The 574,116-nt window shown below is 42.0% G+C and overlaps 6 protein-coding genes and 4 long non-coding RNA genes across 22 annotated transcripts; 4 read left to right on the top strand and 6 right to left on the bottom strand.

The window, feature by feature from the left end:
• The first annotated feature begins 91,962 nt into the window (after positions 1 to 91,962).
• Positions 91,963 to 134,350, top strand: LOC117593777. The gene is made up of 3 exons (XR_004575197.1): positions 91,963 to 92,109; positions 132,421 to 132,713; positions 134,169 to 134,350. It is a non-coding gene; the product is annotated as an uncharacterized LOC117593777 (long non-coding RNA).
• LOC117593778 lies at positions 101,701 to 102,828 on the bottom strand. The gene is made up of 3 exons (XR_004575198.1): positions 102,597 to 102,828; positions 102,364 to 102,463; positions 101,701 to 101,821 (listed from the first exon to the last, which is right to left on the bottom strand). It is a non-coding gene; the product is annotated as an uncharacterized LOC117593778 (long non-coding RNA).
• A 6,231-nt stretch (positions 134,351 to 140,581) lies between the features above and the next one.
• On the bottom strand, positions 140,582 to 153,630 carry etnk1 (ethanolamine kinase 1). Its single transcript, XM_010867657.5, has 8 exons — positions 153,299 to 153,630; positions 150,814 to 151,073; positions 149,588 to 149,728; positions 149,024 to 149,166; positions 145,688 to 145,771; positions 145,378 to 145,538; positions 144,064 to 144,137; positions 140,582 to 143,863 (listed from the first exon to the last, which is right to left on the bottom strand). The coding sequence occupies exons 1-8, from the start codon at positions 153,443 to 153,445 to the stop codon at positions 143,791 to 143,793; spliced, it is 1,083 nt and encodes a 360-aa protein (XP_010865959.1). The 5' UTR covers positions 153,446 to 153,630; the 3' UTR covers positions 140,582 to 143,790.
• Positions 153,631 to 181,157: 27,527 nt separating this feature from the next.
• On the top strand, positions 181,158 to 185,384 carry c23h12orf45 (chromosome 23 C12orf45 homolog). Its single transcript, XM_010904354.4, has 4 exons — positions 181,158 to 181,306; positions 181,467 to 181,550; positions 181,796 to 181,929; positions 183,729 to 185,384. Exons 1-4 carry the CDS (start codon positions 181,240 to 181,242, stop codon positions 183,924 to 183,926), a joined length of 483 nt encoding a protein of 160 aa, XP_010902656.1. The 5' UTR covers positions 181,158 to 181,239; the 3' UTR covers positions 183,927 to 185,384.
• On the bottom strand, positions 184,301 to 235,882 carry aldh1l2 (aldehyde dehydrogenase 1 family, member L2). 4 transcript variants are annotated; one of them, XM_020043002.2, is made up of 23 exons: positions 235,698 to 235,882; positions 233,256 to 233,400; positions 230,986 to 231,099; positions 230,358 to 230,592; positions 225,174 to 225,339; positions 224,911 to 225,012; positions 221,879 to 221,968; positions 210,211 to 210,345; positions 202,368 to 202,493; positions 201,940 to 202,031; positions 201,605 to 201,752; positions 199,814 to 199,933; positions 199,393 to 199,520; positions 193,114 to 193,335; positions 192,840 to 192,945; positions 192,511 to 192,598; positions 192,213 to 192,306; positions 192,014 to 192,113; positions 188,392 to 188,490; positions 188,056 to 188,221; positions 186,012 to 186,117; positions 185,705 to 185,904; positions 184,301 to 185,585 (listed from the first exon to the last, which is right to left on the bottom strand). In XM_020043002.2, the coding sequence occupies exons 1-23, from the start codon at positions 235,743 to 235,745 to the stop codon at positions 185,530 to 185,532; spliced, it is 2,886 nt and encodes a 961-aa protein (XP_019898561.1). In that variant the 5' UTR covers positions 235,746 to 235,882; the 3' UTR covers positions 184,301 to 185,529. The 4 variants fall into 4 exon arrangements, with proteins under 4 accessions (XP_019898561.1, XP_010902653.1, XP_019898562.1 ...); XM_010904351.3 differs by lacking the exon at positions 230,986 to 231,099; XM_020043003.2 differs by lacking the exon at positions 235,698 to 235,882 and having other exon boundaries at positions 230,358 to 230,455; positions 233,256 to 233,314.
• Positions 235,883 to 242,587: 6,705 nt separating this feature from the next.
• On the bottom strand, positions 242,588 to 245,981 carry LOC109614972. Its single transcript, XR_002195984.2, has 3 exons — positions 245,942 to 245,981; positions 245,721 to 245,852; positions 242,588 to 242,722 (listed from the first exon to the last, which is right to left on the bottom strand). It is a non-coding gene; the product is annotated as an uncharacterized LOC109614972 (long non-coding RNA).
• Positions 245,982 to 262,530: 16,549 nt separating this feature from the next.
• On the bottom strand, positions 262,531 to 268,255 carry samm50l (sorting and assembly machinery component 50 homolog, like). Its single transcript, XM_010904355.3, has 15 exons — positions 268,092 to 268,255; positions 267,645 to 267,758; positions 267,402 to 267,503; positions 267,191 to 267,278; positions 266,905 to 267,011; positions 266,306 to 266,436; positions 265,996 to 266,083; positions 265,645 to 265,773; positions 265,219 to 265,290; positions 265,039 to 265,125; positions 264,852 to 264,922; positions 264,658 to 264,725; positions 263,778 to 263,924; positions 263,469 to 263,610; positions 262,531 to 263,374 (listed from the first exon to the last, which is right to left on the bottom strand). The coding sequence occupies exons 1-15, from the start codon at positions 268,110 to 268,112 to the stop codon at positions 263,329 to 263,331; spliced, it is 1,413 nt and encodes a 470-aa protein (XP_010902657.1). The 5' UTR covers positions 268,113 to 268,255; the 3' UTR covers positions 262,531 to 263,328.
• Positions 268,256 to 268,980: 725 nt separating this feature from the next.
• scube1 (signal peptide, CUB domain, EGF-like 1) lies at positions 268,981 to 387,377 on the top strand. Of its 6 annotated transcripts, none has more exons than XM_029116956.2 (24): positions 268,981 to 269,142; positions 271,471 to 271,593; positions 290,110 to 290,235; positions 317,421 to 317,555; positions 337,400 to 337,525; positions 339,173 to 339,289; positions 340,034 to 340,087; positions 344,430 to 344,519; positions 351,280 to 351,396; positions 363,792 to 363,920; positions 370,186 to 370,302; positions 370,872 to 370,994; positions 371,123 to 371,242; positions 373,043 to 373,141; positions 375,944 to 376,060; positions 376,512 to 376,670; positions 377,833 to 378,027; positions 378,168 to 378,329; positions 381,667 to 381,834; positions 382,190 to 382,351; positions 382,757 to 382,954; positions 383,445 to 383,597; positions 383,907 to 383,986; positions 384,148 to 387,377. In XM_029116956.2, the coding sequence occupies exons 1-24, from the start codon at positions 269,055 to 269,057 to the stop codon at positions 384,298 to 384,300; spliced, it is 3,111 nt and encodes a 1,036-aa protein (XP_028972789.2). In that variant the 5' UTR covers positions 268,981 to 269,054; the 3' UTR covers positions 384,301 to 387,377. The 6 variants fall into 6 exon arrangements, with proteins under 6 accessions (XP_028972789.2, XP_028972788.2, XP_028972790.2 ...); XM_029116955.2 differs by having other exon boundaries at positions 376,512 to 376,694; XM_029116957.2 differs by lacking the exon at positions 344,430 to 344,519 and having other exon boundaries at positions 376,512 to 376,694.
• A 3,351-nt stretch (positions 387,378 to 390,728) lies between these two features.
• mpped1 (metallophosphoesterase domain containing 1) lies at positions 390,729 to 496,295 on the top strand. Of its 5 annotated transcripts, none has more exons than XR_003777840.2 (8): positions 390,729 to 391,072; positions 392,950 to 393,424; positions 401,329 to 401,510; positions 441,355 to 441,580; positions 474,509 to 474,624; positions 482,216 to 482,329; positions 483,484 to 483,670; positions 495,946 to 496,295. XR_003777840.2 is itself a non-coding variant. In XM_029116910.2 (7 exons), the coding sequence occupies exons 2-7, from the start codon at positions 393,252 to 393,254 to the stop codon at positions 483,603 to 483,605; spliced, it is 933 nt and encodes a 310-aa protein (XP_028972743.1). In that variant the 5' UTR covers positions 390,729 to 391,072; positions 392,950 to 393,251; the 3' UTR covers positions 483,606 to 485,992. The 5 variants fall into 5 exon arrangements, 1 of the variants encoding a protein (XP_028972743.1); XR_003777838.2 differs by lacking the exon at positions 495,946 to 496,295 and adding an exon at positions 483,865 to 485,992 and having other exon boundaries at positions 483,484 to 483,674; XR_003777839.2 differs by lacking the exon at positions 495,946 to 496,295 and adding an exon at positions 483,865 to 485,992 and having other exon boundaries at positions 483,484 to 483,686.
• Positions 489,912 to 490,530, bottom strand: LOC117593776. Its single transcript, XR_004575196.1, has 3 exons — positions 490,452 to 490,530; positions 490,179 to 490,322; positions 489,912 to 490,068 (listed from the first exon to the last, which is right to left on the bottom strand). It is a non-coding gene; the product is annotated as an uncharacterized LOC117593776 (long non-coding RNA).
• Positions 496,296 to 574,116: the final 77,821 nt, after the last annotated feature.

Here is a 574,116-nt window from a genome sequence, read left to right as displayed (position 1 = left end):
AAGGGGAATTCTGGGGGAAAAGTAAGGAGTAAAAAGTACATTATATTCTTTAGGAACAAACTGGAGTAAAAAAATTACTTACAGATAATGTAATACATTACATTTATAGACAGACAGAAACACTCTATATCCCAAATATGGAGGCCCTACATTGGCTCAAAATTCATTGCCCCCCCCGGACTTGGAATGTAATCACCAAAACCAAAAAAGTCTATAATGTCACAGTGAAAAGTAAAATCTGCAAATTGCTCTAAATTAATTATAAAATAAACAGAAAATAATTGCTTTTGTGTTTTATTGATCAGTGGCAAAAACTCCTAATTAAATGAATTTTGATTTGCAATAACCAAAATCTCTCCTTAACATCTGCTATTCCATAAGTAACCTGCGCCTTTTAGAGATTTCACTTCGGCCCCTCTTAAAATTCCATTTGCTATCTTTGCTCTTATTTCCGATTCACCACCACCAATGACAGGAAGGAACTGCTTGCCGCTATTCCATCAATGTGCCCGCAAATTCATTCATCTTTGTCTCACTGCACTGATTTTCATTTGTTCCCTTGTATAGTGTTTATTGGTAATGACTTCATATTTTTACATTCATGTTGTCCTGTGCTTCCTTTTCCTATAGATATTGAATGCCTTTGGCCAAGTCTTCAATGAAAATGAAAATTGGGAGGTCCCTGAATGGCGCACTGGTTAGTGACTCAGCTGCAAAATTGCATTAGGTGGTTGAATACTGGATGTGGTATAGCAACAATGTCCTGGGGTCCAGCGTAAATCACCTTAATTTAGCTACAGGACAGCCAGGGATGGACACGTGTACCAGTGAAAACTTCCCAGTTGATAGAGCAGTGTGATAAGTGTGATTTCTCAATCCACCTGCTACTGAGTTGTTTTGACGATGCAAATACATAAATTAATATCACAAAATCATGGAGAAAGTTGGGGTAAAATTTGGGGAAATATTAATGAATAAAAATTACTTCTCAACTGACTTACCTGGTTAAATAGCAGTTAAAGAGAGATTGCACTTTAGAAAGGTACTTACAGCAGGTAAATACAAATTAAATCTCAAATGCCAAATGTACACTTTGATTGGAATCTATTTCCTCTGCAGAGCATAGCAAACATACATTGCCTTGAAAAAATATGTAGACTGCTCACCAATTCTGGAATTTTACTAAATTACAAATGGTAAATTTTATTATGTTTGATATTTTAAAACCCTCACTTCTTAAAATCCCGGCGACACTGTATGCAAACCCCACACATTAACATTTTGTAGAGCATCCTGTCGCTACATTTGCTTTAAATCTTTTGGTAAGTATGTTTTGAATTGTGCTGAGAAGTCTCCCCACAATATGATGCTTCCCCCCCCAATACTTCACTGTATGGTGCGGTACGGTGTGTTGTGGCATGGACATGGTTAGGTTTACGTCACACAGCGCTTTGCGTTTTTTTCCAAAAAGCTCTATCTTGGTCTCATCTGAAGTCCCAATTTGAAGCTTGGGCACTCTCTTACTTTAAGATGGTACTTTTTAAGTAACAGCTTCTTTCTTACCACCCTCAAATATAGGCCAGTTTTATACAGAGCTCTTAATATAATTGATCGGTCCACCATTACTCCACTCGCAACCACTGAACTCTGCAGTTCCTTCAAAGTAATGGTTGGCCTCTGTATGACATGTCTCACAAGACTCATTGTTGAGGGCTAAGGGGATTTTAACCAGGAACAGGAACTTGTGTTGGAAGCATCTACAGAACAGAGGTTGAATATTTAGAATATTTATTTAAGCTTCATTTTTGTACACATATTTGCAAACATTTGAAAACCATTGTCACCATTAAATACATAATTTTAAGTGTCAGTATTTTAAAATATCAAACAGAATTGGTCAGGGGTATGAATATTTTTGCAAGCCACTGTAAATTCTCCAACCAATATAACAAAGCAGTGTGGAAAACAGGCCAGGTCTGACTGAGATGTGAAAGCCTAACCTGACAGTAGATCTCAGTACAGCTGTTTGCTAAGAGAAGACTTGGTAGACCTACCCTGTAGGCTACAGGAGTGGGACCCGGAGGCTGATCTCCAGTCAGTGCTGGTGACACGTCTTTCCTCTTAACAGTCTCTCACAAGTTCACAACTCACATTAAACATTCAACGACTTCAACAACAGCTGGCTTCCTTTAGGTTGCACCATCTCTCTGTCTCTTTTAATTAACTTGCAACCCCTCTCTCTCTTCCCTCTTATACTGTCGATGCTGAAAAAATACAGCTGTTTAGTCCACTATTGCCCCATTTATACCTGGTTGTAGCATGTGTCCCTAGTCTCGATATTGTCCAGATTGAGAATGTTTAAAAAAAATTTAGGCTGGGGTAAATGATTAAGAGATGCATTTTGATCTTATTTTGGACAAATCTTAGAACTGTGATATATTCAAAGTGTGAGATGTTCATTAGAGGACGTCTCATCTTTGTTTCTCCTGAACTTGGTGAGTTGTGGCTATAATCCTGCACCACTTTACTGCAGCGGAGGTACACTGTTTCTGAAATTACGCCGCAACAGCAAAACAATACTATAAGTGCAAGAGTGCAGTCCAAGGTCAACAATGTGTTATTGCCGGCGTTCACCTCAGAAACATTTGGGCTTGAAAAAGATTTAACACTATTACAAACGAGTTTGCAGCTGAATTTTTCCATGAAATGGAAGGAACAATTTCAAAAACCAGCAGATGAGACACTAGCTAACAATATTACAATCATGCACAATGGTAGCAACATAATGCGCACACTGTAGCCTACCGGAGTGGAGCGTTAAATTATACATTTTTTGTGCAGGATAATAAGATTTCCTTATTCTTTCTTGCATTAACACTGTTCTGTTCACAAGCTCAATGGTTTTAGTTTCAGTTTAAACTGCAACTGCAGATGAAAATGTCACGTTACTACAGAAGTGAGATTCAACCTAGCCAGCAGAGACAACAGAGGGGAAAATTGTCACACAGTGCAAACATTTTTAAGTCTTACCAAGTATATTTATCTTGTTTCCAGGTTAAAAATCTAACTTTCCTTAAAATGAGATACATTTCCATAACAAGCTATATTGTATTAGATAATTGTCAGGTCCTGGCTGGGGTGCCTCTAGGCATCTTGATGTGCCTCGAGGCCACAGTCAGGGCCTGAATGCAGAGGGGCCTCTTGGCATCTCTATGTGCACTACTGTTTCATTTTCCCCAGTCAGAGGCAGCTGCTCCATATTGCCTCTGATTAGGGATCCTATTTAAGTTGCTCTGTTTTTCCCCTTAGTTGTTAGTTATTGTTTTGAGTTAGCTGTCTGTGTTGCTGCGCTTCAGTTTATGGTTAGCACCTCGCCTTTGTTTTCTTTGCTGCCAAAAAGAAGCATTAATGGATGTTCATGCGCCTTGTGTCCTGCCTACACTGAACAATGACAACACTTTGTGTAAACATGCCTTAAATCTTGTAGTGCAAGTAAATCTTGTTTTGAGTTATGTTTGAAACAATTTATTTTGACTTGAGAGACACTGAAACAATTTACATTAGATTCAAAACTGCTTCTTACTTGAACTGCTAATTTTTTATTCCTGCAACTAATTTCAAAATACCTGCCATTTTCAGATGCCTAAATATGTGGGGTGTGTTTTAGGCTAAAATGAAAAAACATAACTGACCAATAAAAGAGGCTAACCAACCACCTCAGATTCCAGCTTGGCTATATGGTTTAGTCCGACACCTCAACCCATCTGAGCTGGAAATAAGAACCTGATCCAGTTTTGCCTCCGAGGCCAATAATACAATTTAAAAAATGTCAGTCGATAAACCAAAAATCTGAAAATTGAAAACACAAGTCCATTAACCCAATTTACTAATGTTTTGGCACAAAAATTACAGAAAATCTGAATTTTCAACAAATTTTTTAAATGTTCTGTTTATGTAAATTAATAAACTGACAAGCGTTGCACAGACTGTGTGCGCTTTCACTAAATCTTATCTACCGTAATCTGTCAGATTGCCAATGGAACACATATTTCAAGCAAATATCTCCTTAAGTGTTGTTCTTTCCACTTATTTTTGGACAGTAATTATTTGCATTGCAGTACTGATTGGTCGTTTGTGAATGAACAACTCTTATAGACTCAATTATGTACTGTTGATTTGCAACTATGTTGATTATTAGAAATTCTTATTAGAAAGTCATTTGGAAAAGTTTCCGGTGAATATCAAACTGTACCTGGAACCAATTAATCTTGCTACAGCTGTAGGTTTCTTTAATTTCTGTACTGCACTACAAGAGCAGATTGAAAGTTGCAGTCAACAACAGCAGGTCTGATTGTGTTTGCGGCAGCAAATCCGTTTTCAGAAAGAGACATTAATGTCCGTAGGTGATTATCGTTGTTTCATTTGAAAAAAAACCTTCATGGAGTGGAAAAAAAAGTTATTTTCTCTCCAACACCAGAATGCACACATGCTAATATTATGTTAATTCTATGTTAATTGGGAGAGTAGCTGTTAAGCAGCCCTGCTGCGAAGATGACTTGTGAAAAAATAGGTGGGGTCACTCGCCAAGATGTAAACCAGACTCCAACACAAATAAATAAAAGCCCCTCTGATTCAAAGGTACAGCACCTCACTCACTGAACAATTAGTGAAAGTGGAGGGTAGTAATTATTTGAAGGGTTGAGGAGGTGAATGGCTGACAACGTATGTGTGATAAGGTCAAGGGGTCGAAGGAGAATGGGTGAATTGATAAGGGGTTTGACGGATATGTGGGCGGTGGAGGCTGTGAGGGAAACTTAGAGAGGGGTTAGGTAACTAGATTCAGCCATGTTTTTGCTGAAGGATTTTGCGGGGTGGAGGATATAATGATGTAAGAATTAGAAATTATTTATACACTAGAAAACAGACTAAACCTAAGTACTAAAAAAAGGACAGCAAATAATTTGTGGTTAAACCTTTTGTCATCATTTTGATGTCACCAAATTCATTTTAGATGCAGTATAAAGATATCTGGCTAATTAAAACTGAGAAGAATTCTAACTAGTTAACATTCGTAGTTATATTTTTTATTTTGCTAGCTAATGATAATATTACCATCTGTATGATGATGCCAAAATTGTTTTCTACAAAATATTTGCGTACTTTAGCAATGTCGTCATATTTGCACCTATAGTGTAAAATAGGGTAAATAGTAACTAGACCCTTTTTAAAGTCAAGACCAACTCAAGACCAACACCTATACAATACCGTTCTTAAACTTCTCTCCACAGATTGCATTGGGAAAGCAGTGCATGGAAAGGCTATGATTGTCACCTTATAATGGTGTGAATCATGGCTAATCGGGTGTGAGAATTCAATGCCCGCCAACAGAGGCTCAAAATTTGGTTTTGAGAAAACATGATTCAAACAAAGGTGGGAAAAAATTGTAATCTTAAGAAGAAGCGAACATGGAAAAAACTTGTTTGAACAACGACATTTTAAGATCAGACATGAAAATCCATTTAATGATTTTAGCATACATTTCTTTCACGCTTGAATAAATATTTTTCATACGATTTAATTTAGTTTTTTCATACTATTAAATATTTCAGTTAGGTTTTTCTTTTTTACAGTCAATACATTTGAGCTCATGGTCTGAGCTCAAATTTAAGGGTGTACTCATTTTTGTTGCCAGCGGTTTACACATTAATCGCTGTGTGTTGTTACTTTGAGGGGACAGCAAATTTACACAGTTATACAAGCTGTACACTCACCATTTTACATTGTAGCAAAGTGTCATTTCTTAAGTGTTGTCACATGAAAAGATATAATCAAATATTTACAAAAATGTGATGGGTGTACTCACTTATGTGAGAACTGTATATGTACCAATGATATGACAGGGAAACAATTCTACTCAGTTTGACAAGCTCGATAACAAGTCGATACTCTTGTTACTTTTATTTCTAGGAGTGCAGATACATTTTAGGAAGTCTTTAGTCCAGTTGATAAGCTAAAGTTAGCTAGCTAAGTTGAGTCCGAGCAGACACTCAAATCCATGTCCTTCTAGAAAATAATGTCACACCCTAGATAAAATGTGTGATGTTCTCAGCAAAAGATAAAGAAAAAATAACATGCATTGTGTGTCAAAACCTAATGGCAACTATTGCTCTGAAGAAACAATTACATTGTGTTTTAGCTAGATTAAGCCTTGTGCAAGCTGGTCAAAACGTGCATATTTTTGATATCGTTTATAGGCTTTACGCCTTTAATATTTCATTTATACCAAGAGAACACATTTTGGTCTTTGATCACTTACAAATTACAAATATACAAAATACAAATGGCTATCAACATAAACATTGGACATTTGAGATGTAATGTATGTATTAGCAGGTCAAAAAGACAGGCTGTGCCTTCAGTGCCAACTGCCTGTCCATATCTCTATGGCTCCTCTCTGGACACCCCTGCCAGAATGTTCTCATGTTATAAATATGTTGTATTACATATGTGAAATATAGATTGTATTGGCTATACCTAGTGGTCCCTTCCACTGACCTAGGAAAGTTTGGTCAAGTTTGAAATGTCTAGACTACATTTCCAATTGTCTCTTTCTTGGCAATATCTGCAATTTCTCCTCCATCACCTCACCTTGCCTCTCTCCTCCATCTACTTCAATTTATTTTTCTGTATTTTACCCTTTGTCTTTTAGCTTCCCAAAGTCAAGATTTGTTTGGCTGGATCTTTCCATTTCCTTTGCATTAGTCAAGAAAAAAAACTCATTTTCAATCACTGTATTGATATAAAAGAAAATATTTCACAAAACATAATCCTACCCCTGCAATTCACTTTATTTTTCAATGGGTTGGGTTCAGTATCTAGCAACCGTAAATTAGACTGCTTAGACAATACAAAACATATCACCAGAGTTGAGATGATCTACGGATATATTACATTGAGCTGGTTACAAAACAGTTAATATCAAATAATACAAATCTGTGACATCTCGCTACCTATCATACTTGTCTTTGATTAACTTTACAGAACTACTCCAGCACTTCACTTCATAACACACAAGTCATCGCGACAATGAAGGCAATTTATATTAATTTTACAAAATCTTTGCTTTAGATATTTTTTCAATCAGATCAGTGTTTTTATTCCACATGTAAATACATTTGAGGGCATTTCCAATGGGTGTTAAGAGAATTTAAACTTGGATGTGCTGAAGTGTATGAATGTATGCTTGTTATGTTTAGATAAAAGAATATCTGTACACAGGAAGTCACGAACATTCAAAGTGCGACAGTAATTTGCCAATGGGCTTACAGTACTGGGATGTGTATTCCAAGTTGGGATGTCTATAAGTAGAGGACAACCTGAAATTTCTTTGAGATTGTGAAGACAGAGTCTGTAACATCATGAACAATAACTATGAAATGCTGCAATAAATAATTGAATTACTCTCTCCCTTGACAACCGGGTACGCAATCGTTATTTCAACCACTATACAAAGCAGCTGATTTCTAACAGATGCAATTGAAACATACTTCAACTAATAAAACCAACAGCAAACAAGGCATTACCAAAGCACCATAATTCACAAACTGCAATAAATAATTGAATTACTCTCTCCCATCATTATTTCAACCACTATACGAAATGGCTGATATCTAACAGGAGCAACAAAAAAGGTTTAATGGTGAAACTCTTTTTAGCATCTGAGATACAGTTGAATTGCTGCTGCTAAAGCATGACTTGGGAGAGCAGATTACAGATCTCCCTCCCTTCAAATGTAAATTACCTGTAGACCTGCGTCGCCTACCCTGTGCCTACTCTCGTAAAAATATTTTTAAGACACGCTTGAAGAGACGGGGAAAGCGGGGAGGTGTGCTGCGAGACTGAAAGCTTACCCAATGCCCTCATATGCAACGGATCCTGGCGGTGGATGGTAACATATTCCTTCAGTCAGATGTCTACCGGATTCCAGAGGTCGCTGGATCCGACCTGTCATTCCATGTCTACTGGCTGAGGCTCCCCCAATCCGGCGAACACGGGCCAGCAGAGGTGGAGTGGATCACGGGAACCTTTGTCCTCTAAACCGTGCCCCTTCACTGATCAGTGGGGAGTGTGAGCTGTGCATGGCTCTGATTAATGCTAGATAGCTAGCAAATAAGACGTTCCTGCTCAATGACCTTTTTACTACTCTTGAGTTGGACTTCTTGTTTTTGAAGGAGACCTGGCTCCATGCTGGTGAGTTTACTCGTCTCTCAGAACTTCTTCCTCCAGAGTTTAGTTTCCTCAGCTCCCCAAGGACTACTGGCAGGGGTGGAGGGCTAGCATCCATCTAAAGTCAATAAGGACATTTTGACAGACTTGGCTGACTTTTTGGCAGTGATTATGTACGATTACGATAGTTTTTTTAATTGTTGGTGATTTTAATATAGGCCTTTTAATATGTGAAAATAGGCCTTATAGACTCCTTCAATCTCATTCAGTCAGTGACTAGTCCGACACATGAGAAAGGGCACACACTGTTGTTTTATGGTTTATGTGTCCACCTCACGGAAATTAGTGATATTTGTATATCAGATCACCTGCCTGTTTTGTTCACTGTCACAGTTCCCTGCTCTTTTTCGAATGCTTTTAATGAGTCTATGTTGTGTAATATAGATGACAGCTGTGCTTTTAGCGCTGTTGATTTTAGTACTCTGATGCATTCCACTTGCACTGATATATTGGAATCTGTTGCGCCTAAACACACAAAGCCATATTTACAGCCTTGGCTAAACGACAGTACCCGCAGTCTCAGACGTTCACTTAGACGAACTGAAAGAAAATGGAAGAAGGATAAACTTCAGGTTTCCCTAGGAATCCTACGTGACTGCTGTACTAACTATTGGAGAGCTGTTAAAGCTGCAAAAGCACAATTCATATCAAACCTTGTTTTCAACAATAATCAAAGGCCTCAGGATCTCTTCAACTCTCTTAACTCTCTGATAAACCCCAGTAGCACGGCTTGTATTGTTCCATCAGCCAAACTGTGTCAGGATGTAAAAATGTTTTTATTGGAACATCGGCTGGCCGTGAAGAGATTCTGGCAAACTGTCCGGCACCTCAGGAGAGGAAAACAGTGCCCTACCAACGCTGTTTACAATAGAAGTGGGCAGCTGTTGACCTCAACTGGGGATGTCGTCGGGCGGTGGAAGGAGTACTTCGAGGATCTCCTCAATCCCGCCGTCACGTCTTCCATTGAGGAAGAAAAGGATGAGGCCTCAGTGGTGGACTCGTCCATCACCCGGGCTGAAGTCACAGAGGTAGTCAAGAAACTCCTCGGTGGCAAGGCACCGGGGGTGGATGAGATCCGCCTTGAGTACCACAAGTCTCTGGATGTTGTGGGCTGTCTTGGTTGACACGCCTGTGCAACTTTGCGTGGCGGTCGGGGACAGTGCCTCTGGGATGGCAGACCGGGGGGTTGCTCCCTCTATTTAAGAAGGGGGACCGGAGGGTGTGTTCCAACTACAGGGGGATCACACTTCTCAGCCTCCCCGGGAAAGTCTATGCCAGGGTACTGGAGAGGAGAATACGGCCGATAGTAGAACCTCGGATTCAGGAGGAACAGTGTGGTTTTCGTCTGGGCCGTGGAACACTGAACCAGCTCTATGCCCTCTACGGGGTGCTGGAGGGTTCATGGGAGTTTGCCCAACCAGTCCACATGTGTTTTGTGGATTTGGAGAAGGGATTTGACTGTGTCCCTCGCGGCATCCTGTGGAGGGTGCTTCGGGAATATGGGGTCCTGGGTCCTTTGCTAAGGGCTGTCAGGTCCCTGTACGACCGAAGCAGGAGCTTGGTCCGCATTGCCGGCAGTAAGTCAGACTTGTTCCCAGTGCATGTTGGACTCCGGCAGGGCTGCCCTTTGTCACCGGTTCTGTTCGTAATTTTTATGGACAGAATTTCTAGGCGCAGCCAGGGGCCGGGGGGTGTCAGGTTTGGGGACCACACGATTTCGTCTCTGCTCTTTGCGGATTATGTTGTCGTGTTGGCCCCTTCAAACCAGGACCTTCAGCATGCACTGGGACGGTTTGCAGCCGAGTGTGAAGCGGTGGGGATGAGAATCAGTACCTCCAAATCCGAGGCCATGGTCCTTAGTCGGAAAAGGGTGGCTTGCCCACTCCAGGTTGGTGGAGAGTGCCTGCCTCAAGTGGAGGAGTTTAAGTATTTAGGGGTCTTGTTCACGAGTGAGGGAAGGATGGAACAGGAGATTGACAGACGGATCGGTGCAGCTTCGGCAGTAATGCAGTCGATGTATCGGTCTGTCGTGGTGACGAAAGACCTGAGCCGCAAGGCGAAGCTCTCGATTTACCAGTCAATCTATGTTCCTACTCTCACCTATGGTCATGAGCTTTGGGTCATGACCGAAAGAACAAGATCCCGGATACAGGCGGCCGAAATGAGCTTTCTCCGCAGGGTGGCTGGGCGATCCCTTAGAGATAGGGTGGGAAGCTTGGTCACCCGGGAGGAGCTCAGAGTAGAGCCGCTGCTCCTCCACATCGAGAGGGGTCAGCTGAGGTGGCTTGGGCATCTGTTTCGGATGCCTCCGGAACGTCTTCCTGGGAAGGTGTTCCGGTCCCGTCCCACAGGGAGGAGACCCCAGGGAAGACCTAGGACATGATGGAGGGACTATGTCTCCCGGCTGGCCTGGGAACGCCTCGGTTTCCCCCCGGAAGAGCTGGAGGAAGTGTCAGGGGAGAGGGAAGTCTGGGCATCTCTGCTTAGACTGCTGCCCCCGCGACCCGGCCCCGGATGAAGCGGAAGAAGATGTATGTATGTGTGTGTTTTATTGGAAAGATTGCTGCTCTAAACAAATTACCGACTTCCTCCGCCCAAGACCCTTCAACTCCCTCTACTTTCTCAGCTATCTTCGATCAGTTTGAGCCTGTATCACTTTCATTATTAACAAAGGTAGTTCATACCATGCACCCCACAAACTGTCCCCTGGATACCATTCCCTCTCGTCTTTTAAAATATATTTTTGATACGTTTGGGCCCAGTATTCTTATTCTGATTAATACTTGCCTTATTTCTGGGTGTGTTCCAGCTGCTTTTAAACATGCTGTAGTAGAGCCTCTTATTTAAAAAATAAACCTGGATCCTAATGTTCTTTCAAATTTTAGCCCCATATCTAAGCTACATTTTCTCTCTAAAGTACTAGAGTGTAGTTCTTAACCTATTGACAATGTTTCTAGAAATCATGATATCCAGGAAAAGTTTCAGTGTGGCTGCAAGCCACGTCAAATTACTGAAATGGTAAAACTCTTAAGAGTTTTTAATGATCTTCTTGAAACTGTTGACTCAGGGAGCCCTGCTTCTGGACTTGTCTACAGCCTTTGACACGGTGGATAATATGATTCCCTTGAAACGCCTTGAACAGTCCATTAGCATCAAAGGAACTGTCCTGAAATGGTTTGAGTCATACCTGACCGATAAGAGTTTTTTCGGTCCACCTAGCCCAATTTTCATCAACCACGGCACCTCTTGTGGGGTCCCCCATGGTTCCATTTTAGGCCCCATCCTTTTTTCACTATACAGTGGATGTAAAAAGTCTACACACCCCTGTTAAAATGCCAGGTTCTTGTGATGTAAAAGAATGAGACAAAGATATATCATGTCAGAACTTTTTCCACCTTTAATGTGACCTATAACGTGAACAATTCAATTGAAAAACAAACTGAAATCTTTGAGGGGGAAAAATAAAAAATAAAATCCCTGAATAAGGCCCCGGTTCCAGCTGAAGAAAAAAAGCCCCAAAGCATGATGCTGCCACCACCATGCTTCACTGTGAGTATGGTGTTCTTTTGGTGATGTGCAGTGTTGTTTTGCACCAAACATAAGTTTTGGAATTATGGATAAAAAGTTCAACCTTGGTTCCATAACACATTTTCCCACGTGCATTTGGTGGACTTCATGTTTGTTTTTGCAAACTTCAGCCAGGCTTGGATGTTTTTCTTTGTAAGAAAAGGCTTCCATCTTGCCAGCCTACCCCAGAAATTCCTGCAGTTCCTTTAATGTTGCTGTAGGCCTCTTGGAAGCCTCCCTGACCAGTTTTCTTCTCGTCTTTTCATACATTTTGGAGGGATGTCCAGTTCTTTGTAATGTCTCTGTTGTGCCATATTTTCTCCACTTGATGATGACTGTCTTTACTGTGTTCTATGGTATATCTAATGCTTTGGAAATTATTTTGTACCCTTTTCCTGACTGATACCTTTCAACAAAGAGATCCCTCTGATGCTTTGGAAGATCTCTGCAGACCATGGCTTTTGCTCTGAAATGCAACTAAGAAAATGTCAGGAAAATCCTACTAGAACAGCTGAACTTTATTTGTGATTAATCAGTCACTTTGAATGATGGCAGGTGTGTAATGACTTCTATTTAACATGAGTTTGAATGTGATTGGTTAATTCTGAACACAGCCACAACACAGTTATAAGAGGGTGTGCACACTTTTGCAACCAGGTAATTGTAAGGTTATTTTAAATGTTTCCCCCTCAGAGATTTCAGTTTGTTTTTCAATTGAATTGTTCACATTATAGGCATTTTCACAGGGGTGTGTAGACTTTCTATATCCACTGAATATGTTGCCCTTGGGGTCCATTTTTACACAATATCTCCTTTCATTGCTTTACCAACAATGTACAAATTTACATGCCGATAAAAAACAACATCTAAAGACTTATGGAGTTACTTTTGTATCAGTAATTAGAATTGCAAACAAAATAAATAATATTGAAAGCAAAACATCAACTAAAAAGTATTGTGATCAAAAATATATATATTGCAAATCAAATATTTTGAAATGTGAAAACAAATGTATTAGAAATGAATGCAAATAATTATTTGAGAAGATTTTTTTATATCTTTGGTTACTTTTACAACAGCTGGAGTTCGTATAAACTGTAGGCTTTTTACATTAAAAAGTTAATTTGGGTTTCTACGTGTAAAAAATATACACCCAATCGCGCTTTCTGATACAGATTGCTATTCGTTTATTTGTTACTCTATGTATACTATGAAGTTGCTTTTTCAAATTCCATACACAAGCTGTGTCGATTCACTAAACAAACATCTCATGGACCTATGTTAGATAGCTAACAGGCTAAGATGAAGCTGGCTAGAAAGCTGATACTTACAAATTACAGCTTGTTATAATTCAGCTAGTTAGCTGTGAAACAGAACTAACCCAAAATCATAATGTAAACATAGCTATGCAGTATGGCCAGTATGCGTTAATTTAAGTTATAAAATTTTGAGAGGCACAGCAGACATAACATTCGCCAAGTAAATCTGTTTTAAAACAGCTTTCAAAACATGGACATACTGTCACGGTTGAAGATATGGAGACGGAGGCAAGCGCAGAAGCTTGAGGGTTTCCCCCTTCTATTAAACAAAAATAAAGAAAACTAAACTGAGTGCCGGGCACTACAATAAGTCCCAAAGTTCAATGGGTCCGTGGTTCTGGAGCACAGGAGCACAGGAGCACACAAACATGACAGGTGTCCATACACACACAATGACCAACAATGACAAGGAGAAAAGGGCTGAACTAAATGCACTGAGAAACGAGGAGAACAGAAACAGAAACAGGGGTCTAAAACACAGGTGAACTGAATATACCGATTAACTGAAACAAGAACAGGAAAGACCATACAAGGACAAGACAAGGACACACACGAAGCGGAATGGTCCCTTCAGAACGGGACCATTACAGCACCCCCCCCCAAAGGCGCGGACACCCGGACGCGCCCAAACACCCAAAGGGGGGGACGGGCAGGGCACCAGGGTGTAGGCCCGGCCCCAGGATGGGGACCAGGGACTGGAACATAAGGGAGCCCCCCTAGTAGAGCATCGATCCGGCGGCCCCAAGGAACCAGGAGCCATAGCCGGGACAGCCGGCGGCGGGTCGGGAGCAGGGACAGCCGGGAGGCGGGTCGGGAGCAGGAACAGCCGGGAGGCGGGACCAGGGGGAGTCAGAGGCGGGTCGGGACCAGGGGGAGTCGGAGGCAGGTCCGGAGTCTGGAGCCGGGAATCGGGAGCCGGGATGGCCGGCGGAGGCTCGGGAGCCGGGGAGGCCGGCGGAGGCTCGGGAGCCGGGGAGACCGGCGGAGGCTCGGGAGCCGGGGAGACCGGCGGAGTTTCAGGAGCCGGGGAGACCGGCGGAGTTTCAGGAGCCGGGGAGACCGGCGGAGTTTCAGGAGCCGGGGAGACCGGCGGAGTTTCAGGTCCTGCTCTAAAAAGGGGAGAAACCGGTCGGGGGAGCCGTTGTACCTATCGGGCATTGGGGTGTCCACTACGGGTGAGGGAGCAGGGAGTGGGACGGCAACAGGCCGCGGAACAGGAGCAGGGGCTGGGGCAGGTAGCGGGATAGGAGTAGGGACCGGGACAGGCCGCGGGACAGGAGTAGGGACCGGGGCAGGCCACGAGACAGGAGTAGGGACCGGGGCAGGCCGCGGGACAGGAGTAGGGACCGGGGCAGGCCGCGGGACAGGAGTAGGGACCGGGGCAGGCCGCGGGACAGGAGTAGGGACCGGGGCAGGCCGCGGAACAGGAGTAGGGACCGGGGCAGGCCGCGGGACAGGAGTAGGGACCGGGGCAGGCCGCGGGACAGGAGTAGGGACCGGGGCAGGCCGCGGGATAGGAGTAGGGACCGGGGCAGGCCGCGGGATTACCATACAGAAAAAATCTGTATGGTAATTACATTTGCAGCAAACCTTATTAAACTAATTACTAGGGGATTGTAACAAAAGGGACTGTCCATTCAACACAGTTTAGTAATAATAAATCATTCTGCCCACCCCTTCCTCATCAATACAGTTAGAAATATGCTATACATAATAATATTGGAAACAAAGTTCCTCCAGCTGCTGAATTTTTTCACAGCCATGGAGCCACATGAGATAAAAGAACACTAATTATTTTTAAAAGGGTACAATGAAAGTGGAAACCTAAAACAGAGGGTCAGTGTAAAACTAACGCTGTTTCACATGAACAGTATAGTATACATGAACAGTATACAATTTGTAGTCATTTTGAGTAGTTGAAAGACTTGTCATAACACAGGAACAGCTGTCCTTTTTCTGTCCATCAAAACTAGTCAGGGCGATGAATCAGGACACAACTCATAATCCTAAACCAAAGTATGCATTCATACAATCCCTCTTTGTATATCACTTTTGACTTTAACTACTGGGCTAGACATAGAGGTAGTTGAGAGAGCACACATCCATTTTGGCCATTTCTTCTCCAAGGTGTGTTCCTGCATCCTCCTAATGTATAAAAAGATGTGTTTAAGCTGTGGCAGGAGAGACTTCCAATTATAATGCAAAATTAATGCAAGGAAGTGTACAGTTTGTTTTGGAAAAAGGGTGAAGAATTGGGACACAACTAACACATTAATATGACTTAATATTATGCTGCCTATGATAAACTAGACACAGTCCACAATGATTCTGGCACCTCCACTTCCTACCTATCCAAGTAATAGTAGGCTTAACTAAAATAGGTAATATCTAGGGCACTTGTATCATCTGTTATAGAAAAACTCAGTGAGGATAAGATACATGTGGTGTGTGAACATTACTTCCATTGCAGTCTGTCACCACTCTCCTCCATTCCAGCCACCTGTTTAGGTAATCTGGACCTCCTGAGCAGACACACAACAGACCCCTAATTAGCTAGTTATTTAACTGTTCCAACTGTTACAAGGCTCAAAACTATTTAGCATAGCTTTTTCCTGGTGTCCTCCTTGTTATGAAGGTAGCTAGCTCGGCTACCCGTATCACAACGATGAACGGGTGGGGACCCAAATGCGGACACAGAGGCAGAGGAGGGCGGTCCAAAGTATTTATTGAACAACCAGGCAGTGGGCAGGCTCGTAGTGGTGGACAGGCAGGGTTCGTTATCGGGCGTTCAGATGGTCGAAGGTACAGGAGTGGGCAGGCAGGCTCGTGGTAGGGGACAGGCAGGGTTTGTTGTCGGGCGGTCAGATGGTCGAAGGTACAGGATAGGGCAGGCAGGCTCGTGGTGGGGGACAGGCAGTGTTCGTTCTCGGGCGTTCGGATGGTCGAAGGTACAGGAGAGGGCAGGCAGGCTCGTAATCCGGAAAACAGGCAAGGGTCGTAACCGGGGAATAGAAGGACAGGTAGACTGGCTGATGAACACATAGAACGCTAGAAACGACTGTACGGGACAAGACGATCTGGCAACTGCCAAACAGAGAACAGGGTTTAAATACACGGGGCTAATAGGGAACCGGGAACACCTGGTGAGGGGCGGGGACAAAACAACAGGTGAAACACATCAGGGTGTGACAGAACCCCCCCCCCCTACGGACGCCACCTGGCGGCCGACCCGGGCGCACACCCGGCTGACCGGGACACCGACGATGGAAGTCAGCGATGAGGCTCGGGTCGAGGATGTCCCTAGCCGGCACCCAGGAGCGCTCCTCCGGCCCGTAGCCGTCCCAGTCAACCAGGTATTGGAAGCCCCGGCCCCGGCCCCGGGCCCGAACCCCCAGGAGACGCCGAACAGAAAAGGTTGGGTGGCCGTCCACGAGACGGGGGAGAGGAGCAGGCCTAGGGAGAGGAGACAAAGGACAGTTAGTGACGGGTTTGATACGAGACACGTGAAAGGTCGGGTGGACACGGAGGGAGCGGGGCAACACTAAGCGAACAGCCGAACGGCTGATGACCCGAGAGATCCGAAAGGGCCCGATGAAGCGGGGAGACAGCTTGCGGCTCTCCACACGAAGGGGTAGGTCCCGGGCGGACAACCACACCCTCTGGCCAACACGGTAGCGGGGTGCTGGGGTCCTGCGGCGGTCGGCCTGTCGACGGTACCTGGCGTTGGTGCGCAGAAGGGCCGCACGGGCCCGCTTCCATGTCCGGCGACAGCGCCGAACGAAGAACTGGGCGGATGGAACCCCGACCTCCTCCTCCTGCTCCGGGAACAACGGAGGCTGGTAGCCCAGAGAGCACTCGAAGGGGGAGAGCCCAGTAGCGGAGGAGGGTAGGGTGTTGTGGGCATACTCAACCCATACCAGTTGCCGGCTCCATGTGGCGGGGTTGTGTGAAACCAGACACCGCAGCACCGTCTCCAGGTCCTGATTGGCCCTTTCCGATTGGCCGTTTGACTCGGGGTGAAAACCGGAGGAAAGACTGAGGGAAGAACCAATGAGGGTGCAGAAAGCCCTCCAGAACTGGGAAGTGAACTGAGGACCCCGATCGGAGACGACGTCAACCGGCAGACCGTGGATTCGGAAGACGTGCTGTACCATCAGTTGGGCCGTCTCCTTGGCCGATGGCAGCTTGGGCAGGGGGATGAAGTGTGCCGTTTTGGTGAACCGGTCCACCACCGTGAGGATAGCGGTGTTGCCGTCGGAAAGAGGCAGGCCCGTGACGAAGTCCAGGGAGATGTGTGACCATGGGCGACGAGGGACCGGAAGCGGTTGCAAGAGACCGGCTGGGGCTTGGCGTGACGTCTTGTTCTGGGTACACACCGTGCAGGCGGATACGAAAGCGGGGACGTCCACCCCCATGGTGGGCCACCAGAACCGTTGACGGAGGAAGGCCAAGGTCCGTCGGGCGCCGGGGTGGCAGGTAAGTGTCGAGGAGTGGCCCCATTCCAGGACTTTGGACCGGACATGGTCAGGCACAAACAAGCGGCCAGGCGGCCCCCCCCCAGGATCCGGATTTAGCCGTTGCGCATTCCGTACTGCCTCTTCCACCCCCCAAACCAACGACGTAGCCAGACAGGAGGCAGGAAGGATACGCTCAGGCTCTTGGTGGTCCGCAGCAGGTCCGAACACGCGGGAGAGCGCGTCCGGTTTGGTGTTCTTTGAGCCAGGCCGATAGGAGAGGGTGAATTGGAAGCGAGCAAAGAACAGGGCCCATCTGGCTTGGCGGGAATTGAGCCTCCGGGCCGAGCGCAGATACTCAAGGTTCTTGTGGTCAGTCCAAACGAGAAAGGGCTGTTCCGCCCCCTCCAGCCAATGTCTCCACTCCTCCAATGCAGCCTTGACCGCAAGCAATTCCCTGTTGCCCACGTCGTAGTTGGCCTCAGCAGGTGTCAGGCGGCGGGAGAGGTAAGCACAGGGGTGCAGTTTCTGGTCCTGGTCCGATCTCTGTGACAGAACGGCCCCTACACCGACGCTGGAGGCGTCCACCTCCACTACAAACTGCCGGGCCGGGTCCGGGTGAATCAGGATGGGGGCCGAGGTGAAGCGCTGCTTGAGGACCGCGAAGGCACGGGATGCTGCGGGGGACCATTGGAAGGCCACTTTAGTGGAGGTCAAGGGGGTGAGCGGGGCAGCCAACTCACTGTAACCCCGGATGAACCTCCGGTAGAAATTGGCAAAGCCAAGGAAGCGCTGTAGGTCCAGGCGTGAAGAGGGCTGTGGCCAATCCGTGACGGCTTGGACCTTGCCGGGGTCCATCCGGATGCTACCCGCAGCCACTATGTAGCCCAGGAAAGGAATGACGGAGCGGTGGAACTTGCACTTCTCAGCTTTAACGAAAAGACGGTTCTCCAATAACCGCTGAAGGACCTGTCGTACGTGGGAGGTGTGTTCCTGGGCAGAGCGGGAGTAAATCAAAATGTCATCCAGATACACGAAAACAAAGCGGTTAATCATGTCCCGGAGCACGTCGTTTACCAGAGCCTGAAAGACAGCCGGAGCGTTGGTCAGCCCAAACGGCATTACCAGGTATTCATAGTGTCCACTAGTGGTGTTGAACGCCGTCTTCCACTCATCTCCCTCTCTGATCCGTACCAGGTGGTAGGCATTGCGGAGGTCCAGCGTCGAGAAGATCGTGGCACCCTGGAGCATCTCGAATGCGGAGGCAAGCAGAGGGAGTGGATAACGGTTCTTCACCGTGATGTCATTCAGGCCCCGATAATCTATGCAGGGACGCAGGGTCTTATCCTTCTTGGCCACAAAGAAAAACCCCGCACCAGCAGAAGAGGAAGACGGTCGGATGATCCCGGCCCTGAGAGAAGTCCCCACATACTCCTCCATGGCCTTTGTTTCAGGTCCGGACAGGGAGTACAGGCGTCCACGGGGGGGTGACGTGCCTGGGTGGAGGTTTATGGCGCAGTCATATGGCCGGTGTGGTGGTAGGGAGGTGGCCCGGGCTTTGTCAAAAACCTCCTTTAAGTCCCAGTAGTCAGTTGGGACGGATGACAAATCGATGTCCGTGGACAGGGGGGTGGTCCTGGTCAGAACCTGTGGAGCGGCCTTCAGACAGTGTGCCAGACAAAAGGGGCTCCAACCTGTAACAGAGCCAGTAGTCCAGTCAATGTGGGGGTTGTGTTTCACAAGCCATGAGTGGCCTAACACTATGGGAACATTAGGGGAACGTAAGGGCAGGAACTGGATCTCCTCACTGTGGTTACCAGATAGGGTCAGGGTAACAGGAACTGATATCTCAGACACCCGCCCAATAGAGCGGCCGTCCAGGGCTGTGGCCTCTATGGGTGGGTGTAAGGGGCTTGAGGGGATGCCCAACTGCGCAAGAAGGGAGGTGTCAATAAAACAGTCATCAGCCCCGGAATCAATAAGAACATTGACACTCAGGGTTTGGGAACCCCAGATAACAGTGGCAGGAAAAGGAAAGCGCGCAGTGGGTGCCCACCGTGTCTTGGTCTGACTCACCCGTATCCCTGCTGTTACGGGTGAGCCCGTCCCTTTTAACGGACAGCTGGCGGCATAATGTCCTTGCCCTCCGCAGTAGAGACAGCTGTGACTGAGCATTCGGCGTTGACGCTCCTCCGGAGTCAGACGCGCCCTGCCCAACTGCATGGGCTCAGGTGTAGGGGCTTCGGTTAACCTCGTTGAGTCTCGGAAGGACTCGGGTGGTGTCGTCAGACCCAGTGACGCTCCACCGCCCAGCCCGCCGGGATGCGGAAGTGCCTGGGCGGGTTGACGGTGTCCTCTCTCCCGGTCCCGTTCCCGCAGTCGGCAACCTATTCGAGTGGCCATGGACACGAGACCATCCAAACACGTGGGCACATCTCGGGCAGCAAGCTCGTCCTTGATGGGGTCACACAAGCCGCTGTAGAATGTGTCGAGTAGCGCCTCAGAACCCCACGAACACTCCGCTGCCAGGGTACGGAATCTGATGGCGTAATCCGGCACGCTACTGTTGCCCTGCCGGAGTCGTAGGAGCTGGCGTGCCGCTTCCCTGCCGGACAGAGGGGCATCGAAAACCTTCTTTACCTCCGCCGTAAAGGCTGCTAGGCTGTAACAGACGGGCAATTGTTGGTCCCAGATCGGCGTGGCCCAGGCTAAGGCCCGCCCGGACATCAAGGCAATAATGTAAGCAACCCGTGACTTCTCCGTAGGGAACAAGGATGGCTGGAGCTCGAAGATGCGCGAGCACTGGGACAGAAAAGGAACACAATAACTGGAGTCACCAGAGAACCGTTCGGGGGCAGGTAAGTATGGTTCCCTTTGGGGTATCGGGGGGGGCGTTGGGAAATCGGGAGTAGACGGGGCAGGAGGCAGGTGGGGAGCTACCTGTGCGGGCAGGGCCAGGGTTATTCTCTCTAGCCTTCGCAGCAGGCATTCGTTGGCCTCCTGTTGGCGCACTCTCTGCTCACGGAGTTCCTCAGCGATGCCGTGGAGTGCCTCCTCGTGTCGACCCACGACGACCCCTTGGCAGGCCACTGCGTTGTGTAGATGTTCCAACTCCGCTGGGTCCGACATGGCCAGATCGTTCTATCACAACGATGAACGGGTGGGGACCCAAATGCGGACACAGAGGCAGAGGAGGGCGGTCCAAAGTATTTATTGAACAACCAGGCAGTGGGCAGGCTCGTAGTGGTGGACAGGCAGGGTTCGTTATCGGGCGTTCAGATGGTCGAAGGTACAGGAGTGGGCAGGCAGGCTCGTGGTAGGGGACAGGCAGGGTTTGTTGTCGGGCGGTCAGATGGTCGAAGGTACAGGATAGGGCAGGCAGGCTCGTGGTGGGGGACAGGCAGTGTTCGTTCTCGGGCGTTCGGATGGTCGAAGGTACAGGAGAGGGCAGGCAGGCTCGTAATCCGGAAAACAGGCAAGGGTCGTAACCGGGGAATAGAAGGACAGGTAGACTGGCTGATGAACACATAGAACGCTAGAAACGACTGTACGGGACAAGACGATCTGGCAACTGCCAAACAGAGAACAGGGTTTAAATACACGGGGCTAATAGGGAACCGGGAACACCTGGTGAGGGGCGGGGACAAAACAACAGGTGAAACACATCAGGGTGTGACAACCCGGTGCCATTGGTTGGCTAGCTACTAACTATTGAATCAAACATAGTTCCATGCACTATAGCCTGTCTACCTATTAATAGAACAAGCCTACAACGTAGACGGACTGGAACTGTTGATGTTGCCCAGTCTGGTTGACCAATGGAGATGTATTTCCTCACCATGTTCCTGTGCACCTTCTTTGATGGCTCTACGCAGACCGTAGATAACTACGACAGAGGATGTACTGTTGCCAATAACATGCACCCTTGACCGGTACTTAGTTACCTCTTTATCAATGTCATTGTCCTTGTGCCTTAGAAAACTAAGGATGTTGCGGTGGTCCTCATGCACCAAGAAACAATGGAACTTCTGCTGGATGTCCGCTATGATTGCAAACTTCTCCTTTCAGAAGCATAGCAGGACACCTAGGAGGGTTTTATCAAGGTTGGGCCCTGTGATGAGCACGTTTTTGAGAGAGATTCCAGAGCTTTGGGCGCTGAAGTCGAAGATGACCCTGATCTGATTGGGCTTTTGCGGGTGGTAGGCTCCGAATGTTGGGAGATACCAGCTTTCCTCATCTCCTCTCAGTGGTGGTGCCAGCTCAGCATATTTGTTAGTGAAAATCTTCTACCTGAATTCTACATACTATTGCTGAATCTCAGGTTTTCGCAGGGTCCTCTGCAGGGATTTGGACCGGTTGACTGCCTGCTTTTTATTGTTCAGCAAAGTCTGGCATGGTTCTCTGAACGGCAGTGGGGCGACCCAACTGTTTGAGTCGTTTCTGTATACCTTCGTGTCCATAATTATTAGGAACAGCATGTCCTCAACTGATGGGGCTGGCTTGTTGTCATGCTCAGTTTGGGGGAATACTGATTGTCCCAGCGCCTTCTTGTCTGTTCTTACATGCTTGTTAAAGCTTTCTTATGTCTCCTTGACACGCATGAAGCTTGTGCATGGCTGAAAAATAGAATGGCGGCCACCTTCTAGCATGCTGGTCTTGAACGGGCTGTGCACATTGCCTAGGCACACCTCTCCTATGACTACCCAACCCAGATCCAGACTTTGGGCGAAGGTGGCGTTGTGAGGTCCGTTGACATGCTGCCTCACCTTATGTGCCCTAAGGACATTTCTTCTGAGCATTAGGAATACTTCTGCTTCTGAATCCAATTCTGGGATGTGCTTGGCGGAGATGAGGCTGGTGTAGTACTGCACTCGGAGTAGGAATCTCGGAATGGTTATTCAAGTTCTCATGGCACTCAAGGCAACTCTGCCATCCAGTGACTCGATCTGGAAGCCTTCCACTCTTTTGCCTGATGTTTCTATGATGCCAGAGCAAGTTCTGAGGTTGTATGAAACTAGTTTACTTTCTACACAAAACAACTTGAAAATGTCTGGTCTGGCTAGTGAACAATTGCTCTGATCGTCTAAAATTACATAGGCTTTAATGGTCTTGTCTTTGGAACCCCGGGTGTATATTTTAGTGAGGCAGATCTTTGAGCACGATCGGCTCCACTGATCTGGACTGCAAACTTCTGTGCAGCTGGAGCTCACGACAGCCGTGTTTAATTGTTCACCTTCCTCCCTGCCGACTTCCCTGCCGACTTTTTGTGATGGCGAAGGAGCCCTGGTGGTTTGAGGTAATGTGTCTGGATATGTGTCTGGATTACTGGAACCATGTCCTGTGGTCTGATGAGACCAAGATAAACTTATTTGGTTCAGATGGTGTCAAGCGGGTGTGGCGGCAACCAGGTGAGGAGTACAAAGACAAGTGTGTCTTGCCTACAGACAAGCATGGTGGTGGGAGTGTCATGGTCTGGGGCTGCATGAGTGCTGCCGGCACTTGGGAGCTACAGGTCATTGAGGGAACCATGAATGCCAACATGTACTGTGACGTATTGAAGCAGAGCATGATGCCCTCCCTTCGGAGACTGGACCGCAGGGCAGTATTCCAACATGATAACCATCCCAAACACACCTCCAAGATGACCACTAGCTTGCTAAAGAAGCTGAGGGTAAAGGTATTGGACTGGCCAAGCATGTCTCCGGACCTAAACCCTATTGAGCATCTGTGAGGCATCCTCAAACGGAAGGTGAAGGAGCCCAAGGTCCCTAACATCCACCAGCTCCGTGATGTCGTCATGGAGAAGTGGAAGAGGACTCCAGTGGCAACTTGTGAAGCTCTGGTGACCTCCATGCCCAAGAGGGTTAAGGCAGTGCTGGAAAGGTGGCCACACAAAATATTGACACTTTGGGCCCAATTTGGACATTTTCACTTAGAGGTCTACTCACTTTTGTTGCCAGCGGTTTAGACATTAATGGCTGTGTGTTGTGTTATTTTGAGGGGACAGCAAATGTCCACTGTTATACAAGCTGTACGCTCACTACATCACATTGTAGCAAAGTGTCATTTCTTCAGTGTAGTCACATGAAAAGATATAATCAAACATTGACAAAAATGTGAGGGGTGTACTCACTTTTGTGAGATACTGTATATTGATAAATACTGTATCAATGTCTTTCAGGAATGGCTAATTAGCTGTTAAAACGGCCAATGGCAAAAGAGGTTTTGTTCAGGATAGACAAAAATGTTGCTGGCTAAAACCTCCAGTAGCTACGTTATAAGCCTTTAATTAAACTGTTCACTGTTATATTGCGAGTTTTTCATGTCGATTTTCGAATTATGTCTTAGGGTTTGTTCAGGATAAACAAACCCTTTGCTGACTACATGATTCTATCGTCTTTTCACTTGACAAAAAAGTGAATACAGTAGTTATTGTATCAATGTAATTCATGAATAGCTAATAAGCTGTTAAAACGTCCAGTGGCAAAAGCCATACAGTTCATAGATGCTATTTGTGGTGGAGGAAAAGTTAATAAGATATGTTTGACACAATGGTTAATGGTGTCTAAAGAAATATTCAAAGTTGACGTTAACGTGATGTTAAAATGTGACAGAATTATATAATGTCAAGAGGCTATACTGACACTCAGCGGAAGTTTAGCTTGGTGGCGTAGTGGTTAAAGAACCAGCCTTTCATGTGGGCGATTTGGGTTTGAATGTTGTCGACCAACACTTTTTATTGGGGGCCAGCTGGTTTATTGTTTTGCATGATTAGTCATATTTTCTAAATCAAAATGTCACAATTTCTGCCAGGGTATGCAAACTTATGAGTACATCTGTAGCAATGGAAGACCTGTAGGCAGCTATTAGCAAGCAGCAAACTGCCCAGCCGGATAGTTCCTTTATTGTAGCAGGTGATTTCAATCACTCAAATCTGAAAACAGTTTTTCCAAAATTCCATGAAAATGTCTTCTGCCCCACCAGAGGAGACAATACACTGGTCCAGGTGTACACAAATGTTCCAGAGACCTACAAAGCCACTTCCCTCCCCTACCTAGGTCAGTCTGACCACCACTCATTGTTCTTACTCATTACTATAACACCAGTATCAAACACAGATTGGAGATTGTTTGCCACACCTGCACCAACGACGTTACCACCCATACACTAATAGTGCTTTTCCACTGCACAGTACTGATTCGACTCTACTCGCTTTGGAAGCTATTCCACTGAATGGTACCAGTTCCAAATGCCTCATCTCAGTTTTCCATTGCAGACAGTACCCTGTACTAGCTCATAGTGACATCACAGGAAAACCGCTGTGATACCTTAATCACCGCGACACACAGTGGCCAAAAGTCAGCATAGTACCTCATACCTGATACTTTTTAGTACATGCTCCATCGAGGTTCAAAGCGAGCTGAAGCGATACCAAAATGTGACTTGAAAACACCGAACACTTCTGATTAGACAAGAGTGTCTCAAAGCGTGCAGCAAAGCAAAACCAGCTGTTCTGCTGTTAGCCGTCCAGTCACAGAAAATGGTTTTATGAGACAAGAACGGTGCATCTTCGCAGGTCTTTCTCAGGAGTCCTTGCAGTGGCACACAGTGGGGAGAACAAGTACTTGATACACTGCCGATTTTGCAGGTTTTCCCACTTACAAAGCATGTAGAAGTCTGTACTTTTTATCATAGGTACTCTTCAACTGTGAGTGACGGAATCTAAAACAAAAATCCAGAATATCACATTGTATGATTTTTAAGTATTTGTATGCATTTTATTGCATGACATAAGTATTTGATACATAAGAAAAGCAGAACTTAATATTTGGTACAGAAACCTTTGTTTGCAATTACAGAGATCATATGTTTCCTGTCGTTCTTGACCAGGTTTGCACACACTGCAGCAGGGATGTTGGCCCACACCTCCATACAGACCTTCTCCAGATCCTTCAGGTTTCGGGGCTGTCACTGGGCAATATGGACTTTCAGCTCCCTCCAAAGATTTTCTATTGGGTTCAGGTCTGGAGACTGGCTAGGCCACTCCAGGACCTTGAGATGTTTCTTACGGAGCCACTCCTTAGTTGCCCTGGCTGTGTGTTTCGGGTCGTTGTCATGCTGGAAGACCCAGCCACGACCCATCTTCAATGCTCTTACTGAGGGAAGGAGGTTGTTGGCCAAGATCTTGCGATACATGGCCCCATCCATCCTCCCCTCAATATGGTGCAGTCGTGCTGTCCCCTTTGCAGAAAAGCATCCCCAAAGAATTATGTTTCCACCCCCATGCTTCACGGTTGGGATGGTGTTCTTGGGGTTGTACTCATCCTTCTTCTTCTTCCAAACACGGCGAGTGGAGTTTAGACCAAAAAGCTCTTATTTTGTCTCATCAGACCACATGACCTTCTCCCATTCCTCCTCTGGATCATCCAGATGGTCATTGGCAAACTTCAGACGGGCCTGGACATGTGCTGGCTTGAGCAGGGGAACCTTGCGTGCGCTGCAGGATTTTAATCCATGGCGGCCTAGTGTGTTACCAATGGTTTTCTTTGAGACTGTGGTCCCAGCTCTCTTCAGGTCACTGACCAGGTCCTGCCGTGTAGTTCTGGGCTGATCCCTCAACTTCCTCATGGTCATTGATGCCCCACAAAGTGAGATCTTGCATGGAGCCCCAGACCGAGGGAGATTGACCGTCATCTTGAAGTTTTCTAATAATTGCGCTAACAGTTGTTACCTTCTCACCAAGCTGCTTGCCTATTGTCCTGTAGCCCATCCCAGCCTTGTGCAGGTCTACAATTTTATCCCTGATGTTCTTACACAGCTCTCTGGTCTTGGCCATTGTGGAGAGGTTGGAGTCTGTTTGATTGAGTGTGTGGACAGGTGTCTTTTATACAGGTAACATGTTGAAACAGGTGCAGTTAATACAGGTAATGAGTGGAGAACAGGAGGGCTTCTTAAAGAAAAACTAACAGGTCTGTGAGAGCTGGAATTCTTACTGGTTGGTAGGTGATCAAATACTTATGTCATGCAATAAAATGCAAATTAATTATTTTGTTTTAGATTCCGTCTCTCACAGTTGAAGTGTACCTACAAGGCTTTAATGTATAGTGCTCAGTTATATTACTATTTGTGTGGAGATCTGGCAGCTATCAAACTCGGTCCCATGAGCGGTTAGTGCTGGAGATCCCACAGATTTATTCAGATCTGGGAAAAACTGCATTTGCATTCCATGCTCCTTATGCTTGGAATGAACTGCACATAAGTGTCAAGCTGAATGCTTTGGTTTCTAGTTGAACATTCAAAGCAATTATTAATGGACAATTTCATGTTGAGTGCAACTGTTATTCTTAAGTGTTTTTATCTATTTCAATGTTTTGTAATTTTATGTATTTTAAAGTTGTACTTTTTTGTTGTTTTATGTTAGCTTCTTATATTTTAAATGTATTGTAAACAGGGCTCAGCTAAAAAAAGAGTCTCTGGACTTTCTCTGTCTACATAAAGTTTTTTTTTTTTTTTTATTAAGACCAAAGTTACTGCTCACGAGTGCTTCCTCACTACTACCAGTATAAACGCTGCCTTGTGTACAGTAGACTACACTTGAGTCAGTCTGCATGGTATTATAGCTGACAATTAATAAGGCTATTATTTACACCTTTTCATCGAGATGGAGGGTTATGAAGGTTGTTTTAAATGTGTTGGTGTTGAGTTGTTAGGTGTATACATTTAAATCTAACCGAACATTGCAGTTACGTCATCTTTTATGCTGCATGGTGATAATTCTCTTCTACTTTTTTACTGTTTTTCAGTTTCTTTTGATTTTCCACTTTGCGTTCAAAGCTTGTCAATTTAAAAGAACATTAATTCAATAGATTTTTCTGTTCATTGCAGGGTTTATGTTAGTTGGAAATACTGGATTTCACCGGTATCAAGTTTACAATATCCATTGTTGTTCCTGTGTGTGTCTGTAATGGTCCCTTCCTGAAGGGGCCATTCCACTGTGTGTCCTCGTCTTATCCTTGTATGGTCTTTCCTGTTCTTGTTTCTGTTAAACGGTATATTCAGTTCACCTGTGTTTTAGCCCCCACCTGTTTCTGTTCTCCTCGTTTCTCAGTGTATTTAGTTCAGCCCTTTTCTCCTTGTCCTTGTTGGTCATTGTGTGTGTATATGTTATGTACACCTGTCTGTGCTCCTGTGCTCCTGTGCTCCTGTGCTCCTGTGCTCCTGTGCTCCTGTGCTCCTGTGCTCCTGTGCTCCTGCCCCATTGGACTTATCGTAGTGCCCGGCACTCAGTTTAAGTTCTTCGTTATTTTTTGGTTTAATAAAAGGGGTAAACCTTCGAACTTCTGCACTTGCCTCCGTCTCCATATCTAACTACGTGACAGTGTCGTGGTGGAGGAGGCGTCACGGCGGTTTTCCTGTGATGTCACTATGGGCTAGTATAGTGTACTATCTGCAATAGAAAACAAACAGAGGCATGTAGAGCCAAGTCAAGCTGGTACTATGCAGTGGAAAAGCTACCAAAGTGAGTAGAGGCGATGGGAGTAGAGTTGAGCCATTAACATGTAGTGGAAAAGCGCCATAATAACGACCTTACCCAAACAAGCCTTGGATGAACAGTGAAGTCCGACAACTGCTAAAGGCCCGTGACGCTGCTTTTAGATCCAGCAATGCGGAGGCCTACAGCTCATCCAGGGTGTGTGCTCAGAGCATGTGCTAGAGAGCTGGCCAAAGTCTTCACTGACATTTTCAACCTGTCACTAGCCCAGGATGTGGTCCCCACATGCTTCAAGACCGTCATCTGCAATCATCTGCATCTAGCCTGAATTAATTTCGACCTGTTGCACTCACCCCCACGATCAAACTTCAAGTCCTGCCTCCCACCAACACTGGATCGAACAGGTCTACAGAGGACGGCATCTCCACAACTTTACACTCTGCTCTGACACACCTGGACAAAACCAACACCTGTGTGAAAATGCTGTTCAGACTTTAGCTAAGCATTCAACACAGCCATCCCCTCTAGGCTGTTCAACAAACTCCATATCCTAAGGATCAGTCCTTCTCTCTGTAACTGGACGGTACAAGCACAGTACAATGAAAAGCAGTTATCATCATCTAGACAGAAGTGCAAATTGTGTTACAAATGTGTGTTACAATTGGGATGTATACAGTCATGCAAAATGCTTCCAGGTCATGCAAAGTCTTTGGTCGTCTTGCATGAACCACATGTTTGTGATCTCCCCAGAGTTGATCAATGATATTAAGGTCAGGAGACTGTGATGGCCACTCCAGAAAACCTTTTCTGCTGTAACCACTGGAGGGTCAACTTGGACTTGTGCTTAGGGTAATTGTCATGCTGGAAAGTCCAAGAGCGTCCCATGCGCAGCTTCCATGCAGAAGAATGTAAATTGTCTGCCAATATTTTCTGATAACATGCTGCATTCATCTTGCCATTGGTTTTCACAAGAATCCCTGTGCCTTTTGAGTTCACACACCCCCAAAACATCAGTGAGCCACCACCATGCTTCACAGTGGGGATGGTGTTCTGTTCACTATATGCCTTGTGGACCCCTCTCCAAACATAGCGCTTATGGTTGTGACCACAAAGCTCTATTTTGGTCACATCACTCCAGAAGCTGTGAGGCGTGTCTAAGTGTGGTCGGGCATATTGTAACCAGGCTTTTTTGTGGCATTGGCGTAGTAAAGGCTTCTTTCTGGCAACTCGACCATGCAGCTTATTTTTGTTCAAGTATTGTCATATTGTGCTCCTTGAAACAACCACACCATATTTTTCCATAGCAGCCTGTATTTCTCCTGAGGTTACCAGTGGTTTTTACTTTGTATCCAGAACCATTCGTCTGGCAGTTTTGGCTGATATCTTTCTTGGTCTACCTGACCTTGGTATCAAGAGATCCCTGAATTTTCCACTTCTTACTAAATTATTGAACAGGACTGACTGGCATTTGCAAGGCTTTGAATATCTTTTCATATCCTTTTCCATCTTTATAAAGTTCGATTACCTTGTTACACAGGTCTTTTGACAGTTATGTTCTGCTTCCCATGGCTCAGTATCTAGCCTACTCAATGCATCCACGTGAGGGCTAACAAACTCATTGTTTATTTATACACAGAGATTAATTGCAATTTAAAACCCTCTGAGGGCTATGGTTTTCAAATCCGCCTGTCACTATCTTGACATTTTGGCTTCTACAATGGTTCTGAATGGTTTTGAATTGATAAAATAATAAAATGAACATTGCATTTTTTCTTTACTCTCATCCGCATCAGTTTTTTTTCCTCAAAAACTCAGAAAATCATTGAAAATGCCCATATGGGGTCACTGAACTCATTCTATCATATTGTAATTCCAAAGACCACCACCAGATGGCAGTCCCTTCTTTTTTGAACTCAGGATTTAGATATTTTTTTATGGGGTATCTTAAATAGGGGGTGCCTTTATTTCCTTTGGAATTCCCTACATTTGCCATATTCATCGTCTGAATGTTCAGACCCATTTTCACTATCCTCGCTCTCTGTAATCATTTATTCCATCCATTTTTCACAGTGAATATCCGTTTGGGCATTTTTTTTTGGTTTTGTGATCACGATTGCAGGGCTTCTGGTTTACAAAAGTATACAAACAAGACATGGTTATTTGCAGCGGAATGGCGTTGTTCCCGTGGAAAAGAAATGAAGCCTCTAACTTCTACGGTTCCGGAGCAATTACGACTGAAGTGCAGGGATAGCGGCAATGAGGTTCCCGAGGTAGATGTGTACATGTAGCAACTGAAAAACCTCATTATCAGACATGCCAGAGTCATTGTCAGAGTCATGAGAAAGTTAACAAGTATAATGTACACTCACCTAAAGGATTATTAGGAACACCTGTTCAATTTCTCATTAAGGCAATTATCTAATCAACCATTCACATGGCAGTTGCTTCAATGCATTTAGTGGTGTGGTCCTGGTCAAGACAATCTCCTGAACTCCAAACTGAATGTCAGAATGGGAAAGAAAGGTGATTTAAGCAATTTTGAGCGTGGCATGGTTGTTGGTGCAGGCGGGCCGGTCTGAGTATTTCACAATCTGCTCAGTTACTGGGATTTTCATCCCCAACCATTTCTAGGGTTTACAAAGAATGGTGTGAAAAGGGAAAAACATCCAGTATGCGGCAGTCCTGTGGGCGAAAATGCTTTGTTGATGCTAGAGGTCAGAGGAGAATGGGCCGACTGATTCAAGCTGATAGAAGAGCAACTTTGACTGAAATAACCACTCGTTACAACCAAGGTATGCAGCAAAGCATTTGTGAAGCCACAACACGCACAACCTTGAGGCAGATGGGCTACAACAGCAGAAGACCCCACCGGGTACCACTCATCTCCACTACAAATAGGAAAAAGAGGCTACAATTTGCAAGAGCTCACCAAAATTGGACAGTTGAAGTCTGGAAGAATGTTGCCTGGTCTGATGAGTCTCAATTTCTGTTGAGGCATTCAGATGGTAGAGTCAGAATTTGGTGTAAACAGAATGAGAACATGGATCCATCATGCCTTGTTACCACTGTGCAGGCTGGTGGTGGTGGTGTAATGGTGTGGGGGATGTTTTCTTGGCAAACTTTAGGCCCCTTAGTGCCAATTGGGCATCGTTTAAATACCACGGCCTACCTGAGCATTGTTTCTGACCATGTCCATCCCTTTATGACCACCATGTACCCATCCTCTGATGGCTACTTCCAGCAGGATAATGCACCATGTCACAAAGCTTGAATCATTTCAAATTGGTTTCTTGAACATGACAATGAGTTCACTGTACTGAAATGGCCCCCACAGTCACCAGATCTCAACCCAATAGAGCATCTTTTGAGATGTGGTGAAATGGGAGCTTCGTGCCCTGGATGTGCATCCCACAAATCTCCATCAACTGCAAGATGCTATCCTATCAATATGGGCCAACATTTCTAAAGAATGCTTTCCACACCTTGTTGAATCAATGCCACATAGAATTAAGGCAGTTCTGAAGGCGAAAGGGGGTCAAACACAGTATTGGTATGGTGTTCCTAATAATCCTTTAGGTGAGTGTATGTTACAAGTGGGATGTATAGATGTGCAGCGAAGGTTATTGCAAGAACAAATGGCAATTCTAAATGTGCAATCAAGGCAAATGAAAGTGCATGTGCGACTGAAGTGCAGGGATAGCAGCATTGAGGTTTCCGAGGTAGATAGGTACAGTTAAACCCAAAAGTATTCCTACCCATGCCAATTTTTGAGCCATAGTGAATTTTTATTTGAACAATAGGTTTCTTCTGGCTGGAAATGACATAAACAAGTGACAAAACAAATGAATAACGTAACTATGTTTGTGTTTAGCCAGTAACTGACTAGAAAACTACTGCTGTTCAGCTGTTCTCATTTTATAGGTAATTAGAATGCTTTCATGATGGAAATTACAAGATCGTTTTAAATGACATAGAAACTTGCATTTTCTCATAAATGTCAAAGAGTATGAATAATGTTGGACAGGGCATGTTGGAAAAAAACTGAAATTGTTAGGTTATTCATTTGTATCTCCAGCACAATGTCTTAACGTGTTTTATCACTTGTTAATGTAATTTCCTGCCAGAAGAAACCTATTGGTCAAATAAAAATTTGGCATGGGTTTGAATACTTTTGGGCTTAACTGTACATGTAGCTACCGAAAAACATCCTTATCAGACTTTGTAAAGCAGTGTTATACTAAATTAATATGGATTATATACGTAGTTCTATTGTCAGACCCATAAAAATACAGAAGGTGTAGTACTAGTAAGAAAATCAGCTTACAAAGTCAATCTAGGTCTCTTTGGGACCGTCTGAAGTGTCAAGTGTGAGAGGCTTGGCTGGGCTGTGTGTATAAGGAGACTCTAATATTCTCATCATGCCAGACTAGCCACAGGATGGCCCACAAACATCCCTTTAAAACCGCAATGACTGTCAGTTGCTCCAGCAGCCCATTGCTAACCCCTCCAAGCCAGGGAAATAATGCCCTGCTGAGGAGACGTGGAGCCTGTGCCAACATAGCTTCAAGACATGAGGACTTTTTGTCTGGTCGCTGTTTATCCTGACAAGGTCCCGCAACATTTGGGGACTGCACGCTGCACGCCAAAAGCACTGTGACTTTGAATTACTGTTGAGATTAACTTGATTTGGTCTGTCCTTATTTTGTTACAGCGGTCTTCAGAGGTTGAACGAAAGGCAAACCGCTGTCGGATATGTGTCGTCTTCTCCTTTTAATGTCCTTTTGCCTGGGTTTTCTTCACTCAGACCTACTCTGATAGAAACACATAGATCAACTTCTGACAATATGTGTGCTAACTTAATCCTTCATATGAATCCTCCTTTTTAACACTTAATTCTTAGTACTGTCCATTTGTGAATTACAGGATTTTCAACACTGATCTTTCCAGTTAAAATCTAGAACATTCTTAATCGCTTTCCTCTCGCAGTTGCCTTGGGTTGCTCTCTTCACAGTGTCTGAACGGGGATTGATGGTTAAAGCGTATGTTAGAGACAGCTGTTTAAAGATACAGAGGTTAGAGGGATTTCCCAGATGGATTGGAGATCTAGGTGTGTTAGGGGCTAATGGGTTGTGTTAATATGGATTCACGGAACACACATTAGTAAATCTCTTCCATGGTTCAGAGCACAGGGTTCGGGTGTAATGGCTAGAGAATGCGGGATATTATGGGATATGCTGGATTTAAACTGATGTTCTCAGGATTATGCTGAGCGCTGCTGTATTTGATGCAGGGATTTAGTGTCTTTAACTCCTGTGAAGATAAGGGGTGACTAGGATAGGATTGTGTAATTGTTCAACATAATATGTTCTGTTTCAGTGACCAGGAAAGTCTAGTTACTCATAATATGAGCATGTGTGTTTCTGTGTGCATGCGTTTGCATGAACTTGTGATATGACTGATTTACTGCAGACGGCCCAGTGGTCAGATTGTGGTAAAGCATTTACAATAGCAAGCAAGCATGTTTATTTATATAGCACAATTCATACATCGAAGCAATTCAATGTGCTTTACAAAGAAAAATATATGTAAGTACAATAACATAAAAACAAATACTCATGTGAAAACATCAAAACAAATGAATACATCATAATAATAAAAAATACAATAAGAAAACATATAAAGATTAAAAATGGGATAAAAACATAGGAAGCTATAAGGCTAAACAGTGTGGTTAAGTTTAAGTGCTCAGTCATAGGCACATGAGAAGAGAAGTGTTTTTAACCTGCATTTAAAAATGGACACGTTTGAGGCACGTCTAGGATCTCCTGGTATTTTATTCAAGTTGTGTACAGCATAAGTGCTAAATGTAGCTTCTCCATGTGTAGTTTGGACTCTGGGCTCTATTAGCTGACCTGTGTTCATGGATCTAAGAGCCCTGCTTGGTTTATATTCCTCAAACATATCAGAAATGTATTCCGGTCTTAAACCATTAAATTCAATAGGAAAAATAGTCTAAAGTAGAGTAGAACCACAACATACAGCCAGTCCTATAAAAGGCACAGAATAAGAGTCCTAAGCCAGTACCAGAACACATCTCCACTGAGGATACTACTGTTTAGAGGATTAAGATGAAATTATTTTAGTTGTACACAATAAAAAAATTGCACTCAACTGAAATACATACAAAAGCCTAACAAATTACAGGGGTCTTGCAGGATTCTATATTTCACACATCAATTAGGTTTAAACAGATTTTTCAACTTCCAGGCTGGGATATTGTATTTAGCAACTGTTTGGTAACTTGTCAGATGCTTTAACTGCTACCTGACAACAAATCATTGCATTCGCCATTCTTCACTGGGGCCATTGTTATCTTTCATAAAATAATCTTAAGACCAAACCCACCCAGATACTGTATAAATGCTGAATTCTTTTTGGGAAAAGAACAGTTACTTAACGTTCATATCTCTCCTTAGCTACATCATATTTCACTTTTGTACAACAGTACAACAAGAGTACAAAAATGAAAATTAGCGACATACATATAAGCACTGAGATCAATCTGAGTACACTGGGTAACATGGCATGCAGGGAGAACGTCTCTCATTGCTTGTTAGCTAACCAGCCTATGGATCATCATACTCCAACAACATATTTCTCTTCTGCCCTGCCCCTGGAAGACCTTTAAAGCCCTTTTTATCATGCCAAATCTTTTATTTAAATTGAGAAATGCAATGATCACAATGAACCCTCTGTGAGTGCATGTCAAATGTGAGTTGGGCCATGTTGGGGGAGGGAGGGTAATCTCTGTTACTTGTTTGGGATCAGTGGTCAAATCAGGGTTTTTGTGGGGGTATGCACAGTGTTCCATAACTGATGCCTGTTTTATTTTTTCATTACATACATTTTCATAGGACACAAATTCAAATTTGTTAGAAAATCTATACATATGTCTTGAAGTGTTTACACAAAACACCAAAAACAAAACATTAAAGCAGGGTCATACAAAGCATTGTGAAAATATTACCTTTTTGTTCCCCAAAAGCATAATATAATATTTTGACAATCATTATTTAGATCTACCTTGAAAATATTGAATTAGATTTTTTCATTTAAACATATGAAAAAGCATGTTTTTTACTATCTTAAGGCACACAAAGTAAAGGATAAATCATGTGAAACAATGTTTAGAAAAATCCCCTTTATGTAATAACATATTATTATTATGAACTGCCACCTTAACGTGGTGGAGGGGTTTGAGTACCCGAGTGACCCTAGGAGCTATGTTGTCTGGGGCTATATGCCCCTGGTAGGGTCTCCCAAGACAAACAGGTCCTAGGCAACGGGTCAGACTAAGAGCGGTTCAAAACCCTTTAATGATGAAAAACATTTTGAGGACCGTGACGTCGCCCGGTATGGCGCAGCCGGGGCCCCACCCTGGAGCGAGTGCCTGGTGGCCGGGCCTTTCCCCACGGGGTCCGGCCGGGCTCAGCCCAAAGGAGCGAAGTGGGGCCACCTTCCCGTGGGCTCACCACCTGAAGGAGGGACCATAAGGGGTTCGTAGAGGATCGGGCGGCAGTCGAAGGCGGGGGACTCGACAACCCGATCCCTGGACATGGAAACTAACTCTAGGGACGTGGAACGTCACCTCGCTGGCGGGGAAGGAGCCTGAGATCGTGCGTGAGGTTGAGAGGTTCCGACTAGAGATAGTTATTGGACTTCTGTGCTAGTCACAGTTAGTCCATAACAAACACCATGTTCAAGCATAAGGGTGTTCATCAGTGCACGTGGCACCAGGACACCCTAGGCCGTAGGTCGATGATCGACTTTGTTGTCGTTTCATCTGACCTGCGGCCGTATGTCTTGGACACTCGGGTGAAGAGAGGGGCGGAGCTGTCAACTGATCACCACCTGGTGGTAAGTTGGATCCGATGGCGGGGGAGGAAGCTGGACAGACTCGGCAGACCCAAGCGTACTGTAAGGGTCTGCTGGGAACGTCTGGCCGAGTCTCCTGTCAGAGAGATCTTTAACTCCCACCTCCGGCAGAGCTTCGACTGGATCCCGAGGGAGGCGGAAACAGTGCCCTACCAACGCTGTCTACAGTGGAGGTGGGCAGCTGTTGACCTCAAATGGGGATGTCGTCGGGCGGTGGAAGGAGTACTTCAAGGATCTCTTCAATCCCGCCGTCACGTCTTCCATTGAGGAAGCAGAGGATGAGGGCTCAGAGGTGGACTCGTCAATCACCCAGGCTGAAGTCACAGAGGTAGGTCAAGAAACTCCTCGGTGGCAAGGCACCGGGGGTGGATGAGATCCGCCTTGAGTACCTCAAGTCTCTGGATGATGTGGGGCTGTCTTGGTTGACACGCCTCTGCAGCATCGCGTGGCGGTCGGGGACAATGCCTCTGGGATGGCAGGCAGGGGTGGTGGTCCCTCTTTTTAAGAAGGGGGACCGGAGGGTGTGTTCCAACTACAGGGGTATCACACTTCTCAGCCTCCCCGGGAGGGTCTATGCCAGGGTTCTGGAGAGGAGAATACGGCCGATAGTAGAACCTCGGATTCAGGAGGAACAGTGTAGTTTTCGTCTGGGCCGTGGAACACTGGACCAGCTCTATACCCTCTACAGGGTGATGGAGGGTTCATGGGAGTTTGCCCAACCAATCCACATGTGTTTTGTGGATTTGGAGAAGGCATTCGACTGTGTCCATCGCGGCATCCTGTGGAGGGTTCTTCGGGAATATGGGGTCCTGGGTCCTTTGCTAAGGGCTGTCAGGTCCCTGTATGACCGAAGCAGGAGCTTGGTCCGCATTGCCGGCAGTAAGTCAGACTTGTTCCCAGTGCATTTTGGACTCCGGCAGGGCTGCCCTTTGTCGCCGGTTCTGTTCGTAATTTTTATGGACAGAATTTCTAGGCGCAGCCAGGGGCCGGAGGGTGTCAGGTTTGGGGACCACATGATTTCGTCTCTGCTCTTTGCGGATTATGTTGTCGTGTTGGCCCCTTCAAACCAGGACCTTCAGCATGCACTGGGACGGTTTGCAGCCGAGTGTGAAGCGGTGGGAATGAAAATGAAATGAAAAAGTACCTCCAAATCCGAGGCCATGGTCCTCAGTCGGGAAAAGGGTGGCTTGCCCACTTCAGGTTGGTGGAGAGTGCCTGCCTCAAGTGGAGGAGTTTAAGTATCTATGGGTCTTGTTCACGAGTGAGGGAAGGATGGAACGGGAGATTGACAGACGGATCGGTGCAGTTTCTGCAGTAATGCGGTCGATGTATCTGTCTGTCGTGGTGAAGAAAGAGCTGAGCCGCAAGGCGAAGCTCTCGATTTACCGGTCAATCTACGTTCCTACTCTCACCTATGGTCATGAGCTGTGGGTCATGACCGAAAGGACAAGATCCCGGATACAGGCGGCCGAAATGAGCTTTCTCTGCAGGGTGGCTGGGCAATCCCTTAGAGATAGGGTGAAAAGCTCAGTCACCCAGAAGGAGCTCAGAGTAGAGCTGCTCTCCTCCACATCGAGAGGGGTCAGCTGAGGTGGCTTGGGCATCTGTTCCGGATGTCTCCGGAGGCATTACCGGGAAGACCTTGGACACGATGGAGGGACTATGTCTCCCGGCTGGCCTGGGAACGCCTCGGTGTCCCCCCGGAAGAGCTGGAGGAAATGTCTAGGGAGAGGGAAGTCTGGGCATCTCTGCTTAGACTGCTGCCCCTGCGACCCGGCCCCGGATAAGCGGAAGAAGATGGATGGATGGATACCATTCTATGTCAATGGAATTTCTATCCAAAAATAGAATTGTTTGGTGGACTGTTGTTTAAAAGTCGGGTGGAATCATATAAAAATCATCAGAATGTATTACTTATTACATTGTAATTTCATCCCTGTCATTCTCTCTTTCTCTCCCTCTGTCTGGCTATGCAGACAGAGTCAAATACATCAAAATGCACCAGACACAGAAGAGTAATTGGTGTGTTTTGGGACTATTGCAAATAACAGTAATTATCAGAAATGACTTGTGCCATGGAAATAGTCAATGTGTCATTTTATGTTTGATTGCTGTGGTCAGATGTCAGTAGGAACTGGGAAATGAACAGCACTCTCCAGGACTCATTTTACACACATTACCGCTCATTGTTTTCCATTTTTCCGTACGTTTTGTTCTGAACTCTTTAACATTGTGCTATAAAATGTGCTCATGAGCGTTGTTTTAGTGCAACAAGCTGGCTGTGAGAGGAGTCAGTGCCCTTAATGATAATGCATGGAATACACACACAGACACGCCAACACACACACACACAAAAACAGTCATCGTGTCTGTTTTGGTCCTTTGAAGTCCTCCAATATCAGGAAGCATTTAAAATCGAATGACTGCTCTCCCCCAGTCTTTTCTCCCCATCCATCGCTCCCAGCTGTGGATCCAGGGAATAGTAGGATGGATAAACCAACAGACCAAACAAACTGGGGAGAAAAAAGCAAAGGGTGCGTTTGGAAGAAACGAACGCAGAGAACAGAGGGGAAACGGAGGAGAAGACATATGTGTGTTGACAGTTGGAATGTCTGGAGCTCCGCGGGTCACTGAGAGGGGCGTGTCCCCGGATACCGATCCACAGGCTGCAAGGGGTTCTGGGTATGCTCCAAGATGCATCACACCACAATGTAACCACCCCACAACCCACAGGAGGTTGAAAGGGGTGGAGGAGGGGCTCCAGGGTGCCATCAGTCCAGTGGGAGGCTAACGCTCCAACAACACACTGTCAACGTTCATAATTACTTTGCTCTGGGCTTAGACAGTTCACATCCTTGCACTGTGTCCTTACAGTAAAATATAAGGAAAACGGTTTCACCCTGAGATAATACTAAATCAATGAAATTACGAGATAGATGCGAGAAAGACAGACAGAGAGGAAGCAGTGAAACGGAAAGAAAACATACCGGGAAAGACAGAGAGGGAAAGAGGGAGAAAATGTTTTGCATTAGTGTGTCATGACAACGAAGACTGTTGCTGCTCGGATCAGTTCCGATGACCTGTTTATATACAATAACTTGACAGAAAAAGAGCATGATTCTATGACAGTAAACAATGTGTGTATGGGTGAGTCGAGGTGTTTTCTCCCAAAGACTAATACATTTGGGAGTTTTACAGTATTATTAGAAATTTTACGTACATTTGGAAAATGTAATTTTTTAATCATAGTAAATAGAAACGTCTAAATTTGAGCTATTGAATGTCAAAAATATTTTTAAACAGATCCCAAATGGTGGTCCTCCACAGCTTTTAAATGTGATTTGGTGTTTCCGTCAAGGGAAAAGTTTTGGAACCCTTGTGCATAATTTTTTTTCCTCATTAAATTCAAATATTGTGTCTGTGTACACACGTGAGAGCTCATACACATGTAAATGTGACAAGCGGGACAACCTTGTGAGTTGGATGTGGCCTTGCTTTGTGCTCTCCCCCCTCAGTTCAGTTTCCATCCTCGCTGTTTGTGAAATCTCCGCAGTGACATTTGGGAGCAATTTGAAGTGCGTTGCAAAGGTTGTCAGGGGATTAATCTCATGCCACGCTGAGACGCAGCAAAAAAACTGTCTTCCTCCAAGAATTAAAACACAATTTAACCATCAAGCTGACTCTTTCAAGACGAGAGACAAGCATATATAATATCTCTGCGGTCCAGATTCGCTAATTTACGAGCTTAACGTGTCTAAATGTTATTAGCAGAAATGAGGAGGTTAGCAAAGAGCTGCTGGAGGGAGAGATTTGTTATCCTGCCGAACAGAACAGCACAGTGTTGGAGTGATGGAGAAACATACCTGACACCCACTCTTCTATAAAACACACAGGAGCATACACAGACACATACACACTCACGATTGAACTCACCCTTGAGGGTGATAAAAAAAAACCTGGCCTATTACATTCTGTTCCACTCATCTCTTTTGCAATATATTTTCAGTTTCTTCTGTCTGTTCAAGCCCACTGTCACTCATGACATCAAATGAAGGGCATATCTGTGTTTACATTGTCATTGCTCTCTCTCATGTAAAACAGTTAAGGTAGATATGTGGTATTTAGTACAGGTCTGTATTATATCTGTCTGTCTTAAACAACCTGCAAAAGATCACATGTTAATAGTCTTAAGAGAAAACCATGATGTTAATTTCCCAGCAATCTCTTACTGAGACATGTAGCCTGTCAAGATTGGATAGGCTAGAGAGCAAAGCCTCTATCCATATCTTGCCCTAGACCTAGTCCTATTAGCATTTATTGTTTTCCTGGAAATAGCACCAGGAAAACAATAGAGTGGCTAAACAAACTACTGACAGCACATGAGCGCAGCATGTAAAAAATTCAAAATTGTCTTTCTTTAAAAGCAGCCATATGCATGACCTAGTAAGTTAGGGTTAAACGCCTCCCTAGGTAAAATGCCCCCCCCCCAAAACAACAAATTATTGCACATTTTATTTCCATACATTCCTTGGTTGCCACTATTCTTTTTCATCTAAGACATTTTGAATCATCTCAACTGAGCAAGTAATTCCACAAAAATGTTTTGACATTAGTTGATCTTATTTTTTGTGATTTAGAAAACATTGTCATGTGCTGTGATGAAGTTAGACCTCAAAACTGATTTTTGTTATGACAATAGGAAAGGCTAAGTAATCCACTCATTCAGAGAGAAAAATTAGAATTTTTTTTATAGCAATCCTGTTTTTTGTGGTGATAATGTTTTGGAATAAACGCCCCTCACCGTTTTACCCCTGAGAATTTTACCCCTGAGAATATATAGGTAAAACATAAAAACATTATAACAACAAATGTGCTGAAATATAACAAAAGGTCAAGATATAGCTTAAAATAAGTAGTTTTTAGTTAATAACTGAGCATATACTAACTAATATAATAGGCCTAAGAATTGGTACTGATATTAAATGAATTGCTCAGTATTATTGATTTAAAAGTTTTAAACTTCATACGTTTGCACCGTTAACAAAACATATTTATAAATAGTCAACAAAAGGTATTTGAAATTGTAATAAATATTATATATAGCTTTATGCCTTTGGACATTGGAATGTTCAATATCATATTTAAAATTGGTTTCGTTAATTCACTTAAATTCTCCTGTCAATACTGAATTATATTCATGGTATATATAAAATTAATAGAATGATTTTGACACCTAAATATGGAATAAATCTTATTTGGGAGTAAAAAAATACCCAGGGGGAATTTTACCTCATAGTGAGGGACATTTTGCCCCGATAGTGGGATAAAACGCCCTATTTACATAGTTCGGCATTTGATTAAATTGCAATAAAATAGAATCATTCTGCCAAATCATTTTTTTCTAAATTTATTTGTCTGACTATAGTAAATATGTTCATATAAAAATCTGACCAAACATTGCTTTTTTGAGTCACACAACACAAATCTCCCTTCAAGGGGGCAGATTCATCCAAGTTACTCTATGTATCAAAGTAAACGTGTCCCAATCTTCAACTTTCCAGAGCCAGCTGGGAATCATTGAAATAAAGACAGAACTATTATTTGGACATAATATAATGATTAAATAGCAAAGAGCATTCCCTAGCTGACAGCTTCATCCATTCATTGAGAGGTACAGACACCATCCTTATTCCCATTGTTGGATGAATACAATAATTTTAGGGCACTACAGGAAATTACTGGAGCAATCACAGAGGGGTAGATATTCCTAAATTAGGTGCACAAAAAAAACACTTGAGTAGTGAGACCTGGGAGTTTATTTTGAGATAAAGTCGGTAGCACTGTAAAAATTCTGACAGATGCAGTGACCTATCACAACGCCAAGCCAGGTGTCTAAAGTTAGAAGCTAGGAAAAGTATTTTGCGGGAGAGGATTTGTAGATTTATTGAGACAATACCTAAGATATGATAGCGATTCTTACCGAATTGTCTGTTGGCTGACACTGACACATTGATCCCCAAGATATTCCATGCATTTCTCTTGGAAACGAGATTAGTATTTATTCAGACTACACTTTTTTGACAAGACCTGAATCTTCACTGAGTCTTGATCTCTCAAAGAGAGTGTCACTTCATCCCTTTGTTAATCAAACCCAAACAGATGGGTTTGTCGGTTTTAGAAGGTTAGAGAGAGAGAGCAAAAGTGAGGGGAATGACAGAGTGATGGGAAAAGTGGAAAAAAAGAGAAAGAAAAGAGTGATCAAGAAGAATTATAACTGGGAGAAAGAGAGAGAGAGAATGAAGGAGTGCTCACACCCACCTGACAACCTGAGTTAGCAGAGAAGTAGCATTCACTCTGCTCTACCAGGCTTAGTGTCAGCGCTGAGGCCGAGGGTGTAGTGTGTGTGTGCGTGTGTGTGCGTGCGTGCGCGTGCATGTGGGTGTGTATGCAGCTCAGTGGGGGTTTCCCCACTCTTGTCTCAAGAGGAGGTGGGATGTTATGACAGGCCGCCTACAGGTAGAAGCTGGAGGACCCCATCCAGCCAGACAGACCAAGGTTGGAAATGGAGAGGTGATGCTGGTTAGTACACCTCAACCACTGCTCTCCTCTTGGCACTGCACTTGTTTCAGAGTACTTGGCTGGAATTAATTCAAAAGCACAATAGCAATGTTACCTTATTCATCCCATACCCATATTCTCCTTGTTCTGTTGTGAAACTATCGGTGCAGGTTAGGTTGAATTGATCCCCTGTGTTTCACCTTGTCTGACTGTATGCATATAAAAAATTGAGTTCCATTTCAGTAGATGTGATCCTAATCCTCTCAATTTAATCCCCAGTCTCATGTACTTTGTAGGCTACTGTCATATTTATGGGAGATTCACCAACAGGCTGAAACCATTCCTTTTCAGACGTGACAAATGTTTCTGAACGCATTTCACCAACCTGGTAATCTGGCCGGTCTGAATGCTGCTTTTGTGCGTTATGTATTTGTCTGCATAGATACACTTTTCAGTATAACTGTTTTTCACAATTTATATAGCTGAGTCAGAACATTTTAGATAGATAAGTCCTTGATTGATAACATAGTTAAGCATGGGAAAATCTAGGGTCAGTTTGTAGCATTCAAACATTCCATCTACTTTTGTCACATTCTTTAGCTCAGAGAACTGACCAATGAGCAAAGACCACATCAGCATCAGCACCATATATGGTCAAAAAGAATCTGGTCCAGTCAAAAGAATCTGGTCCAGTAAAAAGAAAGGAAACTGGGCAGCCTTGAATAGGCCATGACCACTCTCAGTTAGTCTATGACACACAGTGCCAGTGAATTAAGAATAAATACAGGGTAATGAAAGAAATGCACTGCACTGTTTGTGGTGGTTCACTGCCTGATTAAACTACAACATGAAACCATTCACGATTTTACAATCAAAGAGCCACATAATTCAATACCTAGAATACTCCTGGCAGTTTCTGATTGCTCTCCTTGTCATATTATCAACTAATCAAAGGCTGCGTTAAGGTAGACTGAATTTAGATGTCTGTACATTTGTTCTTTTGACCAATCAGATATGCTCTAATGTGAAAATGTTTTGAATGTGATTGGTTGAAAGAACATAGGAAAATCTCTGAATTGGGCTATCTGTATAAACACAGCCAAAAGTAATGCCACAGTGAATGGTTTTAAAACAGCAAAACTAAGCTAATGTACAAGAAATGCTCAGTGAATCTCACATTTAAGAGTTCATATTCTTTTAACTCATATCCCAATAAACTTGATTGATTTGTTCTGCACTTTCTTTTTGTGGCCAATCTCAAATTGAATGGAAAATAAGAAACTTCACCCTAAACTTTCACTAACAAAAGATGTTATTCTCCTGAAGAATTTCAAATGGCCAATCAGCAGTCTAGGAAACAATGAGGATCAATGCCCAATGGATCCAAGAGAATTAAAGCATGTCTTACACCCCAGGCATCCGCACCAAATCACTTGCATATTTTTTTACTCTGCTTGCTCATCTAGGAAGTTATATTGGTCAACGCATTAGAGTACACTATTACACACCTGATTACCTTGATTAGGTTTGCAATTTCCTAATACACCTGAAGGAGTGACTACAGCTCAATGAAACCAGGTAATCCCTACTGATGATGCCTCCCCTCCACAGGGGTTGTTGGCTATTTAGCCAATCACCAATGGGGCTTCTCAGCTACTTGTCAATTCGTGATGCAGTCAATGACTGAACCAAGACTGTGGTGATCTGCTTGGAAAACAAAATAGTGCCATATATGTCTGCTACACCTTGGAGGAAGGTTCAAATTATTTCAATCAGGCACATAGTATATTATTTTTAAAAATATTGTCCAAATGGTTCTATTTATGGTCCAAAGACACATTTTTAAAGACCTTACCTTTTTTCAGATTAGTACGATCTTCAGAACAGACACTGCTCACTTTCAATTTAGCTCAGTGTCACACCGAGATTTCAACTAAATGGCATTCTGAAGGGAAATAAAAACTTCAGGGTTTTAAAGCAGTTCAATTAATATAATCAGTACTGTTGCAAGATGTGACTATCTACAACACTGCAGACATTATTAGAGGCGATTAGCAGGTGTCAAACAGGTGTCTCACCTCCCACCCTTATCACCTCCTTCTCCCCTTTCTTTCTTTCTTCCCTCCCTCCCTCCCTCTTGCTCCCTCCTAAATTGTAACTTACCCCCCTGTCTTCAAGCCCTCCGCCCTCCTTATCCCCACTCTCTCTCCTTGGTTTGTACCTCTCCGTCTACACTCGCCCACGTGGGCCTCACAATCCTCCTTGCCAACTCTCAGGGCGCCCGTCGATCCCCAACGCTCCAAGCATCTTTGTCACACACGCCGACGCCTCTCTTTTTCTCTCTCTCTCACATACACACACACGCACACACGCACACACGCACACACACATTCTCTGTCATACACCCACACGCACTCCTGTCACCTCTACAGCACAGAGCCATCTGTATATCCCAGACACAGCGACGCAGAGCCCAGCTACTCGTGACCTTGCAGCCTTATTAGATAACTTGCTTCACGATCTGCCCAATAAACCCTGTTGTACAATTACACAAGATGTCGGCCACTCACAACTTACTGAACAAGTTTCTCAGAACACATTGTAACTGCACAGTAGTCCAAAGTTGGATTCATCTTGCCTAATGTAATGTCATGGTTGTAAACAGAAATAAAAGGACTAGGACATACCTAAACATGTCCAGTGGAAACTCTCCTTGATGAAACATTTTTGTAGCCATAATCTTTTTTTTCTGATGCCAAATAAAGTAATGTGAAAAAGTAAGTACTTTTTCCATATTTGGACATATTGAAAAGAAATCATCACATCAACAATATTGACAGATTAAGGAAACAACTTAAACTACACTGAAAGATCATACTTTGCAATAATGTATTAACCAAACCTCAACCTAATTAAAAATGCATAGAACGTAAATAGTATATAAAAATAGTATACCCCTAGCTTTAATACCAGATTTTTCCCCCATTGCCTGAATTAAACATGTACCGTAGTTGTTTCTTTTTTTTCTGAGAAACTACAAACCCGATTCCAAAAAAGTTGGGACACTGTACAATTGTGAATAAAAACAGAATGCAATGATGTGGAAGTTTCAAATTTCAATATTTTATTCAGAATACAACACAGATGACATATCAAATGTTTAAACTGAGAAAATGTATCACTTTAAGGGAAAAATGAGTTGATTTTAAATTTCATGGCATCAACACATCTCGAAAAAGTTGGGACAAGGCCATGTTTACCACTGTGTGGCATCCCCTCTTCTTTTATAACAGACTGCAAACGTCTGGGGACTGAGGAGACAAGTTGCTCAAGTTTATGAATAGGAATGTTGTCCCAATCTTGTCTAATACAGGCTTCTAGTTGCTTAACTGTCTTAGGTCTTCTTTGTCGCACCTTCCTCTTTATGATGCGCCAAATGTTTTCTATGGGTGAAAGATCTGAACTAGAGGCTGGCCATTTCAGTACCTGGATCCTTCTTCTATGCAGCCATGACATTGGTATTAATGCAGTATGTGGTCTGGCATTGTCATGTTGGAAAATGCAAGGTCTTCCCTGAAAGAGACGACGTCTGGATGGGAGCATATGTTGTTCTAGAACTTGGATATAACTGTCAGCATTGATGGTGCCTTTCCAGATGTGTAGGCTGCCCATGCCACACGCACTCATGCAACCCCATACCATCAGAGATGCAGGCTTAAGAACTGAGCGCTGGTAACAACTTGGGTTGTCCTTGTCCTCTTTAGTCTGGATGACATTGTATCCCAGTTTTCCAAAATGAACTTCAAATTTTGATTTGTCTGACCACAGAACACTTTTCCACTTTGCCATAGTCCATTTTAAATGATCCTTGGCCCAGAGAAAACGCCTGCGCTTCTGGATCCTGTTTAGATACAGCTTCTTTTTTGACCTATAGAGTTTTAGCCGGCAACGGCGAATGGCACGGTGGATTGTGTTCACCGACAATGTTTTCTGGAAGTATTCCTGAGCCCATGTTGTGATTTCCATTACAGTATCATTCCTGTATGTGATGCCGTGCCGTCTGAGGGCCCGAAGATCACAGGCATCCAGTATGGTTTTCCAGCCTTGACCCTTGATTCTCTGAATCTTTGGATGATATTATGCACTGTAGATGATGATAACTTCAAACTCTTTGCAATTTTTCTCTGAGAAACTCCTTTCTGATATTGCTTCACTATTTTTCGCCGCAGCATTGGGGGAATTGGTGATCCTCTGCCCATCTTGACTTCTGAGAGACACTGCCACTCTGAGAGACTGTTTTTATACCCAATCATGTTGCCAATTGACATAATAAGTTGCAAATTGGTCCTCCAGCTGTTCCTTGTCTGTACATTTAACTTTTCCGGCCTCTTATTGCTACCTGTCCCAACTCTTTTTGGAATGTGTAGCTCTCATGAAATCCAAAATGAGACAATATTTGACATGACATTACAAATTGTCTCACTTTCAACATTCAATATGTTATCTATATTCTATTATGAATTAAATATAAGTTTATGAGATTTGTAAATTATTCCATTCCTTTTTTACTCACAATTTGTACAGTGTCCCAACATTTTTGGATTCGGGTTTGTATCTAAACATTTCTTATATCAACTTGGTGGAATTTTTGCCCACTCTTCTTTACAGTGCTGCTTCAAATGTGTCAATGTCAAAGGTTTTCTTACATGTGCAGCCTACTTGTAAGGAATAGTTCGTATTAAATTTTGCTTACCCTGAGTTGTTCTTGAAGGCCCATTGTGTCATATTTCATAGAATTATGATGTTATTCACCTCTGTCATAGCCTGGAATTAGCATTATTAGCATTATCAGAATTCATGATTTGTAACCCCGACCAACAAAAGCTGCATTGCAAGCAGAAACCTACACCAAAAACTTCAAACCAAGACTAGTGGTGTTATTTACCTCAAATAACCTGTCAATGTTGTGCTCTTTGAAATAAAGTTTTTGCAATATAAATCGCATATTCAATTAATCTGATCCTTCCTGTGATTAGCAATCAGTTTTATTCACAAATGTTATCAATCCACATTTTGTCAAGTTTTGACGTAACTTTATTAACAACTCAGTACATCCACTTAGCATTCTTTAGATACCGATGGCATTGCCGAATAACAGAGGATGTGTTTGGTGGCTACAGAAAACTTTTGCATAGTGGCAATTTGAATTCACTAAAGTTAGTCGGCTGTTTTGTCAGAATGCAGTCAAAAAAATCTATGCTAGTGAGACAGATGACTGAACTCCGTTTTAAGTGTTTTTTGAGTGTTGTTTCCACTTGCTTTTATGCACAGTTCCAATTCATGAATTTGGCAGATGCTAATAATGCTAATTTCATACTGGGACAGAAAAATTACTCCATGGGCCTTCAAGACCAATGCACGGAAAGTGTAATTTCACATTAATCTAGGTTGAACTATTGCTTTAATTCCCTCCAGGGCATTTTGATAGGACTAAGATCTTGGCAATGACCTTGCCAGTCCATAACCATCGATTTCTTATTTTTGAGCTATTCTGTTGTAGCTTTACTTGTGTGTTTCAGATTATTGTCCTATTGCAAGATCTATGCTTGGCTCAGCTTCAGCTTTTGTGTAACACAGCTTTTTAACAGATGGCCTCACATTCTGCTCAAGAATTCCCGGATAAAATATAGGATGGGAAATTGGTCAGGTAACCACAACCATCAAATCATAATGCCACTGCCCCCAAGCTTTATGGTTGGTATGAGGTTCTTTAAAAAGTTTTCGCCAAACATGGCTTTTTTGTAATGTGGCCAAACAACTCCATTCATAGCTCATTACCAATTACCCAAGTTTGTCTGGAAATTGTCAGTTATTTCTTGATATTCTTTTATTAGAACAGAGGCTACTTTCATCCTGACTTTCTATCAAGTTTGTCAAAGTGCGTGAGTCAACTGTCAAATAGAGACTGCACAGTGTGGGAGGCCTGTAGATTCCTTGATGTTACCCTATGGTTCTTACAGACGTCTATGAGCATCTTTAGCTCAGCTCTTGGCTTCAATTTGGTGGGACAACATGTCCTATGTAAAATGCCAGTGGTCAGGGATTTTACTCTGTAGATTCTCTCTCACAAGTGGAATGATGCATTTTGAATTTCCCTCCCAGACTCATAGGCATCAATACAATTTCATCTGAAGGCTCAGATAGGTCTTTTGATCTTGGCATGATGTGTTAAAACACATCCATATGGTTAAGACCAAACCAGACTAAGTTTCTAAACTTCATGAAAAGCTAGGCTATACGCTCCCTAATTACTCTCTATTGATTTTCTAAACATTTGCATCTGTATTGGGTGCACCTGATCCTAATTTTAGCCATTTTGTGATGGTAAATTTAGGGGTGAACTTACTTCTTCCACAAAAGGAATTGAATTTCATTTTTGGTCTGATGTGTTCATATGGATATAATTATATGATATAATTATAATTGAATGTGGTTGGAATTTTGCTCAATGTTTCCAAACATTTTAAGAAAGTATTTCACTTTTTAAGGGGATTTACATATACAGCAGAGCTGTATATTTTCCCTTGACTATACAGAGAAAGATTGAGAGAGACAGTAAAGATTGGCAACACAGATCCAGGAAAAAATACCAAATTTGAATGCAAACTTGAAACCTAAACCCAGAGCACGTTGGCATTTTCTAATCTTCTGAAAATTGTATGACCACATCTGTAGTAGCAAAATTGGTGACCCATTGCTATGAGAAAAGGGCAACCATTGCAGCACAAACGCTGTAAATATAACTCATATTCATATTTTAATTTTCTCTTCTCATTACTAGTTTTATTATTGTTACACTTCCTACACATTGCACATTGTTACACTACCTACACACACAATATAACATTGGAAATGCCTTTTTACATTTTTGTGAGTGTAGTGTTTCATTTCTTCTACTACTGAAGAAAGAGTGGGAAAGCGAGGGATATGGAGGGAATATAGAACAGGAGATACAGAGTTCAACCGTTGTCCATGTGAAATACATTTTCTGTATTCAGTCCATGTAAGTGATTTAACTACCCTGTCAATAAAGTCTATTGAATTGCAGTGAATTGAATCTGGACAAATGAATAGACAGTGAGCCTGCAAACCACAGTCCTGCCCTCTTTCTCACTGAATGGCTTGTACAGTAGGGTGAAGGACATCTAGGAGCAAGGCTGGCCAAAGCTGGGGCTGTGGTGAACCTGTCTATTCATGTTGTAATTGGGAGCGTAACCAACAATATACTGGTTTCCATGCTTTGTGGATGTCCTGCACTATCCACAATGGCTCTGCTAATAGCCCTACAGACACGCCGATGAGTGACCCCTTTCTAGGCCTTTTAACACTATACTGGTATGCCATGAAAGTCTGGAAGTCATTTGCCACATCCCCCCACAGCACCTTAAAACTGGAAAATATGTTGCTAATTCCTAGTAGCGAAAACAATCTTTTAATTTCCTCCCCTCTTCACCATTTTTCTCCTCCATGCTTCTCATCCTCCTCCTCCCCCTTACGAGTGGAGGCTTTTGAAAATCTCACAACACTTTAATGACTTATAATAAGATTCCTTAAAAACTTCCAGAAAAACGGCCACACTGACAGCAAGCAGGCTTGACATTTGGCCTTCCGTAATTAGGGAAGTGCCAGATCCCATCCCGCTAAATCTCGGCGCTAAATCATTATTCTCTCCGGTGTTGACTCTGTCATGTCACTCGCTTATAAGGCTTTACCATTTTTGTAAATATTGCAGCCAGAATTACATTCGTTTTTTTTACCCCCCCCACCCTCCCCTTTTAATTGCTTGCCCTCCGAACACAATCTGCTTTGGCAATACATAAGATGTTATGTGAGTTAATAGAGACAGAGAATTGGCAGGGATGGAAGCCGTGTGTGTGTGTGTGTTTTTGCGTGTGTGAGAGTAGCTCTGAAAGGGAGCGCTAAGATGAGATGGAGTGTGTGTGTGTGTATGTGTGTGTGTATATGCGGAGTGTGTGTAGGAGCTGGAGAGAGAAGAACTGATCACATAGGCAAACTGGGGAACAGCAGGCACATGCCAAAAGAGCACGGCTGTCAGCAGAATGAAGTAGAGAGGGAAGAAGAAGGGAGGAAGATGGGAGGAAGAAGGGAGGGAGGGAGGGGGTAAGGAGGAGAAGTGGAGAATACTCCACAGACAGGCAGTGACACTAAATGTCATTTATTTCTTTTTTTAAGTAGTTGCTCAATGTATGAAGACTATATATGTGGACTTTAATGTGTTTGCTACAGCAGGAACATGAGAATTGTCAGATGAATTATACTAATTGTGAGTGCATACATTTTTGATTATGGCAAATCAAGTAGAACATATTCAAGTGGAAATGACAAACTTCAGTTTCAATCTCGAAAAGTAGTACTCTGCATGAGTGTGAGATCAAATTAAGATAAGGCATCTGTATCTGAAACTAAGGTGAGGTTCTATGTTGCAAAGGTGTGACAGTGACAGGTGTAAGAGTGGGAGAAGAGACACTGGTGTTGTTGACAATATAAGAAAAAGACACAAGAAAGAAACAGAGAATGAAACTAAGACAGATTGAGAAAAACAGCGAGAAATAGAGTGAGAAACAGACAGAGCTAGACAAAAGGAAAAAAAACACATTCTCTGAATATCCTAGTCCATGACACCCACCCAACATCGGCTCGTGGTCCAAACTCAACAATAACAGGGTCTCGAGCCTCCAACTCTCCAAGTTTGTCAGTGTTCCCCCCTCTCTTCCGCTGTACTTCCTCCCCGGATGGTCTTGTCCAACCACTTAAAAGATCCGATGTTCATGCTCACTAATCTCACTGGTGTGGTGGTGGCTGCAAGACCACCGGATTGACAGGGCGCTCAAACAACGCCATAAACCCTGTGGTTATTACCAGTAATCCCAGTGGCCAAGCCGAAGGCCGGAAAGACAGAGAAGAAATCCTGTAAACATCAATAACAAATAGGGACGTCTGGGTGGCGGTGTTAGTCGTCACAGCCCCTCCCATCCTGCTCCTCTTAGTCTTTATCTGTGGGGCTTTGGGCTGTTTTAATCTGTGGGGGCTGTTTCTGACACTCGATTAAAATGGAAGAATGTGTCTCCCCCTCTATTTTCATCCAATGCTCAACCTCGCCTGTCTAAGTAGAGCTCTGTGGAGTTCATGAAGAACTTTTGAATCAGACCCATTACGGGTGAGATATGTGAATTGAGAAAATGGAAAAATTGGGTAATTATAGAGCAATGTAACATGATTATAATACAGCACACACACACAGATTTACCGCTATCCTGTACAAAAAAAGGCAAATTAATTATATATTTTTTTGATCCTAATAAGAGATTTCTGCTCTCATTTAGCGTATTGATAGATTTTCCCAATAGCTACATGGTTAAGGCTGAAGAGTTCAGATTAGGATTAGGTTTAGGGTTGATGAGGTAGCTTAGTGGTTAAAGCATTTGTATATTAACCATAAAGGTTGCTAGATTGAATCCCAGAAGGTGAGGTGGCAAGGTGAAAAACGTGTTTTTCTGTCAATTAGCAAGGCATTCAATAATTTTTATTTAGCTGAGAATGTGTTCTCAGTCATACCTAGGAAACCAAAAACTTAACGCTAGGGTTAGGTAGCGCTAAAACAAATATATTGATTGACACTAAGTTGACTGAAGGCACAAGCATTGTTGAGAATTACATGTATTTACAAGTATCAATATATGCATCTAGAAGTTCAACACCAAACCACATAAGAGAAGACATTACCTCTAACAATAAATAACTACTGCATGTTGAGAATGTGGTGAAGGGAAACACACCCACTGTCTGTCTCCCTGTGGGTTGGTCTAAGGGCACCCACCCAGGTGCTGTGACCCAGAACTGAGAGGCTAAACAGGGCCTCAGGATCCCCCTGGTCTCCTAAACATCACCCCCAGGACAAAGGCCTCTGAGGGCGGCATGACCCATCCTGATGTTCCAATGCCTGGCCCGATTTCACATCAGCTCCAGGCCTGGATTGAAATAGCATTTCGTTTTTCCGATCATTTTCTCTTTTTTTTATTGAGCCTTTCTAGAATACAAGACTGTTTAGAAACCAACATTATTTATAATTAAGGAAGTTGGATATTTGAATTGAATCTGGATTACCCTTATCCCTCTAGCTAACTGCATTTTCATGTGACCATTGCTGAGACAATAGCCAAGAATGTGTTTAGAAATGTCATCACCGTTTAACTTTCTAAGAGTTTGGTTTTGTCACCACAGATTGTTTGTGGTTTTTATAGTGAAGGCCTCTACTGGAAGAAAAATATATATGAAGAATTGTTATTGCAGCCTACTCACATCTCAGCTGTTGACAGAAAATGTTTTCACTCAAACACACTTAGCAAATTATTATTTGTCTGGCTGCTCAAATCGATGGTTGGAATTATTTTCTTCAAATGGCTCTTATTCTCATTATTTCTGTTCCCTCCGATCAATCCTACCATTGTTGTGCAAAATGTCATTGTATTATCCAAGTTTTCATAACATAAAAAAACATTTGTCAGACACAGTGATCAATCATTTTGTTCCATTGTTGTTAAAGTATATATTCTATTTTAGATAGTAATGTATTCATCATTCTTATCAACCAAACCTGTACAGCTGCTTTGAATGGACAATCCATCCAAATTATAAATTATTTCAGTCAGCAGGGGGCAGCAGGTAGCAGTTAAAGTTTCTGACCATTTACTATAACGCTGCTATTATTGAATCCCGGTCATTCAGTCCCTTAGCAAGGCAGTTAACCCTAATTGCTCCCCAGGTCATTGCTGTAAATGAGGTTCTCTTAGTCAAATTGCCTTGTAAAATATGATGCCTTCCCATCCCATCAATGATGCTGTCCCATCCTCCCTGGTGAAAGATGAAAATGACCTGGGCAATCCTCACCTCTCATCTTCTGTGGTTGAGAATATCTCCCTGTCCATCACAAACCTGATAGAAGAGGGATATGTGGGTGTTGTTTGACATTTCTAGGGCCCTGATGGGTGTAATCATGTGATACTTATAATGTAGAATGAAACCAATAAAGCGTCACTGTTTGACCTTTCTGATTTGAGATGGAAAAATGTACACCGGGTACGATTCAATACATACTGCCCTAGCGTTAAGTTATGGCGCAATAAAAATGTAAAGGCAACGCTTCCACTACATTCACGTAACACTATCAATGTCGGCTGAATTGTAAATTACCTTTACATTCAGAGCACTGTATACTGCAGATTTTGGCCAATTTGGGATGAAACCAAGCCTCACATGTGATGCGTTCACCCACAAAACTGACTGTGTGTGTGTAACCTGTAGGCTGTTGGTTGTGAGGCGTTTTGATTGCGAGTGTTCCAACAGACCTTTACAATGAGGCTGACTGAGCAGCCTTGCTTGGCTTAAGCACCAGTACCCAAGACACAGAGACACACACACATGCATACACACACATACACATACAAACACACACACACAAACATGAAAAACACTGAGCTTTGTTTATGCTTTAGGGTCCTTTGGTGCTCAAAGAGCGAAAGGGGGAAATAGAGTCATCCTTCACTCCTTAGCCGCTGTACTGCAATGTCGTCAACAAATGAAGTCAGAACCTCCCACCCAACAGATGGTTTAGGGAACAGCCTGTTTTGTGCAACCAACGGATACTCTGAACACATTTTACTTTCCCTATTTACTGATCAATGCTTTTCCCCCAGTGAGCTAAGTTTGTAATCAGTCTTGGGCCTGTGTAGGAACTGTTGATACAGTTTAATGTAATTCATTTTCCTGGAGAGGTTTTAAAACCCATTGGTAAAGTGCATTCTTTAAATCTTGGTTACAAAACAGGACAAACCGAACTGCCAACCTTCATCAGACAAAGAAATCAAATAATTTTGCCAACAAAAAAAGCAACACAATCTATGTTTATTTTTATTGGTCCTCTAAAACATCCTTTTGTTTGTATAAATCCTTTATTTTACACCACGGTGAAGTGTCTCTGTACGTAGCAGATAAATAGGAATTCCGAACTCCAATGGTTCATTTGTCATGGTATGAATTCCAAGGGTGGAATCTAGAAATAGCTGTAATGTTCATGTGGATTGCCTGAGGCTTGCTAGGATGTAGGAGGCTTTAGTGATATTTGCTTTTTGCATATTTTGTTCTGCTTTTATTTATTTTATTTTTTGTGAGGAAGGAAAGCCGATATGCTGTACTTTCCATTACAAAACAAATGTATATACAGTATTTTGGGTTCGGTTACAGTGTTATCGTAGGAGGCTATGCCCATTATTTTGGTATGACATTACAGTTTTAATTGAATTGAATGCAATTTATTCTTATGAAAACTTTTAATTAATCACCATATGGACAGATTGTGGAGAGAAGTAGACTCCGTGATTTTCCCTAAGGGAAATTTGAAGCATAATTAAGAATATGAACTATAATGACACACTGCCATATTTAATGGAAACTTGAAGTCTAAACAGGCCTTGTATAAAAGCCATTATCATCACCCAGAGTAAAGAACAGAATCCTTGGAGAGAACAAAACTCTGTTAGTTGAGCTCCTATGAGTGGAACAACCCTTAGATGGAAAAACTAAGAAAGAGGAAGGAAAAGGTGCCTGAAGACAGAGATCTTGGAACAAGAAGGTACTAGTGACATTTTAGTCCAAATGTTTTTCACACAAATGTACTCTTTTGATGATCCTTTCATCCCAATTTCCAGATGGCTATACATTTTTTAATTAACTTAATTATTGTATTACATTTTCAAGAAGAAAAAAATACTGACAAATACCCTTTTTGCCAGTCGATGTAAGCAGAGCCGGCCATGAAGGGCGAATGTCTCTTACTGAGTGAGTGAGTAAGTGACTGGCTGACTGATTGACTAACAATTGTTAAATAGCGTCATGGTTAGAGATGTGAACTGACATGCAGGTGACCAGTATTCAAGCCTCGCTGCAGACAAAAACAATTACGCATTAGGATTTGTTCAGGATTGACCAAAAAATTTGCTGGCTACAACCTTCAGTAGCTATGTTTTAGTACGCCTAAAATAAAACTGCAATAAAACGGTTATATTGCGACTCTTACTGGTGGATTTTCGAAGTATATGTCCATGCATGCTTTTTTGGGTAGTATAGCATACAGTAGATCACAAGGAGGGGTTTCCACGATTCTTTCGTCTTTTCACTTGACAAAGTCAGTTATCGTCACCTATATTGCTAATTATTTACAAATGTCATTCAGGAATGCGTGACAAAATGATCAAATGTTGAGACACTATACTGACACTCGGCATGCATATAGTCCCATAGTGGTTAAAGACACAGCCTGTCACATAGGAGGCCCAGGTTTGAATTCAGCGAGGGCAACAACATTCATCCCTTCTAATCGCAGACAGGCCAGGCTGGCCTGATCCCGTTTCCTTATTGTTATTATTATACTAATTTCAATTTATAAATTTTGCAGAAAGTAAATGTTGTTATTTTAGAAAGAAAATGGTTTGTTTTAGTACCTTTTCAGAAGATTGTCCATAATTTCTGACAGGTAAATGGCATTGCATGGTTATTTCACAAAAATTACCAAATTTTATTAATAAATTAAAAGTAGCTTACTTTACTGGCACAGACTTAAAAGCTTTATGGGTGTTACAAGGTCTCCATTAAACATAGTATACCATAGTCGGGTTATGAAGACTGTTCCAAAACAGTTCTTAGATTTGTGTTAAGCTCTTATTTAAGCTAGTGCTTCTTTATCCATGAATTCTATGTACATAAAAGCAACAAGAGTCTATTTAATATTCATGACGTACTTTAAGAAAAAGTAAGGCAACAAAGGATGGGCGGGCAGTAAGGATGGGCGATACCACTAATTTTCTTTTCGATCCGATATCAAGTAAAACCAAAGCTAGTATCCCGATACCAATACCGATACTTTTCTAGTGTACATATTTGAAATCCAAATGTTTGATATGAGAACAACACTGTATGTATGTGGGAAAGTTGCCATTACTATGTCTTGACAGTCTTTATACAGGTTTGCAACAGTACCCACCATCAAGCGTTTGCAGCTTGGGATTTTGTAGCACCAAGGGACTTTATAAATGCATTAATGGCTGTCGTCAACAATTGAGATTGGCTTGAGGTCCTTCACAGTTATCACTCCAAAAGATTAGCTTGATGTATTTAATTCTTTATCTGGGCCATATAACTCACATAGAACCTAAAATGATTAGACTATGTAGCTACATTAAATAAATGTATATGTGAAAAGCTTAATTCCAAAATGCATTTTCCACAATTTGATAAGTGACACCTACTGTCACGTCCTAGCTGTGCCCCTAGCCATCTCTGCGCTGGGCTCGGGGCATAGCCAGGACAGGACAGGAGGTGGCCTTTAGCCACCTCTAATCCTTTTTTTTGGTTTCCCCAATTGGAGGCAGGTGTTCGTTATTGCATGCAATTGGGGACCCTATTTAAGTTCAGTTTTTAGGCATGTTGGTGTGGTTCATTTTGGTTTTGTACTGCTGAAGATTACCCATGTCACTGGTTGCTGCGGTTTGGTTTGGTTTGGTTTGGTTTGGTTTGGTTTGGTTTGGTTTGGTTTGGTTTGGTTTGGTTTGGTTTGGTTTGGTTTGGTTTTTGCTTTTTCATTAAAAGGATGGATTATCTACCTTTCCTATACTCTGCGCCTGTGTCCTTCTACCCCGACCGTGACACCTTTGTGATAAAAGTATGGCTGGCATAAGAGATGTATTCTCTAAAGATCATTGAAAGCTTTACTTAGAGAACATTTTATGAGATATTTTCTATGCTTTTCTACCCTCATGAAGTCTGTTTCTGACAGTGTGGTCAGAAATATGCACACCAGTAGCCCACTGGAGGTCATTTAGTACAGCTCTGGCAGTTCTCCTCTGCTTCCTCCTCGCAGAAAGGAGCAGATACCGATTCTGGTGCTGGGTTGATGCCCTTCTACGGCCCTGTCCAGCTCTCCTCGGGTAACGGCCCATTTCCTGGTATCTCCTCCATGCTCTTGAGACTTTACTGGGAGACACAGCAAACCTTGCGACGGCACGTATGGATGTACCGTCCTGGAAGAGCTGGACTGCCTGTGCAACCTGAATGTGCTGCAGGTACTGCCTCATGCTACCAGTAGTGACAAGAACATGTGGAAAACCTGAGAAGAATCAGTCAGGAAGGATAAGGAGAGAGCAAGTGTCTGGAGCCACAATCTAAAAAAAACATTCCCTTTTTGGGGGGTTGTCTTGCTGTTGCCTCTCCAATGTACCTGTTGTCACATTAATTTGCACCAAAACAGGTGACATTGATTTACAATCGCTTATGCTTCCTAACTGGACAAACTGACAAGTTAAATGACTGTGTTATACTGTCATGATTGTGTTCCCTTAATATTTTGAGCAGTTTATAAACGGTGACTATACAAACAGTATTATTCTTAGAAACAACACCAAAACAATACTGTTTGAAAGGCATGTAAGTCTGGATCTGAGTATACAGGGCTTTATACGATTTTGAGCCTAACCTAACGGTTACTTGAGTTTAAGACATACAGTGGGGAGAACAAGTATTTGATATACTGCCGATTTTGCAGGTTTTCCCACATACAAAGCATGTAGATGTCTGTACTTTTTATCATAGGTACTTTTCAACTGAGTGATGGAATCTAAAACAAAAATCCAGAAAATCATATTGTAGGATTTTTAAGTAATTAATTTGCATTTTATTGCATGACATAAGTATTTGATACATCAGAAAAGCAGAACTTAATATTTGGTACAGAAACCTTTGTTTGCAATTACAGATATCATACGTTTCCTGTAGTTCTTGACCAGGTTTGCACACACTGCAGCAGGGATTTTGGCCTACTCCTCCATACAGGCCTTCTCAAGATCCTTCAGGTTTCGGGGCTGTCGCTGGGCAATACGGACTTTCAGCTCCCTCCAAAGATTTTCTATTGGGTTCCGGTCTGGAGACTGGCTAGGCCACTCCAGGACCTTGACATGCTTCTTACGTAGCCACTCCTGGCTGTGTGTTTCGGGTCGTTCATGCTGGAAGACCCAGCCACGACCCGTCTTCAATGCTTTTACTGAGGGAAGGAGGTTGTTGGCCAAGATCTCGCGATACATGGCCTCATCCATCCTCCCCGCAATACGGTGCAGTCGTACTGTCTCCTTTGCAGAAAAGCATCCCCAAAGAATGATGTTTCCACCTCCATGCTTCATGGTTGGGATGATGTTCTTGGGGTTGTACTCATCCTTCCTCTTCCTCCAAACACGGCGAGTGGAGTTTAGACCAAAAAGCTCTATTTTTGTCTCATCGGAATACACATGACCTTCTCCCATTCCTCCTCTGGATCATCCAGATGGTCATTGGCAAACTTCAGACGAGCCTGGACAAGCACTGGCTTGAGCAGGGGGACCTTGCGTGCGCTGCAGGATTTTAATCCATGACGGCGTATTGTGTTACTAATGGTTTTCTTTGAGACTGTGGTCTCTTCAGGTCATTGACCAGGTCATGCCGTGTAGTTCTGGGCTGATCCCTCACCTTCCTCATGATCATTGTTGCCCCACGAGGTAAGATCTTGCAAGGAGCCCCAGACCGAGGAAGATTGACCATCATCTTGAACTTCTTCAATTTTCTAATAATTGCGCCAACAGTGGTTGCATTCTCACCAAGCTGCTTGCCTATTGTCCTGTAGCCAATCCCAGCCTTGTGCAGGTCTACAATTTTATCCCTGATGTCCTTACACAGCTCTCTGGTCTTGACCATTGTGGAGAGGTTGTAGTCTGTTTGATTGAGTGTGTGGACAGGTCTTTTATACAGGTAACGAGTTCAAACAGGTACAGTTAATACAGGTAATGAGTGAAGAACAGGAGGGCTTCTTAAAGAAAAACTAATGTCTGTGAGAGTCGGAATTCTTACTGGTTGGTAGGTGATCAAATACTCATGTCATGCAATAAAATGCAAATTCATTATTTAAAAATCATACAATGTGATTTTCTGGATTTTTGTTTTAGATTCCGTCTCTCACAGTTGAAGTGTACCTATAATAAAAATGACATGCTCTTCATGCTTTGTAAGCAGGAAAACCTGCAAAATCGGCTGTGTATCAAATACTTGTTCTTCCTACTGTACAGATACAATTGCACTGCTTGAAAACACAACACACAAAAACATTTTGTACTTTGGGCATTTACTTTATACATCAAATATTATTAAAATATCCTTTCTTTTGGAAGACAGAAATAATGTGGAATTTTTTTTTTAGCAGAATTTATTACTGCCTTTAGGTACATCCCAAGAGGGGGTTCTTTGGCAGGTAAATGTTTCCTGTTAATGCGAAGTATCACAATAAATAACTGCCTCCAGGGGTTGGCGCCACTTCATAAGTATGTTGGAGTTGGGTTTAAGTAAGTTTGTTGTCCAGAGTTAGTTCTGATTACACAGTTGTTATGAATCCATAACCTATAGTGAGCAGTGACCTTCCCAGGGTGTCAAATAGGAGATATATGGCAGAAATGTCATTGTATTTTGGTGTATCTTTGGTGTTTTGGTCTTAATGTGTGAAAAAAAGATGAAGAAATAAGTCTATGGAAAATATAATTGTCATCAGCTTACTCTCAAAATCTGAGAAAAATAGATTTTCTCAAAAACATTGATTGTTCTAGTGTAATGTTGCAAGCATGTGTAGTAGTCAGAGAATGAATGGAGTTTTTTTTGTATATTTTTTGCCATAACCTTTTTGAAACCCGTTGAGTGATTATATGCCGTTATCAGTTATGGGATTGACTAGTTTGGTCTGGCGCAATCAGAGGGTAGAGAGGGCGCCGCTGCTAATCTTAGTCATTACTACCGTTGACACAAGGAAATCAGCAACGTGTCCTGTGTAGTTTATTCGTTGTTGACAAACAAAAGTGCTTTCATTGGCATTGTTACTGTAAATTAACTATTAGATTGAGTTAATTAATTTGTTAAAGTTGTGTGAAAATTCATCATTGAAGTTGGCTACTCCCAGCCGTAGGTGTTTTATACATTTTAGGCACTTCATGCCCTCTCTCCAAGTTATGTCCCTGACCTTTTAGTCCCATGTAGTCGCACATACCTTGTGGCCCTCGGGCAGAGGTCTGTTGTCGGTTCTAGAGTCTTGACTGAAAACTAAAGGGGACAGAGCATTTGCAGTCAGGGCCCCGAGGCTCTGGAACAGCCTGACCGAGGACATCAGGTCTGCTGAGTCTGTGAATTCCTTTAAGTCCCTTCTTAAAACATACTTTTATAGGAGAGCCTTTCTTGAATTTAACTGACTTTTAATTAATTAATTAATGTATTTATTTTAACTGTATTTTAATTTCTTCCGTGCTCTTGATTTTATCATGCATCTTATTTGCTTTATGTGTATTTTATTGTCCTTGTATTATGATGCTCTTTGTAACATGATTTTAAAAAAAAATCTATAAATAAAGACTATTATTATTATTATGCTACTTTTCACTGAGCTTGTTTCATAAGTCCATGTGCTAAGAACGTGCAGCGTGAGTGAATGTTAGCCAGCTAAGTACAAATGTTTGCGCACAAAAATGTGAATATCTTAGTTTCTTTGTATGTTGCAAACTAGTTAGTTAATACACATTCAGTAAATGACTGAAGTGGTCCATTAATTTGAGTGAGGATAGTTATTTTTCTATGTACAAGAGGTATTCATAACCTATACATAACCTAACATCAAAATATAGAGTGGGGAGAACAAGTATTTGATACACTGCCGATTTTGCAGGTTTTCCTACTTACAAAGCATGTAGAGCATGTAATTTTTATCATAGGTACACTTCAAATGTGAGAGACGGAATCTAAACCAAAAATCCAGAAATTCTCATTGTATATTTTTTTTATAATGAAAATGCATTTTATTGCTTTACATAAGTATTTGATCACCTACCAACCAGTAAGAATTCCGGCTCTCACAGACCTGTTAGTTTGTCTTTTAGAAGCCCTCCTGTTCTCCACTCATTACCTGTATTGACTGTAGCTGTTTGAACTCTTTACCTGTAAAAAAGACACCTGTCCACACACTCAATCAAACAGACTACAACCTCTCCACAATGGCCAAGACCAGAGAGCTGTGTAAGGACATCAGGGATAAAATTGTAGACCTGCACAAGGCTGGGATGGGCCACAGGATAATTGGCAAGCAGCTTGGAGGGTAGGCAACAATTGTTGGCGCAATTATTAAAAAACTGAAGAAGTTCAAGATGATGGTCAATCTCCCTCAGTCTGGGCCTTCATGCAAGATCTCACCTCGTGGGGCATCAATGATCATGAGGAAGATGAGTGATCAGCCCAGAACTACATGGCAGGACCTGGTCAATGACCTGAAGAGAGCTGGGACCACAGTCTCAAAGAAAACCATTAGTAACATACTATGGATTAAAACCCTGCAGCGCACGCAAGGTCCAACTGCTCAAGCCAACGCATGTCCAGGCCCGTCTGAAGTTTGCCAATGACCATCTGGATTATCCAGAGGAGGAATGGGAGAAGGTCATGTGGTCTGATGAAACAAAAATAGAGCTTTTTGGTCTAAACTCCACTCACCGTGTTTGGAGGAAGAAGAAGGATGAGTACAACCCCAAGAACACCATCCCAACCATGAAGCATGGAGGTGGAAACATCATTCTTTGGGGATGCTTTTCTGCAAAGGGCGACTGCACCATATTGAGGGGAGGATGGATGGGGCCATGTATCGCGAGATCTTGGCCAACAACCTCCTTCCCTCAGTAAGAGCACTGAAGATGGGTCGTGGCTGGGTCTTCCAGCATGACAACGACCCGAAACACACAGCCAGGACAACTAAGGAGTGACTCCGTAAGAAGCATGTCAAGGTCCTGGAGTGGCCTAGCCAGTCTCCAGACCTGAACCCAATAGAAAATCTTTGGAGGGAGCTGAAAGTCTGTATTGCCCAGCGACAGCCCCGAAACCTGAAGGATCTCGAGAAGGTCTGTATGGAGGTGTGGGCCAAAATCCCTGCAGCAGTGTGTGCAAACCTGGTCAAGAACTACAAGAAATGTTTGATCTCTGTAATTGCAAACAAAGGTTTCTCTACCAAATATTAAGTTCTGCTTTTCTGATGTATCAAATTCTTATGCCATGCAATAAAATGCTAATTAATTACTTAAAAATCCTTCAATGTAATTTTCTGGATTTTTGTTTTAGATTCCGTCACTCACAGTTGAAGAGTGCCTATGATAAAAATGTAGACTTCTACATGCTTTGTAAGTGGAAAAACCTGCAAAATCAGCAGTATATCAAATACTTGTTCTCCCCACTGTACAATTGATGTAAACAAAGGAATGTCTATTATGGCATACTAAGAGTAATATCTTGATAACCTGCAGTTGGAATGAGTTTAATAGAATTTAGTAATCTCAATGGATTTGTATTGGGAAAAGTATGGAATTCAAGTGTATTGTTGTATATTAATTGTAACTAAATTGAGTGTAATCTCTCTAAACATCACTAATGGATTTATGTAATTCGGTATACTAGTGTGTGTATATTTCTGTAGTTTTATATGTCATTACAACCATTGACACAAGGATTGCAGCACCATGTCCTGTGTAGTTCATTCACAAGTAACACATGGTGATAAGGACAGATGCGCTAGGAGAACAGAGGACTTCCAAATAAAATAACCAAAATGTAATGAAATTTACAAAAAGACAAGAAAACCGCAGAAACGTAGGTGGGCTCCGTGGGTAACCAAGAACAGCAGGCCCCAAAAACAGAAACAGACAGGAGAAGGGTTTGCTAAATGAGGGTCCCGCACCGAAGCCATTGTGTCCTATAGCCGTGGGCTTCTCACAACATTGAACCAGGTCACTGCTGTCCTCCTACAGCAGCAGCTGAAGTAGAGCACCCTTACCTATACTCCTGGATTCACCTCTGCAGGGGTCCCACGCATGAGCCAGAAAGTCATAACTACTTAAAAACAAGGGCACTTCCCGCGACTGATGAATCAGATCACTGCAACCACTGCCCCATGCCAGAAAATTCATTAGGGGGGAGATATCCACCAACAATCTCTTCCCCGCTCTCCTGAGTCCTCCATTCACTTGTGGCATCTTTAGTCGTGGTCGGTCATTTTGTAAGGAGCATGAAGGCAGGACACATGCACTATGAGAACGGAGGACATTTAAGAAAAAAACTAAGATGTAATAAAACTTCAAACAAGACAAAAAAAACAGAACAACTCTCCAGCCCATGTAGGGTCTCACCAAGTTTGTAGAGTCTGACTGTTGCAATCAATGGCACACATTAGCATTGTCTACCTGGATGATTAGAAAAGAGAAGTTGCTTTGAGTCCCACACACTTGGAGGACATATTAGTGTCATCTGTCACCAAGGCTGCGGCACCAGTCCTAAAGACAAGCTATTCAAGTTGTTTCCATGGTTGGTACATTCAGTACTTCTCCCGCCAATGTTACTCCTTAATGGGGGTTCCAAGTCTACAACTTCTGAATGCTCACAGTCCGCAGTCATTAGAATCAATGCATGACTGACGTGAGGAGAGCTTCTAAAAGAGTGAACCCTCTTAAGTCACTAGGGACATATGGCATTCTAGGCTGTGTCCTCAGGGGTTGCACAGACCAGCTAGCTGAGGTTTTCTCCTCCATATTCAACCTCTCTCTGTCTCTAGCTGCAGTCCCAACTGCTCCTAACAAACCACCATTGTCTCTGTACCGAAGAAACTTTCCATCACCTACCTGAATGACTACCACCCTGTATCATTGACCTCAATCATCATAAAGTGCTTCGAGCATCTGGTCAGAACCCACATCTGCTCCACCCTTCCTGACACATTGGACCCCCTTTAATTTGTATACCGCTCCAAAAGATCTACGGACGATGCCATTGCCCTGATTGTACACACCGCCCTCTCCCACCTGGAAAAGAGAAACACATACACGAGGATGATGTTCATGAACTATCGCTCAGCATTCAACACTAATGTGCCAGCTAAGCTCGTTCCCAAGCTCAGGACCCTGGGTCTTAGCACCTCCTGGACCAACTGGATCCTGGACTTCCTGAAGAGTAGACCCCTGGTGGTGAGAATCGCCAACCTTAACTCCTCTGCATTGACCCTGAGCATTGGAGCCCCTCAGGGCTGTATATTCCGTCCCCTCCTGGACTCCCTGTTCACGCATGACCGCATAGCAACACACAGCTCCAACATCATACTTAAGTTTGCAGACAACACCATCTTCCTGGGTCTCATCTCCAACAACGATGAGAGCGTTTACACAGAGGAGGCAAGTGACTTTGCTACATGGTGTCAGGACAGCAACCTCTCTTAACGTCTGCAAGACTAAGGAGATGATTGTGGACTTCAGGAAGCGGCAGAAGGGGATCACGCCCCCATGCACATCGATCAAGCTGAAGTAGAAAGAGTCTCTGACTTCAAGTTCCTCAGTGTGTTCATCAAAGATGACCTCACCTGGTCTACGAAAGCAGACTCAGCAGTAAAAACTGCCCAAAAGTGCCTATGCTTCCTGAGGCGACTCAAGAAGTTTGGCATGTCTGCTAAAACTGTCACCAACTTTTACAGGTGCAACACTGAGAGCATCTTCTCAGGCTGCATTACTGCCTGGTACGGCAGCTGCTCAACGGCTATGGGCTGTTCACATTACTGCCATCCTGTAGACGTTACCAGAACATCAAGACATCAAGACGCACTTACAGACTCATAAACAATTTATACCCCCAGATCATAAGGCTCCTCAACCAGCAACACAGATCAATTGATCACATGTACACTTCATGCTCATGCTCTGGTCACTTTCTACAGTGGATATAAAAAGTCTACACACCCCTGTTAAATTGCCAGGTTCTTGTGATGTAAAAGAATGAGACAAAGATAAATCATGTCAGAACTTTTTCCACCTTTAATGTGACATATAATGTGCACAATTCAATTGAAAAAATATAAAAAAAATTAAAATTAAAACTCACAATAACCTGGTTGCATAAGTGTGCACACCCTTAAACTAATACTTTGTTAAAGCACCATTTAAATTTTATTACAGCACTCAGTCTTTTTGGGTAGGAGTCTATTAGCATGGCACCACTCTTCTTTGCAAAAGCCCAGGAGATTGCGAGGACATCTCCTGGGCACAGCCCTCTTCAGATGACCCCACAGATGTTCAATTGGATTCAGGTCTGGGCTCTGGCTGGGCCGTTCCAAAACATTAATCTTCTTCTGGTGAAGCCATGCTTTTGTGGATTTGGATGTGTGCTAGGTCGTTGTCATGCTGAAAGGTGAACTTCATCTTCAGCTTTCTAACGGACGCCTGAAGGTTTTGTGCCAAATTTGCCTGGTATTTGGAACTGTTCATAATTCCCTACACCCTGACTAAGGCCCTGGTTCCAGCTGAAGAAAAACAGCCCCAAAGCATGATGCTGCCACCACCATGCTTCACTGTGGTTATGGTGTTCTTTGGTTGATGTGCAGTGTTGTTTTTGCACCAAACATTCCTTTTGGAATTATGGCCAAAAAGTTCAACCTTGGTTTCATCAGACCATAACATATTTTCCCACATGCTTTTGGGAGATTCAATGTTTGTTTTTGCAAACTTCAGTTGGGCTTGGATGTTTTTCTTTGTAAGAAAAGGCTTCCGTCTTGCCACCCTACCCCATAGCCCATTCATATGAAGAATAGAAGAGATGGATGTCACATGTAGCACACAGCCAGTACTTGCCAGAAATTCCTGCAGTCCCTTTAATGTTGCTGCAGGCCTCTTGGAAGCCTCCCTGACCAGTTTTCTTCTTGTTTTTTAATCAATTTTAGAGGGATTTCCCGTTCTTGGTCATGTCTCTGTTCTGCCATATTTTCTCCACATCATGATGATGACTGTCTTCACTGTGTTCCATTGTATATCTAATGCTTTGGAAATTGTTTTGTACCCTTCTCCTGACTGATATCTTTCAACAATGAGATCCCTCTGATGCTTTGGAAGCTTTCTGCGGACCATGGCTTTTGCTCTGAGATGCAAATAAGAAAATGTCAGGAAAATCCTACTAGAACAGCTGAACTTTATTTGTGATTAATCAGAGTCACTTTAAATGATGGCAGGTGTGTAATTACTTATATTTAACATGAATTTTAATATTAATTCTGAACACAGCCACATCCCCAGTTGTAAGAGGGTGTGCACACTTAAGCAACCAGGTTATTGTAAGGTTTTATTTTTCATTTTACCCCCTCGAAGATTTCAGTTTTCATTATAGGTCACATTAAAGGTGGAAAAGTTTCTGACATGATTAATCTTTGTCTCATTCTTTTACACCACAAAAACCTGGCATTTTAACAGGGGTATGTAGACTTTTTATATCCACTGTATGTACATTCATATACATTAGCACACATATAATATTTAAGATTTCTATTCATACTGTCCATATTCCCATTTGTACATTATTTGAAATTGCTTCTATTCACTATTGTTATGTATATTTTGTATTGTCTGTTATTATTTTTGCTTTATGTATTTCTTAATTACTACACACATGTGTCTTGCCATGTCACAAGAATTTCATTGTTCAGAATGACACGTTATTTGGTGCACTTGACAAAAAAAAGACTGACTTTGTTTGTCACATGCCCAGATCTCAGTGCAGTGACTTATTTGTCCAACAGGTGTCCACTTCCCTATAGAATTTCCACCAATGCCTTGGAATGTTCATGGAGTATATTAAAAGATTTTATGTTGTTAAAATTGTGTAAGTTCCACACTCATAAATACTGCAGTCAGTCAAGTAAAAGCATTACGGCAATCTTCGCACATCAGTGAAATTAAAATGTCAGTATCAGATCAGTACTCGGTATCAGCAAATGCTAAAAAGTTCAGTACTTGGCATCAGTATCTACAATGAAAAAGTGTTATAATTTCATAGCTACTCATACCTACTCTTTACTGAACTTTTTAGTTTTTAGCTGAGCTGGGCATAACCTCACAAGTTTGTTATGTTTCACTGCCATAATTTCACAGCGTCCTAGCTTAGCGTCCTTTGGTCAGCGAGAGGAGAGAGTGAATAAGTATTTTGCATATTCTGCATTGCCATAGAAAACTGAAAGAATTAGTTCAAGTTGGCTTCCCTTGGGTATGCTGCTATGAGCAACTGGGTTCAGGGTCCACTAGAATGGCTTGGGGTGTGGTTGTGTCACAATATTTCACAAAAAGTACTGACTGAAAGGGAACACTGGTGGTCCTGGGTCATCTAGGCGCTAAGAAGAGTGGCCCTGAATTTGAAAATGAGGGCCATGCCGTGATTTTATCCCTTTGAATGTAGGGCACTCGACAGGCTAGAGTCCTCACTGGCTTTAAACTTACAAGCTCTCAATGGATATCTGCAAATCCACAACTTCAGAACATTTACTGTCCCCTCTATTATAAATCAGTGCATACCAACAAATACTTGATGTGCTCACACTCCCCGCTTGATTTTTCTGCAATTAAGTTAGCCTCCTCTGAGACCAGAGTACTGATATTATGTGAGGTTTGGTTTGGCTACGGTCGCTAATTTCATTCAACTGACTTGACTGCCGTCTCAAGAAGTACTGATCAATGAAATATCTCTGCTCTTTCTTCGTCAAGTACTCTTTTGTTTCTGTGGTGTATTTTCATGCCATTTATTGAACTACATTTTGTTCAGAGAGAACCTTATTATTCCAGCCCATTTATACCCTAGCGGCAAAATAAAAATGTATTGCACCAACACTATAAAGGCACTGTGTTCACTAGCATTGTTGTCCGTAGTGCTGTAGCCAAGAACTATCCTAGATCAAAACACCACACACTGAACAAAATCAGGGTTACAGAATATTCTGTAAGCCAACATTTGCTAGGTTAATTGTGTTTGTACAATGCTTGTACAAAACTGCACTACAATGCACAATATTAGGACTACTAGTAGGACTAGGACAATACGTTTTGGAGAATTTTTTTTTTTTTTAAAAAGGGTTCTGTAGGTTTCTGTCTGTAGAAGTCGAAGGTTAATAATGAGTCAAGGTAAATAATATTCAGGGAACAATCAGCAGCCTCATAACACATTTCTGTAAGGAAGGGGACAAAGGCGAGGGAATATTAGCCTGTGACACAAAAGAAAAGCACAGAAAGAGAGAGAGAAAAAGAGAGAGAAAGGAGACCAAGCCAAGGAGAGGGTGAACACAGAGACTTGGGCAAGAAAACAAAGGCAGAGAAAGGAAAAAAAAGTAGGAGATACAAAAAGTGTTTGGAGCAGAAGAACAAACTCATTCGCAGAGTGGCGTGAGACTTGAAAACAATTATCAGCCATCTCCCTCCTCCTCTAAAGCTCTTTGCCGACCGCTTTGTTTTCGCTTTTGTGTTTCTCAAGGGCATATTCATTATTTCAGATGAGACCCATTTGGGTCTAAATAAAGCAGTTCCACTCGTGTCTGTCAGATCGTAAGACTTGTGAAGTTTCCTCTGCATCAAAAGGAAAAATGAAAACACGTTTGAAAGCGCTTCATGAAAGTGAGAATTTGTGTTTGAGTAATGCCGGTTCGGTTCGTTAACGTTTTTCTGTCGTTTCTTTTCCCCCTTCCCCCTTTTTGTTTTTTATTCGAGTCCAGAAGCCTGATATTTGATATTTATCCTGGTGAAAGACACAGAGAGCGTGCTTTGCTCTAACTTTGTTTGGAGGGGAATCTTTTTCGAAATACCTCACTCTGTTTCAACCCTTCCAACCCGGTGAAGCCAGTATATCCGTGTTTGAAAAAAGCTTTTGAAACCCGGCTACACATTCTTCAGAGTGATGAAAGGAAAGGCTTCCATTGATCACAACTGCCGAACAAAACATTGCTAACAAATGGTAAACAGCGGACGAGAAGTATTTTGTGACTGATGGAGATGTCACCTGGGTTAAAGTAGAGCAGGCCTCGGAATACACCAGGGCTATTTCTCCTGGGTCACAGTGGCATCCAAATTGAGTTCATTTGTGTATTAGGACCCTCATTAGCTCATCCAGCAGATACTTATTCTGTGGCCTACACAATTCATAGAATATAATACGAAACATTCATAGACAACAACAGCTCAAGGACAGAGCAACATTAATTTTAAATATGTCATACTGGCGTGGTCATTACAGGGGCCATAGTTACACACACACACACACAAACACTTTAATGCAACATTCCAAACTTAATTGAAAGCAAAATCCAGCACACTGCAACTTCTAAAGTAAACTTGTCATAGTTGTAGGTTGCCTAATAAACATACAAGACTAACTAAGTCTCAGGGGTTCTGGAGTTCCTGCCCTCTAGGATTTTGCACAGATGACCTATTGTCCTACACAAATACTGTGAACACACACACACACACCACTTAACTACACTATCCTGTGGTCTCTACTCTTCATAGCTTCATACTATTTTGACTGTATAGACTATATTGGCTGTGCTTTATTAAATAAATTAACTGCAGTTTGAAAACATGAGCAACTGGCATTACTTCCAATGGTTTTGTAGCTAACAGGTTATTTATAATATTAAAAAAAGGTTATTCTAAATGTTGTAAAAAGGTTGTTCTAAAAAAAGAAAAATGATTCACAACGTGGCTTACCACTGTCCCTAAAATTCACTATTTGGAATCTCCTGAAAACTGTGGAGAAAAAACTCTGTCCTCTATTATCTTCTTTTCGTAAGAATCTTAAAGCAATAACTTTCAATGAATATGCAATGTAATGGCATTGATGTAGTATTTTGAAACCTTAGAATAACTAGATAAAATAATTGTTCAGTAGTATTAATAATATTAACAAATAAATAATGTTGTTATTTTAGGTACATTGCATTGAAAATGACACATGCACAACAAACAATGAACACGTTACCGATAGATTTTCTGAGGTGAATTGTTAATTCCTCACAATAATTAGTATTCCCATTAGTCTTTGCACATGCAGCCCTAGCTACTCTTTCTGGGGTCCACATAACATCAAATACATCGCAGGATACAGAACAGGTGTTCAATTCACAATGATGTGAATTTAATCATAAATCTGTAATCATATACATTTCATTAAAAATATATAAAGGAGAGTAGACTAAATTAATACACAATATATTACCATTTGTTCTTTTTTGATTTAATGGAACTGAACAACACTAGCTTTGCCATATAGCCAAGACACTGTTTATTCCTCCCAATTTTGTCTGGAACAAGAAATGCTCTTAGGGACACATTTTGGCACTGACTCTCTAAAATCAAATGATTTCAAAAGAATGTCTAATAACACTTTCTGATTTGATCCATTATGTTATCTTACATTTGGACCCGTTTTTTGTTTGTGGAGTGTGTTTAAATTTATATTAACATGTTCAGACTGCAAAACATATATATAGATTAAATCTAGCTGATCCAATATTATTTAAAAGCATTTAACCCAGATATTAAAAGCTAAAATGTTAAGAGGATATGAAGGGTAGTTTAATTATTCTTTAGCATTAGAATCTGAAATATCTAAAATCAACACAAAAATACTCAAAACACTTCTTCACAAATCAATCAAATGACCAATTGTACAAAATGTTTTTCCTTTGTGATATGCCGTAACTATTTCAATGTATGTATGTTAATTTAGGTCTTTGAATCATTCCATCTCCAGCTCAGTCGTATCAACCAACTGATTAGAGAAATTCTACACAGCTCACTGCTACCACCTACTGGATTGTAATGGAGTGCATAGAGAAACAAGAAATAAGCCTTAGGGGTTTTATAGCCAGTCAACAGCATCTCTTTGAATGTCTCCGCAGGGAATTTCAGAAAGTGTGTGTACTGACCAAAACAACCCTAAAAGGATAGTCAATCAAGCTACATTCTAGTAAATTACAGATTTTTCTGCTGTATGGTTATGTATGTGAGAAAATGCAAACACCTTTTATGTCAGATATATCTACTTTTATTGTTTGTCTATTTTGTGCCTTCTTTCTACCTATTCTCCTCTCTCCCACTATCCCCGGCTGTCTATTTGCCCCCTCCCCCCACACACTCCCAGCTCCTGAGGTTGGCTCCTGACATCTTTCACCATCCCAGCTTCCAGGCCACAAACGGGCACACACACACACACACACACACATAACCCTCTTGGGTCAGAGCGAGAGGGCACAGAGAACACAGCATCTGTGATGTTGAGTGTGTTTAATGGAGTCTCATTGGGTGTAATCTGATTGGTTTCACAGCAGAACACCCCACACTCCCTTCTGAACGTCAGTGTCAACAGCACTTTCTCCCGGTTCTCACAGGGACTCGAGATATGTTACTCCATAGCGAGTGTGTGCCCGTGTGTGTGTGTGTTTGTTTGGGGTAGTGTGTCTGTGTGTGTGTGACAAACATGAACTACAACATAACTACAACTACTTTCATTAAGAACAACATAACTCTTTGTACGTAACTCAAGTATGTTTAGTAAGCCAGAATCATCTTGCAAGTCCCTAAAATGTTAAAGAAGTGTTTATATTTGTGTGTGGACATGGCCAACATGGAGGAGGGGTGGATGGGCTGACCAAGCTAATTGTGTTTCTGCTTCAATCTAATGATGAGTAGAACACCGGAGGAGAGGAGGAGATGAAGAGAGGAGGCGAGTGACGAGGGGGACGAAGATTGTGTTTGCAGCATTCAGTGTTGAGTGGCTAGGGAAATTAGGCCCCAAGTATGGAGGGGCGAAAAACAATTAAAAAAGAAGGAAAATTATAACAAGTCGGTTTATCATGAGAGGCCACTTGTAAGATTTCACTGAGCGGTTCATTTGCTGATACTATAATTGTATGCCTCTTGTGAGGCAGCATTCAGATTGTTGATAGGCAGCTCAGGGGCACCAACAATGCTTTCCCACAATACAAAATGCTTTTGGCTTCACTATTTAGTAACACTTTTAATAGTTTACCAGCTGACTGGCTTTACAACATGTGTGTTGTTCTTTGATGAATCCCATAACAGAGACAAATAGGATTTTATTTGATCATCTGCCCATCATCGACGACATCAGGAACACTGTTTTGATGGCTGTTCCCACAATAGCTGAGAATAGCCGAGTTGAGATTAGCACTACAGGCCTGTGATAGAGGGAGGGAGATAAAGACAATAGAGAGAAAAGAGAAACATCCTGTGAGAGAAAGAGAAAGATATAGCATGAAAATAAGAGAATGAAAGAATGAGGGAGAGAGATGCAAAGGAGAGTAAATGGTAAGAGAGTAGCAGCTCTGAGAGGCAAAGCCCATTAGATCCTGAGGGGATCGGAGGGATGTAAGACGTTTGAAGCTGACAATCCCTTTTGTGATAATAACACATGTTTTTCACTGCAGGGTTTTATCCCCTCTCTTCTCCTCCATCCCTCTCCCTATTGTATTAAGCCCCTCCAGACAGCAGCTGCCTGTATTGTAATGCAGGCGTTAATCTGAAACAATATATTTAGGCGTGTGCGTTTATGAACAGCTGTTGGTATTGTGAGAGGCATGCTAATCTGGTTTGGTATCTTTAGCCTGTCATTTAACGCTTTGATCCACTCCCATGATGGTGCAGCCTTGGTTTTTTTATACACACACACACACACACATACACACACACACGGTATGTCTGTAGAGGAATGTTTCCTGATGGACCAAAGAAAATCTCTATTAACATGAAACTTTTAGCAGATGGTTTTTATTTTTGTATTTTTTCCCCCCAGTTTCTTCAATTTTTGTTACAGCTTCATAGAGCTGTCACAACATTTTTACAGTTTATTTTCTATTGATTTGGTACGATTAAATGATATCTTCTTAAATAGCTGATTCACCAAAAATTTATTCAAGAGCAAAAATACATTATGGTTCAGAACTGCCCTGTAATTAAAATAGGCTACAGTACAGTTAACAAATTTGTTTCTGTTTATGGGCAAGGGAAGTTTATTTGTATAGCAAGTGCAAAGGGGCAAGTGCTTTACATTATTAGGCTTAAAAAGTAAAAATATTAGGCATCCCAGAAATACACCGCTCAAAAGAAGGGAACACGTAATCATCACTGAATAACATTAAGTCAGTTAAACTCCAGGGATATCAATCTGACCAATTAAGAAGAATAAGCAATTGTGAATTAATGTCACCTGTTTTGGTGCAAATGAAAGTGACAACAGATGCACTGGAGGGGCAACAGCAAGACAAAAGGGAATGGTTTGCATGTGGTGGACCCAGACCATTGCTCTTTCCTTATCCTTTCAGACTGATTCTTCTCTAGTTTTGCATTTTGCTAGTGTCCTTGTCACTACTGGTGGCATGAGGCGGTACCTGCAGCCCATTTAGGTTGCACAGGTAGTCCAGCTCGCCGTCGCAACAAGGTTTGCTGTGTCTCCCAGTACAGTCTCAAGAGCATGGAGGAGATAGCAGAAGATGGGCATTTACACAAGGAGAGCTGGACAGGGCTGTAGAAGGGCATCAACGCAGTAGCAGGACCGGTATCTGCTCCTTTGTGCGAGGAGGAACAGGAGGAGCACTGCCAGAGCCCTACAAAATGACCTCCAGCAGGCTACTGGTGTGCATGATCAAATTGCCAGACTCCATGAGGGTCGCATGATGTCCCGATGTCCCCTAGTGGGACCTGTGCTCACAGCCCAGCACTGTGCAGCTCAATTGGCATTCGCCAGAGAACACCAGAGTTGACAGGTCCGCCATTGGCACCCTGTTCTCTTCACAGATGACAACAGGTTCACATGTGAAAAACGTGAAAGGGTCTTGAGACGCTGTGGTAAACGTTATGCTGCCTGCAACATCATCCAGCAGGATCGGTTTGGCGATTGTCTGGGGAGGCATATCCTTGGATGGTTGCACAGACCTCCACGTGCTAGCCAACAGTACCCTGACTGCTGTAAGCTGCCAAGATGAAATCTTCAGACCCATCGTCAGACCTTATGCTGGTACAGTGGACCCTGGATTCCTCCTGGTCCAGGACAAAGGATGACGAATACGAAGACACTGACGCCATTGACTGGTCTACGCATTCCCTAGGCCACCATTCGCCGTCTCATCAGGAGCATGCCTAGACTTCGTTGGGAGTGCATACAGGCAAGTGGGGGCCATACCAGTGACACAGACAGGGGGGGACAACCATGAATGTTGTCCTGGACCCAGGCCTGGGGGGGGGCGCCCATTTGGTTGGCTTACATATAATTATTAATTTGTCAGTCAGCGTTGTATTCAATACTGTCGAGAAGTTAACAGTTTTTAAACAGAAGAATTGCATTGATGAAGGGATTCATGTTTTTTACTCTTTGCTGTTTTTTTTTATTACAGCATTATGATTAAACCCTTTTCTGTAAAAATGGTTGGTTCTACCAACAGCCAATCAATGATACCCTAACACCTACAGCCTATCAGAGTGATACCCTAACACCAACAGCCATTCAGGCTGATACCCTAAACACCAGTGACGACGTCGCATCGCATCGCATCGCATCGCATCATCTTCCGCTTAATCCGGGGCCGGGTCGCGGGGGCAGCAGTCTAAGCAGGGATGCCCAGACTTCCCTCTCCCCAGACACTTCCTCCAGCTCTTCCGGGGGGACACCGAGGCGTTCCCAGGCCAGCCGGGAGACATAGTCCCTCCAGCGTGTCCTAGGTCTTCCCCGGGGTCTCTTCCCGGTGGGACGGGACCGGAACACCTTCCCAGGAAGGCGTTCCGGAGGCATCCGAAACAGATGCCCAAGCCACCTCAGCTGACCCCTCTCGATGTGGAGGAGCAGCGGCTCTACTCTGAGCTCCTCCCGGGTGACCGAGCTTCTCACCCTATCTCTAAGGGATCGCCCAGCCACCCTGCGGAGAAAGCTCATTTCGGCCGCCTGTATCCGGGATCTTGTCCTTTCGGTCATGACCCAAAGCTCATGACCATAGGTGAGAGTAGGAACGTAGATTGACCGGTAAATCGAGAGCTTCGCCTTGCGGCTCAGCTCTTTCTTCACCACGACAGACCGATACATCGACCGCATTACTGCAGAAGCTGCACCGATCCGTCTGTCAATCTCCCGTTCCATCCTTCCCTCACTCGTGAACAGGACCCCTAGATACTTAAACTCCTCCACTTGAGGCAGGCACTCTCCACCAACCTGAAGTGGGCAAGCCACCCTTTTCCGACTGAGGACCATGGCCTCGGATTTGGAGGTACTGATTTTCATCCCCACCGCTTCACACTCGGCTGCAAACCGTCCAAGTGCATGCTGAAGGTCCTGGCTTGAAGGGGCCAACACGACAACATCATCCGCAAAGAGCAGAGACGAAATCGTGTGGTCCCCAAACCTGACACCCTCCGGCCCCTGGCTGCGCCTAGAAATTCTGTCCATAAAAATTACGAACAGAACCGGTGACAAAGGGCAGCCCTGCCGGAGTCCAACATGCACAGGGAACAAGTCTGACTTACTGCCGGCAATGCGGACCAAGCTCCTGCTTCGGTCGTACAGGGACCTGACAGCCCTTAGCAAAGGACCCAGGACCCCATATTCCCGAAGCACCCTCCACAGGATGCCACGAGGGACACAGTCGAATGCCTTCTCCAAATCCACAAAACACATGTGGACTGGTTGGGCAAACTCCCATGAACCCTCCATCACCCTGTAGAGGGTATAGAGCTGGTCCAGTGTTCCGCGGCCTGGACGAAAACCACACTGTTCCTCATGAATCCGAGGTTCTACTATCGGCCGTATTGTGACGACGTAACTTTTTTAAAGTTGCACTAGATAGTGTAAAAAATAATCTGTAAGAAAAACCAATTCAGTTGCTGGTGGAATGTCATTTCATAATTTTTGGAGCATGGCACTACTTCCCAGCCAATCGTCTTCTGCGAGGCAGGCTTTCCTCCTTGGCTTATTTTACCTGGGTGATATTATATATAGCATAACTATGCCGTAAGAGGCGAAGTTTGCTTACTGTAAGAAACTATAATGGCAGCTAGAGACCAGGACGACAAAGCCGTCAGTTCCTCCCTTGTCTACTACAGCAAACACTACAACAATAGCAACGCGAAAGAAGGCTTAGACCAACTCTCTGTAGCTAGCTACCAGAAACCCTAAGCTAACATTAGCAAGGCTAAGAACATCGTCGAACTCGTGAGTTAGTGCTTTTTTGGAACAGGTAATTACATTTTTCACATTTTTATTCGGAACGTGATTCTCTATCGTGCAATAGTGCAGAATCGCTTTCTGCAGGATGAGTAATTGCAAAATGCTGTAATTGTTTTTTTTACTGAATAAATCCTATATAGTGGAGCTAACTTCCCCCCCAAATGTAACCAATAAATGTGTCTAACTACAGTACTGTAGCTATCTGGCTAAATATTGCCACCATGCAACCAAAACTAGGAGCACAGAAATGGAAGGATAAATCTAAAAGAGAACATCTAAGTATGTGTAGCAGTTCAGTAATGGTTGGGACTGAGTAGGTTATGAATTGAAAAGATGTGCCATAATTAATTACCTGTGTTGAAAACAAAGGGATTTGAATGTGGCCTAGTTATGAATTAAAGCATTAAACAATAAAATGTTTATGACTTGTTTTTTGGACAGTAATGTAATTACTATTAATTAATAGTTAATGGCCCGTGGTTTGGGTCCTAAATGTAAAATTCTGTCCCGGGCCCTGTCATTCTTGTCGGCGTCCCTGGCCATACACACTACTGAGTCCCATTATGAGTTGCTGTAACAAAATTCACGCAAGTTGGAACAGCTTGTGATTGCAATTGTTCACATCGATTTTCGGTATGAGTTTGAATCTAGCCCTCAGTCAGTTGGTGATTTTGGTTTCCACTGACTGTTGTTACATAATTTTGTTCTCAACGAATTACAAAATGTACAGTAAAGATTTTGATCTTTAATATATTTAGTTCATTGAGATCCAGTGTGTGATTTAGGTGTTCTCATTTTTGAGCAGGATAACAAAGCATTAGAAGAACATGTTTGTCCTTTGGTTGTTGGACATTAAAAGAATATCTTTCCTCTACTCTGCGTCCTGCCTCCTCAGCCGTGACATGAACCACTGAGTGATCTATAGGTGCCCAGCAATATCTTAAAATCAATTCTTTGAGATACAGGAAGCCAGTGCAGAGACCTAAGAATTGATGTACATACCCTTGAATGTTTGGCCTTGTTACAGACACACAAGGTCACACCAGGGCAGCAATGGGAGCTGGCTGTGGCTCCTGGGCAGCAGGGGGAGCTGGCTGTGGCTCCTGGGCAGCAGGGGAACTGGCTGTGGCTCCTGGGCAGCAGGGGGCGCTCAGCGCCTTGGAGCTGGCACCGGACGTAGAGCAGACCGCGGCTGGGGCGGCGGCCAGTTCACATTGGGCTCAGGCGGCGGTGGGCTCAGGTGGTGTTGGCTGTGGCTCCTGGGCAGCAGGGGGAGATGGCTACGGCTACTGGGCAGCAGGGGGCGCTCTGTACTGTACGTATAGTAGTCGGAACGGCGGCTGGGGCGCCGGCGGACCGCGGAGCGGCGGCTGGGGCGGCAGCGGGCCGCGGAGCGGCGGCTGAGGCGGCAGCGGGCCGCGGAACAGAGAAAGGGGTGCTACAGATGGCCAGATGACTGCCTGTCCAGTCCACACGGCTTTGGGGAGGTGGTACAAAAGGCCTTGTGCCAGGACCAGAAGGAAGGGACCCCCCCTCAGGCTTCCATGAGGCTCCCTTCGGGTACCCTGGTAGCCCCCCGAAACATTTTATTGGGGAGGTCTCCGGGGGGCGACAGGCCGAGGTATGGGACCCCGGTATGAGGATCCCGCCAGCGCGTTGGTACCCCCCTTGATCTTGGGGAAGGCCGGGACCAGCAGGCACAGAATGGGGTCCCACCTCAGCACCTCCTCTGGGGCATCCTCATCCAGGGAGTCATACTCAGAGTCGTGTGCCTCGGAGTCTTCCGACGCGAGGGGGTCGGAGAACCAGTCCCCATGGCTGGTGTACTCCTCCCTCGTCGGCGACATCGGAGGGGAGTAGCCAAAATAAGCACGTAGACACCGATACTCCTCCTCTGGCGTCTCCGGCTTTTCCCACTGCCCCAGGTGGGTGTCCATGTGACATGTTTTATAATTTTTTTTGTTGAACCTGTGGGTTCCATATTCAGTTCGATTATTCTGTCACGGCTGTGTGGTGGAGAGGAGGAACCAGGCGCATGCAGAATTGCATCCGTATGTAGATTTTTGTATTTAAACCAACACTGAATACAAAAACAACTGAATGAAAGTAAAGTGCTGGCTAAGCAGCAAAACTAACACTCAACACGGACATGTGACATAGCAACAATAATCGACCAGTGAGGAGAGCAGAGGAGAAACATTGACATCATTGGGACCTGGTGTGCGTGATGATGGGAGACAAGACAATGAATGAGTCCGGGGTGAGTTCGTGGAGTGACAGGAACTGGGAGTGCACGGCACGATGGCGCTGATCCTCACAGTACCGTGACAGGTGAAAATGGCTATTAAAGTTTCAGCCAAACTTCCAGAAGAATTGTTCGGGATACAAAGAAAAACCCACAGGTAATCTCAGGAGAAATACAGGCTGCTCTGGAAAAAGACAGTGTTTCTTTCAAGGAGCATAATACGACGATGCTTGAACAAAAATAAGCTGCATGGTCGAGTTGCTAGAAAGAAGCCTTTACTGCGCCAATGCCACAAAAAGCCTGGCTACAATATGCCTGACAACATCTTGACACGCCTCACAGCTTCTGGCACACTCATTTGGAGTGACGAGACCAAAATAGAGCTTTATGGTCACAACCATAAGCACTACGTTTGGAGAGGGGTCAACAAGGCCTATAGTGAACAGAATACCATCCGCACTGTGAAGCATGGTGGTGGCTCACTGATATTTTGGGGGTGTGTGAGCTCTAAAGGCACAGGGAATCTTGTGAAAATTTATGGCAAGATGAATTCAGCATGTCTTCAGAAAATACTGGCAGACAATTTGCATTCTTCTGCACAAAAGCTCTAGGACTTTCCAGCATGACAATGGCCAAGTTCACCCTCCAGTGGTTACAGCAGAAAAAGGTGAAGGTTCTGGAGTGGCCATCACAGTCTCCTGACCCTAATATCATCGAGCCACTCTGAGGAGATCTGAAACATGTGGTTCATGCAAGACGACCAAAGACTTTGCATGACCTGGAGGCCTTTTGCCAAGACAAATGGGCAGCTATACCACCTGCAAGAATTTGTGGCCTCATAGACTACTGTTACAAAAGACTGCATGCTGTCGTTGATGCTAAAGGGGGCAATACACAGTATTAGGAACTAAGGGTATGCAGACTTTTGAACAGGGGTCAGTACATTTTTTCTTTGTTGCCATGTTTTGTTTTACGATTGTGCCATTCTGTTATGACCTACAGTTGAATGTGAATGCCATAAGAAATAAAATATGTTTTGCTTGCTCACTCATGTTTTCTTTACAAATAGTACATTACCAATTCTCTAAGGCTATGCAAGTTTTCAGCACAACTGTAGTTGTTAGCTAATACCTTTCAAATTAATTTGCTGAGGAAGTTTAAGAATGTAGGTTTGTAGGTTTGTTTTATAATGTCGAGTCCAAACCCAATATCTTGATCAGATGATCTATTTATAGTCAAAAGTGCTATCTTTCTGTTTTGATTCAAGCAGTTATCTAGGTTGCTATACTTTGCTGGACATCTATCAGCCAGGCATTTATCTGATAAACGTATTTAGGTCAACTACATTTTTAAGTTTCATAACGTGATTGTAAATCCAAAATGCACTGTTTAGGCCTGTTGAACAACATGTAAAAACGGTTTCATCTCTATTCATTCAATCATGTGTATCTGAACTGAGCTAATCTGACGATATTCAAGATTGTGATGGTGTGAGTATAACGAGTGTGTAAAAGCAAGCCTAAAAGTTATAAGTTATTTTCTTTTAGTAAATTTAAGCATGCACACCAGCACGTTCACAAACAGCACGTTCACAAAAACAATAATGCGTGAGGTGCGGTGGGTGAACAATAGAATATAAACACAACTAAACAGTGATTGGAAATTGGTACGTCCTCGGGATGCACTGCTGCCATTGCTCTCCCGCCACTGGTTTGTACACTGGCAAGGTGGAGCGCCGGAGAGGAAGGGGAGCCACTGTGCCCCCGGACCAGACCTCATCTGACTTTCTGAACCACTCCTCCACGGCCTGGATGTCACTGGAACCCCTACCCAGGGGCACAGGGGATCCTGGAACTCGAGCACCACCTAGAAGGGGGTCAGACCTGTGAAGGAATGGCACAGGGAGTTTTGAGCATACTCCACCCAGGGAAGAAAGCGTGTCCACTCACCTGGACGGTCCACGCAGTAGGACCTGAGGAACCTTCCCAGTTCTTGGTTAGTGTGCTTTGCCTGCCTGTTAGCCTGCGGATGATACCCAGATGTGAGGCTGACTGCAACCCACAGCCTGGACATGAACGCTTTACACACATAATATGTAAACTGGGGGGTGCGGTCCAATACGATGTCTTCCGGAAGCGCATACAGCCGGAACACATGCTGGTATAGAATCACAGTGACGTGTAGAGTAGAGGGAAGACTGGGTAGTGGAATTAACCTAACCATTTTTCAGAACCTGTCCACTACCACAGTGATGGTGTTCTTCCCCTCTGCTGGTGGCAAGTATATAAGGAAGTCCACCGCCAGGTGTGACCACAGCCGCTGAGGCATTGGGAGAGGATGTAGTTCTCCTGCTGGAGCCATTCACAGTGCCTTAGACTGTGCACACAGAGCACGACATGACGTAGTGTCGCACAGTCTTCCCCATACCAGGCCAGCAGTATTTCAGCGCCTCCAGGGTCTGACTGATGTCTGAATGTCTTGTAGCTGGATTGGTATGCACCCAGGTCACCAACCAGCTCTGCACTCTCCGAGGCACGTAGGTCCTGCCCGGGGGGCATGTTGCTGGGGCGGGGTCCCGTCTCCCTGCCCGTTGAATGTCCCTGTCAATGTCCCAGGAGACAGGACCCATGAAACATCAGGGCGGTAGTATAGGAACGTCTTTTGGAAGCTCCGCCCCCGGTCATGAAGGCGGGAGAGTGCATCCGGTACGTCAGGGTGAACTGGAAGCGCTTGAAGAAAAGCCACCATTGAGTCTTGCGGGAGTAGAGACACCGCACTGCCCTGACGTATTCAAGGTTACGGTGGTCGGTCAGGTCAGCGAACGGCTCCTGGGCACCCTCGAGCCAGTGTCTCCACTCCTCTAATGCCAACTTTACCACTAGTAGTTCCCGGTCGCCCACGCCGTAGTTCCTCTCCGCAGCAAAGAGTTTCTTGCGATAGTAGGCACCGGGGTGGAGCCAAGGTGGATTCACGTGCTGCTGGGAGAGGACCACCCCCACCTCGACCTCGGATGCGTCTACCTCGCCCGTGAAGGGCTTGAGAGGGTCTGGGTGTTTAAGGAGAAGGGCTGTGATGAAACTGCCCCTCAGGTCAAGGAAGACCTTCTCCGCGTCCGGGGTCCAGCAGAGGCATTGAGGTTGGCCTGTCAACAATGATGTGAGTGGCATTGAGATGGTGCTCTTGCTATTGATGAATTGGCGGTAAAAGTTGGCAAATCTGATGAAGCTCTGTAGATCCTTGTTGGTTTTTGGGACTGGCCATGACCTCACTACGTCCACCTTCATCTCTTCCATCTTTATTTCCTACGGAACTATGTGGTATCCTAGGAAGGAGACGGTGGAGGTATGGAAAGCACATTTTTCTACTTTGGCAAACAGACGGTGCTGTTGCAAGTTCTTTAGAAAAGCATGAATGTGGGCCACGTGGTCCAGGTTTGTTGGGGAGTAGATCAAAATATTGTCAGTGTACACCACTACGTACCTCCCCAACATAGCCCGTACGGCTTCACCAAGTATTCATAGTGCTCCGACGGCATGCTGAATGCTGACTTCCACTTGTCTCACTCCCAGATACGCACAAGGTTGTACACACTCCGGAGATCCAGCTTTGTGAAGACGCTGCTCAATGGCCGATGGGATGACGGGCAACGGGTACCGGTATTTAGTGGTGATGGTGTTGAGTCCCCTGTAGTCGAAAGACAGCCTTAGTCTCCCCTCCTTTTTAATGAAGAAAAAGCTGTCTGAAGCAGGGGAAGTGGAATGGCAGATGTGGCCCTGCTCCAGTATCTCCTCTATGTAGGTCTCCATGGTGGCCAATTTCAGCCACAGAGAGCGGGTAGCTCTTGTTCCTGTGGAGCACAGCCTTTGGCAGGAGATCAATGGCGCAGTCCCAGGAGTGTTGAGGTGGGAGACACTAGGCCTTTTTGGTGGAGAACACACCGCTTAGATCTGCATACTCCTGCGGGGTGTTTGCTCGGAGGGCACACGCAGGGCTCTCCATGGACATAGCTGTTGGAGCCATGGAAGACCTAGGATGACAGGGTGTATTGACGACATCATAAACAGCAACTCTAGTCTCTCTTAATGGCAGCCGTTGATGGTAAGCATGAGGGGCTAAGTCACGTGAGTAATCTTGTCAGACCCCACAGGATGGCCAACCAGAGCTTGAATGGGCATCGAGGACCTCAAGCAGCACAAAAGCAGCTGGAATACGGTGACTAGGGACTGGTCTATGAAGTTCCCCACGGCCCCGGAGTCAATCAGTGCTGTAGAGGGGTAAGAGGTGTGGAATCTGAGCATTAAGACTCTCTGTTTAGATGATCTCCCTGTAGGTTGCGCTCTACTAACCCCAGGAATGTTACATTGACCATTTGGTATGGGGGTTACTGTCTTGGAAACCTGATCTTTGCTAGGTAGACACACCCATCAATGTAAATATCAGCTTGTAACCAACATTACAGTGAGAAGAGATTGAGTGAGATGAGTTTGAGGTTGTGTAAGGAAGACCAGGTCCGTAACCTCATGAACGGGACTTTCTAATGCTGCAATAAATAATATAATTTCTCTCTCCCTTGACAAACGGGTATGCGATAATTATTACAATCACTATACGAAACAGCCAATTTCTAACAGAGGCAAACACCACTGCACTTTTGGACAACAAAAAGGGTAGATAATTGACCACAGTACAGTGCAAGTGAATATGTAACCCTTGTGATTTTGTTGCATTAAGGCATAAAGTTTATATAATTCCACCTACCTCTTGTAGTGGTACTGATGCCCTTACCTATAGGTAATGCCTTGTTCGCACCTACAGTGTCAAAGCAAAAAGCTTGTAGAACATTTTGTGCAGCTAGGCAATTACTAAGAAAGAACTGATTCTCCAACGATTTACATGCTGCTTTTTATAAAATTTAGAATAATTTTTGCTGAACATATTGTGTATCAAGTAGCTAACTACGTAGGCTACCAATTATTGGCCCCCTAGTAGCTTGCTAACATTTTCATCCCCCTATAAGTCCAATGTCTCTGAAAACTCAACAGAATAAAGATTAGGAAAGCAGGTTACATAACTTGGGCTTTATTACAACCCCATTACTTTAGATTGTTTAGTTCCTAATTTCAGTTAAGGTACCAAACACACAAAATCTATTACATTTTTCATACCGGAGACAAATGACCAGGCATTCAAATTGACAATTGAAATTGGTGACCATTTTGGTGGTCCAACCATCTGTAACAGTTGATAGTATTGGCCTTGGTCTGAAATTTCTCTCATAAAAGCCGAAGCTCTTCAATCAGTCGGTGAAATCCCCAACCTGTTTTTGCATTGGCCTCTTTCAGCAGTATACTGCGCCCTGCCACAAAGCAAAATGGTTCAGGAATGGTTTGAGGAACACAACAACGAGGTCAAGGTGTTGACCTCAAAATTCCACCGATCTGAAACCAATTAGGTCCGATCCATGGAGTCCCCACCTCGTAATTTACAGGACTTAAAGGATCTGCTTCCAACATCTTGGTGCCAAGTACAACAGCATAACTTCAGAGGTCTAGTGGAGTCAATGTCTCGAAGGGTCAGTGCTGTTTTTGCAGCAAAAGGGGGACCTACACAATATTAGGCATGTGTTCATATAGTTATGGCTGTTCAGTGTAGGTATGCTATACTTTTGTGAACTGTTTTATAGTGCATGTGAAATAACATACTTTCAAGGGTAATTATATCATATTGACTACAAAAATTTGTTTTACCTCATCACCAGATATGCCAAATAGTAGTACCAATCTTTGTAGCAACTCTGTATAGCTTAACAAAAAAATCAACTATGCATTTGTACACTTCTGAATTCCTTGATTACTTGGCTTGAGTCAGTTAGCATTGTACTCATGAATCCAACACAAAGCAGGAATACAGTCCAAGGGTGTTTATTGGAGCTTTCAGTTCTCAATAGTACAAACATTAGTTGTCAATTCAAGTATCTTATATAATTTACAATGTTCCATTGACTTACGCAAGTTATAGTCAAAAACTTTATAGCCCTAATCAGAACAGTTGCACTTGCCTTATGAACAGTGGCACATGCACCTTAGCTCAAAACCAGTAATACTTTAAATAACCAATAATATATTGTTTAACTCTAAAGGACATTCAATTTACTAAAACCCCAAAATATCTACCATTAAAGGACTAAATGCTGTATAACACAATTGAAATGATAATAAACCAATTATGAATTACGAATTTGGCTCTTACTTTTCCGGCCACTCAAACTAAACACTGAAGAGCACAAACACTTATTCAACGTCAACAATGTTGAGAATCTTCGTCATTCCTTTTTAGTTTACTCTTTTTGTTTTCTTGACGCATCTTCATTGGTACTGTGTGCTGGAGGAGACACAGCTCGTCAACAGGCCTCTCTAAGATGTTGGTCTTGGTTTTGACAATCACACAACGAACTAGACCTCTTGAATCTGATATTGTCTTAATTACCTTTCCCAAAACCCAAGAGTTGCGGGGCGCTGTTTCATCCACGATCAAGACGATAGCTTCAGGACTTAAGTTCTGCTTAACTTGAGACCATTTCTGATGCTCTTGGAGGCGTGGTAAGTATTCATGCACCCAACGCTTCCACCTGCGTCATACGTTTAAGTCATCCTTTTCAAACAATCCTGGTGGAAGTATTTGTTGCCTTTTCATTAGCAATAAATGGTTAGGAGTAAGGGCCTACAGGTCATTGGGATCGTTTGAGCACTGTGTGATTGGCCTGTCATTGATTATTGCCTCTACTTCGCAGAACACTGTTTGCAGACATTCATCATCAACTATTTGCTGTCTGAGAACAGACTTCAAGACCTTTCTTACAGTGCAAATATGCCTCTCCCATACTCCACCAATGCAAACCAGCAGGCAGATTGAAATTCCAATGGATTCCTTTCTGCATGAGAGTGTCTTGTATTTTTTCTTGATTCCACTGCTGTATAGCTTTCCGGAGCTTGCGATCTGCACTGACAAAGTTGTTGCCATTCTCTGACCTGATAATGGACACTTGGCCTCTTCTACAAACAAATCGTCTGAGTGCATTTAAGCACACGTTAGTGTCCAAAGAATGTGCCTTTTGACAGTACTTCGACCTCTTGTGACTTCAAACGTTCCAAAATAATCAACCCCCACATTTGTAAATGGTGTTTTGTCTGGCAAAATCCTGTCTTGCGGCAAGTCTGCCATTTTCTGTTGCCCAGCTTTGGCTTGTATCTTTCTGCAGATTACACATTTAGAGAGAAGCTTCCTTACTGCTGAGTTAGCTGCAGGAACCTAAAATCTCTGACACAGCTTTGACAGGACATAGTTCCTTCCACAGTGTCCAATGTTCTCATGTATATCTGGTAAAATAAGTCTAGTAACATGTATGTCCTTTGGTATGATAGCTGGATGTTTGGCTTCCTCTGGCAAGGCAGAATGACAAAGTCGACCTCCTACTCGTAATATCCCATTTTGAAGTATAGGATCCAGCTTATAGAGAGGACTACTCCATTTAACTGTGGGAAATATTTGCCCAAGTGTTGTGATCTCTTCACTAAATCTTTGTAATTGAATGTAGCAGATTATTTCTGTCTCCGCCTTTGTCATTTCTTCAACAGTTAGGGCTCCTTTTCCCATCGTTTTCTTGTAGTCTTTCATTTGCTTTTCCAAAGCGACTGTTTGCCTACTTGAATCGGTTAGAGATTGGCTAAGTACAGCCTTCAGTTCCTTTTGTCTTTTGTTCAGTTGAAGAAGCATTTCCTTGAGTCTGAGCATCCAAGCAATGGCTTTTTTCAGCTGGTACCACATCGGGTAAGATTATTTAATGAGTTTTTACCTTCAATTACTTGAGTGAGATTTACTGTTGCTGTTTTCTTCACCTCTGTCATCTTGTTCTACATTCTCCTGCTCGGGCCTTTCTGGCTTATAAGTGTCCAGATTCTGTAGGAATGATGGTCCGTTAATCCAGATATCGTTTTCCATAAACTTTTCTGCAGTAAGCCCCCATGAATCATAATCTGCTGGATTTGCTGAAGTGCTTATATATCTCCCATGCCGTGGCTTGGTTGCTTCAACATTGGTGGCAACCCTGTTGGCAGCAAACATTTTGAAACAAAGCTTTTCATTTTCAATGTACTTCAGTACAGTAGTACTGTCCGTCCAAAAGATTGAATCCTGTAGCTTGAGCTGTAGCTCATTTCTAAGCATCATGTTGATGTTTACTGCCATGACTGCTGAAGTTAGCTCCATGCGTGGGTTTGTGGTTTGTTTCTGTGGTGCCACTCGTGCCTTTTCCAACATGAACATGATCCTCTTAATTCCTTAACCTCAGATACGTTACTGTCCCATAGCCCTTTTCACTAGTGTCGGAGAAGTGATGCAGGTGAGCAGTTGCGATAGGTCCATAATTTGTAGGTTTAATGGATCTACACACATTGAAGTTGGTCAGTTGGTGAAGGTCTTCCAACCATTTCATCCAAATGTGAGCAAGTTTCTCTGGGATTTCCTGATCCCAGCCAAGCTTCTCCTTGCAAAGCTGCTGCAGCAAACCCTTTGCTGGAAGGATAAACGGAGCGAGAAACCTAATTGGGTCATAAATAGAACTAACCACTGAGAGGATTCCTCTTCTTGTGACAGGTCTGTCTTTGACAATGATCCTGAATTTAAACGTGTCTGATTCAACGCACCACAACACTCCAAGGGCTCTCTCCAAAGGAAGGACAACATGACGCAAGTTCAAGATTCTTACTTCTTTGGCTTTTTCCATTTCTGGTACAGAGTCCAGTAATGCACAACTGTTACTTGTCCTCATTGTAAGGTGAAATCCGCCAGTAGCACATAGAGTTGTAAGATCTTTATACAGTGTAATGACTTTTTGAGTTTTGTTGTTTACAGACTTTTAGCAATCATCGACAAAAGTTATTGAGAACTTGCTTCTCAATAATGATGACTTGCTTCTATTGTCCTCCGCAGTTCTTCTGAGGGCGAAGTTGGAAAGCAGCACCAAACAGGTGTGCAACCATCTTGTATTCAGTGATTTTCCGACTAAGATCTCCATCTGGCCACCACAGAAACGCAAAAGGTCAGTGTCATTTTCTGGGATCTTTAACTGATGGAATATTGATTCACCATCTGCCATCATTGCAACATGATCCTGTCTGAACCTTGTCAACACTCCAACAAGAGTGTTTGTAAGATCTGGACCTTGCAGAAGTTCCTTATTTAAGGAGGTTCCTTAAAAAGTGGTTGCACAATCAAAGACTACTTGTAGTTTCTTTTTCTGTGGGTGATACACTCCATGGTGAGGTATGTACCACACTTTACCATCTTGACGGTTCAACTTGTCTTCTGGTACCTTAACTGCATACCCTTTCTCGATCATATCACTCATAAAGCCTTTGTACTCTTCATAGAACACAGGGTTCTCATCTAGTTTTTTCTTGAGCATGAGTGCTCGTTGTACAGCTGCATTCCGGTTGTTTGGCATCTTGACAGCTGCATTCTTCATTGGTAGACCAACGTAGTAGTGACCATCAACGTGCTGTGCTGAGTTTGAAACCGCATCCATGAATTGTTGATCCTCGTGTGACATTTCTAACATATCATAACAGCAGCGTTCTGGAAAGTTTTGGTTGAACTGCTGTACCAATAGCTTTTCAACATTCTTAATAGAAATGCTGTTTACTGTAACCTGTGAGTATCCACCATCTTGGATTTCAGTGTCTTTGGGTTCTTTCAGTGGGCCATTCACGATCCAATCAAGAACCGTTTTAACAGCATAGGGTCCATTATTCTTGCTATTTACTACTTTCCATGGCTCCCGTGCTTTGTGAACATTGGCTCCTATTAGTAGTCCAACATTGGCATCAATGTGTGGCAACTTCACTTCCCAGAGATGTGGCCAACTGTCAACATATTTCTGCAGTGGAATATTTTCCTTGTCACAGGAATAGCCTTCTGTGTAAACACTGTAGGCAGATCAATGAAATTGTTTTCCTCAATACCACTAATCTCCAAACCTGACAAAATATAGTTGCTTACTTAACTTTTTGGACTCATGGTGCTCAACATAATTTCGGTCTTTCTGCCTGTTACATTGAGGCGTCTGGCCAGTGCCTTGGTGCAGAATGTAGCTGAACTGCCAGGATCCATAAATGCATAGGTCTCAACAATTTTGTGGCCTTTCTTGGATTTTATTCGAACGGGCACAATGGCAAGAGCGCACTCTTCACCTCTGGCCCTAGTATACGCACTGATTTCATGATCCAGGGATATCAGTACACTGGAAACAAACTGCTGGTCCATTGTAACAACCTCCACCTTATCTTCAGCTGCTTTCTCCTGTATAGAGGGTTCTTGTTTAAAGAAATGTAGCATGCTGGGATGCTTCTGATCACACACCTGACATTCCATTCTTTTCGTGCAATCTTTGCTCGTGTCCTTTTATCAGACAACCAAAACAAAGACCAGCCTTCCTTAGGAACTCTATTCTGTTCTTGTGTGATGTGTCTCTGATGCTGCGGCATGTGTCCAGACTATGGCTCTTTTTACAAAACATTCATGGCTTGGTTAGAGCAACATTGTAAGAGGTGGTAACCTCACTCTTTGTCATTGATATGTCACTTGGCACTTCCTCAGCCACTGTTACAGCTGTTGCAAAGCTGCTTCTCTTTTTGCCATTCCACTTTACATTGTTTCCAGTTGCAGGCTTATTCTTTTCTTTCCTTTCTACTTGAGCAAAATCTTGAAGATCTCCAGAAAGTGGGTCTGTGATGACTTTCATTTGTCTGTCAACAAAGTGGACTAAATCTGCAAACCTGGCTCTTCTTAGGCTTCTCTCATGTATCTCAAATGCTTCAGCCCTCCACCCATCTCTGATTTTGTATGGTAGCTTTGAAATTATAACCCTCATATTTGTAGGATTATCCATCTCATCCATATAATCAACATCTTCCATGGCGTTGCGATATCCAACAAGGAACAATAAAAAGGTGCTCAATGCTTTCCCATCCTCTGGCTTTATTTGAGGCCAACTGAATGCCTTTTCCATGTTAGCAGTAGCTATCTTCAGTTCGTTTCCATAGTGATAATGAAGTAGTCTCATTGCTTCATTATATCCCTTATCTTCTCATGTGTTGACAGCTTCTTACAAGATTTCTAGGTTCTACTTTACTATTTTGCTCTAAGAAATAGAGCTTATCCTCATTGTTCTCTGTTCTAGATTCAATAGTATGCTCAAAGGCTCTCAAAAACGGTCTAAACTCAAGCGGGTCTCCATCAAACACAGGAATATCTCTTTGAGGTAAGCTGGATAGCTGCTGGTGTTTAACAAGCATCTCTGTGATATTTGTTTGCTTTTGCATTATTCTGGACATTTCACAGACATTATCATCATGCTGTGAATCCTCAACTATGTTTGGTTTTGGCCTCAATTTGGATCTAACTCCTGAATTTACGGACGATGGATCCAAAGATCGTACCTGGTGCTTTGTCCTTGAAGGTGATGCAACATGCATCTCATCTTTATATCCGCAATCATGTCTTAGAACTTGAGGATGTAGTGTCCCTATCCTATTGTATTCATTCATATCATCTCATTGTACAAGTGCATAACATTCTTCATACACTTTTTAATCTTAGCATTGGAGGCAGCTATTGCCGTATTCATCTCTAATTGTTCCTTTTCTGCCTTAAGCTGTGCTTCTTTCGGTTCTATCGCTTGTTTTTCTTTTAATGCAGCTGCTTTAGCTATAAGAGCTCTACCAACATCAACCGACTCCAACTGGTCCAAAACGCAGCAGCCCGACTCATTACCCGCTCCAAATCCTGGCACCACATCACTCCAGTCCTAAGACAACTTCACTGGCTTCCTATCTCCCACCGGATCACCTACAAAATCCTGGTCCTCACCTACAAAGCCCTCCACAATCTGGCCCCCTCATACCTCACTGACCTCCTCTCCCCGTACCAACCCTCACGGTCCCTCAGATCCTCCTCAGCTGGTCTCCTCTCCATCCGTAAATCCCACCTCCGCAGTTTTGGGGACAGAGCCTTCTCCAGGGCGGCTCCCAGGCTCTGGAACTCCCTCCCCCAAGAGATCCGCACCTCTGAGTCCCTCACCATCTTCCAGTCCCACCTCAAGACGCATCTCTTCACCTCTGCCTACCCGTAGCCCCCCTCCCTTCTCACCTGTGTCTAATCTTGTTTTGTTTTGTTTTGTTCTGTTTTTATCTATCTGCATTGTAAAGTGACTTTGAGTCCAAGAAAAGCGCTATAAAAATAAAATGTATTATTATTATTAAGAGCGGCTCTATTTGCCTCTTCTCTTAAACATGTTGTAGTGCAGGCTGATGTTGAGGACCGCCCACTGACAGACCCTGTTCCACTAACAGACCTATCAGACCTTCGCTGTGACGCAGACGTCACTGAAACACTATCCATAGGTGTCACACCTTTGGCACATGTTTGTGACATGTCAAACCGTAGTTTGGCATCCTATATCCACTCTTCTGTTCTTTTAGTAAAATCTTCAAAGCTAGCTAATTTGGGCTCATACCAATACTCCTGGTCTGCACTCTGTTCCTCCTCATTAAGGAACAGTAGAACCGAAGCATTAAGTTCAGTGAATTCCTGAATTAGATTAATCCACTCTTTAAGGACTTGATGCTCAATACGCCTCACATTACCTTCATCTTCCATGAGATGGTTAATCTCTTTTGATTTTGCAGTCAACTGTCCTAGTTTGCCCCTTCTTGCATTTAAATACCTGTGCAATGTCTCTTGGGTAGCCTTCTCTGTATACATTATTGCCCTCTTGTGGCTGAGCTTGGTAAATGCATCTTCCTGCGTCGTCCCACCGTCCATTGTGCATAAAATATATTTGATCATGAAACTGCACTATTTCCGTTTAACAGCGAACTCCGTTAAGGACCTTTATTGGGCAGGTTATCAATTGAGATGTAACAATCCTTTTATAACCAGCGGCGTCGACATAAGATACAGGTAAGTGCTACTGTTGTTGTGTCCTGCTATCCATTGCATAGGTGTTGCTAGCTCAGGCGTGACACTTTCCGACTTCCATTATGGAGCAACGTTTTTGACTTGATATTGTGGCCGCTTTAATTTCCTAACACTGCTTAGGCTGCTATGTATCAATCAAATTTATTTTTCAATCAATCAAATTTATTTATAAAGCCCTTTTTACAACAGCAGTTGTCACAAAGTGCTTTACAGAGACATCCGGCCTTAAACCCCAAGGAGCAAACAACAGTACTCCCTAATGTAGATTAATCTGAAGATACGGTCCAAGGGTGTTTATTGGAGCATTCAATTCTTAATAGCTTTCAATGATAGAGTACAAACATTAGTTGTCAGTTCAAGTATCTTATATACTTTACAATGTTCCATTGAGTTACGCTAAGTTACGGTCAAAAACATTATAGCCCTAATCTTGCATAGCATCCTTCCTTCTTTCTAACAACCGTCAATTTAGTCAGAACAGTTGCACATGCCTTATGAACAGTGGCACATGTGCCTTAGCTCAATCACAGTAATACTTTAAATAACCATTAGAATATTGTTTAGCTCTAAAGGACTTTGAATTACTAAAACCCAAAAATATCTACCATTAAAGGACTAAATGCTGTATAACACAACTGAAATGATAATGAACCAATTACGAATTTGGCAGTTACATTGATATTCACATTCTTGCTCCTCGTTGATATGTATCACCCATATCTAAACTTAAAGTGTAACTGCCAGTTGCTGTCTGACATCTGGGAACTGTTCATCTCTTGATGTAGATTCTTGGATCCCTGGATAGATATCTGCATCACCACACTGCACACAACTTTGCTCTTCCATTCAACTGATGATTGACAGCAAGTTGACTTTAATCTTCCTATATTTTAGTTGGCCATCATGCCACATTCATACACATTTTTTTATTGTATTTAATTATACATATTTGGACAATATCCAAACCTAAATGTTGCAACCTTTTATTCGTATCACTTCCTACTGTTGCTTGTTTAACACAGGTGAAGCCTGCTGTTTTTTTCTCTATGGTAACACAGGCTACAGTAGGCCATAACAACACCTGAAACAAATAACCTTTCGATCAGCTAACGCTCCTAACTTAGAGTCCATGCGTGTGACAGAAAACAATTGCAAGCTTTCCAACTTAACCAAGAACATTGCCCACCCCCCACTAATCCACCAACCACAAGAAAGCCGGCACCAAAACATTCCAGGAATACATTCTCCACATACTTCAAATAAGTAACTGGGCTGGCCCTCTAGGTTCCTTGATAGCAACAATAAGACAATGTTCCTGAAACACATGACAGTCTGTACAGCATTGCTATAGTACTAAATCTACACTACTAGGTTATATTTAACTACAAAAACCTACCTCTGTCGTCCTGGTTGAGGGGCTTGTTATCATCCATTGAACTGACTTCAAAGTCGTTCCAGGTTGTCCAGGTCCTGACCGTTGGTATAAACTTAGATTTTTGCCAGAATTAACAAGGCTATATTGTAAAAAAAAAAGTTCTGCCCATCTGCCCATAAAACATTGTTCCAGAATTCTTGATGATCATACACATGCTTTTTTGGCCAACTCAAATTGAGTATTGATGTTGATTTTAGTAAGCAGTGGTTTTCTACTTGCTATTCTACCATTAATCCCATTTTTGACCAGTCTATTGTCTGATGTGGTCATAAACATTGACCTTATCTTAAGCGAGAAAAGCCTGCAGATCCTTGTTCTAAAGTTATTTGTAATTTTTTGGAGGATTTTATGCTTCAGATTTTGGAAAGATTCACTACTCAAATAGTGATCCCTTCTATCAGCGGTACTCTTTTTTGAAGGGAATACCCTTCAGTATCAAAGTCACTGTACTTCATAGCTTAGCAGATAATGTTGAGCCATAAACCTGACCATCCTATTTACATTTAAGTATTGTGTTGAAATCCTCTTCACCCTGGCCATTTGTTAGCTCTAGGGTTGATTTCAAGGTTTTACTGCAAACCTCCAATATATTGTATAGACTTGCGCCTATTAATGTCCCTGAATTGGGACTAGTGGACATACCTACACTCACCTAAAGGATTATTAGGAACACTATACTAATACTGTGTTTGACCCCCTTTCGCCTTCCGAACTGCCTTAAATCTATGTGGCATTGATTCAACAAAGTGCTGATAGCATTCTTTAGAAATGTTGGCCCATATTGATAGGATAGCATCTTGCAGTTGATGGAGATTTGTGGGATGCACATCCAGGGCACAAAGCTCCCGTTCCACCACATCCCATAGATGCTCTATTGGGTTGAGATCTGGTGACTGTGGGGGCCATTTCAGTACAGTGAACTCATTGTCATGTTCAAGAAGCCAATTTGAAATGATTCGAGCTTTGTGACATGGTGCATTATCCTGCTGGAAGTAGCCATCAGAGGATGGGTACATGGTGGTCATAAAGGGATGGGTACATGGTGGTCATAAAGAGATGGACATGGTCAGAAACAATGCTCAGGTTGGCCGTGGCATTTAAACAATGCCCAATTGGCACTAAGGGGCCTAAAGTGTGCCAAGAAAACATCCTCCACACCATTACACCACCACCACCACCAGCCTGCACAGTGGTAACAAGGCATTGTGGATCCATGTTCTCAACAGAAATTGAGACTCATCAGACCAGGCAACATTCTTCTAGTCTTCAACTGTCCAATTTTGGTGAGCTCGTGCAAATTGTAGCCTCTTTTTCCTATTTGTAGTAGAGATGAGTGGTACCCGGTGGGGTCTTCTGCTGTTGTAGCCCATCCGCCTCAAGGTTGTGCGTGTTGTGGCTTCACAAATGCTTTGCTGCATACCTCGGTTGTAACGAGTGGTTATTTCAGTCAAAGTTGCTCTTTTATCAGCTTGAATCAGTCGGCCCATTCTCCTCTGACCTCTAGCATCAACAAGGCATTTTCGCCCCCACAGGACTGCCGCATACTGGATGTTTTTCCCTTTTCACACCATTCTTTGTAACCCTAGAAATGGTTGTGTGTGAAAATCCCAGTAACTGAGCAGATTGTGAAATACTCAGACCGGCCCATCTGGCACCAACAACCATGCCACGCTCAAATTTGCTTAAATCACCTTTCTTTCCCATTCTGACATTCAGTTTGGAGTTCAGGAGATTGTCTTGACCAGGACCACACCCCTAAATGCATTGAAGCAACTGCCATGTGATTGGTTGATTAGATAATTGCATTAATGAGAAATTGAACAGGTGTTCCTAATAATCCTTTAGGTGAGTGTATATGTACACCACAGTCACAAGACTCTTCCTAATTGTTCCTACAGTTGCTAAACTGACAGCTGGAGGCAAGGATTTCTGCCATAGGGCCAATCCACAGTACCAGTCAAAAGTGTGGAACACCTTCTCATTCAAGGGAATTTCCATAGTGTTATTGGAGACTCTGACGTGAAAGCATGCATCGTTCTTACTCTTCTCAACGAGCAGCGGGTGCTGCCGTTTGCCCCTCCTTTGTCCTTAAGCACTCACTGGCGGCCCAGTCCTCGCACAGCAGTCCCTCTCAGCTGAAGTCAATGCAGGAGATGTTCACCCCTCCGCGTCCAGAGACTTCAAATAAATCGCTCATGCGGGAAGCCGCCGCGCAATGTAAATTTAAAATGTTCTTTGTCTAAAGAACAAAGCTTTATAACAGTTCCACCCAAAACAAGCTGCCATTTATGGTTAAACAAATTTACTCTGCAAAAAAGGCTGAGGCCACCATGGAATTAGCTATCGCTGAACACTGTTCCATGCTGGCATTTGATCACATTAGAGAAACATGTAAAATTGTTTTCTCTCCCACGACATTATTCCTCTCTCCTACAGCGTCCATCACAATTACATGCACATGGCCAATTATGCAAATTAGGCAATGACGTCATTTAGCAATTTCTAGCGACTTTTAGGACTGCCATTAGCTACTTTCCTTACCGAGGAATTGGCAACACTGGACTCGCCCCAGCATAACAATGAATAGTCAATCCATTTCATAGATAGTAGAGAGCAGTTCTGTGCTGGCCAATCACAGATTATGTCTACAACTACCAAATTTGTTTGGTGCCCACCTGTGGGTATTTCTTTGTTTACTATTTTGTTGAATTGTCGTGAAGACATCGAAACTATGAAATAACACATGTAATCATGTAGCAACACAAAAAGTGAAAAACTGATCAAAATACAAAATAGCCACCCTTTGCCTTGATGGAAGCTTTCCATACTCTTTGCACTCAGTCTCAACCATGAAGTAGTGGTCTGGAATGCATTTCAATTGGCAGGTGTGCCTTGTTACAAGTTCATTTGTGGAAATTCTTTCCATCTTAATGCGTTTGAGACTGTCAGTTGTGTTGTGACGATAGGGTTGATATAAAGAAGACTATCATTATGTGTGTACCCTACTTGTCCATATTCTGTCAGGAGCAACTCAAATTAGCAAAGACAAATTTACAGTCCAAGGTCAGACAATCTAGGAAATTTCAAGAACTTCGAACTTTCTTCAAGTGAAGTCGCAAAAGGCATCAAGTGATATGATGAAACTGGCTCTCATGATGACCACCACAGAGAAGGAAGATCCAGAGTTACCTCTGCTGCAGAGAATAAGTTCCAGAATGAACTACAGCCTCAGAAATCGTCTGTTAACTGCTCCTAAGATTCTAGCCCAAATGAATGCTTGATATTGTTAGTTCCAACCGTCGTGTTTGTGAAGAAAAAGCATCCAATAAGTACTCAGCATATATAGGAACTCCTTCAAGACTATTAGAAAAACATTCCATGGTGTTGCTTTCAAATGCTGAAAACTGAGATCTGCCCGTCGCAGGGGATAGAGTTTGTAGATAACTGGCTCTCTTTTTGCGATTGTCCCATAAAAGTGTGAAACCTGATCAGCTGAAGAGCGATGGACTTCCCAACCAGAGTGACACACTTCTCTTATCTTGGAACATGGATAGGAACCTCACTTGTATAGCCTGTGTTCCTCTAAGACCCTGGGTCTTAACAACTCCCTTTGCAACTGGCTCCTGGACTTTCTGAAGTGTAGACCCTAGGTGGTGAGAATGGGCAACGTCATCTCCTCTGCACTGATCCTGAGCATCAGAGCCGGTAAGGGCTGCGTAATCAGTGTGACCACACAGCTCCAATGTCATACTTAGGTTTGCTGATGAGACCACCATCCTGGGTCTCATCTCCAACAATGATGAGACCGAATACAGAGAGGAGGTAGGTAACTTGGCAACATGGTGCCAGGACAACAACCTCTTTCTTAACGTCTGCAAGACTATGGAGATCATTGTGGACTACTGGACCCCATACACATCGATCGAGCAGAAGTAGAGAGTCTCTGACTTTAAGTTCCTCAGTGTGCTCCTCAAAGATGACTTCACTTGGTCCAGGCAAACAGACTATGTGCTAAAAATTGCCCAAAAGCACCTATACTTTCTAAGGAGACTCAAGAAGTTTGGCATGTCTGCAAAAACTCTCACCAACTTTTACAGGTGCCTAGTACGGCAGCTGCTCCGCATAGCACATCATAGAATGCCATCCCCCTTCCGTACAAGGCATCTACCATACACAATGCCTTAGGAAAGCACAGAACATCATAAAAGACTACAGTCACCCAGTCTGTTCACACTGCTGCTGTCTGGTACCATCAGGACACGCACCTCCAGACTCACAAACAGTTTTCCCCCCCAGACCATAAGGCTCCTAAACCAACAACATTGATGTATTGATCACATGAACACTTCATAAGTACGGAGGACCAAAATGAAATAATGAAATATATAAATAATTAGTAAATTATGAAATATTTTTTATAATGCCCCTTTTAAAAATAATGGTATGATATTTCATAATAATACACTGTATTTCCCAGTCTTATTTGTCAATATAAGATATATTTCATAATATCATGGCCTTTTTCATAATATTGTGACCTTTTTCATAAGTTATTTCATAACGGAATGGCGTATTTCAACATTTAATGACATGTTACAACAAGGCTGTAGCCACGGAGTCAACATTGGGGGGGATCAAATCAGCTGGGATCTGGACCCGCCCCCCCCCTCCCCCCCCGGAAGAAAAACATAAACAAATATTTATAAATCTTGACCATAAATATTAACACAATCTGATATAAGCGTGTTGTTGTTCCTACAATATCATAATTAATGTTGCTCCAGGACCATCATTGCAACTGACCTGTAGTTAGTTGATTTCCCCAGTCCAAGGATAGAATATTCCCCTGCCCCACACCCTTTTACCTAACCCTAACCTCAGACACACCTGTGCCTAAACCTAACCTCAGACACACCTGTGCCTAAACCTAACCTCATTGGTCCTGGTGCCTAAGCGTAACCTCAGTTGTGGCAATAATAATTATGATGTCATCGGAACAACACCAATATGGCGATACTTTTCTTACTCACCATGTCAACTGCTCGCCCTGCCCTGTTGGCATCCTCGTGCTCTCTCTCTCTCCCTCTCTCTTTTGATTCTGAACGCACCAGAGTGAACATGAAATAAATACTGTCAGTAAACAAGTGGTGTTTCTTGCCATGATGTTTCATTTTGACCCCTTTGGTCCTCCATACATATGTCCGTTTCGGTAACACTTTACATTAAGTCTACATTCATTAGATGTAATAACATTTTAATTAACGCATTTATAACATAGTAGATACTATTAAATACTATGTAAATAACATGTAATTACTATGTAATACGGGTTTATCGGTATCAGTTATTACACAATTGGAACAAAGTGATGTAATTACAAACATGATTGTTCCACAAGTGTAATTACTAATGATTTATTTATCTGTAATTACAAGGTGTGTAGTTACATGTGTAACTAACATGGGCTGTAATTACACTTTTGTAATTTCAATGTGACACTGTTAACAATGCATTTTGAAGTTTAACCTTGTTACATGTAACTACATTAACCTTGTTACAAGTAACTACATAAGTTCTTCTCACCAATGTTAGTCTAGGACACAAGGCAAACCCTATCATTATCTTCAACTATCTTATTTGATTGTTGAGCAGTGTCTTTGCAGTTGATATTAATGTAACTATAATGTACCTACACAAAGTGTGAAATGTAAGACATTTAATTATCCCTTTCATCATAGCTGCACTGTAAGTCAAATGTTTCGAAAAATATTTGGTGTTCATGTATTAAGGAACAACACTTGGTTAATTTGTTTTTATTACGATCCCTTTGAAAGTACAGTACAATATAGAATAACAATATCATTAGAAATAACAATGCAATGTCACAGGCAAACACCAAATGTAGTATATTTCATTCTGAAAGTGTTAATATTTTTCTCCATGTCAGAGTAAGAAATATTAAGTGTACTACAAAATAATTTCTATGTTGTTACACAATGCAAAACTTAATCAAATGTCAGTTACTATGCAATTGCATTGTAATTACAATGGTATTAAAAAGGAACGAGTGAATTAATGTAAAGTGAAACAAGATCCATTTACACATTAAGTGCGATTTAGTTACTATGTTACAGCGACAATAGGGAATAAGTTGTGATCTGGGAGTGAAAAATGGGTTAGCTTATGTAAATGTAATTACAAAGTAGTATCAATGCAGTTACACATAACAACACTCAATCCTATGTCAATTACTATGTACCTACATTGTAATTACAATGTTATAAAAAAAGGAACGAGTGAATTAATGTAAAGTGAAACAAGAACAATTTCCATATGAAGTACCATGTAGTTACTATGTTACAGTGATCACAGGGAATACATTGTGATCTGGGAGTGAAAAATGGGTTAGCTGATGTAAATGTAATTACAAAGTAGTATCAATGCAGTTACACATTACAACACTCAATCCTATGTCAATTACTATGTACCTACATTATAATTACAATGTTATAAAAAAGGAACGAGTGAATTAATGTAAAGTGAAACAAGATCCATTTACACATTAAGTGCGATTTAGTTACTATGTTACAGCAACCATAGGGAATAAGTTGTGATCTGCAAGGGAATAAAGGGTTAGATCACGTTAAATGTAATTCAAATGAAATCAATCTTGTTAGACATTACGCTCAATAAAATGTCAATTAGTATGTATTTACATTGGAATTACAATGTTATTACAAAGGAATAAGTGATTTAATGTAAAGTGAATAAAAGGAAATCAATATAATCCAGATTTTTTTATTTTATTCTTTGTTTATATTGCAAAACCACAAACTTAAATAATTACAATTTGATTTTATATAATTGTAATTAGTCTATGTTATTGTAACTAAAACTTTAGAAGACAAACAGTGCTTGTAGTTCAGATCAGTGGAAATGTAAATTAGTTTTTAGTTGTTTTATTGCATCTTTAAGTGTTTTAAAAGTGTACTAAACAATAAAGTGTTATTCAATTTAAAATTGTATATATCAAAATCTCTACTAAAAACAAAAGTAGACTTACAACAGCATTGCACAATTTATGTTAGCTCCACTCCTAATTGACCAGTATATATATATAAATATATATATATATATATATATATATATATATTTAAGGACATTCACTTGCACTTGCAGTGGCCCCTCCAAACATGTGGCCCCTCCAAAATGTCCTTTTTTTGCTCATAAGGAAAATACCAACGCGAACCCTAGACAACTTTTAATCATACTCAACAATACAACAAACAGTCTATAGCCATATTAAAATTATGAATATATAAAGAATAACTATTTTCTTATTTAATCACAGATGGGTTTTACAGATGCATATAACTGAGATTTTCAGATTTCTCAGAGCGGATACATTGATTGGATGTCTTTTAGGAGTTGACAGAGTACTCCATTCTTATTTTCCTTACCCAACCAGTACATCCACTCAATGAAATGTAGATGTTTTTTTAAAAACTTTTTGCTCCGATTACCCCTTAGTCTCCAGACCTGCCCCTTTATTGTCTGCCATGCTCTTTCAATGTGTTGTGTGTGGCATCCACTTTGAGGATCCACAAAATTGTTGGTGTGATTTACTGTTTGGTGATTGTAGCCCAGCCTATTCAGAGACCTGACATATGCTCTCCAACAGTCACTCAAAATGGTGGAACCTCTTCGCACATGTCTTCTGATGATAGGGATCAAGGTTTCCTGAGAACGGTCCTTCACTATTTTAAGGATTGGGCGTCGTCTGTTGTGTTTGACCTCCAGCATCCCAAACACCCATCCCTCTCTTCTCCACGTTGGACCCATCCTTCCACGATTGTACTAAAATAAAAGGACATGCAAGACAATGTTATTTGAGCCTCACAATGTGCAATATTTTTTATGTATGAAAGATCCAATCAAGATACATGTTTAAAATCAGACAGTGGTTTGTCTTTTAAGCTAACAGTTAATTTAGTTGACTTAAAAAAATCTCCAGTATTACAGTGTATGTCCAGGCGAGTACTGAGGAACACGTATAGACATATTTCAATTACAGGTATGTTATCACTTTCTATTAGTTCAAAAGCCCAGACACTGGGTTGTCATGTCAAAGTTATAATTCTATACCTTTCTCTTGTGCGAGAACTTGGATTCGTCAATCACAACAAATCTCCAAAGAGATCTGGATCCAATTTTAAAACCCTTTCTCCTTTTGAATCTCCTCAAGGCTTTGTTGCAAACCTTGAGAAGAGGTAAGACATTTTTTATTGATATTGGAATACGATTCAGGGGAGCATGAAATTAAATACAATCTAGAAATAAAATCTAATTCATTATTCTAAATCGCCCTAAACTGACACTGCTCCCTCAATCATTTGGAAATAAACATGTTATGTACAATATGGGTACCATCATGAACCTTAGTTAATGTATTACTGAATTGAACAAACATTCAGTATGTGTCTTAATTCAAGATTAACTTATTACCAGTTACCAATATATACGTATGTAGATATTCACATGAGTAAAAATATATGTTCACAATTTAATAGTTACTGAATCTGTTAACACTATTTATCTGCATCACAATTATTTTAACTAGCTACTAAACTTTTCAGTTTTAACAAACAAATTAATCATTGTTAAAGGAGGTACCCCTATCAGAAATTTTTACCACACACTGTAAGTTGGTCTGCTACTAAAGCATACATTTGGTTAGTGATTCATAATTGTGTTTTGTGAATAGGCAATTTGAACTATGAAAGTGACATTGCTTTTCTCACCTTCCTCAGGATTTTTGTCATTCTGGTTAGCGTCCTTGAGCTCTTGGCGATACCATCCTCCATCATGTCAACTTGCCTCAGTTGTAGGCCCTGTGCAAATCTGAAATTTTTTATAAAAGAATTTGCAAATGTCATATTACTTGGAACGTACCTCATTTTTTTATAATGTGATTTATCTTTGTCTATGCCTCAGCTGATTATTATTGAATAATTAATTTAAGTTATTGACCTACCGATAAATGAATGTTAACCAATCTGTAAGGGTAACCCGAGAATGGCTAAATATTGAGTCCTTCCGGATGGAGCAGGTGGAAGACTGATTGTGCCTTCTCTTTCTTCGACAAATCCTGTAAGGAAAACCAAACAATACTTCAAATAGATCTGATTCTTATTCAGCGTTCACCAAACTACCGGGCTGAAAAGCACCCCACTAAATGATCTCCCACATACAACTGGGACAGTCAATAGGCTTAAGTCAATACAAAGTTCACATGCAATACCATCTCCAGTTTTGAGGTCCCAAACATAGCCCCTTTTGGGGCCCCTCCACTGACCCAAAAATATTTGTTGAAAGAATGACATTTAGTTTGTATAAAAGAAAAGTAAGTAAGACTTTCTGTAATAATAATGTAATAAAATATTTAAATTCATTGTAAGCAGTGTGCGAGTTGTATACAGTATACAAACTATAATAAAACATGTTATTCATCCAGGGCCAGTCTTGGATGTCTGGCGCACACAGGTCCTGCATGCCTACACGCTGTGAGACCAAAGGTTCTTGAACACTGCCCCAACACTGACATATATCTTTCCTACATAGTTGGCTGATGTATTTAAAATGTTGGCATAAAATGAGATATCTGCACACTGCACAACATTGACCAACATGACAGTAGGCTATTGTAATGCTAGCTATCCACAAAAACAACCTTTTGATCTAGGGCATTATGCATGCACCAAAAACTGCAACCTAAATAAATGTAGCTACATTTCAAGTAATATTTTTTCTTTCACAAATTGCACTAAGCTTCAACATGAGGCTTGACTACGTTTTGTTTTTATGAGCTACATTAAAATAACTTACCATATATATCCATCTCTGCATCTATGCTTGACCATTTTCTGCTTATGGTGACAGATAGGACATCGCATAGACTTTTTCAGCAGTCCTTTCTTCTGGAGGTATTTTATAATCTTTTTTTTATTTCTTCTGGCGTGTTTTGCTGACAATACATGAAGCAGTGCATGGGGCATGACGAATTCAATGGCATTTGGATTTAAGCGGGAGGTTTAAAATCTTATCCTGTGTCTTGCAGTTACAAGTTGAAAATTGTCAAAACTGTCGTAAAGAAATCAAAGTAAATTGCTACACCTACGTCAGAAGCAGGTATTCTTCAGTGAGTGAATTCAGGTAAATAGCTATAAGTAAGTATAATTATAAGTATGAATATTTTAATCTTGTCATTGTATAATATTTTTTATCCAGTTATTTTGTTTTTCTTCAAATGCACCGATGTTTGTGAATGTCTAGGACCGTCTCTATCTCTCCCTACCTGTCGAAATTACCTAGCTAGCTACTAGCTAACATACTGGCTAGCTAAAGTAGCCAAGCTAGCTAGCTACATAGTAAAGATAGATTTCCTCACTTTGTCCCGACATCTCCCTTTGAGTTAACTTAAATTCAATTAGCGATGGAAATGACAACTGTCTGCTGTTCTACAAAGCTAGCTATCTAGCTAGCTAGTAAGAAAAGCGAGCTAACTATGTCGGGCTTGCCAGCTTAGCTGGCGCTAGCTACCCGGCTAGCTAGCTAGCTAACGTTTTTGTTCAACTTCTGGCCAAAATTTTATTAGTCATGTTTAACAAAGTTGCCACGTTTAGTCTATCCACCTAGCTAAATACACCTTGATCTTAGCTATGTTTCTGTAGAAGCACATCGATTGTCAAGGTTAAGATGGCCCAATACAATGTTATATGTCAGTGCAGTAACGCTTAGGTATTTAGTTAACATTAGCTAACTTAGTAGTCTCAGCTGTTGACCAATTTAACTATCTAGGCAAATCTATTTGCAAAGTTGTTTTAGCTAACATTTTGGTTACACCTCATTTTAAGGGGCCTTTTTAAAGTGCAGTTACATAATTACTTACATTGCAAAATGTGTTTCAGTGCAAATATGCACACACATTTTGTGTGGCTTGTTTGTATGTACGTATAAAGCATGTGTGAGCTAAAGTCATGTTTTTGTTTGTCTATAGAATGCCACGTACTACGCGTTCTAAAAAAGTGCTTGTTAGCACAGTGGGGGATGATGGCATGGCATCAAAAAATGTGCCGGATGAGTTGACTGAAGTGGTGGATGTTGAAGTCCAGCAACGAGAGGGCCAGGAACCACCTGTGGTTACTGTGATGGAGGATGTAGACACTGAATCCTTTGATTCAGGTGGCAAGTATTACTTCAATCATTCTGTATAATCCATAGAATATGAAATATCTGAGGCCATAAAAGCTTCAGACTTTGTAGGCTTTATAAGAATAAGACTATGTACTCCAGCCTGTCTGTGAGAAGTTAATGGAAACAGCACCACCATGTGACACCACCTGTAGCTACCACCCAGCCCAACAATTTATTTCGGGGAAACACCAACCTTTAACACCAATAGGTTTATTTCGTATTGATTATTTGTGGTAGGGGAGCTGTATGACGAATCTAATGTCATTGTTGATCTTGTATCAATCTTTGAATTTTAGATGCTGCATCAAGTTACACCAACAATGAAAACATGAAAATGAAGATGCTCAAAATGAAAATAAAGGCATTGGAGGAAGAGAGGGACTTCCTCCGAACAACTATTACCCAGTTAGTAACATCTTCATGCAAGCCCAAATTCATATATGCGAATAGTAGGGTTGATAACCGAACTGGTTCGCAACTTGAGGGTACACTAATGGTTTTTGAGGTCACATTTACATAAGCTCAGTTAGAGACATTCGCTTTTCTTAACTGGCTCCACTTTGGCGAATCACAGCCTTCAAAGGCAGGAAACAACATGGCTGAATGAAGGTTTGGCCTCAATTTACAGTGGATATAAAAAGTCTACAAACCCCTGTTAAAATGCCAGGTTTTTGTGATGTAAAAGATTGAGATAAAGAGTAATCATGTCAGAACTTTTTCCACTTATAATGTGAATAATTAAATTGAAAAACAAACTGAAATCCTCGAGGAGGAAAAATGAAAAATAAAAACCTTGACCCGGTTGCATAAGTGTGCACATCCTCGTATAACTGGGGATGTGGCTGTGTTCAGAATTAACCAATCACATTCAAACTTATGTTAAATAGAAGTCATTACACACCTGCCCTCATTTAAAGTGACTGATTAATCACAAATAAAGTTCAGCTGTTCTAGTAGGATTTTCCTGACATTTTCTTAGTTGCATCTAAGAGCAAAAGCCATGGTCCACAGAGAGCTTCCAAAGCATCAGAGGGATCTCTTTGTTGAAAGATATCAGTCAGGAGAAGAGTACAAAATAATGTCCAAAGCATTACATATACCATCGAACACAGTGAAGACAGTCATCATCAAGTGTAGGAAATATGGCACAACAGAGACATTACCAAGAACTGGACGTCCCTCCAAAATTTATGAAAAGATGAGAAAACTGGTCAGGGGGGCTTCCAAAAGGCCTACAGCAACATTAAAGGAACTGCAGGAATTTCTGGCAAGTACTGACTGTGTGCTACATATGACAACAATCTCCCGTATTCTTCATATGAATGGGATATGGGATAGGGTGTCAAGACGGAAGCCTTTTCTTACAATGAAAAACATACAATCACAAGATTTAAATAAAAAATACTGAGTAATAAAAACCGATTTATATAGGATAATTAATGGAAGGAGGGTCCTGGAATTGTACAGAGTACTGATGTCAGTTCATGTCAGAACTTTCTCTTTATTTGCTGTGGACAAAATGACCCCTGCTAGGCGCTTCTAATGTTAACTCCCAAAAGTAAATTTTCAGTTGTTGTTTTTTATTGTTGAACCCATTGTAACCAATCATCAATCAATCAATCAATCAAAATGTATTTATAAAGCGCTTTTTACAACAGCAGTTGTCACAAAGTGCTTTACAGAGACACCCGGCCTTAAACCCCAAGGAGCAAACAACAGTAGTGTTGAATTTCAGTGGCTAGGAAAAACTCCCTAAGAAGGTCGAATTTTAGGAAGAAACCTAGAGAGGACCCAGGCTCAGAGGGGTGACCAGTCCTCTTCTGGCTGTGCCGGGTGAGATATTAAGAGTCCAATTGGAATAATAAATAAATTTCTCTTGGCTAAATCCAGAGTATATTTGATTTTAGACTAGGTCAGAAGTATGACCAGGTGGACAAGGACAGGAACAGCAACGGTCCCCCCAAACCAGGTAATCCGCAGGTGTGGACCAGGACCTCATCTCCTTCTAAAATTTAAAATTGGAGGAAACTGAGAAAAGTTAGTAGTACATCCCTCATGTCCCCCAGCACAATAATATAGCAGCGTAACACCTTGGAAACTGAGACGGGGGGGTCCGGTGACACTGTGGCCCTACCCGGGGGAGGCCCCGGACAGGGCCCAACCGGCAGGAAATCAATCCAACCACATTGCCAGGCATCAACCAAAGGGACACCCACCAACCACAACCCCCCTGAATGAGGGCCGAGTATTGCTAGTAGCGTACAGCCCAACTGCACAAGTGCGCAATAGAGAGTCAACAACAAGCCAGTGACTCTTCCCCCGAAGGGCATTGGAGGGAGGGCATCCCAGTGGCGACGAGAGCCCACCTGGCAAGACAGCAAGGGTGGACAGTATCAAGCCTACTGGTCACCTTCACGCCCCCGGGCCAGGCTACACCTAATTATAAACCGTGCTGTAGAGATGAGTTTTTAGTAGACACTTGAAAGTTTGCACTGAGTTTGCATTTCTAACCTTAATTGGCAGATCATTCCACAGGAGTGGAGCTCTATGAGAAAAGGCCCTGCCGCCAATTGTTTGTTTAGAAATTCTAGGTACAATTAAAAGGCCTGCGTCTTGCAATCTAAGGTTACGTGTAGGTATATATGGCTGGATCATTTCAGCAAGGTAAGTAGGAGCAAGTCCATGTATTGATTTATAGGTTAAGAGTAAAACCTTAAAATCAGCCCTAACCCTAACAGGCAGCCAATGTAAGGATGCCAGGACAGGAGTAATGTGTTCAAATTTTTTTGTTCTAGTTAGGATTCTAGCAGCTGTGTGCAGCACTAATTGAAGTTTATTTATTAATTTGTCTGGATAACCAGAGATAAGAGCATTGCAGTAATCTAATCTAGAAGTAACGAAAGCATGGATTAATTTTTCTGCATCAGTTTTTGATAGGAAGTTTCTAATTTTTGCGATGTTTCGAAGATGAAAATAAGCAACTCTTGAGACATATTTTATATGTTCTTCAAAGGAGAGGTCAGGGTCAAGGGTAACGCCAAGGTTTTTTACAGTTTTTTGGGATACGACCATGCAGCCGTCGAGGTTCACAGTGAGATCTGCTAACAACTTTCTTTGTTTTTTGGGTCCTAAAAGGAGCATTTCTGTTTTATTTGAGTTTAAGAGCAAGAAATTCTCTGTCATCCACTTCCTAATATCTGAAACGCATGCTTCCAAAATAGCTAATTTAGGGGCTTCTCCATGCTTCATTGAAATATATAACTGTGTCATCAGCATAACAGTGAAAGTTAATATAGTGATTTCGGATTACATCGCCCAGAGGGAGCATGTATAGTGAGAAAAGTAATGGGCCCAGAACCGAGCCTTGAGGAACTCCAAAGCATACCTTTGACTTGTCAGAGGATATGCCATCCACACTAACGAACTGATATCTTTCAGATAAATAAGATTTAAACCAGGCTAGAACATGTCCACGTAGCCCAATATTGGTTTCCAGTCTCTCTAAGAGAAGGGAGTGATCAATAGTGTCAAAAGCAGCACTAAGATCAAGAAGCAACAGGACGGATGCGGAACCTTTGTCTGAGGCCATTAGAAGGTCATTTGTTACCTTCACGAGTGCAGTCTCAGTACTATGATGGGATCTAAAACCAGACTGGAATATTTCATAAATGTTTTTTGTCTTTAGGAAGGCATTCAGTTGTTGGGAAACACATTTTTCTAAGATTTTTGAGAGGAACGGGAGGTTCGATATTGGCCTATAATTGTTTAATATGTCGGGATCTAGATTAGATTTTTTTAGAAGAGGCTTAATTTCCGCAATTTTTAGTGAGTTTGGTACGCATCCGGAGGAAAGGGAGCAATTTATTATGTTCAGCATTGGCTGACCTAGCACAGGAAATAACTCCTTAAGTAATTTTGTAGGAATCGGGTCTAGCTGAGAGTTTGTGGGTTTAGAACTCATTACAAATTTTGTAAATGTGTCGAGCGATACGGTATCAAAAAACTCAAGTGTCCCCATTGACACCTGATCAGGGAGGCTCCGGAAATTTTCCGGACAACCGAGATTTTTAGGACCATAACTATTTAGGGATTCAGTTATTTGTTTTCTAATGGTGACGATCTTTTCATCAAAGTAGTTCATGTATTCATTACAACTAAAGTGAAGACCCACTTCACATGCTAAGCTTTGCTGATTTCCTTTTATTTTAGGACAAAGAACTTCTTCAGGACCAAGTCCTAGCTCATCTGTGGGTAAGTTTTTCTACGTTGTTTAAACCTTCAATATTTAAGATATTATAACACTTTTAACTGTTTCTGCGGTTTTACCAGTGCTTTATTTGATCAAAAAGTCCGTAGCTGCCTCTATTAATGATTTAACTCTCAATTTCTATTTCAGGTGACAACATTGCCAAGCTTGAGGATCAGTGGGATGACAGCTCTGATTCTTCGAGCTCTGATAGCTCTTCATCCACAGACAGCGAAATAGAAAAGAAAAAGAAAAACAAGCAGAAGAAGAAAAAGAACAAAAACAAGAAGGGAAAAAAGGAAACTAAAAAAGGGAGAGGTATGTTTAGATTATGCATTTTCTAAGTTAAAGCGCTGTATTAAAGCATTTTGTTGTGGTGAAGTTGCTTCTTAAAGGATATGTTTTCTACTTTTTAACCTTATGTACCGAATACCTAGTGTGATCCTAGTATGTAGAAATGTGTCTTGTAATCTTAGGGCTGCAATCGATGTGAACGGGCCAACTTATACAGCATTTGAAAATATGACACATTCTGTGGTGTATTGATATAGGTCTCACGGTTAATTCTAATGTACTACCTGCTGCCACGAGGATGAATCTCAGAGGCTTTATTAAAAAAAAGATAAGGAGACAAAGGAGCTGTGTATATATACATAAAACATATGGACCTATTCAGTGTAAATTTTTTGGTGCTAGTAATTCCACATCTACAGTGCAGTGCGTCTCGGATAACAGCTGTTTTACTCCAGGCTTTGTTTACATCTACGCATACTCCACCTCTATGATTTTTATGGGTAGGCCAATTTGCCAAGTCTGAATTGTGTGCCAAATCCTTCCAGAGAAAGTTTAGAGTCCACAGGTATATCGTCCAACCACTTCTCCATAAGCATGATGTTAGCATCTTGTATGTCCATATCAGTACACCTTTGCATTCCTGTTTTGTAAAACTGAATTTATCATATATTTTCAAACTCTGTAGAGGTTGCTGCATTCACTTTCTTTGTCTCTCTGTTGTAGAGTGCAGGAAAATGTAAAAATACATCTAAACTGAAATACTTGAAAATAATGTCTTTACATACTAGGAGCATGCTAGATAATCAGTAAATAAGCCCCAGGGATAATAAGCTCCAAACAGATTTTTTGAAAACTACTGCTTACTCCCATTGATATGTACATGGGTTAGCATAGCATTGCTATCACCCCGTTATTCTTATGCAAAACACCTGACCACCCCAGAATAACATCCTGACCACACCAGTGTTTGTCAACAGCAAAGACCCCAGAAGATATCCTCAGAAGATACAAGATGGTCCTGGCAGCATACAAAAGGAAGGGAAGTATGGCTGCTGCATTCCAAACCGTGGGTGTTGACAGAAACACCGTGGCCATGAGTGCACCACTAGCAGAGATAATGATTGCGGCACCAGAGTTCTTCAAAAAACAGCCAGCTTTTGAATGTGGTAATGATACACTGAACCAATATGTGAGAAGGATCACCAAAAATGCAACAGCTGAGGTGAGCAATGTGATCAAAGAAAAGAAGAAACAAAATGAACTGCTCCCAATCACTTATACATTTAAGTAACCACGAAGTATGCAAATGCTTGCACTCACACACTCTGAGACATGCTTTAATCAGATTAACATGTTAAGATACATTCTGTTCTGGCTGTTTGTTGTCTTGCTGTCCATCTGAGTTCGAATACAATCTATCTTGCCCACATACATTGGATTTTACACACCTGAAACATGTTTTTAATTTTGGGAATATAAATTGAATATAGATTCAAATTTTTTCTGTACATTGTTTTCTGTATATTAGTTTGTAAATATCCTAAGAGACTAGTTTCATATTTTTTATGTAATTAAATGTATTTGTGGTTCAGTGGTATAGGTCTTTACATAATTGTAAAAATCCATGAAAGACGTTCTTCAGAGGTAAATGAAGAGGCCTCACTTGTGGAATTAACCCCCATACGTGTAATAATGTACCACAATTACATGTAATTACGTGGTAGTTCCTGTGTAACTATAGTGCTGTTACTACATATAATGCCACATTGTTCAAGGCAACAGATATACACATGGTGTACAGTGTAAGCTTTTTTTTTAACTTAATTTTTCCTTTTAATACTCTCTTTAGATTTTGGGTTTGTGTGGTCTCTGGAAACGTAGGTTGCGATGGGCGATTAGCAGAAATAATAATGTTTTGGAAATGGAATGGTAGTAATTATATTCTTCTGCCTCATGTTTAAGAATGAAAACAAGTCTATAGTGTAGTTTAAGCCGTTTGATATTTAACCTCTTTTGAAATTGTTTTTCGTGCAAAATAAAAATAACGCACCATGTTTACACCTGACTTCAGAGTATTCTTGAATAGTAAATTTGTCCTCCATGATTAATTGTAGATGTTACTACATTGAAGTGCTAGACCATGTGTACCAAATATATATTGAAAAATACTTTTCTTTGCAGGAACTACTTTTCTTTGCAGTACTGCATAGGTTTTTTTTTGTCTTAGTAACTACATACTACTTGTACTACATGGTCATTGACATTTTATTAACCGGTAAAATGGTTAACAATATTCATATTACCTTGTAATTACACTTAGCATAATCAAACTCATTATTCCCTTGCAGATCGCAAAGTATTCACTGTGGTCTCTGTAACATAGTAATTACATAGCACTTAATGTGTAAATGGATATTGTTTCACTCTACATTAATTCCCTCATTCCGTTGTAATAACATTGTAAATCCAATATAATTGCATACTAATTGAAATTTTATTGAGCGTTGTAATGTCTAACAATAATGATTTCATTTGAATTACATTTAATGTGATCTAACCCTTTATTCCCTTGCAGATCACAACTTATTCCCTATGGTCGCTGTAACATAGTAACTAAATTGCACTTAATGCGTAAATGGATCTTGTTTCACTTTACATTAATTCACTCGTTCCTTTTTTATAACATTGTAATTATAATGTAGGTACATAGTAATTGACATAGGATTGAGTGTTGTTATGTGTAACTGCATTGATACTACTTTGTAATTACATTTACATAAGCTAACCCATTTTTCACTCCCAGATCACAATGTATTCCCTGTGATCACTGTAACATAGTAACTACATGGTACTTGATATGGAAATTGTTCTTGTTTCACTTTACATTAATTCACTCGTTCCTTTTTAATAACATTGTAATTACAATGTAGGTACATAGTAATTGACATAGGATTGAGTGTTGTAATGTGTAACTGCATTGATACTACTTTGTAATTACATTTAATGTGATCTAACCCTTTATTCCCTTGCAGATCACAACTTATTCCCTATGGTCGCTGTAACATAGTAACTAAATTGCACTTAATGCGTAAATGGATCTTGTTTCACTTTACATTAATTCACTCGTTCCTTTTTTATAACATTGTAATTATAATGTAGGTACATAGTAATTGACATAGGATTGAGTGTTGTTATGTGTAACTGCATTGATACTACTTTGTAATTACATTTACATAAGCTAACCCATTTTTCACTCCCAGATCACAATGTATTCCCTGTGATCACTGTAACATAGTAACTACATGGTACTTCATATGGAAATTGTTCTTGTTTCACTTTACATTAATTCACTCGTTCCTTTTTTTATAACATTGTAATTACAATGTAGGTACATAGTAATTGACATAGGATTGAGTGTTGTTATGTGTAACTGCATTGATACTACTTTGTAATTACATTTACATAAGCTAACCCATTTTTCACTCCCAGATCACAACTTATTCCCTATTGTCGCTGTAACATAGTAACTAAATCGCACTTAATGTGTAAATGGATCTTGTTTCACTTTACATTAATTCACTCGTTCCTTTTTAATACCATTGTAATTACAATGCAATTGCATAGTAACTGACATTTGATTAAGTTTTGCATTGTGTAACAACATAGAAATTATTTTGTAGTACACTTAATATTTCTTACTCTGACATGGAGAAAAATATTAACACTTTCAGAATGAAATATACTACATTTGGTGTTTGCCTGTGACATTGCATTGTTATTTCTAATGATATTGTTATTCTATATTGTACTGTACTTTCAAAGGGATCGTAATAAAAACAAATTAACCAAGTGTTGTTCCTTAATACATGAACACCAAATATTTTTCGAAACATTTGACTTACAGTGCAGCTATGATGAAAGGGATAATTAAATGTCTTACATTTCACACTTTGTGTAGGTACATTATAGTTACATTAATATCAACTGCAAAGACACTGCTCAACAATCAAATAAGATAGTTGAAGATAATGATAGGGTTTGCCTTGTGTCCTAGACTAACATTGGTGAGAAGAACTTATGTAGTTACTTGTAACAAGGTTAATGTAGTTACATGTAACAAGGTTAAACTTCAAAATGCATTGTTAACAGTGTCACATTGAAATTACAAAAGTGTAATTACAGCCCATGTTAGTTACACATGTAACTACACACCTTGTAATTACAGATAAATAAATCATTAGTAATTACACTTGTGGAACAATCATGTTTGTAATTACATCACTTTGTTCCAATTGTGTAATAACTGATACCGATAAACCCGTATTACATAGTAATTACATGTTATTTACATAGTATTTAATAGTATCTACTATGTTATAAATGCATTAATTAAAATGTTATTACATCTAATGAATGTAGACTTAATGTAAAGTGTTACCTCAGTTTCTATTGTTATGAATATTTTCTGTTATTATTTTGCTTTATATATTTCTTAATTACTGCAAAGAAGTTGCCTGCCAGGTCAAAATTATTTCATTTTTCAGAATGATGTACGTTATTTGATGCACTTGACAAATGAAATACATTTTGACTTTTGTGTTCCTCAATCATACCATATACTTAGTCTTATCCCATGGAATAGACATTCCAGATCAGTTTTTCTTCGTAATCCTGGAATGTCAGACCACCAACTGTTTACGTTTTCATCAAAACAACTAACCTGCTTGCACCCCAAACATGGACGTTTAAAGGCTGTACAGTGGGGAGAACAAGTATTTTTTACACTGCCGATTTTGGTCTGTCATTTTTATCAGAAGTACACTTCAACTGTGAGAGACGAAATCAAAAATCCAGAAAATCACATTGTATGATTTTTTAATAATTAATTAGCATTTTATTGCATGACATAAGTATTTGATCACCTAACAACCTGTAAGAATTCCAGCTTTCACAGACCTGTTAGTTTTTCTTTAAGAAGCCCTCCTCTCCACTCATTACTTGTATTAACTGCACCTGTTTGAACTCGTTACCTGTATAAAAGACACCTGTCCACACACTCAATCAAACAGACTACAACCTCTCCACAATGGCCAAGACCAGAGAGCTGTGTAAGGACATCAGAGATAAAATTGGAGACCTGCACAAAGCTGGGATGGGCTACAGGACAATAAGCAAGCAGCTTGGTGAGAAGGCAACAACTGTTGGAATAATTATTCGAAAAGTTCAAGATGACGGTCAATCTCCCTCGGTCTGGCATTAAAGATGGGTCATGGCTGGGTCTTCCAGCATGACAACGATCCGAAACACACAGCCAGGGCAACTAAGGAGTGGCTCCGTAAGAAGCATCTCAAGGTCCTGGAGTGGCCTAGCCAGTCTCAAGACCTGAACCCAATAGAAAATCTTTGGAGGGAGCTGAAAGTCCGTATTGCCCAGCGACAGCCCCGAAACCTGAAGGATCTTGAGAAGGTCTGTATGGAGGAGTGGGCCAAAATCCCTGCTGCCATGTGTGCAGACCTGGTCAAGAACTACAGGAAACGTATTCTCTATAATTGCAAACAAATGTTTCTGTACCAATTACCAAGTTCTGCTTTTCTGATGTATCAAATACGTATGTCATGCAATAAAATGCAAATTAATTACTTAAAAATCCTACAATGTGATTTTCTGGATTTTTGTTTTAAATTCCATCACTCACAGTTGAAGAGTACCTATGATAAAAATGACATACCAAAATCGCCAGTGTAATAAATACTTGTTCTCCTCACTGTACAGCCTTTAAACGTCCATTTTTGGGGTGCAAGTAGGTTAGTTGTTTTGATGAAAACGTAAACAGTTGGTGGTCTGACATACAGACTCCCACATGCTTTGTAAGGGGGAAAACCTGCAAAATCGGCAGTGTATCAAACACTTGTTCTCCCCATGATAATATCATCCAGGTAAAATAAGCCAAGGAGGAAATTCTGCCTCGCAGAAGGTGATTGGCTGGAACGGGATTGGCTGGGATGTAGCGGCATGCTCCAAAAATGATAAAATGACATTCCACCAGCACTTAACTTAAATCCTATCTAGTGCAGCTTTAACAAAGTTTTGTTGGCACTGGTGATTGGCTGTTGGTGTTATGGTATCACTCTGATTGGCTTGAGGTGTTAGGATATCATTGATTGGCTGTTGATAAAAAGTCTTTACAGAAAAGGGTTTAATCATAATGCTGCATGTAAAAAACATTAATCCCTTCATCAGTGCAATTCTTCTGTTTAAAACTGTTAACCTTCTCGACAGTACTGAATACAACACTGACTGACAAATTAATATTCACATTCACGGTTGTTGTCCCCTGTCGGCGTCACTTAGTGGGGTTGATAATTAACTATTAACTAATAATTAACTATTAACTATTGTGACTTATTCCGGCCAATTCCGCTGGCTGTTTTGTCAGACTACAGTTTAAAAAAAATATGCTATTGCAACAGATTACTAAATGTAGTTTGAAGTGTTTAGGAGTAGTATTCCGCTTGCAATGCAGCTTTGCGATAGCGGTATGAAACGTTCCATTAATGAATTTCAATGATGCTAATAACAATCGATTGTTTGAAAAAAATTACTATTTTGCCCTTCTGGAATATCTTTTGGTAAGTAAACTTTGAGAAAAATATGAATTTTGGACAAACTATCCCTTTTAATGTAGTATATAACAACACGTTCTAGAATAGGGCCTCTCTGCTACCTACAACTTATAGTTTGAAATGGTCATAAATCCCAAAATAAATGACAAAACTGTAATGTAAATGTAAAACTGCATGCAACTAACAGAAGAGTTCTAAGGAAAATGCTGACAAAGTTAGAAATGTCTGACCGCATGAAGTCATGTCAAAACATTATCCACCTTTGTAAATAGCCTTTGAAGATCAGATGGATATACGATCATGCAAACTACCACAATGATTTCCCCCGGTTTATGACAAAAACAAATTACCATGGAGAGAATGAGAACAATCTGATTACTAGCCACCTAGTTATGAGCCCTCTGAGATTGACCCCCCACCCAATATTCAACTCTTTTTAATTTTTTTTTTTTTTTTTTTAGGTATTGCTATTAGATAGGGGCCTCTAGGTTACCTGTCTCCAGTGTTCCCGTAATTAAATGTGACATTTTACAGAATATAACAAAAATTACTGTTGGAGGACTACATTAATAGCCATGCATGTTTTTTTATTTTATCTAAATATGTACTCAAAGAGAGAGTTTTCTCAGTTAGGATAAAGATTCAGGGGTCAGAATTGGTCAGGTTTTTGAGCACCTATTTGAAAGCAGCACCAATAAGGGTAAGTGTTATCCCAAGTCTCAACCTTAATGTATTTACTAAAGACATTTTCAGCAAGGTCTATGATTAAATGTAGTCTGGCCAAGGAGTATGAAGGTGAATGGAAGGGCACAGGAGTCACAGCCCCTTTCACAGTCCATAGTTTTTGCACTGCAATAATTTATGATTAACTTCAGACCGGTGGTGGAAGCGTTTTCCACAGGGCGGACTGTCCTCTAGCCTGGACCAGGGTAAGGCCACCTTCTAGTTACCACGCCATTCTCAGGATGGGGAAAAAATTCGGACAGGGTCACAGTGTCTCTGGGCCCTAATATCTCACCCCCTAGTTTTACATGGCTATATTATTGTGCCAGGGTACTGGGGTCTGTCTGTCCTGTCGTGATCTTAGCTACTACACTACCCCCAACCCCTCGAACGTGGCAGGTAGAGCCTCCCGTCTGAGTCCCTAGTTTTACCACTGCAATAATCTATGATTAAGATTAGCCTGGGGGTTATACGTTCCCCAGGGAGGACAAGCCCAAACCCGGAGGAGGACCACTAGTTATTACGCCACCCTCAGGATGGGGAAATAGTGTCTACGGGTTTGCCCACCCCAACTGTTTCAGTCCCTAGTTACTGCAGTAGTTTATGTTCGGGTGGAAAACTAGAGTTTTCTTCTAGCCACTGTGCATCAACTCTTGCTGTTGTTGAATGTTTCTGGACTGAGCATCTGTACAAACACTTTCTGGTAATTGCTGATATGTAGAGGGCCCTATAAAAGACATTTATTGATTGAATCTCAATTGTTACGTTGCATTAGTTCATGTGAACAGGGGAGTAGGGTCAGTCTCAAAAGCATGCTTAGGTATCTTTGTTTATGGAATATGGTATACTTTAAGTCTAGCCCTCAGAGGTCTAGGGTTTTAAAGTCTGCCTGTCACTATCTTGACATTTTGGCTTCTAAAATGGTCATCCTTTATAGTAGAAGGAAGTGCCTTATATCCTGGGATTCTGCAGACCCTCAGCTACATGAAGGATATATTGAAAAAAAAAAATTGAGACAAGTACATGAGTAATAATGTGAAATAGAACATAAATCACAAGTGCACATATATTGGTTTTATATTGAAATAAAATAGTGAAATATAATAGGTAGCCTGTTTTACATTACATTTGAATACCCCCAGAGGTTCAGAATAAGGACAAGTTGAATGGTTTTGAATGTATTAAATAATAAAATGAACCTGCAATTTGGTTTTACTCCTGTGCACATTATTTTCCTCAAACATTCTGAATATCATTGTAAATGCTCATATGGGGTCACTGAAATTATTCTGTCATATTGTACTTCCAAAAGCCACCACTAGCTGGCAGTCCTTTCTTTTTTTAACTCTGAAGATTTTTTTTCTTTTTTTTATGGGGTGCTTTATTTCCTACATGTGCCATATCTGGAAGTGGTGGAGATTAGAACAGGGATGTGTCCATTCTTCTTTTGGATGGTTATATCCACAGGTGACACTCTACACAACACAGCATAGGCGCACATTTGACCACTGGCTACAATATCGTTATTTCAATTTATCATATAGGCCTAGTAATTCCATTAAAACAATGCAAAATAATAATAAACATTATCATAGAATAGCATTTAGGCTACACTTACCCTATTTTACAAATGGGCCGATTCCTTCCTGATATTTTTCATCTTCTGAATGTTCAGACCCATTTTCACTATCCTCGCTCTCCATAATCATTTATTCCACTTATTTTGCAGTGAATATCCATTTGGCCATTTATTTTTTCTCAAAACAATTTCTTGTAGCAACTGAATGCTTCTTCAATGCAATTCTTCAGTGCATAATTACTTTATTGGGAGCATGGTAAGTGCGACACGCGCCTCTCCCCCCGACCTTATAGGGCTAGGAATACTCTTACTTTCCTGGTGTCCTGTTTGACCTTAAGAGGACATAAGCCCTTAGACCATGCCTCAAGATTACTTGGCTCAAATTACTTGTAACTGTTCCTGGTTAGGCAGCAGACTTGGATTTTGTTTAAGGTCTCTGGTCACGGTCCACTTGCATTTATTGACCTGCAAGTTGTCAGATCATGCAAAAGCATTGGCGTGGCCCCAAAGGTTATATGCTCTTATAATCTTCACCCAGCACAGCTAGAAAATGTCTGTCCACCCCTCAGAGTCTGGTTTCTTCTTAGGTTTCTTCCTAAGTTTGGACCTTACTAGGGAGTTTTTCCTAGCCATTGTGCATTAACTCTTGTGACAGTGACTTTGAAAGTATTCTGACCCCTTCACTTTCGTAGCATTTATTTGCATTATAGACATTGATTTAATAAAAAAAAAATCATCAATCTACACACAATAGCCCATAATGACAAATAGTGTTTGGGCAAAACTAAAATTGACAGATTGTTGTTACACAGATCAAGTAAAGGATATAAACAAAATAAAGAATACGTTTATAATACATAACCACTGTCAATAAATAATTTCAGAAGTCAGGAACAGGTGCAAATTTGCCAAGAGGCGTGAGGAAAACGGTGAGGGAGGGAAGGAAGAATCCAATGATCACAGTTTCAGAACTACAAAGACCAGTGGAATCTTGGGGTTATCAAAATCAACAGTTCAATGCCACCTCCATGTCAGCAAGCTCTTTGGCAGGGCTGCAAAAAAGAAGCCCTTACTGAGCCCAATCCAAAAATGGCAGACTTTATCAAGCGTATTTGAACTACAATTGGAATTGTGTGTTGGTCAAAATATTTGTCCACACACAATCGGCATGTTTGGGAAGAAAAGGGGCTAAATATAAGAAAATTACCTGATGCCCACAGTAGAATAAGCTGGTGGATCATTGATTTTTGGGGGTGTTCCAAGGGCACTTGTTAAGATCAGAATTCCAGTAGGTACCAGGGTATTTTATACAAAATGTAGTTGTCTTTGCCAGGAGATTGACATGATTGTGGAGGGACCTTTCAACAAGACAATTACCCCAAACATATGTCAAATCAGCTTAGAAATGGTTGCAGCACCACAAAATCAATGTTTTACAACTGCCATCTCAGTATCCTGACTTGAATCCATTGAAAATCTGTATATATCATGTTCTTTGATAACCACATTGGTTCTAACCTGCTTTGCATGTTCAGGACAGGTCATTTGAGATATCATCTCTCTTCTTTACATGTCATGTCTGGTTTGAGCTCAACAAAGCCTATTAAACTTGTAACATTGGATATTGTCTGTGACAAAACGCACCTACTGCTATTTGTGCAAGGACGTTTTCAATTAAGCTATTTTATAACATTTTCAATGAAGATATGTTGTCAGATACTTTATATTAGGCTTGGTGTTTAGGACTGTTGTAATGATGAGAAATTACTTCAGAAGTTCTGTAACTGGATTGCTTTTCATGTAATTATTCTAGCCTACTATAAGACATCCCACATGCCCTTTCATATATGTATATTTGTGTGCAGGCTAGGTAACGTTCAAAGGAAGAAATTATGAGTATAACATTCAAAATGAAAAATGGTTCATTACGTACATTCCAGCCTCTATGCTCAATCAATAGCATATTTAACAAAATCTGTAAGTGCAGAAAGTGCAGACAGAGAGTGCATTCTGGAGATGAGAGGAGTAGTGCGTTCATACCAGACAGAACACTTGTTAAACAAATTTAATGGAACTTAAGATAACTTTCTGTAAAAATTATGCTATTCAGCATAAACCATGTATTAGGCTGCCTGTACAATAACAAAATGCATTTGAAACATTAATATTCACTCCTGGACAAGCTAAAACTTCTTAAAAATATGGTATTCCTGCGTGGGAATAGAGCAGGCATTTTCAGATACATTTGGGTCTGATACATACCTGACACAATTTAGATCCTGGCACCGCCAGTGAGATCCAATTCCCTCATTTGTTTGGAGTCCCCTCCCTCATTCAGAACCCAGTAATGAAGGCCATTTTATGGTGCTATACAGAGTGCAGTGATGTGTCCGGTAAGGGGCACTGGTGGCAAATCTGATGGCTGAATGATAGAGAACAACAAACCGTTCAAGAGCACATTTACCCATGGACATGTAAATACATCTACAAAATCTAGGATGGGCAAGACTGTCATCTGAACCAGGCTGAGTTTAGCTGACAGTGAAAGATGAATGATTACGGTAGAGAAAGCCAAGTCTGTTTTTATGTCTTTGTTTCAGTTATATCTTAATTATCAATTGTCCTCCATTCTCCCTGGGCCAGTGTCCTGCTTCATACCTGCAACATTACAGATCCAGTTAACCCTGATCTCTGGCACATTTTCAGATCGAATATGGCCGACCTCAGATCTCGTGGGTGTGTTGGATCGTAATTTCACAGATACAGTTCAGCTGTTTCCCAAATGACACTTATTTCCTATGTAGTGCACTATTCTGGATTCTATTTAGTGCAATACCTGTGCAATCTGGTCTAAACTAGTACAGCACGTAGGAAATGGGACTATGTTTAAATAGTCATTCATCAGATATGAATAGGGTGAAAGAAACATTAGGTGATTAACAAGGTGAGACTTGTGCTAATTACTGTTTCCTGGGCTGGCAGAGATTGGCTTGGCAGTGATAATCAAGATTAATAAATGCCCTGACCCCATTCTCTTCTCCCCAATATTGCCCCAGGCATTGCTCAGCTGTTCTGTCTGTATCATTGCAATACTACTGCTGCTTCTGTCATGTTGCATTTTGCCGCCCTTGTCAACCCTACACATGCAATGTACATAACATTGCAACTTGGTTATCTACCCACTACATCAAAGGGAGATATCCCTAATTTGCTCCCATCCTGTGAAGGTGAACTGAATTACAGCAACAACATTCAAACCAACTCTCCCCTCCACACCTGCAAATTTAACTTTCACTTTTGGTCAACTAGCTTACAAAAGCAGTAGAAAAGATTATTAGGGTTTATTTTAACCCTTAAGATTTAGATGACAAAAAATATTTGCATTACTCAAAGCCTGTTTTTTTTACTTAAACAGAAATATACTGAACTGTGTAGCATTTAGCTACCAGGAACTGGTTGCCCCTGTCTGCTTTTGCTCCTTTGAGGAGAGATTATAATGTGTCTTAGTGATGCTAATAGAAAGGAGAGAGATTGCCAGTGTGTCTTCCGTTGACAATAACAATTCTGCTTTTGGGATGTCCTTTAATATGCCACCAAAATAATTTTTATCCTTCCATTATTACTGCAGGTTTATTATGAACATTATATTACATTCATATTACAATGCAAAATGTTCACATAATGCCTCTTTAACCATCTGCAATCGTCACATTTAAACCATGCATTGTGACGTGTGAGGGTAGCAAGTGTGCAGAGAGGCAAAAACAAAAGTAACAAAAACCACTCAGACATAAAGAACATCGTTTCTTGACTTCATCGAATAAACAACACGGCACCACACTGTCTCAAACAACATACACACACACAATATCCCGTGAGGCGTGTGTGAAAACAATTGACAACATAACTAACTCAAAACAGGTGTGTGTGTGTGAGGGGTGCGCTGTTGCCATTTTCTGCCTGCACCACCACGCTGAGCAACTGTCACATGCATGGATGTATAGCAATAGCTTACTTTAAATCTGTTATTTTCTGCTGCTCATATTAACTGTTTGTAATGCTCCCCAAAATAATGACAGATTATGTTTGTGACCAAGTGTGATGTGGGAATTTACCAGTTTTGTCAAGAAACATAGTTTGGCCTAAGACCATCAACTAGCCTCAGACCAGACCATGCTACACTAGACCTGGTGACATAACATTGAAAAAATATGTTTAAAAAAGGTGCAACCTCAGTTTACATCAGTCAGCTCACAATACGTAAACTCAATCAAATGTCTTGCTTGGGGGCTACTCCAAACAAAAGGTGTATATGTAACTGGCCCTCGCGACTGGCCCTCACGGGTCATGATCCAGAGGTCCTAAACAACTTTTTTAATTTCAATTTCATCACAGATTTTTGGCCACACTTGGTAAACTAAACTTTTAGCCTGTATGTAGACATACCAAAACTCTTTTTCAAGGGAGGAGCAAAGGAGTTGTACCAGCTTGACTGACTCAATTCTTTGACTAAAGCACACATCTCCCAAAACAGAATGCAACTTCTCCTTGTTGTCATCAATTTCTTTTAAATGTTGCAAACTAGCATATGTAACAAACATATCTCTGCTAAAGAAATGCTGGTCTGCTAGTAGTGGTGATCAACACTTAATTACTTTTTCTAATATTCAGGTAATTTCTTTAGCCTGTGGATGAAGTCCTGAAAAAAGAATGATAGACAAACCTCTCACTATAAAATAATTAGTTGAACGGCTGGAGATAGAGAAAGCATCCATACATATTTATTGTTATGAATTCTGTGAGTTCACCAGCAAAGCCATTTAGGGCTTCCATTGCGGGTTTTTTTGTCCAATGGGCTAAGGGCGAATTGGGGAAGGGCAATCTTGCAGACAGGTCAATGTGACCCCCTTGGGAAAGGGTGAAAATCCAGGGATCCATTGACCCTGACCCCCCCAATATACAATAGAAAACTACACCATTGACTGTACATTTATTTTCTCCATATTTCAGTACAGTGAACTCATTGTCATGTTCACGAAACCAATTTGAAATTATTCGAGCTTTGTGACATGGTGCATTATCCTGCTGGAAGTAGCCATCAGAGGATGGGTACATGGTGGTCATAAAGGGATGGACGTGGTCAGAAACAATGCTCAGGTAGGCCGTGGCATTTAAATGATGCCCAATTGGCACTAAGGGGCCTAAAGTGTGCCAAGAAAACATCCCCCACACCATTACACCACCACCACCAGCCTGCACAGTGGTAACAAGGCATGATGGATCCATGTTCTCATTCTGTTTACGGCAAATTCTGACCATCTGAATGTCTGAATGTCTCAACAGAAATCGAGACTCATCAGACCAAACAACATTCTTCCAGTCTTCAACTGTCCAATTTTGGTGAGCTTGTGGAAATTGTAGCCTTTTTTTCCCCCTATTTGTAGTGGAGATGAGTGGTACCCGGTGGGGTCTTCTGCTGTTGTAGCCCATCCGCCTCAAGGTTGTGCGTGTTGTGGCTTCACAAATGCTTTGCTGCATACCTCGGTTGTAACGAGTGGTTATTTCAGTCAAAGTTGCTCTTCTATCAGCTTGAATCAGTCGGCCCATTCTCCTCTGACCTCTAGCATCAACAAGGCATTTTCGCCCACAGGACTGCCGCATACTGGATGTTTTCCACTTTTCACACCATTTTTTGTATACCTTAGAAATGGTTGTGCGTGAAAATCCCAGTAACTGAGCAGTTTGTGAAATACTCAGACCAGCCCGTCAGACACCAACAACCATGCCACGCTCAAAATTGCTTAGATCACCTTTCTTTCCCATTCTGACATTCAGTTTGGAGTTCAGGATATTGTCTTGACCAGGACCACACCCCTAAATGCATTGAAGCAACTGCCATGTGATTGGTTGATTAGATAATTGCATTAATGAGAAATTGAACAGGTGTTCCTAATAATCCTTTAGGTGAGTGTATATGTACACCACAGTCACAAGACTCTTCCTAATTGTTCCTACAGTTGCTAAACTGACAGCTGGAGGCAAGGATTTCTGCCATAGGGCCAATCCACAGTACCAGTCAAAAGTGTGGAACACCTTCTCATTCAAGGGAATTTCCATAGTGTTATTGGAGACTTTTGGAGACTCTGACGTGAAAGCATGCATCGTTCTTACTCTTCTCAACGAGCAGCGGGTGCTGCCGTTTGCCCCTCCTTTGTCCTTAAGCATTCACTGGCGGCCCAGTCCTCACACAGCAGTCCCTCTCAGCTGAAGTCAATGCAGGAGATGTTCACCCCTCCGCGTCCAGAGACTTCAAATAAATCGCTCATGCGGGAAGCCGCCGCGCAATGTAAATTTAAAATGTTCTTTGTCTAAAGAACAAAGCTTTATAACAGTTCCACCCCAAAACAAGCTGCCATTTATGGTTAAACAAATTTACTCTGCAAAAAAAGGCTGAGTTTGGAGTTCAGGAGATTGTCTTGACCAGGACCACACCCCTAAATGCATTGAAGCAACTGCCATGTGATTGTTTGATTAGATAATTGCATTAATGAGAAATTGAACAGGTGTTCCTAATAATCCTTTAGGTGAGTGTAGTTCATAAAGCATAGCTCCCACTCTTTCTGAAGAGGTCTATAATAGCCCTAGAATTTCAATGACTCTTATGTGTACTGTACAACGCTTCTCACTTCACCATGAGACCATGTACAAAAAAAAGCTTGCAATCCGGATTGTTCATGCCAAAAATATAAAGGATCACGATGCATGCTTGCTGTTAATGCTCCCAAGTGGTTTTATCTGACAACATTTCAACCCTGGTGTTCATTATTATTATTTAAGATTTACCGGTGTTCTAAGAAGCACCAGACGTTTGTATACAGGTGCTGGTCATAAAATGTATACTTCCGGCATCACCGGTGGCCATCTTGTCACAGGCAGGCTTCTTGGCGGGCTCTGTGGTACCTGATGTAAGGTGAGTGATCAGCACTAACACAAATACTCTTATCTCGCTGAAACCTTGACAGATTTACAAACGGTTTGGTTTCTTACAAACGATATTAACGTGGCTATAATTCTGAATGCTTGTAAATGTTGAAATTACAGCATTTATTTTCTAAAAACGTCTAAATCGTGCAACATAGTTGGATCACGGCTACTTGCGCAAGTTATCAAGGCAGATATCACAAACGAGCTGTTCGATTATAAAGGTTTTACTGACACCAATAACGATTTTATGACAACTAATCTTTAGTCTAAATTACAATATTTGTGGATGTGGTTGTAGTTATTTGCTGGCTAATAACAATAAGCTTTGAGTGAGACCTATGGCAGCTAACGTTACAGTTTAGCTGCTAACCAGCAAAGTTGCACATGATTTTCCATCCGGTTGGTTCCTGTGATGCTTGAAGGACAGCAATATGTCCTGACCTACAGGTTCAGCCAGGACCACTTGGAGCTTTTCTTCAACTCCATCAGAGCATCTGGTAGGGTTCATAATTTATATTTACCAGCCGCAACACTAAGTGACACAGTCTCAGCAAATGCTTGTATTGTTTTCAGTTTGTCGGTCCATATGTTTTTTGACTTTTGGTAACATGTGTTTTCTGAAGACATACACCCTAACCCTAAGACATACACAATACCTGGAAGTGTCACAAACCATTTTGAGTATTTAGAAAAATGCCTGTGTTTGACTATTTGTTTGCAGAACTTATCATCACTGATACAGTCTGAATTGTATGATAATGTCATTCAACCTATTTTATGTGGAAAGATCATTCAGGGGTGGCTAGTTCTAATTAGTATTTTTTTGTAAAAATGTTTTAAGCATAAAACATTTTAAAGCAATTATTGAATATCTGTGTACTATACTCGTATATCAATTCATTTATTTATTTTTAAACGATGGCTGGAATAACAACCCTAATGCCAGCCAATTCAAGTACATATTTAGGATGTAAAGCTGATGGCCCAGTTTGGGGTTGTTAAACCATGCAGAGGCAATGTGACGGCACAGGATCACACAGAGTCCCTACCAGCTGTCATCGACACCTCTACAAGCCTGTCAGCTGTAGATGTGTCCTCTGCAGCAGGAGGAGAAGATCTTCCATCCCCGTTTGCTGACATTCCTGCCCTAGTACATGATCACAGCTACCTTCCCGTCCACTTCGATGGTCTTGTGGACAACGCTTTCATGTACATTTCAGGTGAAGGCTAACTGAAAGTCAATTTTCCCTATAACCAAAAGTGCCAATAGTCACAATCTGGGGAAAAACAATCTCACGATTGACCAAAAAGAGAAGTGTTCCCTTAATTTCCCCATGCTTATTAATGATTATTGTTATAAGTTATGATATTACTAACTCAAATTTCAGGATTTGTTGTGCGACAGGCTCTGAAGAAGCTGTCGTGTGATGTCTGCGTGCCAGCCTGGTGACAGATGCTGCATCTGCCATCAAGGACCAGAGCTACCACCTGCTGACTTTAAAAAACAATGGAGGTCTGGTGATTCCATCAGAGGGAACCGTGAGGGTCGTCAGGGCAGCACAGTGGGTCATTCGGCAGTACCAGACGATCACAGCCCATCAAACTGCTTGAGGTTGTTTACATTGTCTGAAAAAGGATCGGTTCAGAGGATGTTTGTGTTGGGATAGACAGTATGGGATAGACAGCCACCACCATAGGCTGTTAAAAATAATTCTGTCCCTGTTTTTTAAGTTAAGGCTGCACCACATAATTACACCACAGAATTACAATCCTCAGCTTACAGAGCAACAACATGTGACAGAAACCTAATAAAACTGTCCTTTTCAAAGGGCATTAGCCCAATGTATGTGTTTTCAAGGTACTGTCCTCTTTTACTTCAACAGTAGTGTAGTTCTCTCTACAGCATTTCTTTTTTGGATATTTGTAAAGGGGAATCATGTACCTATTTTTTTTGTGTGCAAATGTCACTTTTATTATAGTTTAAAAATAGAGACTTGTGTAATTATTCCATATTTTTTGTAGTCATTCTATATCACAACCCCTGACATACAATCCAAATAGTCTACAAGTAACATCAGTGTTACCTTTCATTTGATTTCATTTCATTATGCTTCTACACGAAGAGGTTGCCACACAGTAAGCATTTTATTGTCAGCATTTTGTCTGACAAAGTCCTATGGGGAGTTTCCATATGGAATTTTACAATACGCATGACCATACCTTGGCAAATAATGGTCTACTCAATTTCATTCTATATTGATCTGCTTTTGCACACAGCTTCACAAGACCTGGTGCTAGGGCTCAGTTGTGTTTCTAAAGTCATATCAAGTGACCTAGAGGGCAGAAAGAAAAAACATGTAGTAATAAAAATTATTTTATAATAGTAATTTTATTATAATAGTACAAAAGTGTATATGTCTTGTTTCCATTCTATAGCCTATTTATTTATTTAACATAAATACCTTGTGTTTGTATATTCATTACACCTATCTGGTTCTGTTCAAGGATATTTTCATATGGAAGTCCATGGTTTTAATGGTTCATATGTATGCAGTGTCATAACTTCATCTCTGACGTTTATAACAAACCAAACCGTTTGAAAATCGGTAGAAAATTTTGAAAGTGCATGCACCATAAAACACAATGTTACGAGTGAGCGAGCGGCCTGTAGCAAGATGGCCGCTAAGTGCGGACGTCAACCTCCATTTGCCAACAGCGCAGACAAGGTATCTAGCCTTTATATATGATGTCTATGATAACAAAGACCAACAGGATACAACGGGGAAGCAGGAACTTAAATAGGGTCCGCGATCACGGATAATTAAAGAAAACCGGTGTCCATGATGAAGTTGGCTGTCGAGCCAGAACGTGTCAATAATCACTTGACAGCTGAATAACAGACTGTCCTTGTATTTATTGTAGCTAACCTTTCTTACTTTGGAACATTAAGGTTGATAATAAATGAGATACTCGGAGATCAGAAAGACAACAAATAAGAACACAATTAATTTATTGTGAATACTGATTTCAAATTCAAACCAAATCCAACTTCATTAAATAACAAAAAAATGAAAACAATCATGTCTAGAGAATCTGGCAAATTATGCCTGTCAATCAAAACAATAATTCTGGTATAGCAACTGCATCTTCACCTACCTCACAGCCTTTAACATTGTCAGGTGGTGTGCTGTCATTTTCTGTCCTTCTTTAATAATTTATTACAATCTTTCTTTTTCATTCCTTTCTCTCTTTCTTCTTTCCTTCCAAAACTAATTTCCTCATTGCAATTGAATATTCATTACAGGCTTATTACGCCCTCCTCCCTGTCTACTATCCTTGTTTCCACAATGCAATTCATAACACCACACTAAATGAATGACACTGTATGAACTAATGTATGTCCAGATATACTGTCTCATACAGTAGGCAAGCAGTGTGTTAGTAGACACACACACAAACACACAGACACACCAGAGCCTGTCTTGTGTGGGCTAGTCCAGGGATATGTCAAGTAGCTATTTGGTTTTTGAGGGAGCACCTGTATTGTTGGAAGTAAGAGCAGTGTGACAACTTATCCGTGTGACAACTTACCCAGCTCTCCCCTACACAGTGACTATGAAAAAGTATATATTTGTGATCGGGAGAGGGTGGGGAACAATGTGCACCCTTTATATTTTCAAAATCTGAAGTTTCAAAATGTGGCTGAACTTTGTCATTTCAATAGCTCCTACAATAGGTGTGCCATGATTATAAAAAATATATATTTGCGATCAGGGGATGGTGGGGAACAGTGTATACCTTTTGTTTAAAATATGGGTAAATAAGGACTGCAACATCTTATACACGTTTGTAATCACAATGAGACTAATATTGCATTAAGTGAATACTTTGTTAAAAAGCTATTGAGATTTGAAGAGCAGAATGTCTGTCGAATGTCCAATTCGTGTCCAGTTAGTAAAAATGTCCAGTTAGTAAAATTAGCTGTTTCTCTTGTGTGTTGTTTAGTTTATGGACTATTCAGTATTGTAGTACCTCCTACAAGCTTTCCTATTGGTTTTCCATTGTGGTCTGATTGGCTTTCCACGATGAGAAGAAAAAAAAATAGAACAATCAATCATTCAATCAATCAAATTTATTTATGAAGCCCTTTTTACAACAGTAGTTGTCACAAAGTGCTTTTACAAAACACCCTGCCTGAAATGTCAGTGGCTAGGAAAACCCCCCTAGGAAGCCCGAAATTTAGGAAGAAACCTAGAGAGGAACCAGGCTCAGAGGGGTGATTAAAATGGGGGGGGGGGGGTATATTTGCAGACCACAAGTTGGGTGCATTCCTTAATATTAAGTTACACCCATTGACGTTTTCCATTGGTCTTATTAAGTGTGTGCGTTTATGAAGGAAGAATTACAGGGTCAATGGCGAAGATTTCGGTAAGTGCGTGCATATGAAACCTCTAGCTAAATATTAATAATATATATAAAAACAGGTCAACCCTTATAGCTACGATCAACCATCAACCTCTTAATAATGGCCCTCTATAACCAATATAACCAAGCAATGGCTACTCAAACAAAAACTCACTATGGCAGGTATAGTGGGTATATCTGTGAATTTGTATGTATGCTTGTGTCTGTATCATAACTGCACTCAGCAGCTTTCTAAAACACCAGTGTCTCATTCTTCACTGTAACCCAAATCTTTAAAACTATTTTAGAGGCACCTCAGTCTTCAAATAAATATATTTAACTTTCAAAAAATTTTAATCCTGAAACAAAATAGGATTACATCGAATTTCAGTGTCTGCACATTATCTTGGAAAAAGTACTTTTACATATTTGATGCAAGCTTAATCAGACTACAGAGCTTTTTCAACATGTAGTCAACGCAAATACACTTTTGTTTTCTATATTTATGCTTGAACCGCTTGAACCTAGTGATATACACTCACCTAAAGGATTATTAAGAACACCATACCAATACTGTGTTTGACCCCCTTTCGCCTTCAGAACTGCCTTAATTCTACGTGACATTGATTCAACAAGGTGCTGAAAGCATTCTTTAGAAATGTTGGCCCATATTGATAGGATAGCATCTTGCAGTTGATGGAGATTTGTGGGATGCACATCCAGGGCACGAAGCTCCCGTTCCACCACATCCCAAAGATGCTCTATTGGGTTGAGATCCGGTGACTGTGGGGGCCATTTCAGTACAGTGAACTCATTGTCATGTTCAAGAAACCAATTTGAAATGATTCGAGCTTTGTGACATGGTGCATTATCCTGCTGGAAGTAGCCATCAGAGGATGGGTACATGGTGGTCATAAAGGGATGGACATGGTCAGAAACAATGCTCAGGTAGGCCGTGGCATTTAAACGATGCCCAATTGGCACTAAGGGGCCTAAAGTGTGCCAAGAAAACATCCCCCACACCATTACACCACCACCACCAGCCTGCACAGTGGTAAAAAGGCATGATGGATCCTTGTTCTCATTCTGTTTACACCAAATTCTGACTCTACCATCTGAATGTCTCAACAGAAATCGAGACTCATCAGACCAGGCAACATTCTTCCAGTCATCAACTGTCCAATTTTGGTGAGCTCTTGCAAATTGTAGCCTCTTTTTCATATTTGTAGTGCAGATGAGTGGTACCCGGTGGGGTCTTCTGCTGTTGTAGCCCATCCGCCTCAAGGTTGTGCGTGTTGTGGCTTCACAAATGCTTTGCTGCATACCTCGGTTGTAACGAGTGGTTATTTCAGTCAAAGTTGCTCTTCTATCAGCTTGAATCAGTCGTCCCATTCTCTTCTGACCTCTAGCATCAACAAGGCATTTTCGCCCACAGGACTGCCGCATACTGGATGTTTTTCCCTTTTCACACCATTTTTTGTATACCCTAGATATGGTTGTGCGTGAAAATCCCAGTAACTGAGCAGATTGTGAAATACTCAGACCAGCCCGTCAGGCACCAACAACCATGCCACGCTCAAAATTGCTTAAATCACCTTTCTTTCCCATTCTGACATTCAGTTTGGAGTTCAGGAGATTGTCTTGACCAGGACCACACCCCTAAATGCATTGAAGCAACTGCCATGTGATTGGTTGATTAGATAATTGCATTAATGAGAAATTGAACAGGTGTTCCTAATAATCCTTTAGGTGAGTGTATCTTGACAAAAGATATTGAACGTCTTTGGTCGTGTATAATATAACATCTGAATAACGTGTCATGTGTACTTCGCGTCTGTGGTCCACGTCTATATGCTTGTGTATTAAGGGGGGTGGATTCTGCCATATATGAGGGGTGGAGTGTGCCATAGATCTAGATTGGCGACCTACCGTCAACTTGCTCTCATTTAACATCGGTGTGAGCGAATCTCTTTGGCTTAACTTCACCATGAGTGAATCTGTTATGCTTTAAGTTGCCTTGAGTGAATCTTTTATGATTTAAGTCGCCGTGAATGAATCTCTTTGGCTTAACGTCGCCGTGAGTGAATATCTTTGGCTATACATCGCCGTGAATGAATCTCTTTGGCTTAATGTCGCCGTGAGTGAATTTCTTTGGCCTTAGTAGACTACAACTTTTCGTTGTTCATTGCATACTGCACTTGTTATCTACACACATTGAAGGTTGGGCAACATCAACATTCACATTCTGTAATTCCTCTAAGAATAACATACTGTTTTCTATAGCTCCTATATTGAGCACTGTAAATTAGAACTTTTGAAAGTTTGTTGTATATTGGAAGAATATGAAGACAGTAAATCCAGTTATTGAAACTCCCAATTTATGGCCCATCCACCACAGCCCAGACATCCCTATGGTCCACGATCAGCCATTATTGGGCATGTGTAATTTACATGTACTTTTTATGCATTGTATATAGGTGCATCTAAAAAAATATATAATATTGGTTCTTCCTACCACCATTCTACTAGAATAACTACCAGTTGGAGGAGAGAGTGTTCCTGAGATAACACTTTCTGTCACAAAGCCTAGACACTTTTCATAGTCAGTAAGGGGAGAGTTTGCATGGCCTTGAAGGCCTGGGGGCACCAGTCGAGCCATGTTTGACAGTATATCACTGGATAATCCCCCCTCTCTATATGTGGAAACAACCTCTTACAGTTCCTGTTTGTTTTTGGTGTCTTTTGACTTCAGGTTTGTCTCCAGCAAATAAGTCCATGCAGGTCAGGTGATTGATGGGTGCTTTTTTCAGCAGTCAGATATTTGGCAGCCATACATGCCTGTGCCACAACACTTCCTCCACCACGCTTCACAGAAGAGGTGACAACACTTCCTCCATCATGCTTCAAAGAAGAGGTGCCATAACACTTCCTCCACCATGCTTCACAGAAGGGGTGGTATGCTTTGGATCATAAGCAGTTACTCACCTTCTCATTACTCCTCCCTTCCCATCATTCTTTTAAATCCCGGAGGGTTTATTTATCTAGGTAAGAATCCTGTGTGAAGTTGGCCCCCCACCCAACACAAAACTTGAGCAAAATAGGCTCAATCGTTTGTGCTCCGTTTGTGCCGTTAACATTTTTGTTTGTTCTGCTTCGATAATTTGTATATTAGACTTAATTATTGGTGATGACGCCACTCAGCCCCCCAACATGCTCCAAATTTTGTCAAAATAGTCTCATTTGTTTGTGCCAGTTTGTGCTGTTAAAATGATAGTTTGTGCTACTTATGTATTTTATATATTGGACATTTAATTATTGGTGATGATGTCACTAAGCCCCCCAACATGTTCCAAATTGAGTCAAAATAGGCTCATTCGTTTGTGCTGGTTTGTGCAGTTAGATTTTTCGCTTTTGCTTCGTCTGTGTTTTTAATATTAGAAATGTAATTATTGGTGATGACGTCACTTAGCCCCCCAACATGCTCCAAATTTAGTCAAAATAGTCTCCTTTGTTTGTGCTTCATTTGTGCTGGTTTATGCCATTAAAAGTTTTGCTTGTGCTGATGCAGCGTTTTATTTATTAGACATTTAATTTTAGCTGTCAAACTGCCTCCAAACTGCCTCAATCATTTATGCTCTGTGCTGCTGAAAGGTTTGTTTGTGCTGCTACAGTTTTTAGTACATACCTACATTCCTACTGGATAGCGCATTGGCTTTACTCTCTTTCCACTATAGCTCTGTAACTATCCATAAGAAAGCAGTCGCAAAAACAAACCTTCATCAGCACAAAAGTAGCACAAATGATTGAGCCTATTTTGAGTGAATTTGACCTATAAAATATTATTTAATCTAAAAGATGAAAGCAGCACAAAAATTGTAACAGCACAAACCAGCACAAACGATTGAGCCTATTTGCCCTAGTTTTGAATAGGGTGGGGACCATTTTTACGCCGGTAAAATACCTTTAATCGTTTGTGCTCCATTTGTGCTGCTGTCATTTTGTTGATATTAGTCCTAAAGAACATTTTTAGATCATTCCGAGGTTACTCAGAAATGTACTTAAAGTACCCTAATTGACTAGTGCTGGCTATCACTAACTAAAGATGCATGATGCACCTGTCACTATATGCAAGCAGGCAAGATCGATTTATTTTTTTGATTCATATACACTATTTTGTCATTATTTAGAAAATGTAAACAAAATAATTTGTCATTGCTATCTTCTATGCAGTGGTTTAAAAAGCAAAATGTAGAAGTATTTAGCTGTGTTCACCAGTTTTGGGAAGCTAAATTAACTAACCAATGACCTTAATTGATCATTTACATTCTTCCTTTTTATTTTATTGATCACTGGTTAGTTTTGAACTCTCTTTACCTGGTTACTTGGATCTTAATTAAATACTTCCCTAAAGTGGTGAACACAGCCGAACCCAGTTGAGTACTTTACTTAGTACTTTGTACACCTCTACTTCTATGTGATTGTTGTGATCTTTCATTTCAGTTGCCAAGATGTGTTGTTGATCTGGGGATGTTGTTTCCTGGGTAAATGCCGACACGTACCCGGTCTCAGAAGAGGCCTAAATCCTCACCCGCCTCATAGAGGCCTAAACTCTAGAGGAAGAACAAGAGGCTCTCTCCCCATTCATGTTTTTGTTTCATAATTTTGAAGACAATGAAACATTCATGGATGAAATAGACAAAAGAGGACTTTTTGATAATTCTGAGTTTCTCTCTTTTTTATTTTTGTTAATGAGGTTACCTATTAGTTGTCTTTAAACCATCAGCTAATCCTGGTTTCCACACAACAAAAATTACAAGATCTAGAAAAAACAATATGGTTTGACGAGACAAAGAGACAAGAAACATCAGTTGTTTAGCAAGAGTAAACTGGACAGTGTTTTGGAAGTGTTCATCTGGCCATACAACATGATAGGATGAAACCAATTCCTACAGAATCTGGGCAAAGCTGAATACACAGTACATAAAGAAACAGTTTAGTTTTGTCAGTGTTGGAATGCACTGTTTTGAATATTTGATCAGGTGATTAAATGTTTAATTGTCTAAATGTCTAATTTGTATTTTTAGGTTATGCCATTAACTTCATGCTTTTGGACTACATTAATTTACTTTCACTAATGTCTGTTGTGCTCTTTTGGACCTGTTCTACTTGTACATTTATGTTATTGAATCAACTTTTAGAATAAGGATTAAATTAGACTTCAGATAATCAATTCCATGTAACACTTCTATTCCTCCCAATGTTTTAAGTCGATAACCACGTCATTACTCTAGAATTAAACATTTGCTTGTTCCAGGTACCCCAGGATTTATTTTTATTTCTGTAAACAGATGTTGACCTGACCTCTACATGACGCAAATTGAAACTTGCCACCTTTCTACAACAGGCTATAGAAACTTCCAGTTAACCATTTACAACTTTCTGGAACAAGACTGTTAAATTGAACAGTGCAAGTCAAAGGAAGGAGAAACAATTACAATCATTTGTATGAAAACTGGTCAGATCTACACAGCAGAACCCACATGTCTCGGCAAAGGACCTTCAGAACAGTTTAGCTGACACTCAAGTTGTTGCTCACAGGTCCACCGCACAATGTACCTTACACAGCATGTTCACATTTGTCTAATATGTTGAATCTATGGAAAATGCATAAATGGTAATCTAGCATAAACCTGTGCAAAAGGGAAGCCTGTTTCACTTTGTAACATGTAGAGCTCAGATCAACTATATTGTAACTGCAATAAGCAGCATTTTCAACCATCAACCTCTTAATAATGGCCCACTATAACCAATATTACCAAGCAATGGCTACTCAAAGAACAAGAAACCAGGCAAGCCTAGTTCAGCCGGCCCGCAATAGAAAGTGTTGCCATCTCAAGATTCTAACCCGGCCACGTAAAAGGCTGTGTCATTAACCACTACACCAAAAGCTGTACTTTTTCCAGGTGTCAATATAGCCTCTTATTCCTATCCGGAACAAATCCTCTTTTGCCACTGGCCATTTTAATAGTAAATTGGCCATTCGTGAATGAAATATATTTTTCTTTCATGGCAAAACAACATACTTTTTTCTTTCATTCGTGAATGACATAACTATCAATAAAGGCGACGATAACTAACTTTTTCATCAAGTGAAAGGGAAAGAATCGTGGAATCTACCCGAAATAATAAATGTTGTTGCTCTCCATAGATTTGAACGTAGGTCTTCCATATGAGAGACACTGTCGTTAAACACTACGCCACAGCATTACAAGTTTCAGCAGTCGCTAGACTCCATTGAGGATTGTGTTAAATAGGCTTACTAGTATCTACTAACTTCCTAGGAATAATCATAAGCATTGAGCAATTGCTAGCGAGACTGAAGATGAACTATTCCATGCCAGAAACAATCGCAATATAACCGTATACAGTTTCAGTTAAGGCTTAAGATATTGTAACTACGTTGTTAAGCCTGCAAATGTGTTTGTTTGTCCTTACCCAAAACACATGCACAGATGTGTACTTTGAAAATCCACCAGAAACAGTGGTAATATAACCGTAAACCTTTATTTCAGTATGTAGATACTAACGGTTCTAGCCAGCGAAGTTTTCGTCTATATGGAATAATTAATAATGCGTACCACGCATCGCCTGCGAGTAGAGACAAACTTGGGACCTATATTTCACAAGTCCACTTCTATAACCAGGCCTTAACTGCAAATTTTAGAATGGCCTTTTATTGTGGCCAGCCTAAGGCACACCTGTACAATAATCATGATGTCTAATCAGCATCTTGATATGCCAAACCTGTGAGGTGGATGGATTATCTTGGCAAAGGAGAAGTGCTCACTAACACAGATTTGTGAACAACATTTGAAAGAAATAGGCCTTTAGAGAAAGTCTTGGATCTTTGAGTTCAACTCATCATAAATCCTCACCCGCCTCATAGAGGCCTAAACTCTAGAGGAAGAACAAGAGGCTCTCTCCCCATTCATGTTTTTGTTTCATAATTTTGAAGACAATGAAACATTCATGGATGAAATAGACAAAAGAGGACTTTTTGATAATTCTGAGTTTCTCTCTTTTTTATTTTTGTTAATGAGGTTACCTATTAGTTGTCTTTAAACCATCAGCTAATCCTGGTTTCCACACAACAAAAATTACAAGATCTAGAAAAAACAATATGGTTTGACGAGACAAAGAGACAAGAAACATCAGTTGTTTAGCAAGAGTAAACTGGACAGTGTTTTGGAAGTGTTCATCTGGCCATACAACATGATAGGATGAAACCAATTCCTACAGAATCTGGGCAAAGCTGAATACACAGTACATAAAGAAACAGTTTAGTTTTGTCAGTGTTGGAATGCACTGTTTTGAATATTTGATCAGGTGATTAAATGTTTAATTGTCTAAATGTCTAATTTGTATTTTTAGGTTATGCCATTAACTTCATGCTTTTGGACTACATTAATTTACTTTCACTAATGTCTGTTGTGCTCTTTTGGACCTGTTCTACTTGTACATTTATGTTATTGAATCAACTTTTAGAATAAGGATTAAATTAGACTTCAGATAATCAATTCCATGTAACACTTCTATTCCTCCCAATGTTTTAAGTCGATAACCACGTCATTACTCTAGAATTAAACATTTGCTTGTTCCAGGTACCCCAGGATTTATTTTTATTTCTGTAAACAGATGTTGACCTGACCTCTACATGACGCAAATTGAAACTTGCCACCTTTCTACAACAGGCTATAGAAACTTCCAGTTAACCATTTACAACTTTCTGGAACAAGACTGTTAAATTGAACAGTGCAAGTCAAAGGAAGGAGAAACAATTACAATCATTTGTATGAAAACTGGTCAGATCTACACAGCAGAACCCACATGTCTCGGCAAAGGACCTTCAGAACAGTTTAGCTGACACTCAAGTTGTTGCTCACAGGTCCACCGCACAATGTACCTTACACAGCATGTTCACATTTGTCTAATATGTTGAATCTATGGAAAATGCATAAATGGTAATCTAGCATAAACCTGTGCAAAAGGGAAGCCTGTTTCACTTTGTAACATGTAGAGCTCAGATCAACTATATTGTAACTGCAATAAGCAGCATTTTCAACCATCAACCTCTTAATAATGGCCCACTATAACCAATATTACCAAGCAATGGCTACTCAAAGAACAAGAAACCAGGCAAGCCTAGTTCAGCCGGCCCGCAATAGAAAGTGTTGCCATCTCAAGATTCTAACCCGGCCACGTAAAAGGCTGTGTCATTAACCACTACACCAAAAGCTGTACTTTTTCCAGGTGTCAATATAGCCTCTTATTCCTATCCGGAACAAATCCTCTTTTGCCACTGGCCATTTTAATAGTAAATTGGCCATTCGTGAATGAAATATATTTTTCTTTCATGGCAAAACAACATACTTTTTTCTTTCATTCGTGAATGACATAACTATCAATAAAGGCGACGATAACTAACTTTTTCATCAAGTGAAAGGGAAAGAATCGTGGAATCTACCCGAAATAATAAATGTTGTTGCTCTCCATAGATTTGAACGTAGGTCTTCCATATGAGAGACACTGTCGTTAAACACTACGCCACAGCATTACAAGTTTCAGCAGTCGCTAGACTCCATTGAGGATTGTGTTAAATAGGCTTACTAGTATCTACTAACTTCCTAGGAATAATCATAAGCATTGAGCAATTGCTAGCGAGACTGAAGATGAACTATTCCATGCCAGAAACAATCGCAATATAACCGTATACAGTTTCAGTTAAGGCTTCAGATATTGTAACTACGTTGTTAAGCCTGCAAATGTGTTTGTTTGTCCTTACCCAAAACACATGCACAGATGTGTACTTTGAAAATCCACCAGAAACAGTGGTAATATAACCGTAAACCTTTATTTCAGTATGTAGATACTAACGGTTCTAGCCAGCGAAGTTTTCGTCTATATGGAATAATTAATAATGCGTACCACGCATCGCCTGCGAGTAGAGACAAACTTGGGACCTATATTTCACAAGTCCACTTCTATAACCAGGCCTTAACTGCAAATTTTAGAATGGCCTTTTATTGTGGCCAGCCTAAGGCACACCTGTACAATAATCATGATGTCTAATCAGCATCTTGATATGCCAAACCTGTGAGGTGGATGGATTATCTTGGCAAAGGAGAAGTGCTCACTAACACAGATTTGTGAACAACATTTGAAAGAAATAGGCCTTTAGAGAAAGTCTTGGATCTTTGAGTTCAACTCATCATAAATGGGGGCAAAAACAAGTGTTGCAATAATAATTTTGTTCAGTATAGCTAGAAGTTGTCATATGGAATAACTTACCGAAATCTACCCTGCAATCCTTCATAAACGCATGCACTAAATCAAAAACACCACACCAATGGAAATCATCAATGGGTGTAACTTAATATTAAGGAACCCCCATATTAAGTTATGCCCCCGACTTGCGGTCTGCAGGTATACAGTAGGAAGAACAAGTATTTGATACACTGCCGATTTTGCAGGTTTTCCCACTTACAAAGCATGTAGATGTCTGTACTTTTTATCATAGGTACTCTTCAACTGTAAGTGACGGAATCTAAAACAGAAATCCAGAAAATCACATTTTATGATTTTAACATAATTCATTTGCATTTTATTGCATAACATAAGTATTTGATACATCAGAAAAGTAGAACATAATATTTGGTACAGAAACATTTGTTTGCAATTACAGACATCATACATTTCCTGTAGTTCTTGACCAGATTTGCACACACTGCAGCAGGGATTTTGGCCCACTCCTCCATACAGACCTTCTCCAGATCCTTCAGGTTTCAGGGCTGTCGCTAGGCAATACAGACTTTCAGCTCCCTCCAAAGATTTTCTATTGAGTTCAGGTCTGGAGACTGGCTAGGCCACTCCAGGACCTTGAGATGCTTCTTACGGAGCCAGTCCTTAGTTGCCCTGGCTGTGTGTTTCGGGTCGTTGTCATGCTGGAAGACCCAGCCACGACTCATCTTCAATGCTCTTACTGAGGGAAGGAGGTTGTTGGCCAAGATCTCACGATACATGGCCCCATCCATCCTCCCCTCAATACGATTCAGTCTTCCTGTCCCCTTTTGCATCATCCCCAAAGAATGATGTTTCCACCTCCATACTTCACGGTTGGGATGGTGTTCTTAGGGTTGTATTCATGGTTTTCTTTGGGACTGTGGTCCCAGCTCTCTTCAGGTCATTGACCAGGTCCTGCTTGCTTATTGTCCTGTAGCCCATCCCAGCTTTGTGCAGGTCTCCAATTTTATCTCTGATGTCCTTACACAGCTCTCTGGTCTTGGGCATTGTGGAGAGGTTGTAGTCTGTTTGATTGAGTGTGTGGACAGGTGTCTTTTATACAGGTAACGAGTTCAAATAGGTGCAGTTAATACAGGTAATGAGTGGAGAACAGGAGGGCTTCTTAAAGAAAAACTAACAGGTCTGTGAGAGCTGGAATTCTTACTGGTTGGTAGGTGATCAAATACTTATGTCATGCAATAAAATGCTAATTACAGAGTAAAGGTAACAGTTTTGTAGAATTAACAACTTGTCTACTATTTCAATTAGGATAACAAATATAATAGCTAATTTCATGACATAGCCTTTAGTCTGTTGGGAGAGAATAGTTTTGCTTGTCTGTAAAGTAAGCCAATGGGGCAATGCAGTGAACTGTACACAGCAGCATTTCCTATATTTGCAGATGTAAGCTTCAGCATATAACTTTTACCCATATAGTGGGGGCAGATGTAGATGTGTTATTAAGAATAGATAGCAGGTAGCAGGTGAGAAAAACAGCTAACAAACATCACTACTGTCAAATTAGACATCCATGGAGAAATACAGAAATGCTTAACAAAGCATGAAGAAAGAAGACATGTTTGTAGTCTTTAATCTTCTTTCAAAGCACTTGTGTACAGTATTTAAAAGTTACATTATTTCACAGTTAAACCCAAGACTACTTTTTTTACGTGACAGCAATGTTTAGAAAAACCCGCTCTATGTACAGTCAGTCATTCACATTTGACACTTTTCAAGCAAAGATATTTCTTTTCCTTTTAACTGTACATATACACATATACTACAACTGCAAGAGAAGATGATAAAAGCACATGTATACAAGTTTAAACAATCAGACCAGTGTTGAGTTAGTTGTGTTAGGTTGCTTTTTTGAAAAGCAGGTTTTACAGTGGTGTTAATTTTAGAACAAACTTGTCAGGGAAGCATTACGAAGTAAAAATCTTCCTTGTGTTCATGATTCCTTTTCATCATTAAATGAGAAATGGGTAGGTTCTGCTGTACAACTGACAGCATATGCAGTACTATTCATGGACCCTACAAGGTTTAAAACATGTCTACTGACATGTAAACTTGAGATTCAGTTGTGTAAAACAAACCTAAACACTGGGTTGTTAGTAGAGGAAAGGTTGGGTAACAGTAAATCTCAAGTTCTGGTCAATTTATGACCTCTCATTTCCCTGGTGATGGATCAGAATAGGCCATGTACATCAGATGTAATTATCAATAAAGAGATTCAAGGGGATCTTAACATGTGAATTAGAAGATGAAACAATAACAAAGCATGTCCGATCTTCCGGTTTCTTTGAACTGCTGAGGAATGGTGCTGAAAAAATACAACCACTCTGAAAGTCAATAGACCTATGGATGCAAGGACTGACCATCCATGATATGAACATTTTAGTTTGAACCCTATTTTGAGAGACTTTCTTTACAAACACAGGAGTAAAACAATCTAAACTTTTAGGTCCTGACTGGGTAGAACTATTGAACTATGCTGAAGCATAAAATATATTCAAGAATCAATATCATACATTTTATAATGCAGCTCACAAGATGCATATAGCAACATCAAATTGCCCTTTTAAGCAAAACATTTGTTTGAATTTGTACAGTACTCCATGTGAATTGCAGATAGCTCTTTTTTTTCTGAGGATGTAGAATATTCAAAATGGATGAAGTGGTAGACAGTTGTGCACAAATTTCAGGTACCCTTTTTGGCTAATGTGCACTACTTTTAAAACATTTGAAATGATATAACTTTATAAGTCAACCTTAAATAAAGGCAAAATTAAAAAACAAAATGCCATTCAGACACATATACCGTAATGCCTACCCAACTTCCCACTACATTAGACAGAGTCAACAAGTGGAGGGTTACACAAGTTAAAAGCAACATTGGGGCATGGGAAGATGTGCATCCAATGCCTAAATTGTGCCTTACGATGCAATTTTCATAGTAACTAACAACCTACAGGACTGGCTGCAACTCTGTTGACCGATAACATTGGGTGTGTTAATTATGAATGAATAGTCTATGACTGGGGAAAAAATACCATCACATTCCCTAAACATTAGTGCCAGTTATTTTGACCACAACCTTATGGCCCATGGTCAAACATAGTGCACTAAGTAGGGAATAGTGTGGCCTTTTAGAGTCAGCCTATTAAGTGGTCTCTTCATCCAGTTGTTTCTGCAGAAAAATACACAGATGTGCCCTGACTAATGTCAAAGCATCTTCAACATGCCTAACATCCTCTCAGAGACATCCTAATCCAAGAAAACATTTATCACTTAAATAGGTATAAAAACTGCAATCATTTTTAAAAGAAAATACATAGAAATATTATTACTTTGAAATGGAAAAATACAATGTGCATTATGTACAAGCAAAAAATAGTATCAGCACTTTGGTGACGATTGGTTTTTACCCATTACATGACCGTTGTGTCTTAAAGAACGTTTAGAACCAAGCAGCATGAACATTTTGAGGTACTATACTGAACTGGGTCACAGAGATTTTCAGATAAAGATACAGTTTCTTAAAAGGTGAAATGCTCACTGTCAAAGTTTTTTGTCCTCCAATCATAGGTTTCACCTTCACCTATTTTAGAGGCAGTTGCAATAATTCTAAAGCCAATTACTAAAAATCACTTTTCAAAGGGGAATCTGATGAACATGAATTGCTGGAATTTAATATGGGGTCAAGCCTGCTGCTACAGCCACATGAGTTAATATTTGAAGGGGAAAACATTTATTAATTTAATTTAAAAAACGACCCATCTTGCATCATGACCCAGGCCTTGAGCATTTCTCATCTATATGGCCCCAGGCTCAGAGTTTTAACTGGTCAACATTTTTAAAGGAAATGGTGAGGAAATACTCTAGGCCCTTATTGTAATGAGGATACAGTCCCATGAACCAAAATGACTGGTTACAGTAGGGGATTAGACTTTGTTTTCTTGAGGGAAGATGGGGGAAAAAAAGACAAATGTCCTCCTGTTTGTTACTGAGGTGACGTATGCAAGTGACACTAACCAATCAACCAGCAAATACAATCGGTGACAATATAGCCTACCATTAAACTAAAATAAACAATGGTGACTAAATCAACAAGCAAGCCCAGACAAGAGATACTATCTCTAATAAAAGGGCCCACACTTAATATTCCCAATCAGCTCGCAACACAGGAGACAAAGTTACAGAGTTGGTCCAAGTCTTCCCTGCTTCCAGCTACTTCTGATGGGCAGTAACAGAGCAGGGTGAAAAATGCTACTGGAATATTGCACTGAATTCATCATATTTTACAAGGTGTTCATTTGGTTGTTCCTAACAAAATCTTCTGTAGTGTTCAATAATTATTTTTGCATATTTGGCCAATTTGAAGGACCGGGGCTTATGGACTTTAGTCTTAATGAAAACATGAATGGCTGTGGGCTACTTTAGTGAGCTAGGCTGGGGTCTACCTTTTGAAGTGCTGCTATGGATATAGCTATGTGGAGTGTCTGTGGTGAGTCTACGGTAGTCCTTAACTACTGAATAACCCATGGGTTCTCAAAAGTTTCTTATGAGTTCTCACATAGTGAGTTCTAACATAGTACTATAGGTTCCCAGATGATTCTATAGGTTTCCAAAGGGGTTTTATGGGTTCCCAATATGTTGTATATGTTCTATGATTCCTCATAAGCTTGAGTTCGGAGTCTCTAGTAACTGGCGAATGAAATCCGCATGAAGCGTGGGCCGGGCTCACTTTCCTGCTAATCTCTAGGACATTCCTTAAGGACTTTTATTCAGGAAAGTTCAGAGCAGCAACCTCAGGCTTCATCTTGAAGTACTGGCTGAAGCGAAGGACTGCATAACTGAAACGAGAGCAATAAAAATAAATCAGCACAAATATCTCAAGTCTGTGACAAGACTTCAGGAAAAAAAATAAAAAGAGTAGTCATTCAGAATTTAGTTGACAATTTTGATTACAGAAACTCTAAATATGCTAGGACTGCAATGTCGAAGGTTCTCTCCCATCTTGGGGTAAAACCTATATTTGTTTTAAGGAACTTACCCCAGGAAATCAAAGTCAATGGTGGAGAACTCGGCCTGGATGAGAGCCCACAATCCCCAGAAGAAATGAGATGCCTGGAGAAGACAAATGAAAGGAACACAAAGTAAGTGTAGTAGTGATATTATATGAAGGTAGGTTTACACAGTCCTCCAAAAAGGGAAGGAAGGGTGTAGGCAAACCTGAATTAGTCTTTAATAACCATCATTGTTGTGCCTAACATGACAAAGGCCAAGATGACAGTCAACAATAAAGGCATACAGCAGGAACAGAACCAAGCCCTGGTAACCATTTACATACTGTATTGACAATAAACAGGCAAAAACAGATTTGGCCAACAAGTGTAGGACTACAGGTAGCCTAAACATTGAAGCACCCGGCCTGTCATTGAAAGGTTGCTAAATCGATTCCACAAGCCATGAGTTGAAAAATCTGACATTCTATCCTTGAGCGAGACATTTGATACTAAATGCTCCCCGAGCATCCAATGTGGTTGACCAATTCGTAGGTGTTAGGTTAAGAGCGAAAGTTTGTTGGACGTGCAACTGAAAACTCATACCGTTATGTTATTCGGCTGAGCGAACTCAGTTACAGTGGGGCAAAAATGTATTTAGTCAGCCACCAATTGTGAAAACCTCCTTCCATCAGCAAGGGCATTGAAGATGAAACGTGGTTGGGTCTTTCAGCATGACAATGATCCCAAACACACCGCCCGGGCCACGAAGGAGTAGCTTCGTAAGAAGCATTTCAAGGTCCTGGAGTGGCCTAGCCAGTCACCAGATCTCAACCACATAGAAAATCTTTGGAGGGAGTTGAAAGTCCACGTTGCCCAGTGACAGCCCCAAAACATCACTGCTCTAGAGGAGATCTGCATGGAGGAATGGGCCAAAATACCAGTAACAGTGTGTGAAAACCTTGTGAAGACTTACAGAAAACATTAAGTGTACCTATGATGAAAATTATTTTTGAGTGGGAGAACTTGCACAATTGGTGGCTGACTAAATCTTTTTTTCCCCACTGTATATCAAGGAGGATTCTAAAGAGTCACCCTACAACCAAATTGCTAAAGCAAGTTTATGCTTTTGTTTTCTTTATCCTATGGTTGGGCAACCCTACTCCCATGTATAACTAATGTACAAGTCATTATTCTTAGCCATTTTCAAAACATTTCTAAAAGAAACTTGCCTATGCGACATTGTAAAATTAGTATATTCCAGCGTCCTTTGATAGACGCCACGTAAAAGGGTTTTAACAGTGTTTAAAACCTATACAACATGTACAGGTCAGAATCTAAAGAAAAGGAAGGAGCAAACCCACCAGGGAGAAGCGGTTGACCTGAACGTAGAGCACCTCCACCTCTCGGTCCATCACCTCAGACCCTTGACCTTTGTGTTCTTTATAGGCCTCTAAGTAGGAGCGCAGCCACTGCATCTGGAAGTTCCGGTCAGGGTAGTGGCTGTAGTCCACTTCGTTCAGACCTACACACACACACACACAATGCTCTTTTGGATCTCCATGATCATCTTGAGAGCATACACGGTATGCATGGGAGTTGTTGGGAGTTAAACCCACGATCCTGTTGTTGGAAGCATAGGCAATGTGGCCTAAAGCGCATACACACAATTACCTGCAAATTCATTGAAGTGGTTCCCAATGTCATAGGCTTGGTAATTGTATCCAGCGTACTCGTAGTCAATGAACTTAACATTTTCTGAAAGGAGCAGACAGAGGAAAGTTTGTTTAGAACATGACAGATACCAGTCACATTATAAATGATAAAGTTGTGCATTATTAACCTATCATGAGCCCTCATTATCCTAAGTGGTGCCTGATGCCTGAGTGACCGTCTACATCACAAACAGACCTCTGGGGTTGAGGGGTAAGGGTTTGCATTTTGATTGAAAGTTAATAGCAGATGAGAATGTTTCAAACAGTTAATAATGTAATGTTCATGTTATTCAGAAAATAGAGAGGAAACAATTGATAAATAGACACAGCATAGAAAGACAGATAGACAATTTAAACAGTCTGCCATGCAGTTCAGAGCCTTGTTTCTGTTTAGCCAACACCTCTGGCTACCATGGTTGTCATGACCGTGGTTGTCATACTATGAAACTGTCAGGTGAATTGGTTTAGAAAGCAGATTCAGTTTTACACTGCCTCCAACCACCTCAAACTTTTAAGATCTCTGGGAAAAAGTAGAAAGCTGACAATCACAATATTGTGTTTCACTTTAACAATGCTGGACATTGTAGCTATTCTGCCAATATTAGGGCCACATTTTGGTGATTTTGGATCTAGTCATAATTCATAGTCCAAAAATAAAACAGCCCCAAGCAATTATGCAACAGGGAGGTGATCTTAAAATAATTTAAAGGGGCTGGTCATGTGACTGGAAATGTATTTTTCAATTCTGAAGCCACACAGAAGACAGTAATCAACTTTTTCCAGGCACTGACCTGATTGGATCTACAAACAAGTAAGCTTGCATAGACACTGTTGCACACAAAGGAATATGAAAGAAATAAAGCAAAGTGCAAATGCCCCCCTCCCCAAAAGAAGTAAGAATAGCTATATTAATTTCCATGGCAAGTTTATTGGTTCATCTGCAGTTATGGAACTTGCAGTGGAATTGTTTGGGGAAAAGGTCATGTGCTTAGAAAATGGCAGTGGAAAATGGAAAAAGATGAGCCATGCAGAAGGAATGCAGCATTGCATGGTCATGAGAGAGACCGATTATTAACCCCCAGCAAAGAAGCGGAGTAGTGCATGAGGTGATATCAACATACAAAGCCTTACCCCAAATATAACTTCAAGAGTTGATTTGGCTCTTTCCTGACATTAACACCCACTCAAATGCTAGGGACTTTATCAAGTTTTAGCATTTGAATTACAGCGCAGGTCTTATTCGTAAGTACATGTTTATGTCCAAATTCTGTGTGTTTATCTAGGCAGGGTGTGATCTATGTAAAGTGCATTTATCAGTGTTTTGGATGTGTGTTTCTGAAGTTGACTTGTGCTGGACTACAGAGTAAAGACACATGAGATGGTTACCGGGCGCCGTGCGGTCCTAGCGGGACACAACAGACCACGTCCAGTCAGTGGCTAGTAGCCCTGTACAGCAGACGAAAAGGTTTGGGCAAACTCACAGCCATCACACACACACACTCACACACAACCAAAACCACAGTCACACAGACTGCAGATGCTTCTGCCAACTTCCTCCACTTTTGGCCTCACACACTTCCCCCTTTTCACAACACACCCCTTCCAAGCTGTTCCCTGATTGGCCCACTTGGGACCCAATGGCCTGACACTTCGCTGCCCCTATGTAAATTAGAAGGCTTCCGGTTAAGCTCAGCACCTCAGGTTTGAGACTCAGAGGCTTTGAGCAGAATTTGACTGCATGTCTTGCTTGTTTGATCATCTGACCTAGATAAAGAACACAGGGGCCTTGAGGACACTTTTTTCCCACGGAATAAAACCAACTCTAACTGCACAAAGGGGAAGTCACAATCAGTTTCAACTGTCCATTTTTCCATTTCTCAGTTAGCAGATGCCCTAACCGAGAGAAACTGAGTAGCAAAAGCAATGCATTTTTTGTGTTAAGGAGATGAATGGTTTTGTTATTGTTGGAGGACAACGCTGTAACTGTCTGATTATTTTTATTACGGCTAGAGTTTGAAATTTCTCTCCACTCCCTCTCATAAAACAAACTCTGTCACAGAATAAGTGTGAGAGCAAGGTGTGGTCTATCTTAAATTTGGATAACAGTATGAAAAAGATCTAGCAAACACTTCAAGAGCTGTCAGTCAGAGACTGAAAAGGATGAGAGCAAAACAGCTAATTAAAAAGCAGCAGGAGAAGGAGCTAGCTAACACGGTGATAGATATTGTTCATTGTCTTTGTTTCAAGGCTACTGCGAGCATTTGGGGGGGACGGAAGTGTCTGGGAACAAGTTTACTGTCCGGGTGTATGGAGAGCTGGTAACTCCTACTGCTGTTCTGAAAGCTGGAACAGTGTGTGTGTCTGGCTGTGAAGCCTCCTTCCGGCTGGTCAGCCGCTTCAGTCTGTCACTCCTAGGAGAGAAAGGCTAGACACAAGGAGCTGTGAGATGGCCCCGCCCCTCGCCTGAAATCGGCGAAGGGGTAGACAGCTCCCCCCCCACCCTCCACGTCGTGTCAGGTCGCTCCCTGATCAGCATCAAGTAACTCAGCTCTTCTACTCCACCCTCCTTCCCTTAGTCACCCGTCACACCCTCATCTCCCTCCAGTAAGAACACAATTGATCACTTGGGCGGGTCAGGTCTGTATTGAATAACCAGTTCTCTGCAATACAAGTATAGCGTGTTCTCTCTGGCGGCCACTGGTACCCCAGGCAATCACAACCCAAGACAAGAACAACATTTCCAAAGAATCAAAAAATAAAATCAAAAAATGTATTGACGATGCTGTTAATCTGCTATGAAGCTACCTACCCTACCGCCCACTGCTGGCATGATATGGTGAAAGGATCTGGGATCTTTGATGGGCCATTAACTACACAAGGTAGACTAAGGCCAGGACCCTGTTCTGTAGGCTCAAAATGAGAGAAAACACTGGAAACAGATACCAAAACAAGCCTTTTTGACACATTTGAGTAGCTCATGCCGCCTCTGTTTCAGAATGTTCTCATTTTGTGCCTACTGAGCACTAATCAGGCCTTCCTGTGGTTTGTGGCTTGTACATGGGTATAGCGCCGTGCAGATCCGAAGTGCAGGGCCTCAATTCCATTCCAACTCGAGAACTAAATTCAAATTCAGTTAGCAAATTCTCCTCAACAGGATGTTCAGTGAATGGACAGAACTGGAATGGAATTGAGCCCCAAAAACTATGGTGCAGTAAATTAAATTGGTCCTACCTGTGACTGGCTAAAGGACACAGTGGACAGTGCAGTATATTTGGGCATGCACCGTGAGACTCACCTCCTTGCTGGTTATAGATGATGTTCTTACACAGCAGGTCGTTGTGGCATAGGACTACAGGAGAGCCCAACACAGAAAGGCTCTGCTGCATCCACACCATCTCCTCCCGGAGTTGCCTACGACTAGGGACCTCACTGTTTAACCTGGTGATGGGGGGTGGAGAGAGAGGAAGCGAGAGAGAACAGTGAAAGAATGAAAACAAAGAGGAAGTTGTTTTGAAGAAAGCTGTGTGGAAGAATGATATACTTTACATATGTACAGGAAAGAAGACAAATTAATAAGTAAATGGGTTTGAAATCTAATAGTATCTCATACTGAGCAAAAGGGAACATTGTAGCCTACCACATCTTTACTACAGACACTTTACAAAGATGGCTTTACTAATACCAGTATGGAACACTATCACACTGACCCCCACAAGAGAAGGTTTTGCATGACAGGAGGCTCCAATCTACATCTACACTACTTTCAATATCTCAGCAAACACAGCAATGCACCACCACACAATGTGTATGCCACATGCAGCTCCTTGACATCAGAACCTGGTTTAGCTACACCGCTCACCTCATATTCATCTCTGGGTCTTGGAAGAACTTAGGCACCAGGGAGAAGTACCTGCCCATTTTTAGCCACAAGTCTGACTGGGGCACCCATCCGTTGTGGGCATGGATGGCATGGTACTTAGCCAGCTGCCTCGCAATGAGTCTGAAGAAAAGAAAAATAATTGGGGATTTGATAGTATGGCCCAAACTCTAGAGACCAAGACTGTAAAACAGCAGTTTCATTGTGGGGCTTATCAACACGATTCAAGTCCATATTTAGTAAAGCATCCCAGAATCGACTTACAGAGCAACCTAACACCATCCTCAGAGCCAAAGGTACGGTACAGCCTAAGGGTGAGTCTATTTCTGTCCCAGATTTACCTGAGCTCACACACTTGGAGAATGAATGTACAGCCCTGGAGTCATTGAGCACTAGGTAAAAGAAATAACACCTTTGACATTGTCATGCTAACCGGGTCGCGTCTGTGTAATATGAGTGTGTTAGACAAGTTCATGTGACTATTGTCACCACAGGGAACAATGCTAACTGCTGAAATGCCAGACAAAGATCAAGTTACATTTCAGCGATGTGATTGAAAGTTGATCTGGAATCTATGGTTACAAAGAAGGAAAAAAACAAGTACAACCTCTAGCTGTGAATGTGACCTGCCTGACACTGCAGGGAAATGTGTTAAGGAAATGCCAGGGCACTGTGGTTAAGTCTAGGTATGGATACATTTGTGACATTAATTCAGAAAAGGGGTTTTAGTTTTTCAGCTGTAGCTGAATAAGACCTGGGAGAAGTGACCATAAAGTAGGGCATTGGTACTTTGGTTTTAGTGGAACATGGTAAAGATTCTGACCTGATGTATACATGCAGGGCTAATTTTGGCAGCCATTTTAGTCAGTCTTCTAAACCTCTGGACAACAAGCTATGTGAATGTGCATATATGGAAGTTAGAGACAGACTATGTATTTCTTATTTCATTGTCAGGGAAAATAAATGCCATGGCCCAAATGACAGACTAAGTCATTTGTCACATTTGAATATTAAAATAGTTTTAAATATCAAAAGGATTACTTTGCCTTCCCCTTCCATTGCACATGCATTTAGACAGCAACTATAGTAGGCATATTGTCCAGAAGCTGGACAACAGGGGAGGTTCAAGAAGTTGCAACGGTTGTGCTTTAGCAAACTCCTTTCACATTGTCACGAGAGTCATCGGCCAATAGCGGTTGATGTTGTACCTGTACATGAGCAGGCTGCGGATATTTTCGGGCTCCAGTGCCTGGCCTTGTAGGAACTCGTAGCAGAGGCCATTGTTAAAGGTACAGTAGAGGCGTGGAGCGCAGCGGTGTGCATGGAGCACCCGGAAACTCTTCACCTCATTTTCCCGGTCCACAAACAGCTCTGTCTTGTTGCCATAAATACGCACTAGGACGACATCCTGCATGATCCCATCCACGTAGCAGCCTAGCAGCTTATTTGTGATTCCATCGGTGAAGAACTAAAAGAATGAACCAAGAGAAATAAAAACACCAGAGACAGAAACAAAAGAATTTAAATTAAATTAAAAACACAATACAGCAATATGCTGGCATCATTACACCCAATGCATAATAAACAACACCATAAATATTTTTTTCAGGCACCATTCATTAACAGCTATGCAAACTTGTCTCATGTCCATACATAAAGGTTTCAATAAGGGTCGGGGCTACTGCTACCCAATTAATTTGTTATATAACCTGTATGTACTCACAGTAAGCCTGTATAGGCACTGTACGCTTCCTGTCAGGCAGCCTAGATCTTTCTGGAAATGTTTAAATGCAAATAGCCCAGCTAGTGATTTTCAATCAAGAATTTCTAACTCTAGATCTATGGTTCTTTTTATAGGTTATACATTTCACTTCTGATGGAAAAACAATGAAGGGGAAAAAGGGTCAGGGTTGTTGTTTGGGGCCCAGTGGTTGTTTGTAAACCCAATGGAGTTGAAGAATTCTAGGGGGCCATGCATTCCACCCCTTAATCGCATACACTATCAGGGATTGACCATGAGCACAGAGGCACGTTCGGAATTTTATTTTGCAGGAGTGAGCAATGGCTGGCATGTGCTGATTCCCTCATTTGTGACCATAGATAACTGCTGTGTTTACCTAGAGGACCCTCCCCCTTTTCTGTTTGAGCCACGAAACTGGGAGAGCACGTATTTCTTGCATGGTGAGTTTGGGAAAGTTCACTACGGAATAAACATTCTGTAATGATGAGTAAAGATCAGGCCAGTAGATTAAAAACTTGTGATGTAAATTACCTACTCCTCTTTGGGTTCACCACCTAAAGAGTTTGTCATTTAACCTAATCGCAAGCCCCATGGCCTCAGAAATTGTACTAACTTGTGAACTTTTCAGTCACATTGTGATCAGCTCCATTTGGAATGCTGAATTCCACCTGCGATGGCAGTTTAGGGGGCCTTAAATTGACCAAAAATCTCAATCCTTAGCCTATTATTCACTTCTTATTGATTACATTTAAGAGGTCTTTGACATGTTATGTTTAGAAATAATTGTAGTCTTCAAAGACATTACACTGTGGTTGGGAATATGGGTTATTTGATTAAATCCAAAGATTGATGATTGGGTCATCAGGGATGTAGTAGGTTTAGCAGTGCCTTTCCCCTGGTTAAGTTTGAAACCATGTGGGAGATGGAAATATACTAGTGAAGTCGTAAATACTGGATGCATTCACAAGCATTGGACTCGTTGAGGAATACACTAATTGCCTAATGGAAAAGCAGCTGTGTCAATCATTAACTAAAGGTACAGGACAGGTATGTGCGATTGAATGGCTCCTACTTTGGCAGAACATTCTAGTTTTTTTGTTTCCTTTACTCCCTTGGGTGGGTGTGGCAGATGAGTTATGGTATGAAGCACTAAGAAACAAAAGGGCAGCAGGCATGATGGCTGGGAAAGTAAATGAAGAATTGCACGTTTGAATCCCTGAGCCAATAATAATAATCTATCACGTGCAGTTGAACAATGCAGTGAACCCTAATTCCTTGAACTTGCTCTGTATTAGACCATCTGCTAAATTATCAAAATCTAAATGAAAGCTCAGGGACAAAAACAAAGTTAACACTTAATTACAGTTGGAGGGACAGTTAAGCTGATTTGTGTCCAATTGTATGTAGTGAATGGACAAATATGTAGCATTACTGTAGACAACACAAACAGGGCAAAAATAACTACTTTTACAAACCTCCTCTGGTTCCCATCATGGTTACATTGTAGACATATCTAATTCTGCAAGCCTGTTTCTTAAGCTTGAAAGATATTAATGGCACCCTTATTGCAGTTATTATAACCATGATACTAAATTGGCACCAGATTAAACGTATTAAATCAACAAGGTTTAGATGCCCGATGACACCAATACTATTCTGAATTGGATATTTAGTTTTCTACATCTGTTAGAGCATATCGCCGTAACAGCAAGCGGCCATTAAATTCGTAGTTTGTATTCATCACCATCGCGTCATGTCAATCGGCTGAATGCTACACTGTAGCTAGCAAGTTGACGCAGCTTCAATTTCAAAAGGCGCAACACACCCAGTTTCAGACTTATGTAATAGCTGCTTAGTAAGCAGCTTGCGACAGATGACGACTGTTGAGGTATCCTACGGTATACGTAGACCCTTGTTATAAATTAACACGTCGAATGTGAAAAATGTAATACCTTCATTTTGACCTCGGATGGTTTCCAGAGTGGTCTCAGTTCCTTGATCAGTCTCAGTGCACCAGATCTGTAATCGTTCTCGTCTAACGTGACATCTATTTTAGGAACAACGGGCGCCTCGTCGGGTACATGAATGTAGTTGGCCATAATAAAAAATCCTTGTATATTAACAACAACTTCACTGCTGGCAGCTGCAAATGCGTTTGTATGAAATATTGCTTGGGTTCCGAGGTAAAAAGGACTCTTCTTTCAACTGCGGCAACGCCTCTCAGAAAATCCCACCCAAAAAAAGAAAATGCCGTGCGGTGCATGCTGGGAAATACGTGACTAACACGCTGCCCACTGACGTCGACAATAAATCCCTTGGATCATATGATCGTTTGTCAGAGGCAGAATCCTGCGTCTGCTAGAATTCTGTAGCGTTTGTATGGATATGGTAACTTTTACGACATCAAAAGTCTTGGAACGCTTTCGTTGCACATCGATGTCAGACTCTGATTCACCTTCCATCGCCAAGTAGCCTTTACACAGGACCTGTAAAAGCCCATTCAGAATGTTACTTGATACTTGACTACTGTGTGACTAGAATACAGACAAAGGAAATTATAATGTCCAATAATACAACACAGATGTGAATACTTTTCAAATATGAGACACAATGTGATTGCCTAATCCCTCCCAACCACGCACATGCAGACAGACAGAATTTGTTACTGGACCCCAACTGCACCCCTTCCTGCACTTTCTGACACATGACACCCCACATTGAGAGAAGCCAGCACCTTCCAAGAAGCCCAGTCACTGTAGCGGTGGTGGGGAGGATCCACACCCACCAGTGTCCTAGGTGAGTGTGTGTGTGTGTGCGCGTGCGTGTGAGTCAAGGGATCAGGATGCGCAATCCTGCCACTCATGTGCTTCACAGACACACAGACACTATTTTCTTTCTTTTTCAGGTGTCCTGTTGTAAAAATTGTAAAAAAAATAAATGTAGGCTAGTTTTCAAATAATGCTTTTGACTAATTTAGTGTGATTTGAATTGAAACAGTAAATTTGACAACTTAAGATGAACAACTTAATTAGACTAAATATTGATGAAATTGATATTAATTGGGCTACAGATAATGTTTATGGAGTATTTTTTTCATTACTTTCAGATGGTTGAACATGCACCGGGTCAGTTTGATCTGGGTACATTATTGCTGTTCCTTACAGTTGAACATAACAAAAGGGTTAAAGGGGCAGACAACTGATGGCTAGACAACTGGGTCAGAGCATCTCCAAAACTGCAGCCAATGAGAGGTCTTCCTGGTCTGCAGTGTTCAGTACCTATCAAATGTAGTCCAAGGAAAGATAAGTGGTGAACCAGCGACAGGGTCACCACTTACAGTAGACGAGCTACTGTAGCTCAAATTGCTGAAAAGGTTAATGCTGGTATTGATAGAAAAGTGTCAGAACACACAGTGCATCACAGTTTGATGCATTTGGGGCTTCATAGCCGCAGGACAGTTAGGGTGCCCAGGCTGAACCTGAAGCACAGTCGAAAGTGCCTACAATGGGCACGTGAGAATCAGAACTGGACCACGGAGCAATGGAAGAAGGTGGCCTGGTCTGAATAATCACGTGGATTCTTTTACATCACGTGGATGGCCGTGTGTGTATATATCCCTTACATGGAGAACACATGGCACCAGGATGTGTGATGCTTTGTTCTGCTGAGAAACCTTGGGTCCTCCCATTCATGTGGATGTTACTTTGACACATATGACCTATCTAAGCATTGTGGCAGACCATGTGCACCCTTTCATGGCAACGATATTCCCTGATGGCATTGGCCTCTTTCAGCAGAATAATGCGCCCTGCCACAAAGCAACAATGGTTCTGGAATGGTTTGAGGAACACAACAACAAGTTCAAGGTGTTTTCTTGGCCTCCAAATGCCACAGATCTAAATCCAATCGTGCATTTGTGGAATGTGCTGGACAAACAAGTCTGATCCATGGAGGTGCCACCTCACACCTTACAAGACTTAAAGGATCTGATGCTAACATTTTGGTGCCAGATACCACAGCAAACCTTCAGAGGTATAGTGAAATTCATGCTGTCGATGGGTCAGGGCTGTTTTGGTGGCAAAAGTAGGACCTACAGAATATTAGGCAGGTGGTCATAATGTTACAGCTGATCAGTGTATAATGGCTGTCTAAAGCCTTGTTCACACCAGGCACAGCTTAAAATAACCGTATTGTATGGTACCTAAACGCAAACGTTGCAGTAAATCTACGAAAACATCGCAATCAATCTTCTGCATCTTCATAACCAGTATCGCAAAGATAGAGGAGAGTCTCGTTTTGTTGGTGTTTAGCAAGTCGAAGAGCAGCAGCTTTGCAGTAGATATATAGCAGGCTATATACACTCACCTAAAGGATGAACTGAGTGTCCAAACTGAGTGTCAGAATGGGAAAGAAAGGTGATATAAGCAATTTTGAGCGTGGCATGGTTGTTGGTGCCAGACGGGCCAGTCTGAGTATTTCACAATCTGCTCAGTTACTGGGATTTTCACGCACAACCATTTCTAGGGTTTACAAAGAATGCTTTGAAAAGGAAAAACATCCAGTATGCGGCAGTCCTGTGAGCGAAAATGCCTTGTTGATGCTAGAGGTCAGAGGAGAATGGGCCGACTGATTCAAGCTGATAGAAGAGCAACTTTGACTGAAATAACCACTCGTTACAACCGAGGTATGCAGCAAAGCATTTGTGAAGCCACAACACGCACAACCTTGAGGCGGATGGGCTACAACAGCAGAAGACCCCACCGGGTACCACTCATCTCCACTACAAATAGGAAAAGAATCTACAATTTGCACGAGTTCACCAAAATTGGACAGTTAAAGACTGGAAGAATGTTGCCTGGTCTGATGAGTCTCGATTTCTGTTGAGACATTCAGATGGTAGAGTCAGAATTTGGCGTAAACAGAATGAGAACATGGATCCATCATTCCTTGTTACCACTGTGCAGGCTGGTGGTGGTGGTGTAATGGTGTGGGGGATGTTTTCTTGGCACACTTTAGGCCCCTTAGTGCCAATTGGGCATCGTTTAAATGCCACGGCCTACCTGAGCATTGTTTCTGACCATGTCCATCCCTTTATGACCACCATGTACCCATCCTCTGACGGCTACTTCCAGCAGGATAATGCACCATGTCACAAAGCTCGAATAATTTCAAATTGGTTTCTTGAACATGACAATGAGTTCACTGTACTGAAATGGCCCCCACAGTCACCAGATCTCAACCCAATAGAGCATCTTTGGGACGTGGTGGAACGGGAGCTTCGTGCCCTGGATGTGTATCTCTATCAACAGCAAGATGCTATCCTATCAATATGGGCCAACATTTCTAAAGAATGCTTTCAGCACCTTGTTGAATCAATGCCACGTAGAATTAAGGCAGTTCTGAAGGCGAAAGGGGGTCAAACACAGTATTAGTATGGTGTTCCTAATAATCCTTTAGGTGAGTGTATATATTTATTTTCCACAAAAATGTCCCTCAAATATTTGACCAATTGGGTCTAGGAAATGTCCCCCTCAAATATTTAGCTGTCAGCGATTTTCATGCAGAAAAAAACTACATATTAGCCCTTCTTCGGTGCTACATCAAATTCTGGTACTGAGACCATACGGAAAAGCACCGCACAAGTTAGAAAAATTCAACTCATACGACACACCAGCCGTACCGCATCCAAATCTGGCCCACAACGGTAGATTTGCCGCAGTGGTGTGGATTGCTTTCTATTGAAATAAATGACAGAAAATACTTATTCATGTCATGTATTTTGCAAAAATAATTACCTTGTTGAGTCATATTCTTGCACGCACAGTCAATACATATTTTCAAAGTCAATTTATTTTTATTGTCAAATGCACAAAATAACATTGTTGTTCAAACCAGTGAAAATCTTATGACCGGGCACACAACATCTACGCTGTAAGCATTAAGTAAAATATAAAGCAAACAAGAAAAGGAACCAGGCAAGCCTAGTTCAGCCAGGCTACGATTAGAAGAAATTAATGTTGTTGACCTCACTGGATTCAAACTGGGTCTCCCACTTGAGAGACTGTGTCTTTAACCACTACACTATAAAGCTACACATATGCCATATGTCGGTATAGCATCTCGACATTAGATAATTTTGTCACGCATTAATGTCACGCCGAGTTTGACAATTTCACTAGACAGCATTAAGCATTGTGTTAAACTGACTGACGTTACTTATTAAGTATACTTCCATCAAAAATAGCATATATGAACAGTACGGCTTTTGCCACTGGCCGTTCCAGGTCTCGATCACGCGGATCCACGGAAGTAGAGCACAGTGTACATTTCTGTAAATATCTAAATTTGTAATCGCTTGAATCATACAGTTTACTTTAGCTAATATCATTAGAAAATGGAAGAAGTTCAAGATGACGGTCAATCTCCCTCGGTCTGAGGCTCCATGCAAAATCTCACCTCATGGGGCATCAATGATCATGAGGAAGGTGAGGGATCAGCCCAGAACTACACGGCAGGACCTGGTCAACGACCTGAAGAGAGCTGGGACCACAGTCTCAAAGAAAACCATTAGTAACACACTATGCCATCATGGATTCAAATCCTGCAGCGCACGCAAGGTCCCCCTGCTCAAGCCAGTGCATGTGGTCTGATGAGACAAAAATAGAGCTTTTTGGTCTAAACTCCACTCGCCGTGTTTGGAGGAAGAAGAAGGATGAGTACAACCCCAAGAACACCATCCCAACTGTGAAGCATGGTTATGGAAACATCATTCTTTGGGGATGCTTTTCTGCAAAGGGGACAGGACGACTGCACCATTTTGAGGGGAGGATGGATGGGGCCATGTATCGCGAGATCTTGGCCAACAACCTCCTTCCCTCAGTAAGACCATTGAAGATGAGTGACAATGACCCGAAACACACAGCCAGGGCAACTAAGGAGTGGCTCCGTAAGAAGCATCTCAAGGTCCTGGAGTGGTCTAGCCAGTCACCAGACCTGAACCCGATAGAACATCTTTGGAGGTAGCTGAAAGTCCATATTGCCCAGCAACAGCCTAAAGGATCTGGAGGTCTGTATGGAGGAGTGGGCCAAAATCCCTGCTGCAGTGTGTGCAAACCTGGTCAAGAACTATAGGAAACGTATGATCTCTGAAAACAACGTTTCTGTAGCAAATATTAAGTTCTGCTTTTCTGATGTATCAAATACTTACGTTATGCAATAAAATGCAAATTAACTATAAAAAAAACGTACAATGTGATTTTCTGGATTTTTGTTTTAGATTCTGTCTCTCACAGATGAAGAGTACCTATGATACAAATGACAGACCTCTACATGCTTTGTAAGTAGGAAAACCTGCAAAATTAACAGTGTATCAAATACTTGTTCTCCCCACTGTAAGTAGGTTAGGACTCTAACCAGTTAAAAGTTCGTTTTAACCGGCAAGTTAGTAGATAAATGTAGCTGCCATGTACAGAAGTTGTCCAGGGGGGCTAACGACTTTCATATAAATTAAGGTATACGGGCTTAGAAAATACACTGACATGCGGATATAGGGGTGTACCGATTTCGATTGTAGTTAGAACATTTTTAGGTTTGATTTCGAACTGCAAAATTGAAGAGGAGTTTGCAAATTCTGTGATTAAGTAACCGCACGTCATTCAATGTGGCGAGGTGTTACTACCTCCACGATATCCATGCAACCGATCGTGTATGATTAATGTAAAGGAGTTGTCATTAAACAAATTGCACACATTAAAACCGTTCAAAACAACTGTACCGCACTATTCAGGTGCTGGTCATATAATTAGAATATCATCAAAAACTAGATTTCTTTCAGTAATTCCATTCAAAAAGTGAAACTTGTATAATGTATACATTCATTCCACACAGACTGATTTATTTCAAATGTTTATTCCTTTTAATTTTGATGATTATAACTGACAACTAATGAAAACTCCAAATTCAGTATCTCAGAAAATTTGAGTATTGTGAAAAGGTTCAATATTGAAGACACCTGGTGCCACACTCTAATCAGCTAATTAACTCAAAACACCTGCAAAGGCCTTTAAATGGTCTCTCAGTCTAGTTCTGTAGGCTACACAATCATGGGGAAGACTGCTGAATTGACAGCTGTCCAAAAGATGACAATTGACACCTTGCACAAGGAGGGCAAGACACAAAAGGTCATAGCTAAAGAGGCTGGCTGTTCACAGAGCTCTGTGTCCAAGCACATTAATAGAGAGGCGAAGGGAAGGAAAAGATGTGGTAGAAAAAAGTGTACAAGCAATAGGGATAACCCTGGAGAGGATTGTGAAACCAAACCCAATCAAAAATGTGGGGGAGATTCACAAAGAGTGGACTGCAGCTGGAGTCAGTGCTTCAAGAACCACCACTCACAGATGTATGCAAGACATGGGTTTCAGCTGTCGCATTCCTTGTGTCAAGTCACTCTTGAACAAGACACAGCGTCAGAAGCGTCTCGCCTGGGCCAAAGACAAAAAGGACTGGACTACTGCTGAGTGGTCCAAAGTTATGTTCTCTGATGAAAGTAAAATTTGCATTTCCTTTGGGAATCAAGGTCCCAGAGTCTGGAGGAAGAGAGGTGTGATGGAAATTCCAATGTATCGACACTCGGAGTAAGGGACACAGAGACAAAATTATCTTTGTACATTATAACCGTTTTATTAATTATTATGCACAGAGACTATTATGAGAGACGCGTCAACCGCTTACACACACATAATCGTCTGAGGTGTCTCTAACTCCATACATGAACAATCCGTATTTATTACATAGAAAAAGGGGTGTGGTAAGATGCTGCCATCGGTCTTGTCACAAGAGTTTACCCAAAGGGCGGGCTGTCCCCCCACCTTATCCTTCTCAACTCCTGAGGAGACACAATGTCTGGATAGTCAACAGAGACACTAAAGGGATATTATACAGATTTACGAGTACCCCTCTAATCCACCCGTGCCGGTCAAGGATGTCTCCTATTCAAACACCAGACCCCTATCTTTAACTAGTAACTCATTCATACATGTATATGACGACAAAGAATACATCCTTCTTCTAGGCAGGAATACCTAATAATCCTCTGATATTATACAGACGTGTGTCACAATCAAAGTACAGATTTACATATCAGCCAATAGAAAGACAGACATTTCTCAAATGCACCTTAGTTCAAAATTTCCATAACACTCCATCCTCTTTGATACCATGTCAAACCTTGGTATCAAACCTTAAACAGTTCACTCATTAGGATGTAGAATGCAACAAAACAGTACTCTTTAACAACATGACCCAGTCAATATCATTACCCTTAATGATTAGAGAACGGAACAAATCTGAAATGTCTGGATCCTCATTTACATTCTTCTAGACGATTACCTTCGTATAAACTCCAAGATCACACATTGTCATCATACAGAATCATAACATAGTACAACAAAATCTTTTTATGTTAAAATCATAGGTCAAAGGAAATGATTTCAGGTGACATATTGACAGTATTGGATATGCAGCATCGACACGTGAGTGCGTAAACACATATTACTGAATGCATCCTTCAATTTATCACTCTTACAAAGTCCACTCATGCCAATTAGATGTACTTCCAAAGTCATCACAAATGTTCTGCTCCTGGACCATTACCTGTTCTGATTCTATCCTCCTTAGTGTGACAGTCTGTCTGCACCTTTTCCTATTTGCTCAGTGTAGGTTAACCTGAATAATTTGGATATGTTTATCCACATAGGAAGACGGTGGTTATTAAATTCTATTATCACCATATAGACCAAATCCATGTTAGCCCCGCTCTGCCTGTCAGGAATGGCTGACGGGGAATAACAGTCCTTATCTGGCGGCATCATTTGTGCTGCCACATCCGCCCAACCATATGCCTGCCAGTCTGCTACTGAAAATGGGATAGGGGTTAACATAGGAGAACGTGAAGATGTTGGTATGTGTTGGCAAATCCAACAATAAGTCATGTTCTTGTGTTTTGCATAGTCAACCATTATCCTAAGGGCCATGTTGTCTGGCTCTAACAGTGCTCTCCTTACTCTACTCTATGGTTCAGAACGACGTGGTGCAGGAGTAGGAGCTACAGTAGTACGTGCAACTGTTAAGGGACATATCATAGCGGGTCTACCTTTAGGGAAGTCGGGTGATCTGCAAGTGGTGGTACCCCCATTGGTACCGAAACATCAGTAATCCTGGATTACTCCTAGTGGTTTGGAAATGTCAACAGTACAATAAACATTATCATAACATCTCCACCTATTCACATGGTTGGAAAAATGGTGTGAGGGGAACATAGAGTTCCCTCCTGTATTCAGGTGAGTCCAATACCACTTATTATCCTTCAATACTGGGCTTGTCAGCACATAGCAATCCCCATCCGGGGGGCAGCTCATCATGTCACAAGAGATTAACAAAGTCTGTATCTGGGGTTCGGGCCTCTTCTCATGGTGTACAAATGTCTCTTTCCTTGCTTCATTAGGTGTCATATTTACAATCTGTCCATGATCATCACAGTGCGGTTTAGAAATCCACACTATCGGTATGACGATGATAATACTTAAAAATCAGCAGGCACCCGATGGTGCATCTCATTCCTCCAGACCTCCTGAAGGAGTTCCATGGTCCTTGTCTCTCTGGCTCCATGGTCGCAGGCTGTGTTGGAGTTGTTGGTTACTAGCACCACAACCCACGCCACCCTTAGGTAACTTCAATTTACCTATTCTTTCGCTGTATCTTCTAATCATGGAGCCTTCTTACAGTGTGTGGTGTTCAGCAACTTTGACCGCAGACTGAGTGACCAGTTGAACTTGGTATGGACCCAACCAGCGTAGCTTGCTCCAGTGCTTTCTCTTGCAGTCCTTGATGACTACCAAGTCTCCAGGCTTGGTGTCGTACAGCAGGCCTTCAATGGGAGTTGGTAGACAGCTTTCACACTCCTGTTGCGTGTGTCGTCGACCCCAGGTTCCTCTCTCAGCAGTGTCTCCATCCTCTCGACCGGAGGTTACCTTCTCCATCACATTGCAGAATCATCAGGACTCGAATCAGTCCAGCTCACAGGAAACCAGCATCCTGTAGACGTGCGGCACCTAGACGTGCAGCGAGCCAGAGTCGACTCCTCTCTCAGCTGTAGGACAGTCTGTCTGTGTGTCTGTGAGATCCATCTCACCTCAGCCACCTCACAGTTGTCCTTGTAAGCCAAGCTCAGTCTCTCTCTGGGCTCCAACAAGTCCTCTATTGCCGAATCGCTTTCAAGTGTCCTGTATCTGAAGTGTGAATTATCCTTGAGAAGATTAATTGCATCTGCATATGTCCATTACGTTAGCTTGTTGCATCTCGCTGATACATTAGAATCAAACACTATCAAACACTAAACCCTATATTTCCAATATCTCTCTACTTCCTTTGTCAAAATAGATTAGAACAGTTGTAATCAGTAACAGTATCGTTAAAACATTAACATCTCTGGTGCTAGTGTAGCAAAATAACAATTCCACTATTTTCTATAGTTGGTTTAACAACCAACACAAAGAACAGAAGAACACAATTCCCCATTACTGTTGCAATAACTCATCAGTTAAGATAGTTTGCTTACATTGAAGTATCACTCTCAAAGAGTAGTTCATGGACAATTCTCAGTTCACCATTTAACCAGATCACAGTTGCTATATAATTTACATCTGATTGTGTTGTATCAGAACTACAATCAAATTCACCATTGTGTCACATGAAGGATCAAATACCTTATTGCAAATCAAAACATTTCACACCATCTTGAAGGTCAGCTTACATAACTGTTATTTAGCCTAATTTCTCAACAAGATGAAACTCAGTGTGAATGTCTCCAAGTCTCCTATAATCCTAGCACATAAAAGACACTTCTGTAATCCTGTCATAAATCATGACCCCCCCCATCTCTCCAGAGCTCTCCCTGGAGTGGGGTGTGGTCTACTAACCAAAGGATAAGTCCAATCTCATAGGACAGAGTAGTGTTATCTTGAGGCCAGACAATAGTAAACAAAAAATGTTGTCTCATTATTCACCACACAGAAATATCTGTTAACCATTAACATTCCAATGATTGTCTACTATGACAGAAATTATATTAGAATACCCAATTTTGATAATGTCACCGATAAGTCTGTTTCTCTTCTAAAAGAGTTAAAACAAGTTAAAAAATCTCAAACAGCTCCCCCCAACACACTGGTTTTTTCGTCAGTGAGTTCAGCGCTCCAGGGGGTCTGTACCTCTATATACAATTTAGACTATGTAAGACCTCTCAACCTGGTTTTCTAGAAACATAACCCAATGCAGAATTACTTCCTCAGCATTAATTAAAACATAGCAAAATTTAGTAAACATGTAAGGAATAACAAAATGTGCTCCCTGCACGTTTTTACCCACTTATTCCATAATGCATGAGATTAATATGATTACTTCTAATCAAATATTAAACAAACTGAACAGTAACACTCCCATCAAATTAGTTATTTCTTAGCTAAACCGTTTCAAAATAGTAAGATGTATTCCACTCAACCATAACCATGTTAGATTTTGTATAAAACAAACTTCCCAAAATCAATTAGACAAACACTGTAAAGGGATGTTGATTTTAACAGATGCCAATTTTCTGCAATAACTTTTGGAAACAGAAAAACAAAAATTCTTCATGTAACTCTCTAAATACCTATTAAATTCACTTTGAACTCTAAGTTCAACTCTTTATCATCATAGATAATCATTTCATACAAGCCCCCCTGCTTTCACGACAGAGTTAACGGAAATGACTCAAAGTGAAAGCAGAACCATTACAGTACCAAAAATGAAAAGAAAATTCTAACATGCATTCCATAAAAAGTCGCAAACTGAAAATCCAAGAAAAACAAATGCGAAAATCTAAAAAACAATTACACAACACGGTTGCTCGTGTGAAGGAACTCCCAAATTAGCATATCAAAATTTGCATTTCCACAGGCAATGGCCAAACTAAGTTGAGACCAAACAAACATCATGACTCAATTTACCTCCTAAAGTCTAGGGAATATACTCAACTTTAGATGTATATGTCTATGTTACTCAAAATAGTGGCGGACAGCCAAAATCGCTACTTGCATAAGTCATGCAAAGACATCAAATTTGTTCTAGCAAATAACACTGTTGGATGACTTAAGGTAATCCGTCTCAAAACCATAAGATGTCAACATTAAGGCTATGGAGAGGAAAACGCATGTAGCTTCCACGTAATGTTTGATTATCCCCAAAACTAAACATACTCATGTAGGGGAAATTACCACGGGTGAGCACAGGCAGAACACTCGAATTTAACCCTTAGTAATATGCTACCTTGACGTAATGGGAAAGGTTGCTACTCTGAGCTCCACCCATTTATGGTGGGCCATTAAAAAAGGCCAAATGTTCGTTTATGGTCCTCAGACTATCCTATCAATTTAGCCTACATCGTTCGTTAACTGAATATTTTAGATTTAGTGTCCAACCTATCTAATATTTTCGCAGTTTGTAAAAATGTGCTTATCATTATCTATACAACAAGTCAACAGAAAACAGACATTTGACTTCACTAAAATCAAGGAACAATCAGTGAGCGAACCCCAGGATACCCCAGGCTAGAACTCTAAACGCAGACACATCAATCAACCCCATGTGTCAGTTTACCAGGCTAGAATTCATAAAGCCAGCAACGGGCATCAGGCATAGGCCCGAAAACACAAGAATTAACCCAGGTATCATTGGAAATACAAATAAGAGAAACTCTATTATTTAACCAAACTCAATTTAGCATTTAAAAAATAGGTCATCTAATTTTACGGGTTAATTTAAACGGGGAATAAACTGGCTTTGGCTATTTGGGGAATAAACGGGCCGTAGTCATTTTACCCTCTTTTGCAGGCTATGACTATATTGGCTGAATCCAGTCCTCATGGAAAACAGCATGTTATCTTAATACTAAAAACTTTCGCTATCGTCTGCATCCCACTCCATACAAGGAGAGAGAAAACACTATTTTAACCCCTCATTACGAAACCACGAGACCATAGTTCAATCTATCCCAATTTCCAATCTATCCCTCTAATTACATTTAGGACATTATTTCCATATTCAAACCGAAGTTATCAGGCTAACACTCCCACGTGTGCCAGCCATCAGCACAACACTAGAAGGCAAATTCAATTTTGCAATTTCAGCACAAAGGCAAAAGCCGAAAGAGTAGGCCTCGCATAATAACCATATTAACAACGCAGTGTAAGCGTTCACCCAAACGCACCCCAAACAACGCAAAACCTTGCGATTTCAAAACTTCCAAGTTAACACCAACATTGAACACATACACATATCCCACCAAGGAACACACAATGCAGCCAATCGGAACCCCCGTGCACAGGGATTACAAAAATGGACAAATGCATTTACTAGATGATGACCACAAACAGATAATGACAAATGCCAGTGACTCGGGCCACAACCACACACAGAAGTGGCGCGCGCATACACAACGTCTGTAGCATAACTACTGATCCAAACCATAAGCTGACCAACAATTGCGGCAATTTACTGGAGCAATCCCTACTCCCTTCTACAGGCACTGAAAGTATGAGACCCAATCTTAAATGCATATTTAAGTCCAACCTAAATTGCAGATTTTCAAGCAATCCAACTGCTTATAATTCAGCACTAATATCAACGCAAAAAGGTTAGCTGCACAGGAATGGGTGTCAGGACAAAACAAAAACGACATGTTTTACATTCGCTATTAACCAAAACACTTCAAAAATAACTTCTAGTTACCATACTTTCTCAAATCCATCTATCAACTTCCACAAAACCAACAAATCTGACAAAAACCAACCACATTGTTTACTAAAGCAAATGAAAACTGTATAAAGGAACAATCTCACCGGTCGATGCTCCCTCCCTCCGTCTCCAGTCTGACCGTCCGCACACCTCCCTCAGGCGGTTCAGCGTTCCTGCGTGTTCCCGTTGGATCGCTCATGGTGAGGCCAAAGAGAAGCCGAAACTGTTCTCTATTCTTGCGGGAACAATACATCTGTACAGTCGTTGTCTTGATTCGCACAGGCATCTTCCCAAATCCAATTTCCGGTCGATTAGCGGTTAGCAAAGTCTCTTCCTCAACCCCGGGTCTGTAGTCTTCTTTGGTCTCAGCCGCAAACACCGGAGATTACGGATGTGTACACCTGGTGTGTACAACTCCCCACTTATGGAACTTTTCTTGACTCAAACAACGAAAAAGGTCCATATAGCTTGGCTACGTCGACTGTACGACTCCAACAATGCAGAGTCCCGAGCGGGATGGGACCATGTATCGGTCCAGCTGAACTCCGCGGGGTGGGGTGACGGGCGATCAGAGGAGAACGAGCCATCCAACCTGAGCAAAAAACTACAACACAGATCAATATACTCCACACACACTTTCCCAAAGCTTTCCATCACTCCTCACTGTATACACACCGTAGCCTACGCCTTTCAAACAACACATCATGCCTCCTGCAACTGCCATACGTTACCACGTCCATCTACCTCCAAGCAGCCCAGCATGCCGCGCATCCATCACCGAACGAAAACGCCAGTCGCCGGAAAACCTAATAACACTCAAAGAACATTTGTTCACATGTCCAAACACCATAAACATAAACACCGTCGCCAAAAACTTACCACAAGGCTTAAACGCAACAAAAAACTAACACGGCGAAACAAACTCAATTCTATTAACAAAACTCATAACCATTCAAACCCAATGTGCCCCAACACACATACCAGCGTCCTAACTCTTTCATCTCAATCAACGTGCCCTTAACATCGTTGATAGACCCGTCCGCCCGTAAGTGAGATGTTCAAGGCCCTAGCCTTGTCTGCAGAATTCAAATGTGCCCTAACACACGTACTTGCGTCCTAACGCAAAAAGGAGCCCTAACCCCCATATAAATGCGCCCAAAACGCAAACTAAAGTGCCCTTAACTCCCGAGTTCGAAATTTAAGCCTGGGTATACCTGTACTGATCAGGCACGAGTCCCAGCTCCAGTCAGGCACTCTTTCTCAGCCCGTCAAAGGATAAGCCTCTTCTGGACGATACTAGAATTCCAGAGCTATCTCTGGCCGTGCACGGTTAACCTGTTAGGAAACGGACTCGAACCGAGCAGGAGAAGGATCCCAGACGAGCACCCCAAATTGTGATGGAAATTCCAATGTATCGACACTCGGAGTAAGGGACACAGAGACAAAATTATCTTTGTACATTATAACCGTTTTATTAATTATTATGCACAGAGACTATTATGAGAGACGCGTCAACCGCTTACACACACATAATCGTCTGAGGTGTCTCTAACTCCATACATGAACAATCCGTATTTATTACATAGAAAAAGGGGTGTGGTAAGATGCTGCCATCGGTCTTGTCACAAGAGTTTACCCAAAGGGCGGGCTGTCCCCCCACCTTATCCTTCTCAACTCCTGAGGAGACACAATGTCTGGATAGTCAACAGAGACACTAAAGGGATTTACGATTTACGAGTACCCCTCTAATCCACCTGTGCCGGTCAAGGATGTCTCCTATTCAAACACCAGACCCCTTTCGGCATCTTTAACTAGTAACTCATTCATACATGTATAGGACGACAAAGAATACATCCTTCTTCTAGGCAGGAATACCTAATAATCCTCTGATATTATACAGACGGAAATGACTCAAATGCACCTTAGTTCAAAATTTCCATAACAGAGGAGAGGCACAGAATCCACGTTGCTTGAAGTCCAGTGTAAAGTTTCCACAGTCAGTGATGGTTTGGGGTCCCATGTCATCTGCTGGTGTTGGTCCACTGTGTTTTCTGAGGCCCAAGGTCAATGCAGCCGTCTACCAGGAAGTTTTAGAGCACTTCATGCTTCCTGCTGCTGACCAACCTTATGGAGGTGACGATTTCATTTTCCAACAGGACTTGTCACCTGCACACAGTGCCAAAGCTACCAGTACCTGGTTTAAGGACCATGGTATCCCTGTTCTTAATTGGCCAGCAAACTCGCCTGACCTTATAGACCCTATACCCTATAGAAAATGTATGGGGTATTGTGAAGAGGAGGATGTGATACGCCAGACCCAACAATGCAGAAGAGCTGAAGGCCACTATCAGAGCAACCTGGGCTGTCATAACACCTGAGCAGTGCCACAGACTGATCGACTCCATGCCACGCCGCATTGCTGCAGTAATTCAGGCAAAAGGAACCTCAACTAAGTATTGAGTGCTGTGCATGCTCATACTTTTCATGTTCATTCTTTTCCAACATTGGCCAACATATCTAAAATCAATTTTTTTGTAATATTCAAATTTTTGGAGATACTGAATTTGGGATTTTCATTAGTTGTCAGTTATAATCATCACAATTGAAAGAAATAAACATTTGAAATATATCAGTCTGTGTGTAATGAATGAATGAATATATTCATTATATTACATTATAAAGTTTCACTTTTTGAATGGAATTACTGAAATAAATCAACTTTTTGATGATATTCAAATTTTATGACCAGCACCTGTATATTGAGAAAAATGCAAACGTTGAAATACCAACCCTATCAGCAATATCAGGCGCAGCCCCTCTGGAGTTCTTTATTACTGGAAATTGTGAAAATTACATTTATCTGAACAATACTTAGCTGTACCTACGCCTATAATTAACTAAACCAGATGGGGCTAATATTGATGCCGGAGGCAGTGTTGGGGTTATATGGACGTCTCATTGGTAAATCGTTTAATTAGTCAGAGTAGCAGCACATACCCCTACAGAGCTGCTATAGAGAGTATTCCGAATTATGGAAGTGATACTTTAAAGACAACATTTTTAGCCGGTTTGTTTTTGTTACGGACCCTGCAGGAGATAACAAAGGACTTATGAAAATGGCTGCCTATTCAGCGAGTAGTACAACATTCAAAATATTTGGCCCTGTTCATAGTGATATCTTCTTCCAAGAGAAACTCAAGTTAAACAGTGTGGAAATAAAGGTTAGGATGGTACGCTGTAAAGACGAGTTCTGCCATATGGGGCAAGGGATGTGTGTTATCTACTGCATATATTATCTGCGTCACTCTTTGTCAAGAAAGTGACTGTAGCACCATCTGTGAAACTAGGACACGCACAAGCGCTACTTTCGACCAATGCAAAATGCCCAATTGAAAGGCTGTGCATGAAGACTTTTAGTTTACCCACAGGGTGTTTGTAACCAGTTTTTAGGCCTCCTACCAAAATGCATTGTCATTGGATTGGTGGACAATGACAGATTTACAGGAAGTTATACAAAAAAAATCTATTTAATTTCAAACTTTATAATTTGGAGTATATGGTTATGTATGTGGACGGTCAACAATTGCCTAGCAAACCTTTCCAACCAGATTACAAATTGGGGTCAGCAGTGTGTGATTTTGACCAGTTGGCCCTAGCTTCAGGGAGACACCTAAAGGACCAAACCATGGCTTTTGACCGGTCTGACTTCTTACACGGCTATGCTATTTACACATTCAACTGAGCACCGGATGAGGAATGCGGTCAGCACCTATCCCTGATTAAGTCTGGTAATGTCCAACTTGAGATGAGGTTCAGTCAAGCACTAACCCACATGATTCATTTGGTTGTTTATTCAATTATTGAAGTGTCCAATCAGAATCATTTATTTCACCTCGGTTCATGGCATGCTGTATCGATATATCCTCATCAGAGGAAAGATATTCAAGCCATTGGATTGAGCTGTTTGAGAATGTCTTCTGATAGTGGTGGACATTTTTTAAATTGCACCAGCTGCACAAAAATGTGTGATGCATTTATGGTGAAACAGATCCAAACGCTGGTTAAGATTACAATTGTTTCATTATGTGACTGCGATTTTCACACACACACACGTAATGTCACTGAGAATGAGCTGCACAGTTGAAGTTTACATACACTTAGGTTGAAGTAATTGAAAAAAATTATCTACCACTCCACAGATTTCATGTTAACAAACTATAGTTTTGGCAAGTCGGTTAGGACATCTACTTTGAGCATCACACAAGTAATTTTTCCAAAGATTGTTTACTTTCACGATTTCACAGGGGACGGAGGCAAGCGAAGGGTTGAAGGAAGGAGATTTTAATATAAACAAAAAGGAAAACAAAAATGAGCGGTGTGCGCTACAGAATACACCATTTGAAAGGACACAAGAACATGAAACGTCACACTACAACAATGACCTACAGGAACGGAGAGAAAATGGCTGAACTAAGACATGGACTAACAATGTGAACAGAAACAGGTGGGGGCTAAACACAGGTGAAAGGAATAAACCAATTAACTGAAACGAGAACTGGAAAGACCAAACAAGAACAAGTCAAACCAAGGACACAAAGAAAACATGGAGCGGTATTGCCCGGTTGGCTGGAACCGTCACATTTACAGATATTATTTCACCTATAATTCACTATATCACAATTCCAACTGTTTTTCAAAAGGATATATAAAAACAGGGGGCACCAGGAGGGCATTTTCCGCCAAATAAAAAAATACAAGCGTACAAAAAGAAAAATACCAAACATTTTCGCCAAGTGAATAGGCTATGAAAAAGGTGTTAATTCAAACTCTAGTGCACAGGTGTCAAACCGGTTCCACGGAGGGCCGAGTGTCTGCAGGTTTTCGCTCTCACCTTGTACCTGATTGATTAATTAGTTCACTAATTGGTTAATTTCTACCCCCACCTGGTTGTTCAGGTCTGACCTGGGAACCAATTTAAAGGAAAACCCAAAGACCTGCAGACACTTGGCCCTCCGTGGAACCGGTTTGACACCCCTGCTCTAGTGTATAGGTCCAGACTTGTAGTTTTATCACATGCATTGTTTGTCCATGAATAAGCTATAGAAAAACCGAGAGAAGTTTTTGGAAAAATACAACATCCTTTTTTCCATGTAAATAGACTACAAAAATGCCCTTGCGGATCTACAAACCCCATTCCAAAAAAGTTGGGACACTGTACAACTGTGAATAAAAACAGAATGCAATGATGTGGAAGTTTCAAATTTCAATATTTTATTCAGAATACAACATAGATGACATATCAAATGTTTAAACTGAGAAAATGTATCACTTTCATGGAAAAATGAGTTGATTTTAAATTTCATGGCATCAACACATCTCGAAAAAGTTGGGACAAGGCCATGTTTACCACTGTGTGGCATCCCCTCTTCTTTTTATAACAGACTGCAAACGTCTGGGGACTGAGGAGACAAGTTGCTCAAGTTTATGAATAGGAATGTTGTCCCAATCTTGTCTAATACAGGCTTTTAGTTGCTTAACTGTCGTAGGTCTTCTTTGTCGCACCTTCCTCTTTATGATGCGCCAAATGTTTTCTATGGGTGAAAGATCTGAACTAGAGGCTGGCCATTTCAGTACCTGGATCCTTCTTCTATGCAGCCATGACATTGTAATTAATGCAGTATGTGGTCTGGCATTGTCATGTTGGAAAATGCAAGGTCTTCCCTGAAAGAGATGACGTCTGGATGGGAGCATATGTTGTTCTAGAACTTGGATATAACTGTCAGCATTGATGGTGCCTTTCCAGATGTGTAGGCTGCCCATGCCACACGCACTCATGCAACCCCATACCATCAGAGATGCAGGCTTAAGAACTGAGCGCTGGTAACAACTTGGGTTGTCCTTGTCCTCTTTAGTCTGGATGACATTGTATCCCAGTTTTCCAAAATGAACTTCAAATTTTGATTTGTCTGACCACAGAACACTTTTCCACTTTGCCATAGTCCATTTTAAATGATCCTTGGCCCAGAGAAAACGCCTGCGCTTCTGGATCCTGTTTAGATACAGCTTCTTTTTTGACCTATAGAGTTTTAGCCGGCAACGGCGAATGGCACGGTGGATTGTGTTCACCGACAATGTTTTCTGGAAGTATTCCTGAGCCCATGTTGTGATTTCCATTACAGTATCATTCCTGTATGTGATGCCGTGCCGTCTGAGGGCCCGAAGATCACAGGCATCCAGTATGGTTTTCCAGCCTTGACCCTTACGCACAGAGATTGTCCCAGATTCTCTGAATCTTTGGATGATATTATGCACTGTAGATGATGATAACTTCAAACTCTTTGCAATTTTTCTCTGAGAAACTCCTTTCTGATATTGCTTCACTATTTTTCGCCGCAGCATTGGGGGGATTGGTGATCCTCTGCCCATCTTGAATTCTGAGAGACACTGCCACTCTATACCCAATCATGTTGCCAATTGACATAATAAGTTGCAAATTGGTCCTCCAGCTGTTCCTTATCTGTACATTTAACTTTTCCGGCCTCTTATTGCTACCTGTCCCAACTTTTTGAGCCAATATTTGGCAAGACATTACAAAATGTCTCACTTTCAACATTTGATATCTTATCTATATTCTATTGTGAATTAAATAAAAGTTTATGAGATTTGTAAATTATTCCATTCCTTTTTTACTCATAATTTGTACAGTGTCCCAGCCTTTTTGGAATCAGGTTTTTAATAATACGATCAGAATACTCACTTGCCTGATAATTGTGCATGCAGTGTACTCTTATATTGTTGTATAAAACTTGAGAGTATGGTACTGTAACGAATCTTAGAAAACGGAGCAGAGCGAGCATATTAAGAGAAAACACAAACATGGCTATGCAGGACTTGAATATACTAACTAACTAAATCCAACTAAAATCTTTGGAGTACAAAGATTTAGTTGCATGCAGATTTTCGTAATGTTAATAACATTTTAGTACAATGCTGAAAATGTCTGTGAATGTTTAGACTTACATAAAAAGCATCTGTTTAGGATGTTGCATAAAATCATAACCCTGCAGTCCAACTGACTCTGATGTTGGATACTTTGTCTGAAATAAAAACAATGAGGGTTAACAGAAGACCAAGCGTATACAGGTATTTCAACCTGATGATTATTTTTATTGTCAAAAAAGGCTGAGTTCAATTCAGTTCACCCTAAACCTGAGATATAAAACAGACAATATGAACGACAGATAAAAGCTTAATGTTTGTATTGCTCCATCATGTTCCTTATACTTGTTTTATACATTGTTAAAAAGTTAAGGTATGTCATTTGTTAACGTTTATATTTGTAACACAACTCAAAACAATTATTTCAAATAAAATAACTTGTACTTACTATGTAAAACGCCCTACTCTGCGCTGGAAACAGCAGATATCTTCTATGGCTGCTGCGTATTTAATAATGACAACACAACCAGTATGCTTCCATAATTTTACGCCCCTTTGTCATTGGTTACATGTCATCGTTCTTCACGTTAAAACTATGCCGGTGTAATGAAAGGGTAAAGGGAGAGGGAGAGAGGCTGGTTCCAATCGCGGAGCAGGCGGTTTATAAGGGAGACGAACTCCCGATAGGGCAAGGCGCAGGATAGTCGTACAGGCAAGGGTCAGAATCATGAGACACAAACAATTGCAGAATCACAAGGCTAGAGAGGGAGTCGAGGAGCAAAGCAGGCGATGGTCAAAACACGGAAATCGATATCAGACTAGCACTAGGCAAAGGCGAAAACATAAGGCTCAGTAATGAATGACGGAGTGACAAACAGAAAATATGAAGCGTTCCAACTGGTTACAAAAATTAATATTCTGAAAAGGATAAAGCTAAACTATTTATTTCAGGTAGTTGTTTACATTTGACAACCAGATACACTGATTGATACTTCCCGTCCGGTAGAAGCGCCGTTCTCGTTAGTTATCGCATCGTTGCGGTGACATCACATAATTTCATTTTATCTATTAACAAATAAAACTCATAGGCTTACATGAACTAGCCATATATCGTAATATTGCCATTAATATATTTAAAACAACATGTAACACACACATAAGACCTTAATACAGCATACAAAAATCTTAATTTATTTCATGCTTCAATACCCGGAAGTCTTGCATCCACGCACATGCACAGACACACACAAGCTGTTTCTCAATGTCAAGGATCCGTCACACAGGAAGTCCCACCTACCAAATCAGAAGTCCCACCCCAAACCAGAAAGCCACCTGTCAATCAATCAACACAAGTTCAATTTCAAGTTCATTTATTTATATAGCTCATTTAAACTGCCGCTAGACAGACCAAAGTGCTTTACAGAACAAGCACATAAAAATAAAAGCAGCAGAACAACCCATAAACACAAAGAGAACATCTAAGCTAAGATTATCTTTAAAACAAAGACACAAATGTAAAATAGTAAAAACAGCCCAAGAAAAGTAATCAATATGCTAACGAGAACAGGTATGTTTTAACCAAAGACTTAAAAGCAGAGAGGTTGGGTGACAAGTGACAGTTGCCCCCTATATTAACTACTCATGGAGGCCCCACATCGCAACTTACAGGACTTTAAACTATCTGCTGCTAACGTCTTGGTGCCAGCTACCATAACACACCTTCAGAGGTCTAGTGGAGTCCATGCCACTATGGTTCAGAGCTGTTTTGGCTGCAAAAGGGGGACCTACACAATATTAGCTAGGTGGTCATAATGTTATGGCTGATCGGTGTACATGCCTACACTATATTTTTAACATTCTAATTTCTGATGGTAATCTTTTTTAATATGTTTATTTTGGCATTTTAGTCTTTGTTTTTGAGTAGGTTGGAATGCAGACCATGCATCAGAAATAAAAGTCCCATCCTGATACCAAACTGAAATCTTAACATTGCTTATTTCTTTGTCTTACATTTTTTTATTTTACAGGCAAAGGAATACCCAATCACTTGGCAAATAATGGATGCCTGAAAAAGATAGGTGAAGAGTAGGTTCCTTGTGCCACAGTAGCTGCAGACATGTATACAGAAGATCTTTGACCAGGGCATCAACCTTTGGAACTGACCCCCCCTCATCAGAAGAAGACAGAGCAAGTGTCAAGCAGCACTTTGCTGAGCAGTATCCTGACATGTCAGTACTACTTGATAATGCTGTAAACCACAATTACTTTTTCAAGAAGCTCTTGGATACCTTGTAAATAAAACTGAGAGATTTGTTGCTTGTAACTATTTTTATTATTTTTTAACAGTGAAATTTGGGGAGTTTGGTGATTGAACTGGAGTGATTGTGACATTTAAGTCAGGAAGATGCAAAACCATCCATCCATCATCTTCCGCTTATCCGGTGCCGGGTCGCATGGGCAGCAGTCTAAGCAGAGATGCCAAGACTTCCCTCTCCCCAGACACTTCCTCCAGCTCTTCCTAGGTGTTCCCAGGCCAGCCGGGAGACATAGTCCCTCCAGCGTGTCCTAGGTCTTCCCCGTGGTCTCCCGGGGTCTTCCTGGGAAGGCGTTCCGGAGGCATCCGAAACAGATGCCCAAGCCACCTCAGCTGACCCCTCTCGATGTGGAGGAGCAGCGGCTCTACTCTGAGCTCCTCTCGGGTGACCGAGCTTCTCACCCTATCTCTAAGGGATCGCCCAGCCACCCTGCGGAGAAAGCTCATTTCGGCCGCCTGTATCCGGGATCTTGTCCTTTCGGTCATGACCCAAAGCTCATGACCACAGGTGAGAGTAGGAACGTAGATTGACCGGTAAATCGAGAGCTTCACCTTGCGGCTCAGCTCTTTCTTCACCACGACAGACCGATACATCGACCGCATTACTGCAGAAGCTGCACTGATCCGTCTGTCAATCTCTCGTTCCATCCTTCCCTCACTCGTGAAAAAGACCCCTAGATACTTAAACTCCTCCACTTGAGCCAGGTACTCTCCACCAACCTGGAGTGGGCAAGCCACCCTTTTCCGACTGATTCTCATCCCCACCGCTTCACACTCGGCTGCAAACCATCCCAGTGCATGCTGAAGGTCTTGGTTTGAAGTGGCCAACACGACAACATCATCCGCAAAGAGCAGAGACGAAATCGTGTGGTCCCCAAATCTGACACCCTCCGGCCCCTGGCTGCGCCTAGAAATTCTGTCCATAAAAATTAAGAACAGAACCGGTGACAAAGGGCAGCCCTGCCGGAGTCCAACATGCACTGGGAACAAGTCTGACTTACTGCCGGCAATGCGGACCAAGCTCCTGTTTCAGTCGTACAGGGACCTGACAGCCCTTAGCAAAGGACCCAGGACCCCATATTCCCGAAGCACTCTCCACAGGATGCTGCAAGGGACACAGTCGAATGCCTTCTCCAAAACCACAAAACACATGTGGATTGGTTGGGCAAACTCCCATAAACCCTCCAACACCCCATAGAGGGTATAGAGCTGGTCGAGTGTTCCACGGCCCAGAAGAATACCACACTGTTCCTCCTGAATCCGAGGTTCTACTATCGGCCGTATTCTCCTCTCCAGAACCCTGGCATAGACTTTCCCGGGGAGGCTGAGAAGTGTGATCCCCCTGTAGTTGGAACACACATTCCGGTCCCCCTTCTTAAAAAGAGGGACCACCACCCCGGTCTGCCATCCCAGAGGCACTGTCCCCGACCGCCACGCAATGTTGCACAGGCGTATCAACCAAGACAGCCCCACAACATCCAGACACTTGAGGAACTCAGGGCGGATCACATCCACCCCCGGTGCCTTGCCACCGAGGAGTTTCTTGACCACCTCTGTGACTTCAGCCCGGGTGATGGACGAGTCCACCTCTGAGCCCTCATCCTCTGCTTCCTCAATGGGAGACGTGACGGCGGGATTGAGGAGATCCTCTAAGTACTCCTTCCACCGCCCGACAGCATCCCCAATTGAGGTCAACAGCTGCCCACCTCTACTGTAAACAGCGTTGGTAGGGCACTGTTTCCCTCTCCTGAGGCGCCGGACGGTTTGCCAGAATCTCTTCGAGGCCAGCCGATAGTCCTTCTCCATGGCCTCACCAAACTCCTCCCAGACCCGAGTTTTTTCCTCCACAACCACCCGGGCTGCAGTCCGCTTGGCCTGTCAGTACCCGTCAGCTGCCTCAGGAGTCCCACAAGCCAACCAGGCCTGATAGGCCTCCTTCTTCAGCTTGACGGCATCCCTTACTTCCGGTGTCCACCATCGGGTTCGGGGATTACCACCTCGACAGGCACCGGAGACCTTACGGCCACAGTTCAGAGCGGCCGCTTCGACAATGGTGGTGGAGAACATGGTCCACTCTGACTCATTATCTCCAGCCTCCCTCGGGATCCAGTCGAAGCTCTGCCAGAGGTGGGAGTTAAAGATCTCTCTGACAGGAGACTCAGCCAGATGTTCCCAGCAGACCCTTACAGTACGCTTGGGCCTGCCGAGTCTGTCCAGCTTCCTCCCCCGCCATTGGATCCAACTCACCACCAGGTGGTGATCAGTTGACAGCTCCGCCCCTCTCTTCACCCGAGTGTCCAAGACATACGGCCGCAGGTCAGATGAAACGACAACAAAGTCGATCATCGACCTACGGCCTAGGGTGTCCTGGTGCCACGTGCACTGATGGACACCCTTATGCTTGAACATGGTGTTTGTTATGGACAAACTGTGACTAGCACAGAAGTCTAATAACTGAACACCGCTCTGGTTCAGATCAGGGGTGCCGTTCCTCCCAATCACGCCCCTCCAGGTGTCACTGTCGTTTTCTTGTTATTTTTCAACCCCCAAGCTTGTAAGAATATAGAATTAAGTCAAAAGAAAATAGCTTATTTGTTCGGTTACACATTTGGTAATATCTGTTTCATAACGCTAAGGTTATAATGAGCGCAATTAAGTAGGACACTTGACATCTGGAAAATCTTGTGAAAAACATGTTTTTATTTGTCTATACATAATAAACATTTACTCAAGAAATGCATTTCATTCTATGAAGTCATTCATTGTGTAACATCAAGTTCCTGCTATAAAATGTATGCAGACTTTAATAATATTTTGGTCTACCGAATCCAGCAGTTAGTAATTAAATTGGATTAAATGTTAGGACTGTAACTGAGCAATTGCAGGTTCAGATCTCCAGACCGATAGTCTATGTTCTTCAGCATGGTATTTAACTGAAATTGCTCCTGTAAGTCTCTCTGGATTAGACCATCGGCTGAATAAAATGTAAAGCAGGACAGAATGTTGTATAGTATTGGCATTTGTAGAAAAGGAGGCTTTAGTGAACTTCAGGTGTTGGCAAAGGTTGAGGAACATACGGACAATCCAGTTACTTTTATGAAGGTGCTGGAGGTTCAGGTAACATGATTAAAAACTACATTTCTAACCTTTGGGCAATACAAAGATCTTCTGCGTTCCCCTTTTTATAGTGACTGACCCCCACCTAAGTGTCCACAGAAGGTATTGTATTGTGGGAACAGATACTAAGAACGGGAAATATACATGAAATTCACCTATTGTTTCCCAGTCTCTGACTAAGCCTTATCTGGACTGAAAATCTACCTCACTGGAGAATGTGCATGGGAATTCCTTTTGTCATAGACTAAGCTTCATGTGTGACAGAGAAATCACCCCTAAATCATACATTAATTAACAACCACTTATAGTAACTTGAGAATTTGTTAGGGTGAAATTTGTAAAAAACATTGGACAGTAAAATTCAAGTATTAAAATAAAACATCCATGATATAATTTATACAGCTCTGGAAAAAAAATTACAGACCAAAGACCACTGCACCTTTTTCTTTCCTTTCCTAAAAAGTCAAAAAGGAAGGTTTTGAATGAGGAACAGAAGTGTTAAAATTAAGAGGCCACTGCAAATTGAACGCTTCTGTGCCTCACTCAAAACTTTCCTTTTCAACAATTTTGGAAATGAAAGAATAAGGTGCATTGGTTTCTTAATTGTTTCCGGAGCTGTATATGATCAATAGTCTATATCTGGAGGACCAATGTACATACTAGTGACAGGTGCTGACAGAAAGTTACCAGACTACTGAGATGTAGCCAGTAGGTATTGGCGGTGCACTTTCAGTCACAATACTATTTTTAGTAATGTATCCTAACATTTATTTAATAGATATATAATAGATATGAATATAAGTAACATATTTTGTGCTACCCTGTTAAATGGTTTTAAATACTTTGGCGGCCAAAAGTTTGGAATAATGTACAGATTTTGCTGTTTCAAAAGGAAATTGGGACTTTTATTCACCAAAGTGGTATTCAACTGACCACAGAGGATAGTCAGGACATTACGGATGTAAAAAAACAGCACCATTATTTGAAAAATAAATGTTTGATCAAATCAAGACAGGCCACATTTGCAACAGCCATCATGCCAACACCTTATAAGTAATTATGCTAATTTTTTAATTTGGTACTAGAACATCACTTTTCATCTCGTCAACTGAAACTTTCACCTATACTTCATATCTTTAATTACATTGTTTTTAGTAATGTCACACAATATTTATTTCGATTTGAATTAATATATGTAACATATTTGCTTGTAACCTGTTAAATTGTTTGTATACTTTAGAGAACATTCTGTTGTTGCATCTAACTTGTTTACACTACTTTAACAATTGTACATCTGTTTATTTTTACACATTCATTGTGAAATGCTGTTTTTATTGCACTTAAAAAATTAAATAATTTTACTGTTACAAGTTGTGGCTGAATAAACCTGGGGGGGTAGGAAAAAGAGGGGGCGGATAATGGTTGGAGTTGAAAAAGAAGGGGTGGGGGATAATAAGTAGAGTTGAAAAGAAGGGGGTGGGGGATAATGGGTGGGATTACGGGGTATATGTTGCGAAATATCCCAACGTCTTTACTAGTGGACACTTTAAAAGTGAAGGGCTGGAATCATTGCCAGTACCCCATTGATATGTTAATACATCACAGCAGGGGTTGGGGTTGTAACAATGGTGAGGTTTGTGTGTCACGATATGTCCCAATGTCCAGTGGTGGGGATTCCTTAAAAGAAGGGAACAGTAGAAGAATGTCCCATGCTGGAGCTGTTGCCAGTCAGGATTCTAACTGTCCTTGACTGGTGATAGTTCCTTGCAGTTCCTCTTTGTGAAAAGTTGAGACATAAACCGGCTTGTGTTTAGTGTTTTGAAGTAATTAACGACTAGTTCCCACGACTGGCTTGGAATTGGCAACATTCGTTAGAGGTGTAAAGATAACTAGTACTAGGAAACAGGGGTGTTGTAATGGGTAGAGTAAAATGCCAGCAAGTATTGCAAATACATAGTGCCCCCTTTTTTTTTTAAATGTTTTTTTTTTTTTTTTTTTTACATAAAATCACTGTATAGAGTTTCCTACACTCTGAACATATATATATTCACTGCGGCATATAGAATTGTTTTTTCTAAATAGGGCAGTATGCATTTCATATCCATTGAATTACATTGTGCCAATGGTATGGCCATAGTAAAATGCCAGCAGCAATTGCAAATACATAGTGCCCCTTTTCGGCATATATTCACTCTACAGTCTATTATAGTGTTTTGCATTGGGGGCTAAAGAGGTTGTGGAAAAATCTTGTTGTTAGATGTAGCATTTCATTCCCCATGATTAGACAGGTTTGTCTTTCTCTACATACTCTTCTGAACATTTCCTACATTGCTTTCTTTGTGAGACATTCAATAGTTTTTGAGCTATGAGGCAATATGTATTCCATATTCAGTCATTCGCATTGTCAGAATTTTGACCTTGGACCCTGTTTTAATACACTTTTTATTGAAATGTATCTTAAATATGATCAAGTATATATTGTTTTCAATATTGTTGGAGGTTCATTGTCTTAATCAATTAATACATAAAATGTCTGTCCGTTTTGAAGTAATACGTTGGTCTCTTTTATTTTGAAAATCTCCTAATTTCCGTGACCCGGAAGTGTTTCTTTAATGTTGCTCACAAGAAGCTGATAAGACGCTGGACTGGATCTACACGTTGGTGTTGAAGCAAAACAATCATACAACGACAACAATGGAATTACATTTGAATAATAACATAACAAGTTCCAAAGACTTGCTCGCGTGTGGCAAGGGAGGAGGTTTGGTTCCTTTTTTAAACTAGCTAGTATAGTTTAGCTAGTATAACTAACTGACGGGAACCTTGTTAGCTACAGTACAAGCTAGCTATCCTAATGCATGCTTATAACATTAATAGAATGTAGTCACTGCCTGATCATGTTTTACCTTACTGTTTCATAGGTCTGCATGACAAGCTTTTCATTAAGTCAAGGGGGACCAAGACTGTCCGTTCTTTGCAGACTGAGAGGATCCCAAGAAGTAGTGGTGAGTTTTTTATGAAACTGACGATTGTTAATCTACAATACGGAGATTTCACGATTTCTAACATTCAACTTCTGTGACAAAACTGTATCAAGATCAGATGTTTCATCCATGAAAAATCTTTCCAATATCGTCCAAGGTCCATTTTGTGCCAGCGGTGTTTCAGATGTGTGTGTGTGTATATATGGTGTAGGCTATCTGGTTCCCCTTTCTCTGTGCCTCGTGTCTCATATCCTATTTCACTTCAGTGCTGGACAGACTGCAGAGCTTCCTGCCTCAGATGGCCCAAGCCAACGAGAAGCTCAGGTTGCAGATGGAGGAGGCTCCAGAAGGCCATTATGACATTGAAAGGGTGGAAGATGATGAAAAGATAATTCAGATGGTATGTTTAGTGTGGGGTTATTTTTTTGGGTCTGTCTGAACACCATTAGTAAGCCTGTCACTGTTTGCTGTTCCTGTTTTTTTTTTTTTTTGAAGGTCCAACTCCATAAGAGACAGACATCGACTTCTAGTAACACTTAAATCTATACTTTCTGTTCTAAACTTGGTCCTCAATGGTTTGAGTATCACCCTGTTGTAGATGGCTATAGTCATTACAAATAGTAGTAAAATAACAAAAAACAACCTCAGAAGCTGGCTAGATAGATGGGCTGATTTATCATGTTAGTCATTCAGCAGAGGCTCTTATCCAGAGGAGTTTACAATATTTAGTCTATACATTCAATGGGAATTAGGGCTGTCAAAATTCCTCAAAAATTACGTTAGAATATTCCCTCTAAAAAAAACACATAATATTCGAACTATTCGAACATCTGGTTGCGCATGCGCATTTTGTCAATGACGCGCATTACGTCAGTAACAGGACAAATTAATACAAAGAGACAAAAATAGACTACCTATACAAGTAGTTAAGTTTAAACATATTTGACAACGTATTACCTACACAAGTAAATCAAATGATGACCAAGACCGCAGACCTCACGCTCGCTCGCTCAAGCACTTTCTCTCTCGCCCTCACGCGAGAAGTAGACGAATATCTTTCAAACTAACCTTGAGCTGAAATGAAGACAGATTCAGCAACTGCATGGCCTATTTCTCGCTTAAAATGTTTTCAGAAACACGTTTCAGTGAACTATTTTTGTAAAATACGAGATCGTATTCTCAACGAGCCACCATGACACTGTTGAAATTCTCGAGTAGCCAGACCCACATCACGCGTTCATCCAATCAGCTGCTGGTCAGGGGCGTGGAGCATCAACCATGGCTGTATGACATCGCGACACCACGCTTCAGTTGTGTCGGACATATGGATCTGTACCGTCAAGTGCACTAGCGCGCCCACTCGCAAAGCAGACAGCCAGACAACCTCTGCTACCGCAAATGTTTTTTTCCACTTTTTTTTTTAATTCGAATATTAATATTCACCTTTGAAATTCGTTTTTTAAAAACTATTCGAATATATATTCGAATTTTGAATATTTGTTGACAGCCCTAATGGGAATTGAAGTCAACCTTGATGTTGCAAGTGCCATGCTCTACCAACTGTGATTTGGGAGTCTCTTAAGGGATATTTTAGCTGTTTGCATTTTAGAAATGTTTTCACTTTTAGTGCTGCGGAATCAGTCAGCTTGTTTTCATTCCAAGTCAAAGTTCCATTTCTGTGAGAGTCTTTGCCCCAGTCTGAGTTTGTGTGCTTTAGATTTCCTTCAATCCTGACCAGTTTCCCAGTCCCTGCCACTATGAAGCATCCCCATAAAATGGTATTAGCTAGGTGATGAGCAGTATCTTGTTTTCGTACCCATGTAGCACTTGACATTTGGGCTCAATAGTGTAATTTTTGGTCTCATCAGACCTGAATCTTTTTCCTCATGCTCTAAAACCTTTGTTGTATGACTAACTGAGGAGTGGTTTTTGTCTATCCGCTCTAGCATAAAGGCCTGAAGTACAAATGTATACTTTCTAAACAATATAGATGAGGCCCCAGATTTGGTGACATTCCCATTTTTTGGTTAAATAAAGAGCAGATCACATTCATTGTAAAAAAAAAAATAATAATATATATATATATTTTTTTACAAATATTGACAATCAGAAAGGGGGGGTTTACTTATAGCACTGTGATGTGACTGGGATTAAATAATATTTGTTGTAAATAATGACATGGGCTTGTGTCTCTACCAGGATGTGTCACTGGTGGAACTCAGTTCTTCGGACAGTGATTCCGAAGTGGAGTCTTTACAGGACAACACCTCAGACTCTGAGGAGGAAAGCGAAGTTACGGAGGAGAACCTCAAATTGCCTGGCGACAGCCAAAGGAAGAAAAATAAATTAAATATCCAAGTCCTGGAGACGCAGGATTTGGCTGTTGTAGACCTTTAAAGAGACTACTGGGACAATAACAAGTATGCATAAAATACAGACTTGGATCAACTGGGGTATCGGTTAATCCAACCTAATTTCTCCTAAACATAGTGCTAATGGATTAGAGGACCCTGGTGGGCTAATGGATTCAATGGTTCTGTGATTGGAAACTTGCTGCTGTGGAGATATGTGTAGAGGGCTGTCTACCAGAAGGGCCAAAACCCACATGTCAGTTTTGTTTATTTGAACCGTAATGAGATGGGGAACACCGTAAATATTTACTGTATTTCAAAATGAGTGTATGAAATAGTAAATCGATTTTAATGTGAATGTCATAAGATGTTTCTCCCAAAATATCAGGAAACATTTACTTTCCAAAAGAAGGAACAACATTAATTCAAAAGGATGTTTAATCTTCATAGGACATTTTGAATACACAATACTGGAGTGGATTTTTTTGTGAGGGTGAATAGTTCCCTCGGTAGAGACCAAACAATTGTCATTTCTTGATTTTCAAATTGTGCAACACTATGCATCAGAAAATGGTACATAGAAGGGCTATAGATTGACATTTCAATACAACAACTAAGAAAAAAACAATGTTTGGATGCGATGCCAAACTCTGTAAAGGTAGTTTGTAATAAATATTTAAATTAATATTCTTTATTACAAAAAGGATAAGCTGCAATTCTACTTTTTTTTAACTTAATATGTAGCCTTCATTTATTTTAGCCTCTAGCCATAACATATGTTTTTTTCTCTGTACAGACAAAGTAAACATGATATACACTCAAAACATGGGTATAACAATGTGATGTCATGAATAATCAGTCACTGTATCGATAGGTTTGAGTTTTTTTCTACCAAAACTGCAGCAGGAAGATGATTTGTTTCAACAGCTCATTGCCTTGTAAGCATTTCATTGTACAGTGTCTCCTGTGCATATGAAAAATAATTTACTTTAAAAGTTCAAATAGGTTTGCTAAAAATGCACAAACTAGTGTTGTAACAGAATTCTCCCTTTCTGACTACAATATGTTAAAAATACTGTACATCAAATTATTCCGTTCTGCTTTTGTTATAAAATATTTACAAGTAACAACGGGAGTTGTGGAAGTGTTCAAAACAAGTGTGGCACCCAACATTACTGAGCAAAAATTAAATGAGAACCTGACATTGTAAGCTTGAGAAAAAATAAATATTGAACCAAATGTGTCATGGCTCAGATGGTATGTTATAAGATCCTAGAACTTTTCTTTAAAACTGAGTGGAAGAAAAAACCTTTGTTAGCTCATATGTTGATCCTGTCAAATCCACCATAGCTTTGGTTCTAGAACTAAAATCCACGTCAGTTAAATGTGATTTTTATTTTTTTGCTTGGGCATTTGTCCTTTTTTACCACATTTGTCCTATGTCTGTAGTGTGTGTGTGATTCGAGTTCCTGAACTGAATACAAATAAACTGTAGTCATTTTGAGATGAGTCTGTGCCCTCTTGCATGCCTTCAGTTAGTAAAGCCATAGCTGGACTCCCTATCAAGACTCACAGAGACTGATATTTCTCGATCAGTTGGATTCATTGATCAGAAGTTGATATGAGTTTATTAGGAGGTCCTGGTTGCCTCAGTACTCGACAGTCACTGCTTTGGTCTTCAGGTATTCATTAAGAGCATCCTCTCCTGTATTCAAATCAGAAGCACTGGAAATCAGTCGAACTCATCAAGCATGTGGTCCCATTAAAAAAATGTAGAAATATCCCCTATGAAATCCTTTGTTTAAGTAAGTACATAATACTCACCGAGGTCTTTGCCGAAGCCGGATTGTTTGAAACCTCCGAATGGCGAGGCCACGTCAGTCTTGTTGTAGGTGTTGACAAACACTGTTCCGGCATCCAGCCTTTCACTTACATACATGGCCTTGTTGATGTCCCTCGTGAACACGCCTGACGCCAGGCCAAACTCTGTGTCATTAGCTCTTTGCAGCACACCGTCGATATCACTGAGAGTTTGGAGGAGTCAAACAGGATGTTGGTAAACCACAAACAGGGTTGGGAGCCACCAAGTGGTCTGTTAGACCTACTTAGGTCTGTAAAATAGAATACATACCCGTCTTTGAACTTGGACACTACCATGATTGGGCCGAAGGACTCCTCTTTGGCGATGAACATGTGGTCTTCCACATCTGTGAAAAGTGTGGGCTCCATGAAGAACCCTGGAGGAAAAAAAAACATCTCTGGGTAATTCATAAAACTGATGAGCCTTCTGTGCTGTTCAACATTCTAAGGTGTTTTCTTTGTAGCATCAAGCTGACCACTACAGTTTAAGCTGTGCATGGATTTCCAGGTCTCATCATTAGTATTCCCTAAATTGCATATGTTACTAACACAGATCAGTCTACTGTACTTTGAGTATGCATGAGTTTTTATGGCCAATACTGATTGCAACTGAATAGTGCTACTTTTGATAGATGTACAGACGGGTAACAAATTAAAGGAAAAACCTGAACAAATGAGTGGAGGAATATATAGAATGCAGATGCTTCCACTCCAAAACAAAAATGTACATACCACACCATACAGTTGAGCTGCATGATACAATTAAGAAATTAACATCCTATCATGCTCTGGGGCATCCTTGATTTTGGATCAAGATGGCAAGCGATGGTGATATGGTCAGATAAGTCATCCTTCACAATATTCTCTACAAGTGGGCGTATACCAAGAGAAAGCCTGAATGCTTGACCCCTACAGTGAAAATGTCCAGAGCCTCTGTTATGCAGTGGGGGAATTTCCTTAGCATGATTTGGGTCCACTTGTCCTCTTAGAGGGAATGTTCACGGCTAATCATTACGAAGTTTTCTGAGTGATCACCTTAATCCTATGGTGAAACATTTCTTTCCCGATGGGAGTGGTCTCTTCCAGGATGGCACAGGCAAACCTGAGCTGTTTTCAGTTCACTAATTAAAGTGAACTTAAATAAAACCAAACCTTTTTTACCAAGCCTGATTGCTGTGGAAATACATTAATAACCTAATCCCAACTATCTTCAGCGTCTAGTAAGATCTGTGACTGGCAATAATCAGTAACCTAGAGAAATAAGAACTTGAGGAAAAATGTTGAACCATAGAAAAATGTTGTCTCTTGTGTTTTACGTTATCCAAAATTAATATCTGCCAATTGCATTTGCTGGCGATCGGTTCTAGTACAACCGTTTCCAAAAAACCTGGGATGCTGTGTCAATTGAAAATAAAACAGAATGTAATGATGTGCAAATAATTTAAACCCTATACTCAATAGAAAAGACAACATATCAAATTTTGAAACTGAGACATTTAATTATTTCTTGAAAAGCATATGCCCACATTGAATTTGATGCCAGTAACGCATTTTCCCCAATTGGAATTCCACACCACCATCTTTTTCAGGGAAGGCCTTGCTTATTTCAGCAAGACAATGCCAAACCACATTCTGCATGTATTACAACAGCATGGCTGCATAGTAAAGAGTCTGGGTGCTAAACAAGCCTGCCTGAGGTCCAGACCTGTCACTCATTAAAAACATTTAGCATATTATAAAACTAAAAATACGATAAAGGAGAGCCCAAATTGTTGGGCAGCTGAAATCCTAAACCAAGCAAGATGGGGATACATTTCACTATCAAAACTACAGCAATTGGTCTCCTCAGTTTCCAAACTCTTACAGAGTATTGTTAAAAGAAGAGGTGATGCAACACAGTGGTAAACATACCCGTCCCAAATTGTTTGAAACGTTGCTGGCATCAAATTCAAAATGGGCATTTTTCACAAAACAATTACACTGCTTTTAATATGTTGTCTTTGTACCATTTTCAATCAAATATAGGTATAAATGATTTGCACATCATTGCATTCTGTTTTTATTAGCATTTCACACAGCGTCTGAAAGTTTTTGGAAAAGGGGTTGTTTAGTAAATGCTCATTGTATTTTCCAGCATTTCCACATGCTGCCCAATTTTTCACTTGTTCGACTAACTGGTCTTGTCAAGAATCAAATCAAATTAACATCAGCTCTTTTTTCAAGCTGACTTGATTAGTTGAGGGGGGTGGAATGATCAGAATTGGGTTACATGTGTACACGCAGATAAGTGGCCAACTTGCTTTAACTGTCCTTACCTGGCCTGTCCACCTGTTTGCCTCCGTACACCAGCGTGGCGCCCTCCTTCAGGCCCACCTCGCAGTACTCCACCAACTTATCCATATGGGCCTTATGGTTTTGGGGCCCGTGGTCTGTGGCGCGGTCCAGAGGATCCCCCACATTCATCTTCTTAATCTCTTCCACCTGAGAGATGGATGAAGAGGAGGAATGCAAAATATGAAGAAGGGATCTCAGTATGTGTCAATGGATCTCATTATGTGTCAGTGTCAGACAGGCCCTGTACTTGTGCAACGGGAGGAGGAAATTGTATGTTATAGGGTGTGGCTTTCAGATTGTGAAAAGAGGGCACTCACAACTCTTCTGATGTACTCGTCGTGAATGGACTCCTCCACGAACAGGCGTCCAGCAGCAATGCAGTTCTCTCCTTTGTTGAAGAACACAGAGCTCATACCCTTGAAATAAAACCGAAGATGAACAGAAAGAGGGTCACGTCCGGTTAAGATGTTATAACAAAGATATGAAGACAGAGTTACAGTGGATATAAAATGTCTACACACCCCTGTTAAAATGACAGGTTCTTGTGATGTAAAAGAATGAGACAAAGATAAATCATGTCCAAACTTTTTCTACCTTTAATGTGATCTATAACGTGAACAATTCAATTGAAAAACATACTGAAAACAAACTGAAACACCCTTAAACTAATACTTTGTTGAAGCTCCTTTTGATTTTATTACAGCACTCAGTCTTTTTGGGTAGATGTCTATTAGCATGGCACATCTTGACGTGGCAATATTTGCCCACGGTTCTTTGCAAAAGCGCTCCAAATCTGTCAGATTGCGAGGACATCTCCTGTGCACAGCCATCTTCAGATCACCTGACAGATGTTCAATTGGATTCAGGTCTGGGCTCTGGCTGGGCCATTCCAAAACGTTAATCTTCTATTGAAGCCATGCTTTTGTGGATTTGGATGGGTCCTTTGGGTTGTTGTCGTGCTGAAAGGTGAACTTCCTCTTCATCTTCAGCTTTCTAACGGACGCCTGAAGGTTTTGTGCCAAAATTGCCTGGTATTTGGAACTGTTCATAAATCCCTCCACCCTGACAAAGGCCCCGGTTCCAGCAGAAGAAAAACAGCCCATGTTTCACTGTGGGTATGATGTTATTTGGGTGATGTGCAGTGTTGTTTTTGCGACAAACATACAGTGGGGAGAACAATTATTTGATACACTACCGATTTTGCAGGTTTTCCTACTTACAAAGCATGTAGAGGTCTGTAATTTCTATCATAGGTAGACTTCAACTGTGAGAGAATCTAAAACAAAAATCCAGAAAATCACATTATGATGTTCAAATAATTAATTAGCATTTTATTGCATGAGATAAGTATTTGATCACCTACCAACCAGTAAGAATTCCTGCTCTCACAGACATGTTAGTTTTTCTTTAAGAAGCCCACCTGTTCTTCACTCATTACCTGTATTAACTGCACGTGTCTGAACTCGTTACTTGTATAAAAGACACCTGTCCACACACTCAATCAAACAGACTACAACCTCTCCATAATGACCAAGACCAGAGAGCTGTGTAAGGACATTAGGGATAAAATTGTAGACCTGCACAAGGCTGGGATGGGCTACAGGACAATAGGCAAGCAGCTTGGTGAGAAGGCAACAACTGTTGACGCAATTATTAGAAAACGGAAGAAGTTCAAGATGACGGTCAATCTCCCTCGGTCTGGGGCTCCATGCAAGATCTCACCTCATGGGGCATCAATGATCATGAGGAAGGTGAGGGATCAGCCCAGAACTACACGGCAGGACCTGGTCATTGACCTGAAGAGAGCTGGGACCACAGTCTCAAAGAAAACCATTAGTAACACACTACGCTGTCATGGATTAAAATCCATGTTTTTGGTCTAAACTCCACTCGCCGTGTTTGGAGGAAGAAGAAGGATGAATACAACCCCAAGCACACCATCCCAACCTTGAAGCATGGAGGTGGAAACATCATTATTTGGGGATGCTTTTCTGCAAAGGGGACAGGACGACTGCACCGTAGTGAGGGGAGGATGGATGGGGCCATGTATCACGAGATCTTGGCCAACAATCTCCTTCCCTCAGTAAGAGCATTGAAGATGGGTCGTGGCTGGGTCTTCCAGCATGACAACGATCCAAAACACACAGCCAGGGCAACTAAGGAGTGGCTCCATGCAAGATCTCACCTCGTGGGGCATCAATGATCATGAGGAAGGTGAGGGATCAGCCCAGAACTACACGGCAGGACCTGGTCAATGACCTGAAGAGAGCTGGGACCACAGTCTCAAAGAAAACCATGAATACAACCCTAAGAACACCATCCCAACCGTGAAGTATGGAGGTGGAAACATCATTCTTTGGGGATGATGCAAAAGGGGACAGGAAGACTGAATCGTATTGAGGGGAGGATGGATGGGGCCATGTATCGTGAGATCTTGGCCAACAACCTCCTTCCCTCAGTAAGAGCATTGAAGATGAGTCGTGGCTGGGTCTTCCAGCATGACAACGACCCGAAACACACAGCCAGGGCAACTAAGGACTGGCTCTGTAAGAAGCATCTCAAAGTCCTGGAGTGGCCTAGCCAGTCTCCAGACCTGAACACAATAGAAAATCTTTGGAGGGAGCTGAAAGTCCGTATTGCCCAGCGACAGCCCCGAAACCTGAAGGATCTGGAGAAGGTCTGTATGGAGGAGTGGGCCAAAATCCCTGCTGCAGTGTGTGCAAACCTGGTCAAGAACCACAGGAAACGTATGATCTCTGTAATTGCAAACAAAGGTTTCTGTACCAAATATTAAGTTCTGCTTTTCTGATGTATCAAATACTTAGGTCATGCAATAAAATGCTAATTAATTACTTAAAAATCATACAATGTGATTTTCTATATTTTTGTTTTAGATTCCGTCACTCACAGTTGAAGAGTACCTATGATAAAAATTACAGACTTCGTAAGTGGGAAAACCTGCAAAATCAGCAATGTATCATATACTTGTTCTCCCCACTGTACCTTTTGGAATTATGGCCTTGGTTTCATCAGACCATAACACATTTTCCCACATGCTTTTAGCGGACTTGGTGTTTGTTTTTGCCAACTTCAGCCGGGCTTGGATGTTTTTCTTTGTAAGAAAAGGCTTCCATCTTGCCACCCTACCCCATAGCCCATTCATATGAAAAATACAGGAGATTGTTGTCACATGTAGCACACAGCCAGTATTTGCCAGAAATTCCTGCAGTTCCTTTAATGTTGCTGTAGGCCTCTTGGACAACTCCTTAACCAGTTTTCTTCTCATTTTTTCATAATTATTGAAGGGATGTCCAGTTCTTGGTAATGTCTCTGTTGTGCCATATTTTCTCCACTTGATGATGACTGTCATCACTGTGTTCCATGGTATATCTAATTCTTTGGAAATTATTTTGTACCCTTCTCCTTCTGACCGATATCTTTCAATAATGAGATCCCTCTGATGCTTTGGAAGCTCTCTGCGGATCATGGCTTTTGCTCTGAGATGCAACTAAGAAAATGTCAGGAGAACAGCTGAACTTTATTTTTGATTAATCAGAATCACTTTAAATGATGGCAGGTGTGTAATGACTTCTGTTTAACATGAGTTTGAATGTGATTGGTTAATCCTGAACAAAGCCGCATCCCCAGTTATAAGAGGGTTTGCACACTTATGCAACCAGGTTTTTATTTTTCATTTTCCCCTCTCGAAGATTTCAGTTTGTTTTTCAATTGAATTGTATACATTATAGGTCACATTAAAAGTGAAAGAAGTTCTGATATGATTTATCTTTGTCTCATTCTTTTACATCACAAAAACCTGGCATTTTAACAGGGGTGTGTAGACTTTTTATATCCACTTTATTTTCTTCCCTTCCAGTTCCCTTTCACTCTATTCTCGTTTTAGACTGTATCTCTTTTTCTTTGCCCTTCCTCTCTCACCATGCGGACAGCCTTGTCCATGTCACAGTCACTGAAGATGATGAGCGGAGACTTCCCTCCCAGCTCCAGAGAAACCTTCTTCAGGTTACTGAGCGCACAGCTGCAACAGGAATTGACAGGTAGACATGAAGTGGCCTAATATTGGCCAGTCTGTACTAAATGGGGTCCCAGCTGCCCAATGTCCAACCCCCAACTGTACCTCTTCATGATCTGTTTACCAATCGGGGTAGACCCAGTGAAGCCCAGTTTACGGATATCCGGGTGGTCTGACATGCGCTGTCCCACCATTCCACCTAGAAAAGTGAAGCCGAAAGAAAAGGGTGTAAGGATTACATTTAATTAAATGTACTTTAAAACATCTCTGATTTAGAGAGATCAACATTGGGTAAAAGTGGAGAGAGAGACAGAGACAAGTATGCATTTAAAGCCTGTCTTGTTAAATCACCCAAAGGTGTTATTAAAAACCTCCCCCAAACTAGCCCCATGGAATCTGTTACCTGAGCCAGGGATGATGTTGATGACACCTTTGGGGATGCCAGCCTTCACAGTCAGCTCGGCAAACTTCAGGGCAGACAAAGGGGTAACCTTGGGGAGAAGGGCTGGGAGTGAGTGGAACAGCCAACATGTGTCCCTTGATGTAGATATTGGACACTTTAAAAGTGACTTCTGATATTCCCGTAATACGTGGATCAGTCATGTGCCGTGGGATAGAAGCAATTTTTAACACACAGGGTTGACGGTCTGATTGTATGTATAACATACTGTACATCACCTTCTGGTATTAAATATATCACATAATTGGTTATGATGTATGCATGCAGGTCACCTGTGCAGGTTTCAGGACCAGTGTATTTCCTGCAGCAAGGCAAGCTGCACTCTTCCAAGCCAGCATCATGAGTGGGTAGTTCCAGGGGATGACAATGGCACACACGCTGGCAAGGAAGAAAGAAACATAAGACTACATATCAGTAGGGTTGATTAGCCATACACAGGGATTAAACAACCACATCCAGTACTCGCACTAAATCCGCTACTTGTGAATCTGAATAATTTATACTGATATTTCCTGTTATAGTCGTTTGTAAACTCTGACCTCTTACCCCAGAGGTTCCTTCCTGGTAAAGGTCAGATTGCGGTTAGGCCTGGCCTGGTTAATGGGTATTGTCTTGCCCTGGATCTTGTCGCACCAGCCGGCGAAGTAGCGGAAGGTCTGGATGGACATGCCTACGTGGGTCTTCAGGGCCAGGGTGTAGACAGCTCCAGAGTCCATCGACTCTATGGTAGCCAACTCTTCCTGGTTCTCCTCCATGAGGTCAGCCAATCTTGAGGGGAGAGGAAATAAGAAGATATAGAGGCTAATGAAGAGATGGGTGGAGTGACAAGTGTCTACTGTTCACAACTGATGGGTCCCAGGATGTTGTTTAGATGTCACCATAGTTATTGGGGTCAAATGAAAAACAAAAGACAGACTTCTGTGATTCTTTGAAAACAATTCCATGTTCCAAATACAGTTAGATCTGGAAATAATTGGCCACTGACACAAGTTTTGTTATTTTGGCCATTTATTTTGGCCAAGTTACAGTTAAATAATGAATATGGGCTTAAAGTGCAGTCTTTCAGGTTTAATTTGAGGGTATTCACATCCAAATTGGAGGAAGGGTTTAGGAATTACAGCTGTTTAATATAAAGCCCCCTCTTTTTCAAGGGTCAAAAAGTAAATAGACAATTGACTCAAAAGCTGTTTCATGGTCAGGTGTGGGCAATTCCTTCGTTAGTTTTTTTTAAATCTTCATCAATATAGAGGTAAAAGGTCTGGAGTTGATTCAAGGTGTGGTATTCGCATTTGGAACATGTTGCTGTGAACACATGCAGTCAAAGGAGCTTTCAATTCAGGTGAAACAGCCCATCCCTTAGTCTGCAAAAAAATCCATCAGAGAGATAGCATGAACATTACGAGTGGCCAAATAAACGGTTTGGTACTTTCTGAGAAATACAAATAATGCACTGGTGAACACTGCAACACAAAAAGGCCTGGACGTCCACGGAAGACTACAGTGGTGGATGATTGTAGGATCCTTTACATGAGCCGCTTTTCCACCAAAAGGTACCTGGAACCTTGAGTCCCAGGAACTGCTATTCAAGGAACTAAATAGCCCATTGTTGTGTGCGTTTCCACAGCGGTCTAAAGACCCGCAAATATTAGGCTAATTATTCCGCTGACGTATGCACCACAGTGGAAGAGACGAGCAGTAGTAGCAAAGTGGATTCAAAATCCCCGAAATGCTAGTGGAATACAAATAAAGTGAACAGATTTTACGAGTTATCACTGAGATATTCCATGAGATGACTGATGAGACGGATTCGAGTCATCGCGCAGAGAAAAAGAGAATGGTAAGATTTATTTAGTAGTCCTATATACACGTTTTAGTAAATCACAATTGGGAATAATGTTACTGTAAACTACATCGACTTATTATTGGCACCTTTTTGTGTGTCAAAAAAAGGATCGCCATTGCACTGTGGAAACCTGCAACCAACTCAGTACAGGAGCATATCTCATTTGGAGTCGGCATTACTACGGTGTGTCATTGTACACAATTTCTGCAAACGTTGATTTAATAAATACAGTGGGGAGAACAAGTATTTGATACACTGCCGATTTTGCAGGTTTTCCCACTTGCAAAGCATGTAGAAGTCTAATTTTTATCATAGGTACTCTTCAACTGTGAGTGACGGAATCTAAAACAAAAATCCAGAAATTCACATTGTATGATTTAAGTAATTTATTGCATGACATAAATATTTGATACATCAGAAAAGAAGACCTTAATATTTGGTACAGAAACCTTTGTTTGCAATTACAGAGATCATACATTTCCTGTAGTTCTTGACCAGGTTTGCACACACTGCAGCAGGGATTTTGGCCCACTACTCAATACGGACCTTCTCCAGATCCTTCAGATTTCGGGGCTGTCGCTGGGCAATACGGACTTTCAGCTCCCTCCAAAGATGTTCAATTGTGTTCAGGTCTGGAGACTGGCTAGGCCACTCCAGGACCTTGAGATGCTTCTTACAGAGCCACTCCTTAGTTGCCCTGGCTGTGTGTTTCAGGGCCTTGTCATGCTGGAAGACCCAGCCACGACCTATCTTCAATGCTCTTACTGAGGGAAGGAGATTGTTGGCCAAGATCTCGCGATACATGGCCCCATCCATCCTCCCCTCAATACGGTGCAGTCGTCCTGTCCCCTTTGCAGAAAAGCATCCCCAAAGAATGATGTTTCCATCTCCATGCTGCACGGTTGGGATGGTGTTCTTGGGGTTGTATTCATCCTTCTTCTTCCTCCAAACACGGTGAGTGGAGTTTAGACCAAAAACCTCTGTTTATGTCTCATCAGACCACATGACCTTCTCCCATTCCTCCTCTGGATCATCCAGATGGTCATTGGCAAACTTCAGACGGGCCTGGACATGCGCTGGCTTGAGCAGGGGGACCTTACGTGCGCTGCAGGATTTTAATCCATGACAGGCTAGTGTGTTACTAATGTTTTTCTTTGAAACTGTGGTCCCAGCTCTCTTCAGGTCATTGACCAGGTCCTGCTGTGTAGTTCTGGGCTGATCCCTCACCTTCCTCATGATCATTGATGCCCCACGAGGTGAGATCTTGCATGGAGCCCCAGACCGAGGGAGATTGACCATCATCTTGAACTTCTTCTGTTTTCTAATAATTGCGTCATCAGTTGTTGCCTTCTCACCAAGCTGCTTGCCTATTGTCCTGTAGCCAATCCCAGCCATTGTGGAGAGGTTGGAGTCTGTTTGATTGAGTGTGTGGACAGGTGTCTTTTGTACAGGTAACGAGTTCAAACAGGTGCAGTTAATACAGGTAATGAGTGAAGAACAGGTGGGCTTCTTAAAGAAAAACTAACATGTCTGTGAGAGCAGGAATTCTTACTGGTTGGTAGGTGATCAAATACTTATCTCATGCAATAAAATGCACATTAATTATTTAAAAAATCAAAAACTACAGGAAATGTATGATCTCTGTAATTGCAAACAAAGGTTTCTGTACCAAATATTAAGTTATTCTTTTCTGATCAAATACTTATGTAATTTAAATCAATAAATTACTTAAAAATCATACAATGTGATTTTCTGAACCTGCAAAATCGGCAGCTGTTTTTCAGCAGTGAGTAAGACAGTGAGTGGAAGTTCCTCTGTTTTCAGATTTAACTAACCGGCCAATATACACACGTATTTGTTTCAACTACTAAATGTAGTTGCAAAATACAAAGAGTACTGTAAACCAGCAGCAATCTGGGAAGTATTATTGAACATTTAGATATGGCAGTAGCAGAAGTAAACCAGCAGCAATTGGTAGTTATATTGAATATTATACATGAGTGTAATATGCTTAAGAATGGTGGCAAAGCACACTTCCACTACGTAGTGAGAATCACAAAAATATAGCAAGAAGATAAAGCAATAATATAACATTGTACATGGTTAATACACACAGCACAGTTTCTTCCGCCGGAGACTTGAGGAATGCTAACTCTCGCCTCCTTATCGCTCTTTATGCGGCTTATTGTGATCGTCGATCTTCTTGTAATCTTGTTTTCATTTTTTTTAAGCTTCTCCCGTCACTGTTTCCGATGTGAATAATGTTCAGCTCACCTAACTTGTAGGATATTTTAATGTACACCTTATGCTTACGAATCGCCGTTTCGAATTCTTGCTGGATTTGGTCATCAACATAAACATTCAATAAGGCCTGGACTACGTCGTCGGTCCATATGTCGCTCGATTTCCTTTCCATAATTTTCTTTAATTTTTTTTGTAAGCCTGTAAATTTACTCCGCTACGGACATTTAAAAATGGCGGTTGAAAACTGTGAGTAAACTCTACTACTACTGGACCAATCAGAAATGTTCAGCATTGCAAGCCCCACCCCAAAAGTTCCGGTCTTCCGGGGAGTCCTACCACTGGAGCAGGGACTGTTTTGGGGGTAAAATGCAGTTCCTGGTTCTAGACCCTGGTTCCTGAGGTGGAAACGCATTGAGCTCCTGGAAAATGTCCTAGTTCCTGGGTATAGTTCCTGCGGTGGAAACGGGGCAATATTAAAAAAAACTAAAAAACATTCACAACATCCAGCCAAATGCTGAACACTCTCCAGGAGGAAGGCATATACATTTCCAAGTCTACTATAAACAGAAGACTTCACAACAGCAAATACAGAGGGTTCACCAAAAGGTGCAAACCACTCATGAGCCTCAAGAATTGGAAGGCCAGATTAGACTGCCAAAAAACATCAAAAAAAAGCCAGCCCAGATCTGGAGCAGCATTCTTTGGACAGATGAAACTAAGACCAGCCTTTACCAGAATGGTACAGGCTTCCAATGGCACTGGGTCACTAGTGTTTATTGATGATGTGACAGAAGACAGAAGCAGCCAGATGAATTCTGAAATGTATAGGGGTATATTGTCAGCTCAGATTCAGCAAGGTTGACTAGACAGCGCTTCACTTTACAGATGGATAATGACCCAAAACATACTGCGAAAGCAACCCAGGAGTTTTTTAAGGCAAAGAAGTGGAATATTCTGCAATGGCCGAGTCAATCACCTGATCATGAAAAGTATGAGCATGTAAAGCACTCAATACGTAGTTAGGGCTCGTTTTGCCTGAAGTACTGCAGCAATGCTGCGTGGCATGGAGTCGATCAGTCTGTGGCACTGCTCAGGTTGCTCTGATAGTGGCCTTCAGCTCTTCTGCATTGTTGGGTCTGGCGTATCGCATCTTCCTCTTCACAATACCCCATAGATTTTCTATAGGGTTAAGGTCAGGCGGGTTTGCTGGCCAATTAAGAACAGGGATACCATGGTCCTTAAACCAGGTCCTGGTAGCTTTGGCACTGTGTGCAGGTGCCAAGTCCTGTTGGAAAATGAAATCGTCATCTCCATAAAGTTGGTCAGCTGCAGGAAGCATGAAGTGCTCTAAAACTTCCTGGTAGACGGCTGCGTTGACCTTGGGCCTCAGAAAACACAGTGGACCAACACCAGCAGATGACATGGCACCCCAAACCATCACTGACTGTGGAAACTTTACACTGGACATCAAGCAACATGGATTCTGTGCCTCTCCTCTTTTCCTCCAGACTCTGGGACCTTCATTTCCAAAGGAAATGCAAAATTTACTTTCATCAGAGAACATAACTCAGCAGCAGTCCAGTCCTTTTTGTCTTTAGCCCAGGCGAGACGCTTCTGACGCTGTGTCTTGTTCAAGACTGGCTTGACACAAGGAATGCGACAGCTGAAACCCCTGTCTTGCATACGTCTGTGCGTGGTGGTTCTTGAAGCACTGACTCCAGCTGCAGTCCACTCTTTGTGAATCTCCCCCACATTTTTGAATGGGTTTTGTTTCACAATCCTCTCCAGGGTGCGGTTATCCCTATTACTTGTACACTTTTTTCTACCACATCTTTTCCTTCCCTTCGCCTCTCTATTAATGTGCTTGGACACAGAGCTCTGAATAGCCAACCTCTTTAACTATTACCTTTTGTGTCTTGCCCTCCTTGTGCAAGGTGTCAATGGTCGTCTTTTGGACAGCTGTCAAGTCAGAAGTCTTCCCCATGATTGTGTTGCCTACAGAACTAGACTGAGAGACCATTTAAAGGCCTTTGCAGGTGTTTTGGGTTAATTAGCTGATTAGAGTGTGGCACCAGGTTTTTCAATATTGAACCTTTTCACAATATTCAAATTTTCTGAGATACTGAATTTGGGGTTTTCATTAGTTGTCAGTTACAATCATCAAAATTAAAAGAAATAAAGACTTGAAATATATCAGTCTGTGTGGAATGAATGTTTACATTATACAAGTTACACTTTTTGAATGGAATTACTGAAATAAATCAACTTTTTGATGATATTCTAATTTTATGACCAGCACCTGTACATTTGAGCCCCTTAAATAAGGGCACTGTATATGAAAATGTTGCAATTCCTAGACGTTTTATATGACATTTTTGTCCAACCCCTTGAATTAAAGCTGAAATTCTGCCCTTCAATTGCATCTCGGTTGTTTCATTTCAAATATATTGTGGTGGTGTACAGAGCCAAAATTATGAAAATTGTCTCAATGTCCAAATATTTCCAGACCTAACTGTATTTGCAATAGGGCAACACTGATATTCTATTACAAGATTTTAATGATTTCAAGAATTCCTTGTAAGTGGGCATGCCAATATTCTGCATCAAGAATATGACCCAAATTGAATTATTGACAATGAACAAAGTGGATACCCTCAAGGGTATCTTTATAGTTGCATAATAAGTCAACGGAGATGTCCACCAGGCCCTCTTGGAGGTGCTGTGTGCTTGGTGCTCACTTGTACAGCAGGCTGCCACGGTCCCTGGGGTTCATTCTGCCCCACGGGCCAACCTCAAAGGCCTCTTTGGCTGCTGCCACTGCCCGGTCCACATCTCCCACAGATGAATATGCCACCTTACAGATCACCTAGGTGAAACCAGATATCACTGATGACCGATTGTCAATAGAAACATTAAAACAATACAAATACAGCTCTGGAAAAAATTAAGAGACCACTGCACCCTTTCTTTCCTTTCCAAAATAGTTGAAAAGGAACATTTTGAGTGAGGAACAGAAGCGTTCAATTTGCAGTGGTGTCTTAATTTGAATTATTCTGTTCCTCATGCAGAACCTTCCTTTTCAACTTTTTGTATGTATCTTGATTTATATCGGAGTATGAAATTGGAGCAGGATGTGTGTGTGTGTGTGTTTATTCTCACTGAACCATCGGCGGGGTTGATAGTATCTGCGGTCTTGCCGTCCTCCGCGTCCTCAAACTTGCCATTGATGAAACACTGCCAAGGCATCTTCACCGTCATGTTATTGACGTACTTAGCCACCTGACAAGCAAAACCACTGGTTTAATATTACCATGACAGTATCTTATAGTACGTGTACACTCACCTAAAGGATTATTAGGAACACCATACTAATACTGTGTTTGACCCCCTTTCGCCTTCAGAACTGCCTTAATTCTACGTGGCATTGATTCAACAAGGTGCTGAAAGTATTCTTTAGAAATGTTGGCCCATATTGATAGGATAGCATCTTGCAGTTGATGGAGATTTGTGGGATGCACATCCAGGGCACGAAGCTCCCGTTCCACCACATCCCAAAGATTCTCTATTGGGTTGAGATCTGGTGACTGTGGGGGCCATTTCAGTACAGTGAACTCATTGTCATGTTCAAAAAACCAATTTGAAATGATTCGAGCTTTGTGACATGGTGCATTATCCTGCTGGAAGTAGCCATCAGAGGATGGGTACATGGTGGTCATAAAGGGATGGACATGGTCAGAAACAATGCTCAGGTAGGCCGTGGCATTTAAACGATGCCCAATTGGCACTAAGGGGCCTAAAGTGTGCCAAGAAAACATCCCCTGTTTACACCAAATTCTGACTCTACCATCTGAATGTCTCAACAGAAATCGAGACTCATCAGACCAGGCAACATTCTTCCAGTCTTCAACTGTCCAATTTTGGTGAGCTCGTGGAAATTGTAGCCTTTTTCCCCCCATATTTGTAGTGGAGATGAGTGGTACCCGGTGGGGTCTTTTGCTGTTGTAGCCCATCCGCCTCAAGGTTGTGCGTGTTGTGGCTTCACAAATGCTTTGCTGCATACCTCGGTTGTAACGAGTGGTTATTTCAATCAAAGTTGCTCATCTATCAGCTTGAATCAGTCGGCCCATTCTCCTCTGACCTCTAGCATCAACAAGGCATTTTCCCCCACAGGACTGCTGCATACTGGATGTTTTTCCCTTTTCACACCATTCGTTGTAAACCCTAGAAATGGTTGTGCGTGAAAATCCCAGTAACTGAGCAGATTGTGAAATACTCAGACCGGCCCGTCTGGCACCAACAACCATGCCACGCTCAAAATTGACATTCAGTTTGGAGTTCAGGAGATTGTCTTGACCAGGACCACACCCCTAAATGCATTGAAGCAACTGCCATGTGATTGGTTGATTAGATAATTGCATTAATTAGGTGTTCCTAATAATCCTTTAGGTGAGTGTATATTTGTTTCATTTGAATTAATCTTTGTCAGGCCTTGTCACACATATACTTGAAAAATAGTCATTGGGAATCTCTAGGTGGTTCATCATTAACAGTAACAGCATCTGTGCTGGTTGGCTAGCCATATTCTAGATAATTTGTTTTGTTACCACTAGCCCATCTTCATTCTGGGGCTGTTGCTCACAGCACATATAATGCCGGTGGTACAACAACCACTCAAACTTACCTACAGTGGCAATGACCATGGTTCTTCCATGTGAGTGACCTTAAGCACTATATTTGATCTATAGTTTAGTACAGTTAAAAGTGTGTCCCCAAATGGTATTTCTGACAGTTGATAATGTGAAGGAACACTTGTCCATCACTTCCATTCAATCCTGAGCTATACACTTTATAATACAAAAACAAGCTAGTCATCTATAACACTTGAAAAGTTCCATCAACTAGCTACTGTAGTAACATAATTTAACCCCAGTAAAAATGTGTCAGACTAACATAGTCGATGACCATCTCCTCCTCCTGGTCTTCCCCCCTCAGCCGTCTGACGAACATCTGGATGAAGTCCTGGAAGGTGGTGGCCATGTACACGTCCTCGTTCTGCAGCTGTACGCCCCCACACTTCTGCTTGACCTCTTCCACCAGCCTGGGTTTAGGAATGGTCACAGGGAAGTTAGGTCAGGTAGTAGCTTATGTTGGTCAAGTTCAGTGGTTTCAATGGTCACAGAAGTCACCAAGTTGATTGAAAGCTGAACAATAATAGTCAAATATAAACATAAAAAAGGAAACCAGCTCAATTTATCCAGGTTAATGCCAGTGAAGTCGATGCTCACCTGACCACGTCCATAGAGGCAGCCCCTGACTTGAAGAAGTCAGTGGTTTCCTCAATTACAGCAATGTTACCAAGAATTCCATTCCAGATGCTCTAGAGTGATAAAACACTGAGTCAGTAGAGTTAATTTACCAGTTTCTATGTGAATCAAGAATGTATAGCATAAGGCTTTATAGAAATAAGGCACAAAGGGGTTCAGTAGATAGCCAAGGGCGGTTCTTGGACCTTATGCAACATGGAGTACATACATACTGCCTTTAACCCTGGAGTTGCCTTATTGATATTTTAACCCATTAATAACTCAAACAGAAAGAAATGCAGAGTTCAAACGATTTGGTTTGTAATAAGTGACAGTTTTCTTCCTTGTAGTGACAATTTATACCACCATATTTGCATGCTTCAAGCCTTTTAAGGTACTATGAGACATACTCGTATCTCCTCTGCCATCTTTTTCTCATCATCTGTCAGCTCCATACTGGTTGTGTCCCCTGAAGAGAAGTATTTAGAAGCAGGGATCATCTTGCCATCCTCAAATTGCAAGTTCCTTACCAGCAGCTGCGGAAGAGCCATAGGACAGATAAGAGAAGAGTCCAAAGTATTTAGGATTAGGCCTGTGTTTTTGTTAAATACAGTACCAGTCAAAAGTTTGGACACTCATTCAAGGGTATTTCTTTATTTTTACTATTTTTCATATTGTAGAATAACAGTGAAAAGAGGAACATTATGGAATAACACAGAATCATGTAGTAACAAAAAAATATTACATTTTAGATTTTAGATTCTTCAAAGTAGCCATCCTCTGCCTTGATGAGAGATTTCCACACTCTTTGGAGCCATGCCAGTGAGATCCAACGTCCTCTCTCCCTCATTTGGAGCACGGACACCTGTTTTATTATTATTACCCTCACCTGCGTTCCATATAACTGCCCCTATTCCCTAGTTCTTCCTTCCCTAGTGTTTCCAGTCTGCAATTATTTGCTTTTCAAATAACTGTAATGTTGTTTTGTTTTCATGTAGTAGTTTCTGTTTTTGTTACTTCTTAATTATTTTATTAAAAGCCCCCCTTCTCCCTGCTCCTGTGCCATGCCTAGAACGTAAGGTGTGTCCAAACGTTTGACTGGTACGGTGTATTTTTTGGGAAATTGTTATGCTATTTGACAGAAAATTAGGGTAAGATTGAATTACTTCTGAATTCTGAAAGAACAGTTGGTTTCGAACTCATACTACAGCACTACCTGTGGAGCACCTAAGGCCACCTGAGCTGAGTTGTAATAACTAAATTGAAAAGCCAGATGAGATTAATAGATAATGCTTTATTTTACACATTCTTAAATGTTATAAAAGTCAATAATGTAAGAACTTACCAATAATGTAATAACATATCTGAACCAAAAACGTAATAACACTTTGCCCATAATGTAATAAGTTATTACTTTATTGGCTGCCTGTTACATTATTGGCTGGGTTAATACAAAATAATTACAATTTTAATAAATGTAATAATAAACTTATATCACTGATAATAACTAGGTAGCTAGTAATCAGATTGTTCTCTCATTCTTTCCATGGTAATGTGTTTTTGTTATAAACGAGGAAATCATTGTGGTAGATCGCATGATCGTACATCCATCAGATATTCAAAGGCTATTTGCAAAGGTGGATAATGTTTTGACATGCTGTCAGACATTTCTAACTTTTTCAGCATTTTCCTTAGAACTCTTCTGTTAGTTGCATGCAGTTTTACAATGTTTTGTAATTTACCTTGGGATTTATGACCATTTCAAACTATACAGTGGGGAGAAGTATTTGATACACTGCCGATTTTGCAGGTTTTACCTACTTACAAACCATGTAGAGGTTTGTAATTTTTATCATAGGTACACATCAGCTGTGAGAGACAGAATCTAAAACAAAAATCCAGAAAATCACATTGTATGATTTTTTATTAATTAATTAGCATTTTATTGCATGAGATAAGTATTTGATCACCTACCAACCAGTAAGAATTCCGTCTTTCAAAGACCTGTTAGTTTTTCTTTAAGAAGCCCTCCTGTTCTTCACTCATTACCTGTATTAACTGCACCTGTCTGAACTCGTTACCTGTATAAAAGACACCTGTCCACAGACTCAATCAAACAGACTCCAACCTCTCCACAATGGTCAAGACCAGAGAGCTGTGTAAGGACATCAGGGATAAAATTGTAGACCTGCACAAGGCTGGGATGGGCTACAGGACAATAGGCAAGCAGCTTGGTGAGAAGGCAACAACTGTTGGTGCAATTATTAGAAAATGGAAGAAGTTCAAGATGACGGTCAATCTCCCTTGGTCTGGGGCTCCATGCAAGATCTCACCTCATGGGGCATCAATGATCATGAGGAAGGTGAGGGATCAGCCCAGAACTACACGGCAGGACCTGGTCATTGACCTGAAGAGAGCTGGGACCACAGTCTCAAAGAAAACCATTAGTAACACACTACGCTGTCATGGATTCAAATCCTGCAGCGCACGTAAGGTCCCCCTGCTCAAGCCAGCGTATGTCCAGGCCCGTCTGAAGTTTGCCAATGACCATCTGGATGATCCAGAGGAGGAATGAGAAGGTCATGTGGTCTGATGAGACAAAAATAGAGCTTTTTGGTCTAAACTCCACTCCACACAGTAAAGTATTGCAGAACTTATATACTATGTAACGTGTGAGTAACATTTGGTTACATTTCTTGTTTTGTTGTCCGATAAACTCCTATTTACATCCCAGTAGGGCCTACTGAGACCTCTCTAAATTCTAACACTAACCCTATTTCACAAAATAAACTTAATATCTTAACTGTATTATCCAGCTAGATATTGATAGGTGATTTACAACATGCTATGACACATAATGTGAAGTGTAATTGTCAACTACATCATTTTAATGTTTTCAGATAATCACGTCTTTACATCCCAAATAAGAGACCTCTCTTAACCCTAACCATAAATGCACTAAGCAGACAATGCTGCAAAAACAGTGGGTATAGAAAAGAATCACCCCCCTTTAAAATAATCACATTTTGTTGCTTTGAACTCTGAAAAGACAGACACAGTTTCTGTTTCATTCAGCTGTATTTACTCAGTGCAACTTTTAACATCCAAGTGAAAGATATAACACCAACATGTCAGATTTTTTTTTTTATAATCACTGACTTGGAAAAAGGATCACCCCCTTGTGTCAGTATTTTGTTAAACCACCTTTTGCTTTAATTACAGCCTTTAGACTGTTGGGATATGTCTCTACTAACTTTGCACATCTAGACGTTGCAATATTTGACCACTTCTTTGCAGAACTGCTCAAGTTCAGTTAAATTTGATGGTGACCGTTTGTGGACTGCTGTCTTCAAGTCATTCCACAGATTTTCAATGGGGTTTAAGTCAGGGCTCTGACTAGACTATGCAAGGACATTCACCTTTTTCTCCTTCAACCACTGTGTGGTCAGTTTTGCTGTGTGCTTTGGGTCATGGTCATGTTGGAAGGTAAATCTTCTTCCCATTGACAACTTTCTAGCAGAGAACAGCAGATTTTCCTCAAGAATGTGACAGCATTTTGCCCCATCCATTTTTCCTTGTGCGCCAGTCCCTGCTGCAGAGAAACAACCCCATAACATATTACCACCTCCATGCTTTACTGTAGGAATGGTGTTATTTGGATGGTGAGCTGTATTGGATTTTCGCCCAGACATATCGTTTTAGTCTCATCTGACCATAACACCTTTTTCCACGTGGCCTTAGAATCTTCAAGGTGTGTTTTGGCAAAGCTCAGTTGTGACTGCATGTGGCCTTTCTTGAGGAGTGTCTTTTTTCTTGCAACCCTCCCATACAAGCCACATTTGTGGAGAATTTGTGATATTGTTGTCACATGCACACAATGACCATTCTTTGTCATGAAATCCTGCAACTGCTTCAGAGTTGCTGTAGGCCTCTTGGTAGCCTCTCTGACCAGTTTCCTCCTGGCTCTTTCATCCAGTTTGGAGCGACGTCCTGACCCAGGGAGGGTCTGTGTTGTACCAAATACCTTCCACTTCTTAATAATAGACTTCACTGTGCTTCTAGGCATTGATAAAGCCTTTGCATTTTTTTTGTATCCATCTCCTGACTTGTGCCTGTCCACAACTTTATCCCAGAGATCTTTTGACAATGCCTTGCCACCCATAGTTGATTGTTTTCTTCAGTTGCACTACCAAGGACTGAAATGCTTCAGGAAAAGCTTGTTTCATGCTGAGCTAATCAAAATGACCACAGCTGATCACAGTTGAAAGTCAATTAGCTTTGTGTGCTATTGATAAGGTGATTAACTACACCTGGTTGAGTTTACAAGTCATTTTTAGGAGGGGGGTGATTCTTTTTCCAACTCAGTGATTCTGTTTTTTAATTTGTAATTTTTTCTGACAAGTTGGTATTATATCTGTCACTTGGATGTTATAAGTTGTTGTAAATACAGGTGAAAAAAAGATTTGTTTTGTCCGTTTTCATTTCATGCTGCAAAGCAACAAAATGTGATTATTTTAAAGGGGGGTGATTCTTTTCTATACCCACTGTAGGTAACATTTCTAACCTGGTAGCTAAGCTACTAAACACTTTTATCTATAAGATACTACAATATAAGTAAATATTACTGAGGAGTTTAAGTTATTGATCCTGCAAATTCCCCTTCAAAATGTTCAGTTGAAGTAATGGGTGAACCAACTTACCTGTATCTTTTCCCAAACCCAAGATATGGCCAAATATCTATACAATTCTGATACAAATTACCATATAATGTTGACTATTAATGACTGCACTAAACATACAACCATGCAAAAATACAAATAGGTAACATTTTGTGAATAAAAAATTAGCAACATTCTCTATACACTTCCCCTCATATCTATAGCATTGTGGGATTGTTGACGTGCTGTACGCTGCCTGCTTTTACCCACCTGGCTATCTGCCAAACTTTTTCTAATTCACTCTATATAAATTAATTGGTCAAATTCTACTTCAAGAGTTTTTACCAACACATATTTTTTATCCATTGACCTTTTACCCAACTTTTCAACACTGGGACTCTTTTTGGACATAATTAACAGAATGACTCACCCCTGAACACCCGACGCTAAATATCATTACTATGCCGTATCATTGTAATTGTTGTAGCTACAACACGGAGAACTCTCGTCTTCAGGTAAAGATAGCAAAGTTAGAGGCACTGCTTCAGACGCAAATGTCAGGCAAGGATTATGTTAGTGTAGAAATGAGGAAAAACTACGTCTGTGCCACCAGGATTAAACGATAGTGTTGTTAGCCCCCCGGCACAGCTCATGCAGCCGGGCAAGAACTTTCTCTCTGTAACTGGGAAGAAATTGAGGCAACTGAGATTTTCAACAGGTTTTCCCCACTGGAGTCGGATTCAAGGCCTGAGCCGTCTTCGGAGAGGAATGATCGGCAGGCATGTTCTACCGATGGCCCGGAAAAACTGAAAACTTTAGTCATCGGCGATTCCATTACCAGCAGTATTAGACTAAAGAATCAGCCGACGATCATACACTGTTTATGAGCCGCAAATCTGGGGTCGGTGCTAGCAAAGTCTAAAACTGGCAAGTATAGAGAGTTCTGAGATATTGTTATTCACATTGGCACCAACGACGTTAGGATGAAACAGTCAGAGGTTACGAAGCAGAACATAGCATCAGCGTGTAAACTAGCCAGAAAGTTGTGCCGTCATCGAGTAATTGTGTCTGGCCCCCTCCCAGCTAGGGGTAGTGATGAGCTCTACAGCAGACTTGCGCAACTCAATCGCTGGCTGAAAACGGAGTTCTAACCGTCGCAGGAGGTCGACTTTGTTGATAACTGGCTCTCTTTTTGGGACTCTCTCAGAAATAGGGCCAGGCCTGATCTGCTGAGGAGCGACGGACTACATCCTAGCTTGAGTGGTGCTCTTCTTTTATCTAGGAACATTGACAGGAGTCTCACTCCTATTGCCTCACCATGAGATAGAGTGCAGGTCAGGCCGCAGGCTGTTAGCCAGCCTGCTAGCATAGTGGAGTCTGTCGATAGCATAGCCAGAGTAGTTAGTACAGTTTTACCTATTGCCACTGTGACTCGTTCCAGGCTGAGAAAAGGTAAACAAGGTAGTGCTAACAATAGCAACCTTATTAAGATAAAGCTTTCCTCCACCTCGGTCACAAATAAAAATTACTGTATCACCTCGCATCTCAAAATGGGACTCCTACATGTTAGATCCCTTGCTCCAAAGGCAGTTGCAGTGAATTAATTAATCTCTGATCATAAACGAGATGTTATTGGCTTTTGTGAAACGTGGCTAAAGCCTGATGAATTCACTGCCCTAAATGAGGCCTCTCCTCCTGGCTATACTAGTGATCATATCACCCATGCATCCCGAAAAGGAGGGGGTGTTGCTAATATTTATGACAGTAAATATAAATTTACTCTCAAACACATCACTGATATTCATTCTTTTGAAGTTTTACTCATAAAGTTAACCAGGCTGATAAATCGTTTTACATAGCTACTATTTACAGGCCCCCCAGGCCATACACAATGTTTCTCAATTAGTTTCCAGAATTCTTGTCTAACCTTGTAGTCATGGCAGATAGTATTCAAATTTTGGGCAATTTCAATATTTATATGGAAAAGTCCAATGATCCTCTTCAAAAAGCCTTTGAAGCCATAATTGACTCAGGCCCAACACACTGCGACACAATCACACCTTAGAATTAGTCCTGTCATGAGAAATCGATATTGTAGATCTAATAATTTCCCCCGAAAATCCTGGATTATCAGATCACCGTCTTATTACATTTAAAACAAGAAATTGCTCCGCAAACAATGAGTTTCAAAAGTCGTACTATAAATTCTCGGACTACAAATAGATTCCTTGATATTCTTACAAGTTCGCTCATCAATGACAGAGTAAATCAATCCACAAACGATCAAATCGAGGATCTAAAATCAACACAGCGAAATACTTTAGATACGGTTGCACCACTAAAAACAAAAGAAATATGCAACAAGAAACTTGCTCCCTGATACACAGTACTAGAGCACTCAAGCAAGCCTCCAGAAATTTGGAGCAAAAGTGGCGCTCCACCAAGTTGGAAGTATTCAGACTAGCCTGGATAGACAGTACACTACAATACAGAAAATCACTCACATTTGCTTGATCATCTTATTTCTCCAACCTGATAGAGGTGAACAAAAACCATCCAAAATGTATCTTCGATACAGTTGCAAAGTTAACAAAATCAACGCTCAACAAGTGAAGTGGGTCTTCACTTTAGCTGTAATGAATACATGAACTGCTTTGATGAAAAGATCATCACCATTAGAAAACAAATAACTAACTACTCCTTAAATAGTTCTCATCTTCTCATCTTCATCCGCTTATCCGGTATCGGGTCGCGGGGGCAGCAGCTCCAGCAGGGGACACCAAACTTCCCTTTCCTGAGCCACATTTGCCAGCTCTGACTGGGGGATCCCGAGGCTTTCCCAGGCCAGTGTCGAAATATATTCTCTCCACCTAGTCCTGGGCCTACCCCGAGGTCTCCTCCCAGCTGGACGTGCCTGGAACACCTCCCTAGGGAGACGTCCTGGGGGCATCCTTACCAGATGCCCGAACTACCTCAACTGGCTCCTTTTGATGCAAAGGAGCAGCGGCTCTACTCTACTGGACATTAATCCCGAAACAAATTATAAAATGTTGTAAAACTGCCTGCAACTTACAGAAGAGCGTGTTTTGTGTGTTTTCTCAGAGTTAGGACTAAGATTCAGGGGTCAGGATTGGTCAGGTTTTTGTGCAGCTACTTGGAAGAAGCAACAGTAAGGGTAAGTGTTATGAAAGTCTGACACTTAATAAATAAAACCTTAACACACAGTGATATAAGTATAAATTACATTATTTGCACCAATTATTACAATTGTAATCTTGTAGTAATAATGTAGTAGCCAGCCAATAATGTAATAACTTATTATATTATGGGCAAAAAATGATTACATTATTGGTTAATAAATGTTATTACATTATTGGTAGGTTATTACATTATTGACTTTTATTATATTTAAGAATGAAAAATATATTACGTTATTGTCAGTTATTACATTAACAGCAGTTATTACATTATTGGCTGCTACAAGGTGACAAAGCCTTAACGGGAAAGTTGCAAGTAAGTTTCTCAATTTATTTTGTGTCTATTAGAATTTAAAAAAAGCAAGCATATAATAAATGTAGACCATTCTACAACTCACCGCTTTGCCATCTGACCCGAACAGAACCAGACCGTTCTTGGTGACAATTCCAGGCTGGGATGCGCCTTCAATGTCCAGCGGCTGACCCGCTGGCACTGACCCGCCCAGTATGGATGACCCATATAAGGTCACAGTCTAAGGGTGGACCGACAACACAGTTACACTTACACACTGGCATGTAATACAAAAATATAACATCAAATAGTTACCTAAACGCACAGATAATAAAACCCAATATACGGGTCATTCATATGTACATACGGGTGACAAATTAAAGGAAAAACTAGAAGAAAATGTGTGGAGGCACATAACGAATGCAGATACTTCCATACAGGTGTACTGGATGATGCATTTGAGCAATTAACATACCATAATGCTCTGTGGCTAGGGATGAAACAGTTACCGGTTTCACAATAAACCACGGTAAAATGAGTTAGTATTACTGTTCCAAATCATCATTAAAACCGTGATTATCACGGTTTGAAAAACTCTCAGTAAATAGTGTCCAACAACAACCAAAGTTAGTAAGAGTTTCATGCAGGCATAGCAAGCAATGTGGGTTTTGTTTTGTGTGAAAACATGGCGGAAGGCAATGACCGCTCTCAGGAAATTTGTCAGCCTTCTAAGAGGACCAAATCTGAGGTGTGGTCATATTTTGGGTTTTACCAGAGTGCTGAGGGAAAATGAATCGAAGATGTTCACACTGTCTGCAGAACATGCAAAAAATAAATAAATAAAAGGTTTGCTATTTTTGAATCTGGAGCCTTTTTTCTGATTATCTAGCACAGTGATTCAAACGTTGCCCTACCAGTAACATACTTGACGTAATCAACCTATCATCAAATCTTTACTTTGAATCAGGTGTGTGAGTGCCTGGGCAAAAACGTGCACCCCTTTGGCTCCTGAGAACCAGGATTGGGTAACACTGATCTAGCATAATCCTGGACTCTGGAGACACTTATTTCGAATTATTACATGTTTGAATTATTACAAAAGCTGTATCGGGCAACCGATACAGCTTTTGGAAATATATGATACATATTGATATAGTTCTCCGAAAACATTTGTGTGAAAAACGAGCATTGTACCGCTGTTTATTCTTTATGGATGATGTATTGTATTAGCTAATGCCGCAAGGATTAATCTGTTTCCTTTTTGTTCGACGTACACTCACCTAAAGGATTATTAGGAACACCATACTAATACTGTGTTTGACCCCCTTTCGCCTTCAGAACTGCCTTAAATTCTATGTGGCATTGATTCAACAAGGTGCTGAAAGCATTCTTTAGAAATGTTGGTCCATATTGATAGGATAGCATCTTGCTGTTGATGGAGATTTGTGGGATGCACATCCAGGGCACGAAGCTCCCGTTCCACCACATCCCAAAGATGCTCTATTGGGTTGAGATCTGGTGACTGTGGGGGCCATTTCAGTACATTGTCATGTTCAAGAAACCAATTAGAAATGATTCGAGCTTTGTGACATGGTGCATTATCCTGCTGGAAGTAGCCATCAGAGGATGGGTACATGGTGGTCATAAAGGGATGGGTACATGGTGGTCATAAAGGGATGGACATGGTCAGAAACAATGCTCAGGTAGGCCGTGGCATTTAAACGATGCCCAATTGGCACTAAGGGGCCTAAAGTGTGCCAAGAAAACATCCCCCACACCATTACACCACCACCATCAGGCTGCACAATGGTAACAAGGCGTGATGGATCCATGTTCTCATTCTGCATTGCATTGCATCATCTTCCGCTTATCCGGGGCCGGGTCGCGGGGGCAGCAGTCTAAGCAGGGATGCCCAGACTTCCCTCTCCCCAGACACTTCCTCCAGCTCTTCCGGGGGGACACCGAGGCGTTCCCAGGCCAGCCGGGAGACATAGTCCCTCCAGCGTGTCCTAGGTCTTCCCCGGGGTCTCTTCCCGGTGGGACGGGACCGGAACACCTTCCCAGGAAGGCGTTCCGGAGGCATCCGAAACAGATGCCCAAGCCACCTCAGCTGACCCCTCTCAATGTGGAGGAGCAGCGGCTCTACTCTGAGCTCCTCCCGGGTGACCGAGCTTCTCACCCTATCTCTAAGGGATCGCCCAGCCACCCTGCGGAGAAAGCTCATTTCGGCCGCCTGTATCCGGGATCTTGTCCTTTCGGTCATGACCCAAAGCTCATGACCATAGGTGAGAGTAGGAACGTAGATTGACCGGTAAATCGAGAGCTTCGCCTTGCGGCTCAGCTCTTTCTTCACCACGACAGACCGATACATCGACCGCATTACTGCAGAAGCTGCACCGATCCGTCTGTCAATCTCCCGTTCCATCCTTCCCTCACTCGTGAACAGGACCCCTAGATACTTAAACTCCTCCACTTGAGGCAGGCACTCTCCACCAACCTGAAGTGGGCAAGCCACCCTTTTCCGACTGAGGACCATGGCCTCGGATTTGGAGGTACTGATTTTCATCCCCACCGCTTCACACTCGGCTGCAAACCGTCCAAGTGCATGCTGAAGGTCCTGGCTTGAAGGGGCCAACACGACAACATCATCCGCAAAGAGCAGAGACGAAATCGTGTGGTCCCCAAACCTGACACCCTCCGGCCCCTGGCTGCGCCTAGAAATTCTGTCCATAAAAATTACGAACAGAACCGGTGACAAAGGGCAGCCCTGCCGGAGTCCAACATGCACAGGGAACAAGTCTGACTTACTGCCGGCAATGCGGACCAAGCTCCTGCTTCGGTCGTACAGGGACCTGACAGCCCTTAGCAAAGGACCCAGGACCCCATATTCCCGAAGCACTCTCCACAGGATGCCGCGAGGGACACAGTCGAATGCCTTCTCCAAATCCACAAAACACATGTGGACTGGTTGGGCAAACTCCCATGAACCCTCCATCACCCTGTAGAGGGTATAGAGCTGGTCCAGTGTTCCACGGCCTGGACGAAAACCACACTGTTCCTCCTGAATCCGAGGTTCTACTATCGGCCGTATTCTCCTCTCCAGAACCCTGGCATAGACTTTCCCGGGGAGGCTGAGAAGTGTGATCCCCCTATAGTTGGAACACACCCTCCGGTCCCCCTTCTTATAAAGAGGGACCACCACCCCGGTCTGCCATCCCAGAGGCACTGTCCCCGACTGCCACGCGATGTTGCACAGGCGTGTCAGCCAAGACAGCCCCACAACATCCAGAGACTTGAGGTACTCAGGGCGGATCTCATCCACCCCCGGTGCCTTGCCACCGAGGAGTTTCTTAACCACCTCGGTGACTTCAGCCCGGGTGATGGACGAGTCCACCTCTGAGCCTTCATCCTCTGCTTCCTCAATGGAAGACGTGACGGCGGGATTGAGGAGATCCTCGAAGTACTCCTTCCACCGCCCGACGACATCCCCAGTTGAGGTCAACAGCTGCCCACCTCTACTGTAAACAGCGTTGGTAGGGCACTGTTTCCCTCTCCTGAGGCGCCGGATGGTTTGCCAGAATCTCTTCGAGGCCAGCCGATAGTCCTTCTCCATGGCCTCACCGAACTCCTCCCAGGCCCGAGTTTTTGCCTCCACAACCACCCGGGCTGCAGTCCGCTTGGCCTGTCGGTACCCGTCAGCTGCCTCTGGAGTCCCACAAGCCAACCAGGCCTGATAGGACTCCTTCTTCAGCTTGACAGCATCCCTTACTTCCGGTGTCCACCACCGGGTTCGGGGATTGCCGCCTCGACAGGCACCGGAGACCTTACGGCCACAGCTCCGAGCGGCCGCTTCAACAATGGCGGTGGAGAACATGGTCCACTCGGACTCAATATCTCCAACCTCCCTCGGGATCCAGTCAAAGCTCTGCCGGAGGTGGGAGTTAAAGATCTCTCTGACAGGAGACTCGGCCAGACGTTCCCAGCAGACCCTTACAGTACGCTTGGGCCTGCCGAGTCTGTCCAGCTTCCTCCCCCGCCATCGGATCCAACTCACAACCAGGTGGTGATCAGTTGACAGCTCCGCCCCTCTCTTCACCCGAGTGTCCAAGACATATGGACATATGGCCGCAGGTCAGATGAAACGACAACAAAGTCGATCATCGACCTGCGGCCTAGGGTGTCCTGGTGCCACGTGCACTGATGGACATCCTTATGCTTGAACATGGTGTTCGTTATGGACAAACTGTGACTAGCACAGAAGTCCAATAACTGAACACCGCTCGGGTTCAGATCAGGGGGGCCGTTCCTCCCAATCACGCCCCTCCAGGTATCACTGTCGTTGCCCACGTGGGCGTTGAAGTCCCCCAGTAGAACGATAGAGTCCCCAGTCGGAGCACTTTCCAGCACCCCTCCCAGAGACTCCAAGAAGGTCGGGTACTCTGCACTGCCGTTCGGCCCGTAGGCACAAACAACAGTGAGAGACCTATCCCCGACCCGTAGGCGCAGGGAAACGACCCTCTCGTTCACCGGGGTAAACTCCAACACATGGCGGCAGAGCTGGGGAGCTATAAGCAAACCCACACCAGCCCGCCGCCTCTCACCATGGGCAACTCCAGAGTGGTGAAGAGTCCATCCTCTCTCAAGGAGTGTGGTTCCAGAGCCCAAGCCGTGCGTAGAGGTGATCCCGACTACCTCTAGTCGGAACCTCTCAACCTCTCAACCTCACGCACCATCTCAGGCTCCTTCTCATTCTGTTTACGCCAAATTCTGACTCTACCATCTGAATGTCTCAAAAGAAATCGAGACTCATCAGACCAGGCAACATTCTTCCAGTCTTCAAGTGTCCAATTTTGGTGAGCTTGTGCAAATTGTAGCCTTTTTTTCCTATTTGTAGTGGAGATGAGTGGTACCCGGTGGGGTCTTCTGCTGTTGTAGCCCATCTGCCTCAAGGTTGTGCGTGTTGTGGCTTCACAAATGCTTTGCATTTGAACAGGTGTTCCTAATAATCCTTTAGGTGAGTGTATAATGGAACACCAAGAAGACTGCATGCCTAAAGAAGCCCACTGCTTTTACGGCAATGCCTACAGGTTTGAGCCAGTGTATACAGACAAAGAATTAGAAGCAATGGATGAGAGGAGAGGTGAAGATCTGCAACTACCCAATGTCGCGGCCTAGGCCAGTCCAAGAACCTCAGGGGACATTTGGTGTTCTTGCCAGAGGTGCAAGCACACGCCCAGTAACGAGGATAGTTTGTGCTGTAAGAATTTGTATTTATTGCTACCGAATGCCATCGAGAACCTAGATGCATCTGTGGATGAGTCGCAATCCGCACCATTATGTTCAACAGACGGCAGAGACTTTTAGGCTCTCATAAACCGAGCTGTTTTGGAAACCTTCCACGTCCCCAAAATAAATTGGAATAAACCAAAAAAGCCTAGTTCAGCCAGCCCACAATTAAGTGATAAATAATGTCGCCCTCACTGGATTCAAACCTGTGTCTCCCACATGAGTCGCTGTGTCTTTAACCACTACACCATCGTGCTACACATGTATCCAGTGTTGGTATAGCATCTCGACATTAGATCATTTTGTCACACATTAACGTCACACCAAGTTTGAATATTTCGCTAGACACCATTAAGCATTGTGTTAAACTGACTAACGTTTCTTATTAACTTTACCTCCACCACAAATAGCATCTATGAAATGTATTGCTTATGCCACTGGCTGCTTTAACAGCTAATTAGCCAGTAATAGGCTTATTAGTATCTAAGTTACTACTTGTAATAGTCATAAGATGCAATTGCTAGTGAGACTGAATATGAAGTTAACACAGCCAAAGTTATTATATGGCACAAAAACATTTGTTGTTTTCCTCATTCGTGAATGACATTGATACAATAACTATCAATATAGATTATGATAACTGACCTTTTCATCAAGTGAAAAGATGAGAAAATCGTGGAAACTCCTACTCTTTTACTGTCCACAGCGTTTTTATCCAGCCTATATAACCCCAGAAATCATACACTGATGCATACTTAAAAAATCCACCAGAAATAGTAGTAATATGAACAGTTTTATATTAGGCATACTATAAATTAGCTACTGAAGGTTGTAGCCAGTGAAGTTTTGTCTATCCTGACCCAAAAAGAATGCACGGATGCGTACTTCGAAAGTCCACCGGAAATATTTGCAATATAACTGAACAATTTTATATAAAGGCTTACTGTAACGTAGCTACTGAGGGTTGTAGCCAGAGCAGTTTTTGTCTATCCTGACCCAAAACGCATGCACAGATGTGTAATTCGATAATACACCAGAAATAGTCGCAATATAACCGTGAACAGTTTTATTTTAGGCTTGCTATAACACAGCTACTGAAGGTTGTAGCCAGCAAAGTGTTTATCGATCCGGAACAAATCCTAATGCATAATTTGCTTTGACGGTGACAAGATTCGAACGAGGGACCTGCTGGTTGCAGGTCCATGTCTCTAACCACTACGCAATTTAACAAGGATCGATTGGTTGGTCGGTCAGTCACTCAGTCAGTCAGTAAGAGGTATTTGTTTCTTGGCCGGCTCTGCTTGCGCAGTCCCGCAAAAGGACAGAGGCCAGAGGGACCAAACAGAAAACTCTGAAATCTGTAAGTGTGACGTCAGCTCCGCATGGCACCGCAGCTCCTCTTGCTATCTGGCATTCCACCTCGCCAGTGTATTAACCACCGGCCGGAGAGTGATGGCAGCAGCGTACCCCGCGGACGCACCTGTTTTTACTTAGTCATTAGTTCAGTATATGTTGGTTCAGTTTGTCACAGGGGATCACAGATTATTGTTTCTTGCTTCCAAACGTGATGTGTGTTATGTTTAGATAAAGTCTTGAAAAAGTTTTGCTCTGGTTTTTGTCTTCCTTTTTTCACTGCCTAATTTTTATGCACACATTGCACTCGCACCATCACAGCAAATAGGCATGTACTGTAACAGCTATTTGGATAATACTGTCGTAAGCCATTTCCAGCGCCATTGGTATGTGGAGGTACTGAAATTATTACTACCTAGCATTAGCACGATTTCTCCTGTTTGGATCAGCCGTGTCAGTTATTTTCCTACAGTGTTTCGAAAAAACTCGGGCTCCTCTTATAATTGCAATGAATGTTTCCTTCCCAAAGTAGGTTTCATTTCATAGTAGGCTAATGAATAGGATTTGGCCCCAAATACCTGTACTCCAGGGCTGTTTCTTTGCGCTGCATGTCCAACATGGGGAAGAGACATATTAAAAAAAAAAGTTATTGGACATTCTTAGTAAAGTCAACAATATCAAATTGTTCCCCGCAAACCCCGATTATCAGCCAAATGAAGTTGATCGACTGGGGTGTTTACATAAACCTGTAGGACGTTGAGCCATATTTTCAGGGTCAGAGAACAGAAGACTATGAAAAGTGATCCTTGAGCTAGATTTCATTTTAATATCACAAATGGGAACCGCACATTGTAGATTAATTCCCATATATTCAGATTGTTGCTAGCTAGTACATTCAAATCGGGGGTTCAGCCCTGTAGTTTAACTGTGTTTTGAAAAAGCACCACTCCCACCAACAGCGCAGTTAGCTTGAGTGTGGAAGTTTACATTTGTTCTGATGTAGTGCATTGTTTAAGAAAAAATTTTGTGGTTTCACATAGAACATAAGCAATGATACAATGCTAGTTTTGGAGAAAAAAATTCAGGAGAACATACAAAGACCTATATCAATATACCTGGGCCTTCCCGTTTTGGAAAAACGAATGTATCATACACACCGATCAGCCATAACATTATGAGACTGATAGGTGAAGTGAATAACACTGATAATCTCGTTATCATGGCACCTGTCAGTGGGTGGCACGTACAGTGGGGAGAACAAGTATTTGATACACTGCCAGTTTTGCAGATTTTCCCAATTACAAAGCATGTAGAAGTCTGTAATGATAATTTTTATCATAGGTACTCAACTGTGAGTGACGGAATCTAAAACAAAAATCCAGAAAATCACACTAAGTAATTCATTTGCATTTTATTGCATGACATAAGTATTTGATACATCAGGTAAGCAGAACTTAATATTTGGTACAGAAACCTTTGTTTGCAATTACAGAAATCATACGTTTCCTGTAGACACTGACCATGTTTGCACACACTGCAGCAGGGATTTTGGCCCACTCCTCCATACATACATTCTCCAGATCCTTCAGGTTTCGGGGCTGTCGCTGGGCAATACGGACTTTTAGCTCCCTCCAAAGATTTTCTATTGGGTTTAGGTCTGGAGACTGGCTAGGCCACTCCAGGATCTTGAGATGATTCTTACGGAGCCACTCCTTAGTTGCCCTGGCTGTGTGTTTCGGGGCCTTGTCATGCTGGAAGACCCAGCCACGACCCATCTTCAATGCTCTTACTGAGGGAAGGAGGTTGTTGGCCAAGATCTTGCGATACATGGCCCCATCCATCCTCCCCTCAATACGGTGCAGTCGTCCTGTCCCCTTTGCAGAAAAGCATCCCCAAAGAATGATGTTTCCATCTCCATGCTTCACGGTTGGGATGGTGTTCTTGGGGTTGTATTCATCCTTCTTCTTCCTCCAAACACGGTGAGTGGAGTTTAGATCAAAAACCTCTATTTATGTCTCATCAGACCACATGACCTTCTCCCATTCCTCCTCTGGATCATCCAGATGGTCATTGGCAAACTTCAGACAGGCCTGGACATGCGCTGGCTTGAGCAGGGTGACCTTGCGTGCGCTGCAGGATTTTAATCCATGATGGCGTAGTGTGTTACTAATGGTTTTCTTTGAGACTGTGGTCCCAGCGCTCTTCAGGTCATTGACCAGGTCCTGCCGTGTAGTTCTGGCCTGATCCCTCACCTTCCTCATGATCATTGATGCCCGACGAGGTGAGATCTTGCATGGAGCCCCAGACTGAGGGAGATTGACCGTCATCTTGAACCTTTCTAATAATTATTCCAACAGTTGTTGCCTTCTCACCAAGCTGCTTGCTTATTGTCCTGTAGCCCATCCCAGCCTTGTGCAGGTCTCCAATTTTATCCCTGATGTCCTTACACAGCTCTCTGGTCTTGGCCATTGTGGAGAGGTTGGAGTCTGTTTGAATGTGTGGACAAGTGTCTTTCATACAAGCAACAAGTTCAAACAGGTGCAGTTAATACAGGTACTGTGTGGTCCGATCCAACAGACGAGCTACTTTAGCTCAAATTGCTGAAAAATTAATGCTGGTACTGATAGAAAGGTGTCAGAACACACAGTGCATCGCAGTTTGTTGCGTATGGGGCTTGCGTAGAACAGTCATGCTGACTCCTGCCTACAACCGTGAGCATCAGAACTGGACCATGGAGCAATGGAAAAGGTGGCCTGGTCTGATGAATCACATTTTCTTTTGCATCATGTGGATGGCCATGTGCGTGTGCGTTGCATACCTGGAGAACACATGGCACCAGGATGCACTATGGGAAGAAGGCAAGCCGGCCGAGGCAGTGTGATGCTTTGGGCAATGTTCTGCTGGGAAACCTTGGGTCCTGCCATTCATTTGGATGTTACTTTGACATGTACCACCTACTTGAACATTGTTACAGACCATGTGCACCTTTTCTTGGCAACGGTGTTCACTGATGGCACTGGCCACTTTCAGCAGGATAATGTGCCCTGCCACAAAGTGAAAATGGTTCAGGAATTGTTTGAGGAACACAACAAGTTCAAGGTGTTGACTTGGTCTCCAAATTTTCCAGATCTCAATCCAATGGAGCATCTGGGATGTGCTGGACAAACAGGTCCGATCCATGGAGGCCCCACCTCGCAACATATAGGACTTAAAGGATCTGCTGCTAATGTCCTGGTTCCAGATACCATAGCACACCTTCAGAGGTCTAGTGGAGTGCCTAATGAACTACAAGTATGCCTCGATTGGTCAGGGCTGTTTTGGCGGTAAAACTGGCACCTACACAATATTAGGCAGATGGTCATAATGTTATGGCTGATTGGTGTATTTTCGAACGCTATATCGGTTGCCCCGTTCACTTCCATTGTAGCCCAGAGATAGGCTTCCTTTAAAAATCAAACAAACTCAAAATTGAAATAATTCAAAATAAGTGTCTCCAGAGTCCAAGACTAGATAATCATAAAAAAAATCCCCAAGTTAAAAATAGCTAACCTTTCCTTTAACATCTCTTCAATCATCACGACCACCACCACTACTTTATCGTGAATGCAAGGTACATAAAACGGCATGAAGTATATATGCTGACAATTTTACATTTTAATCTCAAGTGAACATAAGATGCATACATACAGTACGTTTGGCCAGAAGCACCTTATTTCTTCATGAAGGAGAGATCGGACATACAGTCAGTTCACTTGATTTGTTTACTTATTTTTATGTCGTTATTTTAACACCTGCACATTGGATTTGTTTAGATATGGTTGTACTGTTCTTACATGCACATTGCTTTACTTGTGTTGTGTTTATATGCACATTTGATTTGCTTAAGGTTGTGCTCATTAAAACCTGCATTAGGGAGACTATCATCTGTCATAACCACATGGTGCCATTTTTTATGTTAATTATTTTAATGTTTATGCACACTAAGTTCATAGTGCTTCTAATTTTATTTGTTTGTTGGTTTCCGATATAAAACTTGGTGATATGATTTCAGTGTGAATATGAGTACTTTTTGAACATTTCCAGCACATTTTAACAATACTGCAATAAAACTGAAACATGATCATTTTGGTCACTATAACCGTAATATAAAATGTTCATACCGTTTCATCTCTATCTGTGGCATATATAAAAAATGCTGAGTAGGCCCATTTGACTCCTCCACTTGAGTGCCTGCCTCAAGTGGAGGAGTTTAAGTATCTAGGGGTCCTGTTCACGAGTGAGGGAAGGAAGGAACGGGAGATTGACAGACGGATCGGTGCAGCTTCTGCAGTAATGCGGTTGATGTATCGGTCTGTCGTGGTGAAGAAAGAGCTGAGCCGCAAGGCGAAGCTCTCGATTTACCGGTCAATCTACGTTCCTACTCTCACCTATGGTCATGAGCTTTGGGTCATGACCGAAAGGACAAGATCCCGGACACAGGCGGCCGAAATGATCTTTCTCCGCAGGGTGGCTGGGCGATCCCTTAGAGATAGGGTGAGAAGCTCGGTCACCCGGGAGGAGCTCAGAGTAGAGCCGCTGCTCCTCCACATCGAGAGGGGTCAGCTGAGGTGGCTTGGGCATCTGTTTCGGATGCCTCCGGACCGCCTTTCTGGGAAGGTGTTCCGGTCCCGTCCCACCGGGAGGAGACCCCGGGGAAGACCTAGGACACGCTGGAGGGACTATGTCTCCCGGCTGGCCTGGGAACGCCTCGGTGTCCCCCCGGAAGAGCTGGAGGAAGTGTCTGGGGAGAGGGAAGTCTGGGCATCCCTGCTGAGACTGCTGCCCCTGCGACCCGGCCCCGGATAAGCGGAAGAAGATGGTATGGTATGGTATGGCCCATTTGACCTCGGTTTTGGATCAGGATAGCAAGCAGAAAGGATCTAAACACCAAATGAGGGAATATCTTTCGGAAGAATTATATACCACCCCTCCAGTAGAGTTCCAGAGACACGTAGAATCTATGCCAAGGCACATTGAAGCTGTTCTCGTGGCTTGTCGAGGCCCAACACCTTGGTGATACACTTTATGTAGTTTTTTCCTTTAATTTGTCACCTCTGTGTGTGCATCAGTATGTGCATGGATGTTACGGAACGCACCTGACCATCAATGACCGACCACGCCCCGGGAACTTTGTCATGGCCACGAATCCAGTTATGAATGGCCTCTGCTGGCTGAGCTAGGTTGACCTGGAGGTAACATAGAGGATTGAGAGAGTCAGATGTTTCTTTAATACATTCTTAGGAACCAGAGAGGCCAAACATGATTCCGCATCCACTGGCGTTGATCAATTCTCTATGATTCTGACTAGGTAAACATGAGGTCCTATGTATGATCCTGCTTTGTTTTCTGCCACTGTGTCAATTTTACTACAAAGTTTGCCCTGTCTATTCATGTCCTTCATTCATAATTTGGCAAATAATATTGTCAACGAATAAACTGTCATAATAATGTCTTAAAGCCACAACTAATATACTGTATGGTTGTTTGTACCCTAAATATAATAGGATAGTGGTCAAAACTCTTAACAAAAATCATGCCAGTGAAGTTTCCTATTTGCAGAGATGGGCAGTATTTGAAATAGACATTTAAACAACTTTTGACTATATTGTCATTTGTAATTTTCTGTCCTGATCCAATGTCTTTCATAAGAAAAATGTGTTAACTGTTTCTTTACCAAGAATGTTGTTGAAGTTAAAGTTGGTCCTTGCAAATGTTTTTTGTTCATAAAATACAATATATTATTAGCATAATAATCTTGTTTTTAGGGCTTTTTGTAAAGTTTTTTGTAAAATAAGTAATTTCTGCCCATTTCAGTCTATAGGGGACTTGCATTGAGCATGGCAGACTGCTTATTTTATTATGCTTGGCCTAATAAATGAAATCAGATTTTTATGTCCACTCCCGAAGCTATACAGATGCATATGTTTTCTTGCATTTCTATTTTTGTATTAGTGCATAAAGATTGTATATCATTGACTATCATCCTTTTTTTCTCAGAACACAGGAATCTGTCCTGGTCCTAGATAGTTCCTTCTAGTATTACACATAACAAGTGGGGAGAACAAGTATTTGATACACTGCCGATTTTGCAGGTTTTCTGTAATTTTTATCATAGGTACTCTTCAACTGGGAGTGACGGAATCTAAAACAGAAATCCAGAAAATCACATTGTATGATTTCAACATAATTCATTTGCATTTTATTGCAAAACATAAGTATTTGATACATCAGAAAAGCAGAACTTAATAATTGGTACAGAAACCTTTGTTTGCAATTACAGAGATCATACGTTTCCTGTAGACACTGACCATGTTTGCACACACTGCAGCAGGGATTTTGGCCCACTCCTCCATACATACGTCCTCCAGATCCTTCAGGTTTCGGGGCTGTCGCTGGGCAAATACGGACTTTCAGCTCCCTCCAAAGATTTTCTATTGGGTTTAGGTCTGGAGACTGGCTAGGCCACTCCAGGATCTTGAGATAATTCTTACGGAGCCACTCCTTAGTTGCCCTGGCTGTGTGTTTCGGGGTCTTGTCATGCTGGAAGACCCAGCCACGACCCATCTTCAATGCTCTTACTGAGGGAAGGAGGTTGTTGGCCAAGATCTTGCGACATGGCCCCATCCATCCTCCCCTCAATACGGTGCAGGTCGTCCCTGTCCCCTTTGCAGAAAAGCATCCCCAAATAATGATGTTTCCGCCTCCATGCTGCACGGTTGGGATGGTGTGCTTGGGATTGTACTCATCCTTCTTCCTCCAAACACGGCGACTGGAGTTTAGACCAAAAACCTCTATTTTTTGTTTCATCAGACCACATGACCTTCTCCCATTCCTCAACTGGATAATCCAGATGGTCATTGGCAAACTTCAGATGGGCCTGGACATGCGCTGGCTTGAGCAGGGGGACCTTACGTGCGCTGCAGGATTTGAATCCATGACGGCGTAGTGTTGTTACTAATGGTTTCTTTGAGACTGTGGTCCCAGCTCTCTTCAGGTCATTGACCAGGTCCTGCCGTGTAGTTCTGGGCTGATCCCTCACCTTCCTCATGATCATTGATGCCCCATGAGGTGAGATCTTGCATGGAGCCCCAGACTGAGGGAGATTGACCGTCATCTTGAACTTCTTCCATTTTCTAATAATTGCACCAACAGTTGTTGCCTTCTCACCAAGCTGCTTGCCTATTGTCCTGTAGCCTATCCCAGCCTTGTGCAGGTCTACAATTTTATCCCTGATGTCCTTACACAGCTCTCTGGTCTTGGCCATTGTGGAGAGGTTGGAGTCTGTTTGAGTGTGTGGACAGGTGTCTTTTATACAGGTAACAAGTTCAAACAGGTGCAGTTAATACAGGAAATGAGTGGCGAACAGGAGGGCTTCTTAAAGAAAAACTAATAGGTCTGTAAGAGCCGGAATTCTTACTGGTTGGTAAGTGATCAAATACTTATGTCATGCAATAAAATGCAAATAAATTATTTAAAAATCATACTATGTGATTTTCTGGAATTTGGTTTTAGATTCTGTCTGTCACAGTTGAAGTGTACCTATGATAAAAATTACAGACCTCTACATATTTTGTAAGTAGGAAAACCTGCAAAATCGGCAGTGTATCAAATAATTGTTCTCCCCATTGTATTAGTATTGAACCCCACTGTCTGTTATGCAACACTTGGAAGACGGAGCTTAAAAATAAATCCAGCTACCTTGGCCAGTGCTATGGGGTTTAGTAAGTTAACACCCCCATCCACTTCAACAAGCCCTTGCCCTCTCCTTTATACTGAAATCCCCTCTGCCCAATTCTGGGCCTTGTACATCAAACACATGCTAAACAAGAATTCTCCAAACTGTGTAATGAATGGATGTTGTTCTATTATAACACTGCAAATTAATAATTTGATGATAATTTGGGCAAGAACCGTGAAAGATCAAGATCAAGAACAAATAAGCTCCAACCTTAAACTGGTTTCTTTTCAATTGTTATTCGATGGTTCAGTGGCTATTGGTTCAGTGGCTATCCTCACTTTCTGTTTCTATTTCCTTCATTCCCTACAAACAGCCTTAAACAGGTGACACTTTCCGCAGCATCTGTTACTGTATATACTGTTTTTAGGCCTATCATGTTCAGTTTCTTACCTTGGCATTGGATTTCTTCTGGATGCCCTCGTAGCTGGCACCCTCCTCAGTTTGATTGATGCGCGGGGCCTTCCCATCAGCGATAAGTTGCACTGACTCCACCTGCCCCACAGCAAAGCACCAACCCCAAAGCAAAGTTAATGTCAGTGGTACGGTAAAAATCATATAAGTGATAGCTGTAGTGACTTACTAATAGAGCTTTTGTTCTATCTTGGTTGTGCGCTAAGGATGAGCTGAAGGTGATGATGAATTTCTATAGTTACCATGGCCTTAATGCCTTCTGGGAAGAGGAAGCGGTTGTAGAGGGAGTCCACAGTGTCGTTGGGTTCCACTGGGCATTCTCTCTGGAGCAAAATGGGACCCGTGTCCAGTCCGTCATCAGCCCAGAAAATAGAGAACCCAGCCTTCTTATCCCCCTGGATCAGAGTCCTGAGGAGAACAGGGATCCAGAACTAGTATAGCCACAGAATAAATGTAATATGTCAAACCAGGATGCTATATGTGGAATTGGGTCATACATAAAACCGGGCACTTAACCATGACAAATGCTTAGAGTACAGTGAGAGAATGGCATACTTTTACATCACATTTGTTGAAAGGTATGAATGTTTGACACAGGAAGTCATGTTCAGTCAAAGTGCAACATTAATCAGCCAATGGGCATAACGTACTGTGATGTGTATTCTGGATTGCATTGTTTATAAAGTAGAGATACCACCGGACGTCCTTTGAGATTGAGTTAGATGAGAATGAGTTTGTAAGACCAAGTATAGAGTCTGTAACATCATTACCAACAGACAGTCAAATGCTGTAATAAATAATTGAATTACTCTTTCCCTTGATGACCGGGTACATGATCATTATGTCAACCACTATATGAAATGGCTGATTTCTAACAGTATGTTGCCGCGACCGGATGGATAATCTTATTGACTCTACTGAAGATCAACTGTTTCGACAGAACTTCTGAGCTAACTAGCTAACTGCTAACTGAAGGAGTTCTTGGTTATGGACACAGATGAACAGTGAGTCATACAACGAACAGTCAAGATTGCAAAAGCGTTTGGTAGTCGACCAAGCCCTAGTTAATTCCCCTGTCAAGGCCACCATTTTTATTGTGTGGAACCTGTCTGTTATACAGTGACTTGTACAAGTCAAATATAATGTTGTCCAGTTATACAAATACAACATGACTGCAGATTCTGACGCGCATGCACTAATGTTTAAATATCATAGTGTGAAAAAAGACACTAACAAGAACAAAAACAGCAAAGACAAAAGAAAGTCAAGATGGCCGAGAGAGGACAACTGTCGAAAGGTGGGAAAGAAGACTATCAAAATGGTCGAAGATGCATTTTGTTTGTCCACCTGGCTGAACGACTGCAGTCACTATGGGGTGCCGTCTGTAAATTGTTGCACATTCTGTAATCCTGCTCAGTTTTTGCACATTTAGCATTGCCAAATGTACAAAAAATGCACTACAATTTTCAACTGTAACTTTTTCAAACATTTAGTGAGAAATCAATGTAAATACATGCAAACTTTTCCAAGAGTAGTGTTCTGCAATAACTCAAAATTATACAACAATATCGTAAATGTTAAATATAAATGTAAATATTAAATATAAACTTAAATATTAAATGTAAATGTTAAATATAAATGTAAATGCTAAATATAAATGTTAAATATAAATGTTAAACATAAATATTAAGTGTAAATGTTAAATATACATTTACAATTTAAATCTTCAAAACGGAATAAAACTGCCATTACGGTAATTGGCCACATCAAAACAGCAAATCCAGGTGATTGAAAGGGCGGTTGCATTGGGGTGGTTCTTCAGGATTGAACTACACCAGGCACCACTGCGAAACAGCCACTACACCATTGCTCTCGGTAAGTCCTGAAATTGAGTTTACATTTTTTTAATTAATAGCGATGGCTAATTTGTAGCTAGTATGTATCATGTGCGGTTTTAGCTACCATTGGCTAGCTAATGCATAAAGACATGTTACTTAGTAGTCATAGTTTGTAAAAGGAGTGAGGTTCTTGATCACAGTGTGAGTCAAAAGTGAAATTGTAGTCTTCTATCAGCAGGGGTTTCAGTTATGTATGTAATATTTCACTCTTTAGGTACCAGCAGGACTTCACTGAGCTCAGCGACCACATCACTGAGATTGGTAAGTTCTTAAATAATGCAGGGCAATGGAACGATCGGTTACCCAGATCTGAAAAACATTAGAATGCGCAATCACCTGTAGCTATTGCGGCGAATCATGCCATCATGGCTGCAAGTCAAAGCTGTATAGTGTCGTCAGTGTCCACTGTATTACACTGAACAAAATTATAAACGCAACATTTATTTTTGCTGAACTCAAAGATCTAATACTTTCTCTATGTACACAAAAGGCCTATTTCTCTCAAATATTGTTCACAAATCTGTCTAAATCTGTATTAGTGAGCACTTCTCCTTTGCTGAGATAATCTATCCACCTCACAGATATGGCATATCAAGATGCTAATTAGACAGCATGATTATTGCACAGCTGTGCCTTAGGCTGGCCACAATAAAAGTTGTGGATCGAGTGGCCCATGGTGGCGATGGGCTACGGGTTATGGACAACGAACACAGGTGCATTTTATTGATGGCATTTTGAATGCACAAAGATACCGTGACGAGATCCAGAGGCCCATTGTTGTGCCATTCATCCATGACCAGCACCTCATGTTGCAGCAGATACTGACTGGTTTTCGGACAACCCCAATACAGTGAAACTGCACATTTTAGAGTGGCCTTTTATTGTGGCCAGCCTAAGGCACACCTGTGCAATAATCATGCTTTCTAATAAGCATCTTGATATTATCTAAGCCATTTACGTACATAGAGAAAGTCTTGGATCTTTGAGTTCAGCTCATGATAAATGGGGGCAAAAACAAGTGTTTCGTTTATAATTTTGTTCAGTGTAGATTAATGTAACCTTGTAAATAAAATCGCTAAATTTTGTTATTCTAGGATGGACACCAGAACTACATTTCTAAAGAAGACATGGGAAATGTGCTGTCATTAAAGACCACATTGATAGAAGTTGCTTCCATCCTTTGCATTTCCAGACAAACTCTGTACAAACCCATTAGGGAGCTCAACATCTCAAGAACAACGCTGGTACAACTGAGTGATGAGTAATTGGATTCTGCAGTATCTGAGATCAGAGCAGGGAAAGGTGATGCTTAATGGACACCTGTGTTCCAGAGACATTCTGGTGCAGTGAAAGCGGTTAAGAGAGTCAATCAAAAGGGGTGGTTCTGGTGGTATTGAGTCTGGGAGGAGAACAACAATATTTCTGTGTTTATTCTGTGCTGTGTACAAATTTCAACTGGCATATGGATGGTAATCAAACATAATACAGGTTCTGGTCATATAATAAGAATATAATCAAAAAGTTGATTTATTTCAGTAATTCCATTCAAAAAGTGAAACTTGTGTAATGTATACATTCATTCCACACAGACTGATATATTTCAAGTGTTTATTTCTTTTAATTTTGATGATTATAACTGACAACTAATGAAAACCCCAAATTCAGTCTCTTGGAAAATTAGAATATTACTTAAAACCAATACAAAAAAAGGATTTTTAGAAATGTTGGCCAACTGAAAAGTACGAACATGAAAAGTATGAGCATGTATAGCACTCAATACTTAGTTGAGGCTCCTTTTGCCTGAATTACTGCAGCAATGTGGCGTGGCGTGGAGTCGATCAGTCTGTGGCACTGCTCAGGTGTTCTGTTAGTGGCCTTCAGCTCTTCTGCATTGTTGGGTCTGGCGTATCGCATCTTCCTCTTCACAATACCCCATACATTTTCTATAGGGTTACGGTCAGGCAGGTTTGCTGGCCAATTAAGAACAGGGATACCATGGTCCTTAAACCAGGTACTGGAAGCTTTGGCACTGTGCGCAGGTGCCAAGTCCTGTTGGAAAATCAAATCTGCATCTCCATAAAGTTGGTCAGCAGCAGGAAGCATGAAGTGCTCTAAAACTTCCTGGTAGACGGCTGCGTTGACCTTGGGCCACAGAAAACACAGTGGACCAACACCAGCAGATGACATGGCACCCCAAACCATCACTGACTGTGGAAACTTTACACTGGACATCAAGCAACATGGATTCTGTGCCCCTCCTCTCTTCCTCCAGACTCTGGGACCTTGATTCCCAAAGGAAATGCTAAATTTACTTTCATCAGAGAACATAACTTTGGACCACTCAGCAGCAGTCCAGTCCTTTTTGTCTTTGGCCCAGGCGAGACGCTTCTGACACTGTGTCTTGTTCAAGAGTGGCTTGACACAAAGAATGCGACAGCTGAAACCCATGTCTTGCATACGTCTGTGAGTGGTGGTTCTTGAAGCACTGACTCCAGCTGCAGTCCACTCTTTGTGAATCTCCCCCACATTTTTGAATGGGTTTTGTTTCACAATCCTCTCCAGGGTGCGGTTATCCCTATTGCTTGTACACTTTTTTCTACCACATCTTCTCCTTCCCTTCACCTCTCTATTAATGTGCTTGGACACAGAGCTCTGTGAACAGCCAGCCTCTTTAGCTATGACCTTTTGTGTCTTGCCCTCCTTGTGCAAGGTGTCAATGGTCATCTTTTGGACAGCTGTCAAGTCAGAAGTCTTCCCCATGATTGTGTAGCCTACAGAACTAGACTGAGAGACCATTTAAAGGCCTTTGCAGGTGTTTTGAGTTAATTAGCTGATTAGAGTGTGGCACCAGGTGTCTTCAATATTGAACCTTTTCATAATATTCAAATTTTCTGTGATACTGAATTTGGGGTTTTCATTAGTTGTCAGTTACAATCATCAACATTTTAAGAAATAAACACTTGAAATATATCAGTCTGTGTCGAATGAATGTATGCATTATACAAGTTTCACTTTTTGAATGGAATTGCTGAAATAAATACACTTTTTGATGATATTCAAATTATATGACCAGCACCTGTATATCCCGTCAGATTAGCATTTTATTTTCACTCATTAAAATGCAAATCAATTCATAACATTTTTGACATGCGTTTTTCTGGATCTTTTTGTTGTTATTCTGTCTCTCACGGTTCAAATAAACCTACCATTAAAATTAGACTGGTAATTTTTTTGTCAGTGGGCAAACTTACAAAATCAGCAGGGGATCAAATAATTTTTCCCCTCACTGTAGAAGCTACACAAACCTATTATTTATTTCGCTGACCAATACACAAACCTATCCAAATAATGCAGCGTACGCTCTCATCCAGTGGGACTTACAGTAGTGAGCACTCTCATACTGACCCCCCGTTGGGAATCAGACCCACAACCCTGGCAATTGACCACCATGCCACACAAATCTATAGACGCTTTGTCCACATGCATACTTCAAAAATAAATATTGAAGCCCTGTCCCATTATTCTTACCAGTTAATTGCAGAGGCCCCACGGTGCAGGGGCAGGATGGAGGGGTGGTAGATGATGGAGCCGTAGGCTGGGTGGTCAATCACTTCCATGGGGATAAACTGGGAGCAGAAAGGCATGACGTTGAGTTCAGCCCCCACTGCCTTGTAAGCCTCCACCACCTCCGGGATGGGCTTCCCTTTGACTCGCCACCGGGGGAACTTAAAGACTGGGGTACCATCTTTCTGCGCCGCTACCGCTGAAGGGAGAGGGGGGAGAGATGACACGTATGTCCTCCATGCGGCATATGCGAGAGGGGATCATCCAAGTGAGTTTATCTGAGTGAGATGGGTGTTTTGGAGGTTCAGTTCTTTCCCAGGCAAGGTCAGCTCTCCCTGACTGGTGTTAATTAGGGTCACATGAAACCCACCCTTTGGCTTTATCCACCAGCTACAGAGCAGCTGGGGGCACCGTGTTTCACAGTGCATTTTTGTGGGCCAGTCGAGATGTTGGCACCTGTTCTAATCTGTGTGCTAAGCATAATGGTAGGAGATAAGAAGACCATGGTCAAGCTCTCTTTTATATATACCTCTAAAAAATTTTATCTTCTCAATTTCATTATGTCTTATTCAAATGTATGGCCTTGCCTCACCATAGCAACTCCCCAGTGGGTTTGGGAAAAGACATGTCTTCCGTTGCGCATCTTGCAAGCCGTTCTGCTCCTTATCACACTCCTCGGTGAACCAGGAAGTAGTCACCGGCACATCTGCGCTGGCAGAGAGTGCATTGCTCTACCGACAACCACAATTGAACATGCAGGCACCTGACCAATCACAAGGAGCCGCTGGAGTGCGACATTCAGAAAAAAACACCCCACCAACCCTGTGTGACACTTAATCAATCTGTACATCCCACTGCTGTACCTTACAATGAGGCAGTAACTTACAGAGCTGCAGTAGTGGCTGAATTTGCCATCACAGATTAAGCCTAGTCTATGACCTAAAAAAACATGCTTGATTTTCTAGTCGTAGACTAGAAAAACAGCCTGATGCTTTTATATTGTCCCATCTAAGTAATATTTGAGCAAAGCTTTACAAAAAAATTGTGAAACAGACCTATGCCACCCCAACCGATGCAGACTGAAATTAAATGCATCTTTTGAAACCAGATGCACCAACAAATGACAGCAGACGTTTTCAGCTCACAGCTGCTCCTGATGGGTCCCCTCATCATGTAAATGTCTGATTGCCGGTTTCTTTGTTTCATTGTGTTGGCCAAGAAGAAGTAATGAGCGAGAGTTGGGAGTTTACCCTTAACAAACCATCCTGAAAGGACAGGGTTTGGAGAAAACAAAGGAAGATGACCATAGCGATTGAGGCTGGACCCAAACCTATTTTCACACCTTTTGTAACAAACACTGCCCCAGTGTCCAATCACAATGGGCCCCCTGTTACTGGAGATACAAAAAAATCTGTCACAAGAACTTGACAAGATACCTGAATTTTCCAATTCTCAATAAGTGATTGAAAAGTACTGACTGGCATTTGCAAGGCTTTTGATATCTTTTTATATCATTTTCCATCTTTATAAAGTTCCATTACCTTGTTATGCAGGTCTTTAGACAGTTCTTTTCTGCTCCCCATGGCTCAGTATCTAGCCTGCTCAGTGCATCCACGTGAGAGCTAACAAACTCCTTGACTATTTATACACAGACACTAATTGCAATTTAAAAAGCCACAGATGTGGGAAATTCACATTAAATTGCCATTTACACCTGTGTGTGTCACCTTGTGTGTCTGTAACAATGCCAAACATTCACAAGGGTATGTAAACTTTTGATCAGGGCATTCGGGTGATGTTATCATTATGATTTAAAAAGGAGCCAAACAACTAAGTGATAATAAATGGCTTCATATGATCACTATCTTTAAAATAAAAGGCTTTTTTTTGCATTATCAGTCATATTTTCAAAAAGAATGCCAAAATTGCACAATTTCTGCAAGGGTATGCAAACTTATGAGCACAACTGAAAATGTTATATGATTTAATTTTGTGTTATACAGCTTTGTCGGTCGCTATGCCCCCTTGAGGGGGCCCTTGGCTTTGGTGCTGGAGCTGTGCTGGGGATTATGGAACAGATAACCTTGTTCATTTAGCAAAAATAAACTTAAAGAATATAATTATATACTACAATAATCAAGATTTTTTTTCCTAATTAAGATAAGAACCAGTATGAAGAGATGCTTAAAACATTGATAGTCTGGTAAGTTGACATGGGAGTTTTCATGTCCTGGGAGTTGACCTGGGAGTTTTCAATCGACAGTTGGGTAAACACCCAACTCTCGCTCATTACTTCTTCTTGGCCAACACAATGAAACAAAGAAACCGGCAATCAGACATTTACATGATGAGGGGACCCATCAGGAGCAGCTGTGAGCTGAAACGTCTGCTGTCATTTGTTGGTGCATCTGGTTTCAAAAGATGCATTTAATTTCAGTCTGCATCGGTTGGGGTGGCATGGGTCTGTTTGGTTCTCCTCACCTCCCCGCTCTTTCACAATTTTTTTGTAAAACTTTGCTCAAATATTACATAGATGGGACAATATAAAAGCATCGGGCTGTTTTTGCAGAAACAGATTAAGTCAAAATTTTAGATCCTAGCCAAGGCTTAACACTTTTTTGGGTTACTACATGATTCCATATGTTTTATTTCATACTTCTGATGTCTTATTATACTATTATTATTTAGTAATTAAGCAGACACACTCTTCCAGAGCAACTTCATCTTAGGGTAGGTGGTACCACATAACTCAGTTATACTTAGTACATTTAATTAAATTACATATGTATCAGCGAAGTTAGGCTAGTGCAAGGGCTAAAAGTTCTCTCCATTCATGCCCCCCCCCCTTGTGTCAATACTTACCCAGAGGGTCTGCCTTGCCATCCTTATCTGGAACAGTAAACACGCCCACCACCTTGTGGCCCTGCTTTCTAATATTGGTGTACACTTCCTGTCCGAACAGGCTCTGGCCAATCAGAGCCAACTTCAGCTTATTTTGGTAGTAATTCTGGAAGGAAGAAATGAAAGCATATTAGTTGAGGGGTGTGAACAATTTCTGACACAGAGTAATATTGCATTTGGCCTTTTTGATAAAAACACATCTTTCCCACCCCTCAGGCTTTGAACCAAACTTTCTAGATGTGTAATTTGCTAAATAAAAACCCAAGATTTTCTCTTGTTCAGTTGGTATAACATGGTGCTTGCAATGTGGGACCCATAGCAAGGCCATAATTATAATATACAGCTCTGGAAATAATATTTTTTTCTTTCCTTTCCCAAAAAGTTGAAAAGGAAGGTTTTGAGTGAGGAAAAAGGTGCAGGTCCAGAGCTGTATATTGGAGGGACACATCCCCCCCAATATTCAAATATGCTCAAAATGCCCCCCCCCCCCCCCTATACTGATTTATAAATTGTAAAAATACAACAAAAATGTGCAATCATGCACCGCCGTCCAAAAAAATCATTAGCAAATGTAATCATAATCATAACTAAACTTAAATTGCCATTATTATTACTACTGGTTCTAGTATTACGGTTCACTGCAGTTCTGCATGTGGTTTGTCCAAGTGGTGTTGCCGTACGTGTAGTCAACCAAGCTGCAGTGGCACTGCGCCAAATACCCGTTTCGTAGTCCTAGTTATCTTGACACCTCTTACAAATGTTGCCAATTCCAGGTCAGTTGTGAGAACTACAGTCTTTAATTACTCAACACTCCAAACCCGGTTTATGTCATCACTTTTCACAAAGAGGATCCACAAAGGAACTATCAACAGTCAAGGACACTTAGAATCCTGGCAACAGCTCCAGCATGGGACATTCTTCTACTCTTCCCTATTTTTAAGGAAACCCCACCTCTGGGCATTAAGACATATAGTGCAAACCTCACCATTGTTACAATCCCACCCCCTGCTGTGAGGAATTAACATATCAATGGAGGTCTGATAGTGACTGGCAATGATTTCAGACCTTGACTTTTAACGAGTGTCCACTAGTAAAGACATTAGGATATTACTTTCCTGCCCCCCATGTTAATTCAGCCACAGCATATACCAGTAAAATGCTTTTATTTTTTAAGTGCAAAAAATACTGTGTACACAATGAATGTGTACAAATAAACAGATCGGTGTTGGTGTTGTTCCTAAGACTTCATAATTAATGTTGGCACAACTGAGGTTAGGATTAGGCAAAGGCTACAGGTCAGTTGCAATGATGGTCCGGGACTCAGAGCAACACCAACAAGGCAATATCAGATTGTGCAAATATTGATGATTAAGATTCTTATAAATATATATTTTAAATGTTCTAATGTTTTTCTGGGGGGGACCACTGGCCGATTTGGTCCCCCACCCAGTATTGACTCCATGGCTACCGTCTCAAGGACCAGCAAAGAAACAGATGGAAATGTGTGTACTCACTACTGTAATTCGATCTTAATACACGCATCTGCTAAGTTACATATGTAAAATGGGACGTTTAAAAGTTAAAATGCCTCCACACCATGTGTCTGACTGGAAATTAATGTAAACATGTAAAGTTAGAAGTTATTTAGTAATAACAATGTGTTTGCAGTGTGCTGTAGCCTAATGTAGACTTCTGTGAAAGTTATACATCAAGATGTTAGTGTATACTTTTCCAGCACATGGCTATGTGTTGGACCATCAGCCGACTCAAACGCCCATGCTTAGCGATTTTTACGGTTACATTAATAGGGCAGCGGCGTTGTTTTAGACAGAACTTTATATAAAAATACATCAGACATTATTCCTTGAGATTATCCTGAGAGTGAAGTTATGTCAGTCGAGTTCGCCTGCATGTTTTGGTATTGTGAAAAGCGTGTCGCTTAAGCCGCTGTAATCGATTTGGTCTCCCCGTAGCTGATGCAACTCTAGAGCTGTACAGTGGAAGCAAATTCTTTCAGCGATCGACGCAATCGGCATGTTAACGTGGCAATTTGGCTAAGACATATCCCGTTGTATGGTTGCAAAAATACAATTTCACACTGTACATGTTAATACCATTAATAATTTCGCACGTCACATCACAAACCGCAGAATCTGACTGTCAAGCATGCATTGTGTTTGGAATAAGGTTAGACAGCCAGCTACTGTGGACACCAGACTGTGAAGAAAATAGAAGAGCACACAAAGATTGGCAGATCAGAGCCCGGGTCATTATTGTACATGAAGATGACCCCGTCAAAGATGAATTAATCACAATTCATGCATTAGATTAATGACAACATATCCTGAGATTCAGATGGCATTAAGGGAGGAAAGGGGTTGCAACATAAACAAGGTTACTCACAGAGCTGGTAGATAATTTCCTTATGATTTGGTTGGCTGTCCACAACATGACGGCGATAATTTGTCACAAATTAAAGTATAACAAATATTCGAATGTGGGCTGTGAACGTGTGCAACCTCCTAGTGGGAGAGACACCTGCCTCGCAAGTAATGACAGACAGTGGCAGAGTCAGCGTCTACACGACAACCGGCGAGTACGAGCTACAGTGTACGTGCGCGCTCACGAATCCCACTTCCTTCACGCGTTTACTGTAATTCATATTTCGGTGCGTTTCACTTAAAATCGTTCGTAGTGTTCGATAGTGTTACGGATAGTGTACACTGAGTTTTTCCTAGAGCTACTGTATGTTGCTTGAATGTTATGCATTAATTCATTTTCTATTATATGTTAGCTAGTTGATCATCCTGGCAGTTATTCCTGTTAAGTTGCCTTTACATGCTGTTTATTTAGCTATTATTTCTGAAACATCTAGGTAATCTTACCTAATTCACTTTTTCACTTAATGAAACAGACAGAACAGGATGGCACATTTTGTGATACTTTCGTGTTTAAGTTATGGCACTTTATCTTCTGCCCTTTCATTGTCCTAGGCAAATGCACTGATATATTAGCCAAACATTCAAGCCCTGCTCTAACTGTTCTCATTCAGTCATCAAGTCAAACGTTTTTGTAATAAAGAATTTCTATGATTCTATCAATGCTAGAATCATTTTCGAAAACATTATTTCATAACAAGAAATGTAACTGACAGCATCTTCCTTGCTTTTACTCAGTAGATGTACAATTCTAGGTAGAGAATGCAGGAGTTATTCTTTATTTGAGCTTTTTGTTCTGTTTCAATCTTTTTATTGTTTTTGCAATAAGAGGACTACAAACCCAATACATCAAAAATAAAATGAGCAGATATGCTTTCCCCAAATTGTCTGTCGTCCTCTCCACCCTACCAAATTCCACCTCCATCTCCCCCCAACCACCAACCTTCCCAAGCCCCCTCCCGCCCCCACCTGCACCCCCTCTCCCACCACCCTTCTTACCTATCCCCAAAACTAGCAGTTCCCAGAAAAGGAACAAACTATATAAATTGAGTATATGTAACGTAATACAAATAAGGTGTATAATAGAACAAAAATAAATAGTATTCAATAAAAACAGTAATAATTACCATGGAAATGTTTTAGTATCCCAGAGAATACCTACGAAACTACAGAACGTTAAAGGGCTTCTCTTTTTCAAAATACTGCCAAGCAGTGAAGAACTTATTGGTAAACCCCATAAGAGTGTATCTAACTTTCTCCAGGGGAAGAAAGAACATTAAGGCTGTGATCCACTGATCGTGGGAGGGTGGGGCAGCTTGTTTCCAGTTCAGTAAAATAAGGCGGCGCGTCAGCAGTGAAGCAAAGCCTAAGGTCCTGCTCTGAATGTTAGATAAACGAAGACCTTCCAGAGGGGTTCCAAATATTGCTACGAAAGCTGATGGCTCAACAGGCGAGTTAAAAATCTGAGGGAAGGTATCAAAAACTGAGTTCCAACACCCACCCAGTTTGGGACACGACCAAAACATGTGGCTTAATGAGGCCAGTGCCTGTCTGCATCTATCACACGTTGGGAAATGCTCAGGATCGATTTTGCAAGCCTAGTTTTACTCATGTGGATACGATGCAGGACCTTAAACTGAATCAAAGCATGTTGGACACAAATAGAGGAAAAGTGTACTCTCAGGAGAATAGACTCCCAGGTGTCATCTGTAAAATTCAGTTCAAGATTATGTTCCCAGATATCTCTTAACACACTTAATGATGTACAATGTAAATTAGAAATATAATTATACAGTTTTGATATCAATCCAACACCTGCTGGGTCCAGCTCAAGGAAAAAGTAAATTGGGGAGTCAGGAGGCAGGCTAGGGAATTGGCTCACCTGACTCCTCACAAAATGTCTATTTTCTAAATACCTAAAAAAGTTAGGTATTTGGGAACATCAAATTTCTGAGTGAGCTGTTCAAAGGAACAAAATATATTCTCCATATCAGATCTTTCAAGCATTTCAAACCCCTGCCATTTGGAAAATTAGGTATCCACTAATGAGGGAGTAAAAGTATGATTCATAGCGATGGGAGATACCATTGAGAGGGAATGAAAGCCAAAGTTTCTCATAAATTCGGCCCTGATTTTAACAGAACTTTTGACAACAGGATTGCCACTAAATTGAGAAATAAAGGAAAAGAGGAAGTGGTGTACAAATCAGAGATGATAGAGAGGAAGAAGAACACAAGTTAGATTCCATAAGCACCCAGGCCGGCCCAGAGGTCTGCAAGTGATATTGATACCTGTATGAAATACAAGGAATATTGGCTGACCAGTAATAGAATTGGAAATTAGGCAAAGCCAGGCCTCCGAGCTGCTTAGGTCTTTGAAGAAAAGATTTACGGATCCGAGGATTTTTCCCATTCCATATAAACACAGAGATAACCGAATCTACAGTATTAAAAAAATATTTGGGAATAAAGACTGGAATACATTGAAAGAGACACAGAAATGTAGGAAGTACAGTTATTTTGACTGAGTTAATATGACCAACTAGTGAGAGAGGTGATGTAGACCAACGTGCTAAATCCTGCCTTACCTGTTCTAACAAGGAGGCAAAATTTGAGTTTGTACCCGGAAAACCTACCAAACTGAAGCAGAATTGAAAGAACTGGAGGTACAGATACTTTTGGGTCAGATACATAGAGAAGAAGGTCATCAGCATACAGGGAGACCTTCTGTTCTACTCCTCCCCAGACCACCCCTCAAACCTGTTGACTACCACCTAGCGAAGCTGCAAGGGGCTCAATTGCAAGAGCAAAAAGAAGTGGGGATAAAGTGCACCCCTACATAGTGCCACTAGGAAAATACTTTGAGTGTATATTATTAGTGTGGACCGAAGCAACTGGCTATGCAATAAGCAATTTAATCCATGAAACAAAATAATCTCAAAATCCAAACCTTTTAAGTGTGTTAAATAAATAATCCCATTCCACCCTATCAAAGGCCTTCTCAGCATCCATCAAGATAAGAACCTCAGGTACAGGTTATAAAGATGATGTATAGATAATATTAAATAAACATCTCATGTTAAAAAAAGAAATGTATTTTCCAGATGAAACTGGACAATATTAACTGCATTCAAACAGATCCTTTTGTCTTTTCAACAATAAAGATATTGATGCCTGATAAAATGTTGGGGCCAAAGAGTGTGTCTGAAAAGATTCAGAAAATACATAAAGTAACCAGCGCGAAAGCTGCAGGGAAAATTTCTTTCAAAACTTGCCTCGGAACCCATCTGGTCCTGGGGATTTCCCACTCTGCATCAACTGAATTGCCTCTGTTATCTCCTCAAGAGAAAGAGGTTTCTCAAGGTCATTTAGCATTTGAGGAGCTGTAGAAGGAATATCAAGATTGTGAAAAATGCATGCATAAGTGAGTGATCAGCCACAGATTCAGAAGTATATAGATTTGAATACATTTTATACAATGTGCTACCAAAATGTATAAAACATTACGAATTGGCTAAAACATTTGCACAAAACATCAAAGCCGCATTTCACATTGGCGATATTCAGATCTGTAGGTGGGCGTCCTAACCACTCCTCCACAGAGAGATAGCAGATTTTGAGGCACGAGTAATGGTCTTATCAAGGTCGCTACAATATGTAATCAATGCCTTTTAACATTACAGTTAACTTTAGGTATCACAGAACAGGGTTTAAAGTTTGTGTTAAGGTTTGGTATCACAGCACCGGTGTTAAGGTTAGGGTTAAGGTTTGGGGTAAGGTTAGAAAGCGAAAAATGTTAGGTTAATGTTTGGTTAGGGTTAGAACTCACAGCACTGTGTTTAAGGTTAGGGTTTGGGTTGAGATTAGGTATCACAGCCCTGGGGTTAAGGTTAGGGTTAAGGCATGAATTATGGTTAGAAATGTAATCACATGAAACATGCTGACCTTGAAACACCACGACTCGCCGCCCCTAACAAGAAGTTTCTATTTGGAGCTGCGGGTAGTGCACCTGTTTGCGGAGCTGAAGGGCACAGGTTCCAAACCCTACAAATTGCTGTTTTTTGGGGGATTATTACTCTAACGTTACTTCACCTAACGTAATCTATCTCACAAATTCGACTGTCAAATATTTACATAAAATACATATTCCAATGAGACCAGGTTGGTATTTCCTCTGCAGAGTTCTGCACAAGATAAACAACCAAGCGAGGTGATAAACCCTGCCCCTCTGTCCCTGAGCAAGAAATGTAGTCCTAATTGCCCCCAAAGTGTTGCTGTAAATAAAGTTGTTTGGAAAATAAGGAGGAAAATAGCCATAAACAAAACCAGTGAAACCAGTGAATACCACCTGCAAAAGAAAAAAACATTCCAACCTATTCACCAGATTTAAATAATTAAACCCAAATCATGAATCAAAATGTACAACCATTACTTCCCATTGGAATTTTTTTAATTAAGTTTCCCACACGTTTGAAAGCAACATTGACGTTTTCACACTGTCACATACTTTTATACGCAGCAAACAGTGAGCTGCACTAACCAGATGACGATAATTTGAAACTAATATCTTGTGTTAAGTTCATATTCAAAAGGCAGATGTCCAGATCATCCAACATAACTGATGATCCTGTCTGTTGGAGCCGCCACAAACAAGGAAACTGCTAGCTATTTGCTGTTAGTGATAGGTCTTTGAGACTTCTAGAAGGCCTAATTGAGTCATTTGCCCGGTCCAAAACAGTTCCACCCATTGCAAGTCACACTGTGATTGGATGAGTCTATTGTCAAAATGCAGCTCTAATACAGTGGAATGTCAGATTCCTCATGTCCAGATCCTGAAGGCCTACTCAATTCTAGGTATGAATTAATTCTGGTATGAACCCTCCTCTTTCAAACCCAAACTGAAACAACTTAATCAGAAAACCATTGTGCAATTGGCAGTTCTCTGCCCTCATTTCAGGGTGGTTGCGGTTGGTTGATGTCCCTTTGGTTGATGCTTGGCAATGTGGGTGGATTGACCTCCTGCACAGATAGGGCCACAGTGTCACTGGACCCCACTGTCTCAGCCCCAAGGTTTTACGCTGCTACAATGGGGAGAACAAGTATTTGATACACTGCCGATTTTGCAGGTTTTCCTACTTACGAAGCATGTAGAGGTCTTTAATTTTTATCATAGGTACACATCAACTGTGAGAGATGGAAAAAATCCAGAAAATCACATTGTATGATTTTTACATAATTAATTAGCATTTTATTGCATTACATAAGTATTTGATACACCAGAAAAGCAGAACTTAATATTTGGTACAGAAACCTTTGTTTGCAATTACAGAGATCATACGTTTCCTGTAGTTCTTGACCAGGTTTGCACACATTACAGCAGGGATTTTGGCCCACTCCTACATAGAGACCTTCTCCAGATCCTTCAGATTTCGGGGCTGTCGCTGGGCAATACGGACTTTCAGCTCCCTCCAAAGATTTTCTATTGGGTTCAGGTCTGGAGACTGGCTAGGCCACTCCAGGACCTTGAGATGCTTTTTACGGAGCCACTCCTTAGTTGCCCTGGCTGTGTGTTTCAGGTCCTTGTCATGCTGGAAGACACAGCCACGACAAATCTTCAATGCTCTTACTGAGGGAAGTAGGTTGTTGGCCAAGATCTCGCGATACATGGCCCCATCCATCCTCCCCGCAATATGGTGCAGTCATCCTGTCCCCTTTGCAGAAAAGCATCCCCAAAGAATGATGTTTCCACCTCCATGCTTCATGGTTGGGATGGTGTTCTTGGGGTTGTACTCATCCTTCTTCTTCCTCTAAACATGGCGAGTGGAGTTTAGACCAAAAAGCTCTATTTTAGTCTCATCAGACCACATGACCTTCTCCCATTCCTCCTCTGGATCATCCAGATGGTCAATGGCAAACTTCAGACGGGCCTGGACATGCGCTGGCTTGAGCAGGGGGACCTTGCATGCGCTGCAGGATTTTAATCCATGGCGGATTAAAATTGTTTTAGGTTCCCTCTCTCACAGTTGAAGTGTACCTATGATATAAATTACAGACCTCTACATGCTTAGTAAGTAGGATAACCTGCAAAATCGGTAGTGTATCAAATACTTGTTCTGTAACTAGGACACGCGTGGAAGACGCGCACCACCCCCCCCGACGTGGTATTCGGCATGCGTCATCGCCTGCCATCTAGTCACGCTGCTCCTCCTCCCACGGCACTGTCATGTCTTGTAATTGCACGCACCTGGTGTCCATTCCTGCTTTTTGTTCCCTGCCTAAACATACCCATCAACTACACGCAAACTTTGCTTTGAAAATGTCTGATATCATCCTCCATTCACTCCTGTCAATGAGCAATTACAGTTGTGCTCAAAAGTTATTTGTAGAATAATATACACCAGGTTTGAAGTTCCTATGACAATCATTGAAAAAGATATTAAAGAAATGCTGAATTATAGATGGGGCCATTGATTTATTGATTATTAATAAATCAATAAAGGGTTTCTCAACCTAAACAAAGCTTGAATAAGTAGGCCAGCTATTTCTAGAATAATATACATCAGGTTTGAAGTTCCTATGACAATCATATAATTTTTTTTGAAGAAATACAGAATTAAAGGTGTTTCTATTAATTTATTGATTATTAATAAATCATCAGAGTTTTTCACCAAAGAAAATCTTGAAAAAGTTGGCCATCTATTTCTAGAATAATATACCCTAGGTTTGAAGTTCCTATGACTATTATTGAAAAAGATATTGATGAAATACCAAAAACAAAACATTCCATTGATTTATTGAGTACTGATTAATCAATCAAGATCTTTTTGACAATATCGTATTATTATACCACATTTGATTTCCAATTTGGTATAATATTTAGCATGTGGAATGATGTTGATGAGCGTCCATAATTATACTATATTCGTCTTCTGACATTTCAGCAATCACCTGGTTTACTCTTCTCCCACTGCCCCTAAATGTGGAAGGGAGCCTGAATGGAGGAACAAATTTGTTGAATCTCGAATATGAAACTGATTTCACCTCAGCAGCTCATCTCATCTTCATCCGCTTATCCGGTATTGGGTCGCGGGGGCAGCAGCTCCAGCAGGGGACCCCAAGCTTCCCTTTCCTGAGCCACATTTGCCAGCTGACTGGGGCATCCAGAGGTGTTCCCAGGCCAGTGTCAAAATATAATCTCCACCTAGTCCTGGGCCTACCCCGAGGTCTCCTCCCAGTTGGATGTGCCTGGAACACCTCCCTAGGGAGACATCCTGGGGGCAACCTTACCAGATGCCCAAACCACTTCAACTGGCTCCTTTCGATGCAAAGGAGCAGCGGCTCTACTCCCAGTTCCTCATGGATGGCTGAGTATCTCACCCTATCCCTAAGGGAGAAGCCAGACACACTTCTGAGAAAACCCATTTCAGCCGCTTGTACTCGCGATTTTGTTCTTTCGGTCATGACCCAGCCTTCATGACCATAGGTGAGGGTAGGAATGTAAATTGACCGGTAGATCGAGAGCTTTGCCTTCCGGCTCAGCTCTCTTTTCGTCACAACAGTACGGTAAAGCGAATGCAATACCGCCCCCGCTGCTCCGGCCAATCTCCCGCTCCATTGTCCCCTAACTCGCGAACAAGACCCTGAGATACTTGAACTCCTTTACTTGGGGTAACGCCTCATTCCCTACCCGGAGGAGGCACTCCATCGGTTTCCTGCTGAGAACCATGGCCTCAGAACTTGGCTGCAGTGAGTGCTGAAGGTCACAGACCGATGATGCCATCAGGACCACATCATCCGCAAAAAGCAGCGATGAGATCCCCAGCCCACCGAACTGCAACCCCTCCCCACCCCGACTACGCCTCGATATCCTGTCCATAAAAGTTACAAACAGGATTGGTGACAAAGCGCAACCCTGGCGGAGGCCAAACCCCACCTGGAACACAGCTCTCACTTTGGACGTACAGGGATTGGATGGCCCTCAGAAGGGACCTCCTCACCCCATACTCCCGCAGCACCTCCCACAGTGTCTCCCGGGGGACCCGGTCATACGCCTTCTCCAGATCGACAAAAAACATGTAGACTGGATGGCCATATTCCCAGGCCCCCTTCAGAATCTTTGTAAGAGTAAAGAGCTGGTCGGTTGTTCCGCGACCAGGACGGAATCCACATTTTTCCTCTTCAATCTGAGGTTCGACTATCTGCCGAACCCTCCTTTCCAGTACCTTTGAGTAGACTTTCCCAGGGAGGCTGAGAAGTGTGATACCCCTGTAATTGGCACACATCCTCTGGTCCCCCTTTTTGAACAGGGGAACCACCACCCCGGTCCGCCACTCCTTAGGCACTTTCCCCGACTCCCACGCAATGTTGAAGAGGCGTGTCATCCAAGACATCCCCTCCACACCCAAAGCTTTCAACATTTCTGGACAGATCTAGTCAATCCCCAGAGCTTTGTGAAATGGCAGAGTTGTTTGACTACCTCAGTGACTTCTGCCATGGAGATTGACGATGCTTCCCCATCAGCCTCCAGCTCTGCCTCCACTATAGAGGGCGTGTTAGTGGGATTTAGGAGTTCCTCAAAGTGTTCCTTCCATCGCCTAATTAACTCCTCAGTTGAGGTCAACAGTGTCCCATCCTTACTGTACACAGCTTGGATAGTTCCCCGTTTTCCCCTTCTGATGTGGCGGACGGTTTTCCAGAAACACCTTGGTGCCGACCGAAAGTCCTTAAACTCCTCCCACACCCGCTGTTTTGCCTCTTTCACAGTAGAGGTTGCAGCACTTCAGGTCTGTCGGTACACTGCAACCGTCTCTGGAGTCCAGCAGGGTGTTCGAGGGTTACCGCCCCTTGATGCACCTAAGACCTTTAGACCACAGCTCCCTGCCGTAGCTTCGGCAATGGAGGCTTTGAACATCGACCACTCAGGTTCAATGCCCCCAACCTCCACAGGGATGCCAGAAAAGCTCAGCCGGAGGAGTGAGTTAACGATCTTTCAGACGGGGGCCTCCTCCAGACGTTCCCAGTTCACCCGCACTACCCGTTTGGGTTTTCCCGGTCTGCCCAGAGTCTTCCCCCACCCCCTGACCCAACTCACCACCAGACGGTGATCGGTTGACAGCTCCGCCCCTCTCTTTACCTGAGTGTCCAAAACATGTGGTCTCAGATCCAATGACACGATCACAAAATCAATCATCGACCTTCGGCCTAGGGTGCTCTGGTACCACGTACACTTATGAGCATCCTTATGTTCGAACATGGTGTTCGTTATAGATAAACCATGACTAGCACAGAACTCTAACAACAAACGACCACTCAAGTTCAGATCAGGGAGGCCATTCCTCCCTATCACGCCTCTCCAGGTGTCTCCATCATTGCCCACGTGTGTGTTGAAGTCCCCCAGCAGAATTATGGAGTCCCATACTGGAGCCCCATACAGGACTCCATTCAGGGTCTCCAAAAAGGCCAAATACTCCGAACTGCTGTTCGGGGCATATGCACAAACAACAGTCAGAGATTCCCCCCCACAACTCGTAGGCGTAGGGAGGCAACCCTCTCATCCACTGGGGTAAACTCCAACATAGCGGCACTCAGCCGGGGGCTTGTGAGTATCCCAACCCCCGCCCGGCGCCTCACACCCTGGGCAACTTCAGAGAAGAATAAAGTCCATCCCCTATCCAGGAGTACGGTTCCAGAACCGAGACTGTGTGTGGATGTAAGCCCCACCAGATCTAACTGATAGCGCTCCGCCTCCCTCACAATTTCCGGCTCCTTCCCCCACAGAGAGGTGATGTTCCATGTCCCCAGAGCCAGCATACAACATAGTCCAGTTCATTGGCACATTGTGAGAATGTAAAAGAGAAATTACATCTCGCAGATCCCCCAGCGAAAGTGGGTTCAAGCCCTGGCTCGGACGACTGTCTGTGCCTTTCCTCTCAGTTTCCCTCTAAATACCTGTAATATATGTCAGTCTGAAATGTTCACTTCTAACTCACCTGAAGCCCTTCAAACTTTTTGGAAGACTGTCATATGTGGCACGGCTTTTCATTTCACCTCTCAAGCGCAGGATAATATCCACCCTTAGAGTCCAAAACACACTCCTTACACAGCTTCCTCACTGCTTCAATCTGAAACATTGAGGCATAACAAGGGTTGCACAACAGTAATAAAACCAATGACTATTCATATGTTAAGGATGCACTCATGGTTTGCAAACCTTGAGATTGATAAGCTCATTGCAGAGTCTGTCTTCTGTTATATTCACATCCACCTGTTCAGCTGCCTATACAACTGGTTGGACTTTGGCAAACTCTGTATTCAACACAGTGCTGGATTCTCTTGTGTAAGGACCTATCCAGGGTGCCCATTTGTGGTAACATGGTTTCACCACAAACAGATTTCGATGACAACTTAAGAGGACATACACATTGTCATAAGAATATTCAATGAATTGGTAAAAGTAGTAAATACAAGCCACAAGTCACACAAGAAAATGTGTACTCATGCAGAGTCAAGGCCTCAAAGTGCATGTATCCATGGAGAATGTCATCATGATTTGGAAACTTTTGGTTCGTCGTTAACTCAAGTGCATCAAATGCTCTCCCAATTGCTGTGAGAGTCTGAAGTAACAACATGTGTTAATAATATCCAAGGAAAATAAAATAATTACAATTACAATAACACATGCTACTTGCCTGTAGGGAATTCCTCAGGAATAGGCACAGTATGGAAAGAATAATATGGTCATTAAAGTTGTGAAGACCATCTTTCCATTCCTGATACCTGTACATACTGCCACACTGGTCACTACATTTGCAGTATGTTGTAACATCTGTTGAAAATAAAATATTGTGGTTTTTTGTAGTTTAGAAATGCATAATTTGTTATATCTGTTTAGTAGAGGGAAAACATATCTTACTTTCCATTATGCCACAAAATGTGAGGATTTTTGCCTTTGATGAAATGATGGGCTCACTTAATGCAACGCTGTTGGGACATTGAGCACATGTGGTCTCCTCTGGTAGCAGGTGTTTCAGCATGTTCTGGTTAGGCACATATTTCAGCCGGGAGGACTGCTGGAGCTCTTTTGTGATTATAGAAGTAATTCACAAAATTGACAAGATGTATGTTCTTTGGTGGGTAAAACACTTGTGTTCTGGCATCACTTTTCACCCAATCATCTTGGTTTACCTCCAACTGGGATTCAATTGCTGATACATTCAAGTTCTCGGTGGTCTGGCCTTGCAAAAAAAGCTTCTTCTTGGAGTTTTAGGCACAGCACTTTGCAGTGACAATGTCGTTAATTACCTTTTTGTCCAGAGTAATATCTTCACTCATTGCTGGAGGGCAGTAGCTTAGCGATTTCACATGGATACAATCAAAAGCCACCATGCCACTCCTCATTGCAAAATCTAAATCGATATGGCAACTGTCCAGTTCACAAACTACTGAGTGGCTGTTGCCCCATGTTTTTTTGGGGGGGATTGTTCTTCCTTTGAAAGCTTTCCCAACTGCAAATATCCCACTGCCTCCAGGCAGATGGAAGGAAGGTGGTGTTGGGCTGGTTCATTAGTTGAATGTCTTCTTTTTAAATGAACACAAATTATTTTTGTTTACTAACTGACCGCAGAGAGTGCATTGCACTTGTCTAACCTTGGTTTTACAAACTCTGGGGGCTTGATCTGTTGCTAGAGGAAAATTGGAGTGGTTTATTGGAGTGGTTAAAGGCATCACAGATGGGGTGGTGTTAGTTGTTGTGGTCAGGAGAGGCATCACAGATGGAGTGGTGTTGGTTGTTGTGGTTGGGTTCAGGAAAGGGATCACAGATGGAGTGGTGTTGCTTGTTGTGGTTGGGTTCAGGAAAGGGATCACAGATGGAGTGGTGTTGCTTGTTGTGGTTGGGTTCAGGAGAGGCATCACAGATGGGGTGGTATTGGTTGTTGTGTTTGGGGTCAGGTGAGGCATAACAGATGGGGTAGTGTTGGTTGTTGTGGTTGGGGTACTGCATCTTGCCAAGTGTTTGATTAACTGCTTTCTTAGAATCAATGTTTGATGGCAGTAGCAGCAGTGGAAATGGTCTCCTTTACCACAGCTCAAGCCACACATATATATCAAAACCTGAAAAAGGATTACGCATTGTAATGATTAGAGCAACATGTGATTCAAAGAATAAATATTTACTCTAACACTTTTTTAGTGAACTGTTAAGTGATAAGAATGGATGTCCACTCATTAAGAATTTTCTTTGGTTCTGATTGAGAATAAAAATTCAACTTGCACTTGCAACACAAGGATTTTGTCTTTGATTTCCACAATAAAAGCATCTGCTATATTACTGTAAGAAGTTAATGTTTCATATAGGATCTGTCTCAATCATTGTGAAAGCCTTTCACCAAGTCTATCTAAATTACGTTCAGTATAAGCCTAGAATAACATGTTCCAATTGAAACAGTTATGTGGTTTTCATTACTGTCAGATATGAAACAACATGCTTCCTACCTATAACGCTCAGAGACAGTACAACCTTTGAGCAATAACAAGATGTTCCAGTATGCAATAACAACTAGAGATAACCAAGAGGAAAAGGACATGTGTGTTATGACTACTGAACGCTGTGCTTCTAAATAAAAACGAGTCCACCCATGGAGAAGTGTGAGTGGCTGAGTTGAATCCTACATGTCAGGCTCGTTCCTGGCTCAGTGGAGATCAACGGCTCTCTCCCTTCTGCAGAAGTGACTTCTAAAACGTCTTTCTGACTCTTGGTGTGGTTCTTTCTCATTAGACAAAATAGACTATATAGAAGTTTGGTGAACTGAACCCAACAATTACTTAAATGTATATGTAATGAAAGAATAGTAATCAATGTCTGTATACATCAGTTCACAAGTCGACATATTCTAGATTGGTTCTTTATATAAACAAAGTAATATTATCACACATGACATGATCATAACCAAATGGAGTAATCACATACCCCCATCCTGTATCATTGTTTTATTGTGACTCTGAAGGTGGGTCACAACAGTTGCATAGTCTGCATGTGATTTCTTTAAACAAAAGGGACAGTTGTACAGTCCTGAGTTTGAGCAGCACACAGCTACAGGATCTGTGCCTGACTTCAGTATCGTAACATGCTGCCAAACGAGTAAATATGTTAACTAACTATGCACATTTTAAAGCATGAAAAATTATAAATTGCTTGAGCTAATTAGTTTACATTGTAAAGGTAGCAAAACCAAAACGTATTAGGCACAAAACGCTGACTAATTAATAGGCATTGTACACTACAACTTCAGATAGTTATAACGTACCTTAACTAACTACAGCTCGCTAACTAACAAGTAGCCTTCCTCGTCGCGTCGCTAACTCTCTTTAAACGTAGCTATAAGTGTTGCCAACTCCTCATTAAGGAAAGTCGCTATTGCCTGTCCTAAACATAGACTGTATATATAATGGACGACGCCCTTTCGCTCTTTTCCATTGGTGAAAAATGAAGCCACCAGTGTCCTGATACGACGCTGACATCTTGGACTTGCGTCTGCGCAGATAGCGATCTTGGGACCAGTTCTGCGCAGTAGTTATGCGCAGTAGCGAGAAGGAAGTAAAGCCCTAAAGCCGCGAAATCAACGGCCCCACCCCTGTGCCCCGCCCTCACTCTCCCTCGCAGAATGCGCATACCGTAATCAATCGCAAGTCCAAGTACAGTACAACCTTTGCTTGTTAAACCTAGACGATATGTTATAGCCTAACTTACATCATGTTTAACCTTAATTTAGAATAGGCCTAATACAAAAATAATTGGTAACTTCTAGCTAACGATCACCTGCTAGCTATTAACATGGCTATTAACGAGGCTTGTTGTCTTTTAGGTAACGTTAGCTAGCCCATTACATGTATTTACTAATTAAATAGCTTATAAATTTAACTTACCGAAAAAAATTCAAAGATCGATTGGAAATGCCAGATCGGTTAGCACAATGTACTGCAGAACAACCCATTATGTCCGTGTGAAATTATAGAAATTTAGAAATTAAATGTAAAGTTCCAATCTCCTCAGTCCTCCGAAGATTCAGTGGCTCCTCGGCTCAGATAGCTGTCAATCACAGCTGTGAATCACGACGTCACACCACCGTTTTTAGAGCATTAAATAACTAACTAAAAACAAACTTATTTTAAAAACAAACTCTTGAATTTACATTAGCGTGATACAAACTACAGTAAATGACAGAAACCAGCTTCGGAAAAAATATATTTGAAGGGTAATTTAATTGTTTAGTTGGTCTCGCGTCCCATTGAATAACATGGGGAGGGCGGGGTTTATGACCTATACTGGGACCACTCACCAGGGGGCGATCGAGACGTTTTGGCTTCACTTTTCAGGGCTTGTGCGGCACGCTTGGTCCTAAAAGTCGCTAGAAGTCACTAAATGACGTCATCGCCTAATTTGCATAATTTCCCATCAGCATCATGAATGGATTATTTATTTTATTTTTTACATACAAAACTCTAATTGGGGAAAATAATATACATGCGTATTTACAAATGTTGTCTGTGTACAAGAAATAATCACCTGAGCAAAAAACAAAGAACAAATCAAAAAAGGGGGCGCTATTTAAGTCAAAATCAAAAGGCTCGAAAAAAAATACACATTTAGCCCACGGCGGCACCCGCTACTCGTTGAGAAGAGTAAGAACACGTTTCCAATCGCTTTTTTGAAAAAAAGTCGCTAAATCTAGCGACAAAGTCGCTATTTTGGCAACACTGAAGGGTTGTCGTGTTTTCTGTGTTCTATCACTGGCAAGCTATTCGAATCTCAGATTCAAAGAATTTAGTAGATTAGCGATCGTTGTGAAAACGTTAATTATCCCTACCGACATCTCTGTAATTCTTCGTTCAAAACGCATGCACTTAATAAAAAACACCAGACCGATAGCAAACGTCAATGGGAATAACTTAATATTAAGGAACCCACATATTAAGTTACACCCCCGACTAGCGGCCTGCAGATATACCCTCCTCAGGGTTTCTGCAACATTTTGATAAAGTTGGGTGGTGTGGAGCAAATCATCAGATTACTGCAGCTTTTATGTGCAAAAAGCACGAAACCCTTTTCAAGTAATTGCCATTTATTTTTCAACAATATTTTAAGGCAAATAAAAACATTAATAAAACACAAATAACAGAACAGGGTTAGATTTTGGGTTATGTTCAGATAAAAAGAAAAATCTGATATGGTAAAATACCTCAAGAAAGTGTTGTTAATAACCCAGAAGGAACCCATTCCTTCTGGGTTAACCCATTCCTTCTGGGTTAAAGTGTTTCAATTCACTCAAGAAACACATGATTGCAAGTCACATACCATTTATGAAACTGTTAGCATTACCATAAGGAGGGCAAAATGGTTGTCATGGACATGTTGTTTGTGTACCATCTAATGTAGATCAAGTAACAAACGTTTTCCCTTAAAATGACGAGAATGGTTTCATGCTACGCATTTAACTGAAACGCAAGCTTACATACAAAGGACAGATTTTATATTTTATGCCCAATGCATATCAGAAGTGCAACATGTTCTATCCAATGTGTCTATAGCAATGAGAAAAGGTTCAGGACAAGACATACATAACACTGACCTGGCCAATATGTTAACTGATCCACATTCCTTAAAAAAAGTATTGCAAAGTGATGAAGGCTACAAGTTCTTACAGCCAATATGTGGAACACCACTGTTTTAGCAATCTGCCCAAAAGGTATTTGCTATTATAAGACAACTTGGGATATGATAAGACAACTTCCTATGTCACAGTGTTGTAGGGATTGGAGACAACCGCAGGAAATGTGGTACGGGTTTCTGTAACCCAACTCAAAGCACGTCAAAAAACTGACTGGGCAAGGCCAAAGTAAAGTGAGGTGTAAAGCCTCCAAAACAGAACACACGGAAGCCAGAATGATACAATACGGATAGAATAGTCGTACTCACTGCACGGTAACATGGAAATAATAACCAACACAGCACTGGGGAAACAGGGCCATATATATAGGCATGAAAATCAGTGAGAATGGGAAACAGGTGTGGGCGACAATATGGGGACAGTCCGGGGTGAAAGTGATTAGCCGGAACAGTGGTGCCTAAAAGGCTGGTGACGTAGACCTCCGGAGCCGGTGCAACGGGGGATCACCTGCACCGGAGGGATTCGTGACATCCTACTTGGTTTTGTTCATTTTCTTCTGATGACATGCACTGGCCAGAAATGATGACAAAACCTTTGCATCAACAAGAACTCATTTTGTCTGAAAAATTTGCATTCTTCAAACAAGACCCTGTTACAGCTGCTAGAATGTTTGACCACAGATGGCACTGTTTTTTAAAAGATGTAATTATGTCCCCAGCTGCTCCTATCAGAGGAATAACAGAGTATTTCTATAGAATTTAATTCCAAAATAGAGGTTCACCTCAGTGTCATTGCTTGTTCTGGGTTGAACTAGCACCTCAAATTGACAAAAACACTGATGAAGAAGTTGTTGACTTTGTTGACAAATTTGTCACTTGTGGACTTCCATCATCAGATGTTTTCAATACAAAAATAGACATGAAAACTATCTTTGCAAAATTTGTGGATCAATATTCAGATGAGGCAAATGAACACAGTGAACATTCTAATCAATCACTAAATGAACAAGATGAACTGAGCAAACTTATGGCACAACATTTAGCCGGGAAAATATATAAAAAAAAACATCTGATCAAACATATCTATTAACAGAAGAGTTATTTGAGTTATAAGACCAATATGGTTCTATAGTGAAAACCCAATGACGTTTGGATCAACCAGTACAACAAAGATTTGTTACGTGCTTGGAATGCTAATATGGACATTACATATGTGGTTGATGCGTACATGTGTGGTATATATCATTTCATATATTTCCAAAACTGAACAAGAAATGTGATTATTTTTAGACCATGCCCAAAAAGAAGGAAAAGAAAGAAATCTAGATGCAAAAGCTGCATTCAAAAGACTTGGCAGCGTTTACCTGCATAATAGAGAAGCCTCTGCGCAAGAAGCTGTTTATAGACTGACTGGAATGCATTTAAAGGAATGCTCACGGAAAGTTACTTTTAATACCGACAGGAGAATATCCTATGCGAATGAGTCTACCATTGAGTGTATTGCAACAAAAGGCAAACAACAGCAATAATGAGCAAAACAGTATTTGGATGACAAGTGTTGTAGACAGATACAAACATGGACCACCAGAGTTTCAATGTATGTTCCTTGTAACATTCTGCTCTGAATATCGTGTTTTGCCAAACTGAAATTGGCAATCAGTCTACGTGTAACAAAGGCTAAATCGTCACACTTGACAATAATTACAGTTGCAAAAAACGCTCACGCACAGATCCTGCAGTTAATATGCTATGCTAGACTTTTGCCGAAAAAAGATTCAGAAAAATTCTAACACAGCCAGTTGTAACTACACTCACCTAAAGGATTATTAGGAACACCATACTAATACTGTGTTTGACCTCATTTCGCCTTCAGAACTGCCTTAATTCTACGTGGCATTGATTCAACAAGGTGCTGAAAGCATTCTTTAGAAATGTTGGCCCATAATGATTGGATAGCATCTTGCAGTTGATGAAGATTTGTGGGATGCACATCCAGGGCACGAAGCTCCCGTTCCACCACATCCCAAAGATGCTCTATTGGGTTGAGATCTGGTGACTGTGGGGGCCATTTCAGTACAGTGAACTCATTGTCATGTTCAAGAAACCAATTTGAAATGATTCAAGCTTTGTGACATGGTGCATTATCCTGCTGGAAGTAGCCATCAGAGGATGGGTACATGGTGGTCATAAAGGGAAGGACATGGTCAGGTAGGCTGTGGCATTTAAACAATGCCCAATTGGCACTAAGGGGCCTAAAGTGTGCCAAGAAAACATCCCCCACACCATTACACCACCACCACCAGCCTGCACAGTGGTAACAAGGCATGATGGATCCATGTTCTCATTCTGTTTACGCCAAATTATGACTCTACCATCTGAATGTCTCAACAGAAATCGAGACTCATCAGACCAGGCTCATCTTCAACTGTCCAATTTTGGTGAAATCGTGCAAATTGTAGCCTCTTTTCCCTATTTGTAGTGGAGATGAGTGGTACCCGGTGGGGTCTTCTGCTGTTGTTGCCCATCCGCCTCAAGGTTGTGCGTGTTGTGGCTTCACAAATGCTTTGCTGCATACCTCGGTTGTAACGAGAGGTTATTTCAGTCAAAGTTGCTCTTCTATCATCTTGAATCAGTCGGTTCATTCTCCTCTGACCTCTAGCATCAACAATGCATTTTGGCCCACAGGACTGCCGCGTACTGGATGTTTTTCCCTTTTCACACCATTCTTTGTAAACCATAGAAATGGTTGTGCGTGAAAATCCCAGTAACTGAGCAGATTGTGAAATACTCAGACCGGCCCGTCTGGCACCAACAACCATGCCACGCTCAAAATTGCTTAAATCACCTTTCTTTCCCATTCTGACATTCAGTTTGGAGTTCAGGAGATTACCAGGTCCACACCCCTAAATGCACTGAACCAACTGCCATGTGATTGGTTGATTAGATAATTGCATTAATGAGAGATTGAACAGGTGTTCCTAATAATCCTTTAGGTGAGTGTAAACCACCACCTTTTGAATCATATGAGGATTTGTACAGTCTCGGGACAGTATTTGATTTTAACAATGACATGGACACAGTTAAAGTGATCATAAACAACAATCAATGTTTCTATGAAAAAGAGTCTGACAAACTACAGTATGCTCAGAAAGTTTTTGAACACCATATAAATTGGATGATGCATGATCAAAAATTTGCTCAGAGTCAGAAATGCAGAACCATGAAAGTTAACAATTCACCACCAACATGGAAGTTAACATGACCTACAGCCTGCTTCAGAAGATAAGTCTGATCTAGCACCAAGTGTATCTAGATGTTGAGAGGGGCCACAGTGTCATTGGACCCCCTGGTCTCAGCCCCAAGGTCTTACGCTGCTATATTATTGTGCCGGGGGAGGAGGGTCAGTTCTCATTCTCCACTATAAATACTTGTAGATCTAAGGAATGCATTTCTTAAATGTTTCCTGTCTCCTGTCCTGTTTTAAACTTAGGAGGACATGAGGTCTTGGCCCACACCTCCGTAGTACCAGGCTTGAAAGACTCATTGCAGTCCCTGTCCAAAGTCCTCCTGGTTTTGTTTCAGATGAAGCTGCCACTCTGCTGACCAACAGACAAGTTTGTGACTACAATTCACAGATGCTTATTTCAATGTGTACAGACACTGTACCAATTAAGGCACAATATTTTGAATGCAATACTGAGACCATCTATTTTTACCAAATTTCACAATCCTAAACACAGCACAGGTTTGATTGCTACACTCCTTTTGAACAATATCACCAACACATTAAAATAGAAGGCAAATGGGTGTGTAGGAATATTCTGCCATGCAACAGACAACGTCCAAGTTCCAAGAAACTCCACATAATAAAAATATTGAATCTTTGATTTCTCCATATTCAGTTACTTGCAGCAGTTGTGTATAGACCACCGTCTTACCTACTTGACCTCTTCAGAAAACAGTTACTGCTGCTTATTGATGACATAAACAGTTTTCCAAGAGGAAAAGTAATCATGGGAGATTTTAATGACAATATTTTACATTCAAACTCAATATTGATATTATTGGAACAGCACAACTACTGTATATGCCATTTTTTACCTCTCAGATGAAGCTGTCAAACTGTGAAAACATTAAAACATCATACAAAACTCATGTGGATTGCCTACTAAATCTATTTAAGGCAAAATTGCTGCAGCATATAGATGAAATGGACAGTTATGCCCAAGGTCAAATAATCCTCAGATTTCAAATGACCACACTTTTTACTTCAGCAACAATACCCACACTCTTATAACGTATAATGTATACATATAAAAAAACCCATGTTAACATCAAGTTTCACCAAAGACCTTTCCATCAACATATTCAAACGTTCCTTGCTTGCCTTTTCTAAGAAAACCCACTTAGACAGACAGACCTTGAAACACCTATCACCCCCCTTGCAGTCCCATTTCTACAATTCACACTTGGCCTTACTCATTGTCTTCTAACAGCTGCAGCCAGACAGACATTAACATGGCATTGTCATACAAGTAGCACTACCCTAACAGTGTTCATACTGAATTAGCTCCCTTGATGATGTCACATGGTGCTGCTAATAAATGCCTTTAAAACACTTCTCTTGAACCATACAACAGGTTTACTTGCCAGTATATTTCAGGACTCTTGGCCATACTTCTGAACTTCTGAAGCTGATAATGACTAATATGTTAAAAATCTAATTTATGACTTGACAAAGCCATCCCTTTACGCTGACGCTTAGGACCACTGTAAAAATGACCATAACATCAATCGTTACTCCGATTGACCTGACATGGCCTGTCTCCTAAGTGCCTCACTGTAGGGTAATAAGAAATAAGAGATACAGTATCTCACAAAAGTGAGTACACCCCTCACATTTTTGTAAATATTTAATGATATCTTTTCATGTGAAAACACTGAAGAAATGACACTTTGCTACTATGTAAAGTAGTGAGTGTACAGCTTCTATAACAGTGTAAATTTGCTGTCCCCTCAAAATTACTCAACACACAGCCATTAATCTCTAAACCGCTGGCAACAAAAGTGAGTACACCCCTACGTGAAAATATCCAAATTGGGCCTAATTAGCCATTTTGCCTCCCCGGTGTCATATGACTTGTTAGTGTTACAAGGTCTCAGGTGTAAATGGGGAGCAGGTGTGTTAAATTTGATGTTATCGTGCTCACAACTCCATCATACTGGTCACTGGAAGTTCAACATGGCACCTCATGGCAAAGAACTCTCTGAGAATCTGGAAAAACTAAATTTTGTTGCTCTAAATAAAAATGGCCTAGGCTATAAGAAGATTGTCAAGAGCCTGACACTGAGCTGCAACACGGTGGCCAAGACCATACAGCGGTTTAGCAGGACAGGTTCCACTCAGAAGAGGCCTCACCATGGTCGACCAAAGAAGTTAAGTGCACATACTCAGCGTCATATCCAGAGGTTGTCTTTGGGAAATAGACATATGAGTGCTGCCAGCATTGCTGCAGAGGTTGAAGGTGTGGGGTGTCAGCCTGTCAGTGCTCAGACCATACGCCGCACACTGCATCAAATTGGTCTGCATGGCTGTCGTCCCAGGAGGAAGCCTCTTCTGAAGATGATGCAATACAAAGCCCGCAAACAGTTTGCTGAAGACAAGCAAACTAAGGACAAGGATTACTGGAACCATGTCCTGTGGTCTGATGAGAACAAAATTAATTTATTTGTTTCAGATGGTGTCAAGCGTGTGTGGCGGCAACCAGGTGAGGAGTACAAAGACAAGTGTGTCTTGCCTACAGTCAAGTATGGTGGGAGTGTCATGGTCTGGGGCTGCATGAGTGCTGCCGGCACTGGGGAGCTACAGTTCATTGAGGGAACCATGAATGCCAACATGTACTGTGACAACATGTACTGTATTCCAACATGATAATGACCCCAAACACATCTTCAATATGACCACTGCCTTGCTAAAGAAGCTGAGGGTGAATGTGATGGACTGGCCAAGCTTGTCTCCAGAACTAAACCCTATTGAGCATCTGTGGGGCATCCTCAAACGAAAGTTCTCTAACATCCACCAGCTCCGTGATGTTGTCACAGTGGGTGAGGACTCCAGTGGCAACCTATGTAGCTCTGGTGAACTCCATGCCCAAGAGGGTTAAGGCAGTGCTGGAAAATAATGGTGGCCACACAAAATATTGATACTTTGGGCCCAATTTGGACATTTGCACTTAGGTGTGTATTCACTTTTATTGCCAGCGGTTTAGACATTAAAGGCTGTGTGTTGCATTATTTTGAGGGCAAATTTACACTGTTATACAAGCTGAACACTCACTATTTTACATTGTAGCAAAGTGTCATTTCTTCAGTGTTGTCACATGAAAAGATATAATCAAATATTTACAAAAATGTGAGGGGTGTACTCACTTTTGTGAGATAATGTATGTTACAATATAGCGGAACAATGAAATCAGTAAAAAGGTGGTTAATGTAAGTACATTGGACAATGGAAGGATGGTGATACAATGAAGTAACCAACTTCTATGCTGTTGGTTTCTCTTTGTCACACACACGCATGCACACACACACACTCTTAGTGAAACACATAAAAATAACATATACTTGCAGCAGTGACCATGCACAGACCTTGGTCACTGAGTTGTTGGCTCCCACAAACAGACGATGTGTTGGAGTGAGTGACACGCATGAAAAAGACAGCTGATGCATCCCTGTCGTGTGTGTGTGACCCACGTCACCAAGGCTGATGGGCACATGTCAACAAAAAAGGCCACTAGATTGCAAAGGTTGAGCCTTATCTGTGAACGTGCAGTGTCCTACCACTGCATTTTCCATTGCCACTGTTTTTGTCTATAGCCATGGAGAGTGTTGGGTCAAAAGTCTGTATGACCATACACATACAGACACAAATGTCCCCTGCCAGACTATTCTCCTATCAAGTTTACACTCCATAGCCATGTCTGTGTCAATGGCTTTGAACAGTGGACTGTTGAGTCACAAGTCTTTAGGGCCATACTCACATAAACACAAGTGTCCACTACCAGACTACTTTTTATATTAAACTCCATACTCACTGTTAAAGTGTCTAACCATGTCTGATCTTTCCTGCTTATAACTGCTGAACTATATCACTATCCTTGCCATATAGGAGAACCCCATCCCATTGTTGCTTGCAATATGCTATATTTTTGCTTTATACAGCTCTGGAAAAAATTAAGAGACCACTGCACCGTTTTCTTTGCTTTCCAAAAAAGTCGATAAGGAAGGTTTTGAGTGAGGAACAGAAAAGTTAAAATTTAGAGACCACTGCAAATTGATTTCTTCTGTTCCTCACTCAAAACTTTACTTTTCCAAATTTTTGGAAAGGAAAGAAAAAGGTGCAGTGGACTCTCAATAGCACTCTCATAGTGCAGGATTTCACTTGTTATTCAGTACATTTGATAAATCAACATTGAACTTATCTTTGACAAATGTTGTCCCTGATCAGGACATATGATTTCCAATATATATTTTTTATTCTAAGAGCTATACATTTTGCCAGAATTTTAGCGTCACAAGATCGAAGTGTAATTGGTCTCCAGTTTATCAAATGAACTGGATCCTAATATGTCCTATCTGGGTCTTGTTTTAGTAATAAAGAGAGTAAGCCTTCTTTTTGGGTGTCAGACATACTTCCTTTTTGATAAGAGTAACAAAAACAAGCTAATAATGGGTCCTTTAAGAGATACTCCTCTATTTGTATGCCATCTCAGTACTGGTGACTTTCCAGTCTGAAAAGACTTAATAGCTTCCAGAAGATCCTTTGTTGTTATTTTGCCACTATTATTATAAGTCTGTATGTTTTTTTTTGTTTTTTTTGTGATTATGGTTAGGAAAAAATGTCTTACTGTTTTCCTCATTCAGTGGATACAGTGGAATAGGTAGGGAGAATATTTCCTCAAATGGTTTTCTTTCTTCTTCGTATCATTGTTGCTTTCTCTCTTATATACTCCCTTATATACGAGAAAAGGTTGTCACATTTTTTCTTGTGACAACATTTAGAAGAAATTCTGTCTCACTAGCAACAACTTAATTCTTGTGACTATTCCAATTAATAAGGTAGTAGATACTAGTAAGAATATAGAGACAGAATAACAACAATTCCAGAAATCCAGAAAAACGCATGTCAAAAATGTTATGAATTGATTTGCATTTTAATGACTGAAATAAGTATTCCATCCCTCTGTAAAACGCAAAACATGACTTGGTGGCAAAACCCTTGTTGGCAATCACAGAGGTCATACGTTTCTTGTAGTTGGCCACCAGGTTTGCACACATCTCAGGAGGGCTTTTGTCCCACTCTTCTTTGCCGATCTTCTCCAAGTCATTAAGGTTTCAAGGCTGACGTTTGGCAACTCGAACCTTCAGCTCCCTCCACAGATTTTCTATGGGATTAAGGTCTGGAGACTGCATAGGCCACTCCAGGACCTTAATGTGCTTCTTCTTGAGCCACTCTTTTGTTGCCTGGGCCGTGTGTTTTGGGTCATTTTCCTGCTGTAATACCTATCCACGACCAATGTTCATTACCCTGGCTGAGGTAAGGAGGTTCTCACCCAAGATTTGACAGTACATGGCCCTGTCCATCGTCCCTTTGATGCGGTGAAGTTGTCCTGTCCCCTTAGCTGAAAAACACCCCCAAAGCATAATGTTTACACCTCCATGTTTGACAGTGGGGATGACGGTAGGGTCACAGGCAGCATTCCTTTTCCAAACACGGCGAGTTTAGTTGATGCCAAAGAGCTCGATTATGATCTCATCTGACCACAGCACTTTCACCCAGTTCTCCTATGAATCATTCAGATGTTCATTGGCAAACTTCAGACGGGCCTGTACATGTGCTTTCTTGAGCAGGGGGACCTTGCGGGCGCTGCAGGATTTCAGTCCTTAACGGCGAAGTGTGTTACCAATTGTTTTCTTGGTGACAATGGTCCCAGCTGCCTTGAGATAATTGACAAGATCCTCCTGTGTAGTTCTGGGCTGATTCCTCAACATTCTTATGATCATTGCAATTCCAAGAGCTTAGATCTTACATGGAGCCCCAGACCGAGGGAGATTGACAGTTCTTATGTTTCTTCCATTTGCGAAAAATCTGTTGTCACCTTCTCACTAAGCTGCTTGGCGATGGTCTTGTAGCCCATTCCAGCCTTGAGTAGGTCTACAATCTTGTCCCTGACATCCTTGGACAGCTCTTTGGTCTTGGCCATGGTGGAAAGTTTGGAATCAGCTTGTTACCTGTATAAAAGACACCTTGGAGCCAGAAATCTTTCTGATTGAGAGGGGATCAAATATTTATTTCACTCTTTAAAATGCAAATCAATTTATAAAATTTTTGACATGCATTTTTCAGGATTTTTTTGTTCTTATTCTCTCTCTCCCTGTTCAAATAAACCTACCATTAAAATAATAGACTGATAATTTCTTTGTCAGTTGGCAAACGTAAAAAATCAGCAGGGGATCAAATAATTCTTTCCCTCACTGTATTTGTGGTGGAGGTAAACTTAATAAGAAACGTTAGTCAGTGTAACACAATGCTTATCGGTGAAAGCAAAATGTTCAAACTTGACGTGATGTTTATGCGTGAATGCTTTTAATTTGAGATGCTATACCAACACCCTGCAAACGTGTAGCTCCGTGGTATAGTGGTTAAAGATGCAACTGGGCAACATCACTTCGAATTGCGGGCTTTTCTGGTTATTTAATAGGTTAAAAATAATTTGAGAAAACACCCAGTTTATTTTTGGTAACATTATTCCTGTACTGGCCAGTTGATGTGTTTATTGAATTAGTCAAATAATTTCACTGATTATACTGGGATCTGAGAAGAACACCTATTTACCTCAACAGAATGCTGCCTAACAGAAATAACATTATTGTTACTCGAACTCCCTCCCAAAGTAAATTAGCTCTGATAAAACATGTTCCTGCCCTCATCCACACTGAATTTCCCAGTGCCAAGGTCCACTCTACTGAAGGAAAACACCCACTGCCTGATCTGAATAACATACACAAACACTGTGACACACACACATGCAAAGTCTTTACTGATATCCCTGCGCTCATCTATTTCCTCAGTGATCGCAACAAGCCTGTTAGGTTTCTGGAGAGATCTTGTATACATGTCAAGTTTTTGGCAGACAAGCCAAAGTAAAAATCAGTATTCACATCTAAGCATCTAAACTCTTGGATTTGGGATATTCATGAACACGCTGTAGGCTTCTGCCTGTTACCCTTTTACAAGTTTGGAAATCTTACAAAAACATATTCTTGGTTTGTTCATAGAACATGTCATGGTATCTTATGTGTACAATGTCAGATGCATAGAATGAAATGTGATCCGTCTCTACACACCTGATCCATTGGCAAGATTCTTATCAGACTATTAGCACTGACTCTCCCCCACCAATACACACAATTCACACACATTAAGAACTAATACACTACATTTACTGCACAAACAAGAGCTTGCAAGTAGGCCAGTCAAATAACAGTTTACACTCTGTATCTTGAGTATGTGACCAAAGAACATATTTGGTTTGCAATTGGTTAGAATTGGTTAACTCTACATTATAATTAGTAAACAGTGGCTCTCAAAAGTATTCATTGCCCTTGGACATGATATTCATCTTCCAGCAAGACAATGACCCCAAGCATGCAGCCAAAGCCACACTTGAGCAAGTCTGCCAAGAATGGGCATTAATTTCTGCGACCAGATGTTCAAAGCTGGTAGGGACTTATCAAACAAGCTCATGGCTGTAGGTAGTGCCAAAGGTGTCTCTACCAAATATTGACCGAAGTGGGTAAATACTTATCTGTTTTGTAATTGATTTAGAACAATGTAGATTTAAATTCCCACTATAACAATATGGACTTTTTAATGGTTTTGGTCAGTTACAATAACAGATTAAATTAATTTTGATTTCATGTTGTAACACAATGTGGAAATGTCCAAGGGGGTGAATATCTTAGAAAGCCACAGTATGAGTGAAAAGTTGAATAGCTGCGGTATATTTTGGATATCTGAAAGTGGCAGTTAAGTGTACAGAGTTGGGCAGTCCTAAGATACTGACTATGAAAAGTTTACATTAATAGTGACTTTTAATAACTCAAGGCTGATATAACTGGCTAGTGTGCAATGTGTGTCTGTGGCGTTATTGCAGGTCAGATGATAATTGGCATAGACTTTGGAGTAAAATAAAATGTGAAATATGAATTAACAAATAGGGGAACAAATGTAGTTTATTGTGTAACAATGTTAAAAAGAGGACTAATGACAAGAGCACTGTTTGTGGATCACACTTGTGGTTCCCACTTCAGAGCCACAGAGGCTGCTGTGCAGAGGTGGAGTCAACTAGTGTCTCCACATCAAAACCACCTGGGCTGACCTTTTTTGGCATGAGTAGTTATCACATCTCTGAGGGGCAAAGTGAGTTCCGTCATTATATGTAAGTGCTATTATATGATCTTCCTTATCATTTGATCCCTTCTATTTCATCAACATCTTAGCATGTACATGATGCTATTAACAAATCAGTTGGCAAGAGTTCTTCTAATGGAATAAAACCAAAAAAACAATAGTCAAATCCTTCTAGTTAGGCAGAGCAGCAGTCCTGGAAGGTAGGGGGAGACATGCCAAAATGTCTTTGTTTGGAACGTAATTGATTGGTGGACAAGGAACACAACAAACTGTAGGTGATATAATTGGGTAATATTGAAACGGGGGGGGGGGGGGGTTGTCCGCCAGGACAGTGCATTCTGGTTGGCTCCCACATCTAGTGTTACAACACTTCTACAATGGCTAACGAGTGAAAACAATGCTCTTCTCCTTTCCCCATTGTGCTCTCTGCCACTATACTTGAGGCAGAACAGTGATAACATCACAGGAAACGGATTCCTGCTCCAAACTGGACACCGTCGCATATCCTAAGTAGGGAAAAAAAGACAAGTGAAGATGAGCCAAAGAGTGATTTTGGGACATTTCCGTTCAGCAGTGTGTGTGTTTCTGTGTGTGTTTTACCTGTCTCCACTTTGAACCCCCATGGGAATGCAGTAGTTGAGCTCCAGCCTGGCAATGTTGCCCAGACGCAACACAATGCCTGCCCCGTACGACCAGCGAATACACTCTGCTAGCTTCTGTAGGTGTGCTCTTGGACCCTCTCCTGGAGACAGTAAAGCAGAGGTAAGGAGACAACAAAGAGTTAACAAGCATAAAAGAGCTACCTACCGTGTTTTCAGTATAATGGATCTCATCCTTAGTGACTGTGGGCAACGACAGAAAATGTATTGAAAATAAACAAGATGCCAGTAATGAGTTTACGCTACCCACCGTAGTTGAGGTTGCACAAGTTCCCAGCGTTGAGGAAGAAATGTGTCCTGAAAAGGTCGCCAAAGCCACCCCGGCCTGGACGGAAGGGTAGAGGTGTATAAAGGTGGAGACCGCCTGCCCAGTATGCTTCTCCTCCCAGGTAGTCACCTGGAGCAACACAATGAAAGCCTTACTTAACATCATCACCATTAATACTAATGTATTAACGTTGTGAAGAAAGAAATCCTAGTTTCAGTCTGAGGTCCTGTGCTCTCTGAATTAGGGACCTCTGTATTTTGCTCCGTTCATCTTTCTCTCAGCCCTGACCAGTCTCCCACTCCCTGCCACTGAGAAGCATCCCATAGCATGATGCTCCCTCCACCAAACTTCACTGTAGGGATGTTATAAGCCAGGTGATGAGTGGGAACTTTGTTTTCACTAGATCTAGCATTTAGCATTCAGTGGCTAATGATTACATTTTGGTCTCTTCAGACCAGTGAATGTTTTTCCTTATGCTCTCAAAGTCCTTCATGCATCATCTCGTATGTTCTGCTTCCACCTAGACACACCCATAAAGGTCTGATTGCAGCAGAGATGGTTCTCCTTTTGGCCATTTCTTGGTTAGAGTGGCTATTAGGTTCTTGGTCACCTCCCTGACTAATGTCCATCTTGCCCGGTTACTTAGTCTGGATGTTGATGGAGCTTACTGTGCCCCTTAGAACTTTCATTGATTTAGCTTTTTTTCCCCAGTCTTCCCCAGATCTATGCCTCAACACAAATCTCTGAGTTCAATGGAGCGTTCTACGGCTTGTTTTTTTTAAATCTTATATTGATGGGTGCCTTTCTAATCCACGTCCAATCAATGGACTTTTCTATTAAAATAGAGAGCCTGTGACCTCACCTTCACTCTGTGGGCCGATACTGTACATTCCAAATCCACGCACACTGGTGGGACCACCCAAATAGAACCTAGATAATACAAAAGGACGTCACTCCAAAACCAACCGCCATTCACAGACCAAAGTCCTTCCACTGTCCACTAAACAATTCACAGAAATTGCACAAGTGTCATTATTTTGTTGGGAGTGGTCCTACCGGTCAGCAATGGAGGATGGACTGCCTCCAATGGGGAAGAGACACCCACCCCATAGAGAGGCAGACAGGACCTGAAAGAGACCACCAGCATGTTATATGATGAGTTGAACAGACGTATACCCAGAATTTCCTCCTATGTATTCAGTGGTATTTCCAATATGTTAGGGACTGAGTAGAGTTCCCTTACAGAGTCCCAGACCAGCCGTCTGTTTACTTGCAGCTCAAAGTCCTCCTTCAAGAAGCTGGCATCTCCACCTGTGTAACCAGCTAGCTCCTACAAAGGGCAGGATACAACACAGAGTAACTAGGTAATAATGACCTGGTTTTGTTATGCTTAGGAAGTCGCCTATAACACAGAAATACATACCTGGTTGATCCTTAGTAAGGCACCTTTCTTGGGGAAGATGGCAGAGTTCCTGGTGTCAATGGATACCGTGTGCTACAAGACAAAACAGTCAGCATTCAGAATCAGATTCTTGCTATACTAACTATTAAGATGATCAAAGGTGTAGCCTATGGTTGCCCAGCAGTCTGAGCCATTGCCTCCACATGCACTGCGGGTTTGGATCTGACTTACTACTATTTCAGTAAAAACTATTCTTTCACCAATGATGCACTGCTCTGTCTGTTTTAACAAGCTAGAACACACATTTTTATCTTCTCAACCAGTGATTTGTTTCCAAAGCAGCACTTTGCAGATGGAAGGAGATTTCAGATAGATGATAATCAATTCCCTTTTATGGGTTAAAATAATTTCATAAAGGGACAGGAGTGACTACTAAGGGCTTTGTACCGAGAGGGCGGACTTGAGGGTGTGTCCGCTCTCTTCGCGCACGGCAAAGGAGGCACTGCGTGCCAGACAGCCCAGTTCTCGCCACACACCCTCCCACTTCAGAGTGTGGTTGGTCCTCCAAAGAGGAAACTGGAAAAGACAGAGAAGATGTACAGAGAGAATAGAGGTATGGCAGAACATTTGAAATACAGATGTTCTAGGAAGACATAAACAACACATCATCTTATTTGCTCTTTGGGGTTTTTGACTGGCTGTCTGTGTAAGACTTTTTAACCACTGCCGGTGTAAAAAGGGCTTTATAAAATAAAATTTTACGTGATATGTGACCCCAAAGACCCACAACCAACTTACGTTGAGCTCGGTGGAGACTCCTCTGTCCGTCTCCTTTAGTGAGCTCCATGGAAACTGTCCAGTAACTTTGTACAGATTTAGAGTGAGGCTACAACAACACATAACATGTCAGAAGCCATGATCCACATAGGTCAACATTCAGCTTGACCAGTGACCATACGTGACCATACATTCTCAATGTTTCATCTGGATCTTTAAAGGGTACGAGTTAAATGGAACGGAAACGCACTGTACATATCGCCACTAAGGCAAATCAAAAATTTACACTGGCATCCAGAACAGTCAAGTTCCATTTTACGAATGTTCATACTTGCGTTCAAAGTTGCCCGGTTGGGGTTTGAAGAAGGACAATCCGTAGGAAGTCTCCTTGGTACCGTAGGAGAATTGGAAGGTGAGCTTCTCAGCACGGCCAAAAACATTAGGCAGCTTCACACCCAACACCTGGAAGATAAGAGACAAACAATACACTTAGGTGAGGGCCACACACCTGAGCTGTAAACACACATTAATGTGGTACATATCTACTCGCAAGTGTCTACGAGACAGAGAATCTGCTTAACCTGTCTGCCGACAAACCTGTAAATCACCACCTGAAACATTAGCTTATTGTGACAACTCTTCTGTGTCTTTCATAGCACTCTTGTATGTATGTGTATGTGTGTGTGTTTGTGTAATACAGCTCTGTAAAAAATAAAAAAGAGACCACTGCACCTTTTCCTTTCCTTTCCAAAAAATTTGAAAAGGAAAGTTTTGAGTGAGGAACAGAAGGGTTCAATTTGCATTGGTGTCTTTACTTGAACCCTTCTGTTCCTCACTCAAAACTTTCCTTTTCACCTTTCTGGAAAGGAAAGAAAAAGGTGCAGTGGTCTAATTTTTTCCCCCAGAGCTGTATTGTAGATGTTCTCTCACCATGCTACCCTCATTGTTCCCAACCATGGTGTTGTAGCTACCAGTCAGCCTCTTCATCTCAGTCACCTCGAAAGTCACATCCAGACCGTTGGGCAATGCATCAGCACCTGAAAGACGTAGACCAGACCTTGCCTTTAGGTACCGACTTGGAAACAGCTTCTCTCCAGTGACCCTACTTTACCAGCTTTCATATTGTTAATATCACATTTGAGAAGGATAATGATTTTGTATTGGACAAACACGCATGCGTGTCACATACAGACAGCTAGTAACAGGTGCACTGTACCATCTGATGTGTCAATGACGACCTCCACCTCTTTGAAAATGCCCAGACGCAGCAGTTTCTGCCTGGCAATATGAGACTTCTTCATGACCTGTTAAACACACAACAAACTAATTTAACACGGATGTTGCACCTTAGTCAAGGGGATATTTCGGAGGGACTGTCCACACTGTGCATATTTTGATCATTTTGAGAGTACAGTGCTCGTACTGACATCAATTAGGTTTTTAGCCTCGAAGACCTCTGAGATTTCATAGCCGAGGAGATCCTCTTTTGTTCTGCCCAGGCCCTCAATGTTGACATGTTGGACAACAACCTGAATGATTAGATTAGAATCAATGAATGGATAGACAGTCAGTTTATCAGCATTCACTCCAACCAGGTAATGAATAACTCCTACTTTGGACAATGTGACAGCAGGCTTGTCATTTGACTAGCTGGAATAATAAATACTTACATCTTTGTTTTCCAGAATCTCTTGTTTAGTCTCTTGTTCTGCCTCCTGCACCTCAATCATGTCATCTGGGTGAACAGCCATGTCACGCCCATGCATTGGAAGAGGGTCCATACTCTGATGACAATGTGGAGATTATTACTGAGTACGTCTTATGGCACATTGCGAATTTGCACTTTGACAGACCAGTACTAAAGACATGTTGAATAAATGTAGGTACATTATATTCATCAACATTGCTAACAAAAAACGTAATGCAACAACTACGTATATTTTATATGAATATTTTCAATTGAAGTCATTTCTGTATTGCTCGGCCTAGGCTATACATTCTTCAATAGCACACCGCGTACAAAATGCAATGCTACACCGCCATACAATAGTCACAGAATGGGGAGGTCATGCAGAATGCAATTCCCCGTCTCGTGGTTGTAAGAATTTAAGATTTACCCTGGCGTGGACAGTCCCCATGTTGACGACTTTGTCTTGAAAAATATTCCTTTTGACAATAAAATATTGAACCAGATCTATTTAAAGAAGAAAAACACTAAAGACAATGGCTAGACCTCAGGACCAAGCCCCCTTCAAGGGAGACGCCATGACACTTGCGAAGACTGTTCAGCGCACAGTGATTGGTCTACATTTTCCCATCAATCACTGACGGGGGCGGGACAGAACTAGCGCACTGTGGCAAATTGTGTTAAGACCAGCAGAGGGCAGCATACATTAACTCAAACTTCTGTCAAGCGTAAAATCTCGCACTGTGGCAAAAAGTCAAACAGCGTCCATCAGTGACTTGAGTGCATATTTAAAGATAAAGTTGGTTCCTTCAGAACGTTTGTTATTACTTAGTTTATTTGAAAGTAACTACATTGTGTAGAAAATAATTACAATACCCAACACAAAGTGCCCAGAAACGGCCCGTTATGTTTGCATTGCAGTGCCTGTGGACAATTAATTATTTATCAATATGAAAATCATAAACACAAGTATCAGAACTTAAGTAATTTTAGTCAAATTCTTATTTACAACCATTGCAAAGTAAAAAACGTATTTTGTAGGCCTACGTTGTGTTCCAATTTGGACAATAATAACTATTGCTGACAATATGCCGCTCCGCTTGTGAAATATTCTGAAAACCTTTATTGAATTATACCCATGATTTTCAAAGTTGATGTCGGTCGTACGCGGTGTGTAATCAATACATCCAATGCAACCAATATCCCCTCTCTCTTCCTCTATCTCTCTTCCTTCTGTACACTTCAATCCCCTCCTTAAATGCGTGCAAGCCAATCAGCAAGCTGAAAACGGCTCACTTGGTCTCGCTGTGCTCTTCTACTGCCAGTACCAAAACGGTTCTCTTATCAAAGAAACACGCAACCAAAAAACTGCATTCAATCAACGTTGCTTACCATGGGAAGTGCTTGTTTTTCCTGGGACTTTTGTTTATTTTTCTTCCTCATAACCACTTGTGAGGTGATGGGGAATGTTGGACTCGCAGGTAAGGAGCACTCCTTTCCCCTGTCTTTTTTTTTTCTTTACCCTTTTATATAATTTTATCTAAGATAATTCTACCAATGTTTCCTGTATTTTTTATTGAACTGTTTAAATCAGTGATATTACAGTGTGGATTATGCGAAACGTAATAGATTCAATTAATGCCAAGGCTAACGACTGCATTTAATTTTATTCGATTGACTAAATAAACTTTTGAGATAACAAGAATTCCTTTGAGAAACCCTGGGTTGATGGATCATTGGAGCTGGAAAAATGTTAGCAGTAGCCTAAAAAATGAGAAATAGACAGGCATTGCACAACAACAAGGAATTTGATGTATATTATCATCGTGTATGCACATCAGTGTTTGTTATAGACTATAATGTGCTTTAATATACTCGCTAGTAATGCACGCGGAATAATCTACTGGCGGCAAAATCGGTCACATTTCGGATAACTCTCTTCAAACAATTTTTTACTAGTATAAAAGCCTAGTTAAACAAGATTTATTCTTAATATTGCTATAACAATATTTTAAAGTGAAGTGTTTGTACTGAAATTCCATCCTTGACTTGTAAAAAATGGGAAGAGTGTGGCTTACTGGAAAATAGGTTCGTCGACTAATATCTAAATGATGGAACAGGAAAAAGGTTTTGGAGGATCCGTCACAACACCAGACGAATCTGTGAGGTAGGTCCTAAATCGATGGTTCATGTGTGTATACACAATTGTGACTAGGTATCTTTTCACCTGTTTAAATGACTCCCCAAGACCTATTTCAGAGCATCTTTCCTGATCAGTTGCCTGCCCGTAGGTGTCCCGTATGGATTAGTATTAGTGGGTTAGTAAAGGGGACTGAAGCTTGGCCGTCACGGTCCCTGGAGGTGTCAATCCCAAGCTTATCGACTACCTTTCAGTTGATAACAGCACTCATTGTCTCTTCAACTATGGATGGATGAGAAGTCAATATTAACACAGCCTCTGAAGGCAGGAACAGGGCTTTGTAAAACCATTCTTAATTAGTAACGGAAAAACCAGAATATAAACAGAGGCATAGGAGACTTAATTGAGTTTGTAAATTATTTAATAGTCCCATAACAAATTCGTGCATTACATCTATTTGCTTTGCAAAAATATAATGAGAACTAGCAGTTCAACTATCCTGCCCAGGTTCTACAGGCTAATATCCAGGCTCCAGTATCACTCTATTTTTCTTTCTTCCTGGGACTCACATGGGAGGAAAAAGTGGTCATCTTCATGATAAAAACAAATATTTATTCTAATGACCTTTTATTGTTTATTTATTGTATTTTGTTGAGCTGGGCAGGGGGCCAAGCAGCAGGGCTTAACCCCTCCGTGGAGCACAGAGCAGGCAGCTTAGAGAAATAAAAACATGGGTTATCTGTGCATGATGGAGGGAAAGAAGACAGGAGGCAGGGTTGCTCCTTCACTCAAGATACATTTCCTGAGAAAGAGAAAATAATTTAATTTGGATAGATGAAACTCATCTGTTTCTCTCTATATCCTCTGTCTCTCCTCTGTAATTAACTGGACCTTGGCCTCTGGATACAGCCCCAGATGTGACTGGCCTCTCTATCAATGGCTTGATCAATTCTAGGAAACGATTGCTCTTGTTCCTTTGGTATTACCTTTCTGATAATGGTATTTGATTAATGTCAATTATTATTGGTTTTGTGCTTTTTTGAGTGTTGTCAGATATAGCTTATTGGACTGGTATCAATGATTAGGCAAAACAATCTCCACATCAATCCAATATAGCTCTACCTGGGCCTATACAACAGGTTTGAAAACATTTGACATCTTTAAACGTGTCCAGCAGCCTGAACATATATCTAATATATATCTTACAAAAAGTACACTGTGATCTTAAGTGACCTTTTAAGTAATTTAGCTGACATTCTTATCCTGACATTTCTAAATCGCAACCCTGGCATTACATGTGCCACATTGTTACCAAGTGAGAGGACCATGTAGTCAGTACACCCCTTTAGCATCACATCTAAAAAATAGCAGTGTCCCTGAGTTACTACCCTGAGAAAAGTGTGCTTCCTATTGGCCCTGCCAGAGAAAAGACAAGAGCAAAGAGTGCTTCCTACTGGCCCTTTTAGAGGCAAGCCAGCAGTTGCATGTAGGATAGCAGGCCGCCGGTTATATATTGAAAGAGGACTGGGCTACCTCAGATAGAGCCTTCAATATGACATTGAAATTAATTTACCATCACCTCTCACTCATAGATTTTTTTACCCTTAGTCATATTGACAAGCCCTCAGTGACCTATGGTTTACATATGTCTCTCCTGTTATTTCACCAGATGCAGATGAGTGCTCTGAAGCCACGGATGACTGTCACATCGACGCCCTCTGCCAGAACACCCCCAAATCCTTCAAGTGCATCTGCAAGCCGGGTTACAAAGGAGACGGCAAGCAGTGCGAAGGTGAGTCAAGTTCCCGCTGTCTTATCACAAGCCTCAGTGTGATTTATCTCCCTTCAGTACTGCCTCGCGATCCTCATCCACACTCTGTCCACCCATCATTATTATACCCCCCCTTTACATCCCCTACTCCATCCTCACAACCCCCCCCCAGCCCTCTGACAGGATCAGCAGTAATGGATGGTTTTACAGCTGTTTCACAGGAACCTCCCCATTCCCTAACCCCCGCCCTTGACTGTGGCCCCCCCGCCGGCTCTCCTAATTAACTGGGAAGGAAGTGGTCCGATGGGAAGGTGTGTGTGTGTGTGGTGGGGGTGGGGGGGTGCGGCACCTGGCTGAGCGGTCGCACCTCTGCTAATTTCTGCCTCAAAGCACCACAGCTGGAGCCAAAGCTAGGTCTTGCTTAGCAAGCAGCACACACTCCCACCGCTGTAGCTAACAATAAGATGCAAGGGATGCACATATGCATTATCAGTTCGGCCTATAGGCTACCACAGCATGTTAGCATTAACATGCTGTACATCAGTCATTTTGGCCACTGCAGCCTATGCTTTCGTGTTCCAGGTTAGACGACAATATGAGGATTGTGTTAATGACAAGACTTCTTCTATAGGAGTTTATCTGTTTCTGGGCTCCCGCCTTTTCAAGGGTCTCCTGTTTATTTAGGTATTTGTGCGTATGTCTCTGAGTTAATCCAGAGGATATCCGACACTCTCCGCTGTTTGCTCAGCTGTGTACCAGTCTCCCCAGGCCAATCCACCCTCACATATACACCCAAACATTGAGTTCGCTGGTATTGTGTCTGAGGAACTCACCTGTTCTGAAATTCTATACCTCTAATTTGGTCAAACCAGTGAGAACACAATGCAAACCTGTGTCACTGAAGTTGACTGTTTGATTAGATCACTTGCATAAGGCCTTATGAGACTGTCTTTGGTTTCTGAGTCATGGCCCAATGGAACCACACACCTGGCTTTGAGAAAGGGAATCCTTTTTACATGACTATTTCTGTTGAGTTGCTTGGATATCAATATTGGCGGCAATCTGATCTACTCGATTCAGCTTTGTCTTGAGTTGTTTTGCCCAGCTTTAATTCTATTGGCAAGCTTCTGCTGTTGAACCAAGGCCATGACATTAGAGAGTCATTCTGGAATCGCTATACTAAAAGATGATATTGAACCAGCAGCGCTGCTACACATTGGATGTTCTTCAGTCAAATACACAGTTGTCCTTAAGCCTAGAACACACAGAGCTGCCTAGAATAATACCAGTTTTATGTCCATAGGGAGTATAATACAGAAGGTTGAGAATCTTTTTAGGTGTATAGTCCTCGTATGGTAAAAGAGCCATCTCATCAGGGAGCCGACATGTCTGTCTGTCCGCCTGTCTATCTGCCTGATCCTTTGCTTGCTTGACAGTCTGTCTTTATGTCTGTTTTCCTTCTGTTTGGCTGACTGTCTGACTGCCTCTCATGTTGTCTGCCAGTGTGTTTGTTTGCTTTCCTGCTTGCTTGCTTGTCTGTCTGTTAGCCTTAATGTCTGTCTTGTTGCCTGCCTGTTTGTCAGCCTGTCTGTCCTTTTATAAGATCACATTACATGCCAAACTGGCGTCTGGAATTCCATCACAGTCCTGTTGAAAGGATTCCCAGCATATCCTAGTGTGTGTGTGATGTGTGTGTGATGTGTGTGTGTGTGTGTGTGTGTGAGAGAGAGAGAGCATGTCGGGGTGTACAGATTTATTGTGCTTTTAACTTTTTCACAGAAATTCAAAGAGCTGTGTTCATACTTAATTTTTACGTTAGAATAGGCAGTATTTGTCTCAAGATAGGGTCTGAAGAGTGTGTGCGTGCATGTGCCAGGTACGTGTGTTGTAGTGATACAGGAACTACTGATTTATGCCTCAGTATCTGAGATGCAAGGCACTTGTGTCCTGTCCTGATGTCAATGTCTCTCCTATTGAAGCTCTTTTGGCACAGTCAACCTCCAGCAAATGGGTGACAGAATGAAGACAGATGGAGGGGTTGTGGTGACCCCTGACCTCTGAGATTAGATAGGGGCTGCGTAATTGGCCGGCTATGTTTCCCACCAGCAGACATTAAATTAGCTTGATGGTACAGGTCATTAGGACAGGCAGTGAGCTGTTCTCTCTATCCATCAACTCTCACTCTCTGCTTCCTGAAACTGACAGTTTCAGAATCACATCAATTCTGACGCTTATCACAACATGGATTTTTTTCCATACTGCCAGCTTTTACCAGGTCATGGCAACTGTAATGAACTACAGTAGAACACTATTAGTTGCATTTAATTTGGTTCATAATGCTCCTATAAGAATATGGTCCTTCACTCAAAGTTTACGCTTTTTCTTCATCTGTGCTCCTCAAAATGCTGCTATCTCCCCTCTGAAATCTGATCTCGCTTTTATGAATGCTGCTCTCTGCAGATTTTTCCATGCACTGATATCGCTAGCTTGTTATGGAAAAATTTGAACTTTGGTCCATGCCCTGTCAAACAAAAAATGGAAGCCTGTGAAAGAGCCTAACACATTGTGGATAATGCTAGTTCAGAAGACTCTGTCCTCACAATGCTGGATATAATGATCTCAGACTGGGTCTAATAACTAGGTGTCCAAAATAGGCAAACTATCCTTTGTGCATGGAAGTTTTAACTTTCTGTTTCCCATGAAACTGATACAGAAACTGTTTTTTGAGATTAATTCTTGTTTTTGGTACCTGAATCTATGCAAAAAGATATTTCCCATTTCCTACCTTACAGTGTGCTGTTTGATTGTTATATGCCGGCATCTCAAAAAGTCACATGGCCACGGTCACATCAGTAGAAGCCACTGGTAGATTTGTCGGATGTTAGAAGAGTTGACTGGGCTGGCTGCCACGGGGTTGTCAGGTTCTTGTGAAAGGTTGACCATGTTTGCTCCGCATTTGTCACTCCCTGACTAATTGATTGTTTCCCACTGGTATTGTCTGAAGCATTTATCCTCCATCTTCCTTCCCATAAATAATAGTATGTCTCATTGCAACAACCTTTCTTTTTCTTTACACTTTCCTATTACCTCAGTTGAGAACATTCAGGACAGTAGGACATCCTGGTAATGCTGGAAAACTGAACCATGACCAGAATCACGTTAATTCGCTCAATAAAGGTACACATAAACAGAATGTTATTTGGTATATCGGGGCTGCTTGTGATAGAAAATAGGGTCAAAATCCACAACATCTATGAAGGGTTTAAATACACAATGCCCTTCATAAGATTAACTGATGGAGTACAGGGCTGGCAGAGCAAATACTAGTCTTATCTCATATACAGTGGATATAAAAAGTCTACACAGCCCTGTTAAAATGCCAGGTTCTTGTAATGTAAAAGAATGAGAAAAAGATAAATCATGTCAGAACCTTTTCCACCTTTAATGTGACCTATAATGTGAACAATTCAATTGAAAAACAAACAGAAATTCTTGAAAAAACAAACAAAAAAACTTACAATAACCTGGTTGCATAAGTGTGCACACCCTTACACTAATACTTTGTTGAAGCACATTTTGATTTTATTACAGCACTCAGTCTTTTTGGGTAGGAGTCTATTAGCATGGCACATCTTGACGTGGCAATATTAGCCCAATCTTCTTTGCAAAAGAGCTCCAAATCTGTCAGATTGCGAGGACATCTCCTGTGCACAGCCCTCTTCTGATCACCCCACAGATGTTCAATTGGATTCAGGTCTGGGCTCTGGCTGGGCCATTCCAAAACATGAATCTTCTTCTGGTGAATACATGCTTTTATGAATTTGGATGTGTTCTTTGGGTCGTTGTCATGCTGAAAGTTGAACTTCCTTTTCATCTTCAGCTTTCTAACGGACACCTGAAGGTTTTGTGCCAAAATTGCCTGGTATTTGGAACTGTTCATAATTCCCTCCACCCTGACTAAGGCCTCGGTTCCAGCTGAAGAAAAACAGCCCCAAAGCATGATGCTGCCACCACCATGCTTCACTTTGGGTGAAGTGAAGTGTTGTTTTTGCGCCAAACATACCTTTTGGAATTATTGCCAAAAAGTTAAACCTTGGTTTTATTAGACCATTACACATTTTCCCACATGCTTTTGGGGGACTTGAAGTTTGTTTTTGCAAACTTCAGCTGGGCTTGGATGTTTTTCTTTGTAAGAAAAGGCTTCCGTCTTGCCACCCTACCCCATAGCCCATTCATATGAAGAATACAGGAGATTGTTGTCACATGTAGCACACAGCCAGTACTTGCCAGAAATTCCTGCAGTTCCTTTAATGTTGCTGTAGGCCTCTTGGAAGCCTCCCTGACCAGTTTTCTTCTCATCTTTTCATACATTTTGGAGAGACGTCCAGTTCTTGGTAATGTCTCTGTTGTGCCACATTTTCTACACTTGATGATGACTGTCATCACTGTGTTCCATGGTATATCTAATGCTTTGGAAATTATTTTGTACCCTTCTCTTTCTGACTGATATCTTTCAATAATGAGATCCCTCTGATGCTTTGGAAGCTCTCTGCGGATCATGGCTTTTGCTCTGAGATGCAACTAAGAAAATGTCAGGAGAACAGCTGAACTTTATTTTTGATTAATCAGAATCACTTTAAATGATGGCAGGTGTGTAATGACTTCTATTTAACATGAGTTTGAATGTGATTGGTTAATCCTGAACACAGCCGCATCCCCAGTTATAAGAGGGTATGCACACTTATGCAACCAGGTTTTTATTTTTCATTTTCCCCCCTCGAAGATTTCAGTTTGTTTTTCAATTGAATTGTTCACATTATATGTCACATTAAAAGTGGAAATATTTCTGACATGATTTATCTTTGTCTCATTCTTTTACATCACAAAAATCTGGCATTTTCACAGGAGTGTGTAGACTTTTTATATCCACTGTATTAATATGTATTAGTACTTTTGGTGGCCAGAAATTGGGAGACTATCCTTAAAAAGTGTTTTCAGATCTAAATGGTGAAACCAGAATGTAACAATTACCTTAAAACAAGATACCAGGCAATCCTAGTTCAGCTGGTCTTAAATAGAACGTGGCTGCCCTCTCAAGAATCAAACCTGGGTCACCTACGTGAAAGGCAGTGTCATTAACCCGCTACGCCACAGAGCTGTACATTTGCCGGGTGTCAGTATAGCCTAAAGTTTTAATATTTTGTTAGACACCATTAATTATTGTGTTAAACTGAGTAACATTTCTTATTAAGTTTACCTTCACCACAAATAGTCTCTATGAACAGTATGACTTTTGCCACTGGCCGTTTTAAAAGCTTACTAATAAGTAATATGTCGCTAGATTATTAGCCATTCGTGAATTACATTGATACAATAACTACTGTATCAATATAGGTGACGATAACAGACTTTTTCTTCACTAACGATAGCTGACCTTTTTGTCAAGTGAAAAGACGAGAGTATCGTGTAGCCAGCGAGGATTTTGTCTATCCTGAACAAATCCTCTTTTGCCACTGGCTGTTTGAACTGCTAATTAGCCATTTGTGAATGACATAGATACAGTATCTATCAATATAGCTGACCATAACTAGTAATGGCCATTCGAGGCTTCATTAGTGTTATTTTAGCAGTAGGATATTATGCTGGCAATCTAGTCTGTGAAAAAGAAACAGACAACGGACGGACATTAATTAAACATAAAATGTAAAGACTAGATTCTTAACTATATTAACTTATATATTTCAATGATGGCTTTTATTTAGAAAAAGAAAATCTGAGTTAGCACTGCTAACATTATATCCTGCTTCTAGAAGAACAGTAATGAATCCAAATGGCCATCACTAACGATAGCTGACTTTTTTGTCAAGTGAAAAGACGAGAGAATCGTGTAGCCAGCGAAGTGTTTGTCTATCCAGAACAAATCCTAATATCTACCAGAACTGTTTTATTTTAGGCTTCCTATTATATAGCTATGTAGCCAGCAACGTTTTTGCCTGTCCTGAATGTCAGGCATAATGCGTTTTGACTGTCACGGAAGGCGAACGTGGGTCTTGTTGTTCCGGAGCCTGCGTCTCTAACCACTACGCTATTTAAAAAGGATAGTCAGTCTATGAGTCAGTGAGTCAGTCAGTCAGTCAGTGACATTCGCTCTTCTAGGCCGGCTCTGGTAACGCTGTCCGGCAAAAATGAATGAATGGCAAACCGTCTTTGTTACTGGACCTCTTGCTGCATGTCATTGGTTTATAGATGTCAGATCTGAAAGGAACCCAAACGCAGACCGGATGAGTGCGGTGCGAAAATCAATTTAATATGAGAGGGTTGTCGTTGGCAAGCAGAGGTTCGGTACACGGGCGGGCGGCAGAGGTACAGACAGGGAGTAGGCAGAGTAGTCTTGGACAGGCAGGAGGTAGGCACACGGGCTGGCGGCAGAGGTACAGACAGGGAGTAGGCAAAGCAGTCTTGGACAGGCAGGAGGTAGGCACACAGGCTGGCGGCAGAGGTACAGACAGGGAGTAGAAAGAGCAGTCTTGGACAGGCAGGAGGTCGGTACACGGGCTGGTGAAGGTTGTCAGGAAGATTCCTATAAGCACAGGGAGACAAGATTAATGGGTTCGAAAAGCAACGCTATCTCAGGGATTTAGTCGTGAGCCGTGACACATACGAATGTGGATCAACGATCCGGCAGGGACGGGTCGTCAGGGCTCCTCAGATATACAGCCGGTGATGAGCCAAGCGGGAACAGGTGTGTGATTGGGTATAGGGAACAGCTGGTACCGGCTCTATTCAAAAGAGTGACGCCACGCCCCTTAATGCGTTGCCCCGACAACCTGGAGTAACCAAAACAGAGCACCTCTGGGGAGGGAGGACATGACAATAGATCACTGGGTAAATGGCCAATTGGGCTATTTGCAATTATGGAGGTGGTCAAACAATGGAAGTATTAATAAATGGAAGTGGGCCTAGGGAGGATGCTGAGGATGAGCACCCCAGAACCCCACTTTTTCAGAAGATAAAACAAATTGTATTACAACATTCTGATGATTTATTTGAAAGCATACATTAAAGAAACAGCTTTAGGTAAAACTATAGAAAATGTCTAAATTGCTATATTATCGGATTTTATAAAAACATGTTTTTGCTTCAAATTAGTTTCTTAACAGTTTAAATTGAATTTGTTATGGGTTATAGCCGATTATAGCTGGTTTGCTACTCCCGTCGCTGACTAGATGGAAATGCAAACCCAGGATTTATTATGGAGTTTGATTTTACTGACTTTTCTTTCTGCACAGCCAACATCAAGGCACTCACCTCCCTGACATTTCTTCAGGGGATGCGATAATTGACAGCTGAGAGTCTCTTTACCACTTTGTGAGTTCCCTTTCACTAATCCAACAGCTGATGTTCCATGGTGGGCACAACGAGGAGCATCTTTTCGCCTATTTGAAATTCTCTGGTTGTCTTTGACAACCTGTAGGGGTGTTCCTGCGCCTTCTTCATATTTTCTTTTAATATGGGCCATACCGCTGCTTACTCTCTCGTTAGGGTGAAAGGTTAACGGAAAACGGAAAAAAGCCTATTGAAGCTTTTGGGACCTCATGTACGTCAAGCATCAAATGGGTTAGCAACCCATGTCCCAGTCCATCCCATCTCTTGAGACCACCCTCCATAGGTTACTTTTTATTGTTTTGTTGACCTTTCACAAAGCCTGTTCGTCGTAGGATGATAAACGCTGGTGAGTATTTGATTGACCTCATATAACCTGCAGAGGTCTCACTTCAGCCAATACATGAAAGATGTGCCAAGGTTGGTTAGGATGGTGCTGGGCAGACCTACTCTTTGAGATAAGCAGCTTTGTGATTGCCTTTGATGACATGTTTCTAAGGGAGATGGCTTCCCGGTACTTTTTAACAGTCTACTATGACCAGGATGTACTTGTGTCACTGTCAAAATATTGTATTGCACCCAATCAGTGCCAACCACAGCGACATTCAGGTATGCAGCAGGTCAGTTGGAGGGGGATGGCTCACTGTATCTAATTCAGAGGGATATAATTGGTTGCAACTTCTTAACTTTGCAAGATGTAACTTTTCAGCTGGAAGGAGATTTCAGATGGATCATGTGAGTGGAGTAGCTCTTTTACACCACTGCTCTTACGCTAGGTATCATGTGATATTTTAGTGACCACAGATCCGGACAGCCAACCCCAAATGCTGCTGGAAGTGTTGTTGGAGGTCCAGTAGAGCGTACTCATCCGTAAAGATCAAATCCCATGCAATAAAGTGGACATTGCTTTAAGCAGAGTGCCACCTTTCAGATGGGATTTCAAACTTTGTGTTCTTACTTGGGTCATTAAAGACCACATGGAACGAATAAAAATATGGGTGTCAACACTGATGACCTACATTTCCAAACAGGTCCTTATATGTTCATGGCAACCTAATCATCCCCAGCTTCCAACAGCCTCCTTCCATAAAATAATTGTGTCATGTAAAATACTAAACATAGGCATTGAATAATGTTTGTACATTGCTATTTATAAGAGCTTTAGCTAAATGCTAAATGACAAAACAACGTTGAAAAACAAGGTTTGCTTGTTATTTATCATCATGAATGTTACATAATAGTTCGTAACTCCATCCAACAAAGTGAAGCTAGTTCAAGTATCTACCTAATGCTAAGCAAAATGAGAATACAACTTTAAAGGGCATATGGGGCGCAGGGTGCACAGGATCATCAGGGACACTTCACACCCATGCCACCCTACCATCAGGCAGTCGGTACAGGTCTCTTTGGTCCCACACCAGCAGGCTCAGGAACAGTTTCTTCCCATCCACTGTAACCCTGCTGAACTCTGTGAACCAGAGAACTCTGTGAACTCTTGATGGGTTTCCACTGATGCTTTACCCCGGCACCAGGGTCACGCCAGTTATTTATGCTAATGTTGGCTCTAGACTATACATTTGGTACCAAGGACTTACGGAGTGGCTCAGGTGGGGAGGGAGAAGTAAACTATTAACGCAATTTAGTTTTATGGTTAAAATAAAATAAACAGTAACGCTGTGCTCAGTTTCTTTACAATACAGCATTTGAACTAAAGTAATAAAACTAATTTCTTCCTCAAACTCCTGCGACCGGCTCCTTCTCCAGCTAAACTGTAGGGCAGTGTATTCATTATTTATTTTGATAAGTGTTTTGTCAAAACGATCTACCTTTAATAGAAGGATTTGGGAGAATTCTGAGGTAATTTTATGTTGTAATAGGGTCTGAATGCAACATCTCGGACTCAGTGTTCCGTTTTTTTATTGAGTCAGTGGTATCGTACCACCTTTGGTCGTTGCAACTCTTTCCGTTTTGAGTCTTTCCTGCCCTGTTCTATTGCTTTATTTAATCAGGGATCTGTTTGTTAGATCGGATGAAAACCATTACGAGAAGCCTGAAGCAAACGATAAACATTGCCATTCGAATAGAACAGCATGCCGCGTTTTCACACCACGTCAAACGTCAATCCGCAAATCCCGCCCTAGTTCGGGGCTTGGCACCAAGTGAGAGCCGGCCATTCGGCCATGGCCTTGTGGCCAACTGGCCCTGGACCGTGTCATTGGGAACAGAAAAAAATTGGGACTTTAGGGGAAAACACCAGTGTCTGGCACCAAAAGAAACGTGGCATTAGTGATCCATCACTTACCACTACCTATTTCCACTTCTGGTTAGATACTAACTGCATTTCGTTGTACTGTACTTGTACTGTTCAATGACAATAAAGTTTAATCTAATCTAATCTAAAGAATGCAGTCTGGGAAATTTGCAAATTCCCTTTTTTAAACTGGACTGGATGTGTAATATGTTGTTTATTTGTCCATAATCTATGTAGAATCACAATGATACAATACTTTGCAGTGAATAAGTTTAAGTTTGAAAGCAAGCAGTTTTGATGACATAGCACACAATTCTTCGGGACCTGTTTTAGATTACCAATGCTGAAAAAACTTGAATTCATTTTAGATTATGTTTTGCAACATTACAACACCTTTCAGAGTATTAACTAAAGAGCATTGAATTTCATAATTCTGGCCAATTATCTATATTTAATTTATAAATTAAATTTTTCATATACTTCATGTCAATAATACGTCACTGCCTTATCGCTAATCTACCGACAACCTACTGTATTTTTCAGGATAGGCAATTAACTCTACAACCATTACTGTTTGCGTAGTTACTGCTATATGCAAAAAGTTAACTGCAATCTTAACCCTCTAACATAATCAGGTTGCAATACAAAAACGCCTGACATGACGTTTTGAACTCTCATAGAGACTGCTTGGGGGAACACTGAATAAGCCCCTGTAACAGAGTTGGAGGGAGGGTATCCCAGAGGAGAGTTAGAACCCTGCCCGGCAGAGACAGTCCAATGTCTTGCTGTTCACCTTCATGCCCCTGAGCCAGACTATGCTCAATCACAGGCCACTACTGAAGAGATGAGTCTTTACTAAATACTTTAAAAAGGGTCTAGCCATTAGACCATTCCCTGGGAACAAGCGAACCATTAACTCTGTAGTTCTTATGGTCTTCAACGGTAAATACCACTAAAAACTCACAGTTTTTTTAAACTCTGCAGTCTACGTCCAAAACACTGTGTGCCAATTGGCTCATCTGGAACACTGGGTGTATATTTGGGTGTATATTTATAAAATACATCAAAATGTCACTAATGCTTAATCAGGGCTGCTGGGTGTGACCAAATGGTCAAATTTTACAACCTTATTACTAGTCTGTTTTAGTCACTGGTCACATCAAATTAGCTATTTAACAGATTTCATGATTTGGTCAAACGGTAATGTGAATCATTTTTGTCCTGTTACTAAAATCTCAACCTGTGTCTGTTCCGTGATTTGCATGTGTGGCTGCATGTGTGAGACACTCTCTCCCTCTTACCTTTCCAACTGATGAAACGGCGAAAAAAGCCTCTGGAACATGAAACTGGTCCTTGATACAGTTGTGCTCATATGTTTGCAGACCCTAGCAAACATTTTGCCATTGATTTTGAAAATGTGACTGATCATGCAAAAAAAGTATTTTATTTAAGGATAGTGATCATATGAAGCCATTTATTATCACATAGTTGTTTGGCTCCTTTTTAAATCATAATGATAACAGATATCACCCAAGTGGCCCTGATCAAAAGTTTACATACCCTTGAATGTTTGGCCTTGTTACAGATACACAAGGTGACACACAGGTGAAAATGGCAATTTAATGTGAATTTTCCAAACCTGTCGCTTTTTTAATTGCAACTGGTGACTGTGTATACATTTTTGTTTGTTAGCTCTCACGTGGATGCACTGAGCAGGCTAGATACTGAGCCATGGAGAGCAGAAAATAACTGTCAAAAGACCTGCATAACAAGGTCATGGAATTTAATAAAGATGGAAAAGGATATAAAAAGACATCCAAAGCCTTGCAAATGCCAGTCAGTACTGTTCAATCACTTATTAAGATGTGGAAGATTCGGGGATCTCTTGATACCAAGCCAAGGTCAGGTAGACCAAGAAAGATTTCAGCCAGAAATGCCAGAAGAATTGTTCGGAATACAAAGAAAAAACCTCAGGCAAAATACAGCTGCTCTGTAAAAATATGGTTTGGTTGTTTCAAGGAATACAATATGACGATACTTGAACAAAAATGAGCTGCATGGTCGAGTTGCCATAAAGACGTCTTTACTGCGACAATGCCACAAAAAAGCATGGTTACAATATGCCCGACAACACCTCACAGCTTCTTGCACACTGTAATTTGGAGTGACAAGACCAAAATAGAGCTTTGTGATCACAACCATAAGCGCTATCTTTGGACAGGGGTCAACAAGGCCTATAGTGAACAGAATACCATCCCCACTGTGTAGCATGGTGGTGGCTCACTGATGTTTTGGGGTGTGTGAGCTCTAAAGGCACAAGGAATCCTCTGAAAATGTATGGAAAGAAGAATGCAGCATGTTATCAGGAAATACAGGCAGACAATTTGCATTCTTCTGCATGAAAGCTGCGCATGGGACGCTTTTGAACTTTCCAGCACGACAATGAACCTAAGCACAAGGCCAAGTTGACCCTCCAGTGGTTACAGCAGAAAAAGGTGAGGTTCTGGAGTGGCCATCACAGTCTCCTGACCTTAATATCATCGAGCCACTCTGTGGATATCTCAAACGTGCGGTTCATGCAAGACGACCAAAGACCTGGAGGCATTTTGCCAAGATAAATGGGCAGCTATACCACCTGCAAGATTTCGGGGCCTCACAGACAACTATTACAAAAGACTGCATGATGTCATTGATGCTAAAGGGGGCAATACACAGTATTACGAACTAAGGGTATCCAGACTTTTGAACAGGGGGCAGTTTACCTTTTTCTTTGTTGCCATGTTTTGTTTTATGATAGTGCCATTCTGTTATAACCTACAGTTCATTGTGAATCCTGTAAAAAATAAGATGTGTTGTCTGTTCACTCATGTTTTCTTTACAAATGGTACATATATTACCATTTCTCCAATGATGCAAACTATTGAGCACAACTGTATCTATTGCCCTGCATGATTAGTATGATATTGATTTATAAATGAAGCAAACCTTCAATCATGCCCACTTTTTAGCAGCTTAACTAGCAGAGAATCCAAACCAGAACAGACTATACAAAGAGCTGAACTTATAGCGAAATACAACATGTCCTATAATATTGCTAAAGAGGAGATGCCATTTACATGTTCTAAATAAGAGATTGTTCAACTGTTTCTTTTTCAATTCAATATGTGATAAAGACACAGCATGCCGTTTATATATTGGCATCATAGATGGCATAATTAAAAGTAAATGTTCACACTTAATTTTGAGAGTCCCAAAAATGTGTCTGTAGATGCTCTACAAACCCCAACCCTTACTCTAACCTTAACCTGTATTCTAACACTAATCTTAACCTTTACTCTAAACCTTATTCTAAACCTAACCATAATATAAGCAAGCACCTGTTAATCAACATATAGTTTGTTGAACTGTTTTTATAGTATTAGTATTTATAGAATATCTACAGATGATAATTGGGACACTGAAGTGTAACCAAATGTACTATGTATCATTGCCTCGGCCCCCCTATGTATCATTCATGATAGATGGTGACCAAGGATGAAGAAATGTGAGTCTACGCAGAGACCATATGAAGGGGAAAAAAACCTGTCAATGTCTATATTAGTGATGTGCAGTTGGCATACTATGCACACATAACCTTCAAAGAGGTCAAATAAAATTACTTTTAATTTAAAATAGCAGTCATAGCTGTAATTAGACCTAGTTTTAAATATATCAAGAACATTTATTAATTTGCATGCCTAGCAGTCAGACATTTACCTAATTTAAAGCACACCTTACTAGTATCATTCACAAAATGACTGCACTAACCTATTCCGAACGAGAGGCTTGTATGTAGAATCATGAATTCAAATCAATTAAATTAGTCTAAATCTTTTTTCAAACTTCCCATCACTATTCCTTACTGGCCATATTTAGAATGCCAACACACAAACGGATTTACAAAAAACGGATTATTATTGTTAAATAAACCATGAAAAATATTAGTTTTCTGCAATGTGCTCTATTAGGTCTAGCCAAACATACAAACTTAAATCATGATGACCATGCTAGTAGCCTAATCATAGATGTAAAGAAAAGCGGTTGAAACTTACTGAACGTACTGAAATGATTGAATTTATCTTCATGTATATATATCGGTTTTTTTTCTGTATCAAGAAAGGTTTTGGTTGGGGGGAGGGTGGCGAAAGGATTCTTTCCCAAATTCAACTTCCAGGTTACCATGTTAACATTTTTGCAGACTGATTTAAGATTATTACAATGTAGTTTCCTAGGATAATTGTATCTGTCCAATGTCTGACCAATGAGGGGATAGTGTTTGTACTTCTTTGGTAGATATATGAGGTGCATATCTACCAATTATTTTAACCAATATTGTTCTCTGTGAGGCCATAAGCTTGCCAGCTCAGTTATGTCATTGCTAATTAGGTAGCTGGAAAATAGGGCATATTTCTTTCGTGGTCATAAATCACTGGGAAAGTTTTTGCTAGTTTACAACACCAGCTCCTTCTAGAGTCCTGCCTCCATTTGGAGCCTACCTTGCAGTATTGTTGTTACTAAAATAAAAGGATGACAAAACCATTAGGTAGTAAAGTCTCTCCCACATGGCCAACTTTGAATGGAAGGTGTTCCAGGCTCGTATGCACTGTGTGCAATAGCTTGAAGATGAGGTTAACAAGGCCATTACTACGGCAAAGGTAGAAAAAACTATTTTCAATTACCCAATACATTATTAACAGGAGAAGGGATATGATACCAGCGCCAGTAGAGAAAGGGTGGCTATTGTCACAGTCCATTCTAATCCAGTTGAATTACAAGGTGCAAAATATGTTGGTGTGAATTTTAGCAGTCCATTAATATGTCCATTAACATTAATAGTGATAGCCCCTCCTCTATTTTAGCCTTACTGAAGTGCTTGTTACCTTTTCTCTGTGTTTCATGAATGGTTTGATAATTTTGTCCATTTGCTTATATAAAGGCAGAGCAATGATAGAGACAATGATAGAATCAAGTGACTTGGAGGAACACCAGTTCAATCTACATACAACACCGAATATTGATAAAGTGAAAAGATTTATACATTTGCATTTACATATACAGGATATTATTTTATATATTTACCATTATTATTTCCTTTTATCATTGGTCTGACTACTATTAGTTGATGTATACTTTAACAATGTAAGTAACCTAAATGTCCATGTCAATAAAGTTATATCCCAGATAAACACAGATAAAACCAGAAATATATATAATCAGAGGCATAGAAATAGCTAGATGATAGAATGACAGAGCCATGTGAGGCTTCTCTCCCAGTATCAGCAGCAACAGTGACCTGACCTGCCTCACAGACAGGTGTAAAGAATGAAGGGAAAGAGTGAGATGAGGAGAATAGACAGATGATCAGATGGGATGAGATAAAGGAGAGGTAACGACAGAGAGTAAGAGGGAGAAAGGGGGACAGAGAGCGAGAGTGATATTTCATGAAATAGATTGAGTGAAAAATTGTGTGTGGGAAGCACTCAGGGAGAGGGGAAGAGAATTACTAGGCCATTGTCTGCCTGGTGTCTGCTACTCCATCACTCTAACAGGCTCTCCTTTCTCTCGCTCTCTCTCTTTTACACACACACACACACACACTTGGAGGAGCAGGTCAGATACGGCTCCAGGAGGCTGGGGCTTTATATAGCTGTAGCTTTCTGGGCCAAAAAACCCTGAGAGCAGACAAACATATAAACTCACACAGATCACAGAACAAGAAATGAGAGAGCAGAAACGTTATTGCTGAAGTACTATACAGCTAGTGTTCACAGTTAATAAACAGAAGCCCTTACACCTGTTTGTCAATATATAAACACACACACACACAAACACACAGCTTTCCCTTTGGACCCTGGCGACATGATTGGAACAGTCACTGAAAACTGCTGGCTTTGACGGGGCACAAAACATTGGGCTCTCCTCAGCTTTCAGAGATGATTGTCTGTGGTTGGATGATGTTTGTACTTCTGCAGTTGGGAAAATCTCTTATTTCTGTCGCGTAATGTTTTGTGCTAGCCTCCACAAAGAACCCTGACACTACAGCTTCAGAAATGTTCATAAAGTTTGTATTATTGCAGGTTTTACGTGAGCATTTGACCTTGGGTTTAAAGGCATGCATGTAATTTTCTGAGAGGCTGAAGCATTCTTATACTGGTTGTGTAATAGCGACATTCAGATTAGCCAAGTGATATCTTCTCAGTTCTACTTTCTTTTCTGCTTCACAAATGATGCCATATAGTCCTTACCTGTAGGCCATGGTCAAAAGTAGGTAACATAACAACCCTATTCTATTGTTCAAAATGGTTCAGTCAGGTGAAATTAACACCTCCAAAAATGTACACAATAGAGAGAAATGTCTATTTCCGCTAAGGTAATCACAATAATCCACATTAGTGTCTTCTCTCTACATGCGGGTGCCATTATAATTGGAAGTCTCCCCTCATTGAGCAGAGTGCTTTCTCCAATGCAGACATGCGTCTCTGGACCTGGAGATTTGCAGTGGGGGGAGGATTATGCTCTCTCTCTACCCCCTCCTCTGTCCCCTTTTTCTCACCTCTAAAAGGGTTTGGTTCCCTTTTCCCCCACCGTCCTTCATCCCTCTCAAACTCATCTAATCCCCAGGGCATGGGGGCCTTCAGTGAAGGTGGCTAATTCACTTTTTCACACCATTGCAAGTGCTGTGTGAAAGCTGCGCTGCGTGTCTGGACAGCGGAAGCAGCAAGCGGGCCTAGTCCACAAGCTGTCTGGGCACCACTGTCGGATGTCACCAACAGCTCCAGGGCAAGAGAGCCCTACCAGCTACAGTAACTAGGCTCAGAGCCCTGATCCATGGTCCACCCCGGCCCCTCGCTCCCAGGGCTGGTGAGCCCTATCCCTCCTGCTCTCTGGTGCCCTCTAACCTTGCCCCGCTATGTAACACCACACCCGCCAAGCCAGGTTGACCTGATGGAGACATAGCTCTCACCCATTATCAGTTATCTACTGGAAGATTTTTATTCACCCCTTTTTCTTTCTCTTTTTCCTCCCTTTGTTTTTCTTTCTCTTTTTCAATTTTTTTTGTCTTTCTTGTTATCAAAATGGTTTCTCTTTTTCTCTGATTGTTTTTCTTGTGCCTCCTTTTTTTGGCACTTGGTTGATATACATACAAGCAGGACATGTCACTACCCAGCAGCTCTCTGCCTCCAGCTCCATCTAACTGTTTCAAAGGATGAGCGAGTAATGACTTGGTCCATTTTGTGTATGAGTACCAGGATCCAGTCTCTGTCTTTAAAGTGCAGAAAGGCCATGCTGTTCCTTTGTTTTGTGTGGGATAGAGAGTTGAATACAAATGGGATTAAAAATGCTCTGATGTAATTATCTTCTCGGTAAACATGCGGTTTCCAAAACATCCCTGAAGGAAAGATTGTTCCGTTCATTTATTCCACCTCAGCCTTTATGTCTTTAAATGGACATGGACACAAAGAATATTTATTTAGTGTTTTTTTTACAACATAAAGAATTCTTGAATAAGTCAATTTTTCAAACTAGATGGGCACAGTCTTTATTCTAGATAAAGGTACATAAAAAGAGCTTTTAACCAACTAAAGGATGATGCGGAACAAATAAACTGTTTGGTTGGTGAGGGATCTGTGCGGGCACACTGACAGTGGAATTTGTCAGTGTGTTGGCGATGGTGTACCAGCGGTATGCTGTGCAGTATCCTGGACTGTTCCAAATAGCACCCTATTCCCTTCTAGCGCACTACTCGGTTCCTATAGGCCCTAGCCTAAAAGTAGTGTACTAAATAGAGAATGTGATTGTATATGGGAGGAAGCCCAGGTCTGGGTTCCATCTACTCAACATGAGACAAGAGTGGTTCTAAAAGCTGATGGCATCTGACAGAACCAGACCTATTGTCTCCCACTTTTGGATTGGCAGAGGCAAGACACTGCGTGCATGTCTAAAAAAAACACTGCAAATGACCCAACCAGCGTTGTGGGTCATTAATATACAGTTCAAATCCTAGTTGGTGACAGTGGGTTCCACAGACAGCACTGAACATTTTCTCATCACTTTCTGTGGAGGATTGTAGGATGTTGGAAATCTGTATGTGCTTGACAATCCTTTTTGGTTGTGTGATTGCTGTGATAAAAAGCAGAGCGGCGTGGCTAGATTTGCACCGGAGAGCACGTGTCGAATGTTCAAACCTGATGGAGAGTTGGCAAGGCCATTATTGCGATTTGAAAAGAGGGAAAAGGAATGACAAAAGAAAGATGCAGCGAGGATATTAATGTAATGCACATACAGAGACCAACCGACAGACAAAGGGAGTGATGGAGGGAGAGGGAGAGTGTTGGTGAGGTTGGCAAGGGCAAGAGAGAGTATTACAGTATTTGACACTAACCAGATACCTGCTCGAGCCTATCCAGAACGGTTGAGGGGAAGGAGGCCAGTCGGAGGAGAGGAGAGCAGGAGGGTTAGAATAGTCTGGCTGAGGTCTGCCTGACTGCCTTTTTGTCGGGGTGGATGGATCCCCTGGCTGGCTGCGTTCGCATGAGGGGGGCACTGTTTGTTTTAGTGTCTCAGTCCGCATGGCAACCACTTGTGAGTGTTCTCCTGTGAAAGACTCCTCCGTCGGCACAAGTTGGGAACACTCTAGACACTCAATGCTTTATCCGTTTCTCCAAACACCCTGTTCACACCCCAGGTTTACTCTGCTCACTAACCATGAGCTCTGCCAGTGAGCCCTGTGGGGAGACGTTGACACAGAGTCATCAGCTGACATTCATACATACAGCCCCCTCCTCCACTACACCTAGATCCTAAATCACAGTCCCCTCTCCAAAACCTCCTAGTAATTGGTCTCCCACGGCTCTCTGTTTCAGACATGGATGAGTGTGAGAATGACTACAACGGGGGCTGCGTCCATGAGTGCATCAACATCCCAGGCAACTACAGGTGCACCTGCTATGATGGGTTCATGTTGGCCCACGACGGGCACAACTGTTTGGGTGAGTGAATTGACCTTTCTATCCCCCCCGTTTTAAACTAAGAGGATAACCTCTCCTAGACTTTTAAGTTGAACATGAAGATAGAGAATTATATACACTGTGAATGTGCATGTTTGTTTGTGTGTTCATGTGTGTGTGTCTCTGAGTATGTGTGTGTGTATGCACTCTTCATCTTGGTGTGAGTGTTTGGATCTGTGTGTGTTAATGTGCATGCGGGCATGTGCATGTGCGGGTGGGTGTGTGTGTGTGAGCATACCATGCTTTCCATCCCGCTTTTGAATTCCTCAGTTTTCCCCAAGATTGTCTCATCGTTTAGAGTGATTTTATCCTTTCTACTGTTTCTTCCTCATTTCATTCCACTTGTTTCGTTGGCAAAACTGCCATTGGGTTGAGGATTCCTCCGCTCTCTCCGTTAGAATGTCCTAAAGAGATCCATCTGGCATGTCTGCAGTGTGCGCCAACTGACAGATCCACTCAATACAGTCTCAGGCTTCCCCTATTGACTCAGGGTCAGACAGGCAAATGTTTTTTCTGCTCTCCTGCAGCACGCCAGTTCACTCCCCGTCTGCTGACAGATGCGAGCGAAATTGAAAATATTTTGTTTGGATACCCTTGTGCACAACCCAAACATCTTTGGTGGGACATGTTTTGGCATTTGTAAGTATTATGTCGGATTCTGCAAAGCCCTTTAAATCACCCAGGGAGGGAGGGTGGGACATGCCATAAGAGGTAGTCAGAAAAGGGCTTGGCCAGATTCTCCTGAGTGTGTTTCAGCAATATGTTATTACAGTGCGATCGTTTTACAGAACCAACCATATCAACGCTGACTGACTCTGACTGAGAGATGAATGTCGTGTACAGTAACCACATAATGGTAAAAACCCAGATACATCAAACTAGAATGTCTGTTCTTAATGGACAAATTCAGCCAGTTTCTCAATGGTTTCCTAACTTTTTCTTAATTGTAGTACCTATTTTCTACACGGCCTTTGTACATGCCCCTTTCTGTTCAGGCCTAAGTAACATTTAGGCCACTGAAAAAGAATGGGATGTAAACAGATGCATCCTCTCCTAGCCTGCCTGCCCAGATGCTGATGAATCATCATTTGCGTTTTTGTTCCCACCCCAAGTTCCGCTATGAAACCGCCACCCCCACCCCAATGCCATAAACATAAACAAACACGTTTTAAGCTACTCATAGGGTACCACAGAAGGTCTGTCTTCTTCCCTGTAACCCACCATCTGTTATGAGCAGGATAACAGCGGAGTGTCCACAGCAATCAAATGTTTTATTATTTCTAACCTCACTTTAATGTCACCCCTTTTAAAATTGTTTTCATGGACTTCTCAGAATTCCACTTGGCATGTTAATATTTATGTTCCTGGTTGCAAAAAGACAGAAAGAACTGATGAATGTCAGTTTGGAAATGTATAATTTTAGGCCACTCTGTAATTTATTCACAAAGTTCAAAGATTTTATTTCACACTGTGTTTATTTTTTTTTAATTATTTTTTTTAAAGCGGAGTAGGTGTTCCTCAAGATCTGCTCAATAGTTAGCTAGGGCTTTGGTGGGGACTGTGTTTTTTTCTGCTTGTCTGTCTGTGTTATTGTTTTAAGTGTATGCAGCTCATATGTTGGCAGTGACAGGATGTGGAAGGCTAGTTGGGTGATCATGGGTTTAGAAAGAATTATATGTTTGTGGTCACAAGAATAATATCTTTGTGGCTGCGAATTAAATTTTCCCATCAGACCTTTTTTAGAACGGATTTGATTGATCTCTAAAAAAACAGATTTGAATAGGGCTGGCTAGGTAAATTCACATGTATAGAAATTCACTGGGCTTAATGCTGGCTATGTGTCAGTTTCCCTGGATTCAACCACTGGATTCAACCACTGGATTCAACCACTGGATTCAACCACTGTTCAGCGTTTCTTCAAGACTGATGGCAGATCGAAGGGGTTCAATCTTTGACCGGATTTCTTTTGGTTCTATTGTCAGGCAGGATCAAGCCTTTTAAAGTATTTTTAAGTGATTTCAAGTACTACTTGAAGCCAGGACAGTGTGGTTACAGAAACCAATTTCTAGTCATCACCCTCATTGCCCCACTACAGCTGGATTGGGGAAATTGGCCACATGTCTGTTAAAAAGCAATTTACCAGGCTACACTGATAAAAATGTACTTTAATAAATGGATTAGTTGTGAATTCAGACTTGAAAGGGAGGGATCGGAAAGCAGTCAAGTGTGAAATCGAATACCGGTGAATGGAAGTTTATGATTGCAGTTAAGACATTTATGATGCAATTTTATTACAAGTAGTCATTAAAAACAAATATAAGCAACCTTCAATGCCAACTGCTTTAGTGTTTTGTGTTTAAAATTTTAACTTGTTGCGTTTGAGTGACTAATAATCCTGGTTCTAATCTTAATTCCGCTGTTATTAATTGGCAATACTTACCTAATTCTCATTTATTTTTATATTTCTCTCTTTCTCCAACTACTTCACCTCTCTCTCAGTAGTCCATTGGTTATTTTGGCGGTGTATGTAAATTGGATGCTGTCCAAGTAATTTCCCCAGAGGCGATGTACTTTTCTCTCTATTGGACATCTTTATTGTGGAATGTCTGAAATATTACACAGAATCATGATGAGGCTGGGAACATAGGGAGGCCCGCCAAGGGCCAGCGCATACTGCTCAGAGCCCTCTAGTGCTACCAATAGCTCCCCTGCTTTCTCGCTCTTCATATCCCAGCGTTCTTCCCTTTGTCCTGCTCTTTGTCTTATCTCCTTTATCCTTTACATTTATCAAGTTTCCCCCTGATGTTTGTTTCTGTTTTTCTCTTTCTAACTGTTATCAGCAGTCATTACAGTTCCCCTTGATGCAGCTTTTACTTTTTGGTGAATCATATTTTTTACAGTCAGAAACTTCAGGAGTGGTTCAAGTTATGGCAAACACTCATAACGGATTGCCAAATCCTCATTCTTTGAGAGATGTTTGGTCATTCTGGAAGATTCTTTTATTAGGTCCTCACGGTGTGCCTTCTCCATTTTCCTCTTAGCTCATCCTCTAACAATTTATGCTGAGGTGAGGGGTGCCTGATTTGACACTCAGTAAGCCAAGCTGAGGTCACAGTGTCCATATGAAGGGAAGTGTGAAAACACCCCATTATGGGAGGTCCTGACCCTGCTTTGCAACATAAGCTAACTGCTCCCCAGTCAATCAGCCACCCACTTTTCCTGCATGAAGCTGTGAGACAGACAGCAGCTCGGCAAAGAATATATATAAATATAGGAACACAATCGCTACCAATACATCTGATGGGTGAATGGCCTTTCTGCATTTTAAGATGGAGAGGTGGAGTATAGTGGGAGAGAATAGTGGATGGTGCCATTAGGCTGGGCTTTGACAAGACAGAGGTGACAATTGCAGGTGACTAGAAAGTTAAACACTCACACTTTTTGGGGTTGGGGACCCCTTTTGTGAAAGCCAGTCCATCAGGGACCCTCTCATAACCAGAGTCTAAATGGAGTTTGATTAAAATAGAAGTATTACATTCAGAAAGTATTTGTTAGCAGTGGGAGCACTTGTGGTCAGTTGCAGGTTTCACTCAAACTACCAAGCATGTGAACAAACCCCACCCCCATAAAAAATTCTGGAAGTGCATTATCTTGTACAGGGAATGACCTATCGATATTTACATAGTTACCCTACATTGAACACAGACCTTATTTGAAGTGGATCTAAAAATCCCCTATGGAAGAAATGAATGTGGTTTTCAAGTAATGCCGCTTGTTTTTATTGGTGTTGTGACATTCTGTTTACTCAATTGTCGCTTTAAGTTCAACCTACGATAGCAGGAGTAAACTAGCTGTCTTCGATACTGGTTTTGAATATCAGCACTCTTCAACCAATCTAATGAGAGTAAGTGAATTTAGGGGTGTTCAGGGGTGGTGGAGGTGTGTTTATTAGGGAATGTCATCGTTGGTAGAGTTTTAGGGGCTTATGAAGATACTATTTTGGGTGTGAGGAGTTTTACAGTGACCCAGCAATATATTTGGAATATTTCAGTGTTAACAATTAGAATAACAAATGTTTGCGTTCCTGCATAGTGACATGACTCGGAACAGTGTCTACACTTTTGTTAACCGTTATTACAAATCTCTCTGAATACTGCAATCCCTAGTCATGATATAGGAGTACGATTTAGAGCAGAGGTCTCAAACCGGTTCCACGGAGGGCCGAGTGTCTGCAAGTGTTCGCTCTCACCTTGTACTTAATTGACTAATTAGGTCACTAATTGGTTTGTTTCTACCCCCACCTGGTTGTTTAGGTCTGAACTGGGAACCAATTTAAAGGAAAACCCAAAAACCTGCAGATACATGGCCCTCCGTGGAACCGGTTTGAGACCTCTGATTTAGAGATTTACAGTAATTTTACAGATTGCATTTTTTGAAGCCATAGAGTCCCAGTCACTATACAGGTTGAACAACAGCACACGGTATATAAAGCCACAATCTAACACAAACTGTAAGGGTCTGTCACCTGTCACACATTTTTACACAAACAGACTGAGTTTTCCTGGGATTACGGTCGGAGGGGCTGAGAATGAAAATCTAATTTATTCTGTGAATGACAAGAGAATACAGTCTGGCTGGGTTTTGCCACTGCCTGTGTCTCTTGCCGTAAACAAGATCAGTATACAGCTCCGATGATGGTGCCTTGTAATCAGCCGGCACACGAAAGCCCTGTGTGGCTCAATGGCATGATGCACCTACTCCCATTCATTTTCAGTGACAACGTAGTGTCAATAAGCAATCAATGCAGCACAAAGCTGTGCTGCGCAATTCAGGCGTGAAGCAGTTCACTTTTTCGAAAACTTCATTACTATGCAAATCACCAGCTGTGAGCTCAACTGTCAGTATTTTGCTGGAATCTTTTCCCTGTTGTAAAACCAAATTTCAAACCTAAATCACACGTTTAATCCCAAATCAACATGTAACTGCACTTTCAAAGCAATTTTAACAAAAGATTATTACAGGAGGTACTCCAATAAATGGCACAAGATCATGTGGCTTGTTGGGGATTCACGGGAATACACTTTAGTATTAATCAAAGTTTGGTTGCCTGCATAATGTTTTGGCAAAAAACGGATGTAGAGGGTTATAATTGCAATTGGAGACTGAAACCAACAGATCCTCAAGCCTAGTTGTAACACTCTTGACTACGCTCAAATGCAACAGTTTGACCACATTTCAATTCCCCAATCCAACTTTCTAGTTTGTGTCAGCTATCTTTATCCACACTATCCTTTTATAGCTGTCACCCAGCAATATATATATCCACTCTGTCATACCATGAATTTAAAAATATATTTAAGAGAGTAATTGTATGACATCACCCTTTTTATATACATAGTTCCTCTGAACATGATACGTTGTTTGTGTGAAACGCATGGTTTTGTAACTGTGTTCCGTTAAGGAATATGACAAAGTCTCCTATTTACTAACCAGAGCTTGCTTCAGATGAACAAGGTGTAGCAGGCTCAGGGGTGTGGTGTTTCCATGTCACCAAGTTCAATAACAACAACAGCACAGAAAGCACAACCAGAATGCAGTTGAAGTATTTATTAGGGATGTTTGTACACAGTGTTGGAGAAAATAAAGGGGAATTAATCAACCAGTTCACCATCCTCACTCTGTTCTCGTCATTCGTTGTCGTTTATCCAGTAATCCAAAAAACGGATTTTAATTCCATATAAGGCTCGGGGGTGGAGCCAGTGGGCCACCAGATATCTTCCCTGAATCACCACTCCCCTCACCTCTCCCTGCCATCTGCCACAAAGGTTTGTGGGTTTGATTCCCACAGCTATGAAAACAAATTTGAAGATGTATTTACCCAATATTGGAAGTTGCTGTGGATAAGAACGTCAGCTAAATTAGACTGTGGTTGACCTGATATTTTATAGTTTGGCTCAGGCCTTCCATTAGAAAAATGTGTCTCCGGAAAATGTGACTGGCAACAATACATTTTCCCAGATTTTTGACAATTGTACTGGACACATTTAGTCTACAGCACTATTAAGTAATTAAAAGGCTATTAGCTCTATGTGATAATGTTAGCCAGCATGTTCATCCGATAAAGTATTGTAAAAAAAAATAATAATAATCGCATTACATTACAGATCTTATTTGAGAGTAAAACATTTCAGCATCCCTGGCTTTCGGGAATCGGTACATTAATACAGTGCTTTTTCATGCTGCGCACTTATTTGTCATATCAATGGAACATGTCTGTGTCTTTGGCAGATCTTGTCCTGGGAAATCGAAACTGTACAACTTCTTCAAGCAGCTCTAAATGTACATTAGCCTGCTTACTTTTTGCTACTGAAGAAAGGCTCTTGAGGCAGTTATTCAGTTTTGGATACTTCACAATTCTTCCGGACAATTTGGCCAGCAGCCAATCATTTTACACACTTTTAATTTTTTTTATCAACCTAATGCCGGTTATAGCCGGCTGGACAGAAGCCCTGTTGGGTCTGTATACTCAAAAGTGTTATTGGAAAATAGGGATGTGGAAAATTGGCACTGTTACATGTTATAAATTATAATAATACATTGAACTTATATGGACCCAGAGACGCTTTACATCAGATACAAAACATACAACATCCTAGGAGAGCAATTGGACAGTACACAGACAAACGTAAAGAAAAGGACTTGGACATGACACTGGACAAAGGGAAAGGGCAGGAGCTAGAGTTAGGCTTGTTTGAACAGATGAGGCTTGAGGCGGTGGATGAAGATGGTAACAGATTCAGAGTCACGGATTGATTGTGGAAGAGATTTCCAAAGCCTTGGAGCAGCTCTAGAGAAAGCCCTGTCTCCAATGCTCCGTAGCTTGGACCGGGGGATGATGAAGTGACCAGCTGTAGCAGAGCAGGGTTACTGAGAGGGTTGGTAATGGGGAACAAGATGAGAGAGGTAGTGTGGAGCAAGCTGATGGAGAGCTTTATAGGTGACCAGAATAATTTTATAACCAATGTGCTGAGGGACGGGAAGCCAGTGGAGCTCCCGGAGGATAGGGGTGATGTGCTGCCAGGACTTGGTGTGGGTGAGAAGTCTTGGACCATTTGTAGCTTACGGAGAGAATTAGAGTTGCCAAAGAAGAGAGTTGCAGTAGTCTAGTATGGAGGAAATGAATGCAGGTCCTCTCTAGGTTTCTTCCAAAATGTTGGCATACTTAATGGAGTTTTTCCTAGCCACAGAAATTCAACACTACTGTTGTTTGCTCCTGGGGTTTAAGGCCAGGTGTTTTGTAAAAGCCCTTTTTACATCTGCTGATGTAAAATGGCTTTATAAATACATTTGATTGATTGATTGATGATTGATTGATGTTCAGGGGTGAGAACAAATAGTTTCGACATTTTGACATGGATGCCGTTTATCGACAAGTTTATCTATTTTTCGAAAGTTACCAAAAATAAATTCTGTACTACCGATTGATTCATAAGAAATGACGGGTTATTTCTTATAAACAACTCTGGCTAAATTCCTTCCTAGGATATTTTCTTATTCACTGGAACTTGAACACATCGGTAGGTTTTGTAATGCAAACTGTAACATAACTAAAGACTGTTTTTCTATATATTAGGTGTAGTTTTGTTTGGAAAGTATAGTTTTAAAGGAATGTATATAAAAAAATGTGCTTGCTAGATGATCTAATATATTTTGTATTTTGTTGTTGTGGCCAGAAAACATTGACACAAGGACGTTAACTAATGTAAGGCAATTCACATATATCTCTGCGCCAATTCATGGGAGGCAAATCACGTTCTTTGAGAACATTTATAGTTAATTTGCAATAGTAATTAATGCAAAAGCTTGTAACAATAATTTTAAATAAATCCCTTGTTGTAACATACTAACGACTTGACAGGCCTATGCATTTGGTTATTTGCTGCTGTTATGGCATTTCTGAACCTGAATGTCTCCCGAGTAAAAGTATATTTAGCCAAACTGTTTATACTGAAATGTTATTGAAGTTGTTAACTACATTTTTAAATATAACGTTGAATTTATTACATAACATATTTTCATTTAATACCTTTCTTTTTGGCAGGAGTAGGTGGGGTTGACTATTCAACAATGAAAGCTGAGGAATTATCGATAGTGAAAATATTTGTCATGCACATCCATAGTTTTAAGGTTTCAGTGGCGGTATGGGAGAGGGACAACTTTAGCTTGGCAATCTTGCGGAGGTGAAAAAATGAGGATTTGACTATGTGTTTTATGTGTTGTTCAAAGCGGAGTCCAGGGTGACACCTAGGTTGTGTGCATGGGGAGGAGGAGAGACAATGGTGTCGTCGAGAGTTAATGTGCCAGTTTTGGTGAGCGTGGATTTAGTGTCTATGTGTTGTAGTTCTGTTTCATCATTGTTGAGCTTGAGGACGTTTTGCTGTATCCATGATTTTATTATTGACACCCAGGATTCAGTGTGGACCAAAGGTGGGTTGTTGAAAGATTTGCTGCTAAGGTAAATTTGAGTGTTGTCGACATAGCAGTTGAAGTAAAATCTACTGCTATGTCCAAGGGGGAGGATGTAGATGAAGACTAAGAGGCCAAGAACAGAGCCCGGGGGACACCCTGTGTGACTGCAGCTGAATACGAATTATGGCGAATGAGGGAGATGAGATATTGGGTATGGTTGGTGAGGTATGAGTGTAGCCAGGAGAGTGTGGTTCCCTCAACACCCAGAGCCTTGAGCCTGGTGAAGAGGAACTAATGACTACCTGTGTCAAACGCAAAGATGTTGAGGGCACCAGCATCAGCAAAGATGAGGTTGTTGACAACCTTGAGGAAGGCAGTTTCAGTACTGTGGAGTGGTCGGAATCCAGACTAAAGAGGCTCAAATAAACTGTTGTGAGGAGGTGACATTGCAGTTAGGAGGCAACAGTCCTTTCGAGGGTTTTCGCAGGCGAGGTTGGAAATGGGGCAGGAGTGGTTGGAGATGGGGCAGAACTTATGAAGATTGGCGAGGTCCAGACCAGGTTTCTTTATGATGGGTGTGACTGCAGCAGTTTTGTAGGGGACAGTGCCGTGGGAGAGAGAGAGATTGACTATTTGAGTGATGTACGGACAGAGAAGGCAAGCCTTGATGAGAGTCACAGGAAGGGGATCCAGAGTGCAGGTAGTTGTTTTTGATGACACAGTAAGTTTGGAGATATATGCTGAGTCAACCAGGGTCAAAGTATGTAGGTGGGTTTGTAGAACGGGGTGGAGAGAGGAGGTAGTGAACTGTGGAAGAAGAGGCTGAGGGAGAAGGATTAGCCAAGGATGAATTCATGTGTGATCTTGTCCTTGATAAACTCAAGAAAATAGTGTGCAAGTAAAGAATAGGATGTGGAGGGCATCTCTATAAATGGAGAGGTGAAGCTTATAGGCTTCAGCATGGACAGTTAAACCAGTTCTAGTCCGGCATTCAAGACAGCGGCACACCTGCTTCATGGCCCGGTGATGAGGAAGGACATTTTTTTTGTTTGGATTGGGGCCATGTAGTTGCGGGAGACAGAGAGCGTAGTGTTGAACTGATTAACTAGATCTTCAGGCATATTTGAGACATGGTTCAGGGGAAGGGCAGAGCAGAGCAGATTGCATCTGAGAGTTTCAGGGGGTCGATAGCTTTTATAATGCAAATAGAAGTGAAAAATGTCTCAGTATTGTGGGGTATGTTTGATGAAAAAGAGAAATTCAGGATCTTGTGGTCAGGCAGCGGGATCAGTGAAGGTGTGATGTGGGTGATGTGGAGCCCAATAGAGCAGACCAGGTCAAGAATGTGTCCCTTTGTATGAGTGTGGAAATTAACATGTAGGGTGATATTAAAGCAGTTCAGGACGGCAGTGAAATCAGAGGTAGGTTTGTAGTTTTGGAGAGTCGATGTGGATATTCGCTAAGCAGCAGAAGGTGGGGGGAAAGTGATACTGCAATAGTGAGTAGTTCAGCCTGCTCAGAGTGAAATTATAGGAGAAAAGTAGAGTAGAATAGTGGTAAGGGAACAGGATGATTCATAAGCAATGCATTCATTGATGGGGATGAGGGAAGAGTCAGGTTGGTTATTTTATAATTGGATTTGTGAAGAACAGCAAGGGCACCACCATGGCCAGTGAGACGGGGATGGCACTGGTATCTATGACCAGAGGGAGTAGGTAGATTCAGAGAGAGAAAATAATCTGGTTTTTGCCAGGTTTCCATTAGGAAAAGGAAGTCCAAGTGATTGTCCAAGATGAGTTCATGAAGCAGGGGAGCTTTGTTGTTCATAGAATGGGTATTTAAGAGAGCAAAGTTGGTAGAACTGAGGTTAAGGACCCCCCCCCCCCCGAGCTAGATTGGAGGGAGCGAAACCAGCTGGGATTGACAGGTTGAGATAATGGATATGGTTGGGGGCGGGAGTAAGACCAGAGAGATATAATGTTGTTACTAGTGTTAGCATTGACCATTTGCGACGACAGCCTCGATGAATACAGGGGCGTTGAGCGGGATCCAATTGTTACCTCTGGAAGAAGGCAGTAGTTGGTTTCCTGAGTAAAGGGTGGGTAGTAGTTGTGAAAAGTAAGGACTGCAGGAGAAAACCATAATAATCTAGGGCTGAGTGAAGACAGGAGATGCAGGGGAAGTAGAGTGGGCATATACATGGCAATGAAATGTTGCACTCTGATTAATTGCACTCTGATTAAAGGCCAGCCCTGTTAAATTCCTCATCAACCTTTTTGATTTAGACTTTTGTTTATTTTGCTTTGGCCGTGGACACAGCTGGGCTCAATATGCAGATCGTTTGGTGCCTTGCTGTGGACGTCTGCAGACGCTCAGGCGAGTTTATTTTCTTTCCGATGCATTCTTTTCACTCCTCTGCTAGCTCTGACTCCTTGGAGCTTGGAGTTCTTCGTCCTCATAGCGGGACATGCTCTGCAGAAAAGTAGAATGTCAAAACTCCAGCATGACAATGCTGATGGAGCAAGGGGAGAACAAGAGGAGAAATATTGGTGGGGTTAGCCAACGGGCTATTGCTAAAATCCCTTTAGAGAGAGGAAAAAGCGATGAAATACAGAGGAGCTGGAAGGAATCGGTTTTATTTATCCCCCTCTTCCTCCTCCCTCCTTTCCACCCCCCATCTTGTCCCCCCACTCCACTCTTTGACTTTCCTACTCCTCTCATCACCCCCTTTCTTTCTGCCCTTCCCCCCTTTGCTCCTTCCCCATCTTTTTCTTTGTGTCAAGCACATCCTCATCATGTCCAAATTAAGGTTTATACAAGTGCAATCAAACAAAACAAAGGCCCTCTAGTTTAAACTTGCAGCGTGTTTTGCCAGTGTTTATGTTTAAATGTTAGCAAAAATCAATTAAATGTAGACATGACAGTTTAACAGCCCTGACTAACTGTCTCGAGCTCTGTTTCTCTTGCCGCTCTCTCTGTCTTTATCCAAAGTAAAAGCCGCTGTCATAGTGATATTGTCTGTTTAGTTTCTTCTAAGGGGGGAAAAGAAGATGGACGCTCTACAGGGGAACTTGGTAGCCCAGTACTGGGGACTACTTTTATAATAGTTTTTTGACAAATCAGCTCTGTATTACATATGGTAATAAAGTTCTTATGTAATTGGTAAAATCAATTGCTGGAAAAACATTTGAGTGCCTTTTAAACACAACTCAAGATATCTGATACATTTTTGTTTTATTCCTAGACAAGCTTTCCTGATTCAACAGAATAAGAGCTTGATGTCTGGTTGACAAGTTGAATCCGTTTTTTGTCCAGGGCTGCAACAGAATTCTCCCCCTAGAAATGTTCATCAATTACATTGAGCTACATGTAGTAGCAACTTAACCAGACTCAGTGGTCCATTGAACTTATGAACTTGCCAACATTCCTTATCAAGAATATGAGCAACATTAAAGTATTATCAATGGACAAGTTGGTAATGTAATGTTTCCTCATCTAATATACACATATCAGCCATAAGATTATGACCACATGCCTATTTGTGTACTGTATGTCCCCCTTTTGCCGCCAAAACAGCCCTGACCTGTCAAGGCATGGACTCCACTAAACCTCTGAAGGTGTGCTGTGGTATCTGTCACCAAGATGTTAGCAACAGATCCTTTAAGTCCTGTAAGTTGGGAGGTGGGGTCTACATGGATCGGACTTGTTTGTCCAGCCCATCCCAGAGATGCTCGATTGGATTGAGATCTGGGGAATTTGGAGGCCAAGTCAAAACCTTGAACTTGTGTTCCTCAAACCACTCCTGAACCATTTATTGTTTGTAGCAGGGTGCATTATCCTGCTGAGAGGCCAATGCCATCAGTGAATACCGTTGCCATGAAAGCGTGCATATGGTCTGCAACAATGCTTAGGCAGGTAGTAGGTGTCAAAGTAACATCCACATGAATGGCAGGACCCAAGGTTTCCCAGCAGAACATTGCCCAACGCATCACACTGCCTCAGCCGGCTTGCCTCCTTCCCATAGTGCATCCTGGTGCCATGTGTTCTCCAGGTAAGCAATGCACACCCACCCAGCCATCCACGTAATGTAAAAGGAAATGTGATTCATCAGACCAGGTCACTTTCTTTCATTGCTCCGTGGGCCTGTTCTGATGCTCACATGCCCATTATAGGCACTTCCGACAGTGGACAGGGGTCAGCATGGGCACCCTTGTCCTGACACCTTTCTATCAGTACCAGCATTAACCTTTTCAGAACTTTGAGCTACAGTAGCTCGTCTGTTGGATTGGACCACATGGGCCAGCCTTCGCTCCCCACGGGCATCAGTGACCCTGTCGCCGTTTCACCGCTTTTCCTTCCTTGGACCGCATAAGGGCTGCAGTTTTGGAGATGCTCTTACCCAATCGTCTAGCCATCACAATTTGGCCCTTGTCAAAGTCGCTCAGATCCTTACGCTTGCCCATTTATCCTGCTGTTAACACATCAACATTGAGGACAGAATTTTCACTTGCTGCGTAATATATCCCACCCACTGACAGGTGCCACGAGATTATCAGTGTTTTTTACTTCACTTGTCAGTGGTCATAATGTTAAGGCTGATCGGTGTAATTGCTACATTTACTGTCAGTTTAGCACAAAAACCTTTTTTGAGATATAATTTAGCGAAAAGAAAATCAGCTAAAATTGGGCCACAACAAAGAAACTAGTCCAATTTAGATTTGCTGTGAAATCCAGCTGAGAAAACATTTTGTGGAGAAATATATGTAGGATGGTTTAGGCTTGTCAGATAAGGATGCTGCAGATGGCATCTGCTTGGTAGAGCCCTGAACAGATGTTTCTTCAGCAAGCAGACTTGCTTGCTATAGTAAGGCCTTAGAGAGGTGGTGGGTTAAAACAAGTTTGATTGTACATAAATCATGCATTTTTTCTCACTAGACCCACTGGAACCAGAGGAGTTGGAAAAGTACTGCAGATTTTGCTTAATGTTTTAGATCAATCTTACTCAACAAGTGGATCCTGTTCAGTCACAAATTCCGCTGTTATTATATGAACACATACTGTATAAGACACAGGGCCGGTTCTTGGCATAAGTCACATAAGCATTCGCTTAAGGCCCTGGACAGCTAGGGTCCCCCCTACCGCTAGGGCCCCGCCAGTCAGGAAGAGGGGGTCCAAAATCTAATTTTGCTTAGGGCCCCCAAAAGGCTAGAGCTGGCACTGTCAAAACACAACAATATTTGTCAAATAGCTTTAAAATTGCAACAGTTTTATATCGTATGGTTGCTAGCTGGGGCTGCTAAAATTACAGTTTCCAACCATCTTTTAATGTTTGTGGGAATGGACCTTATTGGATTGCCTAAACAACATTCTGATTGGTCTCAGAAACTGATGTTCAGTATGATTGGTCCTAGAAATAAATGTGTTGGCACAGAGCCAGAACACACGTGGGTGAAGCAAATTGGCTTCGATACTTTGTCTAGTTAGAGATGACCCAAATGACGTAATTTTTTTTTACCCCTCGTTTGGACATCAAAATGAACAACTACAGTGTAAAGAGTCACTGACTGAAATGTGAAGCAATGTGCATCAGGTAAAAAAATACTTCTTTATTACTCCTCTTCTGATCGCTTTAGACTCTAAATCACTTAGATAGACTCATTGGCTGATGAATAAAGTTGGAGAAGGTGAGCATCAGGGTTAGGGTTAGGGTCACTTAGCTGTTTGAGCATCAACGAAATGTTGCTGTATTGAATACCAGCAAAGTGAAAAATCTGTAATTCTGTCCCTGGGCAATGCGTTTAACTTTCATGGCTCCCCTGTTGTCACTCACTATTAATTATTTTTTCATAAGTGGTAAAATAATGAGAGGCATAGAGAGGGCAGGGGAGGCCATTGAGGGAGCTTTAGGTAATTAACAATAGAAAGGTATTTGTATGCATTTATTAGGTAACTAAGCTGTACAAAATAAGCAGTAGGCCTGTCTACAGAGTAGACCTATATGTTTGTCAGACATGCTAAAAGTCACTCAGACAGATTTGAATATGCCTAACTGCCTTACACTGCAATATTACAAGCACATCGATATAACACTGTTCTCCTACTCTCTGCTCTCTCTGTTCCTCAGACAACATGACAGACAGTCATGTTGCCTCTCTCCCCTAACATTTAACAGGGGTTTAAAATCTCTGTCCTTTCCACAGGGACTTAACAAGCCTGCCGTCTAAACGCTCCGACGAGAGAGAATGTTGCCAGGTAAAACAAGCACTCATAAAAGCAGGACAGAGCTCAGGCAGGGGCCCCACCATCCCTAATCAGATAGAGAGAAAGATAGGTAAAGAGAGACACAGTAAAGTCCTTTACCCCAGGAAGAGGTACGGGGTATGTTGTGGCTCTCTATTTTAGTCAGTGTGACAGAGTCACATATCTTGTCTTGGTGAATCAGTTCAGTAAGGCAGGGCTGACCTGGCTGTAAATGGACACAGGCTCAGACCTGAAGCTAGGATCCAATGTGGACCAGTGGTCATACTGCTCGTAAAGACCTTTACAGCCTGGTAAGATGACCAGTCTAAATGCCACTCACAGCCTGTAAAGCTCCATGACTAACTCGGTGGCCTCAAACTATATACAACCTCTGCACAGACAGACAGACAAATTGAAGCGATGGAGGTTACAAAAAGGAGATGGACAGCTGGATCCAGTGCAGCTCTGTAAAGGCTTTTAATATAGAAGTAAAGACAAACAAAACTATTGTAAACTACTTATGCGTAAGTACAGAACATAAAAATAAGCATGACAAGTAAATATTTGCTGGTATAAACCTGGAATATTTGAAAATGAAGGCTGAGCTCAATAAATCAAACAAACCGGCTCGCTCATGCCAGAATACAGTGAAGACATGTGATCCCCAACCCCGCTTTCTAGGGATGCACCGATACCACTTTTTTTCAGACTGAGTACAAGCACTTATATTTGTGCCACAAAACTAAATAGCTTTGTCAGTGTAAAGTTTCTCTTCAGTCTTGCTAGAAACTGCTCAATTCTTATAACTTTTCCAAGTAGTAAGATATTAGTAGGCCCATTTCAGACTAATAAGCTATTAAAACGGCCAGTGGCAAAAGCCATAAAGTTCATTGATGCTATTTGGGGTGGAAGTTAACTTCATAAGAAATGCAAAATATTCACTTGGCGTGATGGTAATGCTTTACAAAATGATCTAATGTTGAGACGCAATTTTATAAGTTAGTGTGTCCCAATCAGTCTCAATACTGGCATACTGTCTGAAATGAACTTTTTGGCTCACCTGCCAAGGGGACTGGTAGGTGCCAAGCATATCCACCAGCCAAGCACATTTTTTACTGGTGAAAATAATAATTTATTTTTTGTGTCATGAATACAAACGTTTTATTTCCAATATCAAATTAGTTGTTTCTGCATACTGTTTTTTATGTATTGCAATAACGTCATCCCTTTACATCAGTCTCTCTTCCTTAAATTATTTGACAATAATTATTCAACAACATTCCCTACTAACCTAATTACTCTCCCTCAATTAATCATTCTTTAAAACTGTTCATGAATCACCTCCCAGATTTATAACACAATCCCTCTCGAAACCTAAATGAGCAAGAGCAAATTAACTATAACATGAACATTTTTATTTTCTTTATATTAGAAAGGTTCTCTATGTTAACTTACTTAAGCTCTAACCATTTCTGAATGTGCTACAACTTATAATATTATTTACCTTATATAATGTATTATTTAAATAGTAATTTGTTTTATTTATATTTTACCCCACATAGTTTTTCCTTTTAAAATATAAACAATACACACAATCCGCTCACGGCCTCTCATCTCATCTTCTCATCTTCATCCGCTTATCTGGTATCGGGTTGCGGGGACAGCAGCTCCAGCAGGGGACCCCAAACTTCCCTTTCCCGAGCCACATTTGCCAGCTCTGACTGAGGGATCCCGAGGCGTTCCCAGGCCAGTGTCGAAATATAATCTCTCCACCTAGTCCTGGGCCTACCCCGAGGTCTCCTCCCAGCTGGACGTGCCTGGAACACCTCCCTAGGGAGACGTCCTGGGGGCATCCTTACCAGATGCCCAAACCACCTCAACTGGCTCCTTTCGATGCAAAGGAGCAGCGGCTCTACTCCCAGTTCCTCACGGATGGCTGAGCTTCTCACCCTATCCCTAAGGGAGACGCCAGCCACCCTTCTGAGAAAACCCATTTCAGCCGCTTGTACTCGCGATCTTGTTCTTTCGGTCATGACCCAGCCTTCATGACCATAGGTGAGTGTAGGAACGAAAATTGACCGGTATATCGAGAGCTTTGCCTTTTCGTCACAACGGTGCGGTAAAGCGAATGCAAAACCGCCCCCGCTGCTCCGATTCTCTGGCCAATCTCCCACTCCATTGTCCCCTCACTCGCGAACAAGACCCTGAGATACTTGAACTCCTTTACTTGGGGTAAAGCCTCATTCCCTACCTGGAGGAGGCAATCCATCGGTTTCCTGCAGAGAACCATGGCCTCAGATTTAGAGGTGATAATCCTCATCCCAACCGCTTCGCACTCAGCTGCGAACGGGTCCAGTTAGTGCTGAAGGTCACAGACCGATGATGCCGTCAGGACCACATCATCCGCAAAAAGCAGCGATGAGATCCCCAGCCCACTGAACTGCAACCCCTCCCCACATCGACTACGCCTCGATATCCTGTCCATAAAAGTTACAGACAGGATTGGTGACAAAGTGCAGGCCTGGCGGAGGCCAACCCCCACCTGGAACGAGTCTGACTTACTACCGAGAACCCGAACACAGCTCTCACTTTGGATGCTCACGGCCTGCCTTTCCAATATCCTCCCGCTCAGACCTGTAGCCCTGAGAAATCGACATACAGCCTTAGCTACCATCCCACTCCCCTTCCCGCCCCCCATCAACCCCTCTACATCCCACTTCCTCCCCTCCCCTATAACCTTCTAATACAACCTTTCCTTCTCAACATCATACTGTTCACATTACATCAACACATGTTCAACCGTTTCCTCCACTCAACACCCATCACATAGCCCTGTTTCATGCTTACCTATGACCTTCAATGACGCGTTCAGTCCTGTATGCCCTAACCGTAGTCGACACGACATCACCTCTTCTCTCTTACACCCCATATTACTCACCTCGACCCTCACTGTCCGCTGTACCCCATAATAACCTCTCCCTTTCCTGCTACCATCCCACTTCCTCTGCCAACAGTCAACACCTACCCCCTTTGTCAACGTTTTAATTTCCCCCTGTCCTAACGGGACCTTTACAACCACTCTCTCCTTCCTACACGCACTCCTAGCCAATCTATCAGCCCCTACGTTACCCTCCACACCAACATGTGCCGGCACCCAGCAGAACCGAACCACCACACCCATCCTCTCCAATCCCAACAACAACACCATTATCTCCACCAACAAGTCACCTCTGTCTGATCTTCTAGTCTGTAAGCTTCCTAACACCGTTGCTGAGTCGAAACACACCACCACTGACCCAAGAATCATCGCCACCTTCTCTGCCGTATAGACAGACACCTGGTCTGTCAGTCTCTGAGCCATCTCTACACTAAATTCCAGCACATACACTCCCACACCAACCCTTCCACTCTCCGGATCCTTTGACCCATCTGTATATGTCTGGAGAAACGTGTAGTACTCCTCACCAACATACCTTTCCACACATCGACCCATGCACCCCTCATCCCACTCCTTCCTTCCCTCTAACAAACCAACATCCACCCCTGGCTTTGGAAACAACCAATGCGGAACATTACCCGGTGCGACTGTAGGCCCCACTTCCCTCTTACTTAACCCATACTCCTCCTCCAACTTTTTTTCAGGTGAAATACAACCTTATTCTAAAATGGATTCATATATTTATTTTCCTCATCAGTCTTAACACAATAGCCCATGATTACTGAGCAAAAGCTTAGTTTTTTTTGCATATTTATAAAATAAAACCTGAAATGTCACATTTACATAAGTATTTAGACCCTTTGTTATGACACCCGAAATCTAGTTAAGGTGTATCTTGTTTCCATTGATCATCCTTGAGATGTTACTTGATTGAAGTCCGCCTGTGATGCGTTTGTTTCAGGATATGAATGTTTTACTTTTGTCACCACCAAAGTCAAATGTTTTTAAATTACAGTTTTGTATTTTCTGGCAACTCGCCTATACATTTTGCTGGCAGTATGTCTATTAAGAAAGAAACGGCATGCAACGGTACTAAAAGGAGGTGCAAGAAGAGCGAATGTCATTTACTGAATGAGGAAGTGAGTCACTGACTGACTGACTGACTGACTGGCTGGCTGGCTACCCCTTGTTAAATAGTGTAGTGGTTAGTGAAGCAGACTTGTGAACTATAGGTCCTGAGTTCGTATCTCCTTGCAGGTGAAACGATGTTCGCCTTATGAATTATTCTGTATAGACGAAAACTTTGCTGGCTAAAACGGTTAGTATCTACATTACAGTAAGCCTTAACTGAAACTGTATACCGTTATATTGCGACTGTTTCTGGCATGGAAAAGTTCATCTTCAGTCTTGCTAGCATTTGCTAAATTATTATGATTATTCCTAGGAAGTTAGTAAGCCTATTAGGAACTAGTAAGCCTATTACTGGCTAATAAGCTGTTAAAACGACCAGTGGCAAAAGCAATACAGTTCATAGACGCTATGGTGGAGGTCAACTTAATAAGAAACGGTAGTCAGTTTAACACAATCCTCAATGGAGTTTAGCGACTGCTGAAACGTGTAATGCCGTGGCATAGTGGTAAAAGACAGTGCCTGTCATGTGGACAACCTATGTTTGAATCTATTGAGAGCAACGACATTTATTAATTATTTCTGGTAGATTCCACGATTCTCTTGTCTTTTCACTTGATGAAAAAGTTAGTTATCGTCACCTTTATTGATAGTAAATGTATAAATGTCATTCACAAATGAAAGAAAAAAGTAAGTTGTTTTGCCATGAAAGAAGAAAATACGTTATTTTGCCATGAAATGAAATAGCTTTGGCAGACTCGCTAGCAATTGCTCAATTCTTATGACTATTCCAGTAAGTTAGTAGATACCGGTAAAGCTTATTACTGGCTAATACGCTGTTAAAACGGCCAGTGGCCAACGCCATACATAGACACTATTTGTGGTGGAAGTAAATGTCATTCATGAATTGCCAATTAGCGAGTGTCAAAAGAGGATTTGTTCAGGATAGAGACAAGAGGCTATACTGACACCCAGCAACTGTACAGCTCTGTGGTGTAGTGGTTAATAACCCAGCCTTTCACCTGACCCAGGTTTGAATCTCGAGATGGAAGCATGTTCTATTTCGGCCCAGCTGAACTAGGCTTGCCTGGTTTCTTGTTTTTTATTGTTAAGATCAGGTATTGTGTAATTGTATAAATGGTTACAAAGCTGTTCGCACTGATAGAGTAAAGAATGGTGGTGGTGGTGTGGCTATATGTGTGAAGAATAATTTCCTTTCAAGTGTGGCGGTCTCCAACTGTCAATGTCTCAAACTATTTGTAAACAGTTGGAATTTCTGGCTTTGCATATTAGGGTTTCAACAGAAGAACAATCTACTCTAATTGATTTGATACTGACCAATGTTCCTCATAAATACTCCGCAGTTGGTGCATTTGGTAATGATTGAAGTGACCACTGTGCTATTGTAATTGTTAGAAATACTAAGGTCCCTAAGACAAACCCACGCTTCATTTGTAAGAAAGATTTATATAGTTTTATTGGGCGGGCTTTTTTATGATTTTTTTTATTTTTAATGGAGCAGGATTGAGCTCATTCCTGATTTACTTATATTAAGCAGCTGTGAAACAAGTGTTCTTCGCTGCTCAGGAAGGCCAAGTCAGATTATTTTTGATCAGTTACCCCTGTACTTGAATGACCCTAGAAAGTTTTAGAAGAGTGATTAAGTCTATTTCTGGTAATAGTCATACAAACAAATTGCCATATAGTCTATTGAAGGACTTGGTTCCTGTGTATACCATCTACCATACCATCTTCTTCCGCTTATCCGGGGCCGGGTCGCGGGGGCAGCAGTCTAAGCAGGGATGCCCAGACTTCCCTCTCCCCAGACACTTCCTCCAGCTCTTCCGGGGGGACACCGAGGCGTTCCCAGGCCAGCCGGGAGACATAGTCCCTCCAGCGTGTCCTAGGTCTTCCCCGGGGTCTCCTCCCAGTGGGACGGGACCGGAACACCTTCCCAGGAAGGCGTTCCGGAGGCATCCGAAACAGATGCCCAAGCCACCTCAGCTGACCCCTCTCGATGTGGAGGAGCAGTGGCTCTACTCTGAGCTCCTCCCGGGTGACCGAGCTTCTCACCCTATCTCTAAGGGATCGCCCAGCCACCCTGCGGAGAAAGCTCATTTCGGCCGCCTGTATCCGGGATCTTGTCCTTTCGGTCATGACCCAAAGCTCATGACCATAGGTGAGAGTAGGAACGTAGATTGACCGGTAAATCGAGAGCTTCGCCTTGCGGCTCAGCTCTTTCTTCACCACGACAGACCGATACATCAACCGCATTACTGCAGAAGCTGCACCGATCCGTCTGTCAATCTCCCGTTCCTTCCTTCCCTCACTTGTGAACAGGACCCCTAGATACTTAAACTCCTCCACTTGAGGCAGGCACTCTCCACCAACCTGAAGTGGGCAAGCCACCCTTTTCCGACTGAGGACCATGGCCTCGGATTTGGAGGTACTGATTTTCATCCCCACCGCTTCACACTCGGCTGCAAACCGTCCAAGTGCATGCTGAAGGTCCTGGCTTGAAGGGGCCAACACGACAACATCATCCGCAAAGAGCAGAGACGAAATCGTGTGGTCCCCAAACCTGACACCCTCCGGCCCCTGGCTGCGCCTAGAAATTCTGTCCATAAAAATTACGAACAGAACCGGTGACAAAGGGCAGCCCTGCCGGAGTCCAACATGCACAGGGAACAAGTCTGACTTACTGCCGGCAATGCGGACCAAGCTCCTGCTTCGGTCGTACAGGGACCTGACAGCCCTTAGCAAGGGACCCAGGACCCCATATTCCCGAAGCACCCTCCACAGGATGCCGCGAGGGACACAGTCAAATGCCTTCTCCAAATCCACAAAACACATGTGGATTGGTTGGGCAAACTCCCATGAACCCTCCATCACCCTGTAGAGGGTATAGAGCTGGTCCAGTGTTCCACGGCCTGGACGAAAACCACACTGTTCCTCCTGAATCCGAGGTTCTACTATCGGCCGTATTCTCCTCTCCAGAACCCTGGCATAGACTTTCCCGGGGAGGCTGAGAAGTGTGATCCCCCTATAGTTGGAACACACCCTCCGGTCCCCCTTCTTAAAAAGAGGGACCACCACCCCGGTCTGCCATCCCAGAGGCACTGTCCCCGACTGCCACGCGATGTTGCACAGGCGTGTCAGCCAAGACAGCCCCACAACATCCAGAGACTTGAGGTACTCAGGGCGGATCTCATCCACCCCCGGTGCCTTGCCACCGAGGAGTTTCTTAACCACCTCTGTGACTTCAGCCCGGGTGATGGACGAGTCCACCTCTGAGCCCTCCTCCTCTGCTTCCTCAATGGAAGACGTTGGCAAAGAATTGTTCCTGTGTATGATTAAACTTAAATTGTTTTAATGATCACTTTGTATCATCTGGTAAGCTTTTTGATTCAATTTCCCAGTTTTCTGTTCAACCCTGTGTTAATGAACTTCTGAGAGCTGGTCAAACCTTCAATTCTTTGCCATTCTCTGTGCTGGCAGTACATAAAGCCCTGAAATCCTTATATCATAGAAAGCCTGCAGGTTCTGATCTTCTTTATCCCTGCTTTTTGAAATTGGCAGCTGATTTCATAGCTGAACCTTTTGCATATCTATGCAATCTTACCCTGGAATGTAATGAAATACCAAGGATATGGTACTCTGCCTTTGTGCTACCACTGTTTAAGGGATGTGATCCATCTCTTTTAAACAATTATAGAGTAATAAAAAAACTGTCACCTCTGGCTAAAAAACCTGAAACCCCTGTTAGTGAACAGGAGATGTTATACACTAACTATATTATCTATGTATCTATGTATCAATCAGGCTTCAGGAAGATGCATAGGACATTTTCAGCAGCCAGAATGGTTTTAAATAATATCCCTAATGCCCTTGATAAATAAAACAACAGTCTCACTTTTTATTGATCTTTCTAAGGATTTTGATACAGAAGATCATGTTATACTGAAGCAGAGATTGCCAACCATAGGTCTTTGTCAGCATGCTTTTCCACTGTTTGCTAACTATCTGTCTAATAGAACTCAGTGCACTCAATTTAATGGGCATGCATCTTATAACTTGTCCTTTTTGAATGGTGTGCCCCAGGGCTCAATACTTGGCTTGGTTTCATTCACTATTTATTTATATAGACTAGACAATGTGCAAAATGCCCAACTTCACTTTTATGCTGATGGCACTGTTATTTTTTTGTTGTGTCTCAACTTTGGCAAAAGCTTATCAGAACTTGCAAACTGCTTTTAATGTGGTTTCTGGAGAACTCTGTTCTTGAGTGTCCTAGCCAGGGCCAAGATGTGAACCTGAACCAGAATCTCTGGATTGACATGAAAATGTCTGTGCAGTGAAGTTCCCTATCCAACCAGACAGAGCTTGAGAAGATATGTAGAAAGGAATGGGAGAAAGTCCCAAAATACAGTGCCAAGCTTGTAGTGTCTTACCCAGATGCCTCAAGACTGTAATTGCTGCCTTAAAAAAGTATTGAATAAAGGTTCCTGATTACTTATGTGATATTTCTTTTATACACAGGTGTATATATATATATATATATATATATATATATATATATATATATATATATATATATATATATACAGCTCTGGAAAAAATGAAGAGACCACCTTTTTCTTGCCTTTCCAAAAAAGTTGAAAAGGAAAGTTTCAACTTTTTGTAACCCTTTTGTTCATTTTGACCCTTCTGTTCCTCACTTAAAACCTTCCTTTTCGACTTTTTTGGAAAGAAAAGAAAAAGGTGCATGGTCTCTTAATTTTTTCCGGAGTATACACTCCCCTAAAGGATTATTAGGAACACCTGTTCAATTTCTCATTAATGCAATTATCTAATCAACAAATCACATGGCAGTTGCTTCAATGCATTTAGGGGTGTGGTCCTGGTCAAGACAATCCAAGCTGAATGTCAGAATGGGAAAGAAAGATGATTTAAGCAATTTTGAGCGTGGCATGGTTGTTGGTGCCAGACGGGCCGGTCTGAGTATTTCACAATCTGCTCAGTTACTGGGATTTTCACGCACAACCATTTCTAGGGTTTACAAAGAATGGTGTGAAAAGGGAAAAACATCCAGTATGCGGCAGTCCTGTGGGCAAAAATGCCTTGTTGATGCTAGAGGTCAGAGGAGAATGGGCTGACTGATTCAAGCTGATAGATGAGCAACTTTGACTGAAATAACCACTTGTTACAACCGAGGTATGCAGCAAAGCATTTGTGAAGCCACAACACACACAACCTTGAGGCGGATGGGCTACAACAGCAGAAGACCCCACCGGGTACCACTCATCTCCACTACAAATAGGAAGAAGAGGCTACAATTTGCACGCGCTCACCAAAATTGGACAGTTGAAGACTAGAAGAATGTTGCCTGGTCTGATGAGTCTCGATTTCTGTTGAGACATTCAGATGGTAGAGTCAGAATTTGGCATTAACAGAATGAGAACATGGATCCATCATGCCTTGTTACCACTGTGCAGGCTGGTGGTGGTGGTGTAATGGTGTGGGGGATGTTTTCTTAGCACACTTTAGGCCCCTTAGTTACACTTTAGGCCGTGGCATCGTTTAAATGCCACGGCCTACCTGAGCATTGTTTCTGACCATGTCCATCCCTTTATGACCACCATGAACCCATCCTCTGATGGCTACTTCCAGCAGGATAATGCACCATGTCACAAAGCTTGAATCATTTCAAATTGGTTTCTTGAACATGACAATGAGTTCACTGTACTGAAATGGCCCCCACAGTCACCAGATCTCAACCCAATAGAGCATATTTGGGATGTGGTGGAACGGGAGCTTCGTGCCCTGGATGTGCATCCAACAAATCTGCCTCAACTGCAAGATGCTATCCTATCAATATGGGCCAACATTTCTAAAGAATGCTTTCAGCACCTTGTTGAATCAATGCCAAGTAGAATTAAGGCAGTTCTGAAGGCGAAAGGGGGTCAAATACAGTATTAGTATGGTGTTCCTAATAATCCTTTAGGTGAGTGTATATTCCTGTATATATATTTTTTAATAAGGCTGTAACATAAGGAAATGTGGAAAATATGAGGGGGTCTGAATGCCTTCCAAATGCACTGGGTGTCATATCACATTACTTTTTACTGTTCTCATGGTGTTGGTAACCTGTCTATAATAGCAATAAGGCATCTCAAGGCTTTGTGATGTGTCTTGCCTAAGAACAGCTCTTAGCTATGATATATTGCCCATATACAGCACCCCCTTGTGCCTCATTGCTTAATTACAATGTGAAGTAGAATGCTTACATTGATTAGCAACAGCATAAAAAAATTGTTTTTTTGGTGTGCTATAAATTACAACTTGCACACACTCATACTTTAGAGTATGTACTTCTCCCCAAAAAGTGTCTGAAACAGATGGACTGTATAGAGCCTTGTGTGACCCGCTGAGATAGGGTGCTGCTTTACCATAAACCCCTCATTAATTTTGTCCTTCTTACTTACATCTTACCATTCAATAACTTTGTGATAAAGAAATTAATATTGGTTAATGTCTCAGTCAGAACACAGAATAGACGTGTTTGCAGGTAACGCCTCAACTGGGAACTTTACAGCAGAGCTGGTGAAAGGTGAAAATGTGCATTCTGTCCAGAATTGTACATCTCCCTGCCACCAGCAACAGTGTACCATAACATGCTAGTAGCCAGCTGGACTCCAGTTACGCAAATAAACCATGATCAGGTCTAATTTGAGGCCTCTCACCTGACCTCTTTTGTTTATGAGTGGGTGAGACAGACGGACTAGACCCAGACAGACGGGTGGGAGCCTCATCCAGATCCACAGACCACAGAGAATCAAGCAGACCTGACTAGAGGAGATTAGAGAGAGAGATGGAGTCATTTCTATCTCCTTGCTCCACACTGCCTTAGTGTTTAGCACTGTCTGCCCAACCGGAGCCTCCTCCTCTCATTTTCTCAGTGAAAAAACCTGCACTCTAATCACAAGGAGGAAACGGTTCCATTGCTCCCTATTCATTTCACTTAGTGTTTGTGACATGATTGATGGAGACGATTACTGTCCTCCAGTACTAGTCAGACAGACAGACACGAGTGCCTCAGTTAGAAGAGCATGGCACTTACCGCACAGGGGTGGTCGGTTCTCGCAGGTGACCCCTATGCAAATGTATATGTTGACTACTGTAAACTGCTTTGCGGAATGACTAACGGGCAGACACAGCATTATTTAATGAATTTACCTAGGTTGCTGTCATTGAGATGAACAGTCTCTTCTTCCAGAAAGACCTTGATAAATGTGGCAGCGTTCAAGACAAAGACATATATACGTCACAAAATACTAAGCACTACAATATAAAACTGTCCATTTATACAAATGCTTTGTACCTAGGGGTGAAAACCTGGACGGTCCCCCACTACATTTCTCATTGATGGTTTAACATAGCACATTTGGGAACTCTGTGTCCAGTTCTCCGTCGGTGGCGTCATTTGTGTGCGTGCCTCTGTTCGGCTATCCCGCCAACTCTAAACTAACAAACACATGGACCATGGACCCTACAGAGGACCCTGCCTTGGCACACTGCCTTGAGATTCATGGTTTAGTTAACACACATCTTCCCTCCCTACCTTCCTCTCTCTCTCTCTCTCTCTCTCTCTCTCTTTCTCTGTCTCTGTTCATCTACACAGTAGCCCAACCCAGTTTGATCCCTGTAAAAGTCAGTGGAGGGTGTTATAGGTTTCCAGTTCACTAACACTCCTTCTAAATGTGCTACTTGTGATTTACTGGGCTTTCAGCAGTACAACAGGGCCCCATAAACCCACAGTCATACCAGCGCACACACACACAAATGCGCACAGTCAAAGACACGCACCCACACACATGCGCCTGTTCACACAAAGACCCATGCACACATTCACATTCTTATGTTCTCAAAGCATCTAGGGTCATTCCTACAACTCTTCCCTATCATAGATATTCCGAATAAGAATTGACTTAATTCGCTAAGTACATATACACATACCCAGAATGTTCTTGTTGTAAAGGTCCTCCTAGTTTTGGATTACATAAAAGTGACATTAAAGTTGTCAAAACCTTGGCTCGCAAGACAAAAAGAGAAAAATCCTTTCTCTTGTCCATCCATTACAAAAATCTGATATACGCCCATACCTTGACTGATGACACATACTGAATGTAATTCTGCAGTAGTTGGTGTGAATACGATTGGAAACCGGACAAAGAAATTTACCGCTCCCAACCTACGACTGTTACCCGCTCTGTTTTTGTTTGCGATGCCAAACGAGCTTCCCACCATTAAAGACATCTAGTTCTCTGCCTAACCCATTGTTTTCTTCTCCCCCCTGTCTCTCTGTGTCTGCTTGTTTGGCGGTGCCATGCAGATGTGGATGAGTGCCTGGACAACAATGGAGGCTGCCAGCAGGTGTGTGTGAATACAATGGGCAGCTACGAGTGTCTCTGCACGCAAGGCTTCTTCCTCAGCGACAACCAGCACACCTGCATCCACCGCTCTGATGGTGAGTGGATGTGTGTGTGTGTGAGTGTGGATAGACCAAACACTATCTATGTTTCTCTGGGCTAAATCCACTCTTACCAGCCCAGATGGTTCTTCTCAAACTGCCACAACTTTTTGTGTAGAATTATCATGCCTCCTAATAGGCAATTTCCTCAAAGACACGACCCTTGACGTTGACACAAAATTGATGTTAGAGGTCGGAGAGGGTTGAGCGCAAAGACGTCGGAATCGCCTCTTTTTTGTGCTGTGACATTTCATCACACGGAGCACAGCGAGGAGTGGCCGTAACTTCTGAGAGGTGTGGCTTCCGTGTGATCCCGCTGAGGTCGACTGGCAGCTTTAACTGTAACCCCTTTGGCAGCTCCGGCTTCCTCAACTTATTCCACCTGTCGGACTTAATTTATGGGTTCCAAACGGAACGGCGAGGAGCCTGTCAGAATGCCGCTTTGAGAGGTGACGTTACCCTACGCTCCCAAGGAATCACAGCACATTCCTCAGAAAATACTGTTTTACTAATAGGCCAACAGACCTCTCAAACACATTAACTGGCATGCACTCACTGAGTTGTGAGCTCTCATAGGCTCGCCTCACACACACACACACACATGAACTCACACACAACTGAGATATAAAAGGATCCTCATCGGTCATCTCTGTTATGTCACTATTGGAAACATCTGGAATATGTAGACGAGTGAGGGACTGAGGTGGTGGAAGAGAGAGATGGACAATGCGGTGACCTCCTTTTTTTTCTTTCTCTCTTTCTCTTTTTCCCTCTGTCTTCCCCGTTCTCTGTCTGTCTCTCACTTCTTTATCTTTCTCCGTCTCCCCCTCTCTTGCTGTATATGTTCGCCGTTCTCTCCCTCCTCTTTCTGTCATTCTTTCTCGATCTCTCTCTGTCTCACCCGTTCTTTGTCTTTCTTTTTTCTTTCACTTTCAACCCCTGATTTTCTCTCTTATTCTTCTCTGGAATGAGCTAGCAGGTCAGTGTAGGCATGGAAGCAGGGTTGTTCGGGCCGTGAGAGGGACCTCAGAGGAGCTGAAGAAACAGGCTAAGAGATACAGAAATAGAAACATTCCGTGTTTGCTCTGTTGAAACCCTATAAACCTGGATGTTAATATCTGCCTTTCCTCTCACCCCCTCTTTCTCCTCCCCTTAATTTTTCTGTACTGTCCTTCCCTCTATCCACCTCCCACCCTCCTTCCTCCCGCTTTCTCTTTCCGCCAAATCTCTGTCTCTCTCCTTCTCTCCATTTCTCAAAAAAATAGATCAAAGCCAGTCCTCTGTATACATATGTAATTAGTTGGCCTGTCGGAGATGCTGGGGATAAACAGCCTGCGGTTTCCTTCAGCCCACCTCTGCTCACCCCTGACCAGACATGCCCCAGTCCCCACCCCGCCCCTGTGGCCCTCAATCGAACGCTTGTCTCCTTGCTCCTCCTGGACAGGAATAGAAGCAACGTCTAGGTGTCCCAGCGGAGTCTCCACATTTGTTTCCATCCTTCCTTCTATCCCTCAATTTCTCTCTCTTCCCCTATTTTCTGAGTTTTTCTTTCTCTCTGTCACCCTCTCTTTCTCTCTCCCTCACTGTCATGTATGTCAAACTTGGCGTCACACCGTCCTAGAGATTATGATCTCTCACGCTCTTAGACTAACTGATCTAACGCACCCTATGCAGAATCATGCAGTGCGTTGGAATCATTGCTCACGCACGTTACCACGCTCACAGATTGGCACTCACAGAGGCACTGGATGGCAAACACAAGAACACTTTATAACCTGTTTATTATAATGAATGTGTGCTTTTGCCCCTACACACTGTGCGGCTTTGATGAAAAACACCTCACACAGTTTCCTGACGCACTAATATTAGGTTAGCACAGCAACGTCTCCTAACCTGGAATGAACCTAGGTCCTCTCCACCCTAGAATATTTGGATGGGTCATATGTTGTATATTTACTTTAGAAATGTAAAAAAATTTAACGATTTGATGTATTTGTGCAATTATTTTGATATCATTAATAGGGAATCAATACTTCTAGGTATCAGGTATATTATTTTTCTCTATATTGTGTTAAAATGTCAGAGCAAGTTTACTGTTTCGAATTGTGGGAATCTTCCAGTCGGTGTCATGATTGTATTAAATCCTCAGATTCCAGGCTATTCCCAACACTTGTTTTTACTCAGGCTATTGAGAAAGATTCCTTCACTGTATCTCCACAATGGCACCCTGAAACCTAATGTTTCACCAGACCCCTAAATATCACTTGGTCAAAAGCAGTGTGCTACATATGGGATAGGGTGTCATTTTGGTTTCTGAGTAGATGTTCATTCCAGGCTAATGATATTGTGTCGTGTGTATGAGGTTTGTTAAAGTCTTTTAGAGTAGCTGTAGATGCCTATCATCAATCAGATGCAGCCACACAGGGTTTATGATTACCACCACGGTGGCCACGGTTACCACCGGTTACCGGGGCGCCATGGTGAGTGCTTGTCTCTGAAATTATAGCCGATTATTGAGGGAACACACAAACATACACACGCGCACACACACACACACATACTCAGCTATAATCGCTTGTTCTATTGTGAAAGGCTCCTATGTCTTCAAGGGCTATTTTTAAGCAGTGTGTTGAGAAGTCTTCTAGCTAGGACAAACGCATAGACCAACCAGTTCTGCTCTGTCATTTAGTATATGTTTTAGCTAACTAACACTCTCCCGTTCCCCAAATATTCCTCACTCATGACAACGAAAAATATACCAGAATTGGCAGTAACTCATTTGAGGAAACATGCAGCACATAAATCAAGGTAACTGTCTCTGAGTTTGTCATTACAACATTCAGCATAATATACAAATCATTAGTTAGGGACCCTGCAGTTGTGATGAATGAGCGGTAGAACATTGTAGAAGGAGTAGATGTGTTGTGAATGGCTGTGTTTTGAAAGCCAGTATTATCTCCAAGGGGAGTAAAGGGCCCTGAGTCACCAATCGGATCCTGGAGGAGATGGAAAGTTATTAAGTGAACAATAACACTTCTCCATTTTAGTAGAATATGGCAGTAGATGCTCCCACATGTTGTGAATATAATATGCTTGTAAATTCTTCTCTCAGCTGAACTACCAAATCCCATTCCCTGGCAATATGAAGGCGCTAGTAAATTAGCGAATTTGAGTTTGGTGCCCGCGCCGACAGTGTTGCCCTCAGTTTTCAGAATCACAGACAGGAGGTCTGGCCATGAGAAGCACTCAGAATTTCCCCCCCAAAAACGAACTTCCCAGAGGAACATCCGAGCCATCGAACATCTGACCCATCGCATAATATATATTAAATAAGCCACAATGTCCTGGTATCATAAGAACACAGAAGAGCATAGAAATTAGCATAGAAATTAAGTAGAATTGCACAAAATTTGCTATAAATCGGCACCCTCAACAGCATGGTGTTATGTCAGAATATGTTGCTCATTTGACTTTCAGCCTACTGTACCAAAGGGGTTTTAAGAGTTTCCACTGTTTGGCGTGAATTACAAGATGTAATTTTAATTCTGGTTACATGGGTTACGAGTTTACAGGTTTGTTATTATGGGATAAATAGCTAAATCAATTCAAAAATGTAAATGTATGTGTCACATAGTATTCCACTGTTACACTACACGTTTTAACACCCAATAAGACCTTCCAGCATCTGTCTTCGATCCTAGCCGCACACAGCCACAGATCCATGTCTGAGAATCTGACTGTTGGGCCCGACGGTGGAAACATGTGGCTAGTGTCGGGAGTTAGGAGAAAACCCCAGTCTGCTTTCATGATGTTTGTTTCAGACGGTTGGAAAATCGTTAAGCGGGAGCAGTGGTGTGTGTGTGCATGTGTGTGTGTGTGTGTGTCTGTGGTGCCGTGGGTCTCCCGGAGAGCCGGGTGAGGAAAATAGAGGCCTTGTGTGATTTATGTGGTGTCAGATGAAATGGCAGATGAAATGGCCTGTCCACAGCTTCTGAGAGGGCTATGTATAATATTAAGGATTACTAGCCTAGCACTGACGGCTGAGGGATGGAGGGGGACCAGAGGTGTAGCCTGGGGCATTGTCGGGACTACTGTCTCCTTGGTTCATTCATTTGTTGGTTCAATTAATCACTCAGTCTTTTTCTCTATATATCACTCACTCATCCTCTCTTTGTCTCTATTATTCACTCTCTCTCTCTTTCTCATTCTCTGTCAATCACCCTGTAACTCACCAACTAAGTCTCTCACTCACTAACTCTCTCCCACAGTCACTCACTATCTTTCCTTACCTCTTTCTCTCTGTCACTCACTAATTCAGTCTCTCTCGCTCACTCAGTCTTTCATAGTCTCTATCATGCACGGAATCTCTTTATTACTCACTCACACTCATTGTCATTCCCTCATTCACCCGTTCTCTGGTTGTGTCCAAATAATAATAGAAATGTGCACGCTAACTACTTTCCATAAATCTTATAACAGTGGAGAGTCGGGGGGGGGGGGGGGTTGTGGGAGGGTCGGTCATTTCATTTGAAACCAGTGACGGGAAGTAAACAAGTGCACACTCGAGAAGAAAGGAGGGATGATTGGAATTCGCCCCCTCCCTTCTCTATCTCTCCATCCTGCTCTGTCTGTCTCCCTGAGCTGGACTTCCCTAGGTTGATCAGAGGCTTTTGGGCCCGGTCACATGTCATGGAGGACAGGGGTGACTTTAAGCTGCCCTGAGTCTGGGGGTCAGGGGTAGAGGAATGGTTAGAGGATGGGGATGGAGGGGAATTGGGGCATAGGAGTGGAGGGAAATGGGGAAACGGAGAGAGGGGAAAACAAACATGACGGGCAAACACGGTCGATTGGACCAATGGAAGTTGCGTGTGTTTATTTGAAGTTGTGTGAGAAGAGGGAGCAGACAGAGGGAGGCTGCTGCTGCATTCACACAAACACACACACACACACACACAATCTCTCTCTTTCTTGCTAAGGAGGAATTCTCACTTTAAACAAGCGGAGGCAGGAAATCAGAGGTGAAGGGAACTCTTACATGACTATCCCAAGGGTACTTCTGAGCTGTCTTTAAGTGGAAATCAATCTACCTGGCTATTGAATAGACTGCCCTTACACCGAAACAGACTTCGTTTTGTCCACTTTCTAAAGGCTGTAAAGGATTGTGTGCGTATGTGTCACTGTATCGATCATATTTGTAATTCCTCATGTTTGGGGGGTTTGCTCTGTCTGAATAGATTTATCGAGAGTGCATTGCAGGGATTTAGAATAATATTGAACTTAGAGCAAAGTTCAGCTACTGGTGACCCTCAAGAGATTTTTTTGCCCCCCCACATTTTCTAGTTATAAATTATAGAGCAAATAACTATGTGATCATGTCTCAATATATTTAAGTAAATTATTGTTATTTTCAAATACAATCTCTTTTTGGTCTTCACTGGAACCCCCACACACAGACTTTAGCAAACATCCTGGTAGGCTAGGAGGATCCTGAACTTTCTTGTGTGGTTTGTGCATACAAGTGTGGGTTTTTGTGGTGGGGGGGCTGGGGCGGTGGCCACCCCTCTATTGAAAGCAATGTGGTCTGTGCAGTGTGTGAAATGGGTCTTGGTGTGATAGAGAGGAAGATGTATCAGTCCTGATGTGGCGAACTCTGTCTTGAAATGCAAGTAGAGATGCACAAGTCAATTTGAGTAGAGATTCACAATTCTTTGAAATTCCCAAGTTTTTCCAGGTATTGCAATTGTAGGTTTCCGTAAGTGCTAATTCTTTCTTGATACCACAAATACTCCATTTCAGGAAGGTGTTGCTATGTTACAGTTAAACTATATGGTTCTGATATCCATCCGAACCAATTTCTTCCATTCTATGCTTGATGCCAGGGCGTTGTCAGTATATCACGATCATGATTCTGTGTTTATTTGGTTTGTAATTCAACTAAATCAAAAAGTCTGAATAATTGAAGTCTTAGGTTATGCTACAATTAAATCCTAAATTCGCCTTTACAATATAATTGTCAACTTCTGTAAGTAATTTGAAATAACATATTCAAGATGACCTTTAGACATATGATACGTTCAACTTGCACCATTTGTCGTCAACTCTGTGGAAGGGGGAGAGACACAAGAACTGATTGCAATTTGCCAAAACACACCTGAACATGCCACAATCCTTATGGGACAATCTCCTGTGGACAGATGAGACCAAGTTAGATCTTTTTGGTAAGGCACACCAATCAGAAATCAAAATGAAGCCGTACCTTCCCCACAGTCAAACATGGTGGAGGTTCTATGATGCTTTGCAGTTCCTTTGCTGCCTTTGGCCCTGGGTACCTTCAGCGGGTTCAGTGGTGCTCAAAAGTTTGCCTACCCTTGGAAAATTGGTAATATATGTATCATTTGTAAAGAACACATGAGTGAGCAGGCACAACACGTCTTTTATTTCTTATGGGATTCACATTCAGTTGTAGGTCATAAACAAAACATGACAACAAAGGAAAAAATGAACTGATCCCTGTTCAAAAGTCTGCATACCCTAAGTTCTTAATACTGTGTATTGCCCCCTAAGGTCAGGAGACAGTGATGGCCACTCCAGAACCTTCACCTTTTTCTGCTGTAACCACTGGAGGGTCAACTTGGCCTTGTGCTTAGGGTCATTGTCATGCTGGAAAGTCCAAGAGCGTCCCAAGCCCAGCTTTCGTGTCGAAGAATGGAAATTGTTTGCCAGTATTTCTGACAACATACATGCATTCATCTTACCATACATTTTCACAAGGTTCCCTGTGCCTTTAGAGCTCACCCCCCCCAAAACATCAGTGAGCCACCACCATTCTTCACAGTGGGGATGGTATTCTGTTCGCTAAATACCTTGTTGACCCCTCTCTAAACATAGCGCTTATGGTTGTGACTATTTTGGTCTCTTCACTCCAAATTACAGTGTGCCAGAAGCTGTGAGGCATGTCAAGGTGTTTTTGGGTATATTGTGACCAGGCTTTTCTGTGGCATCGGCCCAGTAAAGGCTTATTTCTGGCAACTCGACCATGCAGCTAATTTTTGTTCAAGTATCGTCGTATTGCGCTTCTTAAACAACCACACTGTTTTTTTCCAGAACAGCCTGTATTTCTCCTGAGGTTACCTATGGGTTTTTCTCTGGCAGTTTTGGCTGAAATCTTTCTTGGTCTACCTGATCAAGAGATCCCAGAATTTTCCACTTCTTAATAAGTGATTGAACAGTACTGACTGGTCTTTTGACAGTTCTTTTCTGCTCCCCATGTCTCAGTGTCTTGCCTGTTCAGTGCCTCCCTATTTATACACAGACACTAATTACCTTTTTCACCTGTGTGTCACCTTGTGTGTCTGTAACAAGGCTAAGCATTCAAGGGTATGTAAACTTTTGATCAGGGCCATTTGGGTGATTTCTGCTATCATTAAGATTTAAAAAGGAGCCAAAAAACTATGTGATAATAAATGGCTTCATATGATCACTATCCTTAAATATATATATATATTTTTTGCATGATCAGTCATATTTTCAAAATCAATGCCAAAACTTCACAATTTCTGCCAGGCTATGCAAACAAATGAGCACAACTGTATATGGCATCATGAAACCAGTAGAATTTTAGAGCGCTGTGTGGCATCCTTATCAGAAAGTTGGGCCTCTGTCAAAGGTCATGGGTGGCCTAGCAGGACAATGACCACCTATGTACTTAATAAAGCACCTAGGATTGACTGGACTAATTTGAAGTGGCCATCTCTAAAATGTATTTAAATCCTGGGTAGAGATCTGAAAGAAACAGAAGTTGGAAGGAAAATTTAAATCTGGGTGAACTGAAGCATTTTGCATAGAAAGAGTTGTCCAAACTGCCAGTAGAGAGATGCAGAAAGCTCACCCATGGCTATAAAATGCATTTGATTGCAGTTATTTTGACTCAAGGCTGTGATACCAAATATTGAATGTAGAGCATTAATTATTTTGTCTGCTTACCTCTGTGATTTAAAATGATATATTAGGATCTGAATGAAAGTAAAGGTTGCGTAACTTTAACTGGAAAATAAACAACGATGGAGACCAAATACTTTGTTCAATTGCAACTCATTTGTTTAGAGACAGCTGTGAGTTATTTAAAGACAAATGTAACAATACTTTTGGCCATGACTGTAAAACACAGGGTCAGTTGTACAATTGTGGAAAGAAACGTAAAAAGTATTATATTATGATTAAAAAAACAGAGTGAGTTTACTTTCCTGTGTGTCTGTTTGGATGTATGGGGTTTTGGTTCTGTTATTTAAAATGCATAGGGATACATTTTATTGTGCAAGATGCTAGCTAATAAAGTGCAAAAGTGCAAGTGTTAAATATTTGATAGTGTATTTTGTCCCATGTTGAATCAATGGGAGAAGGGTTTAGTATTTTCATGCTCCAAGGTTTTTTCTCAGTTTTTTCTCAGTTTCTCAGTTTTGTATGGCTACAGACCTTTCTCTGACCTGCATTAAATACAAGGATCGTCTGTCCAGACTGATCTCAATAATGCCTTTCCAGCGCACACACACATGCATTCCCGACACGCACACACAAATACACAGTCAGGCACACACATGGCTGGACATCAGAACATGGTGGAAGTGACTGGGCACAGGAGAACACTCCGACCGCACTCAGCCTCCCTCTTAAACACAAACCCTTCCTCCATTTTATAAATACTTTATTTAAATATTATTGCAGTTTGTGTGAAGGCTTTGAATGAGACCCAATGGTTTGGTTGTGAGTTACTCTCTATTTCTCACTCCCTAACTTTCTCTCCATCTTTTTTCTCTCTGTCTCACTCTCTCTGGGGGTTCTGATTCACGTCAGAAGATGGTCCACTTGACATTTGTTCTCTTCTCCTGCCATACTTTCTTTTGAAGCCCCTCATGCACTATTTTTGGGCCAGATTTGGTCATAGTTGAGTGGAAATGTTTTATTAATACGAGTGTGAATGACGTAGTCTGTTTTCAATTACAATGTGTCAGTTATATGGGGATGGAAGCACATGTGCTACCTCTAGCATTACATGTATTTTTCCTTATATTCTGAGATGCTCTCTCCTATATGACTTATTAAATTAAAAATTATATTTATTGTTTTAAAATGTATCCATATTTCGACGGTGTGTCTAATGAACCACTAAAATATAGTCACTAGAAGAGGGAACAGTAAAACATCTCTGAGAATCTTATAGCAGACAGTTTTTACTCAAGTACAACATCACTAATAAAACAAGAAACCAGGCAAGCCTAGTTCAGCTGGCCCGCAATAGAATGTGTTGAATTGTGGCTGCCATCATGAGAATTGAACCCGGTTCGCCCACGTGAAAGGCAGTGTCGTAAAGCACTTTGCAACCAAACTGCACAATTGCTGGGTATTAGTATAGCCTCTTGACATTATATAATTTTCACTCATTAACATCACGCCAACTTTGAATATTTTGTTAGACACCATTAACTAGTGTTAAACTGAGTAACGTTTCTTATTAAGTTTACCTCCACCACAAATAGCATCTATGAACTTTATGGCTTTTTCCACTGGCCGTTTTAACAGCTTATTAGCCATTCGTGAATGACATTGATACAATAACTACTGTATCAATATAGGTGACGATAACAGACTTTTTCTTCAAGTGAAAAGATGAGAGAATCATGTCGCCAGCGGGTTTTTTGTCTTTCCTGAACAAATCCTCTTTTGCCACTGGCCATTTTAACAGCTAATTAGCCATTCGTAAATGACATAGATACAGTATCTATCAATAAAGGTGACGATAACTAGTGATGGCCCTTCAAGGCATTAGCGTTATTTTAGCAGGAGGATATTATGCTGGCAGCACTCAGATTTTCTTTATCACAATAAAAGCCATAATTTAAATGTATAAGGCAATATAGTTAACAATCTAGTCTGTGAAAAAGAAAGACATTAAACATAAAATGTACAGACTAGATTCTTAACTATATTAATTTACACTCACCTAAAGGATTATTAGGAACACCTGTTCAATTTCTCATTAATGCAATTATCCAATCAACATGGCAATTGCTTCAATGCATTTAGGGGTGTGGTCCTGGTCAAGACAATCTCCTGAACTCCAAACTGAATGTCAGGATGGGAAAGAAAGGTGATTTAAGCAATTTTGAGCGTGGCATGGTTGTTGGTGCCAGACGGACCGGTCGGAGTATTTCACAATCTGCTCAGTTACTGGGATTTTCACGCACAACCATTTCTAGGGTTTACAACGAATGGTGTGAAAAGGGAAAAACATCCAGTATGCGGCAGTCCTGTGGGCGAAAATGCCTTGTTGATGCTAGAGGTCAGAGGAGAATGGGCCGACTGATTCAAGCTGATAGAAGAGCAACTTTGACTGAAATAACCACTTGTTACAACCGAGGTATGCAGCAAAGCATTTGTGAAGCCACAACATGCACATCCTTGAGGCGGATGGGCTACAACAGCAGAAGACCCCACCGGGTACCACTCATCTCCACTACAAATAGGAAAAAGAGGCTACAATTTGCACGCGCTCACCAAAATTGGACAGTTGAAGACTAGAAGAATGTTGCCTGGTCTGATGAGTCTCGATTTCTGTTGAGACATTCAGATGGTAGAGTCAGAATTTGGCGTAAACAGAATGAGAACATGGATCCATCATGCCTTGTTACCACTGTGCAGGCTGGTGGTGGTGTAATGGTGTGAGGGATGTTTTCTTGGCACACTTTAGGCCCCTTAGTGCCAATTGGGCATCGTTTAAATGCCACGGCCTACCTGAGCATTGTTTCTGAACATGTCCATCCCTTTATGACCACCATGTACCCATCTTCTGATGGCTACTTCCAGCAGCATAATGCACCATGTCACAAAGCTTGAATCATTTCAAATTGGTTTCTTGAACATGACAATGAGTTCACTGTACTGAAATGGCCCCCACAATTACCAGATCTCAACCCAATAGAGCATCTTTGGGATGTGGTGGAACGGGAGCTTCGTGCCCTGGATGTGCATCCCACAAATCTCCATCAACTGCAAGATGCTATCCTATCAATATGGGCCAACATTTCTAAAGAATGCTTTCAGCACCTTGTTGAATCAATGCCAAGTAGAATTAAGGCAGTTCTGAAGGCGAAAGGGGGTCAAACACAGTATTAGTATGGTGTTCCTAATAATCCTTTAGGTGAGTGTATATAGTTCAATGATGGCTTTTATTTTGAAAAAGAAAATCTGAGTTAGCACTGCTAGCATAATATCCTGCTGCTAGAAAACATTTATGAAGCCTCAAATGGCCATCACTAACGGTAACTGACTTTTTTGTCAAGTGAATAGATGAGAGAATCGTGAGGCCCGCGAAGTGTTTGTCTATCCAGAACAAATCCTAATATCCACCAGAACTGTTTTGTTTTAGGCTTCCTATTACATTCAGGACAGACAAAATTTTTGTCTGTCCTGAATGTCAGGCATAATGTATTTTGACTGTTATGGGAAGCGAACGCGGGACCTGTGGTTCCGGAGCCCGCGTCTCTAACCACTACGCTATTTAACCAGGAGTACTCTGTCAGTCAGTCAGGCACTCACTCACTCAGTAAGAGACATTCGCTCTTCTAGGCCAGCTCCGCTTATGCGTTCCGGCAATAAATGGACTTACTGGAGATGCATTTTTCAGAAAGTTACTGTTGCATAGAAATACAGAATTTGTGGACTCTGAAAATCATTACATGAATTGAAAATCCTGTGAATCGTTCCCTAAAGATTTTTGAACTGAAGTCTTTGGGGAGATCCTGACAGGGGGATTCCTACAGGTCAATGGTCACTCCACCAAAGATAATCTGTCGTTTGGACATACTCCCATTACACCCGTGCAATGTGCATCCATCAGTGTGGAGAAAAATGAGAAGTTAGGAGGTTAGGAGGATTTTTCTGGTAGCTTCTGTAGATAGCCTGTTTGCATACAGTACCAACATTTTCTCTGAGGCCCTCAGAAGGAAAGCAGTTGTCAAACTTTATCTTGGAACAGGGCAAAATGTTCACAGCTCCTGCAACACTGGTAGCATTCGTAATATCCACCATCCAATGAGTCCATAATTTCAAAGCAATTAGAAAGAGAATCATTTAGGACGAGAGCAAAGAATCTGGGACAAAAAAAAATCAGTTTGGTCCTTGGAGGTCAACACTGATGAAGTTGCCCCCAATGGAAACATTGGGGTTAAGAAACTTAATAAATACGCTGTTAAACACAAATAAAACAAATAAATAAAACAAATATAAACACTGTTCAGGGAGAGCAATCTCTCTATTCTCAACTTCCTTTCATGTGAGCATTCATTAATGTGCAGCTTAATCATGCGTTCAAGATAAACAATGTCTCACTTCAAAACGCTCATTCCATGAAGCCATACTAAAATAAACTTTATGAAAGCAGACAGTGTGTGTCACTGTTGTGCTCCCGTGCCATGCAAATTGCTAATTTTTCTTTTTTGAAGCCTTAATTTAAGTGCATAAGACTATAGTTGTTGTGTAGTGAAGAACTTAGTTTAGCATTGCCACCGCCTCCGTAATGTTCAATCTTATTATATTTTGGGGGTTTGTCCCACATAGATCTTACCAATTGTTTTATGAAATTCTGTGTCAACTATTTTTAATTATCAGTATTATCGATGTTGCTGATTTGTTTGCTTTACAAAATGATTGTGATCCCTGACCAATTCTCTCATGTTACTGAATTACAAATGGTACATTGAAATTGTATTCATATTTGAAAACATTGAAATGCAAAATTATATTTCTAAGGTGACATTGTTTTTAAGTTTGGAAATATTTTTAGATACAATTTTAAATTTTGTATCTATTCTCTGGAAGCTCCAATTATCACAGATGGAAGAAATTCACCTAATGAGGAGCCAGTTACCTTACCTGAAGGAAGATGATGACCAAAGAACATTCTATAGAAATTTGAGATAAAGTAATATAAATTAATGGATTAGAAAAAGGGTTCAAAATACTTTCCAAGTGTTTAAATATTCCATTGAGCAAAGTTGGATCAACAAACAGGAAGTGGAAGCTGCATCAAACCACACAGCCAGGCCAAAAAAGGGCAGTTCCTCAAAACTTAGTGCTCAAAAAGGAAGGAGACTTGAGACATGAGAGAAGCCACAAAGAGGTCAGCTGTCACTGTATGGGAGCCAGTGCACCAGTCAACCATATCAAGACATCTGCATAACTCTGTCTTGTGTGGAGTTTCCCTTATGTTCTGGGGATGCTTCTCATCAGACATGTTTTTTATTGTGTGTTTATAAATTGAAGGAAGAATGGATGGACCAAAATAAAGGAATAAACTGCAAGTTAACCTTTTTCAGTCCTCCAAAAACTGAAGCTTGTGAGGAAATTCACCTTTTAGCTGGTCATTAGCTTAAGGGTCCCATCCTTACAATACAGTGGGATCCTGATTTCAATCGTTTAAAAACTGGAGCTTGGGAGGACATTCACCTTTCAGCAGGACAATGGCTTAAGGGTCCCATCCTTATGATAAAGATGGAAATCCAGTGAACTGCTGGCTCAGCATCTGGCAGCATCATCTGCCACTTAATTACATGTCAAGTCATGAGATGATTTCTTATAAGAAATGGCCATCTTTGACTGATTGACAAAGGCGCTGTCTTTCAAAATGATAATGCCCCCAAACACTGCAATAAAGATTAAAACTTACTTGCAGGGCAAGTCTGCAGATGGAGCAGATAAACATTTGGGGAATTCAGAAAGGAAAAATGTACCATACAGTATTACTACATAAAAATAGTAGAACTGGCTACAGTTTAAAAAGCTAGCTGTTTACATTTTTATGGGAGGCCACACAAAATACTTGGACAGAACACTTTTGTTTCCTTTAATATTGTTTATATATTTTTCAAACAAATAAAAAGCTACTGCTCAGAAAATCCTTTATTTCCTCCCCAATTCTGTGATATTTTTTTTGTGATCATTGTGCTGCTATATTGTAGCAACTTGTAGCGGGTGGTGTCTATAAAAAGATATGTGCTTTCGGATGGGCATTCCAGGTCCTTATGCGCTGGAAGGAATGCACTCTCCTGCATTCTAACTTGATTGTGCTCACAGGGATCCAAGTTGTCACAATGAGTTGCTAAATCACGACAAGGCAAAACAATAATTTTTTATTACTAAAACCCCCAAAACCTGGATGGTGTTGGCCAATTGCACGATAAAGACAGATTTGTATCTGAGGATGTGTTGCACTCTCCAACTTTTCTTCACTTTCAGTTTAATGTTATGAATTCAGTAGCAGAGAAAATATGTCAAAAAGTAATTTACAGATGCTGTTACAGGATTGCTTAGGGTTAATGGCTTTGCTCAAGGCCATTGATCTTTATCAGCCTGGGGATTCGAACCAGCCAACTTTAGACCCAATTTTCTAACCAGTAGTATCTTCCAGCCCAGAATACACTTGAAATTTAAATAATCCTGGTATGTTTACAGCTCATTGCTATTTGACTAATAATTCCAAATCAGTTATCCTTCTGGTGCTTTTCTTCTGTGACTTTAGCTGTAAGCTATTAGAAGCAGATCTATGACCAGGGTAGTTAAGGTGTTGCTCGCTTCACACAGATTAACAGCTGGACTCTGTTAAACTCCACTGAAGATATTGCTTCCTGCATAGCTTCCCCACTACCAGGTCACCATGTGGATGTAAACATAGTTTCACTAATGTAACAAATCGAGGAAGAGGCCTTGTGCTATTTGAAGTATTATTGATGGTTCTAACCGGTCCCGTTATTGTGACATCACACCCTGGAAGACTGAGGACACCCTTATTTTGCTTTTGCTCTTTCCTGAGACTTAACTTCCCACGGATGAGAGAGGAAAAGAGAGAGAGAAGATGAGAGGGACTGTGTGAGTTTGTGTGTGTGTGTGTGCATGCTCTTTTGTATTTGAGGAAGAGATTGGGGAGGGTTATTGGAATTTGAGACCACTCAGTTTGAAGGACGTCAATGCAGCGTGTTATAGAAAAGCACTCATTGAAATTCATGGCTTAGTACCTATAACACTGTGGTTTCAGTCGTCAGACTGTCTAACAGATTTCAATTAAAATGGCATTTACAAGAGCACTGATAGAGAGAAGGGGTGTGTGTTTGTGTGTGCATGTGTTTGTGTGTGCCTTCTTCTCCAATAAGCCTGCAGTTTTTGTGTGAATCAATACTTAATACCAATTTAGCTTCTACATATCTTCTGTACTTTATGTCTTTCTGATATACACACTAAAAAGATACAAACTGTGGGGATTCCCTATAGGTTCTTCAAATAGTTATCTAAGGAATAATATTTTTTTAAATTTAAAACACATTGTATTTAAAATGGAAATCTTTCCTTAAGGAACTTATCTTATAGAGGTTCCCACAGTTTCAATGTGAGGGATCCTCCAATACCCCTCTCTTAGAGTATATATCTTAATGTTTTATTTTATTAAACCAAGTGCTTGTTGTTTATTTTAATCAGTCAAATAATCAAATTAACAGTTAAAGTCTCAGTTTTTTGACTCCCTCAATTTCATGATGTTCGATATACGTTTATAACCTTTGCTTATCACACCAACTCCTCAGCGAGTTCAGGAGAGTCCAACATCAAGACATATGTCCTCCTCTCCAAACAGTTCTGCTTGTTATCACACTTCCTAATCAAGCTGGATAGTTCCCCCCCGGTTGGAGAAAAGTGTATTCTTTGACCAACAACTAGGTCTGGCTCCAGGATAAAGTGACAGAGGGGGCAGATAAACTATTCCACCCCAGACACTGCTGGAAACGTTTGCACCACAATTTGCAACTCAGGGAGCCCCATCTTATTATTATTCTACGTGATTAAAAGTTACCTATGCACAGGTGAGTACACTTGCTACTTCATAAAAGACATTATGGATGAGGTGGGATCTTCAAGGTTGTCTTTAAATATTATTTTCTTTTTCTTGCTGTGTCTCAACAGAGCTGATGTCAGAACATGCACAGCAACAGCTAAAAGAAAGGATTAATTAGTCATCTCAAAAGCTCTTATTGAAGAGAATGTTCAGCCTGGCTCAAATAATTGTATTAATGGTCATAGCAAGGCTTTGTAAGTCCTTCCTGTTTGATATTGCTTTGGAAGCTTTTAAAGAGTTTATTTAAGGGTCATTTTAAGTGGAGGCTTCATGGCAGTGTGCTGACATTACAGGCCGGGTAGAAAAAAAACGGTTATGTGAACATGTACCAATGCATGCACAAGCAAACAGATTCATGCGCATTACCACAGCGACTCTCAATTGAATTAAAAAATAATCCTTCTCATAACATACACTGAAAATAATAAATGTTCCTTACTTTCTAGAGGATCTATTATTATGCTTCTTTCATCTTTAGAGAACTAAATTTTATTTTTATGCACATACTCTCATCTCCCCATGTCCACTGTGTGTCCTGGTCCCCTTATGTTTTTTCAGAGTCCGCTACTGAGAGAAAAGAAATCTGCCTCAGTCTCTCCACTGTTAATAAACCACCATCTATATCTTACTAGATCAAGATTATTGTTATTTCTTTCAGTGGGAAACACTACCATCACCATATATCTTAGTTGAGATACTGAAGGCAGGAGAGACCTGAGGCACTAGAACAGGCCTCTATGGTTCCCCGTCTGTCTTTCATTCTCCCTCTCTCCCTCTTTCTCTCTCAATCCCCCCTCTCTCACTCACCCTCTCACTCCCAGCCTCTTTCTCACTGACTCTCTCAGTTTCTCTGATTGCCTGTTTTTCTCTCTCTCTGTCTTCCATCTGCTTTCACAGTCTCTAACCCCCCCACTATCTCCCCCTCATTCTCACTCTTTCACCTCCTCCATGTCTTTCAACCTCTCTATCTTAAATTTCTCATCCAGGTCCAAGAGTCAATGCGTTCTGCTGGTTGTTCTGGTTGTAATAACAGGGCTGTGATATGTTTGGACCAAGCATTTGGCTCCTGAGAAGGGAGCGGGGGCTGCATGGTGTTGGGTCGGGCCACAGGATTTGTCTTATCTGGACGCACTACGGTACTGCTCCGCTCCAGAGTGATTCAGTAGCCTTGCACTCGCTGACCTCCCAAGTCAAAACAATGAGCACGGGGAGTTGGAATGGACCTGTCAGCCCAACTGACAAGCTCAACTCTCACCTTTTCACTTTTATTTAACTTCTTTTTTTGTGTGTTTGCTGCACACCGTGATATAGTATTTCAGTCTCTCCCTCTATTTCTCTTTCACTCTCCCCATTTCACCCTTTCACTGTTTCCTTTCTGTATCTTCCCTCTCTACCCCTTCATTTCTCTCTACACCACGTCCCCTCTTTATTTCGCTGATGTGCGATTCAAACCCAGGCCGTCAGAGCGTGAAATATGATATTGCACGGTGTGTACTGTATATGGACCAGTTGCGTTGGGCTTTAGGTTTGAGTGAATGTGAATGTTTAAGTTGCTTTCTGCAACCAGCCATCACTTCATGTGGGACGTACAGGAAGGCCAGCGGAGCGCGCGGCCCCTGGCGGCCCCTGGCTCTGTTTGCTGTTTCAGGCCACATTGTGCTGAGTTCGGGGGTCCCTCTCCACCTCTCATTCTCAGGGTTTATTTGACTTCTCCCAGGTTTAAATGAACCATAGATTTAGTTTAGAAAACAGCCACTGTGTATTTCTTCAACTGTTACCTCATAGGTTTTCGCTCTTGGGTTGCATTGTGGTGGTTGCAGTTTGTAGTGGCGGTAGATATCCCTTTTCCATGAAGAAAGATTTCCTTATTTAAATGACCAGGGTCACACTATACGTTGTATTCTCACTGTATTTGAAGAATAATTGTTGCATTTTCCAGAAATACACACACTTTGCATTTTACAATATCTTTAGAACATTAGCCTAATAATTAAAAAAAAATCTACCACCTCAGCTCTTTCAATATCCAGAGAGTGTTTCAATTCTGGTGCCAAAGAAGGACATTTTGGTCTTTGTCTGTGCAAGGGGCTCTCGGAGCCAGTCTCAGGGAGGAACCCCTAATGAGGTACACACCGCAAGAGAACCTGAGGGGGTCAAACGAGTGCTCCTTGAGGTGGCAAAGAGGAAGGAGATTGGAGGACGATGGTGTATTCCTGGAGACCGTCCCTTGTGAGAGAATCCATTCCATGGGCATTGGATTCCCAGTACAGTTTCCTTTAGAGGGACACACATCTCATATTTTTATGTCCTAATTTTCTCCATTCATCTCTCTTCTATGGGTCCGGCATCTCACCTTAATCATGTGGGTTTTATTTGGATGAAAACAAGCATTTTTAAAGAACATCAAGGTGTCTTAGTAAGTGATTTACTTGCCCACACTTACGCTTACACCCATCAGTCATCACACACTCAGCACGCGTGCACACACATGCACACACATCTGCACACACATATACACATACACACATATATACACGTACACACAAGACATTTATCTGCTGACGCCTACTCTCAACTAGGAGACATTCCTAAATATTCCTCGTGTAGCTTTTCCAGGCCCTTCCCAGCCCCTAATGATATCTTTGGCTGCGTTTTCAAGCGCCGCAAGAGTTTTGGCCCCCAAGTTTCCTCCACCCCCCACCTCACCCCCCCACCACTAATGAAGATTTAAATAGTGGCCCATTTAAGTTATTAGCGCAGCAGGCTGCTGTGTAAATCAATAGGCCGGGGCTGAAGCAACCTTCAAATGGGTTGGGGAGAGAAGGGGACTGTGAGGTGGAAAGCACTGGACTGACAGGAAAATACCTTAGATCACCACTAAACTAGGGATCCAGGAGAAGAGGTGGACTGAACAAGGAGGACCCAAGCATGGCCATAGATGTACACTTGGCTTAATTGATCCTGGCATCGTTTCTCTGACCGATAAGTGTGAGTTTGGGGGGAGACTCTTTAATATGCCACCCCTAATGTCTCTCTGACCCTAATTGGACTCGGGCAGGAAGTCAGAGAGCCTGAAACAGGCTTTGCGCAATTAGGGAAGGAAAACACTAGGGTCCTCAGCCTCCGTTTGATCAGAGCCATCTCCCTCTGCCAGTCTTCCATCTCAGAGGGTGTCGAGGGATGAACAGAGGTACCTTTGGAGTTCATCTCCCAGGATATTTTTCATGGCTTTTTTGGCCACTCGCGTAGAAATGCGCACACACTCAGACAAAGATTTCCCATTGATTTATTAGCCATTTTGCAGAACAATATCTCTTGAAATGTGTTAGTTTCTGAGAGTGTCTAAATAATAACAAACCATACTTAGTAACAGAAATAGTATTTTACAGAGAGAGAGGGAGTCATAAAGAGTGGTGGGGGAGTGTGAGTGAAAAATGACTGAGGGGGTTTGACTTTCACAGATTTAACCCTCGTCCACTCCTTCCAGGCCGTGACGAGGGTGGGGTGGGGGGGGTTCTGGCAGTCAGGTTGACATTTTTCACACCGCTCACAAATCTCACGGCACATCTCTCTGAAGGAGCCTGTAATGCATTTTAGTATTGCACCCCCCCAACACCCCCCACCCTCCCCCTTCACTGTTGAACACTAAAATGTCTGAATGCTCTCATCACTCTCTGGTAATCCAGCTGGCGTCTGCCAGGCTCACAACTCTCAGTCAAACAGTCTGTCAACTGTGGGTTACGATCCCATCAATGTTTTCTTGCCTGGCCCTCTCACCTCTGTCAAATAAGGCTATAGCATGGGACAAATGTATCCAGTTTACAGAGTTTAGAGTCCAGAGTCTTCGTCTTTCATTAATAGGAGTTGTCTCTCGTCTTATCGCCTCTGTCTCTCGCTCCCTCTGCAGATGGAATGAACTGCATGAACAAGGACCACGGCTGCGCCCATATCTGCCGGGAGACACCCAAGGGGGGCGTGGCTTGTGAATGCCGGCCTGGGTTCGAGCTGGCGAAGAACCAGAGAGACTGTACATGTACGTATTTTTTCACGGGTAATCACTGAATGGTCGGGTATCAATGACAACTTTGGACACTAGTCCAGTTAGGGGCCTTCAAAATCAGGGCCAAGGTCAAAGCCTTAGTTTTATATTTTCATCCATGTTGCTTACTCTCTTTCTATCCCTTTCCGCCTTCCCCAGTGTCTACTAAAGCAGAACTCATCATCACCCATTCTTAATAGCAGTACACAAGGCTAAGCAGGGTGCATTTGCTAACAACTGAAGAGGGTTTTTAGAATACAAGCATGCTACGGTGCAAGCTATCACTGAGGCATGACAATGATGTGAATACTGTATGATGAAATTGTAGTAGACTTTTTATACTAAATGATTAAGATTATAGCTTTCATGCAACATTCCAATAATCACCATAGAAGTATTGGCCAATAGACTCATGACACCACACGCAGTCACACTCATTAGGTCGACCGAAAACATGCCAACCCCCCCCCCCACACACACACACACACGTCTGAACCTTCATGAAAGGAAATATGGATGTTTTAAAAGCCCCATAACTCATAATAGAATTTCCACTCTTTCACCCTTTGTGCCAAGCACCCAGAGCAATGGAATTTCAAATCAATTTGCGATTCAGGAGGGGAAAGTAAGCTTTTTATTAGTTACACTTAATTTGGCAACAAATTTAGTAACATTGTGGAATCCTGAACATTTTATAATGTGTCCCATCGACTGAATGGGGAAAAAAGGGTTTGTTACGAGCCTGGACGTTAGTGTTTCATTAGCAGCGTGAAGCAGAATGTCGCTGTCTAGCTGAGCTGTACTAAAACACATGCTGAACAAATGCATGTCCACTTCGCATTTGGTTGTAGTGGCTGAGTGAAATGAGGAGTGATTACTGACTGAGGAACTTCATGAGCTTCATCTCTTTCTTTATCTCTCCCTCTCCCTTCTATTAACCCCCCCCACACCCACCCCCACCCCCACCAACCCCCCCCCCCCACACACACACACACACGTACACACTATTATAAACATCAAAGCAGGGCACATTAACGGGTTTCAGTGCGCCCGATTATAGTCCAGTAAACAGATGGCATTGGAGCTTCCTGATTTTTATTTGGTCTATCACTCACTCTCTTTCTCCATGTTGTTTTTCTGTGCTTGCTCCATCTCCTCTTCCAACTTTCCCTTTATTGTCTCCTTTTTCTCTTTCTCTCTTTCCCTTTCTACCTCAGTCCCTCTTTTCTCTTTTTCTTTCTTTCATTCTATTTTTTGTCCTCCTCTCTCCCTTTCTCTTCTCTTTTCTCTCTGTGTCCCAGTCCAACTCAGTGTCTGGTGAACTCATCTCACCTGTCATGACGAGTGCAGAGGGAACGTCTGGTCACGGCTCATTCTGCTTCTCGATGATGCCAGATTAGGAATGCACTCTGGGGCAGTCTTTCTGTTATTGTTGGGTGGGGGGCTTTTATCTGAAGATCATAGGAAACAGCTCACAGTAAATAAATGTCTTACCAAAAGATAGTTTGATTTAGTTTAAGGTATTTCAGTACATATTCAGTGTGTGTGTGTTTGTGTGTGTGTGTGTGTTTGTGTGTGTGTGTGTGTGTGTGTGTGTGTGCAGGCCTACACCTCTGCCTTACAATCCTTGTATGTTGCTAGTGACTTGTAACTATGGGAACGGAGGCTGCCAGCACACCTGTGACGATACGGACGTGGGGCCGGTGTGTGGCTGTCACCAGAAGTACGCCCTGCACTCGGACAGCAAGACCTGCATCGGTGAGTGATAATGGAAACACTCTCATAGGAAACACTTCAATTAATATACTTGAATTATTATGTTACACAGAAGAGTCCACACGGCCACAGTACGTCACCTGAGACACGCATCATACACTTTAGTCCGACTGCTGCACTTAGTCAACAGTCGCCACAGTTATAGCTGAGCTCACATCAGATATCATGGAACTTATAAAGAAATGTTCTCTCTCATCTGTTTAGCAGTTCCATCTGTTAGATGGGATGTAATGGTAACAGAGCTCAAGTTGAGCCCAGATGATTTTATAGACGTGTGGGAGAGGACTGAGAAGGGCTTTGGGATGAGTTAACATCACCTCTCAACTGTCTTCCCCATACCGCGGCCCCATCTAATTTAAACACTGACAACAAAAGACAGAGGGGCAAGAGAGAGGAACTGATGAACACTCAGAAAGAGTAAGAGAGAAAGAAAGAGAGAGGGAGAAAGATGGACAATCAGGAGGCAATGACACATTTTCTAGATTAATGAAACTGCATATTGCACATTTCTGTCTTTATTCTTATGAAAATTAGTTGCTTCAAGATACGATACATTAAATGAGAGATGGGGGGCGACATTTTCGCAGTGCAAAAGATCATAAATCTGTGCAGATATACCGTAAACCTCAATATAATATGGCAGGGCGATTGAATTTGAAAGCTTTTTTAATACTGTATCATCCTTGCTGCCAGATTATAATGAGCTTTACGGTATTTTTTGCACAGATCTGTGCTCTGTTGCACCACGGAAATGTCGCCCGGAGTTTCACGATGATGATGGTGATTATTTCCTGTCTGGGGCCGGAAGACTGCTCACCCTGTTTTTGGAGATCGTGGCATGGGGAGAAGAGGGAGTAAAGAATTCAGCCCATCTAAATGTGTATTCAAATCAAACATCACATGAAACCAGCTCCCTGTGCATGTTGAAAATAGCTGATTTGCAATGTTATAGAGGGGTTTTGTATGATCTTTCTTTTATGATCTTTCTTTTTTTTTATGTCTCTGTCTCTCTCTCTCCCTCTTTAACTCATTCACATACACACCCCACAAATACACACTTGGACTGCAGACTCAGCACATTAGTAGGTGTAGTTGTGGATTGTAGGAAATGAGGGGATTATACTTACATTTTCGCTTATGTTGTTCCTGTTCGATTTTTGCAGAAGATAAATGAGGTTCCAGGTAAGTGAAATGTTTTTTTGTAAAACGTGTTTTCATTGAACGCAGCAACAAAGAACACAACTGGGACTGTTGTTTGTTGTTGTTGCTTTTAAAAAAAATACAGAAGGGAAAGGACGAAGAAAAAAGTCAGACACCCACTCAACCCTCCTGCTCCACCCATCAGACCTGACCCACCACACCTACCACCACTAACCCATTCCCACTTCTTTACTGCATGGGCAAAAAGGCAGGCCCATACATTTCTAGACCACATGCAACAAAAAAATCCTTATCGAAGGCATAATCTACTATGTGAAATTAAAAGGGAGGGAAATTGTTGCTATTGACACACTGAGTGATCTCTAAATCTAGGGCTTTTGTCAATTTATAAGGCTATAACCTAGTTGATGGGTCCTCATTCTTTTTCTGAAACATCAAGATGTTTTTTTGTTTTGCTGAAATGGCACAGGATGAGATTTGGGTCTGTAAAATCGTTTAGCGTTTAAAAATTATTATTTGCCTTCCTTCCAAAAGTATACCAGTCCCGTATTCCACTTTGAAGTTTGGAAGCTTGGAAGTACTGAATCATAATGGTTTGTGTGTTTTTTCTTGTCTATTTTACTCCAGTGTTTTCTGGGCAAATAGAATTGTAGAAAAGCGCTTAGAAGAGAGCTTGGCGGCATCTGTCAGATTTAGAGATTTTGTGGTTTCTCCAGACAACGGTTACCACATAAAGTTGTAAATTCATGGCCAGCTAAAGTGGATTGGCAGATACACAGACAATTTTTTTTAGTCAAGTGTGAATCTTTACAAATACTCTTCTGTCATTTTTCATTCTGTTCAGTTGTGGTGGTTAATCTATGATGGAACATGTTACCGGAGGTCAGCAACATTACTAGCCAAAAATAATAATACCTAATTTAGTCAGAAATATGATCCCTAATGTATTAAACCCAGTTGGATATCATCAGGTGCATCTGATGTAAGCCATGATGCTCAACACAATACCTGTTTAATCTTGAATTGCATTATTTTCTGTGTTTCAGATACATACAGTAGTACACACACATTCATGCATGCATCTTCTACTGTTCCACCAATAAACCTTTTCCTGTATTTCCTTCCTGTGTTAGAACACTGGAAAAGCCCTCTCTCTCCCAACAAGCAGATCTCTGCAGTATAGTCTCATCCATGCTGTGATCTCAATACAGTCTAATTCATGCTGTGATCTCAATACAGTTTAATCCACATTGTGATCTTAATTTAATCTCATCAATGCTGTGATCTCAATACAGACTCATAAATGCTGTGATCTCAATGCAGTCTCATCAATGCTGTGATCTTAACACAGTGTCATCAATGCTGTGATTTCACCCACTCTCACAGAACTGCCTTCCCTTTGTGTTTATAACCTTTTCCTTTCCAGCCACCTGAGGAGTAAAGAAAGCCACCACCAAAGAAGAGGAAAACCTCTGAAAGAATGAAAGAGAGAGCCCTTCTTCTACCCCCCCATCTATTTTTCTCTCTGGCGAGAGGAATGGCTCCTCTGTTTCTGTACTCTGACTGTCCTCCAACTCCTCTGTCACTGAGCTGACCTTTGAATCCCCCCCTTTGTAGCGCTGTCCCCATGGCTCCCACTCCTCTTCCTACCTTTCTCATCCACCTGCTTTCTGGTGATAGTTACTGATTGCCTGTCTTGTCTAAACATCAATGTTCAAATTAGATTAAAAAAGGGATAAATCCTTACCTCAAGAAATGTTGATGATAAGAGGGAAGAGAGGAAAGCAATAGTTTATTCAAGACTTATTTGGGGGGAACTAATGAAAAACTATACAGACGTAGAGCAAAACTCTCAATTGCAGCCTGATCTAATATAACATAGAGCCACCCACAAAAAAGAAAACGTTGTTCGACACCTCCCCTTGCGAATGAAGTCTTGTTACTGTGGCAACCCCAAAACCTGCGTCGCACACTCTCACGATACCACACCCCTCCCCACCCCCTTCATCCACCTGTCCGTGTCTCACTAAAACATCTGCCTCTTGCCATGCCCATCAACCCAGCCCGCATGCATTCTCCCTCTGTCATGCCGTCTGTCTGTCCACCCTCACCTCCGACATACTAATCTACACAGCCCCTCCAGTTGGTCTGTCTGTCTGCGTTTCTGTCTGCCGACTGCATGGGAGAGGCTGTTTCTGAATCTGTTTTGTTTGATTTCCTTTTTGTTTCATTCTGGTTAGAATTTTTTCTGGCTTTGGATATCGTTACCGTTCTCTTAGTACCACTCTTGATTAGTTCCTCTCCCCTTAACTCATTGTGTCCTGTGTAAGTTCTGGTCTTTCTCTAAACATGCCCCCTTAGAAGGCCTCCTCTGAAGAGGCCTTAATACTGCTAGTTTCTTTAGCCCCTTAGCAGTGTCCTGGAGCCTTCAGTTCTCTCCCTCCTCCTCCTCCTTGCTCTTTCTTACACAACCAGCCACTCTCACCCACATACATACAAATACACACACACACACTTTAAACAAGCTCATACTCACACGCATACACACATACACACACGCACCTTCACACATAGCATTCACTCATTCAGAAGCGCTTACATCCAAACACCAGCACCTAATTGCCCAGTCATCCATACACGCACACACACACACACACAGATGCACACAAATGCCCCCACCCCACCCCCACCCCACAGCCCCGCACACACGCACCTAACCGTTAGCTGAGAACTAGAAAGCTTCCATTCATTTCAGAACGCTACTTCAGAGAGCTCTCCACTTTGTCCACCAAAACTTCCCAAACTAACTGCCTGAGAAAGACCAGTAACAGGCCAATCCAGGGGCTTTAGTTTCCCTTCATCCCCCCTTCATAGGACGTGGTACATCAAAGACAGTCCTAGACTCATTGTACTGAGTGGTAGTGCCGTGCCCCCCCCCACCCATTCAGGGATTCAGAGAGAGATGCTTATTGAGAGCCTAATGACTCTGATGTCGTTGTGAAAAGAACCTTTCCGAGGCACTCAGCTGCATGTTCATCTTAACGGTAACCCCCGACTCCCCCTCACACCTCCTTCCTGAACCCCCCCCCCCCCCCCCCCACCACCGCTCCTGCTCAGGAACATAGTTTCCAGCGTTGACTGCCACAGCCAGTTGTGATGTGTTCCATAGACAAACAGGCAACCAGTGCTGCCCCCAGACCACCTCCTACTCCTCTCCTCCATGCATGCCCTCTCCACCACTACCCCCTTCGCTTCCCTTCCCACCCAACTCCATTTATCGATGATTGTTCCTTTATTCTCTCATCTAGTTATGGTAAAGTTGTCTGCAATGGGACCATATTTCCCATCACCTCTTTTCTCTTTTCCCTTATTTTGTCATCCTTCAGTCCTTCCTGTAGTGTCTTTAGCCTGTAGTCCCTTTTTATGTCACCCTGTCTCTGCCCCTCCATACACTAATGTACCATGTGCGCATGTTTGCTCATACTTTCTTCTTTTCTTCCTACCTTTTGTCCTCCTCCTTCTCTGATGCGAGAGAATCCTTTGCGGAGAGTGTGTGGCCATTTGATATGGAAGACAGAAACAACAACGGCGAAAAAAATACATCAATGTCGACAAACCCCCCCCCGGCCCCACCCCCCTAAATTGTCACACATTTTTATCATAACTTTTTTTTTACCTTACCCTCACCCTGCTTCTCTTGTAAGCTAAAAGACTGATTCAGATTTTTACTTCTTTGTTTTTTTTTTTTTTTTCCTATCTTGGGATTTAGGGATTTGTTTTTGGAATTAACACTCTAACCATGATTTTGGGGGCTTCTTCATGGCTTCGTGCTTATTGGCTTTGGGTTTCGCTCAAACGCAGAGAGGGGCTGACTTGACTTGAGGCCTTGGGCGGCGGCGGACATCAGGCTTCTCATTAACCTTACTGCTCACTGTTTGTCCCCTTGTCACTTTTGTTTTAGAGAGAGATGAGGCTGCAATTGAGAGCTCTGAGTTCAATGCCACGTCAGTAGCTGATGTGGACAAGCGGGTGAAACGGCGGCTACTTATGGGTAACTCTTTTCTTCCTCTTTCTATATGTTGCTATGGCGCTTGTGCTTGTATCCCCCCTTCCCCCCACAATCCTTTTCTATCTCTTTCTATCTGTCTGTATTCATTTTATCATTTTATTTTGGGATTTTTATGACATTTCCTGGTTGTACCCTATATGTCCACCCTCAAGGCCCCAGTTAATAAACTCCCCTAAACATGCTCCCACATCCTCGTCTCCTGTCTGTGGGGAACAACCATTGTATCTTGACTCCTCGCTGTATCTAACGGTTACTCTTATAAGTTACTACGTAACTCTCCAATTAATTCAATTTTACATTATTCCGCACTACTCTTAGATATTAGGAATGATGATCATCAAAAATGGCTTTGGGTACTTAGAGACAGAAATTGCAGTTGGCAAAAAAAAATTCTGTCAGTTTCACAATTCTACCCCCTCCCCATGAGGCTTGTCATGGCTTGGAGGGAACAGTGACCGTCGCATCATTGGCGTTGTGGTGGCAAAAATCTCAACTAATGTCTCTTCACAATACAATCAGTTACCTTAAATGGAAGAACATGCAATTTAAAAAGAATAGATTTCTGATTTATCTTTTAGAAGGTATTCAACCTGCGGAGGGACCCTTCAAATGTTTTAAAGAACTGCTTTTTACTGGTTCCATAAAGAACCTTATCAAGAACATTTTCAGGTTAATTTCTGAAGAGTAGGATCTTTGAATGTTTGAATTTAGTTTTTTCTCAGTTGTTAATGTGTGGACTTAGCATCCTAAAAATAACATTTATAACAAAACCTTTATATTTAGTCTCTGGCTTTGTAAAATTAAAAACCAACTATCTGGATGTCTCCTGGTCAAGACAAATCATACAATTTATTTTGTGTGATAACTTTTTGTTGTCTACATCTAAATAGCAGATTATATAAAGGTCCATTCTTTAAAATTGGTGCAACGTCCCATAGTAGCATTCGTTTGGCATTCTACTACACTTGGCCAGGTAGGTGTCCTTCTTTGACGGATGCAGTAGATAGTTATGTTGAGCTTTGCCCTTTTATATTCCATTATTATCCAGTATATCCCTTTGTGCCATTCGGTTGGCCACCCAGGATACACTACTATTCAAGTGTGCTCCGGTCAGCAAGAGGCAAGCGCCAGCTATGTTATCTACACTGTGGGTTCAACAATGGATTTATCAATAGATGAGCTGATGTTTCAGTCAATCCAAATATGCAAATTAATAAAAATAAATAAGATAATTGAAAGCTAACCTGACTTGACTGAGTGGAAGAAGATAAAATACTGTTCAGATATATTTAACTGTAGTGACTAACTAAGAAATTACATACAATATGTTTCCCAGACCAATTGCCAATTTAGTTCTGGACAAAACAATGAACATGCTCTGCCTGGGACCCTTCGTCTTCATATTTTCACACCTTTTTAGCTTTTCTCTGAAGTTTTTGGCATTTTTTTCTGTGTGCTGTTGAAATATTTATCCCTTTAAAGAAAATAAACTTGACCTATTTGGACTAACAACTAAACGGGTGAACTCTCACTAATATCTTGCTAAAACTGGGCTTCCTGAGGCATTGGAGCAAAAAAAAAAAATCCCCAATAATATGCTAATGGATTGGTTTTCTTTATTGTTTTCAAAGGCAGAAATGGATGGTACAGTAAGTTAGACAGGCATCCTGATGTAGTAGTTGTGATATAATGTATGTTTTGATGCAGATTTCTCCCTTACAGGGGCAGATCTTCCTTCAACAGGTGTTCAATCTGGCCAGTAAATGTGGGGTCATTGGGTCAGGGAGGGGTTGGTGTTGAAGTTGGGGTTGTTTAATTTGTAGGTAATGGAGCATATCTCTGCTTTGTTTTAACCTCCTATTCTCCTTATCTTTATTCTGTGTTAATTATTGTTTCACTGGATCCGGCCCTTTTCTGAGGATCATACACTCCCCTTGTTTTTTTAACCAACTCTTTCCTGTATCAATTTTGATGCTCCTCTCCTTCATTCCAAAATGATATCTTCCGCAGGAGTCTGGTGATGGCAGGACGGCTCATAATAATTGCCAGAAATGGAGTAAGCAGATTGGCCGTTACTATGAGCCCATCCTCCCCAATTAAGGTGGCACCAGCCTTCTGTATTATCAGCCATGTTTTTATAACACCATCTTAAGTTTGATATCTCTGTCTCTGTCGTAATATTTATTTTCTCCCACACAGTCTAACTCTTTTTGATCCCAACATCCTGCAGTATAACAAAATATATATATGCCTGAATAGAGTGATTGCCATTGACGGCTCATTTCAAAAATTCCATTTTAACCAGATTACGTATGAATATTGTTCAGTGCAAATTTATTTTTGATACATTTTATGTCAAAGACATTTGATAGGCAGGGGTAAAGCTGTAAAATAGATAGTTGAAATACAGCAACACCATTTCGCATCCAAACTAACTCTCCCCTTATAGCACACTCCCTACATGTATTTTCCCTTTTGGTTGAGCAACTTACAAAAGCTTTAAAAAGGGTTTTCAGGTCTATTAAAAATATAAAACACTGGTCCATGTATTTAATTGTTAGTTTAAGGAGAGATAATTGCATGTCTTATTGATGTCAATAGAGAAGGTGGGTGCAACTTTTCCATTTGACTAATAGTGCTTTTGTATGCACTCAAAATACTTTGTGGTGAATTAATGTTGTGAAACACTATCATTCCAATATAACTTCAGATATTTTATGAACATTTTCTGGTATTACAATACAAAAATAAAACATTTATTGAGAATGGGTGGTAACCCCTGCTTTAGGGCACAGTCCAATCGGCATCATCATGTTAGATTTGACACTGTGTTCCATTAGTCTGCTTGATGTGATGTACAATGTTCCCAAATGTCTGTGTAAGTCTGCCTTTGATACTCCTCATAGATATTGCCATAGGCCTTGGTCAATAGCAGCACATCCCTGATTGATGAGGACAGACACCTGGGCTGTAATGAAAAAGACACTGGGAAATGGTGAAAGAAAGCTTGATAAGGTGACCAAGAGGACAGGATGAACAAAAGTTCAGGGTTAATTCAAAGATCTAGTCTAGTCTGCACCAATGCCTAATACAGGTGCCCATCACAGTGAATGGGACCCTGTTTGGCCCTGCTGAAAGACGGCTGTACCACTACAGCTCAGTCAGTAGAGCAGCCGTGGCGTGCAGACGATTCACGTGATGGGACTTGGCACAATGCTTAATAAAGCACACACACTTTAATGACTTAAACGTGCATCCTCCATCAGGGCATGGCAAGTAGCTACTGTCAGTTTCTCCCATGCCTGATATCCGCAGGGCAGCTAGGTCTCCACAGAACATGTGAGCACGGCGGGTGTTTTCAAGACGGATGAGATGGGAGACAGAGAGCATGAGGGAGCCAGTGAAGAACACAGTGGGGTGTGATGACAGTAGGGTTAGTCAGGTGTTTCTCAGTTCAATTTGGTGCTGGCTCTGATACATCAATGACCCTGCTGTCTGCCAATAAGACAGATGAGTATTGTGTCACCATAGAGATGTGTTGGTTCCCACTAACGCTCTCCTCAAAGTGCCATTCTCCACCAAAACACTCCCCGTCCCTCTTGCTTTCTCATTAAAAAGCTTTTCACATTAAAAAGCTTCAGCATGCTGACTGGCACCAATAAGTTGACTGAATGGGGAAAAGTGTACTTGCACAAGCTGTAAGACGGACCGACAGGTGGACGGCCAGGCGATCATTCGGTTCCATATATGCCTATTAATATAGCCTTAGTCTATAGTATGCATGTGACAGAAATATGCAGGGCTTGAAGAGAGGTGGAGGGGTTGGTTGGGCATGTCCAGTACATCAATCAGAGTGTTTTTGGGCAGATGGCGTGTCAGTGTTCCCGTATTCAGCCTCGCCCTGGGGGTGAGCAGGCCTATCTCCTCAGGAGTAGGAGAGGAGCTCTGTGCAGCACTGTGCTCGTGCTGAGATAATGATAGGGCCCAATGTCAGAAGTATAAATCACTCTGACCCATAAACATCCCATGTAACCCCTGCCCCTGCCCCTCCCTCACACATACACACCTAAGTGGAAATTCAGAAGGGGTCTGTTGTCGTACCTTATTGCACCCATCAGACAACCAGGGAGGAGTATCTGCCCTCCCCTTCCTCTATTCCTTCATGGCATTTAATCTTTTTCGAAGAGTCAGGTTCAGGTTTTGCTTTGTAGAAATAAAGACAGTCTGGCTCGAAAACAACCCTCAAAGTTGGTGGAAACTGGTGATTTTTCTGGCTCTCAGAGCACCAGTCTAAAGCTTGCTTTGCAGCATACAGATGGCCATTTTGGAGGAGGCAGACTATGAGCATGATGCTGTCACCACCACACTTCACTGTAGGCACTGTAGGTTAGTATATTTTTGGCCCTTTTCAAACCCTTTTCCACATCAACTCTGGGTCACTCTAATGTATTCAGATAGTACTTTTTTAGTGATGGATTCTTTCTTACCTTCCTACCATGTTGTCCAGTTTAAATAAAGCTCTTAATATGGTTAACTGATGCACCATTACTCCACTCAAAGCCACTGAACTCAGTAGCACCTTAAATGCAACTGCTGTCCTCTCTGTAGTTTCTCTCACATATCTCCTTTTTGATTGAACGCTGAGTTTTGAGGCCTTTTCTTGGTAGTGACTGGATAGAATGAGCTTTCAATTCCTGATTACTGACCTCACTATGATATCCAAACACTTGGATATTATTTTGTATCTTTTTACTTATCTGTGAATTTGTATTACTTTATCTTTAATTTCTGTTGAATGCTCTTCAGTCTTATTTCTACTTCAGATTCACAGCCTGACCAATGATCTTTCAACAAAGCGGGTTTCAGCTAGAAAATGTCACAGCAAATGAATAGTCACAGGTGGAGGTCAAAGTTAAGATAATAATGGAATTGCTTGGGCAGTTTCTTTCATCACTGCAAGACTTCCCTTTAAAAAATCACTGCAAGACTTCCCTTTATGCATCTGCACCAAGCCATTTTGCTTTTTTCCACACTGCTCATCCAACCAACAAGCCATGAGAGTCAACGCGTGTGAGGGCATGCTCACTCACCTGACGAGCTCTGCTTTGTAGGCATCCAAACTGTTGGAGGTAGTCACTAGAGCAAAACGAGATCTTGTTCGGGGATAATGACAAATTTGCATCTCTCATGTGGGCATCCCAGCTACTTGTCAACTAGCAGCATACCCATGCCTCAAACCTTGTGGTTACCTTTTTGACTGAATGTTGTCAGCAAGTTTTTAAAAAATATATATATATAAAAGGCCGGCTGTTGAAAGTCAGGCATGAACATGGTGTGACAGTCATAGCTCATTTGTTGTTCTAAAGAAAGCTTAATTTTTTTGACTTTGTTGCTGACTGAGTTCACTCAGAAAACACATACAACAGGCCACTGAATGGCACGCTGGTAAGGTCACTTCTTTGCAGGTAACAGCTTCACTGCGAGGCCAGGGTTCAAATCCTGCTTGCAGATCAGCTAGTCGATCAGAGGGCTCGTAGAGTGCTTTGCAATTGGCAAATGTATATGGTTGCTTTGATTCGTTCTAGCGACAGCTTCAGTGAAAGACTTGACCTCTAACCCATAGAGAATGTGTTCCCTTCAATTGCAGTATAAACATGGTTAAACAAGTAGTATGATAGGAGCCAGAACATTATTGGATATTGTTTGGGAGACACATGACTTCACATCCACTCTCTAGTGTCCACTATGAGTTGTTGCGAAGATGCAGGGCTTTATCAAAAATTAGATTTTTTCTTTATTAAATAAAATGATTCCAAAATATTTTTGGGGGTAATTGCCAATTCATATTTTAAAACCAATAGCCTAAACAAAGATCATGGGGGGGGCAGAACCATACCCAGCTTTCTCCTTCAACATTTAACAGTCTTTTGTAATAACAGTGTACAGTTTCGCCATCCTCAGCAGTATCTGAAGCCCATTGGAGGTTAGTGAGCTCACCTTTCCTAAAGCAACAAGAGCTGTGCAGGTGGAGTGGAGGTGCCAGTAGGTGCTGTTTGTTTTGGGATTAGCTTGGGCAATATTCACAAGACAGAGCAAACTTTATCTGTGCCACATACAATATTTTTGTCCAGAAGTCAAAATATACATGTTTGGCTCTAGGTTCGGTACTACTACTTAATCCCTTCACTAACAGTTTATGGACTCCTATGTTTTACCTACATATCCTTCGTTTTTGTCTAAATGTTGTTTTGTAATTTTTGGTGGATACCGATGCTTCTGATTTATTTTTCTGATCAGACCATGAATCACTTATTTCTCTTATAATCTGTTTTACTCTAATTTGGTCTATTAAGTGTTACAATCAACTATTTTACACAGAGAATCCTGAGTTTGTAACCCTTGTGTGACCTGTCTTTAACCGTTCTATGAAATGTCCTCTTGTAATCTGTCACTGGGGTTAAGGATAACTGGAATGTCTTGTCACAGGATGAGAACTGCAATAATACTTAATAAATGTGTATGATGGAAGTACACACGATACCCTTTGTATTCCTCCAGTGCATGTTGCCTCTCCTCAAACCTACCCATCATACTTTCAGTGTCATTTTTCACTCTCATTGGTCTTGTTCAAAAGACCAACTTGCTGTTTAGATAAGCATACCGGTCAGTAGGTTAACCCCCTCCCCTCACCTGCACCCCCATCCTCTCTTCTTTCCCACTGTAAATGTTTTGTTTTACCCAGAAACCTGTGCAGTGAACAATGGCGGTTGTGACAGGACGTGCAAGGACACTGCTACCGGGGTACGCTGCAGCTGCCCTGTGGGATTCACCCTGCAGCCAGATGGCAAGACCTGCAAAGGTCAGTGTGTGTGTGTGTTAGTCTGTCTGTCTGTCTGTCTGTCACGTGTTTGTGTTTGCCCAAGTGTTTGACCAATGACAGTGCCGTATGGGCAAATGTGAGCGCTTCAGAAAGCATTATTGACTGAGAGGCTGATGGCCGAGGTGGACCAGGGGTTGGTGTCTGGGGCTGGCATGACTGGTATTTGAGTGATCTTGAGCCAAGACCAACCAACCGACACTGCGGCCCAGGTTCATTTCCCCTCCTCGCGTGGTGGAGAGTGCGGCTCCCATCTCTGGCGCGGTCACTGGCAGTTCAGCTGTTGTTGTTAGTGTTCATTAAGTGTTTCCGCTTCCGAAACACCCCGCATATGACGTCAATGGCGGGCCCCTGGCCTGGCTACCACATGGGCACCGAAAACCCTGAACAGATCGCTTTAGCTCTTAGCTGATTGTGGATTGTACTCTAAACAAGATAGGATCATCCCAATGGAAAATGCAGCATTATATGTGGCATAAGGAATCACTGCATTTTGGTACACTCTTGTCTTGCATCCACAAGACTCCCTTGGTTGAATACTGATAGTCTATAGTTCATACTTTAACAATAGTCCATAGAAGCTGGTTTCTTTAATTACCTCCGCATTACTTCCGCATCTTCTTTCCCTTCACGCTGTGACAGTAAAACTGGAAGATAAAGCAAAGGGCCAAGTGTATCTTTGGCTTTGGCAGAGTTTGTTCACATCAGAGTAGAAGAGCGGCACCGAGGAACACACAGTCCACATGTGAAAAAAAAAGATGTACGGAGAGAACCAATGTAGGAGTTGCCATAGCATCAACATAGCAGCGGTAGATGACATGGCGGTGGAGATTCTTTATGCCCAAATGTGTGTGTCTTTTAATGTCAGGCAGTTGGAGAATGTGGCATGTAGGTGTGTGGAATACTGGGGCTGGGGCTGTCTCCGTCTAGCAAACTGTTTGAATAGTGAGGCCAGTGCTGCACTGTCTAGCTTTTTCTGTCACACCCACACACTCATAAGGAGACTCACACAGCGCCACCCAGCTATATTCTAAGAAGACACACCCTAGCAGAGACGCCTCTGTCGATGTGCTGACTTTAAGCTGCACATAGGGTTTAAGCTGCAATCTTAGTCATGAATATTTTTAAATCTAAAATGCAATAAAAGATTTCTGCACATGCGGTGGCGTGCTAAAGAAAGTAATGCACAACAGTGGTTACAAGGAACACTTTTACCACTTTTAGTCATATCTCCACCATAGAGAATAATGCCTAGCGGCCATTCTTTGTGGTACGTCATTTAATGATGATATCATTGTGTAGGTGATCTCATCCCAAGTGAGTTTCACTTAGTCCATTCATCTTAGGGTAGCAAGGTGGGAGGATAATCAAGAGAACCCAGTAGTAGCAACGTCATGATGTATTTCCTGTCGGGTGTTCAGTCATAGTGAGGCCGTTTAGTCTGCATATCCTAGCGGTTTATTATGGTCAGTGAGGCCGGTTGGTCATTGTAGACGGTAGAATTCTCTTCTCCAAACCCAATCATTGTTTGCTAACATTGTTAGGCTCTGCCATAAATCTGAACAACCGTCTTCAGGTCTCCACGGTGTCAAGTTCAAATCTCCGGCAGCTTGTGTGAACAACTTCCACTCCCATCTGTCAAGGCCTTTGATTTGCATGCTTGGCAGCACGGCAGAGCCTTTATGATTTGTAAAAAATGTTGTTAGCCTCTCCTGACTTCCCTGTGTTTTCTGGAGGCGAGTTGAGTGGAGAAGATGGATAGGACTGCAGTCCGGCTGTGGCCCGCCCAGATAATTTGGCTTAGTTAGGCCCCCAGGCTCCATAAATCCATCAGTGATAGGCCTGATCTGAGCTGGAGCTGACAGACAGTCCAGACAGCAGCACATCCATCAGCCATCACCATTTATCAGCTGAGCATGAAGGGACGGAGGAAGAAACAGAGGGGAAACATTAAGAAACACACACGGACTGACTACACACAACTACACACGGCTACACACGGACACACATGCAGTCGTACACAGTGTGCTATAGGCATACACATGCAGGCACGGTCCATTGTGCACACACACAAACACACACAAATACACACTCAACGGCAAGCAACACCCAGTTCCTCATTGAATGCAATATTTGGAGATAAAATACCCTCTAATCATTAGTTTTCCATCTGGGTTTATTCACTAAACTCATAGGGAACTTATAGGGGTTCCTCCACTGTTTCAAAGTGACAGATCCTCCAAAACCTTTTTTCTCTGTAGATAACTAAAGCCTGGGACTGGGTCGGTCTGCCAGGGGATTTTATTGATCATAAAAATGCCTTTCATTCAGATCATTTAGATTCCATCTGTTTTGTGCTCCCTATTGGCCACTAGGGTTTGGCCACATATAAAACTCCTTGTCGCCATGCTGCAGTGGACCGAGGCTTCCTGTAACCTTTCCAACAGCACACACAGATCTCCTGATGGGTGACAGGTGATATGGGACGACAGAGTCTTGGCAAAGCTAGCTGATATCCCAGCTGAGCTGATCCATCAGCGGGCGTTGTGCTCCACTGCAAACTGAAGATGTGTTAAAGTAATTGAGGACCATAATAAACTAGTAGGAGTAGTTTAACAGGTAATAAAAAGAATCTAGTGCACATCAATATTATAGATGTTCTATTTATCGCTATTGCATAAATTCATGCAATTTATTGCAGTGTGGACCCCCCATTGGATTGTTCAGTTTTGGTGGCACTGGTGTATTTAGACTTGGAGATTGAGAGAGTGAGAGATGTTTTATGTCTTGAAGGTGATAGTGGTGTGTTAGTGTACACAGAGCATTGTAGGTAGCGGTTTATGGCTGTGAGTGGATAGCAGTTGTGGCAAGACTGTGAGGAGGTCTCTTCCGTTTGACAGTGGTAGGCATTGTAGGCAGAGCCCTCTCTCTCTGCCCTGTCTTTCTCTGTGTGGCAGACCTGCCCCTCCAAACATAATTATTTCAATATTAACTATTTAGGCATGTTTAAATCCTAAGGCATCTTATAAACATCCTTTGATCTTCGCTGACAGACGAGACGGTGCCCTCACTCCGCGATGATAGACACGCCAGTAGAAGGAGGCGTTTTTATCACAGGGCTCTCCTACAAACCAAGGTAGAAATGGAGGGAGAAGAAAAGTGATTGTGAACAGTTTCCAGATGCTTGATTAGAAGGTGCATGCTGGGGGGTTGGATGACTTATGTTTGTGTGTGTGTTTATGCATTGGCATTTTGTGTATGCGTGTGTTTGTGTGAGGGCGCGTGCACGTTTGTGTGAATGGTTATGCAGGGTGACTGGGCTGTTCCTTTGTACAGTGCGTGTATGGGCACCTTAAAACATGTCCCCACTGGCCTGCATTCCTCTCCCCAGATACAACGAGGGCCTTTAAACGCACACACACACATAGGATCATGAAATACATTACAGTACTACTTCAGACCGGAAGAAATCATCTGGGAAAAACCTTCAACAGCGTTGCTCAATGGGTTACAATGGGATGCAGAGGGACATTGCAGCTAAGTTAGTGTGTAAGCTATTTACAGCTAATGTGTCATAGTTAACAACAGTTTTGAATCTTACCCATGAAGTCCCATCTACAACACTCTGTACCTCTTCACCATAGCTTTACTTCATCCCCAAAAATACTGGAAGGTTCTGTAATGATTTACTTAAGAACCGACAAAACTCCCTCATAAACGATCTTCTGGGTGCACTTCTTCAGAAAGCTTTCTGGAAACTACCAACTCTAGAATCCAGGGCCATCTGTTCTTAAAAGCCCATTATATTAACACCCCATGTACAGTTATCTTCACAGTAATGATTGATTATCTTTACCTTACATGACTCAACCTGACCAAGATACAACTATACCCTCTCTTCCTCTGTCAGGCCTTTGTTAGCACGGCTTGCTGTTTTACTTAACTGTAGTTGCTCTTGGCCAAGATAAGTGTTTGTTATTCGAAGGAGAATAGTCTTTAGGGACAAAGCAAACAGAGCGGGCTGTTTAAAGCCACTGATAAATACACTACCGACTCTGGGCAGACGTTGGCCTAGCGTCTTCTGCATTAGCTGCTGGAGGTGGACATTCTGAGGCCTTAACTTTTTATGAAAACTAGATGCCCCTAGTGGACAGGTTTGGGTCCCCCCAAATGTACTACACTGCTCAAAAATATTAAGGGAACACTTAAATCACACATTGGGGCTCAATGAACTAAATATATTAAAAATTAATATCTTTACTGTACAGTGTGTAATTCGTTGAGAACACAATGACGTAACAAAGGTCAATGGAAACCGAAATTACCAACCGATTGAGGGCTGGATTCAAACTCACACTGAAAATCAAATAAACAGTTGAAATCACAGGCTGTTTCAACTTGGGTGAATTTCATCAGGGCAACACGTAATGTGACCCAGTAGTGTGTATTTCCCCCACCTGCCTGTATGCACTCCCGACAATGTCTGGGCATTCTCCTGATGAGACGGCGGATGGTGTCCTGGGGGATTCCAGACCTGAATCAGGGCATCATTGCGCTCCTGGACAGTCTGTGGTGCTACTTGGTGGCGTCGTATGCACCAATACCTAACGTCCCAGAGGTTCTCAATTGGATTCAGGTCTGGGGAACGTGAGGGCCAGTCAATGGCATGAATGCCTTCGTCATCTACACACTGATTGTAGGAACTGCCTACACTCTCCTGGCGCATTGTCCAGCACCTGGAGGAACCCAGGGCTCACTGCACCAGTGTAAGGTCTGACGAAGGGTCTGTAGATTTCATCCCGGTACCTAACAGCAGTCAGGGTACTGTTGGCTAGCACGTGGTGGTCTGTGTGACACTCCAAGGTTATGCCTCCCCAGACCATCACTGACCCACCGCCAAACCAGTCATGCTGGATGATGCATAATGTTCACCATAGCATCTCCAGACTCTTTCACGTCAGTCACGTTCTCAGTGTGCCTGCTCTCATCTGTTAAGAGAACCTTGCCAGTGACATATTTTTAGATATGTTTTTCTGACATGCAACTTGAGCAGCAGAGGCCGAATAGCTGCCACATTCCTTCGATCTCTCTTTCTCTCTGTGCTTCTGCAATTTATTTATTCCTGATTACGGCTGTTTGTGGTGATACAACCTTTTTTATTAACATTTTTATACTTTTTCCATTTTGTTAGCTTTTGTTTGTGTTTAGCTTTCCTTTCCCTCTCTCGGTCCCTCTTTCTTTTCTCCAAATTGTCTTACTACTTTCTTTTTAGAAATCTATCAACTCAGCACGCCACATCTTATGGAACAGTAACCTTCCACCAATCCATGTCAGTTCCAGTTATGGTATATAGGTCAAAGGGGGAAGTCAAGGTTCAGTCATATTCTCGTTACAGTTTTTTTTATCCTATGCTGTTAAATAACTGTTTAGCCATTTTATTATGACTGAGCCTAATGGGCCTTTGAATCTTAAACCACTGTTGCAAGGCTTTTCCTCTGCATCAACTCAGGCCTTGGGTTATCTTCACAGTGTTTGGCTGTCATATCTCATCGTTTTGGATTTCTCAGTGCAAACACAGCTCCTAGCGCTGCCTTGAGCCCTTCTACCCTATGAGAAGTGAGCGGAGGAGTTTGTTTCCCTTGGCTCAGGGCAATGTTAGCTGTCCTTCTCCGTTTGCCCTCAGTCTTCCAAGAAACACCAGCAGGCCCAGCCAATCACCAAGTCAGTCAGTCATTTAGCCAGCCAGCCAGTCAGTCAGTCAGCTAGTCAGAATTCAGTCAGTTGGCTAGCAGGTCAGCCAATGTGTTTTGGGATTGTGTGTGTGTGAGGACACACAAAATAACTGAAAGAAGAATGATTAGATCACGTCAATGAAGGAAGAGAGAGAGAAAGACGGAGATGGAAATACAAAGAGTAACATTAGCATACCAGTTCAGAAGAGAGAGAGATTAAAACCCAAAGAGTGTCTTTATCTTAAAGTGTCGGTGAGAGGGTTAAGTAACTGGGGATGCCAAGACTATACATGCAACAACCCTTTGTATAAGCCTTTTTTCAAACACTGTTAAAATCCCATAAAATCAATTAAGAAGTCCAATTGAGGAATTCCCAGTTTTTAACAAGATTAAAGGTCAATCTTTTTTTTTATTATAAAGGAAAAAAGTTTGATATAATAGAACCACATCACTCCACACCATTATGTACGTTATTAGGTTTGAACAGTGTATGTATCTTAAAAGCTGGTGGAAGGACATGACATCTACCCCTCATCTGGCAAACTTGCTAAAAGACAGTACATGCTACTAGTTTTAAAAGAACTTGGCTAAAAGATGTTGCTGATCTAACTTCATGCCAATGATGATCCATCAAGTTAACATTTAGCAGAGTTGAACTAAACTTCCATATTCTCAGACCTGGAATAACAATATGATATAATTAAATCACTGGCCATTACAGAGAATTAGATCAATCTTTTAGCTAGGAGTTTTTCTGTCACACTGAGACAGAGGGGCGTTGCCATTGCATGATCTCTTTGTTAGAGATTGAGGGACTTGCTAAATTAAAGGAAAATTAAGAAAACTTAAGCTAAGTTAAAGATAGTCTTACTTACGTTTTAGATTTTATTGTTCCCATTTTTGGGGTAAGCTGATTTCACCGGGCTTCCGTGAATACCTGCCATTGTTAGCTTACTAGTTCAGAAAACAGACAGTTGAAAACAGAAAGGAACTTTCTCATCTTAGATCTGGAGAACTAGAAAGACTCAAAAAGAGCCATACAGTTCTGAGAGATCAATCAAATGGCATAAAGAGATTAAGATTGTGAATGACCAAGTCTGGGAAGGATGAAACATGGGACATCCATACCGCTTTCCCCTCCATCCCCTCCTCTCACTCGCTCTCTCTCCAGGTCTCACATACCACCTTCCCCCTCCCTAAGATCCTCATTATGATCCATCATGTGCAGGAGAGCCTTAATTAGCTATGCCCTCGTTAAAGGGGCCTAACCACCAGCTGGCCCCTGCCAGCCCAGATGTGTGTGCAAAGCACAAAGGTGCTCTCTTTCTCACTCCTTCTCGCTTCATTCATGTGTGAAGGGTGGATACTACTCTTGCAACATCTTATTCACTCTTGGCTTGACACTTCACTAGACTTCTCCATCATTTGTTTTCTTTTCTTACACTCTTTCCTTTTCTTGCTATCTGTTTCCAAACCTCTTTTTCTCTCTTTATCACAGACACAGTGTTGTTATCACTTCAAGATGTGTGGTTGCTTGATGTATTTATTTAAACTCAAAGCTTATTTAAGGTCTATTAAAGTAATTATACAGGCCATTATTGTGTTCAGGCCTCCCCAGAGTGCCCATTAAGCGTGGGGAGATGGTGGTGGCCATGTTATGCCAGCAGTAGTTGCCGCCAGACTTACTTGAATAATTACTGATCTCTCAGTAAGTGTGGCGCTATGTATGTTTTCGGGTGGACACTGTAAAAACCCCTGTAGCCATGTCCGGGATAGTTGGCAAAGGAAGAGGGAGATAAAGAAGGTCCACCTTAAGGTATACACTCACCTAAAGGATTATTAAGAACACCTGTTCAATTTCTCATCAATGCAATTATCTAATCAACCAGTCATATGGCAGTTGCTTCAATGCATTTAGGGGTGTGGTCCTGGTCAAGACAATCTCCTGAAATCCAAACTGAATGTCAGAATGGGAAAGAAAGGTGATTTAAGCAATTTTGAGCGTGGCATGGTTGTTGGTGCCAGACAGGCCGGTCTGAGTATTTCACAATCTGCTCAGTTACTGGGATTTTCACGCGCAACCATTTCTAGGGTTTACAAAGAATGGTGTGAAAAGGGAAAAACATCCAGTATGCGGCTGTCCTGTGTCCTGTGGTTATTTTGACTGAAATAACCACTCGTTACAACCGAGGTATGCAGCAAAGCATTTGTGAAGCCACAACACGCACAACCATGAGGCGGATGGGCTACAACAGCAGAAGACCCCACCGGGTACCACTCATCTCCACTACAAATAGGAAAAAGAGGCTACAATATGCACAAGCTCACCAAAATTGGACAGTTGAAGACTGGAAGAATGTTGCCTGGTCTGATGAGTCTCGTTTTCTGTTGAGACATTCAGATGGCAGAGTCAGAATTTGGCGTAAACAGAATGAGAACATGGATCCATGTTGCCTTGTTACCACTGTGCAGGCTGGTGGTGGTGGTGTAATGGTGTGGGGGATGTTTTCTTGGCACACTTTAGGCCCCTTAGTGCCAGTTGGGCATCATTTAAATGCCACGGCCTACCTGAGCATTGTTTCTGACCATGTCCATCTCTTTATGACAACCATGTACCTATCCTCTGATGGCTACTTCCAGCAGGATAATGCACCATGTCACAAAGCTTGAATCATTTCAAATTGGTTTCTTGAACATGACAATGAGTTCACTGTACTGAAATGGCCCCCACAGTCACCAGATCTCAACCCAATAGAGCATCTTTGGGATGTGGTGGAACGGAGCTTCGTGCCCTGGATGTGGATCCCACAAATCTCCATCAACTGCAAGATGTTGTCCTATCAATATGGGCCAACATTTCTAAAGAATGCTTTCAGCACCTTGTTGAATCAATGCCACGTAGAATTAAGGCAGTTCCGAAGGCGAAAGGGGGTCAAACATTAGTATGGTGTTCCTAATAATCCTTTAGGTGAGTGTATGTACCTCCTGTCTGAGGGAGAGATAGAGAAGGTTCCCCTGTAAGGTATATGTCTCTCCTGTCTGAGATAGAAATAGAGAAGGTTCCCCTGTGAGGTATATGTCCCTCCTGTTTGAGGGAGTGAAATATCCTTGGCTTTCAGTACTCAAGAGAAACAGGACCAGGAAAACATCAACGATGAATGTAAAATCCAGAGGGATTCGACTGCAGGGGAGAGATACCTGGAGAACACAGGCCTGAGAGAAAGGTTGTATTCGTGAGAAAGCAATGATCATAAAGGAAATTATGATGGGAAAGTAGCTTTCAAGACGGTTTTAAGGGTCAGCTGAGAGGCAATCTTTACCATTCCTGATTGTCTAAAATATCTTAGAATATTCAGCAATAACAGGCTTTTTTCAAAATAGTTTTTTGTTGTGAAATGTAAACACCCTCCACTTTCCTCAAAAATACAATATTTTTGTTATCGGCCAACCCCACAGAAGTGTTTAGCCTTAACATTTGTCAACAGTACAACATAACAGATTGAAAGTTATTGCATAAATTTAAAACAATTTATTTCGAAGCCATCTGTCTACACCTTAGAATCCCCCCAAGACCCCCTCAAATAACTAATATGAACCATTGACTAATAATGAGAAAATACAGATGTTCCTTGAGAATCTTTAGGGTCATCACTAATTCTCAGAGGGTGAGGAAATGTCCTTTAGCCGAGCATGATCTAGACTTCGGCATTAGGCAGACGAGCTTAAACACAGTGCTCTGCAACAGTCTTAGGCCACCTGAGAACATCTTCTGAAGCCAATTTTCTGATCAGTAAATGTTTATTTGTTTGAAGAAAAGATACAAGATTTAACATTGGGTTAAATAAACATTAATACAGTGAAATGTTACAAGACTTATATATAGCAGTGACCTTAAACCACTGTATTGGTTTCACTTGATCCTTGATGGAGAGGTTCACTTAGGATGCATTCTTTTCTTAATTCAAATTTTATTTCTGGTTTTGTGTGGTGCAATTAGAAGTAACCACCTTGTTTTCATGCTGACATTCCTAACTGGCTCTGTAGAGTGTGTTAACGATCCAGGCATGTTATCTCTGAGACATGTCCTGCACATCACCATGTCTTTGTCTTACAACATTAGAGCGCCATGTATCACTGGTCCTCCTTTCACATCCCTTGGCAATGCAAGCTCCAGAGGAGCCTCTCGGCTTTGAATACCTTAGATTGAACCCAGAGTGTAGTAGCACCTCAAAACGTCAGGGTAGTGCCTTATACTACTGTGCCAATTCTCAAAGCCCTTAGGAGAAAATCCAGAGGTTCCTTGAGAATCTTCAGGATACCTTGAGTCACCACTAATTGTCAGAGTGTGAGGAAATCTCCTTTAGCCGAGCCAGATGTAGGAAAAAAGCAGGGGTTCGGCAACAGGCAGACAAGTGTAAACACAGTGCTCTGCAAAAGTCTTAGGCCACCTGAGAACATTTTGTGAAGGCAATTATCAGATCCTTGAGAATCGTATAATACTGTGCCATTCAGGAGGCCCTCAGAAGAAAGTCCAGAGGTTCCCTGACAATCTTTAGGATGTAATGCCCTTCGGATATTTTCTGATGTTTCCTATTCACCTACTCCCTTATGCTCTTCTCTGCCTCTCTTTGGTTTTAATGTTTTCCCCTTGCACCCATTCTACCCCATGGTCCCTCCCCCTTATCTCCCTCATCTTCCCTTTCCTTTGCTCTCCTTCTCTCCTCTTCTCCTTCGTCCACCCCTCCCCACTTCTCCTATTTCTCCCCTGCCAGAGGATACTTTCCTGTGGTCTTGCTTGACTTACTCCTCAGCTCAACAGCTTATGTGTTAATCCCCACCAGTTTTCATCACTTAGAGCGCCAATCAAAAAGGGCTTAGCCCTGTGTAATCTGTCATGCTATTGTCATTTTCTCCTCCTTACACTCTTCCGCTTTCCTCCATTTTCTTCCTACTTTTCCCACCTTCTTTTTACACTAACTTCTTCTTTATGTTGCTCTCCCACTCCTAGCCCATGCATTTCCCATCTTTTGTATTTTCTCTACAATATCAACATTTCTCCCACTTTAATTTCCAGGTCTTCCTTGTCCCAGTTCTCTTCCCTCTCCCTCTTTTCTTCCCTTTTTTAAGCGGGGGGTAGTGCCCCCGTCTCAGTACATAAATATACCCAGACGACCCCTCTTTGCAGGCGGGGTTCGGCTGAGGGCTCAGTTAGGACTGAGATATGGGTCGGAAGAGGGAAAGGGATGGGGTTAGGGTGGATTTTAGGGTGGATGTAGCATGAAATCAGATCTTGAGGTTTTGAGGGTTGGCGCTGCATGTGCAGCCCCCGGGGATCCAGCTCGCTTATTATTGCTGGTTTACATACTACGGATCGTCTCACAGACCTGCTCCTTTTTTCCGCAAGGGGTTTCACGATGACCTGTGGTTAGGAGGAGGAGTGGGAAGGAGTGGATGGGAGTTATGAGAAAGTCTGTCAAATCCATAGGGTTTTAGCATTCATGTCACCCTCCCTTCCCTATCTGCTATTTCTTATCCTCTCTTTTGTCTTTCCCGTCTTTCTCTTTTTCTTAACTTTTTATCTGCATTCCTGCGACAGTGTAGTGAACAGCAACAGTGGTGCTGTTCCATTAGTTCCAGGTAAAGAGCGTGTCATAGGATCAGACAGCAGAGGCTAGCGAAGGATCCCTCCCAACAAGACCCCTGAGGCTGCACCATGCCGTCTACTGTTGAGCACCGTGAAACTGCCATTACATTTGATTCCACCACACACACACACACACACAAAGGCATACACACACACACACACACACACAGCTATACACGCACACCATGTGTGCACTCAGGCAGCCGTGCATGCAAAGTGCATGTGCACACACACTCATTCCAAGAGGACGATAAAGAAATCCATAGAAAGACAGTATAATGAAACCACATGAAGAAATGGTCTGGGGTTGCAGAAAAGAAACCACCGGTGAATGAGATTTCATTGTTTTCAAGAACTGAAAGAAGAAAAAGAAATAGCGAATGAATGAAAGAATGAAAGGGGCAGGTGAGGCCTGTCGGGAATAGTGATTTGACTCCCATAGGTGTGTTTACTCACGGCTAATCTATATCCCAGTGTTGTGCCAATATGTGCGTGACTGGGGGCCGCTGCCCCACGCCTGCACCTTGGCACAGTCGTTACGACTTGTTGTCTGGAATGAGAGCTACTTTAGCGGCACAGCGCAGCACAGCCAGTGTTCGTGTAGTCTTTCAGGCCTGCCAACTTCTGGCTGCTTCCTGTTCACACAAATAAGAGCATTAGGAAAAGTCCAACTCCATCTGACCCCCCCCCCCCCCCCCCCCCCCCCCCCCACAACCATCCATAAAGACTCGCACAGAGGCTTAGAATAGATTTCCAAGGCAATGATGAAGCCTTTTATTGACCGGTTGTCTGCCAATTCGGAGATCTCCATCTCAGCATGGCAGTGCTTGTGTGGGAGTGAGTACTTGAATGAAGACTGTGGATCTGACGTTTCATCTGCCTGTTTTTCCGTTGCCTGTCTTGTCTGTGAACCAGCATTGCCTATTGCCTATTGCCTTAGTGTATCTGTAAACCTAATGAGATCTCTCTGTGTCTCTCTCTCTGTCCTTATCTCGGTGCAGACATAGATGAATGCCAGGAGGCCTTCAATAATGGCGGGTGTGACCACTTCTGCAGAAACACAGTGGGCTCCTTTGAATGCAGCTGCCAGAAGGGCCACAAACTCCTGACGGATGAGCGCACCTGCCAGGGTGAGTGGCCTGCATTGCTGGCATTTTTAGAAATGGATTGAAGATTTTAAATTGATATATCTTATGTATAGTACAACCCCATTTTCAAAACAGTTGGGACATTGCACAAAATGTAAATAAAAACAGAATGCAATCATGTGCAAATCATTTCAACCCTATATTCAATAGAAAATAGTATAAACACACATATCAAATGTTGAAACCGAGACACTTTATTGTTTGCTGAAAAAGAGATGCCCTCTTTGAAATTGATGACAGTAACACGTTTCAAAAAAGTTGGGACAGAGGCAAAAAAAGACTGGAAAAGTTGTGTAATGCTAAAAAAATAAACCTGGTGGAATATCACACAACTAATATGGTCAATTGGCAATGGGCCAGTAACATGATTGGGTATTAAAATATCATTCCAGAGAGGATGGGTCAGTCACAAGTGAGGATGGGGAGGGGTTCACCACTCTGTGAAAGACTGCACGGGCAAATTGTGCAAATATTTAAGAATAAAGTTTCTCAACATATAAGATTTTGAGGATCTCAGCATCATTAAAAGATTCAGAGAATCTGCAGAAATCTCTACAATCAAGGGACAAGGCTGGAAACCAGTATTGGATGGCTGTGATCTTCGGGCCCTGAGACGGCACTACACTTCAGAAAACCATTGTCGGTGAACACAGTATGTTTGTGCATCCACAAATGCAAGTTAAAACTCTACCATGCAAAGAAGAAACCATATATAAACAAGATCCAGAACCGCAGCCGCCTTCTCTGGCCCGAGCTCATCTAAGATGGACTCTTAGATGAAAACTGACCTGTGGTAATTTTTGTGAATCTGGAGGAGAGGGACTAACTGGCTTCTTATCAATCAAACTTCTATCAATCAAATGTATTTGTAAAGCTCTTTTTTGTTCAGCGGTTGTCACAAAGTGCTTTTACAAAACACCCAGCCTGAAACACTTATCAGTGCACTTTTCAAAAGTCAGCATCCATGATGGAGTGGGGGTGCATTAGTGCACATGGCATGAATGAATTGCATCTGTGAAGGCACCATTATGCTGAACAAAATATACTGGTTTTGGAGCAACATATGCTGCCATCTAGACAACGTCTTTTTCAGGAAAGGCCTTGCTTATTTCAGCAAGACAATTCCAAACCACATTCTGCACGTATTACAACAGCATGGCTCTGTAGTAAAAGACTCCGGCTGCTAAACTGGCCTGCATGCAGTCCAGACCTGTCAACCACTGAAAACAAATGCTTACAGACACTGGCGTAGCGTGGTGATGCGGGGTGCAAGCTGTTGTAAAGGGCCCCCCTCCCCGGACGAGATTGTTTTACGGCGGTATATACACTTTGTACAACATTCTGGCGATCCTGCCATACATAAACAGCACAGCTGATATCGCATTGCGATCGTCCCACTGAAACACATCATAAGTGAAAATACAAACAATAATGAATGAAGGAGTCAGAGCAAAGGCCCACTTGTCACCAAACACACCCCCTGCACCCACCATAGCTATGCCAGTGCTTACAGATTATTGTTAAAAGAAGAGGTAATGGTAAATATGCCCCTGTCCCAAAATTTTTTAAACTTGTTGCTGGCATCAAATTCAAAATGGACAAAACTACAACATTTGTTATGTTGTCTCTGTACTATTTTTTATAAAATATATGGATAAAAAATTATTCTTTGCATTTAACACAGTATCCCAACTTTTTGGAAAGAGAAGTATTTAAATCATTAGACTAGATACTCTATGTTGTGTATATTTTGTCCTTTCATCATCTTTGAAATGTCTCTAGAACTTGATTTGAGCCCAACCGTGGCACATTTTATTGATTGGTCATTATTTTCAAAGGAACATTCATGTCTATATATGGTCATACACTTCACAGTGTATGTCAGAGCAAAGACCAAGCCATGAAATCCAAGAACTTTACATAGACCTCAGAGAGTTGTGTTGAGGTATAGATCTTGGGAAGGTTGTGGTTGAAGCATTGAGTTCCCTGGAGCACAGAGGGCTCCAAGAAGTGGAACTACCAAGACTCTTTCTAGAGCAGGCTGTCTGGCCAAACTAAGTAAACAGGCAAGAAGGGCCTTGGTCGGGGAGGTGACCAAGAACCCAATTGTTACTTTAACAGCACATCTGAGTTTCTCTGCAGAGATGGGAAAACCTTCCAGAAGGACAACCATCTACCATCTCTGCAGCAATCCATCAATTACGCCTTTATGCTATAGTGGCTAATAGGAAGCTACTCCTGGGTAAAAGGCATATGACATGCTGCCTGAAGGAATCTGAGGGCATGAGGAAAAGATTATTTGGTCTGATGAGACCAAAATCAAACTATTAGGCTGGAATGCCAAGCCTCATCACCTGGCTAATACCATCCGTACAGTGAAGCATGGTGGTGGGAGAATCATGGATGCTTCTCAGAGGCAGGGATTGGGATACTGCTCATGGTTGTGGAAAGGATAAACACAGGACCTCAGACTGTGGGCGAAAGTTTCAACAACGACTCAAAACACACAGCCAAGAAAACTGTACAAACTCACTGTACATTCTAGATTATACAGTCATCTTACATATGGTACAGCAGTGACTTTCAGTGGTATAACTCGCTAATTGCTTTATGTTCGTTGCTGAATCAAACATGTAATCATTCACTTGTAATGGCATGCAGAGATCAGCTTGTTATTTAGATTGACTTAACGTCCTCCAGTGGGTGCGCCATTTACCGTCAGCTGTATTAACACATTCTTCTTCTCATTTGATCTGTGGTTATGTGTGAAGGACAAATGCAGATTATTTCACACAAGTCACAGCAGGAGAGACAGGAGAGGCACAAAACACAAGTTAATTTATTAAAAACAACACCCTGGAGTGCTTTGTCCCGGAACCAAAAACACTCACAGCACTGTCATATTAAACATCAAAACAGACTGCCGACGAACAGTTTACACAACTCTACACACACCAATAATGCACTCAGCCTCTGGGTGTGTGCTAATGGGTGGAACACACACACAGTCCTTCCAAACATCAGCATACTTGACTGGCTAAGCATCCAGCGTCCAACATCGGGTCTTGTTCCATCTGCTGACAAGTGTTATTTGTCTCTTGATATTTATTTAAAACGTGTATTTATTTCATTTTTTTTATTCTTTCCATCACGCTAGTAAACTCTTCCAGGGAAAATAGCTCCTGGTAATGTGTCTGAGAAAAGCTACACTATTTGCCTGTTACCTACTGAAAGAAAAAGAGAGGAGGGAGGGATAGAAAGAGAGTCTTTAGGCTGGATCTTCGTACAAGGCTAGTGGAGATGAAGAATGGAAATTGCTTTCATTAAAGCTATATTAAAAAATGGGTTAGGGGTTAAAGATTCTAGATTTAGCTTGTTGTTCTAGTTACCCATTTAGGTTGTTGTTCTAGTCAGACAAAATGCTTAGATACCATGTTTATGGTGATATCCTTACATTTTTTTGAAGTATCCCGTTACAGTGGAGAACTCTCAAACACAAAAAAATAGTTAATCCTAACTTTTCAATCTAAGCCAAACTACTACAAAGAGTAGTTGGTAATGTCTCAAAACGCTATTCACAGTAATTAATGTTTGTACATTTGTTAATGTTACTGACAGTCATAAGAAACAAAATTCAATCTGCACCCATCCAACTTGCATGTAGAGAAATTGTGGTTTTCACAAGTTCTTCTGACTCTGGGTGAGTAGAATAGCAACCTACATCTTGAAATCTCATAACATACCATCGAAAACAGAGATACGGACACATGTGGTTATTCATAGGCAGTTGACAGGCTGTTTGAGGTGTTTATGAATCACTTCCATTGGGTATGCACACTGTCCCAACTAAACATGAGCCAAGCCAACAACAATCACTTCTTTATGCAAGTATGAAATATGCAGTTCAGCCGCACCACTCTGAAGATATTCGAGTGGTAAATGGCTGCGGTGATGAACAGTTTAATTATTCAAGCATGCCAATCTAACCTGTCCGGTGTGCCGATGCCTGGAGGTCTGTTGAAAAGCACATTGTGAACACCCCACAGAAAAGGCCTGAGAAGACCTCTTGAGAGTGTTTATGAAGCAGAGCTCTGCTTTGTTTTCCTGTGCAGTGTTTGCTTACAGTGAACTCCAGTCTGATAAATGGACCGGACTTATAAGCTGCAGTTTAATATTTGGTGTTTGTATTAGAAAAGCCATGGAGAGTAACATCAAACTGTGACTCATGTATCAGCTTGTTGGTTTCCCAAAAGGAATAAGGCAAAAAAAAAGGATCTCTGTTGCAACCGAGGAAGATGCCTGTGTATTGCACATGTGTATTGCTCAGTTCTTTGTGGTCGTATTGTTAGTAAGTCCCACTCTAGTCTAAACGAATCGTTACTGTAATTATAGGCACAGCGGCCCAACGTGCACGCATGCTGTAAGTCTATGGCTGTTTAGACTCCCTCCCACGTAAGCAGGCTAAATGTTAACTGTTATTCCAGAAACACATTATGCACCTGGACTCTGTTATCAATACATGCATGTAGGATTATAAAAGAACAGGGAAGAAATTACCAGCTCTTGCAAATTCCCTATCTTATGATACTTTTTTGACGACACTTCAGGTCCTACTGGCTTAGGATAGAGATCTTCTCTGTTTGATGGCTGCTTCAAAATGTGCCCCACCTCTAGGAAAAAGTTTTTGTGTATATGACGCATATTAATCCATCAAACCGCCTTTAACAGATGCTATCGAGGGAAGATGGGAAGAAGAGATAGGCACTGAAATCTCCAAAGCAAACTGGGAAGGATAACTTGTACATTCATATCTGTTCAATAAACTCCAGACATTGTTTTCTACAATTTACGGTTTTACATATATTACAATGTTTGAATACAGATATAATAAGATCTTCCCTGATACCCCTCATATGTGAACAAATCTCCAACTGCAGAGGTCACGCTATCCACCCGCATCACCCTGTGCTCTCACCGGCATGGCTACTGGTTTTGAATCTTTACACTCCTCTCAGATGTCTCTAAGACTCAGTTTGAAGGAATGAGGGGACTTCTGTTCTCTATTCATTTCTATTTGTCATGGATGTATTTTTCTTTTTCCACGTTAAGACATTGTGGAGTGTACACACAAAAATGTTAGTAGCTTCTGGAATCTTTCAGGGGTAGCAAGCAAAGCCAGCTCTGCCCCTACATACCTGCCTCTTATTGGGACCTTGGCTGGGGAGGTATTTCAGAGCTCCCTGGGCAAGAGAATCAGTGAACGTCCATGTCCATTAGTGTCTCCTTTCTACAACCTACGGGGAATGAGGACCTTGTTTTCGGGCCTGTGGGAGGACAGTGTCCAACTGTCAGAGCTCCTTGCCCAGATGCAGCACAACAGCACAGACTGGGCAGATGCCCTGGAGAAACTCAAGGCTTCCTTCAGAGCCCCAGCAGTTCCCGAGGAGCCTTCCAGGGACATTATGCCGGCCCTGCTAAAATGGTGGGACCTGCCCTACGAAAGGCCCAGAACCCTGGCCAAGCCTGACAGGAGGCCCAGCACCATTACAGAGCTCAACAAGTTATTTCTGGGCTCCCAGGGAGCCGCTCGGAGTTGAGGCCAAACAAGAAAAGATGAACCAGAGAGGGCTGTAACATGGATGTGGAGGAAGATGGCCAGAATATGGAAGGTGCATGAGGCTGCCAAAGGATGCCAACCCCTGCACCCCTTCCTCTCAAACCTCCAATGGGAGGCTGCCCCAGAGTTGACACTGCCTCCCCAAGAAAGGGTTTTTTCTTTTGAGTTTGTTTTCTCCTTCACCTCCTCCCCTCACCCTTCTCTTTATGTTAATAAAATGCCCACCAGGGCCCTGAAGACACCCTGTGTCCGTTCTGTGTCTCACCCCATTACAATGTCCAATCTATGCTTTGACAATAGCATGTGAAGTCTACTCTAACCATAGCCTGTTTCAAATACTCTGCTACGCAGGATCTGTATAAATTCAGCTAGAATTCTTCTATTGCTTTTAATGAGAATCATTTGGAATTGTAATTAGGGTCTTTGAGTTTAAATTGAATTGACACCAACCCTTCTGACTCTAGTGTGGATCAGTTCATAACAAAGACATCGACCAGTTTGGGGCTGCATCTGAAATGGCACCTGGTCAAAATGTAATGCACTATAACGGGAATAAGTTGTCATTCTAGAAATAATGTATACTGTATACATTTAGCTGTTCAACCACTGTTTCGTGTTATTCTCTCCCAGATATTGACGAGTGTTCTTTCGAGAGAACATGCGACCATACCTGCATCAACTACCCTGGCAGCTTCGAGTGTGTCTGTCAGCAGGGATACACTCTGTATGGCCTCACACATTGCGGAGGTGAGTATTTCTTCACGCACCCACCAACACACTTAAAAATACATGGGAAAGAGTTAGACAGACAGGTAGCTGACGACAGGCACATATACATGAAATGACAGAAACAATGTGAGAAGCCCTAAGAGACTGACAGAGAAAGAGAACATGAAGGCGAGAAAGTAAAGGAGAGATAGTGAAGTGACGAAGAGAGAGAAGGAAAGACAGAACGTCCCTGCACGTGTGAGCATCTGTGTGTGAGCATCTGTATGTGTGCTACCTGCGACACACCTGTCTCGAGGAGACGGTGGATTTGACGTGTTTGTGTGTTTGTGCGCTGTGACCCCAGTTCACCTGACTGACAGAAAGGTGCTATGGTGGTAGACTAAACAAGTCTGTGTCTGAGGGGCATTCTATCAGCAGTCAGCACAGTCAATCAGGTGAAGAGCCCAGAGGAACGTGGGCCTTCTCACGCTGAAGAAGTTACACTGCACGTCTGATGAGGTCGATCTGAAAACTGTGACGATACACGGCCATATGAGTGCGCGCACACACATACCTCCTGATTGTTTTCTGTTCTGGTTGCCTCTCAGACATCGACGAGTGCAGTATCAACAATGGCAGCTGTGAGCACGGTTGTGTGAACACCCAAGGAGGCTACGAGTGTGTGTGTCCGCCCAGTCAGAAACTCCACTGGAACAAGAAGGACTGCATCGGTAAGCACCTAAACATCTTCTGGGTGTGTCATAGATGTGTTTCTTCTCCAGTCTTCGGGTGTGTGTGAGCGTGCGCGCTGTCTGTCATCGGTGGTTGTCATGGTGATGTGACCCTCTGTGCTCCTCAGAGGCGGTGAAGTGCTCGCCCAATGGGAAACCAGCGCCACGTGCCCAGCTCAGCTGCGACAAGCGAGGCGGGGTGGAGGTGTGCTCGCTTTCTTGCCCTTCCAACGCTCTCTTCCTTGCAGGTATGCAGCTTATACACAGAAATACCAACAAGTGTTTTGTTGGGATTTCTTCACGGTTAAAACATAGAAATTGAATAGTATTGGGCATGTGACGTTATACATTCAACTTCATCCTGTTTTACATACTGTACATAAAATATAAAACATAACTCAAAGCAACAATTGAATCCCAATGCTACAACTTTCAAACCAATAGAATTAAGCAGAGAAACCGACCATTTCAAAGAAAACTAAATCGATTTTTGCAGTGACTTTGCTTGTCCATCTCTCTGTTTAGAGTATCTTAAAAGTAACTGTCCAGTGTTTCCCAATGTCTTCATAATTATGACCTGTAGCCTTACAATATACCTGTAGTGAAAGGTTTCTCTTATTGTGTTAAACCGCAGAATTTCTGTGCTGGAATTCTGTGGGTGTACCCCAACAGCAGAATGATGTGGGTGTATTACAGTAATTAACAAATATTAGGTCCAATCTAAGTAGAATGCTGAGAGACCAGCTCCTCGTCCTCTGGACTGTTTATTGGCCAGCTCTTTCTGCTCACGAGTTTGTCATCATAATCTATACGGAAAGTACAAGCATTCTTTGGACTGTTTGAGATACAAGTTGATTTTAGTTTTCCTTCCCACAAGTACAGGATGAATGAGCAACACTATTTCACAATTACAGAATATTAACTTTATTAAAAGTGGGATTTTCGCTGGACTTTCATCCTAAACCTCTACCTATTACCTATGTATCCTATGTATTTAATTCCGATGCTGTAGTCCTGAACTACTTCTAACGGCTCTACCTCAAGGACCCCCTACCTATCATTATGCTTGCCTGTCCATGGTTAACTGGGCATTAGCCACCCTGTACATTCTTCTGCCATCTAGAGGTCAAGATTAGTCATCACAGCTTCTCGTCTAGTCATGTCTACTCTTCGGTCAAGAATATCTATTATGGGATTTGTATACAAATGAAAGGCCAAATCAAAGCCAACTCTAACCTTAATCACTGGACAAACAATCCCTTCAGTGGACCATTTCAGATAAATGTCTCAGTATTTCTTCTCGGTAAGTGATTCAGTCTGCTGCTTCTCCCCTGCCGCTGTTAATGGCAATTAAGCTATTGGCTGTCAGTGTAGGTAGTCAGGTTCTTATGTGAATGTGCTCAACACAAACAGACAGACTTCTATAAAATCATTACATTTTTCAAACAAGCCTGCCATGTTCCCGTTAAGACTGCTTTGAGCAGACCAGTTTTCCATTTGACTTGGCTGCAGCAGTGTGAGGATGATGGATAGCTCTCAAACACAAAGTGAAATATTTGTTTTTCTATCTTTCGAGAGAATGTCTTAATTCGGGGCAGAGGTAAGTTGCTTAAATTCTTGTGGTTGCACGTTAAGTCTGGATTCTTCTATAATCATCTCAGGTTTATGATGTCTAAAGTCTTCATCAATGCATTTTGGACTGGATTTCCATGTGCGTTATGTCTCTGTGTGTGTGTGTAAGTGTGTGAGCAAATGAGAATGAGGTGTGCAAGACTGTGTTTTCTTTTATGGTGGGATTCATATGGCAGTCATTTGTCGCTCTTAAATACCAACGATAGTGAGGCCATATAAAACAAATAAAACTATTTTAAACCTCTGTAATCCATCAGAACCGTGTCTAGCCAAGAAAATCACACACAACAAATGCGTGCTCAGATGGTTACACACACACATACACAGAACCATTTCAAGACAATGTCACACTGGTACCTGGATACCAATTTCTGTTGGTAAAGGATCCATGGCTAAATTCCATATTTGTCCCACAGACTCGGAGAACAGTTACACACTCAGCTGTGGTGTCCCAGTGCAACCTGGGAAGGCACCACAGAAGAGGAATGCCACCACAGCCCTGCTTACCTGTGCAGGTAAAAAATGCATTGTGAGAGTCTGAGGCAGTATTTCACAGATTGATTACTCAATTGTGCAGAACACCCTCCAGTAGGTTTCAATTTACACTACAACCACTAGGCCTTTCAGACCCTCAGTATCCACCAGAGAAGAATGCCGTTTCACGTCATTAGCAAACAAATCGTCCCAGTTAGCATACATATTCTCCTTGGCTGCATCACCGAGCACCAGTTTATCTACTGGGTCGTAATCAAACTATATAGAATAGTCTATAAAGAAATAATGAATTACAGAATTTGACATGACATGAATAAGTTTGCGAAAAACCAAGAGGAGTTTTTAGAAAAAGATGAGGTCCATTTCTCCAAATGAATAGGCTATGCGAACAGTGCGTTTTTGCAGGTCTCTCCCTGGGGTTCTAGTGGGGCTACAAAGTTAAATTCGTCACCAATTTATAGCTCCTAGTTTACTGACATATAAGGTTTGTCTATAGGGGACATGAATAAGTTACCGAAAAACCAGTTTTTAGAAAAAGACGAAGTCCATTTACAAAAACAGGGCATTTTTGCAGTACTCTCTCAGGGGTTCTAGTGGGGCTATCAAGTTGATGTTGAATTGTTGAGTAACTTATATCGTTTGTATTACGCTTTAATAGTAGCCTAACTAATATGTTGAATGGTCATGAATATTGCATTTCATTTGTAAGTTCATTCAAATTCATCCAAGGCTCTGATCATTTATCTGGGGGTATCCCGAATACAACCACTGACGTCATGCATTCAGTGAGGGGTGAATAGCGCCTGGGTACCAATGCTAAGTGGCATGTGCTTTTGGCGGATTAAGTTGGAAAATGGTGTAAAAAAAAACAGGTAAATAGTCTCTAAATAGTTTTCCATTTGTTTAGAATTCAGACAACGGAACAATGTAATATACACCTATTTAGGAAAAGTCATGGAAGGAGGAGGGTGTAGCTTTCAAAATGGCAGGTTTATTTTAATTACAAACTCAAACGCCAATTGGCGTAGGCATCTAGTATACATTTCCATCTTGAACTGGGGGAAGTTCCCATGTATGGCCAGATTAATGAAGCAGTGACGAAGAATGGCAGCGAGGTAGAGAGTGAGTGGATGACAGGCTGACCCACCCGCTGGGGTGTAAGTCTTAAAAGTGGTCTGAGGGTTGGGTGAAATAAAATACAGCACCATAAAAGCACTAGTCCTGGAGCGCTGCCTAAGAATCTCACAGCCACCTCGGTCACATGGCCCACTTTTTTTTCATCTACTGTCTCATCACTGGCTAGTCTTACAAGCTCTGCTCCCAGAAATGATAGACGAAGATAATGATAACATTGATTCTGGTTTTGGCCGAATCAAAGTTCAGTCCATCCCCCTGTCTCTGCTTGTGGTGAGCCAGTGGTGTACTGGTAACCGTGTCATCAGTGGTTCCTTGAAAGAGCCACACACACAGCCTCTCAATGGTCTCTCAATGTGCTGTGTGTTTACCTGGCTGTCTTCTCAATGCCCTCTTCACTCACTGTACCTACAAACACAAACACACACTGATGCACACGTGCACAAGTGGGCACGTACACACACATTTGGTTGACCTTCCAGCATGATTTTCTGTATACAAAAGCGCATCCTATAATGCCAAATGTATGTTGGTCAACAGAAGCCACATAAGCCTATTGACAATTGGTAGACAACTTTTCAGCAAATTCATAGATTTACGTTAATTTTGTAAAGTCTACTACTAAGAATGGGTTGGATTGCATGAGTTTTATAGTGTACATTCTGGATAACAATCCAATTTCAACCAAATGTAATTATAAAGCCCTTTTTACACCATCAGTTATCACAAAGTGCTTTACAAAACACCCAGCTTGAAACCCGAAGGAGCAAGCAACAACAGTGTTGAAGCACAGTGGCTAGGAAAAACACCCTGAGAGGGGCCAACATTTTGGAAGAAACCTAGAGAGGAACCAGGCTCAGAGGGGTGACCAGTCCACTTCTGCCTGTGCTGGGGGAACCTTTTAAGAATAGAAGTTGTAATAATTAATAAATGCATATGGGCTGTGTCCAGAGTCTATAAAATCTAATCCAGGTTAGAAGCATGACCAGATGGACAAGGACAGGGACATCCGGTGTGTGGAGGGGTCGGCAGGTGTCTTGATCTGCAACACAGCCAGGAGGACAGGGACAGGGGCAGCAGGAGTCTTAAGAGCCTGGTACTCGGGAGGTGTGGGTCAAGACCTTATGTCCTCCTAAATTTAAACAGAGCAGGAGACAAGGAAAATATAGAGTGCATTCCTTAGGTTTACAAGGATTTACAGTGAAGAAGGACAGCTGACCCTACAGTACTCACCCCAGCACAGTAATATAGTAGCGTAAAATCTAGGGGGGAAGCCAGGGGGGTCCAATGAAACTGTGGACAGGGCCCTACAGGCAGGAAGTCAATCCACCCACATTGCCAAGCATCAACCAAAGGGACACAAATCAAACCCAACCACCCTTAAATGAGGGCAGAGTATTGCCAGCAGCGTTCACCCTAATTACACAATGGGCGGAACGGAGAGACAACAAAAACATGATATTTGGTTTCTCTTGTCAACTTCCGTATATAGAGAAACCTAAATATCCATGAAATGTCTGTTATAAAATTGCTTTTATCTCACTGGATTGGGGAAAGTTGGATTGCATGAGAACTATTGTTTCTGCAATTCATCTAGTTTCCACTGAGAATAATTTCTACTTGCTGCCCTTCTAAAATGTTTCTCTTCTGTTTATGTTTCCATCTTTTTCTATTTGATGCTAATGAAGACACAATAGCCCCGCCCATTAAGCAAAAGGCCCGTTTTAAGATCAAAGATGCCAAGTGTCACTTGAGACCCAGGAACAAGGAGAAACACAGAGAAACGACAAAACCCAGCCTGCAAGGTAAATACTGCAACTACTTACAGATTTTACAGACTGTATTTTATAATAATGCTTCTCCAAATTGATTCTTAACTTTACTTTATACAACCTGTAATTTATAATGCTGCTACTAACTTGGTGAGTTAAATAGAGGGCACCAATTGTATTCAGTAATGGTCAGATTTTGCCTTATGCAGATGGTAAATGGCCAGAGCACATTTACAAGTAATTCATAGACTGCACATTGACAGTGTAAATCCTAAACCCATGAACTCTGCAAATTATTTGTGAACCTTGATTGCATTAGGATCTGGGAGTACATCACTGTTTGCTGGTTTCATGATCCATTTGGAGTCCTTTATATCCAATGTTGTTCAATAAATGTATGTATATTACACACATACAATCAAGACTAAGCATTGCACAAATACTGTTTCAGAACTAACCCTCCATATCTTCCTCCACATCCCAGGGGGGCAGTTCCCCTGTACTGACGACTGCCAAGTGACCTTTGTCAATCTGAAGTGTGACTCATCTAAAAAGCGGCGGCGAGGCCGCAAGTCCCCTTCCAAAGAGGTTTCCCACATCACGGCTGAGTTTGAGATGGAAATGAAAGAGGAGGAAGCGTCAGGTCAGTGTGGCTGTGTAACATCAGGTTAGTGTGGCTGTGTAACATCAGGTTAGTGTGGCTGTGTAACATCAGGTTAGTGTGGCTGTGTAACATCAGGTCAGTGTGGCTGTGTAACATCAGGTTAGTGTGGCTGTGTAATATCAGGTTAGTGTGGCTGTGTAACATCAGGTTAGCGTGGCTGTGTAACATCAGGTTAGCGTGGCTGTGTAACATCAGGTCAGTGTGGCTGTGTAACATCAGGTCAGTGTGGCTGTGTAACATCAGGTCAGTGTGGCTGTGTAACATCAGGTCAGTGTGGCTGTGTAACATCAGGTCAGTGTGGCTGTGTAACATCAGGTTAGTATGGCTGTGTAACATCAGGTCAGTGTGGCTGTGTAACATCAGGTCATTGTGGCTGTGTAACATCAGGTCAGTGTGGCTGTGTAACATCAGGTCAGTGTGGCTGTGTAACATCAGGTTAGTGTGGCTGTGTAACATCAGGTCAGTGTGGCTGTGTAACATCAGGTCATTGTGGCTGTGTAACATCAGGTCATTGTGGCTGTGTAACATCAGGTCAGTGTGGCTGTGTAACATCAGGTTAGTGTGGCTGTGTAACATCAGGTTAGTGTGGCTGTATAACATCAGGTTAGTGTGGCTGTGTAACATCAGGTTAGTGTGGCTGTGTAACATCAGGTTAGTGTGGCTGTATAACATCAGGTTAGTGTGGCTGTATAACATCAGGTTAGTGTGGCTGTGTAACATCAGGTTAGTGTGGCTGTGTAACATCAGGTTAGTGTGGCTGTGTAACATCAGGTTAGTGTGGCTGTATAACATCAGGTTAGTGTGGCTGTGTAACATCAGGTTAGTGTGGCTGTATAACATCAGGTTAGTGTGGCTGTGTAACATCAGGTTAGTGTGTGAGTTATTGTGTGTGCGAACTGATTGAGTATATACCTGTTTTGGGGGTGTGTGCAAAATGAGCTTATTTTAATTGAACTGCTGACAAAACACTGATTTACACTAGTCCTTTGAGTCACATTTAAGCAATCAGTTCAAGCTTACAGTCCAGACATCACGAGGCTTGGACGAACACAGGCTGACAGTATGTGGCCGTCAGATTTCAGGGCAGGGGCAAAGAACAAGACTAGTGACATATTCGATTTTTGGTGTATTCCCCCCACAGACTTGTGTAACGTAGAATGCCTGAGGGAGCGCATGAAGCAGAGGTTACAGAATGCCATGCGTACTCTGAGGAAGTCCATCAACAAGCAGCAGTTCTACATCCATTTCTCTGGTACGGAGTACGAGGTGGCCCAGAAACCTGCCTTGCACATTGAGCATTGCAGCACCGGACAGGTCCTAAGGGACGGGAAGTGTGGTGAGCAATCTGCATGCGGCCCCCTGGGATACAGAGTCATTGTTGCGTACTTTCCCATATATATTGCATTCGTCACAGCTGCGGTGTCAGGCTTGGTTTGATGAGGTGTCTCTTTCTTTGCATGTATCCCTCTCCCTCAGTGAGTTGTGGTATGGGTACCTATTACAGTGGAGATCAAGACCAGTGTGTCCAGTGTCCACCCGGGACATACCAGGACACAGTAGGCCAGCTCTCCTGTGAGCCCTGCCCCAGCATCGAGGGTCAAGGCATCGCTGGGGCCAAGAATGTGTCCCAGTGCGGAGGTGTGTTTGACTGTATGTTTGTGCGTGCGAGTGTCACGGAGAGTGCAGCCTAACATCTTTAGGCTGTCAAGCTTACAATACCATGTGCTATGGTTTGGCACCACCTTTTGGTTGTTGACTGAAATTGCAGATCTGTTTAAAGAAGCTGGGAGTGTTTCAGAAAAGCAGGTTTAACATACTCTGAGTTGAAACCACATCTCTGGGTTGACTGACTCTGACCTGTCAAACTCAGGGTTGATGGTTTCAGAACAGGTGGTAACAATTAGTTCAGTCAACTCTGAGTTAAGTAAACCCTGAGTAAAGCACATGCCCAAGGACATAAAAAGCCCTCATCAATGGAACGCAGATAACATGATTCATCATGGCAACAAGAGAAAAAGGTCTTGGACCCCATACTTCTCCCCAGTGTAGTTAGGTATATTAATGAATGCACATGCAGAATATAAATATATATTCAAGAAAAATTAAGTATCAGCAGCAAAAGAGCGTGAGCTGGCGTGGCAGAAATTTGCTGACACAGACAATACATGAGGATTATAAAAAAAATCACATCTTGAGTCTTCCACTCATTAAACATTTATATAATGTGTGTGTGTGTGTGTGGGTGTAATATCAAGTTCAGAGTTTATTTATCAAATGCACCGAATAACATAGCGTAATTCTGAACAGTGACATTCTTGTGACATGGCACACATCTATGTAGTAAGAATTAAGAAATATATAAAGCGGTAATGTACATAAAATGTAAACTAGCAGCAATTTTAAAGAGAGGAGTATGGGAAATAGGAACAATATGGGTAGAAGTATTGAATATTATAAATATAATGTGAGTGTAATATTCCTATGAATGGTACATACAAAATAATATTCTAATGTACATTAAATGAACATGGAAAGACATCAGAGCATTTGGAATGTTCATTTGTGATCAGTATGATCATGGATCTGTGTTGCTGGTTGAGGATACTTATGGCCTGAGGGAAAAGAACTGTGAGTCTGGAAGTGTGTGATCCGATGCTCCAATAGTGTCGACCAGACAGCAGCAGCAGTGTGAATAGACATAGCCTTGGTGGCTTTGATGTTCTGTGCTTTCATAAGGCATGTGTATGGTAGATGCCTTGCACGGAGTGGAGATGGCAGCTGATGACGCGCTGTGTAGACCACCCACTGGTGGGACTTGCGATCTGAGCAAATACCGTACTAGGCAGTAATGCAGCTTTAGAGGATCAATCAATCAATCAAATTTATTTATAAAGCCATTTTTACAACAGCAGTTGTCATAAAGTGCTTTAGAGAAACCCCAAGGAGCAAACAACAGTAGTGTTGGATTTCAGTGGCTAGGAAAAACTCCCTAAGAAGGCCGAATTTTAGGAAGAAACTTAGAGAGGACCCAGGCTCAGAGGGGCGTCCAGTCCTCTTCTGGCTGTGCCGGGTGAGATATTAAGAGGCCAATTAGAATAATAAATAAATTTCTCTGGGCTAAATCCAGAGACTATTTGATTCTAGACTAGGTCAAAAGTATGACCAGGTGGACAAGGACAGGGATAGCAACTGGCCACCCAAACCAGGTACTCCGCAGGTGTGGACCAGGACCTCATCTCCTCCTAAAATGTAAAACTGGAGGAGACTGAGAACAGTTAGAAAGTGCATTCCTCATATCCCCCAGCACAATAATATAGCAGCGTAACACCTTGGAACTGAGACGGGGTGGTGCTTCAAGTCTTAAAGCTTCATACTAAATAAACTGATTACTGCTTAGACTGATACCTGCAATTCTGTGGATTTCCTTTTTGATTAATCTTCTGGGTCTGTGACTTGGTAACACTACTAAAGTTTACTGAAATGTTTTCGACAGCGACGGTTGCCTTGGACTTATGCTGAGCGTCACCGATGTTATACAGAAAATTGCAACCCAAAGAATTTGTTACAAACTGAGAGCATGTCCACGATATGTATCATAGGAACGATATGAGGGCTGAGAATATTGTTCAGATAAATGATCGATTAACGTTATGAATCGACCATTAATAACATTAATCGATCTGTTTGAGAATAACGTTAATCCTCAAACAGATAATCATTGGGGAATGATAAAACATCCAAGCAGGGTCTCATCATTCTTTCGCCACAGAGACTTCTGCGCAGTAGGCTATTTGACACATTCAGATGGCTTCAGTGAAAACGTAGGAAAAACTCAGTGTTAGTTGGCTAAAACCTGCTATGGAGCAGGTATTAGTATGTTGCCGTAGTAACTGACTCAGAGAAACGCTGAACATTGTTTCCATCAACTCTGAGTCAACTAACTCTAGGTTTTCACTAAACCTGATTTCTAAAATAAAGGGTGTAAAAAATGACAGAAATATTTGTTAAATACCTGTTTTTAAGTGGCAAAACAAAAAACGAAAAATGCACTTCATTAGGTTTGACAATAATTTGGGTTTTTCAGTGTTTTTCTTTTCATGACATGCTTTCAGATGTCATCAAAAGACTTCTGAAAGCGAATCATCCTAATATATATATGCACAGGCAAAGACCGTGGTGTTGTGCCTGGAGACGTGGGTGTACCCTAATTTGTTAACTATCAAAACGTTCTGTTCTCCCCTCGTACTTAGATTTCAACCTGTTATTTCCATCCATGTCAATTAAACCACTGTAACAATAACGTGTGTGCAAAATGCATTTTCCACTTGCTAATTACATTTCCGAAATTCCATGTTTACCATAGGCTACCGTGTACAACATTGTTTATGAATAATAGTCGGCACTATCAACATTGTAAGCAAAACATTATATGTTCCATTATCCTTATTTGATATGTTGATTTGTTTACTAATGAGGGTTAATTAGGGAATCATTGTGATATGACAAAAACATGGGCATTTTGTTGATTAAAATGGTTCACTGTTTTTGTCATTTTGACAATAACTAGACAAAATCATTATTCAAATTCTATAAATGTGACTAAAACTGAAAGGTATTTTTGTCAAAATGACTAAAACGGGACTAAATTTAAAAAAAATTGCCAAAATTAACACTGGAAGACAACCATCTATTTGAGACATTTTCCGTTTCCTCCTCTAGAGTACGCCAAACACAAGGATTTGGAAGTTCCCAGTAGAGATCAGCCCCATTAGATAACCCAAACCCTAACTTGGTAGAACATGAGACTCTTAATGGCATGGTTCTGGACTCAGATCCCACATTGAACACATCATTTTGGTTTCAGATGGGATTTTCCAAATCTTACCAGCGAGAAAACAAAATACAGAAGTTGATGAGATTTATGTTAAATAGCCTAGTCATGCCCTATGCACGTGCCCCCTTTCCCTACCTCCAGGCCAGTGTCCGGCGGGTCAGTATTCATCAGATGGCTTTCGCCCGTGCAACCCGTGTTCCCTGGGCTCGTTCCAGCCAGAGCCGGGTCGCGTTCTCTGCTTCCCCTGTGGAGGAGGCCTCATGACCAAATTTGAGGGATCAGTCGCCTTCAGGGACTGTGAGGCTAAAGGTAACATGCCAAGAAAGATATTGTGTGTACATTTTATTCCATCTTGGTGGGGACTAAAAGTTCCCACAGGGATAGTAAAACAAGAATAAATTTGTGGGGGAAAATAATCGGTTTAGGGGTTGGGTTTAGGGAAGTATTTACAATTGGGGTTATGGTAAGTTAGACTTAAGGTTAGTGGTTTAGGGTTAGGGTAATAGTTAAGGATTTTTAGTAAATTCGTTTTTGGATTAAGGTTAGGGCAAATAGGATTTTAAATGAGAATAATGTTTGGAGTCTGCACAAGAATGGTAAAACCTGTGTATGACTGTGTGTGTGTGTGTGTATTTATTATTGTCATATTTGTTTGTATCCATAGTGCACTGTGCTCCTGGACATCATTACAATTCCAGCAACCACCGCTGTATCCGCTGCCCAGCCGGCACATACCAATCAGAGTTCGGGCAGAACTATTGCATCAACTGCCCTGGCAACACCACCACCGACTTTGATGGCGCCACCAATGTCTCCCACTGCAAGAGTAAGGCTGGACATACATACTTTAAGATAACTTCACCTTGGCTTGCATTATTTTCAGGCCCTTTCAATAAATTAGCTGGTTGTCCAGAAATCCTGATTGCAGAATTCCAGATTTACTGTTTATTCCTAGACCAAACCATGGAATTGACTGTAATAAATGTCCATTGAATTGGACCTTCAGTGGGGATTATTATTTCAGTCTTGCACAGTATAACATTGGATGGTCAAAGATGTGTCAAATTACCAATTAAAAACAGTCCCAATTTAGATTTAGTGTTTAATAATGCTGAAGCAGGTAATACATTTGACATGAAATACATTAATGTATTTCAAATTATTCAAATGTTTGTTTTATGTTCTAGCCTAAGCTGTAGTTAATAAAAACGTACTCTTGCCATTGTCTCAGACCAGGTGTGTGGGGGTGAGCTGGGGGATTACACAGGCTACATTGAGTCTCCTAACTACCCCGGCGACTACCCATCCAATGTAGACTGCATCTGGACCATCAACCCTCCTCACAAGAGACGCATCCTCATCGTGGTGCCGGAGATATTCCTTCCAATCGAAGACGAGTGTGGAGATGTGCTCGTCATGAGGAAGAGTGGTACATACATACAACAAGGAATTCACCAGGAAATCATTAGCCCATAATCCAATCAAATCCTAGTCAACAAAAATAATTTAGGATTTTCTCTTACACAATCTGGAACAATCCTATAAGATGTTTATTGGAGTTGTCACGTTGGATGTCTTCTAATAGCATCTGTATATGAATGATCACTATTACATTGTTTCTTCACATTTTTTAATGGATTTATATTGAAATGTATTTTATACGATTTTTACTGGAGATTGCATATACGAATTTCAGAGGAATTTACATTTCTACAGAATGGTTGCAAATCATGATAGAAAATCATGGGTAAAAGCATTACATTTTTATCAGCCAGACTTGCAATTAGATTGTTCAATCATTTTGTCTAGTCCTACAGCTATATCAATATTAATTTATTAATTTAATTTAACCTGATCCTAAACTGTTGGTTGATAAAAAAAAATTGTCAATAACATTCCCCACTCTTTATTTACCGTAGCCCTGCCCACCTCCATCACCACCTATGAGACATGTCAAACATATGAGCGGCCAATCGCCTTCACCTCCCGCTCCCGTAAGCTCTGGATCCAGTTCAAGTCCAATGAAGGCAACAGTGGCAAGGGCTTCCAAGTACCCTATGTCACCTATGATGGTCAGTCACTTAAAAACTTTCCTTTATTTTGACAGTGATTCTATACCAAGGGAGCCCCATCTGCACACAAATTCCAATGTATAATAGAATATGAATATAGACAATTATAAACACAGTTGGATGCTTTTACTTCTGATGAGCAATTTTCCTACCTATAAATACAGTAAATTACACACCCTCAAATATACTGAAATGAAACACTTTTAGCATTTTCTTATTTTTAGAGTTGAACCAACTCATGGGTCTCAAGGGAAATTACACAGCGCCTAATACAATACAAAGCGTGTTTTCACTTGTGTTGGTTTGCAGAGGACTACCAACAGCTGATAGAGGACATAGTCCGGGACGGCAGGCTGTACGCCTCCGAGAATCACCAGGAAATACTGAAAGTAAAAAAACAACATATTGTCCAATGCATGCATGTAAAATATACTATAATTATTATACACAAAAGAAAAAATTATTTATTGATGACTATGTATCCTTCATCAGACCCTCACTCCATCTCTCTGACTGTCCCTTTCCCACTACCGTCCTCTCCTCCCTGCAGGATAAGAAACTCATCAAAGCCCTTTTTGACGTGCTGGCTCACCCACAGAACTACTTCCGGTATACAGCCCAGGAGTCCAAAGAAATGTTCCCACGCTCCTTCATCAAATTCCTGCGCTCCAAAGTCACACGCTTCCTACGGCCATACAAATAGACCAATACACCCACAGTCAGTTACCCAGACACCAACACCAACTGATTATCCTCTGCCCACCGCGCCCTTTTCACTACTTAACTCTTCCAAACTCTACAACGCGCCCCGTCGACATCCCCATGTGTTATACGCCCCACCTTTGTTATCCTCCATTTTTCTGAAAAATCCTTCCCGAATCTAACCCCTTTCTTCAACACCCTCTTTTCCCTATTCACTCATATCTCCCCACACCCCTGTCAAACCCTATCCAGAGTTCCTCCTGCTTGCTGTCCCTATATTTCCTGCACAGGACCACGGAACTGCCTTTCCCTTTTTTTGGGGGATATTTCTACAGTCCTTACTTTTATTTTGGTTAAGTGTTGTTGTTTTTTTGGTTATATTTATATGTTAGAACCTACAGAAGCCCACATCATGGATGTTTTATGAAATATGTACATACAGACATGTTGTCTACCAGTAACAATGTATGTGTATACGTGTACGTACATATGTATATACTATATGTTTGTGTATTCACACAGTATGTGGTAATATCTTTTTTTAGATATTTTGAAAGGCCCCTGGTGTGCACAAGATGGATTTCTCAAAATGCTTGGTGCACCTTTATGTCATTTGATGTAAACATTTTCAATGTCTAAAGACATTTCTAAGTTCAGCCTCCCAGAACATTCCACTTCCAGCTAAGTATAACTGAGTACAGTGAACGTACGCTTTTAAATATGTTTTTTTTTTAAAGTTATATAGCGAGATGATAAAACTACCTGCAAGTAACTGACGTTACTATAGAAAGAAATGTATGTGATGTAACTAATATTTGGAACTTTAATTGCACTTGAATTTTATATTTTAAACTGTAGAAAAAAATCTAAGTTACATTTTTCCTATGTTTTGTGTTGTATAAAAATTTATCACCTTTGTTGTAGCAAAAAGGGAGACAATTGTCCCCTTTTATTCTCACCACACCAGTAACCCATAACCCAAACCCCAGCATTCAAAATATATAGACAGACACCATCAAACAGAAATTTGTCCTGAAACATTGGTATTGCTAAAACAAATTATTTAAAGGGATTTTCCTTAATGATGCAATACTACGGATGTTTCCGTCTCCTCAATCTGCTTCATCCCTTTAAGACCCATCTAACTAGTTGCCAGAGAAAAGGGGCGTTATGTGTAAAGCTTCTTATATGATGGCACTAAGTGAACGCCTAAAACCACCTGTTTTTCATTGGTCCACTGGACTTCTCCCAAAGTCTCATTGACTCCAGACCATTGATTTAATATCTAAACAAAACTGTTAGTTTGTTTATTGTTGTGCGCAATGCTATTGGAGGAAATATGTATTGTAAGAGAAAGAGACCGTCGGTTTCGAGGTGAATGTAGTGACGTAAATATGGAGCAGAAGTCTGTTCGAAAGTATTGTAACGAGAGTGTTTGTATGTCCATAGCACTTGCAGCTGTAACTATCACCCAGAGAGCACCTGTATTGAGTAGGTGAGCTCTTCAGAACTGACCAAAAATTGTCAAAATGTCCTAGCAAATAAATGCTTATGGTTCTTTCCACTCTCTTAGCAAGTCAGTTTGAATATATAACAGACTTATTACACTGCTAATACGCCGCTACTACATTGTTAAAAAATCATCTACAAATTCTTTGTGCTGGGCACAAGGACGATATGCATAATTATATGGCTTGTATCTTTTTACTTTGAGGCCATATACTGAAGGCCACTGAATAGGGTTCAGATAAGTCACTTATTCATAAATTCAGTGTTGTGCCCTAATCTAGTCTAATAGTCACCCTACTGTTGTTTAGTAGAGCTGATTCTGATCTGGTGGTTCAGCATTGACAGGATATCTGTCAACCAACCCCAATCAGAAGAATCCAATTACCTACAGTAGGTTTGCGGCAGAAAACATTACTGGTCTTCAAATCCAGACGTTAGAGGGTGCGGTCTGGAGGAAGGACCTTGCACCAAGATTTCAAGTAAACAAGAGCGGATGAAGAAAGGATTTGATAGCTAATAATGTTTTCACATTCAACTAAGTTGTTTATCCTCTCAGTTCACTCAAAATGGCAGCCACACCCAGAGGCTTAGCCAATGATGGTGGAGAAAATGGGACATCGCACTCCCCAATATTTGCTGGTGGACCCTGAGCCCCTCTGGTCTAGTTTTTGTCTGACGCCCTGAGGAGCGGATGCCCCGAAGCGAGACCTCACGGTTTAATTTTTTCTGGTTGGGGTCTGTGACAAGTGTGAAGGGAAGAGTAAGTATACCAGAATCAGTTCATCCCACACTAAAGTGGGCATGCCAGATATTATGGAGGAACAGTGAGGTGACACAGGAAAACATGCCCACCGAAGAGAGGGAACACCCAGTGACACAGACAGTGACCCCTGAAATCATTTTTTGTTATGGTTAACAGCTTAAGTCATTCATCTTCATTTACCACCATCTTTGGCACAGATATATGTTGGTACAGTGCGCCCACCTCCTCTAGAGAGATGTTGTGGGTGTTTAGTGTGGTCAAAGGTCAAGTATGGGGTGCTTATATTTGTCCTGTTTAACACATGTGCAAGTGTGTAGTTGTGAAATGGAAATGTATTTTTTGATTATCCCATTCTCCCTCTTGAGAGTAGGGTCACTGCCAGGGATCAGCATTTTTTGACAGCGACCCTTGGGGGCTATGATGTTGATGATAATGGTTATGATGAAAATCGGTATGAAATGCTCTAAAATGTATGATAGACTTTTACTGAGAATGTATTTTATTGTGTGTGGGTTTGACATGTGTGTGTGGAACTGATACAGAAAGAGTGTATGTCTTATGAAAGGATGTACTGTATTGTGTACATGTATGTGTGCAACAGAGATGTGTGCGTGTGAGTGAGAGAGCGAGCTAGAGAAAGAGAGACTCTGTATTTAGTTTAGTCAGTTTTATAGAGGAATAATTTTAACGTGTGTGTTAGTCAGTTGTACCCAAAGAGAGAAACTGTATCACAGTGTTTTGCCATTGTTTGGTCCATGGAAATTCAGTAAAGAACAAATTCAAATAAAACAGTAGCAGAAAAACAATTCCACATGTTCAACCAATTTTCCTTATTTTTGTATACCGTTAATATTTTCTTTAAATTTTTCTCATTATCTATACATGATGCCTCCATGCCACATAATGGAGAATGCTTCCATAAGTGTCTGGATAAATTCCTTAGCTATGGTATATTGGCTATATATATTGGCTATATACCACAAACCGCAGAGGTCTCTTGTTGCTATTTTAATCCATTTACCAACAAAAACAAAGAAAAATGCTTACTCTCATTGTATATGGTATCATATACTGTAGCGCACCTTACAGTCAATCGGTATCCAGGGTTAAACTAGCTAACATTTCCACACAACTATTTAAGTGCAAAGTGATACTGAGCTCAGGTTACTGAAAAAATAAAACATATCTGCTCCATAATTAAAAAAATTCTAGATCAACTGGAAACTGTAAGGGAATGGAATTTGCATCACAGCCAATTTAGCATTTTGGTTTTCCTGTTTTAGCTGCATGGTTTTTAATTTCATCTGACAGCCAGATCTGGATTTCTTTTGAACTTTACATGACTCTTTATCAATCCTGTGAATCTCTAGGCAAATGAGAGTGGTTTATGTGTAGATAGGGCTTATCTTCTTTGTCTCCCATTAGTTCTCATCTGGCACCAGCATCAATTCTTTAAAATTCATAATGTATTTTGATTAAGTCAGAGTTTAGTTTGAGAACAAGTGTTAGTTGTTTGTTTGACTGTAGCTTCATTAGAAATTATAGTTTCAAGATTAGTTCAATGTTGGCCTAATAGGTCTTAGTGTCCAAAGGCATCTTTCATCCAGGAGGTGGTGCATTCACACAAATAATTAAAACAAATCAGTGATGCTTACTCACTATGTCCACATTTTCAGCATGATTCTTCTACGTGATTCTGTATTTATTTTTTTTAATTTATTTTAAACAATTGTAGAAAATGTGAGGGAGAATGTTGTTACAACTATAGTAAAATAACAAGCCAAGCCTCATATTAGCAACTACACAAAAAAGGTTGAAATGTGTCCTCAGAAGCATATCCCACAAGTCACCTTGATTCTTATCACGCTCCTGTCAACCAGGAAGTACACACAACACAGGCCAGTAACCACAACTGAGCTTGTAAGCACACAATCTAACAACAGGAGTTGCTACAGCATGACAAGACAAGGCTACCCCTGTGCGACTCCAACTCCACAAACGACAGAAGGTACTGATCCAATGCAAGACACTTGCATATCGTCAATAGGCTGCAACCAATTTAAAAATATGACATCTTTTGAAAATACAGTTAGGTCCGGAAATATTTGGACACTGACATAATTTTGGCTCTGTATACCACCACAATGGATTTGCAAGGAAACAACCGAGATGCAAATGAAGTGCAGACTTGCAGCTTTAATTCAAGGGGTTGAACAAAAATATTGTATGAAACGTTCAGGAATTGCAACCATTTTCATACACAGTCCCCTTATTTCAGGGGCTCAAATGCAATTGAACACATTAACACAATCATAAAATGTTAATTTTTAATACTTTGTTGATAATCCTTTGCAGGCAATGACTGCTTGAAGTCTGTAACACATGGACATCACCAAATGCTGGGTTTCCTCCTTTGTGAGGCTTTGCCAGGCCTTTGCTGCAGCTGTCATCAATTGTTGTTTGTTCGTGGGTCAATTGTTGTTTGTAGTTCTGTCTTCAGCAAGTGAAACGCATGCTCAATCAGGTTGAAATCAGGTGATTGACTCGGCCATTACAGAATATTCCACTTCTTTGCCTCCTGGGCTGCTTTCGCAGTATGTTTTGGGTCATTGTCCATCTGTAAAGTGAAGCGCCATCCAATCACCTTCACTGAATTTGGCTGAATCTGAGCAGACAATATCCCTATACACTTCAGGAATTCATCTGGCTTCTTCTGTCTTCTGTCACATCATCAAATACACACTAGTGACCCAGTGCCTTTGGAATCATGAACTGTTCCAAGGCTTCTCTATACTTTTTTCTTGCCATCATTCTGGTACAGGTTGATCTTAGTTTCATCTGTCCAAAGAATGCTGTTCCAGAACTGGGCTGGCATTTTTAGATGTTTTTTGGCAATGTCTAATCTGGCCTTTACTATCTTGAGGCTTATGAACGGTTTACATCTTGTGGTGAACCCTCTGTATTTGCTCTTGTGAAGTCTTCTCCTTATGGAAGACTTGGATAACGATATGCTTACCTCCTGGAGAGAGTTCTTCACTTGGCAGGATGTTGTGAAGAGGTTTTTCTTTACCATGGAAAGGATCCTACGATCATCCACCATTGTTGTCTTCCGTGGAGGTCCAGGTCTTATTGAGTTGCAGAGCTCACCAGTGCATTCTTTCTTTTCTCAAAATGTACCAAACTGTTGATTTGGTCACTCCTAATGTTCCTGCGATTTCTCAGATGGATTTTTTTGCGGCCTAAGAATGGCTTGTTTCACTTGCATTGAGAGCTCCTTTGACCACATGTTGTGGGTTCACAGCAACAACTTCCAAATGCGAATGCCTCACCTGGAATCAACTCCAGACCTATTACCTGCTTAATTGATGATGAAATATCAAAGGAATAGCCCATACCTGTCCATCAAACAGCTTTTCAGTCAATTGTGCAATTACTTTTGGTCCCTTGAAAAAGAAGAGCTACATTTTAAAGAGCCAATTTGAATGTGAATACTCTCAAATTAAAGCTGAGAGACTGTACTTTAAGCCCATATTCATTATTGAACTGTAACTTTAATATATTTTGGTAAACAGACAAAATAACAAAACATTTGTCAGTGTCCAGTTATTTCCGGACCTAACTGTACTTCCCATTAAGTAAGGGCATTGGAGTGAGTTTAATATGAACGGGGACCTATATAATATTTTTTTGCAAAGTGATCTTATAATTGGGGGCACCGACTTACATGCTTCCAATGTTTGGTGGAACATGTCCAACCCTTTCCCCCCTTGCTTCTCAAGGATGTGTGAAGTGTTCCAAAATGTGCAGGACTAGGTTATTAGTTGACCAATTTGATGCAGGTGTGTTTCAACTGGAATTGTAACTGTCTGGTTTAAATAGCAATGTGAAACACAGGTTCATGGCAACAATAAAATGTGGAGAAATTGTGATATAAATTCAATTCAGATGTTACATATTTTTTTTATTTTATCAAAAGGTTTGCAGTGGTCTTATGAAATTCTGTTTAATTCTGAATGGGGGGGGGGGGGGGTATATGGCCAATAGGCTACACCGAAGCTATTGGCCATATACCCCCGGCACTCCGCGTTGTGTCGTACTTACAACAGCCCATATTGGGTATATACCACACCCCCTCGTGATTTTTTAGTCGTATCTCTTTGGTATTGTCCATAAAACAGGCTTGTCAGACATCAATTGTTAACTGCTCAGACACCTCCCCCTTTGCATTTTGCTGTTCATCCAGCAGTAGGCGACGAAAGAATACAGACCAAATCAGAGAGATTTGGAAAGATCCAGAGCTAGAACACATTCCCCACAAGGCGGGAGATCTCCGCGAGAGTCGAAGCGCAAACCAGAACACCACGCGGTACACGTTCAAACAGACCAGCGCGACTCACCAGCTGCTGTCTCCCTCCACTGTTCACTACATCACGAGATCAACCGGACCATCGGTTCATCCAGTTCCAGAAAGGCTCATCTCACCAGAACTGGGGAAACACAGGTAGGTTCAGTGGATGCTGCGGTGTCTGCTTACAAGCAAATTGCTGTTTCCGTTTGCATGGTGGGCTAAATAATTCTGATGAGAGAGATTATTGACTTGTAGGCATATTCTATATGTATTTTAATCCAACTGAAACGTAGTTCTACTTTCCAAAGGTTATACCTGAATCTTGTCCATGAAGGTAATTCTGGACCCAGTCACTCCACCCTTTTAGCTGGTCCCAGAACGCTTTTATTATTGATCACATTTAACAGTTTTTGATACTAGCATGAAATGCTGTTCAATATCGGCATTTAACGGCACGACTAAATTATATATATATATAGAGAGAGAGAGAGATCCTAATAAACTAATTAACTATTACATCTCCATGTCTTTGGTTATAGTTTTTTCTTCTAAACATAGCTTTCTGAATTCCTTTTGTCTGATGTTATTCCTTTGTTTGCAAGACTAATTTAGTTTATGCATATTTTATGAAATTTAAAACAGTTATTGTAAAAATAAGAAATACTATTACCTTCATTTACAAAACATCAGTGAAATAAATGTACTGTTTTGTATGCAGTGATTAGTTTGAAAATTCTCTTGATAATAAGATGTGAACAACTTTCTCATGCACATTTTATAATGTTTGTATTGTATTAATCTAACAGAGTGGTTAGCTTGTTCCTATTCTCCCTATCTTTATGTTGTCATGGGACAGGTGTAAATGCTCCAAATGTCCAGAAGCTAAAATCAAATCAGACTCTCTCAGCCATCAGTCATTATAGGACTTCTATACACACTCTCTCTCATACACACACACGTATATTTGTGTATCCAAACATATGTGTGTGTGTATATATATATGTATATGTATATATGTATATATGTATATGTTTGGATACAAAATATGTGTGTATGTAGGTATATATACACACACACATACACACCAAGTCCATTCTTACACAGCAAATAAAACATATCTGACTAATGGTGTGTGTCTTTACCAGTGTGTGTGGAATAGCCTACAAGCAAATGAAGGAACATTGTCACTAGATTTTATAGGACTGCTTCTCTAGGTCGTTAAATCTGAGCGTCTGCTGTCTGTGCTGAAGAAGAGACTGCATCAATCAACTCCTCGTGCCTATTCATTTATCAAACCATCTCTTTCCACCATGTTCTCTGTCACATCTTTCTTCATCATCTTCCTTTCTCTACTCAGTCCTGTTACTGTTCTTATGTGGCTGTCCATTTGGCACAATATTGTCACTGGTATTTTTTCTCACTGTGTACCATGTTCTCAGCATCTGCTAATGCCCCCTTCTGCTCCAACTTACAGAGTGAGAATGTCTGGGACTGCCACACTCATACACCATGTAGCCATGGGCACAAATGTGTGTGTTGCTGTTTTATTCTCCAACAAGTAACATGGCACACTGACATCACAGAAGCTCAGTCCTGGATGACTCCATCTAGCCCTACTTTATCCTCAAATTATCACCATCCGTTTCCTTCTGTCTCCCACCAGATGTATGAATTCCTACTAGAACCCCTGAAGCTGAGTTTTAATTTAAACACTGTTCTAAAATGCAAAATCTAGTTTGTCTGTCTGACAGCTGTAATGCCATGCAATGGCCATGGGGGTTATACTATGCACTTTTGGTTCATGTTTTTTTCTAACTGCGAGTATAAATATATTAGAATATGCTATTTAGCAGATGCTTTTATCCAAAGCAACTTAGACATGCATGCATTTATTTTTACCTCTGGCTGGCCGTAGAAGGAATCAAACCCGCAATATTTGACGTGGCAGGCTGTATGCTCTATCAACTGAGCCACAAAGAAACAGATTGGCTTTGCATTCCCACTCTGTGGTCTGCTCTGTGTGTGTGCAGGAGCAACAGGGAGATACCGAACTGGAGGTGGATATGCTTGGTCAGTGGCCCAGCAGAGTGTCATCAAGGTGGGTCGAGCTGTGAGGACAGTGGGCCTCTCTCTGGTGGGTCAACCCGCAACGCTGTCTGCTCCAGCAGCCTTCGCTCCCAGTCCCAACTACTGTGTTTGCCAGGTCCAGGCCGCTTCCATCCAAGGCAAGACCACGTCTCTCCCAGGCCAGCTAAGAGTGGGTTAGCCTCAGCCCAATATACCTGTTCTCCCAGCCCAGCCCAGAAGCAGCTCCACTGTAGATTCCAGGAGCATGGCCTTCACCCTGTCGGAAATAATGGCAGCACGGCGGCAGCAGCAGTCCCAGGCCCAGCGGACAGCAGGCAGGGCCGCAGTAGAGGTGGATGAGTACAGCACCAATCCCACCCAGGCCTTCACCTTCTACAACATCAACCAGGGACGCTTCCAGCCCCCGCATGTTCACATGTAAGTGAAACGTTTCACCCAGTTCAGTTTGGCTTCAACATTAGAATGTGTTAGCTGGCAAATAAAGATTACATTTTTGCAATGACCATCTCCGACTTTTCCAAAAATCTTTTGAAACCTATAGTTAAAGACCAGATGAAGGATATAAACGATCTGGAAGGATTCTGTGGAGAAAGGGTCAAAGGCAGAGTTTCTTAAACCCACGTCTGTGGACCAGTTCTTTCCCGTGAAGGAATACCTATGGTCTGTGGCATATCCCGCTTGAATTGCACTGACACTTCCAGAACCGGAGTTATGCAAATAAATAAACACAGACGCTGTTAACGGTGGGCTTTCTATTTCTCTCCTAGGAATTTGAGTATAGGACAGTTTCAGCTATTAGCAATTATCCTACCGTATATCTCAAGAAATGTGTTCCATGGGAACTATTGTATAAACCGAAAATACGTTCTATGCCAACATATCTAGTGCCATTACGTCGATCAAGAACGTTATATATCAATCCACCTTTTGAATGGCCACACGCGGCACTCTCCATACAGGTTTTCGTATTGTATTATTCTTTTAAAAACAAAAGATTTTGCTTGAGTGGGGATGTTGAGTGGGGATGGTCTACATACAGTAGGGAGAACAAGTACTTGATACACTGTCGATTTTGCAGGTTTTCCTACTTACAAAGCATGTAGAGGTCTGTAATTCTTATCATAGGTACACTTCAACTGAGAGAGACGGAATAAAAAAAAATCCAGAAAGTTATTTTGTATGATTTTTAAATAATTAATCTGCATTTTATTGCATGACATAAGTATTTGATCACCTACCAACCAGTAAGAATTCTGGCTCTCACAGACCTGTTAGTTTTTCTTTAAGAAGCCCTCCTGTTCTCCACTCATTACTTGTATTAACTGCGCCTGTTTGAACTCGTTACCTGTATAAAAGACACCTGTCCACACACTCAATCAAACAAAGTCCAATCTCTCCACAATGGCCGAGACCAGAGAGCTGTGTAAGGACATCAGGGATACAATTGTAGACCTGCCCAAGGCTGGGATGGGCTACAGGACAATAGGCAAGCAGCTTGGTGAGAAGTCAACAACTGTTGGCGCAATTATAAATAAATGGAAGAAGTTCAAGATGACGGTCAATCTCCCTCAGTCTGGGGCTCCATACAAGATCTCACCTAGTGGGGCATCAATGATCAAGAGGAAGGTGAGGGATCAGCCCAGAACTACACAGCAGGACCTGGTCAATGACCTGAAGAGAGCTGGGACCACAGTCTCAAAGAAAGCCATTAGTAACACACTACGCCGTCATGGATAAAAATCCTGCAGCGCAAGATCCCCCTGCTCAAGCCAGCGCATGTCCAGGCCTGTCTGAAGTTTGCCAATGACCATCTGGATGATCCAGAGGAGGAATGGGAGAAGGTGATGTGGTCTGATGAGACAAAAATAGAGGTTTTTGGTCTAAACTCCACTCGCCATGTTTGGAGGAAGAAGAAGGATTAGTACCACCCCAAGAACACCATCCCAACCTTGAAGCATGGAAGTGGAAACATCGTTCTTTGGGGATGCTTTTCTGTAAAGGGGACAAGACGACTGCACCGTATTGAGGGGAGGATGGATGGGGCCATGTATTGCGAGATCTTGGCCAACAACCTCCTTCCCTCAGTAAGAGCACTGAAGATGAGTCGTGGCTGGGTCTTCAAGCATGACAACAAACCGAAACACACAGCCAGGACAACTAAGGAGTGGCTCCATAAGAAGCATCTCAAGGTCCTGGAGTGGCCTAGCCAGTCTCCAGACCTGAACCCAATAGAAAATCTTTGGAAGGAGCTGAAAGTCTGTATTGCCCAGCGACAGCCCCGAAACCTGAAGGTTCTGGAGAAGGTCTGTATGGAGGAGTGGGCCAAAATCCCTGCTGCAGTGTGTGCAAACCTGGTCAAGAACTGCAGGAAATGTATGATCTCTGCAATTGCAAACAAAGGTTTCTGTAGCAAATATTATGTTCTGCTTTTCTGATGTATCAAATACTTATGTCATGCAATAAAATGCAAATTAATGCAATCAATGTGATTTTCTGGATTTATGTTTTAGATTCCATCACTCACAGTTGAAGAGTACCTATGATAAAAATTACAGACCTCTACATGCTTTGTAAGTACGAAACACTGCCGATTTTGCAGGTTATCAAATACTTGTTCTCCCCACTGTAAATTGCCTTATTTGGATAGGTGACATCCTACAAAAATATTGGATTATTACCATAAACATCGATTTATTTTTCTAAATATATAACAATGTAATGGCAACTAGATATGTTGGCATAGAACGTAATTGCGGTTTTTACAATAGGTACCAGTGAACGTAATTCTTGAGATATAGGGTACCAATTTTCTCTCAGGAACAACTACATGTTTGCTGTATGAAACTCACAGGCTGTGTACGACATGTAAAAAGGTACTGGCAATTCAAAGCACTGCATGTTTTCTTTTCTATTGTAAAAAAATATTACTTCACAATACTATTCTGATGCTCTGGAGTCTCTGCAAGCTAAAGATCTAAATCCTTCAGATTTCAATTGGTTTACCTCATTTTATATAAGTATTTAGGTGTAGAAATAATTTAGGTAATACATATATATCATAAAATTGTTTCCAATAGCTCTAACATGCCCAGAAATAGAGAACGGAATTGCTTGAGGAAGCATGTTTTGACTATGTCAAAATAATTCAACGGTTTGAAAGGGTTGTCAATGTTGTAATAAAATACAAATGATCCCCTGAAGAAGAATTTGCAGGTCCCTAGCATGTTTGTAAAAGGCTGGTCTAAGGTCCCTTCCAATGTGTTCTTATATTGATAAAAAATACCATTATTCACACTGCAAGGAATGGAAAGGTTTTGAAAAAAGGGGCGTAAATAACATTGATCTTACATTTCTGAGTGTTGTTAGATGTCTTTTTCTAAGCTATTGTATTAGTATAAAATTATATTTATCCCCTTTTCTACCATTAACAATTGCTGAGTATTTGAATAATTTTATAAAGTTACAGTTTTTCCCTCAGATCATTATCAAGGGTGCCAATTAGTTTGGACCTTACTATACAGGCAGGCAGGCAGGCAGGCAGACACTCAAAATGCCATCCTCTATTCCTGTTTCTTCTCTTTCTGACTGCTTTGTTTCAATGTGACTCACTCTCATGCTGTTTCTCTGTATGTCTTTTTCACTGCCTGTCTGTTTTTTTCTCTCACCATCTTTATTTTTCATTTTTCTTTCTGTCTCTCTTTATTTCAGTTTTTTTCTCTCCCCCATTGTATCATCTGTGGTGGTAAAGGTTGTGTGTTAAGGGACACAGGGCTCACTGGATTTGTAACTGTAGTACTTATATGGGACACTTTTGTTCACCAGCTCCCCTTGGGGACTTTCTGGATCTGCTGCAGAGACTTGCACAAACTCCCACAGGACTCCACATGCTTCTTTTTCTTTCTTTTTTTTTTCTGCCCCCTTTCCCGTTCATCTTTCTTCTTTTTTTTACTGTCAATAGGGGATGGTAGAATATAATAATTCCATAATGTTAATTACTTAAAATGGCAAATGTGCGGATTATTCACTTCCCACAGGTCTAATTCAAGGTTCATATATGCCCCCCCCCCCCCCCCCCCCCACACACACACACACACACACAGCTTGGGCAGGGGAACTAAAAAATCAACTGTAAAATGATAGCTGTATCGTGTTAAGACAAATAACAAAAAATTCCAAAAACGTAGCTAAATAACTAGTTCAGTTTATATTTAGTGATGGGAAGTTTGATTTCTGAAGTCGTTCAGTAAAAAGAACAAATCTTTAAAGTAATTTTGTTCATTTGTGTCACTAATGTCCAGAGCACACTAGACCACCTACTGGCAAACAATCAATCGTTCATCATTCAGACCATCACATTGAACAACGCCATCATTTAAGTTAAGTTTCAAAGTTTTTTTATAACTTAAACAGAAGATCTGTGTGTATGTTCTATAAAGCTGTATTTATCTCATTCAGTAATCAATATATTGTTACTGACTACTGGAATTTGTATTTTTCTTCTAGACTGCTCCCGACAGATTTATAGTTTTCTCTGCGCACATGATCCAAAGTTGTTGGTCGATATATACATTGGGCTGAGCTGAAGGACAGCATATTGTTGCGAGTTGACAGTACAGAGGACAAACAAGTACATTGATGAGGTGCCCATAGGCATTTATTAACATAAAATGGAACTCCAACGGAGCAAATTCACAACCACAATGCAGTTTGCTTGAAAGCTGACATGCCATGCCTTCAGGCCCTCACGTAGACTGACAGGAGCAGATTTTGTAGCCTGTAAAGAAAAAAGAACAAGAAACAACACACACTTTTATACTCCGTTTGTCTATTTTCCACTTCTTTCTGGGTGACGTTAATAGTCTCCCTATAATAGCCTCCCGATTAGTTGTAATCAGATGCAGCTTAGTTTTTCTCTCTTGCGCCGTCCACAATATTCCAGGCTCTCTTGCACGTGCACCAGCTGGTCTGGACTATTCTGACCCCCATAAGCATCCATCCACACCCTAGAGACGTAGAAGGGTGGTATAGCGCTAAATTCCAAAGGCTGTGAAACTGGAAGAGGCACTCCTTGTTCCCATATGCTGCATCTTGTAGAAATATTCCTTCTGGGCCAGGAACCACAGAGTCACCCGCATGTTTTGGTCCTTGGCCTGGGTGCAAAGGCGGTTGACATGGAGGTCTGTTCTGCAAGAAGTGGTGGGCATGCACTGGTCTACAAGAAGGTACAACTGGAACAGCTCCATGGCATCATCTTAATGGTAGTCAGAGGGAGACCTCTTCCAGAAACCGGGTGGCATAGTCAGTCATGACCAGGAAGTATTTATGTTCTTGGGGCAAATGCCAATTTGTTCAAAAGGCACCTCTATGACGGGAAGTGGAAGTAATGGTGCTGACAGACTGTGTTCTGCTGAAAAAACAAGGCTCACCAGCATAATGGTGCTGCCAGAGTCCAATATTGCTGTGGTCACTCGATCCTGCAGATGGTGCCAGGATGCAAGTGGAGACTCACAGCTGTCCTGGTGGATGAGCATGGTTTATGAGCATGGCACCAAGGGTTGGTAGGCATGGGCTTATCCTGGGGACTGGGCTCGAGTGGATGCCTGTCCTGTCTCTGGCAGGATAGAATGGCCTCCAAGCGCTCTACTTGGTCAGTCATTTGGGAGATAGCGGATAATGATGTACATGATCCAGAGAAAGAAGTATCCCAGAGCCAACTCAGTCTCCAGTTGGGAGCAGTTGTTTTCTCTGGAGACCGGCCCAACCAGGACAGGATTTTTTCCATAAGCCGAGGAAAGTCATGCATCCCCAGGAGTGGTGGGGAGTGTCTGCTGCACCTCCCTGGTTGGAAAGGCCCAAGTTTTTGCCAACTCTCTGACATAACCCAATCCTCCTTTTCAGCCACCAGCTCAAACACATGCTGGTATACACCTCAACGTCATGCTGAGGTGATAGCTTGGTGAGCAGAAGGTGCTTGGTTTGGGTGAATTGGAGCCCCATTCTCTTGTTTCAGGAGCCCGACCAGCCTCTGTTTGGTTTGATTGTTCTGCTCTATTGTTGCCAACGTTAGAGAGCTGCTGCTGCTGGATGGCCCTTTGGACCGGCTGGCGAATCATGTTCTCTATATTGTACTGCACAACTTCCTTACACTAATATGGGAACATAATAACAACAACAATAAAAAAATACCTCGCATGGCAGGAAAACATGCTTGGCTGGACTTATGCCCACAATTATGCCTGCATCTTTCATCAGTATAGTGAGTTGGGAGCACAGAGGACAAACACAAGTTAATTGGTGGAGTGCCCAAAGATGTTTTTTTTTTTTTTTACATAAAACAGGAGTGCACTTACAACAAAATGCTAGCTAAAGTTTACACTGCCTTAGGGCCCTTATTTAGGTGGACAGGAGCACATTTAAGAGTCACCGTCTATGAACAGAAAAGAGAAGATTAACGTCACACACATTTAGTGTCTGCTTATCTATTTTCCACTCCTCGTTGGTTGGCTAATAGTTTGTTCTAATCAGAGGCAGCTGTGCCTAGACTGAGCTCATGACACCAGGTCATGGTACCAATGTAACCACTTCGATCCAAATGCCCCACTGTGGGGCTCAAAGCAGCAAACCTTTGAACACAAAGAAACGTTGTTTCAGTCGCCCCATAAAAGCGGAGGCCCTTGCTGAGCAGAACAATGACCCAAAACCAGTTGTTAAATTAGGCTGGCACATGGAGTCAGAATGAGAACTTAGGGTAGCTGAGCTCCGGTACTTCAAATGATCAGCAGTTAAAATGTTAGACACAACAGGCGCTATTCTGTGCTGATTTTACAATTGTATACCCCAATCTATTGTTACTGACAGCATGTTTGGAGACTTTGACAAGTTCTTAAATTCTCACTAGACACTGCTCTGAAATAGAAGCACTCTAGTTAGAGTAGAGGTTCCCAAACTAAAGGTCGGGGGAGAATGTTTTAAAATGTACTCTCATAGCCTCAAATAACATTTTTACGAGTATATCATCTTTCTTCAAATGGTTGAGGTCACGAGAATATTTAGATATCGAAATGGGGTTGTCGGCCAAAAAAGTTTGGGAACCCTTGAGTTAGAGCAACATAGTGTGCACTGTATTTATGAATTTATGACTGTCACAAGAAAGATTTGTCAGATGGGATGGTTTCCCGCCCATTTGGGCTTTTTTTGTGACAGTGTGCAGTCATAAATTTGGTGGGCAGGTTGATTACAGATACGGTTGTATAGTAAAAATATTCTTGTTTATTTTGGGAGTCTGCAGGTGACTGCTATACTTTAATGCTATACTTTCAACAAAACCTGGCAACCCTGGTTCTAGAATGCAAGGTGCAAGCGCGAAAGTGGACAAACAGAACAAATAGCAGGAAAAACAATCATTCAATCAAAAAGAACAAATAGCAGTCACATGTTATTGTTTTTGTCTGTACAGTAGCCAGAGTGAAAAGTTGCTAACTTGCTAAGTTTATTTATATGGAAACTAAATAATGCAGATGTAAGTACATTGTTGACTATCTATCTACAGTAACTTAAGCAGCCATTTCTAGAGATGTGGTATTTGAACTAAGCAAGCACATAATACTCTCAGTTAGCTGTGCTAACGTTAGCTAACATTCTGTGAAATGGGTTTGTAGGTCATAGAAACCTGAGACAAAGAGACCTATCTGAGTCAAACAGAACTTTATAGCCACCTGAATTTGTGACTTTGAACAAGAATGAATGTTTATTTGATGAGAGTGGTTCGATGAGGGGGGATTTTTAAACTCCACAGTCAAGATGGAAAAAGAAGCTGGAAGCAGTTAAAGGAGGAATCTACAGTATATTTGGGTGGATTAACATATTAAATATTACTTTAACTGACTGAATATTTGGTTAATTTACTTTTTATTCATAATTACGTAGTTAGCTTATTATTTTGCACATGACAAATATGTGGTGTTTTTAATCCCGTCTATCCCCGCTCATTTGAGTTCCGTCAACTCCCAAAATAGAGGGCCCCCCCACCTCCAAAATCCTTATTTAACCACTGGCCGAAACATACTTCCAGTTGAGAGGGTTTGGGATGAGTTGGAAGGCAGAGTGAAGGAAAAGCAGGCAACAAGTGCTCAGTGTACAGTATGTGGGAACTCCTTCTAGATGGTAATGAGGTAGTCCCCTGGAAAAGCACCTCATGAAACTGGTTGAAAGAATGCAAAGGAGTGTGCAAAGCTGTCATGAAGGCAAAGGGTGGCTACTTTGAGAGAGAATTGTTTTTCTGACTTTTCCACTCTCTCTTCTTCAATCTCTTTCTACTGTAGGGTGGACCCCCTTCCCCATGACACTCCAAAACCGCCGGGTTACACTCGTTTTGTATGTATCTCAGATACTCATTCCCGTACGGATGCCATACAGATGCCCTATGGAGACGTGTTCATCCACGCTGGTGACTTCACTGAGCTGGGTCTGCCTTCGGAGGTCAAGAAGTTCAATGATTGGCTAGGTAAGACTGACAAATCTTATCAAGGGATAATCTATGGCATGTTTGTGTAAAAAGTGTCTTATGTGTCAATTTCAATTTTACTAGGAAATGGCTACGCTTAACTCAAACTGACTGCACATTATTCAGCTCTAGGAAGGCTTGAGGAGAAATAACTGGGAACATGTTTAAAGTAGAAAAAAATCTAACCAGCATTTATTATTTATTTAAACCAAAATCTGTTTTCACATCATAGTACAATTAACAACTAAAGTCAACAATCAATCAAATGTATTTTTTAAAGCCCTTTTTACATCAGTAGTTGTCATCGAATTAGAACCCTAAAAATACAAAATGCTGAAAACAATTAGCTTAGTTTATCTAGAGTAGTACTTGTTCTAGCAGCACATCATAAACTATACACACCATATTAATCCCACATTGTCATTGGACTTTATCCCTATAATCATGAAATACTCACCAATTGCTCTGAAAATCAGGGAGTTGCCCCATGCGATTGTTAACACGGATGTATGTCATTTTCATCTGTGCTCCATTCCTACCTGTAGCTCAGCTTGTTCAAACAATGACAGAGCCAAACCCTCCCCACTCTATAACTAAGAGGACACGGCAGCAATGATTTTACTGGTAGTAAAATCGATCACTGCTTGATAGACATACAAGTTGAACAATCTTGTTGAAAGATTTTGACACATCACATTGTGCTTGGCACAAACAGTGGGTATTGGTTGTCATGGAAATAAAAAAATATTTTAGTCAATTTCTATAGGACTTACTGTATATTATACTGAAAACTTCACACCGTTTTCAAAGACCAATTCCATATTAATTTTCCTGTGAGGAAACCATTATTGTACCTACAGCATTCTATACATTCATTTGTTTATCAAGTTTTTACTAGGCTAACCCATTTTTTTATTGTCATGTCTTGTCATTTATGTCATTAATATCTAATTATTTTGCATTCGGCTTGTAGCATTGTTGTCCTGATAATAATTTGGTAATGCAAAATATTAAGTCAGGGCATGCAGGTAAAGGGAATAATTAACCTAGTTTAACCTAGGTTCTTCCATTAGCAAGACTCTAATTAGCTAATTTGATACCCCTAGCATAACATGCATAACTTCTCAATTAATCTCTGATGGTTTTGCTTTTTTTACAAGAACTGCATTCAATGTCAACTCAAAAACATACAGTTCAAATAAGAAAATATTAATAGTATTTCAGCGACTTTGAAATCAAAGGAAAACCTTACTGGAGATTTCAGATGAAAAGAAACACAAAGAAGTGTATTCATAAAATATTTGAACAGTACAATAACTATGTTTGAGGAATACCAAGAGATAAAGGAAATTCTATAACTTTGGCTTTGAATTAACCCCAAATATATAATTAATCTTAGGTAGTGCAGGTCTCATCCATTCACTTTGATTGCTTTCTTCTTTTACTGCATCCATTCCATTTGGTTGCTTTCTTCTTTTACTGTACCATAGCTGCAGTTCTAGTCCTACTTCTAGGTAGTCTTGTGTTGCCATACCTTGGGTAGTCTTACGGAGAAGCAGTGATGTCACTTTGCTCTACACGTTTCATTTACGATACCGTTCTACATGTGCAAATTTTCTTAATGATGTCTATACATTTTCATTGTACAACCGTCTATAATGTAGCCCTTTAAAGACTGCGGAAATAGCCATCTTTCCTTTCCAACTTTCCTTTCCAACTTTTTTGGAAGGGAAAGTAAAAGGTACAGTGGTATCTTAATTTTTTCCAGTGCTGTAGTATATCAGATTAAGCATAGTAGGTCCCAAACTAGAGTGCGTTGGAAATAGAAAGCCAAAGGTAGGCCTACTATTTTGGGTTGATTTTCATACAATAGAACCGTACATGCTTTTTGGGTGTAATTTAGACCACAACTTCTTGTGGAATGGAAGAGGGGCCACAATTGGCCTTGTCTTTTCACTCAATGAAAACCTGAGTTATATTCACCTCAAGTTTGAATGTTATTACATCAATGTCATTCACATATGTTAGAAAACCTTGCATTGTTTTGTCATGCAACCCTAGCTAGGTTAATATTACTAACCATTTTAGATGGAATCCTTCAGATGCTTATGTTGACATTATCTAGCTTGGTGTAGCCAGATACCTTTGCTCAAGCAAGGATAACTGTAGCATTATAAAGTTTGTCTACACTGTCTCGTTAGCATGGGCTCAATTCCAATGACCATTCCATGGTAGTAAGATAGTAGTACAACGGTCTTGTAAGCTATTCAAGCAGCAGTGGCAAAAGCCATTCATAGTTGCTGTTTAGTAGAAGTTAACCTGTCAAAAAAATACTAACACAGGTTAGTCAATTTAGCTCAATGCTTAAAGTCCCCATACTCCCAATTGGTCCTTCAGGCACATAATTTTTTTAATCAATCCATTAATCAGTTCTGTCTCAGTCAGTAAGTTGCGTTATTAGCATCATACAAATTCATGAATGGAAACCGTACATACCCCTATCGCAAAGCTGCATTGCAAGCGGAAAACTACTCTAAAACACTCCAAACTAAGACAATTGGTGTGGTTTACCTCAAAGAACACGACAATGTTGTATTCCTCAAAATAAAGTTAAAATCTTTGCGATATAGTTCTCATTTCAAATTAACATTTACTTCCTGTGTTTACTGGTCAGTTTTGTTCACAATTGTATCAATCCTCGCATTCGTTTGGAAAGAATAAGTGTAGACAGAGTAAATGAAAGTTAGTATTCGCTAGCTAGAAAGAAAGTTACCTTTTTTGTCTTTGATATTCACCTCGGACAGTCATCTCGGTTATGGTGAACAAGTTAATTCTCAACCCTTGCCCAGAATATGGGGCAATGTATACTTTGTGTATTATAGCATCGCAGTCATAAGTATTAATTATAATCTGTCTTGTCTCCATGGGTTGAACTGGGTAACTTGATGGAATTGCATTCACCTTTAGTCCTCTGCTAAGTGAATGTGGGTCACGATCCTTTGTTTTAAAATATTTCTCACAAAAATGTTATGTCTCGTTGTTGAAGTTGCTCCATTGATTCTCCCCTAATACGACTCGGGAGAGGCAGAGGTATTGTCCCAAGTGCAGACTGGGTAGAATTTAATTAACTCAAGATCCACGAGCAGGCAAACGAGCAAGCAGAAGTTGACATTGATACAAACAAAGGAAATCCATAAGTTCAAACTTTATTTATCAAATGCACCGAATAACACAGCGTCATCCTTGTTGTCTAACACTTCCCTGAGTTGGTTTGTTGGAAAGGAGAATAAAACACCAGTCAGGTCAATTACCGTACCGCATATTCCGTTTATTACAAAAGCTTTTGGAGACAAGGTGTCGCCGCACAATGTCTAAGGATCAACAGTCAAAACATCATTTTATACTTCAACTACGCCCAAAAGATAGAGTCGTTAAGTTCACAAAGCAAGTGTGCTATTGGTCCAGTTCCAGTTCTATTCCTTATAAGGATAAATGCAAACATCTTCTTGCCCCCTTCTGGTTTCTGTCTTGTCTGTCAGACTATGTGTGTGTGTCTCTAACCTGTGTCCTGTTTCTCAAAAGATAGACATACTAAATCTTTCTCTCTCCGGCAACCGCTTGAACAGGGTTTCCTATTCTCCTACTTGCACCTTCCGTTTTAGCTCATATTACAAACAATTAATATTTTCCTTCATTGCTTACAACAGTTCACAACAGTTCACTAACTTATACAATCAATACATCTACATCCTGCACAATGTAATTATTGTGACATGGCACATTACATCTACGTAGCAAGAATGAAGAAATATATAAAGCAAAAATAGAGCAAAAAATAGAGCAATAATATACCTAAGTGTAAACTAGCAGCAATTAAAAAAGCTAGGCAAAGCAACCTATCTTCACATAGCTTGTTGAGGTTAAATTTCACGCTCATCTTGATGACATCACTGCCGAAGAACAGAAGATGTGTATGGTGGCTAAATAAATAGTTTGTTAGTGTGAGTTTGATTTCAGCCAATTCTGCAGGGTGTACAGTTTAAAAAATGTATGCTGCCGCAACATATTACTGAATGTAGTTTGAAATGTTTTAAAGTAGTTTTTGGCTTGCAATGCAATTTTGCAATAGCAGTACAAACCGTTTCCTATGGAGTTACTTCTGTTTCAGTATGAACAAACAAAAGTATTAGTATTGCAAGCAAAATAATTAATATTGAAAGCAAAACATCAACTAAAAAGTATTGAGATCAAATAAAATCTTTTGAAATGCGAAAACAGCGATGTGGGTTGCCAGACTGGGCAACATCAACAGCTCCAGTCTGTTCACACTGTAGGCTTTTTACATTTATAGAAGACATGCTATTGTGTATTGAACTTAATTTGGGTTTCTGCGAGTAAAAAATATACACCAAATCGTGCTTTCTGATACAAATTGCTAGTCGTTTATTTGTTACTCTATGCATACTATGAACTTGCCTTATCAAATTCCATATATAAGACGTGTCGATTGTATTCAATGAATAATCATCTCTTGCAACTATGTTAGATATTTAACAGGCTAAGATAAAGCTGGCTAGAAAGCTGAAACATACAAATGACAGCGTGTTATAATTTAGCTAGTTAGCTGTGGAACAGAACTAACCCAAAATCAAAATATAAACATAGCTATGCAGTATGGCCAGTATGTGTTAATTTAAGTCATACAATTTTAAGAGGCACAGCAGACAACATTCACCAAGTAAATCTGTGGCATATATTGAGTCTTGAAATAACAGTGCTTTATTAGTTGAATGATTTGTCATGTCATGACAACCAATCTGCACAACTAACCATTACACTATCTTCAAATGTTACACTCAAACTCATTATTAATGTTACATTCACACACACAAGGTTATTCCTACAGTATACCTGGAGATCCATGATTGAGACTTTCCTACAGGTAACACAGGCTACAAAGTGTTCAAATTGGCTTCCTCAATAATGGTTTCCAACACTTCCAACATTTAACCAGGAAAGGCGCATTGAGATTAAAAATCTGTTTTAAGGAGGATCCTTGCCAAGAAAGGCAGCAGCAAGTTTAAGCATTAAGAATAACAAATAGTCAACATAAAAAAAATATAAGTCATAATTTAAAAAAACATTACATTGGAAGAACCTTAAGAGCAGAAAAAAACTGTTTAGTAATTACATTTGCAGCAAACCTTATTGAACTTGTTACTAGGGGATTGTAAAAAAGGGACTGTCCATTCAACACAGTTCAATGACAATAGATCATTCTGCACACCCCTTCCTCATCAATACAGTTAGAAATATACTATACATAATAATATTGGAAACAAAGTTCCTCCTGCTGCTTAGTTTTTCCACAGCCATGGAGCCAAAGCCACGTGTGATAATAGAACACAAAAAGGGTACAAAGGAAGTGGAAACCTGAAACACAGGGTCAGTGTAAAACTATTACTGTTTCTTTGTTCACATGAACAGTATGCTGCAATTTGTAGTCATTTTGAGTAGTTGAAGGACTTGTCATAACACAGGAACAGATGTCCATTTGCTGTCTATCAAAACTAGTCCACACTTTGACAGGGTGATGAATCAGGACACAACTCATAATCCTAAACCAAAGTATGAATTCATACAATCCCTCTCTGAAGGTAGTAATACAGACCATTGGAAAAAGGGGACTCAGGGCAACACATATGTCTGATATGGAGCAAATAATAAAATAAAGAAGTGGTGTTTTTCCCCTCCCAAAATAACTACAGTAATTTCAGTCCATACTGTAGATCACCAACCCCCTTAAAGAAACTTGTGTCACTGGGGAAGGATATGAATACATTTAAATGTAATAGATGTTAACTCTACCATGCTGCTTGTATATCACTTTTGACTTTAACTACCGGGCTAGACAGAGGTGGTTGAGAGAGCACACATCCAATTTGGCCATTTCTTCTCCAAGGTGTGTTCCTGCATCCTCCTAATGTATAAAAAGATGTGTTTAAGCAGTGAGAGGAGGGAGTTCCTATTATATTGCAAAATTAATGCAAGGAAGTGTAAAAGTACAGGTGCTGGTCATGAACATGAAAAGTATGAGCATGTACAGCACTCAATACTTAGTTGAGGCTCCTTTTGCCTGAATTATTGCAGCAATGCGGCGTGGCATGGAGTCGATCAGTCTGTGGCACTGCTCAGGTGTTAAGAAAGCCCAGGTTGCTCTGAAAGTGGCCTTCAGCTCTTCTGCAATGTTGGGTCTGGCGTATCGCATCCTCCTCTTCACAATACCCCATAGATTTTCTACAGGGTTAAGGTCAGGCGAGTTTGCTGGCCAATTAAGAACAGGGATACCATGGTCCTTAAACCAGGTACTGGTAGCTTTGGCACTGTGTGCAGGTGCCAAGTCCTGTTGGAAAATGAGATATGCATCTCCATAAAGTTGGTCAGCAGCAGGAAGCATGAAGTGCTCTAAAACTTCCTGGTAGTCGGCTGCGTTGACCTTGGACCTCAGAAAACACAGTGGACCAACACCAGCAGATGACATGGCACCCCAAACCATCACTGACTATGGAAATGTTACACTGGACTTCAAGCAATGTGGATTCTGTGCCTCTCCTCTCTTCCTCCAGACTCTGGGACCTTGATTTCCAAAGGAAATGCTAAATTTACTAATCAGAGAACATAACTCAGCAGCAGTCCACTCTTTGTGAATCTCCCCCACATTTTTGAATGGGTTTTGTTTCACAATCCTCTCCAGGGTGCGGTTATCCCTATTGCTTGTACACTTTTTCTACCACATTTTTTCCTTCCCTTCACCTCTCTATTAATGTGCTTGGACACAGAGCTCTGTGAACAGCCAGCCTCTTTAGCTATGACCTTTTGTGTCTTGCCGTCCTTGTGCAAGGTGTCAATGGTCGTCTTTTGGACAGCTGTCAAGTCAGCAGTCTTCCCCATGATTGTGTTGCCTACAGAACTTGACTGAGAGACCATTTATTGGCCTTTGTCTGTGTTTTGGGTTAATTAGCTGATTAGAGTGTGGCACCAGATGTCTTCAATATTAAACCTTTTCACAATATTCAAATTTTCTGAGATACTGAATTTGGGGTTTTCATAATGTTAGTGTTATAATCATCAAAATTAAAAGAAATAAACACTTGAAATATATCAGTCTGTGTGGAATGAATGTATACATTATACAAGTTTCACATTTGAATAGAATTACTGAAATAAATAAACCTTTTGATGATATTCTAATTTTATGACCAGCACCTGTACAGTTAGTTTTGGAAAAAGCGTGAAGAATTGGGACACAACTAACACATTAATATGACTTAATATTATGCTGCCTATGATAAACTAGACACAGTCCACAATGATTCTGCTAGCTCCACTTCCTACCTATCAAAGGAATTGTAAGCTTAACTAATAGGGAATATCAAGGCCACTTGTATCATCTGTTATAGATACACTCAGTGAGGATGAGATACATGTGGTATGTGAACATTACTTCCAATACTGTCTGTCACCACTCTCCTCCACTCCAACCACCTGTTTTGGTCATCTGGACCTCCTAAACAGACAGACAATAGAACCCTAAATAATTAGTTATTTAACTGTTCCAACTGTTACAAGGCACAAAACATTTTACCGTAGCTTTTTTCTGGTGTCCTCCTTGTTATAAAGGTAGCTAGGTCAGCTAACCAGTGCCATTGGGCTGGCTGGCTAGCTACTAATTATTGAAATGTATTTTATCCGAAATTAAAAATTGCTCACATATAAACAATTATTAGGCAAATATATACGGGCTAGGTTGTTTAGTCAACATACTGTTGCACTTATTTCACATGCATCCATGCATGACAGCCTGCCTACCTATTAATGTAGCAAGCCTACAACATAAACAGACTTGAGCTGTTGATGTTGCGAAGACTGGTTGACCAATGGAGATTAATTTCCTCTCTTAAACACGCCCACCGTGAAATTTGTGTCATAAACTCGCAACCGCAAAAAAACAAAATCCAGGGTAACGTAACCAAAGATTAAAAAAACTGCAGCCAAAAACATATTTGTTTTAACCCAATCGCGTTATCAAGAAAAAAATATTTCCTCTCAAATAATTATTTGCATTCATTTTCAATCAATTTGTTTTCACATTTCAAAAGATTTAATTTGCAATATATTTATATTTTAGAGTTCAATACATTTCAGTTGATGTTTTGCTTTCAATATTAATTATTTTGTTTGCAATACTAATACTTTTGTTTGTTCTTATTGAAACAAAATTAACTCCATAGTTTCCATTCAAGAATTTGGACGATGCTAATAACGCTAATTACAGACTGGTACAGAGCTGAATAATGGGTTATTTGAAAAAATTACTATGGGCCTTCTGGGACATGTGAAAGTTCTGATAAATATGGATTTTGGACGAACTATCCCTTTAATGCTGTCCAGCTAAATATTCAAACTTGGTGTGATTTTAATTTGCGAAAGCGGTTTAATTTCAAGATGTCATTTTATGACAAGATGATATGTCCTTGTAATCCCATACTAGCTTACTATACTGTTCTGGAAAAAATTAAGAGACCACTGCACCTTTTTCTTTCCTTTCTAAAAAAGTCGAAAAGGAAGGTTTTGAGTGAGGAACAGAAGGGTTAAAATTAAGAGACTACTGCAAATTGAATGCTTTTGTTCCTCACTAAAAACGTTCCTTTTCAACTTTTTTAGACAGGACAGAAAAAGGTGCAGTGGTCTCTTCATTTTATCCATAGTTGTATACTTAACAGTACATACTTTACCATCACCGGTGTGTCACAAAATGTCAGTATGTAGTGAAAGTGGGTGAAATTTGTTGTAGCTTAAATTCTAGGGGAACTATTACCACGTCATATAATGTAACTGAATATTACCCTTTATGCATGGGTGCAAATTACTTGATAGGTTACATTAGTTTTGTACTCTTGTCTTATTTTTTTTACTTGTTGTGTTGGTGATTAAATTGTACACTTCCTTTTGAATTGCTACAACTTATTTCTAATATTTTTGGGAAAGTTTGGTCTGAAATGTCCCCAAATAAATTAGACAATATATAATATGGACTATTTAAGCTGTTTTTACTTGACTGCAACCAAGATAAGATATTATTTTTTACTGTTGTAGTGAAGGAGGTAGGGACATTGGGTGATAGTTCAATATGTTTTCTTGACTTTAATAGTGAAAATCTAGGGCAACCAGTTGCAAAATGTATGTATTGGGTTTTTCACTCAACTTCAAAGACTTTGAAAATGATAATGAATGGAGAAATGAAATAGAGATGAAAAGATAAAAAGGAACAGCCTGATCAGTTCATGTGCAGTACTCAGACCAGTAACATTACAGATAACGCTGCACACATCGCTGTTAGTGTCATCCTAAAACATGAAGACCACGTTGGCTCTTAGAAAATGTCACATACTAAAGCTTTAGAAACCTATGGATTTGCTGCCTGTGTTTTTAGCACCTGTCTTTTAGCGAAGGGAGGGGAGGTGGAGGGGACAAGGAGGAGAGGGGCGGAGAACAAAAGGGGTGGATCAAGATAGAGATTGTGGGCAAAAGAGGGAGCCGGGAGAGCAGCTCAGCCACCCAAGAATAGTTGACAGAGAGCACAAGCTAAAAGCCAACTTCCCTGCAATCTAGGTCTCTTTTCTGCAGGCGAGAGAGACCTAGAGAAAGACCGCAAGGAAATAAAACCCACTGTATGCATGGTGGGCCTTATGAAGTCTTTTGTTTTCCATCTATACACCTTTCCTCCTCTTTCTGCAATTTTGCTGGGTTTCTCAACCGCTCGCTCATACTTATAATCTGGATTATTTTCCTGTTCCGTTCTCTCTTATCTGGCTCAGTTTCTCTCGGAGTCTGGCTCTCACTTGCTCTAACACTTTCACTTTGTCCCCTTCTCACTCACTACGTATGTGCACTCCGGCTCTATGGAGACCTCAGTATTGGGCTCAACATTTCTGCTTTTATTCTATCCGTTGAACCTTATGACAAATTACATAAAAAACAGTCAAATCGCAATGAAAACATGCTCAACTATTAGTTGTTTACTGCTCTTTCTTTGTCTGAATGTCTGAGTGTCTTTCTTTCATGCTTTTTTCTTTTGTCTGATTCGTCTTCCTCTCTCCCTACGTGAAGATATTAATGTCTCTCTCTTTCCCTTTCTAATTAGCATAACGGCAGCTTCTTCTCTCTGCTTTTCTCTCAGTATGTTTAGCAGAAACGCGGCTCCAAGTACTTTTGGCACAGGCTCAAAGCTTTGTCAGTGCTTGTGGAGGAGAAACAGGAGAGAGGTGGTTGAGTTGAACTTAATCCCAAGACCTATCTTTTGCTGGATGTCCTTAACGCTTGGCCCTTTGGGACTGAGAAGACCTGAATCTTGTAGTTTCAGTGATCTAGAAGGTAATGATTTGCTCCCCAAACCCAGAGGTTTGGTCTGAGGGCAATTAATTACGATGCTGCATCTCCGGCATGGTCTCAGATTTGAATGGAGAAAGAGTTAAAAAGATGAGATGGCGAAAGCGTGGAGAAAAAAGAGAGAGAGGACGAGAGACAGAGTGCAGCAGCGCCAGTCCAATTCTCTTCAATAATGGGGTCTTTGATCAGCGTGCAGTGCCTCTCATACAGTGTACACACACACGTACATGCACACTCTCTCACACTGCTACACAAAGTGCTGCTGACACATCCTTTATGAATCAATACAGGTCAGAAAATACACTGTCAAAATGGCAGTAGACCCAAACCATATGACAAACTAGTACTATGCATTTTTACTGAGACGTTTCAGTGTGTGTGCGTGTGTGTTTGTGCATGTGTGTTCATCCCTGTGGGCGTCTATTAGAACAAGAGTTGTACTTTAGATTTGAGCAGCATCTTCATTCATCACATGAGAAAGCGGCGGGTGATGGCGGAGTGAGCCCTGAATACAGTGCTAGATGTTCTCCATGCAGCTTTCTTCCCACCGGATCTCAATTTGGGTATGAGTCCAACAAGGTTCAAGTGTGGAGCAGCTTTGAAACTTAAAAGCTATGCTCTCTCTCTTTCTCCCTCTCTCTCCCTCTCTCTCTCTCTCTCTCTGTCCTTCTCTCTATTTTCTCTGTCTTTGTCTGTCTCTCCCTCTGTCTCTTTCTAACTTTTGAACCTCTTCTTAACTATGTTTCTTTTTCTCCATGTCTCTCAATTTTTTACTCCATTTTTGATTTAATAGTTAGCAGATGCTTCTTTCCAAGCCACTTACAGTAATGTATACAGACATTTTGTCAATTTTTGTGCCCTGTTGCTCTCTCTCCCATATCTTAGTTTTTCTCACTCTGCAGCGATTTCTTGAGTTGTCAGAGTTGGGTTCAGAGACTCCTGTTTCTAGGGTACTACTCTTTATTTAGAGCCTGTTCCTCGCTGCTCCACTTTCTCCTGAATAATAGATAGCTAGCATCTATGATTCGATTGCCGTGTAGGCACTTTGGGAGAGTGGTGTGTGTGTTGCAATTCTGTCAGGTGTTGTACCCCAAAGTACACATCCATAGCATATACATTGGGTATAGAAAGTCACCACCTCTCTTTTTTCTCTTTTTGTTGCTTTACAGCCTGAAATTAGACTTTTCCTGGATTTATTTACCCACAGTATCCCAGTAAAAAAAAAAAATCATTAAAATGAAAACAGTATTATACTGAATAAAAGCAGCATAGAGGACTTCACTGCTTAATAGTGCAATTCAAAGCAAATAATCCTCTACTGGCATAAGGGTACTTTAAAAAGATCTGTAAGTTAAAGTTGTGGAAAGGCTTAGTCTATCCCAAGGAGCATAGTTAAGTACCAATATTAAGAAATGGAAGGCGTATTGCATAACCCAATCTTGCATGGATCAGGCTGTCCCTTCAAACTGGATGAGACTGATCAGATAGGCTACAAAGAAGCCAATTGCAACTTTGAAGGAGCTTCAGGGTTTTATGTCAAAGACTGGTCAATGTGTGTCTGTGACCAGAATGTAACAATATTTCCACAAATTCGGCCTCTATGGGAGGGTGGCAAGAAAAGAAAACACTCATAAAAGTCAACATTAAATCTTGTTTGAGCTTTGCCTAAAAACACATTGTAGAATACCAAAGTGGCAAAAAGATGCTGTGGTCAGCTGAGTGCAAAATATGTCTGAAAATGGGAAGATGGTTCACATTTCAACATGACAATGACCCAAAGCCCACTGCCAAAGCAAAGATACCATGGCTGAAGGCCAAGAAGGTGAATGTCCTTGAGTGGCGTAGTCAGAGCCCCTACCTAAATCCCATTGAGAATCTCTGGAACGACTTGTTTAGTTGTGCAAAGTTAGTAGAAACATATTCAAAGAGACTCATGGCTGTAATTCGAGAAAAAGGTGGTTCCACCAATTATAAACTCAGGAAGGTGTATACTTATCCAAATAGGGTATTTTGCTGTTTTTTCTTTTTTTCTTTTCACTTATTGTGTTTATAGTTGTGCTCATAGGTTTGCATACCCTGGCAGAAATTGTGACATTTTGGCATTGATTTGGAAAATATCTATTTAAGGATAGTGATCACATGAAGCCATTTATTATCATAGTTGATATGATATCATAGTTGATAATGATAACAGAAATGACACAAATGGCCCTGAGCAAAAGTTTACATACCCTTGAATATTTGGCCTTGTTACAGGCACACAAGGTGGCATGCACAGGTTAAAATGGCAATTTAAGGTTAATTTCACACACCTGTGGCTTTTAAATTGCAATTAGTGTCTATGTATAAATAGTCAATGTGTTTGTTAGCTCACACATGGATGCACTCAGAAAGTTAGATACTGAGCCATGGGTAGCAGAAAAAACTGTCAAAAGACCTGCGTAACAAGGTAATTTAACTTTAAAAAGATAGAAAAGGATATAAAAAGACATTCAAAGCCATGCAAATGCCAATCAGTACTGTTCACTCACTTCTTAAGAAGTGTAAAATGTGGGTTCTCTTGATACCAAGTCAAGGTCAGGTAGACCAAGAACAATTTCAGCCAAAACTGCCAGAAGAATTGTTCAGAATTCAAAGAAAAAGCCACTGGTAACCTCAGGAGAAATACAGGCTGCTCTGGAAAAGGACGGTGTGGTTTTTTCAAGGAGCACAATATGACGATACTTGAACAAAATTGAGCTGCATGGTCGAGTTGCCAGAAAGAAGCCTTTAACTGCAACAATGCCACAAAAAAAGCCTGGTTACAATATGCCCGACAACACATTCACACGTCTGACAGCTTCTGGCACACTGTAATTTGGAGTGACCCGACCAAAATAGAGCTTTATGGTCACAACCATAAGCACTACGTTTGGAGAGGGGTCAACAAGGCCTATAGTGAAAAGAATACCATCCCCACTCCAGTCTCCTGACCTTAATACCATCGAGCCACTCTGGGGAGATCTCAGAAATGCGGTTCATGCAAGACGACCAAAGATTTTGCATGACCTGGAGGCGTTTTGCAAGAATTCGGGGACTTTAGATTTTTGTTAGATTTTTATTTGTTTTATGTGTAAGGGTTTTCATTTAATGCTGTAAGGTAACAAAAGGTGAAATTTTTGAGTGGTGACTTTCTGTATCCACTGTAACTCCTTCTTGTTGTCTATATAACCGAAAATGTTAGTTTCAAGTTAATGAACGATGTCTGTTTGACTGAGTCTGTCTGACTCTGCCTGTCAGGCCTCAGTAAAATACCTTTTTTGTTTGTTTAACCATTGAATTACAAAAAATATACAGATCTATGAAATATAAAAAATCTGCTGAACTAGATTCTCTAATTTGAGAATTTATAGGATTATTCCACAAGTAATGCACAAATAAAACTAAATGCAGTTTTAATGAATTCTGTAGATTTCTAGAGTTAGCCATTCCTGAGACCACAAAGATATTACAGAAAAAAGTTCAGAAATTCGGGGGTCCTTGAACATATCTGGCTTCTGTTGTCCAGATAAGAGAGTGACTGAGCTTTTGGTTCCAGATTGGCTGATTTGTTGATAATTTTGTTCACAGAAAAAGCATATGGAAGAATCAAAACTTTAAATGCTGTTTATCATCTCCCTGACAAGGCCTGAATGGGGAAACAAGTGCCTGGTCAAGAGGTGGCAGCCGAGCTGCGTTCAAGACCCCCATTTTGCAGCCCTTGCCCAATTGCAGGAGAGGGCGCGTGTGTGCGGAAATATTGCTGTTAATAAGGAGATTTTAAGTATAGAATGTTCTTGACTTATATAGTCAGTCTCCCGACCTGAATCAAATTGAGTATGCTTTTTACTTGGTGAAGACTGAAGATAAAAATCCAATGAAACAAACAAAAGCTTAAGATGGCTGCATTACATGTATTACCCATTATCCGATGATGTCTGTGGGTCACAGACTTCAGACAGTCATCAAATGCACAGGATTTGCAACCAAGTACTAAATATGACATCTTTATTAAAGCTGAAGTTCATAAGGTTTTTGTATTAACACATTGCGGTTCTCTTAATCTGGATTATGGATGAATACCTACCATATAAAATGGTCCCAGGCCTGCATCTGAAAAACCTTTGTATACGGTGTACTGCTGCTAAGGAAAAAAGTGGTCGGCTCATGCAGTGGCAGGAAAAATGCTCCTGCGCACAGGAAGTGATGCGTTTGATGTATCAAACAAAGAGCTGAGGATAAAAAATATAAGGAAGTGACTACTCTCATTTTGTGGATCTAGCAGTGAGACAATTTTATTAAAAAATTTAAGAAGTTCATACTGTTGTTAGTAATTGGCTATAACTAATTACCTGGCAAAAACTATTGGCCAATTTGATTAACTAGCTAACCTTCTGTGGATAATGAGGCGAGCTGCCAAGGTAATTATGTAGCCGTCTGTACATGCTGTTTGCTTTGTTTACCAGCCCAGCTAGTAGTACTGTAATCAGAAACCATTACCATGGCAAGTTTAGACTAGTAGCTACTGTAGCTACTGTATTCTCATGTTTCTGTATTTATCCTACATCAGATACATTTAGTTTAATTAATTTTAGTTTATAATTAAAATAATGGCATGTCAGTTTACCTGGTCAGATCAAGGTGTATTTTTAGATTAGTTGAATAAAGTGAACAGATAACATGCAGGGCTTTAAGAGTGAACTGATGTCACACCAGTGACAGGTGAGATTTCTGGGAAAACGATGTGGAAATACTTTCTTGAAAGTTACTTCAGATTAAAGGTAATGTCTTTTTTTTGGTCCCCATAACTATAGTGAGTATTTATAAATGGGCTGCAATTCCTGTACAGTTTATGAATGTAAATACTCTCAAGGTAAAGCTGACAGACTGCCCTTTAACCTTTTCAGTCACAATGCACTGGAGTACAGAGACAAAACAATAAAATATCTGTTATCACAGACATACTACTGTATTTATGACAAACTCCACTGTAGGTTACTGACAGTGGCCTGACTCTGTTTGGATTTTTTTAAACTGAGAAGACAACATCTGTCTTTTTTGAGTTTGCCAATTTGAGTGTGTGTGTGAGAGAGAGAGATAGTAAGAGCTTGCATCTGTACCAATGTTTAACTTCCTAACTACATTATAAATAGAAAAGCCATTATGTTGTAGAAATAATAATGGAAATCAAGGGCAAACCAGTATGTCTGTGCCTATATGGGCATTATTTACAGTTATTATCTAAATTATCTAAAGTCTGCATACCCTTGGAGAATTGGGAATATACACTCACCTAAAGGATTATTAGGAACACCTGTTCAATTTCTCATTAATGCAATTATCTAATCAACCAATCACATGGCAGTTGCTTCAATGCATTTAGGGGTGTGGTCCTGGTCAAGACAATCTCCTGAACTCCAAACTGAATGGGAAAGAAAGGTGATTTAAGCAATTATGAGCGTGGCATGGTTGTTGGTGCCAGACGGGCCGGTCTGAGTATTTCACAATCTGCTCAGTTACTGGGATTTTCACGCACAACCATTTCTAGGGTTTACAAAGAATGGTGTGAAAAGGGAAAAACATCCAGTATGCGGCAGTCCTGTGGGCGAAAATGCCTTGTTGATGCTAGAGGTCAGAGGAGAATGGACCGACTGATTCAAGCTGATAGAAGAGCAACTTTGACTGAAATAACCACTCGTTACAATCGAGGTATGCAGCAAAGCATTTGTGAAGCCACAACACGCGCAACCTTGTGGCGGATGGGCTACAACAGCAGAAGACCCCACCGGGTACCAATCATCTCCACTACAAATATGAAAAAGAGGCTACAATTTGCACGAGCTCACCAAAATTGGACACTTGAAAACTGGAAGAATGTTGCCTGGTCTGATGAGTCTCGATTTCTGTTGAGACATTCAGATGGTAGAGCCAGAATTTGGCGTAAACAGAATGAGAACATGGATCCATCATGCCTTGTTACCACTGTGCAGGCTGGTGGTGGTGGTGTAATGGTGTGGGGGATGTTTTCTTGGCACACTTTAGGCCCCTTAGTGCCAATTGGGCATCGTTTAAATGCCACGGCCTACCTGAGCAATGTTTCTGACCATGTCCATCCCTTTATGACCACCATGTACCCATCCTCTGATGGCTACTTCCAGCAGGATAATGCACCATGTCACAAAGCTCGAATCATTTCAAATTGGTTTCTTGAACATGACAATGAGTTTACTGTACTGAAATGGCCACCACAGTCACCAGATCTCAACCCAATAGAGCATCTTTGGGATGTGGTGGAACGGGAGTTTCGTGCCCTGGATGTGCATCCCACAAATCTCTATCAACTGCAAGATGCTATCTTATCAATATGGGCCAACATTTCTAAAGAATGCTTTCAGCACCTTGATGAATCAATGCCACGTAGAATTAAGGCAGTTAAGGCGAAAGGGGGTCAAACACAGTATTAGTATGGTGTTCCTAATAATCCTTTAGGTGAGTGTATGTACCATTTGTAAAGAAAACATGAGGAAGCAGGCAAAACACGTTCCTTTTATTTCTTATGGGATTAATTTTCAACTGTAGGTTATAACAGAATGGCACAATCATAAAACTAAACATGGCAACAAAGAAAAAATGTACTGACCCCTGTTCAAAAGTCGGCATACCCTGAGTTCGTAATACTGTGTATTGCCCCCTTTAGCATCAATGACAGCGTGCAGTCTTTTGTAATAGTTGTCTATGAGGCCACACATTTTTGCAGGACGTATAGGTGCCCATTCGTCTTGGCAAAATGCCTCCAGGTCATGCAAAATCTTTGGTCGTCTTGCATGATCTCAAAACTGAGATCTCACCAGAGTGGTTCAATGATATTAAGGTCAGGAGACTGCGATGGCCAGTCCAGAACCTTCACCTATTTCTGTTGTAACCACTGAAGGGTCAACTTGGCCTGGTGCTTAGAGTCACTGTGGTGCTAGAAAATCTAAGAGTGTCCCATGCGCAGCTTTCATGCAGAAGAATGCAAATTGTTTGCCAGTATTTTCTGATAACATGCTGCATTCTTCTTGCCATACATTTTCACAAGAATCCCTGTGCCTTTAGAGCTCACCCCCCCCCCAAAACATCAGTGAGCCACCACCATGCTTCCCAGTGGGGATGGTATTCTTTTCACTATAGGCCTTGTTGACCCCTCTCCAAACTTAGTGCTTATGGTTGTGACCATAAAGCTCTATTTTGGTCGGGTCACTCCAAATTACAGTGTGCCAGAAGCTGTCAGGCGTGTGAAGGTGTTGTCGGGCATATTGTAACCGGGCTTTTTTGTGGCACTGGCGCAGTAAAGGCTTCTTTCTGGCAACTCGACCATGCAGCTCATTTTTGTTCAAGTATCTTTGTATTGTGCTCCTTGAAACAACCACACCATCTTTTTCCAAAGCAGCCTGTATTTCTCCTGAGGTTACCTGTGGGTTTTTCTTTGTATCTCGTACAATTCTTCTGGCAGTTTTGGCTGAAATATTTCTTGGTCTACCTGACCTTGGCTTGGTATCAAGAGAACCCCGAATTTCACCCTTCTTAATAAGTGATTGAACAGTACTGACTGGCATTTACAAGGCTTTGGATATCTTTTTATATCCTTTTCCATCTTTATAACGTTCCATTGCCTTGTTACGCAGGTCTTTTGACAGTTCTTTTCTGCTCCCCATGGCTCAGTATCTAGCTTTCTCAGTGCATCCACGTGTGAGCTAACAATCTCATTGACAATTTATACACAGACATTAATTGCAATTTAAATAGTCACACAATGTGAAATTAACCTTTAATTGCCATTTTAACCTTTGCGTGTCACCTTGTGTGCCTGTAACAAGACCAAACATTCAAGGCTATGTAAACATTTGCTCAGGGCCATTTGGGTGTTTTCTGCTATCATTATAATTTAAAAAGGAGCCAAACAACTTTTATAATAAATGGCTGCATATGATCACTATCCTTAAATAAAAGAGTTTCTTTGCATGATCAGTCATATTTTCCAAATCAATGCCAAAATGTCACAATTTCTGCCAGGGTATGCAAACTTATGAGCACAAATGTATCTGATTTTTTAGCCTTTTTTAGTTAACTGACAATGGATTCTCATTTATACAGTAGCAATGATTTGAGAGCAATTCAAGTTAACTGCCTTTCCAATGGAGAAAAGTACAAATTGTTCTGGCGTTTGATCTGGAAACTGTTTGGTTGCAGGTCAGGTGCTCTAACTCGCTCTACATAACTTGCTCTTCTCTCTGTTCATCTCTCTTCCCTCTTCTTTCTTTGGGACTAGGTCAGCACCTGCACTTTACACACAGAAATAATGTGCTGTCACTTGCTGTGTTCCGACTCAATAACTAACTCATCAGTTTTTTTCAGTGGATGCATATTGTTGTGACAAAGAACAGGACAGGCTGCCATTTTGATGCTGTGTTTCATATGCACCAGGCTGAGTATAGAACAGTGCGAGAGACCAAGAGAGAGAAAGAGGGAGAGACAAACAATAAAGAGATAAAGATATGGAGAGAATAGACAGACCACCTACTAGGCCGGAGCGTATTACTTTGTCGGATTTGCATTAGGTTGTGTGCGCATAAAGATGTTTGTGTGTGGTGTGTTGCTTGCTTACTTAGTAGATTGTGTTTGTGTGGTGGTTTGTGGGTGTCTTTGTGTTTGTGTGTGTGTGTTACTTGCTTCCAAGACTGTGTGTTGGTGTGTTGCTTGAGTGTGTGTGGAAAGCAAAATAGTTTTGGGGGGTTGTGTGTGGTACATTGTGACAGGCATGTGGGTGGTGTTTAAACAGGAAATGAGGAGAGTGGGTCTGCCTCATGGCTTCATGCTCAGGTGGAAGGGATTACACACACACATACACACACTCTGAATAGGCATTATAATGCTAATCCAGGTTGAGTCTGTTATCGCTTGTCTGTAGATTTGTCTGTAGTTTTCCACAGATAGACCAATGCGGCTACATCTTTAGGGCATATCGTTACTTGGGAATTGTGCATGTGGTACAGAACCCAGAATATAAGTCCCATTAGATACACGTTATCTGTTATGTCCACGAGTTGGCCTTTCAGACACACACACATACTCACAAATAGCAGTAATCCCCCTCGACATGCTAGGTTTTGGGCAGAACAGGGATTTTCCTCTTCAAAGGGCAAGGACCACCCATCGGAACAACAGAACAATAGTGCTTGGAGCGCCGGAAGAGAGAAAGACACAAAACACACACACAAACTGCCCTCCTCAGCTTCTAAGTGAGGATTTTGGGGTTATTTGTAAAGCTAAGCATTGGTCTCTTCGGACAGCAGATCACTCAGCCCTAAACCAACCCGGGTCACCAATAAACCGTAATAAACACACACTGATGCAAGACGAGGAGGGACAAAATGTGAAGGATAAACAGAGGCTGAAGGATGGAGAGAGGAAAGGATGGAATGGTGGTGTAGAAGAAGGGTGGAAAGTGAGTGTCTTTGTAAGAGCTGCTAAGACAAGCATCAGAGTGTGGTGAATGTTTTACTGTGCATTTTGCTGTGTGTTTGTGTCTGTTTACGTTTTGTGCTCATGCTTTTGTGTTTTACAGTGTTTATGTGTACGTGTTTTATTCGATTATTCTTTTGAGATAAAAAAAACAAGGCTGTCTGCTTCATGTGGGTGATTCACAGGAAAATTAAAACTATTTGTTGCTTGAAAGCGGCTTTTGAAATCAAAGACAAAAGCTGGGAAAAAATTGTACTGTAGCTAAAAACACCAGACAGTGCTATGTCGCCTATTTGGATTAGCTCTCTTTCAATCTCTTCATTTCCAAAAAAACACTGCATTAATCTCCATTGCATTTTGCATTTGATTGTGTCATGTTTGTGCTTTATGTTTGTGGGAGAAATTATATATTGGTGATTTGAGAAGGGATACATTGATCTACTATGTCTGTATGGAGTGTCTGTCTGTTAAAGAGAGAAGAGCACAAACTGCGCTGACTCATTGGAAGTACGTGATGTTGTCTCACTGGTAGTTTTCACAGAGTACGTAGGATCAGGTGTTTTTCCTGCTGAGCTCATTTAGACAGGAAAAACTCCAGTCCATAATCAAACAATATGCAGATACAACCTTTCAGATAACATGATTCAAGATCTCCTTAATAAAACAGGATTTTATGAATGTGGATGCATGGATGTACAGCTAGCTGATTTTTATTTCCTTCTATTTCCTGCTGTTTACAATCACCCGTCAAACCTCATGGAACAGGTAGTGCTTGCTTTGCAGAATGGAGGAACCAAATAGGGTGTTTAATTTATATTCCAATATGAACCTCTTAGTAATGGCTTTTGTTCAGTCTCTGCTCTATGTAAAAACACAAAATTGACCTTAGATCAGAGGTTTAGGAGTCACATTCTATCTACCATACCCTATCCATCTAACATAACCATGAATTGAATTCACAATTGTGCAGCTCAAGTGTTATTGAACTAATTAACCCTAGGTTCTGCCAGCCTAACTCCGCTACTAACTGATGGCCAGTGAACATATGCAATGGCTTTATTTATGGGACGTAGAGCCTTCAAATCGTCCTGAACTGTGAAGGCTCCCTCCCGATTAAAAAGCAAAGGCAGGATTTTAACAACAATATGATGCCAGTTGTTCTGACCTCTTAAAAATATGTGGAAATTCAAAATTAATAATCTCTGCCTACAGCATTCAAATGTAAGAACATGGTTACCACTGACAAAGCTGGAATTGTTGAGTCATGCATTTGAATCTGCTTTGCTATGCTGATGCCAGAACTGTTGGCCATACCCTCTGTAGTGTTCTTTGTAATGGCACAGCCTGTTTCTCCTTTCATCCAGTACTGGTGAGTGGGGTTCTGAAGGAGCTGAATAATCTAGACCTTTAAAAATTAGCTGTGCTTGACGATTGCAACCTTTCTTCTGAAGCAGTCTTCCTCTATTTTTTATTATGACCTTTATGAATATGGCCTTACCTCATTGCACCAAATCCACAAGTAGAAGCATATGTCAGTGATTTGCTTAACTTAGAAGCTTTTAGCTGGTACACATTCACTGAGGTAATGCATTCCAAGTCAGCAATTACACTTAAGTTGATTGACTATAACACAAACAGTTGCTAGAGTCAGACGTGGCAAGGCTGTCTCATCTGTTTATCCACACATTGGCCCTCATTTATCAAAAGTGCGTACACCAAATTTCCAGCGTACACCTGGCGTACACCAAAAACCACGGTGACTTTGAGATTTATCAATATGGACGTTGGCGTACGGCACTCTCAAATCCTACGCCAGGTCAGGAGGTGGTGTACGCACGTTTTGAGTTAGTGCGGAAATGCGCAGAAAAAAAAATCCTAACGCACTGACAAACTAAAAGATATGATATGAAATATGACCCACTGTATAAAAAAAAACAACAACATAATAATTACAAACTTCAGTGTTTATTTTTGTGCAACATGGACTTCAATGTTTAATTTGTGTGACTTTACCAAAGCATTTGATTTATATGTATTCCTTCAGATGCGAGCCTGTGCGCTTTACATGACATTTCAGGGTTAGGCCCGGCAGTTGCGCACGGACTGGGTTCAGTAATAAAAGGCTTTTAATGACCAAAATATAATTCAGACTGACAAAATAATAAAAATGACATTCTTCTTCTTTTAAATAATAATAATAGAAATAATAATAATAACGACATTCTTCTTCTAAATAACAATAAACGTCATTAATAATAAATATCATAAAATAATAAGACGAATATTACAAATTGTCATGCAATTATTAATGTGAATGAATGGTGCTCCACATCACATCATCATCTTTTATTCCGCTTTTTAAACTGCCAAATAAAACTATTTTATTTCTTTCTACCTCCCTGGTGATCGTCTCAATCTCCACGTCAGAGAAGTTTCTCTTTTTTGCCATTTTCCGTGTGTCCATGGCGTAAAATGAGGGCGTGGGGGAAGCGGAGACTTGAATATATAGGGGTGTGTTATTCTAATGACGATCATTTTCAGCCGCGGCATTTATCAAGGGCAGGTATTGCGTACACCTGGATTTTAAAGGTACGCACAGCTTCATAAATCAGGCGGTGAGAGGAGTGTAAGCAAAATCTTACGCCAACATATACGCCCGTTTCTACGCAAGAATGATAAATGAGGGCCATTCTGTCCGGGCAGCGATGTGCTTATTTGAGCTGCCCTATGTTGGACCATGGGGCAACGACAATATACCATGACCAAGATGCTAAACCCAGGCCACCATGACGGAATTGTAGATATGTCAGAAAAGTTTTCCTTATCACGCGGCCGCTATTATGACTCCTTATGTTATATGCTCAGTCATCAATATACTCAGTAATTTTGGAATTGGACATCCAAAAATTGGAGGGGAGAACGTTTATTTTTCTTTCATTCTTGAATGACATTGATACAATAACTATCAATATAGGTGACAATAACTGACTTTTTCGTCAAGTGAAAAGACGTGAATTGTTGAAACCTGTACTCTTTTACCGCTCAAGGGGTTGTGATCTAGCCTAGATTACCACAAAAGCATGCACATGTAACCCTTATTAGATTAACAGAGTTCAAGTTCTTATATACTTTGTGGTCTCTGTCTGTGTCATGTGACCAGCTGTTGAAGTTACGTGGTAAGCCGGCACTATATCAGTTAGATCTGCAACCGCTATTATACCAGACATTAGCCTATTCTGCATACAACTCACTTATTATGCATATGCATATGCACTCACTTTTTTTAGGTAAGACAGTTTGAGAAATAACCAATTAAAATTTCAACGTTATCTGATTGACATGCAGTGATCATTTTAATCATTGTAAAAGTATGTACATAATGAATTTGACAATGTTTGTGTGTTTCACTAGCTTACAGGGCTGGTTAGCATTCACGTGCGCCCTGGGACATTGTAAATGGACGTTAAGATCCCTTTTTTAGTTAGTAGTTCAAGCAGGCTACAGTTTGATTGAGATTCTATAGACTTGTCTAATTGTTGAAACAATCTTATCATAGTTTTAAACATTTCCAAGGTAGCATTTCATAGGTATTATTTTAGCTGATATGTTAAGACCATATCAGTTAGATCTGCAACCACTATTGTACCAGACAGAAGCCAATTCTGCATTCAACTCACTTATTGTGCATATGCAACTTTTGTTAGCTTCTGTTAGCAACTTCAGCTGTGGCACATGGACACGACAGTCAACTCAACTGCAGCTCAGTGTACATCCAGGCTTACCATCGGCATTTTATTGACTCACAAAAATAATCAAAGTCCTTCTGAGGTGTTAAGGTTGGACAAATTATGGGTTGTGCACAACTTAGGGGGGTTAACTGTGAAATGTATTACTCGAATAATTTTTTTGTACTGCTACTGAATTAAATAATTAAAAGGATAATTATATTTTTTTCTACATATGTATATGTGAATATATTATGGTCATTAGGCGTAGACAGCCCAGTGATAAGAACCCTATACTTATTTTTAATTCAACAGTGATTTCAGTGGTTACAAAATGGCACCCAACGTGTGGGGGTGTGCTTTGTAAGTAATTGCTCAGCACATATACGTTATTTGCAATTTGTTTTCATAATTAATTGGTATCATACACACTGCCTCTAATTTGTAGTTATGGAGTATTGTGAAAAGTTTAGCTTTTGTCCTGAGAGATCAATAATCATCAGCAATGTGTGACATACAAGAAGTATTTAGTACTGTAAGAGTCATCTCTAAGATCCAACCATATCCACATGGCATACTCTGTGAATTTCATGATGAGCTGCCTGTCTTCTGGTTAGAAAGTGAACATGTATGCGAAATGGGAAATAAATTGATAATTGAGGTTGTGACTACGCAACAACAGACATGTCTTAATCCAAACAAAACATTGTACTCTCAGTGTAACAATAACAGTATGCAATTGGATAATGTCCTGGTGGACTTAGTGTTTTCAAGAACAGCTGAGAGAAATAGCGGACCAATATAGAGTTGATGATGAAGGATTGGAGAAGAGTATCAGAGTTGCTGATTAGTAACATAGCAGCAAAGAGACATTGAAGCGTCAATGCAAACACATTCCAGGTCAGACAAATTTCTCCATCAGTCTAACCCCATAACGATTCCAAGTGATGTCCAAAGAGTAGTGGTAGAACATGTCGTAAAATCAGAGGGTTTAGCCATCACCTGGCAAAGCCATGAAGTGAAAACATTCTCAAGGTTAGCTAAGGGAAACGAGGCTGACTATGAAACATGTAGTGTGCAAATGCGTCAAGTGATTAAAGATAGTGACCTCTCAGGGAATATTAAAAGAAAGAAGCTGTTACATTGTCTCTTACCCCAAACTTTAAATCTAGCCCTTTGTGCAGGAGATCATGCTAGTGCAACATTCCTACTTCAAAAGGAATAGAAAATGATATGGCAGTGTGGCAAAGGGGGAGGAACACTTCTTTTACTTAATTGAAACCCATCAGGGGCCAACTTAGAAGCCATCAGAATATTTAAGTCGACTTAACACAATCCTTCAGAAAGCTATAGAAAGAGGGGGATTAGATGGAAGAAATCCCAGTAGACAGCTGATAAAACAATTTGTACGAGGATGCTGGGATGACACCTTAATACACCGCCTTCATGTGAGGGATGTGATTGACAACCCAATCGTTAAGATGGTATCCTTCATGGATCTTCTGTCTCACGTGAGAAGTTATGAACACGACAAAGAGTCAAAAGAACTAAGGAAGCATTACCTCAGTAATACCCAGACTAAGATCTGTAGCAAAACTGTTACTGTCTGTGAAACACCATCTGATGAAAATGTATACTCAGAGGTGATATCACACTGTCCCAGAGGATTGCTAAACTTGAGGAACATTTTGGAGGAGTAACTGATCATGCCAGCTGCAACCATGAGAATTTACAATCCACTGTCAAGTACAATGCTATCCAGAGAAAAGCAAGAGACAGAACCCCAAGAGTTGGTACCTTGGCTCAGAGGAAGAAGACCTTCTGTTTTAACTGTGGGGAGGATGGCCACACTCTAAGGAAATGCAGAATAACACTTAATGCTGAATTAGTCCAGCAGAAACTGAAGAAGAGATGGGAAGGCAAAGGCGATGTGCAAGAGGCAGCTCAGGGCAGAACAGTGTCTTTAAACTGAGTCAGTACCTTTTATTAGGGACAAACAGAGGTCCAGAATTCTTTCTTTAACTGTCCCAAAATATCACGCATAAATACTGCAGTCTCCCAAAGTGTTTTGAGAAGGAAATTGGCCTACCTGTTGGTTTAGTGGGAGACTCCTGCTACTCAGAAGCTTACTTAAGTGAGGTGAAATGTTTGGGTTTAGTTGATTCTGGAACTCACGTGACATGCTTACATTGCAGTATCAATCTATTGTCCTAAATTGGATCACTTAAAACTACACCCCCTAAATGACTTACTGCAGGTTGTTGGTGCAGGAGGCCAAACTGTCCCTTACTTTGGTTACATAGAGGTAGGGATCCGGTTTCCCAAGGATTCCTTCGGTACTAACACTGAAGTTCCAGGGCTTGTTCTCATTTGACCTGACAATGAGTGCAACAAGACAGCACCCCTCTTAGTGGGAAAAAATGTGTTGCGACATCTCTGGCAGGACTGTGAAGACAAAGTAGGATCAATGTTTCTGAGGACGCTGCCTATCAATCAAGACTGGGTTGCTGCATATCAAGACACTTTCTGTGAATCACCTGGAACCAGCGCAAAGACGGTAAAAATTTGATCAGCGTGTAAAAGTCCAGTGGAAATACCCATTGGTGAGTCAATAGAATTGAAGTGTATGATGAACAGAGCTTCTTGGAGGAGGGTTCCTCAGTGCTCCTTAGAGATCCTGTGGAGAGTCCTGTGCCAGGGGGACTAGTTGTGTACAGCCAACTGATAAAGGTAGCTAATGAGCCACATGTAACAGTGACAGTTAAGAATTTGTCTGAGCACTGCATTACCATATTGCCCAAACCTGTTGTAGCAGAAGGGGAATCTCTCCAATGGGCTGAGTCAGTTAATGTCAATAAGTTGAACACAATGCAAGCAATGTGTCAGAGTACAAAGAACACAAGATTGACTTGAATTTTGGCGACTCAGAGCAGAGCAGTTCGAAAAGCACATTACAAAAAGAGTCCTAAAGGAGGAGAAGAATGGCTTTTTCTCTTTATGATTTAAATATTGGCCATGCTCCTGGTGTCACTCATAAGATAGTACTAACAGATAAGGAGCGCACCACACAGGTTTCTCCTGCTGATTTTGATGATTTACGGAACTATTTACAAGCGCTGTGGTCAGCCGATGTCACAGAGGAGTCTGATAGCCCCTATGCATCACCTATAGTCTTAGTGAAGAAGAAGGATGGGTCATTGAGAATAGTAGTAGACCACAACTAGATGTGATGCTTATCCTTTACCTAGGATTGAAGAGACCTTTGCACTGCTCTCTGGATCCAAGTGGTTCTCAGTGCTAGATTTACCAAATCGAACTTGAATAGGCTGATCATCCGAAAACAGCCTTCACAACACAATTTGGAAATTGGCAGTTCAAGAAGATGCCTCAAGGTCTAAGAAATGCCCCAGCAACCTTCCAGAGGATGATGGAGAAAGTAATGGCTGACATAAATCTGAAAGAAGCAGTAGCTTTTCTGGATGACATTATAATCTTCAGAGAAACCCTTAAGGAACATGAACAGCGACTAATGACTGTTTTAAATCACATTACTGAATAGGGACTAAAACCTGCTCCTGTGTAAATTCTTTAAAAAATCTGTGGGATATTTAGGACATCAGATATCTGATCAGAGTCTGGTATTTGTCCGGCTCCTGGAAAATTTCAGCCATCACTGAATGGCCGATACCTACCACTGTAAAGGAAATCAGGTCTTTTCTCTGATTTGTGGGGTATTATCAGTGATTCTTAAAAAAAATTGTACTCTTGCAAAGGCCAATGAATGATATGCTCAAGGGAGAGTTCACTACTCGAGCTAAGTCAATAGTGACCAAGGTTAAAAACAAATAGCTCCCTCGACTGAGATGGACTAAAGAGTGCTAACAAGCATATGAATATTTAAAGAAGAAACTGACAGCGGGACCTGTTTTGGGATTTGCCGATTGGAAACTTCCATACATTCTTCACACTAGACAGGACTTGGTCCAGCCCTTTATCAAATCCAGGATGGCAAAATGAAAGTTATTTCCTGGGCTGAGCAAAAGTGAAAAGAACTATCCTGTGCATAAATTGGAATTCTTGTGAAAAAGTCCATGATTATCTGTATGGGTCAAAGTTTAAGGACATGACAGACAAAAATCTGCAAACCTATGTCCTCACTACTGCTAAGCTAGATGTTGCAGGACACAGGTGGTTGTCTGCACTCTCTATTTACAACATTGACATACACACACCTAAAGGATTATTAGGAACACCATACTAATACTATGTTTGACCCCCTTTCGCCTTCAGAACTTCCTTAATTCTACGTGGCATTGATTCAACAAGGTGCTGAAAGCGTTCTTTAGAAATGTTTTGGTGAGCTTGTGCAAATTGTAGCCTCTTTTTCATATTTGTAGTGGAGATGAGTGGTACACGGTGGGGTCTTCTGCTGTTGTAGCCCATCCGCCTCAAGGTTGTGCGTGTTGTGGCTTCACAAATGCTTTGCTGCATACCTCGGTTGTAATGAGTGGTTATTTCAGTGCTCTTCTATCAGCTTGAATCAGTTGGCCCATTCTCCTCTGACCTCTAGCATCAACAAGGCATTTTCCCCCACAGGACTGCTGCATACTGGATGTTTTTCCCTTTTCACACCATTCGTTGTAAACCCTAGAAATGGTTGTGCGTGAAAATCCCAGTAACTGAGCAGATTGTGAAATACTCAGACCGGTCCGTCTGGCACCAAAGGTTTGGGAGTCAGCTTGCCAAAGACATTGCATAAAGATCAACATCGAAACCCACAGTGTCTTCAGGGCAGAGGAAGATGATGAAAAAGACAAGGAGGAGCCATGTGTCTATGACGAGAATACTTATTTTCTGTAATTTGGGAAATTTGGGAAGCAGGGACCTAGCTAATGATCAGCACAAATACAGATTGGCAACACTATTCATTTTAATTAAATCATAAATTAAACTGGTAGTCATCTGAGACCTTGGTATCTTTTACAAATCCAACAGGAGCGGCTTTTGAAGTGATTGTTGGACTGTCAGATGAAAACATTGCTGTTTATGTTTGTGCCATACAGCAAGGGAAAACAACATGATATATGTTTTATGACAATATTATAACTATGACCTACCAGGTATATGATGACACTACATTAACAGGAAGGCATCTTTCAAACACCAGTAGAAAAATGTCTACTTTCACCCTTGGCCAAGTGAGGCGTATTGCTTAATAACAGAGGAAAACCTAATTTAGAGCAAAATACTTTAATGTTCATTTTGAAAGGGAAAGTTATGTACATCTTACAGTAGATGTCAGCTTCATTAGAAACATTTTCAACATTCTCAGTTACTTACATAGAAATGACAAGCAACACAGGAATACAAATAAAGTAAGCATGATTTGTTATGACAGTTTTATTTAGTTGAATCTCTAGTTACAGTAGGTGGTTACCTATCAACAGAGGCAGAGAAAGGATTGTAAAGGTAAAACTCTTAGGACTGAGCTGGCTCTTTACAGGTAGGCTAGTCCCACCTTGTGAACCTGTAAGACTTGTTACTCTATATGAGCTGGTGTGTTTATTAATTAAAGTTAATAATTTTGGATTGGAAATGTCTAAATAGACTAGACAGCCCAAATTTGAATAGCCATTAGAACACATTTATTTATTTTTTATCAAAAAATGGGCTATTAATGCACATTACCACTTTCTTCACCCCGGGGCAGAGGGGTAGCTGCGTAGTGGGCTGGAATAGTATTTTACAAATGCTCTATAAGCCTACAGCTGATCAGACTGAAAAATCACCTTGTGTCCTTATAATACAGCATATCAGAATGTTTAGTTGTAGGCTGGCTGTTCAATTTAACACTTCGCATCTATGTATTTTGTAGGCTACTAATTTAAATGTTCTGTGGTAAATGTTGCCTCCCACAAGTTTTCTGGTGGCTTCTCACAACGAGGTAATGACCTGTTAGCCTGCTCTCCGATGAGCTGTAAAAGAACAGTGCAGGCGCAACACACACACCCACACACTCACACATGCAAACATGTACACACATCTCTGGCCTGCCCCTTTCTACAGTTCACTCTTAACTGATAGCAGCAACAGGTCACAGTAAAATTAATACATACGACATTTTTATAGCAATGCCATGGTGGTTGCACGCCAATATATTTTCACCCGGAAGATTGTTTTCAAAGTAGCCCAATTTTTTGGAATATAAAAAAATTAATAGCCTCCTTCCTGTGCTAACTGATTCACAGCTACATCTGATTCACAGCTTACATCTACTTTGTTGGATGGCGGACAAGTGTCTCTGTGTTCTTAGTATACAGCACTGCAGACCAGTCAAAACTGCTCTACTTAATGTAAATATAGGCCTATTCTTTGGACAGCATTGTAACATGAACATATTAAATGTCTAAGACTCCAGTCCTGAAGGCTTAGACAAGTTCAGTGCTCGGAGATTATATTCTATAAACATTGCCGTCCATTTCTCGAAAGAGAGTTATGTCTAAGCAGGCCATTGAGAACCTGAACTCAATGTGCTATGTTCAGCAAACATTTGCAGTGACATTAACAAAATGGGCATCAATCACAACACCTCACCTTCCAACACATGACTATCCTTAACTCATGCATTCACAGTCTAAATAGTACCACCCTTGGGCTTCTTATTGGAGCATATGTTCTTCTATGAGCTATTATGCATTCTCATCTATTTCACACCCAAAACAATCACACAGTCTGTTAGTTGTTGTCACAGTTCCTCCCTGGGGCTTCTAATGATACCTTGTAACAGGTGCAGGATATCCTCCTTGAAAAATCATAATTTGACTAAATGGGTGTATGGGATATCATGCAAGCCTGAACCTGTAAACAAAATGGCTGCTAACAGGCCCTCAAATGGTATATCGTCACTCCTCTTCTTGCAGAAGATCTCAAAAGTAAAATGCTTTAATCAGAGTTGCTGTGCTGTCAGGTGTGGAGGACCAGACCTGCCAACATTTGAAAGAAATGTATTAATAAATGTATCATTAAATATATTTATATATTTAAAAATAATAATACATATAATAATGAATATTATTTACCTATTTATTTAATTCCTTGATCATTCATTTCTGTATTACATTTTTGTAAATTAATTTCCATAATCTTATATTTCTGTATATATTTATTTCTGTATTTATTTATTTCCGTCTTCTTTTGTTTCTGTTTTTATTTATTCCTGTACTTCCTCGTCCTTAAGCTAATGAGGGGGCGGGACTAACAGACGTAGCAATCAAGCCCAGAACAGGAAATAGAATCATTGCTGTTTTAGATCATCCCCATGTTGCCAATCATTATTCCTCATTTAAGCACATGCATGATTGTGCATAGGTGACATGAATAAGGTATTGAAAAACCGAGAGGAGTTTTTAAAAAAACACAACGTAATTTTTTTGACTCTCACCTATGTTTTTCTCCTCCATGAACTGCCACCTTAACGTGGTGGAGGGGTTTGAGTACCTGAGTGACCCTAGGAGCCATGTTGTCTGGGGCTATATGCCCCTGGTAGGGTCTCCCAAGGCAAACAGGTCCTGGGCGACGGGTCAGACTAAGAGCGGTTCAAAAACCCTTTAATGATGGAAAACATTTTGAGGACCGTGACATCGCCCGGTATGGCGCAGCCAGGGCCCCACCCTGGAGCCAGGCCCGGGGTTGGGGCTCGTATGCGAGCGCCTGGTGGCCGGGCCTTTCCCCACAGGGTCCGGCCGGGCTCAGTCCGAAGGAGCGACGTGGTGCCACCTTCCCGTGGGCTCACCACCTGCAGGAGGGACCATAAGGGGTTGGTGCGCAGAGGATCGGGCGGCAGTCGAAGGCGGGGGCCTCGACAACCAGATCCCTGGACATGGAAACTAGTTCTAGGGACATGGAACGTCACCTCGCTGGTGGGGAAGGAGCCTGAGATTGTGCGTGAGGTTGAGAGGTTCCGACTAGAGATAGTCGGGATCACCTCTACGCACGCTTGGGCTCTGGAACCACACTCCTTGAGAGAGGATGGACTCTTGACCACTCTGGAGTTGCCCATGGTGAGAGGCGGCGGGCTGTTGTGGGTTTGCTTATAGCCCCCCAGCTCTGCCGCCATGTGTTGGAGTTTACCCCGGAAAGTGCTCTGACTGGGGACTTCAACGCCCACGTGGGCAACGACAGTGACACCTGGAGGGCCGTGATTGGGAGGAACGGCCCCCCTGTTCTGAACCCGAGCTGTGTTCAGTTATTGGACTTCTGTGCTAGTCACAGTTTGTCCATAACGAACACCATGTTCAAGCATAAGGGTATCCATCAGTGCACGTGGCACCAGGACACCCTAGGCCGTAGGTCGATGATCGACTTTGTTGTCGTTTCATCTGACCTGCGGCCGTATGTCTTGGACACTCGGGTAAAGAGAGAGCAGTCAACTGATCACCACCTGGTGGTGAGTTGGATCCAATGGCGGGGGAGGAGGCTGGACAGACTCGGCAGAACCAAGCGTACTGTAAGGGTCTGCTGGGAACGTCTGGCCGAGTCTCCTGTCAGAGAGATGTTTAACTCCCACCTCCGGCAGAGCTTCGACTGGATCCCGAGGGACGCTGGAGATATTGAGTCTGAGTGGACCATGTTCTCCACCTCCATTGTCGAAGCGGCCGCTCGGAGCTGTGGCCGTAAGGTCTCCGGTGCCTGTCGAGTCGGCAATCCCCGAACCCGGTGGTGGACACCAGAAGTAAGGGATGCCGTCAAGCTGAAGAAGGAGTCCTATCAGGCCTGGTTGGCTTGTGGGACTCCTGAGGCAGCTGACGGGTACTGGCAGGCCAAGCGGACTGCAGCCCGGGTGGTTGTGGAGGCAAAAACCTGGGAGGAGTTCGGTGAGACCATGGAGAAGGACAATCGGCTGGCCTCGAAGAGATTCTGGCAAACCGTCTGGCGCCTCAGGAGAGGGAAACAGTGCCCTACCAATGCTGTTTACAGTGGAGGTGGGTAGCTGTTGACCTCAACTGGGGATGTGCATGGCACTGGGGGTGGATGAGATCCGCCCTGAGTACCTCAAGTCTCTGGATGTTGTGGGGCTGTCTTGGTTGACACGCCTCTGCAGCATCGCGTGGCGGTCGGGGACAGTGCCTCTGGGATGGCAGACCGGGGTGGTGGTCCCTCTTTTTAAGAAGGGGGACTGGAGGGTGTGTTCCAACTACAGGGGAATTACACTTCTCAGCCTCCCCGGGAAAGTCTATGCCAGGGTACTGGAGAGGAGAATACGGCCGATAGTAGAACCTCGGATTCAGGAGGAACAGTGTGGTTTTTGTCCGGGCCGTGGAACACTGGACCAGCTCTATACCCTCCACAGGGTGCTGGAGGGTTCATGGGAGTTTGCCCAACCAATCCACATGTGTTTTGTGGATTTGGAGAAGGCATTCGACTGTCTCCCTCCTGTGGAGGGTGCTTCGGGAATATGGGGTCCTGGGTCCTGTCAGGTCCCTGTACGACCGAAGCAGGAGCTTGGTTTGCATTGCCGGCAGTAAGTCAGACTTGTTCCCAGTGCATGTTGAACTCCGGCAGGGCTGCCCTTTGTCGCCGGTTATGTTCGTAATTTTTATGGACAGAATTTCTAGGCGCAGCCAGGGGCCGGAGGGTGTCAGGTTTGGGGACCACACGATTTCGTCTCTGCTCTTTGCGGATGATGTTGTCGTGTTGGCCCCTTCAAACCAGGACCTTCACTGGGACGGTTTGCAGCTGAGTGTGAAGCGGTTGGGATGAAAATCAGTACCTCCAAATCCGAGGTCATGGTCCTCAGTCGGAAAAGGGTGGCTTGCCCACTTCAGGTTGGTGGAGAGTTCCTGCCTCAAGTGGAGGAGTTTAAGTATCTAGGGGTCTTATTCACGAGTGAGGGAAGGATGGAACGGGAGATTGACCGACGGATCGGTGCAGCTTCTGCAATAATGCGGTCAATGTATCGGTCTGTCGTGGTGAAGAAAGAGCTGAGCCGCAAGGCGAAGCTCTCGATTTACCGGTCAATCTACGTTCCTACTCTCACCTATGGTCATGAGCTTTGGGTCATGACCGAAAGGACAAGATCCCGGATACAAGAGGCCGAAATGAGGGTGGCTGGGCGATCCCTTAGAGATAGGGTGACCCGGGAGGAGCTCAGAGTAGAGCCGCTGCTCCTCCACATCGAGAGGGGTCAGCTGAGGTGGCTTGGGCGTCTGTTCCGGATGCCTCCTGGACGCCTTCCCGGGAAGGTGTTCCGGGCCCATCCCACCGGGAGGAGACCCCAGGGAAGACCTAGGACATGCTGGAGGGACTATGTCTCCCAGCTGGCCTGGGAACGCCTCGGTGTCCCCCCGGAAGAGCTGGAGGAAGTGTCTAGGGAGAGGGAAGTCTGGGCATCTTTGCTTAGACTACTGCCCCTGCTCACTGATTTTGTTTGTTTGCCACAGGAACTAGACGAGAACATGAAACGATCTGCTCTGCTGCTACTGTACCCAAGGAAATTGGTTAATTTCAATGCCAGTGCATAGGACCAGGCTCGTAATTTAAGTGATCATATTTTTCCCCAACTCCACTCGTTTTGGATCTATGCACTGGCGTTGAAATCAACACGTTATCCCCATCATATCCCCTGTGAGAGACCCGCAAAGACGCGCCGTTTTTGTAGTCTATTCACTTCCCGTAAACCCCTCGGTTTTTCTGTTTGCTAACTGGCATACATTTGCACTGGTCAAAGTAGTACTTTCATCAGTAGTACTTTTACCAGTGTACCAGTGTACGCCCAGGTCTAACGACACCAGTGAGCCTACCTATGTATTAGGCCTATCACCAGTTTACACAAAACTTTTTTGGACGGCCAATATGGACGTTAAAATTAATGTAGAACAGCTACCGGACAAATGTTTTAAATAGCCATATAATAGCCATATAATTTAAACAGCAATAAAACACAAACTCTATGATCCAACATTTTTATTTAAATTTGTCAGCAGAATGAACTGTTCACAATCTTTGGGAACTGAGCATATAAATATATAGGCTACACCAGGGCTGTCGTAATTATTACATATCTTTTTGCACAATATTATGATTCCAAAATCATGTTTTCAATCTGAATACTGGATTTTGAAGACAATGAAATAGCCTACCATGCGAATTATGTCAATTTTCATGGGATGTCAGAGCGTTTGACAGATCTGCAGAAAGTTATAAGCGCAAATCATTTACTGAAGCTTGTTTACTTTTAAAATGCAGTACGCTATGTTTAAATCTAGTTTAGAATTGTTTTGTGGCCTAATTTCACAACGTTATTATTTAATAGACGAACGTGTTTCAGTTCCTTATTTGTCGCTTCGACTCTGATCGACCCAGCTTGTATAAAATATTTTGACTAATATTGTAAGTTGAATTTTGCGATTTCCAACCATATTTCCTAATTACATAATGAGCATTCAAATGTATGGCCTATAAATAGCCTATATGTTGCCCCATTGTATATTAAATGTTGAAACACGTTTTGTAAGGAAGGCTATTTCAAATAACTAGGCTGTTTCAAATGACTACGCTCTGTGGTCCTACTGGCCAGTGGCACCCATCGCTTGTCAAAGCGGCCAAGGGATTCTGCTTCCCCTTCGAAATTTCGGAGTCGTATGCTGGAGCTACTGCGGGAGTGTGACTGTTAAATCTGGCGCCATGCTTAGTCACATAACCAAACACAGTAGCTTAATGTCTTACCATAATAGGCCTATTTTAGGCTGTTTAATATGCTATTAATCTATTTACAGTTGTGCCATTCTGTTATGACCTACAGTTGAATGTGAATCCCATTTTTTAAAAATTAAGACGTGTTTTGCCTGCTCACTCATGTTTTCTTTACAAATGGTACAGGCATGAAGTTAAGGCAAACCCCTAAGATGTAGATCTGTATTTGTTGGAACATCCAAATCACACCATTGAAATCATAGAACACTTGTTTGGGTTTTCCCTTTTGAATAAGAACATCCCCAAGGTTGTGTGATGGATGGTTGATATTTGAGAGTGGATACTACTATGACCAGTGCAAATGTGTGCCAGTTAGCCTATAGAAAAACCAAATTTTTGGGTCTCTCAAAGGGGATCTGATGGGGATAATGTGTTGATTTCAAAGTCAGTGCATAGGTCCAATCCGAGAGCTATTTGGGGGAAATACAATTGTTTAAATTACAAGTCTGGACCTATGCACTGGCACTGAAATTAACCAATTTCAATGCAAGGACTCCTGGGACATACCCGCAAAGATGCACCTTTTTCTATGTCGCAAAGATTGCTATGTCTGAATGTTAATCCGTCCCCTCATTAGCTTAAGGACAAGGAAATACCGAAATAAATAAATACAGAAATAAAAGAATACAGAAATAAATAAATATAGAAATGAAAGAATATGGATATAAATAAATACAGAAATACATATATGCAGAAATATATGATTATGGAAAAAAAAAAAATTTAATACAGAAATGAATGATCAAGGAATTAGATAAATAGGGAAATAATATATATTAATACATTAATTATTTTATTTTAATGTATAAATACACTCACCTAAAGGATTATTAGGAACACCATACTAATACTGTGTTTGACCCTCTTTCGCCTTCAGAACTGCCTTAATTCTACGTGGCATTGATTCAACAAGGTGCTGAAAGCATTCTTTAGAAATGTTGGCCCATATTGATAGGATAGCATCTTGCAGTTGATGGAGATTTGTGGGATGCACATCCAGAGCACGAAATTCCCGTTCCACCACATCCCAAAGATGCTCTATTGGGTTGAGATCTGATGACTGTGGGGGCCATTTCAGTACAGTGAACTCATTGTCATGTTCAAGAAACCAATTTGAAATTATTTGAGCTTTGTGACGTGGTATGGCCGTGGCATTTAAACAATGCCCAATTGGCACTAAGGGTCCTAAAGTGTGCCAAGAAAACACCCCCCACACCATTACACTACCACCACCAGCCTGCACAGTGGTAACAAGGCATGATGGATCCATGTTCTCATTGTGTTTATGCCAAATTCTGACTCATCAGACCAGGCAAATTGTAGCCTCTTCTTCCTATTTGTAGTGGAGATGAGTGGTACCCGGTGGGGTCTTCTGCTGTTGTAGCCCATCCGCCTCAAGGTTGTGCGTGTTGTGGCTTCACAAATGCTTTGCTGCATACCTCGGTTGTAACGAGTGGTTATTTCAGTCAAAGTTGCTCTTTTATCAGCTTGAATCAGTCGGCCCATTCTCCTCTGACCTCTAGCATCAACAAGGCATTTTCGCAACCACAGGACTGCCGCATACTGGATGTTTTTCCCTTTACACACCATTCTTTGTAAACCCTAGAAATGGTTGTGCGTGAAAATCCCAGTAACTGAGCACATTGTGAATTACTCAGGCCGGCCTGTCTGACACCAACAACCATGCCACGCTCAAAATTGCTTAAATCACCTTTCTTTCCCATTCTGACATTCAGTTTGGAGTTCAGGAGATTGTCTTGACCAGGACCACACCCCTAAATGCATTGAAGCAACTGCCATGTTGAACAGGTATTCCTAATAATCCTTTAGGTGAGTGTATATGTATTGATATATTTATTTATTCATTAATTTCACATTTTGGCAGGTTTGGGCCTCCGTAGTCTGGGACTGTTTCATTCAATACTGAATTAATGCTATTTTTGCTGTTTGCTTGAGTGAGTGCACACCTCTGTTCTGGACCATCTTCAGCTTTATAAGGCACCTGGCCATATTGCAGTTCAGTGATCAAGATTAAACAAGTGCCAGCAGGACATGTTGTTTGAAGGTTGTAAGGAGTGCTGAGCATTTCTTTTTTACTGATAGACCTCTCCCCATCTGTGTGACCATTGAATCAATGTGCTTACGCCAAAGACATTTTACAATCTATGGTGACACTGAAAAACTTCGGCTCCTCAAATCGTTTTATATTCTTATTTATTCATATTTGATTTTTTTATGTGAAATTTTATGAAATTCTTTCTGGCCTCCCATTTTCCTGATGTACATTTCCTAATAATGCCTTTGTCTCATTGCAGCAACTCCACAGCAACTCTGAAGCTTTTCAGAAAATTGAATAAAAAGCAATATGATTCCCTACATCTTTTTCTCAGATGAACTAAAACATTGTGAACTGTGTAGAGTACTGCATTCAGTACTTTAGTGATCTTGTTTTTTGGGGGGTATTCTATTATTTCTCATTGACAGGGTAGGGAGATGGTTCATAGAGGGAGACACGGAAGAAGGGCATAGACAGCTGGCCAAGTCAGGTCTCCAACCTTTGTCGCCAGGGGTAGTGATCCAGAGTTGAGAGCCCAGACCATCACACTAGACTCTGGCACCCACTTTTCCAGAAGCCAGGCCGTCTTCTGTTAAGAACATTGCCTTTTAGGATGCAGTTTTGAATGCACTTAAAATAATTTCTGCTGAGGAAATTATGTGAAATACTATCATTCCACTATTACTGCAGATATATTACGGACATCTTGCAATACTAAAATTCTATATAATTTTCCTTTAATCTAATTAAAATCTTAGTGTATCACAGTTATCTTGTTTATTTTGTACATATCAATGCCAAATGTTAAATGGTTAATCTTCAATTACCCTAAATGGTTTCAAGTTGATAGGCCATTGGAAATTGATTTAAAAGGATTCATAAAATCAGATGCCATTTCTAATCAATCATTTAGCCATCTCTTTACAAATCCCTCTGCTTTTTTCAAATGAAGTTTAAACTGGAAAACACACCATATTATTTGGAACACCTACACACCATGTTATTTGGACTCTGGTCCGTGAGATAACTTTTTTCAAAGGTTTCCATGATAGAGGAAATTATTGCTGCACTTTATGGGTCCTTGAGGCCAATTTGGTCTGCATGAGGAAAGCAGTTTTTAGTGGAAATGTCAAACAGGGCAGTAGAAATGAGGGTTGAAGTGAGACTGGTTATAACTGCACCACCAAAGGCTATTAAGTGCCGTTGTTTTTTATGGCTTCCATGTCCAGTCTATGGTTGAGGTTTTTGACCGTGTCAAGGAAAGGGAGAAAAAGTAATCCAAGAATAACAAGAGGTTTGTAGGCTTTACCCTCTTTTTCACTACACACACACACACGCATGCACTGTCTCTCTGGAAGCTGTCACTGCTCCCTGATTGGCTGTTGTGACAGAGCTGTCTCTTAGCTGTCAGCCTTTGCTAGAGCTGAGTTTAATTACTCCTTTTCAGCAGCACGACACACACAAACATACACACACGCACACACACACACAGCGTGTCACAGCGATCTTGCAATAATTGTCAAAAAAAACACACAGTGATTGAACTCTCCGTCAACGGCGCTGCCTGACAAACACTGATGCATCTCCAGTGTTTGTCACACTTTTCAGAAGGCCTTTCATCAATCCAAAATGTTTTTTTCATGTACCCATATTAGGGGATATGTAGATCATGTACAAGTGTTGGCCTGCCACAGTGTTGGACAGCCAGTGCAGATCGATGGACTGTACCCCACTGTGTCCCTGTCTGAATAGCCAATTAAACCTAAAGAGACGGAGGAGAAAGAAAAGAGACAGCATAACGTACGATTACTGAATGGCTTTAGTAGAAGGGTCCTAAGTATTATAAACATCAGCAGGTAGAATACGTTTGTTATTTTCAAATCCTTTGGAAAAAAAAATATATGCATTTTAAATAATGAAACGACTGAAGTGAGTAGGTTCTGTGAAGTATTAGATTTCCCATCTCTTTGTTCACCGGTGATTAATAGAATCATGACTGTCAGATGAGATGCATGTCTTTGTGAGAGCGAACAAAACAAATATGATTGTTGACACTGCTGTTACCAAGAAAGATGGATCTGCACTAGGAACGATGACAGAGAAAGAGATTCTGTTTCAATTAAATTGGATCACATTTTCCTATTGAATTATTGTACTCTGTTGCACCTGTAGAGGTTTGTTGGATGAATGTGGACTGCTTTTAAACTGATAGTATGTTTTTCAATGTTTCTCCATATCTTTGTTTCCCTCCATATCTTTGTCAATATTGCCTTTGGCTTAAAGACACTGAAAGCTGCAGGTGAATGCTACTTTTCAACTGATTACTTGTTTTCTTTCCTCATAGGTACCCTGCCCTACGACATAAAGATAGTGATAGCGGGGAACCACGAGTTGACATTTGACCAGGAGTTCATGGCTGATCTGATCAAACAGGACTTTTACTACTTCCCATCGGCCTCCAAGCTGAAACCGGAGAACTATGAGAATGTGCAGTCATTGCTCACCAACTGCATCTACCTGCAAGACTCTGAGGTCACCGTGAGGGGCTTTCGTATCTACGGCTCCCCCTGGTGAGTAGTTCCAGATGACACCGCAACAGTGGACAAAATGTATCTCTTTCATCTTCTCATTTCTATCACTATTTCTACCTCTTTTCTTGCAACTACTAGGTTCACCCTCAACAAACACATTGTGGAGAATGGCAGAATCCAGACATTAACATGGAATTCAAATACTAATATTTAAAATGTGTCATTTTTCTTTAAACATTACAATATACATAATTCTAGTCTTGTAGTTATATTAAAAATCATAATTACCACTGCATTCAGCCTAATTACAGTGCAATGAATCTAAAAGAACATCGGTCTCTACTTGCAGTGTGTGTGTAGGTGTGTATGTGTGTGTTTATGTGTGTTAGTAGTTATGTAGCAGTGTGGATATACACAAGTCCACATGTTACTCACTGTGCGTAATGTTACCGGAGTAAAACATTTTGACACAACACTCCACTGAGAGAAGGTAATGTGCCCAAAAATTATTAAATTGTACATTAAGAGCAAAGTGTAGATCATAGCAATACATGAATGATTTTTATAATGCCGATGGGCTCCTATTCTGCTAATTTTGCCAGTACCCTGTTGACAAGGTGACAAAAGATACCTGTACCCAACTCAAAGGTATGTAAAAAAAACAAGAAAAGTACAGCATCTGAGCCCCTTCAAACAAAAATCCTAACCATCACAAAAGCTGACAGTTTGTAGAGGATTTCGTTGTGAGATGTGCAGACACTAATGTACTGGTTGAGAAAATGTACAAGCTTCAGTCGCTCATAGTTAAATGCCACAGACATGGGGCACGCTGCCAGAAACCAAGAGGTCGTTCTGCAGTCTTCACCTGCTTAGGGTGATCCTAAAGGAAAACAAGGGTGACAGTTAGAGCTGCACAATTTGGATAAAAAACTAGAATCGCAATTTATTTGACACATGTTCATATTGCGGTTATGATTTGCGATTGTCAAACATGGTGTAAACACTGTAGATAATCTCACTTTAAAATAGACATCATAGCCTGCATATGCAATGGTGTTCGCTGCATTTGCTATACTCACTGCCATTGCCATAGCTAGGCAAAATGTCTCAACCCTTGAGGTATATCCTCTCCCATATTAAGTATATTTGTAGGCACTGACATAGAAGCTAAAACTTTTAATAACCATGCTGTTGTGTATATGGGACAATATCCTGGTGCCACTCACTAGCTTGAAGCATACGTCTTCACTAGCAGTTGCAGTGTTAACTCAAACTAACAAGTATTTAAACAAAATGACTCCATGAATTTAAGTCATGTCATCTTCTTCCGCTTATCCGGGGCCGGGTCGCGGGGGCAGCAGTCTAAGCAGGGATGCCCAGACTTCCCTCTCCCCAGACACTTCCTCTAGCTCTTCCGGGGGGACACCGAGGCGTTCCCAGGTCAGCCGGGAGACATAGTCCCTCCAGCGAGTCCTAGGTCTTCCCCGGGGTCTCCTCCCGGTGGGACGGGACCGGAACACCTTCCCAGGAAGGCGTTCCGGAGGCATCCGAAAAAGATGCCCAAGCCACCTCAGCTGACCCCTCTCGATGTGGAGGAGCAGCGGCTCTACTCTGAGCTCCTCCCGGGTGACCGAGCTTCTCACCCTATCTCTAAGGGATCGCCCGGCCACCCTGCGGAGAAAGCTCATTTCGGCCGCCTGTATCCGGGATCTTGTCCTTTCGGTCATGACCCAAAGCTCATGACCATAGGTGAGAGTAGGAACGTAGATTGACTGGTAAATCGAGAGCTTCGCCTTGCGGCTCAGCTCTTTCTTCACCACAACAGACCGATACATCGACTGCATTACTGCAGAAGCTGCACCGATCCGTCTGTCAATCTCCCGTTCCATCCTTCCCTCACTCGTGAACAAGACCCCTAGATACTTAAACTCCTCCACTTGAGGCAGGCACTCTCCACCAACCTGAAGCGGGCAAGCCACCCTTTTCCGACTGAGGACCATGGCCTCGGATTTGGAGGTACTGATTTTCATCCCCACCGCTTCACACTCGGCTGCAAACCGTCCCAGTGCATGCTGAAGGTCCTGGTTAGAAGGGGCCAACACGACAACATCATCTGCAAAAAGCAGAGACGAAATCGTGTGGTCCCCAAACCTGACACCCTCCGGCCCCTGGCTGCGCCTAGAAATTCTGTCCATAAAAATTACGAACAGAACCGGTGACAAAGGGCAGCCCTGCCGGAGTCCAACATGCACTGGGAACAAGTCTGACTTACTGCCGGCAATGCGGACCAAGCTCCTGCTTCGGTTGTACAGGGACCTGACAGCCCTTAGCAAAGGACCCAGGACCCCATATTCCCCAAGCACCCTCCACAAGATGCCGCGAGGGACACAGTCGAATGCCTTCTCCAAATCCACAAAACACATGTGGATTGGTTGGGCAAACTCCCATGAACCCTCCAACACCCCGTAGAGGGTATAGAGCTGGTCCAGTGTTCCACGGCCCGGACGAAAACCACACTGTTCCTCCTGAATCCGAGGTTCTACTATCGGCCGTATTCTCCTCTCCAGTACCCTGGCATAGACTTTCCCGGGGAGGCTGAGAAGTGTGATCCCCCTATAGTTGGAACACACCCTCCGGTCCCCCTTCTTAAAAAGAGGGACCACCACACCGGTCTGCCATCCCAGAGGCACTGTCCCCGACCGCCACGCGATGTTGCACAGGCGTGTCAACCAAGACAGCCCCACAACATCCAGAGACTTGAGGTACTCAGGGCGGATCTCATCCACCCCCGGTGCCTTGCCACCGAGGAGTTTCTTGACCACCTCAGTGACTTCAGCCCGGGTGATGGACGAGTCCACCTCTGAGCCCTCATCCTCTGCTTCCTCAATGGAAGAAGTGACAGCGGGATTGAGGAGGTCCTCGAAGTATTCCTTCCACCGCCCGACGACATCCTCAGTTGAGGTCAACAGCTGCCCACCTCTCCTGTAAACAGCGTTGGTAGGGCACTGTTTCCCTCTCCTGAGGCGCCGGATGGTTTGCCAGAATCTCTTCGAGGCCAGCCGATAGTCCTTCTCCATGGCCTCACCGAACTCCTCCCAGGCCCGAGTTTTTGCCTCCACAACCACCCGGGCTGCAGCCCGCTTGGCCTGTCGGTACCCGTCAGCTGCGTCAGGAGTCCCACAAGCCAACCAGGCCTGATAGGACTCCTTCTTCAGCTTGACGGCATCCCTTACTTCCGGTGTCCACCACCGGGTTCGGGGATTGCCGCCTCGACAGGCACCGAAGACCTTACGGCCACAGCTCCGAGCGGCCGCTTCGACAATGGCGGTGGAGAACATGGTCCACTCGGACTCAATATCTCCAACCTCCCTCGGGATCCAGTCGAAGCTCTGCCGGAGGTGGGAGTTAAAGATCTCTCTGACAGGAGACTCGGCCAGACGTTCCCAGCAGACCCTTACAGTTCGCTTGGGCCTGCCGAGTCTGTCCAGCTTTCTCCCCCGCCATCGGATCCAACTCACCACCAGGTGGTGATCAGTTGACAGCTCCGCCCCTCTCTTCACCCGAGTGTCCAAGACATACGGCCGCAGGTCAGATGAGACGACAACAAAGTCAATCATCGACCTGCGGCCTAGGGTGTCCTGGTGCCACGTGCACTGATGGACACCCTTATGCTTGAACATGGTGTTCGTTATGGACAAACTGTGACTAGCACAGAAGTCCAATAACTGAACACCACTCGGGTTCAGATCAGGGGGGCCGTTCCTCCCAATCACGCCCCTCCAGGTGTCACTGTCGTTGCCCACGTGGGCGTTGAAGTCCCCCAGTAGAACAATAGAGTCCCCAGTCGGAGCACTTTCCAGCACCCCTCCCAGAGACTCCAAGAAGGTCTGTTACTCTGCACTGCCGTTCGGCCCGTAGGCACAAACAACAGTGAGAGACCTATCCCCGACCCGTAGGCGCAGGGAAACGACCCTCTCGTTCACCGGGGTAAACTCCAACACATGGCGGCAGAGCTGGGGAGCTATAAGCAAACCCACACCAGCCCGCCGCCTCTCACCATGGGCAACTCCAGAGTGGTGAAGAGTCCATCCTCTCTCAAGGAGTTTGGTTCCAGAGCCCAAGCCGTGCGTAGAGGTGATCCCGACTACCTCTAATCGGAATCTCTCAACCTCACGCACTAGCTCAGGCTCCTTCCCCGCCAGCGAGGTGACATTCCACGTCCCTAGAGCTAGTTTCTGTGTCCAGAGATCGGGTTGTCTAGGCCCCTGCCTTCGACTGCCGCCCGATCCTCTTCGCACCGGCCCTTTATGGTCCCTCCTGTGGGTGGTGAGCCCACGGGAGGGCGGCCCCACGTCACCCATTCGGGCTGAGCCCGGCCGGGCCCCATGGGGGAAGGCCCGGCCACCAGGCGCTCGCATACGAGCCCCAACCCCGGGCCTGGCTCCAGGGTGGGGCCCCGGCTGCGCCATACCGGGCGACGTCACGGTACTCATAATGTTGTTCTTCATTAAGGGGGGTTTGAACCGCTCTTAGTCTGACCCGTCGCCTAAGACCTGTTTGCCTTGGGAGACCCTACCAGGGGCATATAGCCCCAGACAACATAGCTCCTAGGGTCACTCGGGTACTCAAACCCCTCCACCACGTTAAGGTGGCAGTTCTTGGAGGGGATGAATTTAAGTAATCTACAAAAATAACCAACAGCACCTGCAAGAAAAACAATTACGGACAGACGATGCATGCCTGTTGACTTGCGTAAAGCTCGCCTCATTCACCGTTTTTTGGAGCTGAAAATCGCGGAGGTTGGCAATTTGGATTTTGCACGTCAAAATTGCAATTTCTATCGTAATTCGATTAATCATGCGGTCCTAGCGACAGTTACGTCTGTGGTGGATAAAACAGCAGATAACTGAGACTTTTTAACATCATCATAGTTAAGAGTGAAAGTATAGGTTTGTCCTACCTAATCAGTGGAACAGCCAGAACGTGTGATGTCAGCCCAAACACAGATAGACAACTGGATGAGCTTGGGATGAGAGGAGGGGAGATGCCGGACAACCTCCGCAGGGACCTCTAAGCCCTGGGACATCTACCTTTCCAAGGAAGTGCTAAAGCTTGTCAAGAATCTTTGACCCCTTGGCAGGCAACCATTATAGCAAAGCCAACTGAAGACTACCAGGTGCTGAGAGTACTGTCACACCCATCTGCTGAATCTTTTGAACTGTGGACTGCTTATCATCACTGTTGACAATGACCATATTCTATTTCCTATGTTGATCTCAGACTACAGGAAGAGAGCTGCACTGATCCGATTCCCAAAGTTGCAGAGCTTACTTTATCCTTCAACTGCATCCTGGTGAGCTCCGTGGACACAGAGATATGTTTCTTGCTAGTGCAACTCACTGCTGACTAACAAAAGACAGTCCCTCACAGGGGACTCCACACAAAATGTGAGAGTCCCTCAGTTGGGGACACAACTCAACACAAAACATCTCACCATTGTGTATCACAAGGGTGATGTGTGGACAGGTGGGAAGAGCCACAGTGAACAATAGGCCTGAATCCAAGTACCTTAATGTAGAACATAAGTTCCACTTTATTTTACTCTACTTCTGGCTGTTCTGAAAACACTTTTTGTAATGTACTTCAGAACATCATTTATTTTTAAAGATATTCTGTCGTCTGAGTATACAGTGGATTCACAGAAAATTAAAATGGAAAAATGTAATTGCCCCCCAAAAATGACTCATTTCATAGGGACCTAACTCTTTCACCCTCCCTCCCTTCCTTGCTCCCTCCCTATGTCCTTTTCTCTCCCTGGTGAGTGCCAGGCTGTTCCTCTGTGTTCACACTGGTGTGTGCGTGCACATGTGTGTGTGTGTGTGTGTAATGCTGGTTCACCAATGGTCCATAATGCAGTATGTGTTTTGGTGAGGGGCCAGGAGGCAGTTCGGGGGGTCCCATGAGTTTGAAGAATTGAGAAAGGCCTCAGGTGTGGAGAGAGAGGGAAGACAGAGAGTGATGGGGAAAGAGGCAGAGATGAAGAAGAAACGAGAGAGAAGAAGCCAATGAGAAGTGATGCAAGATATATCCGAAGACAGATTAGGAAGAGCTTGAGAGAGAGAGAGAGAGAGAGTAAAAGACAGAGAGCGAATGGCATGCACTGCTTTAATTTGATCACTCTGGCTGGCCCGGGCTGGTGTAGTCGGCCTGCCACAGAAGGCAGATGAAATGACGTGTGTGTTGCATCCACCCGAGGCTCTGTTCTTCCATCACAGAGGGGCCCCAGCTGAAGCTTCCATGTGTTCCCCTCTCCACGCGCTGTCTCCTCCTTCTTTCTTTCCGCATCGCCTCCTCTGTCCATCCCTCTCTACCTCGTGCCGTCCGTCCGTCCGTTCCGCGTGTATTTGGCTCGGCGAGGGGAGCGTTCGGGGGGCGTTGAGGTCTCCTGCCCTCGCTCTGCCTAATTTCTGTCAGGAGCAGTGGGGCATAGACTGCTCCGCCCGTGCCTGTCCCGTCACCATGACGATGCCAGGCTACCGCTGGTTTATGGCTCGTGGCCACCGTGTACTGTAGCCTCAGGAGAGATGTCTGTTGGTTGGCCAATCTGTGTGATTGTCCGTGTTGAACTGCTGTCTTGCCTGAATCGATTGTAACCAAACTGTCACTACCTCTCTGTTTTACCCTCTTGTTCGTATGCTCTCGCTCACTATTTTGCCCTTTTTATCTTGCCCTCTCTCATCCTCCCATTTGCTAAATGTCTCTTTCACACACACTTGTCTGCTTGCTCTAGTTTCATGCTCTCTCTGTTTTTCCCTCCTCAATTATTCTTGCTTCGCCATCACCGTTCCCCACAGCCCTGCCTCCAGCCTCAATCTCACTCCCTCCGTCCCTTGATCTATCTTCCCTCCTTTTCTACCATCCCTCAATCACTTGCTCTCCCTTCTGTCCGTCTCTCTCTCTCTCTCTCTCTCTCGCTCTCTCTCCTCAGGGGTCTGATGGCGTGTTGCTCACAGCACGGTGCTTTCCTGTCCATCCCATGCCTTCAACATACACACATGCACACACCGTTCTACAATCCCTACTCCTGAAAACCCACAGTCTTCAACTAAAATTAGATCTGAACATTGCGTACAGCTTCCTACCCAAATCCAAACAATTTGTCATTCTCTGAATATCAGAATCAAAAGGACAACCCAGGGTAGTATGTGCAGCTTGCTTCCTATACTGACGGTAATGCAAGTTTACAAGTCATTTTTCATGACCCTATCGCACAGCCACCCTACATACTTTAGAGTTGTAAGGACGGGTAGGCAGAACAGGAGATATGTCTGTGTCTGTGAATATGCTTGTTTGTGTGTGTCTGTGTGCGTGTGTCATATGCAGAACACAAGAATTTCAACTCATAGTAGCGTGGGAGGCATCGGAATTAGCCACTGTGGTTGTCTTTTCAAAGGAGCTCAAAGCCCAAACGAGGCGGAGAATCCGGTACACATTGAGCGCAGGCATGCAATAACATAACAGGATGGACAAGAGGAGAAACTGGGACAAGTGAAGGTTGGCGGACAGTTTTAATACAAGACCAGCTCAATTCGATCTAGTGGTGCGTGCGCGTTCATGTGTTTGTTTTAAAACGTCGAAAAATCTCCTCACTTCACTGTAGATTTGCAATGCAGCCAAGCACATGGCTAATTAAGGAGATGTGCATGTACGTGCACGCTCCCTGCTTTCTAAGATGTGAACGATTTAAATGATTAGCTGAGATCTTGTAGGTCCGGGTTAATTCTCTTTAACCCCTAATTTGATGTAATTCCAGGAAGGGTTCCCTGAACATTTTCTTAATCAGATGATGGAGTCGCTATATTTGTGGTTCCAGAATGTTTGGTCCATTAGGCTACGATGCAAAGATCCGACAACTATCTCTGCCAGGCAACATATAAAGGTCCTCATGACGATGACAGAAAACGTGATGGACATCATGCGGTCATAAGATGGAGCACAATGTTTTAGTAATAATTTATTTTCAGCGCCGACAACAATCATGCAGATGTTTTCTCTAAAAGAATGTTCTTATATTTACTTATATTTGTGTTCTTATAGCTACCAGGATATTTTTGCGCCCATGGGGTCTACTACAAAGTATAACACACAATAAAAAGCACTGTATGGGTTGAATAAAACACTATACATGCAATGGGCCTACTTCAATTTATAGACTTGCCAAGTAATATCATTAGGGTTACAGTAAAAGTTGTCAATAAATGTAAAACATTATTAATAATCACACATACGTGTGTAGACCTATTTAATAATTTCACTATCACTTACAAATTTACTTTCTTAGTTCTTCAAGCTTCCAATTGACTGTTGCGGCAGCGTTCATGTTACTTCAATTATTTCTTGGGAGAAATCGCAAAAAATACATTGACTTTGTATAACAGTCAAAGAAGAACCGTACTGGATTACATTGGACATGTACAGCTTGAGTACGTTGGCCAAATAAATGATTAACTGTTTGGAAAAATAAGAATGTTTAAAAATGAATTATTCTGACTGATCTAAAGGATCTATTCGAATAACAATTATTTGTAATGCCCTAGTAGGTAGCTAGCTCCTTCCTCGCTGGCGGGGAAGGAGCCTGAGATTGTGTGTGAGGTTGAGAGGTTCCGACTAGAGATAGTCGGGATCACCTCTACGCACGGCTTGGACTCTGGAACCACACTCCTTGAGAGAGGATGGACTCTTGACCACTCTGGAGTTGCCCATGGTGAGAGGCGGCGGGCTGGTGTGGGTTTGCTTATAGCCCCCCAGCTCTGCCGCCATGTGTTGGAGTTTACCCCGGTGAACGAAAGGGTCGTTTCCCTGCGCCTACGGGTCGGGGATAGGTCTCTCACTGTTGTTTGTGCCTACGGGCCGAACGGCAGTGCAGAGTACCCAACCTTCTTGGAGTCTCTGGGAGGGGTGCTGGAAAGTGCTCCGACTGGGGACTCTATTGTTCTACTGGGGGAATTCAACGCCCACGTGGGCAACGACAGTGACACCTGGAGGGCCGTGATTAGGAGGAACGGCCCCCCTGATCTGAACCCGAGTGGTGTTCAGTTATTGGACTTCTGTGCTCGTCACAGTTTGTCCATAACGAACACCATGTTCAAGCATAAGGGTATCCATCAGTGCACGTGGCACCAGGACACCCTAGGCCGTAGGTCGATGATCGACTTTGTTGTCGTTTCATCTGACCTGCGGCCGTATGTCTTGGACACTCGGGTAAAGAGAGGGGCGGAGCTGTCAACTGATCACCACCAGGTGGTGAGTTGGATCCGAGGGCGGGGGAGGAGGCTGGACAGACCCAAGCGTATTGTAAGGGTCTGCTGGGAACGTCTGGCCGAGTCGAGGTAGGCTGGAGTTATTGAGTCCGAGTGGACCATGTTCTCCACCTCCATTGTCGAAGCGGCCGCTCGGAGCTGTGGCCGTAAGGTCTCCCGTGCCTGTTGAGGCGGCAATCCCCGAACCCGGTGGTGGACACCGGAAGTAAGGGATGCCGTCAAGCTGAAGAAGAAGTCCTATCAGGCCAGGTTGGCTCTTGGGACTCCTGAGGCAGCTGACGGGTACCGGCAGGCCAAGCGGACTGCAGCCCGGGTGGTTGTGTTCCAACTACAGGGGAATCACACTTCTCAGCCTCCCCGGGAAAGTCTATGCCAGGGTACTGGAGAGGAGAATACAGCCGATAGTAGAACCTCGGATTCAGGAGGAACAGTGTGGTTTTCGTCTGGGCCGTGGAACACTGGACCAGCTCTAAACCCTCTACAGGGTGATGGAGGGTTCATGGGAGTTTGCCCAACCAATCCACATGTGTTTTGTGGATTTGGAGAAGGCATTCGACTGTGTCCCTCGCGGCATCCTGTGGAGGGTGCTTCGGGAATATGGGGTCCTGGGTCCTTTGCTAAGGGCTGTCAGGTCCCTGTACGACCGAAGCAGGAGCTTGGTTTGCATTGCCGGCAGTAAGTCAGACTTCTTCCCAGTGGATGTTGGACTCCGGCAGGGCTGCCCTTTGTCACCGGTTCTGTTCGTAATTTTTATGGACAGAATTTCTAGGCGCAGCCAGGGGCCGGAGGGTGTCAGATTTGGGGACCACACGATTCCCTCTCTGCTCTTGGCGGATGATGTTGTCGTGTTGGCCCCTTCAAACCAGGACCTTCAGCATGCACTGGGACTGTTTTCAGCCAAGTGTGAAGCGGTGGGGATGAAAATCAGTACCTCCAAATCCGAGGCCATGGTCCTCAGTCGGAAAAGGGTGGCTTACCCACTTCAGGTTGGTGGAGAGTTCTTGCCTCAAGTGGAGGAGTTTAAGTATCTAGGGGTCTTGTTCACGAGTGAGGGAAGGATGGAACGGGAGATTGACAGACGGATCGGTGCAGCTTCTGCAGTAATGCGGTCGATGTATCGGTCTGTCGTGGTGAAGAAAGAGCTCTCGATTTACCGGTCAATCTACGTTCCTACTCTCACCTATGGTCATGAGCTTTGGGTCATGACCGAAAGGACAAGATCCCGGATACAGGCGGCCGAAATGAGCTTTCTCTGCAGGGTGGCTGGGCAATCCCTTAGAGATAGGGTGACCCGGGAGGAGCTCAGAGTAGAGCCGCTGCTCCTCCACATTGAGAGGGGGTGGCTTGGGCATCTGTTCCGGATGCCTCCTGAACACCTTCCTGGGAAGGTGTTCCGGGCCCCTCCCACCAGGAGGAGACCCCGGGGAAGACCTAGGAGACGCTGGAGGGACTATGTCTCCCAGCTGGCCTGGGAACGCCTCGGTGTCCCCCTGGAAGAGATAGAGGAAGTGTCTAGGGAGAGGGAAGTCTGGGCATCTCTGCTTAGACTGCTGGCCCCGCGACCCGGCCCCGGATAAGCGGAAGAAGATGGATGGATAGTAGATAGCAGGTTTGGTTCAGAGCTTTTGTTGCTATGGTTTCTGAGGCTAAACTTTCATGCTCTCACTCTCTGGAGCCAAAAACTGAGTGTTTGCTCAAATTCTGGTAGAAAAAAAAAAATAATGGTGTTCTGGTCATCCTTGACCAGAGTTTAAAATTAATTGTTTTAAGGTACACAAATATTAATACAAAAATGTTCTCAACAAAAACTAGAATCTAGATTTTTTTGGGCAGAATAACCAAATTACAAGCAAATGCAGAACAGTTTTATTTCGCATTTTGTTTGCTTGGTGCCAGTGTCCAATGCACCCATGTGTTACTACTGGTCAACACCATGTTTGCAGTTATACCATACATTTTCCAGTAGAAATATAGTTTTCCAACAATGATTTTGAAAATGGGAACTCAGATTTTCTTTCGTGCCCCAGCATCTTTCAGAAAGAATGCCTCTAATAAAAAAATTGAAATAATAGAAAGGGTAACATTTATTTTTACATGAGCCATGGTATGAGCCAACACTGGAGGTCTCTTTTCCGCTCAACGTAGACCGCTCCTCTTTCTCTGTCCATTTGCTCCTTTCCTTACTCTGGTTCCATTTCTCAAGGGAATAATTCACGAAAGATAAATCAGTTTTAATCAGGTAAGTATCCTAATCCTCAGTACATCCAGTATCTTTGCTAAAGCTTTGGCAAAAGATACTGCTCATATCCCCATTAATCATTAAATATCAAATGTGCACTATATTCTGACTGCTACCACTCTATCATCCCTTACTTTAGAGGAGAGAGGGAAAAGCATCACTTAACTTTCATAGCTTGTCACAGTTCCATAGTGTGAGGTGTAATTCAATACTCCAAGCCATCACGTTAGCTGCTTGTTTCTGTCAGTCCATCCCCATGGATCATTGGGGGGAGATGTATCTCCTGAACTGAGCGCTGAGCACTTTTTTAGGGGTTTCTCTATTACGTCCACCTGTACACAGTCAAGGCAGAGAGAGAGTGGTATGCAAAATGTTGCCGTTCTGTTAACTACACACAATCGGTGGGTGAGCTGAGTAAGTAATACATGCAGTTCAGCCCTTACCAATACTTGTGTTAGGTTGACACAGCAAAATGCACACAGCACCACAAAACAGAGCAACCAGGGATAAGTGTGTACACCATCGTCACCCATATGACCTTGGGTTTTTGTTTACCAGGGCTTATACAGATCTCAATAGTTAATTTCTACAGACATGGTTTTCAATAAGCAAGGTTCTTATCAATTGCCATTTTAACAACAGTAGCCATTTCTAGCCATATCTAAGAGAAGGCTGTACATTTTACAGAATAATGATAATAACAATAACAATTAATTTTAGTTATATAGCGTTTTTCAATGACCCAAAGATGCTTAAAGATTCACAGATCTTAGCTTCCTAACCTAGCCAAAAGAGGCATTAAGTTATTTCTCCCAGCCACAGTTTGCTTAACAAGAAGCAAGGCACAAATCAAAAGAATAAACATATTTGCCATTTTGGCTCTGAGAACTGTTGTGATCCAACTGGAAATAGCAAATACATTGTTCAATCCATATTTAAATATTTCACCAGGATATCTGCAGCTAAAATAACACATACTCTGATTCAAAGATGTATGGTTCAGTATCACCATGTGAAAAAATGTTTCATTTAAATCACGATGTTAAGACATTGCCTTTTTAATGTAATTAACTAGCTAGCTAGCAGTTTCCAGTCTACCGGGATGTTGTCAAAACCTGCCGAGGGGAGGGCCTGGTCCAAAGCAGGAAGGAAGTCTGGTAGTCAGAGGATATTTTTTTTCAAGATATCTGCTGACATGACCATTGCTGAAAGACATGCCATGGCCCTATCAAACAAGGACTACCACAGCTACACAAAAAAACACTTGTTGTTCGATGGGTATATAATGGAAGCTTTGTATACATTTCTTTTTTAATTCTCATTCCCTCTTCAATACTCGTTCTGAAGTATTGGAGTATGTTGCTAAGTGTGCAAATGCCATTCCCACACTCCTGGCCAATTATGCATGAAAACAATCTCACTGACCTAGAAATCTCTGAAACATGAACTAAACCACCTAAGGGTCCCTCTGGGTGAAATGCCCCTTTAGTTCTAGCTGGCACATACTACTTCAATAGAAGTCTCTGCCAACAGATGAGCTAACAAGATTGAGATCTATTTATTAGTTGTGAGCTCATTCTCCAGTCAGTTTTTGAATGTTTGGGAGATATCTGTGGACACAGCAAGTGTTGATGTATTGTTTCATTGCTGTTTGCTGGAATCTCAGAAAAACATTGGTAGCAGCATCTCTAGTTGCATACTTATATAGCCGCTGTTCATTAGTGTGCTGAGCTAAAATACGATCCGGGGTAGTTGAGGGTTACAGAACAGTTCATTTTGGTAGCCTCTTTAGTTTTTTAGTAATGATTAGTCTACTGTAACTCTGGTCAACCATCTCACATGCTGTAGTTGGACAAGGCTATCTGAATGTGCACATTGTATAAGTTGAAAGGTAGACAAAATATGTCATAGGGAGAAGATATAATGATTACATCATTTAAGACAATTTTATTTTTATAATGAATATTTAGATGACCTTAAATTTCCATATTTTCAGTAAACTGGTAGAAACTCTAAAAATAAGTAACACTATAATAACTGCCAAAATGAACACGGATGGTGCCTTATAGCAGCTCTCACTATGGAGTGAACTGACACGTGCACTTTCTTTAAGTGCGCCTAATGACAGTCTCTAAGGAGGACACGCATGCACACATCTGAAAAAAGAACAGGGGGAGGGGCTGTTTATTGATGGGGGAGTGGCGGGCAGCGTGGGAAGGGGATTCTTTTTTAAATGAAAACGGGAGAAATATATCACTCCCTGCACAGAATAATTAAGCACAGAGATGCAAAAGACTACTTAATTAGATTTTTTAATTATTGAGGATTTCACTTCGTCTTTCTATAGTGGCCCAATTAAGAAAGCTCATCAGAAAAACTAAAGCGACAAAGTCTTCTCTTCCTCTTCTCTCTTGTTCGTGGCAAAGAACGGAATACCTGCTCCCCGTGTTTGAAGACTTTCTCTGATGAAGAAAGAAAGGATGGAAATTAAAGATCTCTTCTTTTTCTCTAGGTTTTTAATTAACTGGTGTTTTAATGTAGAGACTGAAAGGAATGGAGAGAGAGCGTGAATACTCAAGGAGTAATTTTATTATAATGACTCTAATGATCATGTGGATATGATGAAGGTAATTTGACCTCTTTGGAGTTTGTCAGAAAGTTTGAACGGTTACTGCTGATTAGAGTAACTCTTACTGTTATTGGATATAGTGAAAGTGAGGGAGTGGGGAGGGACAAGCCTGAATAGTGTATTTAACCTGTCATATCATATTGGAAAGAAATCCAAGCAGAAAACTAAGAATATTTATGAGAAATTGCGTGAAACCTACAAGATAAAAAAACAACAAAAACAAAACAACAAATCCAACCAAAAACAAGATCTGAAAACAAAACATACACCTTTATTATGTACACTTCAGATTTTTTTTAATGTTGAAGCATTTTCAATGTTATTACAATCAAACCCCTAGGATGGGTTGGAATTGGACTGGGATGACAATGCCTCCACTGTTTATGGTATCCTTAAAGGCATTTTTCAATATGCATATCACAAATTTCAACTTAACATTTATTATACTGAATATTTTAATTATGATTCTTAGCTTTGACATCTTCCTCAAAGTCTGATAACCCCAATTCAGAAAGAGACAAATTTGACTAAAATACTTACAGCAGAATCTGTCAGTAGGCTTGAGCAAATGACAAATTGGTTTCCTAACCAAAATACTAATTGACAAACATGTATTCTACTTATCAACACACTGCACACCATACAGCTATGAAATAAAACAGCTACGTAAAATGTAAATCAAAAACAGAATGCAATGTGTATTTATCCCTATATTTAATTGAAAATAGTACAAAGACAACATATCAAGTGTTGAAACTAAGAAATGTTTTTATGTTTGGAAAAATGTATGCCCATTTTGAATTTGATGGCAGCAACACGTTTCAAAAAAGTTGGGACAGGGGCATGTTTACCAATGTGTTGCATCACCTCTTTAAAAAGTTATCTGTACGCGTTGGGGAACTGAGGAGACCAATTGCTGTAGTTTTGAAAGTGAAATGTTTTCCCATTCTTGCTTGATATAGGATTTCAGCTGCTCAACAGTTTGGGGTCTCCTATGTCATATTTTTCATTTCATAATGTACCAAATGTTTTCAGTAGGTGACATGTCTGGACTGCAGGCAGGCCAGTTTAGCACCCGGACTCTTTTACTACCAAGCCATGCTGTTGTAAAACGTGCAGAATGTAGTTTGGCATTGTCTTACTGAAATACGCAAGTCCTTCCCTGAAAAAGACATTGTCTGAATGGCAGAATATATTGCTCCAAAACCTGTATATATTGTTCAGCATTAATGGTGCCTTCACAGATGTGCAAGTAACCCATGCCATGTTCACTAATGCATCCCCATCCCGGATGCTGACTTTTAAACTGCGCGCTGATAACAAGCCAGATGGTCCCTCTCCTCTTTAGCCCAGAGGATGTGGCGTCCATGATTCCAAAAAATAATTTTAAGTTTTGATCAGTCAGAGTAAAGGACAGTTTTCCACTTCTCCTCAGTCAATCTTGAGTGAGCTTGGGCCCAGAGAACACGTCGGTGTTTCTAGATCTTGCTTGTTTCTTCTGTGCCAGAATCAGACGTACTGTTTTCATTGCAGTGCCACTTGAGGGCCCAGAGATCACGGCCATCCAGTATTGGTTTTCAGCCTTGTCACTTGTGTACATAGATTTATCTGGATTCTCTGAATATTTTAATGATGTTATGTACCGTAGATGATGAGATCCCCAAACTCTTTGCAATTTTACGTTGAGAAACGTTATTCATAGATTTTTGCACTGTAGAGTATACCTGTGCAGTGTTTTACAGTGTGGTGGACCCTCCTTCTCTACTTTTAAAAAAACCCATCCTCTCTGGGATGCTCTTTTAATACCCAATCATGTTACTGACTTGTTACCAATTAACCTAATTAATTGTTAGATGTTGCACTAGTTTTTTTATTTTTTGCATTACACAAATTTTTCAGTCTTTTGTTTCCCCTGTCCCAGCTTCTTTGAAACGTGTTGCTGGCATCAAATTTAAAGGGGGCTTATATTTTTCAAGAAACAATAACATTTCTCAGTTGCAACATTTGATATGTTGTTTTTGTACTATTTTCCATTGAATATAGGGTTTAAATTATTTGCACATTATTTCATTCTGTTTTTCTTAACATTTTCCACAGCGTACCAACTTTTTTGGAAAAAGGGTTGTACATTTCAGCCATTTAGCTGATGCCTGTATCCAGATCCAGTGATTAATTTTCATATGAATCACTATACTTTACCACAAGTGGAGGCCAATTCACTGATTTAGTCAAATGTAGGATGTAGGGGAGTTGAAACATTGTAGTTGTATACTTCAGTTTGGAATTTTGTATATACTGTATATAATTTCCTTTAACAATAATACTATATACTAATAATATCTTACTTAGTGTGGAATATAGTGTCTATATATTATGGGAGACATTATACGTCGTTGAAATGCATGAAACTGAAGCACTGCCTCAACCGAATGTAAAAAAGTTAAAACGTGTAGACTTTCTAGTCTCTGCAGTTTTTGAACCTCTAGCAAAATATAATTTTTGAAACATTGTTATTTAAAACTTTTTAAGGTGACTGTTTGATTGCATTTGTAATTGTCTTAATTTGTTTTTCACTTGCTTTATCCATGTAAACACATCCAGCGATGTTATCACACATTAGCAGAGTCAGCAAGGAGAACATACTTCAAAAAATGATAACAAAAACATGGTAATGTAATAAAAATCTGCCTTGAAATATGACTACATGTGATGAGCGGTATTGTGAGGTAGCGCTGCCAGCTCCATTCACAAAAAATGTCTGCCTGCCGGGGACCAGGGTTCAATAAGAGAGAAATTTAAGGACTTTTAGAGATGAGTCCCCAGATTCAAAAGGAAACAGCATTCAGCGCTCACAGAACAATAAAAGACAAAACTCTCTTTACTGGTCAGATGTTCTAAACGCTAGGCTACCCTGGCGTCCCAAAGTATTGATTGTGAATGGGAGAAAGATCGAGTGCCTACTCATTTCATAAGAGATCAAGAGATAGAGAGTGACTACATTATACTTTTCAGGGAGAGATACTACTCAGGGAGGAAGAGACAGAGATAAAAAAGGATGGCTCTAAATCTAGGGGGATCCAGAAGAAGTGAAACAAGAAACCAGGCAAGCCTAGTTCAGCTGGCCTGCAATAGAAAGTGTTGCCCTCTCAAGATTCAAACCCGGGTCGCCCATGCAAAGGGCTGTGTCATTAACCACTAGACCACAGAGCTGTAAATTTGCTGGGTGTCAGTATAGCCACTTTTGCCATTTTAACTGTTAATTGGTCATTCGTGAACTGACTAATGTTTCTTAATAAGTTTACCTCCACCACAAATAGCGTCTATGCACAGTATGGTGTTTTCCACTGGCCATTTTAACAGCGTATTAGCCAGTAATAAGCTTTACCGGTATCTACTAACTTACTAACTTAATAGTCATAAGAATTGAGCATTTGCTAGCGAGTCTGCCAAAGTTATTTAATTTCATGGCATAAAAACGTATTTCTTTCATGGCATAACAACTTACTTTTTTCTTTCATTTGTGAATGACACTGATACAATAACGATCAATAAAGGTGACGATAACTAACTTTTTCATCAAGTGAAAAGAGGAGAGAATTGTGGATTCTAGCAGAAAAAATTTATAAATGTTGTTGCTCTCAATAGTTTAGAATAATTCATAACATGTACTTCGCTTCGCCGGCGAGGAGACCAATAATTTATAGGTCCACTTCGCTAACCACTACACAAAAATTCCATGGGTGTGAATACTTTTGAGAGTCACAGTAGCCAGCGACAGTATAATCTAGTGATGGTGTTTCTTTTCTGGGGCTGCTCACTAGAGGCCTTGCTAAATTAACATCAGAAGTGCTCAGAGACAGTCCCAAAACCCCTGGAGTCCTGTCCTTCTGGCTCCCCCTCTTTCCTTCTCTTTTTTGTCCTCGCCTCCTCCTTATCCAAATCCCCTGTTCCCAGTGGTTCAGGTGTATTTCCCAAGAGGGACAGTGAGATCGCTTATGATGAAAACTGACTAGTAATAAACGGCCACTTTAGGTATAGAGGCAAAAAGGGAGAGAAGAAAAAAATCCCACTTGAACACTTTACCTCCCCCCGTAGATTCTCTTTGTTCTTATGTCTTTCCTGAATTCTCTAATTCTCTCTTCATGTCTGCCTGTCTCTCATTCTCTTTCTGTCAGTCACTGTCCCTGCAGGTAAGTAAACACACTTTAATGGTGAGGCGTTATGAAAGAAGGGAAGAGAAAGGGAGGGAGAGGACGTTTAGTGTATCGTTTCCCAGAGGAATTTCTCTTTAAATTACCTGTTAAACTGCCTCCAGAGGTAGTTCTGTATATGTGTGTGTGTGTGTGTGTTCACCCACTGCAGGCCATTTTCCTCGGTTACACACATGCTTACTCTTTCCAAGGCATGTTGGCTTCATATTGAATGGAAATTAAAGTCACACATGCTAAAAGGGACAGTATCTCTTAGTGTGCAGTCACAGTCAGTTCAGCCGGTGAGCCGTCACTGGTACTTGTTGACCACAGTTTAGGGAACATCCTGAGGGTGTCCCAGTCTTTTGTATAAAATCTTTTCCCTTCTGCTCTGCTGGCGCTAGAGGCTGAGACCAAGCACTTGTTCAATACAACGGCAGGATGGGTGGATTGGTGTTGGGTGCCAACCTCTTTACCCCCAACCAACCCAATACCATCCTCCAGCTTTGGCTAATCAGTGTTATACATATTAAGCACAGGTGACTGGTGGGTGTGGGTTAGGAGGGATGGAGGCACGTATTACAGGAAAAAGTTTCTCCCGCCTTTTCTTTTCCTTTCTTTCTTTTTTTCCATGTATTCTTCTTGCTCCCTCCTCCACCAGAGAACTTTGAAATAATTTGTGTCTCGTGGGTTTTAACACATTTTAATTTCCAACTAAATGGGACATCTGTTTGAGAAAAGGGAAGATTTGCCACGGTTGCCAAGGCAACTATCACTCTGAGGGGGAAAAAAGAAGTCCAACAGCTTTTATAGACAGAATTAGACTTTAGTGAATGTAGTGAACGCACATTATCCTTCCAAGACAAACACAGATTAGAGTAGTGGCAGTCTCTCTACCGCTCTCTTTCTTACATTAACATACAAGTCATTTAGCTCATGGTCTTATCCACAACACTTACATTGTTATTATTGATATTGTATAGAAGGTCGGAGCCAAATTGAATGTGTAGATTATTAAGTGGCAATTATGGTATGAGGTCTAGACTGGACATTATTAACAGGCCACTGGTCCAAGAGTAATGATAGGGGGCATTGGATTTTGAGTGACCAAAGAGATTTAGGACACCTGTTTAATGTCCCATCTGAAAAGTGTCAGAGGGCAATGTCCTCTTCCCTGCCCTGGGTCTCTAGTAAAGTGCAGTATCTGGTCTCCTTTCCAAGGGTCAACTTGGACTGACCCCGCTTCAGCCATTAGTATTCAGGGTGCTATATCCTTCTTTTTTTTCCGCAATTGACTATCACCACACTCACAACCCCCCCCCCTGCTGCAGAATCATCAGAAATAAAATATGCATCATAGTGAGATCTGCCACCAATTATAAAGGAAATCCCCTCCCCCGTATCTCCCCAATGTCTCCCCCCCACTGTCATCTCAACTGTCTCTCCTCCTCTGTGAAGCCACCTCGTCCACTGTGGTAATTGGTCATTATTTAGAACAGGAAGGGACAAATGTGCTTCCCTGGCGCTTCTAAATGCTGTTTAAATGGGAATTCATTAGGTTCTCCGCTAACAGGGTTAGCGCCTAGTGCCGCGCCTGTTATTAGGGAAATGCTGAAATGTCATGAGGCAGGCAGCAGTCTAGGCAAAACAATGGGATATACAAATATTCCGATGAGACCTGTTGCCCGTCTGTGACATTTTGTAGAGGTGTATTTTTTTATGGAGTCGACCAGACAGTTTATAATGGGGGTTCGGGGACATAGGTAATGGTTTGACAGGGTTACGCCTATCAATGTCAGATCAGTGACTCCAACGGGAGGTCATTTCAGAGGGAATGGGCAAAGAGTGGATGTGTATTGGACATTTTATTACTGACTACCACGAGAATGAATCAGTGAGGAGACTAATGTTGGGTCAGGGCTGATTACTTGAGGTTTGGACGGGCCACCATACAAACAAAATCCTGGAATATTCTTGGGTATTTTCAGTTTCTGTGTTTATCTGTCTCTGTCTTTCTCTCTGTCTGTCTCTGTCCGTCTCACTCTCAGTCTGTCTGTCTCTTTTTCCCTCACTTCACCAACTCGCTGGTTCTCTTTCTCTTGGCTAGGCTCTGTTTTCCACTCTCTGAAGCCTTACGGGTTTGGACCTTCTCCTCTCTCCATTGCCGCTCCAGGCAGCACCATATGACACCACTCTAACCCACCTGCTCTCATTTCTCTCCCTCTCACACACACACACACACACACACACAGGGCTGCTGCTTCCCTCCACCTGCTACAACAAGGGAGGCTTGGATGTTGGAACCCGGTGCTTCCTCCCCCTTACCCTTCCCTCCACAAACAGACACACAACCATAGAGAGACTTCCTCATCCCATAACACTTTCTGTCTACCCATCTGCCTGCCAACCTGTCTGTCTGTCTCTTTTTGTCTGTATTTGCTGTCTTTTTCCGTCACTACCTGCCTGCCTGTATCGGTCATTGTCTGTTTCCGTCACTGTCCTTCATGTATTTGCTGTCTGTTTTCGTTACTAGCTGCCTACCTACCTGTCTGTCAGTTTGTATCTGTCACTATCTGTATCCATCATTGTCTGTATGTGTGTCTGTCCTTCTGTCTCTTTCATGTCAACTCTGATTCCATCCTCCTTCTCTTTTTCACACCCTCTGCTGAGTGGATACTCTGTGGGAGAAGACATGGACATTGACATGTGGGCTTCCGTATTAAGTCCCCTCCCCACCACCCAAAATGTCTCCCTAACGTGGTGACAACATTAGTGCAACATTAGTGTAACGTGTCTCCCATGAGTGCAGCATCCGACGGAATCTCATTATCACTGGGCATAAAGTTGTCAGTCAGGACCCAGCAGATATGTCATCTCTCAGGCCCACACTATCCAACCAGCGAGAGGAGACTGGGGTGGACGGTGGAGGACGGGAGTTGGAGAGAGGCATAGGCAGGCGGGGAAGGGGGGAGACACGTAAGGGAGAGGAAGAACAGGAAAATCTGAGTGAGGAGCGAGTGGACAGGATGAGAGATGGGGATAGGAGGGGGGATAGGATAGGGAAACAGGAAGAGAGAGAAAATTAGGGGAAGAAGAAGGTAGAAAAGGGGAGAGGAGAGTTGGGGAGGGGTAACAGAAGTATAACTTGTTTAGCCACGTGGGTCAAACACACACTGAACAATGAATTCTGGAAATATATGGTTTGCTTACAACCAGGAAAAGTGGATGGGTTGTTTCTAGCTGTGAACTACTGAAATGCTCATATTTGCATTACGGGGGAAATTATCAACTTTGATGGCATATATAATATTGTAGGTTAACATACAGCATAGGTAAACAGAGAAGCAGTGTTCCTTTAATATTCTAACCTCTCATTTGTTTAACTCACGTATCTTAAGATTGTATCAAAAGATATGTTGGAACCTAGATTCCCAGATAGACGTAGTTATTTTGAAAAAAGTCAACATCTCTGACATATTGTCAGTGCCCCACTTGCCTTTTTATGATGGTGTAGAAATGCAGAAATGTCAGTGATAATATGACTAAAACGAACAACCCAAAATGCAATATCCCCAAGCTGTGTTTCAGCAAAATTGTTTGTATCTTGAAATAATAGTTTCTATCTTCACTTTATCTAGTCCAGCGTTAATGCCTTTCACTGATGCAGTTTTGATGTGTGTATAGATTTAGTGTTTACAGATCATAAGTGAAGCCACAGGTAGCTGGTGGCATCTTAATTGGGGAGGACAGGCTCATAGTAATGGCAGTAGTCAAATTAATGGAATGATGTCCAACACATCAGTAACTGGGTGTTGAACTGTCTGTCTGCTGCCATTCCTTTCAGTCCTTCCACGTCGTTAATTCAAGCTGTCCTCCCCTCACCAGCCTTTGCTGATTTTAGCTTAAGCTGTGTAAGCTATTGCACAGGTACAAGAGAGATGTTTGAGGGGAGAGAGAGAGAGAGAGAGAGAGAGTGAGGCTTGCAGTACCTGATCAAATAATTTCCTCTGAGATTTGGGCTAGTTTCTGCTGATCCCTACTTTTATAGCTGACTTCCTAAAAAGAATGTGGGGTGAGGCACGGCAGAGTGAAAAACGAGAGAGGGCGGAGGTTTGTTTCCCGGCGTCCAACCTGATTACAGCAGAAGATAGAGGAAGAGAGAGGCAGAGAGAGAGAGGGAGGAAGAGAGAAAGAAGAAACCGGAGACAATTATTCATCCATCACTAACACTATGCATGGGTCCCTCTCTCTATCTGTCACTCTCTCGCTCTTCCTTGCTCTCGTTCCCTCTTACGATTTCTCTCTTTGTCTGCCTTCAATTCTCCTCTCTTTCTTTTTGCTTTTTTTCATCTGTCTGTATCGCCTTTTCATTATTTGCTTCTTTTGTCTTTCTGTCTGTCCGTCTCTTTTTCTCCCTTTAGTATAGGTATTGTTTTATATTTCACACCTTTTTTCATGCTCTTCTCTCCTCACTCCCTTGTTGTTCCTTTGTAGAGCAAGTCTTCCTGCATTTTATTAAATCTAGAAAGCATCGGCCTATGGGGAGGGGGAGACCTGCTGTGTGTGTGCAATTGTGTGAGTGCGTGCGTTTAGTTCAGTAAGTATGAGTGTGTGAGTGTGTGTCAATATGGGGCGTCCGGGACTGCGTTTCAGCATTTCACCAAACAAGCAGAATTGATGGCCCCAGGGAGGGCTACATAGTGGATGGAGGGAGGGGACATACACAGGTGAGAACTCTGAGGGTTAATGGGGAGAGGAGAGGCAGGGGTTGTGTTTTTTTAATCACAGCATCTGTTCTCCATCGACAGGTCCCATTGTGGGGATGGATGAAAACCTTCTTGATTTCTTAACAGAAAAATCACATTTTAGAAAATAATTTTGCTCAGAGCTTCTCGGTAGTGGTATATTCAGAGCAGCCGTAGGTTTGAAGATCCAAAAAATAAATTTATAAAGCACAAAATAACCCTTAGCTTCTGCACATGTGTGGTTGCCCTTGTTTAAATGTATGCATAGAGTACAGTGTACAAACTCATAGGTACCCAGGCAGAAATTGTGACATTTTGGCATTGATTTGAAAAATATGACTGATCATGCAATAAAACTATTTTATTTAAGGATAGTGATCATATGAAGCCATTTATTATCACATAGTTGTTTGGCTCCTTTTTAAATCATAATGATAACAGAAATCACCCAAATGGCCCTGATCAAAAGTTTACATACCCTTGAATGTTTAGCCTTGTTACAGACACACAAGGTGACACACAGGTGAAAATTGCAATTAAAGGTGAATTTCCCACACCTGTGGCTTTTTAAATTGCAATTAGTGTCTGTGTATAAATAGCCAATTAGTTTATCTCTCACGTGGATGCACTGAGCAGGCTAGATACTGAGTCATGGGGAGCAGGGGTTGAATACTTATTTCACTCATTAAAATGCAAATCAATTTATAAAATTTTTGACATGTGTGTTTTTTTTGTTATTCTGTCTATCACTGTTCAAATAAACCTACCATTAAAATTATAGACTGATAATTTCTTTGTCAGTGGGCAAATGTACAAAATCAGCAGGGGTTCAAATATTTTTTTTCTCACTGTATAGTGAACAGAATACTATCCCAATTGTGAAGCATGGTGGTGGCTCACTGATGTTTTGGGGGAGTGTGGGCTCTAAAATCACTGGGAATCTTGGGAAAATTGATGGCAAGATGAATGCAGCATCAATCAATCAATGAATCGAATTTATTTATAAAGCCCTTTTTACAACAGCAGTTGTCACAAAGTGCTTTACAGAGACACCTGGCCTTAAACCCCAAGGAGCAAACAACAGTAGTGTTGAATTTCAGTGGCTAGGAAAAACTCCCTAAGAAGGCCGAATTTTAGGAAGAAACCTAGAGAGGACCCAGGCTCAGAGGGGTGACCAGTCCTCTTCTGGCTGTGCCGGGTGAGATATTAAGAGTCCAACTGGAATAATTGGTAGCATGTTATCAGAAAATATTTGCAAACAATTTGCATTCTTCAATTGGAATAATTGGAAGCATGTTATCAGAAAATACTTGCAGACAATTTGCATTCTTCTGCACAAAAGCTGTGAATGGGACGCTCTTGAATTTTTCAGCACGACAATGACCCTAAGCACAAGGCCAAGTTGACCCTCCAGTGGTTACAGCAGAAAAAGGTGAAGGTTCTGGAGTGGCCATTACAGTCTCCTGACCTTAATATCATCCAGCCATACTGGGGAGTTCTCAAACGTGCGTTTCATGCAACACGACCAAATGAATGGGCAACTATACCACCTGCAAGAATTCAGGGCCTCATAGACAACTATTACAAAAGACTGCACACTGTCATTGATGCTAAAGGGGGCAATACACAGTATTAAGAATTAAGGGTATGCAGACTTTGGAACAGGGGTCAGTTCATTTCTTTCTTTGTTGCCATGTTTTGTTTTATGATTGTGCCATGTTGTGACCTACATGTTTTCTTTACAAATAGTACATATATTACCAACTTTCCAAGGGGACTTTCCTTTGAGCACAACTGTGTATATACAGCTCCGGAAAAAATTAAGAGACCTCTGCACCTTTTTCTTTCCTTTCCAAAATGTAAAGGAAAAGGAAAAAAAGAGGAATGTTTTGAGTGAGGAACAGAAGCATTCAATTTGAAGTGTTTATTCTATAAACTACAGAAAACATGACTCCAAAATTCCAAATAAAAATATTGTAATTTAGAGTATTTATTTGTAGAATTAACCACAAAAATATGTATTGTTTTCAGACCTCAAATAATGCAAAGAAAATAAATTCATTTTTCAACAACAAAATACTAAAACTTAGGAAGAGTTCAGAAAATCTATATTTGGTGGAATAACACAGATTTTTAATCACAGCTTTCATGCGTCTTGGCATGCTCTCCACCAGTCTGTCATATTGCTGTTGAGTGACTTTATGCCACTCCTGGCACAAAAAGTCAAGTATCTCTGCTTTTTTTGATGGCTTGTGACCATCCATCTTCCTCTTAATCAAATTCCAGAGGTTTTCAATGGGGTTCAGTGGCACGTTGTGTTTGCTAATCCAGGTTTATCATTTTAAAAGGCTAATTGAACAATAGAAAACCTGTTTACAATAATGTTAGCATAGCTGAAAACTGTTGCACTGATTAAAGCAAGAAAATTGGCCTTCATTAGAAGATGCGACTCTGGGATGCTGCAAAGAAAAAGCAATATCTCAGACTAGCCAACAAAAATAATAGATTAAGATGGGCAAAATAACACAAACACTGGGCTGAGGAAGATTAGAGAAAAGGTGTTATGGACAGACAAATTTAAGTTCAAGGTGTTTAGATCATAAAGAAGAACATTTGTGAGACACAGCCACACCATTCCATACCGTTTGGATGGCACCTGGATTGGAGGACAATGACCCAAAGCACAGCTCCAAACCATGCAAGAACTATTTAGGGAAGAAGCAGTCAGCTGGTATTCTATCTATAATGGAGTGGCCAGCACAGTCACCTGATCTCAACCCTATTGAGCTGTTGTGGGAGCAGCTTGATTGTATGGTACATAAGAAGTGCCCATCAAGCCAATCCAACTTTTGGGACATGCTTCAGGAGGCAAAAGTAAGATTTTGCTTACATTTAAGTACAATGCAAACAGGGGGTCTATTTAGGCATCATATCAAATACAAACAAGACACAGACAGCCAGTTGAAAAAACTTTTTTTAAATAATTTCTCTCAAAAAAGGTCTAAGGAAAGTGATCCTCAGACACTCAGAGCCGGTACTCAGTTTTAAACTTTTGCATTGAAAGTGGACTTTCTGGTTATGTGCGTATGTGTCGGAAAACGTTTGTCCATGGCAAAGTGTGGAACAGCTCTCCTAGCTAATCGTTTGTGTGTGTGTGTGTGCGCGCATGTGTGCGCGCGCGTGCCAGGTGGCCAGATGTCCCTGCACTCTGTCACAGATGGGCTCTGTAATGCCACTCTTGTCTGCTACAGCTTCACAGGGATGGTTGGACACTGTCTCACCAGAACCCACACTGACACTGCTGCTGTATGGGGTGTGTGTTTATGTTATTATGTGTTATGTTTCTGGATAGGTTTAGGAGTTAGGGTTCGATTTGTGGGGTGAGGGTAAATCAGATTTTCAATTGGAATAATGTTGCGTCCATCCAATTGCGTGTGAGTATATATTACAGTCTGCTACAATGCCTTCCTTCATTATTTTCTCCCATCCGGTCACTATCTTTACCTTTATTTAATATTTTCTTTTTGATCTGCATCACTCTCACTTACTCTTTCTTACCTCAGTCTATTCCTCCATCTATGTTGGTCACCTACAATCTTTCCTGTTATCACCCGGGGTACATCTCATATTCCTACGCCTCACCTTCTCCCTCCTCGTCCCCTTTTCGAAACCTATTGGATAAGAAAGCTGGAGGTCCCTGCCTTCAGACCTCCTCCTCCTCCGATGTTTTTTTTTTTTTAGAAAGGAGACAAGGAGAGAGGTCGTAAGCCATTGAGGTCTCCCCTCACTTTCTTCTGTTGAAACCTCACCCTCTGCACCTCCCTTGTTACCTCTACTTGCCCTCCTCCCCCCTTACCCTCTTCTTGTGGGGTGGCAGATTGGGGACACATTGCCCCTCAGCATGACACGTGTAACAGCCAGCGGGGTCGGGTGGGGAACCCAGTTGCACTGGGCTGACAACCACAAACGCCCACACACACCCATACTCTGCCTACATATATAGCCCACACACACGAGCACTTCGAATTATATATGAAATGTGAATACACACAAGACACCAAAACCAGGAGAAAATATCTGTAAATGTCGACCTGTGGGAAATCAAGCAACGGCATTTTTGCTGTCAGCTTCTCCTCCCACATGTCCCTCGACAAGCCCCTGTGCATGTGTGTGAGTTTGTGTGGGTTACTCTGTAATGGTTTAATTGCAGGCGAGCGATGAGAACAGTTGGGGTCTAAGCAGGGTGGGTGGAGGATATGGTGACTGCCGCAGATCACTGATGAAGTTTACGCACACTGAGCTTCAACGATTAATGACTGGGACTGATGGATACAAATACACACACACACACTCACACCAAACTTAGCTACAAAAACTATTGTTTTTGTTTATGTTTCACCAAATAATATATTTTCTTTACATGGGGTTGTCTGGAGGCCCAAGGTGTCATAATTCACAATAAGACATTGTTTCAATCTGCCCAAGCCTGGAGTTAGCTTAATAAGCGTTATGAAAATCATCAGAACCCAGAAGTCCCGAAAATGTGTCATGTTTTCATGTATTTTGAGACGGAAAATAGTATGGGAACAAATCCACCCATCCACCCACTGTCACTGAGGCTGTTGCCGGCTGGGCTTAATCCTCCTCATTGTCGGGGTCTGACTCGGCCTTCCAGTATTTCAATTTCTTCCCTCTTCCCCCCACACCTTCTCTTCCCAACTCTATATCTCCCTCTCCCCTTCCCTCTCTCTCCCATTCCCTCTATCTCCCCTTCCCTCTCTCTCCCATTCCCTCTCTCTCCCATTCCCTCTCTCTCCCCTTCCCTCTCTCTCCCATTCCCTCTCTCTCCCCTTCCCTCTCTCTCCCATTCCCTCTCTCTCCCATTCCCTCTCTCTCCCGTTTCATTAGTCCTGCTGTGAGGATCAGTGTTACTGGATGGACTGACTTGTATGCGTGTGGTAGTCCATGATTAAACATCAAAGTCAGAACATGAACCATTGTGTGCGTGATGCAGAATTGAGTAGCGTGCGATGGGAGAGGTTTGGAGTTGAGAGTAATAATAGAGAAGAGACAGAAAAGTCTCTCTCTGTAACGTACGAAATAGCTTCTCGTTCAGGCTTTGCGCCTTGCAACATAGGCCTTATCGAGTTAAACTCTCTCATGCTTCTGAGACGTAACACCACGGGGCGGATGGATGGTGTGTGTGTGTGTGTCTGTCTGGAAATGAAGTTATAACTGTCATTCAAGCATTTTAATCCTATTCTGTATAAAAGAGAATTGGACTGAAGCATTGATGATGCCACTTCTTAAACTGACTCATTTAAAATGGACTGTTTAAGCTCTCAGCTAGTGCAGCTGTCCAAAGCACTAATTCCTGAGTAGTAACCAACAACCATGGTTCGAACCCTGACTGTGCCATATTGTAGCGTGTGGCCGGGAATCCTATGGGTGTTACATTCGCCAGCTTCACCTACATGGTAGTACACAAATGCCGGCAGTGATTTCTTTGACTGTTCAAGCCTTTCTGCGGATTGGGTGCTTAAAAGTTAACTCAGTTAGTTAAGGGAACGTGACCTCATCATATGCTCCGATTCGACTAACTTCCTGGTTTGAAGAGCAGTGTAAAAACAAGCAGAATGGCTTGGCTTACGTGTTGGAGGAAGAATGTCAGCATCTTCATATCTCCTGAGCCCCTTTGGGTTGAGACAAGGTCGTCAATACAATTGGAGGGGGTAAGAAAGAAGCTGGGGCAAAACCGCCCTCTGAGTGATTAAAAAATATAGTTATTGTGTCATGTATAATATTATTTTAGCAGAAACTCGTATTTGGGCTAAATGCTCAAGGGCACATCACCATATTTTTCACCTTGTTAGCTTGGAGATTTGAACCAGCAACCTCCTGGCCCAATGATCTAACCACTATCCTATTACACAGTAAGTATAATAGTTGATTGAGTAATTAACCTGTAGTAGTGAGAAGGGATAGAGACCTGTAGCCTGTGTCTGACTGACCCAGCTTATCCTCCAGGTTACTGAATGAGTGAATGGGAACAGGAAGACACTAATAGCATATACAGGCAGCACCTTCAACGTCTTATCTGAGTAGTGGAATCCCCATGGACCTCTCCCAACCCGAGACACGTTTAATTGAAATTGTCTGTCAACGAAGTAAGCGGCGAAAAGAGGGAGGGGACGGGTTAATAACGGAGACGCCCTTCGATTCAGGAGGGACATTGTTGGGAGTGATTGGTGACAGCATTGTATTTTAGGATTGCACAAATACTTGTGACACACACACACGGGTACATGTTCCCACACATACTGTGTACACATGCCCAGGCAAACACACTGTCTAATTAGGGCACAGAAGCAGACAGCGTGTTGTTACTGTGTGTTTGTGTGTTATTAGGGTCCTATCTGCTCCTCTTCTCCCAGGCTGTTATTAGGGTTGTTAAGTCATCAGTAGGTCTTAATTATCTCTGGCTGAGGTGATGCCGGGGTGTGTTCAATGCCACCACTCTGCTTAACTAACGCGTGGCAGGCTACATATTAACACTGCGAACATACTCTTGTAATATACACACATTCGAGTTAGCTGTGTCTCTTGTTTTCCCTTGTATCTCAACGCCTCCATCTCTCTGTTCTTCTTCAAATTCATACCATTTGTCACAGGATTAGAGTGAACCTGAATTATATAAGATACTTACAGTGGCTTTCTGTTCTCTGATTCTCTGTCTTTACCTTACTTTCTCTATCACTGTCTTTTCTTTTCTCAAAACGTTACCACAGCCCGCATTCTTTCTTTGTCTTTCTTTCTTTGTCTCTTTCTTTTTGTCTTTCTGTCTGTCCTGCTGTCTTCCTTTTTCTTTAAAACTTTGTAGAGCTCAGGATAAACTCTCCAGTTTAGTTAGATTCCATTCCTTTCAAACATTCATGGCTTCAATTCTTCTTTGGTCACAGTGTTTTTTATCCAAACAACTGTGAAGTTAACCAGCGCGTTTGCGAGTGTGCGTGGGGAATGGGTGAGTGTGCGTTTGTCTCTGGGTGCATGCGCCCGTCTTTGCGCGTGTGTGTGTGTGTGTGTGTGTGTGTGTGTGTGTGTGTGTGTGTGTGTGAGAAGCTAAACGGGGATAAATGCAGAAACACCAAACCTTGCGCCCCTTAGCCAGACTGATTAGTTAATCATTCATGGACTTTCTCCAAATATAGCATTAAGGTTATGAATGGAGAAACACCCACGGAACCAAACACACACATTTGTGAGAAGTAGAGTGATCTCTTATTTGTTTTCAAACCTTTTATAATTTTAGCCTGTAAGTAAAGTGGTGTTTTGGGTAAACCTGACAACTTCATTTTCACTCTCACCTTCTCTCCACCCTTCCCTCTCCCTCAATTAAATGAAAGAAGTGAAGTTTATGCATTTGTTTTTTCTTCTGTGTGTTTTGCTTTGCCTGTAGACGACGCCTAGGGATCCAGCGGTCTAACTCAAGCATCTGTTTCTTTCCTTTTCTAAATCCATAAAAAATTACGAACCCTGGGTATTAAAAGAATCTTTAATACGCAGAGCACGTTCCTGATTTTCTCCTCCCTAACTTCACAAAAAAGACGCTTGTTATATTTTAATCCCTTTTCTTGATCAAATCATGTTGATGTGGTAGAGATGTTATCCATGGTATTCTGTTAGTTTCGGGTTTAGACCATAAACAGAAGAATCAGGGAAATTTCTTGGAATGAAGTTACACTGATTGTACTCTGAGAACTTATCTTTCTTTAGCCACTGAGATAAGGGCACTATATGACTGATTATGGAAGTGTGTTCCATAATCAGTCATTCCGTCTTTAACACATGGAATTGTGTTAAAGACGGTTATCTAGGTTCAAGTACAGAAAGTATTACAACAAATCTAATTCAATGTCTCAATATCCTTTTAATTTTCACACAACAGCCCGTTCTCTTTCCACAGCCCCTCTTACACCCCCCCCCACACACACACTTTCTTAATCTAACCCTCTATAACTGTCCACTTTTTCCCAATATATTGCACTATTTGTGACTACAGCTGAATACCAGAGACTGCTGGGTAGCGCACTGTATTGAAAGTCGAGAGCAATTTGAGACAGAAAAACTGGTGGATCATTTTATTTTAATTGAGATATCCATGTTAAGATAGACATGAATATTTAACCAGCCCTATTAATATGCTAAAACCAATTTAAATGTTTTAATATTCACTGTGTAAATTATTGAAATAGCATTCACTGGGAACTTCAGATGTTTCATCAAAAGTGTTTAGACTCTGATGTCCCTGAGTGATGGAATTTTAATGGTGTAGATTGAAGCTGAAACAGGACACTCTTTCCCATGGTGCATCTTTGCTGTCCTCCTGACCTCTCTCTGGCAGTGACCTCATGGTTGGCAGCCAAACTGACTGTATTTTCAGTCTGTACTTTACCACTAAATCTCTTTAATCGAGTGTTATGTATGTGTGTGTGTGGGTTCATTTTACTAACCTGGTGGGGACCAGAAATTCTCACAGGGACACTAGACAAGGACATATTGGCCATGCAGAGACTTTGATATTCCCCTCATGGAAAAAGGATATTTCTGCCAGATGGGATAAGTTTAGGTTAAAGGTTACATCAGGGGTTAGAATAAGGATTAAGAGTTAAGAATGTAGGGTTTGTGTCTGGGGAAAATATGATTTAAGGGGAATCGTTACACAGCTCACACAAAAACACAAACACCGAAATCACCTTTTCCCTGGTGGTGACCTGCCAAAAAAAGAACTTACAGTATGGGGACAGATTTTTCAGGTTTCATCATCTTGGTGAGGGCTTCAGGTCCCTACACATAGACAGGGATCTCTCACATGCGCACAGGCACACACACACACAGACGTTCAGTGGAAATGGGAGGAGAGACTGACAGCAAAACAGTGTTGCTTGATTTCCCCAAGGTCGCACATTTACATTTTAGTCTTATAGCAGATGCTCTTATCCAGAGCGACTTACAGGAAGAGCAATTAGGGTTCAGTGCCTTGCTTAAGGGCACAACGACAAATTTCACTACTTGTTGGTTTGGGATTCTAACCACTTATTGGCCAATGCTACAGCGTGCCGGGACACAAGCACACCTCCACACACCCACAGAAACATATTCCCTTACATACATAGACAGGCACAAAATTATTATTGTGTTTAACTCCATCTGACGTTCCAGTGAACACTGAAGTAACAGACGGATGAAGTGCCCTCGATAAAAGTTGGCGTTTCGAGTGACTGCGCTCTGCAAATTAAAAAAGGCGGCGGTTCCGGAGCTAAAGACGGCGTCGCCGCAGTTGCATGCGCGCACGGATCGCCTTGCGGTACAGAGGAAGATGGATCTGAGGACAGATTGTTAGTGACATGTTAATTTCTCCACCATCACTCACCCACTGGAGGCATCCGCTAGCATAGTGAAGCGACACTGGCCCAGGCATCAAATCGCTCTCTTCATTTTCTCTCTTCACTTTAGGTCTTTTTTTCTCCTCCCATCCTGGAAGGCTCCAATGTCAACTGTCGGATCAAGCAGCCGTTTATATTTAAGGTTAAGGTTTTATAGCCCAGCGCCTCTTAGGTTTTGTGTAATTTTTGCTATCTCACTCTGACTATAGGATTGCGTTTCAGAGATGAAGTGTCGTCATCCGGTCGTAGTTGCTGTACAACTCACTTTAGTTTATAACGATGTTGATGACGTTTTAACAGAAAAATTACGTACCTATACTGTATTAACCTTTTCCTCCCCTTCATCTCTTTCTTTCCTCTCTCTCTCCCTCTCTCTCTCCCTCTCTCTCTCTCTGAGCCAGGCAGCCTTGGTACTATGGTTGGGGGTTCAACTTGCCAAGAGGTCAGGCTCTACTGGACAAGTGGAACCAGATTCCAGACTCCACCGACATACTGGTCACACACTGCCCCCCACTGGGTGAGGAACACATTACACCTGAGTCACAGGCGTTTGCAACACACTGGTTTTGAATTGACTATTATTTTATTTAGAGGTGCCAGGTACATTTTAAACCCCTACATTGTATACCCTTAAACATCACAGAAATTAACCCTAAACAATATCTAAATTGTTAGATGTGTATTCAAATGAATGGTCACATCAATATATCTCACACAGCACAAATAAGCTGTCTCACAAGAGAAAAGTAACGTAAAAGTAACGTACCTCGGACAAAAAATCAGTCTGGCCTGGTTGATCTACTGTATCAAGTGAACTAATGGAAATGTCCATTCACAACACACCTCTGGTTTAGACCATCTTACAACAGTCACAAAATAATCTACCTGTCCTACAAATAACAGAACACAAAGTCAGTAACATCCTGAAAATAAAAGGAATACCATATGGTGAAAGTATTCAGTGAATAGTGATCCAATTGTGAACAGAACAGTAACCAAAAAAGTCTTGACATGTAATTATCCATAGATTAATAATTTCACAGAAAAGATACAATTTGGTCAACAAGACACTTCTCCAGCACACACAATAATAAAAAAAAAAGAGCACTTCTGAACAGAAGGGTTTGACTCCCTCACTACTGACTGACAGCCATCTTGTAGCAGATGAAGCTGAGTATATGATCAGTGGTTTAAAGAGGAAGTGCAGAGGTGATTCAGACACTTCTGTACTGTCATACACCCCCTCCCCCTGAAATAATCTGACCGTGATCTGATCTGGGAAACTGATCTGGGAAACTCCTCCAATAAATTTAGCATTTTCTGGCGCTCAACATCTGCAGCGGATTGCCCACATGTCTTTTGGGGTGAGATGTTTTGATCTGGGAAACCAAGAAAAATCTCCTCTTCTTTGAAAATATCCAAGACCTTGTGGTGCTCAATCTCCTCTAATTCCTCAGCAGAGTGGTAAACAGGTTTTAAGGCATGAGACATGAACAATGGGCATGTTGTCACCATTTCTTCTTTCACTGCATCATTGTTCATAGGGCCCATTTGTTCCACGAAGCTTGGCAAAGAAGGCTGTTTCAGCTGTAGAATAGGGGTGTACATGTAGCCATACTTGATCCATTTCCGGGAACTGCATGTCTTGCCTCTTCTTATCATAGTGCCTCTTCTGCTTTAGACAGGCCTTGATGAGATTTTTGGAGACATGAGCTCTCAAGTAATGTGTTGAATTACTTGATCATAGATTGCTGAAGCTATAAAATAACACCAAATGGTCGAGGGGACAACTGTGGATCAGCTCTGCTGGGGGGACTCCATATAACTTGTTCACAGCAGAATTCAGAGCTAATCTAAACTCATGAAGGTGCTTGTCCCACTGTTTGAGATTTACCCTTATATAAGAAGCAACCATTGTCTTCAGAGTTCGATTGACACTCTCGGTCAGGTTGTTCTGTGGTTGATAAGCCGCAGTCAACTTCTGTGTCAGGTTCTACCTTTGACCGTTCTCGATCCCTGATCTGACAGGATGTGTTTAGGCATTCCCCAGCGAGTCAATATCTCTTTTGTATGTTGGAGATGGTCCTCACAGTTGCCAGCCAAATGCCAAAGGAGGTCCCCCTTTTGCCGCAAAAACAGCCCTGATCCATCGAGGCATGGACTCCACTAGACCTCTGAATGTGTGCTCTGGTATCTGGCACCAAGACGTTAGCAGCAGATCCTTTAAGTCCTGTGAGTTGCAAGGTGGGGCCTCCATGGACTGGCACATCCCACAGATGCTCGATTGGATTGAGATCTGGGGAATTTGGAGGCCAAGTCAACAACTTGATCTCGTAGTTGTGTTCCTCAAACCATTCCTGAATTATCCTGCTGAAACAGGCCAATGCCATCAGGGAGTACTGTTACCATGTAAGGGTGCACATGGTCTGCAACAATGCTCAGGTAGGTGGTACTGTACGTGTCAAATTAACTTCCACATGAATGGCAGGACCCAAGGTTTCCCAGCAGAACATTGCCCAAAGCATCACACTGCCTCCACAGGCCTGCCTCCTTCCCATCGTGCATCCTGGTGCCATGTGTTCTCCAGGTAAGCAACACACACGCACCCAGCCAACCACGTGATGTAAAAGGAAACGTGATTCATCAGACCAGGCCAACCTCTTCCATTGCTCCATGGTTCTGATGCTCACGTACCCATTGTATATGCTTTCGGCAGTGGACAGGGGTCAGCATGGGCACCCTCACTGGTCTGCAGCTACACAGCCCCATACCCAACAAACTGCAATGCACTGTGTGTTCTGACACCTTTCTATCAGTACCAGCATTAACCTTTGATAGGTATTGACCACTGCAGATCAGGAACACCCCACAAGGGCTGCAGTTCTGGAGATGCTCGGACCCAGTCGTCTAGCCATCACAATTTATCCTCTGTCAAAGTTGCTCAGATCCCTACGCTTGCCCATTTTTCATGCTTCTAACACATCAACTTTGAGAACAGAATGTTCACTTGCTGCTTATTTACTTCACCTGCCAGTGGTCATAATGTTATGGCTGATCAGTGTACATTCTGATTTGTGCATCTGGGAAATGGACCCAACAAATCCACCCCTAACATTTCCCAAGGTCAGGTTACTATGGTTTGTTGCAACTTGCCGGCATTCATCCGGTCTTCCGGTTTGTACATTTGATATGTTATTTTACATCCAGGCTAAGATTTAGCCAGTGAAGTAGGACTTTTATCCACTTGTAAGTTTACAACTTTCCCAAATGACCAGCTAATGGGTCTTCATGGAAATGTTGAAGCAGTTGCAAACGTTGTGGTTTAGGACTATACACTTGGTATGGTTCACATGATTGGTAAGTGACCACCGTAATGTAACAGCCTTCTAGGAAGTACAGTTGTGCTCAAAGCTTTGCCTTGGAGAATTGGTAATGTATATACCATTTGTAAAGAAAATATGAGTGAGCAGGCAAAACAGGTCTTATTTCTTATGGGATTCATATTCAACTTTAGGTTATAACAGAATGGCACAATCATAACAAAAAACATGACAAAAAATAAATATGAACTGACCCCTGTTAAAATGTCTGCATACCCTTAGTTCTTAATACTGTGTATTGCCCCTTTTAGCATCAATGACATCATGCAGTATTTTGTAATAGTTGTCTATGAGGCCCCAAATTCTTGCAGGTGGTAAAGCTGTCCATTCGACTTGGCAAAAGAAGACTGTGAGGGCCACTTCAGAATCTTCACCTTTTTCTGCTATAACGACTGGAGGGTCAATTTGGTAAATTGTGGTAAATTTGGCCTTCCCCATGCCTTTAAAGGTCACACCCCCCCAAAACATCAGTGAGCCACCACCATGCTTCACAGTGGGGATGGTATTTTGTAGGCCTTGTTGAACCTTCATTATGGTAGTGACCATAATGCTCAATTTGGGTCTTGTCACTCCAAATTAGAGTGCCAGAAGCTGTGAGGTTTGTCAAGGTGTTGTTGACATTTTGTAACCAGGCTTTTTTGAGGAATTGGCGCAGTAAAGGCTTCTGCATGGCAACTCGACTATGCAGTTAATTTATGTCGTATTGTGCTCCTTGAAACAACCACATACAAAGAAACCTGTATTTCTCCAGAGGTTACCTCTGGGTTTTTCTTTGTATCCTGAACAATTCTTCTGGTAGTTTGGGCTGAAATCTTTCTTGGTGTACCTGACCTTGGCTTGGTATCAATAGATCCCTAAATTCTTAATAAGTGATTGAACAGTACTGAATGGCATCTGCAAGGCTTTGGATATCTTTTTATATCCATTCCATCTTTATAAAGTTATTACTTTGTTATGCAGGTCTTTTGACGGTTCTTTTCTGCTCCCCATGGCTCAGTATCTAGCCTACTCAGTGTATCCACATGAGAGCTAACAAACTCATTGACTATTTATACACAGACACTAATTGCAATTTAAAAAGCCACAGGTGTGGGAAATTCACCTTTAATTGCCATTTTCACCTGTGTGTCTGTAACAAGGCCAAACATTCAAGGGTATGTAAACTTTTGATCAGGGCCATTTGGGTGATTTCTGTTATCATTATGATTTAAAAAGGAGCCAAACAACTATGTGATAATAAATGGCTTCATATGATCGCTATCCTTAAATAAAATAGATTTATTGCATGATCAGTCAAATTTTTTCAGGATACACTTCGATCCCTTCAGAGGATACAGTATGGCCAAGGCAGTTCAGAGAGGTTTGGCAAAGTTTATATTTTTGATGTTCACTGTCAGTCCAGTAACTCCTAGCTTGCCCAACACAGCCTTAATATCTATAAAATATTGTTCTATGGTCTGGGTGTAAATAATGATAACATCCAGATTAACAAAACAGATTTGTCCTTTGAGCTTACTGAGTCTTTGGATGGTAGCAGGGACATTCATTAATCCAAAAGGCATCACTTTGAAGTTAAACAGACCATTAGCACAGACAAAAGCAGTCTTGTCCTTGCTGTGTTGGTCCATCTCCGCCAGCCAATATCCACAGTTGCGGTCAAGGGAGGTAAAAACAACAGCACCTTACAATGATCTCTTGAATGGTTGGAAGAGGGTACGCATCAGTTTGCGAGACACTGCTGGTCCTTCTATTATCGAGACAATATCTAAGACTTCCAGGGTTTTTGGGTATGGCCTTCTCTATCCTTGTCAAATAGGTCTAACCAGTCCATCTACAGTGGTGACTCTTTGAGTTGACTGGCAAAAATTGATGTTTTAAGATACATTTAATTACCTTTTCCTTCTCAATGTCAAGTCTCCATTTGCTGCAAAGTGGTGGCTGTATGCAAAATATTGAATGCTCTCTCTCTCACACCTTTGTAGGCGATTTCTGACTCGATGTACTAGCTCCTGTCTTGAGCTGTTCCAAGCAAGATATTGCGTAGGGAGTTCATCAGCCAAATGATTAAGAGCAAGAAAATCACAAAGTGTTTCTAGATTGATGACCTTAAGGACCTCTGTATAGATGCCCCTGCAAGGTGGTAGTGTTCTAGTTTAGTCAAACTGACCATGGTAGCAGCCACTTCCCTTCTTCCACTGTTACTAAGCTCTGTTAGCTTGGTGGTTAGAGTGTTTAATGAGTCTCTGAGTTCTACTGTGCTCTTTATGCTCTTCAGTTAAATTGGATAATACTGTGGAGATGTTATTGGGTCCAACAAATACTCAGTATGTACCCTTGAAGTTGTAGGACTATTAGATCAGTAGATAAACCAGAACAGGGAGCATGGTCTGGTGTCAGAGTTAGGGCTAGCTCAGAAGTCCTGACAGTCCATGACAACGAGAGAGGTTGGTTAGGCGTCCTGTGGCTTCCGACCCATGCTCAGAACCAGTTCCATTTTCTCTATTGGCTTTGTAACCAGTGTTATTTGCACCTTGAGTTTCTTTGGTAGGATGACTATGTGCCTTCCCATGGGCAAGTATTGTAGGGATCAAAACATGTGTTGTTTGCATGTTTTAATTCCAGTTTACAGATGTTTACTTCGGATATTTACTTACTGTTGTGAAGGTCCCGTCTGGGTGCCATTGTTTTATGGAATAGTTTTGACAGCTATTCCTTTGTTTAGGGGTTCCAGGTAGGATGGCCTACTAGAGAAAGGTAATATTTCTCTAGTTGGTCTCACCTGTCTGTCACTCATTTTAAACCAATACAAAATAATTATGCCATGTCTCTGAAAAATGAACTTTTCATGAACCTTTAATTAAACATTACAGAAATGTAATGGATGTGCATTCAAATGGAATAGTCACATAAATATATCCCACATAGAACATATAATAAGACAGTTCACTAGAGGAAAGTCACTTATCTGGGGCATAAAAAAAACAGGAAAGAAAACTGTATGGGAAAAGTAGTCAGTCTGTTGGTGGTGATCCAGCTGGTTCCTGAACATAGATTATTGTATTCCTTCTGTAAATGTGGAAAGCAAGGTACTTCTCCAGCCCACAAACAAATCTGAACAAAGAGAGAGCTTTTGAACATGAAGGTTTCACTACAACACTAGAAATAGACAGCCATCTTGTCACAGCTGAAGCTCAGCATATAATCAGGGGTTTAAAGGGGAAGTGCAGAGATGATTTAGATACTTCTGGACCATCACAAAATGCACACACAAACTCAATGCTTTGATAGGCTGTCGAGATAAGTTCTACTTTTCTAATAATCCGTCATTTATTCTTGTTATCATCCTCATGTTAATATCTACTCACACTAACTTTCACATTTGCATAAATCCCACACACACACTTTCACACCTCATCTCCCTCTGCAGCTGTGAGATGCTCAGACATGTGTCTGTGATTGATTTCTGGGGCTGCAGCACAGCATCTCGCCTCTAAACACCGGCAGTTATTTTCCGTTCAGTTTAGCCAAGTGTCTGCAGCTCTTCTTTCCTCATAAGCCACCAGCATATGGACCAGATACAGCTGGCCACTAATGCATGTGTGAGAGAGAGCTGGGTAAGGAAAGTAGACAAAAAGAGATTGAGGGCAAAGAGAGTGATAGACAGCAGCTAAGAAGGACTGTCAGAGTGAAGAAGAATAAAAAAACAGAGCTACTGTGCTTTGATTGACCGAGAGAAGGGTGAGAGAGAGACATTCTGGGCTGGAGAGAGGCAGAAAAAGAGAGAGGGGTAGAGAAAGAAAGAGAAATATGAAAAAGAGGGAGGGAAATTGAGTGGAGTAGAGAAAAGAGAAGGAGAGCTACTGCAGACAATCACGACAACAAGTGGTAAAAAAAAAGCACAAGATGCTGTATATTTGCACTGCGGCAAAACCTGTCGTCTTTTTATGAGGTTCAATAAAGGAGAGGAAATATGGACTCTTTATTCTGCGCTAAGGAGGAAGTGACACAAGATGGGAGAACATTTTTACAAAAGACGTTTTCTCACCAGCTGCCTTTTAAAACAAGCAGCAAATTAAAGTCAAGTGTCCAGAGATGGAAAGAAAGATCCATAACTCTCCACATTCTCACAAATGTCTCCTCAGACTCGCAACCCAAATTGATTTTAGGGGGTTTTAGCTGAATTGCATTTACTTTATAATTTTTTTGTTTGTGTGGGTTTCATTTAATTTAAAAGCACTGTCACTGGATGTCACCACATCCGCCACCAATGGCAGAAGAAAGATGAGTCTTTGTTTCAGTGAGTTTGTGATTTTTATTGAATTGGCACTATCAATGCTCTTATAGAAGGAACACTAAAACTGAGTCTCTCACTCGCTCTCTCATCTGTGTCACGCTGGTTGCAAGAGAGTGTCTGAGGCTGTAATTTATCTTTATTTTCTACACAGCGCTTCCGGACTAGTGTGTTAGAGTACTGGGGAATTAAATGGTGGCGTTTAGGATTTTATTAGGATTCCCATTAGCTACTGCCAAAAAGCAGCTGCTACTCTTCCTAGTGTGCTCACAAAACAGAATAATTGATAACACAAAACCTGATTATATAAAACCTATACATATGAACCTACATTTTGGAATTTGCATTTTATAGGAGGTGGTCATGTCTATGTACTTCATATCATTGACATTGTACATAATTTGCTGATCGAGTGTTATGCTGCTTTTTCTGCATAGGTTTTCTCGACTGGGTCCCAAAGAAGATGCAACGTGTGGGCTGCATGGAACTTCTTAACACTGTCCAGAGGAGAGTGCAGCCCAAATTACATGTGTTCGGACACATCCACGAAGGTACAGTATACACAAATGGCTGCTCAGAGACAGATGCTTTCACGCTCTATAATTCTGTATGAATGTTTGTCATAGTACTACCAAAACATTCATGTGCCTCTGTCCTCAACTTTCCTGAACCTGCTCTGGTGGTTGAGATGAGGCAAGGTGGTACTCAAAAATTAGACATCGCAAGTTTGGGAGGGGAGGAAAATGTGTGTGGTCTGTGTGGGATATATATTGGATTTAAGTCCACTGTATAGGTATTACAAAAGCATCTTGTTCAGGTTTGGGGAAAGGGGTCTTTCTAGTCTGAAAGATGCTTTTTGGGAGGTCAGCAGGTCAACGTGGGTACCCTGGAGCACTATGGCCTGTTTGGAATGGACCAGATTAGTAACTAGATCATATTCACACATGGAGCAGTAGCCTGGCTTTAGCCCTGTGCATGGTTCTGAGTGAGGTTGCACAAATAGATTGGGAGTTAGGGGGATAGGAGAGAGAAGGAGTTTCAGCCCTTTTATTTTAAGTCAAGTCATTCATCATATAAATCTCCTTCCCAGACACTTCTGCACAAGACACTTCAGAAACTTTAGGCCTACGTGGCCTTCATTAGCCAATAAGATATCAACAAATTCCTGCACCGGTAGGCATTGTTTTAATCGGCTTAGTCTACTGACCAATCATCTTTCATGACATACCATGTGTTTTGTACACCCACTCACCAATGACTACCTTGTGTCATTTCTGTTGGACCACCATGTAATCGTACAGCGTAGCTGAGCTTTCTCACTAGCGCTGAGTGGCAGCATAACAAGGTAGTAATTTCTTTATTGAAACCTGTTCATTATGACAAAGTGTTGTAGGCTATTAGCTGGTAGTATGAAGTGGCTGGCTCTGGCTAGACAAGATGTCATAGATGGGATTGTTAAACCAGTTAATGGGATAAAACAGTAAATGAGATAAACTGAATTATGAGATGATCCAATAAATGAGATGAACAACTTAATTGGATATTAAATTAAACCAGTAAATGAGATATTAGTGAATGGGATAAACCGGTAAATGAGATGAACCAATAAATGGGTTAAACCAGTGAATTGGATAAATCAGTAAACTAATTACTGGTCACTGTCTTTGTCGGCCTCTCAGTTGAACCCTTTCTACCTCTCTTTCAGGTTATGGCATGATGACGGATGGCACCACCACATTTATCAATGCCTCTGCGTGCACCGTCAACTTCCAGCCCATGAACCCGCCAATCGTCTTCGACCTGCCCAATCCCACAAGGAGCACATGACTAGAGAAGCCCCGTCTGCCAGCGCCCCACTCCAATCAGGAGCCTATTGGTGGGAAGGCAGGCAGGTAGGTGAGGTTGCAGGTGCGGTGGAGAGCTGTATATATCCAAAGCGTTAACATATGCTGTGTGTGTAGGACAACAAACACATGCTCGAGTCTCTTACGGACAATTAAGTATGTTAAGAGACAGGCGCAGTGACCAATCATCCTTTGGCATTCCTGCTGATGTGATTTTTATGTACTGTTGTTCCTTTATCTAGACACAAGCTCGTGCAAATGGAAAGTAGGACAAAAGGTGTGCTGGGGAAACCATCAAATGCCTCAACGTGTCAGCATTACTCTGTGAATCTACTGTTTGCCTTCTTGTCAACTGACAACTTTACATTATTATCAGTCAGGGGAGAGGATGGGGGCGCCAACGGATTGGATCCACCCACTTGTTTTTCTCTTAAGTCAATGATGGTCATTCCACCTGAAGGCATGAAACATATTTACTACTGGACTGGACCCTGTTATTCTCTCTTTGAGGATACTGCTTAACGAACCAGTGGATGTTTGTCGTTGCTCGTGTTAGGAGAAAACCTGGTCTACCTACCAATGGAGACATTCCCTGAATACGACTGCAGAGTTGTGACACACCTGACAGACCAGACCTCACCATCACTTCACCCATGCCGCACCCCAATGGGTGATAGAGAATGTACTTTCCAATACATAAATATGTCAGTTCCGGTACTGTAAATTTAAATGCTGGTTTCCCATCATATCTCTTTTTTTCTCTCTCACACCTATTTTCTCTGTCTGGCCCTCTCTCAGATCAAGAACACACTGGTGTGTGTGTTATGTGTGTATGCATTTTTCGAGGGCAGCAGGAGGTCTCTGCCACGGATTGTGTGTGTGTGTATATATGTGACTGTCAAACGTGTTGCCACTGCTCTATTGGGTCTCATTACAAACCGCAGTAAGCCTCTTAACTGGGGAAAAGAGGAAGACAAATCGCTTATCTTCTTCATTACCCCCCTTCTCCTCCCTCATTTCATGTGTATTTATGATAGCCCTCTCATCCCTGGCTTGTGTGTCCTGATCCAGACCAGTTTATTCTGGGTTCACCGGCCAGGAAGTCTGTTTTATTATGAGTAAAGAATGCTGGAATTATATAATTCCCAGCCGAGCAGATCGGGAAGCATGTTTGCTGCTGACCGTGCACTGGAGCATCAATGTTTGTTTCCGGAACAAGAAGGTGTTAGTGTACTGTAACTGATCAAAAGGTTGGAAGTGTGAATCTACATCTCGTGTCGTAAAAAAAAGGAATGAAAAAAATACTTGAATTTTTTTCCTCCAGTATGAACGTTTACTTAAAACATTGGCATTATTTTTAAAAGTTGTGAAATATGTTTGTGTTGTTAAAAAAGAGGCAGTGCAGAAACAATGTATTTATTTGATCCTCGGTTCAATTCTTTCTGACAGTCAAGTAAATGCTTATTACTTGTATAATATTGTGTGTGTGTTTTGGGGGGTTTGGTTGCATAAAGGGGGTTAACATGTAGCTATTATTAACTGTTTCATGTCGTCCCGCAATTGTCTACATAAAGAGGATCTCTTTTTTTCTTACTTAAAGCACTTGTGAATGAGCTTCCTTCATCAGGAAGTGAGAGTCTTGGACTAACCGGCTGAGCTCAATGTGTGGTTAGCATAACAAGACCACATTCCTCTTTGATCTCTCAGACTTTATATATTAACATCGCCTCCGGCTACGCTTTATTCCCAGGATCTCTGGTGTTTCACTGACTGCTGTTCTGGACATCATTGCGTTGTCTGTGTTATGTTTTCATTGGGCAGCTGTGTGGCCTGTTTAATACAAAGAATAGAATAGAATGTTTTCAGATTGTAATGTTGTTTGTGTGTGTATCTGTGTGCATAGGAGAGACAGTGTGTGTGTCTGGATAGAGCCTGCATTCTGAGAACCATACTGATCAAGACCGAAAAAAGGGTCAAGTTTTTGCTCTAATATTTCTACTGTAACTTTAAAATGCCTCGTTTTATGCACTGTGCCTCAATTGCTGTATTCTCTGTTTCCTGTTACTTTTTTTAGTTTTTTCTCTGAAGTTCTGCTGTTGTATTTCTCGGTTGGTTCCTTGGGGCATGCCGTTCTAATCTAAGAATGTTTAGTTCTGTTTTTCAGATAACAATATGCTTGTATTGTATACTGTAGTGATCATTGTTTGGGATATACTGTTGGGCTTTAATGATGTACAATATTTTTTAAAGCGATACTGTTGCCCAATGAAGCAACTCTGTAAATGAAAAATACCTTTCTTAAAACATCCTGCTTCTGGTTTTCTGAGAGAACTATCTACACAAATTAAATTAAACCTTACCCGAATCCATTATGGATCCTCCCTCCTCCTTGCCCACTCATTTTCTTTCTGCAAGTTTTCCTTCTTTTGTTCTGTCTTTAAAAACGTGTGGGGAAAAATTATATCCACGGGTTTCCTCTTTTGTAACAATCAAATGTATCTGTGTCGCGTATCAATTATGTGAGCTGGGACCAGAGTTAATTTCCAGTGTCTAAACCTGGGTTCCTTGTCTCTTATTTGATAGCTTGGTTCATTCACACCTCTGCACATTCTAATGAGAACTTTTGTTCAAATAATTACATTAGTAATCCCGAAGGAGACTAGGTAATTTATTCGCAGGCTGCTTTTTACTTTACACTTAAAACTGTAGCTTTCATATAGCATCCCATCTCCCCAGTCAAACTCTTTTCCCTCCTATCACTAACTCTTTTTCTCTCAATTTATTTCCCATAATTGTGATCACTCCCCCATTTCATTTCACCCTTCATATTTCTGTAGATTATTTGGATAATGATTTATACCTCACCCTTGTTTTTTTGTCTGGCAGTAGTAATACCATCTTTCTCATGAATGACAACTGTACTCTCCTTTTCCTTGTCATCCATTTCTCTTCTATTCAGATGGGAACAAAGATGTGTAGCGGTGTGCGCAAAATGTATTCACCCACATCGTCCAAAAGCACTTTATTTGTCTAGTTTTGCTTTGCAAAGCAATCAGTGATAGAAGCTATTTGACACTAAGGGAAGATATGGCTAGAAAAATCCACAAGCTATATTTTTATTCCACATTATTTATCTTAATCTATATAAATCTATGGATCCATCTTTGCAAATGTGGTCCAGTAGTGTAGCGATCAACATGGATTTATTTATCGGTTTAACTGAACCCCCTCCACACTTATTTACAATCTGTCATAGGCTCGTGGAAAGTCCTTGTAGGAGATCTTTCCTGTAGTGTTCTTGTCAAAGAAAGAGGTTAGGTGGAATAGATCCTCCTCAGACAGATTCACTACGAATTGCTTTAGCACCTATACAAAATGGATTCAGATTTAGTGTGTCTGTGGGTGTGTTTGTGAAATGTTGTGTTGGTTAAGTGACTTAGTATCAGATGGTTTGATTGTACCTTTCTAAAATCCTCAATGGAGATTAGGCCGCTGCGGTTGCTGTCGAAGATGACAAAGTGTTTCTTCATGGGGCGCAAGAGCTGCTGGATCGGGTCATAGATCTGTAGCATTGCCTCCACACACTGCTTACTAAGAACACCCCTGCTCTTCTGGACCACAACAAAGCCACAACAAGACCAGAGACAAGCAGAGGGATAACCTGAATTAACACTTAAACACCTTTTCCTGTATGTAATCATTCCAATTGCTATTTGTTCACAATTGTACGTTTTAACTCAATTGAGAAATAGTGATATGTTCTGTGAGCTCGTTTTGAAGCAGCATTTCAGCATTAAGCACAAAGAGGGTTTCTGAAATATCTCACAGATGGTTGGGTCAGTTAATAGAATATGAGTTATAATTGTGAACCAAAGCCAGTAGGTGGTGGAATGTCACTTGGGTCATTATTCAAATGACCCAAGTGACATTTATATCTTTTGCCAAAACACAGAAATCACCAAACTTGATGAATTCGATTGTCAGGGAGGCAACAGCAGCAAGTTTGGGGGTGGGAGAGGTCCCTGCTGAGTTTACACAATCTGGCAACCCACCACCCACACCCCCTTGTTCTTTACATACCCCCCGTTGACAGTGCCAGCTAATGAGACGACAATGGACGACATAAAGAGCAAAAAGAGAAAAAGCAGGAGTGGAATAAAAAAGACAGAAAGAGAAAGGAAAGGAAAGAAAGGGGAAAAAAGTGAAAAATGGTAGGAAATATATCAGCATTTTCGTAAGCCTTGACAGCTTCAACTCTTATCTCCCTAAATCCAAAGGAATCCTAATTTCAAAACTACACATAAATGCGATCATACTGAACAGTCCGGTTGTTAGTTAAATACCGGTGTGGTGGATAGGGGAGTTTGGGCCTCTTGAAGAGCTGTGGAACAGCTGGCAATTTGAAATGTAGGAATTCAAAATATTACACATGCCCATTATCCCTTGTTTCAAACTTCAAGGCAAGAAGATCAAACTCCTCCTGGGTCAAACTAAATTATTGTAGTTTTCCTGATGACCACAAACATTATTCCTATTCATTAATTTACCCCAACCAAACATAACACTAATTTTAACCCAAACCTCAATTGTGAATTTGACCCTTAACCATATCTCAAAACATATTTTTTCCTTATAAGACTGGAAACATTCCCCCACAAGGTCAAATTGACCTTCCTTGACTATCCTTGCATGTGGTCCCCACAAGGATAGTAAAACTTCTACTATACATACACACGGTGACAGATAAGGGATGTCCTTTAAATGCTTTAGTGCTGGATTTCAAATTTTTGTTACATAAATGAATGCATGATAACAAATTAGATCCATACCCTTTAGATTCAACACTCTGTGATTGGTAATTTACCCAGAAAGCATTGTGTGCTGACTTCTCCAACTCTGTCTCCATCACCCACCTCTGACTGGGGGTGGAGGACAGGTTAGGGTGAGACTAAGAATTATGGAGTATAGAGAGATCCACCACCTTTGATCGTCGGAGGTTGCTACCGGTTGTCTTAGGCCTCTGTAGAGCTGCTGGTGATGATGACATATATATGGGCCTAGGGGATGGTGACAATGCAGATCTCATGTGACTGATGTCCTCCGGCACTCTTCTCTGGTCTTCTGTTGGTGGTTGGTGGGTGTCCCTTTGGTTGATGCTTAGCAATGTGGGTGGATTGATTTCCTGCCTGGTGGGCCCTGTCCAGGGCCTCCCACAGATAGGGCCACAGTGTCCCCGGACCCCCCTCATCTCAGTCCCAAGGTCTTACGCTTCTATATTATTGTGCCGAGGGAGTAGGGTCAGTTCCCCTTCTCCAATATAAATCTGTGTTGATATGAGGAATGCATTTTCTGAATTTTCCCAGTCTCCTCCCGTTTTGAACTTAGGAGGGCATGAGGTCCTGGCCCACATCTGCGGAGTACCTGGCTTGGGGGACCTGTTGCTGTCCCTGTCCAGAGTCCTCCTGGTTGTGATACAGATCGAGACGATGCCAGACAATTTCAGCTGCCACTGTGCTGACACCCCCCCCCCTCCCCCGTGTTGTCTCTTTCCTTGTCCATCTGGTCGTGCTTCTGACCTGGACTAAGTTTAAATAGACTCTGGACTCAGCCCACACACATTTATTAATAATTACAATTGTTATCTTAATATGTTCACCTGGCACAGCCAGAAGAGGACTGGTCACCCCTCCGATCCTGGGTCCTCTCTAGGTTTCTTCCAAAAGGATTCTCTGTAATCCAAAGTAGCCAGGCCATTCACTGGCAGCATCTTCCAAACACTTTCAAACTAGGGACAGAGAGGAATTACACATTAGTACACAACCACATATCCCACGTTCTGAACCTGATATGCAGACACTCAAGTGCACTCACATTGACACACAAAAGTAAAGAAAAACGGTTGACTAATGTTTGCCGTAAGCAGTCAATAATTATCAGCTAATACAAATCTATTTTTGATAGGGATGATTAAAAACCAAAGACAATGTGGCTGGCGAATGCACAAAAATGACATTAGAATTCTGTGAAGCTTATTTATACAAATGCCAGTGTGCCTGTTGAGACTGCTTCTGCATGACAAACCATGAGGTAGAAATTGGATTTTCCAGCACAGGTATTGGATCGAGCAACCTTTTGGTTACTGGGCAGATGCTCTAAATGCAAGGCTATCTGTCCGCCCATATGAGTGAAATGAGACCAAGCCACTGACTTTACCTGATTGTTAGTGAGGCTCATGAAATGGCGGTCACACAGCATTCTGAAGTACTCTTTTGTGATGGTATTGCTGTGGGTGTGGTCTAAGTGCAGCATCTCCTCTGTGATTGTGTACAAATGGTCAGAGACAACTTCCTGGGTCTGTTCTAAAACATCACTGACTGACAGGTGCTGGGGCTGCTGGGAACTCTGGAAACATTTCTTATCCCCCCATGTCTAACACTGTTTGCTGTCTGAGGAAAACACACATGAGCATACAGAGAAAAACAGATTAATGATGCTTATGTATAGGTGTACATGGATAAACACCAAGTACAAACCCGTAAAACCCCCACAACCTCACCTCAAACTGGTTAAGGAAGTATTTCCAGTACACTGTCTGGTTGTCTGAGTTCAGCTTCAGTTTGCCAAGCAGGAATCTGAACTGGGAGTCCGAGAAGCAGGCAGAGAAATGGTCAAGGACTCTTTGAAAGTCCCTTTCCCACACCTTTCGAATGCAGAGAAAGCCTTTAGAGAGACAGGGACAATCAACATCTTTAACATTATCACAGATGTTGCATGTGTTGTTGTTGTGGGTGTTGTTGTGGTTGTAGCAAAAGGCATCAAAAGCGTTCACCTGGCCTGGCTCACAAATCCTCAAAGTCATTAGGCTTTATGGGGAGGTAGTAGGTGTAGAGGAGACTCCTGAGGTCCTTCTTAAACACCAGAACCTGGCGATCATCATCAAAGCGGCTAATTACCTGGGGAAGGAGGTAAGGTAATTGATAATGGGCTTTCTTTTAGTATTTCTTTTCAAGATGTACTTTCAGGCATTATTGAATAGGACAGTGGAGAGGAGAGAGTTCTTGATGAAAGAGCTGTGGCACATGTGCACCTGAGGCAGTGGACAAGACCACCCTAGGCAACAGTTTTTAACATACAGTTGCTTGCCTACACATTATTCTCATTGAGCTCAAGGTAGAGATGTAAATCAAATTAAACTCACCTTCGATATAGCAGTCCACCTGAGGTTTGCGATGAACACCAGCAAGTCATGGAGTTGATCCAGTCTGTTTGAACAGCATCAGGAACATTGACACATAGTATAATCATGTGTAACCTCACAAATACACTTTGACAGGACCCTACTCGCCCATTGGCTGGCTTGGGCTTCAGCCTCTGTGTCTTGGATTGGATAGTATCGAAGAACTCTGAGTAGTTAGTTGGCTCCAGGCTTCAGATCCAGCAGCTGCAGAAGGCGCTGGTACTCCCTCTCCTTGGTGACCAGGCCCAGACTGTCATATAGGCCTCTGAAGTTACGGCCGCTCACAACACCATCACGGTTCAGTAAGAATGTCCTGTTTGGAAAGAGAGAATGATGACATGTTGTAGCTGACTCCATCTCACACTAAAATTGCACAAATTCATCCAAGTGCGAAATTCACATTAAAATGATCGACTCAGGTCAGACAAAAACCTATGATTTAGAGCAGGGGTGTCAAACCGGTTCCACGGAGGGCCACGTGTCTGCAGGTCTTTGGGTTTTCCTTTAAATTGGTTCCCAGACCTGAACAACCAGGTGGGGGTAGAAACTAACCAATTAGTGAACTAATTAATCAATCAGGTACAAGGTGAGAGCGAAAACCTGCAGACACTCGGCCCTCCGTGGAACCGGTTTGACACCTGTGATTTAGAGGCTAGGATTAGGTTTAGCATTACTTTATTCAATTGTATGTTTTCAGTGTCTCATTTAACTTTTAGCTGGTTGGTTGATTGCTTTTGTATGTATATTACTTTATAGATTATATTTTTCTATACATTTTCCTGATGCTAGTTTAGTGCTGGACTACCATTCAATGCTTTGGTTTAGGTATTATATTACGAATAATTTTTCAAATAACTGGATGTTGCAGTCTGTAGCGAGGGGGGTTAGTAGGTTAACAGAAATAAGAACTAGGGGGTTTTACAGACAGTAGAATGTGTATATTGATCAAAAGTATTGATCCAAGAGTTAATTTGAGTGTAAAAACATGAAGCGTGTGTAAACCGTCCCTCTCTCACCCCGTGGATGTTCAGGAGGCAGTCCTCTGCAGTCAGGAGTGGCTTAACATGGTTACCCCCGAGGCCTGGCAACGTTCTCTGTTAAATAAAAATATATTTGACAGTTATTCAATTAGTTGAAAGATACACTCACCTAAAGGATTATTAGGAACACCTGTTCAATTTCTCATTAATGCAATTATCTAATCAACCAATCACATGGCAGTTGCTTCAATGCATTTAGGGGTGTGGTCCTGGTCAAGACAATCTCCTGAACTCCAAACTGAATGTCAGAATGGGAAAGAAAGGTGATTTAAGCAATTTTGAGTGTGGCATGGTTGTTGGTGCCAGACGGGCCGGTCTGAGTATTTCACAATCTGCTCAGTTACTGGGATTTTCACGCACAACCATTTCTAGGGTTTACAAAGAATGGTGTGAAAAGGGAAAAAAATCCAGTATGCGGCAGTCCTGTGGGGGCGAAAATGCCTTGTTGATGCTAGCGGTCAGAGGAGAATGGGCCGACTGAATCAAGCTGATAGAAGAGCAACTTTGACTGAAATAACCAATTGTTACAACCGAGGTATGTAGCAAAGCATTTGTGAAGCCACAACACGCACAAATCAACTCACCCCACTAGAACCGCCCATTCACATGGAAAAAAGGACGTCGTATTTTTCCAAAAACCCCTCTCGGTTTTTCCATAGCTTATTCATGGACAAACAATGCATTTGTTTAAACTACGAGTCTGGACCTATACTCTGGACCAATACACTAGTGTTTGAAATAACGCCTTTTCGCAGCCTATTCACTGGGCGAAATTTTTTTGTATTTTTCCACACAAAAAAACTTAGTGTTAGGCTTTGTGGATCTTTTGTTTATCAGTTCATCTGGTTGCCTTTTCACTATCAATTAACTGTAATTGTTCTTTTTGTATGCTTTTATTTGTACAATTATGGTTACAGACTCTCTCTACCTCCATACACTCGTATTTTGAGTTTAGTTAATTTGCCAAAAAAGAAACAAAAACATAAAACAAAGTTGAAAATGAATTTGACTGACAGCATTTTCTTCAAATGTTCTATTGATACTGCAATAATATTGTTACCGTGAATCATTTTGGCCACGATTATCATGTAGTGAAAATCTGATATTGTGACACCTCTAGTATCAGTGCAATTCACAAACGAAAGAAAAACAAACGTTGCGCCATGAAATGTAATAGCACAAAACAAATTATGCATTAGGATTTGTTCAGTATAGGCGAAATCTTTGCTGGATACAACCTTCAGTAGCTACGTTAAATAAAGCCTAAAAAAAAACTGTTTACGGTTATATTGCAACTATTTCTTGTGGATTTTCGAAGTCCGCATCTGTACTTTTGGGTTAATATAGGCTATATCACAACCCCTTGGGCAGTAAAAGAGGAGGGGTTTCCCCAATTCTCTCATCTTTTCATTTGACGAAAAAGTCAGTTATCATCACCTATATTGATAGTTAATGTATCAATGTCATTCACGAATGAAAGAAAAACAAGCGTTGTTGTGCCATGAAATGAAATAGCTTTGGCAGTGTAAAGTTTTAGCCTCGCTAGCAATTGCTCAACTCTTATGACTATTACTAGTAAGTTAGTAGATTTGCCTACTAGTAAGTCTATTACTGGCTATTAAGCTGTTAAAATGGCCAGTGGCAAAGCCATACAGTTCATAGATGCTATTCGTGGTGGAAGTAATCTTAATAAGAAATGTTAGTCAGTTAAAGCATTGTGTTAATGGTGTCTAGCAAAATATTCAAACTTGGCGTGATGTTAATGGGTGACAAAATGATCTAATGTCGAGGTGCTATATCGACACACAGCATACATATAGCTTTGTTGCGTAGTGGTTACGGACACAGTCTCTCACAAGGGAGACACAGGTTTGAATCCAGTGAGGGCAACAAAATTCATCCCTTTTTAATCGCGGGCCAGCTGAACTATGCTTGCCTGGTTCCTTTTCTTGTTTGTTATTTTTTCATCTTGTTTTATGTTTGTTGCGATGTCATTGTTAGAAATGACATTCACATTTTTAAACAGCAAAAAGGATGCCTCATCACTGCAAACATTGGTAGGCCTTGAACTGCCTGACCCAATTTACATCAAATTTGAATCTTGGCATGTTTTTCTCTATTAAAACACAAATGTTGCACTTTGCAAACATGGCGAACTTTAGGTTCTGACTCTGTTTAATGTTTGTTTTGAGTTTTTCAGAGGATACATACAAGTGGTGCCCTGCTGTTTCCGTAATGCTTCGAAAGCTTCTAATTACCCCAAACAGGCATGAATGAGCAAGACTCTCCTTCCGTCTACTCTTTCCTCAGCACTAATGAGAGAGGGAGTGTGCCTTTAAAACTATTTTTAATTCCAGTGAACTCTCCAATGACTCAAAAGGGAGAAATGTCATTTTTCTCTTGGCAGGGGGCCAGTGTCTGGTGTGGTGCTTGTTATAAGGGTTAGGGTCTATTTTTTTGAGAGCTCCTTTTCAAATGGCTGATGCTGTAACATTAACTCAGAGATGAATCTTCAGTCCTAATGTATTCCCAACCAGGAATGTATTGTGCTCAACCAGGAATGCTGAACCAGAGATTTTCCCACCTCTGAAACCGAGCGAAGCGATCAGATCGTGAAACTGCTCCTCATCCAAGGTGATCCAGCTTTCATCCAGAATCTGAATATGTTGGGACAAAAGGACGTACAATTGGGAATACATTAGGACTAGTTGCATTTTCTGTCCATAGGCAGAGAATAACAAACGTATAATCAATAAAAGTACAGTGTGGGTAACCATTGAGACTTCTAGTGCTATAGGACTCTCTCAAACTTCTGACCTTCAAATATGGGGAGCACAAGAGTGACCTGTCTGCGTTCTAGGCTTTCTTTGAGCTTCCTGAAAACAACGTCCTTCACTGTGCTGACACTTGGACCCGCCACAGGGGCACTAGAGGAATGCACTGGCTTGTGTTTTAACAAGGCATACTGAGATTGGGAGTCCTTCAAGTTAGAGGCAGAATATCCTACATATTTTATTTCATTTCAAACACACACAGAACAAACAAAACCTTGCTTTCTTGTGAATTAAGCAACTTTAGCATGGACCCCAAATTCATACCTGAATTACTTCAGTCACTGTTTGTAGTGCGAAAGCCCTTCTGTTGGAAGTGTTTTTGTCGGGCTGTATCTCTCCTGAACATGACCCTACCTGAATACAGGTCTAAACTGGACCAATAACATCACATATCACCTTGACTGTGTCGATCAAAGGTACACCTACCGATTTTTCGGGGGAATTAAACCTGTGACCTTTTCACAAGTGGCCCAGCGCTTTTACCACTAGGCTATTTAGGTATACATTGGAATCTGTAGTTTTCATACATTTATGGTGGATTTACACATTCATGTGGCATTATTTGGAAGTGTGTGCGTTTGAGGGGGATGGTCTTCTATTTGTTGAAGTATGTGTGTGAGAGAGGCATGCCATTGCACTGCATGGTCCTTTTCAGGTCATCATAGGAAACCAACTTGGTTTGATGCGGGTCACATTGTTCCAACGTTCGTAGCACAGGACCCATCTGATCACAAAGCTTATCATGCAGCAAGCCCTCCACCTGTGCACACACACAAACACATGCCTCAATACACAACATTTTGCTAATGTTCTTTGTGCAATGTTAGGGTTATCGTTTTATCCCATTGTCCATGTGTTTTCTATCCACAGTGGATTCTCTTTCAGTGCACTTGGCTCCTTCTGAATCAACAGACACACACAAGTACCCACACAATCAGCATGCAAACAGACACATTTTAGTATTGCATACGGAACCCAAAAAAGAAATCTCTTTCCGTCCTATTTTCCCTAAATCCTTGACTAACTTAACCTTATTCCCAAACCCGTGACCTAAACCCCTAAATATAACCTCTAAGGCTAAAGTAAGCTTTTTCCTCAAGGAAACTGGCAAAAAGGATGAATATTTATTGCTTTACCACTTATAGGTTATACAGACATTCAGAACTACCTATACCTGAGTCTCCTCATTGTCTCCTTTTTGTCTTCCAATAGAGAGATTTGGTGTCTCACTACCCAGGGCAGAGTGCAATGTCCTGGTGTTAAGCTGCTCCAGGCTGAACTGGGTGATGACCCCGGTGTGATCTGGGTCCAGCAGGAGCAACAATTCCCTGACCTGGGCTGGGCTCAGAAAGGGTCCAGGGACATTGCAGCCAGACCAGGGGCCCAGCAGGTCACCCCGGTAACCCTGGGGGACTTCCAGAGCCTGACAAAAGTCAGCATGGGTGATCTTACCATTTCTACCCTATGGTGAGACATAGCAAACCCTTTTTTTAAGCTCTTATTGGTTTAGGGTAAAGAGATGCTCATAGCCCTTGTTTTAAATATTGAAGTTTATTTGTAAAAACAGTACAGAAATTGTAAGGTACCATGAGTTCCTATGTGGAGTTGTGTTATTATGTTTGGCATTCATATGTTGTGTAAAAGTGTCGTGCTTCACCAGAAGATGTCCACTGCTTTTGTACAGTTTTGTACAACAGTACAGGCTTCAAATCAGTTGGCAAATCACAGACTGTGAATCAACGCACCCCATCTCAGCCTAAAACAACTTCTCCCCAGAGTCTGTCTGTAACACAAGCAGACTGGCTTCGAACATGGCTGTCTGAAAAAGCTAATTATTGGCGGTTGGTGTGTGGGTGCCTTGTTTGATCTAGCACTCACAGAATTGATTATTAAAACAGTTGATAAGGTTTTTTGTGCCATAAAAGGAGGGGTTTCTGGCAGATATGTTGTGAATTCCTATTTGGAATAGGCTTCACACACATACACACTGAAAGTTGGAAACCAACAATTCTTATTTTTTGTGTGTAGTGATAGCCTATGAACATCAAAGATCTCTGTAAATGAATATGAAACATATTTTCCTTCTAAAGTTTTGTGTAACTGTCAAGTTTAATTGCTGATAGGGATTGATTTGGAGAAAAAAATAGATGGAACTTGAGGCATGATGATATTGATGTTGGTAATGGTTGTCAAATGAACATATGGTTACTGACAGTGTGACTAACTACTGGGCATATGTAACAGAATTTTTGGACATCCATAATTTGCTTATCTGTAGAGTGTTGATTAGAATCAGATTCATTATTTGACAGTAAAATGTATACTCAATAATTCAATCCATTTAGCAGACACGTTTTTCCAATGTGGCATTCAGTTTGACATTAATTTCATATACGTAATCTTGGGAATTGAACTCACTATGCTTGCTCCGTTAACTCGCATCACCTACAAGGCTTCCCTTCACCAGAGACCACTGTGCTACCTGGGATGCCCTTTTTCTAACAATTCTATCTTTTACCTTGTCCCACCTATTAGTTATGGCCTTCTATTACCCTGTCCAACTGGTTGAAGGCTCTTTTCAGTATAGGGTAGACATCTGGAAGATTCAAAAGCCCCTCTGCATTGGGGAGCTCAGGAATCCTACAGGAAAGGATGAAAAATGAGAAGTAGCTAGCGATGAGAGTGAGCAGTCACCAAAAAAGTTTGCTCACTTTAATCCTCGTGCCGGCAAGGTAAAGGTTCTGTCTGATGTCGCGGTTAACCCTAATTGCAACCCAGGTTGTTGCTGGAAATAAAAGTCATACTTACCTAGTAAAATAAGAGTGAAAAAATATATACTCTAATAAAAAAGAAAAATTGAGAGAATTTTTTTGATAAGGAAAAAAAGTATTGAATATACAGAAAGAGGACACAAGGAGAAATTAATAATCTACAGTCAACTCAAGAAGTATTGCCAGCCATCATGAATTTGAGAAACATGAATTCAGTAGAAACAATAAATCATAATGGAGTCATTATTAACACAATTTCTCATTTCATTGAATAGTATGATATTTTGAAACATACATTTAAAAAGTATTGGTAACCCTAAAGAATATTTCAAATAAAACCAAACAAAATGTTGTCTGTTATAAAAAATTATATACTTTTATGTTGGTCTCAGTTTCCAGGAACTGTACTGATGTCTTTCACCTGTTCCTGTTTCCCAGTAAATATGTATGCATGTAAAATGTGTTGTCATCCATTACTACAGGTAAAGCCAAAGAGCTTTCAGCTGAAAGAAGACAAATGGTTGTTGAACTACACATTTCAGTTAAAGGATTTGACTGGGTATCGGCACTGATCTCCAATCCGATTCACAATGAATGTTTAATTTGCATATAGTGATGATTACAATACTGACATTGGACCATTCACTAACCGTTCTTAACAAGAAATTCCTTCTTAAATCCCACTTACGCACTTTCCACAAAGATTCCGACATTCACCAATGTTTTCTTATTTGGGATTTGTTCTTAAGTAAGAACAGAATCTGCACACACTCAAGAGCACACTTATGCACATTTGAGTGCTGACATTTTTGTGCCAAATAATTTGTTTTTGCATTTTCTTCAGTTCTACAGTTATATAATATAGTTGTGCTCAAAAGAATTTGTGATAGATGTACCATTTGTAAAGAAAACATGAGTGAGCAGGCAAAACATGTATTTTATTTCTTATGGGATTCACATTCAGTTGTAGGTCATAACAGAATTGCACAATCATAAAAAAAAACATGGGAACAAAGAAAAAAAATGAACTGACCCCTGTTCCAAAGTCTGCATACCCTTAGTTCTTAATACTGTGTATTGCCCCCTTTAGCATCAATGACAGTGTGCGGTCTTTTGTAATAGCTGTCTATGATGCCACAAATTCTTGCAGGTGGAATGCCTCCAGGTCATGTTTTTGGTCGTCTTGCATGAACCACACATTTGAGGTTCATGCCACTACAGAACCTTTCACAAGATTCCTCATGCCTTTAGAGCTCACACACCTCCAAAACATCAGTGAGCCACCACCATGCTTCACAATGGGGATGGTATTCTGTTCACTAGGCCTTGTTGACCCCTCTCAAAACATAGCACTTTTGGTTGTGACCATAAAGCTCTATTTTGGTCTGGTCACTCAAAATTACTGTGTCCTAGAAGCTGTGAAGTGTGTCAACGTGGTTTCGGGTATATTGTAACCAGGCTTTTTTGTGGCATTGGTTCAGCAAAGTATTTGTTCTGGCAACCCGACCATGCAGCTCATTTTTGTTCAAGTATCGTCGTATTATGCTCCTTGAAACAACCACACCGTCTTTTTCCAGAGCTGCCTATATTTCTCCTGAGGTTACCTGTGGGTTTTTCTTTGTATCCCAAACAATTCTTCTGGCAGTTTTGGCTGAATACTTTCTTGGTCTACCTGACCTTGACTTGGTATCAAGAGATCCCAGAATTTTCCACTTCGTAATAAGTGATTGAACAGTACTGACTGGCATTTGCAAGGCTTTTATATCCTTTTCCATCTTTATAAAGTTCCATGACCTTGTTACGCAGGTCTTTTGACAGCCCATTTCTGCTCCCCATGTCTCAGTATCTAGTCTGCTCAATGCATCCGAATGAGAGCTAACAAACTCATTGACTATTTATACACAGACACTAATTGCAATTTAAAAACCCAAAGGTTTGGGAAATTCACCTTTAATTGCCATTTTCACCTGTGTGTGTCACCTTGTGTGACAAACATTCAAGGGTATGTCAACTTTTGATCAGGGCCATTTGGGTGATTTCTGTTATCATTATGATTTAAAAAGGAGCCAAACAACAATATGATAATAAATGGCTTCATATGATCACTCTCCTTAAATAAAAGACAGCTTTTTTACATGATCATTCATATTTTCTAAATCAATGCCAAAATGTCACTATTTCTGCCAGGATATTAGCACATTACCAATTCTCCAAGGGTATGCAAACTTCAGGGCACAACTGTATTTAACGCTTCCAAAAATACATTTTATAAAATGTAGAAAATCTATTTCTGGATTTTAAGAATCGATTTCTGATCTTCCAAACAAGAATCCTAATTAATCAGAAAATAGATTCAGGGTAATATTCAGAAGTCTGGAACAGCTGCAAATTTGCCAAGAAGATTATGCATGCACATGCCCCCATGTACAGTGAGAAAGACTTGGAGTTATCCAGTCTCTAAATCAACTGTTAGACACCATCTTAATGTCAACAAGTTCTTTGGAAGGGTTGCACAAAAGAAGCACATGAACTTTCCCAAACGCTGTTGGAACTACAAATGGAATAGTGTGTTGTGGTCTGATAAGACAGAAAATATTTTTGGCCATGCACACCATTGGCATGTTGGAAGACAAAAGGGGACTGATGCCCATAGTAAAATATTGTGATGGACCATTGTTGCTTTAGGGCTGTTGTCAAGATCGATGGCCTAACGAATTCCACTACATACCAGGATATTTTAGCCCAAAACCTGATTGCCTCTGCTTGCCACACCAGCGTAGAACTCACACACAACTAACAAACAAACATACATAAAGCTTTACATTTGGGAGTACACACAACACTAATGACAGGAAATGACTCAACGCTATGGTTGCCATGGGGATCACCCCCGATATAATGTAGAGCAGTGCACTGCCGCTGCTTTACCACAAATTAGTCATGATTAACACGCTAACTCAGGAGCTGATTTTTCTGGGCAAACATTTTAATGAGAAGTGTTCCCTCTGTCGCAACGCATACTAGCGTGCCACTTAGAGCCAATTTCCCTCTCTGTCTCATCTAAGAGGATAACGCACGGAATAAGGCCAGATGGCGTCAAACAAACAAATGAATAAAACACACACGACCACGCACCCATACACAATCAGAAAAAAATACACACACCTGTGTGAAAGCACACAAATCCAAATGCACACATTGTCTTTGCTTGAACCAGTCTGGACAGATGATATCTTCCCAAATACACAGTTTGCTGCTTTTTCAAATGGTGACCTTGATATGGTGTCTTGATCATTTGTCAATTGGGAAGATGTTAGGGAAGAGTGGTTAGTGGATGACCTCTGCCTGTTTTTTGAAGATATGGTGTTCTAAGCAGGGCCCTGAGGCCCTGGCTACAATATATCATTATCACGTAAGCCTTGTGTGGCTCAGTTGGTAGAGCATGGCACTAGCAATGCCGGGGCGTTGGGTTTGATTCCCGGGGGGGAACAGTTATAGGAATAAATTATGCATTTACTACTGTTACGTCACTCTAGATAGGAGCATCTGTATGACTCAAATAGAGAAGTGTTCATTAATACCTTTTTAAGGAACAGTGTTTGCAGCTCTTCTTGACTGGCTTTGGACAGACTGGTGCATTGGGGTATATGGGTGTGTCGGTCTTGTCCGGTGGGTTAACTTCTTGCCAGTCCGAATCTGTAACAGTGAAACAGGTCAAAGGTTGACGTCTTAGGCTAATCGCTAAAACTCTGCATGTACACGGATCAGTGATAACATTATGACCACCTGCTTAATATTGTGTAAGTCCCCTTTTTTCCGTCAAAACAGCCCTGACCCGTCGAGACATGGCCTCCACTAGACCTCTGAAAGTGTGCTGTGGTATCTGGCACTAAGATTTTAGCGGCAGATCATTTAAGTCCTGTAAGTAGCGAGATGGGGCCTCCATGGATCGGTTTGTCCAGCACATCCCACAGATGCTCGATTGGATTGAGATCTGGAGAATTTGGAGGCCAAGTCAACACCATGAACTCATTGCTGTGTTCCTCAAACCATTCCTGAACCATTTTTGCTTTTTGGCGGTGGCGCATTATCCTGCTGAAAGAGGCCAATGCCATCAGGGAATACCGTTGCCATGAAAGGGTGCACATGGTCTGCAACAATGGTAGGACCCAAGGTTTCCCAGCAGAACATTGCCCAAAGCATCATACTGCGTCCACCAGCTTGCCTCCTTCCCATAGTACATCCTGGTGCTAGGTATACACCGGGTAAGTGACATGATGTAAAAGGAAACATGATTCATCAGATCAAGCCACCCTTGTTCCGTGGTCCAGTTCTGATGCTCATGTGCCCATTGTAGGCGCTGTGTTATTCACTTCACCTGTCAATGGTCATAATGTTATGGCTGATCGGTGTACACTCACCTAAAGGATTATTAGGAACACCTGTTCAATTTCTCATTAATGCAATTACCTAATCAACCAATCACATGGCAGTTGCTTCAAAGCATTTAGGGGTGTGGTCCTGGTCAAGACAAACTCCTGAACTCCAAACTGAATGTCAGAATGGGAAAGAAAGGTGATTTAAGCAATTTTGAGCGTGGCATGGTTGTTGGTGCCAGACGGGCCGGTCTGAGTATTTCACAATCTGCTCAGTTACTGGGATTTTCATGCACAACCATTTCTAGGGTTTACAAAGAATGGTGTGAAAAGGGAAAAACATCCAGAATGCGGCAGTCCTGTGGGGGCGAAAATGCCTTGTTGATGCTAGAGGTCAGAGGAGAATGGGCCGACTGAATCAAGCTGATAGAAGAGCAACTTTGACTGAAATAACCACTTGTTACAACCGAGGTATGCAGCAAAGCATTTGTGAAGCCACAACACGCACAACCTTGAGGCGGATGGGCTACAACAGCAGTACCACTTATCTTCCACTACAAATAGGAAGAAGAGGTTACAATTTGCACGAGCTCACCAAGATTGGACAGTTGAAGACTGGAAGAATGTTGCCTGGTCTGATGAGTCTCGATTTCTGTTGAGACATTCAGATGGTAGAGTCAGAATTTGGTGTAAACAGAATGAGAACAAGGATCCATCATGCCTTGTTACCACTGTACAGGCTGGTGGTGGTGGTGTAATGGTCTGGGGGATGTTTTCTTGGCACACTTTAGGCCCCTTAGTGCCAATTGGGCATCGTTTAAATGCCACGGCCTACCTGAGCATTGTTTCTGACCATGTCCATCCCTTTATGACCACCATGTAACCATCCTCTGATGGCTACTTCCAGCAGGATAATGCACCATGTCACAAAGCTTGAATCATTTCAAATTGATTTCTTGAACATGACAATGATTTCACTGTACTGAAATGGCCCCAACAGTCACCAGATCTCAACCCAATAGAGCATCTTTGGGATGTGGTGGAACGGGAGCTTCGTGCCCTGGATGTGCATCCCACAAATCTCCATCAACTGCAAGATGCTATCCTATCAAAACATTTCTAAAGAATGCTTTCAGCACCTTGTTGAGTCAATGCCACGTAGAATTAAGGCAGTTCTGAAGGCGAAAGGGGGTCAAACACAGTATTAGTATGGTGTTTCTAATAATCCTTTAGGTGAGTGAATATTTTTCTGCTTGAGTGCTACACTGAATGAAGTGATTGCAGTCCATTCAAGTATGAGTGTCTTATGCTATTGACAGGTTAGCTGGAGGTTTTCAGTCATATACCTTGCATTGTGGGCTCTGAGACAAACTTCCTGGACTTGTTAGACGTAAGGCCCAGCTTATCCAGAAACCCTTTGTAGGACATAGTGGCCACGTTGTTAGGGTTGTGGTGCGTCCACAGTCTGCAGTGTAGAGAAAACTAGGTTAAGGAGAACAAATTATATGATATATTGTTGGTTAAGTAGACAGAAGATCAGGATAAACATGAAATGACACAGTAGAGAGAGAGGAAGGAATGAAACAGAGTGACAGAGATAGAAAAAATAGAGGAGAGCGGGTTGAGACTCAGTGAGAAAAAGAGAAAAAAGGAAGGAGAGCATGAGACAGAGAGTGAGAGGAGCGTCCTGAGTACCGAAACCAATTAAAGCCATGTTAAATGAACCTGTCACACAGAATCCTCCAGAGGTACATCACAAAAGTTGGGCTACGTTTCTCGAGTGGATTTGACTGCGGGGCCCAAAGTTTCAAAAGTCAATTAGCTCTCTCTCAATCAGAAGACAAAGGACTGACCACAGTTAGCATTAGTTATCATGTCCTATCCAAAAGATTAAACCTGACCATAGGGAGTGTGTGTATGTGTGTGTGTGTGTGTGTGTGTGTGTGAGAGAGAGAGAGAGAGAGGGAGTGTGCACTTTTATCTGTTGGATCTTCAAATCCCACCTTTGGAAGTCTCTATCTGTTAAGCGAAAACAGTAGTTCTCTAGAATCCTCCGCAGTTCATGTTGCTAGATCTGTCCATCTCTGTTATAGTTGAACAGATGGAAGGCCCGGACAACATTCTTCAGGTTGCTCCCGATCTGATTTTTTTTTTTAAATAAAAGATGATAAACACTCAAGAGTGTGTGAACTCCTGAGCTCTCATTGTCTTCTGTTCTTCTCCGACTTTCATCTATACACACTAGTATTGACACCTCAGATTCTCAAGCCTTGATCTGTCAACGCCGACTAGAGCAGAGTCTGTTTTATTCCACACAGCACTGTGTTGGGTGGGTGGAGAGGGAGTAAACATGATTACAGCAGACTTCTGAGAGACAGAGAGATGGATCAGAGGGGAAGGAACGGTATCGTAGAGTCAGGGATAGTAAAGTATGGTTTGGTTTTGGTGGGTAGTTACAAGCTTGTTGACATAAAATTTATTTAGAAATTGTTAATTCCAAACAATTTTTTTTTTTTAATGTAGCTACTTTAAATAATCTCAACACAAGAGAGAAGAAACGTAGTGTGGTGTTGTTTTTTGTCTTGTGTCAAATGCTTGTTGCTAGACAGAGACTGTTTGTTAGGGAAGAGTAAATCCCTGACCAACTATACATTAAAGGGGAGTTGGGTTGGTTATAAGGGCTTTCCTCCAGAGCCACTGTGCGATAACTCCTCTATCTCCCCTAGTTCTACTCTACGCTTCGGCGCATAGCTCCGGGGCGCCACGGCAACCATGGTGGAATAAGAATGGGTTGATACTAAATATACCCCCATTGACTCTTGGGTAATCACAGTCTTCTGTCGCCCAGAGTTCTCAGTCTAATTGCACTCTGATTAGCAGTGCTGCCAAACGTCTCTCTGAAAGACGAGTGGAGGGAACCTCCCACTCCCCACTGGTCTATCATCAAACTGATATAGTCTATAAGCCACCCTGACAGATTACTGTCTATCAAAATGGAGCAGGTTAAAGTTTAGACTGACAGGACACAAGCTGATTGGATGCCCTCAGTGTAGTATTACCTTAGCAAATAATTTCAAAACATTGTGCAGCAGAAACAAAAAACAAACTGAACTGAGCATATTTCAGGACAGCCACACCTGCATCGTGTCGATAGTGAATACAACCCTGTTCAATAGGGATGCAGGGCCTAAAAACATTAAGCAACATTAAGCTCCTAACCCCGCCACCCTCCTACAGCCCAAAACAGAAAACAATGGATTTGCAAGTACCATGCTCTTATTAAGTCTGATGACCTAGACCATTTCATGATAGCAACATATAGACTAGTGATGTAAATCATTGTGCACCATAATGATTAGTACTGATTCAAGACTTCTGAAAGTTTCCACTCTTTGTAGAATTGAGTGACTTCAACAACTATGAACACTTTCTGACAAGCATAACAATTACTCCTTGCATTAGGACCAGCTTTCATTCTGTTTTAACAGAGTCAGGGGAAAGAGAAAGCTAGCTATACCGCAGTGGCATGTTTAAAAAAAGATCAAATGAAAGAGAATTTATTAAAGACAGATATAAATATGATTCCCCACTCCTCTTCTCATCCCTCTCTCCCAAACCAAGAAGATCCTGTGCTAATTAGAAATGTGTTAAAATCACTAAGGAGAAAGAGACTGAAGATCTTACGCTATTAATGAGTTGGGACAGGGATATAATCTTCCAATCTCACTATCGCTCTCTCCATCTCCGTTCCCTCCCTCTGCAGACAGGCTATGGCTATGCTCCTCTCTCTTTCCTGGCTTTGTTTTTTCATTCTTCATTCCCTCAATTTCTCAATCCCTCAAACTTTTCTTTTTCAACCTGCTTTCCTCTCTCTCTCATTCTTTGCTCTGTCTCTGTCTTTTTTTGCTCCTGTCTTTTCACTTTTTCTCTCTCTGCGTTTCTGTTTGTCTCTATTTTTCTTTGTTGCATTCTGACTCTTCTTAGTCTCATTATATCACACTGTCTGTCTGCCTGTATATATCTCTCTCTATCTCTCCTCTACCATCCCTCTCTCACTCTCCCTCGTCTCCCATCCCTCTCCCAATCAGTGCCAGTTCTCCATTAGGCAGCTGTGTTCAGGTTGGCAGGGCTGGCAGACTGGCGTGGTGCCACAGTGTGAGTGTCTTAGCGCCCCTCGCCACCCGCCCGGCCGGCCGGCCATGCACTCGTTAATTAATGAAAACGCTGTTGTTTTTGTTTACCAGCCTGTTATATGTTAATCCACCAGGGTGGGTGTTTAGGTGTGTATGCGTGTGAGTATGCATTTTGTGAGCTGTTTAGAATGAGATAGATAACTAAGCCACATATTTCATCACTCAAAAAAGCATTTGGGGAGGGGTTACTGACATCTGGCTACAAATGATTTCACCCATATTCCTTATCTTTTTATCTCTCTTGCTCACCATCTCTCAGATTTAGAACAGCGATATTAGCATAACAGACAAGGACAAACTTTTGTTTTTGATAATCTTCAACAGCCTTAAAAAAAAAAAAAATCTGTATCTGCAGAAGTCACTCAGAAAACAATCCCCTGTCAGTGTTCATAGTGTCTTAGAGTTGTGTGGTAAGGTCTGACTCTGAAGACGTCTTGTAAACATAGGGTTCTCCATCCTAACTCTGTCAATCAGAACTCCTTCACCCGTGATTCAACCTTTCCCGTCACTATGAATTAAGGTTAGTACAGAGGGATGCTATTTGAACAGAGGGATAAAAGACAGAGAGAGAGTCAGAAGAAAATGAATGGAGATGAATCACGTACAGAAGTAGGCCTAAAGAGGAGAAATCACACCGTGACACAGAGAGAGAGATCTAGTGAAAAAGAAGATGAGAGAGTAAAATAGAGAGACCAGGAGAGATATAAAGAGAACAGAGAGAACAGTGCTGACTAACTTCTGTCTGTCAATGGGGGGATTCTCTGGATAGAGAATGTCTGGAGAGGCTGGCAGTTGAGGAGGATTTGAGGAAGCAGGAAAAACCTAGATGCCTATTCAAGGTTTCATGAAGTCTATGGTTGTATTAAAGATGTGTGACAATGTGGACTTGCATTATTAAGTAGTATTGATTGACTGAGGGGGAATGAGAGGTGGCGGAACAGTCAGAGACCAAGAGAACCTATAGAACCAAGAAAGACAATGAGAAATGCATTGAAAGAATCCAGTGTGTGTACTTCATCCAGAGGTATAATAATGTTCATTCTGCATTGCTTAGTGGAGGAAGATAGAAAGAAGAGAATAATGTGTGTGTTGTGGTGTGGGGGGGGCCTGCAGTCTTAATTTAATATTGATAAGGGAGAAGAGTGCGCGGGGTAAACATCTGTGACTGGTACTTCATCATATGTCTGTGTGCATTGCTCATTACTAGCCACAGCTGTTCCTCTGAGACGCTATCTCAACTCGTCAGAGAGTGACCGGAGACGAACACTCGCAAACCTATGTAGACATTTGTACTCGTGCACAAACACACACAAATGCGTGCACATACACTTATGCACTCCTGTGCGTGCACAGACACACACACACTTGACAACTCAGTCCCAGATTAAACTCTCATAAATTGTCAATAACAGAGGATGCGTGGGTGCATCAAAGCGTTCTTTAGTTGACTTTGTTGTTTGTTTCAACATTGCTCATCTGAACCCAAATGAGTGGATTCTCAAAATGTAATGAATTCTCCTAAAATGCCTTGTTGTCTTGCTTACTATTGTGTTTGTTCCGGTTCATTATTTTTAGGGTTTCAGCAGTTCACTGGTGAAACCATATTATATTTGTTCTGGTTCATTAGGGTTTCAGCAGTTCACTGGTGAAACCATGTTGTTTATTCTGGTTCATTATTATTAGGTGTGCTCGCCAAAGGCAAAGCACAAGCTATAAACACGAAACCAACTACAAAACGTCCCACATGCTCAAACACGGGTTAGCTATTATACTTTTTAAACTATAACAATATTTAAATGAGCCACCAAAGTATTTCAATGGAAAAAATTGCAGATAGACTTGAATGGTAAAAAAGTCTAAAAAAATTCTAGACGCATCTCCTCCTACATTTTTTAAGCTATCAAGTCCAAACCAACGCCAAGATGTTCAGTCTGGCCCAACCCGAGTTGCTTGTATTCAGATTTTTTATACTTCGTTTACTTTTGTAATTATAATGTTTTTGTATAACATTCAAATATTGAATACATTTACATGGGTTTCAATGAGAACCTAGTCTAAAATTCTAGACGCATCTCCTCCTAGGCTGTATCTTTACCTATGCTGATTAGCATAGTCAGCATTAATTTGTTTTTATGCTGTAGCTTTTGAACCGTTCGAGCTACAGAAAAAAAACGGACTCTCATTCAAAAGTTTACACTATCCCGATATCATATAATGAAACCGTCAATGAGTTTACGTATGCTAATTAGCGTTAATTAACTATTAGGCTGTATCTTTTGCATACTTTGAGCTACAGACACAAAACAAACTTTGTTTCACACGTTTAGGCTATACCCACTGCAATTTATGAAAGGATACTTGATTTTACGTATGCTAAATAGCGCTAATTAGCATAATTAGCGTTGATTAACTATTAGGCTGTATCTTTTGAACCGTTGGTGCTACAGACATGAAACCAACATTGTTTAACACATTTAGGCTATACCCACTGCAATTTATGAAATGGTACTTGGTTTTATTTATGCAAATGTGCATAATTAGCGTTAAATAACTGTTAAGTTGTATCTACAGCCACGAAACCACATTTGTTACACCAGTTTAAGCTATCCCTACTTCAAATTTGAAAACGTTTATCGATTTTACATATGCTAATTTCCGTAATTAGAATTAATTAGCAATTAGTCTGTATCTTTTGAACCGTTCGAGCTACAGACATGAAACCAACTTTGCTTCACCAGTTTAGCCATCCCCTGTTCATATAATGACATGATAATTCATTTTACGAATGCAATTTGAGCTACAGACATGAAACCAATTTTGTTTCACACATTTAGGCTATCCCTACTGCAAATTAAGAAATGGTCATTGATTTTACATATCATTATTTGCCTAATTACCGTTAATTTACTATTAGGCTGTATCTATTGAACCATTTGAGCTACAGACACGAAACTGATTCTCATTCAAGAGTTTTGACTGTTTCCATGTAATGTACTGACACGTTTATTGATTTTACGTGTGCTACTTTGCACAATTAGCATGAATTATCTATTACGCTGTAGCTCTTGAACCGTTTGAGCTAAAAACACAAAATCAACTTTGTTACACCAGTTTGGGCTATCCCTACTTCAAATAAAAAAAAATACATTCTTCAATGATAGATGATAGACAAACACTATTTCAAACCATAAATAGTTTTAAACAGCTAGCAAGCACACCACATTTTCTTCAGGAAATGTACTTGTCTAGTTATTATTATTATTATTAGTGTTTCAGCAGTTCACTGGCAAAACCCTATTGTTTTTGTTCCGGTTCATTATTATTATTAAGTTTTTTTTTTTGCAAATTTCCATGAGATAAAATGGCTTAAAGGTGCCCACATTTTTATGGTAGTAAAGGGCCAAAGACCACAACTTGTGGTGCAGTGGCATGCATGTCGGCCTAATGGTGGTGCTGACACAAGCCTTCAAAGTTGCACCTGTTGCATGCTCACCATGCCCACCCCTTGTGACCTAGAGTGTTGAAAATTTATTGATCTCCTCATGATGAAAATATTTGCCATTGAGACCCATAAAGTCCGCCATTTTGGCATCTAGGGACCATGGTCTTCAAAAGTTAAATCAGCCTGACCATTATGTCCAAAAACATGGATGCTATTGACCAATGAACATGTGAGGGGGCGTGGTTTTGCACATATATTGACACATCTCCTACAAGGATAATGGTATAATAATTCTACTTGGTATGTATGTTGACAAGGACCATACGTAAAAAATGATTTCAAAAGAATTTTTTATCAACCACATTATGCCACTACTGAGGTTCTATATTGTGAAGCTTTGCCCATAGGGGCTTCGCTCCTATTGGTTTACCCTCTCTGCCAATAGGCAGTCACTGAAAATGTTAATATGCAAATTGCACCTCTCATGGCCATCTGAGGTCGTCGCACCCCAATCTGCCTCTCTTCTTTCTTCACGAGAAAGTAGAATTTTATGCAATTTGGTGATTCTACTATAGGTAAGGATGGCTTCACCTTCTTTAGCTGCTGGAGCGGCTTCTTCAGTGGTGGCACCCCGGCCTCTGACTCTTTTGTCAGCCTGCCGGTGTAGCGAGTTGGATCTGGCAGTGGACATGCACACATTATGCTGTGCATGTCTGGGGCTGCTCCATGCTCGTGAGGATGCTACCGAGGAGCCTGTGTGCACCGCCTGCACCGTCCTCCCTTTACCAGTGAGGATGGAGTGGCTTGCGTACTTCGCCGAGGAGGTCCCCCTCACCGACATCCTCTCTCTCCTCTCTGAGGAGGACTCCTTTCAGGAGTTGGAGGCTGAGGTGACCGGCCCGGTTTCGGCTCCGCCCACCTCGGGAACTGTTCCCCCCTGCTCGACTGAGCGGGTGCGGCGGCGTTCCAGCTCTTCGGAGGAGGAGGCTGTCGTCGCCCCCAAGGAGAGGGGTGTCGACCCCCCGGCAGTAAAGGAGGATCAGTGGCTGACCACGGCCCCTCAGCTGCGTGCTCGCATGCAGCTGAAATGTCTCCTGGAGTGTGTTCGGCCGTGCCACAGGAAGTTCCTGCGGGTTTGCCTTTCAGGTTCAGGCTTACGAATACACGAGGATTCCGTTCGGGTACGCATTGGCCCCCCGCACTTTCACCAAGTGCGTAGAGGCTGCGTTGGGACCGCTGAGGTGTCAGGGGTCAGGGTTCTGGCCTACCTGGACGACCTGTTGGTTCTGGTGCACTCTGCGGAACAGGCACGGGTTCACACGTTCTGGTTGGTGACTCAGCTCACTCGCCTGGGCTTTGCGGTGAACTGGAAAAAGAGGGCCCCCCAGCCCAGTCAACTGGTGGTATTTCTGGGGCTCCAGTTATCCACAGTTTCTATGAGGGCTCGGGTGTCCGAGGTACAGAGAGAGGCCACTCTGCGGGCCTTGGCTCATGTCCAGCCGTCACGCATGGTGTCGGTGTACGCGGTCATGTCTCTCCTGGGCTTAATGTCGTCAGCCCACGCGTTGGTCCCGCTGAGTCTGCACCACATGAGAGGCCTTCAACGCTGGTTTGCCCGCCTCCGTTTGGATCTGATGCGTCATCGGCGACGGTTGGACGAGATCCTGGTCTCTCTGGAGCGGGATTTGGCGTTCTGGATAGACCCGCGCACTCTGCTGCGTGGGGTTCCGCGCACTCTGCTGCGTGACATGGGCAGAGTGTCGGTTCGAGTCCCCGTGTTTACGGACGCGTCCCTGACGGGCTGGGGCGGAACGTGCCAAGGAGTATTTTCGTTCCATGAAGATGGTGTTGTAGGCGTTCTCTCCCCCTCCCCATACGGGTGTGAGGGAGGAGAGGTTGCATCGTTTGTGTCCGGTCCGCGCTTTGGCACAGTATGTGCAGCGCATGACCGCGGTGTGGACCGCGCCCCAGTTCTTTGTGTGTTACGGTGGCCCCAAGGTGGGCCAGCCATTGCCGAAACAGTGTCTGTCTCACTGGTTGTGTGAGGCGATTGATCTGGCCTACAAGTCACGTGGTATTCCCACTCCACGCGTGGGGTGGCGGCCTCTTCCGGGCTGTTTAGGGGCGTGGGGGTGGAGGACATTTGTGCTGCCACGTCTTGGGGGACCCCGTCACCGTTTGTCTGGTTTTACTTGCGTGACATGGCCTCAGGCACGTTGGCTCACTCTGTGCTCAGTGTGGCTGAGTCTGGGGTGTGAGTTGGGTCCGTTGGGCTACTGGGACAGCGCAATTGACTTGGGTCCATCTGCTGCTCCGGTGTACCTGTGCGCTTTGGTGTGTGACGCTCACTTTGTGTGTGCTTGAGCATCTACTTGTGCGCCGAGTCCGGGTCTCGGCGTGTTCTATGGGCTGGCCTCAGACGCTCCGATTCAGTCGAGACTGATTGAGGAGGTACCGGTTGGGTTGGTGCTGTGTGTACATTCGTTTAGGGGCTGTGGTCAGCACGCAACCGTATGTGCTTAGTGTGAGCCGGATGGAAGCGGCTCAGTGTCGTGGTTTCCACGCCTGGGCCGTCCTGTTTGGCACTTGTCTCTTTGGTGAGGTGGGTGACTGGGAGTACATCTTGGGCTCGCTCGCTTTGCCCTAAACCAATAGGAGCGAAGCCCCTATGGGCAAAGCTTCACGGTATAGAACGATGGTTACTTTCGTAACCCCAGTTCTATGAGTGGAGTGTCGCCCATAGGGCTCATGCCCTGACCTGTCACTGACTGCTTTTCTCGTGAAGAAAGGTATGTGGGGAGGCAGATTGAGGTGTGATGACCTCTTTTATAGCCATGGGGCACATGGCCATGAGAGGTGCGATTTGCATATTTACATTTTCAGTGACTGCCTATTGGCAGAGAGGGTAAACCCATAGGAGCGAAGCCCCTATGGGCGACGCTCCACTCATAGAACTGGGGTTACGAAAGTAACCATCGTTCCCCACATATGTAAGCTCACCACGTTAACCATGTTTAAAATAAAATCTTGAAAAGAGGTATATAAGTCAATCTCCTCCCAAGGAAAATATTTGCAATTGGGATCCATTAATTAGGGCGTAATGGTTTTTCAGCAATTTGGAATTTGTGAAAAATGCTTCAAATGCTACTTCTGTAGCATGAAATGACAGATAGAAACCTTTTCACAAGTACATTTTAAAATATCACTGAAGGTCCCTGAGTGTGATTTCACTGACACCACAGCAGCCCATAAACACCATGTTGCTTCTTAGGTATGGAGTAGTATTCTGATTTCAACTGGTTCAAATTATATTTTGAAACTATTTAGGGAAGTAGTACTGTTAAAGAGTATACTGAATATTTATTGAGCAACCTTCTAAGATGTGTTATTTTCCTGAGGATCACTCCACTTGTCTTATCAATAAAACATATGCTAACCTGCAGACAATGGTTTGTGTTAATAATGCCTTTATTTACTTGATTATTCACTATTTTACTAAACATGGTGAAAAATAATGAATTCCAGTAGTTAGTGTAGGGTATAATGTGTCAGAATGGTGATTTATGGCCCTGGGGGGCGGGACTTCCATATTGATGTGATAGGTGGGCGGGACATCCGGTTTGTAGGGTGGGACTTCCGGTATGACGTATGTTAGGGTGGGACTTCCTGTATGACGTATGTTAGGGTGGGACTTCCGGTATGACGTATGTTAGGGTGGGACTTCAGGAGTGACATATGCATGTCCGGTGACTTTGTGATTTATGATTACATTGATGTGTCAGTGTTTGATGTTTTACAACGCCTGATGAGCAAACCAGACTAGTGTTATAACAGGTGGGTTATGTTTGATGATTAACAAATGGGGCTTAGGGTTCCGAAATGTTAAATTCCCAGGCAGTAAAGAAGTGTTGTGTCAGTGGTAAGGTGTTTGGTGTACAGCAAATGGTGTTCGACAAATATAAAACCCCGGTGTTTTATCTTCTGACAAGTGGTGCAACAGCTGGCATACAAACGGTGGTTGTTAACCTTTCATGTTTTATGGGTTGACTGGCGTGGTATGTGTATTTAAACCACTCAGACATCGGTGATGGTCAGTCAGTCTTGCCTGAGAGAGCTTACCTACACATTACAAAACATGGAGGATTGTGCTGCTATCAATGTTTTGGGTGAAACACCGGTGAAAGCTAACAGCTTAAACGCAGTTCAGCGATTTGGTAAGAAATTGCAAATGGGCCGCAGAGATGCAATCAACATGCCAGCCCTGAAGAAACCGATGCAGAGTTTAACCCGAATCCATCAACTACACCAGGAAATGTTGACACAGGAGTGGAAATTGGACGATTGGTCAGATCGGGGGATACATCTTCAACCCAGAGCTACCGGAGGTTGCATTTTATGAATTACCCGAAGGCCAAGTGTTTAAGGGTGGTGTGACCGATCAAATGGTTTTTAATGCCAGTTTATGGGTCACCTTTCGAAAAGTGTTTTATTTGGGGCCAAAACAAGGCCCACATAATACAGTAGATGTACTGTTTAAAGTTGTCGAGGGGTTGAAACAGTATGACTCTGTCAGATTGGAGTTATTTCCGGAAAATATCAGTGTGTTAGTTTGTGACTGCGGACTGATCGACTGACCTAAGACCCCGAAGCCCTGCCTTAAGCCAACACCTTCATCAGCACAGCATAAAAACCGACAGACAACCGGTGACATTCAAGCAGTCGGAAGAATTTACGAAACATGTCTCAAGATTACAACCAAGTGGTGATTGAAGAACCCAAGGCTGAGGACTGGCTGTGTGACGCCTGGGATGACAACGCTGAAGCCTTCTACGGAACCCCTGACCCAGACAGCTCGATTCCACCGGCATACCCAACAAGAAACTACCATTGGATTGACAGGGTTGGTGATCAACTAGGTCCTCTTAACCTGTCATACTTTCAAATGCTAACAAGAGTTATCACAAAATGGACAAACAACTTGCACCAAAAATTTTAAAGATCATCAAAGCAACAATGGGTATGATTCTGGAAAACGTTGTTGGGGCTATTCTACACAAAGCATGCATCGGATGCGAAGTGGACCACCCGAGCCAGACAAGACATTCATGTCTCGAACTGCCTGAGTATTTTTTTGAGGCCCATTATGATGACATAGTGGCGACAGTTTTAACACCGCGACTGAAACATGTGTTGGTCAAGGCTTTGAACGCATCTGGTTTTCACACACCGATGACTGATGTTCATGACGCCGCTGAGAACTTTCTGCACAAGCTCAAGTTGGAGCCGAACATCACACAGAGACTGAGTGAGAACAGGGATGAGTACATGGACAAATTTAATGAGGATGTTGTATGCGACGCAGCGGGGTCATGGTGTGATGAAAGCAAAGAGTCTGTTGTCTAAGGCCAGGGTAGCTTCAGTTCTCATGTTAACATGTATATAAACAAAGACTATGAGAAATCTGAATGTTTGTGTAACTTTTCTGAATATATTGGTTGTGTAATTTCGAAAACTCAAATAAAACATTGTTCAACATGTATTAATTCTCATTATTGCTTGAACACTCTACGATGTCTGAACAGGTTATGAAAAGTATTTACTATGACCCGGCAAACCCTGGTGCTTATGTGGGTAGAGAGGGTTTAAAAAGAGCATACGGGGAGATCCTCAAAAATGGTGAGGCCGATGACTGGCTGCTCGCCCAGGATACATACACGCTACACAGGCCTGTAGCTATACATTTTAAAAGAAATAGTTATTGTTTATGATATAAATTCACAATTTCAGCTGGATTTGGTTGACATGAGTGCTTACAGTGTGGAAAACAATAACATGAAATTTATGTTAACATGCATAGATGTATTAAGCAAATACGCATGGATTCGCGTGCTGAGAAATAAAAGCGCTATAGAGGTAAAGCGAGCATTTGAAGACATTAAAAGAAGGAAGAACACCACAAAAAGTCCAAACGGACAAGGGGAAGGAGTTTTTTAATTCACATTTTGAAATATTGATGAAGAAGTACAACATAAAACATTTTGCTACAGGAAATGATGTCAAAGCGAGTATCGTTGAGAGGTTTAATAAAACAATTAAATCACGAATGTGGAGGTATCTGACAGCATCCAACACTCACCGCTATGTTGAGGTTATTCAAGATTTAGTTTGTGGGTACAACCATAGCTACCATCTGCCTATTAAGATGAAGCCTGCTGACGTTTGTGAAGAAAATGTTAGATTAGTTCTCAAGAACCTGTATTGCACAACATTAACGAAAAATTATAATCAAAGCTACAAGTTCCAGGTTGGGGATACTGTGAGACTCTCAAAGCTGAGAGGTGCGTTTACAAAAGGCTATGAAAAAGGGTACACAGATGAATATTTTACAATAACAGAATGCATTCCTCGGGTACCTCCTGTATACAGAATAAAAGATTACGATGGTGATGTGATGGTTGGGACCTTTTATGAACAGGAATTGCTGAAAATAATCGTGGCTAAGGATAAAACTTTTAAAGTGGAAGCAGTTTTGAATGAGAAAGTACAGAAAGGGAGGAAAATGTGTCTTGTGAAGTGGCTTGGTTGGCCTGAGAAATTCAACAGCTGGATACCATCGGAACAAGTGGTTGACCTAGAAACTGGATAAAACTCCAGGATTTACAGGATCATGTCATTTACATTGACTGCGATCAGCATGGGTGACGGTGGCTTCTACATAACACTGCCCAGTAACTCATCGAGACATGTCTATCCAAGCAACACAAGTTTGTGCTATACCACTAAATTTGCCAAAGGTATAGATTTGAAAGGCGATTGGGAAGTATCTTTGATAGAGTTCCAATACCCGCATACGTGGAAAACTTTTATTACACAGGGCGAAAACGCATTTGAACTACTTGACTTGAAAAACGACAAAACTTGGAAATATGAACTCGACACCGGTTATTACAGCAGCATATTAAAACTAGTGATAGAGCTCAACAGTCATATAAAAACACATTGTTTATCAGTGGGGTACGCTGAATTTAAAAATAGAGTGTTTCTAAAAGGTGAGCCCCAGTTTAGTTTCAAATTTAGCGCAAAACTGGAACAGATATTGGGGTTAAAACCAGGCGAGCGGTGGTCCGCCACATGGTACGGAACATACCCCACAGATATTCTGGCGGGGTTTAACACCCTATACATCTACACAGATATAACTGATTATCAATGTGTTGGTGACAGTCATGTCCCACTGCTGCGAACTGTACATATTACAGGGAGAAAGAACGAAGTTGTCACAGTGACGTACGACAAGCCACACTACGTACCTCTTAGTAAGAGACAATTTGATGAGATCTGTATTGAAGTAAAATCTGATCAAAACCAGCTGGTTTCATTTGTAGTGGGGAAGGTGATTGCAAAATTACACTTCAGACCCGTCAAACAATCTTTTAGAGTTTAAGATGCAGCCGCAGAAGCTCTATGATGATCCTCGAAGGTATGTTGAATACTACACAACACAGGCCGGTAACGGTTTACCAGGGTATCATGGTAGCTCAGCAATGTATGGGGCCGGTCTAGGTGGCCTTTTCCGAGGGCTTTTCCTATACCTTTGTTGAAGCGCGGGTTCTCCATAGCAAAACCACATCTGAAGAGTGCGGCTAGGAATATAGTCGGCGATGTTGTCAACAGTGTTATGTCACGACAAACAAAACAGCAGGATGGTTCTGGATTGATGGTTATGTCTCGAGGTGTTAGAAAGAGACCACCTGGTAGGCGGAGCCTACCCAAGAGTAAAAAATGCAAGAATGAGACAAAAACAAGAGCCAAGGTTAAAAGAGGACATACACCCCAGAGGACACTCAAAGGGAACACGACAAATCTGATTAAGAATATATTTTAGAGAGATGGCACTCCTACACCGTATGTCTGGCGAATGTATGAAGACAGAGTTGGATTTATTCACAGTTCCATTCACACAGACATCTATTGAGAAAAATACATACATTGAAATACCGACCCTATCAGCAATATCAGACGCAGCCCCTCTGGAGTTCTTTATTGCCGGGAATGGCGAAGACTACGTTGATCTAAACAATACTTTGCTGTACCTACGTGTAAAAGTCACTAAACCGGACGGAACTAATATTGATGCCGGAGCACGTGTTGGGGTTATCAACTATCCGATAGCCACCCTATTTTCACAAGTGGATGTCTCCTTGGGTGATCGTTTAATTAGCCAGAGTAGCAACACATACCCCTACAGAGCTGTTATAGAGAGCATTCTGAATTATGGATGTGATACATTAAAGACACAGTTTTCAGCTGGGTTGTTTTACAAGGATGCCGCAGGTCACATGGATGTTACGGACCCTGCAGGCGAGAACGATGGACTTACGAAAAGGGCAGCCTATTCGGCGGATAGCACAACATTTGAAATGATCGGCCCTGTTCATAGCGATATCTTCTTTCAAGAGAAACTTATGTTAAACGCCGTTGACATAAAGGTTAGGATGGTGCGCGGTAAAGATGAGTTCTGCCTTATGGGGGTCGGGGATGTGCGTTATCGTTTGCATATACTATCAGCATCACTATTTGTCAAGAAAGTGTCTGTTTCGCCAGCCGTGAAACTTGGGCACGCTCAAGCGCTACTCTCAACCAATGCCAAGTACCCAATTGAAAGAGTGTATATGAAGACATTTAGTTTACCGGCTGGGGGTTGTGTTTGTAACCAGGAAAACCTATTTTTAGGACCTCTGCCAAAATGTATTGTAATCGGATTGGTGAACAATGACAGTTTTACCGGAAGTTACACAAAGAAACCATTTAATTTCAAACATTATAATTTGGAGTTTATGGCTATGTATGTAGATGGTCAGCAATTTCCTAGCAAACCATTCCAACCAAATTACACAACAGGGTCAGCAGTGCGTGAATTTTACCAATTGGCCTTAGCTTCAGGAAAACACCTAAAGGACCAAGCCTTGGCTATTGACAGGTCGGACTTCTTACACGGCTATGCCCTTTATGCATTCAACTGCGAGCCAGACGAGGAATGTGGTCAGCACATATCCTTGATCAAGTCAGGGAATGTACGACTTTGTGGTTCAGACAACCACTACCCCACACAATTAATTTAGTTGTTTATTCAATCTTTGACTCCATTATCGAAGTGTCAAACCGGCGACAAGTCATGGTTGACTACTATTAGGAGAACTGTGTGGAAATGAATACTGCAGAGTTGACCAGTGTGGTGAACCAATTTTCATCTAGGACCCATTTCTATGGTGTGCTGGCAAGTGACCAACTACCTAGGGTGCCTGTCCGAGATGTTGCATCAATGATGATTGTTAATACACACCCAAGCAATCAACCTGGGGAGCACTGGCTGGCTATTTACATAACGGATGATGGCATTGGAAGGTTTTATGACAGTTTTGGAAACCCCCCGGATTTTACATATTTTCCCAAGTCAATCAAGGCCTTTCTGAAAACCTGTGAGAATGTGGAATACAGTTCAAAACATGTACAGGACCTGGTTTCAACCACGTGTGGACAGCATTGTTTGTTCTTTCTCTTTCTAATGACAAAAGGTCTGAGTTATAAAGATTTTATGTCTTTTTATGCTGATGATTTACGAGAAAATGATGCCCTAGTCTCAAAGTTTGTAGCTAAGATGTACCAGAGTAAGCGTGATAAGCAAATGTTTAATTGCATACAACATGCTCAATCTTGTGAAACGTTTAATTTGTGCCATGGTTGTTGATGAAATAGAAAAGCCCACATCAATGTTTACATATTATTTTTCATACAACATTGATTCAAGATAAAACAAACATACAATGTATCTCAAATAAAATAAAAACACATTAAAATGGAAGCCATTTTGCGGGGTCCGTGGTATGAGGTTCAAAGAAAGCTTTGGTTGTTTGAAAACCAGTTGCTGGTGGTGTGGCTAAATCATCCATTGTGTCACCAGACTTTTGTTTATACAAATTGATTTTACGTCTTACGTACGCATTTGGAATAGTTGTAAAAGGCATGTTGAGACATGCCATGGCCTCTAAAAACACACCCCACCCCAACGGTCTTCTATCGTCAGCAATTTTATTGGTAGCTGTCACACTTTTAACAAGATCCAATAGGTGCGAGCCCTTGATTATCTCTCCTTTGAAAACGAATTCACCATTTGAATTCCATGAAGTCAAATCTTTAGACCTGTGCATTCTATTAAGAATATATTCAACATTCTTTCTACGCTTCACAGGCACATTATCAAAAATTTCATCAACAAAGTCAACATTTCGGTCAACAGTTTGCTTATTCTCAGTCACATTTACTACAGCAGACCCGATGCAATTAGACTGGTTAAGAATGCAACTGCAACGCTTAGTAACGGCAGTAGAAAACCTCCAGATTGGTTGATGGTTTTTCTTTTCCGTGCAACTGAAGTTTTCTTTCTAGACATGTATATCATTTTGGCTTTTTGTCTCTTTACTTTTCGGAGCTGCGACTCGGTTAAGGGTATATTACCGCGCCTTAGATTAAGCACTATTTCACAGAGTGAAAGAATGAGGTCGGTGGATGCTGATTCTAAAATAACTTTTCGTTGACTTGCCGGTGCCTTAAATATCATTTTCAAAAGTGGTAAATATCTACGAATGCGTTTAGACATGATCAAACTTTCTTAGGAACGTACACGACAGGCCAATCCCCTGAAAATAACCCTGTTCTCAGACGGTAGTCTTCTGGTGTTGTAGCTTTAAAGTCAATAAGTAAATAACCAAAAGGCGGATGTGTTGCATCTTTAAAACTCTCCATGAAGAATCGAGAAAGACCGGGGTATATCTGTCTGCCTAAAATACTAATCTGCTGATTGTCGCGGGGGTTTTTAAACAAGATGAGGTAGTTTGTGTTCAAGTTAATAGTTCTACTAGATTTGCCTTTAACAAACATGTTTTGGACGAGGTAAATTGCACTCAGGTTACGGTGGTGTGAATATTGTGTGAAAACTCTCCATCTCCAAACTCTCTGATGCACTTTTCATTAAATCGTCAATAATTAAAAGGTTGTTTTTCTGAATCGGTAGCAGATTTTCATCACACAGCGATGTTGGTAGACCTTCTATAAAATGTATCTCCCTTACTTTCAACAGTTCGTCATACAGCGGTTGCCAACATGAATAAACCCAGACGATATTTTGAATTTCTTTGGAGAATACAACCTCTGCATTATCCAACAACATCTTCACAAAATATGTTTTGGGGCCACTAATGACACAGCTGAACGGGTGTTGTAGTCGCGGGTCAAACCCACTATCCATCCTAGACTGTGGTTTAGTACCCATAAGGCCTTGTGCTGTAATCAGGGAGCAGTACACGCTTGTTGTACACAACTCTGAAACGCTTAGACACTACACGGTTTTTCAACGTGAATGTTCTTTTATCTCTAGCAATTGTGTCTGCATTAGCAAGGACATGATCATCATCACCGCCCTCACCCCGTACAATGTTGTCAACCAGTCGTGTCAGCGTCTCCAAATTAACAATGGTTGTGTTGTAGCTGTTGAGCGTAATGCCTTTTGCTTTGAGACAGGTCAGACCTTTAACGGTTTTGTAACCATAGGTCTTTGGCCCACCACTAAATAATTTAGCTATGCTGTCACCATCCGGTAACTCATCTGTCAAGTTACCCAAGAACGGGCCCAGTGGGGGGACCCAATCCCCATGGCGTGTGACAAAGATCACGGAATCAGTGTCTGTGTAGAGTACACGTCTATCCAACTTCTCCAAGAGTGAATACAACTCGAGTCTAGCATAAGCGGTTGTGAACGCGGCAATAAAAATGTTGCCGTTACGTGGTTTGATTGGTGTCTGTTTTGTGTAACGCCACTGTACCATCGCAACAGTGTCGGAGATGAACGAGAAATAACCAACATCTATTTCACTGGAAAAAAGGTAGTGGCTAAACTCCTCCGGATCTGTAATTAACATTGTGTTCATAAGGTTAGTCCGCTCACCCATCTTACCCCAAAGACTATTCATTGCCAATTTAGCTAAAGATCGCCTAGCACTGTTTACAACAATGTTTTCCTTGTCAAGCTGCAGACCCTCCTTTTCATGATATTCACAGATATACCGGTCTTTAGCCTCATCGTCAACCACAGATGGTGGGAAGCCACTAGCTTCCTGCTTGTGCTTCAGGAATGTTCTCATGTAATCTGCAAAAAGATCATCTGATGTCCTGGTGAAATCCCAGACTTTTATATTTCCACAATGCGATAACCTTTCTCAACAGCCTTAACCAGCTCAATAGAAACCCAGGTACCGGTTAAAGATCTTTCTGAATCGGTATGTGAACAATCAGTTACCTGGTTTTCATACTCTGCACATAATCTACACAATGGAAAGAACAGCTTACCGCCAACCCTGTGTGGTTAAACGGGGTGATAAAGGCCTTTCGGTGGACACACTGTAGCCTTAACAATACCAAAGTAGTTGTCTAGTGGTTTGAAATCTTGAAAGATTATGTCTGGATGCCCAATCGGATAAGTCTTTGTCTTGTTGCAGAATGGGTAAAGACTACAGACATCGTTATTCTGAATAGTCTCCCCTTCTTGAGCCGTAAACTTCAGATGAATCGCATTAGTACGACCACCAAAAAGAGCATCCCGAGGGTCAAGGCGCTCTGGAGCACCAAAGGTCTTCAAGAAAGCTTTGACATCTGCGGATGTGTTTTTAAGCCGGTTCCACTCACACTCCCATATGTATTGAACATGTACGTTGTGTTGTTCTTTCAAAGCCTCTAGCTTTGTCAACCATTGCTGGTGCATCAACCCATACTGAATCTTTGTCATTGGATTGATGCTTGTTGAATAATGACACTTTGGATGATCGTGCCAGAAACAACATAGAAATTCATAGACCGTGCTAAAACCAACGCGTTCAGCATATCCATCAACGTAGTAGGCACCGATTTTCACTTCACCCCTGTTCAGGGCGTGTTGTATTGATATATTCTCATCGGAGGCCACATATTCAAGCCACTGGATTGAGCTGTTTGAGAATGTCTTCTGACAACGGTTGTAGTTGTCTGAGGGGACCAATGCAATGGTGTCCTTGGTGAGGAATCTGTTGCAAAAGACTTTCATGCAAGCCGAAGCAATCATAATTGACCAGAATGGGTCAACACCACCACACTCCAGGAACTCGAGTCTGTAGCGCATACAACCCTCTCTCAAGATGACCACATCATTCACGCAGTAAGCCTTTATTTCATCCTGCATGACAAAGGGGTCTGCAGAAACAGTTGCATACCATTGCAAAAACTCATTTTTTCTTTAGCCATCATGGTATTCACACCATAGTACTGCGGTTCCGGATGGGGGCCAACATAGTTCTCATTCTCCTTGATGTTAAACTTGTAAGGAAAGTAGTCTTTTTTCGAATCCTTAAAACCCATAGCACGTGGCAAGGCTGACAGCTTCATAGGTAGAAAGCAATGACTATCAATGTATCTTTGATTGAATGTGCTGTCTGTAAAAATCATGAGCTTGCTACCATTAGCAATAAGTGTCGTGCCAATACCATTGTTAGCAAGGTACTGCTGTGAGGTCTTCCCGTCACTCCCGGTCCGACTCCTCCCTGCCACGCTCCGCACCTGCCACCAGTTCACTTCCCAGCACGCATGAACGCACCCAACACTCCAGATCCCAATCACCTGAATATTGAACACCTGTGCCCTCTATTTAGCCTGTGCTTTTCCTCCCCTCCAGCGTGAGGTATTGTTCCCAGTGGACCTGCCAAGCATTCTATCGCGCGCTCCTTAGTAGTTGATTCCCAGCCTGTTGTGTTCTCTGCCCTCTTGTCCCGTCCTCTCTCCTCGTTTCCAGAATCCTGCGTCTTGACCTGTTCGTCTGCCCCGTCGTGTCTCTCCCTGCCTACCCTACCTGTGTGGTTACCTGTACGGACTGCCTTCCCGGAACACCGACCTCCCTGCCTGCCCCTGGATATCCTTACCGTCTCTCCCGTCCTGTACTGTAGCCTCCGCTGATTGATCACCCGGCTTCCTGACCTACTTGCCTGTTTCTCGGTTTCGCGTCTCTGCTCATCCCTGCCTGTGCCTTCGCCTTCAAGGACTGATATTCTGGTTTCCGACTCTCTGCCTGTCTTCATCGTTTGTGTGCTTGCCTACTCCCTTGTGCGACGTAACAATAAATCTACCATTGCACTTCTGCAATTGGACCCACACAACTCTGGTCTGGGTGTTCATTACAACTGCATCAAGATGTAACCATAGAAACCTTTAGAGTTGTGTGCTATAAATGTGTAGTCATTATATTTCGGTTGCCTAAACTTCTGAAAAAAAGCAGTGACACAACCATCTCCGGCTGAACACCACATCTTGTTATCAAAGCTTATTGCACACCATCCTGCGGTGTATTTTATTGCATAAAATATGTAGCGCTCACTGGGGTCGTCGGGCTTGGCTGGTTTTATAAAACACTGATGATTCATTTCAACCGCCAGATCCACGTTACAATTGGGGCACATGTTAGCAATGCACCTGTGTGCTTTATAGTTGGCAATACTGACATTGTAATAGCGACCACAGTCGACACAGTATTTCTTCTGGTCACACCTGCTAACCCAACGACCCGCACTTTTGTAGTGCTTCAAGCGTTTATGCTGGCTATAACAAAAATCAGAATAACATATCCGTTTACAGTCAGGGCACTGCTTTGTGTTACGGGGTTGGGTATGACAATCTTCATGAAGACAGACACTACAGCTATGTTTACAACCATGATCACCACGTTTGTTGAAACCGGTATAGCACCAGTCACAAACATAAGACGCACCCAGAAAACCCTTCAGATTTGTGATACCGTAGAAATGGTTATCATGTAAGTACATAAAGACAGTTCTAGGGTGGATGTCCTCGCTGTTTTGAAACTTGGTAAAGTGACCATCCCTTGTTCGATGAAAGAAAACAATTTTACACCCTGTCATTTCTTCAAACCTAACGATATCTGTAAATGACACACATTCATCTAACGCTAAACCAGCCCCCTTATGTAGCTCACGACCACTAACCAGGGCCTCAGGATGTGTACTGCTGGTTCAACATACCCATCAAACAAATGGAAAAACATGCAGAATCATTATTCACAGCCACATATAAATGTCTTCTTTTTTTATTGATAATCTGATCTATCAACAATGTTTGAGCTTTACGTCGCGGGGCACCACCTTCACGGTTTTTGACAATTTGTACCACCAGTTCTAGTGATTCATCAATCATAATCTCGGCATTACTCTGCATAACACTTTCAAGTAAATTACCAAACGTGCGTTCATTATATTCATCCACTCTCATGGTCACATGTACGGGGTCTATCAGAGATTCACCAATCAACTCAATCTGCAGACGATCACCAGGCCCGTGTACAAAGTCTGAGGCTCTAACAATCAAAGTATCCAAGCCTGCCATAATACTTGCGTAGAATGTGCCAAAATCACCAACTTCACCAGTATTTTGTAAATTTATCAACTGTCGTAATTCAACATTGTCAAACGCATTACGCTGTATAACTCTAACATCGCCATCACTGCACTGACTTTGCATCAGAGAGCTCAAAGGAGTGTCAACTAGATCGTGTGAAAAATGGGGGCTACTAAGCTTGGTTAACAAGCCATGTATCTGAGGATTATTGTGCACATCGCTGTGTAACAAAGTAACGGTTGGTTCATTTGTATTTTGGGGTGTGGTCGATTGATTATGTGTAGAGGTTGTTGGCTGTTCCGTGTCTGGTCTGTTGTTAGCATTATCTTTCGCCATTTCTCTGGTTTAACGTGTAAATAACAATCCACTTTTCAGATTTAAATATTCTAACTCAAACATACATTCAAATACAGCGCCGTTTTGAAGAGTTGGCTGTATTACCTTCAGCTTTCAAGCCTGAAAGAAAACAAAAATCCCCTCATGCTGTGCAGCCACAATGAAGGGTGTCCGTAACTGACCCCATTGTGGTAATGTACTTTGTATCATCACTGTTGGAATATAGAATATTGTACCAAGGGTCAGTATGCATAGTCATATTTGTTAATAACACTTTAGAACAAGACTAAAAATTTCTGTAAATAATTAAACTTACACAAAGTATCTGCTCAGGTTGTGTAAGATCACAATCTGACCACCCAGTCCAACTGACGCAGATGCCGGTCACTTGAACTAAATACAAATAGGATTAACAAGCGTATACAGGTAATTAAAGCTGATTAACAATAATGTCTACTTACCAAGATTTGGAGGTCCAAAAATGTGTTTACCAAACACGGTCGGTGTTCAAATCCGCTCAACCTAAACCGGAGATTTAAACAGGCAATATGAAAGACAGCTAAAATGAATGGATTGCGCAATCGTAACATTGATTTACAAATTCTTAAAAAGTTGCATCACAATTCAAATAAATTACTTCAAATAAAATAACTTGTACTTACAACAGAAACGATATACTCCACACTTGAAACAACCGCTGTCTTTTGTGGATGCTGCGGGGTTTAATTACTCTCTTCACATCGCAGCCGGGGCTCCTCCAGCAAGTCACGCCTCTTAACTTTGTCATTGGTTACATGTCATCGTTCTTCACGTTAGATTCAAATTGTGTTAGAACTATACATGCTGCGACTTCCGGTTTGATCGTCACCGAGATGGCAGCACTGTGAACGGGCTCCTCAAGAAAACCTGTGAAATTAACATCATTACCCAATTAAGACAACGCAATTCAGTGGTTTTAGTTAGTTTAGTGAGGGGGTAAGCTTAATACACCATAACTAACGCTTAGACAGAGCAACATAGTGGGTGCTTAAACCTGGATAATAGCGCTGGTTTCCCTGCTAGTGCTAACGTGACTCACTGCTCGACACGAGGCCGCAAACAGGTGGACTGCTACCACATGGTGAAACGACATGGCCGGCATGGAAGTGGTACTTCAGGAATTGAGGGATTTTCGGCAAGAAAACAATGTGAGTTTGGGGGAAATTTAGGAAGATATGACCAAGATGAGCGCGAGAATGGACGAGGCTGAAGGACAGATAGAGAAGGCGGAGGAGAGGATTCAGAACACGGAGGACGCCATGACGGAAAAAATAAAGTTACAAATAAGGTTGGAGGATAAATTAATGGACTTGGAGAGCCGCACGAGAAGGGAAAATGTCCTCATTTATGGTGTACCCGAGACGGCCGAACGGGACTCTCCTACAATGAGTGAGTTTGTGGAAAAGCTGCTGCGTGATGGCTTGGAGCTGTCCCAAGTTGAGTGTGACATACGTATCGAACAGGCGCATCGCTCTCTGGGTCCTCCACCACCGGACGATGCACCCCCACGCTCTATTATTGTGAAATTCCTCAGCTTTAAGACCAAGGACCTTTTGCTCCGTAAGGCATGGCAGAAAAAAGGATTTGCATGGAAGGGCACACAAGTAAGTTTAGACCATGACTACCCTCCTCTCATCCTAAAGAGACGTACGCAGAGGCGCGCAGGATTTTGAAAGAGCAGCAGATCCCCTTTCAGACTCTCTTTCCAGCTCGACTGAAGGTTAAATACACTGAAGGAACTATAATTTACAACACCGTGGTGGAAGCTACTGCAGATATGTCCAAGAGAGGTTATGCGGTGAAGGTCATCGGAACACCAGAAGCAGCATTGGAGCAACTGAAACAGCTGACCTGGACCAGAGTTGGCAGAGGAGCGGGGAGCAGCGCAGCAAACATGAGGCGAGGTCCCGTTTACAAAGAAAAGCTCAGAGCATTCAAGAGGCCCTCACCTGCGCCTTCCGGAAGTTGAGGTTTACCTATTTTGCTGTTTTCTTAAAAAAAAAAAAAAAACTGTTATTTGGTTTTATGGTGTGCAATAAGTGGATAAATACGGTTTTTGGAGGATGTTTGTCTCAGCTAAGCCTCAGCCATTAAGGGCCTCCTTCACCGACTGATGAAGAAGTTGCCTTTAAAGGCGAAGCAGGGTCCTCCTCAGGGACCCCCACCTTGGAAGTCAGAACTATTTCAGTTTGATTTTTGTTTTTTTATTTTTGTTATTTCATTTGTTCTCATGTTCCATGTTCAGTGTTTACAAGGGTGTGCGGGGAGCCTATTAAAATGTGTGTACTTATCCTATAAATTAGATGTGTAGCAGATCAGTGAGAATGGTATCAATCAATATTAATGGCTTACATAATCTGGTTAAAAGGTGGAAAGCTCTATCTAAATTCAAAAAAGATAAAGCTCAGATCGTTTTTATACAGGAAACTCACCTGTCTGATAGTGAGCACGAAAAATTGACCAAGCTTGGTTTTAAACATGTCTTTTATTCGTCTCACAGTTCGGGAAGGCGAAGAGGAGTGGCGATTCTGGTGCACGGCGCTCTTGACTATGAACATATTTCAGAACATAAAGATAAGGAGGGTAGATATATAATGGTAATTGGTAAGGTGGATGGTCTCTTAAATGTGTATATTCCCCCAGGAAGCAATTGGTCCTTATATAAACAAATTTTAGGATTAACATCATCAAGGAGTCAGGGAATTTTACTATGTGGTGGTGATCTTAACCTCACAATAAATGCTAAATTGGATTCTTCTAATGGGAAAGGGGATGTGAGACATATTGGAGAAAGAATGGTAAATCTTATGGACAAATTAGGATTAGTGGATGTTTGGAGAGATTGCCATTCAACGGACAGGGAATATATCCACTATTCGTGCGCACACAATGTCTACTCAAGGCTAGACTATATCTTTATGTTTAAAAATGACCTCTTTAGGTTAAAAAACTGTGAAATAGGCCCATGCACTTTATCATAACCCGGTTTTTGCTGATATCTGTCTGAATAGGAAGAATAGATCTACACTATGGAGTTTGAACACAAAAATTCTAAATTACCCAGATATTAAAGAGCGTTTAAAGAAAGAAATGGAGGAGTACTTGGAATATAACGATAAGGAAGATGTGTCACCGGGAATATTTTGGGATGCACTTAAGGCAGTGATTAGGGGGAAAATAATAGGTATATCCTCTCACTTGAAAAAAGTAGGTCAGCAAAAACTCAGGGAAAACAAGTTGTTAGAATTGCAACACCAACACTCTAGCTCTTATAATGTTAATATTAAAGCGGATATAATAAAACTGAAAAAAGAAATAGACGATTTGAACACCATGGAGGTACAGAAAAAACTCATGTTCTTAAAGCAACAGTCCTACGAAGCAGGGGGGAAATCACTGAAACTTCTTTCCTTTAAGCTTAGGAAACAGCAAGCAGAGAGAACTATTCACAAAATTAAGAATCCTCTAAATGATCAAATAGAAATTGAACAGGGAAAAATTCAACAATGCTTTCTGAACTATTATATGACATTTTATTCTCAGCCTCATACGGATAACAACCAGGACATAAATACTTTTCTGTCTGAACTTGAGTTACCAACAGTGACAGAGGAACAGAATAAAAAGTTATTATCCACAATAACTAAAGAAGAAATTCAATTAGCAATTAAAAGATTAAAGGGAGGGAAGATGGCTGGGGCTGACGGATTTGGTCCAGAATGGTACAAAATAATGCAAGTGTCTCTGGTCCCAACCCTACTGAAAACATTTAATTGGGTGATGGCAAATAAGATAGTCCCGCCCTCTTGGAGGGAAGCAATAATTTCTATCATCCCAAAAGAAGGAAAGGATAGATTGCAGTGTAGTAGCTATCGTCCAATTAGTGTTCTGAATATAGACTACAAGTTGTTCACCTCTATTATGTCAAGAAGATTAGAAACAATTTTACCAGGGTTAATACATAAAGACCAGACGGGTTTCATCAAATACAGACAGACCCAAGACAACATTAGAAGGGTTTTACACATATTGAGGCAGGTGGATAAGCAAAAATTAGAGACCTTAGTTTTGAGTTTGGATGCCGAAAAAGCATTTGATTCAGTGAGGTGGTCCTTTTTATATAAGGTGCTTGCGAAATTTGGTTTTGATAAATCTGTAATTGAGGTTATTTCAGGTTTATACAATAACCCAACTGCAAGGATCAAAATTAATGGAGACCTCACTGAATCGATTATATTGGAGCACGGAACTCGACAAGGGTGTTGCATCTCGCCCCTCCTTTTCGCCTTGTTTATCGAACCCTTAAGCCAGTGGATCAGACAGAGAAAGGATATAACTGGAGTGAGTACAGTAGGAGGGGAACAAAAATTAGCACTTTTTGCCGATGATTTATTATTGACTATATCTTATCCCACACAGGTGGTTCCTAAAATCATACATCTATTACTAGACTATGGCTCTTACTCAGGGTACAGGATTAATGTGGATAAAACCCAGGTATTAACTCTGAACTATACCCCTCCAGAGGAAGTCAAGAATAGTTATAAATGGAAATGGGTGGCAGAAAGTATTAGATATTTAGGGGTGGTATTGCACCGAGACATTTCTAAGACATTTGAAGCTAATTATGGCCCTCTGAATATAGCAATTAAATCAGATATACAAAGATGGAATAATATACCTTTCTTGGACTTAAATTCTAGGATTGATTCAATAAGATTAAATATTCTTCCCCGATTGCTTTACCTATTCCAATGTTTACCAATTTTCATACCTCGACAACAATTTGTAGAGTGGGATAGAATGCTGTCAAATTATATTTGGAAAGGGAAAAAATCCAGAGTTAAGTATAAAACCTTACAATTGAAGAAGGATAAAGGAGGTCGTGGTCTCCCTTGTCTACGAGCTTACTACTGTGCTGCTCAATTAAGACCATTAATATGTTTGTGTTCTTCATATTACACCGCAGGATGGAAAGATGTGGAAGGGACGAATATTAAAGCAGTACCAGTTCAAGCTTTATTAGCGGACGTCAGACTGCAGAATAAGATTCGCTTAATAGATAATCCCATTTCACATGTAATGATAGCAGCTTGGAATGAAGCAATTGATATTTGTGGTTTGGAAGACACTTCAAAAATTTTAAATGGTGTGCATACGACTCAGATTTTACCCCGAATCAGCATGATGATAGATTTAAGAATTGGATTTTAAAAGGTTTGACTGACTATTACTCATTTGTCCACAAGGGGGCACTTCAATCTTTTGAATCCTTGCAAAGAAAGCATGGACTAGGCTCTGCTGACTTCTTTAGGTATCTTCAGATCAGGCACTATTTTAACCAGGAATTGAAAGTGAATTTAAACAATCTAGGATTCGTGGGTACATTTTTATCATTAACTACTAATTCAGGAGCACACAATAAAATTATATCCAGGTTATACAACAGCATCCTGCGGTGTAAAAATGACAACACACTTTATGTTAAAATGAGGTGGGAAAAAGAAGGTAACTTGAAAATCGCAGAGGACTGTTGGGAACATATCTGCAGAATACAATGGGTTACAACTGGTTCTAATGTATGGCGAGAATTTTGTTGGAAAGGTATAATGAGATTTTTCATCACCCCGGCTCAGAAGAGGTATCGGGGCAATGGGGATTCTTGTTGGAGATGTGGAGGGTGTGGAGCTAACCATTTTCACATTTTTTGGGACTGTCGAGTTATTTCTCAGTATTGGTCTAAAATTCATGGGCATATACAGAATGTTTTTGCGTTTGCTTTTCCATTTGCTTTTGAAACCTTATATCTCAGTAACATTTCAACGGATCATTTGGACTCAAAAGACAAGAAACTTCTTTACATCTTACTGGCAGCAAGTAAAAAGGCTCTAACGAGGAGATGGCTCAAACCAGAACCACCAACAATTGGGGATTGGATAAACGTTGTGCACGAGATCTACTCAATGGAAAAACTGTCGTTTTCACTCAGATTGCAGAGGGACACTTTCTATAGGATATGGTCCAAGTGGACGGAATATGTTAAGCCGATTAGATCAGATTTTGGGTAGGCACTGCTGCCTCTTACCAACTGTGCACAGATTTTCAAGTTTAATGGAATAATTTAAATAATGTCGAAGTAATTTGGCTCCCCCGCCGTACCTACTCGAGTTCTGTTGTTCTTGTATTAAAAAGTTTAAAACGGTAAAGCAACATAATGTATGCAAGATGTCAAACAACTGTACATTTCAATATGCTTTTCCAATAAAAGATAAATAAAAAAAAAATTTAAAAAAAGAACTATACATGCTGCAATGATACAAATTCAGGATAAAACTTAACTATTTAGTTCTGATTTTTGTAGCCATTTGGCCACCAAATATATTGATATATCCTGTCTGGTAGAACAGCGGTTCTCGTTAATTTTCGCGGCTCAGCCGTGACATCACGTCATAGAATTGTATATATTAACGATAAACTCATCTGCTTACATATAAACGCTTGCTATTTTCACCATATCGCCATTAATCAGTTCAACATTTAACAAACACAGGACTATAATACAGCAATACAAAATCAGATTTCACCAGTTGGTCATTAAGAGAATGCAGCATCTTCACCCGGAAGTGACAGCATAAGCCCATACTAACACAAATACTATAGTATTTTTTTAACCAACGTTGCCTATTATTAAACATTTCTACCAATGTGTGGAAAACAATCTTGCGTTGATCTCTGTTGTACAATTTCAAAAGACGGCTTTACGAATGTTTTAATTACCTGAAATAACCTATCCTTACCAAGCGTGCCGCACAAGCCCTGAAAGGTGAAGCCAAAACGTCTCGATCGCCCCCTGGTGAGTGGTCCCAGTATAGGTCATAAACCCCGCCCTCCCCATGTTATTCAATGGGACGCGAGACCAACTAAACAATTAAATTACCCTTCAAATATCTTTTTTCCGAAGCTGGTTTCTGTCATTTACTGTAGTTTGTATCACGCTAATGTAAATTCAAGAGTTTGTTTTTAAAATAAGTTGGTTATATTAATGCTCTAAAAACGGTGGTGTGACGTCGTGATTCACAGCTGTGATGGACAGCTATCTGAGCCGAGGAGCCACTGAATCTTTGGAGAACTGAGGAGATTGGAACTTTACATTTAATCTCTAAATTTCTATAATTGATATAATTTCACACGGACATAATGGGTTGTTCTGCAGTACATTGTGCTAACCGATCTGGCATTTCCAATCGATCTTTGAATTTTTTTCGGTAAGTTACATTTATAAGCTATTTAATTAGTAAATAAATGTAATGGGCTAGCTAACGTTAGCTAAAAGACAACAAGCCTCGTTAATAGCCATGTTAATAACTGTACCACAAGGCATTGGAACCCTGGCCCCCTTTTGTTTAACACCAAACACCTTACCGCTGACACAAAACTTATTTACTGCCTGGGAATTTAACATTCCGAAACCCTAAGCCCCATTTGTTAATCATCAATCATAGCCCACCTGTTATAACACTAGTCTGGTTTGCTCATCAGGCGTTGTAAAACATCAAACACTGACACATCAATGTAATCATAAATCACAAAGTCACCGGACGCATACGTCACTCCTGAAGTCCCACCCTAACATACGTCATACAGGAAGTCCCACCCTACCATACGTCATACAGGAAGTCCCACCCTAACATACGTCATACAGGAAGTCCCACCCTAACAGACGTCACACCGGAAGTCCCACCCTACAAACCGGATGTCCCAAATCTTGATTACCTACCTGTAATGTCACCTGTATTTGTCTTTGTTTGATAAACAATCTTTAGCATACAAGTTGCAAATCGTGAAATACCATGTGTGACAGACCAGACCTCATGTAACGTTTAGTTGATCAGTCTTTTTTCTTTACTGGAAGGCAAGTATGGTAAGCAAGTTTAATTATATAGCACAATTCATACATCGAAGCAATTCAGTGTGCTTTACAAAGAAAAATATATGAAAGTACAATAACATAAAAACAAATACCAAAATGAAAACATCAAAACAAATGAATACATCATGATAATAAAAAATTCAATAAGAAAACATAAAGATAAAAAATGGGATAAAAACATAGGAAGCTATAAGGCTAAACAGTGTGGTTAATTTTAAGTGGTCAGTCATAGGCACGTGAGAAGAGAATTGTTTTTAACCGGGATTTAAGAATGTATACGTTTGGGGGACATCTAAGATCTTCTGGTAGTTTATTCCAGTTTTGTACAGCGTAAGTGCTAAACGCAACTTCTCCATGTTTAGTTTGAACTCTGGGCTCTACTAGCTGACCTGTGTTCATGGATCTAAGAGCCCTGTTCGGCTTATATTATGCAAACATATCAGAAATGTATTCGGGTCCTAAACCATTCAGAGATTTATAAACTAAAAGCACCACTTTGAAATCTATTCTGTAACTGACTGGAAGCCAATGCAAAGATTTAAGAACCTGATTGATGTGCTCTGTTCTCTTGGTCATGGTTAACATTCTAGCAGCAGCATTCTGAATGAGCTGCAGTAGTTTTACAGTCTTTTTCGGGAGTCCAGTAAAGAGGCCATTACAGTAGTCAACCCTACTAGAGATAAAAGCATGGATGAGCTTCTCTTGGTATTTTTGGGACACCAAGCCTTTGATTCTGGCTATATTTTTTAGATGATAGAATGCTGTTTTGGTGACCCCTTTGATATGACTGTTAAATGTGAGATCTGAGTCTATCACAACAGCAAGATTAAGCACGTGATCCCTGGTTTTAAGGGCCAGAGAATCCAGCTCTTTACTAATACTTGTTCTTTTATTTTTGTTGCCAAACACAATAATCTTAGTTGTAGACAATTTTGGTTCATCCAGGTATTTATGTGCTCTATACAGTGACACAGAAAGTCTATTGAGCTGTTGTCAAATGGTTCGAGAGCCATATATAATTGAGTATCATCGGCATAGCTGTGGTAGTTAATGTTGTTTTCTAGAATTTGGCCCAGAGGTAACATATAGAGATTGAACAGAAGCGGTCTGAGAACTGATCCCTGTGGAACTCTGCATGTCATAGCCACCCTATCAGATTCATGATTATCAATGGTGACAAAGTAACTCCAGCCATCTAGATAAGATCTGAACCAATCAAGGACTGTCCCGGAGAGTCCTACCCAATTTTCCAGCCTATCTATAAGTGTTCTATGATCTACAGTGTCAAATGCTGCACTGAGATCTAATAGAAACAGAACTGTTATTTTATCTTAATCAGTATTCAGCCGTAATATCATTTAAAACTTTAATCAGGGCTGTTTCAGTACTGTGGTGAGGTCGGAAACCTGACTGAAATTTGTCTAATACACCACTATTATAGATACATCCAGTGTTCTCTTTTTTAAAAGGGCCTTAATTGCAGCTGTTTTTAGAGATGCTGGGAAAATGCCTGATTGCAGAGAGCTATTAACTATTTGCTGTAGGTCCATTGTTATAGAGTTAAAATATATTTTTAAGTCTGATGGCAGTGTGTCAAGACAGCAAGTGTAAGCTTTAAGATGTCGAACTGTTTCTTCTAGGGATTTTTGATCAATTGTATTAAAATGCGACATAATAACCAAGTTATGTCTTAGTGGTCGTGGTGACGGTACAGAGTCCTTGTTAAACTGTTTAGTTTTGATGTTCCGTCTAATACTTATAATTTTTTCACTAAAGAAACACGCAAATTCATTACATTTTACAGTGGACATGACTTCTGATGCTATCTGCTTTATTGGGTTAGAAAGCTTTTTGACCATGACAAATAGAGTGCGGGTATTGTACATATTTTTGTTGATCATTCCTGATAAATGTTGCTGTCTGGCCCTGCGTAATTCATTGTTGATGCTACCAAGGCTTTGTTTATTGATGTCATAGTGAATTTGAAGTTTAGTTTCCCTCCACTTACATTCCGCTTTCCTACATTCTCTTTTCAGAGTGCTTACCATCATGGTGGTTCTCCATGGTGTTTTCTGTTTGCTCATATTTTCTTTACATTTACTGGTGCAACACGATCCATGACATTCAATATTTTGGCATAAAAAAATTCCAGGAGTACATCAACTGACTCAGCACTTACTGTTGGAGAGATAGCTTCAATAATCTGAGCATTGGTATGCTCATTAATGTACCTTTTCTTAACAGAAACAGAGTTTACTGGAACATTTGGGGAGATAAGTGAATCAAAAAAGACAGTCTTTAACCATGACAGAGGAAATATCGAGACCTTAAGCGATAACCAGATCTAGAATGTGGCCTTGAATGTGTGTACGCTCTTTCACATGTTAAGTGAGATCAAAAGTGTCAAGTAGTGCAAAAAGTTATTTGGCATTATTGTCCGTACTCATATTGATGAGCAACATTTTGAGTTCTGTGACGTCGCCCGGTATGGCGCAGCCGGGGCCCCACCCTGGAGCCAGGCCTGGGGTTGGGGCTTGTACGCGAGCGCCTGGTGGCCGGGCCTTTCCCCATGGGGCCCGGCCGGGCTCAGCCCGAAGGTGCGACATGGGGCCACCTTCCCGTGGGCTCACCCACCCACAGGAGGGACCATAAGGTGCCGGTGCGGAGAGGATCGGGCGGCAGTCGAAGGCAGGGGCCTAGACAACCCGATCCCTGGACACGGAAACTAGCTCTAGGGACGTGGAATGTCACCTCGCTGGCGGGGAAGGAGCCTGAGATCGTCGTGAGGTTGAGAGGTTCCGACTAGAGATAGTCGGGATCACCTCTACGCACGGCTTGGGCTCTGGAACCACACTCCTTGAGAGAGGATGGACTCTGCACCACTCTGGAGTTGCCCATGGTGAGAGGCGGCGGCCTGGTGTGGGTTTGCTTATAGCTCCCCAGCTCTGCCGCCATGTGTTGGAGTTTACCCTGGTGAACGAGAGGGTCGTTTCCCTGCGCCTACGGGTCGGGGATAGGTCTCTCACTGTTGTTTGTGCCTACGGGCCGAACGGCAGTGCAGAGTACCCGACCTTCTTGGAGTCTCTGGGAGGGGTGCTGGAAAGTGCTCTGATTGGGGACTCTATCGTTCTACTGGGGGACTTCAACGCCCACGTGGGCAACGACAGTGACACCTGGAGGGGTGTGATTGGGAGGAACGGCCCCCCTGATCTGAACCCGAGCGGTGTTCAGTTATTGGACTTCTGTGCTAGTCACAGTTTGTCCAAAACGAACACCATGTTCAAGCTTAAGGGTGTCCATCAGTGCACGTGGCACCAGGACACCCTAGGCCGCAGGTCGATGATCGACTTTGTTGTCGTTTCATCTGACCTGCGGCCGTATGTCTTGGACACTCGGGTGAAGAGAGGGGCGGAGCTGTCAACTGATCACCACCTGGTGGTGAGTTGGATCCGATGGCGGGGGAGGAAGCTGGACCGACTCGGCATGCCCAAGCGTACTGTAAGGGTCTGCTGGGAACGTCTGGCCGAGTCTCCTGTCAGAGAGATTTTTAACTCCCACCTCCGGCAGAGCTTCGACTGGATCCCGAGGGAGGCTGGAGATATTGAGTCCGAGTGGACCATGTTCTCCACCGCCATTGTCGAAGCGGCCGCTTGGCGCTGTGGCCGTAAGGTCTCCGGTGCCTGTCGAGGCGGCAATCCCCGAACCCGGTGGTGGACACCGGAAGTAAGGGATTCTGTCAAGCTGAAGAAGGAGTCCTATCCGGCCTGGTTGGCTTGTGGGACTCCTGAGGCAGCTGACGGGTACCGACAGGCCAAGCGGACTGCAGCCCGGGTGGTTGTGGAGGCAAAAACTCGGGCCTGGGAGGAGTTCGGTGAGGCCATGGAGAAGGACTATCGGCTGGCCTCGAAGAGATTCTGGCAAACCGTCCGGCGCCTCAGGAGAGGGAAACAGTGCCCTACCAACGCTGTTTACAGTAGGGGATGACGTCGGGCGGTGGAAGGAGTACTTTGAGGATCTCCTCAATCCCGCCGTTACGTCTTCCATTGAGGAAGCAGGGGATGAGGGCTCAGAGGTGGACTCGTCCATCACCCGGGCTGAAGTCACAGAGGTGGTCAAGAAACTCCTCGGTGGCACCGGGGGTGGATGAGATCCGCCCTGAGTACCTCAAGTCTCTGGATGTTGTGGGGCTGTCTTGGCTGACATGCCTTTGCAACATCGCGTGGCAGTCGAGGACAGTGCCTCTGGGATGGCAGACCGGGGTGGTGGTCCCTCTTTTTAAGAAGGGGGACCGGAGGGTGTGTTCCAACTATAGGGGGATCACACTTCTCAGCCTCCCCGGGAAAGTCTATGCCAGGGTTCTGGAGAGGAGAATACGGCCGATAGTAGAACCTCGGATTCAGGAGGAACAGTGTGGTTTTCGTCCAGGCCGTGGAACACTGGACCAGCTCTGTACCCTCTACAGGGTGATGGAGGGTTCATGGGAGTTTGCCCAACCAATCCACATGTGTTTTGTGGTTTTGGAGAAGTCATTTGACTGTGTCCCTTGCGGCATCCTGTGGATGGTGCTTCGGGAATATGGGGTCCTGGGTCCTTTGCTAAGGGCTGTCAGGTCCCTATACGACCGAAGCAGGAGCTTGGTCCGCATTGCCGGCAGTAAGTCAGACTTGTTCCCTGTGCATGTTGGACTCCGGCATGGCTGCCCTTTGTCACCGGTTCTGTTCGTAATTTTTATGGACAGAATTTCTAGGCGCAGCCAGGGGCCGGAGGGTGTCAGGTTTGGGGACCACACGATTTCGTCTCTGCTCTTTGCGGATGATGTTGTCGTGTTGGCCCCTTCAAGCCAGGACCTTCAGCATGCACTTGGACGGTTTGCAGCCGAGTGTGAAGCGGTGGGGATGAAAATCAGTACCTCCAAATCCAAGGCCATGGTCTTCAGTCGGAAAAGGGTGGCTTGCCCACTTCAGGTTGGTGGAGAGTGCCTGCCTCAAGTGGAGGAGTTTAAGTATCTAGGGGTCCTGTTCACGAGTGAGGGAAGGATGGAACGGGAGATTGACAGACGGATCGGTGCAGCTTCTGCAGTAATGCGGTTGATGTATCGGTCTGTCGTGGTGAAGAAAGAGCTGAGCCGCAAGGCGAAGCTCTCGATTTACCGGTCAATCTACTTTCCTACTCTCACCTATGGTTATGAGCTTTGGGTCATGACCGAAAGGACAAGATCCCGGATACAGGCGGCCGAAATGAGCTTTCTCCGCAGGGTGGCCGGGCGATCCCTTAGAGATAGGGTGAGAAGCTCGGTCACCCGGGAGGAGCTCAGAGTAGAGCCGTTGCTCCTCCACATCGAGAGGGGTCAGCTGAGGTGGCTTGGGCATCTGTTTCGGATGCCTCCGGAACGCCTTCCTGGGAAGGTGTTCCGGTCCTGTCCCACCGGGAGGAGACCCCGGGGAAGACCTAGGACACGCTGGAGGGACTATGTCTCCCGGCTGGCCTGGTGTCCCCCCGGAAGAGCTGGAGGAAGTGTCTGGGGAGTGGGAAGTCTGGGCATCCCTGCTTAGACTGCTGCCCCCACGACCCGGCCCTGGATAAGCGGAAGATGATGGATGGATGGACTTCAATGTAAACAAACTACCTTAGCTGATGAGTAATTGAAACAGCAAATGAGAAATTGTGTTTTTTTGTTATTTGTTGGTTGTTAAACCAACTATAGAAAAGAGTGGAATTGTTGTTTTGCTACACTAGCAGAACAGAAGCACCAGAGTTGTTAATGGTTTAACGACACTGTTACTGATTACAACTGTTTTCATCTCTTCTAGACAAAGGAAGTAGAAGGACATTGGGAATACGGTTTTGAGTGTTTAATGAGACTGGGTTCTAGTGTATCAGCAAGATGCAACAAGCTAATGTAATGGACATATTTGTGATGGTGTACTGTGCAGTTGCAACTAATCTTCTCAAGGATAATTCACACTTCAGGTACAGGACACTTGAAAGCGTTTCGGCAATAGAGGACTTGTTGGAGCCCAGAGAGAGAGACTGAGTTTGACATATAGGACAACTGTGAGGTGGGCTGAGATAAGATGGATCACACACAAACACACACACAGACTTGTTTAGAGCTACGAGCGGAGGCTACATTGGGGCGGCGCACATCTACAGAGAGGTCCCGGGTTCCTGTGAGTTGGACTACTTCTAGTCCTGACGATTCTGACGTGATGGAGAAGGCAACCTTCAACCGAGAGGATGGAGGCGAAGGAAAGCTCCGGTTCTGGACAACGTTTACGGGGGCGCGGAAAGACCAACTACACGACATCAGGCTACGCTGATTGGGTCCATACCAGGTACACTCATCTGCTGTCCAGGTAGCTGAGAGAGGAACCTGGGGTCGACGACACACGCTACAGGTGGGCTTCAGTGTTTAAAGATTCTCCTGACCTGGCTCAGGGAGCAGCTAGAATGAAGACAACAACAACTGGGTCTGCATTTGAGCTTGAAGGACAACACCTTAGAATATACATCTGACTTTTACGTCCTGTTACACCGGCCTGCAAAGAAATGGTTCACAACTGACTGTCTGACATTTGGAGGAGCAGAACATTTGGGATGACTTTGGAAGTACATCCATTTGGAGACCAGAGAGAGACTGAGTACTGATTTGACCATGCTGTGAACACAAAGTTAAAAGATTCAACCTCCTAGGAATCTCTTCTTCCCCCTTCATCAGTAGGACAAAATGGAGTACAAAAGAGGGACAGTTTTTGTTAAGACAAGCACCTTTAGCACCTTGGATGCAAGATGATGAGTCAGATAGCGTGTTTGGAAAAGAAAATGGATCTCTTGTATAAATCATGAAGTATTTTATTTTTTACAACTTGTTTACATTCCTTTCCAGCAATCTATCATGAAGTATTTTTTACAAATGGTTTACATCAATTGATTGAATTCTTGTTATATTTCTGTTTATATAAAAACTTTATTCTCAGTGACATTTATAGATATTTCACACCATAAATGGTGTGAAATGGGGGATTGTTGAGATAAATGAAGTTTAAATAATGCTGATTTAATAACCATGTATTTTTATGTTTTTGTTTTATTAAATTGTATGCTGCAGTCTAGTTAGGAAAATTATTGAATACAATAACTTTCTATGTGTAATTTGCACACCTTATCTCTGGGAAGAATAGGTCAAAACCGCCTTTTGTCTCACATTCACTCAGACTTTTCTCTTGTCTTTGTTAGAGAGACAGGATGAGAACCCAGCAATTGATATATAGAAGAAACTTTCTGTCTCCAGCCCCCTGATGTTCTAGTCTAGGTTAGGACAATAGAATGCTAATTCCGGTAACCTTGTTAAGATTTCACATCTGTATGCTAGAACCAGTTGATCTGCGACCGAAAATAACCCCAAATGGGAAGAGTTTAGAGCATGCCCTTCTTCATTGGACAGCGAAAACCAAGAGATTCGTCCAACATGTCACCATGCCAACGAAGAGCCAATAAGGATGGGTTTTACTCACGAGAGTGAAAAGTAACCGCCCCTGTGGCGGGAGAAAACAAAACCAATGGTTAATTTTGATTTGGGCCGAATATTTGTGGAAGCTTGAGGGTTACAGCAAGTATTTGACCGCTGCAGCATATTTCATGTATTTTGACTCATCATTTTCTATTAATATATCTACTTTGTTAAATTTTTATTCGGACTGAAGCCTCGTCCTTCTTCAGAGATTCTGATACACCTAAATTCTTAACAGTTGCCATAAAGTCCCCCAAGATGGATTGTCCACCATTTTGGATTTTTTGAAAAACACAAAAAATGAACTCCTTTGGCACCAAATGTCTGATCTTCACGTACTTTGATATTTGGCATCTAGGGACCATTTTCTTCAAATGTTATATCAGCCAGACCATTATGTCAAAAAACATGGACGCTATTGACCAATTATCATGTGAGGGCCATGGTTTTGCACATTGATGCGCACATCTACACGGATAATGGTATAATAATTCTACTTCGTACATTTGCATCTATGGATGATGGTCATCAGATGTTATCAGAAGAAAAATATGGCCGCCATTGAAAGATGAACATATGCAGGGGCGTGGTTTTGCACATACATAGACACCTCTCTTACAAAGATAATGGTATTAAAAATCTACTTGGTGCATATGTTACAAGATGATATGACAATAATGACTAATAAGAGTTTTTTTTATCCACCACACAGTGGCGCTATTGAGGTTTCCTACATTTGCAAGCTCACCAAGCTCAACCGGTTTAAATTGAAATCTTGAAAACAGGTGTACAAGTCCATCTCCTCCCAAGGAATATATTTTCAATTGGGACCATTAAGTCGGGTGAAATATATTCTCTGCAATTATGAAATTATGAGAAAAGCTCCAAATGCTACTTCTGTTGCATCAAATCACTGATGTTAAGTGTGAGCACATTTGGTACACATGATCAGGGTTCTGAGTTTAGTTTTTATGAGTTTAGTTTGCATTTGGCCACATGGGGATACTAGTGAAAAGGAAAAACCATACATGTAATAACATTTTCAGCTATAGACATGAGTTGGATTTGTTTCCTATTGCAAATACTGCAATCTGGCTACTAATAGCTTAATGCTGAAACACACTAAATGATGCATGCAGCTTGAATTTTCCCTTACACTTTATTCATTTTCCTTCTTGAATTTGTCAAGACATTGTTTAAAGCAACCACACAATTACCTGACCTGTGGTGTGTCGTGTTGTAGAGAGATTGATACAGATACAATTCCATTGGAAATTATTCAGACCCTTTAATTTTGTTGTGTTATAGACTTTATTTATAAAATGTTTTCATCAGTATACACACAATACCCCGTAGTGATAAAGCAAACACAACCATCTTCAGTATTCATACCCTTTTTCAAAAGTATTAGAAGCGGCTTTGGCATCGGTTTCAAGTTGTCTTTGGGATCTACTAGCTTTGCACACCTTGATTTGAGCAGTTGCTCCCATTCATCCTTGGAGATCCTCTTAAGCTCTGTGGAATCTGAGCATTAACAATTACAATATGTACGTTTCATTGAAAGTGAATGTGCCTAGATATTGAGAACAACAGAAACATCTCTGTTTAGATTATCTCTCTGTAGGTTGTGCTCTGATAACCCCAGGAATGTTCACATTGACCATTTGGCATGGGGGTTACTGTCTTGGAAACCTGAACTTTGCTATGTTGAAACGCCCTTAATGTATAGGCTAGCTGGCAACTAACATTACAGTGAGAAGATAATGGAACGTTCACCGATTGACATCTGTGCTGAAATTTTCCAATATACTTGAGCGAACTTCTCCCTTGATTTGATACGGGTTCTACATTATTTGACCACTATAAGAACCCGCCGATTTCTAACAGTTTGGTGCCACGACCGGATGGACAAGTTATAACGATTCTACTGAACTTCGGCTGGAGAGCTTAGGGGCTTGATTTGCAATCGCGAGGAAGAAGTAGTTTTTCCCGGTTACTGGTTGCTGAGAACAACTGAACAGTGAGTCGTAAAACTACGCCATATAAAGAACTGTCAAGATTGCTGTGAGCTGTATGGTTGGAGATTTAGATTCTACCAAAAATTCTGAAAAGTTGGTGAGTCTGAAATCCACATCATTTAATGAACAAATCGAGTAATACAAGAGCACAGGTAGTGATAGACCTAGTTACTCCCTGACTAGGCCACGAATTGCAACGTATACAATGTCTCTAGGGGTGGATAAATTGGAAAGAAGACCTAGTTACTCCCTGACTGGGCCACAAATTACAACTTGTAAAATATCTCTAGGGGTAGATAAATTGGAGAGAAGACCTGGTTAGTCCCTGACTAGGCTACGAACAAAATTTTGTAAAAATCTCCAGGGGTGGATAAATTATAGAGTAGCGCTGAACTGTATTTCGTTGACAATGCAAATTGCTTTAGGCGATTATACAGTGACTTGTACAAGTAAAATATAATGCCGTCCAGTTGTACAAATACGACGGGAAGAGGAGTGCAGCCTCTGGCATGGCGCGTTCATATTTAAATAGCATGTCGTGAATAGGACACTATCAAGAACGAAAAGGATAATTAACAACGATGCCTGGAGTCGAAATGGACAGAAAGAAAAATAAAGTTTTCCGGCTAAACAAGATGGATTCAGAGGAAGTTGAATTTGGACAGATGGAGAGTGTGGTACAGACAAAGAGAGAAGACAAAGGAAAGTTAAGATGGCCGAGAAAGGACAAGAGTCGAAAGGCGCAAAAGGAGACAATCGAAATGGACGAAGATTCATTCTGTTTGACCACCTGGCTGACCGACAGTAGTCTGAAGATGGAGTCTCTCTAATGGGATCCTGGAATCATGGACGATACTAGGAACTGATGTGAGCTTTCATAATCATTGATTCAGAGTTCTTAAATGTTTATTTCCTAAAATGTATCGTATCTAACTATTAGATGGAAGTTATCAAGGAAACCTGATCACCTTCCTCGGTAATAGCCAAGCTTATTTAATTGAATATTACATGTAGTTTGAGAAGCACTTGAATGTTTTATAGCATGGGTTTTCAAGAAATAACCTGTTTTGTTGTGCTTTGTCATGTGTACTTATGTAATTTTGAGTCAAAAGTATTAATTGCATTGATGATAATGTTTAAAACCGTAAGGCCTCAGGTTGGTCTCACGACAATGTAGGTAGGCCTTAACCAAGGCCCACCACATGGTTTCCGACTGTTGCGTGCTGAGCTGTTTGCTAGCACAAGTGGGTACGTCTGAAACCTAGTGATGAATTTGGTACAATGATTTTCTAATCTGGTAGAATAGTCTCATGGTTGTCTTACAAAAGGTTAACGTATTGTGTTTTCACTCCCCTTATATATTGTATAAGTGGCAGAATGAAGTATCCACATGGTGATAGTCTTCAACGTTAAGGACACACGCTGTGGCCCATGAGGACTGAATTTGAATCCAATATAGTCATAGCCTATAAGAGGGTAATACAGCTAAAGCTAATTTACTCCCCACAATAAAAATTAGATGTATTTTGAATGCTGAATTGAGTTTGGTTTAATAATTCAGAAAGTCTTATAGTTAGCATTGATAACTGGGATAATACTTGTTTTAAAACAGACGCCGACACTCGTTAATGGAGTTTAAATTCTAAAATGGTAAATTGACTAATGAAGAAATAGGGTATGGATGTAACAGTGTTTAAGGCCTACATTGAGTTTCCTTTGGATTACTTATTGTACCTTGATTTTAGTGATGTCATACATATGTTTTCTGTCTACATTGTCTACATTCTTAAGAGTTTTCTTAATTTCCACCCTAATGTTTTTGCACAAGGTGGCACTGTCATGCAAAATGTTGGTTTGTTTGCTTGTAGAGCAGGAAAACGTCGCAGAGGAAGTATATTTATACTGCAGTTGGTAAACAATATAATAGCTACATTTATTTAGCTAGATCTGGGAAGATGCAACCAACAATCTATTTCTGGAATGGCGCATTTGAGACAATGTGTAAAATTAATTGAGGATGAGGAGAAGTATGTACGTACATATCCACTGTATGTACGTACATATACTTAATAATTGGAAGTATTCTGCCCTCCTCTATTTGCACTTCTGGTTAGACACAAAGTGAATATTGTTGTACTGTACTTGTTCGATGACAATAGATTAAACTTTGTCATTGAACAGTACAAGTACAGTACAACAAAATGCAGTTAGAAGTCAGTGTTATGTAATTTAAAATGTCAATGTATATTATGCTTTACCAAGTGCCAATCTGGATGACCGCAAGAGGATCTACAACTATCGACATTCACGGGCCAGGCATGTAAGACCTAATTTGGTATGATGGTTGCAAGGTGGAGAATTCTAGGCAGACCATTGGAATTCCTACCAGACAAATGTACACATGTTGTGAAGGTCTGTGTTGCACTGCACAACTATCTGGCCTATACAGATGCTGCCAGCACACCTGCAACAAAATATATACCACTTAATTTCACAGACTGTTTTGAACAATGGCAAGGCACAGCCAGTGGAGTGAAGAAGACAGGTCACAGAGGAAAGCACTTTGGCTGACGCAGGGAGAGACTCTCGGGCTGCTGTTGGAATCCGCAATGACCTGGTGAGGTTTTTCATGTGCCATGGCAGGTAACGGTGCTGAGGGCTGGTCTACTGAACTCTCAGTGAATTATTGACATACACATTTAAAGAAAAAGTTTTTATTTTGTCAAATATTTGTATGTACAATTTTAAGTGTAACAATAAAATCTAGCAAACAGTGAAAACAGCAGACTACATATAACTTTTTTTTTAAATGCAGTGAAAGTGCACTCAAGTATTATGTGCACTTTCTCTGCATTTTAAATAAAAGAATATGAATAAAATTAAACATTATTGAATCAAACAACTCAAAAGGTTAACATCCATGAAGTGGGCCAATTATTTTCACTCAAACTACAAAACCACAAAGTTATTTAGGAACTTTGGAAAAATGGTACTTTAGACTCTGGGTGTGTATTCAAACAGTGTCTTTCTTTCCCCATCTCAAATAAAAGCTGATGGATTTTGAACTAGGCTAGACCTTTTTTATGCTGTGGCAGTTCGTGGATCAGGTCATCTAAGGTATGACAAAATCTTGCAATATCGTCAAGCTCTGCAATGAACATGGCATGTCTCTCTTCCCTCTCTTTTCTGCATTGACCAGAAGGTTAAGTCCAGCTGTCAGGTCATCGTTCCTGCTCATTTTCTTTGGTGCTCTCTAGGAGGATGAAGAGGAGTCAAGGCAGGATGTACCTGGAGAGACACTCCTAGGTTGTTTTTGGTGGACAGGTCTATGGTAATTAGACGGGGAGGTTCTAATGATGGTCTATTCTTAGCCTCGAGGTCAGCTGATGCAGTCCAGGTCAGTTTCAGGTGACTGTAGCATTGAGCTGCTGCTGTACTCCATCTGCAATGACAACATATTTTACTATTCAACAGGGCTACTCAACCTGAAGGGGGGAGAGGGGCATAAAATAAGCCTGCAGTAAATGACTACTGAAAATAAACAGACATATGCCTGCATACATGTAACCTTAAACGTATGCCACAATATCACTTTTGTTGTATAAAGTAATATTTTTTATTATCTCCATCTCTTTTTTCTCTCTACTCTCTCCTCTTCCATGTCCCCTGTTGGCTCTCTGTACCATTCTGTCCCTCACTATCAAGATTATTGTCTCTTCCTTGCCTACTAAAGGAATGCATACACTTATAAAAAACACAAAGCATAACCTTTAGGAGATGGTAATAATATCATCTTCATCCGCTTATCCGGTTTCGGGTCGAGGGGTCAGCAGCTCCAGCAGGGAACCCCAAACTTCCCTTTCCCGAGCCACATTTATAGCTCTGACTGGGGGATCCTGAGGCGTTCCCAGGCCAGTGTCAAAATATAATCTCTCCACCTAGTCCTGGGCCTACCCCGAGGTCTCCTCCCAGCTGGACCTGCCTGGAACACCTCCCTAGGGAGACGTCCTGGGGGCATCCTTACCAGATGCCCAAACCACCTCAACTGGTTCCTTTCCCTGCAAAGGAGCAGCGGCTCTACTCCGAGTTCCTTACGGATGGCTGAGCTTCTTACCCTATCCCTAAGGGAGAAGCCTTTGCCTTCCGGCTCAGCTCTCTTTTCGTCACAACGGTGTGGTAAAGCGAATGCAATACCGCCCCCGCTGCTCCAATTCTCCGGCCAATCTCCCAGGAGATTGGGAGATGGTAATAATCATTTTCTCCTAATTAATAAGGTTATTCAGGTTCAAGTAAATACATAATTGAATTGAACTTTAAAGATGGTTGACACTTAACCCTTTCTCTTTTGTTGCAACGGCTTAAACTATGTATTAATCTGAAAAAAAATCACACCGAAAACCGATACATTTACGTTGCATTTAATGTTGGACGAACAACTAGCTAGCATGGCAAAATAGCACTATTGTTAGCAAGCCAAACTTGCTTTACCTAAAATTTTTGTTTCTCAATACATCTCAGTATAACTGGGGATACAATTGTGGCAGCTTGACAAGGGATGCTGTCAAGCTGAAGAAGGAGTCCTATCAGGCCTGGTTGGCTTGTGGGACTCCAGAGGCAGCTGACGGGTACCGACAGGCCAAGCGGACTGCAGCCCGGGTGGTTGTGGAGGCAAAAACTCGGGCCTGGGAGGAGTTCGGTGAGGCCATGGAGAAGGACTATCGGCTGGCCTCGAAGAGATTCTGGCAAACCATCCGGCGCCTCAGGAGAGGGAAACAGTGCCCTACCAACGCTGTTTACAGTAGAGGTGGGCAGCTGTTGACCTCAACTGGGGATGTCGTCGGGCGGTGGAAGGAGTACTTCGAGGATCTCCTCAATCCCGCCGTCACGTCTTCCATTGAGGAAGCAGAGGATGAGGGCTCAGAGGTGGACTCGTCCATCACCCGGGCTGAAGTCACTGAGGTGGTTAAGAAACTCCTCGGTGGCAAAGCACCGGGGGTGGATGAGATCCGCCCTGAGTACCTCAAGTCTCTGGATGTTGTGGGGCTGTCTTGGCTGACACGCCTGTGCAACATCGCGTGGCAGTCGGGGACAGTACCTCTGGGATGGCAGACCGGGGTGGTGGTCCCTCTTTTTAAGAAGGGGGACCGGAGGGTGTGTTCCAACAATAGGGGGATCACACTTCTCAGCCTCCCCGGGAAAGTCTATGCCAGGGTTCTGGAGAGGAGAATACGGCCGATAGTAGAACCTCGGATTCAGGAGGAACAGTGTGGTTTTCGTCCAGGCCGTGGAACACTGGACCAGCTCTATACCCTCTACAGGGTGATGGAGGGTTCATGGGAGTTTGCCCAACCAGTCCACATGTGTTTTGTGGATTTGGAGAAGGCATTCGACTGTGTCCCTCGCGGCATCCTGTGGAGAGTGCTTCGGGAATATGGGGTCCTGGGTCCTTTGCTAAGGGCTGTCAGGTCCCTGTACGACCGAAGCAGGAGCTTGGTCCGCATTGCCGGCAGTAAGTCAGACTTGTTCCCTGTGCATGTTGGACTCCGGCAGGGCTGCCCTTTGTCACCGGTTCTGTTCGTAATTTTTATGGACAGAATTTCTAGGCGCAGCCAGGGGCCGGAGGGTGTCAGGTTTGGGGACCACACGATTTCGTCTCTGCTCTTTGCGGATGATGTTGTCGTGTTGGCCCCTTCAAGCCAGGACCTTCAGCATGCACTTGGACGGTTTGCAGCCGAGTGTGAAGCGGTGGGGATGAAAATCAGTACCTCCAAATCCGAGGCCATGGTCCTCAGTCGGAAAAGGGTGGCTTGCCCACTTCAGGTTGGTGGAGAGTGCCTGCCTCAAGTGGAGGAGTTTAAGTATCTAGGGGTCCTGTTCACGAGTGAGGGAAGGATGGAACGGGAGATTGACAGACGGATCGGTGCAGCTTCTGCAGTAATGCGGTCGATGTATCGGTCTGTCGTGGTGAAGAAAGAGCTGAGCCGCAAGGCGAAGCTCTCGATTTACCGGTCAATCTACGTTCCTACTCTCACCTATGGTCATGAGCTTTGGGTCATGACCGAAAGGACAAGATCCCGGATACAGGCGGCCGAAATGAGCTTTCTCCGCAGGGTGGCTGGGCGATCCCTTAGAGATAGGGTGAGAAGCTCGGTCACCCGGGAGGAGCTCAGAGTAGAGCCGCTGCTCCTCCACATCGAGAGGGGTCAGCTGAGGTGGCTTGGGCATCTGTTTCGGATGCCTCCGGAACGCCTTCCTGGGAAGGTGTTCCGGTCCCGTCCCACCGGGAAGAGACCCCGGGGAAGACCTAGGACACGCTGGAGGGACTATGTCTCCCGGCTGGCCTGGGAACGCCTCGGTGTCCCCCCGGAAGAGCTGGAGGAAGTGTCTGGGGAGAGGGAAGTCTGGGCATCCCTGCTTAGACTGCTGCCCCCGCGACCCGGCCCCGGATAAGCGGAAGATGATGCTATGCTATGCTATGCACAATTGTGGCAGCAATATAGCTACATCTAGACGAGGTGAGAATAATTTGTTTTAACTGAGTAGTTAGCTAAATAACACAGTCATGCAAACAAATGACTGGTACATGTAATGAACGCAACAGTATCACTGGAGTATACACTTTCAGTACTTTGATGCAGTTTAGTTTCTCTGACAATGTGACAACATTTTTTGTTTACTCCCAGTCCATAGGGATAACTCTGCACTGAGCAAAACGTCAATTAAGTTTTGTTTATGTTTCCTGTGTTGCTTACTGGTCAGTTAGTCAACTTTGTAGTAGAATTAATCAACACTGAATTTGGCAACTTACCTTGTTTGTGTCCTCGCCAAAATTGGATTTGGTTTCACTGTGTTTTATGTGCCTGGACCGCCAAGAAAGCATTATATAAAATGGAGGTACATTTTATTCCTCCTGCATCGCCACTTTTACTGTTCAATTTATTCTTAGATATTTGTCCCTTAGCAGCTTCCACTTTTCTGGCAAGTTGCTGGCTCTTCGCCCAGAATTTCTCCTATCATAAAAGTTCCTCTATTTGAGCCATGCCTGCAGACTCCATTGTTGCTCCGTCTTTGTTGATACAGGATGTCAAATCTTGCCGGAATTTCCTACTCTGTGTAAAACCCTCCCTCTGCCATTCAACCAATCATAATTTGTGCAGCTCTGCAGTTGACATACGCATAGCTACACCCTTTTAGATTTATGAGCTGGTGTGCGTAGTCTATACGGCTGTGCGGGCCTGTGCGGCTGTCCGCGGTGTATGCGGACCCTATGCAAATGCATTTGACATTGAAGTATAAATCAGCCTTTAGACCAGGGACGTCACTAGAAAATCATGGATGAGGGGGCTGAGTTTTGTTTTGGGGGGTCTGGGCATACTCTCAAAAAACATTTTCATAATGTATTTTTAAAGTAACAAGGGGTGTAAAATTTATCAAAATAAGGTTAATATTGGTCAAGGTTGGCTAAAAGTATACCTGTGTCATAGTTTGTTAGACACTCATCTAATATGACTTAAATTCTATCTAAATAAAGAAATTAAAGTCCACTCTGTCTTCATCCATCAACACCAAAAAAAGTCACAAAAACGTGTGTACTATGTAGCAAAAATACTTTTTTCAACTACATTTTATGGTAAGTGAACATCTACATACAGTATATTCTGTTTCTGAGCAAGATCTCTGAATTATTCTGAATCATTTCAAAAACAGATTTAGATTTAGCTCATTCATCTTGGAATAAAGTCATAATTTTTTTAATCATAATAAAAAAATGAAAAATGTAACAACCGGATCTCCCTTTCCCTTCCTCTGAACAGAATACGTTGTAATACATTAACTTCAAACCCAAACAAACATGAATCTGTGAAACACGCACAGTTTACAACTGTGTTCCTTATGATTATTAATGACATAGAAATGTTAGCCAGCATGTCATTAATGGGAAATATTTTCAGTAGTTGGTTAGTGTTGTAGCTAAAAAATACAACCCCCTATTAATCGGCCATCATCCACAATTATTGCCCACCTTACTATTTTGTTGAATTACATTAGAATTTATTTTTATTTGTATTACAAATGATAGATCTTAGTCTCCTCTGAAGTGTCTACTAGAAAGTTGGAGCTAGCTTTCTTGCCTTCCGGTTAGGGATGGAAAGATAGACGATGTTAGTCCTAGTCGCGATGTAAAATAGTCACGATTATGAAATCATGGAGAATTTCCATACATACATACACATACATCTTCTTCCGCTTGGTGTTCGTTATGGACAAACTGTGACTAGCACAGAAGTCCAATAACTGAACACCGCTCAGGTTCAGATCAGGGGGGCCGTTCCTCCCAATCACGCCCCTCCAGGTGTCACTGTTGTTGCCCACGTGTGCGTTGAAGTCCACCAGTAGAACGATAGAGTCCCCAGTCGGAGCACTTTCCAGCACCCCTCCCAGAGACTCCAAGAAGGTTGGGTACTCTGCACTGCCGTTCGGCCCATAGGCACAAACAACAGTGAGAGACCTATCCCCGACCCGTAGGCGCAGGGAAACGACCCTCTCGTTCACCAGGGTAAACTCCAACACATGGCGGCAGAGCTGGGGAGCTATAAGCAAACCCACACCAGGCCGCCGCCTCTCACCATGGGCAACTCCAGAGTGGTGAAGAGTCCATCCTCTCTCAAGGAGTGTGGTTCCAGAGCCCAAGCCGTGCGTAGAGGTGATCCCGACTATCTCTCGTCGGTACCTCTCAACCTCACGCACGATCTCAGGCTCCTTCCCCGCCAGCGAGGTGACGTTCCACATCCCTAGAGCAAGTTTCCATGTCCAGGGATCGGGTTGTCGAGGCCCCCGCCTTCGACTGCTGCCCGATCCCCTCCGCACCGGCACCTTATGGTCCCTCCTGTAGGTGGTGAACCCATGGGGAAAGGCCCGGCCACCAGGCACTCGCATACGAGCCCCAACCCCGGGCCTGGCTCCAGGGTGGGGCCCCGGCTGCGCCATACCGGGGAATTTCCATACCATACCATACCATCTTCTTCCGCTTATCCGGGGCCGGGTCGCGGGGGCAGCAGTCTAAGCAGGGATGCCCAGACTTCCCTCTCCCCAGACACTTCCTCCAGCTCTTCCGGGGGGACACCGAGGCGTTCCCAGGCCAGCCGGGAGACATAGTCCCTCCAGCGTGTCCTAGGTCTTCTCCGGGGTCTCCTCCCGAAACAGATGCCCAAGCCACCTCAGCTGACCCCTCTCGATGTGGAGGAGCAGCGGCTCTACTCTGAGCTCCTCCCGGGTGACCGAGCTTCTCACCCTATCTCTAAGGGATCGCCCGGCCACCCTGCGGAGAAAGCTCATTTCGGCCGCCTGTATCCGGGATCTTGTCCTTTCGGTCATGACCCAAAGCTCATGACCAAAGGTGAGAGTAGGAACGTAGATTGACTGGTAAATCGAGAGCTTCGCCTTGCGGCTCAGCTCTTTCTTCACCACGACAGACCGATACATCGACTGCATTACTGCAGAAGCTGCACCGATCCGTCTGTCAATCTCCCGTTCCATCCTTCCCTCACTAGTGAACAAGACCCCTAGATACTTAAACTCCTCCACTTGAGGCAGGCACTCTCCACTAACCTGAAGTGGGCAAGCCACCCTTTTCCGACTGAGGACCATGGCCTCGGATTTGGAGGTACTGATTTTCATCCCCACCGCTTCACACTCGGCTGCAAACCGTCCCAGCGCATGCTGAAGGTCCTGGTTAGAAGGGGCCAACACGACAACATCATCTGCAAAGAGCAGAGACGAAATTGTGTGGTCCCCAAACCTGACACCCTCCGGCCCCTGGCTGCGCCTAGAAATTCTGTCCATAAAAATTACGAACAGAATCGGTGACAAAGGGCAGCCCTGCCGGAGTCCAACATGCACTGGGAACAAGTCTGACTTACTGCCGGCAATGCGGACCAAGCTCCTGCTTCGGTTGAACAGGGACCTGACAGCCCTTAGCAAAGGACCCAGGACCCCATATTCCCCAAGCACCCTCCAAGATGCCGCGAGGGACACAGTCGAATGCCTTCTCCAAATCCACAAAACACATGTGGATTGGTTGGGCAAACTCCCATGAACCCTCCAACACCCCGTAGAGGGTATAGAGCTGGTCCAGTGTTCCACGGCCCGGACGAAAACCACACTGTTCCTCCTGAATCCGAGGTTCTACTATCGGCCGTATTCTCCTCTCCAGAACCCTGGCATAGACTTTCCCGGGGAGGCTGAGAAGTGTGATCCCCCTATAGTTGGAACACACCCTCCGGTCCCCCTTCTTAAAAAGAGGGACCACCACCCCGGTCTGCCATCCCAGAGGCACTGTCCCCGACCGCCACGCGATGTTGCACAGGCGTGTCAACCAAGACAGCCCCACAACATCCAGAGACTTGAGGTACTCAGGGCGGATCTCATCCACCCCCGGTGCCTTGCCACCGAGGAGTTTCTTGACCACCTCTGTGACTTCAGCCCGGGTGATGGACGAGTCCACCTCTGAGCCCTCATCCTCTGCTTCCTCAATGGAAGAAGTGACAGCGGGATTGAGGAGATCCTCGAAGTACTCCTTCCACCGCCCGACGACATCCTCAGTTGAGGTCAACAGCTGCCCACCTCTACTGTAAACAGCGTTGGTAGGGCACTGTTTCCCTCTCCTGAGGCGCCGGATGGTTTGCCAGAATCTTTTCGAGGCCAGCCGATAGTCCTTCTCCATGGCCTCACCGAACTCCTCCCAGGCCCGAGTTTTTGCCTCCACAACCACCCGGGCTGCAGCCCGCTTGGCCTGTCGGTACCCGTCAGCTGCGTCAGGAGTCCCACAAGCCAACCAGGCATGATAGGACTCCTTCTTCAGCTTGACGGCATCCCTTACTTCCGGTGTCCACCACCGGGTTCGGGGATTGCCGCCTCGACAGGCACCGGAGACCTCACGGCCACAGCTCCGAGCGGCCGCTTCGACAATGGCGGTGGAGAACATGGTCCACTCGGACTCAATATCTCCAGCCTCCCTCGGGATCCAGTCGAAGCTCTGCCGGAGGTGGGAGTTAAAGATCTCTCTGACAGGAGACTCGGCCAGACGTTCCCAGCAGACCCTTACAGTACGCTTGGTTCTGCCGAGTCTGTCCAGCTTCCTCCCCCGCCATCGGATCCAACTCACCACCAGGTGGTGATCAGTTGACAGCTCCGCCCCTCTCTTCACCCGAGTGTCCAAGACATACGACCGCAGGTCAGATGAGACGACAACAAAGTCGATCATCGACCTGCGGCCTAGGGTGTCCTTGTGCCACGTGCACTGATGGACACCCTTATGCTTGAACATGGTGTTCGTTATGGACAAACTGTGACTAGCACCACTCCGACTGGGGACTCTATTGTTCTACTGGGGGACTTCAACGCCCACGTGGGCAACGACAGTGACACCTGGAGGGGCGTGATTGGGAGGAACGGCCCCCCTGATCTGAACCCGAGAATTTCCATAATCGGGATAATCATAAATTGGGATAATCCTCACACAAGTGACTTGAAAAAGTTCTGCTAGTCACTGAAGTTTCCTTGACTGTTTTAATTTACAAGTAGAGTGCACATCTCGTCTCACATGCTACGCCACCAAACATCCTCTGCAATCTATAGTCAAGGAAGCCGAATGGCTCTGCTAGCGTACAGAGATTTTTTATTTTTTTTTATCCCTTGCTGATTTTGTACGTTTGCCCACTGACAAAGAAATGATTAGTCTTTATTTATTTTAAAGGTAGGTTTATTTGAACAGTGAAAGACAGAATAATAACAAATTAATCCAGAAAAATGCATGTCAAAAATGTTATATATTGATTTGCATTTTAATGAGTGAAATAAGAATTTGATCCCCAAGCAGCTGTCAGCAATGTTGAGGTCATAAACCAATTATATTTATCCTAGAAGACATGCAGCTATAAGAGATGCAAGCAGAAAAAACCTGTTAACGAACTGCAAATTGTAGAAAATATGAATAGGATATACATTACTATACATATGTGTTTCGATTTTCTTATTATAATTTCGTTTTTATTTTTGGCTAATTGTTAACGCTTTCCTATACTGAAAGTGACAGGAGAAGACAAATAGAATATCAATGCCAAAATAGCATTGACTGTAAGCATGATGCACAATACATAATGCACACAACATAACTGGGAGCTGTTATAATGATTTCTAAAGATATTATGAAGAATCAACACATTAAATAGGCCTATTGTTAGCTAATAAGGCACATAAAATGCACACGGAAGTTCATGCACCCACATGTCAGTACCAGTAAGAAATTAAATCTATTTTCAGTGACTTGAAAAAGCGTTCTTGACTACTTGAAAAAGAGTGACTTGAAAAAGTGTTCTTGACTACTTGTTTTAACTGCTGCACTGTAAAAAAAAATCTGTAAATTTACGGTACATTTCTGGCAGCTGGGATGCCGGAAAAAGACAGTTAAAAAAACAGATTAATATTGTAAAACAAAATACATTATTAATCTGTAGAAATATGGAAATGTACTTAAAATAAAGTTAATTCCTGTAATTTCACAGCAAGAACCAATTTCCTCACCCAAATTCTCCCTTTAGTTGCGGTCATCTATTGCTTTAAAAAAAAAAAAAAAATTCAAGTTAATTGTATTTATACATCAAGTATTACTCTTTTGATGACATACCAACATCTTCCATGGCACAAGGCTAGCAGAAATATGCAAGAGTCAGAGCTCTACCTAGAAATCACAAAACAGTTTATAAAGCAATGAAGCAAACCAAACACAATCGTCTTCATTTCTATGGTTGGCACACAAATACGACCACGTTCTTATCAATTACAACAAACATAAACATGAACAAAATGAAATGCCGCAAAGCATGCTGGGATATGGATAATAAAAAAGAAATACTCCTTATTTATACAGGTTTTTTTTGTAAACAGCAAATTAAAGTCTGTGGAAAAACATATAAATCTTGTGCTTCCTCATAAGAGACTTTTAATAAAAAATTTTTTTTTACTGTCATTATGAAATAGAGAAAATTACATGTAGAATTTAAAGTCAATTACCATGAAATTACGTTTATTTTTTACAGTAGCACTTGAATGTGCTTCACTCTCCCCCAAGAAAGTGGCCTACGGTCGAGGTCTTCATGGGATCACGAAATATACGTCCCTGCCGAACTGTATCCGTGACATTTTTATCCGATACCGAAAACATCTGTTTTGTTGTAAAATCAATACCCAATTCAAAATAAGTTGTTTTAACTTGTCTGGCAGCTATTCATTGCGATGGAGAATGATACAAAGATTAAACTAGTTTTCCAATTCCTTTACAACAGTAAGCCTACTAGTCTAAACACTACACAGTAGCTTACAAATAAAGATTCCGATCACGTCTCCACTTCCAGCTATATGCAAATACCAATCCATTCTATTACCCTGATCCTCAAATAAGTGACTTGAAAAATCTCTTGCCAATCACCAAATTGTTCCTGACTACTTGTTTTATTTAACTGGTGGAGGGCATATCTCAATATTTTTTTCAGATTAGATTCAACTTTATTGTCATTGAACAAGTACAATACAACTAAATGCAGTTAGCATGTAATTACATGTAATTTACTTGTATTAAGTATAATGTATGTTACAGATGTGACATAACACATTGATTGATTGACATACAAATGTACAATGTATAGATGTGCAGTGAAGGCAAATGCAGTACAAATGGCAATTCTAAATGCCATTAAACATCCTTTTAGAGATTTACATGTTATTATAGTATTAGGTAATTATTTGAAACCTTCTTTGTTATTATTTTATTGTAATTACTTTTTACATGCACAAGAACAATATTTATGTAATGGAAGAATATCCGATCAGCTGTTTTGAGCTAGAAACCAGAGTTGTTATTGGGATTGTAATTAATCGGGATAAAATTGTAATTTTGTCCAGGATAATCGTGGCATGAAATTCTCATATCATCCCACCCCTACTTCCGGTAAAGAAAAAAAAGACTGATCACTTTGATATTACATGACGTCTGGTCTGTCACGCAAGTCAAATTTCACACACTGCAACGTGTCTAAACAATTTCCATACATTACATTTCTTTTACCTCCATACATTTCTATATAAAATGGGGGTGGGCTAGCTGAAAAGTAATATTGATTAGCAAAACGTACCGTTGCTTTCCAGTGCTATTGCATTTTGAACTTGAGAGGATTTACTTCTCCGACCACTAGAAACATTAGCTACTATTTACAGCTGGCTTCAGATAAAGTTTCAGAGCGAGTTACATTCAAAGCATCAAACTCAACCGAACATGCTGCCAAATGAGAAAATATATTGACTGATATATTGATTCATTAAGAGGGGGCTAATTAATATTTTACAGGGGCTAAAGGCCCCCTAAAATAGGCCTAGCGACATCCCTGCTTTAGACGCATGTGAGTAAAAATCATGTGAAATGCCTTTTGCATGAATGCTTGAATGACTGAGTGATCAAAACTCTGAAGCTCTGTTAGAGTGAGCACCGGGTTTTGATGCCGCCTTGATCGTGGCCTTTCTTGTAGGTTACTTTTAGATGGCTAGTTCTAGGAAGAGTCTTGGTGGTTCCCAACTTCTTCCATTTCACAATAATGGAGGACATTGTGCTCTTGGGCATTTTATTTGTAAACGTCCCCAGATCTGTGCCTCAACACAATATTAATCTGTTTTTTCTACAGAGATTTCCTTGGGCTCCATGGCTTCACTGAAAAGGAAAGGTGGGACCTTATATAGACAGGTGTGTGCCTTTCAAAAGGATTTTTTAGAAAGGCATACAACCTGTCAAATAATTATATGTTTTTGCCACAAGTGGACTCCAATCACATTTTTGACATTTTAAGGATGATCTTAGAACACAGGATGGATCTGAGGTCATTTTGGCAGCACTGAATATTTACACTGAATATGCATGTGCATGAGAAATTTCAGTTTTTCTATTTTCAGGGAATTTCCAGAAACTTGTTTTTGCGCTGTACTGTGAAATTTCTTTAAGACGCAGAATGAGTGATAGAAAGAACAATGTCATAGATATATAATTCTTTGAAATGTGTAATCGAGTGAGAGGATCAATGCCTTTGGGTGGTGTGTGACTGTGCTGCATGTGTCTGAATACATTACTACATTACCTACAGCGCAACAGCTTGCTGTAAAGCCCATAAGAACAGAACTATGACAGCCCAGCCTCTGATTCAATTTAGCTAACTTCATCCTATGGCACAATAAGCAAGCTAGATAATCTGTTACATCTGCACTATAAAATGCAAATAAAGACAAATGAATTATACCACAAAAATATGAGCAACTAAATTATTCTGTATAGACATTGACATAAATAAAACGGCATTGCATGTGACTTGGGTGTTTGGGCAGAAATTAATATGATTGGTTGATTCAATGGAGAGGGCTGATCTAACATCCCAACTTCATAGTAATTCAATTTAAGTTTAAAGGTGCACGACTGAAATTGTTCTTCCAAAATGTCACTGTTATGGAAATGTGACTTCACCTTGTCTAAAGTGACCTCCTCCTGTCTCAGACATACAGTCACAATCCCAACCAAAATTTGGGGATGCAGTGTATTAGTAGGCTAGAATCAGATGTGACTCATATTTTTTCGTCAAAATCAATGCATTTTTGCTAATAATAGATTTTAGGCAGATGGTAAAGGTTATGCTAGGGTTAAGTAAGAGTTAAGGTAAGGTAGAGGTTAAGGTTTAGAGACAAGCACTAACTCAGATCAAATGTCCTCTAGGAGCATTTAGCCCATATGAAATACAAGCTCCGCCCCCTCTATTGAGTCAACCATTTACATTAATTTCTGCCTTCAGCTCAAATAGCTCCAAGACAACATTAAGTAAAACTCCCATATGCTGTTATTCAGTCATGTTTGTCAGCTCCACTTTATATAGTGGATGAAAACCCTCAACCTTATGCATTGCTTAAAACATCAAGCTGTTCATAGTTTCTTTCTGTGTGTATGTGTCATGCAAACCTGTTTGAGGGGTAGCTGTATCTCACTCAGGGTAATACTGCTCTGGTCTGATCCTGATAAACACCTGACAGATAGAGACAGACCAAATCACACAGGCAGACAGACAGAGAGGCCAACCTGCTGATTCAAAACTATAAAATAATTTGTTACTACATTCATTTATTGACATATATAATAATGTATATACCAAATGATTACTGAAGAGTATAATTTATAACCCAAATAATGAGCTTGTTTTAATTAAATGGAACAAAGTATATTCAAATAAACACTAAAGCCTCATAACAATGTTCAATATCATGGATGGTCAGTCTTTCCTAAACTATGAATTTGAGTGTGGTTACATTTCTCCAGCTGCCTCCTTCTGTGTTTTAACCAAACATGAGCCAGTCTATGCTAAAATTTGGTTTCAATTGCTGATTTCACCCTTTAAGACAGCCAAGCTATTGTGGCTTAGCGCTGTCCAGTGTTCTGCCTCAGCGGCAGCATGGGTTCAAATACAGCCTACTGCTTTTTCAGCAAAAACTATCTTCTGTCTTGCCCTATTGTCCCTATTAAAATTGAAATGCCTGAAGATAAATATTCCTTAAAGAATTCAAACAAGAAAGTTAGCCTATTTATCTGGACCGGTAAAGGACAGTGTCAAGGTAATGTGCCAATCTCGTGATGTTGTTGCTTCTTGGGGCCGTAAAGGAGTTGGCAGAACACTTGTCTCTGGGCTGTAGTAACTCCGCTATACCTCTCCAGGAATTCCATGTAGTTTATGGTTAAACTGTCTTTCTCAAACACAATGACACAAAGCAGTCCTTGTCCAACACATTCCATGTCTACACCGCTACATGCAAAGCTTCAGACATTAGTAATATGAGATTTAAATAAGAACAGGAAAAATATATATTTAGAAACTTTGGAACAACTTCACTATACCCCATGACAAGCTTAATGTGACAGATTTCATTGTGTCACTCTGTAATTGTAAAATAGATCTAGTATTGAGCGTGTGTATCGTCAGGTGGGTTAAGATGTAATTCTGGGGCTGGTGGTCGGGGAATATGTGGTGTTTAGAATGAGTCACACCTGGGGAATAAATTGACTTATTTTACCCTGACCCTACAGTCACAGAACAACACACCCGCATGTAAGCACACACGCACACAGACACACACACAATACAGGCACTCACCCAGCACATATGCACACCTCTTTTGGTGGCTCATAATCAAAGTCTAGTCCCTGACGCCTTGACCTACATCCTAGCACGGCGTAATCCAGCGCATCAGCTCCCCGCAGAGCTCTATGGCATTGAGTCTTATTATAGATGCCACACTGGCTAATTATCAAATCTTATCAGCAAGCACTGAGCGGAACGCCTATCTAGAACCACAGGAGTACTGCACAGCTTGGGATGTTGTATATATCTGGGAGCAGATTCTATAGTGTGAAGGTGAGACGGAGGTCATTATCAGGGGAATGTGCAGTGGAGTAGAGTTTATAAGTACTGAGTAGTGGGATGGTGGCACCTTTCAGATGGAAAGCTCTCTCACAATCATTCATTCTCTGTCCATCTCTATCCATCTCTCTAACTCACTCACACCCTCCCTCTCTCACTTTTTCTGTCTGTCTTAATCTGTTGGTCTTTGTTTGTCCATCCTCCACCACAATTCGAGTTCCCCTCTTCCTCCTTTCTGTCCATCCCGTGTTTGTTTTTCTGTCAGTCTGTTGTGCTTCTCTTTCTTTCCGTGTCTCTCCTAACTCCATTTTAAGACTTCTCCCTGTAATTATTGTAGTAAGCGTTGTTTTATGTGTAAGGCAAACAACAGCAGTTAAATAAATGATCACAAAAGAAAAAAACACCAAGCTCTCAATCTTTTCTTTGAAAGCACTGAGGAAAAATAGGGAAAAAAGAAAAGTGAAAGAGAAAGATTGAGAGGGGAAAAAAAGTCTGCTGCTTGTGGCATCTCCCTCCCTCAAGCCCAAAACATCTTCCACATCAAAATGTCACCAGTACAGCAGCTGCAGCGCATGCTGTATAGTCCTTTTAAAGTAAACTTTCGACAACTCCCTAATTCCCTAAAAAAAAACACAGTACTTTTAATAAGGAAAGGAAAGACTGAACAAGGAGGGAGGGAGGGAAACAAAGTGCTGATATTACGGGTGGAAAACTGTGTGGGAAAGACAGAAGACAAACTGTCAGGTGTGAGCGCTGAAACGGAAGAAGAAGGAACAGTGGAGACAATTACAGAGGCGCTGCGGAGTGACAACAGGCATTGCAGATCACACAGCAACAAGCTGTGAATGGAGGGAGGGATACATGACATACATGATAAACAACTGCAATGCATATCACCAACATCTGCAAATGATCAATGATAAACAAGTGCAGATAAAATACCAAGGTAGGGCAGGGCAAGATACTTACACTACAAACGAACACGCACTAATGCCTAAACAGTCCCAAAAATATTTATCAGTTCTTTAAAAATGATACAATGTGAAAAAGGATACATTTACTATCAGTGGCATTTCAAGGTGAGTCAAATGTCTAAGTGGTCCTTTAGTTCTGCAGTCAAAAAAGGCAGGAACACCCGCACCCAAACTTTTGTGCCCAGCAGTACTTGCCATAATAAAACTAGGAGGGTGTGGAGATCATTTTAAAACTGCATAGTAAGGCTTAGTGGGATGGAAAATGTACTTTTAGGTCAAAATATTCTCAGATATGGGCTATAAAACCTTTTTTAATGAGACAGGCACTAAACTCATATCTTATACTGCCATCTAGTAGCCAATATAGTTAAATACAAGGATGTGGTTGCAAAGGGGCAGAGCATAGGATGCAAATAAGAGCAGAGCATAGGATGTGGCTGGCCAACCCTGTTTCTGAAAATGTACCACCCTGTAGGTTTTCTTTTTAGATGCAGTTATGACTTACCGGATTTTAGCTTTTCATCCAGTTAGTCATTAGAATCAGGTGAGCTTAATTAGTGTTGGACAGAACCTACATTGTGGTAGCTCTCAAGTAATGGGTTTGGACAACCTTGGCTTAAGACACCTGGCCTTAGATCAGTTTGCATCTTACTTAGGCTACCTTTTTGATCAGTAGTTAGCAAGACATCACAAACAGATCTCAGACCCACTTTTCAGAGTGTGGGGCTATTAAGTTTATTTCTGGCTGTTGGCTATGCTTCATTTTGGAAAAACAAAAGCTAAACAGCAATCACAACGACACACTTCTGCCCTCTCTCACCTTCGTCAGCAAGGCTTTCAGCTGGGTCTTTCCGATGGGGAGCAGGAAGTCCTCCACAACCCGTCAGAAATCCCCCTGGGTCACAGAGCCACTCCCTTCAGGATCCGGGGCTAACTGCACTGAAGTGACTGGGTGGGGTGGAGAGACATGGAAGAGTCTGTTGGACTCAGTTCAGTCTAGTGTGTGTGATTTAGATGTGTTCCATTAGGTTCACTGTACATTTTCAAAAATCTGTGGATGAAGATTAGGTAAAGAATGAATGCTGTTCACTCACCCATGCCTGACTGACTTACAGCCTGTCTGCACTTCCCAGTTGCCCATCGTTCCGCTGGTGTGTGGAATGACTTTGTAGAACCAGATCTGTGGGTAATGTGGAGGTTCACGGCAGTGCAGGGACGCAGGGCTATAACCAGTCCTCTGGGCATCAGGGTCATGTCCCCTAGTCTATGGATTGTGCTCATTAGTCTTTAGCGTGTGTCCTTGCCTGTGTGTTTTGACTCGTTTGAAACCAGTGACATCAGAGCCAAGTGAACTGCATTTTCTGTGTCATGTGACACAGGAATCTCAGTATTACTCTTCCCAATGCAATAACCTAATGTTGTTAATTTTTCATGTAACCTCACTTTTTTATCACAGTGTTATGAGACAGTAACTTTACCTGATGAGTGAACAAGGATATTAAAAGTACACTTTGCTAGAAATAGTCTTTGCTCTAATTAAATTAAATGCATTGGCTTCAATTGTTCTGCTGTCAAGTATGCGCTTGTAGAACATGGTTGCCAACTTGATTCAGTCAGTCAAATCAACAAACAACCCATAGAAAATGTTTTACTACGTGAGAACAGAATTTATTTTATTAACTTCAAATTAACCTTTTCATAATTGGCATACACTTTGAAGTCGATCCAAGGTTAATTAACATATTTACAAATTTGCCTCCTGCTGAGATAATCAAATATGCAACTCTTTATTAAAATGTTCGTGTTGGTTTATGCATTCGCACTTAAATAGAAGGCACCGTTTGTGATTTAAATATTTCTGAATTAGTTTCCCAGATCGTTTCGATTCAAGGGCATTTATATACACACCTCTGTGACTATGATTCATTAATTTAATGCTGAATGATAAAACATGCCAAGAACAGATATTAACCTACATAGGCATTTAAAACGATTACTCTCAAATAACTTATTGTGAGTTCAGCATGTTGCGAGTGGTTACAATGCTACTAAGGTCTAATATGTGTAAGCTAAATTGTCACAATTTATAATAAGGATAAATAATTCGTTTTCTGATAGAATCCTAGTTACCCCATTTATGTCATTCAGCGCTGAATAAATACCAATATTTCGCTCTTTGTCCGACGTTCTCTCTCGGTTTTCCCTTTTCAGAACCGCGCAAACACGCAAGAGAATGCAAAAACCGCGTCGCAGGTGTCATAGAGATGGATTGGCGCAGTTCTATAACTGACCCTGTTGACTCCTCCCGCTATTGTTTCTGATTGGATGGACATACGGTCAAGAACTTTCCTGACAAAATGTGTTACATCCAAGGACGCAGGAGTGACTCTGATATTGGGGGACACACATTTGACTACAGTGTGAATGTTAATATATTCATCAAAATGTCTATTTAATATGTAGTTCTATGTGTTAAGAACTGAAACGTTCAGTGTGAATATTCGATTTCTGAACATTCAATAGTCCTAACTAGCATGTGATTTATTTTTTTTGCATGGTGGGACTTTTCAGCTGGAAAGGCATTTCAGATAGATGATTATGTAACCAAAGTGCATTTTTAAAATGACTAATACTACAATGATGTTGGTGAAATCTGTCAGGCATGTTAGCCTAGCTTTAAGTGTTCCAATCTGTTCCTATAGATGGCTTTGAATTAATACTTCTATCTTACCCATTGGTTTGTGGCCGCTCTTTCTCACTCTACCTGCCTTTGTGACCAGTGTTATTGTTATGACTGCCTCTCTCCTGCATAAAGTAAACACATACAGTACACCCCTAAATTCAGATGCTGTCCTTTTATCAGTGATCCCATTCAATGACTCTGATTGATTTGCATGATGACAGATCAACAGTTTATCTTGGTGTGGCATTTACAGTGGGGAGAACAAGTATTTGATACACTGCCGATTTTGCAGGTTTTCCACTTACAAAGCATCCAGAAATTCACATTGTATGATTTTTAAGTATTTCATTTGCATTTTATTGCATGACATAAGTATTTGATACATCAGAAAAGCAGAACTAAATATTTCGTACAGAAACCTTTGTTTGCCATTACAGAGATCATACGTTTCCTGTAGTTCTTGACCAGGTTTGCACACACTGCAGCAGGGATTTTGGCCCACTCCTCCATACAGAACTTCTCCAGATCCTTCAGGTTTCTGGGCTGTCGCTGGGCAATACAGACTTTCAGCTCCCTCCAAAGATTTTCTATTGGGTTCAGGTCTGGAGACTGGCAAGGCCACTCCAGGACCTTGACATGCTTCTTACGGAGCCACTCCTTAGTTGCCCTGGCTGTGTGTTTCGGGTCATTGTCATGCTGGAAGACCCAGCCACAACCCATCTTCAATGCAAAATCTCGCGATACATGGCCCCATCCATCATCCCCTCAATTCGGTGCAGACGTCCTGTCCCCTTTGCAGAAAAGCATCCCCAAAGAATGATGTTTCCACATGATACCACATTCGTGAAGCACACATACATGTCTGTCCCGAAGCCACTGCGCAGAGAGGTTAAGGAATACCTGGAGGATCTGTTAAATAAGGGGTGGATTACTAAATCTAAGTCACCAAATTCTTCACAGGTAGTCTGTGTGAATAAGAAAGATGGAACTCTCCACCTCTGCTGTGACTATCGGGAGCTAAACAAGAAATCCATTCCAGATATACACCCTATTCCCCGCATACAGGACATGCTCGACAGCTTGGCAGGCAACACCTGGTTTTCAGTCCTTGATCAAGGCAAAGCCTATCACCAGGGGTTTGTAGAGGAATCCAGCCGACCTCTCACTGTGTTCATTACACCGTGGGGACTATATGAATGGGTGAGAGTCCCTTTCGGGTTGTCTAATGCACCTGCCGAATTCCAAAGGAGCATGGAGGAGTGCCTGAGAGGATTGTGTGATGAGGTATGTCAACCATATTTGGATGATAACTTGGTTCATTCTAAAACATTTGATGATCATCTACAGGACATTAGAAAAGTGCTGCAGTGTTATCAGAATCATGGTGTCAAACTAACGCCTCGAGAATGTGAAGTGTTTCCGAAATCAGGTACGATTCCTAGGGAGGCTGGTGACAAAAGATGTGTATACGATGGACCCGGCTGACATTGCTCCTGTCCAAGCACTGAAAGAAAGGACCCCTAAGACAGTTGGTGAGGTGAGAAAGTTGTTAGGATTTCTTTCCTACTCCCGGTCATACATTGAAAACTTTTCCCGCAAGGCCACACCTCTTTAACTGCTGCTCGCCGAAAAGAAGACACCAACAAGGAAAGTACAGATGAAGCGGAAAGGAAAAGGGAAACATGGCCAAGGACAGCTTGCATCATCACACCCAGTCACGTGGACAGATGAACATCAAAAGGCCCTCTGTGAGTTAATTGATTATTTATCTAACCCCCACCGGTGCTGGGATATCCAGATCTGGATGAACCTTTTGTACTCCATTGCGACGCTTTACAGAAAGGCCTTGGTGCGGTGCTTTATCAAAGGCAAAGAGGCAAGTTAGTGGTAATAGCGTACGGATCAAGAACCCTAACCCCTCCCGAGAAAAACTACCATCTTCACTCTGGAAAGTTGGAGTTCTTTGTTATGAAGTGGGCTATATGTGAGCGGTTCAGGGACTATGTCTATCATGCACCATCATTCATCCTGTACACGGACAATAACCCTCTCACATATGTGATGTCAACAGCCAAGTTAAATGCCACAACGTACAGATGGGTAGCGGAACTTGCTGACTTCCGATTTACCATCAAATACCGCCCAGGAAAGTCAAATGGGGATGCGGATGGTTTGTCGTGTATGCCGCTGCATATGGAACAGTACATGAAAACCTGTTCAGAAGTGCACCCTGAAGTCATGGTCAGCTTATCTCAGTCAGCGGTAGTACAGAGTCAGGAAAGAGGGCTGTGGTTGTGTCCACATACGATATAAACTGCGTTGTCAGGAGAACAGGAAGAAGAGCTGTTCACTTCAGTTGCAGAGATCCCCAAGGATGTACTGAGAAAAGCCCAAGAGGAAGACTCTGAAATCAGAGAAGCTGTTACATACGTAAAAATGAAACTGCGGCCTGTGAACAGAAGTCAGGGTAGAGAGGTTCGGGGACTGATGAGGGAAAGAGCAAAATTATACCTGGATGAACATGGTCTCTTGTTTCGGAAAACAGCAACTCGTCATCAGTTGTTATTGCCTAGGGTATATCATGAGCTTGTTTATAAGGAGTTGCATCAAGACATGGCCCACCTGGGAGCAGAAAGGGTGCTGAACTTAATCAGAGATCGGTTTTATTGGCCCCACATGCAAAAGGAAGTGGAACACTATGTCACACGTGTTTGTAGTTGCTTGAGAAGCAGGCGTCCAAACAAAGTGACCCGAGCTCCTCTGGTAAACATCACCACCACTTACCCATTTGAGCTGGTCTCTATTGATTTTCTGCACCTAGAGAAGTGTAAGGGCGGTTATGAATACATTTTAGTTGTGATGGACCACTTTACACGATTCGTACAGGCGTATGCAAGCAGAAACAACGTGTTCTGGGACTTTGTTTTGAAGTTTGGGTTCCCGACAAAACTGCATCACGACCAAGGCAGGGAGTTTGATAACAAGCTGTTTTTTTAAAGCTGCAAGAGTACAGTGGCGTGCAAGGCTCCCACACGACACCGTATCACCCGCAGGGCAACGGTCAAGTTGAGCGGTTTAATCAAACTTTGCTAGCAATTTTGAGGACCTTACCGGAAACCGCCAAAGCCGACTGGAAGACGTCACTTGCAAAAGTTGTGAATGCATACAACTGTATAACAAGTGTAGCGACATGGTTTGCTCCCTATTATCTCCTGTTTGGCCGTACTCCCAGACTGCCCATTGATATCATGTTCAGTGTACCAGCGAAGAACCAAAGCTCATCCTACCATGCCTATGCTGAGGACTGGAGGAAGAGAATGACAGAAGCTTACAAGTTAGCCTCAAGAGTGTCACACACAGAGAAGGAAAGAGGTAAAGCCTTGTACAATAAGAAAATACACGGAGCTGAACTGATCCCTGGGAACAGAGTACTGGTTCGGAACTTCAAGGAAAAAGGTGGACCTGGGAAGCTTCGATCATTTTGGGAAGAACAAGTTTATGTCGTCACTTAGAGGAAGTGCCAGAATTAAAATTAAAATTTTAAATAATCACATTTTGTTGCTTTGCAGCCTGAAATGAAAACAGACAAAACTTTTTTTTAAATTCAGCTGTATTTACAACTTATAACATCCAAGTGAAAAATATAATACTAACTTGTCAGATCTTTTTTTACAAATTAATAAACAGAATCACTGAGTTGGAAAAAGAATCACCCCCCTCCTAAAAATGACTTGTAAACCCAACCAGGTGTAGTTAATCACCTTCTCAATAGCACACAAAGCCAAGTGACTTTCAACTGTGATAAGCTGTGGTCATTTTGATTAGCTCAGTATGAAACAAGCTTTTCCTGAAGCATTTCAGTCCTTGGTAGTGCAACTGAAGAAAACAATCAAATATGGGTGGCAAGGCATTGTCAAAAGATCTCTGGGATAAAGTTGTGGACAGGCACAAGTCAGGAGATGGATACATAAAAAATGCAAAGGCTTTATCAGTGCCTAGAAGCACAGTGAAGTCTATTATTAAGAAGTGGAAGGTATTTGGTACAACACAGACCCTCCCTGGGTCAGGACGTCGCTCCAAACTGGATGAAAGAGCCAGGAGGAAACTGGTCAGAGAGGCTACCAAGAGGCCTACAGCAACTCTGAAGCAGTTGCAGGAATTCATGACAAAGAGTGGTCATTGTGTGCATGTGACAACAATATAACAAATTCTCCACAAATGTGGCTTGTATGGGAGGGTTGCAAGAAAAAAGACACTCCTCAAGAAAGGCCACATGCAGTCACAACTGAGCTTTGCCACCTTGAAGATTCTAAGTGGAAAAAGGTGTTATGGTCAGATGAGACTAAAATGGAATTATTTGGCCTGAACACCAAACGATATGTCTGGCAAAAATCAAATACAGCTTACCATCCAAATAACACCATTCCTACAGTAAAGCATGGAGGTGGTAATATCATGTTATGGGGTTGTTTCTCTGCAGCAGGTACTGGAGCACTTGTCAGGATATAAGGGAAATGGATGGGGCAAAATACTGTCAAATTCTTGAGGAAAATCTTCTGTTCTCTGCCAGAAAGTTGTCAATGGGAAGAAGATTTACCATCCAACATGACAATGACCCAAAGCACACAGCAGAACTGACCACACAGTGGTTGAAAGAGAAAAAGTTGAATGTCCTTGCATGGCCTAGTCAGAGCCTGGACTTAAACCCCATTGAAAATCTGTGGAATGACTTGAAGACAGCAGTCCACAAACGGTCACCATCAAATTTAACTGAACTTGAGTAGTTCTGCAAAGAAGAGTGGTCAAATATTGCAATGTCTAGATGTGCAAAGTTAATAGAGACATATCCCAACAGACTAAAGGCTGTAATTAAAGCAAAAGGTGGTTCAAAAAAATAGGGGGTGATCCTTTTTCCAACTCGGTGATTATGTTTTTTTTATATATTTATTTTTTCTGACATGTTGGTGTTATATCTTTCACCTGGATGTTATAAGTTGCACTGAGTAGATACAGCTGAATGAAACAAAAACTGTCTGTCTTCATTTCAGGCTGCGAAGCAACAAAATGTAATTATTTTAAAGGGGGGTGATTATTTTCTATACCCACTGTATTACTAATTCTCCAAGGTTATGCAAACGTTTGAGCACAACTGTATATGTATTTCTTGTGAAATGTTCAATAGTGTAATTGATCCAATGAAATTGCATTCCTGTGACTCAACCCTATGACTAGAGGCCTACGTCTTTGTCTAGAAATAATATGGACTCACCTTTCCTACAGTAGCATATATAGGACTGTGTGTTTATCACTCTATTATCTATCTATCTATTAGCACAGAGGTGTGTGCTAGACCAGCACCACATCAGAGGCTAAGGTCCATGCACTAAAAGAAACATAATATGAAGAAAACAATACAAATATGACTTCAAATAATAAGAAAAAACAACAGAACCAAAACAGGACTGATCAACTTGAAAGATGCTGAAAATCATAATGATACAATAGCCAATAAGGCACAAGGGGCTGTGGTATGTTGTTATTGATATAATAACCAATAAGACACAAGGGGGTTGGTGTATGGTAAATGAAAACACAGATAAGATACAGCTCTTAGCTCTGGATGTATTTGCCATACAATACTAATCCCAGAGGTGAGTTATTGCTATTATAAACCAGTTATAAATGCAATTAGCTAGGTCAAAATAAATATTTGGTAATACCCTTGGTATATGGTTACTTAGAAGCTAGATGGTTTAAATCCTGAATGCAGATTCGCTGAGAGTAACATTTTTACACATCACTTTTTACTGCTCTAATTGCATTGTTAAAAATGAAGCCTCATTCCATGTGACAGAGTCACTAGGCAGTTTTTATAACATACAACCACAGGGTGGCAGTGCAAAACAAAAAATTACAATGTGAAAGGTGTTTCTTGTAAGAGTTTGTAATTTGTCTATTCAGATATTCCCCTTGCAATATAAATTCCAAGGTACGTTTACAAGTTTTATACGGTACCATTTCAACTAAACCACTTAAGTGGCCTTGATTCAGTGATTAAAGATATAGGCTGTACATACGTTGTGTAACGGTAATGCATAGCTTGCATATGCTTTACAGATGTGTGATTGTGTGTATATATATATATATATATATATATATATATATATATATATATATATATATATTTATATACACAAACACATACATACATACATACACACACACGGTTAGGTCCGTAAATAACTGGACACTGACACAAGTTACCGTTACATCATGAAAATGGGCTGAAAGTACAGTCTCTCAGCTATTATTTGAGGGTATTCACATCCAAATTGTTGGAAGGGTTTAGGAATTACCGCTGTTTAATATGTAGCCCCTTCTTTTTCATGGGACCAAAAGCTGTTTCATGGACAGGTGTGGGCTATTCCTTGGTTATCTATTCATCAGTTAAGCAGGTAAAAGGTCTGGAGTTGATTCCAGCTGTGGCATTCGCATTTGGAAGCTGTCGCTATGAACCCACAACATGCAGTTAAAGGAGTGAAGCAGGCTGTCCTTAGGCTGCAAAAAAGGAAAATCCATCAGAGAGAAATTATCTGCTCAGATTCAGCCAAGTTGATTGGACGGCGCTTCACTTTACAGATGGACAATGAACCAAAACATACTGCGAAAGCAACCCAGGGAGGGGTGCTGGAAAGTGCTCCGACTGGGGACTCTATTGTTCTACTGGGGGACTTCAACGCCCACGTGGGCAACGACAGTGACACCTGGAGGGGCGTGATTGGGAGGAACGGCCCCCCTGATCTGAACCCGAGTGGTGTTCAGTTATTGGACTTCTGTGCTAGTCACAGTTTGTCCATAACGAACACCATGTTCAAGCATAAGGGTGTCCATCAGTGCACGTGGCACCAGGACACCCTAGGCCGCAGGTCGATGATCGACTTTGTTGTCGTCTCATCTGACCTGCGGCCGTATGTCTTGGACACTCGGGTGAAGAGAGGGGCGGAGCTGTCAACTGATCACCACCTGGTGGTGAGTTGGATCCGATGGCGGGGGAGAAAGCTGGACAGACTCGGCAGGCCCAAGCGAACTGTAAGGGTCTGCTGGGAACGTCTGGCCGAGTCTCCTGTCAGAGAGATCTTTAACTCCCACCTCCGGCAGAGCTTCGACTGGATCCCGAGGGAGGTTGGAGATATTGAGTCCGAGTGGACCATGTTCTCCACCGCCATTGTCAAAGCGGCCGCTCGGAGCTGTGGTCGTAAGGTCTCCGGTGCCTGTCGAGGCGGCAATCCCCAAACCCGGTGGTGGACACCGGAAGTAAGGGATGCCGTCAAGCTGAAGAAGGAGTCCTATCAGGCCTGGTTGGCTTGTGGGACTCCTGACGCAGCTGACGGGTACCGACAGGCCAAGCGGGCTGCAGCCCAGGTGGTTGTGGAGGCAAAAACTCGGGCCTGGGAGGAGTTCGGTGAGGCCATGGAGAAGGACTATCGGCTGGCCTCGAAGAGATTCTGGCAAACCATCCGGCGCCTCAGGAGAGGGAAACAGTGCCCTACCAACGCTGTTTACAGTAGAGGTGGGCAGCTGTTGACCTCAACTGAGGATGTCGTCGGGCGGTGGAAGGAATACTTCGAGGATCTCCTCAATCCCGCTGTCACTTCTTCCATTGAGGAAGCAGAGGATGAGGGCTCAGAGGTGGACTCGTCCATCACCCGGGCTGAAGTCACTGAGGTGGTCAAGAAACTCCTCGGTGGCAAGGCACCGGGGGTGGATGAGATCCGCCCTGAGTACCTCAAGTCTCTGGATGTTGTGGGGCTGTCTTGGTTGACACGCCTGTGCAACATCGCGTGGCGGTCGGGGACAGTGCCTCTGGGATGGCAGACCGGGGTGGTGGTCCCTCTTTTTAAGAAGGGGGACCGGAGGGTGTGTTCCAACTATAGGGGGATCACACTTCTCAGCCTCCCCGGGAAAGTCTATGCCAGGGTACTGGAGAGGAGAATACGGCCGATAGTAGAACCTCGGATTCAGGAGGAACAGTGTGGTTTTCGTCCGGGCCGTGGAACACTGGACCAGCTCTATACCCTCTACGGGGTGTTGGAGGGTTCATGGGAGTTTGCCCAACCAATCCACATGTGTTTTGTGGATTTGGAGAAGGCATTCGACTGTGTCCCTCGCGGCATCTTGTGGAGGGTGCTTGGGGAATATGGGGTCCTGGGTCCTTTGCTAAGGGCTGTCAGGTCCCTGTACAACCGAAGCAGGAGCTTGGTCCGCATTGCCGGCAGTAAGTCAGACTTGTTCCCAGTGCATGTTGGACTCCGGCAGGGCTGCCCTTTGTCACCGGTTCTGTTCGTAATTTTTATGGACAGAATTTCTAGGCGCAGCCAGGGGCCGGAGGGTGTCAGGTTTGGGGACCACACAATTTCGTCTCTGCTTTTTGCAGATGATGTTGTCGTGTTGGCCCCTTCTAACCAGGACCTTCAGCATGCGCTGGGACGGTTTGCAGCCGAGTGTGAAGCGGTGGGGATGAAAATCAGTACCTCCAAATCTGAGGCCATGGTCCTCAGTCGGAAAAGGGTGGCTTGCTCACTTCAGGTTGGTGGAGAGTGCCTGCCTCAAGTGGAGGAGTTTAAGTATCTAGGGGTCTTGTTCACGAGTGAGGGAAGGATGGAACGGGAGATTGACAGACGGATCGGTGCAGCTTCTGCAGTAATGCAGTCGATGTATCGGTCTGTCGTGGTGAAGAAAGAGCTGAGCCGCAAGGCGAAACTCTCGATTTACCAGTCAATCTACGTTCCTACTCTCACCTATGGTCATGAGCTTTGGGTCATGACCGAAAGGACAAGATCCCGGATACAGGCGGCCGAAATGAGCTTTCTCCGCAGGGTGGCCGGGCGATCCCTTAGAGATAGGGTGAGAAGCTCGGTCACCCGGGAGGAGCTCAGAGTAGAGCCCCTGCTCCTCCACATCGAGAGGGGTCAGCTGAGGTGGCTTGGGCATCTTTTTCGGATGCCTCCGGAACGCCTTCCTGGGAAGGTGTTCCGGTCCCGTCCCACCGGGAGGAGACCCCGGGGAAGACCTAGGACTCGCTGGAGGGACTATGTCTCCCGGCTGGCCTGGGAACGCCTCGGTGTCCCCCCGGAAGAGCTAGAGGAAGTGTCTGGGGAGAGGGAAGTCTGGGCATCCCTGCTTAGACTGCTGCCCCCGCGACCCGGCCCCGGATAAGCGGAAGAAGATGGTATGGTATGGTAAAATATGACTATAGAATTGTAGCAAATTGCTGTCGTATTCAGCTTTGTATTATGTTATTGTTTTGAACTTAAGTTTAACAGTTTTGAAAACAGTATGTAAGCATGTGCAAATTGGCCTGTAAGTACACAGAGTTTTGGCTGTTGTTGTGTCGAAGTGAGAAAATAATTAATGTAATTTGAAAGATGTAGTCATTGAATGCATTTTGTGCCAAAGCAATGATAATTGATCCTCAGTTTAGCCCACTTATACTTCTGTTGTGCTCACTGTGTGAAGAGTTTGGAAAAAGTGACCAAAGTATTGGGAAATGTGTCCTAGCAACTGTAAAAAACTGTAAGTATGATGTCGTCGGAAGAACACCAACACAGCGATATCAGATCATTCATCAATATTTGCTCCTTTTCTCACTCACTTCCATGTCACCTGCTCTCCCTGCTCTTTTGGCATCCTCATACTCTCTCTCTCCCTCTCTTTCTTTACTCTGAACGCACTAGAGTGAACATAAATACTATCAGTAAACAAGTGGTGTTTCTTGCCTTGATGTTCACGAATGGATTACTAACCATTTCCAATCTGAATGGCAATGATTATTATATCAATAAACATTGACTCACCTCTTGTGCTACTGTATATGTCTATAATCTGACTAGTACTCATTTTCTCACTGCTCTCTGCTTACATTTCTGAGGCTGCCCAAAAAACTGATGAATGTCACGGCCATCCTTGTCGTCTTCATGATGACACTCACTGTGAATGAAAGCTGACTAATAAAACTGCTTGCACTTCAATCAAGCAAACACTAACAATGCTATTGATCATACAGTAAGCAAATACAACTATAATATTCAAATATGCAATCAATGAAATCGACTACTGTCCACATAAATTAC

This window comes from Esox lucius, chromosome 23 (genome assembly GCF_011004845.1).
Source record: "Esox lucius isolate fEsoLuc1 chromosome 23, fEsoLuc1.pri, whole genome shotgun sequence".
In the NCBI taxonomy this organism is placed as follows: domain Eukaryota; kingdom Metazoa; phylum Chordata; class Actinopteri; order Esociformes; family Esocidae; genus Esox; species Esox lucius.
The sequence above is the reverse complement of the archived record's forward strand: the minus strand, read 5'-3'. Positions and strand labels throughout refer to the sequence as shown.

Coding starts and splice junctions, on each gene's coding strand:
- mpped1 (XM_029116910.2), top strand. CDS start 393,252: ATGGCCTTCACCCTGTCGGAAATAATGGCAGCACGGCGGCAGCAGCAG. Junction 393,425..401,328: donor CAGCCCCCGCATGTTCACAT/GTAAGTGAAACG, acceptor TTTCTACTGTAG/GGTGGACCCCCTTCCCCATG. Junction 482,330..483,483: donor GTTCGGACACATCCACGAAG/GTACAGTATACA, acceptor CCTCTCTTTCAG/GTTATGGCATGATGACGGAT.
- aldh1l2 (XM_020043002.2), bottom strand. CDS start 235,745: ATGTTGTGGACAGCCAACCAAATCATAAGGAAATTATCTACCAGCTCT. Junction 230,593..230,985: donor CCCACTGGGGAGTTGCTATG/GTGAGGCAAGGC, acceptor CTCTCCCTTCAG/CGGTAGCGGCGCAGAAAGAT. Junction 221,969..224,910: donor AGAAGAAATCCAATGCCAAG/GTAAGAAACTGA, acceptor TGTTACCTCCAG/GTCAACCTAGCTCAGCCAGC.
- samm50l (XM_010904355.3), bottom strand. CDS start 268,112: ATGGGGACTGTCCACGCCAGG. Junction 266,437..266,904: donor GGAACAATGAGGGTAGCATG/GTGAGAGAACAT, acceptor CTTATCTTCCAG/GTGTTGGGTGTGAAGCTGCC. Junction 264,923..265,038: donor GACGGCTGGTCTGGGACTCT/GTAAGGGAACTC, acceptor GGTCTCTTTCAG/GTCCTGTCTGCCTCTCTATG.
- c23h12orf45 (XM_010904354.4), top strand. CDS start 181,240: ATGGAATTACATTTGAATAATAACATAACAAGTTCCAAAGACTTGCTC. Junction 181,307..181,466: donor CGCGTGTGGCAAGGGAGGAG/GTTTGGTTCCTT, acceptor ACTGTTTCATAG/GTCTGCATGACAAGCTTTTC. Junction 181,930..183,728: donor ATGAAAAGATAATTCAGATG/GTATGTTTAGTG, acceptor TGTCTCTACCAG/GATGTGTCACTGGTGGAACT.
- scube1 (XM_029116955.2), top strand. CDS start 269,055: ATGGGAAGTGCTTGTTTTTCCTGGGACTTTTGTTTATTTTTCTTCCTC. Junction 317,556..337,399: donor CTGCATCCACCGCTCTGATG/GTGAGTGGATGT, acceptor CTCCCTCTGCAG/ATGGAATGAACTGCATGAAC. Junction 351,397..363,791: donor AGATGGCAAGACCTGCAAAG/GTCAGTGTGTGT, acceptor ATCTCGGTGCAG/ACATAGATGAATGCCAGGAG.
- etnk1 (XM_010867657.5), bottom strand. CDS start 153,445: ATGGCCAACTACATTCATGTACCCGACGAGGCGCCCGTTGTTCCTAAA. Junction 149,167..149,587: donor GACCCAGAGATGAATATGAG/GTGAGCGGTGTA, acceptor CCCCATCACCAG/GTTAAACAGTGAGGTCCCTA. Junction 145,772..149,023: donor CATCTATAACCAGCAAGGAG/GTGAGTCTCACG, acceptor TGCTCCTTTCAG/AAAATGTTAAGTTCATTGAC.